This window comes from Schistocerca cancellata, chromosome 6, assembly GCF_023864275.1.
Source record: "Schistocerca cancellata isolate TAMUIC-IGC-003103 chromosome 6, iqSchCanc2.1, whole genome shotgun sequence".
Taxonomy (NCBI): Eukaryota; Metazoa; Arthropoda; class Insecta; order Orthoptera; family Acrididae; genus Schistocerca; species Schistocerca cancellata.
This window is the reverse complement of record NC_064631.1, coordinates 49,306,683-49,883,398: the sequence shown is the minus strand read 5'-3', so window position 1 is coordinate 49,883,398 and position 576,716 is coordinate 49,306,683.

Below are 576,716 nucleotides of genomic sequence, written 5' to 3'. Positions count from 1 at the left end.
AAATGCCGTTTTTTAGAAGTTTGTCAATTGACTTCTCTAATTTGCATAAATAAGTAAATAACATGAATTATTAAGAATTACATTGGTTTTTGTCTAAAATAGGATTGATTTCGTGAAAACTGAGTGAAAACGCTCCTAGTGAACAAATAGGTTTCACTGGGTGATTTTTATTTAAGGAGATCCAAAATACCTAAGTTGGCCACTATTTTTCGTACTTCATATTAATTATTTACGATGAACTCAGTGTTTTTACATGATGAAATTTGCTGTATCAGTGATCAAGTGATATTAACTTTTGTGTGGGTCAGTTACTCAGTATAATTTAATGGGTTGAGTGTTTATGGAGACATGCTATGCAATCATTGTTAACATACACAATACCTTTGCTATAATCATAAATACTCGTTAAACTGGTTGAATTTGGAGGGTATCGCATACTTCGGTACAGTAAAGCCTTTAATATGTTCCGTTACAACATGAACATTATTGAGCTTATTTGAGATGCCATGCAACGTTCTGTTCAGAAGAGATCTCCACCACCTTCTGTTCTTGGCGATTTTTTTACGGTCCTGCAGAATTAATGGTCTCAGTTGACTCCAGCAGTACTTCACACATTGGTCGAGTCCAAGCGCGTCGTCTTGCGGCACTTCTGTGTGCTCCCGGGGTCCCACAAGATATTAGGCATGTGTACCAGTTGCTTTGCCTCTTCAGTGTAAAATAACGGGAAAAATTGTTGTCAACATATGATTAATCATAAGCTGACGAGAAAGGTAACGTTAGAAACTTCGCTAATGTAACACAATTAGTAATTAGGGAATATTAGATTCGTAAACATTCCCTCGGATCCAAGAGCCATACAGTGAAATGTTCAGTGTTCTACAGTATAGTAAGTGACTGACTCCAGTTTCTACCGTGAAACTTGACATTTGAAATCTGATCTCGCACTTTATTTTTGAGTTGTGGTACACAGCTTTGTCTTACTGACTTCTGCTCCCAAAATTTCATTTTGGAACGCTATTCTGTGTGTCTACATGGGTGACGCCTTGCTGAATCATTTTAAGGAAATACGGAATGACTTGGTACTTGTTCTCTGTATGGTACATGGCAGTAGCTATCTCTGCACCGTCGTCGAAGGAACTAAACGCGGTAGCTCCACGAGATAAATGGTACCGCAATGCTGCTTGACAGATTTAGGCAGACTGCGGGACTGTTTTACAACAAGGCTGAACAGACGACAAATCACCTTATCAGAAACCCGGACTACCAGCTGCATTGGAGGCCGACCACAAAATGGCGGACCTGCTGCAACAGTAGTTACATACGCCCACTGCCGCAAAATAAAGAAGAAGAAACACAAACAGAAGCCGACGCCATATGCGTAACGTACTCTCTTGACGTCGCCCATCTTCTAGGGTCCATGCGGTGGGCCTAGTTCCCTTTTCCCTTCTGGGTTTCACCGCCGTATCATCTGTGGCCAACTGTTATGATACATTTATCCTAAGTGGCCACAATACCACAATAATATCTTTCCATCAATAGCTTCCTTTATGTTTCCTTCCACTTACATATTTTTTTCTGGTTTGACCATTTCTGTAATGGTCTACCTAAAGACATGCTTCCCACATCCAATCTAAATTTTAATATCTTTTAAACTTTGAGAATTCTGGTTGGTTCTTACAGTTATTTTCCGAGCAGCACGCAGTTTCTCGCCTGTGCCTACGTGTCCTCTGCTTCAAAGATCTGTTTCAAAATAGTGACATGTAGTGGGAGAGCTTTTCTGCCTTCGTCTACATCTCAGAGCGCTATTGGTTGCAAATAGCAAAAATCCGCAAGAGTACAAGACTGTTTAATATCATTACATGAGTATTATTGGACGGAACTGGAAATGTCTGCCACTATTGGCTGGCGAGTTCCTGCAGTGGCAAAAGACAGCCAAGTTATAGAGCGTCTAGGCAGAAAACACTGATGAGGCGAGTGTTGCAGTCGCACAGAAGGACGTTTTCATTAGAGTTCTGTGGGCAGAAAGAGAGTATTGAGCTGTTGGTGCCTTCTGCATTATGGTAAGAGTATGGTAAGAAACACCATCGTTGTGATCCGCAATCCCACAGTGACACGATATTAGTTCGTTCCCTTCACCAGCCAGTTATTCCGTTTCACTACTTCGCAGGCAGCTAGTTTGCTTTCAGTATGGCTTTGGCGATCTCACTGGTGTTGATCCTTCGAGTAATGTACTGACCGTTCTTACAATCCTTGGTCGTATTCGTGTGTTATCCGCATAAAATTTGCATTTGTCGTGTCCACTCACTGCTGCCAAGGTTACAGTTCACCATTCCAACCTCTTGTTCAACTAATTAATTTTCAGTTGTTTATCTCAGGTGGAGAAAATATAAAAATGCAGTAAATGAAGGAGGCAAAAAGGAATACAAACGACTCAAAAATGAGATCGACAGGAAGTGCAGAATGGCTAAGCAGGGATGGCTAGAGGACAAATGTAAGGATGTAGAGGCTTATCTCACTAGGGGTAAGATAGATACTGCCTACAGGAAAATTAAAGAGACCTTTGGACATAAGAGAACCACTTGTATGAACATCACGAGCTCAGATGGAAACCCAGTTCTAAGCAAAGAAGGGAAAGCAGAAAGGTGGAAGGAGTGTATAGAGGGTCTATACAAGAGCGATGTACTTGAGTACAATATCATGGAAATGGAAGAGGATGTAGATGAAGATGAAATGGGAGATACGATGCTGCGTGAAGAGTTTGACAGAGCACTGAAAGACCTGAGTCGAAACAAGGCCCCCGGAGTAGACAACATTCCAGTAGAACTACTGACGGCCTTGGGAGAGCCAGTCCTGACAAAACTCTACCATCCGGTGAGCAAGATGTATGAAACAGGCGAAATACCCACAGACTTCAAGAAGAATATAATCATTCCAATCCCAAAGAAAGCAGATGTGAAAATTACCGAACAATCAGTTTAATAAGCCACAGCTGCAAAATACTAACACGAATTCTTTACAGACGAATGGAAAAAATAGTAGAAGCCGACCTCGGGGAAGATCAGTTTGGATTCCGTACAAATACTGGAACACGTGAGGCAATACTGACCTTACGACTTATCTTAGAAGAAAGATTAAGGAAAGGCAAACCTACGTTTCTAGCATTTGTAGACTTAGAGAAAGCTTTTGACAATGTTGACTGGAATACTCTCTTTCAAATTCTAAAGGTGGCAGGGGTAAAATACAGGGAGCGAAAGGCTATTTACAATTTGTACAGAAACCAGATGGCAGTTATAAGAGTCGAGGGGCATGAGAGGGAAGCAGCGGTTGGGAAGGGAGTGAGACAGGGTTGCAACCTCTCCCCAATGTTATTCAATCTGTATATCGAGCAAGCAGTAAGGGAAACAAAAGAAAAATTTGGAGTAGGTATTAAAATCCATGGAGAAGAAATAAAAACTTTGAGGTTCGCCGATGACATTGTAATTCTGTCAGAGACAGCAAAGGACTTGGAAGAGCAGTTGAACGGAATGGATGGTGTCTTGAAGGGAGGATATAAGATGAACATCAACAAAAGCAAAACGAGGATAATGGAATGTAGTCGAATTAAGTCGGGTGATGCTGAGGGTATTAGATTAGGAAATGAGACACTTAAAGTGGTAAAGGAGTTTTGCTATTTGGGGAGCAAAATAACTGATGATGGTCGAAGTAGAGAGGATATAAAATGTAGACTGGCAATGGCAAGTACAGCGTTTCTGAAGAAGAGAAATTTGTTAACATCGAGTATAGATTTAAGTGTCAGGAAGTCATTTCTGAAAGTATTTGTATGGAGTGTAGCCATGTATGGAAGTGAAACATGGACGGTAAATAGTTTGGACAAGAAGAGAATGGAAGCTTTCGAAATGTGGTGCTACAGAAGAATGCTGAAGATTAGATGGGTAGATCAGATAACTAATGAGGAAGTATTGAATAGGATTGGGGAGAAGAGAAGTTTGTGGCACAACTTGACCAGAAGAAGGGATCGGTTGGTAGGACATGTTCTGAGGCATCAAGGGATCACCAATTTAGTATTGGAAGGCAGCGTGGAGGGTAAAAGTCGTAGGGGGAGACCAAGAGATGAATACACTAAGCAGATTCAGAAGGATGTAGGTTGCAGTAGGTACTGGGAGATGAAGAAGCTTGCACAGGATAGAGTAGCATGGAGAGCTGCATCAAACCAGTCTCAGGACTGAAGACGACAACAACAACATCTCAGTTGGTAACTCATGTGTGTTACGTTACGATAATAAATCTGGTAGTTATAGTGACCACTTGTATCTCTTATAGAGTAGATGAGCAGTCCTCTCACTGATATGTCTACACTGATGAGCCGAATCATTACGAAAAACTGCTTAAGTTTGTCCGTCTTTCCAACGAAACACATCACTGATACTGCGTATCAGCGATGCAACAGTTTGCTGATAGGTTTATGGAGGTATGTGGCATTAGATGTCTTCGCACAGGTCACGTAATTCGCATAAATAACGGGCCGCTGATTTGCGTATACGGTGATCGTTCCCGATAGCGACCCAGATGGGTTCCATAGGAATTACTTCAGGCGAATTTGGTTGCAGAGACATTAACGTGAGTTCACTATAATGCTCCTCGAATCACTGTGGCGTGGTTCTGGCTCCGAGACACGGACATTCACACTGCTGATAGATGGCACTGCCGTCGGGGGAGACATCAAGCAGGGATGTAGGTGGTTCGCAGTTGTCAGCGTGTCTTCGACTACTACCACAGGTCCCATGCAAGCGCAGGAGAATGTCTTCCATAGCATAATACTAATCCCGCCAACCTGCGTCCGTCGAGCGCTGAACGTTCGGAGCTGCCTTTCACCTCGATGACGGCGTTTGTGGAGGCGACCATCGGCGTAGTGTAGCAAAAATGTGATTTACGTAAAGAGCCGACACGTATCCATTGATCGAGGGTCGAATCCCGATGGTTCCGTGCCCACTGCAATCGTATTTGACGATGTATTTGGGTCAACACGTGAATACTTAGGGATGGTCTGCTGTGGAGGTCCACGTTCAACAATGTATCATGATCAGTGTGCTCCGAAGCACCTGTGAGTGTACTGTCACCGTGCTCTTTCCACAGAGATGCCGCAGGTAACCATCTCTACAGAGCGGACAAGCTTCCGAACCCCACGTTCCGTGAAGAGCCGTGGATGTCCAACTATTAAGCGCCTAGTGATAATTTCACTGTTCTTCTGCCCCTTTACGTAGATGCTCACGACAGTAGCACGTGAACATTCGACCAGCTTATACGTATTCAAGATATTTGTTCATATTCTCTGCGCAATAATAACCTGCCCTTTGTCAAAGTTGCTTATCAGCAGTGTGTGCTCTGCTTAAATACTTTTTTTACCTTGTCACGTGCCCCCAAAGTCACCACGCTGCATCTAACGTCATGGTGGGCAGTGGTCATAATGTTTTCTCTGTGCGTGGTGTGGTACCCATATCATCATGTTTGATTGGATCACCCTACTAATTATCATTCAGTGAGACGTTTCCATTGCGTGACATTATTATTTTATTAATTCAGTCACATGATCATATGGGATGACTCACTTCTGTGTAGGTCGCCAGAGTTTGGACTTTGGCAACATAGAGGTATGCGAAACAGCACAACCGACACCCCACAGTTCCCTGTACGATCAGATAAACGCCAGGAAAAGAGAACTTTTAGATTCATTGTAGAGGTTAACTATGTGAAACCTTATTGTAACGTATCACTTCCGAGCCGGCAGGGACGAGTTGTCTAGAGTTGAATCATTCCCCCAGATTTCAATCCATAACGTATTAGATGTACATTGAATTTGATACAAGAGAACTTCGTGTTACGTAAGAAAAATGCGACCTTTCGGAACAATATTCCAATCGATCGTGAACTAGGACACACTTTTTGCTAGCAGTTTTGCACTTATGGATTGAATTTTCCCAAAATATGAGGATTTTGTGCACATACGATAAGTACTCTTCTGGATTTATGGAGCTACCCTTCAGCCCGTACAGTGTTTCGAGGGTTTGCCATGACACCATTGGTGTTTTTCTGGTAGTTAGTTCCAAAAATTAGGTTGCGAATAGTATGATTCTGTCAAGAGGCGACCTGTAAATGAGGCTTGCGTCTGATAAACATGCTAATAAACATGCTAACCATTCTGAAACTAATAAGTTACAAATGTTCAACAAATTTTGAGTGTTACATTTAACTAAAAAAAGCAGAGAGTTGATAGAGCACATCTGAGGAAAGAATTGTCCAAGAGGATTACGACAAGGCCTCTTTGAACCTTTTCCATTTGTTGTAATTCCAAAAAGAGTTTTTAACATTTAGTGAAAGTTAGCACTGATTTAATCACCGCGTGGTTACTGAAAGTACATGTTGAAGAGGAACTGATGACATTCCCACAAAATGATTGAGATCTTTGGGAGAATATAACCGCACATAACTGTTACACATTAAAAACCATCAGTATACTAAGTCATGGTTGTAAAATTCTGTCACGAATTATTTGCAGATGAACGAAAGAAAGAAACTGGTAGAAACTCACCTTGGAAGTCAGTTTCGGTTTCGGAAAAATACGGATCGACGTGAGACCATACTGTTCCTAGGACTTAACCTAATTTGAAGCAAAGAAATTCTGCGTTTTTAGCAATTTTATATTCTGAAACGTTTTTCACGTTGTTGACCAAATACAGTCTTTAACATTATGAAATTACTAGTGAACAGGGCAATGTATCGCTATATGATTGCTAAGTATGTATAGGAATTTGATATACGACTTAGTCTCCTTCTCCACTCTGTGTCCATCTTCCTTTTCCCACGTCTCTTTGTCCATATCCTCCATCTGTCCCCCCGCCCCCTTCTGTACATCTTCTCCTCCTCCCTATCTATCTCCACCTCCTCCTCACCTTATTTCTGGCCATCTCATCCATTTCCCTCAGCTCTACCCATGTCCTCTTATCCCCTGTCTCTGTCTTTGAGCTTTGGTTATCGTTACTTCCAACGAATCCTTGACTGGTAAATGAAGTCGCTGAAGAGAATAGGGAAATCCTATATGGGATATGACAGACCTCCGTTACTGTTTCATCTGTGAGATTAGTAACTTCAATGACATTATTTCTCGTGGTTTTAATCTGCGAGGGGCTAGGATTACGATGTTTTTGACGATTCAGATTCCATAGCAGTATTATAATGATATGCGGATATGAGATTAGTACAGCTTTCCTGTTTTCTATTAACACCGTGTGCGAGAAAAAGAACAAAACAGCAAATAGTCTCATACAATTTCTGTTTAAATTTATATATAAGGAGAAAGTTTATGTATGGAAGCTATCTGTCTAATGTTTAAATAACCTGCTGTTGTAGTTCAAATGGCGGCGGGAAAGAAAATGAAAATGTACATTCGCACGGCACAGCATAGCACAACATGTTTATACACCATCTATATCAAAAAATAAATAGCGTATAATTTGTAAGAGTATGGTGTAAAAATGTGAAGCAAACTGATCGACGACTTTTGGAGATTTTTGCTACCAACTTTTCCCTTTACATACAATGTAGCGCCAAAGAAACTAGTATAGGAGTCCGTATTCAAATACAGAGCTATGTAAACAGGCAGCGTGCGAACCATTCTACGAAATCTCATCGATATGGGCTTTCAGAGTACCTTTGGCGATGGCGCGCCACAAAGCTGTACGCCTCGCCTGGGCCTGTCAACGCCGACATTGGACTGTTGATGACTGGAAACATGTTGTCTGGTCGCAAGAGTGTCGTTCCAAACTGTATCAAGCGGATGGACGCGTGCGGGTATGGAAACAACCTCATGAATCCATGGATCCTGCATGTCAGCAGGGTAGTGTCCAAGCTGGTGGAGGCTCTGTAATGGTGTTGGAGATGAAGATGTTTGGTTTGTGGGGCGCTCAACTGCGTGGTTATCAGCGCCCGTACAATTATCCAATCTTTGGTAGTCCAATTTCGCCACTTTCCTGGATGATGATGAAATGATGAGGACAACACAAACACCCAGTCATCTCGAGGCAGGTGAAAATCCCTGACCCCGCCGGGAATCGAACCCGGGACCCCGTGCTCGGGAAGCGAGAACGCTACCGCGAGACCACGAGCGACGGACGTAATGGTGTTGGGCGTGTGCAGTTGGAGTGATATGGGAGCCCTGATACGTCTACATACGACTCTGACAGGTGACACGTACGTCGAAGGAACTAAACACGGTAGCTCCACGAGATAAATCACCTGCATCCATTCATGTCCATTGTGCATTCCGACGGACTTGAGCAATAGTTGCAGGACAATGCGACTCTCCACACGTCCAGAACTGCTACAGAGTGGCTCCAGGTACACTATTCTGAGTTTAAACACTTCCGCTGGCCACCGACATCCCGAGACATGAACATTATTGAGCATACTCTTGCGGATTTATGGACAGCCCCGCAGGATTCATGGTGTCAGTTCCCTCCAGCATTGTTTCAGACGTTTGTCGAGTCCATGACACGTCGTAGTGCCGCTCTTCCGTGTTCTCGCGGGGGTCCTACACGCTGTTAGGCAGGTGTACCAGTTAGGTGATAGTTAACATTAGTAAAAGAAAAATCTGTCTGCTACAACTAACCAGCTTATAACCACACTGATCGGTGAACTCTGAATTTTCAAATTGGACCCATCCGCCCCACCAATTTTATTGCACATTCGAATTCTACGCCAAAACTACGTACGATTTACTCAAACAAACTACTGCTCCCTTTCTTTGGTAGGACAGAGTTAAGAGAATTTTTACTGTTTCAGCACCAGGCATGTTGGGTTCACGTTTTGGCCAAAGAATAAAATCCTAATCTTATTTGGACTCGCATTCGGAAGGACGACGGTTCAATCCCGCGTCCGGCCATCCTGATTTAGGTTTTCCGTGATTTCCCTAAATCACTCCAGGCAAATGCCGGGATGGTTCCTCTGAAAGGGCACGGCCGACTTCCTTCCCCATCCTTCCCTAATCCGATGAGACCGATGACCACGCTGTCTGGTCTCCTTCCCCAAACCAACCAACCAACCTAATCTTATTGGCTGTCACAGTATGTTCAGTAGAAAAGCCCTAGCTTCTAGAACTTTACCTGAGAAGCTGAATACAGCAATGAAAGAGGCTATCAGTGTAGTTAATAAAATTATGCCAAGTGCTGTGACTACTCGTTTTTACGAGTCCTATGTAATGATCTCAATGCTGAGCACGATCCGTAAGTTTTCATACATATGTTCGGTGGCCTTCGAAGGGCAATATGTTTAGTAGGCTGTATGAATTGAAATCAGAGGTAGAACTATTTCGTTTGAGTCAAGGGAAAGCTGAGCATCTTTCATCCATTGGTGACAGATTTATATTTTCTCTAACATAGTGTACCTTGGAGACTTCTTTGAAACCATGAATAATCAGAATTTCAAATTACAAGGTAGAAACACCACAATAATGGATTCCAGTGATGCCATGAAGGCCTTCTGGGAAAAGACACAAGTATGGAAGAGTCGCCTGGGAGCTCAGATCATTAACTTTTCATATTCTCTCAGGCCAGTGAAGTTCAGAACGATGTCTTCAGTAGACTGGCATTGTAGATTAGCAAGAGCGTTACCAAAATATGGAAAATGTGTCCAGTACATTTATAACAAATTTACGGCCTTATCAACGTAAAACTATATGAAGGTGTCGTTACGGGTCCGGACACTACAAAAATTACCAAAGACGGAAATTTTGAAAAAAAAAAAAAAAACGGAAGTTGCCGGGGCGTGTTTAAAGACATAATAACGAAGTTTATAGGCAACAAGAAGTATCCGAATTTCGAGTCTAGCGTTGAGGCTATGTTGCAGAAGTACCAAAATTTAGGCTGTTCCTTTAGTTTGGAGGTTCATTAAGTCTGGATTTCATTATAATTTTATTCTTCGAGAGCTGCAAGATCATCAATGATATCTGTACAGATACCAGCTTCCTGTTAACATAGTAGGTGTCCCAACGCTTTCTGCCTTGGGTTACATCTTCACTCTGAAACACATCACTACAGTCGAACCTTCCCGCTGACCTTCTTTTCGACAATGAAGCGTGTTACAACATTCTTAGCGTACTGACGGTATATTTACAAAGCCTATCTTTTTAAATTTCATGAATAGCCGTACAAAACATGCTACCTGAAATAAACGACGCTTCTAATGTTTGGCCTTCATGTGGCATGGTCTCTGAGCACACACATTTATATAGTCATTACCTTCTGACAGAACCTAATTAATCGCTATTCTCAGTTACACCTTATGTCGTCGCCTATATTCACGGTTGGACTACTTTCCTGAGTATCTGGGTACTGTCAGTAGAGAGATAGCTGAGGGATTCTATGAGGACATCAAAGATAGGGCAAAGCTTTACCAAGCAAGACGGAACGCTACAGTCATGGCGGACCATTGCTGGATGTTGCACCGAGATAATCCCAGAAGATAACGTGCGCGGCCGGCCGAAGTGGCCGTGCGGTTCTGGGCGCTGCAGTCTGCAACCGCGTGACCGCTACGGTCGCAGGTTCGAATCCTGCCTCGGGCATGGATGTGTGTGATGTCCTTATGTTAGTTAGGTTTAACTAGTTCTAAGTCCTAGGGGACTAATGACCTCAGCAGTTGAGTCCCATAGTGCTCAGAGCCAGCCATAACGTGCGCGGAAAAGCCTGACAGAGCGCGGCTGGTCCAGTGAGGCATCGACACAACGACGAAAACCGTAGGTTCTTTTATTTTCTATGTTCTATTATGTTGATGTACATTATAAGGCGTAAAATAATACACGGAACAAACATTTTTCACTCTTTTATTAAGTCTCATGTTTGCGATATTTTATACTAAATTTGGCAAATTGCGATTTACAAAAAATTCTGACGTAATGGAACAGAACTAAGGTTATTTTCGGTTTCAGCGCGCCAAGATACATAGGAATCAACCATCAAAACCTACAAAACAGAGCCATCGCAGATCATTGTTACTGTCAAATAAAGTTTTTTTTTTTCCATTCACTTCTCTTGCTACCGGCGGTTGTGGTCGAGCGGTTCTAGGCGCTTCAGTGCTGAACCGCTGCTGGTACGGTCGCAGGTTCAAATCCTGCCTCGGGCATGGATGTGTGTGATGTCCTTAGGTTAGTTAGGTTTAAGTAGTTCTATGTTCTAGGGGACTGATGACCTCAGATGTTAAGTCCCATAGTGCTTAGAGCCATTTGAACTATTAGAACTTCCCTTGCCGACTCTCTTTGTAGTGGATGTGATACAGCGTCGTACGCAGTGGTTCCGTATTTACATCGAGAGCTTGCTGACATGGTGTTTACTTACGGCTAGGCAAACGGCAACGCGCGGCGGGCTGCAAGTTGTATCAGGATACCTACCCCCGCGGACAACAACCACAGCAGTCGATGTTTACCACAGTGTTTCGCCGTTTGTCTGAGACAGGGTCGTTTCAGGAAGCAGGAAATCATGAAGGACGTACGCGAAATGTGTTCGACACCAGACTCGGAGGAAAATGTGATTAACACTGCCGAAGGCGACCGCCGCGTTAGTACTAGGCAGTTGGCTCGCCAGTACAGGGTAAGGCAGACAACCGTGTGGAACATTCTCCATGACAACTGTACTACCCTTATCCAGGGTAGCAGTTTTGGCACTGGTTTCTTTACCAGGCAACCACGATTCTGCGATTTATGTCATCCATCCCACTCACAGGCGAGGCCACTTTTACGTGGAGGGGTATCTTCAACCTTCATAACGGTCATCTGTGAGATACTGTGCAGAACCCCCATTGTATGGTGACAGCGCATCATCAGCAACGGTGCAGCTGGAATGTGTGGGCTGGGACCAGTCTCCCTCCCACTTTCCCTAACAGGCCGGAACTATCGACGTTCTTGTGGATGACTTTGCCTCCCCTGCTGGAAGAAGTACCATTGATAATTCCAAGGGTTATGCGGCTGCTACACGGTACTCCAGGCCACTTCGCCGTTGACGTCCGGACGCATCTCATTCGCGTGTTCCCTGGTCGATGGATCGGACGAGGGGGTCTAGCTGTATGGCTTGCCCATTCATCGGATCTCAACCCGTGCGATTTCTGGTTACGGGGCCATCTCAAAAGTATCGTGTGTGCAGAGCCCATTCCAGATGTGGAGACGCTGGAGCAGCGAATTCATGCCGCCTCTGACACTGTTCAGATGCAACCTGCCCGATGTGAACGTGAGTGACAGAACATGCTACAGGTCGTACATGCATGCATTGAGGCACATGGAAACCATTTTCGACACGTATGTAACTGTGTCCTCATGGTACAGCGTGTATTAGGCTGTAGTTTCTGTAACAATATATGATTGAATAAATGTTCCAAGATGCTACTCCAGGCGGGTGTATAAATGAATGTGGGCAATAGAAAATACTGAACGCGAAAATGAAGATTTGGCACTGTCTGACTACCCCCTGAAGCAGATGTTAGGATCTCTGAATGGTGATATTATTTCTTTCTTCTTAGTCTTTAACACATAAATTACAACATAAAATATAAGTGAATGATTAAGGGAATTATTAACTACAAAATGATAAATGTTGTTTCAGCTTATGCATTTATTGTAGATTAAAAACCCCTTTATACAGGGTGATTCAAAAAGAATACCACAACTTTAGGAATTTAAAACTCTGCAACGACAAAAGGCAGAGCTAAGCACTATCTGTCGGCGAATTAAGGGAGCTATAAAGTTTCATTTAGTTGTACATTTGTTCGCTTGGGGCGCTGTTGACTAGGCGTCAGCGTCAGTTGATGCTAAGATGGCGACCGCTCAACAGAAAGCTTTTTGTGTTATTGAGTACGGCAGAAGTAATCGAGGACAGTTGTTCAGCGTGCATTTCGAACGAAGTATGGTGTTCAACCTCCTGATAGGTGGTGTATTAAACGTTGGTATAAACAGTTTACAGAGATTGGGTGTTTGTGCAAAGGGAAAAGTTCTGGACGGCCGAGAACGAGTGATGAAAATGTAGCACGCATCCAGCAAGCATTTGTTCGCAGCCCAGGAAAATCGACTCACAGAGCTAGCAGAGAGCTGCAAATTCCACAATCAACTGTATGGAGAGTCCTACGAAAAAGATTAGTTATGAAACCTTATCGTCTGAAATTGGTTCAAGCACTGTCTGCAGCTGATAAGATTAAAAGAATCGATTTCTGTGATTTTATCCCTGCTCAAATGGAAACAGATGAATCTTTCGTTTCAAAGATTGTGTTTAGTGATGAAGCAACTGTCCACACTAACGGGAAAGTCAACCGTCACAATGTCTGTATATGGGGCACTGAGAATCCGCGGGAAACAACTCAGTATGAACGTGACTCGCCTAAGGTGAACGTTTTCTGTGCCATTTCAGCCAATAAAGTTTTTGGTCCCTTTTTCTTCGAAGGTGCTACTGTAACTGGACTACAGTATCTGGAGATGTTAGAGAATTGGCTGTTCCCTCAGCTCGAACAAGAAGCACAACAATTCATATTTCAGCAGGATGGAGCGCCACCACATTGGCACTTATCTGTCCGTAACTACCTGAACGTCAACTACCCGAGGCGATGGATCGGCCGCCAGGCAGCCCGTGACAGAGCACTTCATCACTGGCCTCCAAGAAGCCCTGATCTTACCCCCTGCGATTTTTTCTTATGGGGGTATGTTAAGGATATGGTGTTTCGGTCACCTCTCCCAGCCACCATTGATGATTTGAAACGAGAAATAACAGCAGCTATCCAAACTGTTACGCCTGATATGCTACAGAGAGTGTGGAACGAGTTGGAGTATCGGGTTGATATTGCTCGAGTGTCTGGAGGGGGCCATATTGAACATCTCTGAACTTGTTTTTGAGTAAAAAAAAACATTTTAAATACTCTTTGTAATGATGTATAACAGAAGGTTATATTATGTTTCTTTCATTAAATACACATTTTTAAAGTTGTGATATTCTTTTTGAATCACCCTGTATATCGGAATTGTTTATATATCAATGTCCAATGGATATAAAGAGATATAAATGAATTTCCTAACTACTATTACCGACCAATTGCGCAAATCTGCCCTTTTTATCGATACGCGATATATAAATAACACGAGATGACTGACATCATGTAGGTAGCAAATACTAGACGATCTAGCGTGGTGTGCAACCTCAGTGGAATTAAAGTTACGTGATCACAGCTATTTATCTTTATAGCACTAATAAGACGAAGCAATTAGCAGTATCACCGTAGGTACTGCGTCTGGTGCGTCGGAGTGATGGTTGTCGTACGCGTCTCTGACGACAGAACAACTCCGGCCCCAAAAATAAAAAAAAAATAAAAAAAATACATTTCAAACGGTAGGACGGCAGAAGGCGGTCCTTTGACTAGTTTGATCTAATACTGTCTTCTCGTCTCTGTGATCTACAGAAAAGACATGCGATCTCCCAGCCACAAGGGCGGAATTCAGATAACGTCTCAATGTCAGTGTAGGCAGAAGAAGTGCTCCAAGTCACTGAACGCTGCGTATTTAACGACTCCCTACCCTGAGGTGAAGTCCAGAACCGTGTAAGTTCGCAACAGTACAGTGCCTAACCGTTCACAAACTAAAATCTCCTGAGATCAAATACAGCAAGTTTGTCTGTACCAACAAAAGCTAATACTGAGCGACAGTAAAAAACACGGGCTCTCAAAACGGAAGACCACTTTCTCTCCACCGCTGGCTTCCCAACAAAGCTCGGCTCCTCGAGCACGTAACTGCAGAAGGCGAAACTGTGGTGTCACCGCCAGACACCACACTTGCTAGGTGGTAGCTTTAAATCGGCCGCGGTCCATTAGTACATGTCGGACCCGCGTGTCGCCACTGTCAGTACTTGCAGACCTAGCACCACCACACCGCAGGTCTAGAGAGACGTACTAGCACTCGCCCCAGTTGTACGGACGACTTTGCTAGCGACTACACTGACGAAGCCTTTCTCTCATTTGCCGAGAGACAGTTACAATAGCCTTCAGCTAAGTCCACGGCTACGACCTAGCAAGGCGCCATTAACCATTTCTAGAGAGAGTCTCACTTGTATCATCAAGAATACTGTATACAAATGATGGATTAAAGTTAAGTATTCCAGCAGTACTTTTCTTTATAGCATTCGTTACGTATCCTGTTTCAGACCTAACGCCAGCCGGCGTGTGTAAACGCGTGCCTTTCGGTTACCCGTCACTGTGAACTGGCTGTCTTGTCAGTCCACTACAGAAACATATTCTCAAAACTATGGAATATTCTTCCGACCGCCGACCAACCATATTTTTTGTCTTTTGTCGTCCAGTGTGGAAAGTTTGCGAGGAAATACCTATTTCCGTTAGTTAGAAATTCATATTTGGAAATTTGTGGTAAGGTCTTATGGGACCAAACTGCTGAGGTCATCGGTCCCTAAGTTTACACACTACTTAATCTAACTAAAACTAACTTACGCTAAGGACAACACACACACCCATGCCCGAGGGAGGACTCGAACCTCCGACAGGGGAAGCCGGGCGAACCGTGACAAAACGCCCTAGGCCGCTCGGCGACCCCACGCGGCAGAAATTCATATAACGGGACTCTTCTCAGAGTAAAAATCCTCGGAAGGAACCCAGCCTGCATAATTTCTGAGGTATTTCTCCCTCATTCCTCTCTCTCACGTCCGAGATTTTCAGAGTTTCCGAAGTATTACCCGCGCTTATCCTTCCGGCCTCGCTACAGGACCGCCCGGCCGCCGCTCTACTGTGCTTCAGCGCTCAGGTGACCCGCTCGTCTGTCTTGGCGCACCTCCTGTGTTAAGCACAACCAGCACACCTGTCTGGGCTTTTCCGCCCAGGGCCTGAGATACGCCTGCCGTTTCCTTCCCACTGGCGTTGCAACCTCTGCTAGTATAGGCAATAATTATTACGCCATTTTGGTAATAAAGACGATCCATCACCTTTCATGCTGTAAGCGTTAACAACTATTTACAAGCTGTACGTGACAATGTAAATCCTCTTTAAATATTGATAAAAAATGGTTCTAAGCTCTATGGGACTTAACATCTGAAGTCATCAGTCCCCTAGAACTTAGAACTACTTAAGGGGCTCCGGAAAGGCTCAAATTCATGAAAAGTTCAATTTTTACTTTTTTGCGTTTTCTGAATCAGCAGACTATTACCTTTTAATAGATATATAATTTATTCAATTCCGAAGACTACAACTATTTTTTAATTTTTTTTGAAATGTGTTCTACATGGGCGTGACCCACTGCGGCGCTGTTAAACTGCTGTCAAATGGTGTTATTATTAACGTCCGTGTTCATCAGGTACGTTTTAGTGATGTGAGATAAAGTATGTGTTGTGGCTAACCTATTTTCAGAGACTTAGCAGCACCTGAACTGTTGAAAAAGTGTATTCACGGAAAAACTCAAAACCCCAATGAAAGTGTAAATAGTGTTATATGGTCGAGAATCCCCAAGACTGTATTTGTTGGAATAGAAACACTTCACTTTGGTGTGTATGATGCTGTTGCGACTTTCAATGATGGCAACATTGTAACGTGCAAGGTATTTAGAAATATGGGAATGAAGATAGGTTCTAACATGGTACGAGCGATGCTTGCTTTAGACAAGGAACGCCTTCGGGCTGCAGACAGGGCTGTAAAGAGTCTAGAAATACAAGCAAGAGTAAACAGGAGGAGGAACAAGAGGAAGCTGGAGGAGGAGTTTCCAGAGGATGAAGATAATCCATCCTATGGACCTGGAATGCACTAAAAAGTTAATCCAATCTTTGTCGCTCGATTCCCAAAACTTTTATTTTCTCATACTAATTACATGTTTTCTAAGGATCTTCCAAACATATTTGTTTCAAACTTTCAGTAAATGTTACACAGTACCTTCTGCATAATTTAACACAGCCTTTGTCCAAAAAACTGTATATTTTTGAATATATAAATAAAAAATTGCAAAAAAATGTTGTGAATTTTCATTAGAATTGAAAAAAAATCATCTTTAATAACTGAACTAAAATTTTATAAAATCCCTGTGTTAAGTTGTAGCCCATATTCCAATAAATAATCTGTAAAAAGTTCAACTTCCTACCTCAAATACTTTGTGAGGAAAGATGTAATTTATAAGCGTTACCTTAACATTGCAAGTACAGGGCGTTCCGGAGCCCCTTAAACGTAACTAATGTAAGGACATCACACACATCCATGCCCAGGATTCGAACCTGCGACCATAGCACCAGCGTGGTTCCGGACTGAAGCGCCTAGAACCGCTCGGCCACAGCGGCCGGCTAAATATTCATATATATATATATATATATATATATATATATATATATATATATATATATATATATATATATATATATATATATATATATATAACGTACAACCCATAAAATGATACCTGATTCCGATTGTAAACCATAGCAAAGTATGTAGATGAGTCCTTGTAAGGTGCGAAATTATAGCCACCCTACAATGTGCTCTAGCAGTCGAGATGACAGGCATCTTATCTGCCTGACTGTAACGGATCGTGAAGCCACGTCTCGATCCCTGAGTCAGCAGATGGGGACGTTTGCAAGACAACAAGCATCTGCACGAACAGTTCGACGACGTTTGCAGCAGCATGGACTATCAGCTCGGAGACCATGGCTGCGGTTACCCTCCACGCAGCATCACAGACAGGAGCGCCTGCGATGGTGTACTCAACGACCAATCTGGGTGCACGAATGGAAAAACGTCATTTTTTCGGATGAATCCAGGTTCTGTTTACAGCATCACGCTGGTCGCATCCGTGTTTGGCGACATCGCGGTGAACGCACATTGGAAGCGTGTATTCGTCATCGCCATACTGGCGTGATGGTATGGAGCGCCATTGGTTACAGTCTCGGTCACCTCTTGTTCGCATTGACAGCACTTTGAACAGTGGACGTTACATTTCAGATGTGTTACGACCCGTGGCCCTACCCTTCATTCGATCCCTGCGAAACCCTACATTTCAGCAGGATAATGCACGACCGCATGTTGCAGGTCCTGTACTGGCCTTTTCTGGATACAGAAAATGTTCGACTGCTGCCCTGGCCAACACATTCTCCATATCTCTCACCAACTGAAAACGTCTGGTTAATGGTGGCCGATCAACTAGCTCGTCACAATACGCCAGTCACTACTCTTGATGAACTGTGGTATCGTGTTGAAGCTGCATGGGCAGCTGTACGTGTACACGCTATCCAAGCTCTGTTTGACTCAATGCCCAGGCGTATCACGGCCGTTATTACGGCCTGATGTTCTCGATACTGATTCCTCAGGATCTTTTTTTTTTTTTTTGGTCATCAGTCTACTGACTTGTTTGAAGCGGCCCGCCACGAATTCCTTTCCTGTGCTAACCTCTTCATCTCAGAGTAGCACTTGCAACCTACGTCCTCAATTATTTGCTTGACGTATTCCAATCTCTGTCTTCCTCTACAGTTTTTGCCCTCTACAGCTCCCTCTAGTACCATGGAAGTCATTCCCTCATTGTCTTAGCAGATGTCCTATCATCCTGTCCCTTCTCCTTATCAGTGTTTTCCACATATTCCTTTCCTCTCCGATTCTGCGTAGAACCTCCTCATTCCTTACCTTATCAGTCCACCTAATTTTCAACATTCGTCTATAGCACAACATCTCAAATGCTTCGATTCTCTTCTGTTCCGGTTTTCCCACAGTCCATGTTTCACTACCCTACAATGCTGTACTCCAGACGTACATCCTCAGAAACTTCTTCCTCAAATGAAGGCCGGTATTTGATATTAGTAGACTTCTCTTGGCCAGAAATGCCTTTTTTGCCATAGCGAGTCTGCTTTTGATGTCCTCCTTACTCCGTCCGTCATTGGTTATTTTACTGCCTAGATAGCAGAATTCCTTAACTTCATTGACTTCGTGACCATCAATCCCGATGTTAAGCTTCTCGCTGTTCCCATTTCTACTACTTCTCATTACCTTCGTATTTCTCCGATTTACTCTCAAACCATACTGCGTACTCATTAGATTGTTCATTCCGTTCAGCAGATCATTTAATTCTTCTTCACTTTCACTCAGGATAGCAATGTCATCAGCGAATCGAATCATTGATATCCTTTCACCTTGTATTTTAATTCCACTCCTGAACCTTTCTTTTATTTCCATCATTGCTTCCTCGATGTACAGATTGAAGAGTAGGGGCAAAAGGCTACAGCCTTGTCTTACAACCTTCGTTCTTGATTGTCCACTCTTATTATTCCCTCTTGGTTGTTGTACATATTGCATATAACCCGTCTCTCCCTATAGCTTACCCGTACTTTTTTCAGAATCTCGAACAGCTTGCACCATTTTATATTGTCGAACGCTTTTTCCAGGTCGACAAATCCTATGAAAATGTCTTGATTTTTCTTTAGCCTTGCTTCCATTATTAGCCGTAACGTCAGAATTGCCTCTCTCGTCCCTTTACTTTTCCTAAAGCCAAACTGATCGTCACCTAGCGCATTCTCAATTTTCTTTTCCATTCTTCTGTATATTATTCTTGTAAGCAGCTTCGATGCATGAGCTGTTAAGCTGATTGTGCGATGATTCTCGCACTTGTCAGCTCTTGCCGTCTTCGGAATTGGGTGGATGATGCTTTTCCGAAAGTCAGATGGTATATCGCCAGACTCATATATTCAACACCAACGTGAATAGTCGTTTTGTTGCCACTTCCCCCAATGATTTTAGAAATTCTGATGGAATGTTACCTATCCCTTTTGCCTTATTTGACCGTAAGTCCTCCAAAGCTCTTTTAAATTCCGATTCTAATACTGGATCCCTATCTCTTCTAAATCGACTCCTGTTTCTTCTTCTATCACATCAGACAAATCTTCACCCTCATAGAGGCTTTCAATGTATTCTTTCCACCTATCTGCTCTCTCCTCTGCATTTAACAGTAGAATTCCCGTTGCACTCTTAATGTTACCACAGTTGCTTTTTTTAATGTCACCAAAGGTTGTTTTGACTTTCCTGTATGCTGAGTGTGTCCTTCCGAGAATCATATCTTTTTCGATGTCTTCACATTTTTCCTGCAGCCATTTTGTCTTAGCTTCCCCGCACTTCCTATTTATTTCATTCCTCAGCGACTTGTATTTCTGTATTCCTGATTTTCCCAGAACATGTTTGTACTTCCTCCTTTCATCAATCAACTGAAGTATTTCTTCAGTTACCCATGGTTTCTTCGCAGCTACCTTCTTTGTACCTATGTTTTCCTTCCCAACTTCTGTGATGGCCCTTTTTAGAGATGTCCATTCCTCTTCAACTGTACTGCCTACTGCGCTATTCCTTATTGCTGTATCTATAGCGTTAGAGAACTTGAAACGTATCTCGTCATTCCTTAGTGCTTCCGTATCCCACTTCTTTGCGTATTGATTCTTCCTGACTAATGTCTTGAACTTCAGCCTACTCTTCATCACTACTATATTGTGATCTGTGTCTATATCTGCTCCTGGGTACGCCTTACAATCCAGTATCTGATTTCGGAATCTCTGTCTGACCATGATGTAATCTAATTGAAATCTTCCCGTATCTCCCGGCCTTTTCCAAGCATACGTCCTCCTCTTGTGATTCTTGAACAGGGTATTCGCTATTACTAGCTGAAACTTGTTACAGAACTCAATTAGTCTTTCTCATCTTTCATTCTTTGTCCCAAGCCCATATTCTCCTGTAACCTTTTCTTCTACTCCTTCCCCTACAACTGCATTCCAGGCGCCCATGACTATTAGATTTTCGTCACCCTTTACATACTGCATTACCCTTTCAATATCCTCATACACTGTTTATCTTCAGCTTGCGACGTCGGCATGTATACCTGAACTATCGTTGTCCGTGTTGGTCTGCTGTCGATTCTGATTAGAACAACCCGGTCACTGAACTGTTCACAGTAACACACCCTCTGCCCTACCTTCCTATTCATAACGAATCCTACACCTGTTATACCATTTTCTGCTGCTGTTGATATTACCCGATACTCATCTGACCAGAAATCCTTGTCTTCCTTCCACTTCACTTCACTGACCCCTACTATATTTAGATTGAGCTTTTGCATTTCCCTTTTCAGATTTTCTAGTTTCCCTACCACGTTCAAGCTTCTGACATTCCACACCCCGACTGGTAGAACGTTATCCTTTCGTAGATTATTCAATCTTTTTCTCATGGTAACCTCCCCCTTGGCAGTCCCCTCCCGGAGATTCGAATGGGGGACTATTCCGGAATCTTTTGCCAATGGAGAGATCATCATGACACTTCTTCAATTACAGGCCACATGTCCTGTGGATACACGTTACGTGTCTTTAATGCAGAGGTTTCCATTGCCTTCTGCATCCTCATGTCGTTGATCATTGCTGATTCTTCCGCCTTTAGGGGCAATTTCCCACCCCTAGGACAAGAGAGTGCCCTGAACCTCTATCCGCTCCTCCGCCCTCTTTGACAAGGCCGTTGGCAGAATGAGGCTGACTTCTTATGCCGGAAGTCTTCGGCCGCCAATTCTGATTATTTATCAAAATTTAGGCAGTGGCGGGGATCGAACTCGGTACCGAAGACGTTTTGATTATGAATCAAAGACGCTACCCCTAGACCACAGATTCTTTCTGTGCAGATTGTAAATAGCCTTTCACTCCCTGAATATTGCCTCGGGATCTATGCACCCAAATTGGGTGAACATGTAATCACATCTCAGTTCTAGTATAATACATTTGTCCAATGAATACCTGCATTTCTTCTTGGTGTGGCAGTTTTAATGGGCAGTAGTGTAAATTCATTAGACCTCTTTTGTTCCGTCTCCTCTCATCGATCAATCCTTTGTACACGGTGAAAAAATCACCATATATAATAAACGAAATAAATAAACATAGGGGCATGAGATACTCTGGGGTTGCTAAGGAAGGAGGGGGACCGGGAAGGGCACGAGGTAGGAACTGTTGCGAACCGCGGGTGCAGACGGTGCACGAGAGGCGGGATGCGCACCGGAGCCCGCGCGCCCGTGACCCGGTGACCCGCAGAGCCCCTCTGCAGGCGCGGACCTCCTCTCCAGCAGCCGGCAGCTGGAGCCTGGAGCCTGCTGCGCGCCGGGCGTGGTCCACTGCGGGCGACCTTGCGGCGGCAGAGGCGGCAGCAGCCGCGCATGCGCACAGCCGGCCGCCCGGCTCAGTGCAGCTCCGCACGCGCCGGGCCGCGCCGCGCATTTCCATACAGCTGCCGCCGCGCAGCCGTGCCGGAATGCGGCGACCGCCGAAACGGCGTCTTGGCAGCGGCTCCACGCCCACTGCCGGCCACTTCCTACTCCGTCTGCCCGCGCTGTCGCGGAGGCTCCGCTTACAAACCCGTACTGTTGTGGGCCAGCGATCAGCGGCGTTTCAGAGTACGCAAAAAACAACTAATACGTGATTCCCTGCGGAACGTAGTACGGCCAGAGAGGGGAAATTCATCGCTCACGCACCTACAGTTATGCTCTGACACATGAAATTGCAGTACCTACACATGTCACTGTATTCAATATCACTGAAGAGATATTGAACCGTACGAAATAAAATCGTCGTAACTTCCGAACGGTTTGCATTAAGACGTTCAAAGTGCACAATTGGCGCGGGGCATGATGGGAATTACGCTGAAGAGCCAAAGTAACTGGAACACCTACCTAATATCTTGTAGATCTCCCCCTCCCCCCCCAACACGCAAAAGTGGGGCAACACGACGTGGCATGGACTCGAATAACGATACCATGAACCTGCAGGGCTGTCCATAAATCCGTAAGAGTTCGAGGGTGTCAATTTTATTCATGTCTGGGGAGTCTGGTGGACAGCAGAAGCGTTTAAACTCAGAAGAATGTTCCTAGAGCCACTCCGTAGGAATTCCGCATGTGTGGGGTGTCGCATTGTCCTGCTGGAATTTCCCAAGTCAGTCGGAATGCATAATAGGTACGAATGGATGCAGCTGATCAGACAGGATGCTTACGTACGTGTCTTCTGTCAGAACAGTATCTAGACGTATCAGGGTACACGTATCACTTAAAATGCAAATGCCTCACGCCATTATATAGCCTCAACCAACTTGAACAGTCCGCTGCTGACATGCAGGGTCGCCGGCCGCTGTGGCCGAGCCGCTCTAGGCGCTTCAGTCCGGAACCGCGCTGCTGCTACGGTCGCAGGTTCGAATTCTGCCTCGGGCATGGATATCTGTTCAAATGGCTCTGAGCACTATGGGACTTAACTGCTGAGGTCATCAGTCCCCTAGAACTTAGAACTACTTAAACCTAACTAACATAAGGACATCACACACATCCATCCCCGAGCCAGGATTCGAACCTGCGACCGTAGCGGTCACGCAGTTCCGGACTGGAGCGCCTAGAACCGCTCGGCCACTCCGGCCGGCATGGATGTGTGTGACGTCCTTACTTTAGTTTAAGTAGTTCTAAGCCAAGGAGACTGATGACCTCAGATGTTAAGTCCCATAGTGCTTAGAGCCATTTAAACCACTTTTTGAACATGCAGGGTCCACGGATTCATGAGGTTGTCTCCATAGCCGCACACGTCCATCCGCTTGATGAAATTTTAAACGAGACTCGTCCAACCGGGCAACAAGTATCCAGTCATCAACAGTCCAGTGTCGGTGTTGACGAGCCCAAGTGAGGCGTAAAGCTTTCTGTTGTTCAGTCATGCGAACGGGCCTTCGGCTCCGAAGGCCCATATCGATGATGTTTCGTTGAATGGTTCACACGCTGGTACCTGGTGATGGACCAGCATTGAAATCTGCAGCAATCTGCGGAAGGGTTGCACTTCTGTCTCGCTGAACGATTCTCTTCAGTCGTCGTTGGTACCGTGTTTGCAGGCCCTTTCTTCGGCCGCAGCGATGTCGGAGATTTGTTGTTTGACCGATTGTTGATATTCACGGTACACTCGTGAAATGGTCGTACAGGAAAATCTCTAATTCATCGCTACTTCGGAGATGCTGTTGTCTATAAAACCACGTTCAAACTCTGTTCAATGTTGATAACCTGCCCTTGTAGCAGCAGTTGCCGATCTAAGAACAGCGTCAGGCACTTCTTGACTTACATAGGCGTTGTCGACCGCAGCTCCGTATTCCGCCTGTTAAAATATCTCTATACTTCAATACGCATGACTATACCGGTTTCTTTGGCGCTTCAGTGTGTAAGTAGGCTGTTTAGGTTCTTATATTGGTAACGCCGCCGCCACGTAGCGCTCTCTGTATAAAAATCACTGGCTGTGCTGTGTGCAGTCTGTGGCTAGTTTGCATTGTTGTCTGCCATTGTAGTGTTGGGCAGCTGGACGTGAACAGCGCGTAGCGTTGCGCAGTTGGAGGTGAGCCGCCAGCAATGGTTGATGTTGGGAGAGAAATGGCGGAGACTTGAAATTTGTAAGACTGGATGGCATATATATTATGATTATTAAGGTAAATACATTGTTTGTTGTCTATTAAAATCTTTCATTTGCTAACTATGCCTATCAGTAGTTCGTGCCTTCAGTAGTTTGAATCTTTTATTTAGCTGGCAGTAGTGGCGCTCGCTGTATTGCAGTAGTTCGAGTAACGAAGATTTTTGGTGAGATAAGTGATTTGTGAAAGGTACAGGTTAATGTTAGTCAGGGCCATTCCTTTGTAGAGATTTCTGAAAGTCATATTGCGTTGCGCTAAAAAATATTGTGGGTCAGTTTAAGCACAGTCGTATATAATTTTTCAAAGGGGACGTTTCATATGATCCTGGCAGGGTCGCCATATGAAACGTCCCCTGTTCACGTGCTGTTCACGTCCAGCTGCCCAACACTACAATGGCAGACAACAATGCAAACTAGCCACAGACTGCACGCAGCACAGCCAGTGATTTTCATACAGAGAGCGCTACGTGGCGGCGGCGTTACCAGTATAAGAACCTAAACAGCCTACTTACAAGTGTAATATGCGCATGGCTTAGCGACTACGCCCACTTTAATTTGGATGGGTTCATCAATAAGCAAAATTGGCGCGATTGAGGCGCTGAGAACCCGCATTTCGCGATCGAGAAGTCTCTTCACTCTCAACGTCCAGTCACGGAGTAATCGGTGCGATATTCTTTTGATAGCACGGTGACTACCGAAAAGCACGTGAAAGTTTGGGAAGATAATTTCATCCCGTTTATCCAAAGTGACCCTGATGTCGAAAAGATGTGGTATATGCAAGACGGGGCTCGACCCCATCGAAACAGGAGAGTGATGTATGAAGGAGAACTGTGGGGACGGCAATCTGGCTCTTGGGTACCCAGAGGCCACTGCCATGGGCCTCGACTGGCCGCCGTATTCTTCGGGTCTGAAGACAGGCGACTCCTTTGTGTGCGGCTATATTAAAGGCAAGGTGTACAGCGATAACCACAGACCCATTACTGAGATGAAAACAGCCATTCAGGAGGTCATCGACAGCGTCATTGTTCTGACATGTCAGCGCTCATACAGAATTTTGCTGCTCGTCGCCAATGATGGCAAGCATATCGAACATGTCATAACATAAATTCGAATATCAGTAGTGGCGTTTACATGTTGAATAAAGTGTATGCACGCCGTAGTTTGTAAATAATTTACGTGCTTTTTCTTATTGTTTAGTAATTGTCACCCTGTATCTACATCTACAGCCGTATTTCGCAAGCTACTTTACAGTTGCGTGGAGACGGTACCACTTACGGATGCCGCATGGGAAGAATGATTATTTGTAAAGCTTCGCATGGTATCTAATCTCTCTGGTTCTCTAGTGGCGATCATTTCGCAAGCGGTCGGTGTACGGGAGAAAGTAATATGTTGGCCGACCATGCTTATAACGTTGTTGTTGTTGTTGTTGTGGTCTTCAGTCCTGAGACTAGTTTGATGCAGCTCTCCATGCTACTCTATCCTGTGCAAGCTTCTTCATCTCCCAGTACCTACTGCAACCTACATCCTGCTGAATCTGCTTAGTGTATTCTTCTCTTGGTCTCCCCCTACGATTTTTACCCTCCACGCTGCCCTCCAATACTAAATTGGTGATCCCTTGATGCCTCAGGACATGTCCTTCCAACCGATCCCTTCTTCTGGTCAAGTTGAGCCACAAACTTCTCTTTTCTCCAATCCTATTCAATACCTCCTCATTACTTATGTGATCTACCCATCTAATCTTCAGCATTCTTCTGTAGCACCACATTTCGAAAGCTTCTATTCTCTTCTTGTCCAAACTATTTACCGTCCATGTTTCACTTCCATACATGGCTACACTCCATACAAATACTTTCAGAAATTACTTCCTGACACTTAAATCTATACTCGATGTTGACAAATTTCTCTTCTTCGGAAACGCTTTCCTTGCCATTGCCAGTCTACATTTTATATCCTCTCTATTTCGACCATCATTTATTGTAATTATACATATTTATTTTTAGTTTTGCGTGTGTGCCTGCATGTATGTGTCTGTGTGTGTGTGTGTCGGGGAGGGGAGTTCTATAGGTTGGTACTATCTAATAATTCTTTGAGGGCAGAGAACAGAGTTCCATTGCAGAGAGCTGTGTCTTCATTTCCTGTTGTTGTTGTTGTGGTCTTCAGTCCTGAGACTGGTTTGATGCAGATCGCCATGCTACATCCAGTGCAAGCTTCTTCATCTCCCAGTACCTGCTGCAACCTACATCCTTCTGAATCTCTTTAGTGTATTCTTCTCTTGGTGTCCCTCTACTACTTTACTTTCCACGCTGCCCTCCAATACTAAACTGGTGATGACTTGATGCCCCATAATATGCCCTTAACAACCGATCTCTTCTTCTGTTCAAGTTGTGCCACAGATTACTCTTCTCCCTAATTCTATTCAATACCTCATTAGATATGTCTTCTACCCATCTAATCTTAAGCACTCTTCTGTAGCACCGCATTTAGAAAGCTTCTATTCTCTTCTTGCCTAAACTATTTATCGTCCATGTTTCACTTCCATACATGGCTACACTCCATACAAATACTTTCAGAAACGACTTCCTGACACTTAAATCAATACTCCATGTTAACAAATTTCTCTTCTTCAGAAACGCTTTCCTTGCCATTGCCAGTCTACATTTTATATCCTCTCTACTTCGACCATCATCAGTTATTTTGCTCCCCAAATAGCAAAACTCCTTTACTACTTTAAGTGTCTCATTTCCTAATCTAATACCCTCAACATCACCCGACTTAATTCGACTACATTCCATTATCCTCGTTTTGCTTTTGTTGATGTTCATCTTATATCCTCCCTTCAAGACACCATCCACTCCGTTCAACTGCTCTTCCAAGTCCTTTGCTGTCTCTGACAGAATTACAATGTCATCGGCGAACCTCAACGTTGTTATTTCTTCTCCATGGATTTTAATACCTACTCCAAATTTTTCTTTTGTTTCCTTTACTGCTTGCTCAATATACACATTGAATAACATCGGGGAGAGGCTACAACCCTGTCTCACTCCCTTCCCAACCACTGCTTCCCTTTCGTGCCCCTCGACTCATATAACTGCCATCTGGTTTCTGTACAAATTGTAAATAGCATTTCGCTCCCTGTATTTTACCCCTGCCACCTTTAGAATTTGAAAGAGAGTATTCCAGTCAACATTGTCAAAAGCTTTCTCTAAGTCTACAAATGCTAGAAACGTAGGTTTGCCTTTCCTTAATCTTCCTTCTAAGATAAGTCGTAAGGTCAGCATTGCCTCACGAGTTCCAGTATTTCTACGGAATCCAAACTGATCTTCCCCGAGGTCGGCTTCTACTAGTTTTTCCATTCGTCTGTAAAGAATTCGTGTCAGTATTTTGCAGCTGTGGCTTATTAAACTGATTGTTCGGTAATTTTCACATCTGTCAACACCTGCTTTCTTTGGGATTGGAATTGTTATATTCTTCTTGAAGTCTGAGGGTATTTCGCCTGTTTCATACATCTTGCTCACCAGATGGTAGAGTTTTGTCAGGACTGGCTCTCCCAAGGCCGTCAGTAGTTCCAATGGAATGTTATCTACTCCGGGGGCCCTGTTTCGACTCAGGTCTTTCAGCGCTCTGTCAAACTCTTCACGCAGTATCGTATTTCCCATTTCATCTTCATCTACATCCTCTTCCATTTCCATAATATTGTCCTCAAGTGCATCGCCCTTGTATAGACCCTCTATATACTCCTTCCACCTTTCAGCTTTCCCTTCTTTGCTTAGAACTGGGTTTCCATCTGAGCTCTTGATGTTCATACAAGTGGTTCTCTCAATTCCAAAGGTCTCTTTAATTTTCCTGTAGGCAGTATCTATCTTACCCCTAGTGACATAAGCTTCTACATCCTTACATTTGTCCTCTAGCCACCCCTGCTTAGCCATTTTGCACTTCCTGTCGATCTCATTTTTGAGACGTTTGTATTCCTTTTTGCCTGCTTCATTTACTGCATTTTTATATTTTCTCCTTTCATCAATTAAATTCAATATTTCTTCTGTTACCCAAGGATTTCTACTAGCCCTCGTCTTTTTACCCACTTGATCGTCTGCTGCCTTCACTACTTCATCCCTCAAAGCTACCCATTCTTCTTCTACTGTATTTCTTTCCCCCATTCCTGTCAATTGTTCCCTTATGCTCTCCCTGAAACTCTGTACAAGCTCTGGTTCTTTCAGTTTATCCAGGTCCCATCTCCTTAAATTCCCATCTTTTTGCAGTTTCTTCAGTTTCAATCTGCAGTTCATAATCAATAGATTGTGGTCAGAGTCCACATCTGCCCCTGGAAATGTCTTACAATTTAAAACCTGGTTCCTAAATCTCTGTCTTACCATTATATAATCTATCTGATACCTTTTAGTATTTCCAGGGTTCTTCCAAGTATACAACCTTCTATCATGATTCTTAAACCAAGTGTTAGCAAAGATTAAGTTGTACTCTGTGCAAAATTCTACCAGGCGGCTTCCTCTTTCATTTCTTAGCCCCAATCCATATTCACCTACTACGTTTCCTTCTCTCCCTTTTCCTACACTCGAATTCCAGTCACCCATGACTATTAAATTTTCGTCTCCCTTCACTATCTGAATAATTTCTTTTATTTCATCATACATTTCTTCAATTTCTTCGACATCTGCAGAGCTAGTTGGAATATAAACTTGTACTACTGGAGTAGGTGTGGGCTTCGTATCTACCTTGGCCACAATAATGCGTTCACTATGCTGTTTGTAGTAGCTTACCCGCATTCCTATTTTCCTATTCATTATTAAACCTACTCCTGCATTACCCCTATTTGACTTTGTGTTTATAACCCTGCATTCACCTGACCAGAAGTCTTGTTCCTCCTGCCACCGAACTTCACTAATTCCCACTATATCTAACTTTAACCTATCCATTTCCCTATTTAAATTTTCTAACCTACCTGCCCAATTAAGGGATCTGACATCCCACGCTCCGATCCGTAGAACGCCAGTTTTCTTTCTCCTGATAACGACATCCTCTTGAGTAGTCCCCGCCCGGAGATCCGAATGGGGGACTATTTTACCTCCGGAATATTTTACCCAAGAGGACGCCATCATCATTTAATCATACAGTAAAGCTGCATTCCCTCGGGAAAAATTACGGCCGTAGTTTCCCCTTGCTTTCAGCCGTTCGCAGTACCAGCACAGCAAGGCCGTTTTGGTTAGTGTAACAAGGCCAGATCAGTCAATCATCCAAACTGTTGCCCTTGCAACTACTGAAAAGGCTGCTGCCCCTCTTCAGGAACCACACGTTTGTCTGGCCTCTCAACAGATACCCCTCCGTTGTGGTTGTACCTACGGTACGGCTATCTGTATCGCTGAGGGACGCAAGCCTCCCCACCAACGGCAAGGTCCGTGGTTCATGGGGGGGGGGGGGGGGGGAATTATAACGTATGCTCTCAAAATTTCTTTGGAAAAAAGAACTCTTCGTGAAGTGCGACGCATCATCTGCAGCGTATGCGGCTGGAGTTCGTTGAGGATCTCCTCCCACATAATCGGTATTTATACACCTTAAGCCAACTTGCGGTGTGTGGCGGAGCGTACTATGTGAACCAGTGTCACTCCCCCCTTTTCCTGTTCCAGTCTTGCACCGTTCGCGGGAAGAACGGTTCCTGGTCAGCGTCCACGTGGCTCGAGTGTCTCTAATGTTATCCTCACGGTTTTTCGCGATTTATACGTAGGAGGTTCAAATGGCTCTGAGCACTATAGGACTTAACTTCTGAGGTCATCAGTCCCGTAGAACTTAGAACTACTTAAACCTAACTAACCTAAGGACAGCACACACATCCATGCCCGAGGCAGGATTCGAACCTGCGACCGTAGCGGTCGCGCGGTTACAGTCTGTAGCGCCCAGAACCTCTCGGCCACTCCGGCCGGCTGATATTTTATGGAAGTAACTGCTTCCGGTGCTAGCTCTGCAGTTTTGCAGTAATACAATTAAGGATCTTTCTGTCTATGTATCTGCAGTACATTACATTTGTCAATGTTGAGGATCAATTTCCACACCATGAACCATGCATCAATCCTCTGTAGGTCTTCCTGCAGTTTTGTAGCGTCGTGGCCGAAATATGGCATGTGGAATGGGTTGTAGGAGGGGCAGTGCTATGGGCTGTAAGGCCTCGCTGATTTGGCGGTAACTGTTCAGACTGTCCTGAAGACGTAGTAGGGGGCATCGCGTGTTATACACTGAAGTGCCAAACAAAGTAGTATAGGCGTGCGTATTCAAATACAGAGACACATGTAAACAGGCAGAATATAGCGCTGCGGTCGGCAACGCCTATAAAGACAACAAGCGATGTGATGAAGAGTTGGGCTGAGGGGTCGCTCGACATCACGGTCATCAGCGCGCTGACGTAAAGTCAACATGAAATCTGATGGGTGGGGACGAAGGTTGACCCCACAGGCAGGGCAGTTTATAACGTACTGAAGTCTGCCGCGCTTCCCCACCAGCCTAGGCATGAGGCCTGACAGTTCACAAAACCTCATCACTCTGGTAACACTGGTATCGGTGTCTGCGAGGACGGTGGGCAGATCTCCAGCGAGACTGGGGGCTGCCCAGGACACACGTAGCCAGAATATGCTGAACTGAAAGCGGCACGCCACGGACTTCACAGAAAGGTGGCTCCTCTCCCCAGAGGAAGAAGCCATGTGTGAAAGGGCCATGGCCGATGCGCAGTCTGGTAAGCAAAACCTCCTTCCAGCGGTGGGGCTGACACGAAGTCCGCCAAGCTTTTTTGGTCGGTTTGAGCGACTGCAGTTTGTTGTCGGCCACCTGCAACCTTCAGTCTCCCACTGACGCACGATGCGTCTGTCAGAAAATGAGATAATGGTGTGCAACGGGATGCACCAGCACCATCCCAGCATGCAGCCATGTCGTTACCCTGTATCCCAACGTGACCAGGTACCCAGCAAAAGATCACCTCCTTGCCACGGTGTTGGAGCCGCTGTAAGCAGTCATGGATGAGCTGAATCAGTGGGTCTACCGGATACATTTGGTGAAGTGTTTGCAGTGCACTAAGAGAGTCGGAACAGACAAGAAAACTCGTACGGTGACGTCTGTGAACCCTCTCCAGTGCCATTAGAATGTCATGTAACTCCTTATCATAATTTGTAAATTGTTCTGGAAGACTAACTTTAAAACCCCTATCAGGGAAAACCACAGAACAACCAAAAGCATTCCCCTGCTGGGATCCATCTGTATAAATAACGATAAAACTACACTCCTTTAAATTGAAATAAGAACACCGTGAATTCATTGTCCCAGGAAGGGGAAACTTTATTGACACATTCCTGGGGTCAGATACATCACATGATCACACTGACAGAAGCACAGGCACATAGACACAGGTAACAGAGCATGCACAATGTCGGCACTAGTACAGTGTATATCCACATTTCGCAGCAATGCAGGCTGCTATTCTCCCATGGAGACGATCGTAGAGATGCTGGATGTAGTCCTGTGGAACGGCTTGCCATGCCATTTCCACCTGGCGCCTCAGTTGGACCAGCGTTCGTGCTGGACGTGCAGACCGCGTGAGACGACGCTTCATCCAGTCCCAAACATGCTCAATGGGGGACAGATCCGGAGATCTTGCTGGCCAGGGTAGTTGACTTACACCTTCTAGAGCACGTTGGGTGGCACGGGATACATGCGGACGTGCATTGTCCTGTTGGAACAGCAAGTTCCCTTGCCGGTCTAGGAATGGTAGAACGATGGGTTCGATGACGGTTTGGATGTACCGTGCACTATTCAGTGTCCCCTCGACGATCACCAGTGGTGTACGGCCAGTGTAGGAGATCGCTCCCCACACCATGATGCCGGGTGTTGGCCCTCTGTGCCTCGGTCGTATGCAGTCCTGATTGTGGCGTTCACCTGCACGGCGCCAAACACGCATACGACCATCATTGGCACCAAGGCAGAAGCGACTCTCATCGCTGAAGACGACACGTCTCCATTCGTCCCTCCATTCACGCCTGTCGCGACACCACTGGAGGCGGGCTGCACGATGTTGGGGCGTGAGCGGAAGACGGCCTAACGGTGTGCGGGACCGTAGCCCAGCTTCATGGAGACGGTTGCGAATGGTCCTCGCCGACACCCCAGGAGCAACAGTGTCCCTAATTTGCTGGGAAGTGGCGGTGCGTTCCCCTGCGGCACTGCGTAGGATCCTACGGTCTTGGCGTGCATCCGTGCGTCGCTGCGGTCCGGTCCCAGGTCGACGGGCACGTGCACCTTCCGCCGACCACTGGCGACAACATCGATGTACTGTGGAGATCTCACGCCCCACGTGTTGAGCAATTCGGCGGTACGTCCACCCGGCCTCTCGCATGCCCACTATACGCCCTCGCTCAAAGTCCGTCAACTGCACATACGGTTCACGTCCACGCTGTCGCGGCATGCTACCAGTGTTAAAGACTGCGATGGAGCTCCGTATGCCACGGCAAACTGGCTGACACTGACGGCGGCGGTGCACAAATGCTGCGCAGCTAGCTCCATTCGACGGCCAACACCGCGGTTCCTGGTGTGTCCGCTGTGCCGTGCGTGTGATCATTGCTTGTACAGCCCTCTCGCAGTGTCCGGAGCAAGTATGGTGGGTCTGACACACCGGTGTCAATGTGTTCTTTTTTCCATTTCCAGGAGCGTATGATACACACTTGAAATAGACGAAAACAATGTTGTAAGAACCATTTTTGGAGTACAATTTTTCGGTTACTGCGTCAAGCTTAAAATCACTTTGGGCCTCCGAAGATACCAAGGCGGCAGTGCGTTCCATCCCTGGGTGTGAATTTTTATGCCCGAGTGATCCAGATCGTTGAGACAGTCCGTAGCATGTATACCAAATGGCTGGGTCGCTTGGGGCCGATTCCAAAACAGTCGTTCGAAGGTGGTTTGGATCACTGAACTGAATGACTGGGGTGACGCTGAGATTTTCAGCGCCTGTAGAGCTAAAAGGATACGTCGCCGAATCCAGAGTGGTGGTTCACCAGCCTCTGCACACAGACTCTGAACTGGGCTGGTCCGAAAGTCTCCAGTCGATATCCGAATGCCCGAATGGTGGACAGCATCTAACATCCAGAAGTAGGAAGGACGGGCCGATCTATAAACCAAGCTGCCATAGTCTAAGCGTGATCGAACAAATGCCCTATAAAACTGTAGGAGACGGGACCTGTCAGCTCCCAATGTCTTTCCGCCAAGGATTTCAAAACGTTCAACAACTGGAAGCCCTTTGATCGTAGGTCTTTCAGGTGTGGGAGCCATGTTAATTTCTAGTCAAATAATAAACCCAAAAAGCGCACTGTGTCTTGAAAAAGTAAAATACGGTACCCCACTGTAAGTTCTGGTTGGTTAAAACTCCGACGAGCACGATTAAAACTGACACAAAATCTTCTTAGGTGAGAACCGAAAACTAGTTGTCTGGGCCCAGGTTTCCAGCGTCCTAATGGTCATGTGTAGTTGCCTCGTCGTCGTCGTAAGATCAGAGGAAGAATAGAAGATTGCAAAGTCATCCACAAACAAAGAGCATTTGACAGGGCTCCTGACTGCAGAGGAAATGCCATTGATAGCGATGGCAAACAATGTGACACTGAGGACACTGCCCTGGGGCACACCATTCTCCTGAACATAGCAATCAGACATGGCATAGCCAATGCGATAGCGAAAACACACCTGTCCTCGAGAAAGGACTGGATCAGAAGCGGCAGGCGTCCACGTAGTTGGCGAAGGATTTTGTACTTCAAAGTAGTGTCATTTGCTTTTTTGAGGTCAAAAAACACACAAACTAAATGGTTCCGGGTAAGAAGGACTCCTGTATCGCCGTCTCCAGTAGAATTAAGTTGTCAAGAGTGGAACGGTAGTGCCTGAAATCACACTGGGAGCGGTTCAGGTAACCTCGGGACTCGAGCAGCTAGACGAGGCGGCGGTTGACCATGCGTTCAAGAGTCTTACCCATACAACTAGAAAGGGAAACACTACGATAACTGTTAGGGGCGCTACGGTCCTTACCTGGTTTCCAGAATGAAATTAAGATTGCCTCCTTCCAAGTCGTGCGGTACTGTCCATATAATTAAATCTGATTGAAACAAGAAAGGAGCTGATCTTTCGCTTCAGGGCACAGATGCATGTGCTCGTACTTGAATCTATGGTCTGAGTGTGTGTGAAGGCATCACACTTAGCTATTCGTGTTTTAAGGGCTGATGCAAAAGAAGTTGCAAAAACCGGTGGTTGCATGGCTTTGTAAGCCTTTTTAGCTTCACCATAGGGTATGCGTCTCTGTACTTTCAACTCTTGAATTTTCTTCTCCTCGTTGTAAACCCCACACTTTCTGCTCCACACTGGGTGATCCCCAGAGCAGTTAACACATTTTGGAGGGAGTGTACAAGAAGTCCCTGACTCGTGAGCGGAGCCTCCACAATTGCCACACGTAGCTTTCCCATTACATCCCACAGTGGTACGGCAAAATCTTTGAGATTTATGGCATCGCATGGGGTTAGGAACAAACGGGCGAATCTTAAGGTGCCTATAGCCGGCAAGGGTATGTTCTGGTAATTCGGGAATACTAAACGTTAGAATAAATGTTGCCGATTTTTCCAGTTTGCCATTGACTTTCCTCATATAATTCTGCACCTCCGTGACGCCCACATTCTTCCACTTTTCACGCCACTCCGCGGGGTCCATCTCCACTATATCGGAGCAGGTAACCACGCCCTTACTATAGTTAAGAGTGTTATGCAATTCAGCCTCGCTTGGGTAGTCGCCTAAGGTCTTACATTCCAGAAGCTTAGATATTTGGCTGGAATTAGCAGTTTCAACCAAAAGCGTTCCATTACGTAGTCGTTTGACAGTTTTCAGAAACCCAGCAATACCTTCCAGTGTCCTGTTAATATAGAAAGGGGATATCTTTTCAAAGCTTCCCCTGTTTCGCTTGATTACAGTGAAAGTGTTATGGCACACTAATGCCCTGTTACTACACTCCTGGAAATGGAAAAAAGAACACATTGACACCGGTGTGTCAGACCCACCATGCTTGCTCCGGACACTGCGAGAGGGCTGTGCAAGCAATGATCACACGCACGGCACAGCGGACACACCAGGAACCGCGGTGTTGGCCGTCGAATGGCGCTAGCTGCGCAGCATTTGTGCACCGCCGCCGTCAGTGTCAGCCAGTTTGCCGTGGCATACGGAGCTCCATCGCAGTCTTTAACACTGGTAGCATGCCGCGACAGCGTGGACGTGAACCGTATGTGCAGTTGACGGACTTTGAGCGAGGGCGTATAGTGGGCATGCGGGAGGCCGGGTGGACGTACCGCCGAATTGCTCAACACGTGGGGCGTGAGGTCTCCACAGCACATCGATGTTGTCGCCAGTGGTCGGCGGAAGGTGCACGTGCCCGTCGACCTGGGACCGGACCGCAGCGACGCACGGATGCACGCCAAGACCGTAGGATCCTACGCAGTGCCGTAGGGGACCGCACCGCCACTTCCCAGCAAATTAGGGACACTGTGGCTCCTGGGGTATCGGCGAGGACCATTCGCAACCGTCTCCATGAAGCTGGGCTACGGTCCCGCACACCGTTAGGCCGTCTTCCGCTCACGCCCCAACATCGTGCAGCCCGCCTCCAGTGGTGTCGCGACAGGCGTGAATGGAGGGACGAATGGAGACGTGTCGTCTTCAGCGATGAGAGTCGCTTCTGCCTTGGTGCCAATGATGGTCGTATGCGTGTTTGGCGCCGTGCAGGTGAGCGCCACAATCAGGACTGCATACGACCGAGGCACACAGGCCAACACCCGGCATCATGGTGTGGGGAGCGATCTCCTACACTGGCCGTACACCACTGGTGATCGTCGAGGGGACACTGAATAGTGCACGGTACATCCAAACCGTCATCGAACCCATCGTTCTACCATTCCTAGACCGGCAAAGGAACTTGCTGTTCCAACAGGACAATGCACGTCCGCATGTATCCCATGCCACCCAACGTGCTCTAGAAGGTGTAAGTCAACTACCCTGGCCAGCAAGATCTCCGGATCTGTCCCCCATTGAGCATGTTTGGGACTGGATGAAGCGTCGTCTCACGCGGTCTGCACGTCCAGCACGAACGCTGGTCCAACTGAGGCGCCAGGTGGAAATGGCATGGCAAGCCGTTCCACAGGACTACATCCAGCACCTCTACGATCGTCTCCATGGGAGAATAGCAGCCTGCATTGCTGCGAAAGGTGGATATACACTGCACTAGTGCCGACATTGTGCATGCTCTGTTGCCTGTGTCTATGTGCCTGTGGTTCTGTCAGTGTGATCATGTGATGTATCTGACCCCAGGAATGTGTCAATAAAGTTTCCCCTTCCTGGGACAATGAATTCACGGTGTTCTTATTTCAATTTCCAGGAGTGTATTACTCAGAGACTTCTTTTCGGGAGAACTGACCAACCGAGCTGTCTTTGAGGAGTGGGTGTAGGTGTTGTCTGACGGTTCACCCATCCCGTCAGGAGTAGTGGTTTCATGAGGAGCCCACGAGACGCTAGGGAAACAACCGTCGACCCACGCAGAGCCCTGCACGCCTGAGCAAGCCTGTTTCAACTGGGGTACGGCAGGTGCCCCAGAGGTTTCTCGCTAAAGGCTGTTTCACCTCAACAGCCATTCACCTCCTCAGCACGTAGCACACGTTGAGGTTGAGGTTTTTTTTATACATGTGGGTACCTTCCTCGCAGTCCAGGCGGTGAAGCCAAGACCCCTGTTCTCCGAAACGCACAACATTCCACCGCTGCGCCTCACGGTGGTGGTTGAAGTATGACCAGAGCTTATGGTGACAGAGGACTGGTGGCGCTTACCAGTGCCATGCACAGGAATCCCAGGGTCGCCAACCCCGTACTCAGCAAACGAATGCTGAGCCCCTGAGGGGAAGACAAAAAGTGTCTGGCGGAGTTGTAAGAACGGTTACTGCTGCTACAATGTCCTCTTCTCAAGTCTGAAAGTTCTATAATTGGCACACGAGCGATGGGGTACAGCATCTTCGAGATAGCGATGAAGTAGGGATTTTCTCGTACGACCATTTCACGAACGTACCGTGAATATCAGGAATCCGGTAAATCATCAAATCTCCGACATCGCCGCTGCCGGAAAAATCGTTCAAATGGCTCTATGGGACTTAACATCTGAGGTCATCAGTCCCCTAGAACTTAGAACTACTTAAACCTAACTAACCTAAGGACAGCACACACAAACATGTCCGAGGCAGGATTCGAACTTGCGACCGCAGCGGTCGCGGGGTCCAGACTGAAGCGCCTAGAACCGCTCGGCCATCGGCCGGAAACAGATCAAGCAAGAAAGGGACCAACGACGGCTAAAGAGCCGGCCGGAGTGGCGGAGCGGTTCTAGGCGCTACAGTCTGGAGCCGCGCGACCGCTACGGTCGCAGGTTCGAATCCTGCCTCGGGCATGGTTGTGTGTGATGTCTTTAGGTTAGTTAGGTTTAACTAGTTCTAGGACTGATGACCTCAGCAGTTAAGTCCCATAGTGCTCAGAGCCACGGCTAAAGAGAATCACTTAACGCGACAGAAGTGCAACCCTTCCGCAAATTGCTGCAGGTTTCACTGCTGGGACATCAACAAGTGTCAGCGTGCGAACCATTCAATGAAACATCGTCGATATGGGCCTTCGGAGCCGAAGGTCCACTCGTGTACCCTTGACACAGAACGTAACGCCTCGAATGGGCCCGTCAACATCGCCATTGAACTGTTGATGACTGGTCGGACGAGTCTCGTTTCAAATTGTATCCAGCGGTTGGACGTGCACGGGTATGAAGACAGCCTCACGAATCCATGGACCCTGCGTGTCAGCAGGGAACTGTTCAAGCTGGTGGAGGCTCTGAGCAGTTGGAGTGATATGGGACCCCTGATACGTCTTGATACGACTCTGACAGGTGACACGTACGTAACCATACTGTCTAATCATCTGTATCCATTCATATCCATTGTTTATTCCGACGCACTTGGGCAATTCCAGCAGGACAATGCGACACCCCACACGTCCAGATTTGCTAGAGAGTGGGTCCAGGAAAAACTCTTGTGAGTTTAAACACTTCCGCTGGCCACCAAACTCCCCAGACATTTAGGATTCATGGTGTCAGTTCCCTTCAGCACTACTTCTGACATTAGTCGAGTCCGTGCCACATCGTGTTCCGGCACTTCCGCGTGCTTGCGGAGGCCCTACACGATATTATGCAGGCGTACCAGTTTACTTGGCTCTTCATTGTACAAATACAGTGTGCCTGATTGCGTTCACCAAAGCGGCGTCGAACGCTTGTGCAGGCATCACTTTAGGACAAGGTGAAGAGCGACTCGTCGAGAAACAGTACGGTTTGCCACTCAGTACGGCACCGTCTGCTTTCACGTGCCCATTGCAGTATGTGGCGCTGGCGGGTTCTGGCCGATGGAAGCTGCTGGAATGGCATATGTGCTACCAGTTCAGTATGCGGAAGACGGTGTCGAACTGTCGTCACTGGCGTGTCCACCCCCGTAGCAGAGTTCCAACATTGCGCCAACACTTTGGAGGAAGCTGTTCTGTCCATTGCGGCCAAGCGGACAACATGGTGGTCACCTCGCGCTGTGATCACATTGCATCGTCCAGTACCCTGTCGGTATTAAGGGGCTCCGGAACGCCCTATACTTGCAATGTTAAAATAACGCTTATAAATCACATCTTTCCTCACAAAGTATTTGAGGTAGGAAGTTGAACTTTTTACAGATTATTTATTGGAATATGGGCTACAACTTAACACAGGGATTTTACAAAATTTTAGTTCAGTTATTAAAGATGATTTTTTTTCAATTGTAACGAAAATTCACAACATTTTTTTGCAATTTTTATTTATATATTCAAAAATATACAGTTTTTTGGAAAAAAGGCTGTGTTAAATTATGCAGAAGGTACTGTGTAACATTTACTGAAAGTTTGAAACAAATATGTTTGGAAGATCCTTAGAAAACATGTAATTAGTATGAGAAAATAAAAGTTTTGGGAATCGAGCGACAAAGATTGGATTAACTTTTTAGTGCATTCCAGGTCCATAGGATGGATTATCTTCATCCTCTGCAAACTCCTCCTCCAGCTTCCTCTTGTTCCTCCTCCTGTTTACTCTTGCTTGTATTTCTAGACTCTTTACAGCCCTGTCTGCAGCCCGAAGGCGTTCCTTGTCTAAAGGAAGCATCGCTCGTACCATGTTAGAACCTATCTTCATTCCCATATTTCTAAATACCTTGTACCTTATAATGTTGCCATCATTGAAAGTCGCAACAGCATCATACACACCAAAGTGAAGTGTATCTATTCCAACAAATACAGTCTTGGGGATTCTCGACCATATAACACTATTTACACTTTCATTGGGGTTTTGAGTTTTTCCGTGAATACACTTTTTCAACAGTTCAGTTATTATTATTATTATTATTATTATTATTATTAATAATTATTAATAATTGGTTAATAATAACACCATTTGACAGCAGTTTAACAGCGCCACAGTGGCTCACGCCCATATAGAACACATTTCAAAAAAAAATTTAAAAATACTTGTAGTCTTCGGAATTGAATAAATTATATATCTAGTAAAAGGTAATAGTCTGCAGATTCAGAAAACGCAAAAAAGGAAAAATTGAACTTTTCATGATTTTGAGCCTTTCCGGAGCCCCTTAAGTACGGCCCTCACTGTTTACGAGCACCGACGAGCCACATTGTCACGGAACGTCAGACACTCGTCCATAACGCAAATCATCCTTCCCCGTTCGAACGCACTCACATGCCGATATTGCAGCCGGTGATGTCGGTGAGGCATGGTGGCACTTGGTTACGCGTTTCCACTTCATATGACGTCGCCGTATCGACTGTGCGTTGCGTAACACTAACCTCTCCGGTCACACAAAAGAAGGTGCTGATGGGCCTAAGGGCACGACGCCTCTCTGTCATTTAAATCACTTATTATGGTTCCGCTTCTGTGGACGTCCTCTTTTCGTGGCGCGTTGCAGACCATTGCTTGTGAGTGTATCAGTCCCTACAGTTATTAGTATGTATGTCGTATTTGCAATGCGCCGTCTCATCAAAGAACCCACGGTTATGGGCGGATGCTTGTAGTTCCGTCTCGTCATAACACCTATATAATACTTCACCGTACTAACTGACATCCTTGCACTTGCGAGACCTTAACTATTCCCGGCGAATTGAGTGTGAAAATAACTTACGGGTTTGCTGTCTTCTACTTACTTTTTATTCAATGGTCAGTACTACAAACAGACTGATGGAGTTGCAATGGGAAGCCCGTTGTCACCTATTGTGGCCAATTTGTTTATGGAGGATTTTGAGGAACGTTCATTGGAGTCAGCGACCATGAAACCTGCGTGTTTTTTCAGATATGTAGACGATACTTTTGTTGTTTTGCCTCATGGTAGTGAGAATTTAAACCGGTTTTTGGAACACCTGAATTCGATCCACCCGAATATTTAGTTCACTATGGATGTGGAAAAGAATGGATGCCTTCCCTTCCTTGATGTGTTGGTCAGAAGGAAGACTGATGGTACGTTGGGACATTCTGTTTATAGGAAGCCTACTCACACTGACTTGTATCTGCGAGCTGATAGTTGTCACCATGCAGCTCAGCGTGAAGGTGTACTTCGTACCTTGGTTCACAGGGCCCACGTTATATCAGACCCTGAAAGTTCGGCAGCTGAGCTATCACATCTGGAAGTCACCTTTCGTCAGAATGGTCATAGTGAGAGGCAGATCAAACGTGCGTTGCGCCATCAGCCTTCTGCGCAATGGGTGAGTGACGATAGCAACGCAGTGGCATCTAAGTCTACGGCCTTTTTGCCATACGCAGGAAGCATTTCCAACAGGATTGGACGTATTTTGCGGAAATATGATGTGCAATGTGTTTTTCGGCCACCTGTTGGCGTCCTTGCAGTTGTGGTATGTCATATATTGGACAATCAGGACTGCGGAAGACCGGTGTATTGAACATAAGCGTCACACAAGCTTACAACAGCCGAGCAAATCCGCTATTTCAGAACATTGCCTTGACACCGGTCATTCTATGGAATACAACAACACGGGGATTCTGGCTTGCACATACAGCTATTGGGATAGTGTTATTAAGGAAGCTGTTGAAATGAAACTATCAAGCAACCTTATAAACAGAGATGGTGGATTTTGTGCAAATTATGCTTGGAATCCGGCTCTGTCTCTCATCAAAAAAACAGAGGGACAGAATTAGTGCTACCTCACCTGCTGATTAATAGTCACTATCGATGTTTCTGATGTTGGTTATCTTTGGTTGGCTCTGAGCACTATGGGACTTAACATCTGTGGTCATCAGTCCCCTAGAACTTAGAACTACTTAAACCTAACTAACCTAAGGACATCACACACATCCGTGCCCGAGGCAGGATTCGAACCTGCGACCGTAGCGGTCGCGCGGTTCCGAACTGCGCGTCTAGAACCGCTAGACCACCGCGGCCGGCCTATCTTTGGTTGTGTGTTGACTCTGCGGTTACTTGTTCTGTGTGTGGTATCTGCCTTGTTTCTCCTCTGTGAACCGTGGTATTGAATTGCCTTGCACATTGCTTCCTCCTTGCAGTTGCACCTTGAGAATGGCAGGGTGTTCACCTGTCGAAATATCGGCGGTGGTCGACGACGTCACCCGGCAGCAGACCCGTAAGTTATTTGAACATTCTTGCACTTCTCTGATGTCTCTTCACAAGACGATGGCACCTTCCAACAGAATAACTGCCCGTGTGCCGGGCCTGCTCTGGCGTGCTTGTATACCGAGTGGTCGCGGGTAGAACCCTGACGCACATTGGAAAATTTCAGTAATCTGGCCATCATCTCTCAACGGTGTTTGGAGTCGCTATGAAAGACACGTAGTTCGGATTCTAGACACACAAGTTGAAGTAGTTGACGTAAAATTAAAAAAAACTTGAGCCCAGCCACTGAGCGACGAGTACCTATTACCACTGTCGGTGGCATAAAGCCATAGCCGTGGTCCATTGCTTTGGGGAGAATGATGGTGAGCTCACGTTGACATCTTGGACATTAAATTCGCTTTGATCTGAAACTCTTGAATCACACCTGGTACGCCATGGGGGACCGGCTACTCACCCATGAATCACTGGCCCGCAATTTGCGGAAAGTGCCTGACCTGTGTCTAGATATGTGGCCACGCACTTCCGTAAACCTACCAAGGGCATGTCGAGGACATCAAGCTGTTAAGTAGTGGTCGTAATGGTTTGCCGCATCAGAGTATGAATTAAAAAAAATGTGTTAACAGGGCGCCCCAGGACGAATGTTCAATTCGTAGGAATATGAAAGGAATCCTCATTCGAAGCAAGAAATTCTAGTAAGCATGGACTCTTAAAATATTAGGTTGGTGCATAAGTTCGTAGCGTCTTTGTTTAGTATGTTGGTATTCCGGTTGCTGTGGGTTTATTTACCAACTGTAATCTTTTATTTGTAATTCACTGTCGGTATTTGAGTTTATACGTAGGTTGGAGCTGAAATAGTGGCTACACTGGTGTGGAGACACTATGCAATGGAATCTACGATTGTCGCTGATAGCACACGTTGTCGGCATACCTGCCTTACCTCCGAACAAATGGACTCGCCCGTCCCACATCATCGGCGTGCACAATCGAGGGAAACAGAGTCAGTTGTGAGCGAGCGGTCTAACGTAACGGTGTCACTATGTTTTCTAAACAGGAGCAACGGAGCTGGATCAAGATTGAATGTGCGAGAGGTCGTACAGCACGTCAGTGTCATCAAGGTCTTCAAGAAGCGTGCGGGGAATCGCAACCCACCCATCATTTTGCACGACAATGGGACTGGGAAGTACTGTACCATCCACCATACTCCCCTGATTTAAGTCCTTGTGGCTTTGATTTGATTCCGAAGATGAAGGAACCACTTCGTGGCATTCGCATCAGAACTGTTCCAGAGATTCCACAGGCAGTAGACCGCTCCATTCGCACCATCGACAGAACAGGCTCTGCTAACGGTATAATACGCCTTCCACATCGCTGGCAACGGGTTCTACACAACGCTGGTGACTACTTTGAAGGGCTGTAACAGGTGCAGACATGTATCGGTTGTGAAATAATAGTTGCCACTATTTAAGTTCCAAACCTCGTATATTGTGATTTATTTATTTTATTTATTTATGCATTTATTTTACCTGACAAGATTAGGGCCTTCAGGTCCTCTCTTACAACTTATCAGGCACACTCAGATTGAAAGAATTTCAGTTTCTACAGAATATTAAGGACATATACCGTGTTATACAGAATTAATGTTAAAGAAAAAAATAGAGATTATAACAGTAGTACAATGATAATTATAACAATCAAAAATAATTATAACAATCAAGAATAATAATAATAGTAATAATAATACTAATAATAGTAATGACTATGTATATGAAAGTAAACATATTTTTCTTTTATGAATGTCAGTCCTATTGCTAGTTGGGAATTTTCTCGTTATGTTCTTGCAGCTTGTGAGTTATTCTCAACGAGCAGAGGCATAAGACGATAGAATGGGGTGAAAGAGATATAGAAGAGGTGGATAGGTTAGAGGAAGAGAAATAGAATGGTAAAATTCGAAGCTATGATGGAGAGGAGAGAGAAAGAGATGAGAGGGGCACAACAATAGTGGCTATACCGTCCCTAATATGTAAGTTTTGAGTTCCCTCTTGAATGTTGAGTGGTTCTGGATAAGACGCAGATCACAGGGGAGCGCGTTCCATAGTCGGATGGCTGAGATGGAGAATGACACGGAGAAAGATTTTGTGTTATGTAAAGGTACAGCCAAAATGCTAGACGTATCCGATCTGGTATTGCGGTTGTGGAATGATGATAGGTGTTTAATGTGAGAAGATAAGTATTGGGGGCACCAGTGGCTAAGAAATCGATGAAGTAAGCATATCGTGTGGAGATCGCGTGCCATATGTGGGCGTATCCAACCTAGCTGGGAGTATGAAGGACTGATATGATCATACAACCGTATATTGCACACGTATCTAACGCAAGCATTCATCACTAGCTCGAGGCATCTCGAATTTTCACTATTTGTGCCGTGTTTAACTACATCACAGTAGTAAAGATTAGGCAAGACTAGTGTTTGGACTAATTTTTGTTTAACATGTGTTGGAAATATTTTTCTAAATTTTTGAATTGCATGTAGGGAGGAGAGCGATTGCCGGCAAGCTGTGACTGTTTGTTCTTCCCAGTTTAGGTGTTCATCCAAGATTATTCCTAGGTCTTTTACTGTTTTTTTGGTATGGTAGTCATTTGGAGATATAGAGTGGAGCTGTGGACGCCAGAAAATGAAGTGCCAAGTGGAGAAATCGAAACGTTTTCGACATATTATTCTGTTTGCGTCCAGTGGATGCGTAACGGAAGCGGAAGCAGCCAGAAAAATTTGCGTCATATGTGGGGATAATGGCACTCGACAGCGCGCTGTGTAGTGGGACGCGAAATTGAAGCGTCACCCATCCACCAGTGTCAGCCCAGTTTGCAGGTGAATATAAGTTTAATTTAGTTTTTGTTTATGTATTTTTGTAATATTTTGTAATGGTTGTGAATTGCCAAAAGTTTTGTATTTTTTTTATGTTTCATGTACGGAGAGGGCGGCACAACGAACGGAGACAGCATCTTCGCTGCCGGGACCAGATAGAAAATTGCTGGCCACTATACGTCGCGGGTCGACAGCCGAGGAGCAACAGAAGATCCTGGAACCGAGTTGTTGCGTCGTGCTTCTAAAAATTGATAAATGAAAATATGTAATTTTTTTGTAGAACAATGGTATCATAGGAAGTTTAATCTTATTGAAAATGTTAGTCCTATCTTGTCAAGGCTCAGGTTCACGTCTGTATGTAGGAAGATAATAAAATAGTGGATGCTACTAAAGTTGAAACACGTGTTCCGAGGATTTATTCATGAGGAATTATGTGAATGAATTAATAATATATTTGACAAGATTATTGAATTTTGACTGCGTTCATCGCGACTTTGAATCTCAAAAGTTTATTCAATGTGGTTCTAATATCGATTAAATCAGATAACGTGCATTAATGTAATTTCTGAGAAGAAACAAAACGACATCAAAAATTGAAAAAGTTCACGCAAACCAACTGGCCCGAGTGACGAAATTCTGTGCATACGACTCAAATGATGTTTTACAGTTTCGTTCAAGAACCATTCTGAGACAATTTAAAAAGAATATAAATAATGCCAGTCTCAGGACTGAAGACCACAACAACAACAACAACAACATAAATAATTTTGAAGTGGGTTGTAACTGACGTAGGTGACGAAGTCTACACATGGTCATATGTCGAAAGAAAATCATTTATAAAGAACTTATAAATTTGGATTTTATTTTATTTATAAAGAACTTATAATGAACTTACGTCGTGAGGGGACTTGGAAGAGCAGTTGAACGGAATGGACAGTGTCTTGAAACGAGGATATAAGATGAACATCAACAAAAGCAAAACGAGGATAATGGAATGTAGTCGAATTAAGTCGGGTGATGCTGAGGGAATTAGATTAGGAAATGAGACACTTAAAGTAGTAAAGGAGTTTTGCTATTTGGGGAGCAAAATAACTGATGATGGTCGAAGTAGAGAGGATATAAAATGTAGACTGGCAATGGCAAGGAAAGCGTTTCTGAAGAAGAGAAATTTGTTAACATCGAGTATAGATTTAAGTGTCAGGAAGTCGTTTCTGAAAGTATTTGTATGGAGTGTAGCCATGTATGGAAGTGAAACATGGACAATAAATAGTTTGGACAAGAAGAGAATAGAAGCTTTCGAAATGTGGTGCTACAGAAGAATGTTGAAGATTAGATGGGTGGATCACATAACTAATGAAGAAGTATTGAATAGGATTGGGGAGAAGAGAAGTTTGTGGCACAACTTGACCAGAGGAAGGGATCGGTTGGTAGGACATGTTCTGAGGCATCAAGGAATCACCAATTTAGTATTGGAGGGCAGCGTGGAGGGTAAAAATTGTAGAGGGAGACCAAGAGATGAATACACTAAGCAGATTCAGAAGGATGTAGGTTGCAGTAGGTACTGGGAGATGAAGAAGCTTGCACAGGATAGAGTAGCATGGAGAGCTGCATCAAACCAGTCTCAGGACTGAAGACCACAACAATAACAACAACATAAATAATTTTGAAGTGGGTTGTAACTGACGTAGGTGACGAAGTCTACACACGGTCATATGTCGAAAGAAAATCATTTATAAAGAAGTTACGTCGTTACACTACAGCTGGAAGAAAATGTTTTCTAAGGAGGACCAGCACTAAGCACGAACGATGGTGTCGTAGCAAAACAGGTGCACGTGCGAGTGGCCTGAGTGGCTGCCGCCGTCCGTCCTATACTGCGGCAGCAAAGGGCGCTCGGGGGAAGGAGGTACTTGGGGTGTGGCTCATTCGGCGCGCCATTCTCTCCGCCAGGTCCCTTCGGACTGCTACCGGTGTCAGACGGAAACTTGCAGTTCCGCTGCCAGCTGACACGTGAGGGATAGTATCGATACGTGATAGCACAGGAAGGAATGGTTGAGCCCAAACAAAGCAGTGACTCCCCGCACAAAGGCTCAAACGTCCCCTTTGAAAAATTATACATGACTTTGCTTAACCTGACACACAATATTTTTAGCGCAACGCAATCTGACTTTCAAAAATCCCTACAAAAGAATGGCCCTGACTAACATTAACCTATACCTTTCACAAATCACTTACCTCACAAAAATCTTCATTACTCGAACTACTGCAATACAGCGAGCGCCACTACTGCCAGCTAAATAACAGATTCAAACTACGGAAGGCACTAACTACTGATAGGCATAGTTAGCAAATGAAAGGTTTTAATAGAGAACAAGCAATGTATTTACCTTAATAGCCATAATATATGATATCCAGTATTACAAATTTCAAATCTCCGCCATCTCTCTCCCCACATCCACCACTGCTGGCGGCTCACCTCCAACTGCGCAACGCTACGCCCTGTTAATATCCAGCTGCCCCTCTACAATGGCAGACAACAATGCAAACTAGCCACATACTGCACACAGCACAGCCAGTGATTTTCATACAGAGCGCTACGTGGCATTACCAATATAAAAATCTAAACAGCCTACTTACAAGGCGTGCACACATCCGGGAAAGATAATGTTAGGCATCTGGTCGGACAGCGACGGTGTGGTGTGTTGCGAACTGTTTGCCCAAGGCGTAACCATCACTGCTGACATTTCCTGTGAACAACTGAGACGTCTTGCAGACGCAATCCGAGAACAACGACCAGGAAGACTGCATGGAGTGATGCTACTCCTCCGTAACACGCGTCCGCATTCTGCTAGACCGACAAAAAAACAAGATACGGGAGTTGGGTTGGAAAGTCATTCCGCACCCACTTTACCCACCTGACCTTGCGCCATCGGAATTTCACCTTCTCCGCACTCTGTCGAACAACATACAAGGAACATCCATTCCGGATAAAAATGCACTGTTAACATGGCTCGACAAGTTCTTCGCTTCAAAATTACGCGATTTCTGCAGTCAGGAATCGTTAACACCAGCGTTGGCAGACAGAAGGAGAATATTCACTAATGCCCATTAAAATTGCTGCACCACGAAGATGAAGTGCTACAGACGCGAAATTTAACCGACAGGAAGAAGGTGCTGTGATATGCAAATGATTAGCTTTTCAGAGCATTCACACAAGGTTGGCGCGGGGCGTTACGTGGTGAAACGTTGTTGTGATGCCTCGTGTAACGATGAGAAATGCGTACCATCACGTTTCCGACTTTGATAAAGGTCGGATTGTAGCCTATCGCGATTGCGGTTTATCGTATCGCGACAATGCTGCTCGCGTTGGCGGAGATCCAATGACTGTTAGCAGAATATGGAATCGGTGCGTTCAGGAGGGTTATACAGAACGCCGTGCTGGATCACAACTGCCTCGTATCACTAGCAGTCGAGAAGACAGGCGTCTTATCCGCATGCCTGTAACGGATTGTGCAGCCACGTCTCGATACCTGAGTCAACAGAAGGTGACGTTTACAAGAGAACAAACATCTGAACGAACAGTTCGACCACGTTTGCAGCAGCACCGACTATCAGCTCGTAGACCGTGCCTGCGGTTACCCTTGACGCTGCATCGCAGACAGGAGCGCCTGCGATGGTGTACTCAGCGACGGACCTGGGTGCACGAATGGCAAAACATCATTTTCTCGAATGAATCCGGGTTCTGTTTACAGCATCGTGATGGTCGCATCCCTGTTTGGCGACATCGCGGTGAACGCACATTGGAAGCGTGTATTCGTCATCGCCATACTGGCGTATCACGTGGTGTGATGGTATGGAGTGCCATTGGTTACACGTCTCGGTCACCTCCTGTTCGCACTGACGCCACTTTGAACAGTGGACATTACATTTCAGTTGTTTTACGACCCGTGGCTCTACCCTTCATTCGAGCCTTGCGAAACCCTACATTTCAGCAGGATAATGCACGACCGCATGTTGCAGGTCCTGTACAATACGACAGTCACTACTCTTGATGAACTGTGATATCGTGTTGAAGCTGCATGGGCAGCTGTACCTGTACACGCCATCCAAGCTTTGTTCGACTCAATGCTCAGTCCTATCAAGGCCGTTATTACGGCCATAAATGGTTGTTCTGGGTACTGATTTCTCAGGATCTATGCACCCAAATTGCGTGAAACTGTAATCGCATGTCAGTTCTAGTGTAATATATTTGTCCTATGTGTTCCCGTTTATTATCTGAATTTCTTCTTGGTGTAGCAATTTCAATGGCCAGTAGTGTATTATCGATGACTATGTCTCTGTTATATGTATCTGTTGTGTTTATTAAAGTTATGGAAAGCCGCTACGAAGTAGCAGCCTAGTACATACTTTAATAGCTATGAGAACTTGTTCGTCTTCGTTACTGTGGGAAAAAAACTCGTATTGCGAAAGATCTTTGCTTTCCGTCTTTTGGGAGGAGGTATTAGGACCAAAACAAGAAAAAATTGCCAGATGTGGGCTCTGAAGTGTGTACGTAGAAACCTATGAGCACTTGTTTGGTAGAGGAGATGTGTTTCACAGTAGTGAACATGAACAAGTGCCCTTAGCTCTTAAGGTGTGCATTTTAGATCTCTTGTTTACTAGACTTTTTTCCTTTGAAAGATCGTACCTGTCATATCTCCGAATACTGAATATTCCTACTAAGAAGCCCTGTATTTTTTCACATTTGTCTCAGCTGCAAATTCAAATTCTGCAGACATAAATGCCGAACGTAATACTAATGTGTAAAAATAAATGTGCAACGGTGGTTCCGTACTCATTTTAATGAAAATGATTCGAATCGGATTGGTTCTTTAAAAACAGTGCTCATAGCACGATCCTTATAAGGAAATTTTCTAGCTGATGTATGGGGCCGAAATTAATTACGCACGAGTTGCGAAGAATATTGTTTCAGGTAACATACGTCAGTGTTGTGCGCGACTGATATTCGGTGGTTTTAATGATCATTTTGCTGAAGGTAACTGCTTCCATCTTAATCAATAGTTGCAAGGAATCTGTTGTATGAAGTGTGATTTAGTGACACTTACACAACTTACAGACAACACTTTAACACGACGTTAACTTGGAGTTATTTAGCAACTTGATCAAATCTTTAGCCGGGAGAAAAATTATTTAGTAATTACTCAATGTAATAAAATAATATTATCATTTCCATTTACAAATTGGTTAAATACCAAACCACTGAATAACACAGCAAACGCTACACCACAATGTCATCGGCGAACCTCAAAGTTTTTATTTCTTCTCCATGGATTTTAATACCTACTCCGAATTTTTCTTTTGTTTCCTTTACTGCTTGCTCCATATACAGATTGAACAACATCGGGGAGAGGCTACAACCCTGTGTCACTCCCTTCCCAACCACTGCTTCCCTTTCATGTCCCTCCACTCTTATAACTGCCATCTGGTTTCTGTACAAATTGTAAATAGCATTTCGCTCCCTGTATTTTACCCCTGCCACCTTCAGAATTTGAAAGAGAGTACTCCAGTCAACATTGTCAAAAGCTTTCTCTAAGTCTACAAATGCTAGAAATGTAGGTTTGCTTTCCTTAATGTTTCTTCTAAGATAAGTCGTAAGGTCAGTATTGCCTCACGTGTACCAACATTTCTACGGAATCGAAACAGATCTTCCCCGAGGTCGGCTTCTACCAGTTTTTCCATTCGTCCGTAAAGAATTCGCTTTAGTATTTTGCAGCCGTGACTTATTAAACTGATTGTTCGGTAATTTGACATCTGTCAACGCCTGCTTTCTTTGGGATTGGAATTATTATATTCTTCTTGAAGTCTGAGGGTATTTCGCCTGTCTCATACATCTTGGTCACCAGATGGTAGAGTTTTGTCAGGACTGGCTCTGTCAGGAAGTCGTTTCTGGAAGTATTTGTATGGACAGTCTACAGACGTTAAAGTAACCTCTGGTGTGCCACAGGGGAGTGTTATGGGACCATTGCTTTTCACAATATATATAAATGACCTAGTAGATAGTGTCGGAAGTTCCATGCGGCTTTTCGCGGATGATGCTGTAGTATACAGAGAAGTTGCAGCATTAGAAAATTGTTGCGAAATGCAGGAAGATCTGCAGCGGATAGGCACTTGGTGCAGGGAGTGGCAACTGACCCTTAACACAGACAAATGTAATGTATTGCGAATACATAGAAAGATGGATCCTTTATTGTATGATTATATGATAGCGGAACAAACACTGGTAGCAGTTACTTCTGTAAAATATCTGGGAGTATGCGTGCGGAACGATATGAAGTGGAATGATCATATAAAATTAATTGTTGGTAAGCCGGGTACCAGGTTGAGATTCATTGGGAGAGTCCTTAGAAAATGTAGTCCATCAACAAAGGAGGTGGCTTACAAAACACTCGTTCGACCTACACTTGAGTATTGCTCATCAGTGTGGGATCCGTACCAGATCGGGTTGACGGAGGAGATAGAGAAGATCCAAAGAAGAGCGGCGCGTTTCGTCACAGAGTTATTTGGTAAGCGTGACAGCTTTACGGAGATGTTTAGCAAACTCAAGTGGCAGACTCTGCAAGAGAGGCGCTCTGCATCGCCGTGTAGCTTGCTGTCCAGGTTTCGAGAGGGTGCGTTTCTGGATGAGGTATCGAATATATTGCTTCCCCTTACTTATACCTCCCGAGGAGATCACGAATGTAAAATTAGAGAAATTAGAGCGCGCACGGAGGCTTTCAGACAGTCGTTCTTCCCGCGAACCATACGCGACTGGAACAGGAAAGGGAGGTAATGACAGTGGCACGTAAAGTGCCCTCCACCCTACACCGTTGGGTGGCTTGCGGAGTATAAATGTAGATGTAGATGTAGAGTGTAGCCATGTATGAAAGTGAAACATGGATGACAACTAGTTTGGACAAGAAGAGAATAGAAGCTCTCGAAATGTGGTGCTACAGAAGAATGCTGAAGATTAGATGGGTAGATCACATAACTAATGAGGAGGTACTCAATAGGATTGGGGAGAAGGGGAGTTTGTGGCACAACTTGACTAGAAGAAGGGATCGGTTGGTAGGACATGTTCTGAGGCATCAAGGGATCACCAATTTAGTACTGGAGGGCAGCGTGGAGGGTAAAAGTCGCAGAGGGAGACCAAGAGATGAATACACTAAGCAGATTCAGAGGGATGTAGGCTGCAGTACGTACTGGGAGATGAAGAAGCTTGCACAGGATAGAGTAGCGTGGAGAGCTGCATCAAACCAGTCTGAGGACTGAAGACCACAACAACAACACTTCCCAAACACGTCGGATAGTCTGCATTTAATGCAAAGTAAAGTAATTTCATATCACTTAATGAAAAACGTAGCATCTATAATCATATTAATAATATTAAAATATGCTTATTGTTCGAGTAACAAATTAACCTGTCTTGAAAATACTGAGCGGATGACTGTAAATCGTTTGAGATAGCAAACGTTCCCTGTACTTTCTGTCAACTTTAGTTCTTCCAGCATAATACATTTTCAAATTCATTGAATTATTATCTAAAACGACAATTTTAGAATCAGCCCCCCTTGGATAGATTTCTACCGACGCGCGAATTCCAGTCTTGCTGACGCTTGAAGCTCTTGCTATATTAGTGTATGCCATCACGCGACAAGAATGTGAACACTGTAATTGTACGATTCAGGCATCTATCTGATGACGCCGCCGCCTAAGATCTTCACAGCGAAGGTTTTGAGAAAACGCACATCACTCAACTGTAGCGGAGTCGCATAGCTCATGGAACGTTCTGCGAATACCGGCAATCCAGACACGCTGCAAAACTAAAGCGTGAACAATACGACGTTAATTAGCGCCTTGCAGGGCCGGCGTGATTCTTCATCCTCCCTACTCGAATGTTCCAAGGTCTCAGTTCGTTAGATGAGTTGGCGAAATATCGTTCGAGCCTGTAAACGTGTCTCGGGATGCCGGATCGCAAGGACGCTCAGTGAGGTGTATTGCCGCGGTATGCGAACTGGGTATTTCGTCGGCAAAAGCACACCCGTCACATCCCATCGCAATAAAGGTGAGCCGGCGAACAGCTACATAACTGTTCTGGCAAGGGGAGCAAGGCGTTTCAGTTCACCAATAAAAGTTTCTCCCGCATCTCTGCATGTCACTAATAGCGAATAATGAGAGCTTCAGTTAAGGAATGCCTTAACACCGGGCGGTTATAACTGAAGTGGGGCTATTCACGGGGCTCCAGTATGGGCTGTGTATATCGTATGGCAGCGAAACTTGGTAGATATGCTAATGCGTTAATGCCGATTCGCTTTACGCGGGAAAAAATTAGTTCCGTTTTTCATTACGCTGCTGCATTGTGAGAGTATCACCGACTAAAAGGTCTGAGGAGAGGCTGCATGTCTTTAAATGGAATAAAGAAGATAATGAAATTAAAAAGCACGGATGAGTTTGTAAGTAGGCTGTTTTACGTGTTTGTGTGTTGGCAGCGCTATGCACTGCTCTGCATTAATACACTCCTGGAAATTGAAATAAGAACACCGTGAATTCATTGTCCCAGGAAGGGGAAACTTTATTGACACATTCCTGGGGTCAGATACATCACATGATCACACTGACAGAACCACAGGCACATAGACACAGGCAACAGAGCATGCACAATGTCGGCACTAGTACAGTGTATATCCACCTTTCGCAGCAATGCAGGCTGCTATTCTCCCATGGAGACGATCGTAGAGATGCTGGATGTAGTCCTGTGGAACGGCTTGCCATGCCATTTCCACCTGACGCCTCAGTTGGACCAGCGTTCGTGCTGGACGTGCAGACCGCGTGAGACGACGCTTCATCCAGTCCCAAACATGCTCAATGGGGGACAGATCCGGAGATCTTGCTGGCCAGGGTAGTTGACTTACACCTTCTAGAGCACGTTGGGTGGCACGGGATACATGCGGACGTGCATTGTCCTGTTGGAACAGCAAGTCCCTTGCCGGTCTAGGAATGGTAGAACGATGGCTCCGATGACGGTTTGGATGTACCGTGCACTATTCAGTGTCCCCTCGACGATCACCAGTGGTGTACGGCCAGTGTAGGAGATCGCTCCCCACACCATGATGCCGGGGGTTGGCCCTGTGTGCCTCGGTCGTATGCAGTCCTGATTGTGGCGCTCACCTGCACGGCGCCAAACACGCATACGACCATCATTGGCACCAAGGCAGAAGCGACTCTCATCGCTAAAGACGACACGTCTCCATTCGTCCCTCCATTCACGCCTGTCGCGACACCACTGGAGGCGGGCTGCACGATGTTGGGGCGTGAGCGGAAGACGGCCTAACGGTGTGCGGGACCGTTGCCCAGCTTCATGGAGACGGTTGCGAATGGTCCTCGCCGATACCCCAGGAGCAACAGTGTCCCTAATTTGCTGGGAAGTCGGTCGCAGGTTCGAATCCTGCCTCGGGCATGGATGTGTGTGATGTCCTTAGGTTAGTTAGGTTTAAGTAGTTCTAAGTTCTAGGGGACTGATGACCTTAGAAGTTAAGTCCCATAGTGCTCAGAGCCATTTGAACCATTTTGTTGGGAAGTGGCGGTGCGGTCCCCTACGGCACTGCGTAGGATCCTACGGTCTTGGCGTGCATCCGTGCATCGCTGCGGTCCGGTCCCAGGTCGACGGGCACGTGCACCTTCACGCCCCACGTGTTGAGCAATTCGGCGGTACGTCCACCCGGCCTCCCGCATGCCCACTATACGCCCTCGCTCAAAGTCCGTCAACTGCACATACGGTTCACGTCCACGCTGTCGCGGCATGCTACCAGTGTTAAAGACTGCGATGGAGCTCCGTATGCCACGGCAAACTGGCTGACACTGACGGCGGCGGTGCACAAATGCTGCGCAGCTAGCGCCATTCGACGGCCAACACCGCGGTTCCTGGTGTGTCCGCTGTGCCGTGCGTGTGATCATTGCTTGTACAGCCTTCTCGCAGTGTCCGGAGCAAGTATGGTGGATCTGACACACCGGTGTCAATGTGTTCTTTTTTCCATTTCCAGGAGTGTAACTCTGAAGGCGCTATGCGCACTCTGTAAGATACTCTCTGGCTGGTCGGACTGGCAGCTGGAGGTGAACAGCCAGCAGTGATGGAAGTTGGGAGTGAGAAGTCGGCAGTGGTGGAGGTTAGAGGTTGATAACTAGCAGTGTTGGAGGTTTGCAGTATTAGCGAGAGCGGACGGCCTGAATGTGTTTCCGTCATGGAGATTTATTACTGATGATTATAATTTTTCTGAACTGTTTGTCACTAAATACATTGTTTGCTCTGCAACAAAATCTTTTCTTTGCTAACTACATGCCTGTTAGTAATTAGGGCCTTCAGTAGCTAGAATCTCTTATTTAGCTGGCAGTATTGGCGCTGCATTGCTGTAGTTCGTGTAATGAAGATTTTCTGTGAGGTAAGTGGCTTATGAAATGTATGGGTTATTGCTGGGATTTCTTCTTTTTCAGGGCCATTCTTTTGTATTAATTATTTGAAGTCAGGTTATCATTTTTGAGCAGTCAGATTGCGTTGCGATAGAATATTGTGGGTCAGTGTTGAAATGATAAAATAACAAAGACAGCAGTTTAAGTAAAAACTTAATAAAGGAGTTTCATCTTCTCAGTTATTTCAACTTAAGTAAAAATATTTAATAAAGAAGTTTCAAGTTTCTTGTGGCTCCTGGAAGAGCAAGGCGTCGTACCGTTGTGGTAGTTACTGACAAGGTTACTGTTGCTGTAACTGTCTACGCAGCAAATGACCCAGATAGCGCTACTGCTCTTGCAGTGTCACGAGAACTGTCCATCCCATGGTCATCAGTATGGAAAGTTTTGCAGTTTATATTACACTGGTACCCGTACCAGATCCTGACGGTCGAGCAATTGGAACCCCGTGATCCACAGCAAAGTTCTGAATTTGCTCTTCAGTTTCCGGCACGGATCGAAATTGATGCATGTGGCCAGGCAGTATTCTACGGAGTGACGAGTCACATTTTACACTACAGCGTACAGTGAATACACAGAACTGCCAAATTTGGAATACTACTGAACAACGCATTGGGCATGAAGAGTCACTGCACTTGTCGTAAGTGACTGTGTGGTGTGGATTTACACTGATCAGCAGAAACGTATGGCAAACAGCTTAATAGCTTTCGCGGGCAAGGGCTCTACCAGCTTAGCTACCCAAGCGCGACTCACGCGCCGCCCTCACAGCTTTACTTCTGCCAATATCTCGTCTCCTACCTTCCAAACTTCACAGAAGCACTCCTGCGAGTCGTGCTTTGGAAGCTCAGGTAGTAAAGCGCTTGCCCACGAAAGGCAAAGGTCCCGAATTCGAGTCTCTGTCCGGCACACAGTTTTAATCTGCCAGGAAGTTTCATTACAGCGCACACTCCGCTGCAGAGTGAAAATCTCGTTCTGGAAACATCCCCCAGGCTGTGGCTAAGCCATGTCTCCGTAATATCCTTTCTTCCAGGAGCGCTAATTCTGCAAGGTTCGTAGGACAGCTTCTGTGAAGTTTGAAAGGTAGGAGACGAGATACTGGCAGAAGTAAAGCTGTGAGGACGGGGCATGAGTCTTGCTTGGGTAGCTCAGCTGGCAGAGCACTTGCCCGCGAAAAGCAAAGGTCGCGAGTTCGAGTCTCGGTCCTGCACACAGTTTTAATTGCCAGGTAGTTCCATAACAGCGCACACTCTGCTGCAGAGTGAAAATCTCTAGCTTGTTAGTCCGTCTTTGGAACGAAATACATTACTGATTCTACGTATAAGGGATCCGACAGTTTGTTGGTAGGTATGTGGGGGTATGTGGCATTAGATATCTACGTGTAAATAACGGGCCACTGATCTGAGTACACGGTGATGGCGCCCGATAGCGACTCAGAAGTGTTACATAGGATTTACATCAGGCGAATTTGGTCGGCGACACATCAACGTGAGTCTGGAGAATAGGGGGGATGTGAAACGAGGTGAAATCCTGTTTCCATTCATTTTGCGACCACAATTGCTGAGGTTTGTGCTGGTGCAGTGTCGTGACGGAAAAGGACTTTTTTGCGGTCCAATTGACGGCGTTTTTCTTGCAGCTCGGTTTTCAAACGCTCCAGTAATGATGAACGATGTGCACCTGTAATAGTTTCACCCATTTCCAGATAGTCGATGAGAATTATCCGTTGCGAATCCCGAAAGACAGTCGCCATAACCTTTCCGGCCGAAGGGATGGTCTTCACCTTTTTTGGTGTAGATTCTCCCTTGGTAACCCATTGTTTAGATTGTTGTTTGGTCTCAGGAGTACAGTAATGTATCCGTGTTCCATCCACAGTGACGAAACGACGCTTATAGTCCGGCGGATTCTTCCTGAACAGCTGCAAACCATTCTCGCAACACTTCACACGATTCCGTTTTTGGTCAAGCGTGAGCAATCACGGAACCCATCTTGCATATAGCTTTCTCATGTCCAAATGTTTATGCAAAATATTATGTACCCGTTCATTCGAGATGCCCAGAGCACTAGCAATCTCACGCACATTAACTCTTTTGTCATCCATCACCATATCATGGATTTTATCAATGATTTCTGGGGTCGTAACTTCCACAGGGCGTTCAGAACGTTCAGCATCACATGTGCCCATACAGCCATACCGAAAATTATGAAGCCACTTATAAACTGTTCTAAACGAAGGTGCAGAGTCACCGTATTGTTTATAAAGCTTCTCTTTAGTCTCCTGAGGCGTTTTACCTTTCATAAAGTAATGTATAAGCACTCAAAAAAAAAGCACTCCGTCTTCGGGCCACGAGTGGCCTACCGGTACCATCCGACCGCCGTGTCATCTTCAGAGAAGGATGCGGTCGTTATGATTGTGTTCTTGACCGAAGCAGCTACTATTCGGTCGAGTAGTTCCTCAATTGGCATCACGAGGCTGAGTGCACTCCGAAAAAATTGCAACAGCGCATGGCGGCTGGATGGTCCAGCATCCAAGTGCCGGCCACGCCAAACAGCGCTTAACTTCGGCGATCTCACGGGAACCAGTGTATCCACTGCGGCAATACCGTTGCCGAAGTAATGTATAACACAACAGAAATTCTTTTTCGTCCATTTTTTGACAATCACTCATTCACACGAATGCCAAACACAAAGAAGTAGCCCAATACGGCTGAAACTTGGTGGGCGTTCTTTCCAAAGATGCTACTAACTAAACACGATCTCCATACGCGCCGGTGGTGCAATCTCTCGGACTTTGCACGGACCTATAAACGCCCCTCGTACTTAAACCAAATTAAGCTAACGTACGCTAACAACAGCACACACTCCCAAGCGCGAGGGAGGACTCATACCTTCGGCCGGAGGGGCCGCGCAATCCGTCTCACGGTGCCTCAAAGCGTGGGGCCATACCGCGCGGCAAGGGAAATGGATATAAAGAAGGGGAAGGAGGATATAGACAGCGAGATGAGGGAGGAGGAAATGGATAGAGAAAGTGTAGGATAAGCGGTGTACAGGGAGCAGGGGAGGACAGAGATAGAAGGTAGGAGGAGGAGATGGACAGGTGGTGGGGGGATGTAGGAGAGGATTGAGAGAGTGTAGGATAAGCAGTGTACAGGGAGAACCGAGCGGAGTGGCGCAGTGGTTAGACACTGGACTCGCATTCGGAAGGACGACGGTTCACTCCCGCGTCCGGCCATCCTGATTTAGGTTTTCCGTGATTTCCCTAAATCACTCCAGGCAAATGTCGGGATGGTTCCTCTGAAAGGGCACGGCCGACTTCCTTCCCAATCCTTCCCTAATCCGATGAGACCGATGACCACGCTGTCTGGTCTCCTTCCCCAAACCAACCAACTGTACAGGGAGAAGGGGAGGACAGAGGTAGAAGGGAGGAGGAAGACACACAGGTGGTGGGGGAAGGAGGAGAGGATGGAGAGAGTGTAGGATTAGCAGTGTACAGCGAGAAGGGGAGGACAGAGGTAGAAGGGAGGAGGAGGAGATGGACAGGTGGTGGGGGACGTAGGAGAGGATGGATAGAGTGTAGGATAAGCAAAGTACAGGGAACAGGGGAGGACAGAGGTAGAAGGGAGGAGGAGGAGATGGACAGGTGGTGGGGGAAGGAGGAGAGGATAGAGAGAGTGTAGGACAAGTGGTGTACAGGGAGCAGGGGAGGACAGAGGTAGAAGGGAGGAGGAGGAGATGGACAGGTGGTGGGGGAAGGAGGAGAGGATAGAGAGAGTGTAGGACAAGTGGTGTACAGGGAGCAGGGGAGGACAGAGGTAGAAGGGAGGAGGAGGAGATGGACAGGAGGTGGGGGAAATAGGAGAGGACGGAGAGAGTGTAGGATAAGTGGTGTAGAGGGCGCAGGGGAGGACAGAGGTAGAAGGGAGGAGGAGGAAATGGACAGGTGGTGGTGGAAGGAGGGGAGGACAGAGAGAGTGTAGGACAAGTGGTGTACAGGGAGTAGGGGAGGACAGAGGTAGAAGGGAGGAGGGGGTATGGACCAGTGGTGGGGGAAGGAGCAGAGGTTGGAGAAAGTGTAGGATAAGCGGTGTACAGGGAGCAGTGGAGGACAGAGGTAGAATGGAGGAGGAGGAGATGGACAGGTGGTGTGGGAAGGTGGAGAGGATGCAGAGAGTGTAGGATAAGCGGTGTACAGGGAGCAGGAGAGGACAGAGATAGAAGGGAGGAGGAGGAGATGGTGGTGGGGGACGTAGGAAAGGAAGGAGAGAGTGTAGGATAAGCGGTGTACAGGGAGCAGGGGAGGACAGAGGTAGAAGGGAAGAGGAGGAGATGGACAGGTGGTGGGGGAAGGAGGAGAGGATGGAGAGAGTGTAGGATAAGCGGTGTACAGGGAGCAGGAGAGGACAGAGATAGAAGGGAGGAGGAGGAGATGGTGGTGGGGGACGTAGGAGAGGAATGAGAGAGTGTAGGATAAGCGGTGTACAGGGAGCAGGGGAGGACAGAGGTAGAAGGGAAGAGGAGGAGATGGACAGGTGGTGGGGGAAGTAGAAGAGGATGTTGAGAGCGTAGCATAAGCAGTGTAAAGGGAGCAGGGGAGGACAGAGGTAGAAGGGAGGAGGAGGAGATGGACAGGGGGTGGGGGACCTAGGAGAGGATGGAGAGAGTGTAGGTTAAGTGGTATACAGTGAGAAGTGGAGGAGAGAGGTATAAGGGAGGAGGAGGAGATAAACAGGTGGTGGGGGGTAGCAGGAGAGGATGGAGGGAGTGTAGTTTAAGTAGTGTAAAGGGAGCAAGGGAGGACAGATGTACAAGGGAGGAGGAGGAGATGGACAGGTGGTGGGAGACTGAGGAGAGGATGGGGAGAGTGTAGGATAAGTGGTGTACTTGGGAGCATGGGCGGACCGAGGTAAAAGGAAGGAGGACGAGAAGGACAGGTGGTGGGGGAAGGAGGAGTTGATGGAGAGAGGGGTGTGGGAGAAGGAGGTTAGGACGCATATCTAAATGCCATTTATAATTGGCAATTGAGAAACTTTGTCGGGTTTGCGATAAAAAACTAAAAGTCGCGCCTGATATTTACAGGACTTTCATCAACGTTATTTGCATATATAGTTGAGGGGACTAGGAAACATCTGCCTGGGTAGCACCCCCAGGCGAGTAGCCTGCGGCTAAACTCCGCATGCAGGTAGCGGGCAGCAGCGGAGTTTTTGCGTCACGAGCTTTCGTTTGGCCGCGGTGAGCGGGCGGAGGCGCCGTTTCGGCGTTGCTCTCTTTTGCTTTTTTCCGCGGCGGCACCTGCGCTGCTGGTTTGGAGGTTACGGCTGCGGCGCGCGGAGTGGTCGGGCGGCTTTTGCGGCTGTGAAACTGATCTGGCCCAACATAGCGGCCGAGGGCCGGGTCCAGCAGCTGGTCGAAAAACGGGACTTCCCCTGGACCGCTGGCCGGCGCGTGCGCGGCCCGCCACGTCCGTAAACCACTGCGAGGGCCGGGGCTGCCCGTCGCCTTGCCGCCGCTTTACAGCGTCTTCACGGCTGGAGAGTCCCCAGCGGGACGAGGCGAGTTGCGTAATGCGTAACGGCCCTTTTATTTCGTCAACTGTTCGAGATATCGAGACGAGGTTTCCAGTATGTGACAGTACGCAGAGGGATGCGTAATTGTATTTATTTATTTGTTTATAAACAAATAAATGAATTACAAATAATTTTATTGAATTTTTAACTCTTGCATCAACAGAGATAGTGAACTATATACATTTCTTAATGAAACGATATACAGGTTGCTTATAAATTATTTACACGAAATTAACCTTTAACTGTAGAAAAGATAATTAACGTACATAAATTTTGATACAGCAATGAATGGTATATCTTCAAGTTTTATTTACAAATGTTCAATGTGGCTACCTTTTGTAACAATGCTCCATTATGTAATCAGTTTTCTCCCAAATGCTATGAAGCAAATGTTGATATGTGATGGCAACTCCTTGAGTCATCCGTCCTCGCAGCTCAATGACGACGTTTCCTAGAAGCGGAGGAGTGAACACTGTAATTTAGCTCCATACACAGAAGTCCATTTGGCTTAAATCAGGATACTGTATCACCGCGTCACATTCAAGTCAGCACATTCCTGTGGAGAGAAGTGACAACTTCGCTATGGTACTCGTAATGTGGTGGCACTCCATTTTCTTGGAAAACAATTCTGTACCCATATTCCGTTCTAACTGCGGCATTAGATAATGTCAAAGCATGTCTAGGTACGATGTACCTATTACAACTGTGTGGGCAAAAAAGCGTCCGCCTGCTTATCTGGGTGGTAACATGCTCCCCTCCCATGCAAGCAGGCCCGGTTCGCTTCCGAGTTGGAGATTTTATACGGTTGTGGACTGGGTGTTCTATTGTTATCATCATTTCATCCTCATCACCGGGGCACACGTCACCCTATGTGGCGTCGAATGAAATAAGATTTATGCTTATCCATTACGGATATTTTAGAACCGTGACTGTATATTAATGTAAATAAATTATACACAAATGCAACCAGTCACTTTTTCATTAATAATGCTTTAGTACATTAACCGGTTTTTTAACCCTTTCAGGTTCATCTTCAGATGATTTCGGCAGAATCCGGGAAGTTACATCATTACTGGTAGTAGCATAATGCTGGGTGCTGGTTTGCGACAGTATAGGCGGCTTTTTTCGTAACTGTCTGCCTCCATTTTGATGTCCAGAACACTTTCACACGAACTATATTAGTCCACACTTTAACAGTGACACTTTACCAGCATCCAGCATGCATGCTTTACAACAGTTGTAAACCTGATCACCTAAAATATTCATATAATCGTAGACTGTAACCAGGCCCTTAAGAGCAATGATGGTACCAGCAGAATACCGTGATATGGCTGCCCACACCATCACACTTCCACCTCCATGCTTAACCGTTGGAATCAAGCAAACAGGACCGTTGGCTTCTTTGGCGTTCTCAAGACGTAAACCCGGCTCGATGTTGGAAATAACGAAACCGTTGACTCACCGGACCATATGACGTGTTTCCACTGATCAGCCGTTCAGCATTTATGCTCCTGAGACCATGTTTTTCGCTTCTTTTCGTTGGTTGTAGTCAGTAATGTTTTCGGTATAGCATCTCGTCCACGAATAATCGCTTTATGGAGTTCTCGGCGGACAGTGTCGAGTGATACGGGGTCCCGGAAATGGCTATTGAACTCTGAATTCACTTTAGCCGCCGTAGGTCTGTGTTGTTTTGCCGGCCGTGGTGGCCGAGCGGGTCTAGGCGCTCCAGTCCGGAACCGCGCTGCTGCTACAGACGCAGGTTCGAATCCTGCCTCGGGCATAGATGTGTGTGATGTCCTTAGGTTAGTTAGGTTTAAGTAGTTCTAAGTTCTAGGGGACTGATGACCTCAGATGTTAGGTCCCACAGTGCTCGGAGCCATTTTTTGTGTTGTTTTGACACAATTCGTGTTAGCGTGACGATCTCTGTCATTTGGATTTGATTTGCGCCCACTATTACGGTTACACGCTGATATCTTTCCATGTTTTGTGTAGGCTGTCATGACTGTTCAAACGGTTGCTCGTGAAACATTCAATAAGTTGGCTGATTCTCCAGCTAATTGGGCTCCCACAATCTGCCCTCTTCGGAAACCTGGTAGGTCTTCCACTGGACGTCGATCTCGGCCTCTGAATGCAAATACGGTGTGTGCACTACTGGTAAACAACCTGCACTGAAGCCTAGTTCGTACTGAACACGCACAAACCAGTGCGACACATGCCTTACCCGCATTATTAACCCTCAAACACAACCATCCCATTACTACCACTGTTCACTTTATTTTGCCTATCCCCTGTACATTCAGATACAGGGTGTTTCAAAAATGACCGGTATATTTGAAACGGCAATAAAAACTAAACGAGCAGCGATAGAAATACACTGTTTGTTGAAATATGCTTGGGCCAACAGTACATTTTCAGGCAGACAAACTTTCGAAATTACAGTAGTTACAATTTTCAACAACAGATGGCGCTGCGGTCTGGGAAACTCTATAGTACGATATTTTCCACATATCCACCATGCGTAGCAATAATATGGCGTAGTCTCTGAATGAAATTACCCGAAACCTTTGACAACGTGTCTGGCGGAATGGCTTCACATGCAGATGAGATGTACTGCTTCAGCTGTTCAATTGTTTCTGGATTCTGGCGGTACATCTGGTCTTTCAAGTGTCCCCACAGAAAGAAGTCACAGGGGTTCATGTCTGGCGAATAGGGAGGCCAATCCACGCCGCCTCCTGTATGTTTCGGATAGCCCAAAGCAATCACACGATCATCGAAATATTCATTCAGGAAATTAAAGACGTCGGCCGTGCGATGTGGCCGGGCACCATCTTGCATAAACCACGAGGTGTTGGCAGTGTCGTCTAAGGCAGTTTGTACCGCCACAAATTCACGAAGAATGTCCAGATAGCGTGATGCAGTAATCGTTTCGGATCTGAAAAATGGGCCAATGATTTCTTTGGAAGAAATGGCGGCCCAGACCAGGACTTTGTGAGGATGCAGGGACGATGGGACTGCAACATGGGGCTTTTCGGTTCCCCATATGCGCCAGTTCTGTTTATTGACGAAGCCGTCCAGGTAAAAATAAGCTTCGTCAGTAAACCAAATGCTGCCCACATGCATATCGCCGTCATCAATCCTGTGCACTATATCGTTAGCGAATGTCTCTCGTGCAGCAATGGTAGCGGCCGCGTTTGAATTTTGTATGGATAGAGGTGTAAACTCTGGCGCATGAGACGATACGTGGACGTTGGCGTCATTTGGACCGCAGCTGCAACACGGCGAACGGAAACCCGAGGCCGCCATTGGATCACCTGCTGCACTAGCTGCGCGTTGCCCTCTGTGGTTGCTGTACGTGGTCGCCCTACCTTTCCAGCACGTTCATCCGTCACGTTCCCAGTCCGTTGAAATTTTTCAAACAGATCCTTTATTGTATCGCTTTTCGGTCCTTTGGTTACATTAAACCTCCGTTGAAAACTTCGTCTTGTTGCAACAACACTGTGTTCTAGGCGGTGGAATTCCAACACCAGAAAAATCCTCTGTTCTAAGGAATAAACCATGTTGTCTACAGCACACTTGCACGTTGTGAACAGCACACGCTTACAGGAGAAAGACGACGTACAGAATGGCGCACCCACAGACTGCGTTGTCTTCTATATCTTTCACATCACTTGCAGCGCCATCTGTTGTTGCAAATTGTAACTACTGTAATTTCGAAAGTTTGTCCGCCTGAAAACGTACTGTTGTCCCAAGCATATTGCAACAAACGCTGTATTTCTATCGCTGCTCGTTTAGTTTTTATTGCCGTTTCAAATGTACCGGTCATTTTTGAAACACCCTGTACATTCCGTGACAGAGTTCATGGCGTCTTAAAGGTACAGGGTGCACACATCCCACATTAATATCCACTAATAGGTGACCGGATTCTTCTGATCAGACGATGCACTCATTATAAACTTTTCAAAAGGTATTTTGCACCGCTCTGATGAGTTGCATAATTTGAAGTTTTGTGGCCGGAAACCTCTTCTCCAACATTCTTTTAATTCTATGGAGATGCGTCGGTGCACAAGAAAGAAAAAAAAATAAACCTTCATTTTCTGTAGAACATGCTGTGTCTCCAACTGTGAATGGAGCAGTGTGTCTTGTGTACACTATCCAGTATGTCAACGTCATTCGAAGAGACATTCGAAGCTCACGTTAGAGAATAAGAGGAATAGTCAGCAGAGGAAATTGCCGTCGATTTTGGAGTACACAACAGAGAAGTGATTCGACCATTCAGCCGCCACCTTGAGACACAGGACACTGAAAGTCCGCTTCGTAGTGACCACGAACTGACAAGAACACCAGATGATGACCGCTACATGCATATTATTGCCTGCAGGGACGTCGAGCATAATGCAACAGTACTGGGCAATTCCATTTTCGAGGAAACACTACCAGTCTGGCCTCTAGATCTTCTTTAGGAATAACACTACAAATATCCAAGCACTGTGGTGCTCGCGGAAGAGTGACAAGGAAACAGTTTTAACAGAAGCTGATTCAGGGGTGTTGTATGCTCTTTACCTAGGAATGCGTGTTTTGTATGATGCTTTTTGATTGTCAAAGAAAGATATGGAGGCGGTCAGGTGGGAATGCAGAACACAGGCGTGCAGTGCCACTTGCTCGCAGGTGAGTCGGTAATTCGTATTCTGGACCGGTATCATATAAGGACGTATGTCACTTTTCAACGGTATCGAGAGTAACATTAGGGCTATGCAGTATCGGAATGGAATACTCCAACCTATTGTTCAGCTATACAGTCCACGCTTCGGGAAGTGGTTGGTTTTTGGCGCGTACAAAAAAAAAAATGTTCAAATGTGTGTGAAATCTTATTGGACTTAACTGCTAAGGTCATCAGTTCCTAAGCTTACACACTACTTAACTTAAATTATCCTAAGGACAAATACACACACCCATCCTCGAGGGAGGACTCGAATCTACGCCGGGACCAGCCGCACAGTCCATGACTGCAACGCCCGAGACCGCTCGGCTAATCCCGCGCGGCTGGCGCGTACATACTAGGCTACCGAAGGCTAACGAAAGACAGAGACTGGATCGGCCGAAAGTTGTTCGCCAGTGCACTAGCGTTCGGCTTCTCAACTGAGAACTTCTGGCTAAGGTATCTGGCCGTGTGGAAACGCAGTTGGCACTGGTAACTTGCCGACGTTGCTCAGGTTTTGTAATTGTTATAAAGTAGCGTTTTAATTATAGTTCCACTCGCCGATATTATGAGGGAAGAAGAGGATTTAGCAGTCGTCCCATGTGCAGCATTTATTTTACTGCAAGGAGCTAGTCATCGGGAGAAAAAGAAGAAAAAACGACGCTGTTGGACGACCTCTCTTTTAAAAAGTAGGAAGCAGTGTGATGAGACAAAATTAACGTCTACTTTAAAACTAAATCGGAATATGGCCTACTACATAATTTTTCCCCTAATGAAAGCTACAGATTTGGAATTGTTATTGAATTGTATAGGCCGTAAAATTTCGAAAGATAATACTTCTTTTAGGAGAGCTGTACCTGCAACAGAAAGTTAATAGTCACTCCCACTTCTGTTTGTTTATCTTTCACGGCGAAAAGATGCCAATAAAGACACTATTTTATTTTATCACATCAAGCGTATCACTTTCTAACAGCTGAATTATTTCCCCCTAGTGTCTGGTCTTTTCAGTTTGTTTCTACAAACAAAGTTCGTGGGGACCCATGAACATTCCCGTTAACGATAAAACTCTGTCAGCTTTAATACGCTCTCCGTATTCCACGCTATACTTCAGAATTTTGTAACACAATAAACACACACTATCAGCGAGAGCAGACGTTGCCTGCAGGGGACGCAGAGAATGTTGAAATTAAGTTTTTCAGGACAGCCACTAGTCCCACTCATTATGTTTTATTGACTGATTTTGCTTTTTAATTTAACAGCCATTTGCTGTACTTTAAACTGATTTCTAGAGTTTCTGATGATGCTTTTGCTATATGAAAAAGCGAAATTGGTCGATGAGAAACAGTAAGTGCGCCTTGTGGCTGTTCTGAAAAACTTGAATACACCTCTGTTCTAGAGGCAAAACAAAATTCTATTGAACCAACCAAAATTCGGCCAGACATCCACACAACGAGAGCGGCCCCAACGCCAACCAGCCCCCAACGCTTTGATGTTACCGCCAGCAATCCGAAAGCTGTCCGCAGCTCGTGGTCGTGCGGTAGCGTTCTGGCTTCCCGCGTGCGGGTTCCCGGGTTCGATTCCCGGCGGGGTCAGGGATTTTCTCTGCTTCGTGATGACTGGGTGTTGTGTGATGTCCTTAGGTTAGTTAGGTTTAAGTAGTTCTAAGTTCTAAGGGACTGATGTTAAGTCCCATAGTGCTCAGAGCCATTTGAACCATTTTTGAATCCGAACAGCAACCTAGAGCTCGCTGTTCGTTGGCTCCGATGTGGCGCTCCTGTACACACTAAGGAAATCTCGACCAACGAACCTGCTGGCTGTAGCTCGTTGGCCTTCCTTGGCCTAGAGGAGAGGTCGTCAAGCTGTAATACTGACCTTGTCGGGCAGCACTTCGGGCCGCATAGGTACCAATTGGTAACCTACATGTTAGTTTGTTAAGACCTTCAGCGGACCAGCTATCGTAAGGGCGCGACAAGTTCACTATGGGCCCCCATTAGTTGTCACTACTTGTTCGGTAGCACTCGGAACACTTCGTGCTAACTGAGGCCGTTTTCAGACGGATCCAATAGTTCTGGCACTGTTGTTTCCGACGTAAAGTGTCGTTCATTTTATTATGTGTGCGAACGACTTTGATTAATAATGGTATGTGTAAGTACACTGATCAGCAGAAACATCATGACAAGCGATCTACTATCGATATAAATCCGTCCGGGCGGTAGCAGCGTCAACTGGCGAGGAATGACTGCTAGACAGACACACGCGCGGTGCGTGCATTATGAGTGAGCGTGCTGCCCGTGTGTAAAATGGGGAAGGCGTGCGATGTATCTGAGTTTGACCGAGGTCAGATGGTGATGGCCCAGAGGCTTGGGACGAGCATTGCGGAAACCGGTTCAAATGGTTCAAATGGCTCAGACCACTATGGGACTTAACTTCTGAGGTTATAAATCCCCTAGAACTTAGAACTACTTCAACCTAACTAACCTAAGGACACCACACACATCCATGCCCGGGGCAGGATGCGAACCTGCGACCGTAGCGGTCGCGCGGTTCCAGACTGAAGCGCATAGAACCGCTCGGCCCCCTCTGCCGGCTACGGAAACTGCACGACCTTTCGCGTATTCGAGGTTGCTGTGGTGAGTGTGTTCATCATATGGCGAAACCAAGGTGATATACGTCCATACATTGGGCGGTTACATCAATACATAGGTTGAACGTCGTAGGCTGGGCAGACTGGTAAAACAGAACCCCCAGCGAACTGTTGTGGAACTAATATCAGACTTTAATGCTGGGAAGTGTACATGTGTGTCTGCACACACAGTGCACCGAACACTCCAAACGGTGCCAATGTTAACTGCGCGACATGGGCAGCTACGGCTGAAATAAGCACGAGACTATCGGCACTGGACGTTGGCACAGTGGCAGAGCATTGCTTGGTCTGAACAATCCCGATACCTTCTTCTTCACCCCGATGGGAGGATACAAATCCATCGTATTCCAGGAGGACAACTCCTTGACACCTGTACTGCAAGACGGAGAGTAGCTGGTGGTGGCTCCATTATGCTCTGGGGAACATTCACGTGGGCATCCAAGCGTTAAGCGGAGCTCGTGCGAGGCACTACGACGGCTAAGGACTATCGTACACTATTTGCAGACGACGTACACCTCTTCATGACGATCATGTTTTGCAACGGCATTAGCATTCTTCAAGACGATAATGCGCTATAACGCAAGGCCAGGAGTGTAATGGAGTGGTTCGAGGTACACAGTGGCGAGTTCCAATTGACGTGCTGACCGCCCAGCTCGCCAGATCTGAACCGGATCGAACACTTCTCGGATGCGATTGGGCGTGGCTCCAGAGCTCGTCACCAACCGCCGCACCCACCCCCATCCCTTCCCTCCCACCGGGAATTAGTTGACTTGTGTGTTCAGATGTGGTGTCAACTCTCTACAGCGACCTACCGAATCCTCATTGCTTGCATACTACTACACGTCGCCACTGTTATCCGTGACGAAGGTGGCCATACCGGCTATTAGATGCGTGGTCGTAATGTTCTGACATCAGTGTGTATTAAAATGAACTAATGAATATGAGACACCATCACATTGGTTTCATAAGATATTTAAGTGCGAGTTTTCTTCTACTCACTGCATTGTATTACAGCAGCCTTAAGGGGCTCCGGAACGCCCTATACTTGCAATGTTAAAATAATGCTTATAAATTACATCTTTCCTCACAAAGGTTTTGAGGTAGGAAGTTGAACTTTTTACAGATTATTTCTTGGAATATGGGCTACAACTTAACACAGGGATTTTACAAAATTTTAGTTCAGTTATTAAAGATGATTTTTTTTCAACTGTAATGAAAATTCACAACTTTTTTTGCAATTTTTTATTTATATATTCAAAAATATACAGTTTTTTGGAAAAAGGCTGTGTTAAATTATGCAGAAGGTACTGTGTAACATTTACTGAAAGTTTGAAACAAATATGTTTGGAAGATCTTTAGAAAACATGTAATTAGTATGAGAAAATAAAAGTTTTGGGAATCGAGCGACAAAGATTGGATTAACTTTTTAGTGCATTCCAGGTCCATAGGATGGATTATCTTCATCCTCTGCAAACTCCTCCTCCAGCTTCCTCTTGTTCCTCCTCCTGTTTACTCTTGCTTGTATTTCTAGACTCTTTACAGCCCTGTCTGCAGCCCGAAGGCGTTCCTTGCCTAAAGCAAGCATCGCTCGTACCATGTTAGAACCTATCTTCATTCCCATATTTCTAAATACCTTGCACCTTACAATGTTGCCATCATTGAAAGTCGCAACAGCAACTTTACTTTGACTCATTATTATACTTCAACAAAACAGAGACTCAAGAAACAGAATTAATTACGAATATTTTCGAGATAACGACAGAGTAAATAAACATGAAACAATCGACAATCACACCAGCAATATATATTGAACCATCACAGGTTAGCCACAACACATACTTTATCTTACATCACTAAAATGTACCTGATGAACACGGACGTTAATAATAACACCATTTGACAGCAGTTTAACAGCGCCACAGTGGGTCACGCCCATGTAGAACACATTTCAAAAAAAATTTAAAAATAGTTGTAGTCTTCGGAATTGAATAAATTATATATCTATTAAAAGGTAATAGTCTGCAGATTCAGAAAACGCAAAAAAGTAAAAATTGAACTTTTCATGATTTTGAGCCTTTCCGGAGCCCCTTAATTAATTTACTGTTCCTTGCTGCGAATTACTACAGTAGCACATTTGATGATGACTATCTCTGTAATGAGCTTTCAGGATTGTATTTTACTTCCGTCTGAAAATTTATACCACAGCAGCTGATCGATACGACTGCGCACGCCACTGAGTTGTCAGTGATGATGATGATGATGATTAGTCCCAAACTTCTTTACAGAGCGTAGGGGAGCGACGCGGGAGACCCGCGCCGCCTTACTAGGCAAGGTCCTAGTGGGGGTGGTCTGCCATTGCCTTCCTCCGAGAGTTGTCAGTACTGAAAGAGAAACAATAAAACATACCCTTCTCAGATCTTGTAACTTTGCCCTTACCCCTCTGCCCCTGAGGTAAACGCCCAACTTTATTCATTTCAAATCTGATAAAAGTAACAAGATTTTTACTGTCTCTGCGGTTTTGTTTCTTACTGAGTAGAAACACTACGCTCTTAAGAAGCTCTCAACTTAAGTTAACGTTTTCTTTCAGCTGTTAGTTGCTAGCTGTATGTTATTGTTACACACGGCTGGGAATTGGTCGGTCGCACGAACAGTAGATTCAGGCGCTTTGGCAACGACTGGCCTACCGCCTACAAATGAAAGTAATATACAAGCACAAAGTGGTGTTTCGTCCCACACATTACAATTAGCACTGTTGATATTTATAAAAATATCGGAAATCCGATATACAGATATTTAAAAAAGGTATATCTTTCGCCTCGCGAGATATTGGGAAAGTACCGACATATATGGATGTACCGACGGCAAAAATATAGACGTACTGAGCTATAAAAATATCTGCTGCACATTGTAAATGTACTACCGATTTTCGGCTGGTCCCGGCGGAGGTTCGAGTCCTCCCTCGGGCATGGTTGTGTGTATTTGTCCTTAGGATAATTTAGGTTAAGTAGTGTGTAAGCTTAGGGACTGATGACCTTAGCAGTTAAGTCTCATAGGATTTCACACACATTTGAACATTTGAACCACCGATTTTAGAGCTGTATATTTAAGTATTGATTTTATATTAGATATTCGGTACATGATATTCTGTACATGAACAAGTTACCAGTCTGCTTATCCCCATTAGAGAAAGAGCTGAAAGGAAAACAATGCATGTTCACGCTTGGCAATAACCACTTTGCTAACAATGGTAACTGCATGTGAGAAGCACAATAAAAGATGGCCGATGGGTCCATCGTTCGGTTTCGTCACACACTGGATTTGTCTGGAACACTTGATGTCGACTTCTCCGTTTTTTTCATTTCTGCAAAATCTATCGACCTAGCAGTTGTAGTGTCAAAATTGCGTCTAGAACTTAAACGCTGCAGTTTCTGTTAGTAGTAGCGCCAATTGCGTCAGCATTTCCCCCCACACGTCTCTCGCTAAGACCAACCTTGGCATTTAGCTTCTCGTTCATCATTTTCAGCAACTATTTCGAAGAAAGCCGATGTGAAGAACTTGTACACTAGTCGCGTTCAAAATTGTTTTTTAATGGAACTAGTGTGCTATTTCTTCACACCGGAAATCTTGTTATTCCATTCACACCTCCAACCCCTAGTGTAATCAGACTTCTTCTTTGTGCCACCTATACTTGCTTCACACAGTCAAAGAGAAAGACTCCGTCAGACAGTGAAAGTAAAATGATGTTCTATTACAATTTCAAAATAACGATTTACAACATCTATCGAAAATTGCGAAAAAATGTAATATACCGAGTGATCAAAAAGTCTGTATAAATTTGAAAACTGAATAGGTCACGGAATAATGTAGATAGAGAGGTACAAATTGACAGACATGCTTGGAATGACATGGGGTTTTATTAGAACCAAAAAAATACAAAAGTACAAAAAATGTCCGACAGATGGAGCCTCATCTGATCAGAATAGCAATAATTAGCATAATAAAGTAAGACAAAGCAAAGATGATGTTCTTTACAGGAAATGCTCAATATGTCCACCATCATTCATCAACAATAGCTGTAATCGAGAAACAATGTTGTGAACAGCACTGTAAAGCATGTCCGGGGTTATGGTGAGGCATTGGCGTTGGATGTTGTCTTTCAGCATCCCTAGAGATGTCGGTCGATCACGATACACTTGCGACTTCAGGTAACCCCAAAGACAATAATCGCACGGAGTGAGGTCTGGGAGGCCAAGCGTGACGAAAGTGGCGGCTGAGCACACGATCATCACCAAACGACGCGCGCAAGAGATCTTGCACGCGTCAAGCAATATGGGGTGGTTCTAATAAAACCCCATGGCATTCCAAGCGTGTGTGTCAATTTTTACCTCTCTATCTACATTATTTCGTGGTTTATTAAGTTTTCAAATTTATACTGACTTTTTGATCACCCGGTAAAGTGCAAATAGCGGTACTCGATATTGTCCATTTCGACGTCGATATATCGATACGCGTAGCAAAAAGTAGGCCGAATTATATCGACATTTTTGGGAAAATGTTGATGTATCGATATTTTATCAGGAGCACTAGTGCGTAAGCGCCTACAAATGAAAGTAACATGTGTCACCGCCAGACACCACATTCGCTAGGTGGTAGCCTTTAAATCGGCCGCGGTCCGTTATTATACGTCGGACCCGCGTGTCGCCACTATCAGTGATTGCAGACTGAGCGCCGCCACACGGCAGGTCTAGTCTACAGAGACTCCCTAGCACTCGCCCAGTTGTACAGCCGACTTTGCTAGCGATGGTTCACTGTATATAGACGCTCTCATTTGCAGAGACGACAGTTTAGCATAGCCCTCAGCTACGTCATTTGCTACGACCTAGCAAGGCGCCATATTCAGTGACTATGTCTTCTGAGCAGATAATGTTGTGAATCATGTACCATCAAGAGCGACGTTCATCAAAAAATGATTGAAATGGCTCTGAGCACTATGGGACTTAACATCTTAGGTCATCAGTCCCCTAGATCTTACAACTACTTAAACCTAACTAACCTAAGGACATCACACATATCGATGCCCGAGGCAGGATTCGAACCTGCCACCGTAGCAGTCCCGCGGTTCAGGACTGCATCGCCTAGAACCGCACGGCCACCGCGGCCGGCCGTCGTTCATCATTAGTGAATTAAAGTTAAGTAAGAAACTAAGTACCTCCGCTTTCTGAATTCTAAATCCTTGTCATGTTCCAGACCTCACGTCAGTATAATTCTTCCCTCCTCACGCCAGCTTGCGTGAGCTAAAACGCGTGCATTTTGGCCCCCTCTAGAAACACGGTGTGGGCTCTTCTTCCAACACAACAACATGTTAGCAGAAAGTGCTGTTTCGTCCCACACACATTACAAAGACGCTCCCTATGAGCTTGCACATGTGGTGTCACCGCCAGACACCACACTTGCTAGGTGGTAGCTTTAAATCGGCCGCGGTCCATTAGTACATGTCGGACCCGCGTGTCGCCACTGTCAGTAATTGCAGACCGAGCGCCACCACACGGCAGGTCTAGAGAGACGTACTAGGACTCGTCCCAGTCGTACGACGACTTTGCTAGCGACTACACTGACGAAGCCTTTCTCTCATTTGCCGAGAGATAGTTAGAATAGCCCGCATCTCGTGGTCGTGCGGTAGCGTTCTCGCTTCCCACGCCCGGGTTCCCGGGTTCGATTCCCGGCGGGGTCAGGGACTTTCTCTGCCTCGTGATGGCTGGGTGTTGTGTGCTGTCCTTAGGTTAGTTAGGTTTAAGTAGTTCTAAGTTCTAGGGGACTGATGACCATAGATGTTAAGTCCCATAGTGCTCAGAGCCAGCCATAGTTAGAATAGCCTTCAGCTAAGTCCATGGCTACGACCTAGCAAGGCGCCATTAACCATATCTAGAGAGAATCTCACTTGTATCATCAAGAATGCTGTATACAAATGATGGATTAAAGTTAAGTATTACAGCAGCTACGTACTTTTCTTTATAGCATTCATTACGTATCCTGTTTCAGACCTCACGCCAGCCGGCGTGTGTAACGCGTGCATTTCGGATACTTCCGAGTGGCGTGGCTGTCTTCATACGCCACAACAGCACATACACTGAAAGTTATCCAGCACCGCTTCTAAAAGCCTGATCTGTCGTCCGATGCAAAATTTCTCCTCCACCCCCCCGCCCCTCCACCTTCTCCTTCAATCCCCTCTTGCTACCCGTCAAGGCCGCGCGCGTTGAAATTCCAGAGAGCGCCCTACAGCCGACCGACTCGCTGTTGACTCGGGAGAGTCGGCCAGCGCCACGTAATTGGCTCTTGATGCGACGCTCCGGTGACATCTGAAGCGGCGTTAGAATACCTGTCCGCTATCGAGCGCTAGTCGCGGGCGCCCAGACAAAAAGCTCGCAGCGTAATTGCCGGGCGAGCTGCGCCGCGACCGGCAGTCCGTAGTTAGACGCAGGGGCGGCAGCGGACGCTAACGGAGCAGACGCGAGCGACGGGTCCCCGTTTAACGAGGGGCCAGTCCTCGGCGTGGCACGCGAATGCAGGCGGCCTCGCGACGCACCGGCCCAACAGGATGTCCTGACTCACGCCGCCTCGCCGGATGGCTTAGCCACTTTTTACGTACGTGCAGCGCACAAAAGTTTAAATCACTAGCCAGCCATCGCCGGGAAGGGCGGTGGCTGGAGCATGGTGAAGAGGGGTCGGGGGGTGGGGCGGCGGCACACGTATGCTCACACACATACAGGCGTCCTTGGCTTGTCACGGCAGTCGAATGTGTTTTCAGAATTAAGGACATTTTTTGTGGGCTGGCTGCGCAGGCGCACGGCGCGGCTCGGCGCGTGGTCCCAAGGCCGCTAGCTGGCCAGAGCAGGTGTGCGCCGAGCCGCGCCGCGCGCCGCATGCGGGTACTCACGCACGCGCCGCCGCGCGCATGTGTGCCTGTGTGTGTGTGTGTGTGTGCGTGTGTGCGCGCGCATGCGCCGGCTGCAGCTCGCCACCTCACTACTGTCACCCGTCTCGAACGGCTGATCGTGCCGGCGGACAAGCGAAACGGCGAACTCGGCAGAAAGGCTGCAGAGGCGGCAGTGTCTAATGACTGTGTACGGCAGGGCGTAGGTTTCAAAACACCCCCGCCGCATCAGTACTTGTTGCGTTACTGGCCAGGTTTCTCCTCGCAATTCCCATGCAGTATCTTCTTCAGATCGCTCCCAGATCCATAGGTTTGCTCAAAGATTGTTAAATAACGTACACAGCACTACAGAAATTACTTCTCAGGCGCTTCATATTTACTGACACTTATCTCGGTTTAGGTCAGCAGGAGCCTCAATATCATAAGGGGCGTGCTCAGAGCCATTTGAAGCATTTGTGTGGTATTTGTGTTAAAAGTATAGCTTACTGATCTGCGTTAAGGGGGGTAGAACGTCAAACGGGTCGACTTGGAGCAGGAGAGGCAGCGCAAGACATTTTATTTTCTACTGTCTATAGTTTTACAAATAAATTCATAAAACTTTGTCAGCATGACCAGGAAGGATTCAGGGTTCACACTCATAGCAGTGGAAGTGCAAAAACATAACAAAATAATTTTTTTTTAGATATGAAATTTCATCATTTTTTCACTTACCGTTGGCTGCATTTGTTGCTATAGGTACATTTTTCTTCACAAGTAAGAGAGATTCTTTCATGAATTTTGCCACACAAACAATACTTACAGGTGTATGAAACTCTAGAATTTTCCAAATCTGTTAAAAACTGTAGTAAAATTGAGATAATTAACTACAAAATTTGATTTTTTTCTAGACGTAAAGTTTAAAACGTAACAGCTCATTCATTTTATCATAAATTAAGTAGATTATAGAGTTTCAGACACATGTAAGTATGGTTTGTATGCTGTGCAAAATTCATCGAACAGTCTGTCTTACTTATGAAGAAAAGTGCACCTATAGCATCAAATGCAGCCAATAGTAAGTGAAAATATGATGAAATTTCACATGTAAAAAAAAATATTTTGTTATGTTTTTGAGCTTCCGCTGCTACGAGTGTGAATCCTGAATCCTTCCTTGTCATGCAGACATAGTTTTATGAATTTACTTGTAAAAGAATAGACAGTGGAAATTAAAATGTCCTGTGGTGCCTCTCCTGCTCCAAGTCGGCCTGTTCGACGTCCTACCCCCTTTATCACAGATCAGTAAACTATACTTTTAACACAAATACCACACGAATGGTTCAAATGGCTCTGAGCACTATGGCACTTAACTTCTGAGGTCATCAGTCCCCTAGAACTTATAACTACTTAAACCAAACTAACCTAAGGAATTTACACACATCCACGCCCGAGGCAGGATTCTAACCTGCGACCGCAGCGGTCGCGCTGTTCCAGACTCGCGGTGAACGCACATTGGAAGCGTGTATTCGTCATCACCATATTGGCGTATCATCCGGCGTGATGGATTGGGGTGCCTTTGGTTAAACGTCTCGGTCACCTCTTGTTCGCATTGACGGCACTTTGAACAGTGGACGTTACATTTCAGATGTGTTACGACCCGTGGCTCTACCCTTCATTCGATCCCTGCAAAACCCTACATTTCAGCAGAATAATGCCCGACCGCATGTTGCAAGTCCTGTGTGGTCCTTTCTGGATACAGAAAATGTTCTATTGCTGCCCTGGCCAACACATTCTCCAGAGCTCTTACCAACTGAAAACGTCTGGGCAATGGTGGCCGAGCAACTGGCTCGTCACAATACGCCAGTCACTACTCTTGATGAACTGTGATATCGTGTTGAAGCTACATGGGCAGCTGTACCTGTACACGCCATCCAAGCTCTGTTTGACACAATGCCCAAGCGTATCAAGGCCAGAATTGGTTGTTCTGGGTTTTGATTTGTCAGGATCTATGCACCCAAATTGCGTGAAAATGTAATCATATGTCAGTTCTAATGTTATATATTTGTCCAATGAATACCCGTTTATCATCTACATTTCTTGTTGGTGTAGCAATTTTAATGGCCAGTAGTGTACATACACTTATATTGATATATGAAGGGAAAATATTGTTACCACAAATCTAAAAAATCTTGACCTATTTATTTTACATTTTCACACAAAGACTTTCTAAACATTTGGATGGTTATAGGCTATATGTTTCTAATACACATAACACACACACATATATATATATATATATATATATATATATATATATATATATATATATATATATATATATATACCTACAGTATAAGAAGTCTTTGCTTAAACTTCTTATCAAAAATCTCAAAAGTTCTTGATCGATTTACTTCAAATTCTTACTCGATGCTCTAATAAACACTCAGCTGGACATAGGCTACATATTTTTTTAAATATACAAAATGTTGAAATCTAGGTATAGTAAAGGAAAGGGAAACGTTCTTAATAAAGATCTCGAAAATACTGACCAACTTACTTCAAAGTTTCACTTGATACTATAATAAACATTCAGATGGACGTAGGCTACACATTTTTAATATAACATTCAGCAGACATAGGCTATATATTTTTAAACAACAATGTATAACTTTTCTGTTAAAACCAAATTGCGACAAGGAAAATGCAGTGCTGTACAAATGTGCATTTCAATCACCTTTCCCATAGTCGGTTTTAACAGAAAATAGGAAAGTAACAGTTATAGGTTACTGGACTTTGATGTGTAAACTACTACAGAATCTCAATTATCTGAAACTTTGTAATCCTACCTATTCATGGATTGGAATTATGTCAAGAACTGTCATTGAAGGTACTACCTTCACAGATCCATACTCTGAAGAGGTCTCTCTCATACCATTTATAATAATGACCCCAACTGATTTAGCAACTCATTTTACGCACCTGCAGTTCTCAGTCAAGATTTTGTTTGCAGTAACAGTGAACAAGGTTCACAAGGCTAAAGGTCAGAGAGAGGAGGACAAGGACAGATAGGTGAGAGGTAATGGACATAGAAGAAGGACAGAGAGAGAGAGTGGAGGAGGAGATGGACAGAGAAAGGGGGGTGAGATGTTAGATGGAGGGAAGGAGGGGTAGGGGGAGATGGACGAAGAGAGGGGGAGTAGGAGAAAGACACCAGAGGGTAGTACAAGTAGATTGGGATTATGTCTAACTCCAATACTCATTTGTGAAGCATTGCCAGATTCATTGGTTCCTGTATATAAGAATGTAAAATATAGGTAATGAAATGTTTTGTTTGGAGGACAGCACTTGTAAAATTTTGTTAGACATATTTTACAAGTTTGAATGCATCAGTAAATATTGTTATTATTATTTACAATTTTTATGTTTGCTTACAGCATTAACTAGCCTTTTCACAATGGCTACACCCAAATATGCATTTGGCACATATACGTCCACATCTTCATCTCTCTTCCAGTCCATATCTTCTGCCCACCTCTGTGTGTCTCCTCTTCCCCATTGTCTCTGTCCTTCAACCATCTCCTCCCTCTCTCCATTCATTTTCTCCAGCTCCACTGTCTGATCATATCCTCTTCCCCCCCCCCCCCATACCCTCCTCGCCACTTCACCTTCTGCTCTTCCTTTTCCACCTGCCCATTACCCCTCTACACCTTCCACCTGCCTCATGAATTTCCTGTTCTCTCTCTGTTCTTTTCCTCCTGCTTTTCCTCCTGCACTCTGTCCATCCACTTCTCTAACCATTTCAACCTGTGCCCAGCCATGCCCATTGGCAGATGTAACTCATTGCAATGCAGTTCAGTAAAGCTGGCTCATACTACTTCAACAAGGCTGTCATGCAGGGCAGGCTATGGATCAGGGGCTTTAAAATCATTTACCAGCCCTGACATACAGGCTGTCCTCCAAACTCTTCCAAAGCAGATACTGGTATCCATAAAACGTTTCTTGCAACCCCTCCTCCCACGACATGTGTTCTGTCTTCTGCAACACAACATGACTGTCATGGAGGGCAGCCTACATACTGGTGTCCAGAAAACTGTTTCTTGCAACCCCCCCCCCGCCCCCCTCCCACGACATGTATTCTGCCCTGAAAAGTAAGTTGATCTGGCAGGTGATACTGTTCCCACACATGTCTGTCACACAGGGTACCCATACCGCAGGGGCTAGAAAAAACACATTTTTACCTGTATCTGCACCCCACATTAAAGCTAGGAGGTAATAAACTCTACACTGCTAATACTCAATAGGCTTACTGTTTCTGTGCCAAATTCGGATGAAATTGATCCAGTAACTTGGGAAGAGATCGCAGACACACACACACTGGGGCACAGGGCACAGTGGCAAAACGTAATTGCAGGTTATGCAACACTTTCCAGGTGCAACAAAAATTGGATTTTCAATGTATTTCATAATTGTGAAGCGAATTTAAAGATTTAAAATGATGTTATAATCTAATCATTAAGAGGTATAATCTTAGGTTAAATTTCAACACTAGAAACTGTGTGCTTGTCTTGAGGTAACGAACTGAGGGCGTACAAATGCCCAGATTTTATTCATCCAGCATTTGAGAATGAGAGACTCAGTGACTTCCAACAAAAGTTTACACAAAATTTCAAAGCTTTTCAAAACTTTTTCTTGCTACCAATCCCCACAAAATGATGAATATGAAAAAAGTGTTTTGCTTACTGCATTTCCACTGTTCATGCAGTAAAATGGCACCATCAGGTGTAATGTTTTAAATTATTACTTATTTACAACCAACTCTATTCATAGCAAAGTTTGCAGACAGCATCCGTGTATACCACTGAATGTACCTGAACATTATAACACTGTATGACACACGTAGATGCGAAGTCATAAAAATCTCGATGTGTGAAAAACTAGGTTTTGCTTAAAATAGAGCGCAGATTACCAAAACAATGTTTGATAATGATAGCACTCCCAACAAACATTCTACATAATTTGAATCCTTTTCCAAACATTTTTCGCTTACATGTTTAAAGTGAACTATTTAACACATTTTCTCATATTCAAAGTAACTGGCTTCCTTCACATGGGAGTTCGATTCATTAGGTTCAGTAGGTGAGCCTGCCGAACAGCCTTGTTTTCAAAGGAGAGCCCCCATGTTATTCTGTAAACATTTCAGAAGCGACGCCGCATGGTTCTAGCAAAGCGAGAAACTGTTGCCAGTGATCCTTGAACCAGCGAATCAGAAACAAGTGGCTTTAGTTTCCCCACATGTGCACTGCAGTGCACACAGCGCCACGAACCCAAAGCAGCTAGCACCCAACACAGGCACACTATTGTTTTCAGTACCGAACAGTGTGTTTAGAGTATGTAGTACTGCTCAAATTTCGCTGACCACATGTTTCCATGCATGCGTAATAACTATATATATATATATATATATATATATATATATATATATATATATATATATATCCTATAGTTATTTCGCATGCATGGAAACATGTGGTCAGCGAAATTATATATATATATATATATATATATATATATATATATATATATAATGTCACTTTCTTCTCATTCACGTTGACACCTCGTCTTGGATTTTACATTTTGGGATGGTGTGTAGTACCACATTTTACAAATACATTTATAAAAGCACCTGGAAAATTGTTTAAGAGAGTGTCAAAGAATAAGAGCATGCGTTGAATGTGGTTACAACTCGCTCCTAGAGATCCAAATTATGAAGTAGCCAACTTCTCTACATAATAATTCTATGGTTATGGTCTTAAAAATAAAATTTATAAAATGCCTTTTCGACAGCGTGTGACGAGTAAAACTACTGAAGTTCGTTGTAGTTTATAACATGCATCTGATGAAGCAAAATGTTTCATATACGGTGGTATAGTCTAACAATATTATGGTGGGAATATTTCATCTCTGTCTTGTGTTGTTAAGGATTCGATCGCAGATAAATACTTGTGACAGGCAAGAGTATAAAGATGACTGCTGCCAGTTTCATTTGCGGTAATTTAAGTTGTGCTGTTAGATTCCTGTCTAACCGCGCACTTGGAAATCGCTACGTATTTGGAAGAAATGGTGAATTATTTGTGACAAGAAAAAACATAAATGTATCTGTCCTTTGTTTCACCCACAGCAATTCCATCTCAGGCAGTTTCATCTTTCATTTTTTAAACATACGGAAGTCACTAAATCGAAGCAACTCATTACTGAGAAAGTGCGTTTTTACATGGAAATAACAACGAACATTCCAGTAAAATTCTTAACTTTCACAAAGTCTCAGAATGTTACAAATATGAAAAGGAAAAAAAAAACAATATACGAAGTAGAATGCGAACTACAACTTTTAGCACTAGGGGCTCTTGCCTTAATCCCTTTTTTTATTTTGTTCGTTTTTGTTCGTTCTATTTGGTCGTAGCGGACGTCACATGTCATTCGTTGGAGTTCGTCGTTGACCGCCTCACTCACTTTATTTTTTTTACATAGACCAGCCAGCTCTCTGCCCGAACGTACTGACCTACCGTGCCGACAATCACTTGCTCACCACAACTAGTATGCTGCTAATTGTATTCCTGATAATTGTAATGGAGAGGGATGCAGTCTGACTCCGTTGCCGAAAGATGCAGGCGTAAACTGTAAATGCGTGATGTTCTGGAAGGTTTCCACTACCAGGATTTACAAAATTCCATTGTTGCTTAAAAGTTGTAAACGCGTTTCGATAGTTAATAACTGAACCATTTGCAGGAAAAGGTATGCAAAGTCAGTAGTAATTTCAGGTAACCCTCATCTTGAAATTTCATGATTTTTAAACTCTTCGTTACAGGTATTTTTTTGAGAATATTGACCTTCCACTGGGATGCGTCCTGGTAATCCTTCAGTAAAACATAATCACTAAATCCGAAACCAAGACCACTCAATATTTTTAAAATAACAAATTGTAGCTGTCAACAAATCACACTGAACCAGACAAGTGGCCATACTGAAACCTAATCACTTCTTGATACAGTTGTCGGAAAATTGGCAGGTAGACCGTTCGGTGACAGGTCTCAGATGATTACAGAATACCAAATTCGGCCAACAAACCGAAAGTGACGTTACTACCGAGGCTAAACTACCGCAGTGATCGTCGGTATGAACGATACAGTATAGGGCCCCTGACAAGGGTGTGCGTCTGACAAGGAACCCCCAGAGTTCTATATCACAAGTTCAACATTTAATAAGACTCAACTGAAAGTGTTGTGTTAACAGTTGTGACAGGAAAAATATTAGCCGCTAATGAAACACCATGTGCATCAGGAGGGCGACGTAAAAGGAGTGTCTGGGAGGTGCAAAAATATGCATTACACCCCACAAAATAGACATCGTCGACATTCAAGAAAGAAAATCGTTAACTTGCACCATGAACATCGACTGAAAAATGGCGCATTACAGTGACAACAAAGGTTCGCACTGTCAAGACTGAAGGCGAACTCCTTGGGAGTCACAAACCGTGCAGGACGTTCATCTAGGTATCCACACTTAAAGAATGCATATAGAATGGTATTGGTGTAACGGGATGATGTGAACTGATGGAATGTGACGACATGCAAGCGAATGCATAACACTCTCTCCTGGAGATTATAGTAAAACTGTATCCTTTAAGCCGTAGCTGCATCAGTGCGATAATATGATTTATAGGCACAGAAACCACAAACATCCAGAGGCTCAAATTGTCCAGTTGCTTCCGGGTGTATGAACTGCAATGTCGTACACTTTTCAGGAGGGTCAGTTTGCTCTAACGGAGTGTGATTTTTATACGCAGACCAAGAATCAGGCAAAAGCAAGTTATTTTGTCCAGGTATTGACCAAAAGCAGTGTTCATAGCGATTTACCATCCACATTGACAGTCGGCGTAATTGCATACGAATGCGTTAAGGCAGTTGATGTTGGTTGATCTTGATGCAATTCTCTTGGTACCACTGATGTCCAGGGTTCCCTTCATACACATTTCGTCTTCAAATCCCGGCTCGTCAGAGTTGAAAATAAATTTCTTATTGAAATATGTCATAAGTTTGTTTATCTCACCTACAAATGTTCGGGCTGATTCGGCAGTTTGCTGTGGATCGTCAAGTTGACGCTTCGTTTGAAATTTCGTTATCTTACGTCTTTCAATCCTATTTCATAGTTTGAAGCTATGCAACCATTCACTGCTTCCGTTGAAATTACTATGGTCTTTGTCGCTCGCAATTTGATGCGCTTAACGTAGTAGGTCACCATAATGCACATCCGGTGAATCGTATCGAGAATCCTTGAAACGCACGAACACCAATTAATGTAACAAGTGCTCATTGTCCTCCCTTGAATATACGTAGTTTCTCTTACACCCTACGCGCTTATACTACTGCGGACTTATTAAAAATCTGTTCTTTTTTTTAACATGCTGCGGATGATCTTCCTTGTATGTATATCTGTTCATTACCCCCCCCCCCCCCCTTGGAAAACGATTCTGTTTTACTACGTTTCACTGGAGACGGGATTTGGGATTTGTGGCTCTGTATCCGAGAAGTGTGATGAAATACACTCACGCTCATAAATTAAGGATAATTGCAGAATGTGGTGCCACACAACGTGGCACTACACAAAACTGGCGCTAATAGCATAGGCACATAGGGAACATACACGACACAGATCTGTAAGTTGTAATGGTCGCCTAGTCGTAGATATTGCTAATTGCTATAATCGCACTATTTCACTCCCATTTATGGAGCTTGTTAGCACTTGATGTTAGGTTGGCGCCATTAAAATGCGTTGTGTTGTGGTAATCGCTGCTACTTGCTGGATCGCTGCCGTGTCTCGATGCTGATGCTGGCTCTAAATCTGGTTGTCTGGGGTTAAAAACATGAGGTCCCGTGTTTTTTTATGTGCTTTTGATGATAAAGAACGAGCGAAACCAACAAATATGTAAACTTCAAATATTTATTACTCTGGTGGCCATCTTAATTCCACTGTCCACCAAAGATCATGAATCAACACAAAGTAGTACTTCCGTTACATGTTCTTTGCATTGTTTATCCACCTCAAACAATAACACACAAACACACTTTACCAAAGTGCCATTCCGACTGCCTCCCGACCGTTCTTGCTGCTTGTATTTATAACATTGTCAAAGAACTACTAAAAAGAGATATAGTTTATAAGTCACATGTACATCTGTTATCATAATTTGTGCAGAAAAGTTATTAATTTGCATCGAGTGACATAATTTAACATGTTATTAAAATGACAGACAGATTTGTTGACTTGACAGAATAATTCTTTGTTACAAAAAGGCCGTTTTTTAGAAGTTTGTCAATTGACTTCTCTAATTTGCATAAATAAGTAAATAACATGAATTATTAAGAATTACATTGGTTTTCGTCTAAAATAGGATTGATTTCGTAAATACTGAGTGAAACCGCTCCTAGTGAACAAATAGGTTTCACTGGGTGATTTTTATTTAGGGAGATCTAAAATACCAAAGTTGGCCACTATTTTTCGTACTTCATATTAATTATTTAAGATGAACTTAGTGTTTTTACATGATGACATTTGCTGTATCAGTGTTCAAGTGATATAAACTTTTGTGTGGGTCAGTTATTCAGTATAATTTAATGGGTTGACTGTTTATGGAGACATGTTATGCAATCATTGTTAACATACACAATAACTTTTCTATAATCATAAATACTCGTTAAACTGGTTGAATTTGGAGGGTATCGCATACTTCGGTACAGTAAAGCCTTTAATATGTTCCGTTACAAAGTCCACGGTATTGGTGATAAGTTGAGAAAACCGTACCAAAGCACATGTGCTAGAAAACGCCACTGCTTCCTGCGCGTGTACCCCGACATCAGTATGGGATATGATCACAATGCACACGTACACAGGCCGCACAACTCAGTATTCTGGATCAGGTGGTCGAGGAGCTGCTCGGGTAAAGCCTCCCATTCTTGCACCAGTGCCTGTCGGACCTCCTGAAGTGTCGTAGGGGTTTAAAGACGTGCAGCGATACGTCGACCGAGAGCATCCCATACGTTCTCGATGGGGTTTAGGTCTGGAGAACAGGCAGGCCACTCCATTCGACTGATACCTTCTGTTTCAAGGTACTCCTCCACGATGGCTGCTCGGTGGCGCCGTGCGTTATCATCCATCAGGAGGAAGGTGGGGCCCACTGCACCCCTTAAAAGGCTGACATACTGGTGCAAAATGACGTCCCGATACACCTGGCCTGTTACAATTCCTCTGTCAAAGACATGCAGAGGTGTATGTGCATCAATCATAATTCAACCCCACACCATCAAACCACGACCGCCATACAGGTCCCTTTCAAGAACTTTAAGGAGTTGGTATCTGATTCCTGGTTCACGCCAGATGAAAACCCGGCGAGAATCGCTGTTCAGAATATACCTGGACTCGTCCGTGAACATAACCTGGGACCACTGATTCAATGACCATGTACTGAGTTCTTGACACCGGGCTTTACGGGATCTCCTGTGACCAGGGGTCGATGGAATGCACCTTGCAGATCTCTGGGCGAATAGACCATGTCTGTTCAGTCGCGTGTGGACTGTGTGTCTGGAGACAATTGTTCCAGTGGCTGCGGTAACGTCCCGAGCAAGGCTACCTGCAGTACTCCGTGACCGTCTGCGGGCACTGATGGTAAGATATCGGTCTTCTTGTGGTGTTGCACACTGTGGAAGTCCAGTACTGTAGCGCCTGAACACATTTCCTGTCTGCTGGAATTGTTGCCAAAGTCCTGAGATCACACTTTGTGGCACACAGAGGGCACATGCTACGACCTGCTGTGTTTGACCAGCCTCCAGTCGCCCTAGAATTTTACCCCTCATAACCTGATCAATATGTGTTATTTCAGCTATTTTCAACACACAGTTACCATTAGCACGCCTGAAAACATCTGCACACTTACTCGCTGCTCCGTACTCTGACATGCAACGTATGTGGACTGCCGCCAGCGCCACCGTGCGACGACCACGGCTCAAATTCACCGCATGGTCATACCCCGAGATGATTTAAACCCGCAAACAACCCACCAGAGCCTTATTTCACCATGTATCAGCATTATCCTTAATTTATAAACATGAGTGTACATGAGTGGGAATCACTTTCACCTGTCAAGCACGTATCGTCGTCATTGTACTCCTCATGTAGATTACCCGCACAGTCGAGCGTATTGCAACACTATATATTCTACCGACACATCTTGCGGAAACGGTAATATTTCGTCTGCCACTTCTTTCTCATGCAGAATTCGTTGTTTTTCTTGCTGACGAAATGGCAACTGTTGTTATAGATATAATGCAATGTTTGCTTTGTTTATCGTTGCCATTGCTCTGCTTTGTATCAACACCACTACCTTCTTTGTATCATTAGCACTGTAGCCCTGTTGTGAGATATTCGTCGACTAATCAGTTCAACTACGCTCCATAGCCTCATGCCGTGCTCACCATTGGCTGCCTCCAGTACCAACCCAGATGTCATTATCAGCCAATATTTTTGTTGCACGGTAGAAAATATGTGAGTGTCGAATGCCTGTAAACATCATAGGCTTTTTGCGACCTAGCACTCAAGGGGTTAGTTGTAAGTGCACTGAATGTTTGCCGATACAACCCGGTGTAGCATTCGGCACCAACCAACAACGAGACACTAATGTCGACTGGCAGACTGGTGCCCAGGCTACCGCCCTTTATAACGCAGTCCTGACGATGTTCGTTGGTCGGCGGCCTGGAGATTCGTCATTAGTGGCGATGTTCAAAGCGACGCTTGCGGCTCCGTCGGAATCTTCGAGGCGTCGGTATCAGTAATGTCGATAAGCTACGATATTACAACCCCGGCTTCAATTCCGCGGGGTTTTTTCATGGTTCCTGTCCCTCCAGGAAGCCTCAGTGTCCACTCAGTCTGCTGTCACATCCGCCCTGAGGATTTTTTCCGGAATAAATGGGGCCGGGACGATGGGCCCGCCACCCTCCCGCTCCTATTCAAAAATGACTGGTGTATTTGAAACGGCAATAAAAACTAAACGAGCAGCGATAGAAATACACCGTTTGTTGCAATATGCTTGGGACAACAGTACATTTTCAGGCAGACAAACTTTCGAAATTACAGTAGTTACAATTTTCAACAACAGATGGCGCTGCAAGTGATGTGAAAGATATAGAAGACAACGCAGTCTGTGGGTGCGCCATTCTGTACGTCGTCTTTCTGCTGTAAGCGTGTGCTGTTCACAACGTGCAAGTGTGCTGTAGACAACATGATTTATTCCTTGGAACAGAGGATTTTTCTGGTGTTGGAATTCCACCGCCTAGAACACAGTGTTGTTGCAACAAGACGAAGTTTTCAACGGAGGTTTAATGTAACCAAAGGACCGAAAAGCTATACAATAAAGGATCTGTTTGAAAAATTTCAACGGACTGGGAACGTGACGGACGAACGTGCTGGAAAGGTAGGACGACCGCATACGGCAACCACAGAGGGTGTAAGTAGGCTGTTTATATTTTCTTATTGGCAAAGTTACGTAGCGCTCTATATGAAAATCACTGGCTGTGCTGTGTGCAGTCTGTGGCTAGTTTGCATTGTTGTCTGCCATTGTAGAGGGGCAGCTGGATGTGAACAGCGCGTAGCATTGCACAGTTGGAGGTGAGCCGCCAGCAGTGGTGGATGTGGGGAGAGAGATGGCGGAGTTTTGATAATTTGTAAGACTGGATGTCAATTATGAGATCATTTAACAGAGAAACAAACATCTTTTTTACTACGTCAGTGACACATGTTTACGCAATTACAGAGTTGGATTATTTCACACTTAAGAAATTGTATTTTGTCTGTACTGTGTGAACTCTTCATATTTTTTTGGAACCATTGTGATACTATGAGAGCTTTGAATGATGTATTTGGTATGGGATCATGATTTTTAAAGAACGTTTGAGGTAGATGACACTTTTGACATGACCAGAGAATTTTTTTAGATTCTGAAATTATTGCAGAAAGCTACGACGATTTTGAGATTTGACTGAGGTGTTATGATGTTATTTTTACGACGACGATGTGTATTATGCTGTTGAGGTATGTTTATGTCAATAAGATGATGCTACCATATATGAGGAATGTGATTACGTGTTTATATGTATATGAATAATGAATAGAAGTTAGGGACTCTTGACTTGTGAAAAAGGATGTTGGAAACCGAGAATCGTACTTTAAGAGTTATGAAATGTGTGTAAATGCGTGAATGTATCACAATGCCGGCAAAAATTTTTTGGGCACTGTTATATTCATAGGATTTTGTTTCTACACACTTGTGACGTATATTTTCGACCTGTGAAATTTTCATATGAGACTGTCACTGTAGCGGAAACTGGTGTCGTAAATATTTCCGTAAGAAAGTGACCACCTGCACGTGCGTCGTCGGCACACAGCTGTGTCAGACACCTGGAGAACTAGCCATTAGGGTGTGTGCCTTTCCGGAAGCCTACACCCCTGCTAATGACATTCCTTTGTAGAGGGCATCGCTAATGCGACACGCTCGTTACTTGAAAACATATGATTTTTGTAATGCGTTGTGGGCACACAGCTGTGTCAAACACCTGGAGAACAAGCCATTAGGGTGTGCCTTTCATCGCTAATGCGACACCCTCGTTACTTAAAAACATATGATTACTCGCACTTTGTGCTAATTATTGAAATGCTTATGAATTGATGGGAAATATTCGTACATCTGCACACCTGATTATGACAAGTGTCTTTCTCCGAGAGTTGAGTGCTACTGACTTACGAAATGCCACATGACTATTGAATGATATTTTTATGCTTTGCTTTTCATAGTTGCTTATTTCATTTGATGTCTGGTTTCCAGCTGTGTTGCAGCATTGCTTTTATAAAATAAAATGCATTTGCTAATGTGAACACTTTCTGTCAACAGATCTATTAAATGATAATTTTGTAATCCACATTCTTTAAAAAAGGAGCACTTGGAAAGGAAAGAAGAATAAGAAGGGACTAGTAACAGTAACTGGACACATAATTTTCTTTTCTAGTACATGGTAATATTTTTTTTACAATAAGTTGTTGTGGTGCACCACTTTAATTACATAGACATTAAGATGTGAATAGACATTTCCCTTTTCTGCATTGTTGTTTTTACTGTAATATTTTTTCTGCTTGAGCTATGTCATGTTTAGGTATAAGTTACTGCTGTTTGCCAGGCATAGTGTTACTGAATTTGACTTTGTGTTACTCTTTTAAGCTTATTTTTATTGTGCATTGCCTTATATTAGTTGTAATATTGCACTTGCTTTGCTAATTTATGCTGCTAGCTTTGCCAATTTGCATTTTTTGTCATTGCTGTTTGTGATAATTTGTTATGTGATGCTGCATTGCCTCGTCCCTTGGTATATATATCTGAGCTCAGTAGATTTAAGTTAGCTTAAGAGGGGTAGACTATATAAGAAACTAACTATGATGACTTGGAAGAAATGCATTGAGAAGCTATCAGAAAATGGTCTGGCAAAAAAAAAGGGATACTGTATAGTGGAGAAAAACTATTTTTGACAGAGGATGTGAACAGAATACAGAAAGCAGGCTTAGATAGGACTTTTGGGAATAATGATGAACGAAGGGAGATCTCCATGCATAATACTGCAGTAAAACAAACCCTGTCCTTTCCTTTTGTGTTATCCCACTATGTGTTTGTGTACCCTTGTGTATTTGTTTTCTTCCTGTCTCTGTGTAGTTTCATAGAATTTTTTTCTTCTTTTAATATTAAGCTACATTCACTATGATGAGGAATACTGTTCTCCTCAAATATAATTGGCATTAATAATATGTTATTTACCTTGTAAATATGCTTAGACATTATTTATTCTGTTTTGTTTTAATGCTCATGTGTAAAGTTGATGTTTCAAAAGTTATTCTGATCTTTTATGTATGCACTTATGTCATAATTCCTGTAACACTAATGTATATGTTATTTCGATTCTGTTGTAAAGCCTGTACTACAATTGTTATCTGTATTGTTATGTTTTTAATGATGTATTTTGTATCTTTGTAATTGTATTCTTATGTTATATAATTGTAATTGACGCCAGTTAATCAAATTAAGTAACTTGTAAGCATTCATTTCACTGCACACATTTCTGTTGGTCATAGTATATGGACAATATGTGAGAAGTAGGGACTGTTAGTGTTTGCACGTGTGTTACTAATTCAGCAAGGGACTGGATAACAGCATTGCTGGTTCAAAGGACAATTCCAAAAACTACGTGAGTGTACAAGTGGTGGTTTATGGACTTGCTATATTCTCTGCAAGACTCTTCAGTGGTGATTGTGCACCTGCACAGTCACAACAGATGGCTGCTGGCCATCCTACAAGGACTGCAGTGGGTCTGCACCTCTGGTGACCCACCAATACTGTAATCTCTACCAGGACTACAGTGGGTCTGCTCTGTGACGACCTACCTAACAATCTTCTTCAAAACGTCGAATGACTCTGCTGTGGGTTTGCTCCATTGTGGCCCATTACCTGTCAGCATGTCAAGAGTCAGCACTGTCTTTCCGTTGGAAGGACAACACTACTTCTTCAAGACTGCATGGAAATCCACTACTTCTGTGTGCAATTTTTTTTTACTAATGAGACAATGTGAAAAAAAAACTGTAATTACTATTGTGATGAACGATCAGGACTGTCTTTATGGACTGTGAGAAAATTTTAGCTTTTGACCAACATTGTTTCAATAAGTGTGTGCATTGGATATCTTTGTTAGTGTAATTATAAAAAATTTTCTCAAATCATTATTGGCCACTGGCCAAAAAAATTTGTAAAATTTTTTGTGGGGAGCATGGGGGCTATGTAAGTAGGCTGTTTATATTTTCTTATTGGCAAAGTTACGTAGCGCTCTATATGAAAATCACTGGCTGTGCTGTGTGCAGTCTGTGGCTAGTTTGCATTGTTGTCTGCCATTGTAGAGGGGCAGCTGGATGTGAACAGCGCGTAGCGTTGCACAGTTGGAGGTGAGCCGCCAGCAGTGGTGGATGTGGGGAGAGAGATGGCGGAGTTTTGATAATTTGTAAGACTGGATGTCAATTATGAATATTAAGCTGGCACTAGTGGCGCTCGCTGTATTGCAGTAGTTCCAGTAACGAAGATTTTTGTGAGGTAAGTGATTTCTGAAAGGTATAGGTTAAAGTTAGTCAGGGCCATTGTTTTGTAGGGATTATTGAAAGTCAGATTGCGTTGCGCTAAAAAATATTGTGTGTCAGTTTAAGCACAGTCGTGTACAATTGTTCTAAGTGGACGTTTCATATGTATAAATTGATCAAAGGGGACGTTTCAAGGGCAACGCGCAGCTAGTGCAGCAGGTGATCCAACAGTGGCCTCGGGTTTCCGTTCGCCGTGTTGCAGCTGCGGTCCAAATGACGCCAACGTCCACGTATCATCTCATGCGCCAGAGTTTACACCTCTATCCATACAAAATTCAAATGCGGCAACCCCTCAGCGCCGGTACCATTGCTTCACGAGAGACATTCGCTAACGATATAGTGCACAGGATTGATGACGGCGACATGCATGTGGGCAGCATTTGGTTTACTGATGAAGCTTATTTTTACCTGGACGGCTTCGTCAATAAACAGAACTGGCGCATATGGGGAACCGAAAAGCCCCATGTTGCAGTCCCATCGTCCCTGCATCCTCAAAAAGTACTGGTCTGGGCCGCCATTTCTTCCAAAGGAATCATTGGCCCATTTTTCAGATCCGAAACGATTACTGCATCACGCTATCTGGACATTCTTCGTGAATGTGTGGCGGTACAAACTGCCTTAGACGACACTGCGAACACCTCGTGGTTTATGCAAGATGGTGCCCGGCCACATCGCACGGCCGACGTCTTTAATTTCCTGAATGAATATTTCGATGATCGTGTGATTGCTTTGGGCTATCCGAAACATACAGGAGGCGGCGTGGATTGGCCTCCCTATTCGCCAGAGATGAACCCCTGTGACTTCTTTCTGGGGGGACACTTGAAAGACCAGGTGTACCGCCAGAATCCAGAAACAATTGAACAGCTGAAGAAGTACATCTCACCTGGATGTGAAGCCATTCCGCCAAACACGTTGTCAAAGGTTTCGGGTAATTTCATTCAGAGACTACGCCATATTATTGCTACGCATGGTGGATATGTGGAAAATATCGTACTATAGAGTTTCCCAGACCGCAACGCCATCTGTTGTTGAAAATTGTAACTACTGTAATTTCGAAAGTTTGTCTGCCTGAAAATGTACTGTTGTCCCAAGCATATTGCAACAAACGGTGTATTTCTATCGCTGCTCGTTTAGTTTTTATTGCCGTTTCAAATATACCGGTCATTTTTGAAACACCCTGTAGTACCGTTATGAAGGAAGGCTGCACTGTACCTCCAGTGAGGCCAGTATCCTGGTCACAGGCTGAGCGCCACAGACTCACACTGATCAGCCATAACTTGGTGACCACCTACCTAATAGCCGGTACGTTTACCTTTTTCACGGATAACAGCGGCGACGCGTCGTGGCATGGACGCAGCGAAGCCTTAGTAGGTGGCAGTTGGAAGCTGACACCACATCTTCACTTGCAAGTTACCCAATTCCCCTAATTTACGGGGAGGGGGCGATGAGCTCAGACGCCACATTCAGTTACATCCCAAATGTGTTCGATCGGGTTCAGATCTGACGAGTTGGGCGGGCCAGCACGTCAACTGGAAGTCGCCACTCTGTTCTTCGAACCACTCCATGTGATGTGATGTGGCGCATTATCTTGTTGAAAAATAGCACTATCGTCGGGAATCATGATCGTCATGAAGGGGCGTACGTGGTCTGTGAACAGCGTACGATACTCCTTGGCCATCATGGTGCCATTTACGAGCTCCATTAGACCCACGGATGCCCACGTGAGTGTTTTCCAGAGGTTGAGGCAGCCGCCCCCAGTTTGTCTCCGTCCCGCAGTTCAGCTGTCAGGGAGCTGTTCCCCCTGGAATACGATGGATTCGGGAATTCCTATCGGCATTGATAATGGGGCTATCGTGATTCATCAGACCACTCAATGCTCTGCCACTGCGCCAATGATCTCGTGCCCATACCAGTAGTAGTTGCCGGTGTCGTGGTGTTAACATTGACACACGCATGGGTCGTCAGCTGCGGAGGTAGGGGTGTTCGGTGCACTCTGCACTCAGGCACACTTGTACTCTGCCCAGCAATTAAGTCTGATGTTAGTTCCGCAACAGTTCGCCGCCTGTCCTGTTTTACAATCCAAGCCTAACACGTCCGCCATCTGTAATTAGTTCTGGCCATGCAGCACATCGACGTCTGGGCGTGTTTCACAATGGATTCGCCACGTGTTGCATACTCTCCCTACGACACACCTTTAACATTGAAACGTCCCCTTTGAACAATTATACACGACTGTGCTTAAACTGACACACAATATTTTTTTTAGCGCAACGCAATCTGACTTTCAAAAATCCCTACAAAAAATTGGCCCTGACTAACATTAACCTATACGTTTCACAAATCGCTTACCTCACAAAAATGTTGGTTACTCGAACTACTGCAATACAGCGAGCGCCACTACTGCCAGCTAAATAAAAGATTCAAACTACGCAAGGCACTAACTACTGATAGGCATAATTAGCAAATGAAAGATTTGATAGAGAACAAACAATGTATTTACCTTAATAGTGTTGAAAAATCATAATATACAAAGCAGTTCATAATATCCAGTATTACAAATTTCAAAACTCCGCCATCTCTCTCCCCACATCCACCACTGCTGGCGGCTCACCTCCAACTGCGCAACGCTACGCGCTGTTCACATCCAGCTGCCGCTGCCCAACACTACAATGGCAGACAACAATGCAAACTAGCCACAGACTGCACACAGCACAGCCAGTGATTTTCATATAGAGCGCTACGTAACGTTGCCAATAAGAAAACATAAACAGCCTACTTACATAAAGAAAACATAAACAGCCTACTTACATAGCCCCCATGCTCCCCACAAAAAATTTTACAAATTGTTTTGGGCAGTGGCCAATAATGATTTGAAAAAATTTTTCATAATTACAATAACAAAGATATCAAATGCACACACTTATTGATAAAAATGTTGGTCAAAAGCTAAAATATTCTCACAGTCCATAACGACAGTCCAGATTGTTCATCACTGTAAAATTTCAGTGATTTTTTTTTTCAAAGTCTGAGCAGTAAAAGACAATGCACACGGAAGTAGTGGATTTCCATGCAGTCTTGAAGAAGTAGTGTTGTCCTTCAAACTGAAAGACAGTGCTGACTCTTGACATGCTGACAGGTAATGGACCACAACAGAGCAAACCACAGCAGTCATTCGACGTTTTGAGGAAGATTGGTAGGTAGGTCATCACAGAGCAGACCCACTGTAGTCCTGGTAGAGAGTATGGTATTGGTGGGCCACCAGAGGTGCAGACCCACTGCAGTCCTTGTAGAAATTGTGGACAGGCCCACTGTAGTCCTTGTAGAGATGGCCAGCAGCCACCTGTTGTGACTGTGCAGGTGCACAATCACCATTGAAGAGTCTTGCAGTTAATATAGCAAGTCCATAACCACCACTTGTGCACTCACAAAGTTTTTGGAATTGTCCTTAGAACCAGCAATGCTGTTATCCAGTCCCTTGCTGAATTATTAACACACGTGCAAACACTAACAGTCCCTACTTCTCACATATTGTCCATATACTATGACCAACAGAAAAGTGTGCAGTGAAATGTAACTAACAAGTTAATAATATGATGAACTGGTATCAATTACAATTTTATAACATAAGAATACAATTACAAAGGTACAAAATACATCATTAAAGAACATAACAATACAGATAACATTTGTAGTACAGGCTTTACAACAGAATAGAAATAAACATATACATCAGTGTTACAGGAATTATGACATGAGTATATACATAAAAGATCAGAATAACTTTTGAAACATCAACTGTACACATGAGCATTAAAACAAAACAGAATAAATAATGTCTAAACATCTTTACAAAGTAAATAACATATTATTGAAACAGACTACTTACATAAAGAAAACATAAACAGCCTACTTACAACATCCAACAAGTGGTGCAGTTTCCGAAATGCTCATGCCGAGCCTCCAGGCAATCACAATCTGACCTCGTCAAACTCAGATAGATCGCGCGCCTTCCTCGTTCTACACACATACAGAATGCTTACTGATACTACATGCATCGTGCGTGTGTCTGACTAGCAGTCAGTTGTAACGGCTTCTGCGTCACTTGTTAGCAGCAGACACAGTGGCTGCACCAAATACTGAGACAGCGTGGAGTTTTACAAGTGTTTATTGAACTTTCTTTACAATTTCTCCCTCGTCATCACTGCCCAGCCCTGCGGATCCCTCCGCCTGGCTGCTGCGGTGTAGATCGCACTCGGGAGCATCAGGCCACCAGTGCTCCCCTGAAGCCAGGATGCACTGTGGTTGAGATGAACTCGTCGCCGCTCGGCGCCCCAGTACGGGCACGCCCACGGAGCCGCGTCGCCGTGAGGTCAGCTACCGACGCCTGCAGCACCGGCGGCTCGGAAGCCGTCAGTCGCAGATGTCCGCGAGCTCCCGTCATGGACGGACCACGCGCCGTGGGGCCGGGTTGCCGTGAAGTCCGGGCGTCAGTCCCTGGCGGCGCCTGTGACCGAGACCGCGCTGCGGCCGGTCCTGCTGGAAGTTCTCGCTGTAGTTAGTCAGCTGTGGTGCCGACCGAACTCAGGGCGACCTCTAGAGCTGAAGTTGACATCTGGCGGCGAACGGATGACTCCTGCGAGCCAGAACAGGCTTCCGGAATCGTCTCCTACGAAGATAGAACATTCGGACACGGACCACGTCCGTCCTCATATCCGAACTGCTTCCTAATGGCTTCTGTCTGTTGCTGCCTGCGGTCCACTATTTATATCGGGCAGGAGGACGTTTTTTACCCTCGGTGGTAGCTTCTTGTTATTACTCCCGCAGTATATTGCAGTGCTGGCCTCACTTCTCCTTACTCAGCACTCTCCAGGCTTCGCTCGGCTCTCGGTCTGTGTGCGTCCTTGCATCAGCCTGCTGGCAGACTGCTGCTGTCAGCAAGGCTATCTGTGCCTGTCTACTTTGCAACGCCTCGGTCGCCGTCGTGCCTCTGTTTTGCCATTCTCCACTGCGTGAAGCAACGCTTACTACGTGTGGCTGCAACACAATGTTCGGCTATCGCCTGGACGGGTTTATATCGAAAGGAAGTAGGCGGTGATAATCTTCTCGTTGCTCAGTGTATGTAACTACGGTATATGCATTACTTGCATAACGGGAAAAAGGAGAACAAATATTTCTTTAAAGAGTAGGATCATAGCAGATGGATCTATCGCGCGTTGCAGTCACACTCCCATGCCCTTGCGAAAAGCACGCGAGAAGAAATACTGCATGTAGCTCCGTGTCTAACCCCGACTTCTCTGCTTTTATCATCATCATCACTGGACGATGCTGGGAAGGTGGCTGCACTACAGTATCTTCTAGTATCCAGTGGTTCCACTCATATGTCAGTGTTGCAGGTAGTCACACAAACAGTTTTTAGCCCAGGTGTCTCGCGGCGCGGCCTGTACGGTACACAGGCTAGCTCGTCTATCTCGCAAGTTGCAGAGCTGACAGGATCAGCAGGGATTAAAGAAAAATCACTCGTGCGTAACGCAGTTACCTTTTTTCAGCCGAGCTGTGCTCTACCAGTACTACCGAAACTATGGTTCGGCAGTTTCGGCACAGTACATAATTGACGTAGTAAATGGTGGGGTTACCGGTAGTACTGGTAGCACTGGTAGGGAAATAAAAATGAATGTATAAGGGAAAAAATTGAGCCTGACGAGTTCTCTTTGTTCTGTTTGTTTCTTTGTTTTGCACGTAATTAGAGCCGCTCGTCGTTCAGCTTTTGTCCATTGTGTATTTATATCCTTGTTAAATACAAATTATATTTTATAAGTAATGAAAATTAGTTGATCGCGTCACTCTTGCGATCTTATGTACACAAAGCAATTACTTTTGACGCAAGTGTAGTTTACGTGCAGAAACACAAAAAGATCCATGTAACTATTGTTGTTGGTGTTTTGTACTAAATAGAACGTTCTTGGTCGTGATCAAAGGCAAGGGTTTCTTGTTATTACTGACAAGTGCGAAAGTTGTTTGTGAATAACAGGAACATGTATTGTGTAAGCTTCACGAACTATTGAAGCGGTGTTTGATACGCTTTTCTTTTGTTTTCTTTTTTAATTTAATTTTTTTTTAGAAAATTGCGTTTTGTAGCATTATATGATATACCTGTACTCTTTTTTAATTTTTGAGTACAACACCCCTCTGTTTCACGTTACAAATCAACAATTTTCGAATAAAAGCTGAATTAAAGGTTGACAGTTTCAATTTTGGTATAAATACTGTTGATTTTCAAGCAACGGAGACGAGGATAAGTATGTGAAACAAAAATTTTCCGTAGGTTACTCACTCGGTTTCTGGACCGTTTTCCGCTTCCGGTTTCTAGTGCTAGCTCCCGATAAGTACGCAACACGACTAACGTACAGATAACTCGATTACGATCTTAATGGAGCAAATCTACTAGGGAAACTCGGTCGTCTATGCTTCATTACGATAATCTACGGTAGACCATAGTAGTATTGGAACCCCAGTCGCGATCAAGCCGAATCCCCGCTGAATACACATTATTCATACAGTTTGCTCGTATAGAACCATAGTGTTAAAATTTTACACGTGTTACATGCTCACCATAGTTCAGCAGTACACTACACTTTGTGATTAAATGTCCTGTAAACATCAATTTAACACGGTAAACGTTTCACCAACACGGATACCAGCAAGCCATCCTTCCTCCTGTGATCACTAGCTTATGCACTCTGTAAGATAAAGTATTTAGTAAAGTTCAATCACTGATCGGCGGATCTTAAGCCCGGTAGTTAAATTTCCGTGGCGCATTTTCTTTGTTGTAGGATCCGTGGCTAAAACCAATCAATATTTCTGGGACTTCAAACGACTAGGCACTCAGGGGGAGGCAGAGAGTGTTCAGCATTGAATTTACTGAATAGCAAGTTCGCAGGTGCCAAAAGTCTCTGTTACAGGGCGAAAGGTCGACTCACCAAAATATCAATTACCGGTATTTAGACTTTTTGATTAGTCAAGAAGTAGTGGGTGTCTTTTAGCTGGCGATGCCTCGCAGGTTATTTTAGATACCGCGAATCTCTTGAGAAGAGTAAGATGCTCGGAAATATTTTATGTGTAATTTTTCTTACATGAGCAATGCAGTTTCTATGTTGCATAAGATCACAGCGTTAGAATTCCGGCATCTTAAACAATATTATTGTCTTGGTGAAAACTGTTCTGTGTTTTAGGAGGAGTAGTAATTTTACCTGTGAATAATACGTACATGCATGCGATATAGCGGATGTCTTCGTAATTTATTGAGGAGGAAAGGAATGTTAATAATTCGTCTGAGATTTTTCATTTGCTGTCTGAGCAGTATAATGTGCATAGACGTATGAGATCCCAGTTATTTGGACATCAATCGCGAACAGAGTATCAGCGCAGCGAATAACGGTCGTGAAAGTGAACAAGGGTCGTTCCAGGGAACGAGGCTGCTCTACTTATGGAAGGCGAGCACTGAAGCGATAGGGGCGCAATGTGCGTTCTCAGCGAGCTTATCAGAGACGCCGCGCCGGCTGTGCAGGCCATGAGAGACCGCACGGGAGAGGAAGCTTTTACGTGGGTCCAGATCTCCCCTCGCCGGCAACCCACGTAACGCAGGGGACCGCTGCTCTCGCTAGCATGAAAACTACGTCCATAGCAGACTCACATTATGCGTCCCGTTTCGATCTTGTTACGCTCCAGAATCTTACTTTACAGCAATTTTAGGCTCTAGAACAGCAGTCTGAGGAGCAAACCGCTAAGATAAGTAATAACAGACTCCGGTACCGCAGACTATTAAGGTAGCTGGAAAGATCAGAAGCAAATGGTTCAAATGGCTCTGAGCACTATGGGATTTAACATCTATGGTCATCAGTCCCCTAGAACTTAGAACTACTTAAACCTAACTAACCTAAGGACAGCACACAACACCCAGTCATCACGAGGCAGAGAAAATCCCTGAACCCGCCGGGAATCGAACCCGGGAACCCGGGCGTGGGAAGCGAGAACGCTACCGCACGACCACGAGCTGCGGACGATCAGAAGCACATAGCATGGAATTGGGTGCCGATATTGAAGAAAGTAAGCGAAGAAGAGGAGAAGTTCATGCACAATTCGAAAAACCAATGGAGCAAAGGGGCGTAGAAGCTACACTCCTGGAAATGGAAAAAAGAACACATTGACACCGGTGTGTCAGACCCACCATACTTGCTCCGGACACTGCGAGAGGGCTGTACAAGCAATGATCACACGCACGGCACAGCGGACACACCAGGAACCGCGGTGTTGGCCGTCGAGTGGCGCTAGCTGCGCAGCATTTGTGCACCGCCGCCGTCAGTGTCAGCCAGTTTGCCGTGGCATACGGAGCTCCATCGCAGTCTTTACCACTGGTAGCATGCCGCGACAGCGTGGACGTGAACCGTATGTGCAGTTGACGGACTTTGAGCGAGGGCGTATAGTGGGCATGCGGGAGGCCGGATGGACGTACCGCCGAATTGCTCAACACGTGGGGCGTGAGGTCTCCACAGTACATCGATGTTGTCGCCAGTGGTCGGCGGAAGGTGCACGTGACCGTCGACCTGGGACCGGACCGCAGCAACGCACGGATGCACGCTAAGACCGTAGGATCCTACGCAGTGCCGTAGGGGACCGCACCGCCACTTCCCAGCAAATTAGGGACACTGTTGCTCCTGGGGTATCGGCGAGGACCATTCGCAACCGTCTCCATGAAGCTGGGCTACGGTCCCGCACACCGTTAGGCCGTCTTCCGCTCACGCCCCAACATCGTGCAGCCCGCCTCCAGTGGTGTCGGGACAAGCGTGAATGGAGGGACGAATGGAGACGTGTCGTCTTCAGCGATGAGAGTTGCTTCTGCCTTGGTGCCAATGATGGTCGTATGCGTGTTTGGCGCCGTGCAGGTGAGCGCCACAATCAGGACTGCATACGACCGAGGCACACAGGGCCAACACCCGGCATCATGCTGTGGGGAGCGATCTCCTACACTGGTCGTACACCACTGGTGATCGTCGAGGGGACACTGAATAGTGCACGGTACATCCAAACCGTCATCGAAACCATTGTTCTACCATTCCTAGACCGGCAAGGGAACTTGCTGTTCCAACAGGACAATGCACGTCCGCATGTATCCCGTGCCACCCAACGTGCTCTAGAAGGTGTAAGTCAACTACCCTGGCCAGCAAGATCTCCGGATCTGTCCCCCATTGAGCATGTTTGGGACTGGATGAAGCGTCGTCTCACGCGGTCTGCACGTCCAGCACGAACGCTGGTCCAACTGAGGCGCCAGGTGGAAATGGCATGGCAAGCCGTTCCACAGGACTACATCCAGCATCTCTACGATCGTCTCCATGGGAGAATAGCAGCCTGCATTGCTGCGAAAGGTGGATATACACTGTACTAGTGCCGACATTGTGCATGCTCTGTTGCCTGTGTCTATGTGCCTGTGGTTCTGTCAGTGTGATCATGTGATGTATCTGACCCCAGGAATGTGTCAATAAAGTTTCCCCTTCCTGGGACGATGAATTCACGGTGTTCTTATTTCAATTTCCAGGAGTGTATAATCATAAGGTTACCAACGTTAGGGTACGTCAGCTGACTGACAATGCTGAACAGAGCTCAGATGCAACGTTGCCAATCAGTGCTTGTAATTTACACGAGGTAACAGCTGTGCAGGATACGTCTTTGGGGGTACTTGTTGACTCGCAGTACATGTCAAGGCAGAGCTCAGAGAGGAGTGTGAGTTACAATTCTGTACCTTAAATAATAATGATTCGTGTATTAATGTGTTTATAGAGGAACAATATGAACGAGGTATAAAACCTACCCGGTACGTTACTGAACATAAGATATTAATAAATGAGGAAATAGTGAGAAGTGAGCTCACAACTGCAGTGATTTTTTGTATTGGGAAAGTATTTGGTTTTGTGAATGTTATGCTGACGAAGAGTGAGGGTTCAAATCAAAACATATCATGTCATTGCTGGATATTACAATAGGTCAATTTGAGCTGACAGATGAGAGTGGGATAGTGTGGGATTTGTTTCATGATGATGATACGAAGAGAAGAGGCACTCTTAGGTGCCTACCAGATAGCGAATGCATCGTGAGAGGTTTCCAGTAATTTCTGCTGCATATTTCGCTTCAGGCAGTACCACAGGCAAAAGGTTTGGAACCCAGTTGATGGAAAGTAAGATGTAAGTAAGAGGTGTGTGGAGGTGCCATGTTTTCTGATGTCGCGTTACTAACATCAAATCAACACGTCCAATCTCAAAATCATGTCATGGTCCCGTAAATATGTGATAATCTCCTTGTATATCTGGCAGGTTCAGCGTGCTATCTTGTGTGTCAGGCAGTTTGCGTGTCTCTTGAAAATACATTTTCCATAATGTTAAGATGTCTTATGTAGAAATGAGATAGGAATCAGCTGTAAAGTTTCCTTTTGCACGGAAGGAAAAATGTCGCAATACCAAAAAATAATTAATGTAAAGTATCGAAATTTCAGGAATACATCGGTATAGGTAGCATATTTAAGTGATAAACATTGCAAGATCACAGGTTATGTTAGCACGAGATAAACCATTGCAAATGTGAAATGCTTGTACGTTGATAACCGTTGTAACGGCCAGAATGTTGAATACAACTCCAAACGTGGATTCACTGTATTGTGTGCTGTCCTTAGGGTACTTAGGTTTAAGTAGTTCTAAGTTCTGGGAGACTGATGACCATAGCTGTTGAGTCCCATAGTGCTCAGAGCCATTTCAACCATTTTCACTGTATTGTACAGGTACCGCAGGTCAGTTTGTGGGATGGACTTCCATGCCTGTTGCACTTGGCCGATCAATACATGAACAGTTAATGCTGGTTGTGGATGGCGCAACAGTTTTCGTTCGATTATGTACCATACGTGCTCGGTGAGACACAGATCTGGTGATCGAGCAGGTCAATGTAGGTTGTCGACACACTGTAGAGCACATTGTGCTACAACAGCGATATGTGGTCGAGCGTTATCCTGTTGGAAAACACCCTCTCGAATGCTGTTCATGGCCGCGCGGTGTGCCCGCACGGTTTGAGGCGTTATGTCGCGGATTGCGCGGACCCTCCCGCCGGAGGTTAGAGTCCTCCCTCAGGCATGGGTGAGTGTGTTGTTCTTAGCATAGATTAGTTTAGGTTAGTTTAAGTATTGTGTAAGTCTAGGGACCGTCGACGTAAGCAGTTTGGTTCCTTAAGAATTCACACACATTTGAACATTTCTGAATGCTGTTCATGGATGGCACCACAACATGTCGGAACACTAGACTAAGGTACAGTTTTGCAGTCAGGATGTGTGGGACAATCACGAGAGTGCTCCTGCTATCATACGAAATCGCACCGCAGATCATAATTGTAGGTGTAGGTCCAATGTGTCAAGCATGCAGTGAGGTTCGGTGCAGGTCCTCAACTGGTCTCCTTCTAATCAACATACAGCCATCATTGCCACCGAGACAGGACCAGCTTTCATTAGAAAACACAACAACTGCCACCCTGCATTCCAGTGACCTCTTTCTTGACACCACTGAAGTCGCAGATGAGGTTAGTGAAATGCACGCTTCAGGGCGTCTGGCTCGGAGCTGTTCCTGAAGTAATCGATTTGTAACGTTTTGTTGTGTCACTGTTGAGACGCACTGCTAAACCCGCATGACAGGACAGGTAGTTTAAGTAGTGGAAAGGGGCTAGAATAAGCGGCTGTCAGTTACACTCGAACATACAACCTTTTATTTGATCAAACATTACAACAGCCAAGAAAATTAAAAAAAAACACAGCTTTAGTTTTGGAACTTAATTAGCGGTTGAATGCGCTGTACAGTCTCATGCCGTAAGGGCAAGACCACTTCAATTTGTAAACGGGTGAAAACCAGTAACTTAAAGCTCAAACAAAATCCGAAATTTAAAAGGCAAAGCCTTATGTTAAAACAGTTCCTTAATTAGGATGAAGGCCCAAAGAATCTGACACTTTAAGAACAAACAACTTTAATTCAAAATCGGCTGAAGGTCAAACACTTAAGACTCAATAACATTAATTTTAAAAATGGCGAAGGCTTTACTTAAGACAGTTCTTAAATTAGGATGAAGGCCCAAACCGTCTGACGCCTTAAGGGGAAAACAAAACTTAATCTAAGAATCGACTAGAAGCCATACAAGTAGAAACAACAAGAACAAACAAGAAAACGCAGTACACCCAAGGGCGTTCAGAAGTTCCGAGGGTCGGCCTGGAATTCAAAAACTAACTCTCGCTTAGGTGAGACAGGCAGTCGGCCGAACCATTGTCGATCCGACGACAACCCATCCAACAGACAGTCAATGGATCCACCGAGAGGATAACCTTCGCTTCACCCAACCAGCACACAACAGGGAGTTCAAGGGAACAACTTAGAAGATATTGGCGCCCACAACAAATTATACATTGAGCTGTCAAACTACACACAATGCTGAACAACGACAACACGGCGAGGAAAGGACACTGTCTGAATTTACGTCAATGGCCAGGACAGGTAACCAGAACGTTAACGGCAACAAGGTAGAAGATTCCGCTGCTATACTTCAATTCAAATAACAAAACACAGTTAAACTCCAGTGGAGGGTGGCTAAAACTTGCCAACTTAAGAACACACGTTGTTGCTCGCGGTAATATCCCAGCAGCTGGCAACGAACTCCAAACGACACAATGTGAACAGTCGTGACTTGCTGGTAGATTAAGTCAGAACTCAAATTTCATGTCCAGGATCGGTGAGCCACGAAGCTCGTAGCGGTGGGAACAGCACCACACACCCCCACACTGCACACAGGCCACCAGCGGGCCTGGCCAAATTATGCACCTCCGAGATATCCTCGATGCTCCATGCCAACCGAACAACTGCCCACACACAGCCCAGCTGGAAACTATAAGCGCCAGTCCAAAGATAGTCCAAGGTGCGAATATCGTAACACACCTCTGCTGCCACCTGCAGAAAGAGAGGATAACAGCATAATCGCGATAACCGCTGAAGACTAATCACAGAATAGCAACCAAAGTTTAATCCAATGCATAGCATGAGCCAGCCACGGCTCAAGTGTGGTGCCAACTGCTGCTCAGATTACTGCTGCAGATGCAGTACGACACCCAGGGCCATACGTCAAACACAAAAGTGGACAGTGCCAAGTGACTGTAAGGAGTCCAGTGTTCTTGCGACTGTACATTCTCGTGACCACTGCAGCCAGCAATCAAGTACCATGGCTACGATCTTGCCAAGTCTTTCAGCAATCGCGCAGGAGGAACATCCAGTTTCCAATAGCGCTGCTACAATACCTTGTTCACACTCAGTGAGGTGTTGATAAAGGCGGCTTTGTTGCCTTAAAGCCACTTTTACTAACATAAAATCAACATGTCCAATCTCAAAGTAACTAACGCTCGCTACCGTTACAACGTGTATTTAAAACAAACGTAATTTTCTTCTTCATAGTAGATCCACTCTCTCACTCTTCTCAAACTGGCGCAAAATTTGAACAGATTTCATCCTTCAGATGTAGAAACACACCTACCAACTTTGGATTATGGTGTACAACTCCTCCTCGCTGCTGCAATTTTTTTTCAGTCAGTGTATATTCCAGTATGTAATAAAAAGTGTGGCGTAGTCCGAAAAGCGGGGTGCCAAAGCAAGGTTGGCACCTCGCTACGAAACCATGCCGCACCAAAGAAGGAGAAACACTGGTGTAGCTGTCACATCTACAGCTTCTCCATGCCAGAGAAACAGGTCGTCTACTTACAGCTGAGCAGAGACAGGAACGCTCTGTCCAGTTCACAATCAAGCAAGACTACAGCATAGTTTTGATAGACCACCAATATATCAAATATTTATGGACAACATTATGTGGACATTACGTCAGTTATTTTTCTAGTGAAGAGTCTTGTAAATCTGTCTGCATCAAGTGATACTTTAATATTCAGCAACAGTTGTAAATAGCCAGAACATTACTTTGGAAATGGGTTGTACAATGATACGTTAATCTTTATATCTGTACCGTAATGAAATGAGCTTATATTTTAGGTTTTCTACACTGAAGAGCCAAATGAACAGGTACACCTGCCTAATATCGTGTAGGATCCTGCGACAATGCGGAACTGCTGCAATACGATGTGGCATGGACTCGACTAATTTCTGAACCAGTGCTGTAGGGAATTGATACCATGAACCCTGCAGGGCTGTCCCTAAATGTCTTAGAGTACGAGGTTGTGGAGATCTATTCTGAACACCACATTGCAGGGCATCCCAGATACGCACAATGATGTTCATGTCTATGGAGTGTGGTGGCCAGTAGAAGTGTTTTAACTAAGAGGGTTACTGGACATGTGGGGTGTCGCTATGTCCTGCTGGAATTCCCCAAGTCCGTCGGATCGCACAATCGACATGAATGGATGCAGGTGATCAGACAGGATGCTTACAAATGCATAACCTGTCAGAGTCGTATCTAGACATATCAAGGGCGCCATATCACTCCAACTGCACACAGCCCATACCAATACAGAGCCTCCTCCAAGTAGGATAATTTTGTATGTTCTGGTGCAGTAACACAATGTTAAAAATAAATTCTATATTTTATAAGTAAGACAATCGCTTCTTTAAAATTAAATTAAAAATTCAGTATATTTAATTAAATCAACTGATTTTATAATGTTAACTAAATTCCTAATTTTTATAGCTACATAAGTAATTATAATAACTAACTGATTTCTAACTACATTATTTAATTTACTACATGATTGTAGCAAAATAACATTTATTGGTTTAGATTAGTAAATTATTTAAAAAAATTTTAAACTGTGTAATTAAGTAAATTAATTAAAATGTATTAGTTAAGAAAGTACATTATTTTAAAAAATCACATTGTGAATGTAAGTAAATTACCAAAAATGTATTAGTTAAGGAAGGTATATTATTTCAAAAATTTTACAATTTGAATGTAAGTAAATTAATTAAATTGTATTAGTTAACAAAATAAAGTTATATTAAAAATTATATAGAATTAGAGTGTAACCAACAGTTACACTTGCATCCATGCTAAGAAAATAAATATAATGAAATAGTTAACAAATGTAAATTATATTAAAATTTTCAATTTTTTTCTATCTTTCTTCAAATGTTTCAGAAATGTATAAAAACATGAAGTTAACATGTTTATATTTTTTTTAAATTTTCATTCATTTATATAAAAGCAAATGTTAATAATTAAAAATTTTCAGTAAGTAATCTATGTTATGCATCATATGTAAGATTCTTTTTACCATACATAATTACATAAGCAAGTGTATCATTTTGAATTTTATAAGTTAAAATTTGCACAAAGTTTTTTGTGTATTTACAACAGTTTTCTACATGTCATATTGATTACATAAATTGGATAATTAGCTATAAAACTAAATGGATTAATATCGATATCTGATTTTAGTAAAGTAATTCTTTTAAAATCTAGAAATACATCACCTGCATTTAGAAAATTAGTTGGTGGATTGATATTCCACATTTCTTGAAAGAAAACGTCATTCTTACTATTTTTAAATATATATTCTGTACTTTAACATGATGAAATAATGATGAATCAACTAATTGATTATTTTTACGATTTGTTTGAAATACAACAAACAAAATATGGCATATCAAATGCTATAGAGTTATAGTAATTTGTAATATCTAGTTCAGACCTATTTTAACTAGATAAACCAGCAATTTCTTCTGTTTGAAGATCATAAAAAGAAATAGGAATATTAGGATTTTGAAACTATTTTCACATCGTTCAAGTTCATAATTTGGTTCATATTTAACATCTCGTACAGGAATTTCCATAGATTCTACAATAATTTCTTCTTTAGGAAGTGCATCTTTTATTTCAACACCAGCATCATTTTTACCAAACCAACATATAATTGCAACTCCAGAAGATGAACTACATGTAATACCTACAGTTCAGTTTCCTTCAAACATATTTTCTTTATAATCTTCATATAATCTTTAAAAAATCCACCAAGTAATGATAATGGATAAAGTATTTCTTTTCTTTTGCTATTCAGTTTTCCTGTATTAAGAATATGTACTTCTAAACTTATTTTGTCAGTAACAGATGAAGTTAGATGTAACAAAACTGTTGATGAAATTAAAGGATGTTCAATCAAGATAATATATTATTTCCTTTTGTTATTGGTATAAAGTCAAACAATTTAGTTACATAATTGTAAATTAATTTTTTTTTGATTTTCCATCATAAGTTGGATACTCTGTACCATAATTTCCAATTATACTAATATTCATGTAAATTGTGCATGATGTCGATGTAGCGAACTGTCTCCAGTATTTATTTCAATTTCTGTATCTTTTTTAGGGAAATTTAAATCATTTTTAGTTTTTTCAATAAAAACAGGAAATGATCAAATCTGGTAACTTTCAATTTTATTCATGATTTTTTAAGAAAAAAATGTATTAAGTTACTTTAAAAATAACTGTTACAGTAACACCATTAAAGTCTACTAAATTGTCATTTTCATCATTTATAGTACCTTCTAAAACTTGAATTGTATTAAAAATGGAAACATTTACAAGATAATTTAGTTCGTAAACTTTAGTCCACAAAACTGCATTATGTTTAAATGAAGGAGTAATATTAGTTTCATTTTAAAAATGATCATTATGTTTTACATACATTCCATCAGCAAGTTTAAAATTAATATTTATTAATTCGAAAGGAATTATATTAGGAACATTTTTAGCTATAGCTTTTTCAGTAGCTGAAACAACTTGATTATTGAAAAAAGTAAATATCGCATACTATCTGCTATAACCATATACAATTTAACATCATTTTCGACAACAATTCTGTTTAAAATTTCATCCGCTTTAATGTATATATTAGATTTCCTCAATAGTGTAAATTTTTTTAAATTTTTAGAACTGTATTGACCTACAGGAATTTCTAATGTTTCTTCATCACAATAAAGCTAATTGTTTTCTGATGTAATATTAGGTATTAAAAATGATGAATAAAAACCTGCTAATGAAACATCAGTATATTTATCAAATATTGGAACAGTTAATCTTTTTCTAAGTATAGAAGAGTTATCACTAAGTTGAGATAATCTACTCATTTACTAATGAAAAATTATTAGTAAATCAAAAAATATAAATAAATCAAAAAATTATTGATAAATGAACAAAGTAGATTGGGAATTTAAAGTTAGAATTCCAGAAAATTATTTAATAAACAACCATGGTAAATATTTAGCAAATTTTGTAAGTTGTGTAATAATTGAACCACGTGGCTGTGGAAAACAACAGTAATGATTGATAACTATATTTAACTACAGAATGGTGAAACTGCAACAAAATTAAACATTTGTATCATTACTCAAAAAGCTTAGAACAACCAAAATATCAAGAATTTTTAATTTAATGTAAAAAAATTGAAGATAAAACTAATGAACACATTTTTAGTTTATCGAATATAATGAAGAAATTATACCATTATATGAATGTGAAACAATTCAGCTGTTATATTTGACGATTTTATGTTGGAAATTCAAGACAGTGTAAGAGAAAATTTAACTAGAATTAGACAAAAAGATGTAGATTGCTTTTATTTACCACAATCTTATTAAAAAATACCAAAACAAGTAGTTGAAGATAATTTAGAGCTTTCACCAAGTTTTAGACACGATGATACAAAATTAAATCGTATTTATCATGAATTTGTTGGTGGAACTCTAAAGTCTAGTAATATTAAAGAATTGTGTAGTAAATGTAGGAATGATGAATTTGGTTTTTTAACAACAGATATGTCTAGAAAATCAAATGAAGTTAAGCTTAGAAAGAAAAATACAAAATTTCTTAACAACATGAACAATAAATATATCATTAAACAAAAACATTAACTTAAAAATTAACTTCAAATTTAACATTAAATAAAAACATTAAACATTAACTTTAACATTAAACAAAAATTAAACATAAACATAAACATACATAAACATAAACATAATTAATGTTTTACTTCATTGAATGTTTTTTGCAATGTATTTTGAAAAATTTGTGAAACAGGCTAAACAAAATAGAAAGAAAGATGAAGAACTAAAGGAAAAATTTAAACTTTAAAAAAATTAAGCAAGAAAAGAATTCAAAAAAATAAATTATTGTTGCTATTGGAAAAGTAAAACAAGGTATTGAAGGTTTAGGTGATAATGTTTAAAAGCAACTGAAGAAAATGGAGAAGTTAAAAAAACAAATGATTTCATATGATCATAATATAGAATTTTTGGGGATTTATCACCAAATAAAAAATTAACAAATTGGTGTGATGATATTCCTAGAAAATATGACTATACATTAAGTGAAACAGAAAATCAAGATACATTTAAAAATATCATGAAGAAAAAGAAAGTAAAAAGATATATAAAACAAAATAGATAAATGTTAGTGAAAGAATGTTGAAGTATATTAACCATAGTGAAGATAATGTATTTGATTTAAAACATGTTGGTATGTTTAGAAATGTTGGTAATTTTCCTGTAGAATTTAATGGTAATAAATTAAAAATTGGTGAAAAAAAATGAAGGTACTGATGGATTAATGAGACTTTTAGCTGAGAAACAAATTACTATAGGCTATTTAAATGAAAAGTTTGATTATTTGTATTTATCAAAATGCGCTGATGTATTATATATTCTTCAGAACTAAGTTCTCTGGAAAAAAGTAAGTGAAGGTTTAGTTAAAAAATCTACCAATACATCAATTGAATACGTTTGGTTAAATGAAGTTACATATTTAATTGATAGATTAGCAGAATTCATGGTGAAGAATTATTCTGAAATAAAAATTTTCATTGTGAACAATTAAGTATTTCACAAATGTTAACAAATAAATTTAATTATTTTGTAATTGATAATCAAAAAGAAATCCTATATCTAATTAGATTTTTAAATAACCTTCCACATACATTTTGGAAAAGTAATATATATGGAAAAGGATTAGTAAAAACATTAATTAACAAATTATAATTTGAAATGAGTCTTCCAAATTATAATTATGGTTGTCCAGGTACAAAATTAGAAGGAAGATTAGCTAATGGTAATGAACATATAAATCCATAAGATGAAGCTTAAAAAAAATAAACATGATGTTGCGATAGAGGTAAAGATTTAGAAAAAAATACATATTGGAGAAGAATAACTGTAATTAGCTGCAAAAGAAAGAATGTATGCAAATGATGCTTCATTTGGTGAAAAAGTTGCAGGAAGGGCTGTTAGAGGAATAATGTATGGAAATAGAAAATTAGTTATTGGAAATAATGTTAATATTGATGGAAAAAGTTCAGGATTATTAAAATCTTTAAAATATATAAAACATCTTTATACATTTTTAAAATATATAAAAATCTTAGCACATTTTTAATCTATATAAAAATTTGTTATTAAATTTTTAATTATATAAATGAATAACTCTACAATTGATTATACTTTCCTACCTAGTGGTAAAACTAAACCAAAATCAACTAAATTTAAAGTAAATAATGAACAATCAAATGCAATTGAACCATTCTGAACATGTGCTTTGAAAAGGAAAGAGTAAAAAATTGGTGGGAATTTACTTGATACATTAGCTATTCCTGTTGTTAAACTAGTTATTGAATTTTTAATAAAAAGTAAAGGAGGTAAAGGATTAACAGAACTAGAAAGTGGATTTCTTCTATTATTATTAGCTGCATTACCATATTTAGCAAAACTTGTTAATTAGCTGGAGGATTGGCAGCAGTTTCAAATGCACTATTAAACAAAAAGAAAAATGGTAAAGAATTAGAAGAACAAAAAAGACATGATTAGGAAATGGAAAATTTTTTGTAAATGGAATAAAGAAAACAAAAAAATTTGACAAGTAATCGATAAATATCCTAATACATTAAGTAATTTTGATAAAGAAAAATTTGCCAAATAATTAAAAATTATGATATATCGTGCTGTATACAACATTGATCAATTAGTAAATATTCTATTAATAACTGAATGTGGTATAGTAAATTTAGATACATCTGAGAATCATGGTTGTCATTGGATTTGTTAGTATAAAACATGGTAATCTACCAAAACAACTATTGATCTATGTAGGAAAAAATGAACTATACTACAATACGAATTTAATACAAAATTCTGAAGAAGTAATAAGTGGTCATTTGTTTTATTTGTTTTTTAAAATGATATTTGATAATCGTTATTTAAATGATTTTGTACAATCAATAACTGACATTTTTGTAAACAAGATACATCTATCTAAACAAAATGAACAAATAATTAATATGCTAACTTTCGATTTAGAAAAAATTGGAAAAATTTAAAAAATTGAAAATAATATTAAAAATTACAATAGATCCAAACTTAACGGTATTAAAAACTAACTAAGGGTAATATTGGTTTTAAGAATAGAAAACTTGTTAATTTAAATGATCCAACTGATCTAAAAGACATTGTTAACAAATATTAATTTGATAATTAACTATTATATTTTATTACACAACCAGAATACACATGCATTGAAACAAAATTGATTAACTATGTTAATAAAAAAGTTATAATAATATTCTTAAATGATATAAAGCAAATAGATGGTATTATTGAAAGTATATTGGAAGAAGAAAATAGTCAAATAATCAAAATGCAGCCAAATCACCTTAATACATTAACTATAATAATTCACTAGAAAAGGTTAGAATCACAAATTAAGAATGCTTACATAAAAAAGAAGGTAAAGATATAGAAGAAATAAAGTTTTAGATTAATTTCAGTTTTATTAAATTTCTTAATCTATATAAATTTTTTATCTATATAAATTTCTTGATCTATATCATTTTTTTAACTGTATAAATATTTTTATATATAAAATAGCAAATCATAGATCACATTTAGTACACAAAGACGAACATATTTGTTGTCTAAAGTGTAAAATTTTTACAGAAACACCTAATCCACATAGTTTAACAACTTAACAAGTAAGACAAAGAATTAATGGTATTTCTACAATACTGTCAGTAATTCACAATTTGTAAATTCAAAAAGAGCAAACTCATAAAAATTTTTTTTGTAAATGTTTAAGGTGTCAAGAATATTCGTAAAAATATAATTAATGAATTACGTAAACCAATTGGAAAAATCTTGAAAGAAGAAATGTTGTTTCTATTTGTATTGATGATTTATTGCAAGCTGATCTACTTGAAATGGATTCAGATAGTTAAAAATTAATTTCAAACAAAAGTAAAAGTTATAAATATTTATTAACCATAATTAATGTTTTTTCAAAATCTGTATTTGCTGTTCCTCAGAAAGATAAAACATCTAAAAATATATTTGATGCTATTCAAAAAAATATTTATACTTAGATAGCCAAATAATTTACAAACAGATAATGGTAAAGAATTTTATAATGAATAGTTTAAAGAAATAATAAAAAATATAACACTAATTATTATTCAACTTTTTCAGAATGAAAAGCATCTGTTGTTGCTGGATTTAACAGAACACTTAAAGAAATATGGAAAAAAAATTGTTTTGCATGGCAATTATAAATGTTTAAATATAGTTAAAAGTCTAATTGATGAATACAATAATACAAAACATTCTACAATAAAAATGAAGCCAATAGAAGTTACTGAAAAATATAAATGTATGTAACATTATATCTAATAAAAATTTAAAAAAGGTGATAGAGATAGAATTAATAAACTAAAAAGCTTTTGGAATAACGTTATAAAGCCAATTGGTGAAGAGAAATATTTGAAATTGAAGATGATATTTATTCTAATCCCATTACACATAAGTTAAAAGATATAAAACGATATTTTTATAAATAAGAAGTAAAGAAAAAAATATACAGATGTATATGTAGTTGAAAAAGTCTTAAGAAAGAAAGATAATAATGTTTATGTTAAATGGCTAGGTTTTGGTAATTAACATATCAGTTAGATAAATGAAGATAAATTAATTTTATAAGGAACTAGTTTACTACTTAGTTTAACAATCAAATAGATTTCAAACAATTTGTTTTTAAAAATTGTTTCAATATTTAGTTTAATAATCAATTAGTTTTTAAATATGTATCGAATACATCCATCAAATTTTGAATCTGAACATCATTTGAATTAATTATTTGATCTTTTACTATAATTGTTTCATCTTTTGCTTTAATACTTTCATCTTTAATTCTGATTGTATGTTCTTTTATTTTAATTATATAATTATTAAAATTTTTCAATCTTAGTAGCTTTTGTATACAAAAATATTTGTGTTTTAATTGATCTTTGTAAAAATGTGTAATTTATATGGAAACATGTTATCTAAAAAAATTATTAATTATATATAGATATAATTTTTTTATTTTTTATTAATTTACAGCGTCCATATGGTAATGAAACTATTTTATTTTCCAATACACATCTTTTCATATCACAAAGACTTACTCTAATTGTATATATTTCATGTTTTTCATTTTTTTTAAATTAATGTTTCTGTACTGTTCTATATTGCTTAACAAACAATCTTTGTAATGTTCTAAACTTATTTCGTTTCTAACAACACATTTGTTAATTCATTTGGTTTTTTGCTGTATTTTAACCAACTTGATAATCATACATTTTTTCTTTTAAACTACAAAATTCTTCATTTACTTTTCCACTACATTCATCTTTCATTATACCAACAACTTCTTTGTTTACTCGTGGAATATTATACATATTATTTTTTGGATAATCAGTTGTCTCAAAGTAATCAATTATTGAATTCATATCATCATAGGGACCTTCAGTTGTAATACTATAATTGTAACTATTTGTATCTTGATAACATACTTCAAAAATTTCTCCATATTTAGGTTTCATAACTTTATAGAGAAAATCATACATTAATTCTTTAGACGAATCAAGAATACTTAATCCAACATAAATAGCTTAATCAAATGTTATTTTAGTTTTATTCATATGAATAGCATCAAGATTTTCATTAAATATAGTTCTACAGTTAATGTTTGGTTTACCTACAAATTTATCACATATTTTACTATTTGAGACTAATTTTATATCTTGTCTATTTCTTACTTTTTCCATTTTTTACCAAATCCAGAATTATTCATTAATTCGTAAAAATTGTTTCAAAATTATTATATATCTTAACTGTGTGTTTAGATCTATATACTTCTTTCACCAATTAGTTTGTTTAAATTTTAAAACTTTATGCTTTTTTTGTAAGTTTCATTCATAAAGATACATTTAGTTTAAGGTTTCTATAATGTACTACATAATTATGCTTTTTTCTGCAGTAGTTATAATTTACTTTCATTTGTACCTGGAACAAGTTTTGATTCAGGAGCTAATGGTAAATGTTTATGTAAATCCTGTAATTCTTTTGGATATTCTAAATCTACTTCAAATATATTACCATTTTCACAATTATTTGTTATTTCGTTTATTTTTGTACAATCAAGGTTATTTGGTTCATCTCATTGAAATTGACCATATGGTGGATAATGTTTCTTAGCATAACCATATCAATTATTTGAATTTGGTAGAGGAAATATGCCTATTATGCCATAGTTCCCTAATATGAGACATCCCAACTGTGCTCATGTTAGGGGTTGCACTCTGGTGGAGAGTTTCTTAAACACATCTATTGCATGCCAGATGACGACACAGCAAGTAGGACGCCATAGTTGACCCGGACACAGTATGTAGAGGTTGATACAAAATGTCTTGTGTTTGGATTTGTTGCTACACTGGTGTTAAGACAATATTTCAGCTTAAAAGTGAGTGGATACTATTGTACTATTTTATTGTTGTTATTTGTGATGGTATTACCTATAATTATTGATAATTAAGTTCATTTTACAACAAATGTTCTTAGCAAGTGCGTGATTCTTTGTGTAAGATGGCGAAATTCCTGATATGTGATAGTACGGGGATCCAAATATGCGACAGTGTCGCATATTACGATACCTATCGAATATTGGGGGAACTCGTTCTCTTACGATTTGTTATATGTAATTTACGCAATACTATTATGAGATAAAAATATTTTATCATTTATTGTGGTAAAATTTTGGCATCTGCGTTTATATTATTCGATTAAATTATCATAAACAGGGATTGCTTTGACTAGTCTTATGATCAGAAATTGGAATGTTTTCTGGAACTTTCTTTCATGGCAATATTTTGCTCAGAAATTGATCAATGCTACTCCATTCACTGTACTTATAAAAAATATTCTAACAAATAAAATAATAGAAGTTGAAGTCCTTTAAGAAGTATGTCTGATTATTGAATTTATTCTTTGTAGATGGCATTGGCAACTAAAAGGAAAATGTGGGATAAAGACGCCATGGTTCGTGACATTACATGTGTGAGAAATGGCGAGATGGGGTACTTAAAAGCCTCAAAAGTTTTTTCTGTACCAAAACGTAGTTTGGAAAGGTATGTGAAGGATAAAACTCGTACACCCAAGAAGCTGGTTGGTGTAATCTTGGCAGAAAGCCTGTTCTCTCATCTCAACTGGAAGATGAACTAATGAAATACTGCTTTGCAATGTAAGAGCGATTTTATGCTCTTAAATGTAAGGACATAGGAAGCAAGGCCTTACAGTTAGCTGTCAGGAATAGGCTCAAGAATCCATTTAATTCAGAAAGGGCTTCAGCAGGAAATAAATGATTCTGGGCTTTCCTTAAGAGACATCCCATTTTATCAATGAGAAGTCCTCAGGATCTTGCAGCAGCAAGAGTGAAAGCTTTCACTCCAGAAAGTGTGGGGAGATTTTTTGATATTTACGAATCTGTGCTATCTAAAGTGAACCATAAGCCGCATCGAGTCTTCAATGTTGACGAAACTGGGTCGACGTCTGTGCAGCACAAGCACAGCAAGGTTATTGCTATGAAAGAGAAGAGGCAAATTGCTACCTTGACTTCAGCAGAAAGGGGAAATCTCGTCACAGTTGTAATGTGTATCAATGCAGCTGGCACTTCTGTTTCACCACTAATCGTTTTCCCAAGGTAGAATATGAAGTAGGAATTGATGGACGGTGCACCTGCAGGATCAATATCAGCTTGTCATCCAAGTGGCTGGATACAAATTCACATTTTTACACAGTATTTTGATCATTTTGTGAGTCATGTAAAGCCCTCTTCAAATGAGCCTGTCATTTTGATTCTTGATGGGCATTATTCCCACACAAAGAATCTCGATGTGTTAGATAAAGCACTTGAAAACAAATGTCCATATTGTATGTTTGTCACCTCACTCAATGCATAAAATGCAGCCACTTGACATTGGATTTATGGGGCCTTTGAAAACCTACTATTCCCAAGAGATAGAAACGTGGTTGGCAAGTGACCCAGGTCATGTTATAACCCCATTACTAATAGCCAGGTTATTTGGGGCAACTTACAACCGAGCAGCAACAATGGAAGCATCTGTGAATGCCTTCAGAAAAACAGGTCTCATCCCATGCAACAGAAACATCTTTACAGAATTTGAATTTTCAATTCATCACTATGCTGACGCCCTTCAAGAAAGAGATGCCAAAAACGAAAATGAAACTACTGATGGTGATGGTCAAGCTGTCAGCCCGGCAGACATCAGCCCTCTCCCACACATCGCAAAACCACCTGGAGATAGTCAAGTAGGTCAAACATCGCATTCATGCTCTGCTGCTTTAATACCTTCAACTCCTTATGCGAAGCAACTGCAAGAATCTAAACAGAAGTAATCAGAGGCTGAAGCTAAGAAAGCAGCCAGAAAGTTATTTAGGGAGAAGAGTGGAAAATCTTCAAATAGTTGACCTAAAGCAGAAGAATCGTCTAGTGACTTGGCATCTGATGTCCATCTTGAGGACAGTGGGGGTTCAGACAGCAGTGATGACGATGACGCAGCGTGTCTGTTCTGTACTGCGTGCTTTTCTGATGACAAACATGAGAGGAGACATGGGCACAGTGCACAAAATGTTATCGCTGGGCTCATGAAGATTGCGGTGTCACAGAAGACAATTATGTTTGCCCCAGATGTCGTAAATATAAACCTAAGTAGTGTGAAACGAGTAAAGGATAACAGAAATGAATGAACACGTGAAAATTTATATTCATATGTCATTATTATGTAATAAAATAATTAAAGCAAAATATTGTTACTGTCTCATATTAGGAAAGCTTGATCTCATTTCTACGAAATGCCTCGCTTGTGAAGATTTAATTACTACTCTGAAAGATTGTTTATTATTGCAAATACGATAATTGTATGATAAAATTAAATAGTGCAAGATACATTACCATCTAAAATAAAAAAAATTGCTCTTACTGTTAGGTCTTTTAAACGTGGTTACGAAAGTGTGTCTCATATTAGGCACCTTTCCTCTGTGCTATATAATATGATATTTCTTTATTATTATAATATTTTAAATATTTATTATTGGCTTTTACATATCTTTTACAACTTTGTGAAATTCCTCCTCTTATTCTTTTTAACCATTAGAAGCATATCATATTCATATAATAATTAAAGTTCTTGTTGAGTAATTTTTAACATTGCCTACTAAGATAAACCTGGAGCTTTAAAATACCAAGAAGGATCTAAATTATATGTTTTGTATACAATTTTTCTAACATTATCAAAAACATCACTTAACAAAAGTACGTCAGTTATGATACAAATCATGATATTCACCAAGCTATCATAATCTTCATCAGATATGTTACAATCATTTAACTTATTGTGAAATTTTTCTTGTGTTGGTAATTTTGTTTCTTCAATTTTTTCCATGAATCCTTATAACCATATGGATAAACACCTTTTCTAAATACTAAATTAAATAATATTGGAGAAAAACATTTTTTAATATTCTTAATCGCTGTTTCTTTAAACTTGTTGAAAGGTTATCAAATGCAGAAGCCACAAATTTAAATGTATCAAGAAATATAATTTTTAATTTTTTTGTATGTTTACCAAAACTGTTTATATTCACTGTTGGGTGCTAGTTCTATTTTTTATTATCATGACCAAGTTCTTTTACAAAAAGGTGTGAATCATGATCAGATTAATCATGTAAATAAATAGGTAGAAAATCAAGTTTTAAATTTGAATTATTGCACAATGCAGCAATATATTTGCCAGTTAGATAATCATTGTAACGAATTTTTTAGTGCTTTTTGTGTAATTACATTTACACAATGTACAAAATATAGAATTATTGTTTATTTTGTTTTCTTCAAATGTAAGTGGTTTCATTTCTTAAATTTCAGAATAAATTTATCCAATTTCTTCATCTTCTTTTGTTATAAATTCAATAAATTTTTATGACAATTTGGTCCACTATAAACAACATGTTCCTTATAATTTCCATACATGGATTTAATATAATGACAAAATCCCCCTTGATCATACTTTTGATATTTCATTGTATGTGGCTTTTCTGGACTTCGTTCGCAGTTATCCACTTTTAAAAGTAAACTTTCAAATTCAGCATAAATAACAAACAAAACATTTTGTGTATATTGATAATATTTAAAATATGCACATTCTCCTTAATTTGGCATTTCAACTTGATGTATGATTATCTAATTTTTCTTTACTATTAATGTAGTAAACATAAATCAGAAATAATTTTTACTTCAGTATGCTTAGTCATTTGCCTTGATACAAGTGTAGATAAATTTTTTATATAACAATAGTGTGAATTATTATCATTCTCCCCCCATGAACCATGGACCTTGCCACTGGTGGGGAGGCTTGCGTGACTCAGCAATACTGGTAGCCGTATTGTAGGTGCAACCACTATGGAGAGGTATCTGTTGAGAGGCCAGACAAATGTGTGGTTCCTGAAGAGGGGCGGCAGCCTTTTCAGTAGTTGCAGGGCCAACAGTCGGGATTATCGACTGATCTGCCCATGTAACACTAACCAAAACAGCCTTGCTGTGCTGGTACTGCGAATGGCTGGAAGCAAGGGCAAACTACAGCTGTAATTTTTGCCGAGGGCATGTGGCTATACTGTATGGTTAAATGATGATTGCGTCCTCTTGAGTAAAATATTCCAGAGATAAATTAGTCCCCCATTCGGATCTACAGCTGGGGACTACTCAGGATGATGTTACCAGGAGAAAGAAAACTATCATTATATGGATTAGGATATGAAATGTCAGATCACTTAATTGGGCAGGTAGGCTAGAAAATTTAAAAAGGGAAATGGATAGGTTAAAGTTAGATATAGTGGGACTTAGTGATGTTTGGTGGCAGGAGGAACAAGAGTCAGGTGAATACAGGGTTATAAATACTAAAATAAATAGGGGTAATGCAGGAGTAGGTTTAATAATGAATAGTAAAAGAGGAATGCAGGTAATCTACTACAAACAGCATAGTGAATGCATTATTGTGGCCAGGATACATACAAAGCCCACACCTTCCACAGTAGTACAAGTTTATATGCCAACTAGCTCTGCAGATGACGAAGAAATTGAACAAATGTATGATGAGATAAAAGAAATTATTCAGATAGTGAAGGGAGACGAAAATTTAATGATGGGTGATTGGAATTCGATAGAAGGATAAGGAAGAGAAGGAAACGTAGTAGGTGAATATGGAATGGGAGTAAGGAATGAAAGAGGAAGCCGCCTGGTGGAATTTTGCACAGAGCATAACTTAATCATAGCTAACACCTGGTTCAAGAATAATGAAAGAGGGTTGTATACATGGAAGACACCTGGAGATACTAGAAGGTATCAGATAGATTATATATTGGTAATACAGATATTCAGGAACCAGGTTTTAATTGTAAGACATTTCCAGGGGCAGATGTGGACTGTGACCACAATCTGTTGGTTATGAACTGTAGATTAAAACTGAAGAAACTGCAAAAAGTTGGGAATTTGAGGAGATGGGATCTGGATAAACTGAAAGAACCAGAGGTTGTAGAGATCATCAGCGAGAGCATTAGGGGACGATTGACAAGAATGGGGGAAAGAAATACAATAGAAGAAGAATGGGTAGCTTCGAAAGACGAAATAGTGAAGGTAGCAGAGGATCAAGTAGGAAAAATGACAAGGGCTAATGAAAATCCTTGGGTAACAGAAGAGATATTGAATTTAAATAACGAAAAGCGAAAATATGAAGATGCAGTAAATGTAGCAGGCAAAAAGGAATACAAATGTCTCAAAAATGAGATCAAAAGGAAATGCAATATGGCTAAACAGGGATGGCTAGAGGACAAATGTAAGGATGTAGGGGCGCGTATCACTAGGGGTAAGATAGATACTGCCTACAGGAAAATTAAAGAGACCATTGGAGAAAAGAGAACCATTTGCATGAATATCAAGAGCTCAGATGGGAACCCAGTTCTAAGCAAAGAAGGGAAAGCAGAAAGGGGGAAGGAGTATATAAATATCTATACAGGGGCGATGTTCTTGAGGACAATATTGTGGAAAAGGAAGAGAATGTAGATGAAGATGAAATGGGAGATATGGTACTGCATGAAGAGTTACACAGAGCACTGAAAGACCTAATTCGAAAGAAGACCCCAGGACTAGACAACATTCCATTAAAACTACTGACAGCCTTGGGAGAGCCAGTCCTGACAAAACTCTACCATCTGGTGAGCAAGATGAATGAGACAGGCGTAATACCCTCAGACTTCAAGAAGAATGTAGTAATTCCAATCCCAAAGAAATCAGGTGTGCACAGACGTGAAAAATACCAAACTATCTGTTTAATAAGTCACAGCTGCAAAATAATAACATGAACTCTTTACCGACATATGGAAAAACTGGTAGAAGCCAACCTCGCGGAAGATCAGTTTGGATTCCATGGAAATGTTGGAACATGTGAGTCAATACTGACTCTATGGCTTATCTTAGAAAATAGATTAAGGAAAGGCAAACCAACGTTTCTAGCATTTGTAGATTTAGAGAAAGCTTTTGATAATGTTGACTGGAATACTCTCTTTCATATTCTGAAGGTGGCAGGGGTAAAATACAAGGAGTGGAAGGCTATTTACAATCTGCACAGAAAGAATCTGTGGTCTAGGGGTCTAGGGGTAGCGTCTTCGATTCATAATCAAAACGTCTTCGATCCCGGGTTTGATCCCCGCCACTGCCTAAATTTTGATAAATAATCAGCATTGGCGACCGAAGACTTCTGGCATAAGAAGTCAGCCTCGTTCTGCCAACGGCCTTGTCAAAGAGGGCGGAGGAGCGGTTAGAGGTTCAGGGCACTCTCTTGTCCTAGGGGTGGGAAATTGCCCTTAAAGGCGGAAGAATCAGCAATGATCAACGATATGATAATGCAGAAGGCAATGGAAACCACTGCATTAAAGACACGTAACGTGTATCCACAGGACATGTGGCCAGTATTTGAAGAAGTGTCATGATGATCTCTCCATTGGCAAAAGATTCCGGAATAGTCCCCCATTTGGATCTCCGGGAGAGGACTGCCAAGGGGGAGGTTACCATGAGAAAAAGATTGAATAATCAACGAAAGGATAACGTTCTACGACTCGAGGCGTCGAATGTCAGAAGCTTGAACGTGGTAGGGAAACTAGAAAATCTGAAAAGGGAAATGCAAAGGCTCAATCTAGATATAGTAACGGTCAGTGAAGTGAAATGGAAGGAAGACAAGGATTTCTGGTCAGATGAGTATCAGATAAAATCAACAGCAGCAGAAAATGGTATAACAGGTGTAAGATCCGTTATGAATAGGAAGGTAGGACAGAGGGTGTGTTACTATGAACAGTTCAGTGACCGGGTTGTTCTAATCAGAATCGACAGCAGACCAACACCGACAACGACAGTTCAGGTATACATGCCGACGTCGCAAGCTGAAGATGAACAGATAGAGAAAGTGTATGAGGATATTGAAAGGGTAATGCAGTATGTAAAGGGGGACGAAAATCTAGTCATGGGTGACTGGAATGCAGTTGTAGGGGAAGGAGTAGAAGAAAAGGTTACAGGAGAATATGGGCTTGGGACAAGGAATGAAAGAGGAGAAAGACTAATTGAGTTCTGTAACAAGTTTCAGCTAGTAATAGCGAATACCCTGTTCAAGAATCACAAGAGGAGGAGGTATACTTGGATACGGGAAGATTTCAATTAGATTACATCATAGTCAGACAGAGATTCCGAAATCAGATATTGGTTTGTAAGGCGTACCCAGGAGCAGATATAGACTCAGATCACAGTATAGTAGTGATGAAGAGTAGGCTGAAGTTCAAGACAATAGTCAGGAAGAATCAATATGCAAAGAAGTGGGATACGGTAGTATTAAGGAATGACGAGATACGTTTGAAGTTCTCTAACGCTATAGATACAGCAATAAGGAATAGTCCAGTAGGCAGTACAGTTGAAGAGGAATGGACATCTCTAAAAAGGGCCATCACAGAAGTTGGGAAGGAAAACATAGGTAGAAAGAAGGTAACTGCGAAGAAACCATGGGTAACAGAAGAAATACTTCAGTTGATTGATGAAAGGAGGAAGTACAAACATGTTCCGGGAAAATCAGGAATACAGAAATACAAGTCGCTGAGGAATGAAATAAATAGGAAGTGCAGGGAAGCTAAGACGAAATGGCTGCAGGAAAAATGTGAAGACATCGAAAAAGATATGATTGTCGGAAGGACAGACTCAGCATACAGGAAAGTCAAAACAACCTTTGGTGACATTAAAAGCAAGGGTGGTAACATTAAGAGTGCAACGAGAATTCCACTGTTAAATGCAGAGGAGAGAGCAGATAGGTGGAAAGACTACATTGAAAGCCTCTACGAGGGTGAAGATTTGTCTGATGTGATAGAAGAAGAAACAGGAGTCGATTTAGAAGAGATAGGGGATCCAGTATTAGAATCGGAATTTAAAAGAGCTTTGGAGGACTTATGGTCAAAAAAGGCAGTAGGGATAGATAACATTCCATCAGAATTTTTAAAATCATTGGGGGAAGTGGCAACAAAACGACTATTCACGTTGATGTGTAGAATATATGAGTCTGGCGATATACCATCTGATATTCGGAAAAGCATCATCCACACAATTCCGAAGACGGCAAGAGCTGACAAGTGCGAGAATTATCGCACAATCAGCTTAACAGCTCATGCATCGAAGCTGCTTACAAGATTAATATACAGAAGAATGGAAAAGAAAATTGAGAATGCGCTAGGTGACGATCAGTTAGGCTTTAGGAAAAGTAAAGGGACGAGAGAGGCAATTCTGACGTTACAGCTAATAATGGAAGCGAGGCTAAACAAAAATCAAAACACTTTCATAATATTTTTCGACCTGCAAAAAGCGTTCGACAGTATAAAATGGTGCAATTTGTTCGAGATTCTGAAAAAATTAGGGGTAAGCTATAGGGAGAGACGGGTCATATACAATATGTACAACAACCAAGAGGGAATAATAAGAGTGTACAATCAAGAACAAAGTGCTCGTATTAAGAAGGGTGTAAGACAAGGCTGTAGCCTTTCGCCCCTTCTCTTCAATCTATACATCGAGGAAGCAATGATGGAAATAAAACAAAGGTTTAGGAGTGGAATTAAAATACAAGGTGAAAGGATATCAATGATACGATTCGCTGATGAAATTGCTATCCTGAGTGAAAGTGAAGAAGAATTAAATGATCTGCTGAACGGAATGAACAGTCTAATGAGTACACAGTATGGTTTGAGAGTAAATCGGAGAAAGACAAAGGTAATGAGAAGTAGTAGAAATGAGAACAGCGAGAAACTTAAGATCAGGATTGATGGTCACGAAGTCAATGAAGTTAAGGAATTCTGCTACCTAGGCAGCAAAATAACCAATGATGGATGGAGCAAAGATTACATCAAAAGCAGACTCGCTATGGCAAAAATGCATTTCTGGCCAAGAGAAGAAATTTCTGAGAATGTACGTCTGGAGTACAGCATTGTATGGTAGTGAAACATGGACTGTGGGAAAACTGGAACAGACGAGAATCGAAGCATTTGAGATGTGGTGCTACAGACGAATGTTGAAAATTAGGTGGACTGATAAGGGAGGGAATGAGGAGGTTCTACGCAGAATCGGAGAGGAAAGGAATATGTGGAAAACACTGATAAGGAGAAGGGACAGGATGATAGGACATCTGCTAAGACATGAGGGAATGACTTCCAAGGTACTAGAGGGAGCTGTAGAGGGTAAAAACTGTAGAGGAAGACAGAGATTGGAATACATCAAGCAAATAATTGAGGATGTAGGTTGCAAGTGCTACTCTGAGATGAAGAGGTTAGCACAGGAAAGGAATTCGTGGCGGGCCACATCAAACCAGTCAGTTGACTGATGACAAAAAAAAAAAAAACAGAAAGCAGAAGGCATTTATGAGGATCGAGGGAATGAAAGGGAAGCAATGGTTGGGAAGGGAGTGAGACAGGGTTGTAGCCTTTCCCTTATGTTATTCAGTCTGTATATTGAGCAAGCAGTGAAGGAAACAAAAGAAAAATTTGGATCATCATCATCATCATCATCATTTAAGACTGATTATGCCTTTCAGCGTTCAGTCTGGAGCATAGCCCCCCTTATACAGTTCCTCCATGATCCCCTATTCAGTGCTAACATTGATGCCTCTTCTGATGTTAAACCTATTACTTCAAAATCGTTCTTAACCGAATCCAGGTACCTTCTCCTCGGTCTGCCCCGACTCCTCCTACCCTCTACTGCTGAATCCATGAGTCTCTTGGGTAACCTTGCTTCTCCCATGCGTGTAACATGACCCCACCATCTAAGCCTGTTCGCCCTGACTGCTACATCTATAGAGTTCATTCCCAGTTTTTCTTTGATTTCCTCATTGTGGACACCCTCCTGCCATTGTTCCCATCGACTAGTACCTGCAATCATCCTAGCTACTTTCATATCCGTAACCTCAACCTTGTTGATAAGGTAACCTGAATCCACCCAGCTTTCGCTCCCATACAACAAAGTTGGTCGAAAGATTGAACGGTGCACAAATAACTTAGTCTTCGTACTGACTTCCTTCTTGCAGAAGAGAGTAGATCGTAGCTGAGCGCTCACTACATTAGCTTTGCTACACCTCGCTTCCAGTTCTTTCACTATGTTGCCATCCTGTGAGAATATGCATCCTAAGTACTTGAAACCGTCCACCTGTTCTAACTTTGTTCCTCCTATTTGGCACTCAATCCATTTATATTTCTTTCCCACTGACATTACTTTCGTTTTGGAGATGCTAATCTTCATACCATAGTCCTTACATTTCTGATCTAGCTCTGAAATATTACTTTGCAAACTTTCAATCGAATCTGCCATCACAACTAAGTCATCCGCATATGCAAGACTGCTTATTTTGTGTTCACATATCTTAATCTCACCCAGCCAGTCTATTGTTTTCAACATATGATCCATGAATAATATGAACAACAGTGGAGACAGGTTGCAGCCTTGTCTTACCCCTGAAACTACTCTGAACCATGAACTCAATTTACCATCAACTCTAACTGCTGCCTGACTATCCATGTAAAGACATTTAATTGCTTGCAAAAGTTTGCCTCGTATTCCATAATCTTGTAGAACAGACAATAACTTCCTCCTAGGAACCCGGTCATATGCCTTTTCTAGATCTATAAAGCATAGATACAATTCCCTGTTCCACTCATAACACTTCTCCATTATTTGCCGTAAGCTAAATATCTGGTCCTGACAACCTCTAAGAGGTCTAAACCCACACTGATTTTCATCCAATTGGTCCTCAACTAATACTCGCACTTTCCTTTCAACAATACCTGAGAAGATTTTACCCACAACGCTGATTAAAGAGATACCTCTGTAGTTGTTACAATCTTTTCTGTTTCCATGTTTAAAGATTGGTGTGATTACTGCTTTTGTCCAGTCTGATGGAACCTGTCCCGACTCCCAGGCCATTTCAATTATCCTGTGTAGCCATTTAAGACCTGACATTCCACTGTATTTGATGAGTTCCGACTTAATTTCATCCACCCCAGCCGCTTTATTGCACTGCAATCTATTGACCATTTTTTCCACTTCCTCAAATGTGATCCTATTTCCATCATCATTCCTATCCCATTCTACCTCGAAATCTGAAACATTACTGATCGCATTTTCACCTGCATTGAGCAACTCTTCAAAATATTCCCTCCATCTTCCCAAGGCATCCACAGGATTCACTAGCAGTTTTCCTGACCTGTCCAAAATACTTGTCATTTCCTTCTTACCTCCCTTTCGTAGACTGCTAATTACACTCCAGAATGGTTTTCCAGCAGCTTGACCCATAGTCTCCAACCTGTTTCCAAAGTCTTCCCACGATTTCTTCTTGGATGCTGCAATTATCTGTTTGGCTTTGTTTCTTTCTTCAACATAACTTTCTCTGTCTACCTGGGTTCTGGTATGTAGCCATTTTTGATACGCCTTCTTTTTCCTTTTACAGGCTGCCTTGACTGTATCATTCCACCAAGCTGTTTGCTTCTTCCTACTTTTACACACTACTGTTCCAAGACATTCTTTAGCCACTTCTAGTACTGTGTCCCTGTACCTTGTCCATTCCTTTTCCAATGACTGTAATTGGCTACATTCAACTAACTGGTACCTTTCTGAGATCGCTGTTATGTACTTGTGCCTGATTTCCTTATCCTGAAGTTTCTCCACTCTTATCCTCCTACATATGGACCTTACCTCCTGCACTTTCGGCCTCATAATCCCAATTTCACTGCAGATTAAATAATGATCAGTGTCATCAAAGAATCCCCTAAATACACGTGTGTCCCTCACAGCCTTCCTGAATTCCTGATCTGTTACTATATAGTCAATGACAGATCTGGTTCCCCTGCCTTCCCAAGTATACCGGTGAATGTTCTTATGTTTAAAAAAGGAATTTGTGATTACTAAGCCCATACTGGCACAGAAATCCAAGAGTTGTTTCCCGTTCCTGTTGGCCTCCATATCCTCTCCAAATTTACCCATAACCTTTTCATACCCTTCTGTTCGATTTCCAATCCTGGCGTTAAAATCACCCATGAGCAGAACACTGTCCTTGTCCTTTACTCTAACAACTACATCACTGAGTGCCTCATAAAAACTATCCATCTTATCTTCATCTGTCCCTTCACAATGCGAATATACTGACACAATCCTAATTTTCTTGCTAGACACTATCAAATCTATCCACATCAGTCGTTCGTTTACATACCTTATTGCAACTATGCTGGGTTCCATTTCTTTCCTGATGTAAAGCCCTACACCCCATTGTGCTATTCCTGCTTTGACTCCTGACAGGTAGACCTTGTATTCTCCCACTTCCTCTTCTTTCTCACCCCTTACCCGAATGTCACTAACAGCTAAAACGTCCAGCCCCATCTTACTTGCAGCCTCTGCCAGCTCTACCTTCTTCCCAGAGTAGCCCCCATTGATATTAATAGCTCCCCATCTCATTACCATTTGTTTGCCAAGTCGTATCTTAGGAGTCCCTGGTTTGTCAGTTAGAGGTGGGACTCCGTCACCTCCAAAGGTCCGAGGCATTTTGCTCTGATTGTTGCCAGCATCATATTTAAAGTACCAGGGAAGCAGGTTGCTAGCCTTACTTGCCCCGAGTCCCATTGGGTTTTACCCCTAACGGCTGAGGGACTAACCGGTGGATTTGGTAGTCTTTGCCGAATGAGCACAAAGGTGACCACGACTCAGAATATGTCCGAGATGCCCAGCCTTATTCCAAAGTAACTGGTATCCCGACTGTCAGGACCACTTACTTGACCACTCATACGTTGCCCATGGTTCATGAACTAGGACATGACTACAGGAACCCACACCATGAATTTGGAGTAGGAATTAAAAGCCACACAGAAGAAATAAAAACTTTGGCGTTCGCCAATGACATTGTAATTCTGTGAGAGATGGCAAAGGACTGGGAAGATCAGCTGAATGGAATGGACATGGTCTTGAAAGGAGGATATAAGATGAACATCAACAAAAGCAAAACGTGCATAATGGAGTGTAGTTGAATTAAATCGGGTGATGTTGATGGAATTAGATGAGGAAATGAGACGATTGAAGTAGTAAATGAGTATTGCTATTTGGGGAGCAAAATAACTGATGATGGTCGAAGTAGAGAGGATATAAAATGTAGACTGGCAATGGCAAGGAGAGCATTCCTGAAGAAGAGAAAATTGTTAAACTAGAGTATAGATTTAAGTGGGAGGAAGTTGTTTCTGAAAGTATTTGTATGGAGTGTAGCCATGTATGGAAGTGAAACATGGATGATATATAGTTTAGACAAGAAGAGTATAGAATCTTTCGAAATGTTGTGCTACAGAAGAATGCTGAAGATTACGTGGGTAGATCACATAACTAATGAGGAGGTACTGAACAGAATTGGAGAGAAGAGAAATTTGTGGCACAAGTTGACTACAAGATGGGATCAGTTGGTAGGGCATATTGCGAGGCATCAAGGGATCACCACTTTAATATTGGAGGGCAGCACAGAGGGTAAAAATTGTAGAAGGAAACCAAGAGATGAATACACTAAACAGATTTAGAAGGATGTACTTTGCAGTAGGTACTAGGAGATGAAGAACCTTGCACAGGATAGAGTAGCATAGAGAGCTTCATCAAACCAGTCTCTGGACTGAAGACAACAACAACAATATTATCATTCTTGAAATGAAGTAGATTTACATGTTTTTCTATTTTAGACTTTGTAATTTTTAATGGATACACTTGATATTTTTCCTCTTGATCATCAAATGAATCAACATTAACAGATACCTTAACTATATTGTCTATTTTTGGAATATGATCAACTAATACAGGAGATTCAATAATTTCAAGTTTTTTTTATCAAGATCAAGACCAACATTTTATATTTTGTTATTGTTTCAGTATCTATATCTACAGGAAACAAAGCTGCTTTTAATTCATAGAAAACATTTTTCATCATAATTTTTTTATTAATACAAGTTTTTTTTATTATTTTAGGTAAATCAATATAATATCATCCCTTTAGTGGAATATATTTATTAACTGCTAGTTGTAAACCAATAATTGTATTGAATGACAATCAAGATCCGTGTGCTCTAAAATTAGATATTTTTTCTAAAGTATCTTTTTATCTTGTTTAATTTTTTTTATTGAAGTCTTTTTCTGTCAGATTAGTATAGTTTTATGTTTGTTGTCCAAATTCTCAAACTTTTTCATTTGTTTGTAGTTTATATTCACAATATAAATTAAAATTTATCTTTAAACCATGATGTAATTCCAAATGGTCTTTAACAATTTAAAATTTTTTTGTTTTCACTGTAGCTGAGAAATGATAGAAGTCAAGTAGTTCTATACTATTTTCCATATTTATCATTTGTAATATGTTATCAAATAATTTTTCTGCTAAGTAATCTTTAATTGTATTTGTATCTCTTGGTTTCTGTTTTACAAATATATTTGAAGAAAATGTAAATATTCTTTTTAATGGTTTATCTTCTTTAGTTAGAAAAACATCATAAATATTATAATATGTACCTTTTACCAAAGATGTTTACTTACTTCAGCTGTATAATTTTTAAGCATATTTGTATAATTTTTACTTACTTCAGGTGTATAAATTTTGACAATATTTGTATAATTTTTACTTACTTCAGTTATACAATTTTTAACAGTATTTTTATAGGTTTCACTTACTTCAGCAGCAGCTGTAGCAGTCTTAGAACTGCATTCAGGTGTATAATTTTTAACAATATTTGTATTACTTTCATTTACATCAGGTATATAATTTCTAACAATATTTGGAAGATCGTTAACAATAATTGAATGATTACTAATAACAAAAGTAATTAAATCAGTAGATTTGAATATCCTATAAATTATTTATTTTACAAAATTCACGAAGTTTAGCAACTGTAAATTGTTCTAGTTGTTGAGTTCCAATGTAACTTTTAATTTTACTCTTTTATTTATTACCAAAAACAATCATTATATTTGTAAAAAATAATTTGTAGCAAAATGGTATATATATGTAATAGCTGGATAAGGATTATTATTTAATAGGTAATTATTCAAAAACAGAATTAGTTTATTATTTAGTTTAATAATTATTTTTCAAGCATTGGTTAATCATTGTTAAAAACAAAAAGAATTATTTGTTAAAAGAAATAGTTTTTTATTTAATTTAACAACCAATTAGTTTACTATTTAGTTTAAGTATCAATTAGTTTAACAATCAATTGTTTTTAAAGTATTTATTTAATATATTATTTATCATAAGGTTCAAGATGCTTCTTCTTCTTTAGCTTTCTTATTCTTAATATATTTTAAAGTACATTTCTTACATTTATTATTAAGTTTACCTTTGTGTGAAGGATATATGTAAAAACAATTTAAACCTTTAATTTCTTGACACCTTTTACATTTGTTTGTAGATGTAGATGTTTCTTGAGTTACAACTTCTTCATTATTCATTGTAGATGTAGATTTTTCTTTTTTTATCCATTGTTAATAATATTTTCGTATGTTCTTCAGCTGGATTTTGCCATAAATTTTCTTTGAAATAATATTTAGCAACACTTTTTCCACATACACGATGAATTCGATTTTTATGGTAATTTTGTACATGATATTTATTTATACATGGTCTACATATAGTACAATAACCATCTTTTGTATATTTTTTAAGTAGAATTATCAAATGATTTCTCTGTATTACAATATTTACAAAATTTAGTTTTTATAGAAGATTCTTGTTGATCTTGCTCCATTTATATATCAAAAAATTATTAGATTTGTGAAAAAGTAAATCTTTGTAATTTTTATAATTTTTATCATTAATCACTATTATAACCATATAATGTGTCTTCACAACAACCACAAAAAATTTTTGCTGTATCGTTTTGATCACCAAATATATCAAAAATATCAATTATTTCACTACAAAGTGGACAATTTAATCATTTACCAATACAATCTTTATGAAAAATATTGTTGCAATTTGTTTCAACAAATTGATTATTACATTAGACTAATAGGACAATCAATATCTTCCTCACATATGTCAATTAGTTCATAAGTGTCTTTTGGTTTAGTTTACAATTTGTTTCGGTTCTCCATTTATAAGAAATAATTTTTATTAGATTTATAAAAAAAAATAAAAAATGAAAATTTTCCATGGATCATTTAGCTATGTTCAAAAACACAATTTTTTTAAAAATATGTTTAATACAAACTATAAATTTATTTTTTTAAACGAATTAAAAATTTTTCTATATAAATGATAACTACTTTAATCAAGAAGCTCAACAATGTAAATATTTTTAAATAAATTAAAAAAGTATATGAGCTAGAGATAAATGTGTTACATTTAATATTATGAACTGTGAATACTAGTTTTGGAAAACAATTTTGTCTAGAACTTACTAATGATTTTAAAGTTATTTTACCAAATACATTTCCTAAATTAATTTGTGATTTTGATTTTGAAATAATTAAAAAAGTGCAAATGAAATTGAACTATATGGAATGTAAAATTTTTATTATAATAATTTACTTTTGTTTTATCTAATTTAATTTAATTAATTTACTTGCATTCACAATGTGATTTTTTAAAATAATGTTCTTTTTTTAACTGATATATTTTTATTTATCTACTTATCTTCACAAAGTGAATTTTTGAAATAATGTATTTTTATTAACTAATACATTTTAATTAATTACTTACATTCACAATATAATTTTTTAAAAATAACTTACTTTTTGTAACTAATACATGTTATTTTGCTACAATCATGAAGTAAATTAAATAATGTAGTTAGAAATCAGTTAGTTGTTATAGTAGTTACGTTACTGTAAAAATTAGGAATTTAGTTAACATTATAAAATAGTTGATTTAATTAAACATACTGAATTTTTAATTTAATTTTTAAAAATCGATTGTCTTACTTATAACTTTTAGAATTTATTTTTAACTTGGTGTTAGTGTGCCAGAACATACAAAATTATCCTACTCCTCCAGTTTGAACACTCCCCTGCTGACATGTAGGGTCCATGGTTTCATGAGGTTGTCTCTATACCCGTACATGTCCATCTGCTCGATACAATTCGAAACGAGCCTAGTCCGATCACTCAACATGTTTCCAGTCATCGATGGTCCAATGTCGGTGTTGACAGGCCCAGGCGAGGCATAAAGCCTTTTGATGTGCAGTCATCATGTTTACATGAGTGGGCCTTCAGCTCTGAAAGCCTATATGGATGATGTTTCGTTGAATGGTTCGCATGCTGTCACTTGTTGATGGCCCTGCATTGAAATCTGCAGCATTCTGCAGAAGAGTTGTACTTCTGTCACTTGAACGATTCTCTTTGATCGTCGTTGGTCCCGTTCTTGAAGGATCTTTTTCGACCATAGCGATGTCTTAGATTTGATGTTTAACGGATTCCTCATATTCACAGTACACTCATGAAATGGTCGTACAGAAAAATCCCCACTTTATCGCTACCTCGGGGATGCTGTGTCCCATCGCTCGTGCGCCGACTATAACAATACGTTCAAACTCGCTTAAATCTTGATAACCTACCACTGTAGCAGCAGTAATCGATTTATCAACTGCGCCAGACACTTGTTATCTCATATAGGCGTCTCCGATAGCATCGCCGTATTCTGCTTGTTTACATATCTTTGTATTTAACTTTACCTTACTTTTTCGTGTCCAGAGATTTGTTTCAAAGTCTTTCAGCCCAATGTCGGGCCCAGTCCAATGTTTCCCTCTTCTCAAGCCATAGATCGTCAAGGGTACACCTTGTGGGGCAGATGGAACACTGTAGAAGGTGTTCTATATCCTGAACTTCACCACAGTCGCATTTGTTGTCTCCTTCGTCCTTGAAGCCCCATTTGACTAGGTTTGCTTTAACTGGTGCTACGCCTGTTCTGATGCGGTTCAGTGTTCTCAAAACCTTCCAGCTTGATGTACTGCCGCTGGGTATTTCTCATGAGGCAGGGTAGTCCTTCGGAGGCTTGTTCAATTCACTAGTGAGGAATCTCTTGCAGGATTTATGTCTGCTAAGTCCACATGAATAACTATGCAGCGGGTGGCGCTCGTCGAAAAACTGTTTAAATTTTTCTGTATGTTCGTGCGCTATTCTTCGGGATTCAGGAGATGTGAATCCAGCTGCTTTGTATATTTTCCCAAGTGGAATGGGTTTCATGCATCCTGTTGTTAGCCTGCATGTTTCATTAAGGACTGTAGTGACTTTTTTCGCTTGGTCAGATCATCGGCATATAAGAAATGGGTAGTATGTTCCGATGTTGGATGGTCATTGGTGTATAGGTTAAATAGTAGGGGGGCCAGCACACTGCCCTGGGTGAGACCGTTCTTTTGTCGACGCCATCGGTTTTTTTCCGTCCAGCATTACATAGAACTGTCTGTTTTTCAGCAGAGATTCAATGGTTTTTGTGAACTGATGATCCTTAAATGTACAGTACAGTTTTTCCATGAGCCATCTGTGGTTGACGGTGTCGTATGCAGAACGTAAGTCCACCAATGCTACACCTGTTATTTGTTTGTTTTCAAAACCTTCCTCTATGTGTTCTGTGAGTGCTAGGATTTGACTGGTGCATGATTTCCCGGGTCCGAATTCAGCCTGTTGGGGAATGAGCTTTTGGTCTGCGATATTTGCTGTGTGGTTTGGGATTATTCGTTCGTACAGTTTGTACGGATGGCACAGGAGTGCTATTGGGCGGTAGTTCTTCGGTTGACCTGCATCTTTCCCAGGTTTTAGTAGCGCCACTACCTTTGATTTCCTCCACATCTTTGGGATCTTACACGTTTTTAAGCAATGATTAAAGAGCTGCAGGATCCATTGCTTGGCACTAGGTCCGAGCTGTTTGATCTGTTCCACGCATATATCGTCGACTCCCGCTGCTTTCCCGTTTTTCATTGAGTTCGTTCCATGATTAAGATCTTTCATGGTAAATGGTATTTCGAACATGCATGACTCTTGACTCTGAATTCTGCTGATTTTTATTTTTTGACATCCCGCTGCTTTCCCGTTTTTCATTGAGTTCGTTCCATGATTAAGATCTTTCATGGTAAATGGTATTTCGAACATGCTTGACTCTTGACTCTGAATTCTGCTGATTTTTATTTTCTGACGTTTCTTGTTGGGTTTTCCATTTAGTAGGAGCTCATGGGCAATTTGGTTGGGTGTTACTGAAGAGCATTGTTTAGCTGTCCCAAAGTCACAATTAAGTTTTTTATTAAGTTCCAAGCGACTTTGCTACTGTGGGTCATATCCATTCTTTCCAGAGTTTCGACCCATTTCCTTTGTCTTGATTCACTAATCATTTCCATTAGTGTTTCTCCACGTTGGACTACTTCTTCACTAAAGGGGTCTTGTTCGTAAAGCATTTCGTACTCCCTCAGGATGTTCTTTGATTCGTCAGAGAGACCTGGGATGAAATGCTCTCTGCAGCCTCAGGGTATGTGTCTTCGAGAAATCTTTTAGAGGGTCTCTACGAAAGTTTGATAATTTTCTGGAATTGGGTGTAGATTTTTTATTTCTGCATCCAGTTCCACAGCATATTCTGTCCATGCAGCTTTTTTAAAGTTGAAGCGTCTGCGGAATGGTATTTTTGTTGTTCTCAAAGCAGTGTATATTTGGATTCCGATAGATCGGTGTTGTGTTTTAGGAAGAGGTTCGTATGCAGTTTTTAAGCATCGGTCTTCCACGTTTGCGCTTACAAAACAAATATCAGAGTTGTATTCGCGCTTCCAGATTTTGCTGCTGAACGAGCATGGTAGCTTGGGATCATGGATCAGGGATAAGTCATTTATTTCCGCCCACTGCTCTAATTTATGTCCGTTGTCGTCTGTATGTTTGTAGCCCCATGATGTGCTGTGGCAGTTGAAGTCTCCTAAGATGAACTGTGTTTTCTGGTTGTTGAAGTCTGGCGGCAAAGTCAAGTTGAACTTCTCTCCGGGCGGCTTGTATACTGACGTTCCGGTGAAGGTGCTACACTCAACAGTCAGTAATTCTGTTATTGTACGTAGATCTGTTAGTTGATATTATGGCCATCTCAGGTTTTGTGAAGACAGCGCTGCCATATTTAGGATGTGGATTTTCTATGGCTAATTTCATTCCTTCTATTTCTGGTCTTATTGCCCCTTCTTTCTTGTGTGTTTCTTGTATACACAATATGTCCCATTTGTGCGTGCGGCAAAGTTGTGATATGAATTGTTGTTTGTTTTTGGTGATACCCTCTACGTTTAGGCTTGCAATCGTCAGAGGTGGCTCTGAGAAGAGCCCATTCTTTTTGCTTTTCCGCTGTTGGAAGGACTGGCCATTGTCTTTTATTGCAACATTTCCGGGGGACGCCGGCATTATCTGACAGATGATTCTCGGTCTCTAATCTCAGATAGTGCACGCGTAGAGGCTCCTTCCTTGTCCCCCAATTTGAATACGAATGCCTATACCAGTTTCCTTGGCTCTGCAGTGTAGTTGCGATCGATCTCCTCCCTGATAAAACTAAAGGACACATCGTTTTGTCAGAGAGTGCCTCCTAACCAAGCCACAATCTTGTGGAGTATTTTTCCTGATGTTTGGCTCGAGGAATATTAAACTGGTAGACCCCAGTACACTATATTGGATGTAGAAAGTTCGTCAGAAATTAAAGTACCCTTGGATGTGCCCAAAGAAGCCGTAATTGGACCTATGATATTCTCAGTATACATAAACTATTTATCAGACAGCATGAGCAGCCCTACCAGATTGTTTGGTTTGCTGACGAGGCAGTATCCTCTTTCGACAATCGTAACGAACTGCAGAAAGGCTTGGGCTAAATTTGAGTTTGAATAAAAAATGGACGCTCTCTTTCTATACTGATAAAGATGCCTGTAAGAAAGAGAAAGAACCAACGGTATCCGATTCCAAGAACCATCATCATCAGTGTCTTCACATGTAACTCTCCACACACTCATGTCATTAGGTACTCTCTTTGCTTTCTCAAAATTGTTCGCTATCCTTAAGCTAACCACCATTTGGTATCTTATGTGCCCCCTCCTTCTTCTGGCATTCACCGTTTGCTCTGAAGCATCCATCAGAAAACAATCTCTTTTCACCCATTGCCTAAGCCAATTGTTTTTTCCCTGATTAGTTAAAAATCTCTCTCTCCCCCCCCCCCCCCCACACACACACAGTATTCTTAGCGTCTCCACATCTCCACATTTCCCGCTTTCTCTATCCACTTTACCCATTCCATCTTCCTCCAAATCCACATTTCAGGAGTTTCTATTCTTCTTTCCAAGAACAGTGATGAACAGTTTAAGTTCGTCAAGTTGTATAAATATTAAGGGATGAGACTAAGAATGAGTGTAAAATGGAATGATCATGTAAAATCTGTATTGGGAGGGTGGCTGGAGGACAGATTTGTGGGAAGGTTTTGGGATACTGAAACGCATCTGTAAAGGAAATCACATACAATACTTTAGTATGACCTTTCGTAAGTATTGTTGCAGGTTTGAAGTCCTCATCAAAAAAGCATGACAAGTTATAGGATGAATAGAAATAGGCGCTGCTACGATCGTCACAGATCCATGTAGACCATACGATGGAGTAACAATCCTTGCAAGAGTGATAAAGTAATTCTCACAAAGACCAGTTGGATAAACGTAAAGAACATTCGAAGAAGGTTGTATGACTATTCGGCTCTCAAAATTGTATATCTCGCTCAGGAACTAAAATAATAAGGTGGGCGACAAACGTCAGTAGCATAAAGAGGGTAATTTATCCTTCAGTGAATGCGCCATTGGAGTAGGAGTAACCCATCTTGTACTTTTGGTGTGCTATGTCCTAATGTTATTCCCCCAGCATTACCTCATATTTCACTGTCGCAAAAAAAAAAAAAAAAAAGAAAAAAGTAGTACTCTTGGAAAGACATCGATTCTGATTCGATGACGGCATCTGCCACCTGGGGAATTGTAGATGACTGATAATGGTTTCAAGGACAACCACCAACAGATAGCATAATGGTATAGCTACCAGAGTGCCATCTCTGTGTACCCTTTAATAGGGTACGGTCAGTCAGAAGGCTGTGTGGCGCAACAATGTGAAGCAAGCAGTCAACAATGCCTTGGAGATGCACTCGTACTTCCTATAATTCCTACAGCCAACAGGGCTATTCTAAAAGGGGTCAAATTATGGCCTCTCGAATGGCGGTGTGGTCCTTTTGGAGAGTTGCCAAACAAGTTGGACGTGCTGTGTTAGCTGTGCGACGAAGCTGGTTTCAGTGGTCACGTGAACATTCTGACACCTGCAGACGAGGTTCTAGACGTCCACGCAGCACAGAAGACCGTCATGATCGACGTATTGTGAGGGCAGCACTGGCAGATCGTACAGCTACCACATCACCCACAAGGGGGCTTGTGATCAAAGACTTGTCAACAAAAAATGTTGGGGACCAGTTATTAGGAATGGGATCACGGGCACGCTCACCTCTGTCGCGTCTTTCCCTCGTACTACAGCATCGACGTGCGTGACTCGACTGGTGGAGTCAGAGGATCGTTTGGAAGACAGAATATGACATCGTGGTCTTCGGTGACGAAAGCAGATTCTGCTTGCTTGCAGGTGATGGATGTCTGCGCGTAAGATATAGACCTGGTGAGTGATGTCTCGTAGTGTGAAATCATCCAAGACAAGATGTCCCCACCCCAGGCATTATGGTGTGGATTGCGATAAGCTACAGCTGTCGTTCACCTTTGGTGGTTGTCGACGGGCCGCGAACCAGGTCCCGGTACATTCAGATTGTTGCTGGAACCGTTCTCTTGCCGTTCTTGCAACAGGAAGTTGATGTGCAGACCTAACAGGATAGTTCTCGACCACACACTGCCGAGAAACTCAGTGTGCTCCACAAAACGTGCAGCAACTTCCCTGGCCAGCACGATCTTCGGATTGATCTCCAATCGAGCACGTGTGGGATATGATGGGACGAGAAGTGACTCCTGCGACTCGTCAAGCAACAACTCTTACAGAACTACGTGGACAGGTCGAGCGGGCGTGGCACAGCGTATCCCACGACAGTATTCGACATCTGTACGGTCGACTGGATGCCAATGATTGTCTACACTGGCGCCCGTGTAGGCCACACCGCATACGAATGTGGATGTTTTTGCGTGGGTGGATACCTGGCTTCTCAGAACTAGTTGTGTTATTTATCTGTAAATATAATCATTTCGTGAACCCCATATGCCCTGTTGCAACGAGAAATCTTGAGTGAATTGGAAATTTCTGAAGTGATGCACTAATTTTTTCCAGCAGTGTAATACCTCTACATTTCATTACGTATTGCTTTTACAGATGTTCATTTTAGAGCTTCTTTTGTTAGAAAACGAAGGTAGCCTACGTTGAGTATTTAACTATACTGGTAAATACCAGGACCATTAGACTTTCGATGTGATGCATTTACTCCGTTACTGCCCTGTGAGAACATATGTATCGGGTAACATTAAGCGGCCTTCAACTGCACGGCTCTTTACTAATCGTACACCATCACATACAAAAACTAAAATCTTAAGCAATTTTCGCTTTCCATATGCATTATTAATCATGTGAAGTCTGTATTGCAGTGATTAGTAGTTTTCAGAAGTAGTTAACAGTAAAGCGCATAGAACCCGCAGCTTGCAATTAATATATCGTTAACGTCTCTTCTCAGAAATAACAGCATATCCCTCTACAGTACCGAGCAGCCTCTCAAATTAATATTCACTCCTGGAGAGATTGAGCGTCGGCCTAGTGTATACTTACTTATACAATGAGCGAGGGGATTTCTGTACGTCGCCGTACCACGGCAGACTGCGGCTTCGCGCGCGGGCCACCGCCCGCCGTTGGAAATTACTGGCTGGCGCCACGCCCACCGGCCGGCCGCCTGGTGCGTCAGGGATACCGCATCTGAGGCCGCGGCTCGGGCTACAGTCGCGTCCATCACGGCGATGGCGAAGTAGTTTCGTAATAACAGTCGTGAGTGGATAAACACAGGCGCGGAGCTCGTCGAAATAATCAGAATGGAAAACTAAAGGGTCATTCTCCAACTAGTTAACAACTGATGTCAGCAAATGACAACATAAGTCACGTATGTCAAAGCTGAGGTAGAAACAACTGCCCCCTCGTGTGTAAGTTACATTTAACTTTTAACTGTCCACAAATGTGAAACTCTCATGTGAACACTTAACTTATACAGGGTGAGTCACCTAACGTTACCGCTGGATATATTTCGTAAACCACATCAAATACTGACGAACCTATTCCACAGACCGAACGTGAGGAGAGAGGTAGTGTAATTGTTTAATACAAACCATACAAAAATGCACGGAAGTATGTTTTTTTTAACACAAACCTACATTTTTTAAAATGGAACCACGTCAGTTTTGTTAGCACATCTGAACATATAAACAAATACGTAATCAGTGCCGTTTGTTGCATTGTAAAATGTTAATTACGTCCGGAGATATTGTAACCTAAAGTTGACGCTTGAAACCTCCGACGTTCAGTTGCGTGTTGTAACAAAGACTGGCCACGGTCGGCGAGCAGCATCTGCAGGGACATGTTTACGATGACCGTGTTTACGAGTGTGGCTGTAGTGCACTGTTGTGGTTTGGTCTAGCTGTCGCAGTGTGCGCATGTAGCGCTTGCTGCTATTGTTATTCTGAATTCGTCTCCGCACACAGGCCAACTGTAGTACACCGTGTTACCAGACGTCTGTGATAGTGTAGTGATGATGATGTTTGGTTTGTGGGGCGCTCAACTGCGTGGTTATCAGCGCCCGTACAATTTCCCAACCTTAGCTCAGTCCAATTTCGCCACTTTCCTGGATGATGATGAAATGATGAGGACAACACAAACACTCAGTCATCTCGAGGCATGTGAAAATCCCTGACCCCGCCGGGAATCGAACCCGGGACCCCGTGCTCTGGAAGCGAGAACGCTACCGCGAGACCACGAGCGGCGGACGTGGTGATGGTGGTGATAGTGTAGTGTTGTAGGAACTGTGACCATGGTGTATTCGAACTCTCAAAAAAGCCGGAGATGATAGTCATCTATGGCGAGTGTCGACGAAATGCAGCTGAAGCCTGCAGGGTGTATGCAGAACGGTACCCGGACAGAGAGCATCCAACGTGCCGCACATTGCAAAACATCTACCGCCAACTGTATGCAACAGGTATGGTCGTAACACGCAAACGGGTCCGTAACAGGCCCGTCACAGGAGAAGCGGGTGCAGTTGGTGTGTTAGCTGCTGTTGCCATGAACCCACACATGAGTACACGGGACATTGCGAGAGCCGGTGGACTGAGTCAAAGTAGTGTCATGCGCATACTGCATCGTCACCGCTTTCACCCGTTTCATGTGTCGCTACATCAGCAATTACATGGTGATGACTTTAATCATCGAGTGCAGTTCTGTCAATGAGCATTAACAGAGAATGCGTTGCAGTTCTACCTGTTTACCGATGAAGTGGGTTTCACAAACCACGGGGCAGTGAATCTACGGAACATGTATTACTGGTCCGTGGACAATCCTCGCTGGCTCAGACAGGTAGAGCGACAGCGACCGTGGACTGTAAATGTATGGTGCGGAATCATTGGCGACCACCTCATTGGTCCTCACTTCAATGCAGGGGCCCAAACAGCTGCAGCATACATCGCGTTTCTACAGAATGATCTGCCAACGTTGCTCGAAAATGTCCCACTGGAAACGCGTCGACGTATGTGGTATCAGCATGATGGTGCACCTGCACATTCGGCAATTAACACTAAGCTGACCTTGACAGGATGTTCGACGGGCGTTTCATAGGACGTGGAGGACGCATAAATTGGCCATCCCGTTCTCCTGATCTTACACCTCTGGACTTCTTTCTGTGGGGTACGTTAAAGGAGAATGTGTACCGTGATGTGCCTACAACCCCAGAGGATATGAAACAACGTATTAAGGCAGCCTGCGGCGACATTACACCAGATGTACTGCGGCGTGTACGACATTCATTACGCCAGAGATTGCAATTGTGTGCAGCAAATGATGGCCACCACATTAAACATCTATTGGCCTGACATGTCGGGACACACTCTATTCCACTTCGTAATTGAAAACGGAAACCACGTGTGTACGTGTACCTTACTCCTCATGGTAATGTACATGTACGTCAGTGAAAAAGACCAATAAAAAGGTGTTAGCATGTGGACGTAATGTGCTGTTCCAGTCTCTTCTGTACCTAAGGTCCATCACCGTTCCCTTTGGATTCCTACGTAATTCGGTGCTCTCCGATACACACGATCGAACAGCGGAGGAGTGGTACTCAAGCGTCAACTTTAGGTTACAATATCTCCGGATGTAGTTACCATTTTACAATGCAACAAACGGCACTGATTACGTATTTGCTTATATGTTCAGATGTGCTAACAAAACTAACGGGGTTCCATTTAAAAAAACGTAGGTTTGTGTTAAAAAACATACTTCCGTGAATTTTTGTATGGTTTGTATTAACCAATTACACTAGCCACTCTCCTCACGTTCGGTCTGTGGAATCGATTCGTCAGTATTTGATGTGGTTTACGAAATATATCCAGCGGTAATGTTAGGTGACTCACCCTGTATGCTACTGGCTATTAAAATTGTACCACCAAGAAGAAATGCAGGTGATAAACGGATATTCATTGGACAAATATATTATACTAGAACTGACATGTGATTACATTTTCACGCAATTTGGGTGCATACATCCTGAGAAATCTGTACCCAGAAAACCACCTCTGGCCGTAATAACGGCCTTGCTACGCCTGGGTATTAAGTTAAACAGAGCTTGGATGGCGTGTACAGGTACAGCTGCTCATGCAGCTTCAACACGATACCACAGTTCATCAAGAGTAGTGACAGGCGTATTGTGACGAGCCAGTTGCTCTGCCACCATTTACCAGACGTTTTCAATTGGTGAGAGATCTGGAGAATGTGCTGGCCAGGGCAGCAGTAGAACATTTTCTGTATCCAGAAAGGCCCGCACGGGACCTGCAACATGCGGTAGTGCATTATCCTGTTGAAATGTAGGGTCTCGCAGGGATCGAATCAAATGGTTCAAATGGCTCTGAGCACTATGGGACTCAACAACTGTGGTCATCAGTCCCCTAGAACTTAGAACTACTTAAACCTAACTAACCCAAGGACATCATACACATCCATGCCCGAGGCAGGATTCGAACCTGCGACCGTAGCAGTCGCGCGGTTCCGGACTGAGCGCCTAGAACCGCTAGACCACCGCGGCCGGCAGGGATCGAATCAAGGGTAAAGCCAGGGATCGTAACACATCTGAAATGTAACGCCCACCGTTCACAGTGCCGTCAGTGCGAACAAGAGGTGACCGAGACGTTTAACCAATGGCACCCTATACCATCACGCCGCGTGATACGCCAGTATGTCGATGACGAATACACGCTTCCAATGTGCGTTCACCGCCATGTCGCCAAACACGGATGCGACCATCATGATGCTGTAAACAGAAACTGGATTCATCCGAAAAAATGACGTTTTGCCATTCGTGCACCCAGGCGCTCCTGTCTGTGATGCAGCGTCAAGGGTAACCGCAGCCATGGTCACCGAGCTGATAGTCCATGCTGCTGCAAACGTCGTCGAACTGTTCGCGCAGATGGTTGTTGTCTCGCAAACGTCCCCATCTGTTGATTCAGGGATCGAGACGTGTCTGCACGATCCGTTACAGCCATGCGGATAAGATGCCTGTCATCTCGACTGGTAGTGATACGAGACCGTTGGGATCCAGCACGGCGTTCCGTATTACCCTCCTGCACCCACCGATTCCATATTCTGCTAACAGTCATTGGATCTCGACCAACGCGAGCAGCAATGTCGCGATTCGATAAACCGCAATCGCGATAGGCTACAATCCGACCTTTATCAAAGTCGGAAACGTGATGGTACGCATTTTTCCTCCTTACACGAGGCATCACAACAACGTTTCACCAGGTAACGCCGGTCAACTGCTGTTTGTGTAAGAGAAATCGGTTGGAAACTTTCCTCATGTCATATGTCATCACGTTTTAGGTTTCGCCACCGGCGCCAACCTTGTGTCAATCATCTGAATCGCTAATCATTTGCATATCACAGCATCTTCTTCCTGTCGGTTAAATGGTTAAATTTCGGGTTTGTAGGACGTCATCTTCGTGGTGTAGCAATTTTAATGGCCAGTTTATATATATATGTATATATATATATATATATATGTGTGTGTGTGTGTGTGTGTGTGTGTGTGTGTGTGTTTGAATTTTACGGTCGCTCAACGACGAAGTTAACAGTGGATTTAAACATTTTAAAAGAAACACCTCGCTTAGCATACATTTTCTTTTGCGTAATCAAGACGCCATTTATTCATTTATACTGTAGTATTGCACTCGTAAACCCGTCTGAAATGTCGCAAGAAAAGGTGAGCAGAGGTTTGTCAAGCCAACAGTTAGTTCCCTATCCCACTGTGGGAAATAAACAAATTTAGTTAATGCCTGAATCCTAATATAAAAGATATTATATCAATGAGATAACACTACACTCAGTCGTGCGACAGAGATATGGACATTTACAGATGGCGGTAGTATCGTGTACACAAGGTATGAAAGATCAGCGCATTGACGGAGCAGTGATTTGTACTCAGGTTATTCATGTGGAAAGGTTTCTGTCATGATTATGGCTGCACGACGGGAAGCTGAATGCGGAATAGTAGCTGGAGCCAGACGCAGGGGACGTTCCATTTGGGAAATCGTTAGGGAAATCAGTATTCCAAGGTCCACGTACTACGCAGTGGCCGACGGCCTTCAGTTAACGACAGAGAGCAGCGGCGTTTGCTTAGAGTTGTCATTGCTAACAGACAATCAACAGTGTGAGAATTAACCGCGGGAATCAATGTGGGACGAACGGCGAACGTGCCCGTTACGACACTGCGGTAAAGTGTGACGTTAATGGGCTATGGCAGCAGATGACCTACGTGGGTGCCTTTGCTAGCAGCGCGACGTAGCCAGCAGCGCCCCGACCGAGCGAGGTGGCGCAGTTGTTAGCACACTGGACTCGCATTCGGGAGGACGACGGTTCAATCCTGTCTCCGGCCATCCTGATTTAGGTTTTCTGTGATTTCCCTAAATCGCTTCAGGCAAATGCCAGGATGGTTCCTTCGAAAGGGCACGGCCGATTTCCTTCACCATCCTTCCCTCACATCTACATCTACATCTACATTTATACTCCGCAAGCCACCCAACGGTGTGTGGCGGAGGGCACTTTACATGCCACTGCCATTACCTTCCTTTCCTGTTCCAGTCGCGTATGGTTCGCGGGAAGAACGACTGTCTGAAAGCCTCCGTGCGCGCTCTAATCTCTCTAATTTTACATTCGTGATCTCCTCGGGAGGTATAAGTAGGGGGAAGCAATATATTCGATACCTCATCCAGAAACGCACCCTCTCGAAACCTGGCGAGCAAGCTACACCGCGATGCAGAGCGCCTCTCTTGCAGAGTCTGCCACTTGAGTTTGCTAAACATCTCCGTAACGCTATCACGGTTACCAAATAACCCTGTGATGAAACGCGCCGCTCTTCTTTGGATCTTCTCTATCTCCTCCGTCAACCCGATCTGGTACGGATCCCACACTGATGAGCAATACTCAAGTATAGGTCGAACGAGTGTTTTGTAAGCCACCTCCTTTGTTGATGGACTACATTTTCTAAGGACTCTCCCAATGAATCTCAACCTGGTACCCGCCTTACCAACAATTAATTTTATATGATCATTCCACTTCATATCGTTCCGCATGCATACTCCCAGATATTTTACAGAAGTAACTGCTACCAGTGTTTGTTCCGCTATCGTATAATCATACAATAAAGGATCCTTCTTTCTAAGTATTCGCAATACATTACATTTGTCTATGTTAAGGGTCAGTTGCCACTCCCTGCACCTAGTGCCTATCCGCTGCAGATCTTCCTGCATTTCGCTACAATTTTCTAATGGTGCAACTTCTCTGTATATTACAGCATCATCCGCGAAAAGCCGCATGGAACTTCCGACACTATCTACTAGGTCATTTATGTATATTGTGAAAAGCAATGGTCCCATAACACTCCCCTGTGGCACGCCAGAGGTTACTTTAACGTCTGTAGACGTCTCTCCATTGATAACAACATGCTGTGTTCTGTTTGCTAAAAACTCTTCAATCCAGCCACACAGCTCACCCGAGCTTGCGCTCCGTCTCTAATGACCTCGTTGTCGACGGGACGTTAAACACTCATCTCCTCCTCCTGCTCCTTATCCTGGGCCCGTGACCGTATCGGTTGGACGCTGGACGACTGGAAAACCGTGGCCTGGCCTGGTCTGCTGAGTCCCGATTTCAGCTGGTAACAACTAACTGCAGGGTCCGAGTGAAGCGCAGACCTCACGAACTTATGGACCCAAGTTATCCACAAGGCACTCTGCAAGCTGGTGGTGGTTTCATAATGGTGTCAGCTGTGTTTACATAGAATGTGTTTACATAGAATGGGTCCTGGGGTCCAAGTGAGCCGATCATTGACCGGAAATGGCTATGTTCAGCTACTTGGACATCATTTACAGCCATTCACGGTCTCTGCATTCCCGCGTGGCCGCTACGGTCGCAGGTTCGAATCCTGCCTCGGGCATGGATGTGTGTGATGTCCTTAGGTTAGTTAGGTTTAATTAGTTCTAAGTTCTAGGGGACTGATGACCACAAATGTTAAGTCCCATAGTGCTCAGAGCCATTTGAAGCCATCTCTGCATTCCCAAACAGCAATCGACTTTTTATGGATGACAATGCGCCACATCACCGGGCCAGAATTGTTCGCGAGCGATTTGGAGAACATTCTATACAAATCGGGCAAATAGTTTGGCCACTCGTGTCGCCCGACGTGAATAGCATCCAACATTTACGCACCAGCAACACTTTCGCAGTTACGGGCAGCTATAGAGGCAACATGGCTCGGTATTCCTGAAGCGGACTTCCAACGACTTGTTAAGTCCATGCCACGTAAAGCTGATGCACTACGCTGGGAAAAAGGATGTCCGACACGATGTTAGGAGGTACACCATGGCTTTTGTCACCTCAGTGTTTTCCTCATTTGTCTAGCGGTCATGGTCATACACTCAGCACTTATACAACATGATTAGGTGGCTAAAGAAGCCATCTGGATCCGCCCGGAGCAGCTGTAATGTTTTCGCTGCTGCCCCGGATGATTGGATTTTTTTTTTCAGGGGCTACGAGTAATCACGGAACCCAGCCGACGGTGACTAAAGTCGCGTTGAAAATTCATGGACGATGTTGAAAACTGATGCACCACGACATGAGTCTCTAGGTTCGCGGCGCTTCATGGAGAGATGGCCTACTAATTCGTTCGTTATTCATTATACACACTTGTTTGAACACATTGGAAACGTCAAAGCTACATAACCACTGTGTTACACGATAGTGCAATGCCACATTCACAATCTCAGCACGGATTGTTTTATTCACTATAGCCGACGCAATCATCTGGAGAGATTCAGCAACTATATGGGATTTTAAGATAATTCGCATTTACTGTTCCGTCTCAGTTGCACATTTTTAATTACACTCCTGGAAATGGAAAAAAGAACACATTGACACCGGTGTGTCAGACCCACCATACTTGCTCCGGACACTGCGAGAGGGCTGTACAAGCAATGACCACACGCACGGCACAGCGGACACACCAGGAACCGCGGTGTTGGCCGTCGAATGGCGCTAGCTGCGCAGCATTTGTGCACCGCCGCCTTCAGTGTCAGCCAGTTTGCCGTGGCATACGGAGCTCCATCGCAGTCTTTAACACTGGTAGCATGCCGCGACAGCGTGGACGTGAACCGTATGTGCAGTTGACGGACTTTGAGCGAGGGCGTATAGTGGGCATGCGGGAGGCCGGGTGGACGTACCGCCGAATTGCTCAACACGTGGGGCGTGAGGTCTCCACAGTACATCGATGTTGTCGCCAGTGGTCGGCGGAAGGTGCACGTGCCCGTCGACCTGGGACCGGACCGCAGCGACGCACGGATGCACGCCAAGACCGTAGGATCCTACGCAGTGCCGTAGGGGACCGCATCGCCACTTCTCAGCAAATTAGGGACACTGTTGCTCCTGGGGTATCGGCGAGGACCGTTCGCAACCGTCTCCATGAAGTTGGGCTACGGTCCCGCACACCGTTAGGCCGTCTTCCGCTCACGCCCCAACATCGTGCAGCCCGCCTCCAGTGGTGTCGCGAGAGGCGTGAATGGAGGGACGAATGGAGACGTGTCGTCTTCAGCGATGAGAGTCGCTTCTGCCTTGGTGCCAATGATGGTCGTATGCGTGTTTGGCGCCGTGCAGGTGAGCGCCACAATCAGGACTGCATACGACCGAGGCACACAGGGCCAACACCCGGCATCATGGTGTGGGGAGCGATCTCCTACACTGGCCGTACACCACTGGTGATCGTCGAGGGGGCACTGAATAGTGCACGGTACATCCAAACCGTCATCGAACCCATCGTTCTACCATTCCTAGACCGGCAAGGGAACTTGCTGTTCCAACAGGACAATGCACGTCCGCATGTATCCCGTGCCACCCAACGTGCTCTAGAAGGTGTAAGTCAACTACCCTGGCCAGCAAGATCTCCGGATCTGTCCCCCATTGAGCATGTTTGGGACTGGATGAAGCGTCGTCTCACGCGGTCTGCACGTCCAGCACGAACGCTGGTCCAGCTGAGGCGCCAGGTGGAAATGGCATGGCAAGCCGTTCCACAGGACTACATTCAGCATCTCTACGATCGTCTCCATGGGAGAATAGCAGCCTGCATTGCTGCGAAAGGTGGATATACACTGTACTAGTGCCGACATTGTGCATGCTCTGTTGCCTGTGTCTATGTGCCTGTGGTTCTGTCAGTGTGATCATGTGATGTATCTGACCCCAGGAATGTGTCAATAAAGTTTCCTCTTCCTGGGACAATGAATTCACGGTGTTCTTATTTCAATTTCCAGGAGTGTAGATTACGTGTTTCGATCATTCAGGAGTCATCTTTATAAGTAAATAGTTGCGTCACTAACCACTTGTCAGAGTACTCTGATATGAACTGCCCCCCCCCCCCCCCCCAAAACACAGTAGTATCCCTTTACGAAAAATTCACAACTCTACTTCCGCGAATATCTGTAAGCAACAGTCGATCGCAGTTTCCTCAGCAAGATTCTAACAGCCACTTACACTAAACGTGACATAATTCTCTCCTCTATTGATCGTGTAAGTCCTCCCAGGGTTCTCTGCAATATATTATTGACATGGTTGTAAAGAGATATCTCCTTTGTTACTATTCAGCTTTCGTTCCGCTGAGACAGGGGCCACTGATGTCGGGAAATCTCCCACTCGCGATTGGACAATTATTCTAATTTTTAGTCTGCAAACAGATTCACTTCTTCTTGTAGTAATCCTGTTTCAAAGTGGTGTGTGACAGATGTGTCTCAATCGTCTAACTCTATTGTGCTAAAACTATAAGAAATGAAGCTGGCTTGTGTACCCGTCCCACGGTATCCAAACGAGCCACAGGATTTCCATTTCGGAGTATCTCGCTCCTCTGTCTCGCATCTAGTGCACTACCCTAAGCGAGCAACTCTAGCTTGAAAGATATACAAAGGCAGCTGAGTTGAAAGGATCTTAGTTAAAGCCTTAAGAACAACACTTTTTACGAAATTCAAATTGTTGGTTTCTCTGTCCAGTGTAATAATAGCGGACAGTTTGTCTCAAGCCCCAGTTGCTCACAAGACAAAATGTTACGCAGTCTCTTTACTTGCTTGTCGCTTTGAAGCACTGTAGTTAGTGTGAAACTGGTACCAGGAAAAGACGTGACACGTGACACGTAAGCTGTGTCATTAAACTGGTGTTTATGTGTCAGTCAATTATGTGGAACCAGCACGAGAAGATTCATTGACGTGGATACGTGGGAGAACGGCAGAGAGGAGCTACCTGTTTGGACATCCTCAAGACCACTCGAAGCTGCTCTATATCAAAACGACCTGTTTAGCATTCTGTGTCCTACTGTGTACCACTCACAGCCACGTAACAAGGCGCAAGAACAAGGGTTTCTCTATCCTCCATGACCCAAAACTTCCCTGCCCCTTCAAGAGTGAAATATGGAAGTATGACCAACCCCAATAACTGTACCATCAGCTCTAACACCCAACAGTGCTGTATTACAATGGTGTATCCGCCCATTCTTCGAACCCCGCGTGGACCAATTGGAATACAGGTCTATGCCGTAATGAAGAACACTAGAGTGCCGCTCTGCAGAAGATTTAACATCAGGAAGACCAAATGGACATTTCAGGAGGAACTTGACAAAGCCATTGTGAACTTCGCCCCTACATCTGAGAATCCCAAGACAACATATACCACGAGGTATAGACAGTAGTCTATCCCAGGTCTCTCTCACAGCTCCTTGCTGAATGTGAGATACTGTATCAAAAAGTCAATGTTAATGAAGAAACTATAATATGCAGTACAGCACTGATGGAAATGCTAAGTGAAGCTAAGAAAAACAGATGATGTGAGACCTTGCAGAGGATGGACGTGACACACTGAAGCAACGTAACCTGAATCTTATCAAATACCCAACAGTGATCAAAAAGGCCAGCTGAGGTAATATCTAACCGAGTGACCCATGAAATCCTCCTGAATGGTAAGTCCAGTGCAAAGCACCAACAAAGTAAAAATCAACAGGGTCCTACAATAGGAAACACACATGTCCTCAGCGCCTTTCGCAATGAAATAACTCAACCAGGGCGTTAATACTATGAAAAATGGAAAAGTGGCTAGACGGATGATGTGAACATGATCAAACATTTTGGCCCAGGCGCCAACACGTGGATCCTGTCAGCCTTCTACCAATGCCACGGAACTTATCAGATTCCTAAGATGGAGTGACGCTCCTGAGGTTTGGGAAGGAATCAGATTCACCAAAGAACTACCGACCTATTACTTGACTAGTATTGGTCGACGTCAGCTCTGCATATGATACAGTCAACCATAGACTGCTCTTCCAGAGGTTATATTACGAACTCTGAGGTTACCAGTTTGTCAAAATCATTGACTCATTATTGCAAATAGATAATTTTACGTCGTCCTGCATGGCAATATAATCAGATGGAGGAAGCAAAGAAATGGACTCGTCCACGGAAGCATTCTGGCCGCCAACCTTTTCGATCTATACTCTAACAACCAGCCAACAACTAATCATACTAAGCTCTTTCTATATGCAAATGACCTGTAAATCACAGTTAGGGAAAGACTTTCGACGGCGTAAAGCGGAAGCTGGAGAAAGCACTCAGAAATCTTTCAGAATATACTGCCGGAAAAACAATTAGTACATGAGGAAAGATGACGTCGATTTTGATCTGGTGACGCTGTATGCCACCTAGGGGATGTTAGATGTACTGATAACGGCTTCAACGTCGTCTAACAACAAATAGCGCAGTAACACAGCTACCAGAGCGACACCCCAACCAGAAGGCTGACTGTGATGTGAACGTGTGGAACAAGAAGGTAGCCACGCCACGGGGGCGCACTCGTGCTTCCTACAGCCAACTCAGCTAGTTTGAAAGGGTCTAATTGTGGCCTTCCGAGTGGCGGGACGGTCCTTTCGGAGAATTTCTACAGAAGTTGGATGACCTGCCTCAGTTGTGCAACGATGCTGGTATCAGAGGTCACGTGAACGTTCTCAGAGCTGTTGACGAGGTTCTGGACGCCCACGCAGCACAGACGGCCGCCAAGATTGTCGTATTGTAAGAGCAGCAGTGGCAGATCGTATGCAGCTGGCCCCTTGTAGATAAGACGGGTTGTGACCCAGACGTCGACACGAACTGTTGCGAACCGGGACAATGGGCAAGCACACCTCTATCCCGTCTACCATCACGCCAGTGAATGGACGAGCACGGGTCGGCAGGTGCCGTCAGAGGATCAGTGTAAGATGCAAAGGCTCGCCGTGGTCTTCAGCGATGAAAGCAGATTCTGTCGGCACGCAAGTGGTGATCGGTTGGGTGTACGACGTAGACCTGGTGAGGTCTGTCTTGTAGAGTGCAATCGTCCGAGACATACTGGCCCCATCCCAGGCCTTACGGTCTGGGATGCGATGAGCAACAAGTCCCTTTCACCTCTGGTGTTTCTGGAAGGGACTCTTACCAGCACTCGATACGTGCAGAATATCATTAGACCCCTCTTTTGTCGTTCTTGCAACAGGAACGTAGTGTGTTGTCCCACACATTTCCTGCGAAACCCGAAGTGCTCTGCAAGCAACTTGTCCGGCCAGCACGAACTCCGTACCTATCTCCAATCGAACAGGTGCGGGATATGATGTGACGGGAAGAGACCCGTGTGACTCATGAATCAATAACTCTTACGGAACTACGTCCACAAGTTGGGCAGCGGCGGGATAACGTATCCCAGGACAGTATTCGACATCTGTACGATAGACTGGATGACAGCCTTTGGAGGCTACACCACGAACTAATATGGGTGTTATAGCATGGGTTGATACCTTGTACCTCAGAACTGCTTGTGCTCCTGAATTGTAAACGCAGTCATTTCGTGTACTCTGTATGCACTGTGGCAATAATAAATCTTGAGGGACTGGAAACTTCTAAAAGGGTGTACTGGTTTTTGTCAGCAGTATAAAATCAAAATAACTCCCTTAAACAGAATCCTATGAAGACTCAAATTGTAAGTAGGCTGTTTAGGTTCTTATTGGCAACGTTATGTAGCGCTCTGTATGAAAATCACTGGCTGTGCTGTGTGCAGTCTGTGGCTAGTTTGCGTTGTTGTCTGCCATTGCAGTGTTGGGCAGCTGGATGTGAACAGCGCGTAGCGTTGCGCAGTTGGAGGTGAGCCGCCAGCAGTGGTGGATGTGGGGAGAGAGATGGCGGAGTTTTGAAATTTGTAACACTGGATGTCATGAACTAAAATATATATTATGACTGTTAAGGTAAATACATTGTTTGTTCTCTATTAACATCTTTCAATTGCTAACTATACCTATCAGTAGTTAGTGCCTTCCGTAGTTTGAATCTTTTATTTAGCTGGCAGTAGTGGCGCTCGCTGTATTGCAGTAGTTCGAGTAATGAGGATTTTTGTGAGGTAAGTGATTTGTGAAAGGTATAGTTTAATGTTAGTCAGGGCCATTCTTTTGCAGGGATTTTTGAAAGTCAGATTGCGTTGCGCTAAAGAAATATTGTGTGTCAGTTTAAGCACAGTCGTATATAATTGTTCTAAGGGGACGTTTCAAAATAAGCAGGTTGCACATTCATTCTTGGCAAGCAAAGTGAATGCTCGGTGTTTCCTGGAATAACACCGTATAGGAACACACAAATAAACCAATCTATCTGGGTGCGACGTTGGATATAGACACAACCGTTACTCTGCTTCTCTATGGTCGAATGCACTTGCCTGGTATCCAGATCGACCCACGCAAAGAAAGTCAAAGTAATCTTTAACAACGGAGTATGCGAAACCAATGCGCCTACCAAAGCTTCGCAAACCCGCTGCTCTTGCAAGTCCCAGCTGCTGTAGAAAATCTCACAAATTCACAGAGAGACTGTGACAAACCATCGACGCTCGACATCCTTTCTCTTCCACCGTATGCGAGCTTGGACGACCGAGATTCCGTAAAGGGTTCTTACGCAGACCATAGACGAATCACTACCTGGTTATCCACCAGCATGGGTAGTGCCTGGTGGCTCAACAACAGACTGAAAAACAGGGAAGACGCTAAACCGCGTAAGAGCAGGAGTGGTCTCAGTGTAAACAAACTTGATCGGGTGAGGACCTGGTAACGCTGATTTGCGAGACCAGAAACATCTCCTGGCCTGTCCGAACTGTCCACACAGTTGCGTGTAGACTATTTGTAGTTGACCCAATACTGGACTGAAGGAATTTGATCTGGAAGAAGTAATGAGTTGTAAAAACGTCAAAACTTACAGAGACTGTCATATCTTGTCAGTGATAGTCGGTTTGTAACCCGGTAGGAACTGCTGCTGCCAGTTTATATAAATCTATCCACATTGATGGAAAAAAGAAATGCTACACCCTTTTAGAGGTTCCCAATTTACTCAATCTGCATCATTGCATATGGAGTACATGAAATGATTACATTTAAAGATCAATAGCACAAATTATTAAGAGGTATCAGGTATCGAACTTTGCTGAAACACGTACATTACTATGTGATGTGGCCTCCAAAGGCGACAATGCCGGCGATGACTCTGGCAGCCCGTCAATCGAACAGATGGCGAATACTGTCATCGGATACGTTATACCACGCCTGCTCGACCTGTTCACGTAGTTCTGTAAAAATTGTTGCTTGACGGATCTCACTAGTCACTTCTCGCTCCAATAAGTCTGGAGATGGTGCTGGCCAGGGAAACTGCTACACGTCTTCAAGAGCACATTTAGCTTCACGGGCAGTTTGCGGACGAGCATTATAATGTTGGAACAGCAGATTATCTTCCTGATGCAGGACTGGCAAAAGAACAAGCGTAACAACATTGTACATACAGGGTGTTTCAAAAATGACCGGTATATTTGAAACGGCAATAAAAACTAAACGAGCAGCGATAGAAATACACCGTTTGTTGCAATATGTTTGGGACAACAGTACATTTTCAGGCAGACAAACTTTCGAAATTACAGTAGTTGCAATTTTCAACAACAGATGGCGCTGCGGTCTGGGAAACTCTATAGTACGACATTTTCCACATATCCACCATGCGTAGCAATAATATGGCGTAGTCTCTGAATGAAATTACCCGAAACCTTTGACAACGTGTCTGGCGGAATGGCTTCACATGCAGATGAGGTGTACTGCTTCAGATGTTCAATTGTTTCTGGATTCTGGCGGTACACCTGGTCTTTCAAGTGCCCCACAGAAAGAAGTCACAGGGGATCATGTCTGGCGAATAGGGAGGCCAATCCACGCCGCCTCCTGTATGTTTCGGATAGCCCAAAGCAATCACACGATCATCGAAATATTCATTCAGGAAATTAAAGACGTCGGCCGTGCGATGTGGCCGGGCACCATCTTGCATAAACCACGAGGAGTTCGCAGTGTCGTCTAAGGCAGTTTGTACCGCCACAAATTCACGAAGAATGTCCAGATAGCGTGATGCAGCAATCGTTTCGGATCTGAAAAATGGGCGAGTGATTCCTTTGGAAGAAATGGCGGCCCAGACCAGTACTTTTTGAGGATGCAGGGACGATGGGACTGCAACATGGGGCTTTTCGGTTCCACATATGCGCCAGTTCTGTTTATTGACGAGGCCGTCCAGGTAAAAATAAGCTTCGTCAGTAAACCAAATGCTGCCCACATGCATATCGCCGTCATCAATCCTGTGCACTATATCGTTAGCGAATGTCTCTCGTGCAGCAATGGTAGCGGCGCTGAGGGGTTGCCGCGTTTGAATTTTGTATGGATAGAGGTGTAAACTCTGGCGCATGAGACGATACGTGGACGTTGGCGTCATTTGGACCGCAGCTGCAACACGGCGAACGGAAACCCGAGGCCGCTGTTGGATGACCTGCTGCACCAGCTGCGCGTTGCCCTCTGTGGTTGCCGTACGCGGTCGTCCTACCTTTCCAGCACGTTCATCCGTCACGTTCCCAGTCCGTTGAAATTTTTCAAACAGATCCTTTATTGTATCGCTTTTCGGTCCTTTGGTTACATTAAACCTCCGTTGAAAACTTCGTCTTGTTGCAACAACACTGTGTTCTAGGCGGTGGAATTCCAACACCAGAAAAATCCTCTGTTCTAAGGAATAAACCATGTTGTCTACAGCACACTTGCACGTTGTGAACAGCACACGCTTACAGGAGAAAGACGACGTACAGAATGGCGCACCCACAGACTGCGTTGTCTTCTATATCGTTCACATCACTTGCAGCGCCATCTGTTGTTGAAAATTGTAACTACTGTAATTTCGAAAGTTTGTCCGCCTGAAAATGTACTGTTGTCCCAAGCATATTGCAACAAACGGTGTATTTCTATCGCTGCTCGTTTAGTTTTTATTGCCGTTTCAAATATACCGGTCATTTTTGAAACACCCTGTATACCGAGTGTGTCTCGGACGAACGCACTCTCTTGGTATCACTCACCAGACGCACGCCGTACGCGCAAACGACCAAACGACCATGACCTGCACGCAGGCAGAATTTGCTTTTGTCGCTTAAGACCAACGTGAGCCATTCCGTCTTCCAAGTGATCCTCTGACGGCACCAGTTGAGTCGTGCATATCGATACCGTGGCGTGAGTGAAAGACGGGATAGAGGAGTGCTTGCCCACAGTCACACGGCTAATGACCAGTTCGCAACAGATCGTGTAGACAAATCTGCTCTCACTAGTGCTCTTGTCTGTGCTGTGGTAGCTGTACTATCCGCCGCTGCTGCCCTAACACTAGGACGATCCTGGCGGGTGTCTGTGCAGCGTGGATGTTAAGAAACTCGTCTACAGGCGTAAGAATGTTCACGTGACCACTGATACCAGCATCGCTGCACTGCTGACGCAGCACGTCCCACTTGTGTGGGAGTTCTCCGAAAGGACCATCCCGCTACTCGGAAGGCCACAATTTGAACCTTTTCAGTCTCGCTCTGTTGGCTGCAGGAAGCACGAGTGCGTTTCTGTGGAATGGTTGCCTGCCTGCTCCACACATTTGCACCACACTGAGCCTTCTGCTGTGAGCATTCCCTCTTAAAGGGCAGACAGAGGTGATGGTCTGGTAGCTATGCCTCCACGCTATCTGTTGGAGATGACTGGGTGTTGTGTGTTGTCCTTAGGTTAGTTAGGTTTAAGTAGTTCTAAGTTATAGGGGACTGATGACCATAGCTGTTAAGTCCCATAGTGCTCAGAGCCATTTGAACCATTTTATCTGTTGGAGGACGGCTTTGAAACCAATATCAGTGCATCTACTATCCTCCAGGTGGCATATGCCGTCATCGGATCAATATCGGCGTCGCCTTTCCAGGTGTACTAACTTTTTCTCATGCAGTGCATTTTCTGTGCCGACATTACTAAGGAAATTGTATGGAATGGGCATCTGGCGTACCTCGCAAAAGGCCGTTGCTCAGAGCGCTACGCAAAAGTACACGTGTTCAACAAAAAAACTGGGCCGACAGGGGGCCGCAACAAAAAAAAAAAAAAAAAAAAGTAATACGAGGGCAGTTCAATAAGTAATGCAACACATTTTTTTCTGAAACAGGGGTTGTTTTATTCAGCATTGAAATACACCAGGTTATTCCCCAATCTTTTAGCTACACAACACTATTTTTCAACGTAATCTCCATTCAATGCTACGGCCTTACGCCACCTTGAAATGAGGGCCTGTATGCCTGCACGGTACCATTCCACTGGTCGATGTCGGAGCCAACGTCGTACTGCATCAATAACTTCTTCATCATCCGCGTAGTGCCTCCCACGGATTGCGTCCTTCGTTGGGCCAAACATATGGAAATCCGACGGTGCGAGGTCGGGGCTGTAGGGTGCATGAGGAAGAACAGTCCACTGAAGTTTTGTGAGCTCCTCTCGGGTGCGAAGACTTGTGTGAGGTCTTGCGTTGTCATGAAGAAGGAGAAGTTCGTTCAGATTTTTGTGCCTACGAACACGCTGAAGTCGTTTCTTCAATTTCTGAAGAGTAGCACAATACACTTCAGAGTTGATCGTTTGACCATGGGGAAGGACATCGAACAGAATAACCCCTTCAGCGTCCCATAAGACTGTAACCGTGACTTTACCGGCTGAGGGTATGGCTTTAAACTTTTTCTTGGTAGGGGAGTGGGTGTGGCGCCACTCCATTGATTGCCGTTTTGTTTCAGGTTCGAAGTGATGAACCCATCTTTCATCGCCTGTAACAATCTTTGACAAGAAATTGTCACCCTCAGCCACATGACGAGCAAGCTATTCCGCACAGATGGTTCTCCTTTGCTCTTTATGGTGTTCGGTTAGACAACGAGGGACCCAGCGGGAACAAACCTTTGAATATCCCCACTGGTGAACAATTGTGACAGCACTACCAAGAGAGATGTCAAGTTGAGCACTGAGTTGTTTGATGGTGATCCGTCGATCATCTCGAACGAGTGTGTTAGCACGCTCCGCCATTGCAGGAGTCACAGCTGTGCACGGCCGGCCCGCACGCGGGAGATCAGACAGTCTTGCTTGACCTTGCGGCGATGATGACACACGCCTTGCCCAACGACGCACCGTGCTTTTGTCCACTGCCAGATCACCGTAGACATTCTGCAAGCGCCTATGAATATCTGAGATGCCCTGGTTTTCCGCCAAAAGAAACTCGATCACTGCCCGTTTTTTGCAACGCACATCCGTTACAGACGCCATTTTAACAGCTCCGTACAGTGCTGCCACCTGTCGGAAGTCAATGAAACTATACGAGACGAAGCGGGAATGTTTGAAAATATTCCACAAGAAATTTCCGGTTTTTTCAACCAAAATTGGCCGATAAAAAAAATGTGTTGCATTATTTATTGAACTGCCCTCGTACATTACAATGCGTAATAGGGAGTAGGAATGTCGTTGGGATTCAGAACAGTCTGTAGTAGTCATGGAATGGATAAATACAGGCGCTGTATGATTGTTAAGGGAATATTATACCATTCTTCTTGCAAAATAGTGACGAGTCCAGGGAACTGTGATAGATATAGATTGCGATCACACAGCTTTATCTCGAAAGTAGATCACAAACGCTCTATAATACTGAGACCTGGTCACTGTGGCGGCTAGGGGAGATGCAAAAATTCCTACTCGTCCTCACAAAAGCAGTCCCGGACGATGCGAGCTGTGTGAACAGGGGCCATGTCTTCTTGCAACACAGGGGGGACATTGAGTAATACCACCATACGGTTGACGATATCATCACTGAACCCCCACCATGTTTCACTGTTGCTATGTCTCTGGACTCGCATTCGGGAGGACGACGGTTCAATCCCGCGTCCTGCCTTCGTGATTTAGGTTTTCCGTGATTTCCCTAAACGCTCCAGGCAAATGCCGGGATGGTTCCTTTGAAAGGGCACGGCCGACTTCCTTCTCCGTCCTTCCCTAATCCAATGAGGCCGATGACCTCGCTGTCTGGTCTCCTCCCTCAAAACAACTCAACCCAACCAACTCTTGCTGTGTAAACTCGGCCAGATGTTGTAAGCAGTGTAAACAAGACTCATCCGACCAAATGACTTTCTTCCATTGCTCCATAGTCCAGATTTATGCCTTCGGCTCAACATTTACCTCTTACAAGCATTTGCAACAGTGATGCGTGGTACTGCAATTCGTGCTCGTTCTGCATTTCCCAGCTTATGAAGCTGCCTTCGTGTTGTTTTGGTTCTGACAGAGTTCTCGAGTGTTCCACAGCGACTTTTTCAACTGTTATCCTCCTAGTTTTCTTCAGAATCGTCTTCAAAGACACATAATTACATCCCTCTTGTGACTTGGCGGATGACGTTTTTCTTCCGCTTTTCCTGTATGTGGTATGGTGTCTTTTTGAACACCAAGGACTTCAAGTACGAGGTTATGGAGCACTCACCATACGAACACCAACAGTTTGCCTGCATTCGAATTTACTTAGCAGTAACACAATGCACTCATAACTACACAGAACACTACTCTGACCACGACTGAGAACTGCAGAGTATTGAGAACGTTGAACACGTGCTGTTCGTGACGAAATATAACAGCTCAACCTGCAGGTTTGGCTAGCATTTATCGCGGTGTTTCTACATTTTTGTATTTTGGACAATGGGTCAAACGTAGCAATGGACATCTTCGCCACTTGGCAGATCTGATCATTGGTAAGTGGCTTCAGATTATTATGATATTACTTCCACGACAACTGAAGGCCATATCAAAGCTAGAGGTCATGTTGCCGACCGGAGTGGCCGTGCGGTTCTGGGCGCTACAGTCTGGAGCCGAGCGACCGCTATGGTCGCACGTTCGAATCCTGCCTCGGGCATGGATGTGTGTGATGTCCTTAGGTTAGTTAGGTTTAAGTAGTTCTAAGTTCTAGGCGACTGATGACCTCAGAAGTTAAATCGCATAGTGCTCAGAGCCATTTGAACCATTTTTAGTGGTCATGTTACGCAGCGTGAGGTCTCCTGCAAGTTACTAATTTTTTGTTTGTTACTGTTATTTTAACAAGAGTAATTACTAGATTGCCACGTAATGTTTTGTGTCCCTAACACATCTCGGAAACACTTGTTATGAGTAATCTGACGCAAAATTGTTAAGGCTTTCGTGGCCACTTGTTGACAAACTAGATGTGCTGGTCACAAGGGACGGCGAAAACCTGGGACACAGCGTGCATCGAAAACCGACACACACGGACCGATACCTGCACAAACTGTCAAACCACCACCCGAGCCAGAAGAGAGGCATGATTAGTACGCTCGTAACGAGAGCAGGACGAATATGTGAGCCGCAACACCTCAAACGAGAAATGCAACACCTGGAAACTGTCCTGAGGAGCAATGGGTACTCCACAAATTATATTAGAAGTGTAACAGAGCCATATTAACAGTCGGCGAAGTAAGGAACCAGAAAAAGAAATGTCGGGTACGGCCTTTCTGCCATAGATTCCCAGAGTGACGGACAGAATCGGCCGTATATTGCGCAAACATGGCGTAAAGATGATTTTCAAACCGACAAGGAAGATCAAAGAGTGTCTTAGATCGGCGAAGGAGAAAAGAGACCCACTTGCAATGTCGGGAATATACCGTATACCATGCACATGCGGAAAAGTTTATGTCGGAATGACTGGACGATCCATCAACACCAGGATCAAAGAGCATAAGCGACATTGCAGGTTGTGGCAGGTGGAGAAATCGGCCGTGGCAGAGCACGCACTGAATGAGACCGACCACGTAATAAAATTCGCCGACACGGAAGTTCTGGCTGTAGAGAAGCACTATCACACGCGCTTGTTCGGAGAAGCTGTAGAAATACAAAAACACGCGAACAGTTTGAACAAGAAAGAGGAAAGCCTTAAGGTAAACGTATCCTGGCTTCCCGTACTGCAGCGAACGACCGTCGCAGGTAGCAAGAGGAGAACCGCACCGGAAATGACCGCAGAGAAGCCCTCGGACGTTGGCGCGCCAGGTACATATAGTCTGCGCCCGCGAGCTCGGTTCCAGTTTACCACCGGGAATGGAGGGTGAAGCTTTGACAATGACAGCCACTCGTGCTGGCGAAACGTCAGAAAAATCATTATATGAACGTCGGCCGAAGAACCCGAGACAGAAGCCAATAAGCAGTTTGTCAGTAATCTGACGAATGGAAAGTCATCTTGCACAGGATTCAAAAGACATTACCCTACCTCTTGGAGCTGCTGGAAATGTGTCACACGTAAAAAACTGTCGTTTTCCCTCTGCTCGTTCTGTCGCTCTAGAACCGGCAGCCTATTTCCCGCAATGTTAGACAGAATCAAGGCGCCTCTTAATAGCGACACCGCTCTCTGCCGGAGCGGAGCCATTAAGAACTGAAACCTGGCTGGGAATTACACTGTCGCGGCCGGGTATCCCAGTGCCAGGGCTGGGTATAAATCCCCAGTGGACAGAAGGCGGCGCCGCTCGGAGCAGACGGTGAGCGAGGCGCCTGAGTGATTGTGGGTCGGCGCCGGAATCCAGCGAGCGGGCGCCACGCGTGATGAACGGCGCTGCTGCGCCGGCCGCCGAGCTCCCCCATGTATTATTCAGCTGGTACTGCACCGGCAGCGGGCCGTCGCGCCGCCAGCAGTCACCGCCGGCGACAGAGTACACGCGGCCCTGCGACCGCTTAACAGCTTGCACCGGGGCTAGCGGCACACATACCACAAGCAATTTGCTACCTCACTGAAAACAATAATCTTCTTACTAGAACACGGAACAAATTAATTTCCATTTGTTTTACCAGTGAGGCCTCGATGATCCATGAGCCGTGGTAAAAGTTGCTGTTTTCAAGAGCGCGCCGCAGCGCGTAGTGTGAAGCAGTCGCCCTCCGTTTCTGGCAGTGGCGCCGCTGTCGGAATTGCAGCTTTGGTGTCTCCCTCTGGTGGGATAGGGGAAAGGTTGCCTGTTCACGTGCATTTAAGGGGCGCTATCAGCTCGCCAGTCATCACGGAGGAGGAGGTGTTGGCGGAGCTCAAGGCGCATCCCACGCTGGAGGTGCGGGCGGTCCGCCGCATTTTCAACTCGGCCGGCCCCACCCGCCTTATGCGGGTTTTCTCTGAGGACGCCCCCTCTATTGACCGTCTCCTGAAGGAGGGTGCACTCCTCTTCAACCAGCGCTACAAGGTCGACCTCTCCCGTTCCCCTCCTCAATCTCTGCGCTGCCAGAGGTGTCTGCACTATAACGCACACCCAACACCTGAGTGCCGCGAGGCCCCCACCTGCCCGCATTGTAGGCAAGCGCACTTCCTCCGGCAGTGCCCTAACCTTCAATCCCCTCCCTCCTGCAATACCTGCAATCTCCCCCATCCCACCTACTCACAAAAGTGTAAAGCCCGACCCCCTCCGACCACTCCTGAACTCACCGTACTTGTCCGTCCTCTGGACGCCCCCACCCCTCCTGGCAATTCCCTTCGTCCCCCCCCCCCCCCCACCGCTGAGGACATCCTCAGGTTCCTCACCATCGTCCTTCAGAATGTTCATCCCTTTCAGCGCCCCCACACCCTCCAACAGATCTCCCTTGCAGCCCGTTCCATTTTCCACCTCAAAATGTACGCCACCTACTCCAACAACCAGGCCCATTTCACCTTCTCCCATCTTGACACCCGTGTCTAAATCCCTGTCATGGCGCGACAGCAACGTATCCTTTTCAACAATATCCGCTCCCTTCCCACCAACAAGAACCTCTTCCTGCACACCCTTGCCACCCACCGCGTGGATGCCTTCCTCCTCAATGAAACCTTCCTCCAACCCCACCACTCCATCCCCACCTCACCCTATCTCCTCCACCGCTCCGATAATCCCCTCCCAATTGCGCGTGGCGGAGTTGCCATTGGTCACCACTGCCAGATCCCCGTTCGGCTCCAACCTCTCCTTCCCGACCCCACCGAACACCTGATCCTTAGTCTCTTCTTCCCCGGCCTTACCATTACCTCCGCCACCATCTATGTCCGCTCCAACGCCCCTATTCCTTTCGACTTCCTCTCCCACATCGACCGTACCTTCTCCTCCTATGTGATCGCCGCCGACCTCAACATCCATAGTCGTTCCGCTGCACAGTTACGGCGGTGGCATCCGTTCCTCTCCTCCCTTCAAGGCGACCTCATCCCCATCCCCCAGCACACCCGTCCCGAATCCAACGCCACATCTGATGTTATCCTCTCCTCCCCCTACCTCCTTGGCCGCATAACGGTGGATGTCCTGGAGCCTATTGGTAGCGACCATCTCCCTGTCCTCCTCACCATTTCAGGCGGTCGTCGCCCCCGCCCCGACCCTCGAAATGACCCTCCCCTAAGTATGTCCATGACTATTCCCGTGCAAACTGGAATGCCTACCGGGATACCCTCTGCACCCAGGTCGATAGCCACCCCTTCACCTACCACCACCCTCACGATGTCACTCATGCCGCCTCCTTTCTCCAGCAGACCTTGTCTGAGGCTGTGGAGGCCCACGTCCCCACTATCGCCGTCCATCCCCACCGTCCTACCTTACCCCCACAGGCCGTCCTCCTCCTCCGTGAATCCCGTCGTCTCTACCGTGCCTTCCTCCGCACGCGTGACCTGGACACACTACGATGCCACCGGCAACTCCAGCGACACATTCGTAATTTGCTCATGGCAAAAAAACGCCGGGACTGGCGACAGACATGCACCCGTTTAAATGCTACCCTCCCAATCAACTCGTCCAAGTTCTGGTCGGCCTTCCGTCGCCTTACCGGAACTAAACCCTCTCCCCATTATCCTCTTCTCCATGATAATCACCCTTTCCCTGACACCCTTAGTAAGGCCAATCACTTTGCCTCCTACCTCTCTGATGTATTTTCCATCCCCGATGATCCCCAGTTCGATTACTCCCTATTCCCAGATATCTGCGATCGCACCGACACCTCTGTCCCTCCCCTCGCTCCTGGTTTCCAGTACTTGGACAACATTACACACACGGAACTCAATGCCCCCATTACTACAACACTGCTCCTGGTCACGATCGTGTCACCTACCGTCACCTTCATGAAGCTCCTGTCTCTTTCCTCTCCACCCTGGCCAGGCTCTACAATGTAGTCCTGTCCACCGGTTACTACCCCGACCTGTGGAAAACCTCCCGTATCCTCATGTTCCTTAAACCTGGCAAACCGCCGTCCGCCGTCTCCTCCTACCGTCCCATCAGCCTTACCTCGGTCTTCAGCAAGGTCCTGGAATCTATCCTCACCCGACGCATCCACCAGCATCTCCGCCAGCACCGCCTCCTTCTAGTTACCCAGTGAGGTTTTCGGCTGTCCTTCTCTTCCGACGACCTTCTCCTTCACCTCAATCATCTCCTTTCCGAACAGCTTAATTCCCGTCGCTCCGCAATCTTCCTCTCCCTGGACCTCGAACGTGATTATGACCAGGTATGGCATTCCGTCTTCAAGCTCCAAACCTTCGCCCTTCCCATTAACTACATCCGTCTGATCGGCTCCTTTCTCTCCCGCCGTCCTTCCTATGTCACCATCCATAACACAGATTCCTACACCTTTTTCCCCTCCGCCGGTGTGCCCCAAGGCTCCGTCCTCTCCCCCCTTCTGTATCTTTTGTACACGGCGGACATGCCGCCGCCGTCACCCCCCGTCCACCTTCTCCAGTTTGCTGATGACACCGCCTTCCTTGCCCTTGCCCCCACCCTGCAGCGCTCTCAACACCTTCTCCAATCTCATCTTGACCGGTTCACCGCTTGGTGCAACCAGTGGTTGCTCAATGTCAATCCCCCCAAAACCCAGGCGATCATTGTAGGCAAAACCACCCCTTCCTTCCGCCTCCTTGATTTCTATCTCACCATCTATGGCCGTCCTATCGCTCTCGCCCCCACCCTTAAGTACCTTGGCGTCACCCTCGACCGTCGCCTCTCCTGGACTCCCCATCTCCGGACAATCCAAGCCAAGGCACACTCCCGACTCAGTCTCCTCAAGCTCCTCTCCGGCCGTACATAGGGTCTGGACCCCTCCACCATCCTCCACACCTATAAATCCCTCATCCGCCCTATCCTTTGTTATGCCCATCCAGCTTGGATCTCCGCCCCCACTACCTTTTACAAATCCCTCCAAATCCTTGAACGTCATGCTCTCCGCCTCGCCTATTGCATCCGTCTCCCCTCCCCCACGAGGATCCTGTACGATCGGTTGGTCGGTCGCGCACTGGGACACAAGATGACTTGTCCGTCTTGAGCGTCGGCGCATGTGAGGTCGCCACATGAGTCCAGTGGGCCACGGCGTAGCGAGGGGTAGTGACTTCGCTGTCGACACGAGAGCAACAGGAGTCAACCCACGACATCGGTCTGGCCGGTGCGAGCTGCGACGGCGTGAGACGGCAGATCGGCACGCCTTCCTGCGTCCGTTGAAGCGGCTGGCAGCGGACGGTTCGGGAGAGCGATTTGGGGGTGCCGCGCCAGGTCTTCTCGAGAAGTCGCAGTTTATTAGAAGTTAAGTGATTGGTGATATGTTGTTTGATTTACTCTTGTTAAATTATACTTGTTTTCTTGGTGACGTCACCAGCCGTTTTGCTTTGGGGTCGTCCCACCTTTCTTCTCCGTTTGCCTACCCGCGGGAAGGTGGTTGTTTATAAATTTTGTGGTCCGTTTTTTCCTTGTGGAGTAGGGGCGGGTTAGAACAATCTGCGGTTCGGGTTATTCGGTAATCTCCCTATCAATCAACCGTACGTTAGTAGCTGCCTCTGTCATGTTTGTCGGATTTGGTGTGTTAACGAATTTATTGCTTGGAGTGTAGCGGCTTAGTACCTGAAATACGTTTTGATCTTTGGAAAGTTTGATATTATTGCCTATGACCTTGAGAGGCGGTATCTGTGTACTGTAGAGCATCTTAACTATTGTTTGGCTAACCTTGTAGAATTTTATATAAGACTGCATTTCATGGGCTTTTATCTAAATGATCATTTTAGTATATAAAGTTGCCACCCTTTCACGGTAAGACTTTTCTTAGAAGGTAAAATCAAGTTGCACCTTTGGTGGCAAGGTTAATATTTTAATTGTTAGTGTTTTGTACCATTTCCATCCCTCCTACGGGAGGGGGGGGGGGGGTGCATAGTTTGTGTGCTTGCGTAAATTGTTAAAACTCTTAGTTTAAAGTTGTCTGGTGTGTTGCAGATTTGCACCAGTGTAGTCTTTCAGAGGCTGTTGTGAGCGGTCGTAACTACGGTGTATCAAAAGGTAGCGGCAAGGTTCTCTGCCCGAAAGCTCATACACTGAAAAATTTGTTTCTATCTGCCTCTGAATAAATTGTAACTTTGATAATTAGAGGGTACTTTCTGATTATAATTTTAAATGTGTTTCTTTTAACAAATGCTTTTAGGCACTATTAAAGTGAATAAAATTCCCATTTGTTAAAAGGAATTTGGTTATGATTTCATCAGTTACTCCCTGGCAACTACTTCCATGCTTACTTAGTGTGATTAAATATGTTAATTTTCTTGATGAATCGCTACTAAATAAAATAAAGTCTTAAGAATTTTCTTTGAAAATAAATCACGGTCCAATCCAATTGATAGAGCACTTGACTCCGGACCTGGTGGATACTGATTCAAACCTTGGTCGGAGCGGGGATTTTTCCTCCTTCCAGTACCTCCAGGAGGCCACAGGTCCACGTACAACGACAGCGTATGAACTTCCACTCACCAACTTGATTCATATTGACAGGATTTACAGGGCACGACGAGGTCTTCAACACGTGTAAACAGGCAAACGCAACTCTCAACCGTTTACGAGTTTGAAAATCCTTCGTGTCGTTAGACACTTTGTACGGTCGACAGCATTAAAGGAGTCTGCAGTCTAGCGGTTAGTTCCATGAGAACGAGATCCTTGGCTTGAACATCCGGCACTTCCTTTTCTTCATTCCTGCGTAATTCCGCCAACAGATTTATTATGACTGTGCATATTATCAGTCTTTAATGAATCATTTATGATTTTCGTAATCTTTGTCCTGAAAAAGAGACAAAAAGTTTTCGTAAGGTGATTGAAAATAACATAACGATACACAAGAGCTGTTAATGAAATCAGTACATATACTCATTTTATTTGCATCATTATTTGCACATATGTAGCAAATATAAGCCTGACCTGTAGAGCACTCTATGAACTAGGATGATCCTAATCGTAGGAATATGAGAAACAACAATTTTTGCATGTGCATGATTTTTCAGTGTGTCTATTGCAAAACAAACTTGGATTACATTCATAAACGGTCCTCGGTCATGACTCAATTTTGTGGCGTACCACGCATATTCGTTGTTAGAATTACATCTGAATGGGAAAAAAAAGGTCAGTATCGAGATTCCATCCACTTATAGAACTTAGCACTTACCCTGACCCTGTCAATATGAACGAAATTGGTGAGGGGAAGTTCGTAGTGTCCCATTTCCAGAGCGCTGCCAAATTGAGCACAGATAATCTTTTCCCGGTCGGAGATAAAAAAAAGGTAAAAACTTCTATTTTTTATCAATGATTGCTTGAGAATATCCGAAAAAATATAATCTACGCAATTCCGAAGACAGCAACGACAGTGCACGAACTATTACGGCCGGCCGTTGTGGCCGAGCGGTTATAGGTGCTTCAGTCCGGAGCCGCGCTGCTGCTACGGTCGCAGGTTCGAATCCTGCCTCGGGCATGGATGAGTGTGATGTGTGTTGTCACACTGCGCCAAAATCCTGAAAACTCAGCTGGTTATATTTATTATTTAAGGATTGCCTAGTCTTGGGGAAGTTGTAATAGATTAGGGATCTCAAAATATAAGTCAAGACTGTGAAAAGAAAAATTTACTTGCTGTCGTCAGACAAGAAAACAGGACAGAGCAATGTGCTAAAAATGACGCTAAGCACTGTGAGAGTTGCATTTTTACTAGAAGACTGCAGAACGAAAAAGTCACTAAACTTAGTTTTATAGACAGCTCGCAAATTCAGGGTAAATGAGACGAATATTAAGTACAAAGAATTGAGTACACAAGAGGCAAGACTGGCTAACAACAAGCTGCTCAAAAGAGGGATTGCTCTGCAGCCTGAGCGACACTTGAATTTTCCAGTCACAGTGCCAGTCACTGTAAGATGAGAAATGTTGCTGCCAATGGGACGAACATAAACGTCCCTTTACCCACTCAAAAAGAGAGGGGTACAACAGAAATATTCCCACCCAAACCGTACAAAAATGCTTATTACGACTGATTAGGTTACAGGCACCAGACCATCTCTCTCCATTGATTAGCATCACTCGTGCCATGTCTGGTGGCTAGGTCGATATTTTGGATCGAAAAGTCCGTCAACTGGAGGGTAAACAACGAACTTGTTCGTGGGACCAGGATAGCATTTGTATCTGGCTCTTTTTGATGTGCAGGCAGGCAAATTTCACGCTCAAGTGCAACGGATTAGCGCCCAGGTACTAATAACAATAACGTTTTATGGAACAGGACCTTACTGCGACAACGGGGCACATGCCAAGAGGATGTCACACCCTGTTTTTTGTCACAGTGAAAGCTTTCTGCTGACCAAGCGGTACAACGCCCACCTCTAGAAACTCACTTCTTTCCTGGGACAAATCGAATAAATTTCCATTCTCATCAAAAGCGCCAAGCTCAAACAATAAATTACCAAGCAATCGTAGCAGTGATGAAACAATCGTCATAAAGGGATATGTGACAGTGATGTTTCAACAGATAATGTGTCCAAGTTGTTAGAAATAATGAACCACTTCAGTTGTAAAAGGTTTATTTGTTCAATCACGACCGATTCCGGGCGATTTAAGTCCATTTTCAGGTGAACAATATCCATGAGGCACAATTGACACCAGACTGCGAGGCTGGTGACAGCAGCACGTAAAGGCAAGATAGGTATCTCGTGATTGAATCAATAAATCTCTTACAACTGAAGCGGTTTAATACCTCATTCCATGATACTCAATTGCGGATGTCCTGCCAACCACATTTTGTGCAATATACAGAAAACTGAAAAGAAAATCGAGTTACTGTAAGATTGCGATAAGTTCGATCAAGGCACTAGAGGGGCAAATCTGGCTTTTGCGCTTGATGATGGAGACAAGAGTTGAGAAAAATAAAGACACGCTCAGAGTCTTTTTGAACAAAGATAAAGCGTTCAACAATGTATAATGGTGCAGAACGCTCCAAATTCTGAGAATAATAGCAGTAAGCCATAGTGAAAGACGGGTAATGTACCATATGTACAAGTACGCAGAGGGAGCAATAAGAGTGGAAGACTAAAAACGGGACGCTCAGAATGAAAAGGGTGTAAGACAAGGGTGCAGTCTTTCACTCCCAGTCTTCAGACTGTACAATAAAGAAGCAGTGTAGGAAATAAAAACAAGTTTGGAGAGAAATTCAGATAGACAAGCATCAATGATAAGATTTGCTGATGATCTGGCTATCAGAACTGAAAGTAAAGAAGAATTACAGGACCTCCTGAATGGAATGAACAGTGTAATGCATACATAGTGTGAACTGAAAGTAAACTCCAGAAAAACGAAAATAATGATGAGTAGTAGAAGTGATATCAGCGATAAACTTAACTCAAAGTTGGTGACTACGAAATAGACGAAGTTGAGGAGTAATTTGCCCTGTAAACAAAATAAAGCACGGCGGAGGAAACAAAGTAGAGTAGCACAGGCAAAGAGGATACTCTTGTCCAAAAGAGGTGCACTGATATCAAAGATGGACCTTTGTACTACTATTTTTTAGAATGTTGTGGTGTGCGTACTGTAAGACCTTCGGTACCCACACCATCAGATTATTTGACTTGTCGCTCTAACGAAGTAGGCGTCAGCAATATGTCTCGCGGTCTTATCGTGGCGTGTTTATCTTCTGCCGTTAGGTCAGACGATAGAAATGCCACTTGCACGCTTAGAGTAGCAGCCTCTGGAAGACTACACTGGTGACCAACTTTAAACAGAACTTGATTAATTGTCACACACATTTATTAAAATAACAACCAGCATAAAAATTACTTAACTTGGTTCTGCATGCTATTTACAATTGACAGTCTGAAATTCCTTTGGTATTGGTACGTTAATCTTATTCTCACATTTATCTCTGATACTTGACAAAGTGTCTATACATTTCTCTTCATGCCTATGTACAGGAATATGGTAATCTTATTAGGGGCAGACTGAAACTTGACTATAGACTGGTACACACAAATGCAGACTACTGCAGACTGGTACAGACTATTGCAGACAAATGCAGAATAATGCAGACTGACTAATCGGAGGTCTGTACACTCGTTATAATACCTCGAGCGTTCAGGTATCACTGTGTGAGTGTGATCCGCGAGGAGAAAAGGTTCTACGTTAGCAGCAATCTCATTGGCTGCGTTACATACTAGTACACGGATAGGCGGAAGCAGGATTTGGTCCGTCTCTAAGACAGGGCCATTTCGTAGTGCGAAGACGGACGAGCGCTGCGCTTGCGCTGTTGTGATTAGCGGGCCGCGCTCTATTAGGAAAGTTGTGTACGCGCTGACTACGCGGAACTACACTCCTGGAAATTGAAATAAGAACACCGTGAATTCATTGTCCCAGGAAGGGGAAACTTTATTGACACATTCCTGGGGTCAGATACATCACATGATCACACTGACAGAACCACAGGCACATAGACACAGGCAACAGAGCATGCACAATGTCGGCACTAGTACAGTGTATATCCACCTTTCGCAGCAATGCAGGCTGCTATTCTCCCATGGAGACGATCGTAGAGATGCTGGATGTAGTCCTGTGGAACGGCTTGCCATGCCATTTCCACCTGGCGCCTCAGTTGGACCAGCGTTCGTGCTGGACGTGCAGACCGCGTGAGACGACGCTTCATCCAGTCCCAAACATTCTCAATGGGGGACAGATCCGGAGATCTTGCTGGCCAGGGTAGTTGACTTACACCTTCTAGAGCACGTTGGGTGGCACGGGATACATGCGGACGTGCGTTGTCCTGTTGGAACAGCAAGTTCCCTTGCCGGTCTAGGAATGGTAGAACGATGGGTTCGGTGACGGTTTGGATGTACCGTGCACTATTCAGTGTCCCCTCGACGATCACCAGTGGTGTACGGCCAGTGTAGGAGATCGCTCCCCACACCATGATGCCGGGTGTTGGCCCTGTGTGCCTCGGTCGTATGCAGTCCTGATTGTGGCGCTCACCTGCACGGCGCCAAACACGCATACGACCATCATTGGCACCAAGGCAGAAGCGACTCTCATCGCTGAAGACGACACGTCTCCATTCGTCCCTCCATTCACGCCTGTCGCGACACCACTGGAGGCGGGCTGCACGATGTTGGGGCGTGAGCGGAAGACGGCCTAACGGTGTGCGGGACCGTAGCCCAGCTTCATGGAGACGGTTGCGAATGGTCCTCGCCGATACCCCAGGAGCAACAGTGTCCCTAATTTGCTGGGAAGTGGCGGTGCGGTCCCCTACGGCACTGCGTAGGATCCTACGGTCTTGGCGTGCATCCGTGCGTCGCTGCGGTCCGGTCCCAGGTCGACGGGCACGTGCACCTTCCGCCGACCACTGGCGACAACATCGATGTACTGTGGAGACCTCACGCCCCACGTGTTGAGCAATTCGGCGGTACGTCCACCCGGCCTCCCGCATGCCCACTATACGCCCTCGCTCAAAGTCCGTCAACTGCACATACGGTTCACGTCCACGCTGTCGCGGCATGCTACCAGTGTTAAAGACTGCGATGGAGCTCCGTATGCCACGGCAAACTGGCTGACACTGACGGCGGCGGTGCACAAATGCTGCGCAGATAGCGCCATTCGACGGCCAACACCGCGGTTCCTGGTGTGTCCGCTGTGCCGTGCGTGTGATCATTGCTTGTACAGCCCTCTCGCAGTGTCCGGAGCAAGTATGGTGGGTCTGACACACCGGTGTCAATGTGTTCTTTTTTCCATTTCCAGGAGTGTATGTACACAACAAATGTACGTTTGGAACGCGGGTTGTTTTGTGGTGGGTCAGGGACAGTATAGAAAACGGACATGAAGAAAATCGAAGTGTTTAAGAGTCCTGCTATAGAAGAATGTTGAAAATTAGGTGGATTGTCAATATAAGGAACGAGGAGGTTCTCCGCAGAGAGTGGCCTCAGCTAGCGAGTTGTGCGCATCGCTGCCGCTGCGCGCTACGCTTACTCGGCCGTTGTGAGCTCGTGAAGAGGTTTCTGTGCTGTGGGCGCGGCGGAAGCAAATTGTCGTTTGTTGTTCTCACAACGCCTGTAGATTGTCGTGTTCTGCGCCCAATAGCATGGGAGGAGGAGGATATTAGTGTTTAACGTCCCGTCGACAACGAGGTCATCAGAGACGGAGCGCAAGCTCGGGTGAGGGAAGGATGGGGAAGGAAATCGGCCGTGCCCTTTCAAAGGAACCACCCCGGCATTTGCCTGAAGCGATTTAGGGAAATCACGGAAAACCTAAATCAGGATGGCCGGAGACAGGATTGAACCGTCGTCCTCCCGAATGCGAGTCCAGTGTGCTAACCACTGCGCCACCTCGCTCGGTAATAGCATGGGAAAGAAGTACTCGCAGAGGAAACCTGCTGCTACGAAGGGTCCTTCGGTTGTGCAAGTCACTGAGTCTGCCGACCCAGTAAGGAAGCCCCGAGAAAACGAGTCGCGGCCCCCAAACGGGGGGTTTGTACGGGAAGCGCAAAGGCGGGAGGACAGCGCTGTTCGACATAATGACGAATTACGTCGGAATGAGGTGGTCTACCAGTCTGTCGATACAGACTCGCTGATCTGCGTTCGGGCCACAAACGTGGCTGACCACAGGGCGATCGAGGTCGCAGTGGCCGACCACAGTGTCGACGCGCAGCCAGCGCGTGAGAAGGCACCTTCCGCTGGAAGGAAGAAGACGACCAAAGGGGTTACCTCGGTGCTGTGACGAGGCAGCGGTCCGGGAAGGGCTACTGCGAGCTGGGTTTGGTAATGCAACCGCAAGGTTCAAATGGCTGAGCACTATGGGACTTAACAACATCTGAGGTCATCAGTCCCCTAGAACTTAGAACTACTTTAACCTAACTAACCTATGGACATCACACACATCCATGATCCATGCCCGGGGCAGGATTCGAACCTGCGACCGTAGCGGTCGCGCGATTCCAGACTGTAGCGCCTAGAACCGCTCGGCCACAAAGGCCGGCACAACCGCAAGGTTGCACAACCGGACAACACGAAAAGGGCGCCGCTCTGTACCGTGACCGCGCAAACGGCCGCCGGCTTGCGCAACTTGCTGGGCTTCCCGGTCACGACAGAGGCCCTCCCGACCGCCGTGCACCCCAGCCGCCGTGCTTCAGGTGCCAGGGCGAGGGCCACGTCGCGAAGTACGAGGTGCATTCAAGTTCTAAGGCCTCCGATTTTTTTTCTCCGGACTGGAAAGAGATAGAAACATGCGCATTGTTTAAAAATAAGGCCGCGTTCATTGTCAATAGGTCCCAGAGATGGCAGCACCGTACGGTAGATGGAATTTTACCGCCAGCGGCGAGAATGAGAACTGTCTTAAATACTTAAAATGGCGACGTTTTCCTTTCTTGAACAGCGTGCAATCATTAGTTTTCTGAATTTGCGTGGTGTGAAACCAATTGAAATTCATCGACAGTTGAAGGAGACATGTGGTGATGGAGTTATGGATGTGTCGAAAGTGCGTTCGTGGGTGCGACAGTTTAATGAAAATGAAATGAAATGTCGTGTGGCTAAGGCCTCCCGTCGGGTAGACCGTTCGCCTGGTACAGGTCTTTCGATTTGACGCCACTTCGGCGACCTGCGCGTCGATGGGGATGAAATGATTATGATTAGGACAACACGAAGGCAGAACATCATGTGACAACAAACTGAAACAACCTCGGGCTCGTACAAGCCGGTCTGACGACATGATCGAGAAAGTGGAGAGAATTGTTTTGGGGGATCGCCGAATGACTGTTGAACAGATCGCCTCCAGAGTAGCCATTTCTGTGGGTTCTGTGCACACAATCCTGCATGACGACCTGAAAATGCGAAAAGTGTCATCCAGATGGGTGCCACGAATGCTGACGGACGACCACACGGCTGCCCGTGTGGCATGTTGCCAAGCAATGTTGACGCGCAACGGCAGCATGAATGGGACTTTCTTTTCGTCGGTTGTGACAATGGATGAGACGTGGATGCCATTTTTCAATCCAGAAGCAAAGCGCCAGTCAGCTCAATGGAAGCACACAGATCCACCGCCACCAAAATAATTTCGGGTAACCGCCAGTGCTGAAAAATGATGGTGTCCATGTTCTGGGACAGCGAGGGCGTAATCCTTACCCATTGCGTTCCAAAGGGCACTACGGTAACAGGTGCATCCTACGAAAATGTTTTGAAGAACAAATTCCTTCCTGCACTGCAACAAAAACGTCCGGGAAGGACTGCGCGTGTGCTGTTTCACCAAGACAACGCACCCGCACATAGAGCTAACGTTACGCAACAGTTTCTTCGTGATAAAAACTTTGAAGTGATTCCTCATGCTCCCTACTCACCTGACCTGGCTCCTAGTGACTTTTGGCTTTTTACAACAATGAAAGACACTCTCCGTGGCCGCACATTCACCAGCCGCGCTGCTATTGCCTCAGCGATTTTCCAGTGGTCAAAACAGACTCCTAAAGGAGGCTTCGCCGCTGCCATGGAATCAGGGCGTCAGCGTTGTGAAAAATGTGTACGTCTGCAGGGTGATTACGTCAAGAAGTAACGCCAGTTTCATCGATTTCGGGTGAGTAGTTAATTAGAAAAAAAATCGGAGGCCTTAGAACTTGAATGCACCTCGTATTGCTGCAATGCGGCGCTGTGCGTCATGTGCTCCAGCGAGCACGACAGCCGTCCCTTCGACCGCGGCAGTAGCGTTCTGCCGACTTGCGTCCGGTGTGGCGGCCCACACGTCGCCAACTGGCGCGGCCGCGCGGCTTTCTCAAACCGCAGCCGTGCCGAAGGCGGCGAGGCGGCCGCTGCCGCACCGACGCAGCGGAAGAAGAGAAGACGACGTCAACGACGTAGGGCGCAGACCAGCCCGGCCCAGCTGACGGACAGCGCAGAAGCCACTCCACCTGCCAGGAGCGGGGACGGGCAGTCGGGATGCAGCTCGCGCCCCCGAGGAGAACTGTGGGCTCGAACTCGGCACCGCTGTGAAGGAGGCCACTGCAGCCCTCTAAGCCGTCGTGGCGGCAGAGAGGGCTGCCTTCGCAGCCGCCGTGGCGACAGAGAAGGAAGAGGCCTTCAGGCAACTGCGTGCAACTTCGCCCGAGGCCTCTGCACAGCAGAAGGGGTTCGAACCCCTGCGAGCACTCCTCCGATCTCGCAGGATGACGTCCGCTTGCCTGTCCCAGCGGCTGCCCCAGCAGCACCGCAGGTCAGAGGTGCAAAGAAGACAACTGCCGCCCCAGCGGCATCGGCGGCGACAAGGGGGTCCCCCGCAAAGGACCGAGAAACCAAAGCGGCAGCCCTCGTCGCGCAAGCGGCATGCATTACTCCGACGCTGAAGCGGCGCGGATCACTGATCAAGTGGAGCTGCTCGAGGCTCAGCTACGGAAGAACTGAGCCATGCAGTAGAAGAGGACGCCGTTCAGCACCAGCCTCATGAAGCTGTGCCAAGTCACTGACGACACGGCGCAGCAGAGGGCGTAATGGCAACGCGTGCGTTGCCGCATTGAATTTCCTTGTTACAGGGGACGAAGCCACTGCAGCAGGTCCAGGAGACTCCACACGAGCTCAGCTGCAGCACCAGGACTGACCCAGCCATAACGAACACGCAGCGACAAAGGTAACCTCACACTAACATAACCTCACCTTGCATGCTCTGTCGCAGCTAGCAAGCCGCTACTGTCCTTACTACCCGTCCTACTGTCGCAGAGGCTTTTTTTCCCCTTGGCGCTCGCCTTGGCACTTTTTTTATTCTGCCTTTACCAGCGCTACCCCTCGATCGCTTTCGACCACTTTCTATATCCTGATGGAGCACGTAAACGAGTAATCTTACCCAGACGCATGGATAACGTAACAGCCCTTCATCCTGTGACTCCTGAATCAAAAACTAACATGTCATACGGATGTCATACGGAGGTGACAGTAGAACTTTTGGTTTGGTCACCACGTTGGTGTGGGCGTGGAGGGGCCCCATCCTCCGCAGAATCGACGAAGAGGGGAACATACAGAAAATACCGACAAGTAGAAGAAACAGGATGAGCGAGCAGCTTTCATGGCTGATGAGGGAGTTGTTAGAGGGTAAAAACTGTAGGAAAAACTGTATGAGACGACACAGGTAGGGAATATATCTGACAAATAGTTGAAAACTTGGGGTGAAAGTGCCATTCCGAGATGAAGAGGTTCGTATAATAAAGGACCCAGTAAAAAAATAATAATAATGATAATAATAAAAAAGCTTGAGAACGCTGCAGCTGTTGTCGGAAATATCACTAACAAAAATGGTTCAAATGGCTCTACGCACTATGGGACTTAACATCTGAGGTCATCAGTCCCCTAGGCTTGGAACTACTTAAACCTAACTAACCTAAGGACATCACACACATCCATGCCCGAGGCTGGATTCGAACATGCGACCGTAGCAGCAGCGCCGTTCCGGACTGAAGCGCCTAGAACCGCTCGGCCACAAAACAGCCGGCTGTCACCAAGAAATAAACCCAAACTGCTCACTCTCTTGAATGAATGATTTATTCCGCTATAACTAGCTTCGAGCCGTGGAGCACCGGTACAAGGCAGCGAGGATTTTTCGTATATATATCTCACTTTTTTTTCTAGAAGAGCAATTTTGTACACTAATCGTAGAGGTCTGTTTCATTGATAGTTGACATGCTGATCCATGATGTATAATGAGATAGCTCGTGCTTCAGTATTTCACATATAAGTGAAAGTACTTAAACTAACTTATGCTAAGAATTCACACACAGCTGAACATTTGAATTTATTTCGCTGTGACAAGTTCTGGGCCTTGTTCCATCGTCAGACTCATAAGAGGATTTCTCTTATAGCTGTGGTGCCCACACCCGACACCAGCGCAGTGGCCAGCTGCGCTAGGTTCATCGGTTGGGGATACGTGGCACGAACTGCTCGTTGATCCCACGGATCTCGACTGGGTTTAAATTCGACGAGTAGGGTGTACGGTGCAAGCATCCTGGTGCTCTTCGAACCACGCACGTAGACGCGAGGAATGTGAGACGTCGCATTGTCCTGCTGATAGATGCCATCGTACCGAGGAAAAGAAAAAAAAACTGCAATGCTTATTTGTGTTGATGCAGAATGAAGAGATCACACAGGGAACGATACGAGAACACTCCGCAGGCCATACCGCTCTTTCCTCCGGCTGGATATTTTGCTTTTAGGCGTTTCAAGCCAAACGCGCCAACGTCCATCTGCCCGATGGAGCACAAAACGTGATTCATCTGAAAAGGCCACCCGCCGCCACTGAATAAGCTCCCAGCTGCACTATTGGCGTACAAATTCCAGCCTTCGTCGCCGATCAACAACAGTCAGCGTGGGTGCATAAACCAGGCTCCAGCTGAGGAGGCAGCAACGTCCACTGAACGGTCGCTTAAGAGACGTCGTTGACAGCGCCTTTCTTAATCTGGGTGGTCAGTTGCTCTAGAGTTACACGTCTGTTCGTCCGTATACACCTGCGCGACCGTCGTTAATCTCTGTCATCTACGGTCGGTGATGGACCACACCAATCTCGGCGCCGGTTTTGAATAGCTCCATTTGGCCGTGCACGGTATACATGAAACAGGGCGTCACGCGAACAGTTTACAAGCTTGGCCGTTTTTAAACACTTCCACCTCTAGCCCGAAAGCCAATTATAACACTCCTGTCTGCTACTACTGTACCATAACCTCAATGCTAGAAACAGGTTGTGACAAAACTATTTTGTAAAAGCAACTATGGCACAAAGGAACAGAGCAGTGTTACCCTTTGAGAGGAATTTTGTTATGTTGCCGTGTTGTTCCTAACGGAGGTGGCTTATCGAAAATGAAAGTCAGAATTACGTAAATATTTGAACAGTAACAAACAAAATTTTGCCTAGCTATACTGTTTATAGAATAAGGGAAACGGTCGCCAGCCTAATTAGGCAAGAGAAAGATTACCGTTCTCGTTTAAGAAAGTAGGTATAAGTAACTATAACGGACAAACACAACCTAGACTTAGCCACACGCGAGTGCAATGAACTCTGACACACATATGTTTTAAGCTTGAAGCTAACAACTGGAGCAGCACAAACTATTTGCAAAATTATAAGAGATACCGAAACACCCTATTACTTTCAGGCTTACATAAAGTGAATGGTCTTTATAACATTACTATTAACATGCACTTCTAATACACAAGATACACAAACACTTAGCAAACATGAGTATATAATGTTTCACAACTGCAGCTTTCTCACTTTTACTACAGCGAAACACAATACTGACCAAATTGCAAGAAACTGACTCACCTTTTAGAATTTACTACAGACAATAATGTGATCATTTGCCTTATAAGCCTCAGTCTTAAGAACTTTTAATATTGAAGTTAGCAACAACACTTTAAATAGCAGTTTTAATAGGAAAATTATTTTGAGCAAATAACATTTACTTTAACTCACTCTATTGCCACATTAACTTTAACTTTCTTTTTACTAAGTTCAAGAGGCATTAATTAGCAAAACTCTAGGCTTTAATTTCTTTTAGTAAGGACACTCGGATATCACTTTAGCTCAAACGGAGCGAAACATGAGAGGTGTTATGATGAGGAGAAAATTCAAGGTAGGCACATAAATTCAGATAGAAATTACCTTATATTTCAGCACATTAGCACGTCCATTAAGCTGATCCTTCACTGTACATCATTATAGTATTACGTTGCAATGATTGCGCAATGTGGTGGCAACTGCATGTTGGTAGGTGGAATTGTAGGCAGAGTTGCTGGACTCTGTCATTTCTTGGTGGCGAAGATAGATACAAACTCCAGAATAGTTTCAGCTATTTATCCATCCATCCGAGGCCTTGGAAAGAAGCAGGAAAAGCCTCTCTCGGAATCAGCACAATATGCATCTTTTACATGGCAGTGCACGGACTCGAAGCTCGTCTCCGACTCATAGCTCATCCCCGACTGCTGGCTCGTCCCCGACTGGTAGCTCGTCCCCGACTGACTATCAGTTCCACCTTTTCCACCTAGGCCAACCACAATTTGCGCGCGCTACACAGTTCCGTTCCCGAGGGGAACCACTACACCGTTTACATACAAACTAACTAAGAACCCTAAGTGAGGATCAGCAATTTACATAACAGCAACCAAATACATTAAATAAGGCAGAACATTTGCACATATTGACATTTCTACAAAAAATTATTCACACAGAAATTGCAATTATATATTGTAACTTTTGTTCCCTCCAAATGGGACAAAGAATTTAAATTACAGATACGCTACTTTGCATAGAATCAGACCATGACTCAAAGTTTGGACAAAGAAAAGAGTACACAATGTTATGTTATCGATTCAAACACATTTACAGAAGATCAACAATGTAACATTAAATGAAGCAAAAGCAAAATAAATCCATACAGCATAACAGCTGTGGTGTTACACAATGATCACAAACTTTTGGACGTCAGATAAATCAGTCCGGAACCACGCTGCTGCTACGGTCGCAGGTTCGAATCCTGCCTCGGGCATGAATGTGTGTGGTGTCCTTAGGTTAGTTAGGTTTAAGTAGTTCTGAGTCTATGGGACTGATGACCTCACATGTTAACTCCCATAGCGCTCAGAGCCATTTGAACCATTGGTACCAGAGTTAGTGCTACCACTTGCCATCTGTGAGAGGTTACTGCACGTCGACGTCAAACGTTGGCAGTGGTCAAGATAATATGACTGGAACCTGCATGTTCGATTGTCAGTAACATTCATGTGTACAAAGCGTAGGCTGCTCTTAGGCATCGATCTCCATGTATCACAGCGTCATTGAATACAGCCTAGTACAAGCGCACACTGTGTCACAGACGAACAAAACACAACTTTTCCAGAGCATGTAATCTCCCCACGGAAAATTACCCTCTACCACGCACCAATTAATCATTGTCAATCAAACCATCCACATTTATTTACTTTGGAAAAGTATCTGATCTGATTTCCTAGTAACATATGCGGCGACAGCTCGTCGACGCCAAAGTATTTTCTAGTACGTTTATTCTTTGGAATAACAGAGATACATGTATGTATTCTCCATGGTTGTTAGACTGGTAACGAGGACAGCTTCGGAAGTATCTGTTGAAAGATTGACGGGTTTCTAAAAGAGACATACTTGCTTTTCTTCTCGCTAAAACGAGCTGTTAACATTTGTGCCACTAGCGGGTTATTTGAAGAGAGAGAAAGACTGTAACGGAAAATAATTAAGACTTGGAACCAACAAAGATCTGGACATGTAATGGAGATGGATTGAATATACAATTTCCTTCATAAATAAGGTTTGTGACCCCTTTTATTCTGGAGTGGATGAACGAATGAGTTCTTTGTCTGAATCATTGATGATCGCGTTGGCCCTGTAATTAGTGGGGAAGTTTCAGCTGTGTCGAAGAGAGCCTGCAATTACCGAGTCTTTGTTAAATCGTCCAAAAAGGCTTCGTACACATCTGGAATTCGAAATCTGTCGTAAAAGGAACGAATTGTTCAAACGATCGATTTTCCCAACTGAATGCAGCGCTTAACAATAATAATAAATGTAAAGATCTTTTACAGCAAGCCAGCCGCTGAATACTAAGACGAAGGGCTCCACCAGAGATTCTATTGGGCTGATTTCACGTAATGAAATATTATATTTAAAATTGTACATAGATAAAGGAGAGAGAGAGAGAGAGAGCGAATGAAATTAGAGAAAATACTCATAAGCCTCCATTAGTCTAACTTTTCGCCTGTCTTATCACGGATCAGCCTAAAGACAAAATGGGAGGCCCTTACTTTACTGTATAGATTTATGTGTGAAAGTGAAGGGATCTTAAAGGCAACAGATACACGTCTATACAGACAAAACATTACACAAAGTTAGCGGCAAGCTGCATGCATTCATCATTCAGCATCTATTCTCTCCTTACATTAATACATTATAAGCAGCCCAAACGGGACAGCCATGAAAGAGAAAGCTTTGATTTCCTTCAAAAGTGGCGGCGAGCGTGCCCTTGCTGCTCATTGGCCGAAGCCACTCTCGCCTGAAAGATCTCATGCAGGCAAATAAGTGCAGCTGATGCAGCGTACATATGCGCCAATCGATCAATGTGCGGAGATGTAACAGAAAAAAAAAAAAAAACTGCTTACGAGAAACAGTCATGTAATAAACAGAATATACCTGACGTGACACTTGTCACATATGCAAGCCGGCCGCTGTGGCCGAGCGGTTCTAGACGCTTCAGTCCTGAGCCGCGCTGCTGCTACGGTGGTAGGTTCGCATCCTGCCTCGGCCATGCATCTGTGTGATGTCCTTAGGTTAGATAGGGTTAAGTAGTTCTAAGTTATAGGGGAGTGATGACCTCAGATGTTGAGTCCCATAGTGCTTAGAGCCATTTGAACCAGCCATTTGCACTTATGTAGATGGCGATAGCATGGCGTCCACTAGGTATAAAAGGGCAATGCATTGGTGCAGCTGCCATTGGCTCTCAGGTGACTCATGTGGGGAGGTTTTCGACGTGATTACGGTCGCACGACGGGAATTAATAGACTGTGGACGCGGAATGGTAGTTGGAGCTAGAAGCATGGGACGCTGCATTTTGGAAATCGTTAGGGAATTCAATATTCCGCGGTCGACAATGTCAAGAGTGTGCAGAGAATACCACATTTCAGCCATTACCTCTCACCGAGGACAACGCTGTGGCCGACGTCCTTTGCTTAACGGTAGAAAGCAGCAGCTTTTGGGAAGAGTTGTCAGTGCTAACAGACAAGCAACACTGCGTGAAACAACCGCTGAAATCAATGCTGGACGTACGACGATGCCATCCTTTAGGACAGTGCGTCGACATTTGGCGTTCTTGTGCTATGACAGCAGACGACCGACTCGAGTGTCTTTGCTAACAGCACCGTATCGCCTGCAGTGGCTGTCCTGGGTTCGTGACCACATCGCTTGGACTCTAGACGACTGGAAAACCGTAGCCTGGTCAGATGACTTCCGATTTCAGCTGGTAAGAACGGATGGTAGTGTTCGAGTGTCGCGGGGTCCCCACGGAGGCATGGACCCTGTATTGTGCAAGATGGTGGTGGTTCCATAGTGGTGTAGGCTGTGTTTACGTGGAATGGTCTGCGTCCTCTGATCCAACTGAACCGTTAATTGACTGTAAATGGTTGTGTTCCGCTACTTGGAGTCCATTTGCAGCCATACATGGACTTCAGGTTTACAGACATACAGGGCAACAATTGTTCGCGACTGGTTTGAAGAACATTCTGGATAATTCGGGCCTATGATTTGGTCACCCGGATCTCCTCGACGTGAATCCCTTCGAACATTTATGGGACATAATCGAGAGGTCAGTTCGTGCACAAAATCTGGCACCAGTAACATTTTCGCAATTACGGACAGCATGGCATAGTACAGGGTGATTCAAAAAGAATACCACAACTTTAGGAATTTAAAACTCTGCAACGACAAAAGGCAGAGCTAAGCACTATCTGTCGGCGAATTAAGGGAGCTATAAAGTTTCATTTAGTTGTACATTTATTCGCTTGAGGCGCTGTTGACTAGGCGTCAGCGTCAGTTGATGCTAAGATGGCGACCGCTCAACAGAAAGCTTTTTGTGTTATTGAGTACGGCAGAAGTGAATCGACGACAGTTGTTCAGCGTGCATTTCGAACGAAGTATGGTGTTAAACCTCCTGATAGTTGGTGTATTAAACTTTGGTATAAACAGTTTACAGAGAATGGGTGTTTGTGCAAAGGGAAAAGTTCTGGACGGCCGAGAACGAGTGATGAAAATGTAGCACGCATCCAGCAAGCATTTGTTCGCAGCCCAGGAAAATCGACTCGCAGAGCTAGCAGAGAGCTGCAAATTCCACAATCAACTGTATGGAGAGTCCTACGAAAAAGGTTAGTTATGAAACCTGAACGTCAACTACCCGAGGCGATGGATCGGCCGCCAGGCAGCCCGTGACAGAGCACTTCATCACTGGCCTCCAAGAAGCCCTGATCTTACCCCCTGCGATTTTTTATTATGGGGGTATGTTAAGGATATGGTGTTTCGGCCACCTCTCCCAGCCACCACTGATGATTTGAAACGAGAAATAACAGCAGCTATGCAAACTGTTACGCCTGATATGCTACAGAGAGTGTGGACCGAGTTGGAGTATCGGGTTGATATTGCTCGAGTGTCTGGAGGGGGCCATATTGAACATCTCTGAACTTGTTTTTGAGTGAAAAAAAACCTTTTTAAATACTCTTTGTAATTATGTATAACAGAAGGTTATATTATGTTTCTTTCATTAAATACACATGTTTAAAGTTGTGGTATTCTTTTTGAATCGCCCTGTATTTCTGCAGCGTTCTTCTAACGACTTGTTGAGTGCATGCCACATTGAGTTGATGAACTACTCTGAGTAAAAGGATAATAGGAGGGATCCCATGAGCTTTTGTCACCTTGGTGTATATTTGGCATGATCAGCAATTTCATTGAACAGCCGAGAATACGATGGGGTGTGTGGATGGTTTCAGAGCAGTTGGACCTGCAAGCTGTACGGTGTCGGTAGCAGATGGTTCCTGGTCCCAGTCGGCGCACCTGTGCCCGCTGGCTGCCCGGAGCTCTGGTGGCTGCTGCACCCGACCCGGCGCGTGCGCGAGATGGTGCGCATGCGCAGAAGCGGCGGCGGAGATGTGATGCAGCGCCGCGGCAGCCGTTACCGGACATGAGGGTAGCAATTAGCGGCAGGTGAGGGCGCTCTGGGTCAAGGAGCAAGGGGAATTCCCCCGCGACCGCCGCGCGGGACGGGGGGACGGGGGGGGGGGGGGGGGACCGTGCAGACCTGCCCCGTTCTTCTTTTACTCCTCAATTGCTCCGCGGCATACGCACTCACCTGGCCACAGCAACTCACTCTTACTGCTACGCCTCTCCAGTGACGTATCACGGCGACATAATTTGGAACAGACAGTGACGGCGTGCTAAATGAGTGTGCAATGCTGGGATTTCGGCTTTCACACTTAAATATAAAAATGAAAACCAATTTCAAGACAAACGTAGAGGCGACAGGAACAATAACTGAAAATAGCGAAAGAAAGTGTTCTCTTTCGGAGTTCGTCTTGGGATCTCAGCAGAGACTTGTTTGGTGCTTTCAGACTCAACCACTTTGAAAAATTAGTTATTGGACAGAATTTGCTGGAAACCAAAAATGTGATCAACAAAACACAGAACAATTTGGTAGTACTACACAATGAAGCCAACGGTAAGACACTAAATCTTTTAGAACAACTGGAAATATACCTCCACAATATAAAAAACCCTGAATCTATGTTAAATGAACAAACAGATTTCGCTAGGCATAGTTATTCAAGTAATTTTAAAAACTGCAAATTTATTCATTCATACGTCAGCTTCATATAACTCAGATCTCTGACACTATGTGATTAACTTCCATCTTTGGTCACATCGGGTTAAACTACCTGTGGTAAGTGTTTTTATCAGTTGTAAGCAAATATGCGGCCTGAGTGACTCGATGTGGGACGACAATATGAATAAACCAACGTATGTTGTTCGGTTAGTTTATCACTGTTTTTTTTTTCCACGGTTTATCACATATTTCCGCACTCGATTCACGAAATTCGCAACCAAAAATCTAAATTTTTCATAATAGGAAAATGCATTGCACCTCACTCAAAATCAAATGTAAATTAAGTATTAGGCGATTTGCACCTGAAGATGGACCCAAGGGGTCCGAAATGCTACGTGTAATTTAATAAAACGCAGAGAAATTGCAACTGAAGGCGTTTTTATTCAAACCTCTTTTTTTATTTTTTTATTTTACTTTTTAGCAACTGTGGCCAGTATTATCAAAGATACATCTACGATTGCTTCCGGGGCACACAGTTTTAATCTGCCAGGAAGTTTCATATCAGCGCACACTCCGCTACAGAGTGAAAATCTCATTCTGGAAACAACCCCCAGGCTGTGGCTAAGTCATGTCTCCGCTACATCCTTTCTTTCGGGAGTGCTAGTTCTGCAAGTTTCGCAGGAGAGCTTCTGTAAAGTTTGGAAGGTAGGGGACGAGATACTGGCAGAAGTAAAGCTGTGAGTACCGGGCGTGAGTCGTGCTTCGGTAGCTCAGATGGTAGAGCACTTGCCCGCGAAAGGCAAAAGTCCCGAGTTCGAGTCTCGGTCGGGCACACAGTTTTAATCTGCCAGGAAGTTTCATATCAGCGCACACTCCACTGCAGAGTGAAAATCTCATTCCTATTTAATCTAACTTTGACTAACTTACGCTGAGGACAACAAATACACCCCGCCCGAAGGGGGACTAGAAACCTCCGACGGGGAGAGGCGCGCGAACCGTGGCAAGGTGCCCTTAGACTGCGCGGCTATCCCGCGCAGCGTCGCGATTCCTGCTGATGCTGGCAATCTACGCCAGTTCCAAATGGAATGAAAGTTTAATTTTTTATAAGCCGTTATCTGTTCGATATCTTCATAAATTTTGGTAGATATTGGATTGGCACTTCGTGGTGTAGACATTACCATTTACAGCTCTGTAGTAACCTCTTGCTGCGTTACAGTTTCCCCTTCCGCATGTTCTGACGCGTCGTTCGCCGACAATGAGACGATGTCTATCATTACATAATCCACACTCCCCGCCGGCCACGATACCTGATCTTACCACCTCAGATGTAGACTAATAAATATTCAAGAGAGGTAGTAGGAGTAATCCGATAAATTGCAGGCCCATATCTTTAAAGTCAATATGCAGCAGGGTTATAGAACATAAATTGTGATCGAATATTATGAATTACCTCGAAGAGACCGGTTTATCGACACACAGTCAACACGGATTTAGAAAACATCGTTCTTGTGAAACACAACTAGCTCTTTACCCACACGAAGCCTTGAGAGCTATTCACAAGGGATTTCAAATTGATTTCGTATTTCTGAATTTCCAGGAGGCTTTTGACACTGTACCACACAAGCGGCTAGAAGTGAAATTGCGTGCTTATTGAATATCGTCGCTGCGATGTGACTCCATTCGTGATTTCCTGTCAGAAGAGTCACAGTTAGTAGTAATTGATTGAAAGTCATTGAGTAAAACGGTAATGATTTCTAGTATTCCGCGAGGCAGTGTTATAGGCCCTCTGCTGTTCCTTATCTATACTAACGATTTAGGAGACAATCTGAGCAACTGTCTTACGTTGTTTGCAGATGATGTTGTCATGTATCTTCTAGTAAAGTGATCAGAAGATCAAAACAAATTTAGAAAAAAAAAAACGATTTAGAAAAGGTATATGTATGGTGCAAAAGTTGACAGCTGACCCTAAGTAATGAAAAGTGTACGGCATTCCACATGAGTGCTACAACAAATCAGCTAAACATCGGTTACGAGATAAATTAGTCAAATCTGAGGCCGTAAAGTGAGGTAAATACCTAAGAATTAAAATTACGAACAACTTAAATTGTAAGCAACAGATAGAAAATGTTATGGGGAAGGCAAACGTAAGACTGCGTTTTATTGGCAAAACACTTAGAATACGTATCAAATCTGCTAAAGTGACTGTCTCCTTCGCTTGTCCTTACTCTTTTTCAGTACTGCTGTGTGGTCTGGGATCCTTACAAGATTAACGGAGTACGTCGATAGAGTTCAAAGAAGAGCAGCACGTTTTGTATTATCAAGAAACAGGGGAGAGAGTACAGGATTCGGGGTGGACATCATTGAAACAAAGGCGTTTTTCGTTGCGGCGGAATCTTCTCACAGAGTTTGAGTGATCAGCTTTCTCCTCCGAATGCAAAAATATTATGTTGATGTCGACTTACATAGGGAAAAACGATCATCATAATAAAATAAGGCCGGCCGGAATGGCCGAGCGGTTCTAGGTGCTACAGTATGGAGCTGCGCGACCGCTACGGTCGCAGGTTCGAATCCTGCTTCGGGCATGGATGTGTATGAGGTCCTTAGGTTAGTTAGGTTTAAGTAGTTCTAAATTCTAAGAGATTGATGACCTCAGAAGTTAAGTCCCATAGTGCTCAGAGCTATCTGAACCAGCCAATACAATAACGGAAATCAGAGCTCACACGGAAAGGTATAGCTGTTCGTTACTTCCACGCGCTGTTAGAGATTGGAATAATACAGAATTATTGTGAAGGTGGTTCGATGAACATTGTGCCAGGATCTTAAGTGTGATTTGCAAAGTATCTCTGTAGAAGTTGATGTAACACGCTGTTGTTGTTGTTGTGGTCTTCAGTCCTCAGACTGGTTTGATGCAGCTCTCCATGCTACTCTATCCTGTGCAAGCTTCTTCATCTCCCAGTACCTACTGCAACCTACATGCTTCTGAATCTGCTTAGTGTACTCATCTCTTGGTCTCCCCCTACGATTTTTACCCTCCACGCTGCCCTCCAATACTAAATTGGTGATCCCTTGATGCCTCAGAATATGTCCTACCAACCGATCCCTTCTTCTGGTCAAGTTGTGCCACAAACTCCTCTTCTCCCCAATCCTATTCAGTTCCTCCTCATTAGTTATGTGATCTACCCATCTAATCTTCAGCATTCTTCTGTAGCACCACATTTCGAAAGATTCTATTCTCTTCTTGTCCAAACTATTTACCGTCCATGTTTCACTTCCATACACAGCTACACTCCATACAAATACTTTCAGAAATGACTTCCTGACACTTAAACCTATATTCGATGTTAACAAATTTCTCTTCTTCAGAAACGCTTTCCTTGTCATTGCCAGTCTACATTTTATATCCTCTCTACTTCGACCATCATCAGTTATTTTGCTCCCCAAATAGCAAAACTCCTTTACTAATTTAAGTGTCTCATTTCCTAATCTAATTCCCTCAGCATCACCCGACTTAATTCGACTACACTCCATTATCCTCCTTTTGCTTTTGTTGATGTTCATCTTATATCCTCCCTTCAAGACACCATCCATTCCGTTCAACTGCTCTTCCAAGTCCTTTGCTGTCTCCGACAGAATTACAATGTCATCGGTGAACCTCAAAGTTTTTATTTCTTCGCCATGGATTTTAATACCTACTCCGAATTTACCTTTTGTTTCCTTTACTGCTTGCTCAATATACAGATTGAATAACATCGGGGAGAGGCTACAACCCTGTCTTACTCCTTTCCCAACCACTGCTTCCCTTTCATGTCCCTCGACTCTTATAACTGCCATCTGGTTTCTGTACAAATTGTAAATAGCCTTTCGCTCCTGTATTTTACCCCTGCCACCTTTAGAATTTGAAAGAGAGTATTCCAGTCAACATTGTCAAAAGCTTTCTCTAAGTCTACAAATGCTAGAAACGTAGGTTTGCCTTTCCTTAATCTTTCTTCTAAGATAAGTCGTAAGGTCAGTATTGCCTCACATGTTCCAGTATTTCTACGGAATCCAAACTGATCTTCCCCGAGGTTGGCTTCTACTAGTTTTTCCATTCGTCTGTAAAGAATTCGTGTTAGTGTTTTGCAGCTGTGGCTTATTAAACTGATTGTTCGGTAATTCTCACATCTGTGAACACCTGCTTTCTTTGGGATTGGAATTATCCAGGCACATTAATGTGCCCACCTGTAAAAAGCCTGAATAATCACATTTTGCAGCTCAGAACCCTGCAAGACGTGTAGGAAGAGAGTCGGCGAGGTTGTAGGACGTACCGTGACCAGCTGCGCAAGATGTTTCGGTTGAGGACCCAAGGGCTCTCGAGGTGACTCCGCATATTGTCTACTGGATATAAATCCGGGGAGTCTGGTGGCCATGGGAGTGGGATAAACTCATCCTGCTGCACACTCACGTACACTGCGAACTGTGAGACACTTTGCGTTGTCCAGCTGGTAGGTGCCGTCTTGCTCTAGAGAACCGGCATCATGTATGGGTGGACATGGTCCCCAGGGATGGTTGCGTGCGTGTGTTGATCCGTTGTGCCTTCCAGATTGACAGGATTACCCAGGGAATTCCACGATTACATTCTCCAGACCATAACGCTTCCACCCCCGGCCCGCACCCTTCTGACAATTGTTGCAGTGTATCTTCTTTCAGACGTTTCATGTCGTACGCGTCAGTAGCCATCTGTCATCTGAAAAGGCCACTGAGTGGACGTCCAATTGCCATACTGGTGTGCGAATACCAGCATTCGTCGTAGATGTATAACAGCCAGTGCGAGGCCTTCTTACTTAAAAATGTTGGACGTTGTGCACCATGAAGGGCTTCGGTTGGCCACTGGGGCATTCCGAACTAGCCCCATACCCAGCCTCTGTGCAGAGGCTGGTGAACCGCCACTTCATATGCGGCGACGGTTACTTACAGTGCGCCAGGCGTATAAAACTTTGTCCACACCGTACACCCCTGCATACCATACCGTTGCTCAGCCTCCTCTGGCACGATTGTTTCATAACCGGCAACGTGCGACGCAGCCCTATGGGATTCGCGCACAGGATTGCCTCGGTGCGATGTCTATGGCTGGTCTTCGTGTTTTACGTCGCGGTTGGAGCAGATCTCCACCTTGGCTCCTCCGGAGACCCAAACTTATTTTAGATTTGACTAATTTTAAGAAAGCTGGCACACCAGATTTTACGTTCCAATCTCTGTTTTTTAACATTTTAGATGTGCATCACGGTTTCACTGTCGTTTATACTGATGGCTCCAAACAGGAGACTTTCCTTGGCTGTTCTGCGGTGTTCCCTGATCATGTTACCCGGATTCGCCTCCCTGCTGAATATACCGTTTTCGCAGCGGAGCTCCACGCGATCCTGACGGCACTGGAGCAGATGCATCGTGTTCGGGGCGATCGATTTCTTGTCTGCTCCGATTCTCTTAGTGCCTTACAGTCACTACAGAACCTGTACCCGACTGAGGAGATTGTGCGGCTGATACATGACCAACTGTACTTGCTCCAACGGCGGGGTAAAGAGGTATCCTTCTGCTGGGTGCCTGGTCATGCAGGAATATGGGGCACTGAACAGGCCGATCGGGCTGCCAAGGAGGCCTGCAGAGAGCAGGATGTGGTCCAGTGTCCTATCCCCTTGCAGTCAGTCATCGCTGCACTCCACAGGAAGTGCATGGAGTTGTGGGAGGACGAATGGCTGGCGGTGACGGCCAATAAACTGCGGTCGGTAAAGTCAACAATTCGGCCGTGGCGTTCCTCCTGCCGGTTGCTCAGGCGGGAAGAGGTGGCGCTCACACGTCTTCGGATCGGGCACTGTCCTCTGACACATAGCTTTCTATTACGGCGAGAGGATCCTCCGTTTTGTGATGCTTGTGATGTGCACATCTCTGTCCGGCACATTTTAACAGACTGCATTTTATACCGTGATGCAAGGGCAGAAGCACAAGTTGATGGGGATCTGCCCTGTGTTTTAGCTAACGATGAGACGTGTGTGTCTAGGGTTTTTAAGTTTTGTGATGTGTCTGGACTCTGGCCTAAACTTTTAGGCTGGCGGTTTTAGTGTGTTGCAGAGTGGCTGACTCCTCCCTTTTTTCCTTGCGGTCAGCCAGCCACTTCCATCTGCTCCATTGTTTTAGCTCCCTCTACCTTTTTCTTCCTGTGTTGTCCGTGTTTTACTGCTGACGCCCTGCTTCATCCCACGCTTTGGTGTGGGTGAGCACATATTTTTCCATGATTGTTCCCCGTGTTTTATGTTCCGTTTGATGTAAATGTTCTGAGTTTCTTTCTTGACCCCCGTCTCACTATGATACTGAACGGGCGCTGAAGACCTTGCTGTCGTGCGCCCACAAAACCCTTCTACTACTACTGTGGGTGCATGAACGAAGCACGCACGTCCTGCGGAGTCCCACACACAACAACGTTCCCAGAACGGTCGTTGAGGAGACACTGTTGCTAGCCCCTAGGTTCATCTGTTAGGTCAGCTGGTCAACAGTTGCATGTCTGTTCGCCCGTAAACATCTCTGCAGCTATCGATCACTCTAGTTACCTACGGCCCTTGTACCTCACAGTTGCCTCGGCTACGGTTTTCGACAGCGCCATTTTGCCATACACGGTATACTTTAACCACGACGGCAAACGACCACTTATCTATTAGGAAATCCTTCAGCATCACTCGTGAAAGCCAGTAATCATGCCCCTTTTGGACGTCCTATAAATTGTTCCGTTTCCTCATTAGACAACGACAGCACTGTTTTCCGAGCCCCCCCCCCCCCCCTCCGATAAGCTTTATACACCCTCCACTGCTCCGGCCGCTGTGGTCGAGCAGCTCTAGGCCCTTCAGTCCAGAACCACGCGATTGCTACGGTCGCATGTTCGAATCCTGCCTCGGGCATGGATGTGGATGATGTCCTTAGGTTAGTTAGGTTTACGTAGTTCGAAGTTCTAGGGGACTGATGATCTCAGATGTTAAGTCCCATAGTGCTCAGAGCCATTTGAACCACGTTTGAACCCTCCACTGCTAGTGCTGCCCTCTGCCATCTATAAGTGATTACCGAACGCTGACGCCGAAAATAGGCGGTGGTCACATTAATGTAACTCGACAGCGTATTGGATTGGAAGAAAAATGCAGAAATAGAGGGCAGCATATCCTGCCTTGTGGAGTAACCTGATCTAGATGCAGGAGCACGCCATCTGAGGGCGACAGGCTCAAGGTGCCACTGAGGTTCAAAAAATAGCTCTAAGCACTATGGGACTTAAAATCTGAGGTCATCAGTCCCCTAGACTTAGAACTGATTAAACCTAAATAACCTAAGGACATCACATACATCCATGCCCGAGGCAGGATTCGAACCTGCGACCGTAGCGGCCGCGCAGTTCCAGACTAAAGCGCCTAGAACCGCTCGGTAACAACGTCCGGCAATAAACGGTCACTGAGCTCCTCGTCATCTAATAGCAAGTAGTAGTAGATCGGTCGGTTTCCGCCCAGAATGAAAGGCTCAGTCTGTTTCTAACGTACACCCTCCTGGACAGCAAGAGTGGTTGCATACGATAATATAAACTCTTTGGTATCTGTGGTGTCACCGCCAGACACCACACTTACTAGGTGGTAGCTTTAAATCGGCCGCGGTCCATTTGTACATGTCGGACCCGCGTGTCGCCACTGTCAGTAATTGCAGACCGAGCGCCACCACACGGCAGATCTAGAGAGACGTACTAGCACTCGCTCCAGTTGTACGGACGACTTTGCTAGCGACTACACTGACGACGGTTTTCTCTCATTTGCCGAGAGATAGATAGAATAGCCTTCAGCTAAGTCCATGGCTACGACCTAGCAAGGCGCCATTAACCATTTCTAGAGAGAGTCTCACTTGTATCATCAAGAATGCTGTATACAAATGATGGATTAAAGTTAAGTATTCCCGCAGCTACGTACTTTTATTTATAGCATTCATTACGTATCCTGTTCCAGACCTCACGCCAGTCTGCGTTAGATTATAGCGTGCATTTCGGCCTCCTCTAACTACAAGGTGTTGGCACCTCTGCCAACACATCAGTATCTTCCTTTTTTTGCTATCTTCTTAATCTATAAATTGCTGATTCTAAGCATTTTCGTTTCGTAATTACTTTTAATTTTACAGATATTCAAAGCTGCATCGTCTTTAAGCTTTGTTAAAAGTAATAACAAACCAAATAAGCTTCGTATTCTGTAAATGTACAGTTTAGTACTGTGGGAACACGACCTATGTTAGTAAGTCCGTCGCAGGTCATTTGTAAGTGGCAGCAAGTAAAACAAATGGAAGAAGATGGTCCATTCCAAAACCTCATGAGTACCTAGAGTATGTTTGTTTCGTCTTACTGTGATTCGCGTCCAAAAATTCGTAATGGACTCAAATTTCTTGACGTATATTGCGAACTCGGTACTGGAAGACGGGACTATTCATAGTTACAGATATAAGTTTCCTATTGTTGCACCTTGGAGAACGAGAAACGAATGTATAATTTTTTTTCCTTTTCTTACGCCCTTTGGGTACTTGCATAGACTATCGAACTACTCCCATTTTCTGCAGTAATGCACCCGGAGTAGAACACCGTTGGATAACCGTGAATCCGTGACCGTACAGCAATTAAGGGTGCTACAGCAGCCGGCGATGCACAGATCACGACCTCATCTCAGAAAGGTCGAAGATAATGCAACGGCTCACACGCACAGTCTACGCTTTTTTTCTTCTGCGCTGCAGACCAGAAAGAATATTTTCGTTTTCTCTCTTTTTATTCTTTTCCTCCTCATTTTAGAGGTAATGCAACGTCCACGTGTCTTACAGTTTCGCGTAACCTTTCGCCGCACCACCAGGAGTCCTTCGTCGAGAGAGGTTCCTCCATGCCGTGTAAGGTCATCCATGTTCCAGTGCTGTTCCTCATTCGGCAAAAGCTATCAAGTTTCCTCTCTAATTTGCAGAACGAATGTTTTGCGCTGCATGAGTTGTTGGAAAGGCGCAAGGTTAACACTGCAAGGTCTCCATCCATTATTTTAGCGGTCCCGGACAGCAGATGTTTCTGGCAGCCATCGAAAATCTCGCAGTACTCTGGCCGACGGAAAATCGAGATAATGACCAGAAATAATGGGACTATGAATGTCGTAGGACGGAATACCTACCGGGGCTGAGAAAGCAGTCTAACGGGGTTGTTACGAGCCCGTTCCTCACAATAACGCCTTATAAAGGAAGAACGTGAGTACCGTTCACATGCTGAAGGAACTTAACGATTGGCAGCACACAGATGAAGATGTTACGGCCGGTGCCACAGCACTCCTCACTTTCGTACGTGATGGTTGCTTAGCTGTTTTGGATTTGCCGTTCGCATATGACATTACACTGAAGACCCAAAGAAATTTGTACACCTGCCTAAGACTGTGTAGGGCCCCCGGGAGCATGCACAATTGCCCGAACATGACGTGGAATGAACTCGATTAACACCATCAAACCTGCAGGGCTGTCCATAAATCCGTAAGAGTACGAAGGGGTGAACATCTCTTCTGAACAGCGCATTCCACGGCAGTCCAGATGTGCTCACCAATGTTCATACACTCCTGGAAATTGAAATAAGAACACCGTGAATTCATTGTCCCAGGAAGGGGAAACTTTATTGACACATTCCTGGGGTCAGATACATCACATGATCACACAGACAGAACCACAGGCACATAGACACAGGCAATAGAGCATGCACAATGTCGGCACTAGTACAGTGTCTATCCACCTTTCGCAGCAATGCAAGCTGCTATTCTCCCATGGAGACGATCGTAGAGATGCTGGATGTAGTCCTGTGGAACGGCTTGCCATGCCATTTCCACCTGGCGCCTCAGTTGGACCAGCGTTCGTGCTGGACGTGCAGACCGCGTGAGACGACGCTTCATCCAGTCCCAAACATGCTCAATGGGGGACAGATCCGGAGATCTTGCTGGCCAGGGTAGTTGACTTACACCTTCTAGAGCACGTTGGGTGGCACGGGATACATGCGGACGTGCATTGTCCTGTTGGAACAGCAAGTTCCTTTGCCGGTCTAGGAATGGTAGGACGATGGGTTCGATGACGGTTTGGATGTACCGTGCACTATTCAGTGTCCCCTCGACGATCACCAGTGGTGTACGGCCAGTGTAGGAGATCGCTCCCCACACCATGATGCCGGGTGTTGGCCCTGTGTGCCTCGGTCGTATGCAGTCCTGATTGTGGCGCTCACCTGCACGGCGCCAAACACGCATACGACCATCATTGGCACCAAGGCAGAAGCGACTCTCATCGCTGAAGACGACACGTCTCCATTCGTCCCTCCATTCACGCCTGTCGCGACACCACTGGAGGCGGGCTGCACGATGTTGGGGCGTGAGCGGAAGACGGCCTAACGGTGTGCGGGACCGTAGCCCAGCTTCATGGAGACGGTTGCGAATGGTCCTCGCCGATACCCCAGGAGCAACAGTGTCCCTAATTTGCTGGGAAGTGGCGGTGCGGTCCCCTACGGCACTGCGTAGGATCCTACGGTCTTGGCGTGCATCCGTGCGTCGCTGCGGTCCGGTCCCAGGTCGACGGGCACGTGCACCTTCCGCCGACCACTGGCGACAACATCGATGTACTGTGGAGACCTTACGCCCCACGTGTTGAGCAATTCGGCGGTACGTCCACCAGGCCTCCCGCATGCCCACTATACGCCCTCGCTCAAAGTCCGTCAACTGCACATACGGTTCACGTCCACGCTGTCGTGGCATGCTACCAGTGTTAAAGACTGCGATGGAGCTCCGTATGCCACGGCAAACTGGCTGACACTGACGGCGGCGGTGCACAAATGCTGCGCAGCTAGCGCCATTCGACGGCCAACACCGCGGTTCCTGGTGTGTCCGCTGTGCCGTGCGTGTGATCATTGCTTGTACAGCCCTCTCGCAGTGTCCGGAGCAAATATGGTGGGTCTGACACACCGTAGTCAATGTGTTCTTTTTTCCATTTCCAGGAGTGTATATGGGGAGTTTGGTGGCAGGCGTAAGTGTTTAAACTCAGAAGAGTGTTGCTGGAGCCACTCTGTAGCAATTCTTCAAGTGTGGGGTGTCGCATTGTCCAGCTGGAATTGACCAAGTCCGTCGGAACGCACAGTGGACATGAATGGATGCAGGTGATCAGACAGAATGCTTACGTACGTGTCACCTGTCAGAGTTGTGTGTGGACGAATCAGCGGTCCCATATCACGCCAATTGCACACGCCCCACACCATTAGAGAGCCTCCATCAACTTGAACACAATGCTGAAATACAGGGTCCATGAATTCATAAGGTTGTCTCCATACCCATACACAGCCATCCGATAGATACAATTTGAAACCAGACTCGCCCGACCAGGAAACATGTTTCCAGTCATCAACAGTCCAATCTCCGTGTTTATGGGCCCAAGCGAGACGTAAAAATTTGTGTCACGCAGTCATCAATGGTACAGGACTGGGCCCTCGATTCCGAAAATCCATATCGATGATGTTTCGTTGACTGGTTCGCACGCTGGCACTTGTTTGTGGCCCAGAATTGAAATCTGCAGCAGGTTGCGTAAGGGTTGCACTTCTGTCACGCTGAACAATTCTTTTCAGTCGTCGTTGGTCCTGTTCTTGCAGGATCTTTTTCCGGCCGTAGCGATGTCGGAGATGTGATTTTTCACCGGATTCCTAATTCGCGGTATACTCGTGAAATGATCGCACGGGAAAAGTCCCCACTTCATCGCTACCTAGGAGATGGTGTGTCCCATCGCTCGTCCGCTGACAATAATACCACGTTCAAACTCACTTAAATAGTGATAACCTGCCACTGTAGCACCAGTAACCGATCTAGCAACTGCGCCAGACACTTGTTCTCTTACATAGGCGTTGCCGATCGCAGCGCCATGTTCTGTCTGTTTACATATATCTGTATTTGAATACGCATGCCTATACTAGTTTCTTTGGCGTTTCAGTATCTAATTTTTGAGGGGGCTTGTTAGACATTTTAGATCCTACATTTACTCTCTGAGTGGTTAGAAATTACGCGAAGAGGAATGGAGATGAGTTGACCGGCTGCTCCGCAAACCTGTGCGGCGTGTCTCAGCGTTTTCCCGTAAGAGAGTTAAAAAGAGTAACAGTACATAGAGGGTACTCTACTGAGGTAGGGAATCATATCCGCATCCTCTACACCTCCCGCCGTCTTGAACCCCCTCACCCCCTGGTTGCTCCTCTCCTCTCCCATCCCCGCCCCCTGCCACGTCTTCACCGTTGTGTCCCCCCTACCCTCCATCTCTACACCCTCCGTCTCCTTTCCCAAGGTGGCTTCCGTCAACTCCCCCTCCCGGATGATGCCCTCTCTCCCTCCATTTATCCTTCCTATCATCTCTGATCCTCCCTCCCCCTCCTTTCCTCTGTCCTTTCCCTGGGCTCCCTCTTCCCCCCCCCCCTTCCGTCCTGTTTCCTCCCCACTAAACCTCTCCCTACCTCCCTTCTCCCCCCCAGTCCTTTTGTATTTCCCTCCTCTGCCTATCCCCCTCCCTGTCGTGTCTGCCCCCCACCCCTCTTATGGGTCCTCATCCTCCATCAGCTCCTTTCCCGGTTCCCCCCCTTCGCTTTTACTCTCCTTTCCCCCCTGTTTTTGTTTTCCCATCTTCTGTCCAGTTTCCCCCCACCTGCTCTCGACTGTGGTGTCACATTTGCCAACTTTTTAGTGCAGTGTTCCAGTGACTATTCAGTGTTGTTTGTCTTTCTCGTGTTGCGAACAGAAACCATGCTGTCGCTAGGTGTGAATTTTATGTCTTTTGCGAACGGAATCCAGACTGTCGCCGTGTTTTTTAATTGTCTATTGTTTTCCCTGTCTGCTCCGTATGTATTTTTATTAGCATCATCATCCCTCTGTTGTTTGTTTTAAGTTCCACGATTTCTTTTCGCCTTGTTACTCTCTAAGTCCCCGATTTTATCGCCTGTTTTTTATTATTATTTGTTCTCCTGATCTTTGTCACAAAATCTGTAGGCTGAAGAGTGGCATACTAAGCTGCTGCCAGCCCGCCCCCTTCGGGGGGAATTGAAATTCAATAAAGAAAAAAAAAAAAAAAAGAGGTAGGGAACCTGGGGTCGGTGATGCCAACTTAAGGAGATGTGGAAGTAAACTTGTCCACTCTCTGGCTAGCGTTACTGTTTTAAAGCTTATTTTACAACTAACATGCGTACAAGTTTACACGTACTGTGCTGTTTGTATTCAGGTGCACTCTGGATTTTCTGCAAGGAAACAAGGAGGACAAGCCTAATTACTAGGAAGTCATGGTGCAAGTTTTGTTTACTGTCAATTCAACTAAGTACCTGTGTGTTAAAATTACGAACAACTCCAGTTCGAAAGACCACATAGGTAATATTGTGGGGAAGGCGAGCCAAAGATTGCGTTTCATTGGCAGGATACTTAGAAGATGCAACAAGTCCACTAAAGAGACAGCTTACACTACACTCGTTCGTCCTCTGTTAGAATATTGCTGCGCGCTGTGTGATCCTTACCAGGTGGGATTGACGGAGGACATCGAAAGGCTGCAATAAAGGGCAGCTCGTTTTGCATTATCACGTAATAGGGGAGAGAGTGTGGCAGATATGATACGCCAGTTGGGATGGAAGTCATTAAAGCAGCCCAACCTACATAGGTAGGAATGATCATCAAAATAAAATAAGAGAAATCAGAGCTCGAACAGAAAGGTTTAGGTGTTCGTTTCTCCCGCGCGCTGTTCGGGAGTGGAATGGTGGAGAGATAGAATGATTGTGGTTCGATGAACCCTCTGCCAAGCACTTAAATGTGAATTGCAGAGTAATCATGTAGATGTAGATGTAGATTTGTTGTGTTTACATTGCCCCATGACAGAACGTACCGCGAATCAACGACAGACCCAATCATTACTCAGTGCTATTCAGAGACTTACCGTACAATACGATGGAATAGCATCGGTACAGTATTTCCTGGTGGCTGGATTGGAAGGCGAGGTCCTATTCCACGGTCTGCGAGGTCACCTGACCTGAATCCCCTATATTATTTCCTATGGGGATACCTAAAGTCACTTGTGTATGAGACCCGAGTATATACGGCGATGGAATTAGTTGCCAGAATTGTAGCTGCCTATGATGTTATTCGAAACACACCAGGGGTATTTGCCAGCGTGCGTCAGAATCTTGTTGGCCGTTGTCACACTTGCATTGAGGCTGATGGCCGTCAGTTTCAGCGCAGTAAAAATGGTGTGTTCATTGTGTCAGTAATGGTATTTGTAGTTAACTGTAACCAATGTAAAAAATATGGTAAATGCCAGAATGGTTCCTTTGAAAGGGCAAGGCAGATTACCTTTCCCATTCTTCCTTAATCCAAACCTGGCTCTGTCTCTAATGACCTCGTTGTAGACGGGACGTTAAACACTAATCTTCTCCTCTGCCTCTATCCGCTCGTTCCTTCTTATGAGACGTAATTAACGTGATAAAGAAAAGTACACAGTAATGTGATTTTATTCCTACTATGTCCTTAAGCTGGCTTCTCCGACTCCGGGTTCCCCACCTGAAATTGTTCACTGGAGCACCCTCAACGTCCTCCTAAAATGTTGCACACTCTTACGGAAACGCCCTGTATGCAGAGTAGCCCAGGAGGAACAGTCAATACTCAGGGATATGAGAAGAACTACGCTGCCAAGGAAGAAGGGTCTAGTAAACATCGGCTCTCAAATGAGTACTTTAGGAAAGCAATTGTTCACCGTATCTTCCGCTGAACAAGTGCTCGTAGCGCTTGAGGTACGCATTTTAGAGCCTATGTTAACTTCATAAATTTTCTGTTTTCGTCCACACAACTTTGTCTTAATATATGGAAAGCAAAGAATTTGCAGTAGAAGAGATTTTATCACAGTTACTTCTAGGATAGTACACAGACGAGTTGTTATGGAAATTGAAGTAAGTAACGAGACATTTTACACAAGGTTTTGTGTTTGATACTAGTGCGACAGCTAGCCAACCACGTGCCGCAACTGCTTTAGAAGTGTAGTTAACATGTAAATGATGAGATTTCATACGTAAAACATATAATTTTAGAATCAGGAAGAATCATAGAATTTTATTGAACAAAAAACATTTTCCATTTCTGGACCATCATGTTGTCCAGGTTGTCTACCCTTAAGGTAGATTACTTTGTTACCCAAACAATAAGCGTATTTCATTAGCGTATGCGAAACGTATTTTCATATTATTAATACGAGGATCCATGCTATCTTTTTTATTCAGTGATCTGCAGTTACTTTTCTATGAAACTAAATGCAGACCATCCGAGTTGTTTGAAAATAAAGTATTAAATACAGTGTGTCTTAGTGGGAACGCTCAATATTCAGGGATATGACAGGAACGATCATTCGAAGCAGACCCGGATGGTGACCTGTCCAAGGGCTAGCCAAGTCCACCAGCGCTTAACTAACCGGCGATACCACTGCTCCAAGGACGCTTGGTCCGTATTATCTCTTCCCAAAATATGGAGAGCAAAGAGATCGTAGGAGAACAGATTTGTTTCACAGTATCGAAGATGAACAAATACTTAGAGATGTTAAGGTACGCATTTTAGAGCCCATGTTTACTAATCTTTTTTGCTTCGAATGATCGTTCCTTTCATATCCCTGAATAGTGAAAATTCCTACTGGGACACCCTGCGTGCGTAGACCTAGTAGTAATGAGTCCCTGACGCTCTACACTCAAATCGGCGGCTCGCTATCTCACAGGATCATACCAAAATTAGTTAACCCCATCTCATTCCGCATCTAAGATTGGCACAATAGTTCTTGCATCTCATGTATGAGGGTAATCCCAAAAGTAAGGTCTCCTATTTTTTTATAAGTGCATAGACCTGTTTATTTCTACAATGATTTACATGAGTTTACAGCTTCAACATTTAGCTATTTTTCGACATAATCACCATTTCTGTCAATGCATTTTTGTAAACGCTGTAGCAGTTTTTGTATGGCCATGTCATACCAGCTCGCCGCCATGCTGTTCAGAAAGTTATGAACCTCTTCTTTCACCTCGCCGTTCGAGCTGAATCGCTGGGACCACAATTAACGTTGATAGGTACTGTGAGATTCTGAAAAAACTCAAACGGGCAATTCGGAATCGGAGAAGAAGGAATGTTGAGTAAGGGTGTACACATTCTCCATAACAACGCTCGCCCACACATCGCTAGGCAAACAGTTTCAGTGGAACATAGTCACCCACCCACCCTACAGTCCTGACTTGGAGCCCGATGACTATCACCTGTTCCCTAGGTTAAAAGAACATTTGGGCCAGAAAGCGATTCATCTCCGATGTCCCAGTAATCATAATTCCGAGATAAGCTTGCAGGATTGACTCAATCGATGACAACAGCATTCGCATACCAGACAAACTCCAATTGTTACTCAAAATGTTCAGGTCGCTGGACGTTGACGTTGTCCTCCTCCAAGAAGTTCGCTTAGAGCCGTTTCTGGCTATCTATGGCTATGTTGCTTATCTCACGCCATGTGTTGGGAATGATAGTGGGATGGCTATAGTCCTAACAGAAGAGATGTTCTTGATTGGGGATGAAATGGGACAGGCGCTGGAACAGATCACACAATATGGGACTGCTGCGGGCAGCTGTGAGAATTTGATGAAGTCTGATGGTACGATCACTGGTAATGGTCTTCCAACAGGGAATACGGCCCCATTGCCATTACTGGACGAGCTCAAACGATTGGGGATCACCTTCAAGCTTGGCATACAGCGAAAGGCCTCAATTTATTATAAGTGCATCGTTCAAGTGATCCGCACCATCGTTTGTAGCAACCTCCTGCAGGCATTAGTCATGATACAACCAGTAGATTTTGTTAATGGTCATCTGGCGTCACAACTGCCCCATTTGACACAGATTTTACTGATGCCAAAGGCAACAGCACTTACATCTACATCTACATCCATACTCCGCAAGCCACCTGACGGTGTGTGGCGGAGGGTGCCTTGAGTACCTCTATCGGTTCTCCCTTCTATTCCAGTCTCGTATTGTTCGTGGAAAGAAGGATTGTCGGTATACTTCTGTGTGGGCTCTAATCTCTCTGATTTTATCCTCATGGTCTCTTCGCGGGATATACGTAGGAGGGAGCAACATACTGCTTGACTCTTCGGTGAAGGTATGTTCTCGAAACTTTAACAAAAGTCCGTACCGAGCTACTGAGTGTCTCTCCTACAGAGTCTTCCACTGGAGTTTATCTATCATCTCCATAACGCTTTCGCGATTACTAAATGATCCTGTAACGAAGCGCGCTGCTCTCCGTTGGATCTTCTCCATCTCTTCTATCAAACCTATCTTGTACGGATCCCACACTGCTGAGCAGTATTCAAGCAGTGGGCGAACAACCGTACTGTAACCTACTTCCTTTGTTTTCGAATTGCATTTCCTTACGATTCTTCCAATGAATCTCAGTCTGGCATCTGCCTTACCAACGATCAACTTTATATGACCATTCCATTTTAAATCACTCCTAATGCGTACTCCCAGATAATTTATGGAATTAACTGCTTCCAGTTGCTGACCTGCTATTTTGTAGCTAAATGATAAGGGATCTATCATTCTATGTATTCGCAGCACATTACACTTGTCTACATTGAGATTCAATTGCCATTCCCTGCACCATGCGTCAATTCGCTGCAGATCCTCCTGCGTTTCAGTACAATTTTCCATTGTTACAACCTCTCGATATGCCACAGCACCATCCGCAAAAAGCCTCAGTGAACTTCCGATGTCATCCACCAGGTCATTTATGTATATTGCGAATAGCAACGGTCCTATGACACTCCCCTGCGGCACACCTGAAATCACTCTTACTTCGGAAGACTTCTCTCCATTGAGAATGACATGCTGCGTTCTGTTATCTAGAAACTCTTCAATAAAATCACACAATTGGTCTGACAGTCCATATGCTTTGTTCATTAAACGACTGTGAGGAACTGTATCGAACGCCTTGCGGAAGTCAAGAAACACGGCATCTACTTAGACTGCAAGCGGTGTTTGGCTACTATGCAGGTGCGAGCCTCATCATCAAAGTTTGCTATAACATGCTAACTCCTCATTCTCGAAACTATGTCCTTGGTCTTGTCAAAGTCCATGCAAGATTAGCTGTCCCTTATGTAAGCACGACGGTTAAATCGTGAACCCACCACTGACCTGGAATAACAGGATCTAAGATTGATGAACTGGCTATCCCTTTCTGAGTGCCGCCTGTTGCAGCAGCACATATTTATATCGCCATGTCAGAGCCTTTTGATCGAATGTCTTATGTTGATGGGGTCTTGCCTTGTACCTGGAACCCTATGGCATTTGATGTTTAGAGCCTAATGAGACATCACGCCCGAAACGTGATGGAAAACCGGTACACTGTGGTTGCCTGACCCATGATCTGGCGTTCTGTACATCATGTAGCCCTCGACATGAACGCTCGTGCTACCTCGTATCTGGTTATTAACGGGAAATACATGACACAACCTTATCTACGTGCCATTAACATGACAGATTCGCCACTTTGCCCACAGTTTCACACGCTTGACACGGGTGAACGTCGACTGATGTGTTGATCTTCTGCAGAAGTGGGCAACTGATTCGGGAAATGCATGGATTTCTTCTATGTACGGTTTCCCATGCCATTTCATCGAAGACACTCCCGTTCCCAGATAGGACCTACTTCCCACGTACGAAGACAAATGCAGTGCACTGGGTAAAAGGGGTGTCAAACTCTTACTTGTTTCATGAAGGAGATACGCGCATTGTTGATTTTCGGACTTTCCCGCAAGATAGTTTTACCTTTATCGTGCAAAATTCTAGGTAGAATAAGTACTAGACTAACTTTTTGGGTAGTGTCTTCTTGGACTCTCCCTGAATCTGGGGTGTTCCAGGTATGAGAAGGTGATTTCAGTGCGACTGTGTAATACCAGGGCTTGGACCACTGTACTGGCAAAATGGAATATTCTTTGAGAAGATGTGCCCAGAACATGCCTGATCGAGAGGGGATTCTGACTGCATCAACCCGCAAGTCGGCAGAGTGCAGATGCCATTTCATTTGTTTTACTGCGAGGGCGTCCTTACTTCCATTTCTGTTTTGTTTGTTACTGAAGCTTCACATCGATGTGAATCTCTTAGACAGTCACTCTCACATACTGAGAGATTTTGCTTTAAAAAAATAAGTAAAAAATATAAGAAACTTGTTTCTTGCGGTTTCCAGTTTTCATTATTTTTCGCCTGGAGGGCGTCCTATTTGATCTTGATTGCTTTTTATTCTGGTGATAATCACACATAATGTATGAGGAGGAGGAGGAGGAGGAGGAGGAGATTAGTGTTTAACGTCCCGTCGACAACGAGGTCATTAGGGACGGCGCGCAAGCTCGTGTGAGGGAAGGATGGGGAAGGAAATCGGCCCTGCCCTTTCAAAGGAACCATCCCGGCATTTGCCTGAAGCGATTTAGGGAAATCACGGAAAACCTAAATCAGGATGGCCGGAGACGGGATTGAACCGTCGTCCTCCCGAATGCGAGTCCAGTGTGTTAACCACTGCGCCACCTCGCTCGGTGTCATAATGTATGAACTTACCGTATGTTTTGCCCTTTACATTCTATTTTGTAAAACAAAATAAAGTTTTTAGTGTAAAAAAGTAAAAGAAAGTGATTAAGGCGGAGACAAGGTGGTCAAGGCTACTGTTCCCGAGAAACAGAAGAATCCGGGTTCGACTCCTCGTCTGGCACAAATTTTCATTTTTCCACATTGATTTACTTCAATGCCCACTAGCGGCTAGTGTCGGTATTCCTTTGATTAACTTTCCTAGCAACTTTCCCTTTCAGAATACATGAGATCAGTGATAACGAGAGAAACTGTGGAGTGCTCGTACGCACACTGGGAAAATTTTAATAAATTTAATTGCAGCAGAGGGCATTGATTTATAAAGAGGAGGATACTCCTGAACTGCATGAAACATGGAACGTACGTAAAATCCTAACACTACGGTTCCGTAAGAGCAAACAGTATTCTACGCTATTATTCAACGTGAATTAGTCTAGGTCAGTGGTGCAATACGGATGCACATACGCTCAGACGTTCATTGAATTACTGAAGATAATATTCACCGTTTTCTAGCCAAAGCTGAGTCGTCAAAACTGGTTTTTGCCTTGCAGTGGAAGGAAAATAGGAAACGTAAGCAGAATCACGATGCTTGAATTGGCTCATCTGAATTTAGTTACATTTTAACAAAAATAATTACTCGCAAGAGCTCCATAACTCTTCTAACAAATGATTTTAACGTTACAGGAAGTTCAAATCTCGACAAATCTGAGCTACAATCGTTCCGTTCGAAATCGTTTACGTGCGTCCAGAAGTGACACATCATACAGTAGCACAGTGACTCGTCTGCGGCTTTACTCTTCTGAGACTTGATAAGTCCTGTCCTTCTGTGCACAGAGACCGAACAAACCTGGAGGCGACGTCTGACCAATCAACAACACGAGTTTTTAGCGGCGGCACTCACCTCCTGCAATCACAAGAGAGATAACGCCTGTTTATTCGTTCTCAAAATTTTCCATCGATTCAGTTGAAAGGTAACTTGTTTGGACTATTTAATTGATCGAAAATGTTGGCAAATTTAGTGTACTAACAACATTTATTTTCCCAAACACAACATAAATTATACTAAACAAGTTATAGATTGAATAGCCTAAACAACTAACAGGTGATGCAATACTCCACAGGGTGGATCCTAGTTGGCAAATACAGTTTAACAAGGTGATCAGTGAGTTAAGTACTCTGGCCCTAAAATGTGGATAACGCAAGCTGAATTGATCTTACGATGACCAGACTTTGATCAAATCTGCTGAAGTTTCTCTACATGGGTGCAGCTGAGAGCAAGTGAAGATTGAGATCTGTACACCCTGACAATGCCATGTGTGACACACGTATTCGCTGGTCATACTTTAATATATTTTGTATGGGATCTAAAATTTAAAAACCTCTCTCACACCGGCCTGATTTAGCTTCACTGATCAGGATAGTAAAAACATGCGTATATTAAGGGAATTTTCATTGACAAAGCAGGCTTATCACATTCACACAGTTCAATACTGTTCTATCCTGATTAAATTAAGCTTAACTTAAATTCCATAAGGCAGTGAAGCAATTTCGAAGTCTCGGTGCGACGAAAATTGCCAGTCGATCTCCTGGAAACATTTGTGATAATTATTAACTTTCGGTGATCACATGGGGAAGACCGGAGATCGGCTGGTAAGACCGTGTTAGCCTATTTATTTGAAGTAACTGGATATATATACAAAACGGCAGGTTCGTCCAGTATAAATCAGACGTTCCCCACTGATCCCGTGCAACAAAGCGTAGTAAGCAGACACTGTCAATAATAATAATCCGTTAAATAATACGCGAACACACTAACTTTAGTTTAGTTCATGTATTAAATTCCTTCTCATACAGAATCTCATCCAGATGGCGACTAGCTCAACAATACATACATATACATCCTTCTTTCACGACTAATCGGCAAGAAGTCCCTATTCTTTTTCCCTAAGAGAAAACATAGATAGTGGAGAAGCTATTCCATGGAGTAAATGGGCGCTCCAAGGAATAATTGGGCTTGAAACTACTTTGCATTGATAATCGGTAAGATAAGAAGAGATATTTCGAGATATGTACTGAGTTATATAAATTATAAAATTTCTGAAAATATCACGGAGAGACCGCTGCAAGAGACATTACAATAGCAAGGACCAGTTTGGCTCACTTATCGACAGAGCACACACGGATACCAAACGTCAAGACTAGTAAACCAAAAACGATTGAGTGTGCCCTCGGCAAACGAGTATTCCGAGACGTTTGTAGTCCCACTGTCAGTACAGTAAGAACTTCACCACAAGCTCCCCCATCTAAACTACTCACAAGTGAAATCAGTCTCAGGACAGGTCCCAAGTACCAACCCCACGTGACAGAGGTTTGACCAGAAGTTCTTTACCAGACCAAAGTCCCACACGCCAGTGCTTCACACAATTGCAGAAAAAAATGCCGTTTTCTCGCAAAGAGCACGAACGACACCGACTTCACCCCATCTTGAGCCAATCACAAGGCTCTAGAGGCGCTAAATCTCCCCTCCCACGCGACAGTACAAACTCATATCGAAACAGAGCAAGAGTTAAGAACCTGCGTCTCTAAAAAAAAAGAAACCGCCAATTACTGGCTTTTTCAAGTTTACGCCGAAGGGGAAGATATGATTTTCTCTGAAGTCGTGTCGCTTCCCGTGGCAACAAGCAAACATATATAATCCCAAAGATCTGTATCTAAATTGCCTGGACATTGTTAGTCCTAGCTATGAGGTGTAATAAATGTTTCTCAGATGCCGGAGTTTTCTTATACAACAGAGGTGGCCAATGGAAGTGGTGCACTGGCCTACTTGCACTATTGGCGAACATCAAAACATGTGAATTTTTGTTATGCATGACTCTGCACACAATGCCCGATTTACGACTCTGCTGGCGCCGCTACAGGTGTGACAGCGTTGTTCTGCTGGAGCCCTGTCTCGATGAGGGGTTGCCCTTTCTACCCCGCATTTCTGTGGGCCTGTCTGGCAAGATTTAGTAAGAGATGTGCTTGCCGCCAGTTGCTTTCAACTCCCAGTAAACCGTTTCTATGAGCTAAGAATCATAAAAATACGTCATGCTTTTATCGCCCTACCAGGCTCTGTCAGCATCTGCTCAGGTCGTTAACTTTCTGGAATCTTGCTCAAGGTGTGTCAGGTTGTAATAACACCTTTAATAATTTTCTGTATGCGAAAAATAGGTGAGAGAGAAACTTATCCTCTCTCACAATGTCTAAAAGTTGAACGAATGTGTCCCTGATTCACAGTTCTCCAAGAGCCAATCACAATGTGACCCATCACAAAATCACGATGTTCCACTTGAGTGGTGCCTCAAGGCAGCTTTGAAAGTGGAACTCAACTGCCGTTCCCAAGCCGCTGCTGCAAAGCTAAACCGAGAAAGATCACCTGAATTCACCCAGGTGCAACGGTTTGCAATTACAACCATATTCCTTCAATCCGGCGATCATTCATCTCTAGACCAAGTGTTTACTGGTATATGGTGTGCTGAATATTAAACGTAATAAAGATAAAAATAAAACATACTCAGTTTCGGTTCCCAGCGTGATCTTCCTCCCTGGCAGGAAACAATATAACGAGAAAACAAAAGCAGCGGAACGACACTCTGTAGAACTCGATAAAACCACCATATGGTATGAAAGGTGGATCGACTGCCTGCTTTCAACGTCACTCACTGCCTATCAGCTATGCTCGGCACGTGGGTTGCAGCCACCGACGTACTGTATCGAAGCGTCGAATAATAAACAATGATGTTGTCAAATAAGCATTGTTAGCGCTGTGTGTGGAACTCTGAATCCAATTCCACAGAGTCCCGACATGTCACATTGGAGGCACAAGGGCCCGTCCTGCAACACTGTTGTCAGCCAGCTGTGACAATAGCCAGCTAAAGTTCAAGGAGAAGGAATAAAGACCTTAAGATTTTCCGATTACATTTTAATTCGGTCAGAGGCGGCAAAGGGCCTGGAAGATCAGATTCAAGGACACCAGTTTCATTACACGATAATAATGAGAAACCACGTTGTAACAAGTAATTATAATTCAGTGTCGAAGATTTAATTATACTGTAAAAAGTTCACCTCTGATGCAAATGCTACTATCGATCGGAATTTACTTTGCCTATTGTCTTAAAATATTTGAACGATGTACATGTCTCTTCTTATTCTTCCTGCTAGAATTTCCAGATGTGAAAGTTCAGTTTTCTTTTGTTACCAACGAAATAGTAAATAACTACTTGACTGTGCATTACATTTTATTTAAAGAAGTGTAATCAGCACCGTGCTCCATTGATACATATAATGAACTTTTTAAATTAGTCGGAAGTGGTCGGTTTGGTGACGCAACGATGGGGCGCAATTGGCACGCCATCGTACTGAAATTACTACGTACATCATTCGAGCCTGTAATCTATATTTTTTAACGTATTCCGGTTGTCATCTGTACTTTTATACAAAGCTTTTTGCATTAACGGTAGCAATTACAATATCAGTTTTCACCAAGCTTACTATTTTTCCAACAACGACCTTTAGATATAAAAATTTCAACATTCCTACGAAAAAATGTTCAGTAGCCATGCTGATGAACTTCTCCATATCATTAAATTCATTTTATTTTCTTGACAGCTATCTAACGTTGCTCTATCTTCCCTTTTTTAATTTGAACCGGTTCACTGTCGACTTAGTTCCATGGACGTATCTGACGTACGTTTGTTTACGAAAATTTGTTGCCATCGCATTGTTACAAATTTTATTTATCTAATTCAAGAACCATGATTAGCGAATGATGAACCAAAAATCTGAGAAAATCTGAAAGAACAAAAATACTGTAAGAAGAGAAAGTTTGATGTAATGGGAAATGCCAGACGTACCAGCACTGACAAAAATAGAATAAATTGTGGGTAGTAATCTACGGCACGACATGACACAAAAGTTCAGAACAACATCGTTAATCCCCGTTTGTCTGAAACCATGGCGGATACTGCTAAACATACTTAATCATTTAATGCCCAATTTCATATGGTTTTAAAAATTTTTGTAGTAACTAATCGAAACAATAGTGAATTTGGTTTGCACAAAATGCCTGACTTTGTTTTGCGAAAGCACAGAAAGGCGCAATGCTTCTTTATTGTATCAACAAAATAATGTCGCCTTTCCAGAACGTTCATGCTCAGCAATATAGTTATTGGTATGCTGATGTTAAATTAGGACAAGTGATTTTACACGCCTTTTAAGTTATTGTAAGGAAAGATAGGGAAGCTCACAACAATAGATACTGAAATGCGTGATGAGACAGAATCCATTTCTGTGATAGAGAATTCGCTGAGGCAACCATTGAAAGATGTTCAGATGTGTGTGAAATCTTATGGGACTTAACTGCTAAGGTCATCAGTCCCTAAGCTTGCAGACTACTTAACCTAAATTATCTTAAGGACAAACACACACACCCATGCCCGAGGGAGGACTCGAACCGCCGGTGGGACCAGCCGCACAGTCCATGACTGCAGCGCCCACAGACCGCTCGGCTAATCCCGCGCGGCAGCAACCATTGAAAGGATAGGAGCCTCAGCTCAACAGAACACGGAGAACGAGGAAATTAAACCAACTACAACTGTCAATTATAACAATGTGTAAACGGTAGTTTACAAGAAATCATGAAAACAATTTTTGAGCTACTATCACTGCAACAACAGAATATGTCATCCACACGCCATGAATTGCGTAATGAAATGTCATCCAAATAAGATGCATTACGTAATGAGATGTCGACTAAGTACAATGAAATATCTATTAAATGTAACGAAATACATCCAAGCAAAGTGAAATGTTAAATACACTGGGTGATACGTTACCTAAACAAGAAACAATGTCCTCTGAGATGTCGATGAAGCATAATGAACGATTACACTGTGAACTGCCACATGCAGTGCAGCAGCACTTTGATGCTGAAGTCTCAGCTCAGAAAGGCAATTTGGAAGAAGTACTTAAAATTAAATGAAACCCATATGAAACTCAGTCAAGCAAAGATTTACCGGTATGGTGAGATAGTGTTACATCATAAATCGTAATGTACATCATGAGTTGTCTGATGCAAAGCAAACATTACGTGAAACACCACCCCATATTGACAGAATCAATAGTAAAAGTATTAGCCCTACGTCACCTGGAGATATGTATAGAAAAAAATCATACACGTCTGTCACTGAAGTATATATCCTATGGGGTTAGGACAGTATCTTCCTGAGAGACAATTTTAGTAAGTGAATGCTTCTTGAAGAACGAACATTTTCAGGAGTTCAGTTCCAGTGTGAATAACATCAGGTGTGAAATTTTACAGTTGCAACAGATCATTCCTGCATGTAACTAGCAACGACTCAGTCATGCTGTGCTTGACATCTTGAACGTGGCCCATCAAATTCTATTAAGACAAGGAGAGCTGGTAACAGAAAGAAAAGATGACACACTTTCAAGAAGGCCATGTACAAAACTGTACCATTGATACACACTGTTCAACACAGAATCCTGCCATGAATAGTACTGAGGTGAATGTAGCTCCTTGATCCACACTGATGAATGCAGTCAATACGTAGAATCAACCACAAACAATAGATCACCGAATGGAGTAAACGTATTATGATAATGACTCAGACGTTACTGACGAATTGACTGCTGCCAATACAAAGGCCACGATCATAGTGAAGAAAATGTTCAAGCTATTGTACATGTTATCACAGAAAAAGTACTGACTACTACTGTTCTGGACAAAGGCGCTTTGTTGAATCTTATGTCGGCCAATTCATTTAGTAAGATTCATGAAAGCACTAGGGTACCAGCATTCCTGCACAGAATTATCAGGTTATTGGGGCTACAGTTATCAGATCATGAGATGTTTAAACATAGACACAGGTAGAAACTGTACAAGGAAATGGAGTTATAAAAGCCCATTGTTAATTGTAAGTGGGTTAGTAGTAGAATCCATTTTTGACACTGAATTCCTGAGGGAGAAGGATGCAGTGATCCAGTTCTCCTCAGGGAGGTGTTTTCTGAATATCGATGGCACGAACATTGCTATTAACCTGGTAAAGAGAAGGCCTAAGGCTTAAAGGTAAAATTAGTAAGAACAAAAGCTAGATACACCCACGGTACACCTTCTCACTCTAGTTTGGTTGAGAATGATGAAGTTCAGATAAAAAATTATTATGGAGTCTATGACCATTGACTCCTCACAACAAGCAGAATTAAAGAATTTGCTTTTAATGGTTTTGAGGGAAAAAAAAAACAGATATTGTTATGATATACAAAGATCGCATGGAAGTTCACCCCATGATATATCCTGTCAGAATAAATGTTCCATACCATGGACCAAGCTGTGGCAATGCCTGGTGGAAATGTGCAGGTGATATTACATGTGAGGACTAAAACGAAATCATAATTCCTATTGGAACTAGACCAGAGAATTTAGATGAACAATTTCAAAAGTTTCATGGCGTTAAGTACTCTGCCAAAATCTATTTGAGAGATCGTATTGGCAAGTAAGCCTATCAAAATAATTCACAAATTATATTGATTTTATATTTGGAGGGTAGAGTTATCAATTTTGTGTACTGCCATTCAGCTAAAATGTAATTTTAGGTGAATTCATTGTAGCCTTTGACATAGTCTTAGCGTCTGACTTATGAGATAAGGTAACACTGAATGTAGATCATGTATTAATAGTCAGCTCTGCTTCAGCAGAGCATATATATTACTTGGAAAGAACACTACACATATTTTCAGAGTTACAGCGCATGTATAGATGTCAAAATTTCTATCAGATAACTTTAAATTTCTAGACTATATAATTTCTTCCATAGGGATAACACCAGATCCAGACAAACCAGTGCAATAAAGAATTTTCCTTATCCCAGACCTAAAAATCAACGTAAGACAATTTTTGGCTTACCCTCATTTTTCAGACGATTTATACCTAATCAACTTTTTAATAGCGCAGGTTTCTTGACCATATTAAAAAAAATGCACTATGGATGAGGAAAAGCGACTGCTAGAAAGATTGGAATTCAATAAAACATGGTTTAGTTAACTCTGATATTTTACGTCATCCAGATACCTTCAAAGACTTTTATGTTGTTGCTTGCGCCTCATTTGCTGGTTTGGTAGCATGTTGATTTCAGATTGATGAAAAAGATGGTAAACCGGATGTTCATATGTTTTTCTAGCTGTACACTAACTGAGTGTGAAAGAGCCTGTTATGCTACCAAGTTGTAAACTCTAGCTGTAGTTTGGGCCTTTAAGACGTTCAGTTAATATATTGATGGAAAAAACATCAAAGTCGTCTGTGATCATCAGGAATTACGATTTCTTATGTTAAGCAAAGTACCCCATATATGCTTGTCACATGGATCAATATTTTTATGAGAGAACTGTTTTGAAATAACATATATTTCTGTAAAAGCTAATATAGTGGCAGATGCTCTGTCATGTGTATCACAAGGTTTACTTGAGTACACAGAACTTTTAGAACAAATCACTGATTATCAAGTATTGGTACTGAAAGACAGTAATTGCAGGTAGTGTTATTTAGATACGTGCAAAAATATGAATGATTTTCACAATGCTGACCAGATTTGGTGCAAGGATAAAAGACCACTTTCAGAACATCCTACTGAAAACTTAAAACAAGGTTACAATATGCATAATGAGGTTCTACACTATAGAAGTGGTGTATGATCTGACACATGATCCTTTGTATTCCAGCTGAATGTGAGGATCTTCAATTGGATACATACATCATGCATGGGGGCATTATGGCAGAACAAATGTACAAGAGGGATTAATCTGTACTGCTAGTTTCTTAATATGAGGAGATGAATTCAACAGCTACTAAAACATTTCCCATATGTCAGAAAACAAAACCTATGAACAAATTTTGTCATACAGAGTTACTTACTATAGTGACAATCCAACCACTACACTCGCATCTATTGATATTGTAGGGCCTACAACTTCAGCTAGAGGAGAAGTTAAGTACATAGTGGCACTTCATGCTCCTATTATATATTTTCAAAGTATGTCAAGTTACATGCAGCAACGTCTACCTGTAGCAAGTCCAGTTATTAACAGAATTATCAATGATTACATACCTGCAGTTCGGAAGACTGTGATTCTGCTCTCTGACAGCGTATCAAACTTCACTATCTGAGTATGGAGAACATTTGTTCATGAAAGTCAGATTAAACTAATACTGATATCAAGATTTCAGACAGAAATCAATTTCATGGAGAGAATTTTCTGTTAATCTATACATACTTATGAACCAAATAAAAAAAAAAGAAACATGTTGGATAGAATATCTAAAGTTATTCGAACAGCTCGTAAATAATTTACCACTGTACACAACACACTACACTGTAGTTGAACCACCATGCAAGACAGAACAGAAAAATGATTGGGCAGATCTACTTCCATGTCTTCAGAGATAAGAATGCTCTTCGGAAGAAAAGGTAAGGAAACCTTAATTATCCTCACAGAATGAGCACATGTATGGAAAGGCTATTATGAGAAGGAATTACGACAGGTGCAAAGGTATCAGGTAGGAGAAGGTATACTTTTGAAAACCCTCCTAAAAGCTTCATTCCTATGACGAAGGAAGTGTAAATGGCAGATACCCTATACAAGTCCTTATACAACAGTCAGGATTCCACATGAGGGATGCTACTTACTAACTTATCCAAAAACAAAAAAACAAAAAATTAGGGGGGCTGCGTGCTCACGATGATCTTAGAAAATACTTACATAGATGATTAATTTTATATGTGCGTTATATGAATTATTTCACATATGTGAATTATTAATTGTGATTAAGCAATTACTATAACTGATAAAGCTTGAAGAAGATTTTGGAGCCACGTTTATATGTGATATCCATATGAAATGACAGAAGGCTATATATAAAATATCGACTACAGGAAGAAAACTTTTAAGTTAGTATATATGACAGGAAAACCTTTGCCCACTCATTGCATGAGTCATATAAACTGATTACAGGCACTTCTCTGCTCGTTAGTATACAGTATGGGTCCTGAAACAGTTGTAAACGCATTTCGCCTCCTGTCTGTGTGTCCATCTTACCTCAAAATCACTAACAGAATCTCCAACCGTCATCAGAATGCCGCATCTCCTAATTTCTGGCATCTACCATTTGCAAAAAAAGTGAGCAAAGAACAAATTTGAATTTTACGCATACCTTACTACGAATATTAATTAATGAATGAACAGAAATTTTAGAACAATACCTAACATTGGTACATGTGTGTAAACTTCGTGAAAGAAAAATCTTTAAAGACAAGCGCAAGTTGCACAAGCAGATACACTTGGCATTTACTGATTGTACTTGTACTAAATGAGTCGATCCATATCAAAGACAGACAAACGTTCGTATGATGGGAATTGAGGAGCTAGTTGATAACTCGAGAAAATTATATGCTAGTATGTTGAGTCTAATGGTGCTAATTATTTGCGTCAAATTCGAACATAAATATAAAAAAATGAATGTTATAAAGCAATAATTCGAACAAAAGCCGGATATACGACCGTATAGTTTCAACCAAAAGCGTACACTTGTTGTAAACCTATCATGTGACTGCCCAAAACTGTCATGGCAGCTACTATTATGCTTTGTCATGATATGTATGTACCGAGTAGATTTTCTTAGTGTGTTTCTGTGTAAACGTTCTGTTCAGAGTTTTAGTACCAATCTGTTAAAAGTGGAATTTTCAATAGATGAAGCGGCTCCAGATAAGACACGGATTTCCAGATCGGACCCAACGAATTGGAAACGCGATATTCAAAAGAAGTAAAGGTAGACAAAGTATTACCGACTGTGTTCCTCTACAGCTTACAACATAGTGTACAGAATTATTGCACTTTTGTTTGGTATAATTACATTAAAGCGGTAGGTGGCAATGCATTTTTGCCCTTTCTGCAGGTATTCAGCTAATTGTCCGCCTCCATATCCCACATGCAGCCACTACACATCTGTCTGTCGAGATACTTTTCTAAAAGTCTTCAAACTTACGTAGCATAGAGTAAGTGATCATTCTCCAGTACCTGTTGAAACTCGTGGAGGAGACCACAAAGAAAAAAAAGTACAGAGGAAAGCGAGACTCTGCAAAATCATTTATCAAAAGTCTGAAAGGATTTGAAAATCATTGCAGTAGAGAAAAGTGCACTAGTATCTATCTTTCATCTGATCTAAGTATTGGAAAACGTTTCAAAGCCTACAATGAAGAGAAAGTTTCAGAAAGGAGGCCAGACTTACGGGTTAAGAACTCTTTCTTTTACAGAATTGTTAGAGGTAAATTCCACATATGTTTTTCCACATAAGGTAGTTGAATGTAGCACTTGTTTGCAGCTCTTTGTAAAGATAGAGGAGGCTAAAAAAGACATTGATAGGAAGAAACAACTGGAGACACAGAAAATAATTCATATAAAACAAACAAACAGCTTTTTCAGATACTTGGAAATGAAAGACGACGATTATTTCTCGATTCCTTATGACTGTTGGAAGAACCTTGTTCTTCCAAAACAGCATACCACAGTAAGCAGTTGTATTGCTACGATTTTACTGTCACTGAAGGTGTGTCAAGTGATTCCCGGAACGCTGATAATGTTACAGTATACACTTGGACTGAAGATCACTACAAGAAATCATCTAATGAAATTCCATCAGTTGTTTTTAATGAGTTGCATTGTCTCAGTCTGACGTATCGTAAGAGTGTAAGACTCGCTGATGACGGGTGCGCTAGCCAAAACAAGAACATTAACGTTTCCATTGTGTGCGGAAAGTGGTCGTTCGATCTTGCACCCACTGATGTCGCACAAATGGAACTAGTTTTTGTCGTTGTTGGTCATTCCTTCTTGCCTGCTGACCGCGTTTTCGGAACGATTGAGAAAAGGTTGAAAAAGTTGAAACTCACTTTATACGTTGCAAAATACCACACGATTTTTGCTGAACATGGGAAAGTGAAGATGGTAGGGCAGGACTGGAAGCCATTAAACTGGAAACGTTGCAGCTCAGAGTTAGTCAAGATGTTACACTCCAAGATCCCTCAATACCAGAAAATCATTCTCCGTAAAACTGGAAAAGGGAACATTCTTTTCCAAGGTGACCTAGCATATAACTTGGAAACTGGCATAGCAAAGCCAATAATAAATAAACAAAGTATTTCTACGACGTAAAGCCTTCTGAGGTTGGTCTCGGAATCACTGTGATAGAAGACAAACTGCAGAGTGTCAATAAAATACGTCAAAAGCGTTTTGGTTCAGCATGGCGAGGCATAGAAAAGCTGAAACGGTACACGGACGTACTTAACAGCAACGAGAAAAATCCCAAGTAGCGATGAAAATTGTGGTGAGTGTGACTAGTTCAGTGATCTAGGGTTTATTGACTAGGTGGAGATTGTGACCATGACAGTTAATTGTTAATTAATTTTTAAAAATTAAACGTAAATTTTTCAAATTTGCCTCAGTATTCAGGATTAATTTCATAGGCACCTCATGAATATTTTTATACCGCACTTGAAACTAACTTTCACTTTATTAATGATTATTTAAGTCTATTCATTAAAATCTAAAAACAAATTAAAATTAGTTATACTTCATATGTATTCTTAAGAGTGTGCACTCTATTTGAAGCATAACATTTTCATATCAGTCCATGTAATTTAGAAGTAATAATCAAATTGTATGATAATGTTCACTTTTGAATAAAACACTCTAAACGTGTTAGTTCCATGAACGGACTTCTGTTGCTAGTTTCGAACCAAACACGGACAAACAATAAATTCCCAAACCAACACGGAAGTGTTGGGTTTCAACGATAAAACTAACACATTTAACGTGAAGTAATATCGATAGCAGGTTTAAGACAATGAGAGATTCTTTTAATGAATTTGAAAGCAATATTTTATCTGCAGATTCTAAAAATAACACAACAAAATTTTGGTCGTACGTAAAATCTATGAACGCTACAAATAATTCTATACCTTCTCTTGCTGACAGTACGGGTAATGTAACTGATGATTATAAACAGAAGGCCGAAATTCTAAGCCTAGCTTTCAAAAACTCGTTTACGATAGAGGACTGCAGCACCATTCCCACTTTCAATTATCGAACAAACGAAACGATGGCTGATGTAGTGTTTAGTGTACCTGGGATTGTAAAACAGTTAAGATCCTTAGACTCCAGGAAGGCATCTGGCCAGAAGGTATCCCCGTAAAATTTTATGTTGACTATGCTACAAATATAGCACCATTCTTATCCGTTATCTATCAGAGATCAGTGGAACAGTGGAAAGTTCCACTGGACTAGAAAAAGGCCCGGGTCATAGCAATCAAAAAAAGGTTAGAAAATCGGATGCACATAATTACCAGCCAATTTCACTGACATCGATTAGTTGTAGAATCATGGAACACATTTTGCGATCAGACATAATGAGCTTTCTAGACTCTGAGAAGCTCATCTGCAGAAACCAGCACGGTTTTAGGGAACAGCGGTCATGCGAGACACAGCTGGCCCTCTTTGTGCATGATATACAACAGTCTCTAGATACCGGATCCAAGGTTGATGCCATATTTCACGATTTTCGAAAGGCGTTCGACTCAGTTGCGCACTGTAGCTTGCTACAAAAAGTGCGTGCTTACGGTCTATCCGATGACATATGCGGTTGTATAGAAAGTTTTCTAACAGACAGGGAACAGTATGTCGTCCTGAACGGCGTGACTTCAACAGAAACAAGCGTAACTTCAGGTGTGCCCCAGGAGAACGTAATAGGACCTCTGCTTTTTACGGTTTACATAAATGATCTGGTTGATGGTATTGACTGAGGCCTTAGACTGTTTGCCGTTGATGCTGTAATCTGCAGGAAAGTAGTATCACACGAAAGTTGTGAACAAATCAATGAGAATTTGCAGAAAATGAATGCGTGGTGTGGCAGTTATCTCTTAATATTAGTAAGTGTAATCTACTGCGTATAACAAGGCGAAAATCCCCATTAATGTACGAGAACAAAATAAATGCCCAGTCTTTGGAAGCGGTAACGTCCGTCAAGTATCTGGGTGTGACTATTTGAAGTGATCTCAAATGAAATGATCAGATTACACAAGTAACGGGTAAAGCGAACTCTAGATTGCGGTTTATTGGTATAATCCTGAAGATATGCAGTCCTTCAACCAAGGAAATAGCTTACAATACGTTAGTTCGTCCAGTCTTGGAGTATTGTTTTCTGTATGGGCCCATACCAGCTGGGTCTGATTCAGGAGATTGAGAAGGTCCAAAGAAGAGCGGCAAGATTCGTGACTGGTACACTTAGCCATTGCGAGAGCGTTACAAATCTCATAGAAAGTTTGAAGTGGGATACACTTACAGACAGACGGCGCGCTAAACAGAAGGGGCTGCTCACTAAATTCCGAAATCCGATCTTTACCGAGGATGTAGAGCATATACTATTACCACCAACTTTCAAATCGCGTAATGATCACGATTCAAAGATAAGGGAAATAAGAGCTCGTAGTGTGGCGTTCAGTCGTTTTTCCCTCGCGCGATCCGCGAGTGGAACAGAGGTGGAGAAATATGACTCTAGAGCACACACCGCTTGGTGGCTAGCGGAGTATATATGTAGATGTAGAAGTGGTTCTGCGTGAGTGAAGCTAATTTAGCTGTGAAAGTTTCCGAATAATATTTGCAGCATATATACGAAACATGTAGTAGGCACCGGCCGGGGTGGTCGAGCGGTCCTAGGCGCTACAGTCTGGAACCGCGCGATCGCTACGGTCGCAGGTTCGAATCCTGCTTCAGGCATGGATGTGTGTGATGTCGTTAGGTTAGTTAGGTTTAAGTAGTTCTAAGTTCTAGGTGACTGATGACCTCAGAAGTTAAGTCCCATAGTGCTCAGAGCCGTTTGAACCATTTTTTGAATAAGTTGGCTCTCCTTAACAGGCGGATGACCCTGCAGTTTGGTCCCTTTACACCCCAAGTCAAACCTCTCCTGAAAATTGTGTTCGAGGTAGATGTCCATCTTTGATATGGAAAGACTCAAATATGTGTTTTGCCAAAATTATCTTGCTATGGAAACGATGCCTAACAGAGTATGTACTAAAACTACGTTTCATACTTGATCCCATTGTCAAATTTTTTGATCCTGTACGTTGTGGAGCATAAAGGCCTTTTGGAAAATAAAGTTGAATGGTCAATCTAATTACTGTTGTAAACATTGTCTTCTCCATTCAAAGGTGCGATGTAACACATAATTCTACCTCAATGACAAAGATTTAATTGTACTGTCAGAAGTTCATCTCAGGTGCATATTCCACTGTCATTAGCAATTTCGTTTCTCTTAGTGTCTTAAAAGATGAAAATGATATACTTGTCAGGTGCAGCTAGAATTATAGCTGTGCGGCCGTTGAATAGCGCGTATTCATTAAGCCAAGTGGTAGTACTTGAAATATCAGTCTCGTGATCAGTGAAAAGTAGAAATTTTATTTAACAGAATAAACACACTCAACACCTAATAGTTCCAAGCAATGGAAGTAGAACCGTCCCTGAAAAACGCTGTAACTATGCACACATCACAGTGAATGAAATACGGAACGTAGACGTAGAAGAATAAATTGTCGCCGCTACGGCTACTGATGGTGCGTAATTAAATCTGATAGCTGGGGCAACAACACGCACAAAACGTGTAGCAGACAATGGCTATTTGATGCTACATCCGCCCCTTAGTGTAAGCGGAGCGTCGTCGAGAAAACGTACAGAAGGCTACACTCGACGTCCGGATCGAATCGTGCGCACTGCTTGCAGTAATGTTTCGGGGGCTGTTGCATCTGCAGTTGTGGTTGTGGTGCTGCTACTGTCTTCGCGCTACTTCAGCTTGTGGTGGATGCTGGAAGATGTACACTGGCTTGACGCGATTGAGAGAAACGATTGTGTTCTTGTCATTCATAAAGGGCGGTGGGGACCAGTATAAGGAGGTTGTAACGAAGAATTCACACCGTCTGAGCTGTGCCAGCTCGCTTCGACCAATCGACTGCTAGATCGCGGTTGTGGCGCATAATCTTTGGTGGTTCTCCGCGCGAGGAGCTTTCACCGGCGCAAAGGCTGAGAGAATTTGTGGGCCGAATCGCAAGGAGACTTGGCGCGGCTCGAGGCCGGTTTACTTCCGAAATCTGGAGGCGACAGTAAACGGCTTTTGCAGAGCGCAGACCTCATCCCGCGAAGACTGTGTTTTGGTTTGCTGTGGTTGAGATGGGACTCAGGAAATTTGCCTGTGCCGAGCATGTGGAGATTTTGAGTGCCACTTCACTACTGATTCATCAAATATTTTGGCGAGACTCTTTCTGTGGCTTCTGCACTTGTTTTGTTAAAGTCGTAGTGCTACGACTATTTTCTCCTTCCCGGAGGATCTGCTGTCTTTGCTGTTTGTGGGGGGTTTGTTCCGACAGAACTGGAGCTTATCTTATTGGAAGCAACCCTGTTTCATAACAGACATTAGTCGCAACTGTTTGTGAAATGTATGAAAGTTGCCTGGTCTGTGTAACAGAGCTAGTGGAGTTACGTAAATCAGGACTGCCTGTTTAAATTGGTCATATTTCGAGTGCCTTACCGTGGACCATGTTGAGGTCTGAACTGTGTGCTGTTCTTCGTTTAAATACAGTGAAGTCTAATTTAATCAGAATGCCTTTTCACTGTGATAATTTTTGTTAAGCATTTGCAAGACAGTTTAGTGAAGTTAGTCTAATTTCATCAGAGTGGCTTTCCACTGCAATCATTTTAGTTAAGTATTTGTAAAACGTTTTGGTGAGGTTGTTAGTTGACTCGCCCTCAGATTTTCTATGGTAAATTCTGCTAAAATAATAACGCACTTTTCCTCTGTCGTTGTTACTGGCAGCCTGGTAAACTAAGTTTGTCATCTGAGATTCGGTTGCTTAGCTTACCTACATCTAACATTCTGCGTGGTGTCTGTTTGTTCTAAGTCGTGTCTCCCTACCACTTTCGCTCCACGACGCTCTGAGCGTGTTTTTTATGCAATTGACTAGTTTGAATCTGGGACCTGTTGCTGGTAAGGAGACGCCAGACCACACATGACATGTAGAGTTCAGAAGAGTTCAGTGAGACTAGCGATGATATAACCAAATACTTAATGATTTCAGCGTCAGCTCCACTGCACTCCCTGTAAAAGAATCTTAATACTAACTAAATTTAGTGGAAGGGGTTCAAGGCTTTCCTATTTTTAGTTAGCTGGTAAAATAACGTCGAAAAAGCAGTTAAGTTTACCATTGGAATTTTTCTTCAACTCACCAAACATTGTTTATAAATTGCACTATTGATAAAAGGAAATACTTTAATACAGGATGATAGAAACCAACTGCGTTCAACAAAAATGTGAACGAATATTCCCTGAATGGGTTTCCAAGTTCTACAATGGATCGAAGGATGACATAAGCCATATCACATCTATAATCTAGGTTTAAGTTAAGTTTCATAAAAGAGAAAACTATCAAAAATGGTCTGCAGTGACCCTCAATTATCTTTAATTACTTATTTAACTTGTCGTAAATTACAGTGGCTGATGTGGCTTCTCAATAATTATGTAACAGAAAAATCATCGCATTTCAGATTTTAACTTCAATTAGCAAATATGAATACCATGAGCTTTAATTGACGATCGACACTAGTATTACGCAAAAAGGGGATGTAACAGATGAGACTTCTGCAGTTCTGAGTGAAGCCTTATGACTCTTATGCGGCATCGCGTGCGTTCATTACCTTGTCGGTGGTTAGTCAGCGCAGGGGGCGGTGGGTGGCGCAGCTCCACACACCTCGTCGTCTTGGAAGCAACTCTCTCTAACTTCTCCTTACTACAATTTACCGAAGTTGGTTTAAGAAAAGCTATCTGGCTGTGTTTTCAACTGACCAATCAGGGTCTCAATGTTAACCTTAAGCTCCGCCTACAAAACTTCTGTCTATCCAATGAGAAACGATATACTTTTCGTGATGGGGCAATGTTTTTAATGTTTGCAACGTAACAGAGACGCTTATAGTATCACGCTAAAACTTGCAGCTGGTGTGGCCCTTTTAGTGTTATCGTAAGATCTATACTGTTCTTCTGGAGGGCTCTATCTTTTAACATGGGCTGGGGGTTGTCTTGGCGGTCGGCTGGCGACATGGGTGTCCGTCCCTTATCGTAGGGCCTCCCAGCCTACACAATTCTGCTCTCGGCTTCCGTTCTCGTTTCTCCTCTCGAAACTGCGTCTGTTTCACGGTGGGAAGGTATGACATGCATTTAGGCATTCTTGTGTTAGTCTTTGGTATTCCATTTGCTCACTCGTTGATCGTGTTACTTTGGTTAATTTAATGCCATGATTTATAAGGAGCTATGTGACATACTGCCGGATTTGCTATTATGTCAGGGTTTTCATGGAAGGTGTTGAATTTGCCTGACACCTTACATACATAGTGGAGTTTACGTTGCTAAGAGCTGCCCGATTGGTTACTTACGGCTAGTATTTTATTGCAAAGCATGTTAGAAGTAATTGAGTTTGAATTTTCTTCAATTTCAAAATAGTGTTTATTGACTATTACTGCTACATAATTAGTACAAGTAGCTATTTTCCATTAATTTTGGGGGCAGCAAGCCTTAAATGTTTTCTCATTCTTGTAATCACAGTGCTACCTAGTTGTTAATTGGTTTGTTGCTCATCATCATATTCGCTGACCGGGTAGATGTTTGTTCATTTATTTATGTTAAATGGTAATGTAATGAAATATGTGGGGCCCTCTGTAAAGCGGTGCACTGTTATTAGTTTTCTGAGGGTAGTTCTTAGTCTGTTGTAGTTTCCGTTGTACGGGACCTACCCAGTCCACCCACACACCCGTCGGTGGAGTGTTCACAATGCCCCCCCCCCCCCCCCCCGTCCATCGGGCTTCCCCGTCTATCGCGGTGTTGAACTATGTCTGTATAACTTCTCCTAGTTCTGAACTTATCTCACAAACGGATGTTGCCTTGTGTGGCTATTGTTAATTGTTACCAAATCTGCTGCAATCATTTAAGGTTTTATATTTAAAAGCCAATTGAAAGATGTTGTAAATGTTAAGGCTTTGATTATTAATATGCACTCTGGCTGACTTCAGATACCCGTTAATCTTTGAAAAAAATGCTTAGTTTCTTAATTGTATACAATATCTCTTGCTGATGTCAATTGATAATCTCATTTCCTCGTTAATATTCAAGAACTTGTTTAGTTTCTTACTTGTTTTTAAAAGCTATTTTACTGCCGTCACAAGATTGCTCACCTTTATTTAAATAAAAAAATTATGGATGTTTTCAGATATGATCGCTGCTTCCTTGCCTTCTGGCCCAGCCCTAACGCTAAACAACGTATTAAGCTGCTTTAGGATAACTACACCCAGTTCATCATCTACACGTGGCATTATCTGAGAGCAACTATCCAAAAAATGGTTCACATGGCTCTAAGCACTATGGGACTTAACATCTGAGGTCATCAGTCCCATAGACTTAGAACTACTTAAACCTAACTAACCTAAGGACATCACACACACCCATGCCCAAGGCAGGATTCGAACGTGCAACCGTAGCAGCAGCGCGGTTCCAGACTGAAGAGAACCACTCGGCCACAGCGGCCGGCGGATGTGTGTGATGTCCTAAGGTTAGTTAGGCTTAAGTAGTTCTAAGTTCTAGGGGACTGATGACCTCCGATGTGAAGTCCCATAGTGCTCAGAGCCATTTGAACCATACCGACAAGAAAAGGTTTGATTGCCCCACAGATAAATTTATTGTAATTTTCTTCTCGCCTCCATCTTCCGTATTTTAATTTGTAGCACACAACGTGAAACGGCCTCTAGCAATCCTGATATTTAATTTATCATTATCAATAAATCACAAAATAGGCTATCAACATTCTCAAAAAAGAGAGGTTATGAAATGAACACGAAGAAAAGTTAAACAGCTATAATGAAATACAGTCCAATTACATCAGGTGATGCTGAGGGAAATGGATTAGGAAATGAGACGCGAAAAAGTAGTAGATGTATTTTGATATGTAGACAGGAAAATAAAACATGATGGTCGAACTAGAGACGGCATATGAAGGGCTTAGTTCAATTGTGGTACAAGTCCACTTTTGTTCATTCTGAGATACAGAGTCTTAAAGTTAAATGAGCGCTGAAAAATCTGCAGTGAGATACCGGAAATATTTAAGCATATGGCTTCTTGCTAGAGATGAACCTTTCTTTCTGTTTGTTTGGACCGTAATGTCAGAAACATTATAGACAGAAAAGTGGAGGTAATGGACTTGTACCACTATTGAAATAAACCCTTCATATAAAATGCAAATGTGCAATAGCAAGATGCGTATCTCTGAAAAAGAGATGTCTGTTAACATCTAATATAAATTTAAGTGTTAAGAAACCTGCTTTGAAGATATTTGGCTGGAATTTTTTCTTCAATAGAGGTAGAATGTGGTCGATGAACAGTCGAGACACGAGGAGAGTAGAATGTTTTGAAACGTTATGCATCAGGAGGGTATTATTGGTTAGATGGGTGGCTTAGATAACTAAGTAGGAGCTTCTGAATCAAATTAGTGAGAAAAGAAATGTGACTTGAAGAGGAGGTCAGTTAATAGTACAAATCCTGAGGCACCAACGAATCCGGTAAGGTTGGGGGGGGGGGGGGGAGGGGGGTCGTTAAAGTTGTAGAGGGAGACTAAAGCTTGCGTACAGTAAGCAGGTTAAGATTAAGGTAGGTTGGAAGAGTTATCCAGAAATGAAGGAGCTTGCAAAGGATAGAGTAGAGTAGAGAGCTCTTGATCAGACTAGTCTCCGGACTGAAGACCACGGTCCAAACGTGTGATGACGAACCAAGGTTCATCGACGTCTCTCAACCCCGCCCCCCTCTCCCCACCCTCTCTCCGCTCTCTCTCTCTCTGTCTTCTTTCAGAGGAAGAAGAGAATTTTTTATACTTAGTTATGTTTTTTTCATTGACAGTTAAAAATCATTCTACAAGCTAAACAGAACCAAGCTACTCTAGGTCTTGCTGAGGAAGGGTCTTCCGTAGCCTTTGGTAAGTGAAATACGATGTAACACGGAACGTATCCTTGCACCCTCGAGATTTTACCCGTTGTTGATTTCATCAATACTTCACGCTCATTCTCATCTCAACAGTCGTTGTTCCCTTCAGCATTGCCGTGCGACTCTGACTTCCGCCACGCCGCACGTTGTGATCACGTGAACAGCACGAAGGGGTTAAAGTAAGAAACCGTCCGCTTTTACGTGATCGTCAGAAATGGGCAGTGCTTTTTTGGAAAAACCCTTTTCTTTGCGATACTTTTATAATGAAACGTCGGCGTCAAAGGGGCACTGGCAAGGGAAACTCCCCGCTGCACCCTCTCAAATTTAGTGGTAAGATGACCCAGTGGATAGCCCGTCAAAAACAGGAAGTAGGTTTACTGAACTGTGGAAAAAATAAGCAAAACAGAAACAGTGGAAGGTACAAGCTCAAGATGTGCAACATCGAGCGCTTTCCAAGAATCACTACGTCTTGGTTGTGCGGTCACAGTGTTGGACTGCATAGCGGGCGATCCGTGTTCAGATCTCCCTCGTGTTGTTGTTGTTGTTGTTGTTGTGGTCTTCAGTCCTGAGACTGGTTTGATGCAGCTCTCCATGCTACCCTATCCTGTGCAAGCTTCTTCATCTCCCAGTACCTACTGCATCCTACATCTTTCTGAATCTGCTTGATGTATTCATCTCTTGGTCTCCCTCTACGATTTTTACCCTCCACGCTGCCCTCCGATACTAAATTGGTGATCCCTTGATGTCTCAAAACATGTCCTACCAACCAAACCTTTCTTCTAAAGTTGTGCCACAAACTTCTCTTCTCCCCAGTCCTATTCAACACCTCCTCATTTGTTACGTGATCTACCCATCTAATCTTCAGGATTCTTCTGTAGCACCACATTTCGAAAGCTTCTACTCTCTTCTTGTCTAAACTATTTATCGTCCATGTTTCACTTCCATACATGGCTACACTCCATAAAAATACTTTCAGAAACGACTTCCTAACACTTAAATCAATACTCGATGTTAACAAATTTCTCTTCTTCAGAAACGCTTTCCTTCCCATTGCCTGTCTACATTTTCTCTCCTCTCTACTTCGACCATCATCAGTTATTTTGCTCCCCAATCTCCCTCGTACCCCATATCTTTCCTTCGGTAGTCTTGGCAGTTGTCATACTATACGTTAGTTATGGAATGTGAGTCAAATGGTAGGAATATGTTACCACCGCAAGGAAATGTGATGAATAGTGAGAGCAGGCGAGATTCCGCATAGACCTTTCACAGAAGCGATCTATGTTGCAACAAAGGAATTCAAAAGTCAAAAATTCCAAAACGTAAATACCGTATCGGTATTTATATAGAACAAATAGGAGGTATGTACGTCTGAAAGTCCTTTTCTTACACCTCGCTGTTGCTAACGGACATTACAACACGATACACACACAAATTTTGGTCACAGCAACACAGATACGTCAATGACTGGACGAACTCTTCATAATTTCGCGAAAAAAAAAAATTGGGAGTGAGGGATATTAGAACACGGATCTCGCCTTTCGGAGTCCAACACCGTGACAACCTAACCACGAGGCTTTGGGCGATTCAGTTCGCTCGATCCGCAGATCTTGGTTGTGGACTATTTCGATTTTGCTTCTTTTTTCACAGTTCAGTACACTTCTTCTTGTTTTCATGCTTGATCTCTGTTGAGTTTTTGACGCGGTATCCACTGGTCCATCTCACCACCTAAATCTGAGTGCGGTGGGCTGGAGAGTTTCTGTTGTCAGTGCCCCTCTGATGCCGGTGTTTCACTATAAAAGTGTCACAAAGAGAAAAGTTTCCCTCGTGAGTTCAGAGGAAAAATTTAGATATTCATTTTCATGTAACGAATTTTAGTCATCTGTGTATTAATAGGAATGCTAGGTGACATCTGATGTCTCCGAGAATATAGCCATCTTACAGTTGTAACGGTGAGATCTCATTACTTTATAATTAAGCAACCACGATATTGAAGTAGTGAGCTCCTAACATCCAAGAACAATAATCACTGCTGAGGCATTCAGCCTAATTGAGTGGTCCCCATCAAGGCCTAAGCTCCTTGCACTACAGGTTGGATAATCTGTTTGTAATCAGGTGGGGCACTTCTCGTGTAACTGCTGACAAAACGACCACTAGCCGTCTACATTTGGGGGAGTTGGGCCATTGCGTGGCTGGCTGTAAAACTGACGATGTGATCCTTTCTTGTCTCTATGCAGGCCCAACCCACGCACGCGATGTGGCTTTAGAGTGGTGTAGTAGCCACACTCCTATTGATACCGGCTTTTATACCTCTCCAGCGGCCTCCAGTGGTACTTAGAGGCGTTCCAGCCTAGCGAGAGTCTCAAGAGAGGCGCCCTTTGTGCTCGTTATTTACGGGCGGACCTTTGACGGCTCAGACCTGTGCTGCAGAACCTGTTCCTACAACACGCCGCGCTGGCCGCTCGTTTTAAGGTCGAGTCAACGTAACGTCTTGTCCCTAAGACCTGCATTTTAGCTGTTTAAGTGATTCGAGCGGTGAGGAAGATATCAGGAAAACTAAAACGTCTTTATAGGATTTCTTGACAAAGGAAAAGCCTTCGACAATGTAAAATGGAGCAGGATATTTGAAAATGTCAAAGTTTAAGCTATAGCGAAATGCGGGTAATATGCTTCATGTATAAGAACCAAGAAGGAACAATAAGAACGGAAGACCAAGAATGAAATGCCTGGATTAGAGAGGATATAAGATAAGGCCTGCAGTCATTCTCCCCTACTGTTCAACCAGTACATTGAACTGTATAGGACAGTTTCAGTGATGAGATTAAAATTCATGGTGAAAAAATATCAGTGAGAGACTGGCTGATTACATTGACATTTTGAGTGCAAGTGAGGATGAATTACAGGAGGTACTGAATGGAATAAACAGTCTGTTGACCACGGAAAGTGATTTGAGAATAAATGTAAAAAATAAAAATGAGGAGCACCAGAAATGAGATTAGCAGTAACTGCGAACAACGAAGTGCATGAAGTGAAAGAACTGTGCTACAGTGGGAATAGAATAACATACTACACATGAACCAAGGAGGACATAAAACAGTAAACTAGCCCAGGCAAAGAGGACGTTCCTGATGAAAGGAAATTTAACAGGATCAATCATGTCCTTTTGGAGGAAGAAATTTCTGAGGACGTACTCCTGGAGTACAGCAGAGTAGAGAGGTGAATCGCAGACTTCGAGGAAGCCAGAAAAGAAGGGAATCGAAACGTTTTGAGATGTGGTGCTACAGAAGGGTGATGAAAATTAGATGGGCTGATAAGACAAGAAATGGAGGAAGTTTACCCCAGAATGGCCGAGGAAGACGGGATGGGTGACAGGACATTCAATGATGAGACAGCAGGGAATAACCCATGATATCAGAGGGCGCTGTAGAGAGTAAAGACTAAGAGAGGAAGAGAAGACAGAGACCGGAATACATCGAACAAATAATTCAGGACATTGAGTTCAACTGCTATTCTGAGATGAAGGGTGGTTGGCACAGGGGAGAAAGACGTGGCGGACCGTATCAGGCTGGTCAGGGGGTTGGTAACAATAGAGAGAGAGAGAGAGAGAGAGAGAGAGAGAGAGATAGGCAGGGAGAGGGAGAGGGCGTAATACCACCATAAAAATTTTGCACGCTGGTGGAAGCTGAAAGTTGGGTAAAAGTTTTGCCCATACGTTTCAGAACATCGTTTATTTTCCTCGAGAAAATAAACATCTCAACAAAAGTGTGGACTATCATTGAGTTTATTACTATGACTTCTAATGGTACATCTATTAAGATTTCTACATTATTAATAAAATAAACATAATTCCTAAGTGTAAATCTTGAAAACAAAAGCAGTAAAAATCTTTATCTCATGGTGATGTTTATCAGCCTCTAGCAGTGTGTATGTCCCCCCCCCCCCCCCACACACACACACGTAGATGAGTTCTTCCACTCCGTAAGGCGTGCTCTGGGTTAGACCATCCAGTTTAACTTACAATATGAGATGCCACTCCTCAATAGCAGCTTCACTCAGGTCCTGAAGCTTGTCAGGTGGATTTGGTCACTGTGCAATTGCCTCTTTCAAGAGGTCCCATGCATGCTCAGTTGCATTCATGCCTGGTGACTGTGCTGGTCAATGCATTTGGTTGATGTTGCATCTTTGAAGATACCGAGACCTCCCACTGTAATCGACTAGGACGAAGTTGTCATCGATTTCACGTCTACAGGGCCTTACAGTCGTTTGTAGCACCTCTTGGAGGTATCGGAACCGGTCAAATTGCCGTACATGGGAATTAGAGGGGTCTACCGTTCCATCATTATTGCCACTCAGAACATTACACATCCGCTTGCAAATGGCTGGACTTCCTGAACGTATCGGCGTTCATGGTGTCGTATAGCGCTTCTCCAAATCCTAATACGTCTAGTGACCGGTGGCAAACCAATCCTCGTCTCCTCAGCAGACATGTCCTTAGTCCTTTCTGCAATGGTCCAATCTTGATGTACAGGATTACAGGTACTTCGACTGCGTCCGTTCCGTTGGTTCGGTGCAAAACTTCGCATTGGTCTTCTGGTCTGAGATACGAATCCCTATCGCGCGGGAAAAGTCATTTCCAATATTTCTGGCAGTTGATGCTGGGCGCCTGCGAGCCGACAGTTGGAGGAAATGATCCTGCATTGGTGTTGTCATACGAGGCCTATCGTTCACATTTCCCGTCGCTCTGTACTTCTTCCACAACTCAGACACACCACTTTGAGTGACTGGTAACCGGTCGGCAGCATCTTGCTGTGTATGATCTGCTGAAAATAAAACCACTATCCTGATACAGTCGAAGTGTTGTATGCCTCTACGTGGCATGTTATTGCAGTGCTGAACACAAACTGAATGAAGCTGTTGTTGACACTGGTTGCTCAAGTGTGCCGCTGCGGCAACGGTATGTTTATATGGCTGGGACACTGACACAAAGCATGCCAGCAGTAAACATCATCCATCAAACTTGAATAGTGCATGAAGTGCCTAGGTCAATGAGACCACTAGTATCGTAGACTACACTTTACGATAGGATTCGAAACTTTCGTTGAGCAGTATATATACATTCAAGCTTTCCAACATTGCTAGGTGGTTTGAAAAACTGAAAATATCATGAATACGCTGTCGATTGTCATATACAGGGTGTTACAAAAAGGTACGGCCAAACTTTCAGGAAACATTTCTCACACACAAAGAAAGAAAATATGTTATGTGGACATGTGTCCGGAAACGCTTACTTTCCATGTTAGAGCTCATTTTATTACTTCTCTTCAAATCACTTTAATCATGGAATGGAAACACACAGCAACAGAACGTACCAGCGTGACTTCAAACACTTTGTTACAGGAAATGTTCAAAATGTCCTCCGTTAGCGAGGATACATGCATCCACCCTCCGTCGCATGGAATCCCTGATGCACTCATGCACTCTGGAGAATGGCGTATTGTATCACAGCCGTCCACAATACGAGCACGAAGAGTCTCTACATTTGGTACCGGGGTTGCGTAGACAATAGCTTTCAAATGCCCCTATAAATGAAAGTGAAGAGGGTTGAGGTCAGGAGAGCGTGGAGGCCATGGAATTGGTACGCCTCTACCAATCCATCGGTCACCGAATCTGTTGTTGAGAAGCGTACGAACACTTCGACTGAAGTGTGCAGGAGCTCCATCGTGCATGAACCACATGTTGTGTCGTACTTGTAAAGGCACATGTTCTAGCAGCACGGGTAGAGTATCCAGTATGAAATCATGATAACGTGCTCCATTGAGCGTAGGTGGATGAACGAAACTAAAATGAGCTCTAACATGGAAATTAAGCGTTTCCGAACACATATCCACATAACATCTTTTCTTTATTTGTGTGTGAGGAATGTTTCCTGAAAGTTTGGCCGTACCTTTATGTAACACGCTGTATAACTATACGAGCTCTGCATTAATTATTTTGAGCTATATTAGAATTAAAGTTTCGAGCGTAACAGAGAATATAATCATAATTTGGTTAAAGGTAAGGACTTTCAGAACGTAAGTTGTCAGAAACTCTTCCCAGTTGGTTTCGTTTAATCGAGACCAGTTAAACAGAAGACGTGTATTCTGTTGGCACTAATTTGATTGCGAAAAAAAAATTGGGAGTGAGGGATATTAGAACACGGATCTCGTCTTTCGGAGTCCAACGCCGTGACAACCTAACCACGACGCTTTGGACAATTAAGATCGCTCGATCCGCAGATCTTGGTTGTGGACTGTTTAGATTTTGCTTCTTTTTTCACAGTTCAGTACACTTTCTTCTTGTTTTCATGCATGATCCCTGTTGAGTTTTTGACGCGGTGTCCACTGGTCCATCTCACCACCTAAATCTGAGTGCGGTGGGCTGGAGAGTTTCTGTTGTCAGTGCCCCTCTGATGCAGGTGTTTCATTATAAAAGTGCCATTATTTCATATTAATAGACCGGCTTGTTGCTGCTTCGTGCAAGACGAACATCGACTACTGCTGGGTTTAGGTTTCCTGTGAACCACTCTCCGAGTCAGAAGGCAAATGGTGAACTTCAGCTCAAAAGGAACAATGATGTACATAATTAAACAACGGAAGGAAAAATAGCATTCTTTACTCCACATTAGGATTGTCCATAGCACAGAAAGGAATGGACGATGCTGCAACAAAAATGTTAGATGACTTACCCGCGGATATAAAATGCCTGACAGATAGCGAAGTAAAATTTGAAAACAAAGTGAGAAAGTTTCTTCTCGACAACTCCTTCTCTTCTGTAGAGGAATTTCTGTTATTGTAATGTGTAAAAGGTGGTAGGTAAGAATCACTAACTCACATCTTTATATTTTAGAAAATAAACTTACGTGTTTTAAGCATGGAAACAATTTTAAAAATTAATTTGTGATGGAATGTAGCATGATCGTTCCACACCATTACGATTTATCGTGAAAAATAATCCATAGGACATGAAAATAACTAACTAATTATCGTTTCCAATTCAGTACGGCCATGAAAAACGTTGAAAATAGATACTGCAGCTCAAAGACAGATTACCTACGTGACAGGGTAAAAATTATTTTGATATGCAGTTATTAGTTGAAATTAATTATAAAACAGTCTAGATCGCAAGCCACGTTTCTTAAAAGATGACCGTTTTCGATCATCACTTTAACATCTTCTGATCTTCAACCTTACTTATAGACAATGGCTGTGCATGGAGCAGGAATCGCTCAATTACGACAGTCAACTGTCAAACAAAATGAAAAGAGCGCTATGTAGTCCTGCGTACAGGATGTAAGGGCACTGAAGGAACCAGAAAATAAAATTGAGCAGGAAAGATGGAGAATAAGGGTTACTTCTTGTTGCCGGAATTATGGCGACGGTCTTGCTTCCTTACGGCACGTAGCCTTGAAAGAATTGGTGGCAGGGAATAACTGGCGATAGCATGATATACATGTAAATAATCTAGCACAAATACTATAACTTGAGTATCATTGATTAGGTACGTACCCAACTGACCCTACCCCACTAACAAATTAACTAGTAGCTTATCCATAGGAATGATAGGTGTAAATCTGTGACGCCTATCCTTCAAATGTCCGCAGCTTGTGGTATCGCGGTCGCGTTCTCGCTTCCCGAGAACGGGGTCCCGGGTTCGATTCCCGGCGCGGTCACGGATTTTCACCTGCCTCGAGAGGACTAGGTATTTGTGTTGCCTTCATCATTTCATCAACATTCATGAAAAGTGGCGAGATTGGACTGAGCAACGGTTGGGAATTTGTACAGGCGCTGATAACCGCGCAGTTGTGTGCCTCACAAATCAAACATCATCATCTATGCTTCAATTACGTCTCACTTTAAAAAAAAGTTATGTTTCTGAATAGAAATCAAGGTATTCGTATATGTAATTTGAGTATTAGGATTGCCGGCCGGGATGGCCGTGCGGTTCTAGGCGCTACAGTCTGGAACCGCGCGACCGCCACGGTCGCACGTTCGAATCCTGCCTCAGGCATGGATGTGTGTGATGTCCTTAGGTTGGTTGGGTTTAAGTAGTTCTAAGTTGTAGGGGACTGATGACCTCAGAAGTTAAGTCCCATAGTGCTCAGAGCCAGCCCAGTATTAGGATTAGTCTGCTGTATTGTAACGAAATTGTCTAGTGTTGTGCAGATTACGATGGTGGTCGAGACACAACAACAACAAGAAGGGAATGCAAGAGCAAACGAGACAAAAGGCGCTAGTGGCCACAGCACAGATGACAACCCCCGGCGGCAGCCCGAACACCACAGAAGGGTAAGTGAAGGCAACCAGCTGACTGTGGCTTGCGACTGGCGGGCGACAAGCGGATTATAATAGAGGGCACCTACCTGGTCTGAGCCTGTGCCGTCCGTCATCTCAGAATATTCATCGCAGTACAAAAAGTACGTTGTCGTTAGGACGTGACGGAACAACTTAATGATTCCAGATGGAAAATGTTAGGCCAAAAGATCCAGCGCATCATATATTGACACCCTCGTAAAAACTGACACAACGTCCAGGCTAACCATTAGGTCGTTTGGGTCTACCTTCATTCTCTTGAGTGTATCAACAGATTTCTGCGAGTTGGCAACATGGTGTTTGTGATGTCACCGCCAGACACCACACTTGCTGGTAGCCTTTAAATCGGCCGCGGTCCGTTAGTATACGTCGGACCCGCGTGTCGCCACTATCAGTGATTGCAGACCGAGTGCCGCCACACGGCAGGTCTAGAGACACTTCCTAGCACTCGCCCCAGTTGTACAGCCGACTTTGCTAGCGATGGTTCACTGACAAATTACGCTCTCATTTGCCGAGACGATAGTTAGCATAGCCTTCAGCTACGTCATTTGCTACGACCTAGCAAGGCGCCATTACCAGTTACTATTGATGCTGTAAAACATGTACCGTCAAGAGCGATGTTCACCAATTATGGATTAAAGTTAAGTATTCCAGCAGCTACGTAAGGTTTTTCCTAGTACAATTCCCTTGTCCTGTTCCAGACCTCACGCCAGCCTGCGTGAGCTTAAACGCGTGCCTTTCGGCTTCCTCATAGTGGGTTGGCTGTCTTGTCAATCCACAACAGTGTTCACAATGTCCCAGTTTTGGTGCTAATGATCCTACCAGATGCTTAGCATGTCTGTAGCTGGGCGAACTGATTGCACTAACAATGGGCCTCAGAGGAACACTTTCCTTGTGTATCTTTGGTAATCCATAAAGCCTGGGATGTCTGGCGGCATGAGGCGTAACAAAAAATGGTTAAATGGCTCTGAGCACCATGGGACTTAACATGTATGGTCATCAGTCCCCTAGAACTTAGAACTACTTAAACCTAACTAACCTAAGGACATCACACATCACCCAGTCATCAGGAGGCAGAGAAAATCTCTGACCCCGCGGGGAATCGAACCCGGGAACCCGGGCGTGGGAAGCGAGAACGCTACCGCACGACCACGAGCTGCGGACCCAGGCGTAAATTAATGGTTAGCCTTGACGTTGTGTCACTTTTTACGAGGGTGTCAATACAAGATACGCTGGATATTTTGGCCCAACATTTTCCATCTGGAATCATTAACTTGTTCCGTCGCGTCCTAACGACAACGTACATTTTGTACTGCGATGAATATTATGAGATGACGGACGGCACAGCCATGCGATCACCACCGTCTCCAGCAGTCGCAAATTTTTTCATGGAGCGCTTTGAGGAGCAGGCTCTGCAAACTTCGACATAATGGCCGTCTTGCTTTCTACGATACGTTGATGACACCTTCCTGATATGGCCTCATGGTGAAGATACACTTCAGCAGTTCGTCGATCACATGAATGGTGTCCATCCCAACATTAAATTTGCTTTCGAGATGGAGAAGCACGGCAAGCTACCATTGTTGGATGTTTTGGTTGAGCGGAAGGAAGGAGGCCAGCTTGATCATTCAGTGTACCAGAAACCAACACACTGATCGGTACCTGAACGCCAATAGTTTCCACCATCCTGTTCACAAGAAGGCGGTGCTGAACACGTTGGTTCATAGAGCCATGATTATTTCTGACGACGACCGCCTACAATCTGAATTGCAGAACCTAAAACGTATTTTCGGGGAAAATGGATACAGCAAAAGAGACTTCGCAAACGCTTTTAACGGCCGCCGCCGAAAGGCACCTGGTGAATCAGTAGAAGAGGCCAAACGGACTGCATTACTGCCATACTGTGGAGCAACTAGCAATAAGTTAGGACGTCTGCTGCAGAAACATGGGCTAAGACCAGTGTTCCGGCCCGCGCCGAAGATACGAGATATGTTACGCCCTGTTAAAGACGACATTGGTCTTCGAGTGTCCGGCGTTTTTGGTGTATCCTGTGCATGTGGCAGCATGTACATTGGACAGACAATTCGCACGGTTGCGGAGCGTTGTACTGAGCACAAACGCCATATAAAACAAAGAGAGGTTGGTTGGTGTTGTGTCTAGACAAGACAGTCTAGACACAAGGCGAGGAAGCCGAAATGCACGCGTCAACTCATGCAGGCTTGCTTTAGGTCTGAAACAGGATACGTAATGAATGTTATAAAGAAAAGTACGTAGCTGCTGGAATACTTAACTTTAATCCATCATTGTGGTACATCGCTCTTGACGATACAAGTGAGACTCTTTAGATACATGCAATGTAATGCTAATGGCGCCTTGCTAGGTCGTAGCCATTGACTTAGCTGAAGGCTATTCTAACTGTCTCTCGGCAAATGAGAGAAAGGCTTCGTCAGTGTAGTCGCTAGCAAAGTCGTCGTACAACTGGGGCGAGTCCTAGTACGTCTCTCTAGACCTGCCGTGTGGTGGCGCTCGGTCTGCAATTACTGACAGTGGCGACACGCGGGTCCGACATGTACTAATGGACCGCGGCCGATTTAAAGCTACCACCTAGCAAGTGTGGTGTCTAGCGGTGACACAACAGTTGGTTTTGGAGAAGGAGACCAGACAGCGTGGTCATCGGTCTCATCGGATTAGGGAAGGATTGGGAAGGAAGTCGGCCGTGCCCTTTCAGAGGAACCATCCCGGCATTTGCCTGAAGTGATTTAGGGAAATCACGGAAAACCTAAATCAGGATGGCCGGACGCGGGATTGAACCGTCGTCCTCTCGAATGCGAGTCTAGTGTCTAACCACTGCGCCACCACGATCGGTGAAAACAAAGAGAGCTTGACAAGTCGGCCATAGCGGAGCATTGCCTAGGAAACGGGCATAAAATACAGTTTGAAAATACAAAAGTTTTGGCTCATGCGTCTACGTATTGGGACTCCGTTATAAACGAAGCGCCCGAGATTCGCTTAAACAACAAAAATTTCAACAGAGACCAGGGGTACACACTCAGCAGGGCATGGGGCGGGCGTTGGACATCGAAAGAAAGCAGAGACAGATGCGCGACGCGGGAGCGGCAGTTTCAAGCGTGGCGCCTGCCCCTGGCGCCACCTGACGTCACCGCTGCTGCCACGGGCAACAGCCCCGCTAGCTGCCAGGCTCGACCCACGCGAGCGCGCCGCATTGGGTCTATCTGATTGGCTGCTGATGAAGTTATCATGCCTATACAAACGAGAAACCGTAGCGCCCCCGGCAGGCAGTGAACTCCTGCCGACGACGGCAGAGATGGTCATCGAAAGCTCGAGGATGTTATTCGAATTGGCGCACCTTGAAAACCCATAACGTTTTATTCATTTATGCCGTCGCGAAACACTCCGAAGACACATTTATAATTTGTACTTTTTGATCCTGTGTTACATTATTTGCATATTTTCGCAGATTAAAACGTATGCAGAAGTGTGTGTAATGCCACGAATACGGGCCTCCACTGTAGGGCACACACTTTAATGTTTATTAAAAAATTTCATCGTTTTTCGTATCATGTAAACCAAACTTAGTGACACATTAGCCTTGGGAGCTAATTGCTTTATGAAGCAAACATGACTACAGACATACATTTTCTCATTTATGTTTTACACAATTACTTGCCTGCCGGAGTGGCCGAGCGGATCTAGGCGCTATAGTCTGGAACCGCGCGACCGCTACGGTCGCAGGTTCAAATCCTGCCTCGGGCATGGATGTGTGTGATGTCCTTAGGTTAGTTAGGTTTAAGTAGTTCTAAGTTCTAGGGGACTGATGACCACAGCAGTTAAGTCCCATAGTGCTCAGAGCCATTTTTACACAATTACCGTGTCACTACATTGTCTCATACACTATCAACATAATTTTTTTGTCTTTGCCTTGATCATTTCAAGTCTAGTTCATCTGATATCCTTGTGCGCCGTTGATTTATTACACATGCAATTTATGATGAAATGTTCAGCCTCTAAAGTAATGCAGTTGTGCGGTTGTCTCTCTGACAATGATTGTGTGTTGCATGAATATTATAGTAATGTCTTATTGACCCATCCTCTTTACAGCTCTATGTGTTCAATAAAATAAGCTCTAACGTGTCATTATCAACGATGACTAATGGGTTGATAAATTTTGCTCGCAGATCCTGCACTAACACCCCTTAGCAGGAACTCTGCCACAAAAAAAATTTGATGGGATATAATGAAATGTGGAACGCCATTGGGCGTGTCTCGTTTCATAATTGTTCACTTTTTACCATTATTGTGGTGCACAATGAGATCGGAAAGTAGAAGATTACGTTGGTGATGATATGAGATTAATTTGTTAGATTTATTCAGGTGCATGCAGTGGTTGGTCATAGTACAGTACTGGCCATTAAAATTGCTACACCTCGAAGACGATGAGCTACAGACGCGAAATTTAACCGACAGGAAGAAGATGCTGCAGTATCCAAATGATTAGCTTTTCAGAGTATTCACACAAGGTTGGCGCCGGTGGCGACACCTACAATTTGCTGACATGAGGAAAGTTTCCAACCGATTTCTCATACACAAACAGCAGTTGACCGGCGTTCCCTGGTGAAACATTGTTGTGATGCCTCGTGTAAGGAGGAGAAAAGCGTACCATCACGTTTCCGACTTTGACAAAGGTCGGATTGTAGCTTATAGCGATTGCGGTTTATCGTATCGCGACATTGCTGCTCGCGTAGGTCGAGATCCAGTGACTGTTAGCAGAATATGGAATCGGTGGGTTCAGGAAGGCAATACGGAACGCCGTGCTGGACCGCGACGGCCTCCTATCTCTAGCAGTCGAGATGACAGGCATCTTATCCGCATGGCTGTAACGGATCGTGCAGCCACATCTCGATCCCTGAGTCAACAGATGGGGACGTTTGCAAGACAACAACCATCTGCACAAACAGTTCGAAGACGTTTGCAGCAGCATGGACTATCATCTCGGAGACCACGGCTGCGGTTACCCTTGACACTGCATCACAGACAGGAGTGCCTGCGATGGTGTACTCAACGACGAACCTAGGTGCACGAATGGCAAACCGTCATTTTTTCGGATGAATCCAGGTTCTGTTTAGAGCATCATGATGGTCTCATCCGTGTTTGGCGACATCGCGGTGAACGCGCATTGGACGCATGTATCCGTCATCGCCATACTGTCGTGATGGTATGGGGTGCCATTGGTTACACGTCTTAGTCACTTCTTGTTCGCATTGACGGCACTTCGAACAGTGGACGTTACTTTTCAGATGTGTTACGACCCGTGGATCTACCCTCCATTCGATTCCTACGAACCCTACATTTCAGCAAGATAATGAACGACCGCATGTTGCAGGTCCTGTACGGGCCTTTCTGGATACAGAAAATGCTCGACTGCTGCCCTGGCCAGCACATTCTTCAAATCTCTCACCAATTGAAAACGTCTGGTCAATGGTGAAGGAGCAATTGGTTAGTCACAATACGCCAGTCACTACTCTTGATGAACTGTGGTATCGAGTTGAAGCTGCATGGGAAGCTGTACCTGTACACGCTATCCAAACTCTGTTTGACCCAATGCCCAGGCGTATAAAGGCCGTTATTACGGCCGGATGTGGTTGTTGTGGGTACTGATTTCTCAGGATCTATGCAACCAAATTGCGTGAAAATGTAATCACATGTCAGTTGTAGTATCATACATTTGTCTAGTGAATACCCGTTTATCATCTGCATTTCTTCTTGGTGTAGCAATTTTAATGGCCAGTGGTGGAGTTTTTATTTTTCAGTTAACATGCCAAATAAGCTGGTGCTGGAAATCTTTCCTTCTGAATTTGCAACTTGGCCATGAGCTTTGTGGATGCTGAGGACAGGCTAACGGTGCGGCTCAGGACCGAAACGACTCCATGGTGTCCTTGTGTAAACTGCGGCCCAGAGAGTGGGCCAGTGACCTCGAGGCCTCGCGTCGTGCATTGTACGCACATCAAAAAACGTTTTGCATCACCTCGGTTCCGAGATTTCCGGAATCTGTACAGAAAATTGGAATAGAGATTAACATAAACATCATATCCGCCCTTTTTATTGCTCATGAAAACCACACATTGTGCCGCCCGCGGTGGTCTAGCGGTTCTGGCGCTGCAGTCCGGAACCGCGGGACTGCTACGGTCGCAGGTTCGAATCCTGCCTCGGGCATGGATGTGTGTGATGTCCTTAGGTTAGTTAGGTTTAAGTAGTTCTAAGTTCTAGGGGACTTATGACTTCAGATGTTGAGTCCCATAGTGCTCAGAGCCATTTGAACCATTTGAACCACACATTGCATGTTGTACCACCATACAGCGAGACCTGCAGAGGTGGTGGTCCAGATTTCTGTACACACCGGTACCTCTAATACCCTCTTGTATTGATGCATACCTGTATCCGTCGTGGTATACTATCCACAAGTTCATCAAGACACTGTTTGTCCAGATTGTCCCACTTCTCAACGGCGATTCGGCGTAGATCCCTCAGAGTAGATTGTGGGTCACGTCGTCCACAAACACCCCTTTCGAATCTATCCCAGGCATGTTCGATAGGGTTCACGTCTGGAGAACATGCTGGCGACTCTAATCGAGCGATGACGTTATCCTGAAGGATGTCATTCACAAGATGTGCACGATGGGGAGCGAATGTCCGTCCAGGAAGACGAATGCCTCGCCAGCATGCTGCAAATATGGTTGCAGTATCGGTCGGTGGATACGTACTGCACAGCCGTTACGGCGCCTTCCATGACTATCAGCAGCGTACGTCCGACCAACATAACGCCACCCTAACACAGCAGGGAACCTCCACCTTGCTGCTCTCGTTGGACAGTGCGTCTAAGGCGTTCAGCATGACCGGGTCACCTCCAAACTCGTCTCCGACGATCGTCTGGTTGAAAGCATAGGCGACACTCATCGGTGAAGAGAACGTGATGCCAATCCTGATCGGTCCATTCAGCATGTTGTTGGGCCCATCTATACTGCGTACATGGTTTCGTGTTTGCAAAGATGGACCGCGCTATGGATGTCGGGAGTGAAGTTGCGCATCATGCAGCCTATTACGCACAGTTTGAGTCGTAACGCGACGTCCTGTGGGTGCACGAAGAGCGGTATTCAAGATGGTGGCGTTGCTGTCAGGGTTACTACGAGCGCCTTCCGATGTGGCCGAGCGGTTCTAGGCGCGACAGTCTGGAACCGCGCGACCGCTACGGTGGCAGGTTCAAATCCTGCCTCGGGCATGGATGTATGTGATGTCCATAGTTTAGTTAGGTTTAAGTAGTTCTAAGTTCTGGGGGACTGATGACCACAGAAGTTTAGATTCATAGTGCTCAGAGCCATTTGAACCATTTTTTTTACTACGAACCATAGTCCATAGGTTGCGGTCAATCACTGCAGTAGTAGCCCTTGGGCGGCCTGAGCGAGGCATGTCACCGACAGTTCCTGTCTCTCTGTATATCCTCCGTGTCCGCACGACATAACTTTGGTTCACTCCGAAACGCTTCGACATTTCCCTTCTTGAGAGCCCTTCCTGGCATAAAGTAACAGTGCGGACGTGATTGAACCGCGGTATTGACCGTCTAGGCATGGTTCAACTAGAGACAACACCATCCGTGTACCTCCTTCCTGGTGGAATGACTGGAACTGATCGGCTGTCAGACCCTCTCAGTCTAATAGGCGCTGCTCATGCATAGTTGTTTATATCTTTGGGCGGGTTTAGTGACATCTCTGAACAGTCAAAGGGACTAAAAATGGTTCAGATGGCTCTGAGCACTATGTGACTTAACATCTGAGGTCATCAGTCCCCTAGAACTTAGAACTACTTAAACCTAACTAACCTAAGGACATAACACACATCCATGCCCGAGGAAGGATTCGAACCTAACGACCGTAGCGGTCGCGCGGTTCCAGACTGAAGCGCCTAGAACACACCGGCCGGCTCAAAGGGACTGTGTGTGATACAATATCCACAGTCAACGTCTATCTTCAGGAGTTCTGGGAATCGGGGTGATGCGAAACTTTTTTTGATGGCTATCGAGTCTTGAAAACCGCCCTTATGTAAAGCTACATTTGCTCTACTGAAAATCACCGTTCGGTGTTAGAAAAGAAGTATCTTCGCTGCAAGGCTCTATTATAGCAAAACAAATTTCCATTGTTTCATATAACAGCTGACTTAATTTTTCCTCCGCAGATGCTACGGGAGAGCTATATACAGTATAGCAGCTTATATAATCTTTCTAGCACTTGTATTTGAATGCTGTTCTTGAAACTATATAATAAAAATTCGACGACAGTCTTGTCGCATACGTTTAAACAAACACAAGAAGTAGGTCGCTCTGGAGAACAAATGTCTCACAGTCGATCTACAGTTCCCGAAAGATTCTACGATTGGCCGAAAGCCTGCCGCGCGGTTTAGTCACGACTGAGCTTCGATACTCGTTCCGTGTCGACTTCTCCTACACTGCTCCTTCCGAGTATTGGTACTGGATGACTGGTGTGCAATCACGTCTCATGGATGCGGCACGTCGTTTGTAATTAGGGAATGAGAAGCATAAGCGAGAGAGTGTAAAATGGAGATTTTTAGAGTCATTTCGTTTTTGTTTATGCGAGAACGTGCCGGCGGAAGCGTTGGATAATTTGATGAAAATTGCCTTCTACCGCTAAGTTAAGTGTGAAGTTCGAAGTAATTGGTTGTGTATATATGGTTAGCAGCTCATCAGAGACACGCTTGTATTCGAAGCCTTTACCGAAACCGCGGTCCGCCCGCCGCGGGCAGGTGTTTGAGCACCAAGGACACGAATAACGACCCAGGCGGCAATCCGCATCACGGAATACGAAATACGTTTCCAGGGAGAGTGTTCCTTGGAAGCGAGCGGTCCTGCGCGCGGCGCGTACCTGCGCGTACTTTCATTGTGTATGCGACGCCGATTGCTGTCTAATGGCAGCAGTGATGAATGGTAATCATCGACGGCTGGACAAACACTGGAGAGCCCTGGCGGCAGCACGTCCAGCCAGGCTGCCCGCTGGAGAAAGCTGTCTCCGACATTCCAGGGACCGCTACTCCTAGCACGAGCCTATTCTTGTCTTCAGTTTTTCCACTGGTTCGATACATCTCTGCATTTCCTTCGAAGCGGTCTCCATACCTACATCTCTACATCTCTCACCTACTACACATTAACGGCAAAAAATTGCAGCCCCACTAGGAGTTGTGCGACATTAAAGAAAGTTGGTAGGAATGTTTCTACATCTGAAAGATCATGTCTATTAAAATCTCGCGCCAATTGCATAAGAGTGGTGCCAGTATCGCCACAATGAGGATCGAGTCAAGATTGATTTAAATACACGACTTGAGTCTCATTTCAAATAAGTACCCCGCTCATACAATTATAGTCGGTGGTGACTTCAATCTACCCTCGATACGCTGGAAAAATTAGAAGTTTAAAGCCGGCGGCAGGCATAAAACATCATCCCAAATTGTACTGAATGCTTTCTCAGAAAATTATTTTGAACAATTAGTTCATGAGCCCACTCGAAGCGTAAGTGGTTGCGAAAGCATGCTTGACCTTTCAGCAACAAATAATCCTGGACAAATAGTGAGTGTTGTGACGAATACAGGGATTAGCGACCACAAGGCAGTTGCTGCTAGACTGAATACCGTAACACCTACAAACATCAAAAAGAAACGCAAAGTATATCTATTTAAAAAAGCTGATAAAAATGCTCTTAACGCCTTTTTAAGAGACGGTCTTCAGTCCTTCGGATCTGATCATGTAAGTGTAGAAAAGTGGAATGTTTTCAAAGAGATAGTATCAACAGCAATTGAGAGATATATACCACATAAATTAATAAGTGGTGGTACTGATCCCCCATGGTACACAAAACGGGTCAGATCGTTGTTGCAGAAGCAACGAGAAAAGCATGTCAAATTTAAAAGAATCCCCAAGATTGGCAATGTTTTACAGAAGTTCGAAATATAGCGAGTTCTTCAATGCGAGATGCTTTTAATAATTTCCACAACGAAGTCCTGTCTCGAAATCTGGCATAAAACTCGAAGACATTCTGGTCATACATAAAGCACACCAGTGGCAAGACACAGTCAATACCTTCACTGCGCGATAACAACGGTGAAGCCACTGATGACAGTGCCACTAAAGCAGAGTTATTAAACACGGTTTTCCTAAACTCCTTCACCAAACAAGACGAAGTAAATATTCCCGAATTCCAATCAAGAACAACTGCCAAGATGAGAAACAGAAGTAGACATCCTTGGTGTAACAAAGCAGCTTAAATCACTTAAAAAAGGCAAGGCCTCCGGTCCAGATTGTATACCAGTCATGTTCCTCTCAGAGTATGCTGTGAAATAGCTCCATATTTAGCAATTATATACAACCACCCGCTCACAGAAAGAATGTACCTAAAGACTGGAAAATTGCTCAAGTCACACCAATACACAAAAAGGGAAGTTGGAGTAATCCGCTGAATTACAGGCCTATATCACTAACGTCGATTTGCAGTAGGGTTTTAGAACATTTACTGTATTTGAACATTATGAAGTACCTCGAAGAATACAATTTATTGACATATAGTCAGCACGGATTCAGAAAGTATCGTTGTTGTGAAACACAACTAGCTCTTTATACTCATGAAGTAATAAGTACTAACGACAGGGGATGTCAAATTGATTCCATATTTTTAGATTCTCAGAAGGCTTTCGACACCGTCCCTCACAAGCGTCTTCTAATCAAACTGCGTGCCTACGGAGTATCGCCTTAGTTTTGCGACTGGATTCGTGATTTCCTGTCAGAAAGGTCACAGTTCGTAGTAATAGACGGAAAGTCATCGAGTAAAACAGAAGTAATATCCGGCGTTCCCCAAGGAAGTGTTATAGGCCCTCTGTTGTTCCTGATCTATATTAGCGACATAGGAGACAATATGAGTAGCCGTCTTAGATTGTTTGCAGATGATGCTGTCATTTACCGTCTTGTGAAGTCATCAGATGATCAAAACGACTTGCAAAATGATTTATATAAGATACTGTATGGTGCGAAAAGTGGCAATTGACCCTGAATAAAGAAAAGTGGGAAGTTATTCATATGAGTACTAAAAGAAGTCAGCTAAATTTCGATTACGCGATGTCACACAAATCTGAGGGCTGTAAATTCAACTAAATACTTAGGGGTTGTAATTACAAGTAACTTAAATTGGAACGATCACAAACATAATATTGTGGGTAGAGCAAACCAAAGACTGCGATTCATTGGCAGAACGCTTAGAAGGTGCAAGAGATCTACCAAAGAGACTGCTTACACTACGCTTGTACGCCCTATTCTGGAGTACTGCTGTGCGGTGTGGGATCCGCATCAGATGGGACTGACGGATAACATCGAAGAAGTACAAAGAATGGCAGCTCATTTTGTATTATCGCGAAACAGGGGAGATAGTGTCAGAGATATGATACGTGAATTGGAGTGGCAATCAATAAAACAAAGGCGTTTGTCGTTGCGACGGGGTCTTCTCATGAAATTTCAATCACCAGTTTTCTCCTCCGGTTGCGAAAACATTCTGTTGGCACCCACCTACATATGGAGAAATGATCATCACGATAAAATAAGAGAAATCAGGGCTCGCACGGAAAAGTGCTCGTTTTTCCCGCGTGCCGTTCGAGAGTGGAACGATAGAGAGACAGCATGAAGGTGGTTCATTGAACCCTCTTCTGCCAGGCACTTTATTGTGGATAGCAGAGTAATCACGTAGATGTAGATGTAGATAACGGTCGTGAACGTTAGTTGCTTTTGAGACGATGTTGTGAGTTGATGATAGTCAAGTGTGCCTTTAAGACAACATGGACGAAGTCGTCTAACAGGGCTACGAGGAGACGGATCTTCCTCCTGCGATATTGCAGGAAGACTTGACAGGAATGTAGCCACTCTACATGATTGCTGGCAGCGGTGGTCACGAGAATGTACGGCCTCAAGAGGTCCGGGCTTCTGACGGACACGTGGCGCTACCGAGAGGGAAGACCGTCGTGTTCTGCGTATGAGTCTACGCACGTACAGCAGCAATTTGTGCAGCAGATACCACCACAGTGACGCAGTGAACTGTTACAAATCGCTTACTACAAGGACAAGTCCGAGGCGACGCCCTGTAGCGAGCATTCCTCTGACCCAAATCACCGCCATTTGGGACTTTATCGGTGACAGGTGAGAGTTCACTGGAGGGAAGGGTAGATATCTGCTGTGTTTTGTGATGAACGTTGGTTCTGTCCGCGGCAGTAATTGCTGTGTGTTGGTTAAAAGGAGGCCAGTTTAGGTCCTGCAACGAATCTACCTACGTGCTAGACCCACTGGACCGACACTTGTCGTTGTAGTTAGGGGTGGCTTCACGCACGACAGCAAGAGTACTCTCATCGTTATCCGACGCAGCATGCCTGCCGATTTGTACGTCAGTCTGGTGGTTCGACTTGTTCTCGTGACATTCATGAACAGCATTCCAGGGGGTACTTTCCAACAGGATAACGCTCACCCAAATACTGCTAGTGTAACCCTACATGCTCTACCCAGTGTCGTCGTGTTACCTTGGCCTGCTCGACCGCCAGACCTGTCTCGAATCGAGCATATATAGGACATCATCAGACATCTGCAAAGCAATCCACAAATAGCATTACGCAATTGACCAAGTGCAAGAGACATGGAACTCAATCCCGCAAAGTGACATCCGGCACAAAATACATGCGTATTCCGTTCAACGTTCTGGCAGTTACACCGGTTATTAATGTACCAGCATGTCAAATTTGCAGTGGCTTATATTGCGCTGACATTAACCCGTAAGTTAAATATGTTACTCAAATAAATGAATTCCCGAAATTTCATTACTCTATTTTAATTATTTTTTGGCGTTGCGATTTTCGATTTTCTTTCCGTTAGTATATTTAACAAACGCTTATTTTGACGTTCAGTAACCTCCAATATTTTGGCAGGTGAACACACCGTTATTTCCAAGGCACAAAAAACGAGGGATTGCTGTGCATGCTAACTTAAGGCCCCGGTGGGTGGTTCTGTGTCAACCAGTAAATCAAAACCGAGCACATGCAGGAGCATGAAAACGTGAAACACACCAGCGCCATCACACAGTCACAGATAACCGTTGTCAGACATTATCGATAGTGTACCATTAAACAACAACAGATTACTAAGTCCCTCTCTTGTTTGAAGAGGGAGAGCAGTATTTAATTTTTACAGCTATTGTTTTGGTTGATATTCGGCTTGATGGGTGTCCCCAAAGTGGGAAATAGTCACTGAGTATAAGAAGTCGATTAATGTTTCCTCAGCATATTTCCGAGGGCCGGAATGCATGTTGAGAAACTGGTTGCGGGTAGTGATCCCGTAGCAGTGCTAAGGTCTGTTCTCGCCATGGTGTCCAGGAGGCGTACACTATGACATAAAAGTATCCGGAGATCTATTAGTGGATGTTAATGCGATGTGTGTCCACACTTCGCCTTTATGACGGCTTGAATTCTGCTGGGGACAGGTTCGATGAGGTTTCTGTCTGCCTGGGGTGGAATGGCAGCCCATTCTTCCCCAAGAGCCAAAGCCACAGGAGGTAGTGGTGTTGGACGCTTTGGTTTGGAGCAAAGTCGACCTTCTGATCCATCCCAAAGGTTTTCAATTGTGCTCTGTGCAGGCCAATCCATTTCAGGAACGTTGCTGTCCACAGACCATCGCCTCACAGAAGCTGCTTCACGACATAGCGCATTGTCATGACGATACAAACAATCATCACAATCGAATTCCTTCTTTGCTGTACCCAATACACAATTCTGCTAAATGTGTACATCTCCATTCGCGTTTACCGTTTGGGGACAACAACAGAGCCACGAAAAACATTCCTACAGCTTAACACTACCACCACCGCACTTCACTGTTAATACTACAATTGATGGTAGGTAACGCTCTCAAGGTATTCGCCGAACCCAAACCTTTCCGTCTGATTGATCCAAGATACAGCTTCATTCATCACTCCAAATCACTTGTTTCCTGTCATCCACTGCCCAGGGGCGTTGCTTTTTAGACTACTTCAAACGTCGTTTAGCACTGACTACAGATATATGTGGCTTGATGGGACATTGCACGTGAAATTCGTTGAAATTTGACATTTTCTGTTTTTTACTCCATAATGTACTTTGGACTTACCTGAACATTTTGGTATATAGTACATTAAAATCAGTCAATTTTGAGACCTCCAAATAATTATTTTGAATGTTGACGTGTGACTGTCAAATTTTGTGGCTGCACATATACTGCCACAGCTGAGCAGTCATACCTTGAGAACTACATAGGCTAGAAGGTTGTCAATTGCTTTGTTTTGTGCCTACTGCTACGTCTCAGAAGTTGGCATTACGAATAAACAATTCAGCCTTTGTTTCTGATACTATTTTTCGTTGAAAGTAGTGTGATCATAGGCTATTTTTGTAGTAAGCTAACTTCTATTGCTTTTTATACGTAAATAAAATGACGAAGCGTAAAGGTAACTTCAAGAAACGCGAATTTGCGGGTAACAGATACGTGAGATATGCATTTTTTTCCTGAAGTACTTGAAAACACGTGTGATAGCAGTGAAGGAAACAACGATAATGTTTTTGAAGTGATCACGCCCCCTAGTGCATCGAAAAGGAAAATAACTTGAGAAACGAGTGACAGCCGTAAACATTCTCTTCCTTTGGCAGTAATGGAGGCAATAAAACTATTTACAGAGATTTGACAAATACCGAGCTACTAAAGAAGTGTGTACATGGGAAGACCCAGAATATGAATGAGTCCTTCAATAATGCCGTGTGGTGCCGTGTGCCTAAAAATGTATTTGTTGGCCTTATGACTAAAGTTTGCAGTGTCTGATGCTGTAGTAACTTTCAGTGGTGGGAACTATCAAAGACTTAAGTATCTGGAGAAGTTAGGGGTAAGATTTGGACAGAACACAGCTAAAAGACTGTGTGAACTGGATGAGCTTCGTGTGTGTGAAGCAGAGTTAGCTGCTCACCGAATGACAAAAGAAGCAAGAAAGAAAAAGAGGAGCCTGCACTAGGCTGTTGTGACACTGAAGAAGGCACAGGCTATGGGCCAGTGGAATTCTATTGTATAAAAGACGCAGAAATGTAAGTTTGTATAAGAATTGGTAATAAAAAACAGGTTTAAGCGTCAATATCTCTGAACTACATATTTTGCAATAAATGACCCGTTTTCTAAAAAAGTACTGATGGTAGACACATGAAATTTTCATAGCATGCCAAGTGTGCGATATGCAACAGATATAGAACTAGAATAATTAAAATATACTGAATTGTTTTGTTTTTATGTACATTTATTTACAAAATTGTGTCAAAAAATTGAGTACTTGAAAAAAATAGCGTGCCCCACAGTACAATTTTAGTACTGATTCTAGTTCAGTGTATCTAGAAAAGTGTATTCAATAATTATGGAAAGGTGTAAGTTGATGTCTTAAAAAGTTTCCAAGATAGTGGGACTCAAAATTCGATAATTTAACATTGGCAGCATAGGACATAAAACGTCCCTTTAAGAGGAACTGCCCGACGATCGTGTCCCATTCTTTTTAACTACCTGCACACAAAAGCCGGATTGGCGGTAGGACTATGGTATTCATGAATGATTTCTTCCACTGATTTCATGCAATTTTTTACAACCAGCTTCAGCAGCTCCAGTCCGTCAGTGCATCAGATCCGTCCGGTCTCGGTCAACCAGCTGTTTTTCCTTCGCCATTCCACTTCACAAAAACATCACCAACCATCCAGTTTGGCAGCTTTAGACTGGTTGAATTGCCCCTGATGGACATTGGACACCCGTGATACCAAATTTGTTTCGGCTATGCTGATGAAGTTTCTCTGGGAGACATTACACGTGCTCCATTAAGTCCCGACATCTCTCCATGCAGCTTCCATGATTTTGGACCTCAGAAGAAAGACCTTCGTGGCAGTCGATGTGCTTCGGACCGCCTGGGTGCAATCACGGTTCCGTAGGCAACCGGAAAAACTTTCCCATTAAGATACTGGCCGTCTTACCTCTCAGCGAGATAAATTTGTTAACAGTTTAGGGGATAACTTTTGGAATAATGAACAGGTTACTTATTTAATCCCCATCTGTCTCCTTTTTATTGTGGTTTACACTCCTGGAAATTGAAATAAGAACACCGTGAATTCATTGTCCCAGGAAGGGGAAACTTTATTGACACATTCCTGGGGTCCGATACATCACATGATCACACTGACAGAACCACAGGCACATAGACACAGGCAACAGAGCATGCACAATGTCGGCACTAGTACAGTGTATATCCACCTTTCGCAGCAATGCAAGCTGCTATTCTCCCATGGAGACGATCGTAGAGATGCTGGATGTAGTCCTGTGGAATGGCTTGCCATGCCATTTCCACCTGGCGCCTCAGTTGGACCAGCGTTCGTGCTGGACGTGCAGACCGCGTGAGACGACGCTTCATCCAGTCCCAAACATGCTCAATGGGGGACAGATCCGGAGATCTTGCTGGCCAGGGTAGTTGACTTACACCTTCTAGAGCACGTTGGGTGGCACGGGATACATGCGGACGTGCATTGTCCTGTTGGAACAGCAAGTTCCCTTGCCGGTCTAGGAATGGTAGAACGATGGGTTCGATGACGGTTTGGATGTACCGTGCACTATTCAGTGTCCCCTCGACGATCACTAGTGGTGTATGGCCAGTGCAGGAGATCGCTCCCCACACCATGATGCCGGGTGTTGGCCCTGTGTGCCTCGGTCGTATGCAGTCCTGATTGTGGCGCTCACCTGCACGGCGCCAAACACGCATACGACCATCATTGGCACCAAGGCAGAAGCGACTCTCATCGCTGAAGACGACACGTCTCCATTCGTCCCTCCATTCACGCCTGTCGCGACACCACTGGAGGCGGGCTGCACGATGTTGGGGCGTGAGCGGAAGACGGCCTAACGGTGTGCGGGACCGTAGCCCAGCTTCATGGAGACGGTTGCGAATGGTCCTCGCCGATAGCCCAGGAGCAACAGTGTCCCTAATTTGCTGGGAAGTGGCGGTGCGGTCCCCTACGGCACTGCGTAGGATCCTACGGTCTTGGCGTGCATCCGTGCGTCGCTGCGGTCCGGTCCCAGGTCGACGGGCACGTGCACCTTCCGCCGACCACTGGCGACAACATCGATGTACTGTGGAGACCTCACGCCCCACGTGTTGAGCAATTCGGCGGTACGTCCACCCAGCCTCCCGCATGCCCACTATACGCCCTCGCTCAAAGTCCGTCAACTGCACATACGGTTCACGTCCACGCTGTCGCGGCATGCTACCAGTGTTAAAGACTGCGATGGAGCTCCGTATGCCACGGAAAACTGGCTGACACTGACGGCGGCGGTGCACAAATGCTGCGCAGCTAGCGCCATTCGACGGCCAACACCGCGGTTCCTGGTGTGTCCGCTGTGCCGTACGTGTGATCATTGCTTGTACAGCCCTCTCGCAGTGTCCGGAGCAAGTATGGTGGGTCTGACACACCGGTGTCAATGTGTTCTTTTTTCCATTTCCAGGAGTGTATACGCTGAAGTGCCAAAGAAACTTGTATAGGCATGTATCTTCAAACACAGACATATGTAAACAGGTAGAATACGGCACTGCAGCCGGGAAAGCCTATATAAGACAACAAGAGTCTGGAGCAGTTATTAAACTAGTTTCTGCTGCTACAGTGGCAGGTTATCAAAATTTAACTGTGTTTGAACGTGGTGTTATAGTCGGCGTACGAGCTATGGGACACAGCATCTCCGAGGTAGCGATGAAGTGGGAATTTTCCCGCACGACCATTTCACGAGTGTACTGTGAATTTCAGTAAAACCGGTAAAACATCAGATCTCCGACATTGCTGCGGCCGGAAAAAGATCCAGCAAGAACGGGAGCAACGATGACTGAAGAGAATCGTTGAACGTGACAGAACTGCAAACCTTCCGCAAATTGACGCGTCTTTCAATGCTGGGCCATTTACAAGTGTCAGTGTACGAACCATTCAATGAAACATCATCGATTTGGGCTTTCGGAACCGAAGTCCCACTGGTGTATCCTTGATGATTGCAGGACACAAAGGTCTAAGCCTCGCCTAGACCCGTCAACGCCGACGTTCTACTGTTGAGGACTGGAAACATGTTGCCTGGTTGGACGAGTTTCGTTTCAAATTGTATCGAGTGGATGGCAGTGTACGGGTATAGAGACAACCTCATGAATCCATGGACCCTGCATCTCAGCAAGGGACTGTTCAAGCTGGTAAAGTCTCTGTAATTGTGTGGAGCGAGTGCAGTTGAAGTGATATGGGAACCCTCATACGTCTAGATACGACTGACAGGTAACGCGTACGTAAGTATTCTGTGTGATCACCTGCATCCGGTCATGTCCATTGTGCGTTCCGACAGACTTCGCCAATTCCAGCAGCACAATGCGACAGCCCATGCATCCAGAATTGCTACAGAGTAGCTTGAGGAACGCTCTTCTGAGTTTAAACACTTCCGCTAGCCACCAAACTCCCCAGACATAAACATTATTTAATGTATTTCTGATTCCTTGCAACGGGCTGTTCAAAAGAAGTCTCCTCCCTTTCGTACTCTTACGGATTTATAGACAGCCCTGCAGGGTTCATGATGTCAGTTCCCTTCAGCACTACTTCAGACACTGGTCGATTCCAAGCCACGTGGGGTTGCGGCACTTCTGCGTGCTCGCGGGGGCCCTGCACAATATTAGGCAGGTGTACCAGTTTCTTTGGATCTTCAGTGTAGTTCCACTATACTCAGCAAGTAAAGAGCTGTCAAGTTCATTACGGTAGACAGACGTGTCACTGTGAATGATATGGCAACGAAAGAGGTAATCGAACATACTACAGTTCAGTAAATGGTTCAGAGGTTCGGTTATCAAAGATTTAGTGCCCGTTTGTTCTCACGTATGCTGAACGTAGAATTTTTTTTTTTTTTTTGTATGGGTACAACTGCAGATTGCGATGATCATTTACGTCCATTATCTACGCCTGCAAATATTTTATTCTGCAATTTAAATTGTCTCATGACAGAGATCGTTATGTGGAAAACCGTTATATATAGCATCTCTCTAGTCTTTCTGCTTACAAAAAACTTTACACTCCGTGTAACCACAGTCACTGTAAATCATGTTGAGAAATGAAACCGCTTCAGCTGTAAAATCCTTTTATCCTTAGCCACTACTGGTTTCACAGCGGAGTATGAACGTGAGTTTTCTCTGAATATGATATGTGTATCATGATATGACTCTAGTGAGTACGTTTCTCATTACGGTTTCACCTTAGGTTTGGGATCATTTATTTTCCTACTCTATTGTTTTACCACTTATATACAGATATGCACCTAAAGATGCAGCTGTAAGGACCCTGAAACCGGGAGCGCCAAAGAATAAAACAGTTTTACAGCTGAAGCAGTTTTATTTCTCAGTTGTCTACTTACGTTCGTTCGTCGTTTATTGTTAAACAAAGTGCCCCTAAATATTGCGTGCGTGCGTGTGTGTGCGTGTGTGTGTGTGTGTGTGTGTGTGTGTGTATGTGAGAGGATGTATGTGTGGGTAGGAAGGTGGTTGTGTGAGCTGGTGCAATGCACATTATCGGAATGAATTTGTGGCTGATATCACAAGACAGTGCAATGTAGGTATAATAAAACAGAACGACTTTTCGATTCGTAAAGATCTCTTTATCAGTATTCGCATTATTTTCGCCAGAGCCTCGGCCCTGGCGTCTAACTGCACATTGTCCAGAAAATAACGTTTTTTTAACACCACCATTTGAAGATATGCCAGGAATGATTCTAAAAATTGTTGTGGCGTATCAAGACAGCCACGCCACTCGGAAGTAGCCGAAATGCACGCGTTACACACGCCGGCTGGCGTGAGGTCTGAAACAGGATACGTAATGAATGCTATAAAGAAAAGTACGTAGCTGCTATAATACTTAACTTTAATCCATCATTGTGGTACATCGCTCTTGACGATACAAATGAGACTCTTTAAATACAAGCACTGTAAGGCTAATGGCTCCTTGCTAGGTCGTAGCCATGGACTTAGCTGAAGGCTATTCTAACTCTCTCGGCAAATGAGAGAAAGGCTTCGTCAGTGTAGTCGCTAGCAAAGTCGTCGTACAACTGGGGCGAGTTCTAGTCAGTCTCTCTAGACCTGCCGTGTGGTGGCGCTCGGTCTGCGATCACTGACAGTGGCGACACGCGGGTCCGACATGTACTAATGGACCGCGGCCGATTTAAAGCTACCACCTAGCAAGTGTGGTGTCTGGCGGTGACACCACAAAAATAATTAATGGTACAATTAATCGTATTAAATTCAAAAAGCGACTGGGTGCACCTGCCAATCGAAAGCAAGGTCGTTTCGATCTGCTGGGAAGGTTAAGACAGCGTTGTCTGTGATACAAGGTGTTGCATTCTGATTGATGTTTTTTAAACTGGATATACTGCACACGCTGTCCGCTACATCCAGATACCTTTCAAGTATCATCGTGCATTGCATATTAAACACTTTGGCGAGGTGATCATCCTGCAGCTCGATCACGCTCGGCCTCACACTCTTTGTGTCAGGTTGGAGAAAATTCTGACATTTGGTTGGGAAAGTCTTCCTATCTGTTGCTGTCTAACTACCATTTTTCCTGTGAAAGGACATCTGTGAGGCCAACGATACGAGCCACTGCAGGCAATCAGCGGTGCGTCAGTGTCTTCCGCAGCCAGACCGATCTCCTAGCACAAAGAAATTTTCAGAATCCTAGGAATGGTGACTACACTCAAAAGTGGTAGAAGCTGAAGAAATGAATTGAAATTTGTGCCGGGACCAGAAGTTGAAGTCAGATCTCCTTGCTTATTAGGCGGTTATGCTAACTATTACACCACCGCAGCAGTTTAGGTAGGAGAACTGCACGGATTACCTTAGGCAGTGCCCTCCCTAACACTAACTTCAATCCACGTCTGCATCTTATTTTCCCCTTTTTAATTCGTCACTCTTGCCACGGCTCTCCAGTATGGGAACAGCACCCCAGCTTTGGACGTAATGGGAAAATCCTGCCTGTACCTCAGACATAGGTAATCTTTGGTTTCTATCATTATTGTAGACAAAGTTCTGACCCATATGTCTCAGGGAAAATTTAATTATATCACATATATACATCGAAGAGTGATTGAAAAGTTTATAGATTAAGATGACGTAGATGGTCTACTTAAAAAAATAAAAATTAACCAGGCTATTGGGATTAGAGAATATATTTTTTTCACACGAGTAGCTGGGGGATAAAAATGATCATGCTTGGGGAAACAATAGGGCTTTTTCAGTTATCCACCTGCATCCGGATAGGACTGAAAGAGTTCTGAGATGTGCTTCCGAATGTGCACGGCTCAAATTACCTGTCACTCAGTGAACGACCATTACCCCGGGTCATACCGATTTAGATTTTCTGAAGTTTCCCTTCCGAGATGGTTTCTTCAACATGGTCGCGGGCGCTTTTGTCCCTAGTCTAATCTTTACTAATGACCTCTGCGTATCTACGACGTAGAGCTATAATCTATCCTCCTTAAACACTGAAAAACCTATTTTGAGGATACCTTTATCAAGCTGATTGAGTCACAGGTTTATTAATTGGATGTTGTGTACTATGTCGACCCGCTTTCCTACTATCTTAACAGGAACTGCGTTTCCGGATAATGTGACGTTTACAGCTTGTCGAGGTTGCCTAAGATACACACATAAGGTGTAGTGACGAATCATCGATTAAGAACGCAGTAAAACAGGGCGTTCCGCTTTCCACATGTAGAGGCCGTGTCTCTCAGCAGCAGCAGCAGTCGTAACTTTTGCTGCAGTGTCGCTCTCGGAAGGGTCCGATATCGCCGCATCAGCTACATTTTAAGACTCACACTGGTACAGCGCTCCGCTTGAACAGGAAGGTTTAATCAGATTACTTCTTCACGCAATAACTGTGTCTTGGACTGGATCGCCTTGTGGTAAGTGCATCTCGTCATTTCCGGTTCGTGCCGTGTCACACGCTTTCACTGAGTGCTCATCTACGTCGGTGCTGGTCCACGCCCCAAATTAATTGTGTAACCTTCTGGTGGCAAGCCGGCCGTAATATAACGTTTCAAATGTTTTTTACGGTGTAATCCTTTATTAGAAATGGATAACGGTTTGGCAGAGCACAGTTTAGGTGAGGCTGCAAACAGACACTGTATCTCAATTACTGGAATTAATAGGACACTGAACCGGAACGCGCACGACGCCATCAGTGACTGTCACCGCCACATCACGTAGCACTAAAGGCTTTTGCAGGGCCGAATAAGTGGACTCCGGTCTTTGTCGGAGGTCCTTCGTGTGGTGGTGTGTGAATACTCTCAACTAAGCAAAGACATCCTCATTGTTAGGACTTAGTGATAATTAACCAGACTTTTTATTCCTTCACACGGTTTATATGGCAAATATACGATTCCCAATGAATAAAAATATGTTGTTGTTGTTGTGGTCTCCAGTCCTGAGACTGGTTTTATGCAGCTCTCCATGCTACTCTATCCTGTGCAAGCCTCTTCATCTCCCAGTATCTACTGCAACCTACATCCTTCTGAATCTGCTTAGTGTATTCGTCTCTTGGTCTCCCCCTACGATTTTTGCCCTCCACACTGCCCTCCAATACTAAACTGGTGATCCCTTGATGCCTCAGAACATGTCCTAACAACCGAACCCTTCTTCTAGTCAAGCTGTGCCACAAACGTCTCCCCAATCCTATTCAACACTTCCTCATTAGTTATGTGATCTACCCATCTAATCTTCAGCATTCTTCTGTAGCACCACATTTCGAAAGATCCTATTCTCTTCTTGTCCAAAATATTTACCGTCCATGTTTCACTTCCATACAAATACTTTCAGAAAAGACTTCCTGACATTTAAATCTATACTCGATGTTAACAAATTTCTCTTCTTCAGAAATGCTTTCCTTGCCATTGCCAGTCTACATTTTGTATCCTCTCTACTTCGACCATCATGAGTTATTTTGCTCCCCAAATAGCAAAACTCCTTTACTACTTTAAGTGTCTCATTTCCTAATCTAATTCCCTCAGCAGCAGCCGACTTAACTCGACTACATTCCATTATCCTCGTTTTGCTTTTGTTGATGTTCATCTTATATCCTCCTTTCAAGACACCATCCATTCCGTTCAACTGCTCTTCCAAGTCCTTTGCTGTCAAAATTACAATATCATCGGCGAAGCTCAAAGTTTTTATTTCTTCTCCATGGATTTTAATACCTACTACGAATTTTTCTTTTGTTTCCTTGACTGCTTGCTCAATATACAGATTGAATAACATCGGGGAGAGGCTACAACCCTGTCTCAGTCCCTTCCCAACCACTGCTTCCCTTTCATGTCCCTCGACTCTTATAACTGCAATCTCGTTTCTGTACAAATTGTAAATAGCTTTTCCGCTCCCTGTATTTTACCCCTGCCACCTTTAGAATTTGAAAGAGAGTATTCCAGTCAACATTGTCAAAAGCTTTCTCTAAGTCTACAAATGCTAGAAACGTAGGGTTGCCTTTCCTTAATGTTTCTTCTAAGATAAGTCGTAGGGTCAGTATTGCCTCACGTGTTCCGATATTTCTACGGAATCCAAACTGATCTTCCCCGAGGTCGGCTTCTACTAGTTTTTTCCATTCGCCTGTAAAGAATTCGCGTTAGTATTTTGCAGTCGTGACTTATTAAACTGATAGTTCGGTAATTTTCACATCTGTCAACACCTCCTTTCTTTGGGATTGGAATTTTATATTCTTCATGAAGTCTGAGGGTATTTCGCCTGTCTCATACATCTTGCTAACCAGATGGTAGAGTTTTGTCAGGACTGGCTCTCCCAAGGCCGTCAGTAGTTCTAATGGAATGTTGTCTACTCCAGAGGCCTTGTTTCGACTCAGGTCTTTCAGTGCTCTGTCGAACTCTTCACGCAGTATCATATCTCCCATTTCATCTTCATCTACATCGTCTTCCATTTCCAAAATATTGTCCTCAAGTACATCGCCCTTGTATAGACCCTCTATATACTCCTTCCACCTTTGCTTAGAACTGGGTTTCTATCTGAGCTCTTGATATTCATACAAGTGGTTCTCTTTTCCCCAAAAGTCTCTTTAATTTTCCTGTAGGCAGTATCTATCTGACCCCTAGTAAGATAAGCCTCTACATCCTTACATTTGTCCTCTAGCCATCCCTGCTTAGCCATTTTGCACTTCCTGTCGATCTCATTTTTGAGACGTTTGTATTCCTTTTTGTCTGCTTCATTTACTGCATTTTTATATTTTCTCCTTTCATCAATTAAATTCAATATTTCTTCTGTTACCCAAGGATTTCTACTAGCCCTCGTCTTTTTTCCTACCTGATCCTCTGCTGCCTTCACTATTTCATCCCTCAAAGCTACCCATTCTTTTTCTACTGTATGTCTTTCCCCCATTCTTGTCAATTGTCCCCTTATGCTCTCCCTGAAACGCTCTACAACCTCTGGTTCTTTCAGTTTATCCAGGTTCCATCTTCTTAAATTCCCACCTTTTTGCAGTTTCTTACTTATGAAGAACCGAAAATCCGCAACTTCCATGAACATACTAATATTTGTAATTTCCGAGTTTGTTGATTTTATTTAGAAATGAAGTTCCATAAATTCACTTTTGGTTTTGAGGGTATTTTGTTTACGTGTTGTCAATGAATAACTTAAAAGATAGCCTTGTGTAAAGTACCTTTACTTGAAAACTAAAAGCATGCGAACTATTATATGCAACGTGCAATACAAAAATGGCTGACATTAGTGTCAGAAATATGATATCCGTTACACGAACACAGTGTTACCTAGACAAGTTACTGAGGACCACACATGACGCTTCTGCATGTGACTGTTACACACTTCCATTGTTCAGCTGACGGAGTTTGGTTTAAAATACTAGCCGATGCTGTTTATTGCATTTTCGTGTAAACTATATGTAATATTGACACCTTTTTCTAAATTCGATTTATATTTTATGTTGTTAATTTAACCTGAAGGCTGATTTTCTGAGTAGTTCATTGAATGACAATAGAAACGAGCGACTTGCCATAAAATTTGTCGCATAAAAATTTAATAAATTATACGTACGAATATCAAGCGATAGCACTTCCTTTCAGGTATATGAATCTCGTATCAGGTTTAATATAGGCGACATTTAAAAAAATAAAAGATGTATCCTCACTGATGTTTTAATCAATTCACATTAATTAAAACATCTATTTGCCTGAGAAAATAGTTGTTGTAATCGAGGTATTTTGACCTCCTACGTTGATTGTAATTACTGATTTATCTTAAAATGCTGTGTCTGGAAAAATAACGTTAAAAACAGGTGCTGGAGTGTTATAACAGGTTATGTGGAATAATTTCACGTAAACTGTCACCTGCCAAACTTTGTATCTCACGGCGACTTTCAGTAATTCTTAGCAATGTCACACATGATTCCAAAAACGAATGATTGAATCGCATGATTGAATCGAATGATTGAATCGCATGGTGATCGTTGAAAGACTAAATATAACAGAATTCGTAACAAAAGACACGGAAGTTGAAACCACTTCTGTATTGTAGTTGAAAGTGCGTCCAACGATAAAGCAGAGGCAACATTTAGTGTGTGCAAATTCAGTAACCGATCAGGTATTTATCGGATGCTTGATATCGATCTTTGACTGTTAAAGAGCGATGAATTCAGGAGAATTATACGGCAACAGTCCTAAGTGGCGACCTGCACCTCCGACCAGTAACTGAGCTGCATGCATAGGTCTCGAGATTGAGGCTGGAAATAACGGCGTTTAACATGTGGCTTGCAGCTTCGGTTTTCTGCACGCCAAAATTATGAGGGCCTGTAGTGAACTGTATTTACATTCAATATTGGCATACGGCGTCTGTTAGATACTAAATAAATGTTTTTTACATGTGAGTACTTGAAAAAAAAAAGACAAGAGATGTCCACAGAGAAACTGCAATATGGACACACTTATCGTATACTCGTAGAATGAAATACACTGACTGATAAAAAAAAGTTAAGACATGGTCAGATCTCAATGTAAATTTATATATGTACACTGTGGCGGATGTGTGGATGATTATAGTTGCAATTCTGTGTGGCGTGTAAAACGGCCACCATATTCCGTTACTGTTGTTCGTGTTTAGAGATGTTACTAGACCTGGAAGGGTATATAAGCAACGCGGACAGAGTCAGAGTGTGTTGGGTTATAACTGTGAAGGACACGAAGACGCCACGTAATCGTATGAGATAGTGTTATCAGCGCCTGAGAAAGTTTGAAAGACTGCTCGTGGTGGGTTTCCATTTGGCCGGCTGATCGAATCGTGCAATATCCAAGTTTTTAGGGCGTTCGGAAGTGACAGTGGCGCGATGGTGGACTCCATGGGAACGTGTGGACAGACACAGTCGACCCCAAGTTTCCGGTTTGTCATATTGTGCGCCAAGCACATAATAACCCCTTCATATCTGGTGGTGTCATCCGAGAACAAGTGAAGGTCTCCCTGAAACATCGTGTGTCACACTGCACCATTGTTCGGAGACTAGCAGCAGCTGAACCGGGCAATTACCGCCCCATGCGCTGACTGTCGTTAACACAACAACAGAAATGGCTGCGTTTGGGATGGTGACCTGTGGGGAGGTCCCAGTGTTCCCATATTTTGGAGAGGCACAACAATGTTAGTCCTCGCTCCATGGTTTTTGGAGCCATCGAGTATCTGTCCCAGATGGGACGTGTGAGTGACCGTCTCGACCATTACCAGTTTACAGGAAATTAAGGATCATTTACAACGGTTGTGGGTCCGTTTGGCTCAGGAGAACATACAACTACTCTCGACAAAAGAATCAGGGCGAAGCCGGCTGCTGTGGCCGAGCGGTTCAAGGCGCTTCAGTCCGGAACCACGCTGCTGCTACGGTCGCAGGTTCGAATCCTGCCTCGGGCTTGCATGTGTGTGATATCCTTAGGTTCGTTAGGTTTAACTAGTTCTAAGTTCTAGGGGACTGATGACCTCAGATGTTAAGTCCCTTAGTGCTCAGAGCCATTTGAACCATTTGAATCAGGGCGTGCTTTGAGGCCTGAGCTCGTGCAACGTCATACTGATAAGTGTGCTCATGTTGGAAAGTTCTTTGTAGCCACTGATAAAACATCACTACCACATCTGCCCGTGATGTTTCAATTCGTTACCTCGTCCCCTTCACATTCCTTTGCCAGACAGTGCATGATGACCGATATGAGCAAAGAATTAGAAGAATTTCCGAAAGTAGCTTTATTGCAATGGGCTGCTTTACTGCATTAGAAACAAATTGGTTTCAGGAAAGGACGTTCTATAATATCTACAGTTTTTATTTCATAACAGACAATTCAGAAACACAGAGAATATGATAAAGAAACATACATTGCTTTCATCAATTAAAAGAACAATGCTTTTGGCTATGTCGATAGATAGAAACTTTCAAAGATAATGAAGAATTGCGGATATCCGAAACATCTAATAAATGCGACTAAAAGTTTGTATCAGAATACGACTACCACCTTAGATCACAATGGAAAAATGACTAATGAGATACCAACTAACAAAGGAATACGACAAGCCTGCTCCATCTCCCCAACCTTAACATTTAAATATATGAAATAATGCTTATATGGAAACCTAAATTTCGAAAAGGTTTATACCTTGATAGGAGGAATCTCTTAAATAACTTGCTATAAGGTGACGATGCAGATAAATGAGAGGAGATTCAGAAAGGAATTTACTTAGTGAAACAAATAAATATGTGCGAAATTTGACATGGAGATCTCAACAGAAAAATAGTGAGCCAGTGACCTTCATGGGGAAAGAACACATTAGAACCGAAATAAAGGTATGTCAGAAGATTTTAAAGGAAGTAAAGCACTTGAATTACGTGGGATGTGAGAAGACATGTGACTACTGCAAAGATACATAAATTAAACTTAGTAAATTCAGCCAGCTATGTGAAACAATTAACAGAAATCATCGAAGCTGTAGAAATGAATTATAATTTGTGCCACTGCTGGGACTCAAACCAGCGTCTTCTTGCTAATTAGGCAGTCATACTGACAATTACACCACCACAGCACTATAGTTAACACTGCTGCACGAGGTAGCTTCAATGATTATAGTAGATAAACATGAGACTTAAATGTCTCTCCTTCCTGTACCCACCAAAGAACCACGCAGCGTGCAGGGAAGTTACAAACCGGTTGTTGAATTGAAGACAGACTATGGAATGAAGATATTAGAGAAGATTTAAAAATGTTTGTTCTAAAAGATAAAATTCGAGATTATAAGAGGAAATATACTAACGTGTAGAAAGAATGGAAAGTGACAGACTCCATTTAGAGGCTAGAAATCATAACTGCCAAGGAATAGGAGGAAGATCCCAGCACCGATGGTTACCGTAATAGGCAATTTCGCCTAATACCTGAAGAGAAGAAGAAGATGAAGAGTTGGTAACCTACATCTTATTTCATTAGCGTTTATCTAATTGTGCCTCTTTGAGTGTTATCAAACAACTTGGCTTGCAGTGAACGTATTGTGGCTATGGCCATATCTGGACTTTAGCAGGTGGCTCAAGGCTGTGGCTCGATGACAGTTATTGTGGTCAGAAGTAAAGTGATCGTCGAAGAGTGGTAAAGCGTTCACGTAAGGTCCTGGACAGATGAAAAGCCTTCTCGAAAGAATCGATTTAAAGGTCTTGCGCTGGAACTGAGAGCCACAGTTTTAACCAGAAGAAAATTATACACTGTCAACGATGCTCACACTGAAACCGCGAAAGTTTGTTTCCTCAGTATTGCTCCACGAAACATGAAAAAACTGATACACTCTGGACATTGAAAATGTATATTATTTGGTCATTTCTGATATGTTATTGAATGACTCATTGCATTTCACTGCTGTAAGTCAATTCCAGTCAATGCTCGCAAAGTCGTTTTCAGCGGCTATCTCGTTTCCACTGCTTATTTCTTATTAATAGCCCATAAATGTTGGTTGGCCGATGGTTACGTGAAAACATGCTAGAAGTGTACAATGAGTTGCTGACTCCGAGCATGTTTTGACAGGAGCAACGAGCAATCTATATTTGTGAACTGCTTGTGATGGTTAGACCGTGGAAACTAGCGTAGCCACTAAAGAATCCTTCGAACGCTGACTGAAATAAACGTCATTGAATACTTTTTAGCAAGAATAAATCGTCACTACTATCTGGGGGGGGGGGGGGAGGGGGAGGCGGCAATTTTTGAACCCTATGTCTATCTTCTGTGGGCGTTTACATGAACTGAAGCATGTGGATAATGAACATAAGTTTTTCAAACCTACGTTAAAAGCTTTTCGTGTGGAAACATTTTTTTTTATTAAGTACGGTACGGAATATATCCTGCATAGTTCAGAAATTTAAACTGTATTGCGTTTCTTTATTTGCTTATTTCACTGTGAACAACCTGTTTTCTCCTCTTTTTGTGTAAAGTTTCAATCAGCGTTATGCGAACTATATATGAAGTATACACTTATATGGATATGGTATCTGTTCTTTCGGACATGTCTGAAAGAACAGACACCATACCCATATAAGTATATAGTTCTGGCAATACCGGCCATAACCTTATTCTTATGCACACATATTCCCTGAACTCTTACGGGACCTGGTAAGAATGTCTTCCACGAGTAATGAGTGTGTTGGGTAGGGACACTACGAATGTATTGTGTGAACATATAAGGTGGGAATGTGTGTCTCGCGGAAGGCGTGCGCGAGATAGTCCCTGCTGTCGCACTATCCTCTGTGCCCTCGTTGGCTCAGATGGATAGAGAGTCTGCCATGTATGCAGGAGAACCCGGGTTCGAGTCATGGTCGGGGCACACATTTTGACCTGTCCCCGTTAATATATATCAACGCCCGTCAGCAGCTGAACGCATAAATGTATAATTCTAATTTCGTATGTATGAAGTGGTTCATTCAGAGACCGAATATCGTTGACCCAGACGGTTCCTCGCAAAAGAGCAGATAAAATGTAGCAGCTCGTGGCTGCTACCATTGCTGTCATATTATTGAGCCGTTACTACGGTAACGTCTCGTTATCCAGTGTTGCGCAAGGAGGCGCACGACGCGATGACGTGGGCAGCTGCAGTTAGTTCCACCTGGGAGACGACGAACTGTGAGAGCATAACCGGCGGCGGCACCAGCGTGGCGGTTATCGATAACCGCGCCGCGCTTGAGTTGTCAGCTGCAAGTACGTCAAGAGCATGGAGGTAGAATAAGGTGAGTCGGCGCTGCAGACTTACGCTGCACGTTGCTTTGAAGCCGGCGCCGCCATGGTGTAGCCCCTAAACGTTAGCAGCGTAATATTTACTTGATTTCTGTCATGTGTACGAAACGGTTCCTTTACACCCAGGTGACAAAGGTCATGGGACAGCGATATGCGCATATATAGACGTATGTAGTACGACGTACACAAGATATAAAAGGACGGTACATTTGGGGAGCTGTCATTTGTACTCAGCTAATTCATGTGAAAAGGTTCTGGAAGAGTTTATAGCCGCACTACAGGAATCAACAGGAATCGACAGACACTGAACGCGGACCACTAGTTGGAACTGAACACATGCGACTTTCCATTTCGGAAATCGTTAGGGAATTCAATATTGCGATATTCACAGTTTCAAGGGTGTGCCTAAAATATCAAATTTCAGGTCTTACCTCTCACCACGGACAACGCTTGACGACCGAGAGCAGCGGCGTTGGTGTAGAGTTTCAGCGCTAACTGACAAGCAAATTCAAATGGCTCTGAGCACTATGGGACTTAACTGCTGAGGTCATCAGTCCCCTAGAACTTAGAACTACTTAAACCTAACTAACCTAAGGACATCACACACATCCATGCCCGAGGCAGGATTCGAACATGCGACCGTAGCGGTCGCGCGGTTCCAGACTGTAGCGCCTAGAACCGCACGGCCACACCGGCCGGCAACAGACAAGCAAGACTCCGTGAAGTAACCTCGGGAATCAGTGTGGGGCGTACAACGAACGTATCCGTTAGGACATTGAGGCGAAATGTGTCGTTAATGGTTTACGGCAGCAGACGACCGACGCCAGTGTCTTTGCTAACAGCACGAGGTCGCCTGCAGCGCCTCTCCTGGGCTCGTGATCATATCGGTTGGACCCTAGACGGCTGGAAAAACGTTGGATCACCAAATGAGTCTCGATTTCAGTTGGTCAATGCTGATGGTAGGGTTCGACGCCACGAAGCCATAGATCCAAGTTGTCAACAAGTCACTGTGCAAGCTGGTGATGGCCCCATAATGGTGTGGGCTGTGCTCACATGGAACGAATAGGATCCTCTGATCCAAATGAACCGATCATTAACAGTAAATGGTTATGTTCTGCTACCTGGACACCAGTTGCAGACGTTCATGGAGTTCGTGTTGCCAAACAACGACGCGCCATGACACAGGGCCACAAGTGTTTGCAACTAGTTTGAAGAACATTCTGGAAAATTGGAACGAATGGTTTGGCCTCCCAGATCGCCCGACATGAATCCCATCGAACACTCAACAGCTATCCCGCTCTTCTGTATCTCAATTATTATGTAAAATAAGGAGCAGTGCCGTAGGACTATCGCAAAATAAGGAAGCATATTCGGTGTATTAAATATGTTATAGCTTTCAAACGTGAGGATAGGATTAGCCCGAGGAAAAATTACGTTTCTTTGTGAGTGACCATTGGATACATACTATCTGTTAAAATTCATCCGGCCAGCTATTAATGGACATGAACAACGGATGTGTCCCCTCTTCGCCCTTATGACGGCTTCAGCTCTGTTGGGGGAGTTGCAGTGAGGTGTGTGAATGTCTGATTTTCTATGGAGGAATGACGGCGCATTTTTCCTCAGCAGCCATAAGCAGACGAGGCAGTGCTGTTTGATGATGTGGTCAGAGGAGAAGTCACCGTTCTAACTAAACCGAAATGTTGGTTTCAGTTGCATTTGAGGAATGTTGCTGTCCGCAAACTATTGCCTCACAGATGCTGCTTTCAGACAGGGTGCGTTGTATGCTGGTACAATCGTCGTCTCTGAAATACTGTTCTGCTGTAAGAAGTGCTCAGCGCTGTATGCCGTGTTTATATCCTTCCGCAGTTAGCGTTTTCTTAAGTGCAATTAGAGGACCAGACGCTAACAACGTAACCGACCTCTTCCCTGCCGCCGCGCGGGGTAGCAGCGCGGTCTAAAGCGCCTTTCCATGGTTTGCGCGCTCAGCCCGTCCGATTTTCGAGTCCTACCTCGCCCCGTTGGAGGTTGGAGTCCTCCCTGTGGCATGTGTTGGAGCGTTGTCCTTAGGTAAGTTAGTTTAAGTTAGACTGAGTAGTGTGTAAGGCTAGGGACTGATGATTTCAGCAGTTTGGTCCCATAGGAACTTACCACAAATTTCCAAAAATTTCTCTTCCCTCCCCCCTCCCCGACCACCCTACATCCTGTAACCCCACCTCCTCAGTACTTGACTGCTTGACTGTTGGCACTACATGCGATGGCACGTAAAGTTGCCCAGGAATTCGCCAAAACCTTCCATAGGATTACCACAGGATACAACGTGATTCATCGCCGCATATATTCCGTTTGGGAGTCGTCCACTGCCCGGTGGCGTGGCTCTTCGCAGCACACCAAACCACGCATAGCATTGACTGCAGAAGCTTACTAGGAGCTGCTGGACCATTGTACACATTCATTGTAACTCCTTAAGCACACTCATTATGCTAGCTGTACTGCTGTTCGCACTTTGAATTCACGAGTTATTCCTTCTTGTGATTACATCCGATTTTAAGAACCACCCTCCACAATGCTCGACGTCCGCTATCCGTCAGTGCAGTTGGTCCTGCTTGCCTCGGCTTAGATGTAGTCGCTCTTCCGCGTTACCACCTCACAGTCGCATCACCAAAGCTGGACCTGGACGGCTTCCGAGAGGTTGAAATGTCGCTGATGCATTTCTTACTCAGGTGAGATCCAATGCCTAGTCCGCGTTTGAAGTCAGTGAGCTCTCCCCACCGTAGTACCTTGCTGTTACTGCTTCTTCACTGACAACTCAATAATAACCGCCTCATTCTATACCAGCGGGTCCGCCTCGCGTGACATCTAGCGGTCAGTTCGACATTACATAAGGAAGGTCAGGGTGCTTTCCGTCAGACAGTGTATGACTCCAGCAGCGCCACTCCACAGGTATCACACAATTGTACCGTCTCAAACATTATCTACATCTACATCTACATTTATACTCCGCAAGTCACCCAATGGTGTGTGGCGGAGGGCTCTTTACGTGCCACTGTCATTACCTCTCTTTCCTGTACCAGTCGCGTATGGAAGAACGACTGCCGGAAAGCCTCTGTGCGCGCTCGAATCTCTCTAATTTTTGTGGTGTCACCGCCAGACACCACACTTGCTAGGTGGTAGCCTTTAAATCGGCCGCGGTCCGTTAGTATACGTCGTACCCGCGTGTCGCCACTATCAGTGATTGCAGACCGAGCGCCGCCACACGGCAGGTCTAGAGACACTTCCTAGCACTCGCCCCAGTTGTACAGCCGACTTTGCTAGCGATGGTTCACTGACAAATTACGCTTTCATTTGCCGGGACGATAGTTAGCATAGCCTTCAGCTTAGTCATTTGCTACGACCTAGGAAGGCGCCATTACCAGTTACTATTGATGCTGTAAAACATGTACCGTCAAGAGCGATGTTCACCAATTATGGATTAAAGTTAAGTATTCCAGAAGCTACGTACGTTTTTTGCTAGTCTCAATTCCTTGTCCTGTTTCAGACCTCACGCCAGCCTGCGTGAGCTTAAACGCGTGCCTTTCGGCTTCCTCATAGTGGGTTGGCTGTCTTGCCAATCCACAACAATTTTACATTCGTGAAATGCGAAATAAGGAGGCACTGTCATAGGATACTCCAAAGATTAACAAGGATTTTCTGCTTATTAACCACCAACAAATTCGAAATGTGAGGATAAATCAAAATGGTTCAAATGGCTCTGAGCACTACGGGACTTAACTTCTGAGGTCATCAGTCCCCTAGAACTTAGAACTACTTAAACCTAACTAACCTAGGGACATCACACACATACATGTCCGAGGCAGGATTCGAACTTTCGACCATAGCGGTCGCGCGGTTCCACTCTGAAGCGTCTAGAACCACTCGGCCACTGCGGCCGGCACGTGAGGGTAAGGATCTAGTGAGAACGAATTACGTTTTTTGCTAGCGAGCATTTCATACACACTGCCGGGAAAAAAATTGTACATCCTTTTAGAGATTTCCAGTTGAATAGCGTTTTATTCTTGCAACATTGCGTATACAGTAGAGGAAACGATTATGTTTATAGATCGATAGCGGAAGCGGCTCTGATGTATCAGGTATCAACCACAGTCTTGTTAGTAGGTGGTGAAGTCTCCACAGGCAGCAACGCATGCCCTGACTCTGGCATCGAGACGAACGTGCAGATCGCGAACACTGTCCTGGGATACGATGCTCCACATCTACACGATCTGTTCACGTAGTTCGGTGAGAGTTGTTGGTTGACGAGCCGCACCAGCCACTTCTCGTCCCATCACATCCCACACGAGCTCAACCGGATACAAGTCTGGAGATCCTGGAGGCCAGGGAAGTTACTGCACGACTTGCAGAGCACGTTGCGTTTCACGAGCAGTGTGTGGCCGAGCGTTATACTGTCAGAATAACACGTCACCTAACAACATTCCGCGCGTTGGTTAACGTCCCTCCAGAAACCCCAAAGGTGCTGGAGAGCTGTAACTTATCGCTCCCCCGATCATAAAGCCTGGACTGGGTCAGCGTGCACTCTGCTAGACAGCGCTCACCAGGTCTCTGTCGTACTCGCAAACGACCATCACTTACGTGCAGGCAGAATCTACTTTCATCGTTGAAGACCACGGCATGCCATTCGATCTTCCTGGTGATCCACCAGCCTGTAGTACCACTGCTAATAAGCGGTTCGCAACAGTCCTCGGAGTTCGAGTCTCGATCCGGCACACAGTTTTAATCTGCCAGGAAGTTTCATATCAGCACACACACCGCTGCAGAGTGATAATCTTGGAAACATCTCCCAGGCTGTGGCTAAGCCATGTCTCCGCAATATCCTTTCTTTCACGAGTGCTAGTTCTGCAAGTTTCGCAGGAGAGCTTCTGTAAAGTTTGGAAGGTAGGAGGCGAGGTACTGGCAGAAGTGAAGCTGTGAGGACGGGGCGTGAGTCGTGCTTGGGTAGCTCAGTTGGTAGAACACTTGCCCGCGAAAGGTAAAGGTCCCGACTTCGAGTCTCGGTTCGGCACACAGTTTTAATCTGCCAGGAAATTTCTTACGTTCAACTTGTTTGGCAGTTCTCCAAAAGGACCAACGCGCCGCTCGAAAGGGCACAGTTTCAAAATCGCTCAGTCGGCTGTAGGAAGTAAGAGCGTGTGTCCGTGGCATAGTTGCTTGCTTTACAGTTTGAACTGCACTGAGAGCCTCTGGTTCTGTGCATTCCCTATTAAAGGGTAGACAAAGATGGCACCCCAGTAGCTGTGTCTCTACGCTATCTACATCTACATCTACATTTATACTCCGCAAGTCACCCAACGGTGTGTGGCGGAGGGCACTTTACGTGCCACTGTCATTACCTCCCTTTCCTGTTCCAGTCGCGTATGGTTCGCGGGAAGAACGACTGTCTGAAAGCCTCTGTGCACGCTCTAATCTCTCTAATTTTACATTCGTGATCTCCTCGGGAGGTATAAGTAGGGGGAAGCAATATATTCGATACCTCATCCAGAAACGCACCCTCTCGAAACCTGGCGAGCAAGCTACACCGCGATGCAGAGCGCCTCTCTTGCAGAGTCTGCCACTTGAGTTTGTTAACCATCTCCGTAACGCTAACACGGTTACCAAATAACCCTGTGACGAAACGCGCCGCTCTTCTCTGAATCTTCTCTATCTCCTCCGTCAACCCGACCTGGTACGGATCCCACACTGGTGAGCAATACTCAAGTATAGGTCGAACGAGTGTTTTGTGAGCCACCTCCTTTGTTGATGGACTACATTTTCTAAGGACTCTCCCAATGAATCTCAACCTGGTACCCGCCTTACCAACAATTAATTTTATATGATCATTCCACTTCAAATCGTTCCGCACGCATACTCCGAGATATTTTACAGAAGTAACTGCTACCAGTGTTTGTTCCGCTATCATATAATCATACAATAAAGGATCCTTCTTTCTATGTATTCGCAATACATTACATTTGTCCATGTTAAGGGTCAGTTGCCACTCCCTGCACCAAGTGCCTATCCGCTGCAGATCTTCCTGCATTTCGCTACAATTTTCTAATGCTGCAACTTCTCTGTATACTACAGCATCATCCGCGAAAAGCCGCATGGAACTTCCGACACTATCTACTAGGTCATTTATATATATTGTGAAAAGCAATGGTCCCATAACACTCCCCTGTGGCACGCCAGAGGTTACTTTAACGTCTGTAGACGTCTCTCCGTAGATAACAACATGCTGTGTTCTGTTTGCTAAAAACTCTTCAATCCAGCCACACAGCTGGTCTGATATTCCGTAGGCTCTTCCTTTGTTTATCAGGCGACAGTGCGGAACTGTATCGAACGCCTTCCGGAAGTCAAGAAAAATAGCATCTACCTGGTAGCCTGTATCTAATATTTTCTGGGTCTCATGAACATCTGTTGGCAGAAGACGTGGAAACTATTTGAGCCATGCTGCGGCTCCAGTTGGTGCTGTTTGTAGGTTCCCGCCCTCTGTTGGAGGCCAGACCGTATCGTTTAATTGGCATGGTTCTCGTGTTGACTGGCGCCACTCCATTTTGCAAGCGTTGGCTGTCTGTTAGTGGCAGCAGCGGTGGTTATTGATATGTAGTAACTGCTGCCATATCTTTGGGGCAACGTCGTTGTATTTGTGGGTCGTGTGAGTGTGCAGTCGGTTGGAGACTGAGGAGCAGCCAGGTCCGCACAGTGCAAGAGCACGCCGGGACCGCTGGCGGCGCGCATGGACTGCCGTACCCAAGCGCTGTGGTCACGAGGGTGCTCGACCTCGTCGTAAAACGGATCCTGGAAGCTTTTAGATGACTGCACTTGAATTCGAGTAGAGAAGCCTCCACCATTGTGATATCTCGTCATTTTCCAGTGACTTTTGTTTGTGTTGCTGCTCGTAGTGCCACTAAGGCGAAGAGCAGCGAGTGGAGTGATTGGGGAAGGCGGATCTGATCAGCTTTCCTCGAGTTCTCATTACTAGTTACTGCGTTCACCTTGTTACAGTTTGTAAAGTTCAACCAGCGGTATTTTTCCTGCCTGGTGTCCACAAACGCCCCTGTTACCTGCCCTGGGGCTTGGTGTATGTAACGGCAGTGTACGTTTCCTAGCCCGCATCTCGTGGTCGTGCGGTAGCGTTCTCGCTTCCCACGCCCGGGTTCCCGGGTTCGATTCCCGGCGGGGTCAGGGATTTTCTCTGCCTCGTGATGGCTGGGTGTTGTGTGCTGTCCTTAGGTTAGTTAGGTTTAAGTAGTTCTAAGTTCTAGGGGACTTATGACCACAGCAGTTGAGTCCCATAGTGCTCAGAGCCATTTTTTTTTGTACGTTTCCTAGCCTTCCCGCTGCTGTCTGGTAAGGCGTGTAGTTTTGACAGCCTTCTTGATTTTAGGACGGTTGGTGAGTTTTCTACTCTGGTGGTAGTGATTCCTTTCTCGTTCCAGGCGCTCTAAAGACAGTATTCTGAGGACGTAGTGCAGACCGCCAGTTCTGGCTTTGGCGTATCGTTCCATCGTTGCATTTGGTTTGTGGGACGTCAGGTAGCTTCAGCAAGTTATCATTAGTCATTCGTTAGACTGACACTAGTCTGAGGTACCATATTGTGAAGCGAATGCAACTCTTCGCTGCCTATCTCATCACTCGCGAAAGCGTTTGTTCTCAGAGGTCGATTCCTGGAGCACCGTGTGTGACTGGTCCTTGTGTTTTATTATTCTATTATTCTATTTATTATAATACCTTGTATTGCCTACATTAAAGGTTATGTATGCCTAGTTAATAGTTCTGGTCGCCTTCTGGAATAAATCTAGCAGTGTAAGGGTTGTCTTCCAAGGTTTACCATTATTTTACTTCACCTGTTTGGTGATCAGTTGCTTTTTTTTTTTAATTCACCTTTGCTATTGTATTTGCTGTTTTACGGCTGGTTTCTAATTTTTTTATATAATTGCCGTTCCTTGCGTGTAATTGTGGCTATTCGCCTTAAAATTGTTGCAACTTCATATTGGTATTTTTAGCAGTAAGCCTTAAAACCTTATTTACTGGCATGGCTGGCGTCTGATGCCTTCTGCTGTGTTTGTGGCTGCTTACCTGTAATATTTTAATATTTGTAAGTTGTAAACTGCAGCGAGTTCTTACAGATTCTTAATTTTTTGAACCGCACTGAAAACACTATTATTAATAACGTGTCGTTTTTTTATTTATTGTTGACTCTGTAATTACTGGTTGAAAATAAATGTGTGTAACTGTAAAAGGCAACCAATAGTAACTGACACAATCGTAACCGAATCCTGCCTTCCCCTGACTACCAGGTCTCACCATTATCACTACATCTTCCATCATCAGGTGCCATATGCCATCATCGCATCAGCATCTTCGTTATCTTTCCAGGTGTACTAATTTTTCCGGCAGTGTAGTACAAAGTCAGTACACTGAATCAGTGTAACATTTTCGTGTTTGCCACGATAGGACCTCTGTGTCACTTTGCCCTCGGCGCCTGCGGGCAGTGTGCACGGCAGCTGGCTTTAGACGCACTGGGCGGTCGCTCCTTGTGTATTCCGCGGCGGCTCTCGGGTCATTAATCAGCGCGCAGCAGCTCGGCGATTAGGCTGCTGAGACGCTGGCGAGCATTACCGAACCACCAGCAGTCGCCGGCCGGCTGCCTTCCCGCTGTAAATTTCTATTACCGGCACAATGCTTGTTGATTCTTCGTACACCTTGCCTAATGTACCTGTCACGTCACGTTAATTATTTTTTAACGTCTCCGAACGGCGCCCGCGTATTCCCCCTGGGTGTTACAAGGTAAGCACGCTCGTCAATCATTTGAGTCTCAATACAACTGTAGGCTTTAACAGCGTTTCGAACTGCGGACCTATCCCCTTTCACTGCATCGTACTTTTCTTTTCCGATGTTAAGTGTCCTTGTAAGAAGCAACACCTCCGTCGACTGGTGAATCAAATGAAAACACAGAAGCAGTCTGTTAAGCGAGAAATATTACCAAGCAGATTTATCCTTTGTACCACGAAAAGTTATGTCTTTTCTTTGTCACAAGAAGGACTCTATTTTTATTTACCAATTGTGACGTTACATCTTATACTCCTGCCAAAGACAAGATGTCAGAAGGTTTGTGACACGAAAGTCTTAATATACAGGTGCTCTGGCACATTCCGTTATATTTACTATATTTATTACCTAATTATTTGATGAACCTATAATCTTACTACAGTGTAATCTCGATTATACGCGGCAATTGGGGACTTGGCAACCGCTGATAATCGAATTCCACGGATACCCCGCAATTAAAGCACACGGAATTGTATTAGAATTGTTCAAAAATTAACCGCAGTGCCATAATTAAAATCACTTAACTGACGTTTATAATAAATTCTACTTTATTCATTGTATTATGTGCTAGAATGCAGTACATACAAAGAAAACAGTGCAAAACGACTGCTTATTACACTACACGACTTTGAAACAAAAGTCTTGAATTGATTTCTGCCTCAGTGAGGTAGGTTGTCTTTTACTTATCGCACTAATAATCTCACGCAACACCAATCTGTCAGAATATGAGCATCTTTTTGCTGTTGCCGTTAGTCCAGTAACCTTTCGGTCCATTGGCATCGTGATGCATGACATTACCGTTTCTGGAATTTGATGAATGTTGTCATTTTTGTCACTGTTATTCGCCTCCTCGGATTTCCCCTTTAGTCGCTAAACAATAGCGCTGTCACTCTACAGCTCATGATCTGGCTCTGTCAACACTTTAGCACCATGGTGTACTTCTCAAATCAGTAGCTAACGTTGTTAAAGAGCAGTCTTCTTCGTTATCGGAATCACTAATCTCATCAAATTTAGGATTAATATTTTTCCATAACTTGGCGGTGGTTGTTTTTGCCTTACGCCATATCGTCACCGCTTCATAGTTCGCGCCTAGCACAGTCAATTGTTTCCAAAATGTTGGAAGATTGCCGCTATCATCATTAAGTTTTTATAGCAGATTTCCTCTATAAATTTTCTTCATGGCAGCAATGATACCCTGATCCATTGGGTGAATTAAGGTTGTCACATTAAAGGGTAAATATTTCACAAATACCATCCCGTCATTCGATTTCAGAACAAGTTCATTCGGATGCAATGGTGCATCGTCCTGTGACAATACAGCACTTGCAGGTAGACACTTCAATATGTTCTCTCATCTGTGCCACAAAACAATTATCTAAACATAGTTGCCGGTCGAAGCGGCCATGCGGTTCTAGGCGCTGCAGTCTGGAACCGCGAGACCGCTACGTTCGCAGGTTCGAATCCTGCCTCGGGCATGGATGTGTGTGATGTCCTTAGGTTAGTTAGGTTAAGTAGTTCTAAGTTCTAGGGGACTAATGACCTGAGAAGTTGAGTCCCATAGTGCTCAGAGCCATTTGAACCATTTTTCTAAACATAGTTAAAACAATGAGCGATCCATCCAGGCCCCTTTTTTGGTGAAAATGATGGGCAGACAAATTGTGCATCACGGTTTTTTAGCTTTACCTCTTATACTAAGCTTAACTTTATGTGATCCCTTACCATTAGTACAACACAACGCAATTATCCTTTCCTTACTTCATTTATGACCTGCCCCACTACGCTCTGTCTCGCGAGCTTAAAGTATTTGTTGATAGACACTTCCAGGTTTCGTCAGCGTTATGCATTTGACCTAGCGCTAAACTTTCTCGTGCTATAAACTTCTGCAAACATTACAAATTTCAGAAGCAGCCTTATTACCTGCACTTAACTTTTCTCCTTTGTCAGCAATGTCCTGAATACCATAAGGTGGTTTAAATATTGTTACCCAGCCGGAAGATGTATTAAAGTCTCTTTCAGTCCAGAAGGTTTTGGAGAAAAACTTGGCCTGTTTGACTCGTATTTGGCCAGATACTTCTGTGGATCTGCTCTTTTCTGTTGAAACCATTCCAACATGGCTTTATCTAGTTCTGCTTATGTACACTTTTCCACAGCTATCCGCTTTGACAAATATGTAGATGAGACATAACTGCTAGCAAATTGAATTATTTTGTCTACGTTTTTCCGAATATCACGGGTCGTAGTTTCACCCAAATTGTAAATCAGTGCCAGAGTCTACGTATCAATACAGCCTTCTTCGAGTTTGTCTATTATTTCCAGTTTCTTCTATGTCAGCACGACACGTCTTCGCTTTTCAGACACTGTTCGGCACAACACTCCAGCGCTTGAGATGATCGAGGAGCATATTGTTTACTACCCTCGACTTGTAACGCGACGTTATCGTTCACCGGCGACCACTGCAAATGCCATCACTGACACAATGGACATACCATTTATACTGTATCTTACAAAATGTGATGAAACTGACGGCCATCAACCTGAATGCAAGATTCCAAAACACCTTGTCAAATATCCCTGGTTTGTTTGGAATCACAGGCAGCTACATTTCTAGCAACTGCTTCCGTGTTTCGAATCACATCACAGGCAGCTACAATTCTGACAACTAAGTCCATCTCCGCATCCACTAGGGTCTCATACACAATTGACTTCAGATATCCCCATAGGAAATAATGAAGAGGATTCAGGTCAGGTGACCTCGCAGGCCGTGTATTAGGACTTTCCCTTCCAATCCAGTGAACAAGAAATAAGGCATTGAGAGAGTTGCGGACATGTATACTGAAGTGTCTGTGTCAAGAAATTCTACCTGCTCTTGTCTTCTTCCTAATTGCATGAACTCTGTTTTGTCTCGATTCACTTTGAGCCCTACCTTCTGTGCAGAATTGTCCATTTTCTAGTCCATTTCTTTCAACTCGTGCTTTGATTAACTTAATAGTACTATGTCATCTACATATGCGAGACAATTTAAGTTACCATCCATCTTTACTCCAGCCCACTCTTATTGCTTACACTCTTTTTTTTACTTTCTCTAAGATGACACTGAACAGAACACATGAGAGAGCATCCCATTGTCTGAGGCCAGTCTCAATCTCGAATTTTTCTGATATGGCTCCTCGGAAACGTACTGCTGCTTTTGAACCTTCCATACAAACTTGCACCATTCTCACTAGCTTCTCAGGGGTTCTGAAGTCCCGCATTGCATTGTATAGGCTATTCCTGTGGACGCTGTCATACGCACGTTGAAAATCGACGAACAGGCTGTAGATATCTTTATCATATTCCCAATATTTTTCAGACAGTTGTCTTAGTGTGAAAATGTGATCTATTGTCGATCGGTTTGGTAGAAAGCCAGCTTGGTACTCCTGTATGTTGTTCTCTATGAATGGTTGCAATTTTCTGAGGATAATACGTTACATTCAAAAATCTGATTCCTCTGTAGTTACCGCATTCCATTTCGCTTCCCTTCTTGTATATTGGGTATATTATAGCCAATTTCAATTCTTCTGGCAGTGTCTCCTTCTCCCATATCAACTGGATCAGTTTATATATTTCTAAGTGTAAGCTCTCACCTCCCTCCTTGATTAATTCTGATGTTATTCCGTCCTCCCCTGGAGCTTTGTTGTTTCTGAGTCCTTTGATTGCGATTTTCACGTCTTCTTCACCAACTTCCCATTCTTCTTCATCTTTCCTTTCCTCCTCAGTGTTTGCAGGTAATATGCCATCTTGGTCTGGGCGATTCAACAGTTCTGAGAAGTATAATTTCCATCTTCCTACAATTCTTTCCTTGTCATTTATCAAGTGCCCGTTCTTATCTGTAATGAAAAAAGTTGGGCTCTGAAATCCACATTTCCGATTTTTTATGTATTGGAAAAATGGCCTTGAGTTTTGTTTTGGCTCTGTGCCTCAACTTGTTCAAGAAAACTGGTTAGATATATTCTCTTCTCTGCTCTTAGGATTCGCTTTGTCTCCCTTCTGATGTTGATAAAATGTTCCCTTTTCTGCTCATTCTCCCTGTCAGCTAGCAACTTCTCTCTCATCTTCCCTCTCTTTTCTGTAGCCTTCTGACATGTCTCGTTGAACTATTTCCTCTTCTTCATTATCTTCTTTCTTCCCAATATATACTCAGCTACATTTAGTACCGTGGACTTCATTTCTTTCCACCTTTCCTCCACGTTCTCTCTTGGTTCTAGGGTCTCTGGGACCTCAAAACGGTTTTTGATTTATATAGCATATTGTTCTTTAATGGCACTTTCTCGTAGTTTCTCAACATTCAAAGCAGGTTCTAGTGTCCCTTCTTCTTATGCATGTAGGTGAACATGAGTTTAAGCCTGCACACAATGAGGAAGTGGTCTGACGCACAGTCGGCTCCTCTATATGACCTGACGTCCAGGACTCTATGGCTATGCGCTGGTCCACCAAGATGTGATCTATCTAGTTGGTGGTTCTGCCATCCGGAGAACACCATGTTCCCTTATGTATTCTCTTGTGTTCAAAGTTAGTCGAACTTACTCTCAGGTTCTTTGAGATAGCTAAGGTTGATCATCCTGTGACCATTCTCATTGGTCTCATCATGCAAACTGTGCCTTCCTATAGTTGGTATGAAGAATTCTTCTTTCCCTGTTTTTCCATTAAAATCTCCCAGCACTATCCTGAAATTTCTAGTTTGTGTGCTCTCGATTGTTTGTTCTAGTTGGTCATAGAACTCTTCCTTTTCCTCATGTGTTTTATCCTCAGTTAGGGCATGAACATTGATGAATGTGATGTCTGACACTCGGTTTCCAAGTACTATGTACCATATTCTCTTGTTAACAGCTTTGAATTCCTTCACCGAATTTCTGCTTTGTTGTTTATTACAAAACCAGTGCCGAATTCGTGTTTATCTACACATCCGTCGTAGTATAGTGCGTATCTATCCTTCTCCCAGCCATCTTGTCTCTTGTACCGCAACAAGGTCCAGTTTATATCGGCTAATTTCTGAGACCATAGTCTGGATGGGTCGTGGTCTATACAGGCTATGAACATTCCAAGATCCAAAATTAAAATTTCTAAATCGTGTGCCGTTTGTCCTTTGCAGTTTTCGTATTCCATTGTATCCATCCATGTCCGAGGCAAGTTTGTTTTTCGTAACCAAGAGTTTTTACAGGATTGGGTTGTAAGCCCAATGCCCAACCCGCCTCCTTTATACGGGCTTGGGACCGGCAGTGGCTGTTGCAAGCAACTGACCCCAGGCGCAGTTAAGATTTCTATATCCTGCATTAATTATTTTCGATGTTGCGGTTTTGGTTTCCGTCAGTGTATTTCCAACAGAATCAGCTCGTTTCATTCGACCGTATTGCATTACCCGTTTTTTACTTTTGTTATGGTAGATCTTATACCCTCTTTTTACGGCATTATTCATTACGTTAAACTGCTCTTCCAATTTCTTTGCTGCGCCTCACAGAATTTCAGTGTCATAGGTAAACCGTAATTTTTTTCCATTTCTTCTCTCTGATCTTTATTTCTCTCTCAAAGTTTCGCATTGATTTCCTTTACTGTTTACTCGATGTATAGATTGAATAACACCTCGGATAGTCTACGAACCTGTCTCACTCTCATCAGAGCCACTGCTTCCCTTTCACGTCCTTCAACTGCAGTTTGATTTTTGGACACTTCGTGTATAACCTTTAGCTCCTGGTATTTTAGTCTTCTTACCCTCATAATTTATTACAGTTAACATTGCCAAAACCTTTATCTAAGTCTACAAATGCCACAAACGTAGGCTTGCCTTTCTTGATACTGTCTTCACTTGTTTCTAAATTTCTCTGGAACCAGAACAAATTTTCCACGCGTTCTCTTTCTTTAAGTCCATCCAATGATATGTAAACAATGCTTATTAGTATTTTCCAGCCATTATTTATTAAGCTGATAGTGTAAGCTTACATCCTATGGTGTGACTTTCGGGTGGAATACCTTAATTGAAAGCTTTAATTAAATATCTTAATTTGACCCTGTATATATGACATAAATAAACTAACATCCATAAACACAATGGTAAAGGAATTTATGTGACTTCGATATTAAGCGAAGATCTCCACGAACTCAGTTTACTACCCATGCACAGAAGTAAATTTACAATAAACAAATGAAATGAACATTACAGTAAGTAAACTAGTCCTTTGGCTGTTTTTCTATGGGTCAGCAATGAGATTTAAGTGAACGGATATCTTGACAAACAGAATTAGATTCGTGGATGTCATACCATGATTTCTGAACATTACTGCACGGACATAGAAAATTCTACAGAGGGATACACGTGTGCTCCTATTGTCAGAGTTGCAGAGTTGCAAGCATATAGAACCTCTAACTTCAAACTAGCCTTGAGAAGGAAGAATGAAATTACTGAATGTCATTACAAATGATTTGTCTTTCTTTACTGTTCGCTTCGCTGTTAGGGCTGGATCTCACTATACTCATAATCTACAAGTGACAGGTGACGTGGGTACAGAATGAGTCATCGTCTCTGTACCGACAACTTCTCTCTCTGTCTGCGCCTAAATTTAACCCAATCGGATGAGAGCCTCTCGTCCCAGACGAACCGGGGGAGTATGTCTGGAACCGAAGTGTACCCATGGAGGAGCCTGTCGGAGAAGGCACGGAAATATGAGGTCTGCCTCTGAAGTCTGCAGCATGAGAAGTTACTTGCTGTTGAGTGCGTCCGACAAGGAAAACTCTGTGCTCTGTGTTTCCAGGTGTCGTGTGACTTTTGATGGGCTGAATACTAACTGTTGTGAGTGCCATCCAGTAGGAAGTTATCTTGCAAGACTCTGGACTCTCTCCTTTATTTGTATTTCAAGTGGTTAACCGATTTTTTTAAAAATAGAAATGGGACCCCTCCACGTCCGCACCAACGTGGTGACCAAACCAAAAGTTCTACTGTCACCTTCGTCAACATGTTAGTTATTTAATAGGTGGGTCACAGGATGCTGGGCTGTGAAGTTATCCGTGCGTCTGGGTAAGACTACGCATTAACACGGTCCATCAGGTGACAGATAGTGGACGAAACACGATTGAGGGTAGCAATTTCAAGAGCAGAGGGAAAAAAGTGCCAAGGCTCGTGCCGTGGGTAAAAAACCTCTGCGACAGTGGGATGGGTAGTAAGAGCAGTAGTGGCTTACTAGCTGCGATGGTTCATGCAGGGTTGGGTTTGTTAGTGTGGGTATCATGCATCATTACCGTGGCAGACGATGGCGATGTATCCCAGTTTGCTGCAGCCGCGGCATTCCTGGAACAGTCAGGATCGTTATATATTAGTGGGAGATCGGCCATAGATCATCTCACTGTGTGAGGGGTGTGTATAGCTTGTCTGCATGTAGTATACGGTACGGCTTCCCTGCGTGGTGCCAGTTTTTCGGCAAGTGTGTTCCAACTGGATATCCAGTAATGGTGGCTGACAAACAGGGGCTCACCTGTACCGTTGTGTTTGCGTGTACTTGGCCTTAGATGTTAGCCGCCTGAAGTGGCCGTGCGGTTAAAGGCGCTGCAGTCTGGAACCGCAAGACCGCCGCAGGTTCGAATCCTGCCTCGGGCATGGATATTTGTGATGTCCTTAGGTTAGTCAGGTTTAACTAGTTCTAAGTTCTAGGGGACTAATGGCCTCAGCAGTTGAGTCCCATAGTGCTCAGAGCCATTTGAACCATTTTTGAACCTTAGATGTTAGGTCATTGCAAGTGTGTTTTTTGGTGTATTATGTTTCCATCTATGGTTGTGGTCGTAGTTGCGTGTACTTGGCCATAGATGTTAGGTCATTGCAAGTATGTTTTTTGGTGTATTATGTTTCCATCTATGGTTGCGGTCGTAGTTCCCCAGATTCAGAATGAACGGGTTCTGCGAATGTCTGGAGTTTCTGTATAGTCTTGTGGTGAGTTTGTGGATTAGCTCCGTGAGAGTCTCAAGTCGGTATTCCCGGTGAAGATCCGCGATGCGTGTGTATCGTGGAGCATTGCTTATGATTTTGAGTACTTTGTTTTGTGTGATCTGCAGACGCCGCAGGCGTGTGGACGCAGCGTATCCCCAGACAGGGGCTGCGTACGTCATTAGGGGTCGAATAAGTGTCATGTACATGGACCTCGACATCCGTCTGTTCAGTTTGCTATGCCTGTTGAGCATAGAGTAGCGCTGTTTGATCCTCGCGCTTGCTCTGTTGGTCATGTGTCGTATGTGGTCCCCCCCAGACTAATTTCCGGTCGAGCCAGAGACCAAGGTACTTGACTTTCTCACGGAAACGTGTTGGGCGTGCATGTAGTGTTACTGGTCTGCAGTCTCGGTGTTTGCGCAGTTGCTTCTGTCTTCCAGTGAACAGAACGGCTTCGCACTTGTCGACGTTTACTCTAACACGCCATTTCTTTAACCAAGGCTCGGCCACTCTGAGTGTGATCTGTAATCGTGACGTAATGTTTGATGGTTTCCAATCTTGTGCGAGGATGGCTGTGTTATCCGCGTAGATTGCCATCGTTGTGTTATGTGTGGTTGGGAGATCGTTTATGTAGAGGTTAAACAGTAGGGGCCCTAGGATGCTTCCCTGGGATACTCCCGCATGTATACCGTATCGTGTTGATTGTTTGCCCTGCACGTCAGTCTTGAAACTCCTGTCTGTGAGGTATGAGTGTATGAGACGCATCAGCCCGTCGGGGAACCCTGCGCCACTGAGTTTGCGAATGAGGCCGTTGTGCCATAGACGGTCAAGAATTCGTTAATCTTGGTACTCCATACTGTGCCTGAATTTCTCCCTGTGTCTATTTTCGTGTGCTGGCCGTAATGGAAGTACCTCTGTAAGCACAGACACACTCCTTTCTCCCACTTCGAAGGAATTAAGATGAGTCAATTGTACCCATATCTGCAGTTTCTTAACTATCTGATTTAGCGGTACCTGGGTGAGTTGTTCAGCACCCCCAGTCATCAAAGGGTCCCTCAGCTTTCTATCCCCATCCCACTTTCTAAGGCTTTATTTTAACAACCCATGTTTTACAGCGAATTTTGACTGCCTGTTGTTTCTCTCTACAACGGCATTTCATCCGGAACTCTCTATTGGTTAGCGGCACGCATGTCGCCCACACAGTATGCGAGAAACAGTCTCATTTGTCCCACAGATCTTGGAGGTACAGCCTGCATCGTTTGACTTCGGATTCTCAGCGCCTGGACGGCTTCCTTTCAAAACACAGCTCGGCCTGATACTATACCTGCCTGGCGTTTTCCTTTGTGTGGAAGTGAGCAGCGATTCTGTGAACTGGGGTGGGGGACTGACCCCCTGCAATTCGTGGCCCTACTGTGCTTCCCTTATTCTCCGCAGAGTGCAACTATTTTTCACGTTGGCTTCTCATGTGGCTACGAGTGAAATTCAGCGAAGAAAATAGCAATATAAGTATTTAAGTAATGGCAATCACTTTACTGATTCTCGTTTCATTATCCATTGGGAATTAATTTATTGCGATTAAATTTGATTCTTTCTTGTCGGTTTTACTTAAGTTACAGGACTGTTTAGTGTGAACGGTCGCGTAACGTCACCCTTTCTTCCTCTTTTCAACTTCAAGCAGATGCAGTTGCGTTGGAAACTTGTTACAACGCGAATGCATGAAGGAAGTTGGTCCAAATGTGGCATTGGAACTGTGTGCTCATTTTGGCACTGATTGCTTGGTGGAGGATGAGAGTTTTACGGAATGGTATGCTCAAACATTAAGTAAGTAGCTATACAAAATGAGGGAGTAGAACATTAATCTCCTTATGTGACTATAGTTTAAACAATAACTTAAAACACAACAAAATTTTTAAGTTGCATTTCAGATTATACACATTTATCCCAATACTGTCAATCATTTACTTTTCACTTGTTGAAACATGATACATCAATAGTGTTAATTTTTCTTGACCAACGTATATAAGTCAGCCTCTGTTATATAAATTCAGGACATACATAAATACGTTAAACTGTTCCTGAAAGAAAAAAAAATACGCGACATACTACCGTAGGTTTGAGGGACAAAAGTAATTCATGATACTATATGAGGATATTCAATTGTTTGGTACGGGAGGTACGGAATTGCTTTCTGTCCTCCAGATTCAGTGTAACGAGCATCGTTATGAGCGACATTTTAACACTGGTTTGACAAGAAAGTCAGTTTTTGAAATATGTAGTGGCTCTCAACATAAAGTTTCTCCCTATTTCCTGTGTTACACACACATACAAAATTGTAAATCCGGGTGTTCACAGTACTGGTGACCATCATCTTATTTTAATTGAGTTAAAGTCCTTGATATGAACTCAGCAGTTCACATTAGCTTCAGGTTCAGGTGTAAGAACAAAGATGTAGTAACGTCTCTTCCTACTTTAATAGTGTCACAAGATTCACCGAAATTGAGTGGTTTACTGTATTTTCACTTGCCCAATGTTCTAACTCGTCATTAGTGTTTGAGAAGCTGTAGGTGATCTCCTCTCACTCGAGATAACGTTTTACTCTCTCCACAATGCTCTGTGTTTGAGTCAGAAACCTGTGTCCTTCGCTCTCATCACTGTGGGAACAGTGAATATGGTTGTAGTTGCCTCAGTGCTCATTATATCTAAAAATAAGTACATTCATCACATGAACAACATGTACCGGTTCGTTGACAGTAATTACATGCAGATCCCACTTGACATCATCATTTACTCTATCCACAAGACTTTGTGTTAAAATCAAAAGCATGCGTTCTTCCTACGCATCACCTCGAGATTCGTGAGTATGGTTGTAGTTGTCTCAGTGTTCTTGATGTCTAAAAACAAGTGCATTCATCACATGGACAACATGCAACGGACCGTTGGCAGTAACTACATGCAGAGTCCCACATGACATCATCATCTTGAATAGTAAACAGGACTGCTAGAGCGCGCCTATCTTGTTGTTATCCCTCAGACGACCAGCTGTTCGTTCATTCACTGCAATGTACCAACGGGTTCCTGGAAATGGCCTTGGGAGCGCAGCAGAGTGGGGTACAGTCAACAGCAAGCAAGTAGTCAACATTGTCCTGACAGCACCTCAGGGTGAACAGACGGCAACCACAACCATGGTACGTGCCGCACGTGAGCGACCTTATGGACTGGTTTCTCATGTCACTAGGAGTGCATCAGACCAACACCACTGAGCAGTAATGCATCTGTTGCTCGTTCCTTGTTCCCTCTGTCTTGCTCTGTCTGCAACTCTGTCGTGCCTTCCTCCAACATGTGACTGATGTGAACTCAACAGTTTAACAATTCATACGATAATGTTACAATCCGATAAAAAATATACAAGCACATCTCTGCTTCTATCTTTCTTTAACAAAACAGCATGTTATTTAATTATTAAATGGACTTTCATTCCTCCAAATACTCATCCGTATACATTCAGTTTATATCGTGGCAGTTAGGTCATAACTACAATTTTCTTACTTAAAATTTTCATTTATGTAACGACAGTTTCATTTATTCCTCACTCACTTCCCCAAGGAATTCCAATGAGTTTTATGTTTTTGGTTAGTTATATTCGTGTGGTTATTTATATTCACATGGACTGCTGGGTTATCCCCGAGAGGTCTCCCGACGCTTAGTAGATAACTCGCAATTCCTTCTGCTTGCTACAGTTACCTGTAACCCAAATCTACTGTGGTCATCCAACACATTCTATCATTTTACCGTCGTATCCATCTTCTTTTAAATTCATTCACTACGTTTAGCCAATGTGGTAGATTCTACGCTCTTCCATCGCCTTTCATCTTATGAATTCGTTTTCTCTCCTACACTACTGATTTGCTAAATATGGTTCTCTACTCGTACTAGAAACTTACAAGTCTTCTTACTTTACATGTTATTTGTTTGGTGGTTTACTCTTATCTACTGTTATAGTATTAGGGTTGCTTACCTTGTTTCACATTCGCAATGGTCCGTGGTCTGTCCATCATATCATCTGATATCATCTTATGAATTCGTTTTCTCTCCTACACTACTGGTTTGCTAAATATGGTTCTCTACTCGTACTAGAAACTTACAAGTCTTCTTACTTTACATGTTATTTGTTTGGTGGTTTACTCTTATCTACTGTTATAGTATTAGAGTTGCTTACCTTGTTTCACATTCGCAGTGGTCCGTGGTCTGTCCATCATATCATCTGAAATGCATTGTTACCTTACTCTTGATTCTTCAGTGGCCACCTCAAGTTCAGTAATTTATCATCTCCTATATATTTCCTTTCGTCATGGTCTTCCTCCAAAAGTTCATTTATCTGTCCCGTCAACAGTACATGGAGATCTCAAAAAATTTCACACATCATACTATCATCAAACTAGCAAATCCTTATGTGAATAGGCATATACGCTGAAGAGCCAAAGAAACTGGTACACCTGTCTTAATATCACGTATGGCCCCGCGAGCACGCGGAAGAGCCGCAACACGACCTGACATGCACTCGACTAATGTCTGAAGTAGTGCTGGAGGGAACTGAATTCATGAATCCTGCAGGGCTGTCCATAAATCCGTAAAGGTACGAGGGGATGGAGATCTTGGAGATCTCTTCCGAACAGCACGTTGCCAGGCGTCCCACATATGCTCAGTAATGTTCATGTCTGGGGAGTCTGCTGGCCAGCGGAAGTGTTTAAACTCAGAAGCGTGTTCCTGATGCCCATCTGTAGAAATTCTCGACATGCGGAGTGTAACATTCTTCTGCTGCAGTCGTTTTAGTCCGTCGGAAAGCACAATGGACATAAATGGATGCATGTGAACAGACAGGATGCTTATGTACTTGCCACCTGTTAGACTCATACCTAGACGTATCAGGGGTCTCATATCACTCCAACTGCACACGCCCCACACCATTGCAGTACCTCCACCAGCTTGAACAGTCTCCTACGGACATGCAGGGTCCATGGATTCATGTGGTTGTATCCATGCCCGTACACGTCCGTCCGTTCGATACGATATCAAACGAGACTCACCCGATCAGGCAAGATTTTTGCAGTCATCAACAGTCCATTGTCGGTGTCGACGGGCCCAGGTGAGGCATAAAGCTTTGCGTCATGTAGTCATCAGGGGTATACGAGTGGACCTTCGATTCCGCAAGCCCATATCGATGAAGTTCGTAGAATGGTTCGCACACTGACAGCTGTTGATGGTCCAGCATTGAAACCAGCAGCAATATGTGGAAGGGTTGCACTTTTGACACGATGAAAGGTTCTCTTCAGACGTCGTTGGTCCCGTTCTTGCAAGATCTTTTTCCGACCGCAACGATGGCGGAGATTTGATATTTTACCGGATTCCTAATGTTCAGGTACACTCGTGGAATGGTCGTACGAGAAAATCTTCATTTCATCGCTACCTCGGAGATGCTGTGTCCCATCGCTCGTGTGCCGACTATAACACCACATTCAAACTCACTTAAATCTTGATAACCTGCCATTGCAGCAGCAGTAACCGCACTCACAAGTGCTCTAGACACTTGTCTTGTATAGGGGTTGCCGACCACAGCGCCACATTCTTCCTGTTTACATATCTCTGTATTTGAATACGACGTCTACACCAGTTTCTTTGGCGCTTCAGTGTACTTTTACTCATCAACTATATCCTCATCGAGCGGCGTTCTTTTACGTCTGCTATCATCAAACTCTTCTCATCTCATTGCTACATAGCATCACTCACACGAACATAAGCCATCAAGCTGAATGGCTTCTTACTCAGTGCTCCTTCGCATCTGACGAAAATATATAATAAAAATAACTTCAACCGATAGTCACATCTTCATCAGTGGCCAATTACAATCAGTGATCTATTTAATGCTTCTTTTCTCATTATCTCTTGCAGCATCTTTCTGACTTCTCCTCATGAAACTGGAATTACTCCACGTAAAAACTCTTTCTCATGAAGCATGACACATTTACATGGGATTGCTTCATGTTATCGGTACACCTCCTTACAAGAGACCTGAGACTGAATATCGTGTCTCTGCTCATTTCTACAAAACTTCTCATTCCCTGAATATCTTGACATGGCTGAAGTATTGTTTTCCAATTGCTTGTGAGTTCGTGGAGTTTCTAACTCTACGATATCAAGATGAACAATTTTCTCAGAACAGTAATCTCCTCAAAACATATAAGAGAATTTGCTGCTGAGATATCAGATCTTCTTGGATCGTTTCCATGAATGTTGCAAAACTTCGTAACCCACAGTATCTCTCTTTTCAGTCCTCTCTGATTTTCTTTCTTCTTCTCAATTTTCGCGTTTATCCTCTCCGGTACCCATTTTACTATTTCTTGATTTTGTTATGGTCTAAAAAGTATGTAGTCTTTCACTTTCACAGTTTTTTTAATGTTCTTTAGCTAATTTTTCTCATTTCCACAAGTTTAGCGATCCAGTATTCCCATAGAGTAGCCTCACTAAGTACCTTCACATTACAGAAAATCCCCATCTTCTATTAACTGTTTAATTATTTCTGTTGAATAGGCTACACCACAGATACTCGTTACAATACCTGTCCTCTTCACCGAGCGAGGTGGCGCAGTGGTTAGCACACTGGACTCGCATTCGGGAGGACGACGGTTCAATCCCGTCTCCAGCCATCCTGATTTAGGTTTTCCGTGATTTCCCTAAATCGTTTCAGGCAAATGCCGGGATGGTTCCTTTGAAACGGCACGGCCGATTTACTTCCCAATCCTTCCCTAACCCGAGCTTGCGCTCCGTCTCTAATGACCCCGTTGTCGACGGGACGTTAAACACTACCCACCACCACCACCTATCCTCTTCCTCTTTGTTGTTCTTCCCCTTCTTAGCACATGTGAGTATTTTCTACCGTCTGAAACATTCTCTCGTGTCCTCTTTCTCGAATTGTTCTTCCACTCTTTTGAACTGTACTTCATTTTGCTCCTCGATTTTCTTTAATATATCCTTTGCCTTTACTGGACTGTGTAATAAGAAAACTCTGTAAAGTTTGAATCCTGATGGTTGCTGAAGTGTAGGCCCACGTGTTAACATCACTCTGCGTTGCGTTTTCGTTGCCTTTGAGTTAAGAAGTCTCTACTACTCCTGACTTTTCTGTATTGTCATCTCTCCTGACATTTTCTCGATAACCTGTCGATGTCTTTGCTCGTTCTCCACATCCATTTCACTCTGTGATTTTTCAATTAAATCTGCATTTTGAACATTCTCCTGCTTACCTCCATGTCTGATCCACTGCCAACTCTTTTTGAATTAAACTAATGTTCTCTCTCTACCTCACTCATTCTCGCTAAACTTCAAACACGCACCCTTGTACACTTCGGCACGCCCTAATATAATCACTAAATTCAGTTCTCCTAGCGTTTAAACATAGCTTGCTAATTTGCAATGAAGTGCTCCCATCCCACACATGCTCTGTGATTCAATGCGTCCTAACATAAAATGCACAAATCACACAGGAATTAGAAAAGCAAATAAAATCTCCTCCAAATGTGCAATGATGATCTTCAGCTGTACAATGATACAAATATACTAACGCCCCTGTTGTCGGAAATAAAACACAAGGAATGGTTACACGCCAACAACTTAAAGTAGTTTATTATAGTTAATTTGACGGTTATTAAGATGGCAAATGCAAATCCTTCTCCAAAATTAAGTTTTAATTGAAGAAATATTGTCACATGGATCTGTCTGCGGTATCAGGTGTTTGCAAGTAAACATATCATGAACAGAGTCTCCACTTTGTTACATTATGCGTTACCGTGTGAGTTTTATATGGAGTACTTTAATTAAATATCTTAATTCAGTCGTGTACATCTCACATGTGCAAATCGTCATCAAAACAATGATAAAAGAATTCATATGACTGTGACATTAGTCAAAAATCTCAACAGACTCAGTTCATCACACAATGTATGTAATTAAATTCACAATAAATAAATGGAATGAAAATTACTGTGAGTAGACTAACGACTTGTTTATTTGGATAACTGATCAGGAACTTGATTCAAGGAAATGCGTACCTGGACAAAATCACTTACATTCACAGCTGGCACGTTGCAATAGCCAAAGACTAGGGCATACTGACAGAAATTACCACAGAAGGATATGCGTGTGAATTTATTGCCAGTACTGGAAGCATCTTGAACCTCTAACCGTGAACAAGAATGGACTGAAAGTACTTGCGTCATTAGAAATTATTTGTCTTTCCCTACGGTTCACTCCACTGTTGTAACTGGATTCCCTCGAGTGGAAAGTTTAATTTTTTATTTTCAGACAATTTTCAAAGTTCAGGCACTCTCACATAATCAACTTCGCTCTCCAAAATTCCAGGACATGTTCAGATTTGCTTGGACATATGCAGGATTTGACGGTCTACGCACGGAAAAATTTGCAAACGTTGAAAACGTAAGTTTTGACAGAGCACAGGGAAAACTGTGCGACTGTGAAACTGTTGCATTCATTTTTTGCAGTTTATGTGACAAACTCTTACGTTTTCATCACTTTTTTGGGAGTGACTATCACATCCACAAGAAAACCCAAATCGGGCTAGGTAGAAGAATCTTTTTACCCATTCGCCAAGTGTACAAGTTAGGTGGGTCGACAACATGTGACGCACATGCCGTCACCAGTGTCGTATAGAATACATCAGACGTGTTTTCCTGTGGAGGAATCGGTTGACCTATGAACTTGCGATCAAATGTTTTCGGTTCCCATTATAGAAGCACGTCCTTTCGTCTACTAATCGCACGGCTTCGCGATGCGATCGCAAAACATAGACAGTAAACTTAATACAGTGAACAGAGACGTCAATGAACGAACGGACAGATCATAACTTTGCGAAAATAAAGAAAGTAAATTATTCACTCGAGGGAAAACTTGAACAAAGGACCTCTCAATCCGCAGCTGCTCACGCTAACCACGGGACCACGGCGCTCCTGAGCTCACATTATCCTTGATGTTGCTTATCTTGCACGTGGACTACTCAGTTTGAATACTTTACTTATTTTTTTCACAGTTCCACACAACTTCTTCCTGTTTCCTCGATTGATCTGTGTTCAGTTCACTGTGCCAACTTATAACTAAATCTTAGGGGGGTGCGATGGGGAAGTTCCCTTGTAAGCAGGCAATTCAGTGGAGGAAACCGTAAGCTGTGTATTAAATTATTGTCAGTCACTGGTACTGATTCACATTTCATTGTCCAGTGGGAATTAATTTATCCTAATTAAGTCTGTCTTTTTAAAGTGGGTTCTACGTAAATTGTGGGACAGTTTGGTGAAAATTTTTATTTTTACAATAGTTCGATAATATTCGTAATTGTCAGCAACAGCCTTCTTTGCAACTGGAATTACTACATTCTACTTCAAGTGTCACGTATCTTACACAGCAGTTGGAATAGGTTTGTCTTGACTAGCTCTCCAAATGGTTTCAGTACTTCTGAGGCAATGTCTTATACTCCTAGAGCCTTGTTTCTCATTACGTCTTTCAGGGTTCTGTCAGTTTCTTCTCGCAGTACCGTATGTCCACACATATTTTCATCTATTTCCTCTTCTGTTTCTATAATATTATCTCCAAGTGCCGGCCGGAGTGGCCGTGCGCTTGTAGGCGCTGCAGTCTGGAATCGAGCGGCCGCTACGGTCGCAGGTTCGAATCCTGCCTCGGGCATGGATGTGTGTGATGTCCTTAGGTTAGTTAGGTTTAATTAGTACTAAGTTAAAGGCGACTGATGACCTCAGAAGTTAAGTCGCATAGTGCTCAGAGCCATTTGAACCAATTTTTTTAATCTCCAAGTAGATTTCACTTGTATAGTCCTTCTATAAATTCATTCCACCTACCAGTCTTCCACCCTTTGCTTATTTCTGGATTTTTATCTAGATTCTTAATATTCATAAAGCTACTGCTGTCCTCCAGAGGGCTGTTTAATCTGTCATAGGCGAAATCCACTTTTCGCATGGTCCGGCCTGAAAATATTTCATATTCTGTCAATTTGATTTTGCAGACATCAGTATTTCCTTTTCCCTGCTTCTTTTGACGATATTTTCTGTTTTATCATTTCGTCAGTCAAATAAGTATGTCATGTGAGCTGCCTATTTGTCTGCTATTGTATTCCTTTCGACTGGATCAGTAAGCTGTTGCCTAATGCTCCCCTTGAAACTCTCAACATCCAATGGTTTTTTCAAGTCTGACCATATCCCATCTCTTTAATTTCCTACTACTGGCAATGTCTTCCATTTCAAATTGCAGTTTATAATGAATAAATTACGGCCTGAGTCAACATCACTATCGGAAAAATTTAGGTTTAAAATAGCGGATCTCCCTTCTACTTAAATTTAAACATCCTAGCTTTTTTTATTCGCCTACTTAATCTATCTTGCTTCCTTAATTTCTAATACAAAAACCAAAAAATCATGAATTTCAACTAAAATTTTAATTTGTGAGATCCAGAATACTGTTTCTACTAAATTATTATGCAAAAGGAATCTAAATATAAATTTTTAAGTTTCTAGCTCTTTTCTGTTGCGCCAATGATTTTTACAGAAAAACATCCAAATTTCGAAAATGGTTATAGTTATTGAACTGATATCCAACACATATTGATTTTGTATTACTCCTGACATGCTAGAAACGTTTCAGGATATTTACTTCATTTTAAAGTATTGCGCAATATTTATGACGTCAGAGCTAGTTACAGCGGTCTAGGCTGACACACAATGGAAAGACTGATGTGAATTATATAAGGCGTGAGTGTGCTGCTTCCCTACAACCTAAAGTCAACAGAACTGTCGTTGTAACTGCGGACAGAGAGTTCACAAGTCGTGACAGAATTATTGAGGGGAGAAGAGGATTACAACGTATTGCAGAAACATATCGTTCTTAGGACGCACTGCAATATGAGTTTATCTTTACAAGAGGAGAAGACGATTACCATTGCAAATTGAAGCAAGAGCACAGAACTACAAATGCAGAAACAAACAGGAGAGTGAATTCAGAGGATTTCTAGGCGTATCGCATGATGATCAAAGAGAACGAGGGACATAATAGCTCCAAAATGTAACAATAAACTCCATGGAGCACGATTTTACACTCACACGTCCTGGAAGAAGAGGGCTTGGTCGACGAAGATTTTTACAGGTCTCCCTTGTGGAAGGCGGATGGGAGGATAGACTCTTCGTCTAGTGCCGACACTCACCTAGAGGTTTTTTTTTTTTTTTTTTTGACAGAGGTGGTGTACCTCGTTCCTGACCTGAGTTCATTGCTGTACTCAGTTACCAGAGTCCTGTTAGGCTGGCAAAACTCAGATGCCTACAGTGATTTTACACTCTGATCCCCTCGGAAATATCAAAATAAACTCACTCACTAGTCCAGTTATTCAAAACGATGTACAGGAAGGGATATGAATCAAATTGCTGCAAGTACATACTAATATTATAAATGCGGAAGGAATTCTGTCTATTACGCTTTCCAGGCTAAATCGCTGAACTGAATTGATGACAATTGAATGCTGAGGAAGAACACAAGATATTTTATAAAGTGTGCAGTACAACATATTTATTGATTTGAAGAATTTAACACGAAGGCTGGAACAATAATTATTCTTTGAAAAAGCTACTCATTTTAGAACTTTATCATATAAATTGTGAAAATGGCTTTAGTGTTCGATATGTTCTACAAATTACGGTTCGGCGTAACGAGTACAATGCCTGTTAACTGAAGGACCAAAGATACTGCTATAGGCAGCCGTATTCAAATAAAGAGATATGTAAACAGGCAGAATACGACGTTGCGGTCGGCAACGTCTATATAAGACAACAAGCGTGTGGCGCAGTTGTTAGATCGGTCACTGATGCTACAATGGCAGGTTATCAAGATTTAACGTGGTGTTATAGCAGGCGCACGAGCTATGGGACACAACATCTCGAAGGTAGTGATGAAGTGGGGATTTTCCCATTGACCATTTTATGATTGTACCATGAATATCAGGAATTCGGTAAAACATCAAATCTCCGACATCTGTGCGGCCGGAAAAAAGCTTCTACAAGAACGGGACAACGACGATTGAAGAGGATCGTTCATTGTGACAGAGGTGCAACCCTTCCAAATTGCTACAGATTTCAGTGCTGGGTCATCAACAAGTGTCAACGTGCAAACCATTCAACGAAAGATCATCGATATAGGCTTTCGGAGCCGAAGGCCCACTCGTGTACCCTTGATGACTGCACGACATTAAACTTTACTCCTAGCCTGGGCGCGTCCACGCCGACATTGGAGTGTTGATGACTAGAAACATTTTGGTTGATCGGACGAGTCTTGTTTCAAATTGTATAAAGCGGGTGTACGTGTACGGGTAAGGAGATAACTTCACGAATCAATAAACCCTGTACGTCAGCAGGGGTCTGTCAAGCTGATGGAGGCTGTGTAATGGTGTGGGGCGTGTGCAGTTTGATTGATATGGGACTCCTGATATGTCTAGATACGACTCTGAGATGTGACGCGTACGTAAACATCCTGTCTGATCACATTCATCAATTCATGTCCATTGTGCATTTTGACGGACTCGGGCAATTCCAACAGGACAATGCGACACCCACACGTCCAGAATTGCTGCAGAGTGGCTACAGGAACACTCTTCTGAATTTAAACACTTACGCTGGCCACCAAACTCTCCAGACGTGAACATTATTGAGCATATGTGGGATGCCTTGCAACGTGCTGTTCAGAAAAGATCTCGATCTCCTCACACTCTTATGGATTTACGGACAGCCCTGCAGGATTCATGGCGTCATTTCCCTCCAGCACCACTTCTGGCATTAGTCGAGTCCACGCCACGTCGCGTTGCAGCACTTCTGCGTGCTCGCGGGCGCCCTACACGATATTAGGCAGGTGTATCAGTTTCTTTGGCTCTTCAGTGTATAATCCACTACGTCTTTCATCCACACTTCCACAATAACATCAGTGACAAGCCATCGCATTTTAGCCGTCCAACGTCTTTCGTCTGTTATAGCTTTGGAGACGTGCACTGATGAACATCAATAGGCCATAGCCGTGAGGTTATTGTTGCTTACTCTCAGTCGTGGAGCCCCGGGTTCGATCGCTGACGAGATAGAATTATTTTCCGCTCGTCACTGAGTGCGTGTGTTATCATCATCGATTGCGTAAATCGCCGAAATGGCGTCAAATAAAAACACCTGCACCATGCGCCACGAGAGGGGTCGGGGGGTGGGGGGGAACTGGTAAGAATTCCTTTTTAATTCTCTCTTGTTTGTTATATGGAATATAGAAGGGTTGCTGCTGCATTAGCCCCCTCAGGAATAGCTGCCACGTTGTTCACTGGTGGCCGAACATCGCATTCAGTACGTTAGGTGCCGCTGAACTTCGGTCACTTAGCTAATATCTGTTTGTAACATCAATAAAAACAGCGATCGTGGACGGATGTTGCAGTAACGTAAGCCGTTGGTCTTGGTGTACGATGTCTTACGCTAAGAACAACACACACATCCATTCCCCAGGGAGGACGGGAGGGTGTCCAATATTTTGACAGAGTTTGCCCGTAATAATTAAACGCACACAGGTAGATGAAGTAAATGCATGGTCAAAGGCTTCAACATTACGGTAACACGTTAAAAAGTTTAGTTTAACTGCGAACATCCGCATGCAACTGCACAATCTGCACAATGTGTGGGACGCTCTTCTGAAAATCGGAGAAGATCATACTGATACCGATGCCAAGGGCGTAATCACACTACATCCTCAATTCTGTAATGTTGTTCTTAGTACATAAGAGTTAGCGGGCAAGGCTTTCCCTGAACTACAAGTAAACATGGGAACAAACGAATAGCTATGTCAAAGGACAATTTTGGCACAAACTAATGAATTTGTAAGACAGGTAATTGAAAAAATAATTATGTCAGAAGTAGAAGGAGATATGGTAGAGAGTTGGAATAGTCAAGAGTGCCTTCTCATAGACTGAGGTTTAAGGTTAGTATTCCTGTCCTTTTTAACGAGAAATCTTGATGGAAGCAGATTTTGTAACGGTATGTGCTTCCAAATTACAGACATACTGTAAGGGTAACTATAATCAGTAGCTGAGTTAAAGGATAAAGTGTTTTGATTAAACGAATCTCTATTATACGAAAGGATTTGCCTTATGACTTTAAAATATTGCAAATACCGATAAGAACTGATTTTGGAATGACCATAAATAGAGCCCAAGGGAACATAATCAAAGCTGCCGGTGTGCTTTTAGAAAAAAATATATTTTTCTCATGGACAGCTTTATTTGGGGTCCTCAAGCATATCCAGTCCATAAAATATGTAAATCCTTGGAAAAGAAGGCAAGACCGAAAACGTTATTTACACAACTGTGTTAAGATGTTGCAATAAATAATTGATACGAAACAAAATTTTTTGTAGTTTTCAATATTTTTAACTAAGATTCGACACACAACCAAAAATAAACACATTCATTATGGACCACTATATACCGAGACATTTATAAATTACCAGCGTACTTCCTCATCATCACTCATCATAATGGAACTACTGACGTGCGATCGCAGTGCAGATAACAGCTGGTAAATGATAAATACATTTTCTAACTCATACTTCCTCCAAAAGTTAGTCAAAACGGCAAAAAGGTAACGTCCCGTGTGATTTGTGTGTTGTGAACACACTCGGGTAGTCTGAATTGTTAACTCACATGAAAATGGACTACCTGTACCGCTTCAAAGGATGTACGGATGATGAAACCTTGTTTTTATGTCAGGTCCACCATCCGTCATTGTCCAAAACTTCATTAAGTCTTTGAATGGTGGAGAAGACGAGGAAGCTAAATATACGTTGGTGAGTTACATTAGAAAATACATTGGCTGACAAAAGAAGTGAAGCACCCAGGAGATATGGTCTGAAACCAATGTAACTCCCTACACTTACACACCATCAGATGACATGTAAACGATTAAGAGTTACAATTCTCTTGTAACAGGTACATTAGTTCGCGTTGAATGTTGTTACCAGGAGTGGTAAGATATAAATGGACGTGACCAGCTTCAGATATTGAGTGATCACTGTGAATGGCACGGAGTTGCTGTGTACTCGTGTGGGGCTGTGTTATCAGCACATCACAAGAATCTGAAAGGAACCTCACTGCGGGTCTCCATTCGGCAGGCCGATCGAATCATGCCGTATCTGGACATGTGGGCCAACTTGAGGGCAGGCATATTCGTCCCCAAAATTCTGGTCGACCACGTGTTACCATCACAAGGAAGAATGCCTTGTTGTGAATCAAGCATACTGTAGCTCCTTCACATCTGTCTCCCATCCAAGAATAAGTGATGGACTCCCTGTCATCCCATACCGTTTATCAGAGAGTAGCATCAGCAAGGCAAGGAAACCTACGCACGTGTAAGATGTCGTCAACACCATAACACCAACGGCTTCGTTTGGAGTGGTGCCATGACCAGGAGCATCGAATGCAAATTGGTGGCACCACATTGTGTTCACGGTTGGATCACGGTTCTGCACTGCTCTGTAGGACCATCGTCGGCAAGTATGGTCTCGACCTGGTGAGAGATCCCATTCTTCCAGTACTTTGTAAAGTCACAGCGGTGTTGCCCCTTCCGTTAAGGTGTGGGGAGCCCCGTCTGTGGCTCGATCACGGCTGGTCGTGATCGAGGGAACTCAGGCGGCGCAGTGGTAGGTCACAGAACCGAGGGTCTTCGTATGTTACCTCTGATGCGACTGTGTCGTAGTGCAAGTTTTCAACAGGGAATTGCTCTTAGACACGTGGTACGTATACCTATGAACTAGCTGCATGATGATGAGATACTCCCATGACCATGATCCCCATATCTGTGCCCGATAGAAATGGGCGGGGCCAGCTCGGGCACCAACTCTGTCCAAGTTCTCGTATCGAGGATAACGGGAACAAAAATTGTGGGTCAGAAACCCTCAGGAGCACACAACTGCTTTATGATTACCTTCCCAACCGCATCAGGGCATGAATCAAGGCCACAGGGGGTGAAACGTTACAGTGATAAATGAGCTCAACTATCAACTCAAATAACATCACATACCCTCTCTATCAGTGAGTTTAATTTGATTTTCTCCTCTCCTTCTGTGCGCCTCACTTCTTTTTGCCTGGTAGTTTATACGTGAGGTCATCCAGGTACATCTGACAAAAGACAAAACACACGTCTGATTCAGGACACGAGGCGGGGACGAGCAACAGGGTAGACTTGTTCCCTCCTTGAATGTGGGTTACACGCTTCATTCGTGACAGAATTCTCACACATTTCTATAATGTGAGATTCTGCTATACGGCAGGTGTAGTAATACTGGCTTAAAGGAAAATACTCTGAATCGCCAAAGAAACTGGAATAGGCATGCGTATTCAAATACAGAGATATGTTAAAAATCAGAATACGGCGCTGTGGTCGAAAATGCCTATATAAGACCACAAGCGTCTGGCGCAATTTTAGATCGGTTACTGCTGCTACAATGTCACGTTATCAAGATTTAAGGTGGTGTCATAGCCGGCGCACAAGAGGTGGGACACAGCATCTCCGAGGTAGCGATGGAGTGGGGACTATCCCTTACGACCATTTCACGATTGTACCGTGAATTTCAGGAATCCGATAAAACATGAATTCTCAGACATCGCGGTGGCCGAAAAAATGCCCTACAAGAACGGGACCAACGACGACTGAAGAAAATCCTTCAGAGTGGCAGAAATGCAACCCCTCCTCAAACAGCTGCTGATTTCAATCCTGGGCCATCAACTACTGTCAACATGCGAACCATTCAACGAAACATAATCGATATGGGCTTTCGGAGCCGAAGGCCCACTCGTGTACCCTTGATGACTGCACTACAAAAAGCTTTGCGCCACGCCTGTGCTCATCAACACCGACATTGGACTATTGAAGACTGAGAGCGTGTTGCCTGGTCGGACGAGCCTCGTTTCAAATTGTATCGAGCAGATGGGTGTGTATGAGTATGGACACAACCCAATGAGACAATGGATCCCGCATGTCAGCAGGGGCCTGTTCAAGTTGGTGGAGGCTCTGTAATGGTACGTGGAGTGTGCAGTTGGACTAATATGGGACCCCTGATACGTCTAGATGCGACTCTGACAGGTGACACGTACGTAAGCATCCTGTCTGATCACCTGCGTCCATTCGTGTCCATTGTGCATTCCAACGGACTTGGGCAATTCCAGCACACGTCCAGAATTGCTACAGTGTGACCCAAGGAACACTCTTCTGAGTTTAAAAACTTCCGCAGCCACCAAATTCCAAATTCCCCAGACATGAACGTTAGTGAGCATATGTGGGATGCCTTGCAATGTGCTGTTCAGAAGTGATCCCCAAGATCTCCATCCCCTCGTACCTTTACGGATTTATGGTCAGGCATGCAGGATTCATGGTGTCAATTTCCTCCAGCACTGCTTCAGATATAAGTCGAGTCCGTACCACTTCGTGTTGCGGCACTTCTGTGTTCTCTCGTGGGTCCTACATGATATTAAGCAGATGTACCAATTTATTTGGCTCTGTAGTGTACCATGCCTTAACATCTACTGCAGAGGTTTGATCTGTTTGGCTATCCGCCTTTTCACGTTCAGTTTTGTCATCTTCTTGTCATGGTGGCAGTTTCGATACTGTTTTGCAGTCGTGGAATAAGTGAGCCTTTACAGAGCACTACCGAACGACAGTGCCAATCCTTTCTCTGTTATTTTCTCGTACAGCCCTTCTTGATCTGCAACAATAGTCAGCCCATATCAAAATTGCCTACCAGAATTCCGTTCTGAATTCCTACAATATCATCCCTTCACTTTCTGCACTGCTTGACCACAACGGTAGATGCTGTTTGTCTGTGCATAAACCACAGTCAAGAGTTGCTGTCCGTGCATTCTCAGAGCATCAGCTGAATCGAAGAAATACAGTCTTCTGTACTAGAAGTGATGTAAGAAGTGTGACACCTCAAGGTCGAAAAGATTCCCTTTTGGCAGCTGGGTCCCCAAGCTAGATAACGTGCAACATAGCGAATTCTCCGGTTGATTTGGCATGGCATGGCTGCACAATAATTGTAAAATTGGCAAGACGAGAACCATTGGCCATTAGGAATTAGATCTTCTTGACAGTATGAGGATTGTTCTAGAATGTTTGCCACACTGATCTCGTCTGTCCTAGGACGCAGACTGTGCCGTGACTGTGTCCACATGAATGTGTTACGTAGGCTGGTATAGTGGTAAAACAGTCATTAAGGTTGCACTTTTTCAATTTTACGTATGGATTTCAAATCTTCGACACTTATGCCGGAGCCTATTATGGCCATGGGAAACTTTCATTGGGGCTAGAATCACATTTTGCTTTTTCTCCCACACTGGCCCAATTACGGACCGCAGCATGCTGTAAGCATAAAATCATTTATTGTGGTGCAGCTTGACCCGCCAGGGTAGCCGAGAGCGTTAACGCGCTGCTTCCTGGACTCGGGTAGTCGCGCCGGCCCCGGATCTAATCCGCCCGGCGGTATAACGACGAGGGCCGATGTGCCGGGCAGCCTGGATGTGGTTTTTAGGCGGTTTTCCACATCCCACTAGGTGAATACTGGGCTGGTCTCCATGTTCCGCCTTAGTTACACGCGTCACAGACATTTGAAGCACGTTCGCACTATTTCACGATTTACACCAGATGCAGACAGCTGGGGTACACTGATTCCTTCCCTGGGGGTACGGGGTGGCGGCAGGAAGGGCATCCGGCCACACCCTAAAACTCACCTCGCCACATCCGTTCTAGCCACGTCGATCCTGCGATCGCTGCGGGACTATGGCGTAAGCGAAAGAAGAAGAAGATTGTGATGCAGCTTGATGAATCGCAAGGTGACGAAATTAGGTATTTGATAAACAATGAAATGAAAGAAAAGCCTACACGGGAAGATGGCTTACTTTAAGGAATTTACAGCGGCTGTGGAACAATGCATAAAATAGAGTGTGTCAGCTAATTAACTGCCAGCTGGTTGTGAGGAGCACCGTTTTCTGCTAAGTTGCCTCCTGACCACACCATATTTGTAGAGCGGGTCACTTTGGTTCTGGTTTGTTGAAGAATATAAAACACTAATACGACCTATTCTTGAGTACTGCTCGAGCGTTTGGGATCCACATCAGGTCGGATTGAGGGAGGACATAGAAGCAATTCAGAGGCGGGCTGCTAGATTTGTTACTGGTAGGTTTGATCATCACGCGAGTGTTACGGAAATGCTTCAGGAACTCGGGTGGGAGTCTCTAGAGGAAAGGAGGCGTTCTTTTCCTGAATCGCTACTGAGGAAATTTAGAGAACCAGCAATTGAGGCTGACTGCAGTACAATTTTACAGCCGCCAACTTACATTTCGCGGAAAGACCACAAAGATGAGATGAGAGAGATTACGGCTCGTACAGAGGCATATAGGCAGTCATTTTTCCCTCGTTCTGTTTGGGAGTGGAACAGGGAGAGAAGATGCTAGTTGTCGTACGAGGTACCCTCCGCCACGCACCGTATGGGGCATTGCGTAGTATGTACAGGGTGTTTCAAAAATGACCGGTATATTTGAAACGGCAATACAAACTAAACAAGCAGCGATAGAAATACACCGTTTGTTGCAATATGCTTGGGACAACAGTACATTTTCAGGCAGACAAACTTTCGAAATTACAGTAGTTACAATTGTCAACAACAGATGGCGCTGCGGTCTGGGAAACTCTATAGTACGATATTTTCCACATATCCACCATGCGTAGCAATAATATGGCGTAGTCTCTGAATGAAATTACCCGAAACCTTTGACAACGTGTCTGGCGGAATGGCTTCACATGCAGATGAGATGTACTGCTTCAGCTCTTCAATTGTTTCTGGATTCTGGCGGTACACCTGGTCTTTCAAGTGTCCCCACAGAAAGAAGTCACAGGGGTTCATGTCTGGCGAATAGGGAGGCCAATCCACGCCGCCTCCTGTATGTTTCGGATAGCCCAAAGCAATCACACGATCATCGAAATATTCATTCAGGAAATTAAAGACGTCGGCCGTGCGATATGGCCGGGCACCATCTTGCATAAACCACGAGGTGTTCGCAGTGTCGTCTAAGGCAGTTTGTACCGCCACAAATTCACGAAGGATGTCCAGATAGCGAGATGCAGTAATCGTTTCGGATCTGAAAAATGGGCCAATGATTCCTTTGGAAGAAATGGCGGCCCAGACCAGTACTTTTTGAGGATGCAGGGACGATGGGACTGCAACATGGGGCTTTTCAGTTCCCCATATGCGCCAGTTCTGTTTATTGACGAAGCCGTCCAGGTAAAAATAAGCTTCGTCAGTAAACCAAATGCTGCCCACATACATATCGCCGTCATCAATCCTGTGCACTATATCTTTAGCGAATGTCTCTCGTGCAGCAATGGTAGCGGCGCTGAGGGGTTGCCGCATTTGAATTTTGTATGGATAGAGGTGTAAATTCTGGCGCATGAGACGATACATGGACGTTGGCGTCATTTGGACCGCAGCTGCAACACGGCGAACGGAAACCCGAGGCCGCTGTCGGATCACCTGCTGCACTAGCTGCGCGTTGACCTCTGTGGTTGCCGTACGCGGTCGCCCTACCTTTCCAGCACGTTCATCCGTCACGTTCCCAGTCCGTTGAAATTTTTCAAACAGATCCTTTATTGTATCGCTTTTCGGTCCTTTGGTTACATTAAACCTCCGTTGAAAACTTCGTCTTGTTGCAACAACACTGTGTTCTAGGCGGTGGAATTCCAACACCAGAAAAATCCTGTGTTCTAAGGAATAAACCATGTTGTCCACAGCACACTTGCACGTTGTGAACAGCACACGCTTGCAGCAGAAAGACGACGTACAGAATGGCGCACCCACAGACTGCGTTGTCTTCTATATCTTTCACATAACTTGCAGCGCCATCTGTTGTTGAAAATTGTAACTACTGTAATTTCGAAAGTTTGTCCTCCTGAAAATGTACTGTTGTCCCAAGCATATTGCAACAAACGGTGTATTTCTATCGCTGCTCGTTTAGTTTTTATTGCCGTTTCAAATATAACGGTCATTTTTGAAACACCCTGTATGTAGATGTAGATGAATATGTAGCGTCTAGACATGGCGACTTTGTGCATTAGCATCAGCTGCCAGTATAAATCTGTGACCAGGCAGTAATCATAAAACGTTTAATGTACTACTTCTCTCTGGCGGCGAAGGATGAAACCACGCCATATGCTGTTGCCCGAAGCAAGTACAGCGGCCGCTTGTGCTTTCGTGTCTCCTAAACCTTACAACAATGGCTATCACTCTGCAGCTAAGCGCCTCAGTCAGGGCTCCACGATAGCCTTCTTTCAGTTTCATTGATCTCTAGGTATCGGCGTGCAGCGGTCTACCTGCCGCTTACGGCTATCGATCGGGGAATCAGCGATAGTCGGCGAGCGGAACATCCATTACGGACTCGCTGTCTGTGCGGACTGTCGCCGCCGACGAGACGAAGAAGGTCGCCTGTTGACGGCTGGCCGCCACGTTGCGAGTACACACCTGTGCTGTTGTTTACGGTCGGCGCGTAACTTATCTCGAGCACAGCCGAATGCTAATGAGCGGAGCGGCGCGCCGCGCCAGCAGCCCTGTTAACCGGCTGTCCGTAAACACGTCCCCAATTCCGAGGTCGGCAGTCGCGGCCGCAGCGCCGATATCTTCACGACCCTGTGGCGGGCACTGGGCCACGGCTGGCGCAACGCGTTTATTTACGACCAGTGTCACGGCAGTGTAGCTTGAGAAAGGTATATTTCCAGTTCATAAACGATCAAGTGTAGCTACGATGAAGCTATACTCTACATTCTGTGTTGCTCGGCAGTTGCAAGCCAAGCCACTTGCGCTGATCGTTATTTCACAGTTGAGATTTAGAAAGATTGAGATTAGATTAGATTAGTACTTGTTCCATAGATCATGAATACGACACTTCGTAATGATGTGGAACGTGTCAGATTAGTAAAAGCTGTCTATACAAGATATTACATTAGACAAAATATTACATGAGACTCAATAATTTTTCTTTTTCTTTTGTGGAGGTTGGGAAATTACCCACTTACTATATCCAAAAATTCATCTAATAAGTAGATGGAGTTCCCATTAAGAAATTCTTTTAATTTCCTTTTAAATACTATGTCAGACTTTTGATTCTATTAGGTAAGTGACCAAAGTCTTTTGTGGCAGCATAATTTACCCCCTTTTGAGACAAAGTTAGATTTAACCTTGAGTAGTGAAGATCATCCTTTCTCCTAGTGTTGTAGCCATGTACACTCCTAGTACTTTTGAATTCGTTCGGATTGTTAATAACAAATTTCATAAGTGTATATATATATATATATATATATATATATATATATATATATATATATATTGCGAGGTTACAGTGAAGATTTCTAGCTCTTTAAATAAGTGTCTGCAGGATGATCTTGGATGAGCTCCAGCAATTATTCTCATTACACGCTTTTGTGCAATGAACACTCTTTTACTCAATGATGAGTTACTCCAGAATATGATGCCATACGAAAGCAGAGAATGAAAATAGGCGTGGTAAGCTAATTTAGTCACATGTATATCGCCAAAATTTGCAATGACCCTATTGGCATACGTAGCTGAACTCAAACGTTTCAGCCGATCCTCAGTGTGTTTGTTCCAGCTCAACCCCTCATCAATGCATACACATAGAAATTTTGAATATTCTACCTTAACTACAGATTTCTGATCGAAGTCTATATTTATTAATGGGGTCATTCCATTTGCTGTGTGGAACTGTATTTCCAGCCGGTGTGGCCGTGCAGTTCTAGGCGCGTCAGTCTGGAACCGCGTGACCGCTACGGTCGCAGGTTCGAATCCTGCCTCGGGCATGGGTGTGTGTGATGTCCTTAGGTTAGTTAGGTTTAAGTAGTCCTAAGTTCTAGGGGACTGATGACCACAGATGTTGAGTCCCATAGTGCTCAGAGCCATTTGAACCATTTGGAACTGTATATACTGTGTTTTGTCAAAGTTTAATGAGAGCTCATTTGCAGAGAACCACTTAACGATTTTCTGAAAAACATCGTTTACAATTTTATCAGTTAATTCTTGTCTGTCGGGTGTGATAGCTATACTTGTATCATCGGCAAAAAGTACCAGCTTTGAATCTTCGTGAATATAGAATGGCAAGTCATTAATATATATTAAGAACGGCAGAGGACCCAAGACCGAACCTTGCGGCACCCCATTCTTGATTGTTCCCCAGTTTGAGAAATGACCAGTTTTTTTCATGTTATGTGAACTGTTTTTTTTCAACTTTCTGCACTCTTCCAGTTAGGTATGATTTAAACCATTTGAGCACTGTCCCATTCATACCACAGTACTTGAGCTTATCTAGAAGTATTGAGAGGTTCCATGCCCTCTTTTGCCTGTCTCCTCTCATTTTCATCAATTTTATTAATGTTCTACGTCATTGCCCGGTCGTAACAGACTGAATAAGTTTATTGTACTGAGAGCTCAAAAAATATTTTTCACTTGATTCCTAAACATGTTTTACTTCCTTGGGTGGCCTGTGCGAGGCGAGCATCGGAGGATGCAGCACACTGCGTTTCCGGTTGGGGTCTGCACTTCCCTGAATTCTGTGGGGTTCGTACAGGGTGTTTCAAAAATGACCGGTATATTTGAAACGGCAATAAAAACTAAACGAGCAGCGATAGAAATACACCGTTTGTTGCAATATGCTTGGGACAACAGTACATTTTCAGGCAGACAAACTTTCGAAATTACAGTAGTTACAATTTTCAACAACAGATGGCGCTGCAAGTGTTGTGAAAGATATAGAAGACAACGCAGTCTGTGGGTGCGCCATTCTGTACGTCGTCTTTCGCTGTAAGCATGTGCTGTTCACAACGTGCAAGTGTGCTGTGGACAACATGATTTATTCCTTAGAACACAGGATTTTTCTGGTGTTGGAATTCCACCGCCTAGAACACAGTGTTGTTGCAACAAGACGAAGTTTTCAACGGAGGTTTAATGTAACCAAAGGACCGAAAAGCGATACAATAAAGGATCTGTTTGAAAAATTTCGACGGACTGGGAACGTGACGGATGAACGTGCTGGAAAGGTAGGGCGACCACGTACGGCAACCACAGAGGGCAATGCGCAGCTAGTGCAGCAGGTGATCCGACAGCGGCCTCGGGTTTCCGTTCGCCGTGTTGCAGCTGCGGTCCAAATGACGCCAACGTCAACGTATCGTCTCATGCGCCAGAGTTTACACCTCTATCCATACAAAATTCAAACGCGGCAACCCCTCAGCGCCGCTACCATTGCTGCATGAGAGATATTCGCTAACGATATAGTGCACAGGATTGATGACGGCGATATGCATGTGGGCAGCATTTGGTTTACTGACGAAGCTTATTTTTACCTGGACGGCTTCGTCAATAAACAGAACTGGCGCATATGGGGAACCGAAAAACCCCATTTTACAGTCCCATCGTCCCTGCATCCTCAAAAAGTTCTGGTCTGGGCCGCCATTTCTTCCAAAGGAATCATTGGCCCATTTTTCAGATCCGAAACGATTACTGCATCTCGCTATCTGGACATTCTTCGTGAATTTGTGGCGATACAAACTGCCTTAGACGACACTGCGAACACCTCGTGGTTTATGCAAGATGGTGCCCGGCCACATCGCACGGCCGACGTCTTTAATTTCCTGAATGAATATTTCGATGATCGTGTGATTGCTTTGGGCTATCCGAAACATACAGGAGGCGGCGTGGATTGGCCTCCCTATTCGCCAGACATGAACCCCTGTGACTTCTTTCTGTGGGGACACGTGAAAGTCCAGGTGTACCGCCAGAATCCAGAAACAATTGAAGAGCTGAAGCAGTACATCTCATCTGCATGTGAAGCCATTCCGCCAGACACGTTGTCAAAGGTTTCGGGTAATTTCATTCAGAGACTACGCCATATTATTGCTATGCATGGTGGATATGTGGAAAATATCGTACTATAGAGTTTCCCAGACCGCAGCGCCATCTGTTGTTGACAATTGTAACTACTGTAATTTCGAAAGTTTGTCTGCCTGAAAATGTACTGTTGTCCCAAGCATATTGCAACAAACGGTGTATTTCTATCGCTGCTCGTTTAGTTTGTATTGCCGTTTCAAATATACCGGTCATTTTTGAAACACCCTGTACAATAGGCTTAAGCGCCTGGCGGAACGACTGACGTCGGTCGAGTTCCGCCTATTGTATGCAGCGAGAAGCGACCTGCGAGACCTCTGAGTGTCGCCGCAGTTTATGTGTTTACCGTTCCGGTGCGTCTGGAACGAACACTCCTGGCACCGATTGACTGCACTGTCCTCTTGATTCTGAGAAAACTTGTAGACTGTACCCTGCTGGGTCTGACTGTCTGTCACTGGATGGCCGGTGGTCTAGGCAGGTTGTTTTCGTAGCCAGTCAAATGGCAAGTTCCCTCAGCTGAATGGGAGAGGCATGATTGGTCAACTTAAACTGAGGCTAGTTGACGTCATAAAGCCCTGCTCGAAATTGGAGGGAACGGTCGCTATAGGCGCGAATGATGCTCTGAGACAGTGTGGGGGAATTTTGGAATCAGAACTGAATGCTGATTCACAGTTTTCGAGGAGAGTAGGGAGTAGAGCAATGTTCGCTTCGCTCTTGCGTTGCACGGGCAAGGGGATTCGGGATCTGATCTTCGTCGGAGTCGGACAGTCTTGCGACTTGGTCTCTCGTTTTCGGAAGAACTTTGAATTCTCGGACAGCCTTCGAGGCCAGGGGTTGACACAGAGTTGCTGCACGGCTGAAGTCGGCGCCTACATCAACAGGACGCTGTCTACCGACGACGCGCTGCAGATTTCAGTACTCGTACAGTATCTTGCGGCTCCGGCATTGTAGGACCTTATCAATTTTATACTGAATCCCTCAGCAGCACGCGCGCTCGCTTTGCTACAAGTCCACCTTGCTTGTTTCTCCATGTGATTCCGTTTGAGCTCTCACTACTAATTGCGATACTGCTATATACTTGGAAGATTAATATTTGATTCGTTAGGACCTCCAGTCATTATCGTCACTCTATTGCCTCACAGAGTGTAGGAGCCCCTTATTCTCGAGCCAACTCTTGTTCTCATAATAGTTCAATATACCCTATTCTTCACTCTACAACCATGTGCATTTATGTTCTGATAGATAAATCTCATTGTCATAATTAATCCGTATAGCATTTCGTAGATATAGGCAGAATCCCATTTCCTGTGGTTTATTATGATAAAGTTCTCTTTTTTATTAGTAGATTACGATTTTTATTAAATCATTGTGACTGTGCATTCCTTATTTTACCAACTAGCAGGGTCCACCATCATTTCCTTCCGTTACCATTGCGGGCATAATTAATTAGCTGGTAGATAAGGAGGGGGTCGAGTGCATGTCTCGTTCTTATGCAAAATTCGTCTGAATTAAAGAGGTACAAACTCTTCTCCACCCCGGCACCTCGCAAGCTATCTCATAAGACGTCTTCATGTTTAGCTGCGATGATTGAAGATTAATACGGGCATGGATGTGTGCGATGTCCTTAGGTTAGCTAGGTTTAAGTAGTTCTAAGTTCTAGGGGACTGATGACCTCAGGTGTTAAGTCCCATAGTGCTCAGTGCCATTTGAACCATTTTTTGGAGATTGATATTCTTAAGCCAATTTATAACTAGAAGGTAGAGCTTCAGCGTGAAAAGAGACGGAACATACCTTCAAGAAGTTTACTGTTTAGGTATTCTATTTACGATTTTCATAATCTAAGTGAACTGTTTCACCAATTACGTTAACGACTACAGCTTGGAAACTTGAAAGAACTGCACTGCAGTACCGTTAAGGTGAATCCAGTAGATGAAAAACTGGCATACAGTGTACCACGTGGTTGGATATCCACATGACTCGTATTTTAGAGTAACAACACAAAGTAGGAAGGAGCAATTCGATTTACACTTTGTATGTAAGGAATGGTTACGCAGCAGGAGTCTAATTCAGAAACCTCATTTAAATGTTACTTGCTAGTCATAAGATCATGTTATTCGTGACTTATGTAGGAGAAACTTCTACCAGCAAGTGCCTGAATTCAAAGTGGCGAGGTAGCGGTCTATGGAGACTGCGGCTTTTCATCCACGATATTGCTGCTCACACTGCTGAGGATCCCACGGCTGGCGTACAAATACGGAATGGATGGATTTAAGGGGCGCCGCACTCACCGCTATGTAGGATGTCAGTGGTCCCACACGTGACTAGCGCCAGAGAGGAAATATTGTTCGCTCAGCTGTGCTGCATTGCATGGCATCGTTACGTATCTTTATTTACGAGATGGGCTTATTTGCAGTAATACAAATATTCACATAGATAGTGTGACATTTGGAACAACCCAGATTGTCAGCACAGCGACCGTTGTTGTGGCTTCAGAAGACGCAGTAGCAGAGCGGTCAGTGATGCAGCCAGCTACAGGACTGGCTCCATGTCGTCTTTCTGGACGAGTCATGTTTCTGTGTACAGCACCACGATGAACGTATCCGTGTGTGCAGCCTCGAGGAGGAGGAGGAGGAGGAGGACGATGAAAGTTGCCACGTTCCATTCGTCGTCGGTGTATGAGACCAACATCTGGCGTTATGACGTGGAGTGCGACTGGGTACACAACACGATCACCTCTGGTTACCTACCCAGCCAGTAATGTGGACCACAGGCATTATGCACTGCTAATCCAAAACATAATGAGTACTGCCCACCACGAGGCTGGATGCCACCTGGTGACGTTGCGGGCACTTCACGCAGTGGTAAAAGTATGTAAGCGGAGCAGACACAGGCGGGGGACCACCCTAGCTACTACATGGGGCTGCAAATGGAGAAATCCATAGAGAAAGCGACTTTGACAAATGGGAGATTATTATTACGCAGCGGCTGTGAACGAATATCACGAAAACGGCGAAGCTGGTCGAATGTTCACGTGCTACTGTCGTGAGCGTCTACGGAAAGAGGTAAAGGACAGTGAAACTACCACTGGGAACCAAAGTGTTGGATGTCCACGACTCATCGCAGAGTGTGGGGTTCGGAGGCTTGTCTGTTCTGTAAATTAGGTCAGATGGTGATCTGTGGCACCTCTGCCGAATGAGATCAATGCTGGTGCACGCATGAGTGTTTCAAAGCACACCGTTCGTTGCAAGTTGTTCAACATGAAGCTCTGCAACAGACCACTACTACGTGTTCACATGTTGACCCAACGACATCGTGAGTTACGATTGCAATGGGCACGGGATCACCGTGTTTCAACCGTTGATCAATGGAAACCTGTCGGCTCTTTGGATGAACCACATTTTTGCTTCTCTAGGTCGCTGGTCGTCTACATAAACGTTGTCATCGAGGTGAACGGCGGTTCGAAACGTGCAGCGCGCCACGCACACAGTCTAGTGGTAATAGTATTATGCTATGGGAGACAGTCTCTTGGGCTTGCATGGGACCTGTGATAGTAATCGAAGACATGCTGACAGCTGTGAAGCACGTGCATCGCTTCATGCTTGATGTCTTCCCCGACGGCGGTGTTATCTTTCAGCAGTGTAGTTGTCCATGTGTCGGAGCCAGAACTATGCTCCAGTGGTTTGAGGCGCGTTTCAATGAACCCACGTTGATGCCTTCAGAACCAAATTCGCCTGACCCAAATCCTATGGAACCCATCTGGGTCGCTATCGGGCGCCATCAGCGCGTATGTAAATCGGCGGTCTGTTATTTACGCGAATTACGTGACCTGTGCGTAAACATCTACTGTCACATACCTCCACAAACCTACCAACGAACTTTCGGATCCCCGATACGCAGAATCAGTCGCGTATTCCGTTCCACAGACAGACAAACAAGCTATTAAGCGGGTGGTCATAATATTTGGCCCATCATTGTATTTCTGGCGTGTCAAGGCTGCTGGCTGTATTGCGTCTTGGTGCTCTCCAAGGCAATTTCTAGGTCAACTGCGTCCAGAAACATGCAAATTTCATTTTTTTTAAGAAAAAGCATTGTGCCAGTTCCTTCATTCCAACACCGTAAATAAGTGATCGTCAATAACTCCTGGCTTCTCCAATTGGAAATGAATAGCGCACTCTTTGCCATCAACACGGAGCACAAATGTGCCGCTTCTATTACTGGTGCCTCCTCTCATACCATACTGTACAAGTCTTCCCTAATTAATACGCTAAAGCACTATTGATAATATTCTGTAGGTGCCTGATTGTCTTCCAATCGTCTGAACCAATGTCCACGAAACTAGAGAGCTCATCTGGTAGTGTAGTTTTCTTATATCCCTCTAAGCTCATCTCCTCAGCTTCCTGAAGCCCTTTCTTTGTTGTTGACATCGTATACTCACATACCATTCCACTCATCATCCCACGAAGTACTTCCGCTCATAAACTGTTACTTCATTCTCGTCCTGACCTCCAGACCAATTTCCTTTTAATCGCAGCTCCTTATCTGCTAGTCACGACTCTCTTTCTGCCCTCCTGGCTGATCTCATCATTTGCACCCTGAAGCACTCTGCTCAAGGCATCTCCCCTTGACGACCAGGTCGTCGTTTTCGTTGTCTTAATTCAGTAACACCTATGTTCTGGTTGTTCATCTGGAGCTCAACAATTCAGTCTCTGTATCTTTAGCATCCTGCATCGGTACTGCTGTTCTTCCGGTTATGTATTCTCTTTCAGTCTTCGGGACGACTCTTCTTATTAGCATAAATAAGCTGTTCTGCTCATTTTCTGTGGTGCCCCTCTTCGATGTCTCTCAAACAATTCTCATCATTACCGCTCAGAAACAACAGCTGTATTCAGTTGACCGTGCGTTTCCTTAAATTCCCTTTTCTAGCTTCATTTTTTTAAGCACCGTTAAAAATTGTTGGTCCTCTGATTGCAGTACCTTATTTTGGAGCTTACCCAGCTTTTTAAGTGAACAGCATGAAAATATTTCTGCCTGACAGTTTCTGATGGTTACAGTCTGGTCTAATCTCTACTTCATTCGTGTCCCATACTCCTGCTTTCCACCTCCTGCTTGTTTGAAGTCAGGTATCAGCTTTACCAGTCTTGCCATTATTGTCTCAAAGGATTGTTACGGCCCTACCGCTGCTGTCTGCTCTTGTTAACCCCACAGAAAATCTCACTGTCATTAGCATCCATTACCACGAATTTATATGCAGACTGTGCCTGTCCACAGAACTTTAAGGACCTATCAAATCATTGTTGGCTGTTTCTCCTTGTGGAGGACACTCAACCACTTTCTTCAATGTCAGTGTAAGGAAACAATGATGGTTGTCTGCTAGTGATGTCTTCCTTTGCAGGACTCCAATCTGAATTATTCGTCACATGCTTCTCAGAGGACTGCTACTGAGGCGCTAGAGGTCCTTTCGCATGCGAGTCCACTGCATAGACCACTGCGCCATGTCGCTCAGTTCAGGCCATCGGAGCACTCGACGCATTTCTTCATTTGAAAAAGGCCAAAATCGTGACTCATGCGATCACCGTACGCCCCTCCAGTCACGTGCTGTCCAGTTTCCATGTTATTTTGCCTAGTGAAGACGTGCAGCTATATGTGTCATTGTGAGTCATGACTTATGACTTTCGCGAGATCGCCCCATTCGAAATGTCCATTGTATGCGCTTACTGTATTCACTCACAGCAGAACTTCTTGTCCGTTTTGAAACCTACTGACACTGGCAAGGTGTGACACCAATCGCGGGTCCCTGACAGTCACGATCTTTTTACGACAATTGTTCTTATGTTGTGTACATGGCAGCCAGTGGTACACCATTCCTTGTAGACGCGGTGGATAGTCCGGGTTGACAGACTGACAGATTGGGCAATTTGTTGACGGTGTGGTCATGGGCACGTCCAAACAATGCAGTTCCATTCTGCCGTTCTGTCACGTCTCGACGTGAACCCATCTCATGGCGCTGATTCGGCACTGTTGACTGGCACATACACACGGCTCTATTGCCATGGCCTGGGGCAGTGTGGAGGGTCACATGACCGACTAGTATCAGCACTAAACGATGTACAGCACTCCAAAGCGACTAGTGTGTTTTTCAAGTGAGTAACATTTCGTCCTGTGAACTTTTTACAAGACTATACCAAAGCGTTAAACTACTACCGGACAGCGTGGTGTCTCCAATAACCAACCAGATTTCTGAAAAGCATCTGTCACGGTGCCACACTGAAGAATGTTGACGAAGGTACCAGAATACGGGATAGGTTTCTAGAGACACTATGTGATCAAACGCATCCAGACACCCCCAGAAACATACGTATTTCATATTGGGAGCATTGTGCTGCCACCTACTGCCAGACACTCCATATCAGCGACCTCAGTAGTCATTAGACATCGTGAGAGAGCAGAATGAGTCTCACCGCGGAACTCACGGACTTTCAACGTGCCGAGGTGAATGGGTGCCACTTGTGTCACACGTCTGTGCGCGAGATTTCCACATTCCTAAACGTCCGTAGGTTCACTGTTTCCGATATGATAATGAAGCGAACACGTGAAGGGACCCGTACAGCACAAAAGTGTTCACGCCGACCTCGTCTAATGACTGACAGAGACCGCCGACAATTGGAGAGGCTCTTAATATGTAGTAGGCAGACGTCAATTCAGACCCACACACAGGAATTCCAATCTGCATCAGGATCCACTGCGAGTACTATGACACTTAGGCAGGAGTTGAGAAAACTTGGACATCATGGTCGAGCGGCTGCTCATATCCCAGACATCACGCCGAAAAATGCCAAACGACGCCTCGCTTGGTGGAAGCAGCGTAAACATTGGACTACTGAACACTGGAGGAACGCTGTGTGGAGTGGCGAGTCACGGTACACAATGCCTAACCGTACAATTCAGAGGCGCTGGTGTTGTGGTGTGGACGTGTTTTTCATAGCGGGGGCTAGCACCCCTTGTTCTTTTGCGTGGCGCTATCACAGCACAGGCCTACATTGATGTTTTAACCCCCTTCTTGCTTCCTACTGTTGAAGAGCAATTCGGGGATGGGGACTGATGCAATCGTGTCGAAAGATGTTTCGACACCATCGAACACCTGTTCATAATGCACGGCCTGTAGTATAATGGTTACGCGACAATAACATTCCCGTAATGGACTGGCCTGCACAGAATCCTGACCTGAATCCTATAGAGCCACCTTTGGGATGTTTTGGAACGCCGAATTCGTGCCAGGCGTCACCGACCCACATCGATACATCTCCTCAGTGCAGCGCTCCGTGAAGAATGGGCAGCCATTCCCCAAGAAACCTGATTGAACGTACGCCTGCGAGAGTGAAAGCTGTCATCAAGGCTAAAGCCGTCGGCACACGGACCGTGCTGTCGAACGTTAACGTTGACCGTGCCAAGTTCAACGTGCTGCTGAACGATGCGACTTGTGCATACGGTACGTGGGCTCCAACGTGGTAGATGCGATCGCAACGCACTTCAACGGCAGTTGAGGAATGTTTCTAGTTCGTAAACCACTCTGTTTACTCTACGGGCGCGTGTATAATGCCCACGTCAGCTCAGTTAAAACGCACATTTCCTCCATCGTCCACGAAAAGGAAAGTACCATGTCCAATCAATAAGGACACAGGCTTGTAAAAGTTCCATTACAAACAGCGCGGTACACATTTGGAATACTTCTCCGCATAAGATAAACATTATTTCATCATTCCCACATGTTAGTAAAACCCCAAGGACAGTCTTACTTTATCACTGTTCCTACCCAGTAGCAGAATCATGGTAACATGTGAATTACGAAGCGTTAAACAAAAAGGAGCAAAATATCTTGATACAAGTAGCGCAAGCTGTCCTGTAGATTAAGCCATTCGAACAAAGTCACCCCTCAAAAAAAGGTGAACCTATATTTACATAACATCAAATATTATAGTATATACTTATATTAAACTAATAATAAAGTATCAGAACCCAATAAAAACGCGAATGTTAGGAAAAAAAATTGGAAGAGGCAAGACACGAACCACCGCCCCTCCAAAATAATTAATAGGGGGGGCAGTGACGCTAGTCACTACGCTACAGCAATAACATACTGTAAATGTCTAATAATAGTATCTCAGCTCGTGCAGAAAACCTTAATCGTAGATATGTCGCTAATTGAACTTTAATTATAAGAAATTGTACCAAGAACAATGCGTTTTGGGTAAATCTTCAGTGTGTCGCTAGCTTCAAATAGCCTACTCTCACAATACGAATGTTACAATAATTCTTTTGCCACGAATATGATGTTTCTCATTATTTTATTGGAACGAATCACACAGTTAACAACGGGTTCTCCAGTGATTCTCAATTTGATGGTGCTCAGAAACGGCATATATACACTCCTGGAAATGGAAAAAAGTACACATTGACACCGGTGTGTCAGACCCACCATACTTGCTCCGGACACTGCGAGAGGGCTGTACAAGCAATGATCACACGCACGGCACAGCGGACACACCAGGAACCGCGGTGTTGGCCGTCGAATGGCGCTAGCTGCGCAGCATTTGTGCACCGCCGCCGTCAGTGTCAGCCAGTTTGCCGTGGCATACGGAGCTCCATCGCAGTCTTTAACACTGGTAGCATGCCGCGACAGCGTGGACGTGAACCGTATGTGCAGTTGACGGACTTTGAGCGAGGGCGTATAGTGGACATGCGGGAGGCCGGGTGGACGTACCGCCGAATTGCTCAACACGTGGGGCGTGAGGTCTCCACAGTACATCGATGTTGTCGCCAGTGGTTGGCGGAAGGTGCACGTGCCCGTCGACCTGGAACCGGACCGCAGCGACGCACGGATGCACGCCAAGACCGTAGGATCCTACGCAGTGCCGTAGGGGACCGCACCGCCACTTCCCAGCAAATTAGGGACACTGTTGCTCCTTGGGTATCGGCGAGGACCATTCGCAACCGTCTCCATGAAGCTGGGCTACGGTCCCGCACACCGTTAGGCCGTCTTCCGCTCACGCCCCAACATCGTGCAGCCCGCCTCCAGTGGTGTCGCGACAGGCGTGAATGGAGGGACGAATGGAGACGTGTCGTCTTCAGCGATGAGAGTCGCTTCTGCCTTGGTGCCAATGATGGTCGTATGCGTGTTTGGCGCCGTGCAGGTGAGCGCCACAATCAGGACTGCATACGACCGAGGCACACAGGGCCAACACCCGGCATTATGGTGTGGGGAGCGATCTCCTACACTGGCCGTACACCAATGGTGATCGTCGAGGGGACACTGAATAGTGCACGGTACGTCCAAACCGTCATCGAACAGATCGTTCTACCATTCCTAGACCGGCAAGGGAACTTGCTGTTCCAACAGGACAATGCACGTCCTCATGTATCCCGTGCCACCCAACGTGCTCTAGAAGGTGTAATTCAACTACCCTGGCCAGCAAGATCTCCGGATCTGTCCCCCATTGAGCATGTTTGGGACTGGATGAAGCGTCGTCTCACGCGGTCTGCACGTCCAGCACGAACGCTGGTCCAACTGAGGCGCCAGGTGGAAATGGCATGGCAAGCCGTTCCACAGGACTACATCCAGCATCTCTACGATCGTCTCCATGGGAGAATAGCAGCCTGCATTGCTGCGAAAGGTGGATATACACTGTACTAGTGCCGACATTGTGCATGCTCTGTTGCCTGTGTCTATGTGCCTGTGGTTCTGTCAGTGTGATCATGTGATGTATCTGACCCCAGGAATGAGTCAATAAAGTTTCCCCTTCCTGGGACAATGAATTCACGGTGTTCCTATTTCAATTTCCAGGAGTGTATATCTACATACACCTTCCACAAACCACCGTACTGTACCAGTACCACTACTGTCCTGTTCCACTCGCAAATAGAGCGAGTGGAAAACGACTGTTCTATGCCTCCATAAGAGCCCTAATTACTTTCACCTTATCTTTGTGGAACTTACGGGAAATGTGCGTTGGCGGCAGCAGAATGTTCGGCATTCAGCTTCAAATGCTAGTTCTCTAAATATTCTCAATAATGCTGTTCGAATAGAACGTCGCCTTTCCTCCAGGTATTCCCGTTTGAGTTCCTGGCACATCTCCGTAACACCTGGATGCTCTTCGAACTTACCGGTAACCAATCTTAGCCAGCGTCTCAATTGCTTCGACTGAACTGAACTGGTGAGAACCTAAACATTCGGGCAGTAGTCAAGAATGCGTCACACTAGTGTCCTACATGTGGTCACCACACATCCCTAAAATTCTGCCATTAAACCGAAGTCGACAATTAGCATTTCCCACTACCCGCCTGATGTGGTCAGTTGCATTGCAGCGATACGCCAGAATATGTAATCGATGTGACTTTGTCAAGCACAACACTACTGACCTTGTATTCGAACATTACAGGTTTGTTTTTCCTACGCAGGTGTATTAACCTACAGTTTTCTGCATTTAGAGCTAGCTGTCACCCATCGTACCAACTTCAAATGTTGTCTGATTTATTCCTTAACCTCCTACAGTCACCAAACGGCGCTAACTTCTTGCACACCGCAGCGCTATAAGGAAACAGCTGCAGACTGAGGCTCACCCTGCCCGCCGTATCGTTTATGTATACAGAAAATAACAGCTGTGGTCCTGCCACCCTTCCCTAGGCCACTCCTGACGATACCCTTGTTCGTGATGAACACTCGCCGTACTAGTTTCTGTTACTTAAGAAGTCTTCGAGCCATTCACATATACTATGTAATCAAAGGTAGCCGGACACCTGGCTGAAAATGGCTTACAAGTTCGTAGCGCCCTACATCGGTAATGCTGCAATTCAATATGGTATTGGCCCACCCTTAAGCTGTCGGCACACGGACCGTGCATCCGAACGTTGACCGTTGAGCGTGCCGAGTTTCTGACGTCATAACGTGGAATAGCACGTTCGGGAGTCTTGCCGTACGTGCAGAGCAATATCTGGCATGTCAGATATTCTGAGCGTGCGTCTAAGCGTTGACCAATGAGATGGCACAACGCCACCTACGTCATACGCACGCCGTCTCCCTTCAGTACAGAGTTGTGAGGCGCCATATTGGCACTCATTTCCAGCCTATATGTACACTCCTGGAAATTGAAATAAGAACACAGTGAATTCATTGTCCCAGGAAGGGGAAACTTTATTGACACATTCCTGGGGTCAGATACATCACATGATCACACTGACAGAACCACAGGCACATAGACACAGGCAACAGAGCATGCACAACGTCGGCACTAGTACATCGATGTACTGTGGAGACCTCACGCCCCACGTGTTGAGCAATTCGGCGGTACGTCCACCCGGCCTCCCGCATGCCCACTATACGCCCTCGCTCAAAGTCTGTCAACTGCACTTTCGGTTCACGTCCACGCTGTCGCGGCATGCTACCAGTGTTAAAGACTGCGATGGAGCTCCGTATGCCACGGCAAACTGGCTGACACTGACGGCGGCGGTGCACAAATGCTGCGCAGCTAGCGCCATTCGACGGCCAACACCGCGGTTCCTGGTGTGTCCGCTGTGCCGTGCGTGTGATCATTGCTTGTACAGCCCTCTCGCAGTGTCCGGAGCAAGTATGGTGGGTCTGACACACGGGTGTCAAGGTGTTCTTTTTTCCGTTTCCAGGAGTGTAGATTCAGAAAAGAGACATGTTCTGCCCAAATGGGCAAATGGATTAAAACAGTGACGATGCCAGTGAAGGGTAACAAGTAAGCGACCTTCGTCAGAGTCTCGAGTAGGACGCTGTAAGCCGAGGGCTAGTGGCTGGGTTGGAAATAGCCACAGCGACATAAAGTGACCGCTCTGCTGGCTTCTTGTTGGCTGCCGTCTCAGGAAGCACGCTGGACGCAGTACAGAAGTGGAAATGAGATAGTGTGGTCCCTCGTGGAGGTCAGTCTACTGCACCAAGAAAGCAATCTACATGCAGAATGAGCGGCGCCTTGCGTGCTTCCCACCCCTGACAGCCACAGTGCTCAGCGGCTTCTGGTATGTCTGCGTACTCCGTCGCCACTTACTGCCCAGATGACTAACATACCTTGTTTTGTTTCTACGCAACGGTTTGTACTGCGACGGTATTTACCAGTTACTGCTAGTGCTGTTGCTCTCCTAAACAGCACCCCATACGAGCAAACCAGTTGCGTCTACATCTCTCTCCGCAAGCCACCTAATTTGTGTGGCGGAGGGTACTTTCGGTACCACTATCTGATCCCTGCAACCCTGTTCCAGTCGCGAATAGTGTATGGGCAGAATGGTTGTCGGTAAGCCTCTGTATTTGCTCACTACGTGAGATGTATGCGGGAGGAAGTAATATGTTGTCTGACTCCTCCAGAAACTTGCTGTACCGAAAACAGTAAGTCTCGCCGTGACGCACAACGCCTCTCTCGTAACGTCTGCCAGTGCAGTTTGTTTAGCATCTCCGTAACGCTCTCTCGCCAGTTAAACAATCCCGTGACCAAGCTCCGCTCTTCGTTGGGTCTTCTCTATCTCCTCTATTAGTCCTATCTGATATGGATCCCAGACAGGTGAACAATACTCAAGAATCGGGCGAACGAGCGCCTTATAAGCCACTTGCTTCGTGCATGAGTTACATTTCCTAAAAATTCTTCCTATGAATCTGAGTCTTTTCCCAGTATCTGTTTTATATGGTCATTCCACTTAAGGTTGCTCTGAATAGTTACGCCTAGATATTTTACAGCAGACGCTGTCTCAAGCTGTTTGTCATCAGTAGTGTAGCTGTACAGTTGTGGATTTATTTTCCTATGTATGCGCGATATGTTACATTTACTTATGTTCAGGGTCTGCAACATTCATCAGTTCTCTACAGGTCGTTCTCCAAATTCTTACTACCTTCTGGCGTTGCCATTTTGGTATAAACAACCGCAGCATCTGCGAATAGTCTTAAAGAGCATCCGACGCTTTCTACTACGTCATTTATATACACTGTGAACAGAAACGGACCTATCACACTTCACTGTGGTACTCCGGATATTACCTTTAGCTCTGTCGATTTAGTTCCGTTAAGAGCGACGTATTCAGTTCTATCTGTAAGAAAGTCTTGAATCCAATCGCAGATCTGCTCCGATACTCCATGAGCTCGTATTTTTTTAAATTAAGGGGCTCCGGAAAGGCTCAAAATCATGAAAAGTTCAATTTTTACTTTTTTGCGTTTTCTGAATCTGCAGACTATTACCTTTTAATAGATATATAATTTATTCAATTCCGAAGACTACAACTATTTTTAATTTTTTTTTGAAATGTGTTCTACATGGGCGTGACCCACAGTGGCGCTGTTAAACTGCTGTCAAATGGTGTTATTATTAACGTCCGTGTTCATCAGGTACATTTTAGTGATGTGAGGTAAAGTATGTGTTGTGGCTAACCTGTGATGGTTCAATATATATCGCTGGTGTGACTGTCGATTGTTTCATGTTTATTTACTCTGTCGTTATCTCGAAAATATTCGTAATTAATTCTGTTTCTCGAGTCTCTGTTTTGTTGAAGTATAATAATGAGTAAAAGTAAAGTTATTAGAAATCCTCTGAAGGATGGCAACATTGTAAGGTGCAAGGTATTTAGAAATATGGGAATGAAGATAGGTTCTAACATGGTACGAGCGATGCTTGCTTTAGACAAGGAACGCCTTCGGGCTGCAGACAGGGCTGTAAAGAGTCTAGAAATACAAGCAAGAGTAAACAGGAGGAGGAACAAGAGGAAACTGGAGGAGGAGTTTGCAGAGGATGAAGATAATCCATCCTATGGACCTGGAATGCACTAAAAAGTTAATCCAATCTTTGTCGCTCGATTCCCAAAACTTTTATTTTCTCATACTAATTACATGTTTTCAAGGATCTTCCAAACATATTTGTTTCAGACGTTCAGTAAATGTTACACAGTACCTTCAGGATAGAGCCCCTTAAACAATCATTTCTGCCGTCTCGATATAAACGTCTTGTTTATCAATTGTGGGTCTGCTAACACAAGGTAATGACCACTTTCAACTTGGCACAGTTCTTTAATAGTTCGCCGCTTTACCTCGGAGGATGTCTCCTGCAGTCGGAGACGAAACCACAGGGGAGAGTTTGATACATCAACCACGGCCTATCAGCCCGGAAGTTTTTAGTGAAGACAGTACCGTCCGTGAAAGGCTACATTGTATGATCAGAACCATTTGCGTAATTAAGAAGATATAAAATATGCCATAAGTCAGTAAATAACATAGATACAGGTGAGTGGCTTTCTGGGATGACAGCTATTGGGCAATGCCGTCATCTGAGATATTGTTCGTAGAAATCGCATAAAGCGTTTCAAAGTTGTCAATTCAGATGTTTACCGTGAAATGTTTGTTCACTGTGTAATGTTAACGCCTATAGTTTTCAAGATATTGAGAATATTGTTGCGTCATTGGAAGCACGCCATTTTTCTGAGACCGTGAATGGTTTCAGATTTGCTTTAATACTTGACTGTACATTATTATAGATTCTCAAAGAACTGTAAGACGCCATCTTTCAGCTTGTCTCACAGTCTACCATTTTTGGTGCATCTCCTGCACAAAGGGAGTAAGAGCAACAGCCGGCAGAGTTTATAGCTTTCGGATTTACCCATTTCCGGCGACGCTGCTCGTCTTTGTTGCTGGACTCACCCATACCGATCGCGTAGCCAGACCATCTGCGGTGTGTACTGGGCCCTGGGCCCGCTATCGTCCAGCCGCACAACAGTTTCATCGCCCTTCGTAACACCTCCACGCGGCCGAATTGCTCGCCTACGTGCGTGTAACGTTACACTACTGAAGTATTGATACAGCACAACGTTTCTGTCTTCTGAAAAGGTAGAGGGTGGAACTGAAGACACAGTGACAAGAACTCTTTATCCATTATGTAGACACTGTTGACTGGAGGTCTCCTTAGTACTGATCTATTTCAACCAGTTTTCTGTAATTGTGTGCCACTGTACTCCATCCATTTCCTCTGTTGTCATCTGATGCCCTTCAAGTACACCCAAGATCACTAAGCTGGTCATACGACCTCATCTGTTACTCTACTGGCCATTAAACTTGCTACACCACGAAGATGACGGGCTACAGACGCGAAATTTAACCGACAGGATGAAGATGCTCTGATATGCAAATGATTAGCTTTTCAGAGCATTCACACAAAGTTGGCGCCGGTGGTGACACCTACAACGTGCTGACATGAGGAAAGTTTCCAACCGATTTCTCATACACAAACAGCAGTTGACCGGCGTTGCCTGGTGAAACGTTGTTGTGATAACTCGTGCAAGGAGGAGAAATGCGTACCATCACGTTTCCGACTTTGATAAAGGTCGGATTGTAGCCTATAGCGATTGCGGTATATCGTATCGCGCCATTGCTGCTCGTGTTGGTCAAGATCCAATGACTGTTAGCAGAATATGGAATCGGTGGGTTCAGGAAGGTAATACGCAACGCCGTGCTGGATCCCAACGGCCTCGTATCACTAGCAGTCGAGATGACAGGCATCTTATCCGCATGGCTGTAACGGATCTTGCAGCCACGTCCCGATCCCCGAGTCAACTAATGGGGACGTTTGCAAGACAACAACCATCTGCACAAACAGTTCGACGAAGTTTGCAGCAGCATGGACTATCAGCTAGGAGACCAGCGCTGCGGTTACCCTTGACGCTGCATCACAGAGTGGAGCGCCTGAGATGGTCAACTCAACGACGAACCTGGGTGCACGAATGGCAAAACGTCATCTTTCGGATGAATCCAGGTTCTGTTTACAGTTTCATGACGGTGGCACATTGGAAGCGTGTATTCGTCATCGCCATACTGGCGTATCACCCAGCGTGATGGTATAGGGTGCCATTGGTTACACGTCTCGGTCACCTCTTGTTGGCATTGACGGCACTTTAAACAGTGGACGTTACATTTCAGATGTGTTACGACCCGTGGCTATACCCTTCATTCGATCCCTGCGAAACCCTACATTTCAGCAGGATAATGCACGACCGCATGTTGCAGGTCCTGTACGGTCCTTTCTGGATACAGAAAATGTTCGGCTGCTGCCCTGGCAAACCCATTCTCCAGATCTCTCACTAATTGAAATGTCTGGTCAATGGTGGCCGAGAAACTGGCTCGTCACAATACGCCAGTCACTACTCTTGATGAACTGTGGTATCGTGTTGAAGCTGCATGGGCAGCTGTACCTGTACACGCCATCCAAGCTCTGTTTGACTCAATGCCCCGGCGTATCAAGGCCGTTATTACGGCCAGAGGTGGTTGTTCTGTGTACTGATTTCTCAGGATCTATGCACCCAAATTGCGTGAAAATGTAATCACATGTCAGTTCTAGTATAATATATTTGTCCAATAAATACCCGTTTATCATCTGCATTTTTTCTTGATGTAGCAATTTTAATGGCCAGTAGTGTAGAATAATGCTTTGCCAGGTATGATGCTATTCACATCTACTTCTGTTTCAGTGTGACAGATCTTTCTTGTTATTCTCCTATTACCATTCGATCTCGTCCATGGGTTACATATCCAGTACCCACCTCTCTATCAATCTTTACGTACTGTATAACACCACTAAATACAGGGGAGTGTGGCAACACCATAGACATAACAAACTACCATTCCTAATATAGTGTAGGGAAACAGTCGGCATTCAGTTCAGCTTCCAGTCGTCTCGTTATGCGTAAATACAGGTCCTGTATGGTTTCCAAGGGAACCTGACACCACTCTTCATTGCAAAATAGTGTTGTCAGGAAAGGATGATGGAGATGGATTGTGAGCACGCATGCTTTGCAAGAACCCTCCATTTGTACTAAACCTCCAGATGTGTCTCAGCTTAGCCGGTGAGTCCGTAGATGGTGGTGTAAGGAGCGTAAAGTATAACTGGCCACGCTTTCCCACCCGAGTTTTGCGATAATTAAGTCAGTCCGTCCTTGAATTGACTTAGTGAGCCAACTCATAGAAATTTTTCCTACATGTAATGTCGAGATGCTCTAGCAGTTTTATGTCCCCTTGGAGAGCCGTAGCAGAGCCTTCGGATTCTGAAAGTGTCATACTACACTCTATGTTTTACGTAATGAAGTGGGGAGAAGATTTTTGTGCAAATAATTTACATAAGAATCACCGCAAAAAGAGCTCGTTTACACTAAGTATAAGTTGACTATTAGTCATACGATAGCATAGTCTGTTGCATGACTAGATGGGAAGCTGTCCTATCGTCGGCTGCCGGCTATGGCGCCCAATCTGTGACCTGAGTGTACACTCAGTATAGTTCGTATACGATCATGCATCTTCGGTTATGCGAAAGATATTAATTTATTCATTAATATCAATTTCTGAAAGATAGTATTTAAGACCCATAGACTCCTCCTAATATTTATGTAGCAAAAGGCAACTTTCGTTAGAAAATCTTTACTAATAACCCTTGCTTGATTCGAGCCAGAATAAATGTATTTTCCCTATTGAAACGTCTGTGTGGAGTCGTTTCATAAGACGCTTGTCTCACTGGATACGGTGCATCCTATTCTGTCCACCGCCTGGCTGCGGTTTAATTTATTAACTCTCCCAGAAAGACTGAGCAGTCAAACTAAAGCTTATTAAATGATATTATGTTTGATTTTTTTAATAATCCATAGGAAACCATTTGTTGTTGTTGTGGTCTTCAGTCCCGAGACTGCTTAGATGCAGCTCTCCATGCTACTCTATCCTGTGCAAGCTTCTTCATCTCCCAGTACCTACTGCAACCTACATCCTTCTGAATCTGCTTAGTGTATTCATCTCTTGGTCTCCCTCTACGATTTTTACCCTCAACGCTGCCCTCCAATACTAAATTGGTGATCCCTTGATGCCTCAGAACATGTCCTACGAATCGATCCCTTCTTCCAGTAACTTGTGCCACAAACGTTTCTCCCCAATCCTATTCAATACCTCCTCATTAGTTATGTGATCTACCCATCTAATCGTCAGCATTCTTCTTGAGCACCACATTTCAAAAGCTTCTATTCTCTTCTTGTCCAAACTATTTATCGTCCATGTTTGACTTTCATACGTGGCTACACTCCATACAAATTCTTTCAGAAACGACTTCCTAACACTTAAATCTATACTCGATGTTAACAAATTTCTCTTCTTCAGAAACGCTTTGCTTGCCATTGCCAGTCTACATTTTATATCCTCTCTACTTCGACCATCATCAGTTATTTTTCTCCCCACATAGCAAAACCCCTTTACTACTTTAAGTGTCTGTATCTATTACGTTTTCCCTTCACCCTACCTTATGTGTGCATGAATGTGACTGAATGACTGTCTTTACGTGTGGTTTCGGGTTTCTTTTGTGGGGTACGCTGAGCTGGTTGTCGTCTGCTAGGAGCAGGTGATGTTTGATACTCGTTTTGAGGGTAGCACAGGATGACCAACTTAGGATTCCAGTACCTGGACAGAGAGGTTTACCCATCTTAGTCTGAGGTTGGTTTGTCTATCAGGTTGGTGGCGGAAGCCTACCCCTCTCGTAGCTTCCGTTGCACCGGTAGTTAGGCGAAGTTTGGTGGAAAAAAGACACTGTGCAGCTAGCGGTTGGTGAGTACAGTTCGTAGCTTCTAGAGAAGGTCGAATTAGAACTTTCCTATGTTAAACTCACGGAATATGTAAGTACTTCAGCTCAACTGAAGCGTGTGCAGTCATGTATTTTCGGAATGTGGCATAATTATTTTGTTAAAAAAATCGGCGATGATTGTGGTTGAAATTAAAAGTGCGAAAGTTGTTTTGTTCCTTTCGGACATCGTGGTGTGGAATTTCTAGCAGTAAATATATTTAGGAAAAGCTAGTCAGTATGACTTCGGGTGAACATGAGAATAATAGTGTTTCCGAGCGAGTGCAATTTTTATTGTTCTTATTTTCTATGTTTTCCTCGAAGATGGTATTGTATCTTTGTGTTAGTCACGTACCTCGTGTTTGTTAACAGATGATCCTTCTGGTCTACTACTGCACTGCAATAGGTTTTCATTTTAACAGTTTAATTGTTTCGTGTGTAATAATTTCAGTAAAATATCAGTTTTTCTGTGCATAGAGGAAATGTTTTTAACGGTTTGATTCTGAACGGACCACGTGTAAGTTGAAACGGTTGGGGTGGTTTCTGCCTTGTCGAATCCATTTTATTTCGTGGTGGCAAAATCATTCTTTTTATTGCACCATTAAAATTTCTTACATTTGTGCTTCGTTTACTGTCTAATTTCTGAACAGTTAACTCGTAATCAAGTTTAACACGGGTTGAAGTTCGGCCGTTCGTAAGCGGCGGGCGCGGTTTCCATGTCGTATATCTATTCTACAAAACCTTGCGAATCGGATAAACCTCTTTCCAGGATAGTGCATGAGCATAATGGTGATAGGTATCTCTCTAAAATATTTCCGTCGTGGGCATGTAGATGTAATGATTGAATTATTGTGTTCCAATTCCCTTTTGTGTGTTTTTTCGTTTTTAATTGCGCTATTCTACCATTTTTTGGTGAATTATTTAGTTAAATTTTTTATTCAGGCAACAGTCATGTGTATTCATAGGATGTGCTACATGAAAGATAAATTCTGCGTCCTTTATCTTTCTCATTGATGCGACTTTTCAAATTAACATTCTATTCCCTGATTTTTTAAAAAGTGAATCTGCTTGCTTGTGATGAACAAAAATGGGTCAAAAAATCGAAGTGAACGCGTGTACTGTGTCAAAATTAAGGAATCCACATTTAATCAAACAAGCTTATTGATGTACGACATACAATGCTGTTCATCTGGTTACTTCCTCTGAAAAATTTTCATTCTTATAACTAAATTCTTAATTTAATTAAACTGATAACTTCCAGTTCGGTCTTTTCTTAATTGTTAGGCACGGCATGGGCTGATGGCGACCCTGGAATTCATAAATTTATAATTGTCCTTATGAGGTGGCTTAACAAGAAATTGCGCACAGGGGTTACATCTCCATTACTCTAGGTAAGTAACGTATGTCGAGCCTATGCTAGGATCCCTTTACAGTTCTACATTCATACTTCTATCTATCTATCTATCTATCTATCTATCTATCTATCTACCTATTTGCTGACGTCACGAGCGATTTCTGCATCGGCACCTCATCCCACTGGCTCTGAAAGCCTCACTTCACGTATGTGAAATAGCAAAACTGGAAATAACGTAAAATGCGCTCTGCAAATAAGGGGTGCTTATATCTCTTCAAAGTAGATAAACAAATGCTCAATAATTTTGAGTTCTTGTGGCTGTGGCGACTACGGGAGGTGTTCCAGTTCCTCGTGGCGCTCTCAGAACCAGTCCTGGATGATGCGAGCTGTGTAAACAGTCGCTCTGTCGACTTGGGCATTCGGAAACAGCTGTTGTACCATGGATATACCTAATCATCCAAAATAATCGCATAATCGTTGGTAGTAGTATGACCTTTCAGAGCAACCGTGGAGCCCTTGGAATACCAAGCCATCACTGCCAAATCATCACCGCTCTTGCGGCGTAAACTCTGCCAGAAGATGGAAACAGCGGGGACCAAGACTCTTCCGACTAAATGGCATTCTCCCATTGCGTCATAATCCGGGCATTTGCATCACTGATTTTGGAATTCCAGCTTGCAATGCAGTTCAGTGCTTATGGAGTTCATTTCGTGTTGTTTTGGTGCTGGAAAGGTTCGCGAGACCGACATTCTGATCTGCACTGACTTTTTCTGCAATCGCCACAGTCTTCTTCAGTGACCGTTCCTCACATTTTCGTCCGCGTTGTTACTTAGCGGATAATGTTTTCCCTGTATGCGGCTTATATCTCCGATACGGTGCCTCTTCAAATACCAAACACTTCGCCCGCCTTAGCAACGGAACCACGCATCATACGAGCAACAACAATTTGTCCCCGTTCGACTTCACTTAGCTCCGGAATGCACCGAAGCACCAAAGAAACTGGTATAGGAATGCGTATTCAGATACTGAGATATGTAAACAGGCAGAATACGGCGCTGCGACCAGCAACCCTTATATTATACAAAAAGTGTCTCTCGCATTTGTTAGAACGGTTAGTGCTGCTACAATGGCAGAGTATCAAGATTTAAACGAGTTTGAACATGGTGTTATAGTCGGAGAACGAGCGATGGGACACAGCATCTCCGAGCTGGCGATGAAGCGGGGATTTTCCCGTACGACCATTTCACGAGTCTACCGTGAATATCAGGAATTCGGTAAAACATCAAATCTCCGACATCGAAGCGGCCAGGGAAAGATCCTGCTAGAATGGGACCAACGACGACTGAAGAGAATAGCTCAACGTGACAGCAGTGGAACCATTCCGCAAATTGCTGCGGATTTCAATGCTGGGACATCAACAAGTGGCAGCGCGCGAACCATTCAACGAAACATCATGAATATGGGCTTTCGGAGCCGAAGGCCCACTCGCTTACCGTTGAAGACTGCACGACACAAAGCTTTACACCTCGCCTGGGGCCGTCACCATCAACATTGGACTGTTGATGACAAAACATGTTACAGGGTCGGACGAATCTCGTTTCAAATCGTATAGAGTGGTTGGACGTGTCTGAGCATGGAGACAAGTTCATGAATCCATGGACCCTGCATGTCAGCAGGGGACTGTTAAAGTTGGTGGAGGCGCTGTAATGGTTTGGGGCTTGTGCAGTTGGAGTGATATGGGACCCCTGATACGTCTAGATATGACTGTGACAGGTGACACGTTATGTATGATCACTTTCATTCATTCATGTCCAGTGTACATTCCGACTGACTTGGGGAACTCCATCGGGTCAATGCGACAACCCACACGTCCAGAATTGCCACAGGGTAGCTCCAAAAACACTCTTCTGTGTTTAAACATTTCCGCTGGCCACCAAACTCCTCAGATATGAACATTATTGACCATATCTGGGATACCTTGCTACGAGTTGTTGAGATCTCCATCCCCTCGTAATATTACGGATTCATGGACAACCCTGCAGGATTCATGGTGTAAATTCTTCAAGCACTACTTCAGGTAATAGTTGAGTCCATGCCAAGTCGTGTTGTGGCATTTCTGCGTGCTCACGGGGGCGCTACATGATACTAGGCTTTCGATGTATGTCTGATACTTGGCCTACCTTAGCAATGGAATCACCCGTCATACGAGCACCAACAATTTGCCCGCGTTCGACTTCACTTAGCTCCTATGTATTACCATTACACAGTAAATTTCTGCGACCACCACTGACACTTGCAACGTATCGAGACCATTGCACAGGTACCGTTTGTGCTCAAATACAACAGTGTAACCTGCCGGCTTGGCTAGCATATTCATTTATATTCAAGCGGGCATTTCTCGCGGTATTCCCACATTTCTGTCCAGCATCCGTACCTCATAGTAAGTCTATCAATAAAAAATCTCACTGCTTGCTGTAGACACATATGTTTCTATTCAGTTTAGCGGGCAGAAACGAGTTCCAGCACCTACCAGTGACCAAGATGGCTTACTAACCTGCATTGTTCAGTCCACTTGAGAAGTGAAAGACACCAAATCTGCGCTAGAAGTGAGCTCTACCACGTATCCAAGGGAAGTGAGGGGGGCTTCTTTGTAAATGGCATGATTCGCTAGGTAAACAGTTCTTAAGAAGTGCTAGCCAATCACAGGGTATTCATGCCCCACGCTACCCACTTTTTCAATTACTTTTTATTATTTGCTTACAATGAATTCGGGTTTCTTGTATCTGTCAAACTTATCTCGATGTTAAGCTACCATTTCACAAATTTCAACGTTAATTTTTCTAATTATCACTGTTTTTTGATTTGCTGAAACAGTATATGGCACGCAAACTTCGATAGGCAACCCGTGGGAGAGCCATTTGGTGTCCTTGCTGCAAGCGGAAGCCCACCTGGACCGTTGTCCTGGCCTTCTGGGTGGTCCCTTCTGATATTCTACGATGTGTCTAATCTGCATGTGACGTTGCTGGCCGCTTGTGTCTTCCACTGTACCAAGCACGAAAAACCCAAAGCACAGAACCATGTACCTATTTAATTTATTGTAATGGCTGAACGGGACGATTGTGTACTCAAAACACAGAGCTCCAACACATCTGTGCCACCTGCAGGTCTTAAAGAACAAGGTTATGTGTATCGTAAGCAATGTCCCACTGTATAGACGCATCGTGGACATCTAAAATAAAACCTGCCTCAAGTCCCACGCGGTTGTAGTCATATTTAAGAAACTGTGCAGGAACTCTAGACTCTCGAATAACCTCTTCATTCTGAAACTCTCTAGATTACTACGATCGCAACCATATATGGAACTCAACCAGCCAGGAGGGGGGCGAGGGGTGGGAGAGGGATAGGGGCGGTGGACGGTCCCGACTTGCCTATTTATTTATTTACTAGTCAAGTTCCGTAGGACCAAATTGAGGAGCAAATCTCCAAGGTCGTGGAACGTGTCAGTACATGAACTTACAACATAAAAGTAATAACAGATAAAAATAAATGTTCATTAACCTGAAAGAAAATCAGTCCATAAGTTTAAGCAAACGCTATCAGCAATACAATGAGAATCAGCTTAATTTTTCAAGGAACTCCTCGACAGAATAGAAGGAGTGACCCATGAGGAAACTATTCAGTTTCGATTTGAAAGCACGTGGATTACTGCTAAGATTTTTGAATTCGAGTGGCAGCTTATTGAAAATGGATGCAGCAGTATACTGCACACCTTTTTGCACAAGAGTTAAGGAAGTCCGATTCAAATGGAGGTTTGATTTCTGCCGAGTATTAACAGAGTGAGAGCTGCTTATTGTTGGAAATAAACTAATATTGGTAACGAGAAACGACAATAAGGAATATACATATTGAGAGGCCAATGTCAAAATACCCACACTCGTGAACAGAGGTCGACAAGAGTTTCGTGAACTCACACCACTTACTGCCAGAACCGCCCGTTTCTGAGCCAAAAATATCCTTCTAGAATGGGAAGAGTTACCCCAAAACATAATACCGTACGACATAAGTGAATGAAAATAAGCAAAGTAGACTAATTTACGTGTCGAAGTATCACTCACTTTCGATACCGTTCGAATTGTGAAAATGGCAGTATTAAGTCTTTGAACAAGATCCTGAACGTGGGCTTTCCACGACAGCTTACTATCTATCTCAACACCTAGGAATTTGAACTGTTCAGTTTCACTAATCATATGCCCATTCTGTGAGATTAAAACGTCAGGTTTTGTTGAATTGTGTGTTAGAAACTGTAAAAACTGAGTGTTACTGTGATTTAACGTTAGTTTATTTTCTATAAGCCATGAACTGAGGTCATGTACTGCACTACTTGAAACCGAGTCAATGTTGCACACAACATCCTTTACTACTAAGCTAGTGTCATCAGCAAACAGAAATATTTTAGAGTTACCCATAATACTAGAGGGCATATCATTTATATAAATAAGGAACAGGAGCGGCCCCAACACTCATCCCTGGGGCACCCCCCCCCACTTGACAGTACCCCACTCAGATCCCACATCACAGCCGTTATCAACATTGTGAATAATGACCTTTTGCTGCCTGTTGCTAAAGTAAGAGGTGAACTAATTGTGAGCTATTCCATTTATTCCGTAATGGTCCAACTTCTGGAGCAATATTGTGAGATCAACACAGTCAAATGCCTTTGTTAAATCAATAAATACGCCAAGCGTTCGAAACTTTTTGTTTAGCCCATCCAGTACCTCACAGAGAAAAAAGAATATAGCATTTTCAGTTGTCAAACGACTTCTAAGGCCGAACTGTACATTTGATAGCAAATCGTGTGATATAAAATGATGAATTAACCATACATACACAGCCTTTTCGATAACTTTTGCCAACACTAATGGCATAGAACTAGGTCTAAAATTATCTACATTATCCCTTTCTCCCTTTTTATAAAGCGGCTTTAGTACTGAGTACGTGAATCGCTCAGGAAGCTGACCGTTCCTAAAGGAAAAATTACAAATATGGCTAAATACAGGGTAACATGTGCAGCACAGTACTTTAATATTCTACTAGACACTCCATCATAACCATGAGAGTCCTTAGTCTTCAGTGATTTAATTATTGACTCAATCTCCCTCTTGTCTGTATCAAAGAGGAGTATTTCAGACGTCAATCTCGGAAAGGCATTTGCTAAGAAATTTATATGATTTCCTGTAGAAACTAAATTTTTATTTAATTCACCAGAAATGCTCAGATGTACATATATCTGATTTATCAGTAACAGAAATATTATTACTGCGAAGTGACTTTATATCATCAACCTTGTGATGCGGACCAGACACTTCCTTCACAACTAATCATATGCTTTTAATTTTATCCTGTGAATTAGCTATTCTATTTGCATACCACATACTTTTTGCCTTGCTAATAACATTTTTAAGCACCTTACAATACTGTTTGTAATGGGCTACTGCAGCTTGATTGTGACTACTTCTAACATTTTGATATAATTCCCGCTTTGTTCAACATGATATCCTTATCCCACTCGTCAGCCAACCGGGCTGTCCATTACTGCTGGTACCCCGTTTAGAATGTTCTAATGGAAAGCAACTCTCAAAGAGCATGAGAAATGTGTTATGGAAAGCATTGTATTTATCATCTATATTATCGGCACTATAAACATCTTGCCACTCTTGTCCCTCGACAAGTTTTGAAAAACTCTCTATTGCTGTTGGATTAACTTTCCTACGTAGTTTGTAATTAAATACGACATTGGTTTGAGTACAAAAACCTTTTAGTGTTAAAATTTGTGCATCATGGTCTGAAGGGCCATTCACCCTTTTACTAACAGAATGAATGAAAATATTGTCTTTGACTGTGCTACTGTTCCCCTGGACCCTAGTTGGAAAAAACACAGTTTGCATCAGACCATATGAATTTAGGAGATCTATCAACATCCTTTTTTTTGCACAATCATGTACAAAATTAATATTGAAGTCACCACATATAACTACTTTCATCTACATCTACATCTACATTTATACTCCTCAAGCCACCCAACGGTGTGTGGCGGAGGGCACTTTACGTGCCACTGTCATTACCTCCCTTTCCTGTTCCAGTCGCGTATGGTTCGCGGGGAGAACGACTGTCTGAAAGCCTCCGTGCGCGCTCTAATCTCTCTAATTTTACATTCGTGATCTCCTCGGGAGGTATAAGTAGGGGGAAGCAATATATTCGATACCTCATCCAGAAACGCACCCTCTCGAAACCTGGCGAGCTAGCTACACCGCGATGCAGAGCGCCTCTCTTGCAGAGTCTGCCACTTGAGTTTGTTAAACATCTCCGTAACGCTATCCCGGTTACCAAATAACCCTGTGACGAAACGCGCCGCTCTTCTTTGGATCTTCTCTATCTCCTCCGTCAACCCGATCTGGTACGGATCCCACACTGATGCGCAATACTCAAGTATAGGTCGAACGAGTGTTTTGTAAGCCACCTCCTTTGTTGATGGACTACATTTTCTAAGGACTCTCCCAATGAATCTCAACCTGGTACCCGCCTTACCAACAATTAATTTTATATGATCATTCCACTTCAAATCGTTCCGCACGCATACTCCCAGATATTTTACAGAAGTAACTGCTACCAGTGTTTGTTCTGCTATCATATAATCATACAATAAAGGATCCTTCTATCTATGTATTCGCAATACATTACATTTGCCTATGTTAAGGGTCAGTTGCCACTCCCTGCACCAAGTGCCTATCCGCTGCAGATCTTCCTGCATTTCGCTACAATGGTACTTCCTACAAAGTGAACCAAGAACCCTCTCTAGCTTAAGCAAAAATGCTCTGAAGTCGAAGTTAGGGGACCTATAGACAACAGCAATTAGAAAGTTAGTTTCACTAAATTCAACTAATGCTCCACAACCTTCAAACATCTGTTCATTGCAGTGTCGTGATACGTCTATGGACTCAAATGAAATACTGTTTTTTACCTACAGAGCCACTCCCCCACCCCGCAAGGAACTCCTTGAGAAACAGCCAGGTAATCTGTAGCCTGGTAAAGGAAGCCTTTGAATTATCAAATTATTTAAGTGGTGCTCTGATATACCAATAATTTCAGAGTTAACATCTATTAGCAGTTCATAAACTTTATCTCTAATACCTCTTATATTTTGATGAAATATGCTAATTCCTTCTCTACTTGGAAACAGTAGTTAGAGGCACTTCCTTTAAGCAGGTATACCTATCAGCTGACTTCAGTGTAAGAAAGGTGCAGCTCTAACAGCAACTACTACAAGAATTTTTCCATGAGTGATACCACTACCACCACCACCACCCACTACACTGTCACCTATAAGCTTTGCTAGCCTCCCCTTCCTATACCTATTAAGGTGCAGGCCATGCCTAGTGAAACCCCAGTGATCTAAAACAAAAAAAAAAAAAACAAAAAAAAAAAAAACACAGGCGCAAGACAGTAAATCGGCGAGCCCCTGTCCGTCAACAAATCTGACTGTCTGTACCAGCTAGGCACATGCAACTTAACGCCTGGCTGCAACAGCGAAGCTGATAACGCACGAAATGCAGACAAAGCACATACAGCCAATTCACCGTGACGCTGATTTCATAATCACATTGGCCTCTCAGATGATAATTTTGGCATGTTAAAGAACAGGACGAAGTCAGCTGCGGTTGAGCTAGGTCACGTCGTCAGTGTCCAACAACAATGGCAACCACCCTACTACTAATGTACTCCTATGACCTCGCGGTTTAGCAAAAATTGACAGCGAGATTTAAAAAAAAAAAAACCTGGGCAGGGATTGCCAGATGAAATGATGTGCATGAACTGTCGCCACCGCAGCATAATGCTCCAGCAGACCCTCATACTGGGGTCGGAGTAAAATATGGAAGCGAGAAATATATATGGCTGAACTTAAATACAGACGTTAGTCAAGCCTGCAGGTTACGTTATTGTATTTGATCAGCTCGGAGGAGTTGTGACTGCATTTTGTCAAAGCGAAGGGGCTTCTAACTTGGGGAAGTTGTTGGTGCTCATATGGTGGATACGACCGTAACCAAGGCAGCCAGAGTGCTTTGTGCTTCATGGGGCACCATATCGAATATTTATACAGCATACAGGGAAAGCGAAAAAAGTCATCCGCTGAGCCACAATGCGGATCTAAGTGTGTGTTGAGTTATGACGGACGTCATTGAAGAGGATTTTGACGATCAATGAGAGGACGACAGCTGCAGAAGTCACTGCAGAACTGAATGTCGCACTCGCGAGGTCGGCCTGTAGCGAAATAGCACGATGGGAGCTTCAAAAGCATGGAATTGTAAAGCGAACTGCGATTCCAAAACCACTTACCTGTGTTGCAGATGAACGTTACAGGAGAATATGATGCAACATCTGGAATATGGAACAACGGAAAAAAAGGTCACTCCGTCAGATGATCTTGTTTCACGCTTTTCAACTTCTGGCGGAGTTTACGTCCAAAGACTGAAACATGGTCGGGATTCGGTGATGATTTGGGCAGCCATTTCGTGCTATTCAATGTGCCCCATGGTTACTGTAGAAAGTTGCCTCACTGTCAAGTATTATACTATGTGATCAAAAGCATCCTGACACCCGGAAACATACGTTTTTCATATTAGGCGCACCGTGCTGCCATCTACTGCCAGGTACTCCATATCAGCGACCTCAGTAGTCATTAGAGAGCAGAATGGGGCGCTCCACGGAACTCACCGACTTCGAACGTGGTCACGTGATTGGGTGTACCTTGTGTCGTACGTCTGTTGGCGAGATTTCCATGCTCCTAAACATCCCTAGGTCCACTGTTTCCGATGCGATAGTGAAGTGGAAACGTGAACCGACACGTACAGTACAAAAGTGTTCAGGCCGACCTCGCCTGTTGACTGACAGAGACAACCGACAGTTGAAGAGGGTCGTAATGTGTAATAGGCACACATCCATCCAGACCATCACACAGGAATTCCAAACTGCATCAGGATCCACTGCAAGTACTTTGACAATTAGTTGGGAGGTGAGAAACCTTGGATTTTATGGTCAAGCGGCCTCTAATAAGTCACACATAACGCCGGTAAATGCCAAACGATGCCTCGGTTGGTGTAAGGTGCGTAAAAAAAAAATGGTTCAAATGGCTCTGAGCACTATGGGACTTAACTTCTGAGGTCATCAGTCCCCTATAACTTAGAACTACTTAAACCTAACTAACCTAAGGACATCACACACATCCATGCCCGAAGCAGTATTCGAACCTGCGACCGTAGCGGTCGCGCGGTTCCAGGCTGTAGCGCCTAGAACCGCTCGGCCACCCTGGCCGGCTAAGGAGCGTAAACATTGGACGACTGAACAGTGGAAAAACGTTGTGTGGATAGACGAATCACGGTACTCAGTGTAGCGATCCGATGGCAGGGTGTGGGTATGGCGAATGCTCGCTGAACGTCATCTGGCAGCGTGTGTAGTGCCAACAGTAAAACTCGGAGGCGGTGGTGTTATGGTGCGGTCGTGTTTTCCATGGAGGGGGCTTGCACCCCTTGTTGTTTTGCGTGGCACTATCACAGCACAGACGTAAATTGATGTTTTAACTACCTTCTTGCTTGCCACTGTTGAAGAGCAATTCAGGGGATTGCATCTTTCAACACCATCCCCGTAAAGGACTGGACTGCACAGAGTCCTGACCTGAATTCTACAGAACACCTTTGGGATATTTTGGAACGCCGACATCGTGCCAGGCCTTAGCGACCGTCATCGATACCTCTCCTCACTGTAGCAGTCCGTGAAGAATGGGCTGCCATTGCCCAAGAAACCTTACAGCACCTGACTGAACGTGTGCCTGCGAGAGTGAAAGCTGTCATCAAGGCTAAGGTAGGGCCAAGACCGTACTGAATTCCATCATTACCGATGGATGGCGCCACGAACTTGTAAGTCATTTTGAGCTAGGTGTCCCGATACTTTTGATCACATAGTGTATGTACCCATTTTGGTTGATCAGGCGCATCCCGTGGTATAATATTTGTTCCCCGAAAGTGATGTTGGGTTCCATGACGACAGGGCCCTTTTTACATAGTTCGCATAGTCGAGAATTGATTTAGTTAGCACGAGAAAGAACTGTCGCATATCCCCTGGCTACCAGATCTTAGTGTTAGTGACCCTTTGTCGTCTAGTTTGGAGAGGAGGGTTCGCGATCACAATCCACCTCCATCATCATTATCTGAACTTACTGACATTTCACAAGAAGAATGGCATAAGATTCCCATGAAAACCGTGCAAGTCCTTTTCTAATTCATTCTGAGACGACTGGAAGCTGCTTTATATGCCAACGGTTTTCCTTCGTCGTATCATCTCCGGTAATGTCTTGTGTGTACGGTGATTCCACATTTTAGTCCATCTGCTGTATCTGCCTATTCTGTCGGAAACACTTTTTCCACGGCCTGCTTGGCGTTTTTTGTCCTCTCCTCGAAACTGCTATCCTTACGAAGTATTCTGTTTACTATTTTCTGGTTGGAACCATATTAATGAAACCGCTATCCTTACGAAGTATTCTGTTTACTATTTTCTGGTTGGAACCATATTAATGAAACTGCTATCCTTACGAAGTATTCTGTTTACTATTTTCTGGTTGGAACCATGTTAATGAATGAACAACCGAGGCGGATGGATAACATTGTAGACCCGCAACCTTTGGATCCTCGACAGGAACAAATCCATTCGCAGAGGTGAAAGTACAAGTTATTGTGATGGTTGCTGTCAGGTTCAGATGGAAGGACGGCGGAGAGGGAGTGGTGCAGGTGTCCGCTTAATTCTTTCAAGTATAGAGTTGAAACTTTTAGTGCACTGTTGGAGAAACGTTATTGAGCGTGTGGTGTAAAACAAAAAGTGTGGAAGGTTACAACAGCGTTCGTCTCATTTGCAGCGAAAGAGCAAACAGAGGAGTGATCAATGCATTCATACCAAAGTGAACATGCTGAAGTATATCAAGTTGCGTGACTGCTGCAAAAGAGATGCGCCTCCGATACGGGGAAAACAGTGCGCTGGTCCTCCCGAAGACCTTGCTGGCTACACAAAAAAAGGAAGGGGCCATTGCGTTAGCGCGGTAGCGTTTACAACCGGATTCGCGACACGAAGACGAAGGAAGGGCCGAAGGGATGAATCAGTACGAGTAATTGCGAAGCTCGAAGATATGTGCACTGTCGGAAGGCGAGTGTCACCATTTGAGTATCGATGAACTCTTGACAAACTTGAGGGCACGAAATGGTCAATATGAACGTTACATTCTTTCGACGTTAATAAATTATGAAGGCCCTTTTTTTAAACGAATAAAACTTTTAACCGAATTTATAAAATTAACAAATAATCTATGCCCCTCCTCTTACTATAACAACATAGTCTATGAACGACTTTAATACAAAGAACCGTATCTAGAAGTTCAAGAAAATTCCACGAAGGCAAATGAGAAATAAGATGTGAAAACAGTAGAGAAACAATCGAATTCCCTTAAATGAATAATGATTAATAATATTAATGAACGATCTGACTTAAATTCAGTCAAGACACGTTAAGCGAAAATTAATGAGCAACAAAATATTACCAACAACATCTGGAACACGAGTTAGTCGCAGAAAGAGCAATATCGTGATAGATTGTTCCCTCTTGTACATGACACACCAAGTCGTGTTTTTTTTCTTTTCTTTCGGTACACACAGAATTCCTTGTAACACATCTTATATTTCACTGACCAGTTGCCTTACTTGTCCTCGACAAATCAAGACGATGCTGACTTGATCAATCACAATGTCAACTTACAGATTTCAGAAGAAATATTCGCAAATAGCGAAATATTACATATCGCTGTTAAAAGATTTAAATGACTTCGTGAAGCCGCTGTGAGTGAACCAAGAGATACTGGGCTATTTAGCTATCTAGTTAGAAAGGGGCTACAAGAACGTATTATTCATCATCATCATCATTTAAGACTGATTATGCCTTTCAGCGTTCAGTCTGGAGCATAGCCCCCCTTATACAGTTCCTCCATGATCCCCTATTCAGTACTAACATTGGTGCCTCTTCTGATGTTAAACCTATTACTTCAAAATCATTCTTAACCGAATCCAGGTACCTTCTCCTCGGTCTGCCCCGACTCCTCCTACCCTCTACTGCTGAATCCATGAGTCTCTTGGGTAACCTTGCTTCTCCCATGCGTGTAACATGACCCCACCATCTAAGCCTATTCGCCCTGACTGCTACATCTATAGAGTTCATTCCCAGTTTTTCTTTGATTTCCTCATTGTGGACACCCTCCTGCCATTGTTCCCATCTACTAGTACCTGCAATCATCCTAGCTACTTTCATATCCGTAACCTCAACCTTGTTGATAAGGTAACCTGAATCCACCCAGCTTTCGCTCCCATACAACAAAGTTGGTTGAAAGATTGAACGGTGCACAGATAACTTAGTCTTGGTACTGACTTCCTTCTTGCAGAAGAGAGTAGATCGTAGCTGAGCGCTCACTGCATTAGCTTTGCTACACCTCGCTTCCAGTTCTTTCACTATGTTGCCATCCTGTGAGAATATGCATCCTAAGTACTTGAAACCGTCCACCTGTTCTAACTTTGTTCCTCCTATTTGGCACTCAATCCGTTTATATTTCTTTCCCACTGACATTACTTTCGTTTTGGAGATGCTAATCTTCATACCATACTCCTTACAGTTCTGATCTAGTTCTGAAATATTACTTTGCAAACTTTCAATCGAATCTGCCATCACAACTAAGTCATCCGCATATGCAAGACTGCTTATTTTGTGTCCACATATCTTAATCTCACCCAGCCAGTCTATTGTTTTCAACATATGATCCATAAATAATATGGACAACAGTGGAGATAGGTTGCAGCCTTGTCTTACCCCTGAAACTACTCTGAACCATGAACTCAATTTACCGTCAACTCTAACTGCTGCCTGACTATCCATGTAAAGACCTTTAATTGCTTGCAAAAGTTTGCCTCCTATTCCATAATCTTGTAGAACAGACAATAACTTCCTCTTAGGAACCCGGTAATATGCCTTTTCTAGATCTATAACACATAGATACAATTCCCTGTTCCACTCATAACTCTTCTCCATTATTTGCCGTAAGCTAAAGATCTGGTCCTGACAACCTCTAAGAGGCCTAAACCAACACTGATTTTCATCCAATTGGTCCTCAACTAATACTCGCACTTTCCTTTCAACAATACCTGAGAAGATTTTACCCACAACGCTGATTAAAGAGATACCTCTGTAGTTGCTACAATCTTTTCTGTTTCCATGTTTAAGGATTGGTGTGATTACTGCTTTTGTCCAGTCTGATTGAACCTGTCCCGACTCCCAGGCCATTACAATTATCCTGTGTAGCCATTTAAGACCTGACATTCCACTGTATTTGATGAGTTCCGACTTAATTTCACCCACCCCAGCCGCTTTATTGCACTGCAATCTATTGACCATTTTTTCCACTTCCTCAAATGTGATCCTGTTTCCATCATCATTCCTATCCCATTCTACCTCGAAATCTGAAACATTACTGATCGCATTTTCACCTACATTGAGCAACTCTTCAAAATATTCTGAGTCTTGGTCACCTTGTGCTCATACGGCAAAGTCTACCAAATCCACCGGTTAGTCCCTCAGCCGTTAGGGGTAAAACCCAATGGGACTCGGGGCAAGTAAGGCTAGCAACCTGCATCCCTGGTACTTTAAATATGATGCTGGCAACAATCAGAAGGTATTATTGGTAAAGCAAAAAAAAAAAAAAAAAAAGGTTCAAATGGCTCTGAGCACTATGGGACTTAACATCAGTGGTCATCAGTCCGCTAGAACGTAGAACTACTTAAACCTAACTAACCTAAGAACATCACACGCATCCATGCCCGAGGCAGGATTCGAACCTGCGACCGTAGCAGTCGCGCAGCTCCGGACTGAGCGCCTAGAACCGCGAGACCACCGCGGCCGGCCCTGTTGGTAAAGCAGTTAGAACTTTGTACATTACTTTGTTTCATGACCTCCGTTAAGCTCAGTGCACTTGGTCCTACGAGTTTCAGTTATGGAAACTGTCAGAAGAGAAATACATTTGCAGTTACTCGGATTATGCTACAACTTTAAGAAGCAAAATTCGTAGGGTGAAATTTGCTTGAGACTGTTAGTTACTGCCTGATGATGGTTGAAGTAGAGAGGATATAAAATGTAGACTGGCAATGGCAAGGAAAGCGTTTCTGAAGAAGAGAAATTTGTTAACATCGAGTATAGATTTAAGTGTCAGGAAGTCATTTCTGAAAGTATTTGTATGGAGTGTAGCCATGTATGGAAGCGAAACATGGACGATAAATAGTTTGGACAAGAAGAGAATAGAAGCTTTCGAAATGTGGTGCTACAGAAGAATGCTGAAGATTAGATGGGTAGATCACGTAACTAATGAGGAAGTATTGAATAGGATTGGGGAGAAGAGAAGTTTGTGGCACAACTTGACCAGAAGAAGGGATCGGTTGGTAGGACATGTTCTGAGGCATCAAGGGATCACCAATTTAGTATTGGAGGGCAGCGTGGAGGGTAAAAATCGTAGGGGGAGACCAAGAGATGAATACACTAAGCAGATTCAGAAGGATGTAGGATGCAGTAGGTTCTGGGAGATGAAGAAGCTTGCACAGGATAGGGTAGCATGGAGAGCTGCATCAAACCAGTCTCAGGACTGAAGACCACCACAACAACAACAACAACTGTTAGTTACCTGGCTGATAAATGTAAACTCTCCAAAAAGAGTAATAGTCGCTCCCTTGATAGTGTGCACAGGTCGCTTTGTAGCGCTGTAATTCTGGGGGCGGAAAAAAATATGAAAAGAGCACGAACACATTAGCATGCCTAATAAGGGGTAGAATAACCGTTGACTTTCGAAACAGCTTCCAGTCGCCTCCAAATGGATAAATGCAGGTCGTGCGTGGTTTTCAAGGGTATCTTAGACCATTCTTCCAGGAAAATAGTCCAAGTTCAGATAACTACGATGGAGGTGGATACGGAGCACGTACGCTTCTCTCCAAACTAGACCACAAAGTCTGTATGAGAAACGCCACGATTCATCCTCGTGTTCACACTACCAGTCCCTGCCGTTGCTACCTGTGTGAATGGGGGTCCTATCGTCTTGGAACACAGCATCAGCTTTGGAGAATAAATATGAGACGGACGCGATCAACCGAAATAGTCACGTGACCTTTAGCACTAATGCAATATCGCAGTGCAACAACGAGGCCCATGGAATGCCACGATACGGTTGCTCACATCTTCACCAAATCCTAGCCTCGTTTCACCCGTGAGACGTAAACTCGGCGAGAAGTAAGAGACAATGCGAAATAAGACTCATTCGTCCAAATGACATTCTTCCATTGCTCTATTGTGTGTATTGAACTGGGGACCTAGGCACGACGGAGAGGCTTCGACCCACCGTAGCCCACAGCACTCCACCCACCCCATCGCCGCCCCACACCGAACCCAGGGTTACTGTGCGCTTTGGCCCCCAGTGGACTCCCCCGGAAACGTCTCTCACCGGACGAATGTAGCCCCAATGTTTGGGTGGTAATTATGGTGTACGCGTACGTGGAGACAGTGTTTGCGCAGCAATCGCCGATGTAGTGTAACTGAGGCGGCATAAGGGGAACCAGCCCGCATTCGCCGAGGCAGATGGAAATCCGGCTTAAGGGACTCCGGAAAGGCTCAAAATCATGAAAAGTTCAATTTTTACTTTTTTGCGTTTTCTAAATCTGCAGACTATTACCTTTTAATAGATATATAATTTATTCAATTCCGAAGACTACAACTATTTTTAAATTTTTTTTGAAATGTCTTCTACATCGGCGTGACCCACTGTGGCGCTGTTAAACTGCTCTCAAATGGTGTTATAATTAACGTCCGTGTTAATCAGGTACATTTTAGTGATGTGAGATAAAGTATGTTTTGTGGCTAACCTACACTCCTGGAAATGGAAAAAAGAACACATTGACACCGGTGTGCCAGACCCACCATACTTGCTCCGGACACTGCGAGAGGGCTGTACAAGCAATGATCACACGCACGGCACAGCGGACACACCAGGAACCGCGGTGTTGGCCGTCGAATGGCGCTAGCTGCGCAGCATTTGTGCACCGCCGCCGTCAGTGTCAGCCACTTTGCCGTGGCATACGGAGCTCCATCGCAGTCTTTAACACTGGTAGCATGCCGCGACAGCGTGGACGTGAACCGTATGTGCAGTTGACGGACTTTGAGCGAGGGCGTATAGTGGGCATGCGGGAGGCCGGGTGGACGTACCGCCGAATTGCTCAACACGTGGGGCGTGAGGTCTCCACAGTACATCGATGTCGTCGCCAGTGGTCGGCGGAAGGTGCACGTGCCCGTCGACCTGGGACCGGACCGCAGCGACGCACGGATGCACGCCAAGACCGTAGGATCCTACGCAGTGCCGTAGGGGACCGCACCGCCACTTCCCAGCAAATTAGGGACACTGTTGCTCCTGGGGTATCGGCGAGGACCATTCGCAACCGTCTCCATGAAGCTGGGCTACGGTCGCGCACACCGTTAGGCCGTCTTCCGCTCACGCCCCAACATCGTGCAGCCCGCCTCCAGTGGTGTCGCGACAGGCGTGAATGGAGGGACGAATGGAGACGTGTCGTCTTCAGCGATGAGAGTCGCTTCTGCCTTGGTGCCAATGATGGTCGTATGCGTGTTTGGCACCGTGCAGGTGAGCGCCACAATCAGGACTGCATACGACCGAGGCACACAGGGCCAACACCCGGCATCATGGTGTGGGGAGCGATCTCCTACACTGGCCGTACACCACTGGTGATCGTCGAGGGGACACTGAATAGTGCACGGTACATCCAAACCGTCATCGAACCCATCGTTCTACCATTCCTAGACCGGCAAGGGAACTTGCTGTTCCAACAGGACAATGCACGTCCGCATGTATCCCGTGCCACCCAACGTGCTCTAGAAGGTGTAAGTCAACTACCCTGGCCAGCAAGATCTCCGGATCTGTCCGGAGACTGGATGAAGCGTCGTCTCACGCGGTCTGCACGTCCAGCACGAACGCTGGTCCAACTGAGGCGCCAGGTGGAAATGGCATGGCAAGCCGTTCCACAGGACTACATCCAGCATCTCTACGATCGTCTCCATGGGAGAATATCAGCCTGCATTGCTGCGAAAGGTGGATATACACTGTACTAGTGCCGACATTGTGCATGCTCTGTTGCCTGTGTCTATGTGCCTGTGGTTCTGTCAGTGTGATCATGTGATGTATCTGACCCCAGGAATGAGTCAATAAAGTTTCCCCTTCCTGGGACAATGAATTCACGGTGTTCTTATTTCAATTTCCAGGAGTGTATTTTCGAGACTTAGCAGCACCTGAACTGTTGAAAAAGTGTATTCACGGAAAAACTCAAAACCCCAATGAAAGTGTAAATAGTGTTATATGGTCGAGAATCCCCAAGACTGTATTTGTTGGAATAGAAACACTTCACTTTGGTGTGTATGATGCTGTTGCGACTTTCAATGATGGCAACATTGTAAGGTGCAAGGTATTTAGAAATATGGGAATGAAGATAGGTTCTAACATGGTACGAGCGATGCTTGCTTTAGACAAGGAACGCCTTCGGGCTGCAGACAGGGCTGTAAAGAGTCTAGAAATACAAGTAAGAGTAAACAGGAGGAGGAAAAAGAGGAAGCTGGAGGAGGAGTTTGCAGAGGATGAAGATAATCCATCCTATGGACCTTGAATGCACTAAAAAGTTAATCCAATCTTTGTCGCTCGATTCCCAAAGCTTTTATTTTCTCATACTAATTACATGTTTTCTAAGGATCTTCCAAACATATTTGTTTCAAACTTTCAGTAAATGTTACACAGTACCTTCTGCATAATTTAACACAGCCTTTTTCCAAAAAACTGTATATTTTTGAATATATAAATAAAAAATTGCAAAAAAATGTTGTGAATTTTCATTACAATTGAAAAAAAATCATCTTTAATAACTGAACTAAAATTTTGTAAAATCCCTGTGTTAAGTTGTAGCCCATATTCCAATAAATAATCTGTAAAAAGTTCAACTTCCTACATCAAATACTTTGTGAGGAAAGATGTAATTTATAAGCGTTATTTTAACATTGCAAGTATAGGGCGTTCCGGAGCCCATTAAAAACAAGCCACAGGCTGGCCTGCATACTGGACCTCGACATTAATCCGCTGGGCGGATTCGTGCCGGGGACCGGCACGCCTTCCTACTCGGGAAGCAGCGCGTTAGACCATGCGGCTAGCCGGGCGGGCTATCGGTCTGTAGTCTGAGCGTTATGAACTCAGAGCCACATTTTTCCCGTTATGTGTATTTGCGTTACGGGTATTTGCATCACTGATACTTTTGGAATTTCAGCTCTCACTGCAGTTCGCTGCTTATGGAGTCCTTTCGTGTTGTTTTGGTGCTGACAGGTTTCGTGAATGCGAGATTCAGGTCTGCAGTCACTTATATTTTTCGTCTCAGTCTTATTCAACAACCGCCCGTCACGGTCACTCGAAACAGCCTTTTGTCTGTGTTATGACTTAGCAGATGACATTTCTCCTGTTTCCTTGAATGCGGTGCAAATCTTCGACATGGTTCCTCTTGAAGCACCAAACACAATGACTGCCTTGGTTACTGAAGGACTCACCATATGGGCCTCACGTTCTAATTCACTGAGCCCGACATAACTCACTCACAACTATAAAGAACACTGTTTCGACCACGACTGATAAAGGGCATATCACAGATGTGGTTTCTGATAAAATACAAAGCGCAACCTGCAAGCTAGGCAAGCATCCGTAGTTATGTTCAGGCATGCATTACTTGCGTTGTCTCCGTACTTTTGTACAACTCCGGTGGGCATAGAACTGGTATGAGGCCCTCATATGATCCTCCATTGCCGACGTAATTTTTGGCAATGAAGTAGTGTGTATTTACAAGTCGGTCTTATCAGCCGCAGTAACGCTAGGCGCAAATTGAACAGGTGTGTGAAATCTTATGGGACGTAATTGCTAAGGTCATCAGTCGCTAAGCTTACACACTACTTAACATAAATTATTCTAAGGACAAACACACACACAGCCATGCCCGAGGGAGGACTAGAACCTCCGCCGCGCAAATTGAGACACATTCAAATGGGACCGGGCAAATTGGGACGCGACTCGACTGGGACGCGACATGCGCCTGCGCCAGGTCGCTCGGCGTTGTGGTTGTGTCACAGTTTCTCGCGCCGCGCGTCACGCGAGCACTACGGGAGGGGTGAGGCGGGGAGCGGGAAGGCGCTCCTACCATACGCTCGCTTCGGCAGGGCGCTTATGGGCAGTGGAGGTATCGGGCATCCGAAAAATCCTGCCTTAACTGTATACTGAATTTTATTATCGCTCAGTAGTGTTTCGCTTTTCGCCGTTTAAGCGCTCCATCTCTTTTCTACAGTCATAGACTGTGCTGCTGATCCCGGCGGAGGTGCGACTCCTCCCTCGGGCATGGGTGTGTGTCTGTATGTCCTTACGATAATTTATGTTAAGTAGTGTGTAAGCTTAGGGACTGATGACCTTAGCAGGTAAGTACCATAAGATTTCACACACATTTGAACATCACTTTTCCTTAATACGTAATAGTTTTCCGTTACATATTATATTTATACAGCTATTTTGTTTTGTTTGTTCTTTGGTAAAGAACAACTGGTGAACCATTAGCCACTCGGATTATATCTTCTGCTTCCACAATGTTTTCAGATCGTAAGAAGGGACAGACGATTCATTGGGAGGGTACTGACTAAGGAAGCAAGGAATATTAGGAAATCACGTGATTTAGAAGCAAGGCAGGAATATAAAACAAGGTTATCTACTTGATACCTGTTACGCTGTCGTATCTCTACGATCTCTTGCAAAAAGTCGGAACGGCGTAATTACCACAGATACGACCTCTTTGTGCTTCTGGTAAAAAGCGTCCAAAATATGAAGTACACAAGTTTCAATATCCTTACTTGGATACGCATGTAATAAGAGAGCCGGCAGGCGTGGTAGAGCGGTTCTAGGCGCTTCAGTCTGCAACCGCGCGACCGCTACGGTCGCAGGTTCGAATCCTGCCTTGGGCATGGATGTGTGTGATGTCCTTAGGTTAGTTAGGTTTAAGTAGTTCTAAGTTGTAGAGGGCTGATGACCTCAGATGTTAAGTCGCATAGTGCTAAGAGTCATTTGAACCTTTTTTTTTGTTTTTTTTTTTTTTGTTTGTTTGTAATAAGAGACATTATGCTGTGTACATGTGGGGAGATCACATTTCCACTGCAAGCTAGAAACAATCGAAAAGCAGTCACAAATAACAATGTTTTAATTGGCTCGCTGTGATGAAAAAAAGCATTTCAATAGTAGCATACACATTATGAGCATTAATAAACCAATTATACAACGGGCTACACAAATAAAAAAATGGACTGTATTATTAAGAAAGTAGGAATATCCTGAAACAGTGTGGTGATTAGTTATATTTTATTTGTTGAAATGTAAAGCTGACAAAGGCACATCTACTTTCATGACAATGTTTTTCGAACGGCGTGAACTCCCGCTCACAAGGCACACATGGTTAGCTTCCGCATTCCTGTCGCTCGCATTATTCTCAGCTGCTGACAATACACTGACAATTGTGTTGTGCGACATATCAATTGTTTATGTTTCACAGTAACAACTATTTTATTCGCGGATCACACATTGCCAGTTTGGCAAGCCGTAGATGGGTAACCAGCATCTGACATGTGCCTACCATTGCGCCTGATGGGAACGATCGTCATTATTTTAATACTGCTCAGATCGAGCGAAGGAATAAAATCCTTCCATTCTACCAGCTCAGTGTTAAAAATACGACGGGTTACGGGGATTCAACCAGAATTCCAACGGAATTGGCAATTTATTTTTGTGGGAATTGTTAACCTTTTCCCATTCGAAGCAGCATCACCATTTATGACTAACGGCCACATTTCTCTTGCTAACAGGTTTAATTTACACAAACTCATATCACAGCAGCTATTGCGACAGAATTCTGGAACAAAGTGCCTCATTAAACAACTAATTGGCAATCAGAGAGCTCAATAGCTTACGAAAAACCTCATTGTGTCGGTTTGCAGAAGTATAAGAGAAGGAATTTCATGTTTATTTTTATACTAGGAAACACTTCTTTCACTAGCTGTCGATAACTCTTAAAAAATTACAGTCATTGGAGTGGAAAAAAATAAAAAAGGAAGTATAACTACTGGTATATATATATATATATATATATATAAGGAAGCCGGCCGTTGTGGCCGAACGGTTCTAGACGCTACAGTCTCGAACCGCGCGACCACTACGGTCGCAGGTTCGAATCCTGCCTCGGGCATGGATGTGTGTGATGTCCTTAGGTTAATTAGGTTTAAGTAGTTCTAAGTTCTAGGGGACTGATGACCTCATAAGTTAAGTTCCATAGTGCTCAGAGCCATTTTTTTTATAAGAAAGTTCCGCGTGTTTACGAACTGGCAAAATGATCTCCTCCTTGTGTGCCAAACTCTCGTTCCGATGTCTCGGGTGGTTTAGGAGTTATGAGGGTTGTTGTGAATATTTCATTCTCGCGGGCTTGAGATCGGGAGTGAGCGCCCTACATAGGATCTGTTTTCTCGAGATCGGAGACAGACAGACTTTCTCCCAAGTCTAAAGAAAAATTCAGTATATTAGCTAAATTTCATACGCAGCATCATGTAATACGCGTCAAACGCACAATCATAGCGACCCCTATTTATCATTGCAAACTTTTCGAATTTTGCGTAGCGTCTTACTAAAACGTGTATACCACAATAAGTATGACCATTAGCGATATGATAGGCACTTCGTCATGAAGATGATAAAAAAAATTTTCAAATGTGTGTGAAATCTTATGGGACTTAAGGGGCTCCGGAACGCCCTATACTTGCAATGTTAAAATAACGCTTATAAATTACATCTTTCCTCACAAAGTATTTGAGGTAGGAAGTTGAACTTTTTACAGATTATTTATTGGAATATGGGCTACAACTTAACACAGGGATTTTACAAAATTTTAGTTCAGTTATTAAAGATGATTTTTTTTCAATTGTAATGAAAATTCACAACATTTTTTTGCAATTTTTTATTTATATATTAAAAAATATACAGTTTTTTGGAAAAAGGCTGTGTTAAATTATGAAGAAGGTACTGTGTAACATTTACTGAAAGTTTGAAACAAATATGTTTGGAAGATCCTTAGAAAACATGTAATTAGTATGAGAAAATAAAAGTTTTGGAAATCGAGCGACAAAGATTGGATTAACTTTTTAGTGCATTCCAGGTCCATAGGATGGATTATCTTCATCCTCTGCAAACTCCTCCTCCAGCTTCCTCTTGTTTCTCCTCCTGTTTACTCTTGCTTGTATTTCTAGACTCTTTACAGCCCTGTCTCCAGCCCGAAGGCGTTCCTTGTCTAAAGCAAGAATCGCTCGTACCATGTTAGAATGTTATTGTTTACAGTAATAACACATACCTTTGGCTTTCCAACATTTCTCCTTTTCTTAAAAGCCTTCAGAGGATTTCTAATAACTTTACTTTTACTCATTATTATACTGCAACAAAACAGGGACTCAAGAAACAGAATTAATTACGAATATTTTCGAGATAACGACAGAGTAAATAAACATGAAACAATCGACAATCACACCAGCGATGTATATTGAACCATCACAGGTTAGCCACAACACATACTTTATCTCACATCACTAAAATGTACCTGATGAACACGGACGTTAATAATAACACCATTTGACAGCAGTTTAACAGCGCCACAGTGGGTCACGCCCATGTAGAACACATTTAAAAAAAAAATTTAAAAATAGTTGTAGTCTTCGGAATTGAATAAATTATATATCTATTAAAAGGTAATAGTCTGCAGATTCAGAAAACGCAAAAAAGTAAAAATTGAACTTTTAATGATTTTGAGCCTTTCCGGAGCCCCTTAACTGCTAAGGTCATCAGTCCCTAAGCTTACACACTACTTAACCTACATTATTCTAAGAACAGACACACACACACCCATGCCCGAGGGAGGACTCGAACCCCCGCCGGGACCAGCCACACAGTCCATAGCTGCGAAGATGACATATAACGCTAGAATCAAGGAATAGTTTCTGTAAAATCGTTTGAGAAAGATTACAGTGTGCGCGCGCATCGTTTCTGTCAGCGCAGAGCGTCGCCAACCGGCGCGTGCAAACTACTCGTGTGTGTACGCGTCTCAATGTGCGTTGGACCCGCGCGACACGTGCGGCACGTGCGCGTCTCGCTGTAGTGTCGTGTCACGTCACACGTACTATACGCGTGACAGTTTGCGTTCAGTCTTAGATGGGTCGACGCAGAGACGCGACAGACTGGCGGAAATACAGTGCATGGACGTGGCCGTGCCCACACCGTGAATAAAGTTGCCTGATTTGTCACTTTATCAGTACAGACTATCCAATCTGTCTACGGGGAATGGTGTGCCATGGTCGTTGAAAAGTTCTAACCGACAGGGGCTAGCGAGCACTGTTAAAATAATAATTACTGCTGCTGGCAGTAACTGCAGTTCCATCTCAGTACAATTTACAGGCGAACATTGCGAAGTTAGCTAAGTATAATGGACGTTTCGTTCAAATGGTTGAAATGGCTCCGAGCACTATGGGACTCAACTTCTGAGGTCATCAGTCCCTAGAACTTAGAACTACTTAAACATAGCTAACCTAAGGACATCAAACACATCCATGCCCGAGGCAGGATTCGAACCTGCGACCGTAGCGGTCTCGCGGTTCCAGACTGCAGCGCCTAGAACCGCACGGCCACTTGGGCCGGCGGACGTTTGGAGTTGGGTACATAGCGGGAGGCCATTACACACAGAGGCACATAAGACATAGTCATGGATTCAAGTGTCGCGGACAACATATTATTCATCCTCGGGACATGGCACGTTAATGGCGCTAAACTCATGCATTGTAACCATTATATTGGCGCCAGTTTGAGGACGAAGACTGTTCACAGGTTACAACGGGCGCCACATATCCAGCTGAAGCCACTCAGTGATGATCAGATGCCGCATAGCTACCAAATTGCGATGATGCTGACTGCTACGTTAGACCTATGTTGATTGCTATACAACAAACATTATCAGTTTTTTTTTGCTATGGACTTAAGATCCGATGATTTTATGGGACAGCAGCTGTGCGATAGTGTGCGTGAGTGCTCATCAAACTAGGGCAGTACACGTGCAGCTCCGCAGCATGTTCATCCTGAATGTGGAAGATAAAGACCACCAATGAAGCTGCCGGCCGCGGTGGTCTAGCGGTTCTGGCGCTGCAGTCCGGAACCGCAGGACTGCTACAGTCGCAGGTTCGAATCCTGCCTCGGGCATGGGTGTGTGTGATGTCCTTAGGTTAGTTAGGTTTAAGTAGTTCTAAGTTCTAGGGGACTTATGACCTAAGATGTTGAGTCCCATAGTGCTCAGAGCCATTTGAACCAACCATTTGAACCAATGACGCTGAAAAAAACACTAGTTCACGTTCACAGCAACATAATTAGTGGGCTCCCAAAACAACACAGTACAACCGACTGGCTGAGATGCAGCGGTATTCACTGACAGCAGCAAATTACATCGGGTCTGAAACCAAACAGCTTTGCCAAGGCGTGACATTCTTCTCCAGTGTTGTCACTGAGGATTTCGTTACAAGCACTGTGATTATGCTCTCTGACAAAATAAAACCAGAAAAAATAAACGCGCCAGGAAGGACCTATCAGAATGGGACCGGAATCTGTTGATGTGATGTACGCGTAGAGACAAACAAATAACTAAAATTTGAGAACAATTGGATTATTTATTCAAGAGAAAGAGCTGCACAAACTGAGCGAGTGAATAACGAATTGGTCCACCTCTTTTCCTTATATAAGCTGTCATTAGCCTTGGCATTGAGTGACAGAGTTGTTGCATGTACTCCAAGGGATATCGTGCCAAATTCTGCCCAACTGGCGTTACATCGTCGAAATTCAAAACGGTTCATATGGCTCTGAGCACTATGGGACTTAACATCTGAGGTCATCAGTCCCCCTAGACTTAGAACTACGTCAACCTAACTAACCTAAGAACATCACACACATCCATGCCCGAGGCAGGATTCGAACCTGCGACCGTAGCGGTCGCGCGGTTCCAGACTGAAGCGCCTAGAACCTCTCGGCCACAAAGGCCGGCGATCGTCCAAATCCCGAGCTATTTGGAGGGCCCTGCCCATAATGCTCCAAACGCCGGCCGAAGTGGCCGTGCGGTTCTAGGCGCTGCAGTCTGGAACCGCGAGACCGCTACGGTCGCAGGTTCGAATCCTGCCTCGGGCATGGATGTGTGTGGTGTCCCTAGGTTAGTTAGGTTTAACTAGTTCTAAGTTCTAGGGGACTAATGACCTCAGAAGTTGAGTCCCATAGTGCTCAGAGCCATTTGAACCATTTTGAATGCTCCAAATGTTCTGAGTTGGGAAGAGATACAGCAACACTGCTGGCGAAGGTAGGGTACGGCAAGCACGGAGGCAAGCAGTAGAACCTCTGCGGGCGGTTGTTCTTTTGTTGAAATGTAATCCGAGGACAGCTTGCCATGAACAATAACAGAATGGGGTGTACAGTATCGTCGACGTAGCGCTGTGATGTAACGTCGTCACGGCTGGTAATCAAATCCGTCCTGCTATGAAAAGAAGTGGCACTCCGGACCATAACTCCTGGTTGTCGGGCCGTATGGGGAGCGACAGTCAGATTGGTATCCCTACAGACACGTCTTCGCCCTGTAATCTCATGGATTGTAGTGGAACTGTGTTCAGTGATGAGTTCCTCTTCGAAATGACCGCCGATAGCCACCGAAGACGTATTTAAAGACGCCTAGGAGTGTAGTTGGATACCAGCCTGACTGTCGCCCGCGATACAACCCGATGATCAGGATTGATGGTCTGCGTTGCCATTTATTTTCATAGCAGGATCCCTTCGATAGTCATCAACAGCGCACTTACAGCACAGCGGTACGTCGACGATATTCAGCTCACCGTTTAGTTGCCCTTCGGGGCGAGCCATCCTAGAGTTACATTTCAGCAAGATAATGCCTGCCCGCGCATGGAAAGAGTTTCTATTGCTTGGCTTCGTGCTAGCAAAACCATACGATGACCAGCAAGGTCTCCGGCTCTCTCCCCAATTTGGAAGGTTTGGAAGATTATGGGCAGGGTCCTGATTTCAGCTGTCGCGCCAATTGGACAGAACCTGACACGATATCCCTCAGGTGGATATCCAACAACTCTATCAATAAATACCAAGCCGAATAACTTCTTTCATACCGGCTAGAGGTGAACTAACGCGTTATTGACTTGCTCAATGTGTCAAGCTCTTTCCCTTGAAAAGAATCATGCAATTTTTCTGAAATTGTAACCATCTAAACTCCTGGAAATTGAAATAAGAACACCGTGAATTCATTGTCCCAGGAAGGGGAAACTTTATTGACACATTCCTGGGGTCAGATACATCACATGATCACACTGACAGAACCACAGGCACATAGACACAGGCAACAGAGCATGCACAATGTCGGCACTAGTACAGTGTATATCCACCTTTTGCAGCAATGCAGGCTGCTATTCTCCCATGGAGACGATCGTAGAGATGCTGGATGTAGTCCTGTGGAACGGCTTGCCATGCCATTTCCACCTGGCGCCTCAGTTGAACCAGCGTTCGTGCTGGACGTGCAGACCGCGTGAGACGACGCTTCATCCAGTCCCAAACATGCTCAATGGGGGACAGATCCGGAGATCTTGCTGGTCAGGGTAGTTCACTTACACCTTCTAGAGCACGTTGGGTGGCACGGGATACATGCGGACGTGCATTGTCCTGTTGGAACAGCAAGTTCCCTTGCCGGTCTAGGAATGGTAGAACGATGGGTTCGATGATGGTTTGGATGTACCGTGCACTATTCAGTGTCCCCTCGACGATCACCAGTGGTGTACGACCAGTGTAGGAGATCGCTCCCCACACCATGATGCCGGGTGTTGGCCCTGTGTGCCTCGGTCGTATGCAGTCCTGATTGTGGCGCTCACCTGCACGGCGCCAAACACGCATACGACCATCATTGGCACCAAGGCAGAAGCGACTCTCATCGCTGAAGACGACACGTCTCCATTCGTCCCTCCATTCACGCCTGTCGCGACACCACTGGAGGCGGGCTGCACGATGTTGGGGCGTGAGCGGAAGACGGCCTAACAGTGTGCGGGACCGTAGCCCAGCTTCATGGAGACGGTTGCGAATGGTCCTCGCCGATACCCCAGGAGCAACAGTGTCCCTAATTTGCTGGGAAGTGGCGGTGCGGTCCCCTACGGCACTGCGTAGGATCCTACGGTCTTGGCGTGCATCCGTGCGTCGCTGCGGTCCGGTCCCAGGTCGACGGGCACGTGCACCTTCCGCCGACCACTGGCGACAACATCGATGTACTGTGGAGACCTCACGCCCCACGTGTTGAGCAATTCGGCGGTACGTCCACCCGGCCTCCCGCATGCCCACTATACGCCCTCGCTCAAAGTCCGTCAACTGCACATACGGTTCACGTCCACGCTGTCGCGGCATGCTACCAGTGTTAAAGACTGCGATGGAGCTCCGTATGCCACGGCAAACTGGCTGACACTGACGGCGGCGGTGCACAAATGCTGCGCAGCTAGCGCCATTCGACGGCCAACACCGCGGTTCCTGGTGTGTCCGCTGTGCCGTGCGTGTGATCATTGCTTGTACAGCCCTCTCGCAGTGTCCGGAGCAAGTATGGTGGGTCTGACACACCGGTGTAAATGTGTTATTTTTTCCATTTCCAGGAGCGTATATGTCTGTACATCTACCGACTTCCGTTCCATTCACCGAGCGAGGTGGCCCAGTGGTTAGCACATGACTCGTATTCGGGAGGACGACGGTTGAGATCCGCATCTAGACATCCTGATTGAGGTTTTCCGTCATTTCCCTAAATCGCTTCAGGCAAATGCCGGAATGGTTCCTTTGCAAGGGCATGGCCGACTTCCTTCTCCATCCCTCCCTAATCCGATGGGACCGATGACCTCGCCTTCTGGTCTCCTCCCCCAAATAACCCAACCAGCTAACCGTCTCATTTGCATTATACTATCACAGAACGTGGTTTTTTTCTTTTGTCTCAGTGTGTATACCTTGTCATATGACTGCGAGTCTTACACCAACCAATGGATGAAGTTCAGTCATGGTGTAGCCATGGGCACATCCAAACACACAGCTTCTTTCCCGCCAATCTTTACGCCTCCACATCAATCCGTCCCCATGAGCTAATTCCACAGACATGACTGGCACGTACACAGCACTTCACTGGCATGAATCGCGTCAGAAGTGGAGGGTCACTTGACTGCAACGTCCCAGAGCTCTTCTTTAGGGGTGTGGTTAACGTTCTTCCAGTTAGGTTATCCAATAATATTTTAGAATGTCTATATTTGGACTTCTACAAGAAATATCATCACTATGTCGTTACAACAGAAAGAGCAGTTGCAGACGTTCCACAGGAACAATACATCCGAAACAGATGCAGACATTTAATGTTCCTACAGTGTGTCGTTGCTTTGACAATAAAGGGAACGGACGACTAAAAGTTACTAGGTGTTTAGAACAACCGACTGTCGGCGTCTGCACTGTACACCCCAGTTGGGTATACCCAAAACACCGTAGCGATATCTGTCTGTAGGAACGCTTAGACAATGCAACCAGCGCTTGTGTACCGTATGCGGACTGAAACTTCCCCATTCGTGATCATTATAACGTTCACCACATCCAGAATATCCAGCGCACATTTGTAGTTGAAAATATTTCGGCTGTTTCACCTGTACATAGGTTATGATAACATTGCTGGTCGTTGTCTATTCCCGGAGTACTGAATTACTCAATAAATTTGCTGTTGCATGCTTATTTGAACTATTTCAATGCTGGTAAGGCCTCGTTAGATTGTATCTACAGTACATACGTTTCAAATGTCAGGTACAACAATAAAAATATAAGATTTAACCACGATGCCATCGCTCTTCCAAGGAACAGCTTCAACTTTACTCCAAAATGAAGGGCCTTGGCGTGTCGTTGATCGCATCGCGCTCCACTGTTTCTTGTGTCAGAGAAAGGAACACTGAGCTCGCAGGGTCACCATCTCTCACTGAGAAGTCTGCGCCTTTGTTTGGATCACAGAGCTGCCAAGGCGGCCTGGTTTTCCTCTCACCAAATTCTCTGTTTGTACTTTTATCATCGAGTGAAACAATTGGTGAGATTATTCGTATGTAAATATGTAAGCGCACAATATGAATTAAAAATCTTATTTTTTATGATATATTAACTCGTCACTAACACGTATGTCTACTTTTTGAGACGAGGATACAGTGCCTCTGTGTGGCCACATCGTTTCGGTGACATTAGGTTTCTTGTCAGGAGGAGCGATTTTCATTGTTATGAGTGCTTAGTTAAACATTCAGCGTGTTATTTGTGTGATGTGGAAAGACGAATTCTGCATATCAACTCCTTTTCACTCAAAACAACTAAAGAGATTCCAGAAGAAAGTTAAGTGGCCCTTAGACACACCGCATAACACACAAAATGGGCGACACGTTAGCTGACAATAATAATAAACGTGCTCGAATATCGCTTTTGCAAGTTACATCCATTTTCAACAATATTACTAAACAGGGAAGTAGCATCATTTACATGTAGCTGAATATCGAAGGAATTCAAATGGGCTGGGACCAGTATTCTATCTGAAGTTCCTAATTCAGCTCACGCTAGCGAGCATCCAAGATGTAGTAGCAACACAATTACATTTCACTATCTTAGTAGAAGAGTCACAGATAAATTAATCAGAGAATTAATCCGAAAAGAAAAATTAATTAGAGAATTAGTCAGAGAAGATAAATTAATAACAGAATTAATCAGAGAATAAGCGACATAAATTACTGAGACCTAAAAATAGAATTATAAGGAAAGTAAGTTCACCAAACATACAGAATTCTGAGAATTACAAAATAATCATATATATTAGTCTGTAAAATATATGACATGGAGAAAACATAAACACCGATTGTGATTTTGATATTTACAAATAATGGTTGACAAATAAATTTATCAAAGATTTCTACAATTACATATATGTAAACACGTTGCTTTCCTGTATGCAGAAGTCAAGGAAGATACGTATCAAAATATGAAGAAATAGCAACATATACATATTCTTTTAGTAATAAAATGTTGACATGGAAACTTTACAGGATATGAAACAAAAGAAAACACGTGTTATGTACAAAAAAACTAACAGAATGGAAGGAAGAGATAACACAGGGTGGCGTGAATTGAATTTAGCTCATGGAATCCGGAAGACACCCAAAACAGGAAAAAGAAGGGTCTTCTGAGAAATAAGGTCATTATTGGCTCCATCACAACGACAGTAAACAAGGAATCAGCTTCTCTTAAGTATAAAATTAATTTCGAACGTTTGATTACTGTATTAAGAAATTGGTAGAATATTATTATCTGATTGATAAAAAATCTCCGTTTTTCAGAAATGTTTGCACTGTTGCTATTCCTTATCAATTATCACACATCTGTTATGGATTTTGCTTGGACTTCTTACATCTCATTCAATTTTTACTTTTGCTTCATATTATACCTCATGTGTCCACTTAAGTTTTAACTTCCTTACTAGCACCACATTTCAGATGTTTTCAGTTTCTTCTTCTTTGAATTTTCAATGTCCCAGTTTTCATTTTCCTATTATGCTCTGCCACATACTTACACTTTCAAGATTTTCAAATATGATAAAAGTAAGTGCCTTTTATTAACGAAAGTTGTCTTTACGTCAGTGAGCTTCTGTTATATTCTTTATTCTGTATATCTTGTGTTACATTGTCCACTTCCGTAGTGTAGCAGTAGGATTACTGCCTACCACGCAGGGGGCCTGGGTTGGATTCCTGGCAGGGGACTGGGTTTTCTGCGTCCATCATCATCATTTTCATCATCATTGACTTACAAGTCACTGAAGTGGCATCAACTAAAAAGGACTTGCAATACAGTGGCCGAACTCCCTGATTGGGGCATCCTGGTTAACAATGCCATACGATCATTTCATTTTTTTAGTTATGTTAGTTCCTATATACGTGAATTCTTCTACTTATTTTGTATCTCAATAATTCAAATGTTTATGTTATTAAGTTGCTATTGCCTTTTCTGCTGTTCAGCGTCGCCTTTGTCTTAACTGATTTGCCTCTGTTGTGTGTAAAGTACGCTGTCCATTCAGTTCAAGAGATTTTCTAATTCCATCTATCAGCCACAAGTGATATTTTGTCTTGGAACTGAAGCAATAGAGTCCTATGACCCTTCCATTTTCATACCTCTTCAGATTTTTCCACTTTCGCACTTGCTTCTTAGATCTACAAGATGAAGTATACTGATGATAAGAAGCACCTTAACTTTATGCCCTTCATTATCAAAAGTCTGTATTTATTCTGTGGTCACTTTTATTTCTGACATTCGGTTATTGTTGTTGTAGTAGATTACTTGCTTTTCTCTGCATACATTACTTCTCTTACGACCAGACAAAACTACTTTAGTCTAGCCACAAATGTGGATTCTTCAATTGCTCTGGGAGAAAGCTCATTATGCTATAACACATGAAATATTAGGTAACCTTATTACATAAATGAATCAAAGATTTATTTAACTTTGACAAAGCTATTTGGCACAGGAGGACTGGATAATTTACAACTGTCAAGGACTTGCAAGGCATCACTTGATGCACAAGTTAACAAACTGCTCTCTTGAGGTACAATGTTCAACATTAACAACACTACAACTTAATCTGAAACTGTAACTCATCATTGGTCCAAGATGACAATGTTGACTACTGTCACTGAGATCTGAAACTTGGGATGAGCTCTTGCGTGCTCGATATTATATTACCCTCAGTGTGACGGTGCTGTAGTTACTAAGAGGGAGACATTGTTTTCTGGATCATCTGCCATAAACTGTTGTGGATTACAGCATATCCTCACTAATGTCTGAGATATCAAATCGCATTGTCAACTTTGCTGTCTCACTATGACCTTTGGATGATACCATAAGTTCCTTGTAACTTACAGCTATGAATGTATTATTCGGCGTTGGATTATCTAATTTTTCTTCTAAGCCTATGAATGCTAGGAAAGTAACCTGATTGTTTCCCTTTCCCTCGTCACTTTACTAAACACAGAGTTATAACTGCTTCTCAACTACTCTTTTACCATCCTCCTGACTCATTTGATTTCTGTTCAGTCCTTAAAAAGAGTGGAAGAGCAATCTGCCAATAATAATAGCATTATTTATTTAAAAAAGGTCACTTAATAGCTTTATTATCAGTTTTAAATTGGCAGGTTCATCAGCAAATGATTACTCACATTGCACCACTTAACTAACTCTGCATACAAGTTTTCACCTGTTTGTAGTTATGACAAATATTTCTTGTTTTGGTAATACCCTACAGCAAGAAATGGTATTACTCATAGTAAAATTACTTACTTTTATCAGGTCTAATCATGAGCTGTGTAAAATAAGAACTGAGATCATGTTGTTCAAAATTCTTTTTCATTTTAATGGCGCTATCCATTGATAATGCACTGCTCCATATTTCAGACAATAACATGCAAGATTTAACACTTTTCTGAACTTTACATCCACAAACAGGGTAGTGCACCACCGATACCCATCAATATGTTACTCATCTGGGTGTTTGTACACAAAATTGGTGGCTTATGTAGAGAAAACAATGTCAGAGAATGTCTCTGTCAGACATGTTATATTATACTCAGTAATGTCATGACAAAAGGTTAGTAAGGTATAAATGTTTCAGTACATGTGATGTATGTTTTATGAGCATCAATTGTAATTAAAATAAACAAATGATAAAAAGGAAATAATTAGAAAAATGTATTATGGAAATAGATGACGCATTATATTATGGAAATACTTTTTGAATAAGATAAAATGGATATAAAAGTCGAATCAATAGAAAAATATTATGAAAATAGGTGATATATAATATTATGGAAGTATGCTTACAAAATAGAAATGATTATGCAACACAGACTTTTGTATATTAATATGATAGCAGTGGTTTCTACAGTAATACTGTGAAAACAAAATTAATTTTTTGAAACTGTACGACTATTATATAAATATATGACTAAAAGCTTACATCAGTAAATAGACCATTACAGTTTGATGTGTTATTAATTTTTATGTTACATTAGTGTCCAAATATTTTTGGTATTCTTTCTAGACTTTGAATTTAAGAACCTTATTTCACATTCCCTTATTCTGTAATAAATTTGTAGTAATGAGTGTGTTTCATTTTCCATGATATATCTGTTTTAATAATATTGCATTTATTCATTTTTGCAGCATAAATTTCATAATTCTCTTATATAATTTGATTCAGTATTTTATATTTGTATTTGTTGCTAAATAAACGTTCTTCATAATCTCCTAATTTAATTCTATTCTTTATGTGCATCCTACCACAGCTTTAGAGATACAGTTTTTTTCTGTCAACATTATATGCAATCCTTTTTGCTCTGAATCCTGTAAATAGTCACAATTTCTCCTTTTACATTTGTATTTTGTACTTCCCAAAACTTTCTAATTCTCTTTGGCAATATTGCAGATATTGTTATCTGGATAATCATCTACTATATCTATTATATAAGTATAAAAATCATCAGTCTCTTCAATGCAATTCATTGTTGTCTTCATACATTGATTTCACATCATAGTAAGGGAAAAGCAAAAGTATCCTCTTCAAAGAGATGCCACCATTCGTTCCTCCATAGAATAAGTTATGAAATTCGCAATGTGTTTTGCATATATATAGCAACTAGATTTGCACTACCAGCACAATCATTTCTGTGGATAAATACATCTCACAAATCATTCTTCTCGCTTTTTCCAGTTAGATACTAACTTCTTTCAGCTATCAATTTCTCATGTTTCCTGTAGTTTATTAATTAGTTTGTTTAGAATTCTACCAAAATAATTTTTTGCTTGTATTCTATTCTCAACACTGAAGAGCATATATTTTTTAATAAATCTGAATGCTTAAATTTGGAAACTATAACTACTTTTGCCATTTTCACACTTCATGATAAATATTTTTCCAATGGTGTAAATAAACTGATCAATGCCTTATATCTATTTGACAGCAAACAACATGGTCACCATTTTGTAAGCTATATGATATATTAACATGGGATAAATGTAACATACCATGTTGGGATGTTGTTACTTATAACTTGTGAGTCATCTATACTAAATACACATATGGATTTATTCAAAATGCATCTGTGAATTTCGCCTATCCTCAAATGTTGTTAATTCAAAAATATTGTCTACACTTTTTCGTTTCTGCACATTTTTTTTTTCCTTTGGAAGTTTTCTTTTTATAATATAAATTGTCTGGCCTTTGTAGAAAATCTTTTAGCAATAGATGGAACTTACAAAATGCAAAGAACTTCTTAATGAGACAGCTGGAATGGCAGGTCGGCAAATATTATTTGAAAAGAAATGCAGAATATATGACCAATGAAATCAATTGAGCAAGTATTTTAAAAATAAGGAATGGCAACATCAAGGAAACAGAAACATTAAATATCTAGCTGAAAATATAAATATAAAAAAGTGAAAAAGGAGCCATTAAAATCATATCCGAAAACACACAAGACGCTAGTTGGACCTCTTCTACACATGCAGTACGGCTCAAGTGTTTGAGGTCTTCACCAATTAGGCTCAGCGGCAGACGATGAATGAATTCAGGATCGCAGTGCCAGAATCGCGACAGGCCGGTGTAGCCCATACTGAAGTGTGTCAGAGATGTTGAATGAACTCAGTGGGAAAGCTTTGGTATGAAGGAGACACTGTCGTCGAAAATCCACGTAGCATAAATTTGGAGAAGCGTTATTCGACGTGAACTGTGCGACAATTATGCTGCCTCCATCAAACACCTCCACAAGATGATGAGGAAAAATATGGAGCGCTTCAGACACTTACACAGACACACATACTATCATTTACTATTTCCTCTTACTTGAAAGATGCAGAACACCTACTGTAGCGCCCTTCCTCCCCTCTCCAAACCTCCACTTACCCGTCGACCGTACGTGGTTTTTAGAGTATACAAGGTGAATCACCTAAAATTTACTCCGTAAATATAGCGGAACTGGAAATTTCGGTTGGTAATCATGGGCTCTTATTGTTATCCAACAAACGGATTGTAAAAATATTTAGAAAGTGTGTTTTTGTGCAAGCACACCCCTTTTTAAACGGAACAATGCCTGTTGATGCTAACAGTCTAAAAGTGCGTCAGTAGTGTTTGTCCCATAACTGTGGTGCGTGTCATTTACCAGATATCGTACTTCGAAAAGTTCCCACAACGACACTTGTTTGTGCCACTCAACCTGTATAGTTTCTAGATACGATGTTATTATGTTTGCTTTCATTGTGCTTGTGCATTCCTTGAGTGCATTGCAATTTGCTAATTAGTTAGGGTGTGACAGTCGAAGCAGTAGGTCGTGAGTGGACGATAGTATTTACCAATCAAGAAAAGCCGACATGCCCATGGTGTATGGAGAACATAGGAAGAATGGAGTTCGTTCTTGTACGATGTATATGGCAAGATATCCCAATAGACGTGAACGATCTCGGCGGTTATTTATCATCCTCTTCAACCAGTTACGTGCAAGTGCTAGTGAAACACCTAGACAATGTAATGGAATGGAGCAAGTAACGGAAAATGAGTGGGAAATTAATGTTCTTGCTGCTGTTGCATTTGTTCCGCATGTCAGCTCCCGCGCAATCTCACTACGAACTTGTATGTGTCAGACAAACGCCCATCGACATAGATTCCATCCCTATCACATCTCTCTCCATCAAGAGCTGCGTGAGAAAGATTATAAGAATAGTCTTAACATATGCACATCGGCATTAAGACAGAATACTCCAGATGTATCATGTATCTTGTTTGTTGATCAAGCTACATGGTTCACTGTTGGTCTCTTGACAATCCCCGTTGGCTCTGTAAGGTGGAACATCTGCATTCCTTGAGTGTAAACGTGTGGTGTGGGATAGTGGACCATCAGCTCATAGGCTCGTCTTCCACCGATGCTAAAAGACGGTCCTCAGCAGACTAGGAATAACTTGTGGTACCAACATGATGGCTGTCCAATACATAGCGCACAGATCACTACAGAATGTACTCACGAATTGTTTCCAAATCGTTGCATTGGTCACAGGTAACCTCTACCTTCTCCGGCCCATTCACCAAATTTGACGACTGTAGACCAGTTTCTGTGGGGAACGCTGAAATACGCTGTCTACAGAGATCGAAAAGATTTGAAATGTGCTACGTCGTCTTACTGTAGCCAATTCGGAAATCTGCAAAGAAATGTTAGCACGCGTGTAGCAGTCGTTACGTACCAGACTGGGAGCGTGCATTCTCAACACAGCCTGTCATGGTCAGTTGTCTCGTTACTGGTCAGAATCCACTGTTCTTCAGTGTGTGCTATCGCAGGTATTGTGGTAACTTTTTAAAATATGATATCTCGTAAACGACTCTGTAACAAATACTATGCACATTTAATTTACCCCACTTTTAGTTTGTTAATGTCAACAGGCATTGTTCCACTTAAAAACATGTATCTTTGCACAAAAAATTACACTTTTTAAGTATTATTACAACCTGTTTGTTGGCTAACAATACGATCCTTGACTACCTATCCATCGTGCGAAAACTAGACATCAATAGCACTTTCCATTTCCGCAATACTTGCGGTGCAAGTTTTAGGCCATTTGACCTCTATATGTAGATGCAATAGGATGGTGTGATGAGCTAGAAGCAATATTTCACAGGAAGCTAAAAGTATTGATGATACGATTGCAGTGGTTTCTGTTACATTTAAAACTTTCGTTGTAGCTCAGTTAAAATTTAGAGCACTCTCGTTTAGTGTGTTTTTAGACTAACAGAGTAGTAGATTTAATGGTATTATGGTTCTAAACAGCTCAGAAATTCACCTGGTTCTCGTTGCAGGCGGGCTATCTAATGTCTGCCAGGGGCAACTAAAATTTGCCTTTCAGGATTTTATATAATCATTGACCGAGTTTAAACATTTAAAATGCTGTCATAATCTACTCATAAATTGGTATAATCTTATTTTAAAGACAATTATTAAAGTGAAAAACTGTGTATTTGTCTTGAGGCAATATAAGTCATTCCGTGCAACTTACGAAGACTAGTTCATCCAGTATTTGAGAATGAGAGCCCTTAGCAACTTCCACCAAACTTTACATGGAATTTTAAATCTCTTCTACACTTTCTCTCGCAGACACTCATCGACCCCACAAATAATGAAAGCAAAAAGTTGATCGCTTACTACGTTTTCGCTGCTCATGCTCTAAAATTTCAGCCCGAGTGACGATGCTTTAATTTACTGCTTCTTTAGTACTAACTCTATTCGCAATAAATTTTGCAGGTAATATCTACATACACCCCTGAATGTACCTGCAAAATTACATCATTATATGACACATAGTTCAGGAGCTATGACGTCATAAATATGGATATGTGTGACAAATTAGCTTTTCTTAAAACGGAGTGTTCGACAACCTTTTGCCTGGCGTAGTGCAGCACCTCGACCTGACAAGGACTCGAGCGAGTCCTTGGAGGTCCCCTGCAGGAATATTGAGCCATACTGCCTCTATAGTTGTCGATAACTGCAAAGATGTTGCCGGTATAGTATTTTGCGCGCGCACTGACGTCTCGATTATGTTCCATAAATGTTCGATGGGATTCATTTCGATCGATCCGGATGACCAAATCATTCGCTCGAATTGTTCAGAACGTTCTTCAAACCAGTCGCAAATAACTGTGGCCCGGTGATACGTTTGGAAACATGAACTCCATGAATGGATGCAAATGGACTCCAAGTAGTCGAACGTAACCATTTCCAGTCAGTGGTCGGTTCAGTTGGACCTGAGGGCACAGTACGTTCCATGTAAACACAGTCCACACTATTATGGAACCACCACAAGCTCGCAAGGTGCCTTGTTGAAAACTTTGGTCCATGGTCCGCTGGGTCTGTGCCACACTCGAACCCTACCATCAGTATTGACCAACTGAAATCGGGACTCATCTGACCAGGTCAGGGTTTTCCAGTGGTCTAGGTCCAACCGGAATGGTCACGAGCCCAGGAGAAGCGCTGCAGGCGATGTCGTGCTGTTAGCAGAGGCACCCGCGTAGGTCGTCTGCTGCCATAGTCTGTTGACGCCAAATGTCACAGTTTCTATCCCAACGCATACGTTCGTCGTTCATTCCACATTAATTCAAAAAATGGTTCAAATGGCTCTGAGCACTATGGGACTTAACATCTATGGTCATCAGTCCCCTAGAACTTAGAACTACGAGGGCAGTTCAATAAGTAATGCAACACATTTTTTTTCTCGGCCAATTTTGGTTGAAATTTCTTGTGGAATATTTTCAAACATTCCCGCTTCGTCTCGTATAGTTTCATTGACTTCCGACAGGTGGTAGCGCTGTACGGAGCTGTTAAAATGGCGTCTGTAACGGATGTGCATTGCAAACAACGAGCAGTGATCGAGTTTCTTTTGGCGGAAAACCAGGGCATCTCAGATATTCATAGGCGCTTGCAGAATGTCTACGGTGATCTGGCAGTGGACAAAAGCACGGTGAGTCGTTGGGCAAAGCGTGTGTCATCATCGCCGCAAGGTCAAGCAAGACTGTCTGATCTCCCGCGTGCGGGCCGGCCGTGCACAGCTGTGACTCCTGCAATGGCGGAGCGTGCGAACACTCTCGTTCGAGATGATCGACGGATCACCATCAAACAACTAGGTGCTCAACTTGACATCTCTGTTGGTAGTGCTGTCACAATTGTTCACCAGTTGGGATATTCAAAGGTTTGTTCCCGCTGGGTCCCTCGTTGTCTAACCGAACACCATAAAGAGCAAAGGAGAACCATCTGTGCGGAATTGCTTGCTCGTCATGTGGCTGAGGGTGACAATTTCTTGTCAAAGATTGTTACAGGCGATGAAACATGGGTTCATCATTTCGAACCTGAAACAAAACGGCAATCAATGGAGTGGCGCCACACCCACTCCCCTACCAAGAAAAAGTTTAAAGCCATACCCTCAGCCGGTAAAGTCACGGTTACAGTGTTCTGGGACGCTGAAGGGGTTATTCTGTTCGATGTCCTTCCCCATGGTCAAATGATCAACTCTGAAGTGTATTGTGCTACTCTTCAGAAATTGAAGAAACGACTTCAGCGTGTTCGTAGGCACAAAAATCTGAACGAACTTCTCCTTCTTCATGACAACGCAAGACCTCACACAAGTCTTCGCACCCGAGAGGAGCTCACATAACTTCAGTGGACTGTTCTTCCTCATGCACCCTACAGCCCCGATCTCCACCGTCGGATTTCCATATGTTTGGCCCAATGAAGGACGCAATCCGTGGGAGGCACTACGCGGATGATGAAGAAGTTATTGGTGCAGTACGACGTTGGCTCCGACATCGACCAGTGGAATGGTACCGTGCAGGCATACAGGCCCTCATTTCAAGGTGGCGTATGGCCGTAGCATTGAATGGAGATTACGTTGAATAATAGTGTTGTGTAGCTAAAAGATTGGGGAATGACCTGGTGTATTCCAATGCTGAATAAAATAACCCCTGTTTCAGAAAAAAAATGTGTTGCATTACTTATTGAACTGCCCTCGTACTTAAACCTAACTAACCTAAGGAGAGCACACAATACCCAGCCATCACGAGGCAGAGAAAATCCCTGACCCCGCCGGGAATCGAACCCCACATTAATTTATGCGGTTATTTCACGCAGTGTTGTTTGTCTGCTACCATAGACATCTCTACGCAAACGTTGCTGCTCTCGGTCGTTAAGTGAAGGCCGTCGGACACAGCATTGCCCGTGGTGAGAAGTAATTCCTAAAATTTGATATTCTCGGCACACGCTCGACACTCTGCATCTCGGAATATTAACGATTCCGAAACAGAATGTCCCATGCGTCTATCTCCAGCTACCATTCCGGGTTCAAAGTCTGTTAATTCCCGCCGTACGGCCATAATCACGTCGGAAATCTTTTCACTTTAATCACCTGAGTAGAAATGACAGCTCCGCCAATGCGTTGCCCTCATATGCCTTGTGTACGTGATGCTACCTGTAGTGTCCCTTTTGCGATATTCACCCTTATCAAGGTGAAACATAAATAAAACAGACAGTATGTGACGCAAAATTAATTGCAAACATTGATTTAACTGTAAAAATATACAATATATATATCGATAAATGCAGAAAAGACATTTTTATTGTATGAGATTATAATGTGATTATCTTTGTTAGAGTATAAAATACAATGCAATGCTCATTCTTCTGTCTAGTCTGTTTTGTTCTGTTCGTTCTGGTGTTAGCTGGATTAAGGTACGCAAGCTGTTGTGCTGCGCTAGCATTTGTTTCTGTCGTAACGTAATTGCAAATATTTAATGGTGTAAACTGTGTCCTAGTACGAATATATTGGTATAAAGTGATCTCCGTGTGTTATTTCAAGAACCTACGCCACATTTATCTTATGAAAAGAATATTTAATGAAAATTATTTAGCATGTTTCCAGCTGCTGCGGAGCGAGTAACAGTAATCTCTGACTGTTAACAATTAGCCGCCATTACGCGGTACATTTAAAAATATTTTTTCACAGCACAATGTATGATAGCCGGAGCGGAAGAAATTATGTAAAAATATTCTGTGAGATTAATTGAAGTAATCCAGTGAAATAATTTTATTAAAACTTGTCTATTTTCTGTGATAGTAATAATTTCAGAGCTGAGTACTACTACGCTATTGCATTTACAGTAATTTGTAGGGAGCCTGGTGCTTGATAAAACCAGATATAATACGTAATTCGCAACCTACGAAATTCATTATTTTGCTTATTATATCTCTTTTGTATTTTTTTGAAAGCTAAAAGTAAAAAACTAACTCCACTAAAAATCAGTAACAGATCAGGATAAATCAAAGGACAAACGAATTTACTAGGAGAGTGTTTCCTCAAAATAAATAGTTACATTACTTTCTTTTAAGAGATATAATATACCGCCATATGTATGTGTGCATCTCGCTATTTCATGACTTTCTCCATCGCAGTGTACATTCCTACAGAGTTTGATAATGAGAGCGCTTTGCGACTTCAAATGGTTCAAATGGCTCTGAGCACTACGGGACTCAACTGCTGTGGTCATCAGTCCCCTAGAACTTAGAACTACTTAAACCTAACTAACCTAAGGACATCACACACATCCATGCCCGAGGCAGGATTCGAACCTGCGACCGCAGCAGCAGCGCGGCTCCGGACTGGAGCGCCTAGAACCGCACGGCCACCGCGGCCGGCTCTTTGCGACTTCCGACAGATTCTAGACATTATTTCAGACCTTGTGTATTTTATAGCTGACAGCCCCAAGAGGTAATGAAAGGAAACAGTTTGTAGCTTAGTAAATGCTCGCTGGTAATGCTACTTTAAACTGGGGATTTAGATTGTTTGAAGTGTCAGGGGTAGGTTAGATTGTTTGAAGTGTCAGGGGTAGGTCTACCGTTGTATCTAGAATACAATAAAATAGAACAAGGTACCGCATTCGTGGTTACTGCGTCAAACCACACAAATTTTGCAGATGAATGACGGTTGATTCACCAGAAGTCAGGAATTAGGCAGCACGTACGCTGTCAGCAACGAATAAGGCTACGTACTTCACCCACGTTGCTATTGGTTCTGCTATAGACGAAGTCTATTTGCAGTTGCAGTCTGTCGTGAAATTCGCTTGAAACCTTGCAGCTACGAGTTCTCAAAACATACCTCCGTTTCTTTGTTTGTGTGTGTGTGCGTTTGTATTTGTGCGTGTATTTCTCATAGCCAATTTATTCATGTATTCCATTTATGTCAGCGTGGGCAGCAACGCAGACAAACATGAACTCCAACGAGAATATAAAGTAACTCATGCCAAGTGAGATGCTGCGTAGTGGATAATGCAAAAGCTGTTTGTAACAATATGCACTTGCAGGCTGAAGGACAGAGCCTCAAAACGCAGTCTGAGAGATAAATCAGCTGTCACTGCACGTAGTTTGCTCATGGCCGCACACTACACGTGGAAGTTGGAAGAACAGCATGCACCTAAGGAATCACGGGATGGGGTGTGTCACAGATCGTACGTAGCTATCGTGCTTCTACTGAAGAACAATTACGCTGTATTCAACGTTCTCATGTGCGCTTAGAAGTGCTTAAGGAAAAATTGCCTTAAGAAATACGAAACACTACGTGTGCTCCCAGTAGTCGGGCCCCATGTGGCGGTTTGTGTTCCAGAAATAAATGGTACGTTACAGGCAGGTGAAACGTTGGACAGAAAATTTTAATCGAATTAAATTACTAACACAAAGACAGAACTGTTTAAGAACAGATGATCTGTAGTTGATTCCAGGTAAAAATTTTGTATAACCATTATTCTGCAACTTAAAGGTGCAGGGAAGAGGCGCGCTGCACACACGTCAGGCAAGTCGACCTTATTCCAGATACACATACATACACTACTGGCCATTAAAATTGCTACACCACGAAGATGACGTGCTACCTACGCGAAATTTAACCGACAGGAAGAAGATGCTGTGATATGCAAATGATTAGCTTTTCAGAGCATTCACACAAGGCTGGCGCCGGTGGCGACACCTACAACGTGCTGACATGAGGAAAGTTTCCAACCGATTTCTCATACAAAAACAGCAGTTGACCGGCGTTGCCTGGTGAAACGTTGTTGTGATGCCTCCTGTAAGGAGGAGAAATGCGTACCATCACGTTTCCGACTTTGAAAAAAGGTCGGATTGTAACCTATAGCGATTGCGGATTATCGTATCACGACATTGCTGCTAGCGTTGGTCGAGATCCAATGACTGTTAGCAGAATATGGAATCGGTGGGTTCAGGAAGGTAATACGGAACGCCGTGCTGGATCCCAACGGCCTCGTATCACTAGTAGTGGAGATGACAGGCAACTTATACGCATGGCTGTAACGGATCGTGCAGCCACGTCTCGATCGCTGAGTCAACAGATGGGGACATTTGCAAGACAACAACCATCTGCACGAACAGTTCGACGACGTTTGCAGCAGCATGGACTATCAGCTCGGAGACCGTGGCTGCGGTTACCCTGGACGTTGCATCACAGACAGGAGCGCCTGCGATGGTGTACTCAACGACGAACCGGGTGCACGAATGGCATTTTTTCGGATGAATCCAGGTTCTGTTTACAGCATCACGATGGTCGCATCCGTGTTTGGCGACATCGCGGTGAACGCACATTGAAAGCGTGTACTCGTCAGCGCCATACTGGCGTATCACACGGCGTGATGGTATGGGATGCCGTTGGTTACACGTCTCGGTCACCTCTTGTTCGCATTGACGACACTTTGAACAGTGGACGTTACATTTCAGATGTGTTACGACCCGTGGCTCTACCCTTCATTCGATCCCTGCGAAACCCCACATTTCAGCAGGATAATGTATGACCGCATGTTGCAGGTCCTGTACGGGCCTTTCTGGTATAGATAATGTTCGACTGCTGCCCTGGCCAGCACATTCTCCAGATCTCTCACCAACTGAAAACGTGTGGTCAATGGTGGCCGAGCAACTGGCTCGTCGCAATACGCCAGTCACTACTCTTGATGAACTGTGGTATCGTGTTGAAGCTGCATGGGCAGCTGTACCTGTACTAGCCATCGAAACTCTGTTTGACTCAATGCCCAGGCGTATCAAGGTCGTTATTACGGCCAGAGGTGGTTGTTCTGGGTACTGATTTCTCAGGATCCATGTGTTGTGTTGGCAGAAGAGCCAACACCGTGGTACTAGTGGAGGCCGAAATGGACGCGTTTTAGCTCACGCAGGCTGGCGTGAGGAGGGAAGGACTATACTGACGTGAGGTCTGGAACATGACAACGAATTAGAATTCAGAAAGTGGACGTAATTAGTTTGATACTTAACTTTAATCCATTAATGATGAACGTCGCTCTTGACGGTACATGATTCACAATATTATCTGTTCAGAATACATTCTTGAAGAATATGGCGCCTTGCTAGGTCGTAGCAAATGACGTAGCTGAAGGCTATGCTAAACTATCATCTCTGCAAATGAGAGCGTATGTAGACAGTGAACCATCACTAGCAAAGTTGGCTGTACTACTGTGGCGAGTGCTAGGGAGTCTCTCTAGACTAGACCTGCCGTGTGGCGGCGCTCGGTCTGCAATCACTGATAGTGGCGACACGCGGGTCCAATGTATACTAACGGACCGAGGCCGATTTAAAGGCTACCACCTAGCAAGTGTGGTGTCTGGCGGTGACACCACACTATGCACCCAAATTGCGTGAAAATTTAATCACGTGTCAGATGTAGTATAATATATTTTTCCAACGAATACCCGTTTATCATCTGCATTTCTTCTCGGTGTAGCAATTTTAATGGCCAATACACTCATGTTCAGAAAATACAGAACACCTTGAATGACTAGAGGTAAGACATTAATATTCACAGGACATATACATTAGCATGTTCTGCAGAAATGATTAGCATCTGTGTCATATCGGCCCGCGTGTTCAAGATCAACATCGATATCGCGGCGCAGCACCACCTACCGCCAAAATGTGTCTGCGGCTTTCGTTGTCGCTGTAAACCGAACGTTATGGATCAGTGTGCTCTGAGCAGACCTGTAGAATGCCTCACAGACGTATGCGTGAGCCGCACCGTCAAATCAGTGAGTTTAAAAAAGAGCACAGTATTAACATGAGAGAATGTGATGTGTCCATCACTGAAATTGCTGGTTCTGTGGGACGAAGTGTTTCGGCAGTGCATCTTGCGTGTGCAGAATGTTTCCCGGAAGGCCGCAGAACACGACGAGGTTGGTCAGGTAGCACCACTTAGACCGCCCCTCCCCCCTCTCACCCCCCTCCCCGACGATCGTCACTTCATCCCAATGACGCAGCAGGACAGATCTGCGTCGTCCTCAGTTATGGCGCAGCAGTGGAACAGTGGGACAAGTCGTACACTATCAGGAGTGATAGTTCATGGCCGTCTGTTATGGCATGGGTTACGTGCACGCCGTCCACATGCCGCAAGTGTAGAAACATGCCAGACGGCAGTGGTGTATGGAACGACGTCACTGAGGGCAGGAATGGCATCAGGCGATTTTTCCGGAAGAATTAAGGTTTTGTTTGTTTGAAAATGGTGGCCGCACTTTGGTTCGTCGCAGACAGGGGGTCGTGTCATCATAGCGACTGCATTTGCAAAAGACATACAGCATGAGCTCAAGGTCTTATGGAATGGGGTGCCATTGCGTACAGCCATAAATCACAATAGGTTCGTGTCCAGGGCACAGTGACCAGTGTGACCTAAGAGAATGACATCCTGGGACCCATAGCCACACTCTTTCTGCACAACAACGCAGATGGCATTTTTCAGCAAGACAATTCACGACCACGTGTTGGCGCACGAACGCGTGCCTTGCTGGTGTCACAGGATGTCAGGCTTTCGGCCTGGCCCACTCCATCACCAGACTTGTCGCCAATCAAAAACGCGTGGGATATGGTGAAACGATGGGTCCAGTGCTGTGACCCAATGCCAAACACCACAGATGAATGTTGGAACCAGGTAAATGCAGCAAGGATGGCTGTACCACAGGACGCCATTAGCGCCTTACGTGTGTCGATACCATCACGCATGGAACAAATTATCAGGGCCCACGGCGGACCCTGTGCCTACCAGGCAACAGGACACATGCTGAACGGAGGTGCCTGACATGAAAGTCACTTCTGCAGAACACGCTATGTACAGTCCTGTGAATATGAACGTCGTATTTCTAGTTGGTGAATGTGTTCTGTTTCTTCTAAACATGAGTGTAAATACACTCCTGGAAATTGAAATAAGAACACCGTGAATTCATTGTCCCAGGAAGGGGAAACTTTATTGACACATTCCTGGGGTCAGATACATCACATGATCACACTGACAGAACCACAGGCACATAGACACAGGCAACAGAGCATGCACAATGGCGGCACTAGTACAGTGTATATCCACCTTTCGCAGCAATGCAGGCTGCTATTCTCCCATGGAGACGATCGTAGAGATGCTGGAGGTAGTCCTGTGGAACGGCTTGCCACGCCATTTCCACCTGGCGCCTCAGTTGGACCAGCGTTCGTGCTGGACGTGCAGACCGCGTGAGACGACGCTTCATCCAGTCCTAAACACGCTCAATGGGGGACACATCCGGAGATCTTGCTGGCCAGGGTAGTTGACTTACACCTTCTAGAGCACGTCTGGTGGCACGGGATACATGCGGACGTGCATTGTCCTGTTGGAACAGCAAGTTCCAAAATGGTTCAAATGGCTCTGAGCACTATGGGACTCAACTGCTGTGGTCATAAGTCCCCTAGAACTTAGAACTACTTAAACCTAACTAACCTAAGGACATCACACACATCCATGCCCGAGGCAGGATTCGAACCTGCGACCGTAGCGGTCGCGCGGTTCCAGGCTGTAGCGCCTTTAACCGCTCGGCCACTTCGGCCGGCCAGCAAGTTCCCTTGCCGGTCTAGGAATGGTAGAACGATGGGTTCGATGACGGTTTGGATGTACCGTGCACTATTCAGTGTCCCCTCGACGATCACCAGTGGTGTACGGCCAGTGTAGGAGATCGCTCCCCACACCATGATGCCGGGTGTTGGCCCTGTGTGCCTCGGTCGTATGCAGTCCCGATTGTGGCGCTCACCTGCACGGCGCCAAACACGCATACGACCATCATTGGCACCAAGGCAGAAGCGACTCTCATCGCTGAAGACGACACGTCTCCATTCGTCCCTCCATTCACGCCTGTCGCGACACCACTGGAGGCGGGCTGCACGATGTTGGGGCGTGAGCGGAAGACGGCCTAACGGTGTGCGGGACCGTAGCCCAGCTTCATGGAGACGGTTGCGAATGGTCCTCGCCGATACCCCAGGAGCAACAGTGTCCCTAATTTGCTGGGAAGTGGCGGTGCGGTCCCCTACGGCACTGCGTAGGATCTTACGGTCTTGGCGTGCATCCGTGCGTCGCTGCGGTCCGGTACCAGGTCGACGGGCACGTGCACCTTCCGCCGACCACTGGCGACAACATCGATGTACTGTGGAGACCCCACGCCCCACGTGTTGAGCAATTCGGCGGTACGTCCACCCGGCCTCCCGCATGCCCACTATACGCCCTCGCTCAAAGTCCGTCAACTGCACATACGGTTCACGTCCACGCTGTCGCGGCATGCTACCAGTGTTAAAGACTGCGATGGAGCTCCGTATGCCACGGCAAACGGGCTGACACTGAGGGCGGCGGTGCACAAATGCTGCGCAGCTAGCGCCATTCGACGGCCAACACCGCGGTTCCTGGTGTGACCGCTGTGCCGTGCGTGTGATCATTGCTTGTACAGCCCTCTCGCAGTGTCCGGAGCAAGTATGGTGGGTCTGACACACCGGTGTCAATGTGTTCTTTTTTCCATTTCGAGGAGTGTATGTACACTAAATCGATAATCATCGTCCCAGAAGCAAGATAATAGTCCGAAAGCCAGGAAAGTCACAAAACAGTAGCTCCAATACCGTAGTTCAAACATAAGTATTCGCGAAGGTTTCGGGATTGCAGCCGGATGACACTGACATTTTGCCACGATGTTTCGGTTGAAAACCATTCGGCCATCTTCAGTTGAGTGTTTAGCTCTGGAGACTGCTGACACACGCACCTGAATTTAAACCGAAAATTGGCGCTGTGGCGGATGTGCACAGATTTTCACTGCGTAATCGCTCTCGGTTGAGTTTAGGGCCTCCTGCCGAATATTGCACCATTTGTGGTGTGAAGGCATACACGCAACGATGATGTTGCATGCACGCCATGCCGAACTGGTGGCCTGTAAAGGTAAAATTCAGCTATCAAAATAATTAAATTAAATGCCGCTGGACGTATCATTAAGAGTAAAGTTTTGTCTTTCTGGAGATGTGACGTGAATCACAAGGCTCAAAGCGGTAGAAAGTAACCGCCACAATTAGTAAGATCTTCTGCCAAACGTATTTCCACAGATTCCTTAATGGCTGAGTCCTGGAAGGCTTACGTTGTGGCCAAGATTTTCCTCGCACAATACTTTGTAGAATGTTTTGTCGAAACATAATGTTCTGCTATGGCTGAGTTATTGGGCTGCGAAAAACGAATGTGGCGATCCAGTTCCACGCATCTTTCACGCAGTTTGCTTGTCGTCTGGCTAACGTAGGCTTTGCCACACTGGAGTAGTACTCGGTGGATTGCAGCCTTTCGCAAATTCAGAGCATCCTTGACCGAACCGAGGGGAGCCCAGGTCTTTGTAGATGGGTAGAAGGTTCCCTTAACGTGAAGTTTAATTAGGATTCTATACAATTTCGTAGAAATTTTTCCGACATATGGGAAAAACGCCCTGGGCCTAAAACAGCTCCTTCTCCTCTTGATCTTGTAAATGGTCATGTGTCTTCCTCCACAAAGTTGTGCTGATCTGATGTGGCCGGCCGGAGTGGCCGAGCGGTTCTAGGCGCTACAGTCTGGAACCGCGCAACCGCTACCGTCACAGGTTCGAATCCTGCCTCGGGCATGGATGTGTGTGATGTCCTTAGGTTAGTTAGGTTTAAGTAGTTCTAAGTTGTAGGGGACTGATGACCTCAGAAGTTAAGTCCCATAGTGCTCAGAGCCATTTGAACCATTTTGATCTGATGTGGAGAGTATCTGTTATCTGTGAATAAAATTGTGTACGTTTCAGCTGCTTTGCAAGCCTGTCTCCTTACGATACTACATATTCCCGGTGTACCAACGTTCAAAGGACGTACGTATTGAGAAGGGTGGTGATAGCTAGGAGCTTTCAAATATAGGTCTGGATGCGTGGGATTACGGTAGAAGCAATGACCTAGAGACCCACCCACTACTATGACGTGTAGAAACGGTAGGCTTCTGGATTTTTCTACTTCCATGGCAAATTGGATATTCTCATCGACATAAATTAAATACTGCAAACCCGTGCCAGCTTTCTTCACCAAGGGACCACACAATAAAAATATTATCTACATATCACCGGAAGACTTTTTCTTTAAATGGTAGCCAGAGATAGCCAGAAAAAAATCTCCAATAAATAGTGCCGTTATGAAGGCCTTGGGTAGTCTTTCTATAAAAAGGAAGCTGAATGTGTGATCTGGAACGACTGTTTCGTCGCACTTATGTTAACCACAGTTTGAATTACGGGATCTCGGTTTCGTTCTTTTTGTGGTGTCAATGTACAGATCAGAAGAGCAATAAAATGTTTTGAATCACACATTTGCTCAGCACGAAAAAACAAAATTTAGCACAATTTTGGAGCAAATGTATTGAAGTTAGCTAGTGCGTCAGATGATTTATGCCCAGTAACTTGAATGTAGTGTTTCAGCACTAGGACGGGAGGGAGTGCTAGTACGAGTTGCTTTGTGCAGCATCGGTGTGATCCAGTTTAGCTTCAGATCGTTTCCGTCCGCAACCGACCGCTGGAAGTTCGGACCAGAAGGGACAGGCGTCTCAGCTCTGTGCTGGCAAGTCTGAATAACTTCCCCCAGTGTGCGTTGGTAATCTTGATCCAGTGTGTGTTGGTAACCTTGATCCAGTGTGTGTTGGTAACCTTGATCCAGCGTAGCACAGAGTTGGCTGAGGCTACTGAAAGCAGCTATCAGGAGTGTGAGATCTCAGCGGGAATCCTTGGCTCCAGTTCTTCTGAGAAAACTTAGCCCTCTGAGGTGTTCCTTCAGACGTTCCTGCTGATAAAGTCCTAGGATGATTTCGGCAGATGATCATCACACGTGTCGACGCAAAATATACCTAAGACGCAGCGTTAGTGTGTTGGAAAAAACAACATTACTCCGCCAGCAGTTGTGGCTACCTAAAAGCGTTATGGCTTTCCAGTCAAGTACCTAAGTTGCATATTTTTCGATTCTGTGACGTTATACATTTTGGCCCGTTAATGGACTGAGTCTTGATATCGTGTGGTACAGATCCGAAGCTACAAGAGATCAAGATAATGGTCAATAAGCTGTCACATGATAATGATTTCTCTGTACCAGCCAGCAACAGATAACTAAAAATGGTTCAAGTGGCTCTGAGCACTATGGCCCTTAACATCTATGGTCATCAGTCCCCTAGAACTTAGAACTACTTAAACCTAACTAACCTAAGGACAGCACACAACACCCAGTCATCACGAGGCAGAACATATAACTCCTAACTTTTTCGTACGTCTGTGATCTGGGGAAATCCAGCGATACAAATGTCGATCATCCACAGAGGGAGCCAAATCGAGCATTCGGTTTAACATTGCGTCTACATTGAGATTTCTTGATTGTGGAACTCAATGAGATAAGCGGAATACTTTACGTACGGGAGGGATTTAGGCTATCTGCCGGTCTCTTCCATGCCGTTCTATAAGCAATACTGAAAAATATGGATGTCATTAATGAGTTCTAACAGTTCTAGAAACATTCAATACAATATTACGTCCTGCTGTGGTATATCACTTCCTTCTTATAGCTGTGTTTGGCCATGTTCACCCATTCCTGCCAACATCGCCGAACACTGGCATCGCTCCTACTCAAATTTCAAGCGATTCTCCGATTACTCCAACCGGTTTATTGGAGCACAGCTACACGTCCTCTCCCATATGCTGACATCTGCGTATATTGCTCACGCAGTCTGCTAGGCATAGTTACTGTCCAACTGATTACAAGGATTGAAATTCGGAAAGACTTTATGCCCTGGTATCGAAATGTCCCCTAAAATTGCGCTGAAGTGTCATACTTTAATCCACCAGTCGCCAAAGTTTACAATTTTTCACTTTTCTTCGACGTTTGTATGTTCATAAATTAGTGACAAATTTACTTACTTCCTTTGTGGTGAGTCGCTTTTTTCGTCTTAGAGTGTATACTGGGACAATCGCTGTTGCCAGCCGGGGTGGCCAAGCGGTTCTAGGCGCTACAGTTTGGTACCGCGCGACCACTACGGTCGCAGGTTCGGATCCTGCCTCGGGCATGGATGTGTGTGATGTCCTTAGGTTAGTTAGGTTTAAGTAGTTCTAAGTTCTAGGGGACTGATGACCTTACAAGTTAAGTCCCATAGTGCTCAGAGCCATTTGAACCATCTTTGAACAATCGTTGTTGACGTTGCATATGAATAATTACGCAAACAATATTAACAGTAATTTCAGACGTTTTGTAGATGACGCAGTTATTTATAATGAAGTACTACCTGAAAAAAACGCACAAGTATCCAGTCAGACCTTGATAAGAAAGTAAGGATTGGCAAATTGTTTTAATTGTTCAGAAACGTAAAACTGCGAAATACACAAAACGCAGACAAGTAGTATCCTATCAGTGAATCGTAGTAGGAATCAGTCAACTCGTACAAATACCGGGGTGTAACCATTTGTAACGATGTGAAATGGAGTGATCACATTGGCTTAGTAGTGAGTAAGGAAAATGGTAGAACTCAATTCATTGGCAGCATACTGGGAAAAGGCGAAGAAGATTGATTGGAAATGGCTTCTGCGTTCATTCTTAAAATGTTACTCAAATGTGTGGAAGCCGTATTAAATGCAGACTAACGAGGAATACTAAATATACATGAAGAAAGGCGATTCGTTTGTGGAACTCATGGGGGATGCTATAACCCTAAATTAGCATTCGCCGCTTACAGAGTTTCCGGAACAAGTATTATATGAAGAATCAAGTACATAATGCACTACAGTTCCCTACTTATCGTTCCTCTAGAGACTCCGAATACTATTTTCAGCGACATTTATGGAGTAATTACTCCAGTGCCCCTTACGGAATTGAAACGGGAGAAACTTTAACATGTGGTGCTATTTAATTAGCGCATGCCATGCACCGCACAGTGGTTTGTAGAGTGTGTTTGTAGAGTGTGCGCCAGGTTTCACTGAAGACTGGGCTGGCGCCATTTGTTTCTAAAAACATTTGTTTACTGTCTGTATCACCGCCTGAGCTTTTAGCTGAAAGCGTTAGTGTGGGGTAGAGGGGGCATTTCATGTATTTTAGTTGTATGTGTGTTGATTTCTCCACACCAAAACTCTTTTTCAGATACCACCAGTGAACCTGTGTGCCTCTACGGCACAAGGCTTTGATATCCTACCAGGTATCAGGTACGCCCGGAGTATTTGTAGGTCTCCGTCCCAGCGCTTCTGCTCCAGGTTCAAAAATGGTTCAAATGGCTCTTAGCACTATGGGACTCAACTGCTGAGGTCATCAGTCCCCTAGAACTTAGAACTACTTAAACCTAACTAACCTAAGGACATCACACACATCCATGCCCGAGGCTGCTCCAGGTGTTCTTAGTAAAAATTTGTCCCAAGTTTCTTCTTTCATTCATATAGAAGGCAGATTCTTTTGAAATCGTATAAATCTTTTTGGAAAACCTCGTATTTTAATGACGGGTTTTAACAATAATTCTACGACAAATTATTATTTTTTAATATACATTGTTGTCAATACTTTGTGACAGACTTTTTTGTTTTTCAGCCAACTACGTAAACAGAAAATCTGATTCCTGAATGAGATTTTCACTCTGCAGCGGAGTGTGCGCTGATACGAAACTTCCTGGCAGATTAAAACTGAATGCCGGACCGGGAAAATCTTATTCCTGTCTGTGTCTGGGACAGTGAGTTATAGCGTGAGCCAAAAGTTCGTTGACGTTTGAAGATTCAAGATTTGACGTAATAAAGTAGGAAGAGAGGTACGAATTAGCACACATGCTTGTAATGACATGGAGTGTTATTGAAACAAAAAATTCACAAAATGACCAACAGATGGCGCTTCATATGATACAAAGGCAATAATTAGTATAACAATTGATTTTTTCGAAGACGATGTTCTTCGTAACATATGCTCAAATTGTCGGTTGCCATTTATCAGCAGCCTCTGTAGTCGACGGGCAGTGTTTCAACGGCACTGTATAGCATATCAGTATGTGTGGTGAGAAACTGTCACCGGATATTGTCTTTTAGAATCACTAATGAGGTCGGATGGCCAATGGCCTTGCCGCAGTGATACACGGGTTCCCTTCAGATCACCGAAGTTAAGCGCCGTCGGGCTGGGCTAGCACTTGGATGGGCGACCATCCGGTCTGCCGAGTGCTGTTGGCACGCGGGGTGCACTCAGCCCTTGTGAGGCAGACTGAGGCGCTACTTGATTGAGAAGTAGCGGCTCCGGTCTCGGAAATTGAGATATGGCCGGGAGAGCGGTGAGCTGACCACGTGCCCCTCCATATCCGCATGCAGTGACGCCTGTGGTCTGTGGACGACACGGCGGCCGTTCGGTCTTCATGGCCTCTCTGGGATGAGTTTAGTTTACTTTTTAATGAGGTCGGATGACGTCAGTAGACCTGCGATTCTCATCAAACGAGGTACGCGAGAGATCTTTCACACGTGGAGCGCCATCCTCCATAAAAGTCGTACCTCCTAGCAGATATTTATCAGCGATGCTTTGGATGATGCGATTCTGTAATACAGGGTGTTCAAAAAGAATACCACAACTTTAGGAATTTAAAACTCTGCAACGACAAAAGGCAGAGCTAAGCACTATCTGTCGGCGAATTAAGGGAGCTATAAAGTTTCATTTAGTTGTACATTTGTTCGCTTGAGGCGCTGTTGACTAGGCGTCAGCGTCAGTTGGTGCTAAGATGGCGACCGCTCAACAGAAAGCTTTTTGTGTTATTGAGTACGGCAGAAGTGAATCGACGACAGTTGTTCAGCGTGCATTTCGAACGAAGTATGGTGTTAAACCTCCTGATAGGTGGTGTATTAAACGTTGGTATAAACAGTTTACAGAGAATAGGTGTTTGTGCAAAGGGAAAAGTTCTGGACGGCCGAGAACGAGTGATGAAAATGTAGCACGCATCCAGCAAGCATTTGTTCGCAGCCCAGGAAAATCGACTCGCAGAGCTAGCAGAGAGCTGCAAATTCCACAATCAACTGTACAGAGAGTCCTACGAAAAAGGTTAGTTATGAAACCTGAACGTCAACTACCCGAGGCGATGGATCGGCCGCCAGGCAGCCCGTGACAGAGCACTTCATCACTGGCCTCCAAGAAGCCCTGATCTTACCCCCTGCGATTTTTTCTTATTGGGTATGTTAAGGATATGGTGTTTCGGCCACCTCTCCCAGCCACCATTGATGATTTCAATCGAGAAATAACAGCAGCTATCCAAACTGTTACGCCTGATATGCTACAGAGAGTGTGGAACGAGTTGGAGTATCGGGTTGATATTGCTCGAGTGTCTGGGGGGGCCATATTGAACTTGTTTTTGAGTGAAAAAAAAACCTTTTTAAATACTCTTTGTAATGATGTATAACAGAAGGTTATATTATGTTTCTTTCATTAAATACACATTTTTAAAGTTGTGGTATTCTTTTTGAATCACCCTGTATATCGGGGTATCTTATACGTATCATGCTGTCATTTTGAAAAGCAACACCCCGCTGTCCAGCACCTTCTATTGGACGGTTTTTGCATCAGTTTTGTTGATTCGTTAGAATCCCATGTCGTTTCAGGTAGGTGTTCAAGTTTTATCTCTGTACCTATATTATTCCATAAATTAGTGCATTTTCAAATTTTAATGGACTTTTGGGTCATCCTGTATAATATTTTGACGTCCTTGACCTCTCTCCCCCTCCCGTTCCCTGTTGTAGTGTGCTGATGGTACGACGCTAATTCTGTGGAGCCGTTGCCGGTAGCAGCAGTGGCTGTATTGCAGTTTGGCGATAATAATTCGCAGAAACTGACATGCGGCCGGGAGAGCGGTGTGCTGACCACGTGCCCCTCCATATCCGCATCCAGTCACGCCTAAGGGTTGAGGATGACACGGCGGCCGGTCGGTTCCATTCGGTCTTCATGGCCTGTTCGGGATGAGTTTCGTTTTAATAGTCATTCCAGATTACCTCTTGTTCCCTTTATCTATAGAGTTAGTTTTCATATCCTACTGTCCAACGCACCGTCGGGGTTCGTTATACACTCCTGGAAATGGAAAAAAGAACACATTGACACCGGTGTGTCAGACCCACCATACTTGCTCCGGACACTGCGAGAGGGCTGTACAAGCAATGATCACACGCACGGCACAGCGGACACACCAGGAACCGCGGTGTTGGCCGTCGAATGGCGCTAGCTGCGCAGCATTTGTGCACCGCCGCCGTCAGTGTCAGCCAGTTTGCCGTGGCACACGGAGCTCCATCGCAGTCTTTAACACTGGTAGCATGCCGCGACAGCGTGGACGTGAACCGTATGTGCAGTTAACGGACTTTGAGCGAGGGCGTATAGTGGGCATGCGGGAGGCCGGGTGGACGTACCGCCGAATTGCTCAACACGTGGGGCGTGAGGTCTCCACAGTACATCGATGTTGTCGCCAGTGGTCGGCGGAAGGTGCACGTGCCCGTCGACCTGGGACCGGACCGCAGCGACGCACGGATGCACGCCAAGACCGTAGGATCCTACGCAGTGCCGTAGGGGACCGCACCGCCACTTCCCAGCAAATTAGGGACACTGTTGCTCCTGGGGTATCGGCGAGGACCATTCGCAACCGTCTCCATGAAGCTGGGCTACGGTCCCGCACACCGTTAGGACGTCTTCCGCTCACGCCCCAACATCGTGCAGCCCGCCTCCAGTGGTGTCGCGACAGGCGTGAATCGAGGGACGAATGGAGACGTGTCGTCTTCAGCGATGAGAGTCGCTTCTGCCTTGGTGCCAATGATGGTCGTATGCGTGTTTGGCGCCGTGCAGGTGAGCGCCACAATCAGGACTGCATACGACCGAGGCACACAGGGCCAACACCCGGCATCATGGTGTGGGGAGCGATCTCCTACACTGGCCGTACACCACTGGTGATCGTCGAGGGGACACTGAACAGTGCACGGTACATCCAAACCGTCATCGAACCCATCGTTCTACCATTCCTAGACCGGCAAGGGAACTTGCTGTTCCAACAGGACAATGCACGTCCGCATGTATCCCGTGCCACCCAACGTGCTCTAGAAGGTGTAAGTCAACTACCCTGGCCAGCAAGATCTCCGGATCTGTCCCCCATTGAGCATGTTTGGGACTGGATGAAGCGTCGTCTCACGCGGTCTGCACGTCCAACACGAACGCTGGTCCAACTGAGGCGCCAGGTGGAAATGGCATGGCAAGCCGTTCCACAGGACTACATCCAGCATCTCTACGATCGTCTCCATGGGAGAATAGCAGCCTGCATTGCTGCGAAAGGTGGATATACACTGTACTAGTACCGACATTGTGCATGCTCTGTTGCCTGTGTCTATGTGCCTGTGGTTCTGTCAGTGTGATCATGTGATGTATCTGACCCCAGGAATGTGTCAATAAAGTTTCCCCTTCCTGGGACAATGAATTCACGGTGTTCTTATTTCAATTTCCAGGAGTGTAGGTGAGTTGATTTCTCTGTACCAGTTGTCCTTGTGCAGCTTTTTGCTTCTGAGTATATCTCTGACTACAGTAATTAATGCAAGAGAATACGAGAGAATAGGACCCCTTTCCTTTAACGCATACGATTAGCACAGCCCCTCGGCGATGAGTCCTTTTCCTATCGTTTTAAACTGCTGTCCCAATACATCTAAATCGCTGTGTATTAGGGTTCCAATTGATGTTACTTTAAATTTTCTGGCATTTAATGCAGTGGCGTAATGAACCGCTTGCCGCTGCTGTCAGGAAGGGAATGCAAAAACTGTTATTGAAAATTACAGTATCATATCATTGTTTGCATAAGAATATATCCCGAGCATCCCCAAGGTTTTTTCACACCATAACCAGTCTAATAATAAAGAGAAGAAGATCCTCACTGTGATGTTCCTTCGATATCCAACCACGTCGATATTGAGTTGTATGGAATAGGTATGAGTGAGGTATGCGCTCTGTTAGTACACTTTCCGCCACCTGTTTGTTTATAAACGTTATTCAGTTGCGCGTATGTAGATTAACAGTTCTTTGGGCCGTGTTCAGTTGAGATTTCATCCCAATAACAAATGCTACAGGCGAGGAAGGTGACATGAGGGAGCAAAGTAAGACAGCCGAGTAAGAGAAGGATAAACTTTCGTGATAGCGTGTATATGTCATTTCCGGATACGTTTGGGGAGTGTGTCACTATCTTATTTTTTTCTTAGTATAGGTGGTAGTGGAGAGCGATCTTTTCTTTTTTGTCTTGGCTTACCCAGCATCCAGTCGTTTGCTGGCTCTGCCTGTGGACTCAAGAACCGTGTCGGATTTGTTGTCGGCAGCAGCTACGGTCAAACTGTGATTGGGCCGAATCCATGATTGGAAGGTTGCCGGCAAGCGAGCAGGACGCAAGTTCATCAACGAGGACAAAAATCTGGAAAGAATACTACGTTCAACAAAGCCTTCCATTTTCTAGAATTTCTTGCCATTTTACAGAATTTAATTTCGAGGTTACTTTATGGTCCGGAATAATGTAAGGAGTAACGCATACATGAGTTTCTACGTCGTTCACAGAAAATAAACAAGAGTGAGACACTCGCTAGCGTTTGAACGAATCCTTCCTCAGAGCTATACACACATACATACACGGGGACATCCATCTGTACAGGTGCCCTATTCTGATGACACAGTGCATTCAGCTAAAATGACGTAGCGATACAGATGTGTGTTTGCATGTACACTGATACACAGAAGCAAACATCTTCTCATTAGCGTTTAATTTCCATTGCGCGTGAATTTTCCAGTAATGTAACTGAAGGGTGGTTCTTCGTCTTGGAGACAGTCAGATGTAGAAGTTCATCAGAGGTACCCACATGGCTGCCCGCAATACAGGATACTTTGTAAGCTGAGTCCTGACAGCGTCCCAGATAACTTCAATTGGTCATTGGTTTCAGGTCAGGCGAATTTAGTGGTCACGACATCACAATGAGTTCACTATCATGTTCCTTAAGCTCGTGTAGTTCGATGCTGGTCTTGTGTCACTGACAGTTATCCTACTGGAAAATGTCATCACCGACAGAGAAGACATCAATCACAAACAGATGCAGATAGTCCTCAATAATGTTCAAGCAATGCACAGATTTCATGGTGTCCTCGATTTCTATCACTGGTTCAACGGAAACCCAGGTGAATGATCTCATTATTACACACTGAAGAGCCAAAGAAACTGATACACCTGCCTAATATCGTGTAGGGCCCCCGCGACCACGCAGAAGTGCCGCAACACGTCGCGGCATGGTCTAGAATAATGTCTGAAGTAGTGTTCGAGGGAACTGACACCATTAATCCTGCAGGGCTGTCCATAAATCCGTAAAAGTACAAGGGGATGTAGATCTCTTCTGAACAGCACGTTGGAATGCATTCCAGGTGTGCTCAATAATGTTCAAGTCCGGGAGTTTGGTGGCCAGCGGAAGAAACTCAGAAGAGTGTTCCTGTAGACACTCTATAGCAATTTCGGACGTGTGGGGTGTCGCATTGTCCTGCTGGAATTGTTCAAGTCCGTCGGAATGCACAATGGACACGATGCTCATGTACGTGTCGTCTATCGGAGTCGTGCGTAGACGTACCAGGGGCCCCATATCACTCCAATTGCAAGCGCCCCACACCATTACAGAGCCTCCACAAGCTTGAGCAGTCCCCTGTTGACGTGCAGAGTCCACGAATTCATGAGGTTGTCTCCATACCTGTACACGTCCATCCGCTCGATACAGTTTGAAACGAGAGTCGTCCGGCCAGGCAACATATCTCCAGTCGTCAACAGTCCGCTGTGGGTGCTGACAGGCCCAGGCGAGGCGTGAAGCTTTGTGTCGCTCTGTCATCAAGGGTACATGAGTGGGCCTTCGGTTCCGGAAGCCTATTTCGATGACGTTTCATTGAATGGTTCGCACGCTGACACTTGTTGATAGCCCAGCATTGAAATCTGCAGAAATTTTCCAATGGGTTGTACGTCTGTCAAGTTGAACGATTGTATTCAGGTGTCGTTAGTCCCTCTCTTGCAGGATCTTTTTCTGGCCGCAGCGATGTCAGAGATTTGATGATTTACCGGATTCCTGATATTCACGGTACAATCCTGAATCATCGTACGGAAAAATCCCCACATCATCCTTACCTCGGAGATTATGGGCTGTATTATGGGATGGGTCCTCCACCTAGCTAGGGATACTGGCGATCTAATGCTCTATTTGGCCAGAACTTGGCACGATATCCCAGAGGAGGACATCCAACAACTACACTACTGGCCATTCAAATTGCTACACCAAGAAGAAATGTAGATGATAAACGGGTATTCATTGGACAAATATATTATACTAGAACTGACATGTGATTACATTTTCACGCTATTTGGGTGCATAGATCCTGAGAAATCAGTACCCAGAACAACCACCTCTGGCCGTAATAACCGTCTTGATACGCCTGGGCTTGGATGGCGTGTACAGGTACAGATGCCCATGCAGCCTGAACACAATACCACAATTCATCCAGAGTAGTGACTGGCGTATTGTGACGAGCTAGTTGCTCGGCCACCATTGACCAGACGTTTTCAACTGGTGAGAGATCTGGAGAATGTGCTGGCCAGGGCAGCAGTCGAACATTTTTTGTATCCAGAAAAGGCCGTACAGGACCTGCAATATGCGGTCGTGCATTATCCTGTTGAAATGTAGGATTTTGCATGGTTCGAATAAAGGGTAGAGCCACGGGTCGTAACACATCTGAAATATAACGTTCACTGTTCAAAGGGCCGTCAGTGCGAACAAGGGGTGACCGAGACGTGTAACCAGTGGCACCCTATACCATCACGCCGGGTGATACGCCTGTATGGCCATGACGAATACACGCTCCCAATGTGCGTTCACCGCGATGTCGCCAAACACGAATGCGACCATCATTATGGTGTAAACAGAACCTGGATTCATCCGAAAAAATGACGTTTTACCATTCGTGCACCCAGGTTCGTCATTGAGTACACCATCGCAGGCGCTCCTGTCTGTGATGCAGCGTCAAGGGTAACCGCAGCCATGGCCTCCGAGCTGATAGTGCATGTCCATGCTGCTACAAACGTCGTCGAATTGTTCGTGCAGATGGTTGTTGTCTTGCAAACGTCCCCATGTGTTGACTCAGGGATCGAGACGTGGCTGTACGATCCCTTACAGCCATGCGGATAAGATGCCTGTCATCTCGACTGCTAGTGATACGAGGCCGTTGGGATCCAGCACGGCGTTGCGTATTACCTTCCTGAACCCACCGATTCCATATTCTGCTAACAGTTATTGGATCTCGAGCAACGCGAGCAGCAATGTCTTGATACGATAAACCGCAGTCGCTATAGGCTACAATCCGACCTTTATCAAAGTCTGAAACGTGATGCTACGCATTTTTTCTCCTTACACGAGGCATCACATCAACGTTTCAACAGGCAACGCCGGTCAACTGCTGTTTGTGTATGAGAAATCGGTTGGAAACTTTTCTCGTGTCAGCACGTTGTAGGTGTCTCCAACGGCGCCAACCTTGTGTGAATGCTCTGAAAAGCTAATCATTTGCATATTACAGCATCTACGTCCTGTTGGTTAAATTTCGCGTCTGTAGCACGTCATCTTCGTGGTGTAGCAATTTTAATGGCCAGTAGTGTATACGAATGTATGCCAAGTCCAGTAACTGCTTGATGGACCAGCGCGTTATTCACTTGCTCAGTTTGTAAAGAGATCTTTCCACTGAATAGATCAGCCTTTTTTTCTGAAACTCTAATGAACTGTTTGTCTGAAATATACAGGGTGATTCAAAAAGAATACCACAACTTTAGGAATTTAAAACTCTGCAACGACAAAACGCAGAGCTAAGCACTATCTGTCGGCGAATGAAGGGAGCTATAAAGTTTCATTTAGTAGTACATTTGTTCGCTTGAGGCGCTGTTGACTAGGCGTCGGCGTCAGTTGATGCTAAGATGGCGACCGCTCAACAGAAAGCTTTTTGTGTTATTGAGTACGGCAGAAGTGAATCGACGACAGTTGTTCAGCGTGCATTTCGAACGAAGTATGGTGTTAAACCTCCTGATAGGTGGTGTATTAAACGTTGGTATAAACAGTTTACAGAGAATGGGTGTTTGTGCAAAGGGAAAAGTCGACTCGCGGCCCGTGACAGAGCACTTAATCACTGGCCTCCAAGAAGCCCTGATCTTACCCCTTGCGATTTTTTCTTATGGGGATATGTTAAGGATATGGTGTTTCGGCCACCTCTCCCAGCCACCACTGATGATTTGAAACGAGAAATAACAGCAGCTATCCAAACTGTTACGCCCGATATGCTACAGAGAGTGTGGAACCAGTTGGAGTATCGGGTTGATATTGCTCGAGTGTCTGGAGGGGGCCATATTGAACATCTCTGAACTTGTTTTTGAGTGAAAAAAAAAACCTTTTTAAATACTCTTTGTAATGATGTATAACAGAAGATTATATTATGTTTCTTTCATTAAATACACATTTTTAAAGTTGTGGTATTCTTTTTGAATCACCCTGTACATTACGTCTACCGATTTCCGCCTCGTTCGGATAATTCCTACGTGGTGAGTCACTTTTTTCCTGTCTTAGAGCGTTCATATAAAAATTTAAACGGTTTCAGCAAAATGTATTTGGGGGAGGGTCACGAACTTCATGACTACCTCGGCTCTTACCAGACCGGCGCCTCGGCTTCACGCTTGGCAGGTAGTGGGACACATACAGTGCGATCGCTGGAGGCAGGCGACAAGTGCCTCCCAGTATCTGGTGCCACGGCCGGCTCGGCGCTGCGCGGAGCAGCTGGCGGCCGCTGGAGGCTGCGGCGCCGAGAGTTGCGGAAGCGGCGGGCGCGGGCCTCAATGTCGCGGCAGCCCGGAGCAGCTGCCGGCGGCTGGCTCTGGCTGCTGGCTGGGGCGCGTGCCGCCGCCGCGGTCCAAGGCTGCGCTATCTGGCGCCGGCCATCTCCGCGGTCATTCGTATGCGCCCGCGAGGACAGCCTTGCCGTGTCGCGTGCTGCCGCCAGCCCGCCGCAGGTGCGCCGCGCGCCCTGGCACCAGCGAGGCGGCAGGAAACAAGTCGTCTGCCGCACCGGACTACTGTCAGACAAAGCGAACCGTAGACTCAGCCCTGACAACTGACTAGGCACAGCTACGCTCCAGATCAGAGTGAGTGCGAGAGGTAACGATAATACACTCTAGGAAAGAAAGGAAAACTGGGACACACCATGAAGGACTTGTCCGAATGGGACGGGAACCTGTAAATGTGATCTGCATGTGCAGAAAAAATTGATTACGGGTGAGAGCTTCGCAACTTGACCACACCAGTAACGCATTGGTCAACCTCTGGCCCTTATGAGAACAGTTATTTTGGCTTAGCATTGGTTGAAGTTCTTCTGAGGCTCGCGTATCATGTCATTTCAGGAAACCCAGAATCTACTCTGTAGGAATCAACATGGATTCCGGAAACAGCGATCGTGTGACACCCAACTCGCTCTATTTGTTCATCAGACCCAGAAAATATTAGATACAGGCTCCCAGGTAGATCTCATTTCCCTTGACTTCCGGAAGGCGTTCGATACAGTTCCGCACTGTCGCCTGACAAACAAAGTAAGAGCCTACGGAATATCAGACCAGCTGTGTGGCTGGATTGAAGAGTTTTTAGCAAACAGAACACAGCATGTTGTTCTCAATGGAGAGACGTCTACAGACGTTAAAGTAACCTCTGGCCGGCCGCGGTGGTCTTGCGGTTCTGGCGCTGCAGTCCGGAACCGCGGGACTGCTACGGTCGCAGGTTCGAATCCTGCCTCGGGCATGGGTGTGTGTGATGTCCTTAGGTTAGTTAGGTTTAAGTAGTTTTAAGTTCTAGGGGACTTATGACCTAAGATGTTGAGTCCCATAGTGCTCAGAGCCATTTTGAGTAACCTCTGGTCTGCCACAGGGGACTGTTATGGGACCATTGCTTTTCACTATATATATATATATATCTATATATGACCTAGTAGATTGTGTCGGAAGTTCCATGCGGCTTTACGCGGATGATGCTGTAGTGTACAGAGAAGTTGCAGTATTAGAAAATTTCAGCGAAATCCAGGAAGATCTGCAGCTGATAGGCATTTGGTGCAGGGAGTGGCAACTGACCCCTTAGACAAATGTAATGTATTGCGGATACATAGAAATTATTGTATGATTATATGATAGTGGAACAAACACTGGTAGCAGTTAGTTCTGTAAAATATCTGGGAGTATGCGTACGGAACGATTTGAAGTGGAATGATCATATAAAATTAATAGTTGGTTAGGCAGGTGTCAGGTTGAGATTCATTGGGAGAGTCCTTAGAAAATGTAGTCCATCAACAGAGGAGGTGGGTTACAAAACACTCGTTCGAACTATACTTGAGTATTGCTCATCAGTGTGGGATCCGTACCAGATCGAGTTGACAGAGGAAATAGAGAAGATCCAAAGAAGAGCGGCGCGTTTCGTCACAGAGTTATTTGGTAAGCGTGACAGCTTTACGGAGATGTTTAGCAAACTCAAGTGGCAGACTCTGCGAGAGAGGCGCTCTGCATCGCGGTGTAGCTTGCTTGCCATGTTTCGAGAGGGTGCGTTTCTGGATGAGGTATCGAATATATTGCTTCCCCCTACTTATACCTCCCGAGGAGATCACGAGTCTAAAATTAGAGAGATTCGAGTGCGCACGGAGGCTTTCCGGCAGTCGTTCTTCCCGCGAACCATACGCAACTGGAACAGGAAATGGAGGTAGTGACAGTGGCACGTAAAGTGTCCTCCACCCTACACCGTTGGGTGGCTTGCGGAGTATACATGTAGAATGTAGAATCGTCCCAAATTCGGAGGTTGATTGTCACAATCCCCAGATCATTCGAGGGCCCTACTCATACTGCTCCAAACTTTCTCAACTGGGGACAGATTTGAGATCTTTCAGGACAAAGTAGGGTTTGGAAAACACGAAGACAAGTCGTAGAAACTCTCAGTGTGTGCAGGTAGGCATGGTCTTGCTGAAATGTAAGCACATGCCCTACCATGAAGGGTTACAAACATTGGCATAAAATCTCGTCGACGTAGCGAGATGCTCTAAGGTTGCAGCGGATGATGACCGGAGCGGTCCTGTTACCAAATGAAATGTCACCCCAGACGAACATTCCCAGATGTCAGGTCGTATGGCGGGCGACATTGGTATCACACTGGCGTCTGGGGCATCTCCAGACCTGCCTTTGCTGGTCATCAGGGCTTCGAATCTCATTGACTAGAGCTGAACTGTTTTCAGTGATGAGTCCCACTCCAAAATTGAGCCCCGACCACAGCAAAGATGTGTCTGGGGACGCCCCAGACAACGGTAGGATGAAAAACCTGATTGCTACCTGTCTCACGGCTCGAAAACCAGAAGTAATAGTCCGGACTGCCATTGTCATCCGTGGCATCCAAACAGCACAGCACCACGTCGACAATGCTATACGCCCCGTTTAGTTGCACCTCATAGCAAACAATTCTGGGCGTACATCCCGCACGGTAATTCATACCCGCCCAGCACCAGAGCTTACACTGCTGGGCGCCGTGCTTGAGAAGCCATATCACGGGCAGCAAAGTCGCCGGATCTCTCCCCAGTTGAGAGCATTTGGAGCGCTATGGGAAGTGCCCTCCGACATCTAGGGATTTCGAAGATCTAATGCTGTAATTGGACAGAATATGGCACGATATCCCTAAGGTTCAATTGTTTCAAATGGCTCTGAGCACTATGGGACTTAACTTCTGAGGTCATCAGTCCCCTAGATCTTAGAACTACTTAAACCTAACTAACCTAAGGACATCATACACACAACCATGCCCGAGCGGTCACGCGGTTCCAGGCTGAAGCGCCTAGAACTGGACGGCCACACCGGCCGGCTAGTCCACTGAAGTAAGCGACTTTGACCAAAAGCATATTGTCATGGCCTGACCCTGGGAACCACTGCTTAGGAAACGACGAAGCTGGTCAGCTATTCGCGTGATACGTCGTGAGCATTTATGGAAATTGGTAGGAGGACGTGAAAACCACGAGTAGGCGACAAGTTGCTGGACGTTCTGGTTTTGGTGGAAAATGTGGAGGTCGTACGCTTGTCTGCTCCATAGAGCAGAATATACAGAAATCTGTGGCAGATCTCACGACAGAGTACGATGGTGACGCAGGCGCAAGACTTTCAGCTCACGCCATATAGTGCAGATAATTGAACATAGGGCTCTGCAGCACACGACACCAACTTTCTCCCACGTTGACCCAACTACATCGTCAGTTACAATTGCAATTCGCACGAGATCATCGAGACCAGAGCGTGGATCAATGGAAACATGTCGCCCATGCCAAAATGATACACCTGATCGATGACCGTGTACGGATCCGCAAAAATCCAGGCAAATTCGTGCTCGTAAGGTTCAAGAAACTTAATTCATGTCTGAGTAATGCTGGAGGGAATTGAGGCCGTGAATCCTGCAGGGCTGACCATAAATCCGTAAGAGTACGAAGAGGTGGAAATCTCTTCTGAGCAGCACATTGCTTGGCATCCCAGATATGCTCAGTAATGTTCATGTATGGGATTTTTGGTGGCCAGCAAAAGTGTTTTAAACTCAGAAGAGTGTTCCTGGAACCACTCTGTAGCAATTCTGGATGTTTTGGGTGTCCCATTGCCCTGCTGGAAATGCCCAAGTCCATCGGAATGCACAATGGACGTGAATGGATGCAGGTGACCAGACAGGATGCTTACATACGTGTCACTTGTCAGAGTCGTATTTAGACGTATCAGGGGTCCCATGTCACTCCAACTGCACACACCCCACACTATTACAGAGTCTCCACCAGCTTGAACAGTCCCCTGCTGATATGGAGGGTCCATAGATTCATGAGGTTGTCTGCGTACCTGCACACGTCCATCCGCTCGATACAATTTGAAACGAGTCTCGTCTGACCAGGGAACATGTTTCAAGTCATCAACAGTCCAATGTCGATATTGGCGGGCCAAGGTGAGGCAAAGCTTTGTGTCATGCAGTTATGAAGGGTGCGCAATTGGCTCCGAAAGCCCATAGAAAAGATTTTTCGCTGAATGGTTCGCACGCTGACACTTGTTGATAGCCCAGCATTGAAATCTGCAGCAATTTGCGGAAGGGTTGCACTTCTGTCATGGTGAACGATTCTCTACAGTCATTATTGGCCACGTTCTTACAGGATCTCTTTCCGACAGCAGCGATATCGGTGATTTGATGTTTTACCGGATTCCTGATATTCACGGTATACTCATGAAGCAGTCGTACGGGAAAATCCCCACTTCATCGCTATCTCGGAGATGCTGTGTCCCATCGCTCGTGCGCCAACTATAACTCCACGTTCAAATTGACTTAAGTGTTGATAACCTGCCATTGTAGCAGCAGTAACCGATCTAACAGTTGTGCCAAACATTTTCTGTCTTAGATAGGCGTTGCCGACCGCAGCGCCATCTTCTACCTGTTTACATATCTCTGTATTTGAATACGCAGGCCTATACCATGTTCTTTGCCGCTTCAGTGTAGAAGGGACCATGACGCCTCTGGACGACGTGAACGTTGCTTATGGCGGCCTGCCTTCCTTAATGCTTGATGTCTTCACCGCCGGCGACTGCACCTTGCAGTTGCGTAAGTGCCCATTTCACAAGGCCCAAGTCGTGCTACTGTGGTTCGAGGAGCACGGTACTGAACTCACGTTGATACCTTGACCACCAAATTCTTCGCATCTGAAACCTACGAATACGTCTGGGACATTGTCGGGAACCAGCTCAGCGCCCCTCAGGGATGTAGATGCGAAGGTGGGAAAGGGCGGGGGGTGTCAAACCCCACCCCTCATAAGCACGTAGCTGTTTTTTTAGTTATCATGAATTTGAGATTACATTTTTCCTTTGAACACTTACAATAACTGTTATAATGCAAATTTTGGTAGCATCGAGGAGTGACACGATGGCAGTAAGCTGTCGACGCTAAGGTGATGTTTGGCTCCCTAATCGTTAACGGTACATGTCGGTAGAATTTGTGTCGACTGTCACTGTTAACGATTTCTGCCAACTGTAGTGATATAACAGCTATGTCACTATAGTAGTGCGGCGAACTTGTGTTCTGTGTGTCAACAAAAAAAAGTATATTACGTAACGAATGTGTTTGAACATGAAAAACTCTATAATATGCTTTCACAGAACCTTGTACTTCTGCGTGTAATTTTCACCATACCTGCTGATTATAAGTGCATATGGATGCCTATAGTGACGTCATTGCTTAGCCGACAGATAACATCCGCCCTCTTGTATCCCTAATAAAAGAGCCAACAAAGTTCTCCATCCTGCTTTCCCCACACCTCACACTCTGCTGAGGTCGTAGCTTAACTTAGCACCGAGAACTTACATCGACTTCTATCTACGTCTATGGAATGGAAATATGGCATCTGACGTCACTAAAATCTGAAGTAAAACAAACATGAATTACACTATATAGTAACTAACAAAAACTTTAGATTTTACAGTGTCTCAGAGTTTCATTAGTAATGATGTAACCATAGGATGCCTAATACGTAAGTTGTACCTATTTCCAATAGCGATGTGTCCTAGACTCGCTCACCAATCAACGAGTGTATGTTTGTTCACATGACTGTTAAACCTGTGTAAGTTTTAAGATGTTTCGTCACACTGATGGCAAGAATTGAGCTGCAATACTTAGCACGAATTAGATTGCGCTTGTAAGTAGGCTGTTTATGTTTTCTTATTGGCAACGTTACGTAGCGCTCTGTATGAAAATCACTGGCTATGCTGTGTGCAGCCTGTGGCTAGTTTGCATTGTTGTCTGCCATTGTAGTGTTAGGCAGCGGCAGCTGGATGTGAACAGTGCGTAGCGTTGCGCAGTTGGAGGTGATGATGATGATGAGCGTTTGGCGTCATTGGCCGGGAGGCCCCTCGCGGGGCAGGTCCGGCCGCCTTGGCGCAGGTCTTATTACATTCGGCGCCACGTTGGGCGACCTGCACGCCGGATGGGGATGAAATGATGATGAACACAACACAACACCCAGTCCCTGAGCGGAGAAAATCTCCGACCCAGCCGGGAATCGAACCCGGGCCCGGAGGACGGCAATCCGTCACGCTGACCACTCAGCTACTGGGGCGGACGCAGTTGGAGGTGAGCCGCCAGCAGTGGTGGATGTGGGGAGAGAGATGGCGGAGTTTTGTAATTTGTCATGAACTGCTATATACATTATGACTGTTAAGGTAAATACATTGTTTGTTCTCTATTAATATCTTTCATTTGCTAATTATCCCTATCAGTAGTTAGTGCCCTCCGTAGTTTGAATCTTATATTTAGCTGGCAGTAGTGGCGCTCGCCGTATTGCAGTAGTTCGAGTAACGGAGATTTTTGTGAGGTAAGTTATTTGTGAAAGGTATAGTTTAATGTTACTCAGGGCCATTCTTTTGCAGGGATCTTTGATAGTCAGATTGCGTTGCGCTAAATAATATTGTGTGTCAGGTTAAGCACAGTCGTGTATAATTGTCCTAAGGGGACGTTTCATGCTGATTGTCCAGTTCCACTGAAGCGATATTTCACTGTGGGTTTATTTATATTTTGGACGAGCGAAGCGTTATTAAATTAGAGGGAAAATGCTCCTGTCGCAGCATAAACAGGCGAATATGTTCCGCTTTAAAAGACTGCGACGGAAATGTGGGGAACCACTTACCTCAATCTTCATTCCGCCTTTCTCACCAAAATTTCTGATATGCGAACATATTCGCGCTCTTTTATAACATGAAATTCGAAATTCTGTGGTCTGGGGGTAGCGTCTTTGATCCATAATCAAAACGTTCTCGGTCTCGAGTTCTAACCCCGACTATATTTTGAATAAATAATGCAGGCCGAAGACTTCCGGCATAAGAAGTCAACCTCACTCAGCCAACGGCATTCTCAGTGAGAGCGGAGGAGCGGACAGAGGTTCAGGGCGCTCTCCTGCCCTTGGGGTAGCAAACGCTGCTAAAGGCGGAAGAATCAAGAGTCATCAACGGCATGAGGATGCGGAAAGCAATGGAAAATACTGCATTAAAGACACTTCAATTACACAATAAATCGGTCAAATCTAAAGGCCGTTAATTCAACACAATACCTTGGAATTACAGTTAAGAACAACTTAAAATGGAAGGAACACGTGGAAAATGTTGTGGGGAAGGCTAGCCAAAGACTGCGTTTTATTGGCAGGACACTTGGAAAGTGTAACAGACCTACTAAGGAGACTGCCTACACTACGTTTATCCGTTTTCTTTTAGAATACTGCTGCGCGGTGTGGGATCCTTACCGGACAGGACTGACGGAGTACATCGAGAAATTTCAAAGAAGCGTAACACGTTTTGTATTATCGCGAAATAGGGGAGAGCGTGTCACTGAAACGATACCGGATTTTGGATGGAAATCATTACAACAAAGGCGTTTTTCGTTGCGACAGAATCTTCTCACTAAATTTCGAACACCAACTTTCTCCTCCGAATGCGAAAACATTTTGTTGATGCCGACCTATGTAGGGAGAAACGATCATCATAATAAAATAACGAAAATCAGAGCTCGCACGGAAAGATACAGGTGTTCGTTTTTCCCGCGCGCTGGGTGAGATTAGAAAAATACACTCCTGGAAATTGAAATAAGAACACCGTGAATTCATTGTCCCAGGAAGGGGAAACTTTATTGACACATTCCTGGGGTCAGATACATCACATGATCACACTGACAGAACCACAGGCACATAGACACAGGCAACAGAGCATGCACAATGTCGGCACTAGTACAGTGTATATCCACCTTTCGCAGCAATGCAGGCTGCTATTCTCCCATGGAGACGATCGTAGAGATGCTGGATGTAGTCCTGTGGAACGGCTTGCCATGCCATTTCCACCTGGCGCCTCAGTTGGACCAGCGTTCGTGCTGGACGTGCAGACCGCGTGAGACGACGCTTCATCCAGTCCCAAACATGTTCAATGGGGGACAGATCCGGAGATCTTGCTGGCCAGGGTAGTTGACTTACACCTTCTAGAGCACGTTGGGTGGCACGGGATACATGCGGACGTGCATTGTCCTGTTGGAACAGCAAGTTCCCTTGCCGGTCTAGGAATGGTAGAACGATGGGTTCGATGACGGTTTGGATGTACCGTGCACTATTCAGTGTCCCCTCGACGATCACCAGTGGTGTACGGCCAGTGTAGGAGATCGCTCCCCACACCATGATGCCGGGTGTTGGCCCTGTGTGCCTCGGTCGTATGCAGTCCTGATTGTGGCGCTCACCTGCACGGCGCCAAACACGCATACGACCATCATTGGCACCAAGGCAGAAGCGACTCTTATCGCTGAAGACGACACGTCTCCATTCGTCCCTCCATTCACGCCTGTCGCGACACCACTGGAGGCGGGCTGCACGATGTTGGGGCGTGAGCGGAAGACGGCCAAACGGTGTGCGGGACCGTAGCCCAGCTTCATGGAGACGGTTGCGAATGGTCCTCGCCGATACCCCAGGAGCAACAGTGTCCCTAATTTGCTGGGAAGTGGCGGTGCGGTCCCCTACGGCACTGCGTAGGATCCTACGGTCTTGGCGTGCATCCGTGCGTCGCTGCGGTCCGGTCCCAGATCGACGGGCACGTGCACCTTCCGCCGACCACTGGCGACAACATCGATGTACTGTGGAGACCTCACGCCCCACGTGTTGAGCAATTCGGCGGTACGTCCACCCGGCCTCCCGCATGCCCACTATACGCCCTCGCTCAAAGTCCGTCAACTGCACATACGGTTCACGTCCACGCTGTCGCGGCATGCTACCAGTGTTAAAGACTGCGATGGAGCTCCGTATGCCACGGCAAACTGGCTGACACTGACGACGGCGGTGCACAAATGCTGCGCAGCTAGCGCCATTCGACGGCCAACACCGCGGTTCCTGGTGTGTCCGCTGTGCCGTGCCTGTGATCATTGCTTGTACAGCCCTCTCGCAGTGTCCGGAGCAAGTATGGTGGGTCTGACACACCGGTGTCAATGTGTTCTTTTTTCCATTTCCAGGAGTGTAGTTATTGTGAAGGAGGTTCGATGAACCCTGTGCCTGGCATTTATGATTTGCAGAGTATCCATGTAGAGGTAAATAATGTGTATCCGCAGGACATCTGACCTGTAACTGAAAAACTGTCATGACGTTATCACCTTCGGCAAAAGATTCTGGACTAGTCCTCCATCCGGATCTCCGGGAACGAACTGCCAAGGGGGATGATCACGAGAAAAAGATGAAACAGATGGAATAACCAATTAAAAGAGAATGTTGTAGGAGTAGGGGCGTGGAATTTCAGAAACTTGAACGTGGTAGGGAAGCCAGAAAATGTGAAAAGGGAAATGTTAAGGCTCAGTCTAGATAGAGTGAAGGTCAGTGAAGTGCAATGGAAAGAAGACAAGCATTTCTAGTCTGACGACTACAGCGTGATATCAGCAGGAGCAGAAAACGATATAACGAGAGTAGGATTCGTCATGAGTAGGAAGGTGAGGCAGAGAGCGAGTTACTGTGAACAGTTCAGTGATACGGTTGTTCTCGTCAGAACCGACAGCAAACCAATACCGACCACGATTGTTCAGGTATTAATGTCGACGTCGCAAGATGAAGATGAAGAGATATAGGAAGTATGTGAGGATGCTGAACGGGTAATTCAATACATACCGAGCGAGGTGGCGCAGTGGTTAGCACACTGGACTCGCATTCGGGAGGACGACGGTTCAGACCCGCGTCCGGCCATACTGATTTAGGTTTCCATGATTTCCCTAAATCGCTTCAGACAAATGCCGGTATCCTTCACCATCCTTCCCTAATCTACATCTACATTTATACTCCGCAAGCCACCCAACGGTGTGTGGCGGAGGGCACTTTACGTGCCACTGTCATTACCTCCCTTTCCTGTTCCAGTCGCGTATGGTTCGCGGGAAGAACGACTGTCTGAAAGCCTCTGTGCGCGCTCTAATCTCTCTAATTTTACATTCGTGATCTCCTCGGGAGGTATAAGTAGGGGGAAGCAATATATTCGATACCTCATCCAGAAACGCACCCTCTCGAAACCTGGCGAGCAAGCTACACCGCGATGCAGAGCGCCTCTCTTGCAGAGTCTGCCACTTGAGTTTGTTAAACATCTCCGTAACGCTATCACGGTTACCAAATAACCCTGTGACGAAACGCGCCGCTCTTCTTTGGATCTTCTCTATCTCCTCCGTCAACCCGATCTGGTGCGGATCCCACACTGATGAGCAATACTCAAGTATAGGTCGAACGAGTGTTTTGTAAGCTACCTCCTTTGTTGATGGACTACATTTTCTAAGGACTCTCCCAATGAATCTCAGCCTGGCATCCGCCTTACCAACAATTAATTTTATATGATCATTCCACTTCAAATCGTTCCGCACGCATACTCCCAGATATTTTACAGAAGTAACTGCTACCAGTGTTTGTTCCGCTATCATATAATCATACAATAAAGGATCCTTCTTTCTATGTATTCGCAATACATTACATTTGTCTATGTTAAGGGTCAGTTGCCACTCCCTGCACCAAGTGCCTATCCGCTGCAGATCTTCCTGCATTTCGCTACAATTTTCTAATGCTGCAACTTCTCTGTATACTACAGCATCATCCGCGAAAAGCCGCATGGAACTTCCGACACTATCTACTAGGTCATTTATATATATTGTGAAAAGCAATGGTCCCATGACACTCCCCTGTGGCACGCCAGAGGTTACTTTAACGTCTGTAGACGTCTCTCCGTTGATAACAACATGCTGTGTACTGTTTGCTAAAAACTCTTCAATCCAGCCACACAGCTGGTCTGATATTCCGTAGGCTCTTACTTTGTTTATCAGGCGACAGTGCGGAACTGTATCGAACGCCTTCCGGAAGTCAAGAAAAATAGCATCTACCTGGGAGCCTGTATCTAATATTTTCTGGGTCTCATGAACAAATAGAGCGAGTTGGGTCTCACACGATCGCTGTTTCCGGAATCCATGTTGATTCCTAATCCGAGTTTGTACTTCGTCTCTAATTACCTCGTTGTCGACAGAACGTGAAACAATGTTCTTTTCCTCCTCAGTCATGTGGATCTGGAATGCGTTTGTAGAGGAAGGAGTAGAAGAAAGATTGACAGGATATTATAGGCTTGGTACTAGGAATGAGAGTGGAGAGAGACTAATTTTCAGCTAATAAAAGCTAATACTCTTTTCAAGAATCACAGGAGGAGGAGGTACATTTGTAAAGGGCCGGGAGACACGGGAAAATTTCAGTTAGATTACATCAAGGAAAGGCAGAGATTCCGAAATCAGTTACAGGACTGTGAGGCATACCCAGCAGCAGATATAGACTCAGATTACAATTTAGTAGTGATGAAGAGTAGGCTGAAGTTTAAGATACTAGTCAGAAAGAATCATTGCGCAAAGAAGTGGGATACGGAAGCACAAAACAATGATGAGATACGCTTGAGGTTCTCTGAGGGTATAGATACTGCGATAAAGAATAGCTAAGTAGGCAGTTCAGATAAAGTGGGATGGACATCTGTAGAACGTGAAATCACAGAAGTTGTAAAGGAAAACTTAGGCACAAAGAAGGTAACTGCGAAGAAACCATAGATAATAGAATAAATACTTCATTTGATCGATGAAAGATGGTACAAAAATGTTCAGGAAAATTCAGGAATACAAAAATACAAGTCTTTAGGAAAGAAAAAAAAAGGAAGAGCAGGGAAGCTAAGGCGACGTGGCTTCGTGTAAAGCGTGGCGAAATCGATAAATAACTAATTGTCGGGAGGATAGCATATAGAAAAGTCAAAGCAACATTCCGTGAAATTAAAAGCAAGGACAGTAACATTAAGAGAGACTGTAGAGAAAACAGGAGGTTGGAATATATCCAGCAAATAATTGAGGACATGGGTTGCAGCAAGTGCTACTCCGAGATAAAGAAGTTGGCACAGGCGTGGAATTCGTGGCGGCCCGCATGGAAGCAATCAGAAGATTGATGACTTTCAAAAAAGATCTCCTCCGTCGCTTACACTGTCTCCTTTTCTCTTTCCCACTGCCACTGTTTGGCATCACATCTCAGCAGCTCAAAAATTCTGAGGGATCTAACTTATTTTTTCCCCTACACCAACGTGTTTAAAATCTCGGTCCAAAATGGGCCCTCCCCCATACCTGTGTTAAAGTTCGCTGGTCTGGGAGGGTCTAGACCCGACAATGGTATGTGCATATGGTCTCCTCTCATCTGTATTTTTCATTTCGACCGCCTCCTCTCTCTTTTGCTCCCACTGCTTCTATCTCTGTCCATCTCCTTTTTTCTCTTTTGCTACCGCTCACCATACTCTCACTGACCAACTACATGTTTTCTCTTTTTGGCTCCCACTGCTATTGTCCTCATTCATTTCTCTTTCTCCTTCACTGCCACTTCCTCTCTCCCACCGTCTCCTCTTGTACCGGTACCACCGACCACCTTAAACGGCAATCGATGCGAGGAAATTTTAAAAGTGGCGACCGTGAGGTAACTTAAAGGTGACAGAACAATAAAACTGGGAATCGTTTCCGAAACACTGCAGCAGAGAATAAACAGTCGTAAACGGTGGGTCTGGAACAGGCGTTCACCAAACACAAAAGCAAGTTGTATCAACATTGCATATTAAAACCGGTCTCCAGCCTAGTTAGGCATTCTTGTGTCAAAAAAAATGATAAAGCAGAAGGCATTGCTATGGCTAGCCTAACCTTCCTTGATGCACACACTAAACTCTTTCCTTATATCTGTTCATACTGCAACACAGTAACCTATCTTGCAGATAAATGTGCTACTAACAAACAAATGGCCAATGAGATAGTAAACAGTACATATGCCTCTCAACAACATGTACCTTAAATTAACTAGGTGTAACAGTTTATAAAACCAGTTACCGACACGCATGAAACTAGTAGCAATACTGCACAGGGAAAAGCTTCAATTGATTCTGAATTTAAATCAGGGGGGGGGTCTGCTAATGATCATAATCTATAACTTCATTGCTTAGTACAGGGTCTCTATGCCTGTGCATCAGCCAACTTGGATTAGAATAGATAACACAGTAAATAGTTCTTTCTTAAACTCGGTTTGATGCAACTGAATAGAATGCAAATCTAGCTACACTGGTTCTGAAGGAACCTTTGCATTGCTTCGTTAACTGACTAGCCTAGTACATGAGGGTCGTTAAACCTTCATGGTTTGAAAACCATGTTCATTAACAAAACTACACCAATATGTACGAAAAATGGCAAGTATTCTTATCACTAATTATTAATTAAATAAAGCACAAAAAACTCTAACTCTTTAAACAAATGTGCTTTCATAAAGAGTCTTTTGACCTACTTAAAAGTTACAGTTAGCTGCGCAAATGGTAACACAACATTAAATTCAAGTTCAACCACTTTCTCGTAATACGAGGTGCATTCAAGTTCTAAGGCCTACGATTTTTTTTCTCCAGACTGGAAAGAGATATAAACATGCGCATTGTTTTAAAATGAGGCCGCGTTCATTGTCAATACGTCCCAGAGATGGCAGCACCGTACGGCAGATGGAATTTTACCGCCAGCGGCGAGAATGAGAACTGTTTTAAATACTTAAAATGGCGACGTTTTCCTTACTTGAACAGCGTGCAATCATTCGTTTTCTGAATTTGCATGGTGTGAAACCAATTGAAATTCATCGACAGTTGAAGGAGACATGTGGTGATGGAGTTATGGATGTGTCGAAAGTGCGTTCGTGGGTGCGACAGTTTAATGAAGGCAGAACATCGTGTGACAACAAACCGAAACAGCCTCGGGCTCGCACAAGCCGGTCTGACGACACGATCGAGAAAGTGGAGAGAATTGTTTTGGGGGATCGCCGAATTACTGTTGAACAGATCGCCTCCAGAGTTGGCATTTCTGTGGCTTCTGTGCACACAATCCTGCATGACGACCTGAAAATGCGAAAAGTGTCATCCAGGTGGGTGCCACGAATGCTGACGGACGACCACACGGCTGCCCGTGTGGCATGTTGCCAAGCAGTGTTGACGCGCAATGACAGCACGAATGGGACTTTCTTTTCGTCGGTTGTGACAATGGATGAGACGTGGATGCCATTTTTCAATCCAGAAACAAAGCGCCAGTCAGCGCAATAGAAGCTCACAGATTCACCGCCACCAAAAAAATTTCGGGTAACCGCCAGTGCTGAAAAAATGATGGTGTTCATGTTCTGGGACAGCGAGGGCGTAATCCTTACCCATTGCGTTCCAAAGGGCACTACGGTAACAGGTGCATCCTACTAAAATGTTTTGAAGAACAAATTCCTTCCTGCACTGCAACAAAAACGTCCGGGAAGAGCTGCGCGTTTGCTGTTTCACCAAGACAACGCACCCGTACATCGAGCTAACGTTACGCAACAGTTTCTTGGTGATAACAACTTTGAAGTGATTCCTCATGCTCCCTACTCACCTGACCTGGCTCCTAGTGACTTTTGGCTTTTTCCAACAATGAAAGACACTCTCCGTGGCCGCACATTCACCAGCCGTGCTGCTATTGCGTCAGCGATTTTCCAGTGGTCAAAACAGACTCCTAAAGAAGCCTTCGCCGCTGCCATGGAATCATGGCGTCAGCGTTGTGAAAAATGTGTACGTCTGCAGGGCGATTACGTCGAGAAGTAACGCCAGTTTCATCGATTGCGGGTGAGTAGTTAATTAGAAAAAAAATCGGAGGCCTTAGAACTTGAATGCACCTCGTAAATTAGGCCACTCGGAATTAAATTCACTAGGATAGGATTCCTGTATAGGGTTGTGATTTGGGATAGCCACGGGTGTAAGATAGTTTTTAGGAACATCACGATTATGATTAAAATCAACCAAATTTCCCAATACCTGATCCATTTACAGAATGACAAATACAAAACAATGTAGTGGAAGGCTGGTGGCACTGGTGGCGCAATTTGCAGTGGCTGTTAACCTGGCGGCGATGCAGTCATGGCAGTACTGGTGGCCGCGCCTTGTTACATGTCTTCTTGGCGTCAGAATTATATTACTATGGGGCCAAAAACCATGCCATGATAATGTTATCACCAAATGCAGCATCCGAGGCCCATAAATATTGCCCTTAAGCTCTTCTGGCCTGAAAACTCCAGGGATATGAGCCACAATGTGCCGCTACTGCTAGCGAGGTGTTAACCACAGCACTGCTCAGCACAGACTCCTCCTTAGCCGTCACAAAGGACGAGTTGCCACTCGCGCGAACGACACCTTTTCTACTCCCCCAGGCTGACGTGGAAACTTCGTTGATCGATTCGTTCGTGCGATTCAGAAAGCAGTAGGTAGCGTAACCCAACTTGACGCTGTGTATCTAGACTTTCAGAAAGCCATCGACGCAGTTCTTGTAAACCGAAGAGCCGTCTACGTGCGTATGCAACAAATACCCACTTCGATTCCAATTTCAGAGCGAACAATATGCCCTTGTCAATGGGGAAGAGCGAACGTAGCGTGCGGTGTTCCTTGAGAACGTGTGAGCCGACCGCTGCTATTCGTTATGTACTGCCTGACAAAAACCGTGAAGCATTAAAAATCGTGGTTGGCAGTCACTGTAACTTCGCACACTTACGTATGATCGGCGCGAGTGTCCGGGATTAGGGTTTCAGTTCCCTGCACAGGCAGAACTGCCACCAGAGAATAGTGTTTAATAATGTTACGAAGCCTGGTATATAAGGGACGTGAACGGAGGAAGAAGTTGAGTCATTACTGTGTAGGACAATGAGATGCCATATACTCGTGTGATAAAACCTTATCGGCATGTGACCTCATTCTGGGTCTCCATTTGGCTGGCTGGTGGAATCGAGTAATATCTAGATTTGTTGGATATTTGGATTTGACATAAGCACCATATTTATGAAAACTAGCCAGATATGTGCATACGCTGATGACATTGCTATAGTAGGAAGAAATACCAATACACTCCTAGAAACATACCGGGCAATGGAAACAGAAGCCTTAAAAATTGGCTTCATAGTAAATGAAAACAAAACAAAATATATGGTAATGTCACAATCTGAGGCCAGAAGAACCCCTAAAAACCTAAACACCAATGGGAAATGCTTCAATGGAGTGTCCTCTTTTAACTACTTGGGAGCCCTAATAACAAATGATAACAGTATTGGAAAGGCTATAAGGGAAAGAATACAAGCAGGAAACAGAGCTTACTTTGCAAATATGCAGCTCTTCAAAAATAGCCTTGTTACAAGAAAAACTAAACTGCTAATATATAATTCCCTAGTCCACCCAGTTATCACATACGGCTCAGAGGTATGGACGTTGACAGAACACGATAAAAATGCTCTAAGAAGCATTGAGCGGAAAATACTACGCAAAATCTATGGGCCAATAAGGGAGGAAGAAGGCTGGAGAATACGCTACAATGCCGAATTACAAGAGTTACTACAAGGCAGGGACATAGTAAAATTTGTGAAATCACAGCGAATACGATGGCTAGGACACTTGGAGAGAATGGCAGAGGATAGAATTCCAAAGAAAATGATGAAAGGTATGATCCATTCAGTTAGGCGAAAAGGGAGACCTAGAAGAAGATGGATCGATGAGGTAATAATGGATATCAGCAATATGGGAGTCCGGGGGTGGAAAAGAGCAGCAAATAACCGAGAAGTGTGGAGGAAGATTGTTGAAGAAGCCAAGGCTCACCAAGGGCTGTAGAGCTACTGAAGAAGAAGAAGAAGAAGAAGAAGATAGGTCCCCGATGTTGGACAACATAGGAACGTTAGGACAGTTGTATTTGTACTCAGATTCCAGTCCACCACGCCTCGGCATCATGACGGAGGATCACTGTACTGTGAAGCAAGCACATTGTAATCCCTTTTAATCGGCGTTTGCCATCTGGGAACAAGAGATGGATTCCCTGCTGCGTTCCGTGTTATCCGGTAGCATTAGTCGGAGACTACCAATACCTGATTAGGAAATCAGCATGTTATGCATAGTCTGCTGTTAACGCCACGGTACAAACTGCTGCGTTTGTGGTCATGCTCTGACTGGGAAGCATGGACTGCTGATAAATAATATCGCATTTTCAGCAATGATTCACAGTCCTGCATAACCATGGACTAGTAGTGACAGCGTGCATGGTGACGACCTAGGTCAGAGATTGCATTCTTCCAATGTTTTGGAGAGGCTCAGTGGTGTTACTTCTGGAGTCATGAGTCATTGGGTATGTCTTCCGTTCACGGCTGGTAGAGATTCGTCGCTCACAGCCTGCATCCTCGTGTGCTACCCGTGAAGCAACAATGTCATGGTAGCATATTTCAATACGAAAATGCTCATTCACACAAGGTATGTATTTCTATGAAGTGTTTGCCTCCTCTTGAGGTACTCCCGTCACTAGAAAGATTCTCATATCTCTCCCCAATAGAAATGGATGGGACTATCTCATACTTGAAGCCGACTGAGGCGGTAATGGTTAGCACACTAGGCTTGGAATCAGTAAGATGACAGTTCATCCCTAACTCCAGTAATCCAGACTTAGGTTTTATGTGATTTCCATCAATCGCTCCGGGCAAAGGATGAGATGGTCCCCCTGACAGGGCATGTCTGATTTCCTTCGCCACCCTTGAAGCGTTCTGAGTTCGATAACTCTTCTCTGCAACGAAAATAATTTCTATGAACCAACCAGAGAGCCCCTACTAAAATTTTAACAAATATTCCAGCTGGACTCATCCGGGTATAAAGGCTTCTCCTAAGCTACATACCCACATGTCCTCTCTTGTCTTTCAAGTTTTTATCACTGCTACAAGCATTCCTTTCACTTACCACACATTGAAGCTTTACGGCATACTGGCTGTCCTTACTCCACGCCCTTCTGGTCTGTGCTAGAAAACTGCTCTCCATTGACTTTACCTGTCCCAGACTGGCTTTCGGCAAAAAGCATCTTTACGACTACTGCTACTCTCCCAAGTAAGTTTTCCCTTTCGCCAGCCAGCTAAAAGCTTCAAAGCTGCTGTAATTACAAGAGTCACTCACTGGACCAAGATAAAAAGGGATACAGAAATAATTAGAGAATGCAATCATTGGCAGCAGTTATTATTGCTTTCACTTTCCATGCTGTGTTGGCGATTTGACTTGCCTTACTATTCAGATCTGTATATTAAATTATAAAGCAGGTTACAGGACAGTTTGGGAACAAACTACCACATAACAAGGAGAGCAGGTGAAAGGATTGTATATTGTATACTGCTTGGTCGAGTATCATTGCCAAGAACAGTCACCAGCTTCAGGTATTCACGTCTTGCGAACATAGACGCCACAATTCAATTTATTGGAAGAATCATGGTGTAGTGTAATTAGCACATGAAAGAGATCGCTTATATTACCTCCAGTCAACAGTTTCTTGACCACATCTGTCAGTGTGAGACTCTCGTCGAACTGTGTTGAGACAAAAGATAGAGAGATTCAGAGAAGAGCTGCGAGATTTTTGACTGATTTATCTAATCTGCGTGAAAGCATTTCAGAGAAATGCTCTCCAAATTAGAGTGGCACACTTTACAAAAAGGCGTTGCCCATTCCAGGGACTGCCACTCATCAGATTCCTGGAATCCACGTCCCATAAAGAGTTAGACTGACATCTGTCCATGTATTCTGGGTACTTCACCTTCTTGTCAGGCACGGTATACGGAAGATGCACTCTTATGAAATCAGATTAATCTTTTTGAAACACTCTGTATAATAAACTGAATACGATGAGTGTTTTCCATCTATTTCTCAACCATCGAATATAATCAACCTGAGTTTCTCCCGACATACACAATGTTCAAACAACTCACAGGAATGCAGCAAGGTGACGTCATCATCAGCCACTTGCTGACGACGTCACCTGGCTGCATTTCTGTAAGTTGTTTGAACACCTAGGGCTCTCCAACAACCCCCAATAAACGTTGTCATGCAACAAGGCTGCACCTCGCCATTTCCATGTGGGTTAAGACAAAGACAACACAGGCAGATATATGGTTGAGAGTAATTGAGTAAAAAGACCCTTAATAGCACCACCTGAAATGTCTAAAACAACTGGAAGTGTAGTGATATGGGCATCTTTCAGGATATGTAAGTGATAATATACGAGCGACATGTGTTGATCACAAACATGCGCAGGAAACTGAAGGGTTGTAAACACCGTTACCCAAACGCTTATACCACACATCCTAAAGCAACAACCAATATACAATTGTCCAAGTACATATTACGATACTAAATGTGTCCAGTAGGGTGACGGAGTGATTACAATTATGTTTGTTAATATATCGCAAAAACATTTGAAAAACGGGTACCACAAAAACAGCTGTACACTGACACATATGAGCACTGGTGCATAAAATGTAAAGATAGAATCGTAAAAAAAAAACTATCTTATAGATTACGAGAACAACTCACGTCAACTTTGACAGCTGTCAGTACAATTATGTCCGCCCCGACAGCTGAGTGGCCAACACGGCGGAATGCCATGCAGAAGGGGCCCGGATTCGACCCCCGGCTGTGTCGGAGATTTTATCCGCTCAGGGACTGAGTGCTGTGTTGTCTTCATCATCATATCATTCCCATCGACGCGGAAATCGCCGAAGTGGCGTCACGTAAAAAGACTTGCACCAGGTCACAGGTCTACCCGACGGTACCCCCAACCACACGACATTTCAATACAATCATGACTCACCACAGGTGATACTACATACCCATAAAATACGTATGTGTCATAGAGAATGAAGTGAACCTATTTAACTATTTCCAAAGCGCGTCCTTAAAATCGTTAACGGCGCTACATGTACGGAATAGAATTGCATCGTAAGAACTATACGCAGTGACATTAAAAAAATAAGAAGGACATATTAACAGAATACGACGTTGTAACTATAAATCAGCACATGACGCAGAGCCATTCTTAATTCAAACATAAAAAAGAATATCGCTCATATTCAGTATGATAAGAGAAGTAATAGCTCCACGCTACTATTGTTGATTATATCAACAAAAACTCCCGTCTGCAGAACCTTGAGATTCTGAGGGCTTAGAACAAATAACAAGATAAGAAAAACATCATAAAGTCACAAGGCGTACACGTATCGTATACGGCATACGTAAGGAAGTGTTCAGTACGACTATGATAATACGTCATTAACAAGAAAAATAAGATGTAAATAAAACAAAATACATTCTAGCATTCTAGGCCTAGCTCATACGAGCAGCTGTTCTCTATAGAAAAAAAAGAAGCATCATTGTCTCACACAACAAATAACACGAAGTTAATGTATTATTTCAATACAAAGTTTTCCATTTCTTTGCTGTAAATGAATAAACTCTCTGTGTCGATTGTTTGCGAGCAGTGTCGTAACGGTATGAGATGCTGCCTGCACGGAGGTGTTTGCCAAGATCTGAAGAATATATCGAGTCGCCCACAGGCAATATGGAAGGCATTAGTGACTAGGCTGATAGTGCAAGCCGATAAATTGACATGCAATGATACAGCAAGCAGTTAATCACTAGAGCCAGTTACAGACAGGCGCAATAACAGTCCATTTGTATGCAGAACAACGGCAGGTTTATTTGTTACACAAGGACACACCATGTTTTTAGATGTTCTGGCCTTTGTAATTGGAATGACGTGTCATTTATCTCTTCGCAGACATTGAGTCGTTGAATTTTAATGTGAATACATCTGACTATTTATGTCCTATACTAGACCTTATTGGTCCTAATGGCTTTTATAAATAGCGAAGAGTGACCAAGAAGTCCTACAGAAATTACGCGCACACACGAGCTATAGTAGCAGAGCGATATTCAGTTTTGATGAACGTGTGGCTTTATAGAAAGCACGGTGCTGTGATTAGCTTTGGCAGCATCTCGTAGGGATAATTTCAAACATCCGTAGTAACTACATTTAGTGATCATATTAATCAAGTGTAGAAATCAAGCGTTGGCACTTGCAAGATAGCCAGCCATCTAGCTATCTTACATGAAAGGCGTAACTCACTTTATAGCTGGGCTTGACAGAAAGGTACTCTGTTTGAATGAGGGGCGGGGAGTGTCTGGGCTATGTTCTATTTTAATGTTGATGTCCAGTCTATTTCTTGACCGCATAAGACAATCGAATTTGTCCCTACTTTCATCAGGTTCTAACCTGATTAATTAAAAAAGTGAGGAATTGGACAGGGAGTACAGCACACAATGATAAAGTTATCATTAAAATATTCATATACTAGGCAAAAATTCCATATTGCTGAGAACGCCCTTCACAAGTGTATGGTTGCAGCCAAGGATTCACTACAGACATTCGTAAGCAAAACATTGATACTTGAGGAGAAACAGGCGTTGCTAGTAAATTAACAAATAAGTGGTAGTTACAGAGCGGCGAATAACGTGTCGTTACTCTAGAAGGTAAATTTATCCTTTACCCTGCGTATACTGTTGGGGGAATGTTTCAGTATCAATGAGAGAGATCCTTGCACTCACTAGAGTTTAAACAGGAAAGAGGGTGGTTGCGATGCCTTCTGAAGGGGGTCAACAAAAATATGGAGACACCACTCACCGCACATTACCATACCTAACTCAGGGTAGGACAACGGTTGATATTCCAGACAGTTTTCATTCGTACTGGAAGGGATAAATATAGGTCCTGTATGGTTTGCAAGGGAATCTTAACTATTCTTCCAGCAAACTAGTGGCAGCGATCGCACACCCTTCTCTCCGAACTCAACAAATGATCAACAGCATTAAGATCCGGTGACTGTCGTGGCCAGGGGAGGTACGAGAATTCATCGTCGTGTCCACAAAAACAGTCCCGGACGATGCGAGCTGAGTGAACGGGGATCCTGTCCCCTTAGAACGCAGCATCGGCATGGGGGAACAAACATTGTACTGTGGGACTGAACTGATCAGCCAAGATGGTCACCCAATCCTTGGTAATAATGTGATATTGCAGAGTAACCATGGAGCAACGGAACACCACGGTATAGGATGCCTGAATCATCATGTATGCTTGAATCGGCCGTGTATCGCTCCTGGGACGCAAACTCGACAAGAAGTTGGAAACAGTGTGAAACACATCTGGCCAAACGGCTTTCTTCCACTGCCCCATATTCGGCATCACATTTTCCTGTTACGGGCATTTGCTGCACTGATGTGTGGTTTTAGAATTCCAGCTCAACCTTCAATTCACTGTTTATCGAGCTTACTTGGTGTTGGTTTGTTGCTGACAGTGGTCATGAGTGCGACACTCAGCTCTGAAGTGACTTTTCCAGCTGTCGCCCTCTTGTTTTTTCGTCACAATCCTCTTCAATGGCCGTCTGTGATGATCACTCAACACAACTTCCGTTTGCGCTGTGCCTTATCCGATAATGCTTTTCCGCTTTTCTTGTATGCAGTATAAATGGTCGATAGGATTCCTCTTAAAACACCGAATACTTCGACTACTTATTTGCAGAAGCACAGTCCACCTCTATAGCTGAGTGATCATTCCCACTTCGCGCGTAGGCGTTGTAGGTTCCCTAGTTCCGCCTCTTACAATTAGCGCCGCGTATCTTCCTTATTTCCGTGCAGCGTCGTGCTAGTAGTATTGCTGGTTATCGACTGGTGTCTGGAGTTTTTGCAGCCCTTCCTTATGCGGCGTTGTCTCACGCCATGATGTCCGACATACTTCCAACATGTATTACACGTTCAGGTACTCTCAGCTTCAGTTTTGATAAATCCACAGCGCTTTTTCAGCCCGGCTCTTCAGAGATGCACGACTGGTTGGTGGGAAAAGATCAAGATTACTACACATAAAGTGCGTATTGTGCACTTTCATCCGGAATTGTATGTCTTTTTTGTTAAATCTCTTGCACGCTTCGGCCTGACAGGGTACTATTATGTCATGGTGCCCACGTCCCCTTTACATATTGTGATGGTCCCACCAACATGGTTCTTTTGAAGTGTGTAGAGGTGGTCCTTACGAATGCAATCTTTTAATCTTCCGCCCGATGTAGACGACAGTTTTCTTAGGTCCATCCTTCTCCCTTACGGTAATATACGGCATATTCTAAGGGAACGCTCGCCTGTTCAGCACCGCTTATAGGTGTATAGTGGTGTTCGGTAGGTAGAAATGGTGATTTTTAAACAAATATTCCATCTCACTTGCGGGTATGTGGTTATCGGTTTCATATTACTTATATTTGCCAGAGAGGAACCCGTTTCATTTGTAATCAGAGCAGCCAACTCCACACCAATTGTCCGCGTCGTGTGGTGGTATTAAGGCCCACTTACGAACAGCGTAAATAATTGACATTAGTGGATCTTTTCCCACAGGATCCTGCAGCTGGGCCAACCCTGGTTATCAAACTGGATCTTTGAGAGATAATGTTTGTGATTTTCCCTACTGCCCACACGTAGGGGCGTTAACGCAGTTATTCCCGCGGTGCCAGCTCAAATTATTCAAAACAAGCGTCGTAGAACACAAGACGGTGATGCAGTTAGGGCGCCATTTCCTTTGGCTCGCCCTTCGAATAGCACTTCATTGAAGAACCCTCTCTCCATCCTGAGTTTGCGAACGAGGAAGCCATAGGTACGTCTGCACCTGATTAGGTTTTTACACTATGTGATCAAAAGTATCCGGACGCGCCCATAAACATACTTTTTCCATATTAGGTGCATTGTTCTGCCACGTACTGCCAGGTACTACATATCAGCGACCTCAGTACTCATTAGACATCGTGAGAGAGCAGAACAGGCGCTCCGCGGAACTCACGGACTTCGAACGTGGTCAGGTTATTGTGTGTCACTTGCGTCATACGTGTGTACGCGAGATTTCCACACTCCTAAACATCCCTAGGTCCACTGTTTCAGATGTGAGAGTCAGGTGGAAACGTGAAAGGACGCGTGCAGCACAAAAGCGTACAGGCCGACCTCGTCTGTTGACTGACAGAGGCCGAGGACAGCTGAAGAGAGTCGTAATGTGTAATAGGCAGACATGTATCCAGAAAATCATACAGGAATTGCTAACTGCGTCAGTATCCACTGCAAGTTCTATGATAGTTGGGCGGGAGCTGAGAAAACTTGGATTTCATGGTCCAACGGTTGCTCATAAGCCACACATCACGCCAGTAAATGCCAGACGACAGGTAAACAGTGGACGATTGAACAGTGGAAAAACGTTGTGTGGTGAATCACGGCACACAATGTGGTGATCCAATGGCAGGGTGCGGGTATGGTGAATGCCCAGTGAACATCATCTGCCAGCGTGTGTAGTGCCAGCAGTAAAATTCGGGGGCGGTGGTGTTACGGTGTGGTCGAGTTTTTCATGGAGGACGCTTGCATCCCTTGTTGTTTTTCGTGGCACTATCACAGCACAGGTCTACATTGATGTTTTAAGCACCTTCTTGCTTCCCACTGCTGAAGAGCAATCCGCTTATGGTGACTGCATCTTTCAACACGAACGGCCTGTGGCGGAGACGTTACCCGACAATAACATTCCTGTAATGTACTGGCTTGCACAGTCCTGACCTCAATCCTATGGAACACCTCTGAGATGTTTTGGAACGCCGACTTCGTGCCAGGCCTCATCGATCGACATCGATCCCTCTCCTCAGAGCAGCACTCCGTGAAGAATGGGCTGCCATACCATACTGAATTCCAGCATCACCGGTGGAGGGCACCATGGACTTTTAAGTCATTTTCAGCCTGGTGTCCGGATACTTTTGATCTCGTAGTGTACTCACAAGCCATATTACGATTCCCCGTCATCCAGGCCGCCACGCTGGCGCGCCGCCTGTTGAGGAATCTGTTTGAAGATTCCACTTGTCTCTCCCGGCCCTGTTCGCTACCTCTCCTACGGTCTCAGTTTCCCAAACTATTCTTGGCCATCTGTCGTGGCCTCCAAGACACAACCTCTTGATGAAGATAACGTGATTGATTCCCAAGGAGAGGAGGATCCTGTCGTTACCATACAAATCTCCATACACCAACTCCTCTCCGTCTCAATCTGAAACGGATTTTCTGCATGACGCAGTGACTCAACAGCATGAGGTAGCGACAATTCTGGTGAATTGTAACTATTTAGTTTTTGTTCCAGTTCAACTCACTATGCAAGCATGTAGAGGGTGACTGATCGATGAGAGGATACAAAAAAATGTCGCGAACTTATGTCCGGAAATGTATGGTTTCCATGCTACAGACCATTTATTCAGTCATGCAGTTTTACAGAGACTGCGGTCTAATAGACGCTATACCATGCAGCCACAGTTACAGTGTGTGCTGAAAATGTTTTCTATGCCCTCAATGCATGCGTGTACGTGCCGAAGCATGTTGTGTCTCACACGTTCACATCTATGAGGATGCATCAGAACAGTGCCAAAGGCAGCATGAATATGCTGCGCCAGTGTCGCCACATCTGGAACGGGCTCTGCATACACGATACCTTTGAGATGATCCCATAACCGGAAATCGGATGGGTCGAGATCCAGTGAACGAGCTGGCCATGGAACTGGACACCCTCGTCCGGTCCGTCGACCAGGGAAGACACTATTGTGACGTTGACCACGAAGTGGACAGGAGCACCATCATGTAGCAGCCCCGTAACCTTTCGAATCATCAATGGCATTTCTCCCACTAGGGGAGGCAAAGCCACCCGCAAGAAACGCCGGTAGTTCCGGCCTGTTGCGTGAAGTGGAAGAAAGACTGGTCCCAAAAAAATGGTTCAAATGGCTCTGAGCACTATGGGACTTAACTTCCAAGGTCATCAGTTCCCTAGAACTTAGAACTACTTAAACCTAACTAACCTAAGGACATCACACACATCCATGCCCGAGGCAGGATTCGAACCTGCGACCGCAGCGGTCGCGCGGTTCCAGAGTGTAGCGGACTGGTCCTAAAATACGGTCGGCAATTATCCCGGCCCACACATTCCGGCTACACCAAAGCTGATGATTCGCTGTCACCATACCAGGAGGGTTCACCAGACTATCCCACGGATGACTGGTATGAAAGCTGAAGATACCACTCCGGGTGGCCTCATCTGTGAATAGGTTGGATGACACAAGTCCCGGAATCGTGGCTGCTTTGTGAAGAAAGAAGTGACAAAACTGCTCCCGATGTGGAAAGTCTATCCCTAGTAAGCCCTGCACACGCTGTAAGTGATAAGGGTGGTAGCAATTGTCATGCTGAATGTTCCACACGGTCGTCTGCCTTACCCTTCCATGGCGGACGAAATGCCTGGTATTGACATGGCGCTCGCCGTCCTCAGTGTTAATCACATTTTCCTCTAAGTCTGGTTAAATTTCGGGTACGCCCTTCATGGTTTCTTGCATGAAACGACCCTTTCTCAGACAAACGACGAAACACTCTTGCAAACATTAAATGCTGTGGTTGTTGTCAGTAGTGATACAACCCTCCTACCCGCCGCCCGAAGCCATTTCCCTTTCCGTAAGGCCGGCCACGGTGGTCTAGAGGTTCTGGCGCTGCAGTCCGGAACCGCGGGACTGCTACGGTCGCAGGTTCGAATCCTGCCTCGGGCATGGGTGTGCGTGATGTCCTTAGGTTAGTTAGGTTTAAGTAGTTCTAAGTTCTAGGGGACTTTTGACCTAAGATGTTGAGTCCCATAGTGCTCAGAGCCATTTGAACCATTTGAACCTTTCCGTAAGTAAACATCACGTCGGCAAGTTCTCGATTGGAATACGGAACCATTGTGTGCAACGCTGTACTACATCCACTGCAAGATGAGTCAGACACATTACCAATTACTATGGCGCTAGGGCATGACGTATGAGGAATAGTACCACATTCTAGGAAGAAACCGTGCATACTATGACTGTGGCTTCATGATAAGGCGCATATTAGACCGCAATCTCCGTAAAATAAATATGATTCAATAAATGGTCTCTAGTACGGAAACCATGCATTTAGGGACATAAGTTCATTAGACTTTTCTTATTCCGTATCCTCTCATCGATCAATCCCTAGAGTTTGTACACGGTCGAGAAAAATCCCTCTGTACTTTCCTCACTTTGAAGATTAACAAAGCCGGCCTCGGTGGCCGAGCTGTTCTAGGCGCTTCAGTCCAGAACCGCGTGACTGCTACGGTCGCAGGTTAGAATCCTGCCTCGGGCATGGATGTTTGTGATGTCGTTAGGTTATTTAGGTTTAAGTAGTTCTAAGTTCTAGGGGACAGATGACCTCAGATGTTAAGTCCCATAGTACTCAGAGCCATTTGAACCATTTTTTTAAACATTAACAAGATTAGTTCTCAACTCCGGCTTGCCGCTTAGCTACAGTTTATATATGATTCTGGTACAGACGTAATTTTCTGCAGGCAGTATTATTTGACCAGTTCTCAATACCTGGTTTCTCGAGCTTTTTTTAATATGGGTTCCGAACCTTCTACGGGCACTACCTTATTTTACAGGGAAGGAATTCCATTACGAAATTTCGATGTTCTGGATGATGCTAGCGGCACAGAATGCTCCTTTGATTATCTCACTTTACTTCTTCTCTTTGGTCATTCTGGCTTGGTGTTCTATGGAATGTTCACGTTCCTACAAAGAGGAAGTCACTTTCATACTTCGTAAATCCCCAACGAAGACACTACTGGGTGGTGATTTTAATTGTGTTTTCCGGCCGGTGTATCAATCCCCTTATTTTAGTTTTAGTAAAGAATTCGACGACATGACACGCCCTTTGCACCTAAACGACGCGTGGGTTTCTCAGTATCCTATACTTGTCCGACACATGTATTTTATTTCCACCTTAAGCTGTCGACTTGATCGCTTTTACCTTTCCGTTTCCTTGTGCGGGCAGCTTTTGGACGTTGACATGACACCTTCCTGTTTTACTGATCATTGTGCTTTAGCCCTTGCATTTAATTAAGTACAGCAGCTGGTAAAAGTGTATCGTCTTCCTTGGATGCTCACTATAGCTTATCTACAAGACCATTCCCTTGGTGTTCTCATTCAAGAAGTGTGGGCGCATTGCTCTCAAGCTGTAGAACGCTACTTGTCTATTGTGGAATGGAGGACGCTGCATGTCAACCCACAAATTCGTAAAGCTCTCATTAGTTTTGGTGCCGTATGGGCGACAGGCGTCCGATAGAAACAAAAACTACACTCCTGGAAATTGAAATAAGAACACCGTGAATTCATTGTCCCAGGAAGGGGAAACTTTATTGACACATTCCTGGGGTCAGATAGATCACATGATCACACTGACAGAACCACAGGCACATAGACACAGGCAACAGAGCGTGCACAATGTCGGCACTAGTACAGTGTATATCCACCTTTCGCAGCAATGCAGGCTGCTGTTCTCCCATGGAGACGATCGTAGAGATGCTGGATGTAGTCCTGTGGAAAGGCTTGCCATGCCATTTCCACCTGGCGCCTCAGTTGGACCAGCGTTCGTGCTGGACGTGCAGACCGCGTGAGACGACGCTTCATCCAGTCCCAAACGTGCTCAATGGGGGACAGATCCGGAGATCTTGCTGGCCAGGGTAGTTGACTTACACCTTCTAGAGCACGTTGGGTGGCACGGGATACATGCGGACGTGCAGTGTCCTGTTGGAACAGCAAGTTCCCTTGCCGGTCTAGGAATGGTAGAACGATGGGTTCGATGACGGTTTGGATGTACCGTGCACTATTCAGTGTCCCCTCGACGATCACCAGTGGTGTACGGCCAGTGTAGGAGATCGCTCCCCACACCATGATGCCGGGTGTTGGCCCTGTGTGCCTCGGTCGTATGCAGTCCTGATTGTGGCGCTCACCTGCACGGCGCCAAACACGCATACGACCATCATCGGCACCAAGCCAGAAGCGACTCTCATCGCTGAAGACGACACGTCTCCATTCGTCCCTCCATTCACGCCTGTCGCGACACCACTGGAGGCGGGCTGCACGATGTTGCGGCGTGAGCGGAAGACGGCCTAAGGATGTGCGGGACCGTAGCCCAGCTTCATGGAGACGGTTGCGAATGGTCCTCGCCGATACCCCAGGAGCAACAGTGTCCCTAATTTGCTGGGAAGTGGCGGTGCGGTCCCCTACGGCACTGCGTAGGATCCTACGGTCTGGCGTGCATCCGTGCGTCGCTGCGGTCCGGTCCCAGGTCGACGGGCACGTGCACCTTCCGCCGACCACTGGCGACAACATCGATGTACTGTGGAGACCTCACGCCCCACGTGTTGAGCAATTCGGCGGTACGTCCACCCGGCCTCCCGCATGCCCACTATACGCCCTCGCTCAAAGTCCGTCAACTGCACATACGGTTCACGTCCACGCTGTCGCAGCATGCTACCAGTGTTAAAGACTGCGATGGAGCTCCGTATGCCACGGCAAACTGGCTGACACTGACGGCGGCGGTGCACAAATGCTGCGCAGCTAGCGCCATTCGACGGCCAATACCGCGGTTCCTGGTGTGTCCGCTGTGCCGTGCGTGTGATCATTGCTTGTACAGCCCTCTCGCAGTGTCCGGAGCAAGTATGGTGGGTCTGACACACCGGTGTCAATGTGTTCTTTTTTCCATTTCCAGGAGTGTATTACTCCGCATTATGTCGACTTTACGATACCGCTAGGCAAGCTCCTCTACGGATCTCGGATGTCCGCCTTATTAATACCAGTTTGCTACAGTTAAAACAAAATCTTAATAACGTTCCATTTTACAAGATGAACTGACTTCACTATATCACCTTATCCGGATGCGGTCGCGCAGGAAAGGCGTTTGCTTGCATTCCTCGCTAATGTTGATGGTCAAGTGTCCAAGTCCGACCGTGACATTTTCAGTTTAATTTTCAACTACTCTACTGAACTGTATGATGTCCACATTCCAGTTGAAAATTTTCCTGACGACTTTTCCCCTTTGCTGGATAGCGTCGTCATCTCTCAAGAAAATGACACTTTTTGAGTGATTTCCACAAGGATGATATGTATGATGTTGTTATCGGTTCTCAGTCGCCCAAGTCACCTGGATTTAACGGTGTTCCTGAAGAATTTTATGTCGGTTTTGGCCTCTCATAGGTGACACAATAACATCAGTGGTCAATGAAATCATACGGGCTGTCTCGCTTCCTGCTCCTTTCAAAGAAGGTAAAACGATCCCAGTTGGGGTCAAACATCTTGCCTCTCTCCTGTTGAAATAGCTTCTCCGTCAACATCATAGAAAACTATGTGGTCTCATCCTACTCTTCCTATGTAACCGATTTAGGTTGCCTCGTCGTGCTATAGGCTCATTCATTTTTTTATACCGACTGGCGACCGCCTTTTTCGCATAGCCTTTGTCCCGACTTATCAGTATGACGAATGACATCACACTGATACGTTAGGCTACTTCACAGGCTGGTCTCTTGCGGACGGGATCATTGGCTCTGGATTCATCGACAGTCAATTTTTCTTTCCGCTATTTCGGATGAATTTATTATTCGTCCAGACGTATCCTTTTTTTCTCAGACGAAAACGAACACGATCGTTTGGCTAACCACGTTCACTTCGTTGTTAAAGGAGGGACGATCCTCATCACCGTGTCTTTCACCAGTATCTGGAGATCGTGCATTGCAAGTGTCTGCGGATTCCACGTTATCGAGCGCCTTTTGCAAATGTGTTTTTTCTTGTTTTCAATCGACAGGCTGTTTGTTAATATACCAAGTGGTTTTTGATTCCTCCCTGTTTCTGGTGCCTACTCACGGAAAGTCTTGTTTTAATCACTTTTCTTCCTTATACACAAAAAAATTAAAAAATAAATATAATTAAAAAATAGACAGTAGATTGTGAGTTAATTACCTCGTTACTCATAACCTTTCTTTCTTATTCCCTCAATTTGCAGCTACATGATGATTTTGACTATGGTCGTCTCAGTGTTAATGAAAGGACAAGTCAATGTGACAAAAAAAAAAAAAAAGCCTGATTGATAATCACGACAGAATGCATTTTAATAAAATAATAAGATCAGTGCAGTGGAATGACATCCAAGGTGCACAGGTTCTATTCCTACCCGGATCGGGAATTTCCTCCGCTCGCGGCCTGGGTGTTGTGTTCCTCTAACACCATTCAATTTTCATCTATGCGTAACTCACCGAAGTGGCGTCAACTAAAAAGACTTGCACCCTGTGGCCGGGCTTGCCGCAGGTGGGCCTCCCGGCCTATCCCATACACATATTATTACGGAAGCACACACATAACGAGTAACAACAGTTTACCCACTTTCTAAAAGATTGGCCGGCCGATGGTGGCCGAGCGGTTCTAGGCGCTACAGTCTGGAACCGCGCGACCGCTACGGTCACAGGTTCGAATCCTGCCTCGGGCATGGATGTGTGTGATATCCTTAGGTTAGTTAGGTTTAAGTAGTTCTAAGTCCTAGGGGACTGATGACCTCAGATGTTCAGTCCCATAGTGCTCAGAGACATTTGAACCATTCTAAAGAATTGAGCTTCGGAATAAAGCACTCAAAACTGCACAGAACACTGTTATGAGGACGAGTGAGACATGCAAATTATTGAGGACAATGCACGGAAGCCCTTCGTGGTGAAATACGATAGTGCAACCTGCTTTCTTGAGAAGCATATGCATTTGTGTTTAAGCTGCAAGTCTCTCGGTGTTTCGATATTTTTGTCCAACCCAAGTACCACTTGGAAACATCGAAAGTGGCTCGCAGCACCCAACAGCCTACTAAGTGCCCCTACTCGAAACAGCTGCTCGAGCCACCTGAAAACGGCGACGCTTTATCACAGGCGTCATTATGCGTTTCTGTCTAACGTAAAGAACAGCTAAACTGTGACCACATTCTAGGAGACACGTACCCTGTGCCGAATGCGATAACCGTTGGCGTCTTTCGCGGTTGAATCCTCTCATGTCCGAATAAGACGTGTGGGGCTGAAACTGAAGTTCCACCTTCTACGTCGAGTGAACCTTTCGTTGTTTACGTATTCACTCCGCCACATCGCCGCAACTGTTTGGGAGCTTATCGCCTCAATGGTGGTTGTGTCTTTGTCTGTGTGACATCGTCGTTGTCTCGTCTCACCTTCGTTGGGTGTCTGTCTGACAGCGGCCTAGTCCGCTCCTGCTTGTTTCTCATGTCGTCCAACAGTGTTTCACGTAAAGGTACTGTAGGTTCTTCATTTGACAAATGGACATACGTGTACATTTACATCTCAGACCTTTAAAAATCCATGATCCATGTTTGGCTCACTGATACTTTTATGTTACCTGGGATGAAGTGCATATCGCTTGTTTTGATACTGAGATTTATGTGTTCCTTGTGGAATTCGTGGATCACCTAGAAGCAGAAAAGTACTCAGGTTCCCTTCAGGCGTAGATATTGTTCGTTTAGTATGGTGCTGCTTCCGGATGCGGACATTGAATATAGGAATGTTCGAATATTCAGTCTTCCTCAGGAGGTAGAGTATATTTATCTTAAGGAAGTTTTGGGCCGGTCGGGGTGGCCGAGCGGTTCTAGGCGCTTCAGTCCGGAACCACGGGGCTGCTACGGTGGCAGGTTCGAATCCTGCCTCGGGAATGGATGTGTGTGATGGCCTTAGGTTAGTTGGGTTTAAGTAGTTATAAGTGTGGGGGACTGAGGACCTCAGATGTTAAGTCCCATAGTGCTTAGAGACATTTGAAGTTTTGGAGCAATATGGTGACGTGAGAGGTATTCGGCGTGAACGTTGGTCAAGTCAGTACAAGCTGCAATCTTACAGCGGCATGCGTTCGGTGGAGAAACAAATAAAAAAGAACATTCCATCTCATTTGCAAGTTTGTGGCTATCTTATTCATGCTAGGTGTAGCGGACAGGTGGGAACCTGTTTTCTGTGCAACGAAAGTGGCCATCTCTGAACTACCTGCCGCAGAGAGGTTTTGTTTACGGTCTTCCTTGGAAGAGCGCCGCAAGTTAACGGTTGATGACCTTGTCTCCTCCGGTAACATCTTCAGTCGTTAATTATATGACAGTTTCCACTTTCACTTCGGACGGTTTTTCCGCACTTGCAAACAAAGCCTGTGCCCGTACTCGCTACCGCTTTTTTTAAAATCTCATTTTGTTCTACACTCCTGGAAATGGAAAAAAGAACACATTGACACCGGTGTGTGAGACCCACCATACTTGCTCCGGACACTGCGAGAGGGCTGTACAAGCAATGATCACACGCACGGCACAGCGGACACACCAGGAACCGCGGTGTTGGCCGTCGAATGGCGCTAGCTGCGCAGCATTTGTGCACCGCCGCCGTCAGTGTCAGCCAGTTTGCCGTGACATACGGAGCTCCATCGCAGTCTTTAACACTGGTAGCATGCCGCGACAGCGTGGACGTGAACCGTATGTGCAGTTGACGGACTTTGAGCGAGGGCGTATAGTGGGCATGCGGGAGGCCGGGTGGACGTACCGCCGAATTGCTCAACACGTGGGGCGTGAGGTCTCCACAGTACATCGATGTTGTCGCCAGTGGTCGGCGGAAGGTGCACGTGCCCGTCGACCTGGGACCGGACCGCAGCGACGCACGGATGCACGCCAAGACCGTAGGATCCTACGCAGTGCCGTAGGGGACCGCACCGCCACTTCCCAGCAAATTAGGGACACTGTTGCTCCTGGGGTATCGGCGAGGACCATTCGCAACCGTCTCTATGAAGCTGGGCTACGGTCCCGCACACCGTTAGGCCGTCTTCCGCTCACGCCCCAACATCGTGCAGCCCGCCTCCAGTGGTGTCGCGACAGGCGTGAATGGAGGGACGAATGGAGACGTGTCGTCTTCAGCGATGAGAGTCGCTTCTGCCTTGGTGCCAATGATGGTCGTATGCGTGTTTGGCGCCGTGCAGGTGAGCGCCACAATCAGGACTGCATACGACCGAGGCACACAGGGCCAACACCCGGCATCATGGTGTGGGGAGCGATCTCCTACACTGGCCGTACACCACTGGTGATCGTCGAGGGGACACTGAATAGTGCACGGTACATCCAAGCCGTCATCGAACCCATCGTTCTACCATTCCTAGACCGGCAAGGGAACTTGCTGTTCCAACAGGACAATGCACGTCCGCATGTATCCCGTGCCACCCAACGTGCTCTAGAAGGTGTAAGTCAACTACCCTGGCCAGCAAGATCTCCGGATCTGTCCCCCATTGAGCATGTTTGGGACTGGATGAAGCGTCGTCTCACGCGGTCTGCACGTCCAGCACGAACGCTGGTCCAACTGAGGCGCCAGGTGGAAATGGCATGGCAAGCCGTTCCACAGGACTACATCCAGCATCTCTACGATCGTCTCCATGGGAGAATAGCAGCCTGCATTGCTGCGAAAGGTGGATATACACTGTACTAGTGCCGACATTGTGCATGCTCTGTTGCCTGTGTCTATGTGCCTGTGGTTCTGTCAGTGTGATCATGTGATGTATCTGACCCCAGGAATGTGTCAATAAAGTTTCCCCTTCCTGGGACAATGAATTCACGGTGTTCTTATTTCAATTTCCAGGAGTGTATTTATCTGTCACTCCTGTTTGCCCTGGTGACGTGCAGATCGTGGAGGCAGTATCTCGTATTCCTGTTGCTACAGGTGTGGTTGCTATGGAGCCGTCCCGGAGCGAGTGTCGGATCGTCTCCTTCGCAGCCTCCACCACAACGTGTAATACAGCAATGTCCGTCTGTTACTCCGTCTACTGACGACAGTGGGAATCGTGATTTGCCGCTTATTGTGACTCCCGTTGCGGAAACTGTTACCCCAGAGTCGTCTCCGCTGAGATTCATTCTGACTGGCCTCCATTAGGGAGTCGGCATGCCTTGTAAAGTGATCCTTGTACAGGACATGCCTCAGAACCTACGAAGTCACAGACTGATATGGATGTGGTGCAAGATCCGCCTACGCCACCTAGTGTCGAGGCTGTTAGACTCGTAGCCGGCTTAAGCCAGATGTACAGCCGAAACGTGCAGCGGCGCGAAAAACAATCAATAATAAAGATTCTGATTGGGCCGGTACTGGCCCTCCCTCACAAATTAGTTATTGGCCTCTGCGATGGACTGCGCCGAGCGACTGGTGGAGTAGCCACGCTGCTCTTCCTGTGTTTTTTGTTTTGACTGATGTCTCAAAACTGTTCAAATGGCTCTGAGCGCTATGGGACTTAACTTCTGAGGTCATCAGTCCCCTAGAACTTAGAACTACTTAAACCTAACTAACCTAAGGACATCACACACATCCATGCCCGAGGCAGGATTCGAACCTGCGACCGTAGCGGTCGTGCGGTTCCAGACTGTAGCGCCTAGAACCGCTCGGCCACTACGGCCGGCCACTGATGTCTCAGACGTATACATTTTTCACACTAAAAACTAACATAGTGGTATCAGATCTGCGCCTAGCTTCGCTGCGTCAGTTTATAAATGACTCCTGTGCGGATACAATATCCCTGGAAGAAGTTAATTTATCAGCATCCCTCTTCCTTGATTTCGCACTGTTTTTAATGTGGTGCCCGAACTGCATTATTCTTTCGATAACTCACTCCCATTGCTGAGGTAGAGGTTCTTGAATAAACTATACGCTTTTTGACCTCACCTTACTTCTCTTATGTGCTCAACGTGGCTCTGGTCACACTTTGGAACGCCTGCGTTTTTTATATAGAGTGGAGATCATGAACTTTTTACGTAGGAGTCCTTGGCGTCTGTTGTATGGTGATTTTAATTGTTTGCTGCGTGCTGTTGATCAGTCTCCCGATTTTCATTATTGTCGAAATTTAAACGAGTTGATACGTTCGATGCACATGAAAGATTTTTGAGAGTGTAAATATCCGACGTTAGTTAGTTTTACGCATTTCCGGCAACTGACAGACTATTTATCGGACTGGATGCGCGATCGCATTCTTGCAGTCGACTTCATCCGTGCTAGCTTTTCTGGCTTTGGCCGCCACTCTTCAGCTTGGTCGGCAACCGTTGCACCTATTCCGTTACCCATGGATGTTAAATGTCGCTCACTTGGCAGACTCTTCTCTTGATGATGCGATCCACAATATGTGGCAGCGTGGTCTTCGATCTCGATGGGAGGTACTCTACCATTCTGGAATTGTCGACTGCCCTGCCTAAACCGAAGTTACGTTGAAGTTTTATCGCTTATTGTACTGTTTGGGCGAGGGATTTTCGGAGAAATCATGAATTTTATTATTCCCTGTTGCGCGACTTGTATGACGGTGCCTATCGCGCCCTCCCTTTGAATTGTGGATGTGCGATGTATTAAAGCAAAGATGTTGCAGTTGAAGTGGCGATTGGAAGGGCTGCAGGTGCTATCGAAAGCACGATCACTATCGACGGAGGAATTGGCTCCATTATACCATCTGCTTCGACATCAATCTCGACGCCACCGCTCTTGCAATACTTCTCTTACAGCAGCTGACCGCCGTCAGCTGACATCGCAAGCTGTCGTACTTCACGCCTTACATCACTAGTGTCAGTATCTTTACAACGTGGATATACCTAGCGACTTTCCATTCTACCCGGTAATTGGGACTGTAAATATACCGCCGGCCGCGGTGGTCTAGCGGTTCTGGCGCTGCAGTCCGGAACCGCAGGACTGCTACGGTCGCAGGTTCGAATCCTACCTCGGGCATGGGTGTGTGTGATGTCCTTAGGTTAGTTAGGTTTAAGTAGTTCTAAGTTCTAGGGGACTTATGACCTAAGATGTTGAGTCCCATAGTGCTCAGAGCCATTTGAACCATTTTTTTTTTTTTTTTGTAAATATACCAATCTGCCAGAGCAGATCATGGAATATTTGGCCACCTTTCACCCAGATGACGTATGCTATCTTGTTGTTACTTCTCCTTCTCACAAATCAAAAGGTATGGATGAGATCCCCAATTACTTTTTTGGCCCCTCTTGGGCGTCGCATTTACGTCCGTGTTGAACGAGGTGATAAGGAAAGTAGCTTGCCCGCTTCATTCAAGTTGGAGAAAATTGTGTTGATACATAAACATCCTGGTTATAATACCGTTGATAATTTTCGTCCTCTCACGTTACTGACTTTTGATTATAAGACTATGGTGAGGGCGGTAAATCGCAAGATGTCTGTCTTGATGACGGCTGCCGTCCGCTAGTATCAGAGTTGTCCCCTGGCCGCTCTATTCCTATTCCCGTGGCCGAATACCGCGATGTGCTTCTGGTTGCTGCCGTTACTTCTGCCAATTGTGCCTTTGTCTTTTTGGATTTTAATAAAGCTTTGGTTGGTATGTATCACGACTTTCCGCCTCGGATTTTGGAGATGATTAGGTTTCCTATCCAGGCTCGCGGTGTGTTATAGAACATATTCACGGGAATTGCAGCTTCGGTAGTTGTGAATGGAAAAACTGACGCTCCCGATTCCCATCCGTCGGCGAGTGCCGCAGGGAAGCCCACTCTAGATCTCTTTGTTGTTTTATCTCTCCAGCTGCTGCTTCGGAACGTTGCGTCTCAGCTTTAGGATTGGACGCTTTCTGGAAGGACCCTTGCTGTCAGCGCGTACGCTAATGATGCGATGGTTTTATTCCGCTGGCATCCAGAGATACCTCTGGAAAAGACCATAATCGATGATTACTGACGTGTCTCGGAAGTGCGACTTATCGAGGGAAAAAGTAAAATCCTTAATTTACGGGGTTTCGATGGTGCAATAATCGCTCGGGCCACTGCTGTTGATTGTCATCAGTCATCAAGTGTTGTTATTGATCGTTGTCCGCTCCAAATGGCCACTTTCAACTGGAAATCTGTTACTGATAAGATCCAGGAAGCAATAATGGAACATGAACGACTCTCTTTAACCGTTCTTCAGAAAGCAAGAATGTTGGATACGCATTTTATGTGCTGTGCAAGGCCTATTACATCGCACTACTTTTCCCGCTTCCCTCTATGATGGCTAAGAAACGGAAGCACTTGTCCGCTCGCTTTTTATGGAAGCGTCGTATCTTTAGATTTGCAAAACGGAATTCTGACGAAGCCACGTGCCGTCGGCGGAATGGTCCTTTCTGATATTGAAACGAAGGCGTCTGTCTGACATTTTCGGCGCACCATATTAACGATAACTAGAACTTATATCCCTTTACGTCTTGGCTGTTCACCTTAGTGTGTCCTGCGAGTCTGGCTCCCCCTGTTGACGTTGGCCGTCTGAATTTTAAGCTGAGAGACCTTAGAGAGTTCTACCTGGCCTTGAGCTATTTGGGGACAGACATATTGCAACAGTCGGTGCCCACGACCAAGATTTTGTTGACCCTTTGGGAAGGGATTCTCTGCCCCACTCAATTATCACCTCGAATATCCTCGAAAATTGCGTAGGCCAACATTAGCTTGCCGGTTATATCAAATGGTAGCGGCCTTGTCCTGGTAAAGAGTGGTCAACAATTTGATATCCACCCACGAGGGTCTGTATCGTATCGGGATTACTGACACAGATAAAGGCAGTAGGTGTGCCTCCCTGCAGCACCGGTTTGCTTGTCGTGGTAAGCTGGCAAACTGGTCCTCGCACAGAAACCAACTGGCTTTCCTCACTCGCTCAGCTGATATACAATTTCTAGCTGCAGAACAGCTTACAAAAGGTATATTCCACCCGAAAGTGTAACAGACTGAACATATTTCACGTTTCTGGCTCTATTGTAAGTGTGGTATCATGTAAAGGCGCCACCACACCAAAGTCGGCAACGCACATCGATACCACAGATATTAGCGATACCTCGCTGCAGTCCACAACGACGAAAGGGAAAAGCTAAAAGCGACACGCCCTTTCTCTCACAGCAGCAGCGTTCTGGTACGGAGGTCAAAGAAGAGCCAAGTATAGAAGCACTTTGCTCCAGGTAGTGACCTCAGCTGAGTTATCCAATTCCCAGATGAAAATATACTTTTGAAAATATTGAACATTGTACTTCATGGGAACAGTTTGTTAACAAGTACATCAAGTTCCGCTTTAATAGTCAATGGCATTGTAAATTATCAAGCACTCCTGTGGTAAAAGGTGTCATCAAGTTAAGTAATTTTTTTGTCATTTATATAATAAAGTGAACTAATATTCCATGTGTTATAATGCCGATGAGCCATCTCCCAGAGCAATCAAAGAACCCACAGTTACGGCTAGACGTCAGCAGTTTCCTCTGGTCATATCAGTAACACGTGTGAGACATCGACGCCTGATTTTCTGTTTCAGACGTATGCTCCATGACCAGTCATTCAAAATATTTCGGTAGTGAGAGAAGCCCCAACGGTATCTAAGAACGCGAAGACAGTAAATCATACGTGAAGATACTCGCTCGGCGCCGCTGCCACGCCTAGGATGAAAGAGGGCCGAGCCCTCCCGCTGGGTCTGCGACCTGCTTACACGCTGGACTTCGACAAATGAACCTGCTCCAGCAGGCTCTTATTCCGAGGGTAATGTACGACCTGGTCCGGCATAAAACTTTCCCTAATGTAAACGTAGGAGAGAAATATTATGGCACTATCAAGCGCTCATGAATATGACGTTTATGTAAACACAGTCTTATGCATAAGGCCCCAGGTGCGTCCTCACGGCATTCGAGGAGAGCTGGTGGACCGTTCTGTGTACCGGCCTTGGCTGGCGAGGTGGCTACGGCCCTCCAGTAGAAAGACGTTCGTGAGGAAAATTTGTGGGTATGCCTGGCCGTTATTTTTTGGAGGAGAACTATGGAGACAGCGCAGTTTGTACCTGTAGTATTACTGTCCTAACATGTTACACTCTGCTGAAGAATGAAAGATTAATTCTAGAAACAATCTCCTGGAGTATGACTAAGCCAATTTCTCCTCAACATCCTTTCTTCCAAGAGTGCTAGTGCCGCAAATTGTGCAGGAGAGCTTCTATGGAGTTTGTAGGGGAGGAGGGAGGTACTGGCGGAAGTTGTGAGCTCCGGTCGTGACTGGATAGCTCAGCGGCTAGGACACTGCCTGCGGAAGGCCGATGTCCCAGGTTCGAGTCCCGATCCATTACAGTTTCACTCTCCGAGGAAGTTTCGAAAATAGCGCACTCTTCTCCGCACAGTGAAACATCCCTTCTCCCGAGTACCTAAGTGTTTTTTCAAGATCTCCATTGCAAAAGACGTTACGGCAAGTAGAAGATTTTGAAAAACAGGTCGCTACCTCTCAGCCATCCAGAATACATCGGAACCCAACCCAGGATGGCTTAGGATGGCTTCCAGTTCATTAATAATCTTCCAAAGAAAGACAGTAACAAATAACTCAGCATAGGTTTTACTATAGCATCATCTTAATAGTGACCTCCAACTCGTATTCTTTAAAGAATCAAATGTATGATCCAAACGGTTTCAAACGTCTGGGTTCTTTACGAATGAGGTAAAGTTCACATACTTGGCGTTGTGTATGTATTACCTTTGTGGTTGAATATGCTAAACCAAACTATGTTGCTTTTATTAGTTTCGGATTATTCACGCATAGACTAATTAAACGAACATTTGGAAAGCGGAGAACCGTTTCCCTTTCACTATTTTGTAGAGCTGTCAGCGAGAAAAAGTTAGGAAAGGTTTGAAATTATATTGAAAGTTGAATATAGTCTGGCTAATTTGCGCATCTTGAGTTACTCCGCCACAAGCCACTTGTCCGCAGTTTCTGACTTTAATACCTGACTTAATGTGTTAAAACTTTAATGCACGACTATACGCCGTAATGAATAGTTTATAGCAGCATTTTACACCGTTCCTTTTAGCGATGTTCAAATGTGTGTGAATATCTAAGGGACCAAACTGCTGAGTTCATCGGTCCCTAGACTTGCACACTACTTAAACTAACTTATGCTAAGAACAACACACACACACCCATACAAGAGGGAGGACTCGAACCTCCGACGGGAGGGGCCGCGCAGTCAGTGACATGGCGCCTCTAACCGCTCGGCCACTCCGCGGGGCTTACCGATGTTCTGATTACATCTTGTCTGTGCAAGTACTCAAAATTCTTTGCATTTCTGGTGTAGTTCTCATCGACGACGACTAAACTTGCAGTGTCGATGAAAAACTATCAGACAGCTCTCGTTTTCTTAACAAGCAGACATACAGTAGTACACAGACCTTAGAGCGACACGTTGTCACAGCTGACAGGTGTTCGTCAAGTGGGCTTCAGATCGCGAAAGATCTCACTAGTCTGACGCGAAAAATCTCAGTCTACACTGCGCAACAGGGTTAAAGGATCACATTTTCGAAACCCCTTAAATGTCTCCCATTGCCACGCATAAGTTTTAAATTTGGCTGAAACGTGTCTGCAACCTTCTTCTGTGATGGTGCACAGGTTTGGCGCCGTGCGACGTCCACCTCTTGCTGGACGAGACTTCAAACAGAGAGGTGCCGACACGTGAGGAAAAAAAAAAAAAAAAAAAAAAAAAAGGCCAGAGCTCAGAAGTTCACGGGACGCGTAACGTTGGTTAATGTCCTCACATTGAAAACAAATTTCAGCACCGTGGACGTGTCACATGATTGGAAGGTAGAAACAGCTCCTCTTATCGACATTTCACTGCTTCTTTTGGCGTCTCTAAGATGGAGGTGAGAACAGCGGCGCCCAGCGGTGATATCATGCGGTTTTCTTGTGAATGGCCGAGGAAAACGTTTCAGACACACTGCCACTCAGAATCGACTTGAGAAGGCCTCAGGAAGTGGCTTAAGGGGCTCCGGAAAGGCTCAAAATCATGAAATGTTCAATTTTTACTTTTTTGCGTTTTCTGAATCTGCAGACTATTACCTTTTAATAGATATATAATTTATTCAATTCCGAAGACTACAACTATTTTTAAATTTTTTTTGAAATGTGTTCTACATGGGCGTGACCCACTGTGGCGCTGTTAAACTGCTGTCAAATGGTGTTATTATTAACGTCCGTGTTCATCAGGTACATTTTAGTGATGTGAGATAAAGTATGTGTTGTGGCTAAACCTATTTTCAGAGACTTAGCAGCACCTGAACTGTTGAAAAAGTGTATTCACGGAAAAACTCAAAACCCCAATGAAAGTGTAAATAGTGTTATATGGTCGAGAATCCCCAAGACTGTATTTGTTGGAATAGAAACACTTCACTTTGGTGTGTACGATGCTGTTGCGACTTTCAATGATGGCAACATTGTAAGGTGCAAGGTATTTAGAAATATGGGAATGAAGATAGGTTCTAACATGGTACGAGCGATGCTTGCTTTAGACAAGGAACGCCTTCGGGCTGCAGACAGGGCTGTAAAGAGTCTAGAAATACAAGCAAGAGTAAACAGGAGGAGGAACAAGAGGAAGCTGGAGGAGGAGTTTGCAGAGGTTGAAGATAATCCATCCTATGGACCTGGAATGCACTAAAAAGTTAATCCAATCTTTGTCGCTCGATTCCCAAAACTTTTATTTTCTCATACTAATTACATGTTTTCTAAGGATCTTCCAAACATATTTGTTTCAAACTTTCAGTAAATGTTACACAGTACCTTCTGCATAATTTAACACAGACTTTTTCCAAAAAACTGTATATTTTTGAATATATAAATAAAAAATAGCAAAAAAAAGTTGTGAATTTTCATTACAATTGAAAAAAAAATCATCTTTAATAACTGAACTAAAATTTTGTAAAATCCCTGTGTTAAGTTGTAGCCCATATTCCAATAAATAATCTGTAAAAAGTTCAACTTCCTACCTCAAATACTTTGTGAGGAAAGATGTAATTTATAAGCGTTATTTTAACATTGCAAGTATAGGGCGTTCCGGAGCCCCTTAAGGAGCGTCAATGAAACCTCCTCTTTGCTAGGGACCTCGATTCCCACACATTTTGCAGTCAAAAACGACAGTTCTCAGTGCTTTGAGCAATAGGTTGACATTCTTGTTACCTTGACGTTGTTGACACCTGATGGGCGATTCAAACTTTCTCGATGCACATTACGGGGCTGCAACCCCACTGAATGTGAAGCAATAAATCTGAAATTCCTGACGAGAAATGCCTGCTGGGCAGACACACGTGTGGTGCATGTAGTATCGGTGAGCGTTTTGTCCGTATGTAGATAGGGGTTGCCGGCAACTATCGGAGTTTACCGAGGACAGATCGTGACGACCCGGATGATCGCTACGAGCGTTCCGGGACTGCACGACATGTCGGATGTTCGAGGAGCGCTGTGGTGAGTATCTTCAACACGTGGGCAAATCAATGTGGCAGAACATCCTGATGTCGTGGGTTGGATGTCCACCCCTCATTACAGATGACACACATCGTAGGCTCGTCAGACTGGTAAAACAGGACAGGCGGCGAACTGTGGGTGAACTAACATCACACTTTAATACTGAGCAGAGTACAAGTGTGTCTGAACACACAATGCACCAAACACTTCTAACCATGACCGTCCACAGTCGACGAACCATCCCATCTGCCAATGTGAACACCACCACAACGACAACCACGACTGAAAATGGCACGCCGGCCGCCGTGGCCGAGCGGTTCCAGGCGCTTCAGTCCGGAACCACGCTGCTGATGGTTCGAATCCTGCCTCGGGCATAGATGTGTGTGACGTCCTTTGGTTAGTTAGATTTAAGTAGTTCAAAATCCAGGGGACTGATGACCTCAGATGTTAAGTCCCAAGTGCTTAGAGCCATTTGAATCATTTGAAATGGGCACGTGACCATCGCCACTGGAAGTTGGTGCAGTGGCAGGGCGTTGCATGGTCTGATGAATCCCGATACTTTCTTCATCATGCCGACGGGAGGATACGAATCCGTTGTCTTCCATGGAAACATCTCCTAGACACCTGTACAGCGGGACGGAGACAACCTAGCAGCGGCTCCATTATGATCTGGGGAACAGTCACGTGGGGATCCATGGGTCCAGTGGAGCTTTTGCAAGCCACCATGACGGCCAAGTAGTATCGTACACTGGTTGCAGACCACGTACACCCCTTCATGACGATCATGTTTCCCCCTGGAAGAGGGATTTTTCAACAATATAACACGTCTTGTCACAAGGGCAGGAGTGTGATGGAGTGGTTCGAGGAAGAATGTGACGTTTCCCAATTGATCGTCCGCTCCCACCCCACCTCCCGCCCCTAACTAGCCAGGTATGAACGTAATCGATCACATCTGGACATCTGGGATGCGAATGAACGTGGAATCAGAGCTCATCACACCAATCCCAGGAATTTACTGGAATTGGGTGATATGTTGAAAGGGTACAGTACCGCCCGACATTGAAAATAGGTACAACATACTTCATTATTTTTGTCAGAACAACACATTTTTTTTTGTAAAATAACTAAATTTCAATTAATACAGCGAAGCCAGATACCAGTGTGGGGAAGAATGACAATTTATTTATTTAATTGATCACATGTGCACCCCCACAAAATAAATCCCTACGTCCAGTTTGGTGAGATCTTTTGAAATGAATGAATGTATGGTCGTCTGCTAACCGCAGATAGTGAATGTGAATATATGATCATCTTTGAGTTGATCCTTTGGCCAGCTTTGGTGGGACCAAAGAAATGAAATTTACCTGAGCTTTGAGCGCCTGAAATGTGGCTGACCAATACGGTAGCATGGTCTTCCCCCACCTCGAGATAGGTGCGAAAGGACCTGGAGAACGGCCATATTTCGGCACTCTGCCGCTGGATCTTGTGCTGTTAACACCTGTTTTAGTTGTGCTCCGTAATGACGAAAGAGTGGAGACATGGTATGTATGTGGAAATTTAAGAGTAGTTTGAAATAATAATTTCTCTATTTCAGGAACTTTTGTGGGGAGAATTAAATGTCAGGCAGGTAATATTAATGGGATTATAGTAATCTTCGGAAGTGACCAACAGTCACAATGAAACCACGTGTAGCAATAAGTTGAAATACTTCTGTGTGCTTAAGTTAAGCTGAATTACTAGCGTGTGTACAATAAGTTGAAATATTTAAGAAATGGCGTGTGCAGGACTTGAAATTAGAGACGAGTACTTCCACGTTTTGAGTACTGTGTGAGTCTCAAACTGTGTATGAGCCAAAAGATAAAGAGAAGTACTCGTCCATGATATCAGTTGAGGACTCGCGTGTGTGATGAATATGTTCTTAATATTACTTTGCGTGATACGATTCCGTGTGACGCTAGATTCAAACTCTGAGAGAGAAGCAAGGTGAGTCGGCCGTCTATCCAGCAACGCCACTTGGCTTGCATTGCACAGGAAGACGTGCATATATCTCCAGAGTTCATAGTAGGAAAGTAGAATTACGAAGTGAGGCAGTGTCTTGTGAAACTGGGATAAATATTAATTGAAGTGGGAAAGCTGAAAGTGATAGTGTTGTGACTATTTAGTGTTTTATATTTCTTATTACAGTGTGATGTATGTCATGTAATTTGGGTATGTGTGGTTTGCATGGGGGAGTAGCAGGGTAGTTTCAAAAGATTAGTGGGTTATGCTTGTTCCTTCTGTACCGCTCGGTCTGGAGGAAAATTTCGTGATGATGATTGTGAGAGTCGAAGTGTGAGGTATAATGAAAGATCCACATCCTATCCAGAAAGTGCACTGTAGCGTTAAATAATTACGAGACCATAATATAGAGATTCACCAATGTAAAGTCATGCCCACTGGGCGGAATTTATCATGTGTTATTGTTGTAGGTTATGGAATTTGTGTGTTTAGGTTAGAGAATTTATCGGAATAAATGAGACAGTGAAAATAAAAAGATTGTTGGACTTTTCAATTGAATTGTATGTTGCCATAATGTCCCGAGTTTATAATGTGTGCGCCATTCATATTCAGGGCGGTGGCCACGTGTAGACAAAAGCCGTTAAATAAAAAAGGAAAGAAAATGTGGTAATGCCAGTGCGTATTGTAGTCAGAGTTCTGTAAATCACTGATAGTCAGATGCGTGTTTCCGTTGCGTATTATTCATGCAGGAGGATAATTTCTAACTTAATTGTGAGTACGAGAGTTCATGTTACTCGATAAATAAGAATGAATCCACTCGCTTGGCAGACCACTCATCTTGCAGGCCTGGCTGCTTGATGCCACAGTATGAGCAAGGCATGTGGGTGCCTCTCAGTGTGTGTGGAGATGTGGTGCCAACTCCCTCCAGCGACCTACCAAGGGCTCATTGCTTCCATACTGCGACACCCTGCCGCTGTCATCTGTGCCAAAGGTGTATGCGCCGACTATTAGGGAGGTGGTCATAATGTTCTCGCTGATCAGTGTATGGGATTTGTTGTCGATGAAGAAACGTTGGATGATATGTAAAAAATGTTTGTAAGTCTTGGAAAAACTACTATACGCGGCAGAGACTACACCTACAAGGACAAATAGAAAGCAATAAGAATGCCAACAGAATCAGTACATAAATAGAGGCAAGAGGGGGTGCGTTATGCCGATAACTGGGCTCATTCTGCGACGTCATTTGTAAATCTGACTCGATATTGCAATTTCACAGATAACGTCACATACCTTCTCAGCTCATGAAATTTCACTCTCTGGGCGCCGCACTTTTTTATCAGAAAGTATATTATTCCTCTGAGAATAATCATAAACTAATCTTCTTACATCTTTTAGCATAACATCCATCCAGATATTTGCAGTGTGAAACGTCCCTCTAGTCCGTCCCTGAAGTTCCCGTGGAGTCGCATGGAAGTCCACTGGCGGCAGCGGCCAAAACCGAAGCATTCCCAGTGATGAGTGGCGGGCGAGGCAGACTAAGAGACGCTCAGCTGTGGAGATCTAGTCGGTAACGTTTAGTGCCTACGGATTAATTCTTTGTAGTACGAAACACGCAAAGACGTCTAAGTAAGGATCGCGATACCAGGTGAAACTTGTCACTCAAATATAAATAATTAAAAAGCCCAACTACTTACAGAAAGATTCCAAGATACTACCACTGCACCAAAATACGTATATCGTCTACAGTTCATAGATCACTTCGAAACTGTATCCTAGCAACTTCTCCTGATGATTTCCACGCCAGCAATACTTTTTAAAGTCAGCACGGAATAATTCACACAGAAACACCACACTCAAATTTTTTCGGAAACAAAGGTAATTTGTTGCCATGAATTAACCATAGCCCAATCCACCAGTTTTACCCACCACCAGCAGCTAGCTGTAGTCTCCACGGTCTACCATGAGGTCTCTCTCTTGCCGAACAAGCACACGATCACTAAACCACAACACAGATAGGGAAGTGCCAAAGGAGAATTGGACGCTTATGCACAAGACGCACTTTCGAAGGCTTTGTGGGCGTTCTGTAGAGGAAAAGTACACTTGATGATCACGAAGGACTTCTGAAATGTTAACCACTTTAAAAGACAAATTCCGCCCCAAAGTTCTCTCGCCTGTCGACTCCTGAACTTTGCCAACTTCAAACTGCTCCACGATATTATTTGACATATAGGCCTTTCAGCCAGTCAGTATGAGTAGCAGAATGCAGGCAACTTAATGGTCTGTCGTTGTCCTTACTTGTAGCGCTGTTGTACGGTGTTGTTTCCTGCCAGGGCTTTCGAAAGTTTTTCCGCACAGGTGTTGGCAAACGCCAGCCATCGCGGGAAAACTACTCCCCCCTGATATCACCCTAATCGGCTCCGATCACCACACATGTAGGAGGATTAGTGAAAAACCGGCCCTTCTTCTCCATGTCGAACGAAGTCCCCCTTCTCGCTGTAGCCGGAAAGTGACTCTCACGACCACAATAGCGAACAAGACGTTGGGTGTGAGTACTACTGTGCGATGAAAAGGATAACACAGGAAAAGTTGTGGCTGTTAGATGATCTTTTTCATTTCTTATCTTGACACATGCCCGAATGGAGACGTGCTATGGGAAATTTTGATCAGAAAATGTTTACCAGATAATCTAATAAAAGTGATCACCATGTATGTCAAAACAATAGTGAGTGATTTTTGATAACATGTCTCGTGGAGGACAGCTGTTTTTCTTGGTGCCTTAAAATGAACATAAACAGCCGAAACCTCTGTTTTTATGGATACCGGATTCGCTCAGATACTGATAATCTTCACACCTCATACCATGTTGGCAGACGGTGTGGTAAATGGAGCAAGCGTTACGAAGTCCACGAACGTCAACTGCTCAGCTGCTCCACCTACCGCCACCGCCTACCGACTTGAAACGAGATGTAAAGATGGTTAGTAAATTACACTCCTGGAAATGGAAAAAAGAACACATTGACACCGGTGTGTCAGACCCACCATACTTGCTCCGGACACTGCGAGAGGGCTGTACAAGCAATGATCACACGCACGGCGCAGCGGACACACCAGGAACCGCGCTGTTGGCCGTCGAATGGCGCTAGCTGCGCAGCATTTGTGCACCGCCGCCGTCAGTGTCAGCCAGTTTGCCGTGGCATACGGAGCTCCATCGCAGTCTTTAACACTGGTAGCATGCCGCGACAGCGTGGACGTGAACCGTATGTGCAGTTGACGGACTTTGAGCGAGGGCGTATAGTGGGCATGCGGGAGGCCGGGTGGACGTACCGCCGAATTGCTCAACACGTGGGGCGTGAGGTCTCCACAGTACATCGATGTTGTCGCCAGTGGTCGGCGGAAGGTGCACGTGCCCGTCGACCTGGGACCGGACCGCAGCGACGCACGGATGCACGCCAAGACCGTAGGGTCCTACGCAGTGCCGTAGGGGACCGCACCGCCACTTCCCAGCAAATTAGGGACACTGTTGCTCCTGGGGTATCGGCAAGGACCATTCGCAACCGTCTCCATGAAGCTGGGCTACGGTCCCGCACACCGTTAGGCCGTCTTCCGCTCACGCCCCAACATCGTGCAGCCCGCCTCCAGTGGTGTCGCGACAGGCGTGAATGGAGGGACGAATGGAGACGTGTCGTCTTCAGCGATGAGAGTCGCTTCTGCCTTGGTGCCAGTGATGGTCGTATGCGTGTTTGGCGCCGTGCAGGTGAGCGCCACAATCAGGACTGCATACGACCGAGGCACACAGGGCCAACACCCGGCATCATGGTGTGGGGAGCGATCTCCTACACTGGCCGTACACCACTGGTGATCGTCGAGGGGACACTGAATAGTGCACGGTACATCTAAACCGTCATCGAACCCATCGTTCTACCATTCCTAGACCGGCAAGGGAACTTGCTGTTCCAACAGGACAATGCACGTCCGCATGTATCCCGTGCCACCCAACGTGCTCTAGAAGGTGTAAGTCAACTACCCCGGCCAGCAAGATCTCCGGATCTGTCCCCCATTGAGCATGTTTGGGACTGGATGAAGCGTCGTCTCACGCGGTCTGCACGTCCAGCACGAACGCTGGTCCAACTGAGGCGCCAGGTGGAAATGGCATGGCAAGCCGTTCCACAGGACTACATCCAGCATCTCTACGATCGTCTCCATGGGAGAATAACAGCCTGCATTGCTGCGAAAGGTGGATATACACTGTACTAGTGCCGACATTGTGCATGCTCTGTTGCCTGTGTCTATGTGCCTGTGGTTCTGTCAGTGTGATCATGTGATGTATCTGACCCCAGGAATGTGTCAATAAAGTTTCCCCTTCCTGGGACAATGAATTCACGGTGTTCTTATTTCAATTTCCAGGAGTGTATATGAACAAATAAAGACGTTAGAGAATGTTGCGGTTTCTCCCAAACACTTTTTATATCTGTGCAATGATGATTAAATGGACACCCTAGCTGCAAACGCGCGTCGATATACTTCATTGGGGACATGTTGAAAATGTGTGCCCCGACCGGGACTCGAACCCGGGATCTCCCGCTTACATGGCTGACGCTCCATCCATTTTTTTAAAAATTTCATTTTGTTCGCTTTTGTTCGTTGCATCTGCTCGGGGCGGACATCGTAAGACATCCGCTGAAGTTCGTTGTTGATCGATTAGCTCAGTTTTTTTTTTTTATTACAGAGGGCAGATAACCCTCTGACCGAACACGCTGAGCTACCATGCCGGCTAGTGCGCCTAATAGATGTTTGCCCATCACACTCATTACTCGTGGCACATTAATCTGCCAAGTCCCGTACGAGTTGGGGCATAGCGTGTGCGTTCGCACAAGGTCAATGGCCGGGAAGCCGTATTTTAACTATATATGACGGTAGTATCTGTTCCCGAAAGAACAGTTACCGTTGATGACCATGCAGCTTTGCTAGAATGAAATGATAATTAAATGGACACCCTAGCTATATCAATGTTGAGGAGGTCATAGTTAGATGGAAACAAATTTTCGTGTAGTATAATATGCTCACCGCTGTATAGTTAAAGCAACATTTTGTGTGGACTGATGTTTCTATTGCGCAACAGACAGAAGATAATTTACAACTGGGTTTATGGATCCAAAGAAGCAGAAGAATATGGAAGTATGAACTGATAATATCTCCACATAAATCAAAAGCAGTGGCATCTCTGGGGATAAAGATGATATGATCCAAAACTGAGATAAGTGGGAAAAAAATGGAGCGCATATTCACCTTTGATTATCTTGGATGTGAAATAATCCCAACAATAAATCTCGACGTGCAAGCAACCTTTCCAAATTGAAACGTATCTACGGAACAATTCATAGAATTCTGAAATGTGAAACCAGAAAGGAAAGTAAACTGAATCTTTATAAAGCAATAGCGGTTCCGGTAGTATCATATGGAAGTAAAAAGTCGCTACTCTTAAGAAACACAGAAGCAAAATTACTTCAGATGAGGTGAAATTTCTCAGGGCAGTAAAAAGTTGCCGCCCACTTCATGGAGTGAAGATTTTATGCAGCCTGACGCAGAGGGATAGCTCTTACTCGGAAGAATGAAACTCTTGCCTCCGATTGACATTTGTGTGGTTTCACTTAGGTTCAGTTTTTTTTCCAAAGCACTATGGCAGTGTGACTGTAGAAATCCGTTATGGAGAGACTTTCATGAAAAACACACTTTTTAAAAGATGCACCAAATCCACAATTCTGAAGATACGGTAATAAAACTTTTTATCATCCTTTACATGGAATTATATTTATTGTTAAGTTCCTTGGATTGTATGTGTTTAACTTTTTTATGGAATTCAAAAATTTTAGTTCCAGCAGATAATAGATGTGCTTTTTTATCAGAAAATATTCAAGACAATTCTGCAAAATTTTCTCTGTTTGATCTTTTTGAATGTAGTAAATTCCCCTCATGAATTTTTTTAATGTATAGAATGGGAGAATCCTAATGATTTTTTTGCGTATAATCCTTTAAGTATAATATATAATTCATGCAAAATTACAAGCACTTTAACATATCTCAGCTTAGAATCAGAATTTCAAAATTTGCTCTTGAGACAATATTTATTGGATTTATAGAAATATGTGCGCAAAGTTTTATAATTCTCACGTCATAGATTCTGAGAAAAAGGTTCACAAACTTTAAAAAACATAGTTTTCAGGAAATGTAACGTAAATTTCAATCCAACATTTTTACTTATGTCATCTCTTCAGAAGGCCCCAGATTTATACTCACGGTCGTCTTTCCCTTCAAGACTTATCTGGTTTCTTATTCTCTGCTTTCTTTGTGTCACCAGTTCTTTAGTGACTTTTAAGTTAGAAAGAGGAGAGGCGCCGTGAGTCTACATGTTCTGAAGGCGTCATGACTGAAATTTTCTAACTTGAAGGCCATTATCACCCACCCTACGTCCTCAACATTTAATACAAGAACTGCATCATAATTTGCAATTCTGACAACTGTAACAGATGAAATCGTGGTTTTAGGGCATCGTTTCCATATAAGTTAATTCAGAGACTCATTTAGATTTTGGATTTTGCCATGAAAATACTTTTTGAGAAGTACAGGATCGGCCAGAAACACGTAAGTAGGTTTGACAGCATCCAGGATGCAATTTGGAAGTCTCTACTCGTCAATGGAGGTGTTTTTATACACTGAATGGCCAAAAATTATGACCATCTACCTAATAGCCGGTATGACCACCTTTGGCACCAATAACAGCGGCGACGCGTAGTGGCATGGAAGCAATGACACCCTGGTAGGTCGCTGGAGGGAGTTGGCACCACATCTGCACACACAGGTCACCTAAATCCCGCAGTTTCTGGGGTCGGGGACTATGAGCTCTGACGCCAATGGGGGCCAGCACATCAACTGGAAACGCCTCAGTGTTCCTCGAAGCACTTCACCACACTGCTGACCTTGTGACAAAGCGCACTATCTTGTTGGAAAATGTCACGTCCATCGGGAAACATGATGGTCATGAAGGGGTGTATGTGGTCTGCAACCAGTGTACGATACTTCTTGGCCGTCATGGTGCCTTGCACGAGCTCCACTGGACCCATGGATACCCACGTGAAATGTTCCCCAAAGCATAATGGAGACGCTGCCAGCTTGTCACCATCCTGCATCACAGGTGTCAAGGAGCTGTTCGCCTGGAAGATGGCGGATTCGCCCCCTCACTTGGGTATGACCAAGAAGGTACCGGAATTCATCAGATTATGCAACGCTCTGCCATTGCACCGACGTCCAGTGCTGGTGGCCACATGCCCATTTCAGTCGTAGTTGTCGGTGACGTGGTGTTAACACTGGCACACGTATGGGTCGTCGTTAAAGAGTATTCAGTACGGTGTGCGGTCAGATTCACTGGTTCTCTGTCCAGCTTTAAAATCTGATTTTAGTTCTCCCACAGTTCGCCGCTTGTCCTGTTTCACCAGTCTGCTCAGTCTACGACTTCTGATAACTGAAACGAGGGTTTGCCGCCCAACCCAACGGCGTCTGGACGTAGCTTCACCTCTGTTTCGACACGTGTTAAAGACACACACTACAGCACTCCGCGAAAACCCGACAAGTCGTGCAGTTTGCCAAACGCTCAGGACGATCCTCGATCAAACTCAAAAGTCATTCCTCGCCAGGAGACGCTGCTGCGCCTGGGCGTATTTGTATCGATAGTAGGTCAGTGATCGTCATGTTCTGGCTGATCAGTGTAGCTTGGAGCCCGTAGATATTTACACCAGCCGATGTGGCACAGATGAAATGACGAATGGGCTTTTCATCTGTTGCTACCATGTGGAAATATGTAGCCCATACAGCACTTTTCGTGTCACGTGCACTCGATAGTGTCAGAAAACCCAGCCGTCAGACAATCCAGCCATAATACTCTTGAAGAGTGTCTGTCATCTTATATGTGAGTCCGTTGCGTCCATCAGTGCCTTTTCCATCTTCCAACTTTTTGTCCTTCACATCACTGACAAGTTTCCTCACTCTTGAGCCCAGTCTTTTCTGGATGTTGTGATAACATTGCTTTCCCCGAAAGCCGATAGAATTTTTTTTCTTTTGTGCATTACCTTATCACAGTACGTATGTATCATTTATTTCAACTATTCTTTATTTGTTAATACGTCACATTGTTTCTTCATTTATTTTACTACTGTTTTATATTTTATATTGTACGAATATGAATGTTCTGGTTCTATATGCTTTGCAAATGTTTGGTTACGCTCGCAGAAGTATTGTGTCAGAGAGAGAGCGAACGACTATCGATAGAGAGCGTGCGAGTTGTTGTGGTATCGTGGTCGGTTCGCGTTTGAAAAACGTTACAAATTCCGTCGTGAAAGACGGTGATACGCGGAGGAACAATTAATTACAGTCCGTCCGCTGTGTTAATAGGAGATCGTGCATTATTAAGTGAACAGTAAAAACTGAAAAGTATATCGAGTGTTTGCGATGACGATTTTACATACTGTGTGAACTTGTAACAATCAGCCGTGAACCAGACACCATTGTCGTGTGGAGACACTAACTCTTACAATTGAGTGAAAGTGGAGCCAACCAAAATGTTAAGTATAAGAACAGTGCTGTGATTTGATCAAGAAACATTTATTATATCATCCAAACTGTCTTAAAGACGACGACGTAAATTGAACTGATGTCTAACGGACTGTTATAGTGATAAACACATGTGACTGGTTTCCTGTGGCAACACGGTAAAAGAACTGTGCGAAGTATTGGCATTAACCGGCTATATATCGTAAATACTAAAGACATTGCTTAATTCCTGCCTACCCGCACCGCGTGATTAATAAACTTTTAATAATAAAATGTCGCTCGTAATGACAACGCACACACTGGAACTATTATTATCGCGCCAGTGCTGCCAGCTGATTCGACTACAACGGAGACGTGGACCACCGTCGTAACTGGAATATTAATGAAACAGGAGGATCCATCATTATCTTCACGCCACGAACCAGGATTCACTTCACACATCGTCCGCGCGGACCACCGCTGACGTCATCACACTGCCTGCAGCAACAGTTAAGACATTAAGAGAAAATTATTACGCTCTCTCTGATTTCAAAATTAAAGACAATTGCAGTTAAATTAACTATTTTAAAAGTACTGCCACAATATCTCAATTTTGTTTAGTGCCAATAAATATTCTTTCCATTATTTCGTCTTGTTGACAGTGTTGAAAACCCGCCAAATTAAAGTTCAATTAATAATTTTCTTTCAGAATTCTTCTCAGACATTTTGATGCACATTATAATTTAATTTTAATGTTTGTTTTTAACTTCTTTTGGAGGGAGTACATATTTTATTTTTGTGTAGTAAAATTAGCTACCATAAAATTACGTATATTACCAGCTGATGCTGTCCGCCATTACTGCTTGAAAACTGCACCTATTTTCTCAGTGGTTGTCAGCTTCAAAACAAAATTACGTATTTCGTGGGCCTCTAGCAGATGCGCGATGTCTATGTAGGCCCCTACAATAATTTGTTTTTACTTTTGCAGGTTTACTGGAATTATATTGACTTTAATTGTTCATTTGGCCCCCGTTAAAGAGATTTATCGCATCTATATAATCATTGTACTGAATTACCTAATTTATTTTTTTATTACGTGAACATTGGTATTTAGATTAAAATTAACGTCTTATTGTCCTCACATAAGATTCTGCGCGTTCTGACAAAGACTATGACAGTTTTTTTTTTTTTTTTTTTATAGAAGTAGAGAACCAGTGTCTTTACAATGTATCCACAGTTTTCTAAATTTATTCCGTGCAAGTTCTCATGAAATTAGACCTCAGAATCATTGTTCACCGAGCTTATATTGAAGTACGGTATTGTTTCAAAATGAGGGCGTGACAGGAAGGTCGCGGCACACATTTAATTATTTTTCACGTGCTTCGGATACTATTTTATCGTGGAAAGTTGTACTAACAAATAAAAAATAAAATGAAAAGTTTCACTTTCGGTCAATTTCGCGGACGTCTCCCTTAAAGTGGATAATTGCGCTACACATTATCTTCATTATTACCCCCAGTCGAAGAGCTTTTAGTTGAAAAGATCCCTCGAAATTTTAGTTATATGTTGGCACTGTGGATAGGCCTTGAAAAACTAAACACAGATCAACCGAGGAAACAGAAAGAAGTTGTGTGGAACTATGAAAAAAATAAGCAAAATATACAAACTGAGTAGTCCATGCAAAACATAGGCAACATCAAGGACAGTATAAGCTCTGGAGCGCCGTGGTCCCGTGGTTAGCGTGAGCAGCTGCGGAACGAGAGGACCTCCGTTCAAGTCTTTCCTTGAGTGAAAAGTTTACTTGCTTTATTTTCCCAAAGTTATGATCTGTCCGTTCGTTCATTGACGTCTCTGTTCAGTGTAATAAATTTAGTTTCTATGTTTTGCGACCGCACCGCAAAACCGTGCGGATAGTAGACGAAAGGACGTGCCTCTCCAATGGTAAACGAAAACATTTGATCGCAAGGTCATAGATCAACCGATTCCTCCACACGAAAACACGTCTGATATATTCTAAACGAAACTGGTGACGGCATGTGTGTGACATGACAGGAATACGTTGTCGACCCACCTAACTTGTACACTTGGCGAATGGGTAAAAAGATTCTTCTACCTTGCCCGAATTAGGTTTTCTTGTGGATGTGATAATCACTCCAAAAAAAGTGATGAAAACATAAGAGTTTGTGACAAACTGCAACAAATGAATGCAACAGTTTCACAGTCGCACAGTTTTCCCTGTTCTCTGTCAAAACATATGTTTTTCTGACGAGAGTGCGATGGGGAGGTTCCCTTGTGAGTAGCAGTGGAGTATGGCGCACGGGCGGCGGGTGCCAGGCGCCGGCCGGTGGGTGGTCGGCGGTCTTCCGCGGCTCCTTAGCTGCTGATGGCCAGCCACAAAGCGCGCGCCGCCGTGCCCTGCGGGGGTCCATGTGGGCCGCGCGTGCGTCGCCCCCATGGCCAGCCACGCCTCGCGTTACCCCGCTAATTCCCGCTGCCTAATTCCGTCGTCCCTGGCAGCTTCGCCTATCTGGCAGCCACGATCACCGGCGACGCGCCCTTCATCTGCTGGCTCCTGAGGGCGTCTCTGTGGCGCACGTGAGCGCCGCCTCTCCGTTGAAGGATGCACATGCTGGGCGTGGGATGCGGGTTAAGTAGCCTCATCTTGTCTCGGGCAATACACTCATTTCTAGCCAAGCCAGGCACTCGATACCAACACAGATTCGGAACGTTCGTTTTGTCTTCGGCGTCACGTTTTTCACAAAAAAAAAAATGGCTCTGAGCACTATGGGACTTAACTGCTACGGTCATCAGTCCCCTAGAACTTAGAACTACTTAAACCTAACTAACCTAAGGACAGCACACAACACCCAGCCATCACGAGGCAGAGAAAATCCCTGACCCCGCCGGGAATCGAACCTGGGAACCCGGGCGTGGGAAGCGAGAACGCTACTGCACGACCCGTTTTTGACATGTTACGGCGCTGTAAACCTTCAAACTCCCTAAAAGCGCTACAATTTTTGTGGCGGAGACAGTGCGACTTTGGAGCGACCCAAGTCTGTCTCTTCAACTTTCTTCTTAAAGATAAACTACTGGCCATTAAAATTGCTACACCACGAAGATGACGTGCTACAGATGCGAAATTTAACCGACAAGAAGAAGATGCTGTGATATGCAAATAATTAGCTTTTCAGAGCATTCACACAAGGTTGGCGCCGGTGGCGCCACCTACAGCGTGCTGACATGAGGAAAGTTTCCAACCGATTTCTCATACACAAACAGCAGCTCACCGGCGTGCCTGGTGAAACGTTGTTGTGATGCGTTGTGTAAGGAGGAGAAATCCGTACCATAACGTTTCCGACTTTGATAAAATCGCATTGTAGCCTATTGTGATTGCGGTTTATTGTATCGCGACATTTCTGCTCGCGTTGGTCGAGATCCAATGACTGTTAGCAGAATGTCGAATCGGTGGGTTCAGGAGGGTAAAACGGAACGCCGTGCTGGATCCCAACGCTCTCGTATCACTACCAGTCGAGATGACAGTCATCTTATCCGCATGGCTGTAACGGATCGTGCAGCCACGTCTCGATACCTGAGTCAAGAGATGGGGACGTGTGCAAGACAACAACTGTCTGCATGAACAGTTCGACGACGTTTGCAGCAGCATGAACTATCAGCTCGGAGACCATGGCAGCGGTTACCTTTGACGCTGAATCACAGACAGGAGCGCCTGCGATGGTGTGCTCAACGACGAACCTGGATGCACAAATGGCAAAACGTCATTTTTTCGGATGAATCCAGGTTCTGTTTACAGCATCATGATGGTCGCATCCGTGTTTGGCGACATCGCGGTGAACGCACATTGGAAGCGTGTATTCGTCATCGCCATATCCGCGTATCACCCGGCGTGATGGTATGGGGTGCCATTGGTTACACGTCTCGGTTACCTCTTGTTCGCATTGACGGCACTTTGAACAGTGGACGTTACATTTCAGATGTGTTACGACCCTTCATTCTACCCTTCAAGCGACCCCTGCGAAACCCTACATTTCAGCAGGATAATACACGACCGCATGTTGAAGGTCCTGTACGGGCCTTTCTGAATACAGTAAATGTTCGACTGCTGCCCTCTCCAGCACATTCTCCATATGTCTCACCAATTGAAAACTTCTGGTCAATGGTGGCCAAGCAATTGCCTCGTCATAATACGCCAGTCACTACTCTTGATGAACTGTGGTATCATGTTGAAGCTGCAAGGACAGCTGTACCTGTACACGCTGTCCAAGCTCTGACTCAATGCCCATGAGTATCAAGGCCATTATTACGGCCAGAGGTGTTTGTTCTGGGTACTGATTTCTCAGGATCTATGCATCCAAATTGGGTGAAAATGTAATCACATGTCAGTCCTAGTATAATATATTTGCCCAATGAATGCCCGTTTATCATCTGCATTTCTTCTTGGTGTAGCAATTTTAATGGCCAGTAGTGTAAATGATAAGAGTGAGCACATAGGAAGGCTTACCGACAACCATTCTTCTCTCGCCCTATTCGGGAATGGAATAGGGAAGGCGCAAAAAGATAGAACCTTACGTCACATGCGGTGAAGTGGCTTATGGAATATGGATGTACGTGTAAATGTAGCCTTTCCTCGTGTACGTCAAAAGCGATTCATACTGTACACGGAGAGCTGATCGTGTGCACAGTGAAATTTTCATAGACTTCACTGATATCGTAGTATCTAAGAGTCGAGCATAGATTTCCATGGAGAGAAGTTGATGTGTCGTGCGCAGCCTTCTGGATGTGGAGTGATGTCTGTAACTTCCTTGGCTGTACTTTAGTTAGATGCTGACTGCAAATCATATAAAATCTTCTCTGTGTTCAGAACACTTCAAGTTGGAATTAAATCTCGGTAGAGTTCTGTACACAGAAAGACGAATTACATAGGTCTTAATTTAAATGAGCTCATTTTCTACCATCCACCTCAAAAACATTCTGTCCTGAGCACTTTATTACACGAGCCGAGGCAACTTCAGAGCAAGCTCAAATATGACTGAATTGAAAGACCTTAAGAATGTTTTACGTAACGGGCAGGAACCATATCAAACCAGAGCTGCATTCGCTGGTAAACGTAGGCACAGATCCACCCTGCAGAAAGAAGAAAAACCCACAGCATTCCTTCCATTCCGCGGAACGACCTCAAGCAAAATTGAGGGTATATTTCGAAAATATAGTATAAAAACAGTATGCCGACCTCCGTGCAAAATTAAGGATGAGCAGTGTTCAATGAAAGAGAGCCTAGCACCTGATGTGTATAGCATGGGTGTGGCGAAAATTACGTAGGGCACACGAACAGCAGCGTAGCCGAGAGCTGCACTGAACACAGACATCATAGAAATCTTGACAAATCATCTATAGAGGAAAGCAGCCTTAGCAAGGGCGCAAAATCACCTATAAAAAACCGAAGGTTCTATTGCGCGCATCGACCTACTGATATTTTGCAAAAAAAAAAAAAAAGTGGCAGAATTCGAATGTGTAGTAACAATTTTAAAAGAGACGGAGATTATAGTCTGCGTGGTGCCTGGAGACGAGCACTTGCGACGGAGCGTCTTCAAACAAATACAGCCAAAAACCGTTACTCTTAAGAGGACAGGTGATGCCGTGGTGGTCCACGTTCCCCTTCTGTATCTCAGTAGCCGCCGGATGGAAAAAGGTGGCGGGCTCCGCCACACTGCAAATTTCCTGCATTTGAGAATGAGAATCTCACCCTGACCTCACGTCACTAATGAAAGTTAGAGTTACAAGCGACACCACCCTCTTGACAAACTTTACTGGCACTGCAGAGGAAACAGACTTTTCTCCTGCAGACAGTCATCTCTTGATGAAGTACGAGATGACAATCTTCAAAAGCTTGAGTTTTAACTCCTGTTTGACCCGGTCTGAACACCAAGAATATTTTGTACAACATCCCACTGCGAAAAACTTCTACGTTATGTAGAGCTAATTGTTGGCTGGAGGATATGTAGGTCTGTTATAGTCAATATATTCGATTGAAGCTACAACACTGCTTCTGTATAAATAAACGTATATATTTCTCCATTTAGTTATTGTATTTTTCCAGAAACTTAGGGACGCTGATTAAAACTAGTACGAGGTTAAGTGAGGTTGCAACAGCAATCAGATGGCAATAAGGCTCAAAATGAATACTGCGTAATTAATTCTGATATACATATGTAGGCGTCCACAGCCTGTGTAAATATCTTTATGTACTGCTGCGTCATCTTAAAAAATACTTCAAATGTTAAAATACTGAAACAACAGACGGTTTGACTTAGACTACTGTGGTCTACACCTTGAGGAAGACTGCTATGACACGATTATGAAGTGAGTTATTTTTAGTGTTTTACATGTTTTTAAGGTGATGCAGCAGTACACCTAAGTGAGGAAGCTTACCCCAGTTTCAATCATAACGATGATGCTAATGCCCTCTTTAAAACAAGCTAATCTAGTTCTGGAGGAGAATGGCTCACGTAGAAAGCTTTCCTGCTCACTCCTTGTATGATTGCCTCGGTATAGCGGAATAGCACGTTTCACATGTCGCCAAGACTACTTGACTGTGGAAATCAGAGTTCTTCGAGCAAGCAGTAGAAGGGATCGTTTCACCCACTTTGCTTGGCACCATATTTCTTTCACTTTCTATTGTAGAACGCCTTACTGTTATCACGGCAAACGACAAGCACTGAGTAATGCTTAGCAGGAAGATAAAAGTAGTTGCCCTTGAGTTTAATTAAGGGGAACACCTGGCTACAACATGGACCGTTAGCATTAATTGGATGGAACTGCACAGAGCAGGTTCTAGTCCTTAGCAGCAAAACGAACATCACCCTGAGCGCAGGCTTCCACGGGGAATTTACGCTCCTATCACCATGCATCAGAGTCTCCTTGCAATTGAGACTCGGTGGCCCAGGGACTATGTAATCGTTCTCCTCCATCTTTTATCTTTCTGTTACGTAAAGGAACAATTGTGTTGTCCTTTGTTATTCTCCTTAAGTGCGTTCTCATTACACTGGGCTATCTCGTGTGCTGTGATAATGTGTAGCTGTCACTTCGTATGTATAGTCCACTGTAACATGGGAAGCATTAATGTTCTATGAATAGTATAAGATATTCAAAACAAGTCTTTGACAAATGATAGTAAGCAGCGTGATACGTATTATACAGTGTGATTTATAATGCTAAGTTTTATTTTCCATACATCGAATGAGAATTGGTGCATACAGTTTTTAAATTTAAAGTTCAAGTTAGCTGTCACAGAGCTTTTCTTGCGTCGTTATGTAATATGAAAATTTTGAAATGCGGCAAGCCATTTGTCTAGTAACATTTCATTTTTTCACCTTTTAGTATACAAATGGAGGGGATTTGGGTTAGTTTAATGGGACTCGTGACATCACAGTGCTTGCATGAGCTGATTTCAGTTACTCTTCTTAACCTCTGGTAGTCTAACATGGTTCTAGATAAATGCATTTGGTTCATGGTCTAACTTTGAAAGTGAGGACTGGTTGAATACGGGACAGGTGACGCACTGCGAGGTCCGACTCGAATGAGCCATAGCAGACAGCAGAGGCATCGGACTTCAGAGAGAGAGAGGGAAAAGAAATGGCAGGTAGGGTGTCCACCCTCTTGCTAGGGGATGGCAGTCGTTCTGCCTCACGGAGTGTAGGCAGACAGGCCATTGTCGATTGTCCATTGTAGAGGGTCCGAGATAAAAAGCCTTCGTTCTAGATAGACGGAACTGTTTTAGCGGGTGGGTTAGGTGCTAGGAGCTTGTTAAATGTTACACTTAGGCTGACAAACATCTCCTGATTTTCCGAAAAACTTGATGAAACGGCACTGGCCCATTTAATGGATGGATAGTGGAGCAGAGTTGGCTACTAGCTTCATAGCAAGATTTTTAACATTTCTTGGAACCTATGTTGTGACGCTAGCTGGTGGCTGAATAAGCACCGGTTGGGGTATTAGTAGTGACGTTATGAAGAGGTGACATTCAGCGGGAAGCTTTCTAGAAAGAGGGAAAGAGATGAGATTCATTACCTTGTTGACGTTTCGCCTTCTCTGGGAGTGAAATATTTTCGTAGAAGCAATTATACCATTGGCAGGCTGTAACGACTTTTAAGATGATGAATGGCCGTGTTTTATTGGTGGGAAACGAAGGGTGAAGAGACACAGGAGTTCGAGGAGTTCCAGGGCAGAAGTCACAGACAGGTGCCAGAGGCTAAGTTGCGGCTATACTCTCAAGTCATGGACTCATTGTGTTTGCACTCTGCTCCTAGTACACTGAAGATTATGGTATTGCTTACAGGTCCAGCATATCAGGGGAATCAAGAGTTTGTCGTTCAACTGCGAGACAGCTATCGCTACCTCGTATTTGTCAGTGCTTCCTCAGATCTGTAGGGTTATTGGGTTTGATCCCACACAAACAGTCTTTGTGATCGCCATAGTTAACAGAATCAGATTCGAAATTTCCTGCAACTCGATCTGTTTCAGTAATTTGGCAACTCAGAGTTCTCACAGTAAGGTACATCTCTGTAAAGTTCTTAAACACATAATTGTGTTTCTTTGCATTATAATTCATGTGTATTTTATATTATACCATAACATTACTTAAACGTTGAGTTAATTACCAGAACCATTTCCTTTAAATGATAAATGTTATGTCTATTCTCCACCTTCAGATTCACTGCTAGAGGTAATGAATTAACGCTTTTGTATTTATGTTACGTACATTAGATCCAGCACTGGATACCAAGGGTGAGCCTGATTTTTGATTAATTTCAGATTCAGTTACATTTTAAATTGTCACACACGTGGGGTTTTACAATGTGACAGTAGTGGTAGATTTTCGTGATGTCAAAGTCTTTCTCTTTTCTCTACTCTGCCTTTTTATTTTTTATTGCAATATGCACGCTAACAAGTGTCAATTCACTATTTTGTTCGTTTTAAATACTGTAGGATTCCTTTAAAAGAACGTACAATGCCCCATTAAGAATGATGGTTGCATCTTCAGTAATGTTAACTATTCGTTAAAAGATTAGTCTCCTACATGCAATTGTCAAAAATACCTTTTTTCAACGTTATCAACTGTTGCATCAACTGGGACATTCTGCAAAGCCGCGCAGGGTGTAGGGCAGCTCGTCACGGTTCGCGCGGCTGCCTCCGTCGGAGGTTTGGCTCTGAGCACTATGGGACTTAACTTCTGACGTCATCAGTCGCCTAGGACTTAAAACTAATAAAATCTAACTAACCTAAGGACATCACATACATCCATGCCCGAGGCAGGATTCGAACCTGCGACCGTAGCGGTCGCTCGGCTCCAGACTGTAGTGCCTAGAACCGCACGGCCATCGGAGGTTTGAGTCCTCCCTCGATCATTGGTGTGTGTGTGTTGTCCATAGCGTAAGTTAGTTTAAGCTAGATTAAGCAGTGTGTAAGCTTAGGAACCGATGACCTCAGTAGTTTGGCTCCATAAGATCTTACCACAAATTTCCAACATTCTGCAAACAACATAAAATGTCGTTGTCATTTCGCTACACTCTACTGTAAATTGAAGAAGTGCAAGTTCCGACGCAGAGATTATAAGGATAACCGAAGCAGAAAATAAGACTAAACCACAAAACATGTCACGGCTCTGCGTTCATGAGGGCTATGCTGCCCTCCTAAAGTCTGAGATTGTCACAGGAAGATGATGCCGAGTCTTCGTAACGGATTTGCATCTAGACTGCCCACGTTATGATGTGTAGGAGAGGGCTACTTTGGCATCACTGTCAGTGGGTCCCTTTCCGTTCCATTTGCGAATGGTGCGTGGGAATGAGGACTGATGCTGGACATCCGTATTAACTCCAATTACTCGAATTTTCTTTTCGTGGTCATTCAGTAATATGTTGCACGAATCTTCTTAGCCTCCCGAATTTCAAAAGCGAATCTCGCCGTGAGGTATAACGCCTCTCTTGTAGCGTCTGCCACTGGAGCACACTGATCACCTTGTAAGTAGGCTGTTTAGGTTCTTATATTGGTAACGCCGCCGCCACGTAGCGCTCTCTGTATGAAAATCACTGACTGTGCTGTGTGCAGTCTGTGGCTAGTTTGCATTGTTGTCTGCCATTGTAGTGTTGGGCAGCGGCAGCTGGATGTGAACAGCGCATAGCGTTGCGCAGTTGGAGGTGAGCCGCCAGCAGTGGTGGATGTGGGGAGAGAAATGGCGGAGATCTGAAATTTGTAAGACTGGATGGCATATATATTATGATTATTAAGGTAAATACATTGTTTGTTCTCTATTAAAATCTTTCATTTGCTAACTATGCCTATCAGTAGTTAGTGCCTTCAGTAGTTTGAATCTTTTATTTAGCTGGCAGTAGTAGCGCTCGCTGTATTGCAGTAGTTCGAGTAATGAAGGTTTTTGTGAGGTAAGTGATTTGTGAAAGGTATAGGTTAATGTTAGTCAGGGCCATTCTTTTGTAGGGATTTTTGAAAGTCAGATTGCGTTGCGCTAAAAATATTGTGTGTCAGTTTAAGCACAGTCCTGTATAAATGTTCAAAGGGGACGTTTCAACCTCCGTGAGGCTGATGAGCTTGGTAAATCGTCCCGTGACGACACTCGCCTACTTGGTTGCATATTCTCAACGTCCTTTAGTAAATCATCGTGGTAAGCGTCCCAGACTAGCGAGAAGCTCATAATAGCTCAGTGAGTGTTAATAGATCGTTATTCTCATGTATGAATGAAATGTACTCGTACATTAATGGGGATTTTCGCCTTGTTATACACATTGCGATACACTTACTAATGTTGAGCGATAACTGCCAGTCATGACGCCACGCATTTATTTTCTGCAAATTCTCATTGATTTGCTTCATAACTTTCGTGTGATACTACTTTCCTATAGACTACAGCATCATCGGCAAACAGTCTAAGGCCGCTGTCAGTACCCTCAACCAGATCGTTTATGTAAATCGTAATAAGCAGAGGACATATTACGCTGCCCTGGGGCACACCTGAAGTTACTCTTGTTTCTGTTGAAGTTACCCCGTTCAGGACGACATGCTGCTCCCTGTCTGTTATAAAACTTTCTATACAACCGCATATGTCACCGCATGGCCGTAAGCGAGCACTTATTGTAGCAAGCGACAGTGTGGAATTGAGTCGAACGCCTTTCGTAAGTCGAGAAACATGGCATCAACCTGGGAGCCGGCATCTAGAGCCTGTTGTATATCATGCACAAAGAGGGCCAGCTGTGTCTCGCATGACCGCTGTTTCCTAAAACCGTGCTGGTTTCTGCAGATGAGCTTCTCAGAGTCTGGAAAGGTGATTATGTCTGAACGCAAAATATGTTCCATGATTCTACAACAAATCGATGTCAGTGAAGCCCGCATCTCGTGGTCGTGCGGTAGCGTTCTCGCTTCCCACGCCCGGGTTCCCGGGTTCGATTCCCGGCGGGGTCAGGGATTTTCTCTGCCTCGTGATGGCTGGGTGTCGTGTGCTGTCCTTAGGTTAGTTAGCTTTAAGTGGTTCTAAGTTCTAGGGGACTTATGACCACAGCAGTTGAGTCCATAGTGCTAAGAGCCATTTGATCCATTTTTTTGATGTCATTGAAATTGGCCGGTAATTATGTGCATCCGATTTTCTACCCAGTTTATAGATTGCTATGACCTGGGCCTTCTTCCAGCCCCGTGGAACTTTCCGCCGTTCCAATGATCTGTGACAAATGACGGATAAGAATGGTGTTATATTTGTAGCATAGTCAACATAAAATCTTGATACCGTCTGGGCCAGATGCCTTCCTAGCGTCTAAGGATCTGAACTGTTTTACAATCCAAGATACACTAAACACTATGTCAGCCATCCTTTCGTTTGTTCGATAATTGAAAGGGGCAATGGTGCTGCAGTCCTCTATCGTAAACGAGTTTTTGAAAGCTAGGTTTAGAATTTAGGCTTTCTGTTTATCATCAGTTACATTACCCGCACTGTCAGCAAGAGAAGGTACTGAATTATTTGTAGTGTTCATAGATGTTACGTACGACCAAAATTTTTTGGGGTTATTTTTAGAATCTGCAGATAAAATATTGCCTTAAAATTCGTTAAAAGAGTCTCTCATTGTCCTTCTGACAGGCATTGTACAGCTGTTGCTGTTTCCAATGATTTTTTTCGCCAGCATTTATCGAAAGGTAATGGAGGTCTTCCCTTATTTGCGCGTAACGCGCTGCATTTATTTACTGTTAGGTCCTGCAACAGTCACTGGTCGTCATCATGTCTTCCGTATTTCGAAAGTCTCCTGGCGTTCCAACCTTCCTATAGAGAAGACATCGTCCGTGAAGACCCTTGCTATCTACTAATCATTAATTTAAGAACAAAAGTAACTTACACATGATGAGTCACAGTCAAAAAATATAGCTTAATGAAACCTGGATAATACATAGAAAGAACTGCTACGCTATAGTACAAGGAAGATAAGTGAAAAAATAAATAAAGAAATTAAGCAATGAGACGAACGGAAATAAAATTTTTGTTCATTGTGGTCCCTTGGACATTAAGAACGGCCAATAATGAATCTTAGTAGGGTGTATGATCCTCCCAGACAGCGATGCAGACTCTGCCGCAAGCTCGCCGCAAGATTCGTTACCAGTTCTTGTGGCAGAGTGTTTCATTCTTGCATAAGCGCGGATGATAACTGCTGGATTGTCGTCGGTGCGTGTGGTCGTGGTGCAATACGCCTCCGCCACCCTCCCCACACGTGGTCGATCGGATTTAAGTCTGGGGAATGGGCAGGCAGTCCATTCACCGAACGGCCTCTCGTTCCAAGAGATCCGCCACCTGCGCCGTTCACTGCGGTCGCGCACTGTCAACCGCAAAAACGTCCCGCTCCCGGATGCTGAGTGGTCAGCGCAGCAGAATGTCAATCCTAAGGGCCAGAGTTCGATTCCTGGCTGCGTAGGAGTTTTTCTCCGCTCAGCGACTGGGTGTTGTGTTGTCCTAATCATCATCATTTCATCCATATCGACGCGCAAGTCGCCGAAGTGGCGTCAAATCGAAAGACTTGGACCCGGCGAGCGGTCTACCCGACGGGAGGCCCTAGTCACATGGCATTTATTATTATCCACAAAAATGAAGTTAGGCCGCAATGCACTCCTGAATGGAGGCACTTGGGGACGGGGTAGTGTCACAATAACGTTGACCAGTTAGTTTACCGTGTTGAAAGATTTAGAGGTCAGTGCGTCTATGCTCCATTATACCTCCACACACCACAACACCTGGACCATCAAAACAACTATGTTCGACAATGCTGGACGTACCGTCATATGCCGAGAGTTGGTACCCCGTAATGACCCAGGAAAATAAATTGTCATTATTTGTAAGTTCATGAATGTCTCAATGTGTCGATAAGACAATTTGACCCAACGCTGAAAACTTTATTCATGCAATAACACGGGAGTAAGCCGGCGGTTCAAATTATCTACTACATTTACGTTCACGGTAGTTTCCCTAGATCTCTTAGGGAAAATGCCCCCGAAAGTTTCCTTGTACGAGACGGGTTTCCTTCCCAGTTGATCCCTAATCCGTCCCTACTGAACTCGTCGTCGACGTGACGTTCAGCACTGATATTCCTGCTTTTTGATAACATGAAATTCTTACTTTACTCTACTTATGTGGCAACGGTTTCATCGGACGTACGCTTGCTCTACGAGTCTCTTTCAGTTCCTTCTGTTGGGTGGGCTGTTACTCTATTTGAAGTTGAAGTTTGTCCTGGTTTATCCTCCTGGGCGTTACCTAGCCACCTAATTCTGGGTCTTTCTCTTCCTCTCGTTCGATCTATTATAAAGCAGAATATTATTCTAGGTAGTCTATTCTCCGCCAATTTACTATGTGACCAGCCCAGTTGAGCTTTCTCTTCTTTAGCACTTCGGTGATGTTACGCTGTTTGTAAGGCTCCCGTGGATCGTCGTCTTTTTCTTATCTTCCATTCCATGTAATTTTTATCGATTAGAGGCCCAGTAATTTTTCTTTCGAATATTAACAGCTTCTTTTCATATTTCTTTCTCAATATTAGTGCTGCACACCCGCAAAACGTTATCGGCACAATAATTGACAGATAAAAGCTCATTTTACAGTTACTGTTAAGTGATATTTTCTTCAGATACTGAAACAATTAAAAAGTGTTTCGTCAGTTTCTGCAAGACGGGATCTATTTCTATATCCATTCTGTATTCTTCGTTAAAAAGACTCCGTAAGTACTTGAAGTGGCCAGCTGTCTTGAAAGATAATCCATCTGCTGCCAAATGTGCGTGACTTCGAGTTGTGTTATTTAAGCCTATGCATAGTGTCTTCGCTTCATCCAGCTAGAATCCTGTTTTCCCGACTTTCTAATAATTTACCATAGTTTGTTTTGGATCTACTTATTAATACTACATTTTCTGGGCATATAATTCTAGTTATGTTCCCCCCGTGTAGCTGGATGCCTCGTACATTAATTTTTGTTATATCTCTATCGATATTCTGTAAAACGAAGTTAAATAAACTACGTCAAATGGTGTCTCTCCGTCTCAGTCCAGTGCAAATCTTAAAATTTTCTGTTTTTCTTATAAGCTAATTTATACATCATAATGTGTCGCTTGTGCATATTTTAACCAATGTGATTAACTTTGAGGGTATTTCAAGTTCTCTCATCACATCTAGGCAATGGCCTTGCCGCAGTGGATACACCGGTTCCAGTGAGATCACCGAAGTTAAGCGCTGTCGGGCGTGGTCGGCACTTGGATGGATGACCATCCAGGCCGCCATGCGCTGTTGCCATTTTTCGGGATGCACTCAGCCTCGTGATGCCAATTGAGCTGCTCGACCGAATAGTAGCGGCTTCGGTCAAGAATACCATCATAACGACCGGGAGAGCGATGTGTTGACCCCACGCCCCTCCTATCCGCATCTTCCCCTGAGGATGGCACGGCGGTCGCATGGTCCCGGTAGGCCACTCGTGGCCTGAAGACGGAGTGCTCATCACATCTAAGAATGCATAACTATGTATCATAAAGAGGGCGTACTTTGATTGTGTGTGTTATTCGGTTTACTTGCGCAGTAAAATGGTTCAAATGGCTCTGAGCACTATGGGACTCAACTGCTGTGGTCATAAGTCCCCTAGAACTTAGAACTACTTAAACCTAACTAACCTAAGGACATCACACACATCCATGCCCGAGGCAGGATTCGAACCTGCGACCGTAGCGGTCGTGCGGTTCCAGACTGTAGCGCCTTTAACCGCTCGGCCACTTCGGCCGGCCACTTGCGCAGTAAAACACAGGCTGGTTGGCACTGCACTCACAGCAAGCAGGAGCGGCGTAGTGGACCTCCGTAGCGAGACTGTGAGTACACTATGTGATTAAAAGTATCCGTACACCCACAAAAACATGCGTTTCTCACATCAGGTGCATTGTGCTACCACCTACTGCCAGGTACTCCAACCAACGACCTCAGTAGTCATTAGACATCGTGAGAGAGCAGAATGGGGCGCTCAGGGGAACTCACGGACTCTGAACGTGGTCAGGTGATTGGGTGTCACTTGTGTCATACGTCTGTACGTGAGATTTCTCCACTCCTTAACATCCCTAGGTCGACTGTATCCGATATGATAGTGAAGTTGAAACGTGAAGGAACACGAACAACACAAAGACGTATAGGCGACCTCGGTCTATTGACTGACAGAGACCAGCGACAGTTGAAGAGGGTCGTAACGTGTTATAGGCAGACACCTATGCAGACCATCACACAAGAATTACAAACTGAATCAGGATACAGTGCAAGTGTTGTGTCTAGGCAAGACAGCCTAGACACAATGAGAGGAAGCCGAAAGGCACGCGCTTAAACTCACGCAGGCTGGCGTGAGGTCTGAAACAGGATACGTAATGAATGCTATAAAGAAAAGTACGTAGCTTCTGGAATACTTAACTTTAATCCACATTTGTAGAACATCGCTCTTGATGATACATTAATAGAATCTCAATATAAATTGAATACGGCGCCTTGCTACGTCGTAGCAAATGTAGCTGAAGGCTATGCTAACTATCGTCTCGGCAAATGAGAGCGTAGTTGTCAGTGAACCGTTCCTTGCAAAGTCGGCTGTACAACTGGGGCGAGTGCTAGTACGTCTCACTAGTCCTGCCGTGTGGCGGCGCTCGGTCTGAATTACTGACAGTGGCGACACGCGGGTCCGACGTATACTAGCGGACCGCGGCCGATTTAAAAGCTACCACTTAACAAGTGTGGTGTCTGGCGGTGACACCACAGCAAGTACTATGACAGTTAGGTGGGAGGTGAGAAAACTTGGATTTCATGCTCGAGCGGCTGCTCATAAGCCACATATCACTACGGTAAATGACAAATGACGCCTCTCTTGGTGTAAGGAGCGTAAACATTGGACGATCGAACAGTGGAAAAACATGGTGTGGAGTGACGAATCACGGTACACAATGTGGCGTCCGATGGCAGGGTGTGGGTACGGCAAATGCCCGGTGAACGTCATCTGCCAGCGTGAGTGGTGCCAATTGTAAAATTCGGAGGCGGTGGAGTTATCATGTGGTCGTGTTGTTCATGGTGGGGGCTTGCACCCCTTGTTGTTTTGCGTGGCACTATCACAGCACAGGCCTACATTGATGTCTTAAGCACTTTCTTGCTTCCCACTGCTGAAAAGTAATGCGGGGATTGCGATTGCATCTTTCAACACGATCGAACACATGTTCAAATAATGGTTCAAATGGCTCTAAGCACTATGGGACTTAACATCTGAGGTCATCATTCCGCCAGATTTAGATCTACTTAAACCTAACTAACCTAAGGACATTACACACATCCGTGCCCGAGGCATGATTCGAACTTGCGACCGTAGCAGCAGCTCGGTTCCGGACTGAAGCGTCTAGAACCGCTCGGTCACAGGGGCCGACGAACACCTGTTCATAATGCGCGGGCTGTGATGGAGTGGTTACATGACAATAACACCCCTGTAAGGAACTGGGCTGCACAGAGTCCTAACTTGAATCCTATAGAACGCTTTTGGGATGTTTCTTAACGCCGAGTTCGTGCCAGGCCTCATCGACCGACATCGATACCTCTCCTCAATGCAGCACTCCGTGAAGAATGGGCTGCCATTCCCCAAGAAACCGTCCAGCACCTGATTGAACGTATTCCTGCGAGAGTGGAAGCTGTCATTAAGGCATATTGAACTGCAGCATTACCGATGGAGGGCGTCACGAACTTGGAAGTAATTTTCAGCCAGGTGTCTGGATACTTTCGATCACATAGTGTATGTGGAGCTGTCAAAACTCCGCACGCTCTCTGGACATAGCGTCATGTCCACCAGACAGCTCTTAGAAAGAACTATACCGCATTGTACATGTTTGTACATGAGCAGATCGAACCATAGTACTTACAGTATAGCATAAGGAACCATTTTAAAGACAAGAAAGGGATAAATTTGTGGATGTATGGATATACTATGGAAATGATGTGTATGATTACACTCAGTGCCAAATATGTTACTGTAACGGATTCTCAGTAAATAACTAATAATAATTTTATCTTATATCCATAAAAGCGATTATCCCCCCAGTTTATAGCGATCACTGATATGCATCGATTGAGCAACATATATGTTTGATTTCTTATGCTAGTAACCTATGTGAGGCAATTTGATTAAACGGATAATTAAAGTCAGCTTAACTAATAAACCAAAATAGTTACATGAGAGCATGGAACGAACATGCACACAGTCCACTTACAACATTACATTATACGAATTGTATGTTTAACTGTCGATTTTAATTAATTACTGAGTATTTTGTGTTGCTTTGTCGATAATTTAAAGATTGCTAGAGATACGTGAATTCTGATTACAGCGATGAAAAGAGAAGGTCATTCCTCTAAGAAAGATGTAAAAGTCATGTATGTAAAACAATTATTCAAGGCACACGTAACAAAGATAAAAGTTATCACTGCCGTTGAAACGTGTAAAATTTAACTGGCGGGCCAACTACTGAAAGTATAATCAAGTGTTTCTGGCGACACTTTTACATTATACGAAAAAAATGGATGCACCGCAAAAGAATTTTTTAAAATGACACTTAAAATAGCGGCAAATTACTTGCAACGGCAAAATCATTTTTGTTCCATCATCTTTCGGGCGTGCACTCGGGACAGCGACGACTCTTCTTGCGATATTTCGGCTAGAAACCTCCCAGCCATCTTCAAGGCGAGTCAGAGACTGAGTTCATAGCGTTTGCGCGTGCCTATTTATACGGAGAGTCACGTGATACAAAGATGCTGAGGATTGAAAGCGCATGCGTCAAAGATATCAAAGTCGCCACTACTGCGCTAGTCATAGATAAGATGTATATAGCAAAGGTAAACATATAAGCGCAGAGTGAAAACAATAGTGGTGCTGCGAATCCACCGTGCTTGTAAATAAATAATTAATCTTTAAAAGTGGCAACATCTGTCGGAAGTGAAGATGCAGAAATTCTTTCCGAACGAAGGTGTGAAATAAGCGGTTTCCAAGCATTGTCAAGATGAAATCCTTCGTCACGGTTTAACAGGTTGTTGGCAAGTTGTATTTCTACAGCTTCCTTAACAACTGAGTCCCAGAAGGATGAAGCAGTAGTTAAAATCTTAACATCTTTATAATCCATGGCATGGCCAGTAGAAATGCAATGTTCGGCAACTGCTGATTTGTTGGACTGAAGAAGACGTGTGTACCATCACTGTCTGATATGCAGGTTAAGAGAATCAGCATATTTCAGACCAGTTACGTCACTGATACGTTTCTTTAAAGGACCACTTGAACATTTGTTGCCAGACTTGGCCTACCGTGTTATAAACATTGTTATCAGTAACTGCACGCCTTTGGCGACGTAATATCTTTCCCCCAAAAAACGGGCTGGCGCTTTGATAATTGTCTAGTGATGAATATACGCACACGCTTTTGTATCTTCTTCCGTCCATTGACGTTTCGAATCTGATCATAGCTTATGTATCTTCGAGATTTAAATTTACTTTGACATCACATTTCTTTGTTTTGTTTGAAGATGTGTGTTTTGTTTTGAAATGTGTGTGTGTGTTTGTGTGTATGTGTGTGTGTGTGTGTGTGTGTGTGTGTGTGTGTGTATGAAAGAGAGAGAGAGAGCGAGGGGGGGGCGGGGGGGGGGCATGCACTGAATGTCACCGGAGCGCCTAGGACCTCGTGCCCTTTCGCCGCTAGCATCTGTACTCCAAGCTCATAAAGCCCTGGTGAGGTCCTAAACGTAGTGGAACTGGTTTCTTGCGATGACAGGCCTGTAAATATCGTTGTCTGGGCTTTATTGTTTGTCTGTCGCGTCCAGGCACGGGGTTTCCCTTATGCACAACAGGCGGCAATCACAGCTCTCTCTAAGACAGCCGAGCGAGGTGGTGTAGTGGTCATTACAATGGACTTGCATTCGGGAGGACGACGGTTCAAACTCCCGTCTGGCCATCCACATCTAGGCCTTCCGTGATCTCTCTAAATCGCTTCAGGAAAATGCCGTGATGGATCCTTTGAATGGGTAGGGCCGATTTTCCTCCCCCGTCCTTCCCTAATGCGAGCTTGTGCACCGTCCCAATTACCTCCTCTCCCTAAGCTTGTGCACGCCGTTCTGAGATACGACACAGTGGAGCTATGCCAACTGTACGTTTGGTAAATGGGCCAATTGCCTCGTTGCTCACTGAAGCGCATAAAATGGTAACTTAAGTGAAAATTCATACACCACTGCCGGCCGAAGTGGCCTTGCGGTTAAAGGCGCTGCAGTCTGGAACCGCAAGACCGCTACGGTCGCAGGTTCGAATCCTGCCTCGGGCATGGATGTTTGTGATGTCCTTAGGTTAGTTATGTTTAACTAGTTCTAAGTTCTAGGGGACTAATGACCTCAGCAGTTGAGTCCCATAGTGCTCAGAGCCATTTGAACCATACACCACTTTTTCAAAATGTCGAAGTTTAGAGGCTTTAATGAATTGAATTGCTTTGTTCTGCTACGAATAAATGCAGAATTGTACCTTCCATAAAGCTAGATTATTTTGCTATCTTCTTCGCTTTGTGCGATAAGTATGAGAAGAAAATATCTGTTTTGAAGCTTTCAGTAGGAAAGTGAAACGAAAAAATGACACGTTGCTAGCAGAGAAGTCCGTAAAACATTGAAACAGTCTCAGACAAAGGAAACTGATGCCAGAAACGACGCTTAAATGTACCAAATACGTGACTAAGTTTTCGAAGCAGATATCTACATCTGCTAGTCCTCCTCAAGTCACCTAACGCTGTGTGGCGGAGGGCACTTCTGACACCACTAACTGGTCCCCCCACCTTCCCTATTCCATTCGCGAATGGCGCTCAGGAAGGATGATTGTCGGTAAACCTCTGTATTAGCTCTAATTTCCCGAATATTCTAGAGAAAGTAGCAAGTTGTTCGACTCTTCCCGGAACGTACTGTATCGAAATTTCAATAGCAATCCTGATCGCGAAGCACAACGCTCTCTTGGAGAATCTGCGACTGTAGTTTGATGAACGTTTCCGTAACGCTCTCGCGCCGACTAAACGATCCCATGACGAAGTGTGTCGCTCTTCTTTGGATCTTGCCTCTCTCCTCTTTCAACCGACCGTGGCAAAAGTCCCAGAGTGATGAGAAGTACAAAAGAATCGGTTGAACAGGTGTTTTACAAACCACTTCTGTTATAGGTGAATCACATTTCCTCAGTTCGCAGCTCGTGGTCTTGTGGTAGCGTTCTCGCTTCCCGCGCACGGGGTCCCGGGTTCGATTCCAGACGGGGATTTTTTTTCCCTGCCTCGAGATGACTCGGTGGTGTTGTGTTGTCTTCATCATCATTATTCATCCCCATTACGGTCGGAGGAAGGTAATGGCAAACCATCTCCACTAGGACCTTGCCTAGTCGGCGGTGCAGGTCTCCCACATTGTTCCCTCCGTTCCTCTGAGTATGGGACATCATCATCATCAAATTTCCTTAAGATTCTCCCTGCGAATGTCTGGCATCGGTTTTACCTGCTATTTGTTTTATGTGGTCACTGTACTTAAGGTCTCTCCTGATAGTTCCTCCCACTTTTTTTACGGTAGTTACTGCTTCCAGTAGTTTGTCATCAATAGTGTAACTTCGCTGTAGTGAATTTCTTCTCTATGTATGCGCAATATTATTTATGGTTAGGGTCAACAGCCAGTCTATGAAACATTTATGAATCCTCTGCAGGTCTTCCTGCAAATCACAACAGTTTCGTGGCTTTGCTGCCTTCTATAGACAGCCTAACGTCGTTTTGGAGCGCGCGACGTATCTAACTGATCATTTATGAGGGGTACCAGCCAAAACTGCCTAATAAATCGCGGATCTGACCTGCAGTGTGAAGTCTTGCATTGTCATGTAGAGGGACAATTCCCTTTGTCAGCTCGTCGCATCTTTTGTTTGGAATCGCTCTGCATAGCTTTTCAGGGTTCGGCAGTATGCTTCTGTATTGATAGTGGTTCCTCGTTGCATGAAGTCGACCAACAAAACACCATGCCTATCCCAAAACATCGACGCCATGTATTTGCACCGGGACAGAGTCTGTTTGACCCTCACCTTTACGGGCGAGTGTGCGTGTCTCCATTCCATACCCTGTTGCTTCGATTCGGGCGTGATATGCGAAACTCATGTTTCGTCTCCAGTTACGATGTGACTCAAGACCCGTCACCTTCTTTGTAATAACGAGTCAAGACTTACAAGGCGCACTCAAATCTTTGGTATTTGTGATCCTCTGTTAGGAGTTTTGGGACCCAACGGAAGCACAGTTTCCTAAACTTCAGGTGTTCAGAAACAATGTTGTAAAGCACTCATCTCGACACATCAGGAAATCGGTTTGAGGGACCTGTTATTGTGAAGCTCCTATTCTCACAAATCCTCGCTTCAACTGAAGCCACCAAATCTTCTGTGATCAAAGAAGGGTGACCGGAGCGGTCCTCATCATGGATTTTGTCACGGCCATCTTTGAATTCTCGTACGCAGTTTCGCACTTTGCTTTCACTCATAACGGTATCACCATACACTTCGCAAATCTGTCGATGAATTTCTGCAGCAGACAGATTCCTTGCTGACAAAAACTGTATTACTGAGCGACCCTCACACGCGAGTTGATAAACATTTTGAAAGCACGTAACAGAACCGTACAGGTTAGCTACAGAGCTGAAACTGAGCGCAGTTGTTCCCGAGGCATGCTGGTACACTACAGGTGCGCTATGCGCGCGAACTACTACTGTCTGTAACAAGACGGACCTTACTTAAAAAAACACGCCTCTAGGACGTCCTGAATCCAGTCACAAATCAGGTTCGATATTCTGTATGCTCATTTTGGTTCTCACTAGACGGCAGTACAGAACTGTGTCAGATGGCGTACTGAAGTCAAGGTACACTGCATCAACCCGGGCACCGTTCCCTACAGGAATAGAAAGTGGTGAGTTTCGCTAGATCTCTGTTTGCGGAATCCATGTTGATTTCTGTAGAGGAGATTTTCGTTCTCTAAAAACCTCTAATTTCCTGGGCACAAAACATGTTGCATAATGCTGTAACACTTTGATTTCAACGATTAAGGTCTATAATTACGTACATCTATCCTGTAACCACTCTTGAAAACGGTAATGACCTGCTCTGTTTTCCAGTCGGTAGGTAACTTTCGCTGCTGGCACAAAGAATTGTTCTGTAAAGAACAGTGAAAAAAGACTTTTATTTCCGTCACGACAGCCAATGAAACAAGTGTTTCTGATAACCACTGCTAAAAAGAACACGAATAAACATTAGTATTTAATTTGTTGGGCTTGATGGTCTAGTGCTAACGCACGTGCGACGAAATTGAGAGATGACGGTATCGAATCCCTGTCGGACCACGGAAGTTTTCAGTCTGTCTTTAACTTAGCCTTCACCTCTCAGCTATGTGGGGTGTCTCTAGGAAAGACACGTGCCTCGGGTTCCAAGCTAAACTGTAGGTCCCCTCTTCTGGTTGGATAATTGGGGTGCATAAGGAACACAAAAGTTGTGAGTACCGGGCGTGAGTCGTGTTTCGGTAGCTCAGTTGGTAGAGCACTTGCCCGCGAAAGGCCAAGGTACCGAGTTCAAGTCTCGGTCGGGCACACAGTTTTAATCTGCCAGGAAGTTTCATACCAGCGCACACTCCGCTGCAGAGTGAAAATCTCATTCTGGAAACACAAAAGTCGCTCAAATGTCGTCTAATTGGAAGACTTTGCACATGGCCATTGAGGGATACGAAATTATGATTGGTGTTTAATGTCCCGCGAACGTCAAGTTTATTAGACATCAAAAAGTACAATCTCGGATTTGAAAGTGCGATTCCTTTCAAAGGAACCATCCCAGCATTGGTTCAACGATTTAGGGAAATCTGGAGAACTTACTGTGAGATTGAGTGGCTAGGAGGGGATCTGAACCGGCGTCCTCCCGCGTTTGAGTCCATAGTCTTATCCATTGCACTGACTGACTCCTGCTAACAGACTGACAGATCAGACAAGAGGGAACGCTTCCATATGCGTCTTTTTGCAGCAAATGTGTCAGCGGTGAGTCCAAGAAAATTGAGGCAAATACTCAAGGAAAACTTTTGGGAGCGTACAGACTATATCCACGTGTCTTGCACAGTATACGTTTAACGTTGAATGACATATTCCGTAGGACACACACATAACAGTGGCTGACCCATACTCTACAAAATATAGTCTGGAGAGAAACCTGCATGATGCTTGGGATTTAATGAGAATGGTAGTGGTAGTCGCCACATGCCTCTATAACAGAGGTCGCTGACAGTTCTCGATTCGGACGTAGCCGATTCTAATGCTGGCGGTGGAAGAAATTTTCACCGTCAATATTTGGACGGCAAGGGTAGGAGACACGGTGGCTTAAAGTTGCTTACCAAACAGCCTTCCCGTCGATGCTGTATTCGTAAGACGACGTGATCAATAATTGCTCGCAGCGGTTAAGGTGGAATCTGAGCAACGTATTACTGTGTATTCGCCTCTAGATCAGGTAAAAACCAAAATTGTCCCCAGAAAACGAGTTTTTTTTTAGATTCCCCAGAGTCAAAAGTCACATGGATCTTGCAGGCCATACAGCTGGAAGACATCTGGAGATAACGCATTCGTGGAAGGTCGCACTAAGCAGGATATCACTGGGCGACTTTCTTGAGGCGTTGCGCCACTTTGCATGAAAACAGTGGTTTCCACACAGTCGCGCTCTTCCAAATCAGATGCTGTACTAGGAGGCTCGTTAACTTGCAGACGTCGCGGTACACCTGACAGGCCCTCTACCTGTATTCTCTTCAGGGAAGAACGGTCCGAGAATAAAGGTGACTGTGAATCCACACCACAAAGTCACATGCGGCGAGCGCAATGGCTCGTCGTGCACAACTCGCGGTTTCAAAGGACCCCAATTTCGGGAGTTCTGTGTATTCATTGCATGCTGTAGTGTAAAATGTGCCTCATGACTCTAAAGATCCACATGACATCAACTTCGATATGTGCCTGGAACCAAAGAGCAAATTCAGAACATTGCTGCAGATAACGAAGTTGATACAGCGTATGAATCTCGAATGAGTACCAGCGTAAAGTAGACCGCAACATGCACTACGTGATGAAACGTATCAAGATACTCCCAGAAAAACACGTTTTTCATATCCGGTGCACTGTGCTGCCACCTACTGGCAGGAACTCAGTATCAGCGACCGTAGTAGTCATTAGATATCGTGAGAGAGCAGAATGGGGCGCTCCGCAGAACTCACGGACTTCGAACATGTCAGGAGATTGGGTGTCACTTGTCTCGTACGTCTGTACGTGAGATTTCCACACTCCTGAACATACTTAGTGTTGTGTCTAGACAAGACAGTCTAGACACAAGGCGGAGATACCGAAAGGGCACGCGTCAACTCACGCCGACTGGCGTGAATTCTGGAACAGGATACGTTATGAATGCTATAAAGAAAAATACGTAGCTTGTATAATACTTATCTTTAATCCATCATTATGGTACATCGCTCTTGACGATACAAATGAGACTTTAATTACAAGCACTGTAAGGCTAATGGCGCCTTGCTAGGTCGTAGCCATGGACTTAGCTGAAGGCTATTCTAACTGTCTCTCGGCGTATGAGAGAAAGGCTTCGGCAGTGTGGTCGCTAGCGAAGTCGTCGTACAACTGGGGTGAGTGCTAGTCCGCCTCTCTAGACCTGCCGTGTGGTGGCGCTCGGTCTGCAAATACTGACTGTGGCGACACGCGGGTCCGACATGTACTAATGGACCGCGGCCGATTTAAAGCTACCACCTAGCAAGTGTGGTGTCTGACGGTGACACCACACTTAGGTCCACTGTTTCCGATGTGATAGTGAAGTGGAAACGTGAAGGGACACACACAGCAAAAAAGCGTACAGGCCGACCTCGTCTGTTGACTGACAGAGACCGCTGCCAACTGAAGAGGGTCGTAACGTGTAATAGGTGGACACCTATCCAGACCATCGCGCAGGAATTCCAAATTGCATCAGGGTCCACTGCAAGTACTATGACAGTTAGGTGGGAGGTGAGAAAACTTGGATTTCATGCTCGAGCGGCTGCTCATAAGCCACAAATCACGCCGGTTAATGCCAAACGTCGCCTCGCTTGGTGTAAGAAGGGTAAACATTAGATGATTGTACAATGGAAAAACGTTTTGTGGAGTGACGAATCACGGCACACAATGTAACGATCCGATGGCAGGGTGTGGGTATGGCGCATGCACGGTGAACGTCATCATTAATTGTTGGTAAGGCGGGTACCAGTTTGAGATTCACTGGGAGAATCCTTAGAAAATGTAGTCCATCAACAAAGGAGGTGGCTTACAAAACACTCGTGTCGACCTATACTTGAGTATTGCTCATCAGTGTGGGATCCGTACCAGATCGGGTTGACGGAGGAGATAGAGAAGATCCAAAGAAGAGCGGCGCGTTTCGTCACAGGGTTATTTGGTAACCGTGATAGCGTTACGGAGATGTTTAACAAACTCATGTGGCAGACTCTGCAAGAGAGGCGCTCTGCATCGCGGTGTAGCTTGCTCGCCAGGTTTCGAGAGGGTGCGTTTCTGGATGAGGTATCGAATATATTGCTTCCCCCTACTTATATCTCCCGAGGATATCACGAATGTAAAATTAGAGAGATTAGAGCGCGCACGGAGGCTTTCAGACAGTCGTTCTTCCCGCGAACCATACGCGACTGGAACAGGAAAGGGAGGTAATGACAGTGGCACGTAAAGTGCCCTCCGCCACACACCGTTGGATGGCTTGCGGAATATAAATGTAGATGTAGATGTAGATCTGTAGCGCGTGTAGTGCCAACAGTAAAATTCGGAGCCGTTGGTGTTATGGTGTGATCAAGTTTCTCATGGAGTGGACTTGTACCCCTTGATGTTTTGGGTGGCACTATCACAGCACAGGCCTACATTGACGTTTTAAGCACCTTCTTGCTTCCCACTGTTGAAGAGCAATTCGGGGATGGCGATTGCATCTTTCAACACGATCGAGGACCTGCTCCTAATGCATTGCCTGTGGCGGAGTCAGTACACGACAATAACATGCCTGTAATGGACTGGCCTGCACAGAGTCCTGACCTGAATCCTGTAGAACTCCTTTGGGATGTTTTGGAACGCCGACTTTGTGCCAGGCCTCAACGACCCACATGGATACCTCTCATCAGTGCAGCAATCCGTGAAGAATGGGCTACCATTCCCCAAGAAACCTTCCACCACATGATTGAACGTATGCCTGCGAGAGTGGAAGCTGTCATTGAGGCTAAGGGTGAGCCAATACCGCACTGAATTAAAGCAATCCCGATGAAGGGCGTCACATTTTCAGCCAGGTATCCGGACACTTTTGATCACAGTGTACTTCCCGTACTGTTGACTATGAGAAGGTGAATTCTTGAGACATTGCTGGTTCAAATGATTCAAATGGCTCTAAGCAGTATGAGAGTTAACATCTAAGGTCATCAGTCCCCTAGACTTAGAACTACTTAAACCTAACTAACGTAAAGGACATCACACACATCTATGCCCGAGGCAGGATGCGAACCTGCGACCACAGCAGAAGCGCGGTTTCGGACTGAAACGCCTAGAACCACTCGGCCACAGCGGCCGGCCGAGACACTGCAGGAGCAGTACTACTATCTGGGGAAGGTGCTGCATGGTCAGTTGCAGCAACAGGACTCTCGTCAATAAGATCCAACGGTCGACAGGACACCTCACTCTTCCAAGTGCTACAGGAAGCTCACTTGTGTTTCCGAATTTCATTATTATCTGCTTTAAACCATTTAATGAGATCGATCCTTCCCTCAGGTCTTTCAGTCGGCCACACTTTCTTAGTGCAGCTCTGTAATTACTGCCATTCTCATAAAAATGTTTCATCATTATTGCGCGGTCTTGGTTCAAATGGCTCAGAGCACTACGCGACTTGACTTCTGAGGTCATCGGTCGCCTACAACTTGGAACTAATTAAACCTAACTAACCTAAGGACATCAATCACATCCTTGTCCTAGGCAGGATTCGAACCTGCGTCCGTAGCGGTCGCTCGGCTCCAGACTGTAGCGCCTAGAACCGCTCGGCCACTTCGGCCGGCCATTGCGCGGTCTATCTACACTTTCACTCACGTTATGGTTCGTCAAACGACAGCATTGATGGCTTACCATCATACAAGCACCCTACAGCGCGGACACAACTGTAACTACTTTTCTTTTAGCGACAATCGGTTCTGTATTAACGATATAGCATATACACCAAATTTCACTCTCATGTGATAGAGCTCGCACTAGACCTGCGTGAATTGCTGCATTTCAGTTATAACGACATGGTAGCAGGCGGTGCCACTGCGTACGCAACGCCATGCTTCCCATAGCCAGAAATTTGGACGGTAGCCACGGAGTCGTGAGTATCGGCGGCTCGATTGATCGCGTCGGCCAGAGCACGTTGTCAAGCTGCTGCCTACAGTTGCCTTGACTCCGCCTACCGCCGAGGAATGTAGAGCATATGCGCGGGGCCGCAAGTTGGGCGAGTGTGACAGGGAAGTGGACGCGAATAGCCAGTGATGGTCGAGTGTGCAGTGACAGTGCAGTAAAGAGTAACCTTTGAAACGACGCTTTTACGACGAAGACACTGTAAACTGAACTACCAGTATCGGCCAAGTCGACAAGCACGCGACCGAGATGTCCGCAGCGTCATCGCCGTGCATCAGGAAGAGTTCGCGGTCCGTTGTCGTAGTCGGGCTGGTAGAAGATGGCAGTGCACTGCCAGAAGAAGCTTTTTATGTCTATAGTACAATGACGAGCCAAACCAACTTTTACACTGCCTAATATGGTGTACTGCCCCAGCCAGCACGCAGAAGTGCCGCAACAAGACTTGGCATGGACTTGACTAATGTCTGAAGTATGGCGTGAGGGAAATGGCAAAATTAATGCTGCAGGGCTGTCCATAAATTCAGAGTACGTGGGGGTGGAGAACTCTTCTTCATTTCTGTGGAGTTTGGTGGTCAGCGGAAGTGTTTAAACTCAGAAGAGTGTTCCTGGAGCCACGCTGTAGTAATTCTGGACGTGTGGGGTGTCGCATTGTCCTGCTGGAATTGCCCAAATCTATCGGAATGCACAATGGACATGAATGGATGCAGGTGAGCAGACAGGATGCTTATGCACGAGTCACCTGTCAGAGTCGTATCACGGATCCCATATTACTCCAACTGCACATGCCTTACATCACTACAGAGCATCCACCAGCTTGAACAGTCCCCCACTAATATGCGCGGTCCGTGGATTCATGACGCTATCTCCATATCCGTAAACGTTCATCCGCTCGATATAATTTGAAATGAGACTCGTCCGATCAGGCAACATGTTTCCGGTCATCAACAGTCAAACGTCGGTGTTGAAGGGCCCAGGCGAGGCGCAAAGCTCTGTGTCGTGCAGTCAGCAAGTACACGAGTGGACCTTCGGTTCCAAAAGCCCATATCGATGCTGTTTCGTTGAATGGTTCGCATGACTGACACTTGCTGATGGCGCAGCACTGAAATCTGCAGCAGTATGAGGAAGGGTTGCACTTTTGTCGTTCTGAATGTTTCTCTTCAGCCGTCGTTGGTCCGTTCTTGCAGGATCTTTTTCCAGCCGCAGCGATGTCAGAGATCTGATATATTACCGGATTCCTGATATTCACGGTACGGTCGTGAAATGGTCGTACGGCAAAATCGCCACATCATCGCTATCTCGGAGATGCTGTGTCCCATCCCTCATGTGCCGACTATAATACAATGTTCAAACTCACTTAAATGTTGATAACCCGTCATTGTAGCAGTAGTAACCGATCTAACAACTGCGCCAGACGCTTGTTGTCTTACGAGTACATATGCGTTGCCAACCGAAGCACCCTGTCCTGCCTGTTTACATATCTCTGTATTTGAATACGCATGCCTATACCAGTTTCTTTGGCGCTTCAGTGTAAATAGAGAATTGAGAATGAAAGGGAATGGATGGATGGGAGTTGGTGACTTCCAGCAGCACAATGCGATGTGGTAGTGAAACGGCCAAAATTGAAAATTTGTGTGGGACAGAGACTCGAACCCGAATTTACCGCTTCTTATGAGCAGTTGCCTTAACCGCTTCTGCCATGCGAACACGGTACCCGACTCAATCAAATTTCCAACTAATCACACTTTACAGTGCTGTAGGCGTACTGCACCAAATGCCAAGGAGCCGTTGCACTCTTACAGAAATGTGTATATTTGAACGTTTACAGACACTTATCAAATATATATATACCGGATGATCAAAAAGTCAGTATAAATTTGAAAACTTAATAAACCACGGAATAATGTAGATAGAGAGGTACAAATTGACACACATGCTTGGAATGACATGGGGTTTTCCTAGAAAAAAAAAAGTTCACAAAATGTCCGACAGATGGCGCTGGACAGCAAAACGTCAGTGACTGCGCATGACAATCGTGTATAAAAGGAGCTGTAATGAGAGAGAGAATCAGATGTGCCAGCAGTCGCAGCATGTTCACGTTACCTGAAAAGGCCCTTTTAGTGAAGCTGTATTGTCAGAATGGCGAATGTGCTGGTTCAGCGTTACGATCCTATCGCCATAGGAAGGGGATTCGAACGGGTAAAGGTCCGTTGACAAATGCAGCTGTGGCGAGAATGATTTCGATGTTCGAAGCCACGGGTTGTTTAGACGATGGACCCCATAGTGGCTGACCGAGCAGAAGGCTGAGACAGTTCAGCAAGAAATGGAGACCGTAGCGGGTTCGTCTATGCACGTGGAAATCAGCGCTCGTGCAGTCGCACGTCGCACCGGCATTCCATACACTACAGTTTGGTTGGCACTGAGGCGTAACCTCCGATGCTATTCGTACAAAATCCATCGGCATCATGAACTGTTTACCTGGCGATTTAGTGAAGCGGAGGGCATTTGCAGTGTGGACGTTTCAAAAGATGGTGGAAGATGACGATTGGTTGAGTAACGTGTTGTGGACCGATGAAACTCATTTCACGCTCTAAGGGTCTGTCAAGGCCCACAACTGCAGAATTTGGTCTACCGAAAATCCTAGAACTGTCGTGGAAGCTCCATTGCACGACGAGAAAGTCACGGTATGGGTTGGATTTACCATATCTACCGTTATCGGGCCTTTTTTTTTTTTTTTTAAGGAAATGCGTGATTCTGGTTTTGTAACTGCTACCGTGACGGGCGAGAGGTACGCCGATATGTTACAGAATCGCATCATCCCCAGCCTGGCTGATAAACACCTGCTGGGACGTACGATGTTTATGCAGGATGACGCTCCACCCCATATTGCTAGATGCGTGAAAGATCTCTTGCGCGCGTCGTTTGGTGATGATCGCGTGCTGAGCCGCCACTTTCGTCATCCTTGGCCTCCCAGGCTCGCAGACCTCAGTCCGTGCGATTATTGCCTTCGGGGTTACCTGAAGTCGCAAGTGTATGTGATCGACCGACATCTCTAGGGATGCCCAAAGACAACATCCGACGCCAATGCCTCATCATAACTACAGACATGCTTTACAGTGTTGTTCACGACATTATTCTTCGACTACAGCTACTGTTGAGGACTGATGGAGGACATATTGAGCATTTCCTGTAAAGAACATCATCTTTGCTTTGACTTACTTTGTTATGCTAATTACTGCTATTCTGATCAGATGAAGCGCCATCTGTCGGCCATTTTTTGAACTTTTGTATTATTTAGGTTATGATAAAACCCCATGTCATTCCAAGCACGTGTGTCAATTTGTACCTCTCTATCTACATAATTCCGTGATTTATTCAGTTTTCAAATTTATACTCGCTTTTTGATCACCCGGTATATTTATACGTCTATCTTTATAGCGCGATGGTATAAATGGCTCAAATAGCTCTGAGCACTATGGTATTTAACTTCTGAGGTCATCAGTTCCCTAGAACTTAGAACTACTTAAACCTAACTAACCTAAGGACATCACACACATCCATGCCCGAGGCAGATTTCGAACTTGCGACCGAAGCGGTCGCGCGGTTCCAAATTGTAGCGCCTAGAACCGCTCGGCCACCCCGGCGGGCTGCGTGATTGTATATCATTGAGATATGAGCATTTTGATGTTGGCAAGTGCCTGCTCCACATATATCGCAGCTATGAACGTCACAGTACCTGTCTTAATAAAACGAATGACTAATCTAGCTTTGCATAATTTTTAGAAAAAAGCTGACGTAATTGATCTTCTATCGTGTTTGAAATCAGCTTTACCAAAATGGCTGTGACGTAGTTACTGCGGGCAGTGTGCTGAAAGTGTGCTTTGAAGGATAGTGCATGTCTGAGCTACACATGTATTGTTCGCAGGCAAGAGCTGTTGTTCGAGTTGTCTGGTCACTTCTACAGCTGTTGTTCCAATCATTTTGTAATCATTCTCTTATCACTTTTAGCCGTCTTGGGCTATGGGACAGAGTCTACGATAGTTATCCTTTTACAAGAAATTTAACCTTCCTTTAGGGTACATCGTTGAATTTGTCGAAAGCCTAATCTGCAAGTTCATGGTGCTTAGAAGGCACGACAATAGTGCGCTGAATTGTTTTATTTATTAACTGAATATTGCCAAGTCGTGACAACTCAAATGCTTTTAATACATTTGAAAGAAAGCTGCTTCTTTATAATCGTAACACTTAAAGTTTTAAAGCTTTATAAGTGTCTAATATTTACATTGGGTTTAAGTGTTAAAGTATTCAGTAATTGTTATTACAAGTTACATGTGTAACAGGTTCACCTTCTCAAGATTCTGTAGTTTCTGTAGACAACCGGGACTGTGAGTATCTCTACTTGTAGCTGTGAAAGCCGTTAACAGTGCGTAAAAACTTCGTGGAAAACAAATAGTGTTTTAAGAGAAATGTTATTTTTTGTTGGCAAATCCACCGGCACGGTCCACTTCGACGCCAACCCGTTCTCTACCGCCAGTCCAGAAATCACGTTTCTGAAGTGTTAAGGCCGGTGTTTGTGAACTATCTTCCATGTTTCTAGAATGAAATGTTCACTCTACAGCGGAGTGTGCGCTGATATGAAACATCCTGGCAGATTAAAACTGTCTGCCGGACCGAGAATCGAACTCGGGACCTTTGCCTTTCGCGGGCAAGTGCTCTACCACCTGAGCTACCCAAGCACGAGTCACGCCCCGTCCCAACAGCATTAATTCCGCCAGTACCTCGTCTCCTACCTTCCCAACTTCACAGAAGCTCTCCTGCGAACCTTGCAGAACTAGCACTCCTGGAAGAAAGGATATTGCGGAGATGTGGCATAGCCACAACCTGTGGGATGTTTCTAGAATGAAATTTTCAGTCTAAAGCGCAGTGTGCGCTGATATGAAACTGTCTCCGCAATATCCTTTTTCCAGGAGTGCTAATTCTGCAAGGTTCGCAGGAGAGCTTCTGTGAAGTTGGGAAGATAGCAGACGAGGTACTGGCGGAATTAAAGCTATTAGGACGGGGCGTGAGTCGTCCTTGGGTAGCTCAGGTGGTAGAGCACTTACCTGCGAAAGGCAAAGATCCCGAATTGGAGTCTCGGTCCGGCACACAGTTGTAATCTGCCAGGAAGTTTCTTATCTTCGATGTCTTTGCTGCATTATCTTTCAACACAATAACACTAGGCCATGTGTTGCTGTGCTTACTTGACATGTCTCGATACAGAGACTATAAGACTGTTGTTCCGATCAGGAGTCCTCCTCCTCATACATTAGAAACATCTGGTGATTTGTTGTCGAGAGACTGGCATACCACAAGTCGTGTCGACCTGAAATGTAGGAAAAGATGGGATCGCTGGGAAATAGTGACGGCTAGTCGCACGGGACATTGTTGTAATGGAATGGCGGAAGATGAAAATTTGAGTCGGACCAGGACTCGTACCCGGATTTGCCGCTTCTCATGAGCCGTTACTTTAACCTCCTCGGTCATCCGGACACGGTTCTTGACCATCTCTGATTTCCAACGTATCGCACGCTGCAATGCAGCGTCCCTCGTCCATTAAACTCTCCACTCGCAAATCTTGATTGCCATAGGGGTTCGTACCATATTTGTGTATTTTCACAGAAACAAACATCGAGGAGCCGTAATCCTCTTTTTCAGAAATGTGAAAATCTTAGTAGTGTCTGTCTGTCGAACATATCCGACACAACAGATATCACTCAGGTATATACAGGGTGTTTCAACAATGACCGGTATATTTGAAACGGCAATAAAAACTTAACGAGCAGCGATAGAAATACACCGTTTGTTGCAATATGCTTGGGACAACAGTACATTTTCAGGCAGACAAACTTTCGAAATTACAGTAGTTACAATTTTCAACAACAGATGGCGCTGCGGTCTGGGAAACTCTATAGTACGATATTTTCCACATATCCACCATGCGTAGCAATAATATGGCGTACTCTCTGAATGAAATTACCCGAAACCTTTGACAACGTGTCTGGCGGAATGGCTTCACATGCAGATGAGATGTACTGATTCAGCTGTTCAATTGTTTCTGGATTCTGGCGGTACACCTGGTCTTTCAAGTGTCCCCACAGAAAGAAGTCACAGGGGTTCATGTCTGGCGAATAGGGAGGCCAATCCACGCCGCTTCCTGTATGTTTCGGATAGCCCAAAGCAATAACACAATCATCGAAATATTCATTCAGGAAATTAAAGACGTCGGCCGTGCGATATGGCCGGGCACCATCTTGCATAAACCACGAGGTGTTCACAGTGTCGTCTAAGGCAGTTTGTACCGCCACAAATTCACGAAGAATGTCCAGATAGCGTGATGCAGTAATCGTTTCGGATCTGAAAAATGGGCCAATGATTCCTTTGGAAGAAATGGCGGCCCAGACCAGTACTTTTTGAGGATTCAGGGACGATGGGACTGCAACATGGGGCTTTTCGGTTCCCCATATGCGCCAGTTCTGTTTATTGACGAAGCCGTCCAGGTAAAAATAAGCTTCGTCAGTAAACCAAATGCTGCCCACATGCATATCGCCGTCATCAATCCTGTGCACTATATCGTTAGCGAATGTCTCTCGTGCAGCAATGGTAGCGGCATTGAGGGGTTGCCGCGTTTGAATTTTGTATGGATAGAGGTGTAAACTCTGGCGCATGTGACCATACGTGGACGTTGGCGTCATTTGGACCGCAGCTGCAACACGGCGAACGGAAACCCGAGGCCGCTGTTGGATCACTTGCTGCACTAGCTGCGCGTTGCCCTCTTTGGTTGCCGTACGCGGTCGCCCTACCTTTCCAGCACTTTCATCCGTCACGTTCCCAGTCCGTTGAAATTTTTCAAACAGATCCTTTATTGTATCGCTTTTCGGTCCTTTGGTTATATTAAACCTCCGTTGAAAACTTCGTCTTGTTGCAACAACACTGTGTTCTAGGCGGTGGAATTCCAACACCAGAAAAATCCTCTGTTCTAAGGAATAAACCATGTTGTCTACAGCACACTTGCACATTGTGAACAGCACACGCTTACAGCAGAAAGACGACGTACAGAATGGCGCACCCACAGACTGCGTTGTCTTCTATATCTTTCACATCACTTGCAGCGCCATCTGTTGTTGAAAATTGTAACTACTGTAATTTCGAAAGTTTGTCCGCCTGAAAATGTACTGTTGTCCCAAGCATATTGCAACAAACGGTGTATTTCTATCACTGCTCGTTTAGTTTTTATTGCCGTTTCAAATATACGGGTCATTTTTGAAACACCCTGTACATGCCACCACTCACCTGCCCATGCGGTGATGTACTCTGGCACTGAGTTGCTACAATGTTGTAAAAACATCATATTTCACAGCTTCAAGAAGGGTCTCTGAGAGAAAGGAATCTTCTTGTTTTGCGTGGTATCGCCACACTTACTGACAGTTACGTACTATTTCTGCCTGTGTAATCCAATTGCGGTTGAGCACTCTTCACCTATCACGAGACCGCACTCATACGTAGATTTTAGAGAAATATGATTTTTCCATGCAAGGCTTTGCAAGTGGGACACTAGCATTAGGACAGTCGTCAGAAGTAGAGGACAAGTGAGAGCCGCGCCCAGATCCAGAACAGTCACGGCCACAGCGTTGGACTCAAACCAATTCACTTCGCAGAAGCTTGGAGCAGCCGCATATAAACCAAGCGCTGCCAAGTGGCGGGTAAGTCGCCCGTAAACTCGTGGCTGTGTCCGCCCCGCTGCACTGATCTCGTGATCCTGTTCTCATTACGAGACAATGAACGCATTGTTCAGACAGCCGAGGGTCGACCCGAAAGCTACCTCAAATAAAAGACTTTCCGTACACAAAAGACCGAACGACGCAAGTGGGAATTCCAAATATAGGCACCTCTTTTTCAGTGCATTCGAGAGGAACACACAACACGAGACATGCCTGAGTTGTGGTCTATTATCATCATCATCTTCTTCTTCTTTTTCGCTTCAAGGAGTAAAGCCCTACCATGTTACTATCTCAATTCACTTCGACTGAGGATTCGGAGTAATAAAATTTCTCCAGTAAAATTTAGCTACCTGTAACTAAACAGTAACATTAGGCCTCCCTACCGGCCGGTGTGGCCGTGCGGTTCTAGGCGCTTCAGTCTGGAACTGCGAGACCGCTACGGTCGCAGGTTCGAATCCTGCCTCGGGCATGGATGTTTGTGATGTCCTTAGGTTAGTTAGGTTTACGTAGTTCTAAGTTCTAGGAGACTGATGACCTTAGAAGTTAAGTCCCATAGTGCTCAGAGCCATTTGAAACTTTTTTTTTTTTTGTGAGGACAGTTGGAAATGAATGTTATTTGTGTATAAATGATTTTCGGCTTTTGTTTGTAGTATGGTTAAAATGGCTCTAGGCACTATGGAGCTTAACATCTCAGGTCATCAGTCGCCTAGACTTAGTACTACTTAAACCTAACTAACCTAAGTATATCACACACATCCATGGTCGAGGCTGGATTCGAACCTGCGACCCTAGCAGCAGCGCGGTTCCGGACTGAAGTGCCTAGTGTTTGTAGGAGAAATCAGCTGAATTAGAACTGCTTCTCCAGCCAGAAAACAGTTTCCACCCTGATGAACCTTAAGGTGGCTTCAGCACGACGTTCAGGTAAGACCAATATAAGTTATCAGTGCTATAATCAGTGACACATATAGCACCGACACATATAGCACGGTTACACAACCCTTCATCTAAAATCGGTAGATCTAAAAATCGTGACATCAGCTAACAACATGTCCTAAGGATTCACCTATCAAACGAATTTAATAAAGTTTATAATGTAGAATTATATAAGATCCAGATGGTCCTGGAACTCACATCAGGCATCATAGAAGGAAGAATTTTCTCATGCTCCGGCCCCTCCAAGCGATTCCACAGATGCTTCAGATGATTCGGAAGTCCCTGACGCACCTCCGTGAACAGGAAAAGAAATAGTATTTTGCTGGGTACTAGGCCATTTCGGAATCCAGGAAAATGTGGACACTGAGATTACAGTCAAGTACGACTGTCAGGGACACATTGCAGAAACTTGTGCTGTCCCATTTGTAGCCATTTCCATGCTGTTTACTAGGAAATCCATAAGCCATTGAGGGACAAGGTAGCGGAAAGTGTTCGAAAAAAGCTGCAAACTGCGAAACCAACTGCCAACCGGGCAATTCTCCTTCTGGTGAAGGAAGTGGCACTGACTCACCTTTGAATGAGTCATTATTCTCTGACTTGCTCGAAAAAGAGGACCCGCCAGTTTGTGGAGATAATGAGACGCCCTGATAAACTCGCAGGGCAGGACAGGTAGTTTGAATTGTGGAAAGGGGCCAAAATGAGCGGCTGTTAGTTACACCCGAACACATATAACTTTATTAATCTGACCAAACATTACAGTGCCAGAATGAGATTTTCACACTGCAGCGGAGTGTGCGCTGATATGAAACTTCCTGGCAGATTAAAACTGTGTGCCTGACCGAGACTCGAACTCGGGACCTTTGACTTTCGCGGGCAAGTGCTCTACCATCTGAGCTACCGAAGCACGACTCACGCCCGGTACTCACAGCTTCGGTAGCTCAGATGGTAGAGCACTTGCCCCCGAAAGGCAAAGGTCCCGAGTCCGAGTCTCGGTCGGGCACACAGTTTTAATCTCCCAGGAAGTTCCATTACAGTGCCAATTCCCACGAATCTACTATGCTGTCATAGTAGGAGGAGAGGTGATACTCCTACGTGGCGCGTCCCAGGTGGCGGATAGGGAAGTCCTCACCGGTTTACTGGCGGACTTGAGTGAAATAAAATAGCTCTCGCGGACCAAACACACCCTCTGCGGTTAACAACCGGAGTTGTAAATCGGAGCTTGCTCCAACTAAGGTTGACAACCTTCGACAGTCAAAAATGGAAAGGTCTTTTAGGAAAAAATTTCCACCGTCCTGCTCAAAAAGGCAGGAAAAGGCTACATCGGATTCGGTGGGTAGTCAACTAGAAGATAGCAACGAATCGGAGCGTTTGCAACCATCCAAATGCACACTAAAACACAAAAAGAAGATTAAACATGAGCAAATAAATTATATAGCAACACACAAAATAAACTCACTACTTCAGACCGGAAAACTCAAGGAGCTCACAGATGAACTAAATAAACAAAACATTTTAATAACAGGGATCCAAGAAATGAGAAACACCACAGAGGACCCGTTCGAATCACAAGGATACAGAATTTATAATGGGAAACCAGAACCGAGGGCAATGAAACAATGTCCCCAGTTTGGAACAGGGTTTTTAGTAAACATAAAAATAATAGATTCAGTAACGGATTTCCAAGCAGTATCACCAAGAATTGCGACTCTAAGCTTTAAAACAATGAATAAAACCTATACAATAATAAATGCTCATGCCCCAACAAATGAAAAAAATTGTCTAACAAAAACAAAGGAAGAGGTAGATAAATTTTGGGACCTTCTAGAACAAACTGTGAACAGAGTAAATAAAAAGAATGTAAAAATCTTATTGGGAGATTTCAATGCTCAGTTGGGAAAAGAAAGGAAATATAAAGATATAATTGGAAAATGGAGTCCACATAAATTTACAAACAAAAACGGTCAAAGACTTGTAGAACTCTGCAGAGAACACAACCTTATATCTAAATCAACATACTTTAAGAGGAAGTCAAGTAAACTTAAAACATGGAAACATCCAGACTGGAGGAAGGGCGAGTGGCAGCTAGACCATGTCTGTATGGACAAAAATTTTCATAAGGAGATCCACAATGTTAAGGTACTGAGAGGAGTAGACACAGGCTCAGACCATTATATGGTTAAAATTAAAATCAAATTCACACCGTTAAAGAAGAGGACCGGAAAAATTAATAAAATAAAAAGGAGGTTTGACCCACATCAGCTAATTAAAAATAATAAGTACCAACAAATAACACAAACCATCAAATTAATAGATGATCTAGAACAACTAGTGCCTAATCTTAAAAAAGAAGCAGAGAATCTAGCTCCCTTGAACCCACGAAGGAAACACGCATGGTGGACATCAGAATGTGACAAACTCCATGAAGATAGACACCAAGCATGGTTAAAGTTTCAAACACATAAAACTGAAGAAAATGCCATCAACCTAAAAAATGAAAGAAAAAAATTCACTCAAAATATTAGAAGAATCGAGAGAGGATTTCATAAAGATATTATAAAGTCTGTAGAAGGTAATTATCATAAAACCAACTCCAGGAACTACTACAAAATCTTTGGGAAACAACTACAACAATATGAGGCCCCTACACTAATACTGAAAGATGAAGATGGAAGAATGACACACAGTAACAAGGAAAATGGCAAAATCATTTTACAAACTTCTGAATTGCGAGGAACCCAAAGAACCCTTACAAATCAACATAAATACCCCAATAAAAACCAAACCTAACAAACTAGACCCTCCAACTTTCCAAGAAGTAGAAGAAATTCTTAAAGAACAAAAAAATTATAAGGCATGTGGAGAAGATCACGTTTTTGTTGAAATGTGGAAATATGCAAGTGACACAGTCAAGACCTCCTTACACATGGCTCTAACAAAAATTTGGGTAACAGAACAATTTCCCGAACATTGGACCACAGCTATCATCCACCCACTACACAAAAAGGGAGATAAGAGCAACCCAGATAACTACAGAGGAATCTCTCTCCTAGATTGCACATATAAAATTCTATCCAAGATCCTATATGAAAGAATCAAGGAGCAATTAGAACAGGAGTTAGGGGAATATCAGGGAGGTTTCAGACCATGGAGAAACTGTGCAGAGCAGATAATTAGTTTAAAGTTGATTATGGCATACTACAAGAAACGGAACAAACCTCTGGCAATAACATTTGTAGATTTTAAGAAGGCATATGACTGTCTCCACAGACCATCAGTATTAAAAATTTTAAGAAATCTAGGACTCCATCCAAAATTAATTAAAATAATACAACTCACTCTAACCAACACCAAATCAAAAGTGAAGTTTAGAGGAGAAATTTCGGAACCATTCCTCATAAAAACAGGCTTAAGACAAGGTGATTGCCTATCACCATTACTTTTCAACTGTGCACTGGAATACATAATGAGAGAATGGTACAAGGACAATCCCAAGAGGATAAGAATTGGAAGTGCAAAAGATGATATTAGCTTAAACTGCTTGGGATTCGCTGATGATCTTGCTCTCCTAGCCAACACCGTTCAAGAAGTCAGGCAACAAGTGAAATCACTACAAGAAATAGCAGAGAAAGTAGGCCTTAGAATATCATTTGAAAAAGCGGAGATTATGCTAACTGATCCACCTCTTGCAAACAAAATTACAATAGGAGAACAGGAAATCAAAATTGTTGATAAACTTAAGTATTTAGGCGAAATAATAACATACAATCTAAATGAGAAGCCATCGTGGCAAAATAGAATAAAAAACTGAACTATGCAAATTACATTACCAAAACTACATACAACAAAAAAGCCTATCTATAGATGCAAAATTAAAACACTATAAAACAGTTACACAACCAGAAGTAACGTATGCAGCTGAAACTATCTTCAAAACAACTAATACAGCAGAAATTGACAGAATACTAAAAATAGAAAGAAGAATAATTAGGACATGTATAAATAAACAGTATAAAATAAATGGACATTGGAGAATAGCATCAAATGAAACAGTATATAAGAAAATAGAGCCAGTCATGAGCACAATCAGGAAGAAACGCATCTCATTCTTTGGACATCTGATGAGAACTCCAGAAAACAGAATTAGTAAAAAAATAATACAAAAATTGTGGAATAGCAAGAGCGACATTAAATGGATCACAGAAATTAAGGAAGATATAAAAGAACTTCAAATTACAGTACATGACCTAAAAAACAAGACAGAGAAAACCAGAATACTGCAAGACCCGCAAACCAGACTACAAATGAAAATCAATAAAAGGAGTACAGGAAGAGTTGTCTCAGATGAAGAAAGAAAGAAAATATCTGAAAGAATGAAGAAATATTGGGCAGACAGAAGAGCAAAACACCTTCCATATAAGAATAGCCTCTAATAATTATATTACCTAAATATATTAAGTTATTGTCGAACCAAATTGTATCAATTTGTAACAACTTGTTTAGAACTTTGTATTTTTGGCTACTGTGGTCCAATGAAGGCCATAAAATAAATAATAATAAAAAATAATAATAATAACCGTGCCAATTCTTGAACTTAGTTATCGGCTGAATACGCCACACTATCTTATGCCTTAAGGGCACAACCACTTTAATTTTAAAAAAAAGCGGCTAAAAGCCATTAACTCAAAATTCAGACGCCAAAGAGAATATTTAGAAGGCAGAAGGCCTCACGTTAAGTAAGTTTTACATTTTGAATGAGGGCCCAGAAATCTAACACATGAAAAGCGATAACCTTAATTTAAAGACGGCTGAAGGGCCATGATTTAAGAGTCAAGGTAAAATTAAATAAGGCGAAAGGCCTTCAATTCAATTGGGCTGAAGGCCCCAAACAGTCTGATGCTCGAAAGACAAAGATCCTTAATTGAAAAACGGTCGCAGGTTCGAATCCTGCCTCGGGCATGGATGTGCGTGATGTCCTTAGGTTAGTTAGGTTTAACTAGTTCTAGGGGACTAATGACCTCAGCAGTTGAGTCCCATAGTGCTCAGAGCCATTTGAACCATTTTGAAAAACGGCTGAAGGCCCCACGACTTAATGCTCAACGTAAAATAAATTTAAACAACAAAGCCTAATCTTAAATTCTGCTAAAGGCCCCAAACACTCTAACACTTGACAAGCAAGGAACTTTAATTTTAAAACGGCTGAAGGCCCATGACTTAAAACACAGCTAAAATAATTTTTAATAGGCAGAAGGCCCAAGACTTTATCTTTAAACGATATTTTTTAATTTTGAAGCGGCTGAAGGCCCATGACTTAAAACACCACTAAAAACAATTCAACTTTAATTCAAAACCATCGGATATGAGCCATACAAATACACACAACAGAAAATAAGGAAAGGCAGTGCAGCTAACGGCGCTGAGAAGTTTCGGGGGTCATTAAAATACTAACGTTCACTTCGGTGAGACAGACAGTCGGCAGAACCATTCTCGATCCGACGACAATTCAACCAGCAGACAGTCAACGGACCCTCTGACAAGGTAACATGCGCCCCACTCGACCAGCACGCAACCGGGAGTTCAATGCAGACGTAAAAGGCATGGACGCCCACAACCAAGCATACATTAAGCTGTCAAACTGCACACCGTGCTGGACAGCGACAACATAGTGAGGTAAGGACACTGCCTGAATTTACGACAACGGCCAGGGTAGGTAACCGGAACGTTAACGGCCACAAGGCAGAAAATTCCGCTGGTGCACTTCAATTACAAATAACCAAATACGGTTAGACTCCACCGGACGGTGGCTAAACTTTCGCAAACTCAAACACACACGTTGTTGCTCGCAGGAATGTCCCAACAGCCAATAACGAGAACCAAACGGCACAATGTGAACAGTCTTGACTTGCTGGTAAATTAAATCCAAACTCAACTTTCGTGACCAGGGTCGGTGAGCCACGGACCTCGTAGCAATGGGAACAGCCCCACACACTCCGACACAGCATAGAGACTCCCAGTGGGCCCGGCCAAACTATGCCCCGCGGAGGTTTCTTCGTTACTCCACGCCAACCGACCGACTCCCAGACATCATCACGGAGACAGCACCAAAATAACTGAGCAGTCGACATCACAACCTGCACACAGTTACATGAACACTTGCACGAAGGACTAGACTATACTAACGGCAGCGACTGCGCAATAACAAGGACGAATCAGGAGTCGGCACATGCAGGCAACCCATAAGCGATCGCCGGCCAACATACACATCGTCCGACAAGACGATCGACCGACGACCAACCAATGTGGTCCGCACTCAAGTGATACGTATCGGCAACCGTCGGGCGAGTCTTGGCTGTCCGGACCTCACTGCAGCCGCTACCCGACTCAACTTCTGCCGCGTCCTAAGTCAAACACTGCCAGGTCCGATCGACACTCCTAGTGCCTCCCAACTCGCTGGCAGATCCGAACTAACACCGAACACACGTCAACCGGGAAGTAATAGCAGTCAGCAAAGATAATACTCCAGGGCTTATATCGATAAGCGCCGCTGCTGCCGCTCACGGGCAGGCAAGGTTGCAACTCAGTGACACCAGTAATTGAAATTAACATAACGAAGTGGTAGTACAGTGAAAAACAGGATGTCAAATGGGATACGGCACGAACACGAGCCACGCACGGCTCAGAAATTGTAGTGCATATTTCAATGCATCACATTTTAACAGAGAGGTTAGCAGTAAATAGAAGTGGGGACCTGCCCTCAATTTTAGGTGATGACGTGGCGAGAGTGGTAAGCATTTTAAAATTTTGTGAACTGTCCAGAGTCAACCTAAACTGTTAAGCTGGATGTTTTAGTGTGTTTCCAAGTGGCTGGTACATTCGTTTTTTTCTTTAGCTACGTGTATCTGCAACAGTCTTCTAATACATTCTGCTTGAGAGCTCATTTTTCATCCAAGCCAATCTTTTAAGAGCTGAAAGGTGGTAAGTTTTTCGATTACCTGACATGGTAAGTTTTGTAGTAACATTATTGTCGATTATGACAAAGTGCCTTGCTGTAATGGTCATACTGCTTCTACTAATGTAATTTGGAAATGGCAATTCAAATTTTCCGAAACTAGTCATCAGTGTACAAACAACTGCGATTTTGTGCAAATAAAGTGTTTGTATAAAAAGACTAAAACATTTATCTCAAATTTCTATTGTCCACACGAATATGTGTGTGTGTATTTGTGTTTCATAAGGGATGTTTTAGGGAGTACTATCTCGTAACCATTATGTCGTTAAGATAAATATTTTGTTAAGTGGCCTTGTCCATCGGAAGATTGAATCTAACCGCACAGAACCAGTGCAACGAAGAGCTTCAGTACTCCTAAATTCTTCTTCGTTTTCTCAAGCTCTTACAAAGAGATTAAGACCACAAGATTGTGATCCACCTAGACTGAACAATCTTCCTAAATTCATAAAGGGTGTCTTTCATAGTAGGCAATAGTAAACAGTATTTGTGCCCCTACATATGATTCTATTAAACTTCTTGCATCCTTTTTGATATGATTTGTGGGAAAATGTTCCCAACACATTCGTAACTTGACAGACTTCACAATAGACCGGGGGCACTTGGTCCAAGCAGCTGAGATCGCTTTCTCAGCTTCAGTGTAGTCTCTTCTTCTACACGGGTCCCTCTCGCAGTTTCACTGGCACTGATCAGCAACGAATTTCAGGGTGACATCATAGTCTTATGCCAGAATGCTCTTATCACAATGTATTTATGTTTAGTAAGGTCTTTTTAAGAGACTGACGATATGAAATGGAACGAACATGTGAGAACTGTGGTAGGGAAAGTTAATGGTCGAGTTCGGGTAACTAGAAGAATTTTAGGTAAGTGTGCTTCACAGATAAAGGAGACCACCGCTCGAGTGTTTGGGATTCATATCAGGTGAGATTGAAGGAGGATTAGAGGCGGTTCAGAGGTGGGGCTGCTAGGTTTGTTCCCTGTAGGTTCGAACGATACGTAAGTGTTACGGAGATGCTTCGGGAACTCAATTGGGAATCGATGGAGGGAAGACAACGTCCTTTTCCAGAGAAACACTATTGAGTAAATTTAGAAAACCAGCATTTGAACTTGACTGCCGAACGATTCTATTGTCACCAACTTACATTGCGCGTAAGGACCGCGAGGATAACATACGAGAAATTAGGGCTCATACGGAAGCATATGGATAGTCGTTTTTCCCTCGCTCTATTTGCGAGTGGAACAGGGGAGCCGCAGTACGGTGGCTTGCGGAGTATCTATGTACTCTACTCGCCATTAAAATTGCTACACCACGAAGATGACGTGCTACAGACGCGAAATTTAAGCGACAGGAAGAATATGCTGTGATATACAAGTGATTAGCTTCTCAGAGCATTCACACAAGGTTAGCGCTGGTAGCGACACCTACAACGTGCTGACTTGAGGAAAGTTTCCAACCGATTTCTCATACATGAACAGCAGTTGACCGGCGTTGCCTGGTGAAACGTTGTTGTGATGCCTCGTGTAAGGAGGAGAAATGCGTACCATCACGTTTCCGACTTTGACAAAGGTCGGATTGTAGCCTATCGCGATTGCCAGCATATTCTCCAGATCTCTCACCAACTGAAAACGTCTGGTCAATGGTGGCCGAGCAACGGGCTCGCCACAATACGCCAGTCACTACTCTTGATGAACTGTGGTATCGTGTTGAAGCTGCATGGGCAGCTGTAACTGTACACGCCATCCAAGCTCTGTTTGACTCAATGCCCAGGCGTATCAAGGCCGTTATTACGGCCAGAGGAGGTTGTTCTGGGTGCTGATTTCTCAGGATCTATGCACCCAAATTGTGTGAGAATGTAATCAGTTCTAGTATAATATATTTGTCCAATGAATATCCGTTTATCATCTGCATTTCTTCTTGGTGTAGCAATTTTAATGGCCAGTAGTGTAGATGTAGATCTGGAGATCGTTGTTGAAAGGCCTCTATCTCTCTTAACGGCCAAATGGAGTTAACAGAAGGCAGCATGTCATTCTTTGAAATATTCAGACATAAAAGTACCCCTATGGAATATTGCAGGACCATTACTTTCTACAAAATATATAAGTGACATAATGGATAAAGCCAAAAGTCCCTAGACTTCTCGCAGAGGATGCCATTCTATAAACAGAAGTTGCAACGCCAGAAAATTGTAGCGAAATTCAGGAATATCTGTAGAAGTTTGACGCTTCATGCAAGTACTGGCAATTGACCTTCAACATTAATAAATGTAACGTTTTGCAAATAAATAGGCGGAACGGCTTATTAGTGCATGATTACACGCTTGAAGGAAAGTCACTGGAAGGAATCCCATCCACAATATATTTGGGAGAATGTGTACACAACGATTTAGAGTGGGACAACAAAATAAAATTAATTGTAGATATGACAGATGCCAGACCGAGGTTGATTGGAAGAACCGTCAAGAAATGTAGTCCACCCACAAAGTAAATACCTTACAAAATACTGGCTCAATTAACAATTGAATATTGCTTCTTGGTCAGGGATACGTACCAGAAAGAAATTATGCAGAATGTAGGGGAGATCCGAATGAGAACAGCAAACGTGAAACCAACACAAAGATGTTCATCCATCGTCTGCGGCAGCCACTACAAGAGAGAGGTTGAACCTTGAAAAATAGTTTTACTGTTACAATGCATGGAGGTTGCTATCTACTGGCACTGGGGTAAGTTTTGCAGTTGCGGTCATGATGCATGCGCAAACCGCATACAGTGCTGTGCTAAACTGTGCGACGTGGACAGTCGATGACAAGCTTCTACAAAACTGTGTGGCAAGTGCCCTGATGAGATACCATTCGTGGCAGAAATTGTGACTGTCTGGTTACATTCGCATTTTTATTCCATATCAACGTAAATTATTGTAGCGTAAACTACACTGAAGCGCCAAAGAAACTAGTATAGGCGTGCCTATTCAAGTATAGAGATATGTAAACAAAGAGAATACGGCGCTGCGGTCGGCACCGCCTCTATAAGACGACAAGTGTCTTGCGCAGTTGTTAGCTCCGTTATTGCTGCTACAATGGCAGGTTATCAAGATTTAAGTGAGTTTGAACATGGTGTTACAGCCGGAGCACGAACGATGGGACAGCTCCGAGGTAGCTATGAAGTACGGATTTTGCGTTCGACTGTTTCACGAGTGTACCGTTGTAACATTACGAGTCAAGATAGCTGTAACGGAAATTGAATAGCGTAAAGTTATCATTAAAAAATGCACGCCGCGCGATTTAATTGAATAGCGTGAAGTTATCATTAAAAACGCACGCCGCGCGATTTGTGACGATTTGGTTGGTCATAATAGTAGTAACATGCTTTTGAATACAATTAAAATATAACGGCGATACCTGTTTAGTGTTATTGGAAATAATATGTAGTACGTTAATGAGTAAGGTAGCCGATCCTATAAGAAGAGGTGAAATTGGGCATATTAAGGTGTTTTGCTTTATGTCGACTAAGCCCATGATACGGCGTCTTTTTTTCCGTTTACTCTTAGAAAGAAAACAAATAAGTAACGAAGTGCTAATTGTGCGTTGTGAAAAATATAGGGGCGAATTTTAAATAGCTACAGTGTATAATCAGACTAACAAATGGACATTCAGTTACGCGAAATAGCGGACAGCGAAGTGTGGTCATTAAATTGAGTACACCTACAGGGCGGTCAATTCCGGGATAAGTCTATTCGCATCTCACGAGGGACGCGGTATTGAGACCGTTTTTTTTTTATTATATCACGGAGAGCGGGCTTCAATTTATAAAAAGGAGAAAAGCTGTATCATTATCATTGACTGTTGGTGTTAAGCAACCAAAACTGTTCATCAAAGGGTTTCGGTGAATGAGTGGTGAATGCGAAATGAAACTGTGAACGAAGTTATGTTAAATAAAGCAGAAGAGACAAGACAGTTTGGTCGTATCTGTTATTATTCCATCAACCGTAACATTTCTTCTCGTTGTACGAAGCCTTTATAGACGATCGTTATGACAATTTGCTTTGAAGGGATCTCGTTACGAGTTAAGTTTTGGGGACCTGGTCAACAGGGGATAGTTCGTAGATCTTAGCTACTGCAGCTATTCTGGAATCAGGTGCTACCGTGACCGTTGTGTGTTGTCAATGGCTTAAGGTCATCATATCTCATGCTCTAAGATCGACGCGCCTTTCCTCTTGGTATAACGGTGTCTCACGGTAACAACGACAACGCCGACGGCGAAGGAAGATACGGTAGACCGTGAATATCAAGAATCCGGTAAAACATCAAATCTCCGACATCGCTGCGGCCGGAAAAAAGATCCTCCAAGAACGAGACCAACGACGACTGAAGAGAATCGTTTAACGTCGCAGAAATGCAACCCTTACTCAAATTGCTGCTGATTTCAATGCTGGACCATCAACAAGTGTCAGAGTACGAACCATTCAACGACACATCGTCGATATGGGATTTCGGAGCCGAGGCTCACTCTTGTATACTTGATGACTGCAAGACACAAAGCTTTACGCCTCGCCTGGGCCCGTCAGCAACGACATTGGGCAGCTGATGATTGGAAACCTGCTCCCTGGTCGAACGAGTCTCGCGGATGGACGCGTACGAGTATGGAGAGAACCTCAGGAATCCATGGACCCTGCATGTCAGCAGGGGACTGTTCAAGCTGGTGGAGGCTTTGTAATGGTGTGACGCGTGCGCACCTGGAGTGATATGGGACCCCTGATACTTCTAGATACGACTCTGACTGGTAACACTTACGTAAGCATCCTTTATGATCACCTGCAGCCATTCATATCCATTGCGCATTCCGACGAACTTGGACAATTCCAGCAAGACAATGCGACACCCCACACGTTCAGAACCGCTACAGAGGGGCTCCAGGAACTCTCTTTTGAGTTTAAACACTTCCGCTGGCCACCAATCTCCCCAGACATGAACATTACTGAGCATATATGGGATGCGTAGCACGTGATATTCAGAAGAGATCTCCACACTCTCATATTCTTATAGATTTATGGACAGCTCCTGAGGATCCATGGTGTCAGTTCCCTCCAGTACTACTTCTGATATCACTCGAGTCCATTCCACGTCGTGGTGTGTCACTTCTGCGTGCTCGCGGGGCCCTACGAGATAGCCGGCCGGAGTGGCCGTGCGGTTCTGGGCGCTATAGTCTGGAGCCGAGCGACTGCTACCGTATCAGGTTCGAATCCTGCCTCGGGCATGGATGTGTGTGATGTCTTTAGGTTAGTTAGGTTTAATTAGTTCTACGTTCTAGGGGACTGATGACCTCAGAAGTTAAGTCGCGTAGTGCTCAGAGCCATTTGAACCCTACAAGATATTAGACAGGTGTACCAGTTTATTTGGCTCTTCAGTGTAAAACGAAGTATTCATAACGTTTGCTGATTGATGGAGTAAGAGCCACAAGTGAGGGAAAGTACTTTTATTTAATTGTTTTTAGAAAATCTGTTGTATGTGAAGAACGTCTGAGTTACCGTCATGATGCTCACTCCAAGGAAGGTAGTGGCTGGACGGAGAGCAGGTGAGCGGTGGAGGCGAGGAGCAGTTTGCACCGGCCCAATGAAAACAGTAATAAGATTGACCTTCATAATGATTGCATCTCATTTAAATCTGTTGGCCAGCGGAAGTGAGGCGTAGTTACATTAAAATGTTTTTGCAGAATACACACAGAATTCATCGTTTTTGTTTTTGCATGAGAAGAAGATAAAGGTGACAGAGTGACCAATTATCTTCACTTAACTGCAAATATGAAGTTTATTTTACGTGAGTAGATTACTACGTGAAGCTGGGAGAGCTTTTTATTGCTTGAGTGTCGCATTCTACTGTTTGGAATTGTTGCATGCCCAGATGGCGCAACTTAATTTTGATAGAAAGTTGCAACAATAAAACACAATAATCACGCTCATTTTACAGTACCATTATGACTTTTCTGTTCGAACAGTCCCAATAACTTGGGATTTTTATGTTAGACTCCTTTTACTTTGGTTCACCTGAACCATAAAAAAAACCTTTAATAATTTGTACTGTAAATTTGGCAACTGATCGTGTACAGTTAAGGCCAATTATTCACTACAGTAGCAGGTGTACCGGAATTATTAGAGTTTATTCTGGCGAGTCACAAGTAAAATAAACGTCAGCTCAAAGACCAGCGTGTACATAATTTTAATCACATCATTTTAAGCAGAACAAATGTATCTGTAGACACTGTGGTGTCTCGCTCACCGTTCGTCGCCTCTACTGCTTACGTGCAACAAATTTCACAGAAACAATTAATAAATGTATTTTCCCCCCACTTGCAGCTCTCATCCCATCACTCAAAAAACATTTTCAGTTCATCGCCTTGGCTTTACGTCGTAAATTGCTACTTTAGCGGTGGGGGGGGGGGGGCTGAATTTAACTGGACTGTTAGAAAATGACGACTATCACCGGCCGGGGTGGCCGAGTGGCTCTAGGCGCTACAGTCTGGAATTGCGCGACTGCTACGGTCGCAGGTTCGAATCCTGCCTCGGGCATGGATGTGTGTGATGTCCTTAGCTTAGTTAGGTTTAAGTAGTTCTAAGTTCTAGGGGACTGATGACCTCAGATGTTAAGTCCCATAGTGCTCAGAGCCATTTGAACCCTTTTTTGAACGACTGACTATACTCCTGAAACATCATCGAGTATTTAGTGAGCTCGGAAAATTTCTTGATTTACTGTATTTTAACTTTCTCATCTACGTTTTCTTACACTCTAATCTATGACTTTCTACGTCGGAAATTATTAGGGAATTCAATATTCGCTACGGTCACAGGTTCGAATCCTGCGTCGGGCATGGATGTGTGTGACGTCCTTAGGTTAGTTAGGTTTAAGTAGTTCTAAGTTCTAGGGGACTGATGACCTCAGAAGTTAAGTCCATAGTGCTCAGAGCCATTTGAGCCATTTTTTGTATTCAATATTCCGAGAGCTATAGTTTCAAAAGCGTGCCAAAAATACCAAATTACAGGCATTACCCCTCACCACAAACAACACAGTGGCCGACGGCCTTCATTTAACGACCGAGATCAGCTGCATTTGCGCAGGATTGTCAGTGCTAACAGACAAGAAACGCTAGGTCAAATAACAGCAGAAATCAGTGCGGGTGATACAAAGAACGACCTGCTGAGGAAAAGCGGCGAAATTTGGCGTTAATCATTAAGGAATTCAGTATTTCGATATGTATAGTGTCGAGAGTGTAACAAAAATACCAAATGGTAGCAGACGACTGACGTGAGCGCCTGTGGTAGCAGCGCAACCTCACCTGCAGCGACCTCTCCTGGGCTCGTGAACACATCGGTTGGACCCTAGACGGCTGGAAAACTGCGGCCTGGTCAGATGAGCCCCGATTTCAGTTGGTAAGAACTGACGGTAGGGTTCGAGTGTAGTGCAGTACCCCACGGACCCAAGTTGTCAACAAGGCACTGTGCTAGCTGGTGGTGGCTCTATAATGGTTTGGACTGTGTTTACATGCAATAGACTGGACCCTGTGATCCAAGTGAACCGATCATTGACCGGAAAAGATTAATTCGGTTTGCTGGACAATATCTGCAACGAAAGAACGATGGAATGGATGAGAATGCAACATGTCACTCAGCCACAATTTTTCGTAATTGGTTTGAAGAACATTCTGGACAGCTAGAGAGAATGATTTGGCCACTCAGATCGCCCAGCATGAATCCCGTAGATTGGTTCAAATGGCTCTGAGCACTATGGGACTCAACATCTTAGGTCATAAGTCCCCTAGAACTGAGAACTACTTAAACCTAACTAACTTAAGGACATCACACACACCCATGCCCGAGGCAGGATTCGAACCTGCGACCGTAGCAGTCCCGCGGTTCCGGACTGCAGCGCCAGAACCGCTAGACCACCACGGCCGGCTGAATCCCGTAGAACACTTGTAGGATGTAGCTGGGAGGTCAGATTGAGCACAAAGTCCTGCATTGGCAAGACTTTCTCTACTAATAACCATTTGTGTGTGTCTGTGTGACTGGCGGTCAACGGCTCGATGAAATCATTCCTAGGTATTCACCGTCAGTCACACTCGGTGATGGTACTAACAAATCTCTCATCTATCCTATCTTCTTTTTATATTCTTCTTAAAAACAACAAAATTTTATTTATATTTCAACCTCAAATTATTGTTATTTTGAATCATTCTTTGTAAATGTTGTAGATAAAACAAAAGGAAAGAAAACTGTAAAAAGATGAAAAACAAAAATTGTAAGATGTACGACCTGTTTTAAATATCAGGTAACAGGTCTATAATTTGGCAATAAATAAATAAAAAAAATAAAAATAAAAAGACTTTCCCAAGCGTCTTCTAACCAAACTGCGTGCCTACGGAGTATCGCCTCAGTTGTGCGACTGGATTCGTGATTTCCTGTCAGAAACGTCACAGTTCGTAGTAATAGACGGGAAGTCATCGAGTAAAACAGAAGTAATATCCGGCGTCCTCCAAGGAAGTGTTATAGGCCCTCTATTGCTCATGATCTATATTAACGACATAGGACACAATCTGAGTAGCGGTCTTAGATTGTTTGCAGCTGATGCTGTCATTTACCGTCTTTTAAGGTCATCAGATGATCAAAACGACTTGCAAAATGATTTAGATAAGATATCTGTATGGAGCGAAAAGTGGCAATTGACCCTGAATAAGGAAAACTGCGAAGTTATTCACATCAGTGCTGAAAGAAATCAGCTAAATTTCGATTACGTGATAAGTCACAAAAATCTGAAGGCTGTAAATTCAACTAAATACTTACGGATTACAATTACAAATAACCTATGTTGTGGACTGGCAAGACAGCCAATCCACTAGGAGGAAGCCAAAAGGCACGCGTTTAAGCTCACGCAGGCTGGCGTGAGGTCTGGAATTGGACAAGGAAGCTAGACTTTAGCAAAAATGGTCGTAGCTGTTGGAATACTTAACTTTAATCCATAATTGGTGAACATAGCTCTTGACGGTACATGTTTTACAGCATCAATAGTAACAGGTAATGGCGCCTTGCTAGGTCGTAGCAAATGACGTAGCTGAAGGCTATGCTATCGTCTCGGCAAATGAGAGCGTATTTTGTCAGTGAACCATCGCTAGCAAAGTCGGCTGTACAACTGGGGCGAGTGCTAGGAAGTCTCTCTAGACCTGTCGTGTGGCGGCGCTCGGTCTGCAATCACTGATAGTGGCGACACGCGGGTCCGACGTATACTAACGGACCGCGGCCGATTTAAAGGCTACCACTTAGCAAGTGTGATGTCTGGCGGTGACACCACAACCTAAATTGGAACGATCACATAGATAATATTGTGGGTAGGGCAAAGCAAAGACTGCGATTCATTGGCAGAACACTTAGAAGGTGCAACAGGTCTACTAAAGAGACTGCTTACACCACGCTTGTCCGCCCTATTCTGGAGTATTTTTTTTAAATTCTTTATTGTTTAATACGTGATACAAAAGCAACCGACCACCTAACACATTAGTGGGTCCCACATGATACTAATACAATTATTACTACTGCAGCTTTTCATTCTAAGAATGTTAGTTCTGTTACTCTTCCACTATGGTCACTACTGCTATGTCCTAAGGTTACCAATATATAAATATCTTGGAGTATTGCTGTGCGTTGTGGGATCCGCATCAGGTGGGACTGACGGATGGAATGGAAAAAGTACAAAGAAGGGCAGCTCGTTACGTATTATCGCGAAATGGGGGAGATAGTGTCACAGACGTTGTAACGTTGTTGCTTTATTTATGGTGTAAGAGGTGCTGATATACAATAAAAGTGGGTTAAAAGCTGTGAGCTGTCTGGGGAAGTTAACCTTGCATTACTGCGCAACAGTTTCAGCAGGTATCCTGTCTAGCTTACCAAATTTCCAACCAGACTAACATTAATTATAATCTTTTAATAGTCATACGAAAACCGGTGATACCGGTGATATATTATATATATATAAGAGAATTTAAATAAAAAGCAATAAATCAGTTTATATTTGGAAATTTATTTTAACATTGATCATTGAAATTTCAGCATATTAAACATGAGTCATAACTAAGCTGGTGCCTTATTTAGGAGTGTGGAAATGTGAGTTTGTAATCTTACGGAACACATCAAATAGGGAGCCAAGATTGGGAGACTACATACAACACTGCATTCATAAAATAACACACGAAGAACGTTGAAACATATGCAAGTGGAAATTAACCACAACCAACCGATTCAATTTTCACCCAAAGAAGTTACGTTCGTAGCGCAATCCTGTCCGTCATGTAATTACCACACACTGGTATACTAAATACATACTAACTCTCTGTGAAATCTTCCCGAAAAGAATAGCTGAGGGCTACTTTGATGATTACACCACATGCTTCACGTGGTCAACTTGGTTTACACAAAGAGTGTAACTCCACAATAATTTTGATAATTAAAATAAATTAGATCAAAAAACAATTTACAAAAGAAAAACCTCGAACTGGTTACTAACGTCTTACTATTAACCTGATGGGTCAAACAATTGTATAAGCACGTGGTACTGGTCTCACAAAGTACACCCCACGTGGGTTGAACATAAAGAAAAGTTGCTATATTGAAAAATATTGTCAAGACGAGACGTTATAATCTCACGCACATTCGCATTTAAGATTGATGATCTTAGTTAGAGTGACTGATCAACACGTGATTCCACTTTACTCACAAAGTAGTGACAAAGTAACTACTGGAAGATATTCTGAACTTCACACTCGAAATACACTGCGTTGCAATTTAAGACAACATTAGATATTTTAGAGCTAAACCTGAAATAAAGGTGATTAAATTTTCAGTTAGGCTGAACTTAAGAAATCCATTGTCCTACGGACTTAGCAGACACGCGCTTAGCCGGAGATCTTACCACTTCAGACGCTCGCCACGGACAGACTGACCTGGTCCCTTCCTGAGGGTGGCTCACAAATACAAACGGAAGTGGCCAGAGGGGCAGCTTCCTATACCAACATGACAAGAGACGGACAGGACCATACTAAGGATAGAAACACAGAAGGGAGGGGGGATGAGAGTATCTTATCATATACAGTATATAAAAGAAAGCGGATGTAGGTTCCGTATGGGACTGTGTGAAATGAATTACATATAAACTGTGTTTTAAAGTGTAGTAGTGTGACATATCGTTCTTCTTTATGTGTAAAAGTAGCACGTTTCACTGCTCAGTCTCCGCCCAGATAGTCGGAAACACCACAGTAAATTTAGAAGAGGAATTTATGCCGTAAATGACAACAGATTTAAGAAATTAACATGAAAGGAATCTAACAGAGACCCTTCAACGTGATACGTGAATTGGAGTGGCGATCATTAAAACAAAGGCGTGTTTCGTTGGGGCTGGATCTTCTCATGATGTTTCAATCACCAGTTTTCTCCTCCGATTGCGTCGGCAGCTCGTGGTCTTGCGGTAGCGATCTCGCTTCCCAGCCTGCTTTCGGCCGGTGAGCGGCGAGGACGTCTTGTTTACGTCCCGTCCGCAGAGTCGTGAGCGCGCGCAGTTTGTTTACTTCCTCGCCGCAGCAAATACTCGCGTCCGTTAACACTGAGTCGCCATGGCTCATTCGTACAGAAAAGCTAACATCAAGATCGACTTCCAGCCCGACTACGCACAGCCACGAGCCTTTGAAGTCGAATGATTCATCCGTGACGAAGTTCAAATACCAACAGAGCACATCATCGGTATCCACCTATCCATCACAAGTACCGTCGTTTACGTCAAGATGGTCGATGACGAGTTATGTCACGCAGTTGTGAACAGATGCGCGAACACTCTCAAGTTCAAACACTCCGATGGTCACATCGGAGAGGTTACTGTTGACCATGCTGGACTAGGATTACGCACACTAAGAGTCTTCGAACTCCCTTTCGAAGTGCCACCGGACTACGTTACCTCAGCTTTCCGCCCTTATGGGACGGTAATTAGCCACGTGGCCGAAAAATGGAACACCTTCGAGACGTACCAGGTCCTCAACGGCGTCCGACAAGTGAAAATTGAATTAAAGAAACATGTGCCATCCTACTTACTCATAAGTGGCTGTCGAGCAATGTACGACGGACAGCCTCGTACTTGTTCTGGTTGCGGCCAGGAGGGTCATGTGCGCTCGGCGTGTATTCAACGTCGGGTTACACAACTTCCATTGCATGACACAACACCACCTCCTACGCTCACGGCCCTCCCCCTCAATTACGCAGAGGTGACACGAGCGACCGTAATGACAGACGATAAACCCCCCGCAAGACAGGAAGCGTTAGAATGCGTACCTGTCGCCGGTCCTGGATTGACCAACGCCATTACGGTGTCTTCAGAGGTTGAAGAACGCCGCCCATCGACTCCACATGCAGATTCGGACGAGAGAATGGAACTCGACGCTAGGGTTGTACGGACCTCTGCCTTTCTACCTGAGGGGGATGCGATACGGGAGCCAAAAACTGTTTCGGACACAGAAACCCACGTCCGCAAACAAAGGTCACCGAGAAAACATAAAAAGCGACGTCGCACACCCTCAGACGATTGCCTCCAGCGGACGTCTTCTCCAGTTGACGACCGGACGGCTGACGAAACGACGAGGAAAATGGATGACACGAGATTGCCCTCACCTGTCAGTTTGTTTGATTTTGACAAAGTCGATTCCGCTCTCTCGGGCAAACGTATGGCCAGCACAGCGCCCGCCGTTGGTACACAACGGGAAACAACTGCGGATTCACCCTTAGTCACTCAGCCCACAAGTGTTCTACCGCAGCCACCGTTAACTTACGGACCTTGGGCAGATGACATTGAAGACGATTCTACGGCCGCTGTGGTGGATGAGGAGAGGGGTCTCTCCTCCCACACCTCGGCCCCTCCCGAGTAAGCAACAGATGACGGCGCGGACGCGGCCAGCAGATCAGAGGCCCTACCTTTTACGGCGACACTGACGGCGGCCCCCACCGCAGCAGACGATCTACAGACCTATCGCTTAGCGACCATCAACATTAACACCATTCGGACACGTACGAAGTTGTCGCTGCTCCAAGACATGCTCAATGCAGCTGACGTTGACATTGTCTTTCTCCAAGAAGTCTTCGTCGCCGATTTCCCGGGTATTTATGGTTATACGGCTCATGTGTCCCACGCCTCGACAACTAACAGTGGAGTCGCCATTCTCCTCAGAGAGGGCCTCGAGGCGGACGAAGTCCGATATCTCCCCGACGCTAGAGGAATGGCCGTAACGGTGCAAGGCGTCCGGTTTCTCAATGTGTACCCCCCTTCCGGAACGAATCGCCATCGTGACCGATCGCTTTTCTTCGCAGAAGGAATAGCACCGCTTTTTCAGGGCAGGCACGATGACTTGATATTAGGGGGCGATTTCAATTGCACCCAAGCACCTAAAGATCAGCTGCCACGCCATTCACCGTGCCCCAAACTTGGGACACTCGTCGGCGATCTCCAGCTGGTGGATACATGGGAACATGTCCAAGGAAATCGACCGGGATACACCCATTTCACGATTCACTCGTCTAGTCGCATCGTTAGGATTTACGTCTCCCGTTCTCTCGCGGCAACGTTGAGTGACGCGGAGGTGTGGCCAGTAGCCTATGTATGTGCCGTCACCCTTCGTCGCCAACGGGTGTGGCGCAGCCGACATCCTTGGAAATTAAACCTTGCTCATCTCGCTTCTCCGGATTGTCGACGCGCCATCGAAAACACGTGGAATTTGTGCATCCGCGGCCTCCCGACGTATCCTACGTCGATTAGTTGGTGGTTAACCTGCGCCAAGCCGGCCCTACGTAGAACCTTTATTACGTATGGTCGTGAGACTGCTGCTTGGAGGCGGCAGACCCTTGATTTTTATTTCACCGTCCTTCGCGAATGCGGCTCCTTGCCACCCACACCGGAACGACAGTTGACAGTTCAGCGTGCGAAAGCACAGATCGTAGCCCATAAGCGCCGACACCTCGAAGAGACGATCGTCCGAGCGCCAACACAAGACAGACTCGCAACGGAACGACCCACCATGTACCACGTCAACCGAGAACGTACACTGCGAAGACGGGCGCTGATACATGCCATCACCACTGAGGACGGCCGTCATCACACCACACAACGCGATATTGCTGCAGCCTTCTTCGACCATTACGCACGACTTTATTCTGCTCAATGTTCCGACCCGACGACGGTGACAGCAGTCTCACAACTGGTTTACGGCATTGTCCCACAGGATTTACAATCTGAATTATTGAACGACATTACGGAAGACGAAGTTATCGACGCCATCGGTAAAGGAGCGGCGAATAAGTCTCCTGGCCCCGACGGGCTCCCTGTGGAGTTTTATAGAACTTTCCAGTATTTACTGGCTCCCAAGTTGACAGACATCTGTCGGGAGCTTCTGTTCCCCGCGGTGCCGCTCCCTGCGACCTTCGTAGAAGTAATAATTATATCGGTTCACAAACCTAAAGGTGGGGCTCGAATACAAGATTAGCACCCACTAACACTCGTCAACTGCGACATGAAAATATTCACCAGACTATTAGCAAACCATCTACGACCGACCCTACCTTACGTCATCTCACAAGATCAGATTTCCCTAGGGGATTTCAACAACATCCACTCAGCACTGTGTCGATACCGTGACTTAATAGCCCTAGCCAGGGCACGCCGCATCCCGGGAGCGCTAGCATCATTAGATTTTTAGCCAAGCTTTTGATCGAGTGGATCACGCGTACCTAACGTCCGTTCTCCAGCACATGCAGTACCCACAGCAATTCACAGACGTCGTGATGCGCCTCCTCCGAGGGGCGACTTCCAAAGTGCTCGTTAACGGGCGTCTCTCGCAGTCCCTCCCGATTTTCCGCTCCGTGCGTCAAGGCTGCCCCTTGTCGACGTTACTGTATGCTCTGGCACTGGAAGAAAAATGGTTCAAATGGCTCTGAGCTCTATGAGACTTAACATCTGTGGTCATCAGTCCCCTAGAACTTAGAACTACTTAAACCTAACTAACCTAAGGACATCACACACATCCATGCCCGAGGCAGGATTCGAACCTGCGACCGTTGCAGTCGCGCGATTCCGGACTGAGCGCCTAGAACCGCGAGACCACCGCGGCCGGCCTCTGGCACTGGAACCGCTCCTCTGTGGCCTCCGTCAACGCCTCACTGGTCTTACCCTACATGACGTCACATTTCGCTGTACAGCATATGCAGACGACCTGGTTCTCGTGTTCCGCAATTGCGACTAGAATGGATTACCACGTACGGTGTGGATTCAGGCAGCTGTCTCAACGTCGCCAAATTGGTCGCCATGGCCATAGGAGACGGGTTGACCCCAGCGTGTGTCGAACCCCTACAGCCGGCCGGAGTGGCCGAGCGGTTAAAGGCGCTACAGTCTGGAACCGCACGACCGCTACGGTCGCAGGTTCGAATCCTGCCTCGGGCATGGATGTGTGTGATGTCCTTAGGTTAGTTAGGTTTAAGTAGTTCTGAGTTCTAGGGGACTTATGGCCACAGCAGTTGAGTCCCATAGTGCTCAGAGCCATTTTTTTTGAACCCCTACAGCTTCGTGGCACTATCAAATGTCTCGGAATAGAGTTTCACGACGACATACGGCGCTCTGCGGCTCTTAACTACCGCCACTTATTACAACAAATTCGGGTCCAGATCTTCAACCTTCGTCTGCGGACCCTCGACATCCTCCAAAGGACACACTTCGTCAATGTTTACCTCGCATCGCGCCTTCCTCACACAGCGCGTGTTCTTCCAATACCGTTACTGATGGCTCGACGTCTATTAGCGGTATTCGGAGCCTACGTCAGTACAGGCATGCTCTTCAAAGTCAGTTTTGAGTCACTGACCCTTCCCCCAGAAAGGGGAGGTCTTGGTCTAGTCCATGTCCACGACAGAGCTGTGGCCCTGTATGTCAGCTCACACATCAAGCTGTGGCGCCACCACCCGGAAAGTTTGTCAGGTTTGCTGTTGGAGTCCTTAGCTCCGCCCTCCCTTATGCCCCCACTGACGACGCAAGACATACCCCACCCTTCTACTACTTGGGGAACTTTTACATTGAACACAGCTAACTGCTACGGTCGCAGGTTCGAATCCTGCCTCGGGCATGGTTGTGTGTGATGCGTTTAGGTTAGTTAGGTTTAAGTAGTTCTAAGTTTTTAGGGGACTGATGACCTCAGATGTTAAGTCCCATAGTGCTCAGAGCCATTTGAACCATTTAGATCACCCGATCACCCCTCCACAATATAAACATGGCGGAATCGCCTCTCTGCGTAGACTGCGGGATGCCACAAACGGACGAACACCGTCTCACATGTGGCGCGGCAGAAGACGTATGGCGCTTGGTGCGACAAATTTTGTCATATTTTCTACGAGTGACTCCGGAACACATTACACCTCGGTTTCTACTATTTCCGGATCAACAGTATTTCCCGCGCGCCAGGACCGACGCTGTCACGTGGATCCGTGCGCATGCGGTACACTACTTATTTCACGATGGACCTAAAGATGTATTCGACTTTTGGAACTACCTACAAGAACGTCATTGCAAGATCTTACGGAACCCAAAATACAGACAGTATTATTCTAATTACTTAGGGAGTGCCCTACGCGACCCTCCACGCAGCTGGATCATCAAAAGGTAGGAGAAGACACCCATTGAGTGAGCTGACAAGACTAAGTTCGATTCTCGGTGGAATAACATGACATACGTGAAGACGTACCTGGATGATGAAGCGTAAGGAGAGTAGCGACACACCCTTCTGCATCACGTATGCAGCACTTTTTTTTTCGTTTACCCCATAGACATTACCCCGGTGTTGGAACGTGCCGAGATATTGTTTTCTTTACTCAGAGCACGATGCGGTGCTAGATACATTTATTTTTGTTATGGTATAAAGTAAACCCAAATTAAGAATGTATTAGAAACAGTAAATAACAAAAAAAATAAAAAATAAAAAAAATAAAAAATAAAAAAAAGGAGCCCGGGTTCGATTCCCCGCGGGGTCAGGGACTTTCTCTGCCTCTTGATGACTGGGTTTCGTGTGTCTTTCATTATCATTGATTCGCAAGTCGCCGAAGTGGCGTCAGCTCAAAACGTCATGCAATTTCGGTAGCCGAACACCCCGCATGGGGTCTCCCGGCCAACAATGCCGTACGATCATTTCATTTCTTTTTCCTCCGATTGCGAAAACATTCTGTTGGCACCCACCTACAAAGGGAGAAATAATCATCACGATAAAATAAGAGAAATCAGGGCTCGCACAGAAAAATTTAAGTGCTCGTTTTTCCCGCGTGTCGTTAGAGCGTGGAACGGTAGAGAGACAGATTGCCGGCCGGAGTGGCCGAGCGGTTCTAGGCGCTACAGTCTGGAACCGCGCGACTGCTATGGTCTCAGGTTCGAATCCTGCCTCGGGCATGGATGTGTGTGATGTCCTTAGGTTAGTTAGGTTTAAGTAGTTCTAAGGTGTAGGGGACTGATGACCATAGCAGTTAAGTCCCATAGTGCTCAGAGCCATTTGAACCGGATACAGCTTGAAGGTGGTTCATTGAACCCTCTGCCTGGCACTTTATTGTGAATAGCAGAGTAATGGCGTGGATAAGCGAGTGATTGCGTGTGAGATCGCTCTCTAAGTTTTCATATATTTTTAGGTTTCAGATACATATTTTAACGGTTTTTGTGATAATATTTACTATATAAGTGACGTATTAGTGGTTTCTTCATTCACCTCTGCCTTTCTTGTGTTGTGACCTGATATTTGTGAGTGTTTCGTATCGAGCAACTTAACCTCTTGCCTGTATTTACATTCCGCGCTGACCAGTTGCAGCTGTAGCGGCGCATCGAGAGCTAAGTACTAATTAATTGTTGGTGTATAGTGGTTTATTTAGGAACTTTAGTAGTCTTCAACCGGTGTTCTTGGTGTTTTCTGGTGAACCTTTTGGGAACTGTTTACAGCTTCGTTACTGTGTCATTAGACGTTTGATTCTCTTCCTGTATTAGTCTTTTGTTATATTCACATTTGTTGTTTATTAATACTGTTAATAATAGCAGTTACTTCCCTTGTAGAGTAAGTTTGTGATTATTGTAGTCAGGTTTTTAACATCTTCTTATTGTAGTAGCGGAACTTAGAAAAAGTAAATTTTACCATGAGTGAGAAGTGTGGGCTTTGCCGTAGGTTCGTGAGTAGTGGATTGCGGTGTGAGACTTGTTCGAAGTATTTTCACTGGAGGGAATGCAGTGGGGAAGCCAGTGGGCATTCTGGTGAGATCCTCTCCTGGAACTGCAGGTTATGTAGCAAGAGTAAATTGATAGTGGAGAAGTAGTGTAGGATCTGTGTCCTTCAGGTGCAGTTGAAAAACGCACAGGAGGAGCTAGATAGGATGAGGAGGGAGAAGGGGGTTGGGGAATGGGAGCTGGCTGTTGGCAAGAGATCTGCTAGGAGAAGAAGATTTTCAGATAGTTTTACTATTGGTGTTTACAGTAGATATGACCAATTGTCAGAGTTTAGTGGAGAGGAATCTCTAGTAGCTGTAGATGTAGGAAGTATGCAGCAGACCTCAGTAGTTACTGTGCCTAGAACAGTTGCAAAGTCGAAGAGGAAGAAGAAGGTTCTGCTGTTAGGTAGTTTTCATGGCAGAGGTGTAGGCCAGCAGTTGCAGGAAGTGCTGGGGAGTGAGTACCAGGTCACCAGCATTGTGAAGCCTAATGCAGGGTTGGCTCAGGTGACTGTTAACATAGGGGGTTATGTAGGGATTTTACTAAAGAGGATCAGGTAGTGATTGTGGGTGGGGCTGGTAATAGTATTGATAGGGATGGGGAGTATAACATAGATGGTGACCTGGAAAAGATAGCCACCCAGACTGGCAACACGAATGTGCATTTCGTGGAACTGTTTCAGCGTCACGATCGGCCTCATCTTAATACAGCCGTCAGGCATAATAACATGAGACTTGGGGGTGCGCTGATGACAGAAAGCATGGGTCACATTTCAGTGGTGTCGGTGGAGTCTATCAGCAGGGCGGGTTTCACTAGACACGGCCTGCACCTCAACAGGTATGGGAAGGGGAGGTTGGAAAAGCTTATAGGTGGCAGCATAGGTGGGGTTGGTGGGATCACTCATGGGAAAATTCCTGCAGTAGTGGGTGTTAGAGCTGCACCTTTTTTAGATTGAAGTCAGCTGATAGGTATTCCTGCTTAAGGGAAGTCTCTCTAACAAGGGAATCACTTTTGACAAAACTTAGGTATCCGAGTAATGAGGGAATTAGTATATTTCATCAAAATATACAAGGTATTAGAGATAAAGTTAGTGAACTGCTTATAGATGTTGACTCTGAAATTGTTGGTATATCTGAACACTTCTTAAGTAAGGAGATAATTCAGAGGCTTTCTTTACCGGGATACAGGTTGGCTGGCTGCTTTTCGAGGAGCTCTTTGCGGTGTGGGGGAGTAGCCATGTATGTGAAAAACGGCATCGCATTTGAGTCAATTGATGTTTCAAAGTACTGCACTGAAAAGGTGTTTGAAAGTTGTGCAGGTGTGGTTAAATTTAACGGAGCTAAACTTGTAACTGTTGTTATTTATAGATCCCCAGACTCCGATTTCACAACATTTTTGCTAAAGCTAGAGGTTCTTGGTTCATTTTATAGGAAATACAAAAAGTTAGTTGTATGTGGTGACTTCAATATTAATTGTATAAGTGATTGTGCAAGGAAGAGGATGCTGGTAGACCTCTTTAACTCATATAATCTTATGCAAACCGTATTCTTTCCAACGAGAGTGCAAGGGAACAGTAGAACAACCATAGACAACATTTTTGTTCATCCCTCATTACTGGAAGGGCATTCTGTTAGCAAAAAGGTGAATGGCCTTTCAGATCATGATGCGCAAATTATAAATTTAAAAGATTTTTATGCTGCAACACGTTTTAAATATAGTCATCAGCTGTTCAGGAAAGCTGATCCAGTTGCTGTAGAGACCTTTGTAAACCTTATAAAGGAACAAGAGTGGCAAGATGTTTATAGCGCTAATACAGTTGACGATAAATATAATGCTTTTCTCAAGACTTTTCTCATGCTCTTTGAAAGTTGCTTTCCGTTAGAACGTTTAAAACAGGGCACTAGCACAAACAGGCAGCCTGGATGGCTGACTAGGGGGATAAGAATATCTTGTAGAACAAAGTGGCAATTATATCAAAACGTTAGAAACAGTCAAAATCTAAATGCAGCAGCCCATTACAAACATTATTGTAAGGTGCTTAAAAATGTTGTTAGGAAGGCAAAAAGTATGTGGTATGCAGATAGAATAGCTAAGTCTCAGGATAAAATTAAAACCATATGGTCAGTCGTAAAGGAAGTTGCTGGTCTGCAGAGACAGGTCGAGGATATAGAATCAATGCGTAGTGGGAATGTCCGTGTTACTGATAAGTCGCATATATGTACAGTATTTAATAATCACTTTCTGAATATAGCAGGTGAACTAAATAGAAACCTAGTCCCAACAGGGAATCATATAGCGCTCTTAGAAAAAAGTGTTCCGAGACTGTTACCTGAAATGCTCCTCCACGATACTGACAAGAGGGAGATTGAGTTAATAATTAAATCACTAAAGACCAAGAACTCTCATGGATATGACGGGGTATGTAGCAGAATACTGAAGTATTGTTCTATGTATGTTAGCCCAGTTCTCAGCCATATCTGTAACTTTTCCTTTAGGAGTGGTCGGTTTCCTGACCGATTAAAGTACTCGGTAGTGAAACCACTTCATAAAAAGGGAGACATTGATAATGTTGACAATTTTAGACCTATTTCTATGCCATCGGTGTTTGCTAAAGTTATCGAGAAGGTTGTATATACAAGGTTACTGGAGCATTTAAATTTACATAATTTGCTGTCAAATGATCAGTTTGGTTTTAGAAATGGTTTAACAACTGAAAATGCTATATTCTCTTTTCTCTGTGAGGTTTTGGACGGATTAAATAAAAGGTTGCGAACGCTAGGTGTTTTCTTTGATTTAACGAAGGCTTTTGACTGTATTGACCACAAAATATTACTGCAGAAGTTGGACCATTATGGAGTAAGGGGAGTAGCTTACAATTAGTTCGCCTCTTACTTTAAGAACAGAAAGCAGAGGGTAATTCTCCGCAATATTGAGAGTGGTAGTGATGTTCAGTCCCAATGGGGCACTGTTAAGTGGGGCGTTCCCCAAGGGTCGGTGCTGGGGCCACTGCTGTTTCTTATTTATATAAATGATATGCCTTCTAGGATTACAGGTGATTCAAAAATATTTCTGTTTGCTGATGACACCAGCTTGATAGTGAAGGATCTTGTGTGTAATATTGAAACAGTAACAAATAATGTAGTTCATGAAATAAGTTCTTGGCTTGCGGAAAATAATTTGATGCTAAATCACAGTAAGACTCAGTTTTTACAGTTTATAACTCACAATTCAACAAGAACCGATATTTTGATCAGACAGAATGGGCATATTATAAGCGAGACGGAACAGTTCAAATTCCTAGGCGTTCGGATAGATAGTAAGCTGTTGTGGAAAGCCCATGTCCAGGATCTTGTTCAGAAGCTAAATGCTGCTTTATTTACCATTAGAACAGTATCTGAAATAAGTGACACTTCAACACGAAAAGTAGTCTACTTCGCATATTTTCATACGCTTATGTCGTATGGTATTACTTTTTGGGATAATTCTTCTGATTCAAAAAGGGTATTTTTGGCTCAAAAACGGGCTGTTCGAGCTATATGTGGTGTAAGTTTGAGAACCTCTTGTCGACCCCTATTCAAAAATCTGGGAATTGCCTGGTCGAATAACATTTCTAATCGTTTCAATTAATACTATAAATGATTAGAAATGTTATTCGACCCCTGACATTGCCCTCACAGTACGTATTTTCTTTAATGTCGTTTGTTGTTAGCAATATTAGCTTATTCCCAAGAGTTAGCAGCTGTCACTCAGTTAATACTAGGCAGAAATCAAATCTGCATGTAGAATGCACTTCCTTGACTCTTGTGCAGAAAGGAGTGCAGTATTCTGCTGCATCCATTTTCAATAAGCTACCACAAGAACTCAAAAATCTTAGCAGTAGCCCAAACTCTTTTAAGTCTAAACTGAAGAGTTTCCTCATGGCTGACTCCTTCTATTCTGTCGAGGAGCTCCTGGAAGAGGTAAAAAATTAAGCAAATTCCAGTGCTACATTGTTGATTGTCTTCATTTAAACTTACGACTTGTCACGTGAATATGTTTTTTTTTATATTTCATTTTATCTGTTTCTAATATCGTGTTATAATTGCATGTATTGACTCGTTCCATGACCATGGAGACTTCTCCTTAATTTGGTCCCACGGAACAATAAATAAATAAATAAATAAATGGTAGATGTAGATGTAGACTTACGGACGGCTTTAGAAGCAGTATGGTTTCATATTTCTGCAAGGGGCTTCCGACTCCTTGCAGAGTATATGGCAAGTAGCCTGCTGCACTATCGCATGACTTTTGCCATTTCGGTGTATTTTAATCATGTCCGTCTCATCCAACTTTAGGATGGGTGAGAGAGCCCACAGTACCGTGTGTCTGGCGTCATCACCATTGTCGCTCGCGGGTAACGGGATTGACCACGACGCCAACGCTCGCCTTCTTTCAGCGGTGAGCACTCCAGGAGTAGAGCCGGTGGCGAGTTATCGCACAGTGGGGAGGTCACACGTGAGCCCGCTCGGCCCCCCCGCCGCCGCCGCCGCCGCCGCCGCCGCCGCCGCCGTTCCTCACCGGCTCCAGATTGATGGCGGATCGGCCGGTAACCGACTCGGCGTGCCAGATAAGGCCCGCGGCCCCCTGGAGGCGCTATCGCGATGGCAGCGCCCTCCGGCGGCGCCCCCAGGCGGCCACAAAGACGGCCACAGCCGGGGAGCGCAGGAGCCGCCGGCCAACTCTTCCCTGGCCGGGCAGCACAATGCTCTCGCACGCAGTCGCTAATTGTCTCGCGCTCTTTTCACCCGGAGCGCCGCGTCGCGATGCTCGCTGCAGATTAGATGCCAATCGGCGGCGTGAAAAACACATTTCTCACGTCGCGCCTCCGCCGGGAGTACATTCTTAATGAGAGCGCCGCTGGGATCTGCAAACACGGCCGAGGCGGGCGAGGCGGCCTGCGTGTCGGCAGGTAGCGGCGCGGGCACAAAGGGTGGCGAGGCGTAGGGCAGACAGCTCAATAGCGCGCGCGCTCGCGTCTCGCTCCGCACTCCCTTCGCTTATTTATGTCGACTCGCGTTTCGTAACCGAATGGCCTCCCTACGGGACAGTGTGAAACGTTGCTTTCGACTGCCCTCGGAGATCCCGTCACGTCGCGCGAAATGACGCTCGCGACCTCGGCCAGAATCCTGCGCACCGTTGGGGACGTGCGAAACAACTGACGCGACGTACTGCTCCACAATTTCGTCGGCTGCTCTGAATTAATTCTTGTCACGTCTACACGTTTACAAATAATGATGGCCAGGATCGCTTTGACGCACGAGAAAGGCTTAAACTTATAACCACTCCAAAGCCGATAGTGTAATAGCTTCCACGACAAAAGTCTGTCCCTAAACCTGGCAGTCCGCATCTCGTGGTCGTGCGGTAGCGTTCTCGCTTCCCACGCCCGGGTTCCCGGGTTCGATTCCCGGCGGGGTCAGGGATTTTCTCTGCCTCGTGATGACTGGGTGTTGTGTGCCGTCCTTAGGTTAGTTACGTTTAAGTAGCCCTAAGTTCTAGGGGACTGATAACCATAGATGTTAAGTCCCATAGTGCTCAGAGCCATTTTTTTTTTTTTGAAACCTGGCAGAAAACCTAAAGATTCAAATGGTTCAAATGGCTCTGAGAACTATGGGACTCAACATTTGAGGTCATCAGTCCCCTAGAACTTAGAACTACTTAAACCTAACTAACCTAAGGACATCACACACATCCATGCCTGGGGCAGGATTCGAACCTGCGACCGTAGCGGTCTCGTCGTTCCTGACTGCTGAACCGCTCGGCCACAGCGGCCGGCGAAAACCTAAAGTGATTCTGGTCGTAAGTAAAGTACGCAAATGCAACCAATACCTTCACCGTGCGATAACAATGGTCACGTCACTGATTACTGTGGTGTCACCGCCAGACGCCACACTTGCTAGGTGGTAGCTTTAAATCGGCCGCGGTCCATTAGTACATGTCGGACCCGCGTGTCGCCACTGTCAGTAATTGCAGACCGAGCGCCACCACCCGGCAGGTCTAGAGAGACGTACTAGCACTCGCCCCAGTTGTACGGACGACTTTGTTAGCGACTACACTGACGAAGCCTTTCTCTCATTTGCCGAGAGACAGTTAGAATAGCCTTCAGCTAAGTCCATGGCTACGTCCTAGCAAGGCGCCATTAACCATTTCTAGAGAGAGCCTCACTTGTATCATCAAGAATGCTGTATACAAATGATGGATTAAAGTTAAGTATTCCAGAAGCTACGTACTTTTCTTTATAGCATTCGTTACGTATCCAGTTTCAGACCTCACGCCGACCTGCGTGAGTTGACGCATGCATTTCGGCCTCCTCTTGCCCCACAGTGTTGGCTCTTCTGCCAACACTACAATTACAGTGCCGCTAAAGCAGAGTTTTCCGAAATTCCTTCAACAAAGAAGACGGACTAAATATTCCAGAATTCAAATCAAGAACAATTGCCAACATAAGGAACGCAAATCACTTAATAAAGGCAAAGCCTCCGGTACAGGTTGTTGTGTCGTCCGAATAACACACAGCCATGGCAAAAGCACCACAGGCTCAAAGATGCGAGCTGGTGCCAGTGCGATACAGACTCGCCTCGGGCGGCGCTGGAGATGAAAATATCGAATTCGCCTCGGCCAGTTACCGGCCGAGTACAATCCCCTTTGGCCGCACGACAATGGACAGAAACCTATTCGGAAGACAGAAGAGCAGCTCTCACCCACTTGGTTATAGATCGACGTCCAGGACTTACTTTGACAGGGAACGTCGTTTAGTGAACTCTTAGAAGCGAACATTGCATTTGCTATGTAATGTGAAGTTTACCTACGATTTTATGCGAGTGCAGGCTTTCTCGGCGAATTTCATATCTGAAGACTTCACGGGTTGTCAGCCGAGTAGCATCGTCGTCTCGTAGCAATGTATCGATGGAATGCGTCTCCATCATCTTGAGGCAAAGTCTTCGCCTGAAGATGATGAAGACGCATTCCATCGAAACGTTGCTACGAGACGACGATGCTACTCGGCTGACAACCCGTGAAGACTTCATATTTTACCTACGACTATTTGCTCTTAGCCATTGAGAACCTTTTTTGTGTTATATTACAAGCAGGGTTCCAGACTGCATTATTCAACTAGCCACAAAGATACGTAAACCTATTAACTCATTTGCGTGATTTTGATATTAATTCGTTGGAGTGTTGTAGAGTGTTGCAGAACCTTCGTTCTCCTAGACTGTTACCAGACCCTGGCACATAGCTCTGTAATAGTGGCAGGGAGAAATTGTCTTAGCGGTGTACTGCACCACAACCCGTCTCACGAACTCTCAAAACTCGGCCTACTGTAACAACAGTGGCAATTCGTCCTCCCCAGCGGTAGCGACGTGGCCTTTACAAAACTGGCGACGAGGTTTTACAAAACAGGTTGTAACATTCAGGTCTCTTTCAGAGTATGCTGATGCAATAGCTCCATACTTAGCAATCATTTACAAGCGCTCGTGTGTCGAGAGATCCGTACCTAAAGGCTGGAAAGTTGCACAAGTCACAGCAATACCCGTAAAAACAAACAGGAGCAGTCCGCTGAATTACACACCCGTGTCACTCATATTGATTTGCAGTAGGATTCGGAACAAATATATACTAAACTCGAACATTATGAATCACCTCGAAGAAAAGGATTTATTGATAAACAGCCACTACGCATTCAGATAAGATCGTTCTTGTGAAACACAACTAGCTCTTTATTCTCACAAAGTAATGAGTGCTATCGACAGTGGATGACAAATTGACTCCATATTTTTAGATTTACAGATGACTTTTGATACCATTCCTCACAAGCTTCTTCTAATCAAATTCTGTGCCTATGGAATGTTGCCACAGATCTGTGTCCCTAGATTCGTGGTTACCTGTCAGAAATGTCACAAGTCGTAATAACTGACGGAAAGTCGTCGAATAAAACAAGAGTAATATCTGGCGTTACACTAGGAAGTGTGGCATGCTCTCTGTTCCTGCGCTACATAAACGATTGTTTGCAGATGATGCAGTCACTTACCGTGGTGTAAATTAATCAGATGATCAAAACCAATTGCAAAATGATTCAGGCAAGCTAACTGTATGGTGCGAAAAGTGTGAATTAAGTCTAAATAATGAAAAGTAAAGTCATCACATGGGTACTGTAATGAATCTGCTAAATTTCTGTTACACGACAAATCACACAAATGTAAAGACTATAAATTTATTTAAATGATTAGCTATAATAATTTAAACTGGAACGATCACTTAGATAATGTTGTTGGGAAAGCGAACCAAAGGCAATGATTTACTGACTGAACACATAGAAAATGGAACAAGTCTGTTAAAAGGACAAGTTACACTAGACTTGTCTGACCTTTTCTGGAGTATTGCTACCCGTGTGAGATACGCATTAAATGCGATTCACGCAGGACATCGAAAAAGTTCAAAAGTGGCATTTCGCATTGTATTGAAGCTTAGTAGGGGAGAGAGTGCCACGGATGTGATAAGAGAATTGGGGTGGCTGTCATTAAAACAAAGCCGTTACCCGTTTCGGCAGGATCTACTCGTGAAGTTTCAACCACCAATCCTCAGAGTGAGAAAATATTTCTTTGGCGCCCACCTGTAGGTAGAATTTAAGTGTTACTTTCTCCTGTGCGCTGTTCGAGAGTATAACGGAATAGAAATGGCTTGAAGATGGTTTGATGAATTCTCTGCAAAGATCTTAAGGGGCTCCGGAACGCCCTATACTTGCAATGTTAAAATAACGCTTATAAATTACATCATTCCTCACAAAGTATTTGAGGTAGGAAGTTGAACTTTTTACAGATTATTTATTGGAATATGGGCTACAACTTAACACAGGGATTTTACAAAATTTTAGTTCAGTTATTAAAGATGATTTTTTTTCAATTGTAATGAAAATTCACAACATTTTTTTGCAATTTTTTATTTATATATTCAAAAACATACAGTTTTTTGGGAAAAGGCTGTGTTAAATTATGCAGAAGGTACTGTGTAACATTTACTGGAAGTTTGAAACAAATATGTTTGGAAGATCCTTAGAAAACATGTAATTAGTATGAGAAAATAAAAGTTTTGGGAATCGAGCGACAAAGATTGGATTAACTTTTTAGTGCATTCCAGGTCCATAGGATGGATTATCTTCACCCTCTGCAAACTCCACCTGCAGCTTCCTCTTGTTCCTCCTCCTGTTTACTCTTGCTTGTATTTCTAGACTCTTTACAGCCCTGTCTGCAGCCCAAAGGCGTTCCTTGTCTAAAGCAAGCATCGCTCGTACCATGTTAGAATGTTATTATTTACAGTAATAACACATACCTTTGGCTTTCCAACATTTCTCCTTTTCTTAAAAGCCTTCAGAGGATTTCTAATAACTTTACTTTTGCTCATTATTATACTTCAACAAAACAGAGACTCAAGAAACAGAATTAATTACGAATATTTTCGAGATAACGACAGAGTAAATAAACATGAAGCAATCGAAAATCACACCAGCGATATATATTGAACCATCACAGGTTAGCCACAACACATACTTTATCTCACATCACTAAAATGTACCTGATGAACACGGACGTTAATAATAACACCATTTGACAGCAGTTTGACAGCGCCACAGTGGGTCACGCCCATGTAGAACACATTTCAAAAAAAATTTAAAAATAGTTGTAGTCTTCGGAATTGAATAAATTATATATCTATTAAAAGGTAATAGTCTGCAGATTCAGAAAACGCAAAAAAGTAAAAATTGAACTTTTCATGATTTTGAGCCTTTCCGGAGCCCCTTGATTGTGAACTGCAGAGTAATCATGTACATGTACATGCACATGTCCATGTTCACAGTTAAGAGCCCTGTAGATATTTGACTACTTTCAAGAAAGATTCCGAGTTTCAGTCTCTGGACTGGAATATGTTGACAGCCAACAGTTCAATACAGCGCTTCCAGCTGTTTACTGGCAACCCACGCCAATAGTTACCAAAACGATGAAAAAGGAATATACACTGAAGAGCGAAAGAAACTGGCACAACTGTCTAGTATCGTGTAGGGCCCCCGCGACCACGCAAAAGTGCCGCAAAACGACGTGGCATGGACTCGACTAATGTCTGGAGTACAGCTGTAGGAAATTCACACCGTAAATCCAGCAATGCTGTCCATAAATCCGTAAGAGTACGAGGGGTCCAGATCTTTTCTGAACAGCACGTTGCAAGGCATCGCACATATGCTCAGTAATGTTCCAGTCAGGAGAGTCTGGGGGCCAGCGGAAGTGTTTAAACTCAGAGTATTCCTGGATCCACTTTTTAGTAATTCTGGACGCGTGGGGTGTCGCAATATCTTGCTAGAAACGTACAAGTCCGTCGGAATGCACAATGGACATGAGTGAATGCAGGTGATCAGTCAGGCTGTTTACGTACGTGTAACCTGTCAGGAGTCGCATCTAGACGCACCAGGGGTCACATGTCACTCCACCTGCAATAACCCCACACCATTACAGAGCCTCCACCAGCTTGAACAGTCCCCTGCTGACATGCAGAGTCCGTGGATTCATGAGGTCGTCTCCATAGCCGTACACGTCCATCCACTCGATACAGTTTGAAACGAGACTCGGCCGGCCAGGCAACATGTTTCCAGTCATTAACAATCCAATGTCAGTGTTGACGGGACCAGGCGACGCATAAAGCTTTGTTTCGTGCAGTCATCATACGGATGATATGTCATTGAATGGTTCGCACTTTGACACTTGTTGATGACCCAGTACTGAAATCTGCTGTAATTTGTGGAAGGGTTGCACTTCTCTCATGTTGAACGATTCCCTTCAGTCGTCGTTGGTTCCGTTCTTGGAGCATCTTTTTTCCGAGCGCGTCAGTGTTGGAGGTTTGGTGTTTCACCGGATCCCTGATAATCACGGTACACTCGTGAAATGGTCGTACGGGAAAATCCCCACTTCATCGCTACCTCGGAGATGCTGTACCTCATCGTTCGTGCGCCGACTACAAGACCACGTACAAATAGACTTAAATATTGATCTCTTGCGATTGTAGCAGCTGTAACCGATTTAATAACTGTGCCAGCCACTTGTTGTCTTAAATAGCCGTTGCCGACCGCAGCGCGGTATTCTGCCTGTTTACATATCTCTGTATTTCAATACGCATGAAATACCACTTTCTGTGGCGCTTCAGTCTAGTTCAAAGCCAGTGGGGATAAATGCAGTCAAAACGCAAGGCTGAAATTTGCGCGGAAACAAATGAGTGTTTTTGGTGCAGATAGCTCTAGTGAAGTCCTTCAGTTTTACCCTACAACACCGCCAGCTAAATATGTCTGCACGTTCTGCCCTGAGTATTTGTTTTACCAAACAAATCCACACTCCAGTTATTCGCAACAATCGAGAAGAAAACCAAAGAATTGCCTGAGCAGAATTTGATGCCCGCGGACGGGAGTTTAAATGGATCTGAGCACTATGGGACTTAACATCTGAGGTCATCAGTCCCCTAGAACTTAGAACTACTTAAACCTAACTAACCTAAGGACATCACACACATTCGTGCCCGAGGCAGGATTCGAACCTGCGACCGTAGCGGTCGCGCGGTTCCAGACTGAAGCGCCTAGAACCGCTCGGACACATCGGCCGGCGGATGTATCGAAAGTTTTGTAGGCTTTCCGTACCGGGAGAGTAGCTTCGTTGGTCACAATGGGTCACTAACTCCAGACTCACGAATTGACAAGTGCTTCGAAATGCAAACTCAGCCTCAGAAAGTTCACGATTTGCCTCTGCAAACACACGAGAGCTCCCATCCGACTCCTCGATTAGTCTACTTCCGTACCGCTTCACGGAATTACTCGACATATACGCCTTTCAATCACTCACGAGGAACATGCAGCCACTCTCATTGTCATTTTCCTGCTTGTTCTTAAAAATAAAATGTGTGTTAAATCTTATGGGCTTAACTGCTGAGGTCATGAGTCCCTAAGCCTACAGTCTACTTAACCTAAATTATCCTAAGGACAAACACACACACCCATGCCCGAGGGAGGACTCGAACCTCCGCCGGGACCAGCAGCACAGTCCATGACTGCAGCGCCTTAGACCGCTCTGCTAATCCAGCGTGGCTGCTCGTTCTTACAGCGCTTGTTTAACTGCTGCCTTCTGGCAAGATATTACGTTTTCTGCATCGGGTGCTCGGAACACCAGTCATCATTCGGAAATAACGCCTCAGGCCATCTCTGGCACTAATCCAAGCAGTTATTTGGCTTTACACTGAGTGATACAGTTGTCTGATGTTCTTCTGAGGGACACCGTGCCAAATTCTATCCAACTGGTGCGTCAGATGGTCAAAATCTCGAGCTGGTAGGAGGGCCATGTCCATAATGCTCCAAACGTTGTCAACATGGAAAATTTGCGTTTGACGATCATGAACACAAGCGGTAGAAACTCTCGCCGTGCACAGGTGAGCGTTATCTTACTGAATCTTAAGCCCAGGATGGTTTGCGACGAAAGGTAACAAACAGGGTCTATAATATCGTCGACTTGCCACTGTACTGTAAGGGTGCTGCTGAAGACAAACAAAGGAGTCCTGCTACGAAATGAAGTGGCAAGCCAGACTATCGTCGGTATTGTTGTGTACGATTTGGTTACACAATGGTAAGGAGAGGTGAGCTACAAATGTTTGCGAGAACTGTAGTCGCAGGAAAGCTGGACAGGAGCAGAAATGGTTACCGGACAAGTTAACACAATAAACAGAAGATTCTGCTAAGTTGTATTTCTTCAAACTTTCGAAGACTCAGTACTAATAATACGACAAGAAGCAGAGTCCAGCTGCTACAGTGTTCACAAGGAAAAGTTTCTCTGTACGAAAGCACGAATGATGAAGACGGAGCGGCAACCAGGCAGCATCTGCGAAGCATCTGCTTTGCAAAGTGGCTGCGAGCGCGAGTGCCCGTGTTGGCTGCCGCAGGCCGCCCTATATTGCGATGGCAGGGGCTGCTCGTGCTACGGAGCCCCTGGAGGGATGGTTCAGCGGGTGTGCTCCACTGAGTCAGCCGGATCCCACTCGACCGCTATCGGCGTCTCGCGGAAACTTGCAATGCCGTTGCTATGACGCCCATGGGGTGGCACTGAGATGTGACACTACAGCTATCCCACCACTGTCCAAGGCATACCAGTCACATCTTCGGCTTGTAATCTCATTGGCTAGAGTATAATTGTCTTCACTGGTGAATCCCGGTTCGAACTGAGCCCCGATGGCCAATGAAGATATGTCTATAAATGCCCCAGACAATGCTGGGATACCTACCTGTCTGTCAACCATTATATGGCCCGACACCCATGGGTGACGTCCGGGGCGGCATTTCTTTTCATAGAGGGACCTCTTAGGTTGTCGTCTGCGCCACCCATATGACACTGCAGTATGTCGACGATATTCCATGCCCCATTTTATAGCCTTCATGGAAAGACAATCTGGGGCTTGCACTTCAGCAAGATTATGCCCGCCTACACACAGCGCGATTTTGCACTGCCGGCCGGTGTGGCCGAGCGGTTCTAGGCGCTTCAGTCTGGAACAGCGCGACCGCCTACGATCGCAGGTTCGAATCCTGCTTCAGCCATGGATGTGTGTGTTGCCCTTAGGTTAGTTAGGTTTAAGTAGTTCTATGTTCTAGGGGACTGATGACCTCAGATGTTTAGGCCCATGCTGCTCAGAGGCATTTGAACCAAACTCTTCCTTGGCCACCAGTGTTGTCGGATCTATCCCCAGCTGAGAACATTTGTAGGATTATGGGCAGGGTCCTCCAACCATTTCGGGATTTTGACTAACCAACGTGCCAATTGGACAGAGTTTGGCACGATATCCTTTAGGAGAAAGTCTAACAACTCTTTCAATCAATAAAGTGCAGAGGTGGACCAACGTGTTACTAAGTTGCTCAGTTTGTGAAGCTCTTTCTATAAACAAATCATCCAATTCTTCTGAAATTGTAATTAGTTGTTTTTCTGTACATGTACGTCACACCTAGCGATTTCCGTCCCATTCGGACAATTCTACCGTTGGACGTCGATTGCTTTTTCTGAGAGTGTATTACAAACGTTTGCTCAATGATGCACAAGTGTGGCAAGTGGAAAGAAGATGTTTTGTTAGTCTGTTTGTGAAAATCTGTTACATATTCCAGTCGACTAAGAGCTTCGGAGCTTCCACCCAGCTTCGAGCCCAATGGAAAGAATTATCTGGACGACGGGTGCGAGGAAGGGGCAGGCGAGCCACAAAGGGCACCAGCACGGGACTGAGACTGCAATCATTTGTTTGTTTGAATCGATATGTCACTTGGGAGTAAAAGAAACGGCTGTAATTGCACTGTTACATGGTCGTCTTTTCCATAGAACTTCCCTCCCAGAAAAATCCTTCAGTCTCGGAAATCCCTAGAGGCCCAGGTCCTAGCTATAGGGCAGATGTTGAGGGACTTCTCACTTAAACAGCCGAAGCAAACCCTTCGTCAACACAGTAGAACGCGGGAGAACGTTATCGTAAAGAAACACAATCCCGCTGCAGAACAGTCCACGTCGTTTGTTTTTAACGGCATGGCATAGTCGGTGATGGCACGACAGCAAGCCGCTGCAGTTACGGTCTCCTCTATGGGCAAGAAGTCGATTAGCCGGATGCCCGTTAGATCCCAAAACACTGTGGATATAATCTTTGTGGCGATCAGAATTTATTTGGTTGTTTTTTATTTTGGTGGAGATAGTGAATGACGCCATTCTGTGACTGGCGCTTTCCTTTGGACTTTAGTGAGAAACCCAAATCTCGTCACTAATAAGCATGTGGTTCAAAATCTCCTCGCCATTTTTGTCGTAACTAGTGAAAAAATGACAGCAGAGCTCCCCTTCGTTGTTTTTTTTACTCATATGACAAAAGTTGTGGAACTCACCTGCCACACAATGTTCTATACCCCGCATGACTACTAACAATCTGACGAAGAACTGATCGTCTACCATTCAGGAAAGCGCAAGCTTAAGCCATCAGTAGCGAAACGTCTATCAGTTGAACGTTTTCCTCAATTATCAATTTGAGTTTATCAATTACGACTGAAGGTTCTTCGTCACGAAAGTTCGTAAGTACGCCGTGAAATTTAATACGAGTATGATGTACCATTTTCGAACTCAACTTTCATTCATCATATTTCCTCTTTGGTTATCCGTGTATTTCAGTAGGACGTTTCTTTTTTAATTCAAAACCGTAATGCAGTACTGACCTCATGGATGGGATCGATAATTTTGTCACATACTTTAACATCACCAATGTAAGCAGTCATCGACCGTTCTTGCATGCTGTTACCATCATACTGGGACCATCGATTATGATCTACCACAAGGCGGTGAGTGGAGGAACTGAGCGGCTCACCAGTTTAGCGGTGTGTCAATTGTGGAAGAGAGTGCTTCGAAGGAGACCTTGCACACCTAAGTACAAGATCGGCGTAGAAAAATTTTGCGGGCAAAATTATGACATTTTTTGAACAGATCTCGTATAGAGGCATAGTTCAGTGCGACTCTCGACGACCTTTCTTGGAAACGGCAGAGACCTGCGATTTTCGTTGATCATTAGGAACTCCTCGATCCTCCACCAGCTTATAAATATAACGCTCAAACACGGAACAAAAACAACAGTCAAGAGAACGTTGCCACAGCGACCTACATACACTCCTGGAAATTGAAATAAGAACACCGTGAATTCATTGTCCCAGGAAGGGGAAACTTTATTGACACATTCCTGGGGTCAGATACATCACATGATCACACTGACAGAACCACAGGCACATAGACACAGGCAACAGAGCATGCACAATGTCGGCACTAGTACAGTGTATATCCACCTTTCGCAGCAATGCAGGCTGCTATTCTCCCATGGAGACGATCGTAGAGATGCTGGATGTAGTCCTGTGGAACGGCTTGCCATGCCATTTCCACCTGGCGCCTCAGTTGGACCAGCGTTCGTGCTGGACGTGCAGACCGCGTGAGACGACGCTTCATGCAGTCCCAAACATGCTCAATGGGGGACAGATCCGGAGATCTTGCTGGCCAGGGTAGTTGACTAACACCTTCTAGAGCACGTTGGGTGGCACGGGATACATGCGGACGTGCATTGTCCTGTTGGAACAGCAAGTTCCCTTGCCGGTCTAGGAATGGTAGAACGATGGGTTCGATGACGGTTTGGATGTACCGTGCACTATTCAGTGTCCCCTCGACGATCACCAGTGGTGTACGGCCAGTGTAGGAGATCGCTCCCCACACCATGATGCCGGGTGTTGGCCCTGTGTGCCTCGGTCGTATGCAGTCCTGATTGTGGCGCTCACCTGCACGGCGCCAAACACGCATACGACCATAATTGGCACCAAGGCAGAAGCGACTCTCATCGCTGAAGACGACACGTCTCCATTCGTCCCTCCATTCACGCCTGTCGCGACACCACTGGAGGCGGGCTGCACGATGTTGGGGCGTGAGCGGAAGACGGCCTAACGGTGTGCGGGACCGTAGCCCAGCTTCATGGAGACGGTTGCGAATGGTCCTCGCCGATACCCCAGGAGCAACAGTGTCCCTAATTTGCTGGGAAGTGGCGGTGCGGTCCCCTACGGCACTGCGTAGGATCCTACGGTCTTGGCGTGCATCCGTGCGTCGCTGCGGTCCGGTCCCAGGTCGACGGGCACGTGCACCTTCCGCCGACCACTGGCGACAACATCGATGTACTGTGGAGACCTCACGCCCCACGTGTTGAGCAATTCGGCGGTACGTCCACCCGGCCTCCCGCATGCCCACTATACGCCCTCGCTCAAAGTCCGTCAACTGCACATACGGTTAACGTCCACGCTGTCGCGGCATGCTACCAGTGTTAAAGACTGCGATGGAGCTCCGTATACCACGGCAAACTGGCTGACACTGACGGCGGCGGTGCACAAATGCTGCGCAGCTAGCGCCATTCGACGGCCAACACCGCGGTTCCTGGTGTGTCCGCTGTGCCGTGCGTGTGATCATTGCTTGTACAGCCCTCTCGCAGTGTCCGGAGCAAGTATGGTGGGTCTGACACACCGGTGTCAATGTGTTCTTTTTTCCATTTCCAGGAGTGTACAATCGCAGCCAATGGTCGGCTCCACATGACCACGTTAAGCTCAGAATGCTTGTCTATCAGTGAAGTTGCTGACGTGTGTGCCAGAGTGATCTGGCGCGGAGATAGAATCGATTCCATTTGACAGGTAGTGCTGACGACTTACACCACACAGGCCGCCCACGTTTGACAGGTGAACAAGATGATCGATATCTACGACGTATGACTCAAAGGAACGTGGGCTGAGTACTTCAGAATTGAATTTGACATTCGAAGAGGCTACAGGACGTCTCGTATTGCATTAGCTGTTACAAGTCGGTTACATTATGCGAATCTCCATTCCCGAAGAGCATGGCGAGCACCACGTTGCAAACTATAACACAGTAGACTCCGTTACAGACTGGCAAGAAATTATGCAGAATGAACGCCCCAGGATTGGCACCGTTTGTTGTTTACGGACCTGCCGGTACCCTGACGATCGCAGACAAAGTGTTTAGAGACAGTCAGGAAATATCGAATGCCTCCAGCACTGTCCCACATTTGCGACAACGTGTTGGTGGAGTGATGTTATGGGCTGACATTACATGGCGCCTCTGTACACCTGTCATGGTTATTGAGAGAAATCTCATTGGCCTACAGTACGGGCACCAGATTCTGCAACCTACAGTGGAACCGTATCGCCAGCAACATTTTGGTGACAATTTCATCTTGGAGGATGATAACTCGTGTGCTCATCGTGTTGCTCCCGTGAACACGTTTCTTCAGCATTCTCGAAGCACCGGAATGAAGTGGCCCGTTTGTTGCCGGACATTAACTAAAACGAACATGAGTGGGGTCGATTGGAACGAGCTACGAGAACCGTTCAGAAAGTAGTGCCTCCTATTTTTTTGTGGTGACTTTGGATGTCCGCGCCAGATATCGTTGTTGTAGTACTAATGCTTGAACCTTCCTCTTTCATTTGAAGGTGTTTTGCGGTAACTGGCGCTAGCAGAGGAGTGTTCCAAAATGGAGTCTGATATGGACGCGCGTATTAAACAGCAATGTGTGATTGAATGCCCGACTGCTGAAGAAATTGCCCCGACTGAAATGCATCGATGCTTGCTAAAGGTGTATGGAGACGATACAATGGACGTGAGCAATGTGAGGCGAAAAGTACAGCATTTTCAAGGTGGTGAAAACGGTGTACATGACAAGCCACTACCCAGTAGACCCTGCAAAGCTGCCATCCCTCTCGATTCATCTGTGCTGATCGCGGATAACGACTAGAGAATAAAGTGCAAAGCTCAGTGTCGGCTGTAATGCTCTGGAAACAATGTTGGAACATGTTGATTATTGCAAAATCTGTGCGAGGCGGGTCCGGCGTATACTTGAAGAAGAACAAAAATCTCATCCAATGGAAATCTATCGGGACCTGCTGTACCAATACGAAGCTGCAGGTGACAATTTTCCGAATAGCATCGTCATCGGAGATGAGACGTGGTATTACCACCACGAGCCGGATTCCAAAAGACAGTTCATGGAATGGCGACATGCGATTTCTCCGTCAAAGAAGAAATTCAAGACACAGGCCTCTGCTGGCAAGGTGATGTGCACAGTCTTCTGAGATAGCCAGGGTGTGTTTCTTTTTTGGATGTCCTGGAGCCCGGAGAAACTGTCAATTCAGCACTCTACAAGATGACACTGACTAAGCTGAAAGCCCGAATTTCCAGGGTAAGGTCAGGTTTCACCTGTAACATTATAACGCCAGATCCCACACCAGTTTTGCGACTACGCAACCCATTGCAAAATGCTGCTGGGATGTCTTACCAAATCCACCGCACAGTCTCGATTTAGCGCCTTCAGTCTTCCATCTCTTTTGACCTCTGAAAGATGGAATAATTGTTGGTGACTATGTGGAAAAATGACAGTCTATAACTGAAATGTTGCTCTATGTAGCTGTACTATTGTGATTTATGTACCTCTTGTAGTTTCCATGAATAAAATTGGAGGAATTGCTTTCGGAACGACAACGACTACGTACCCTGCAAGACTTATACAGAATCGACATTGAAGAATGGGACAATGTGGAACAGGGCTGGTTTGATGATATCATCGCTGATATGCCACGAGCTTTTCAAGCGTGCATCCGAGCAAGGGACGTTTCATCACGTATTGACGTTGCTTAGGAGTGCTATGGAAACTGCCAATGGAAAACAGAAAACAGACAAATGTTTATTGGTTTGATGTGGTGATCTGGACAAACTGCAAAACACTTTCTTCAGAACCAATTTTTGTTTTCTGTGGGGAGATGGAAAACTTTTAATGAATGTGTGAAGTTTGCTTTCTTGAAAGTATGTCATATTGTTTTGCTCATGACTCATCTATTCTGCAACTTTTTAAAACGTTATCCCATTTACACAACATTATTTCTCAGGGCTTCTTTACTAGCCTTGAAGTCCTGTTCTGCGGGAAAAATGCCGTGAAGTGTAAGCAAAATTGGAATTTTCTTATCTCATTTATAATAGGGTAGGAATTGCTGGCTAATGGTACATTTGTCCAGATTGTCAGTGGGATAATTATTGTGCGGTGTTGGCTTCTTATTTTTTTTTTCTGCTACGTACTTGAATCCCATTTCACTCAGCATCGCGTCGGTCCTGCTGTAATTTTCACGTCATCGCGTTACCTGCCTCACATTTTCCTAGCACATCCTGTCATCTCTTCAATGAGCATTGTCATTATTTTTTTCCTTCTCAACGTGCGTGAATGTAATTAGGTTAAGAATAAGTCACCGCGGCTACCATCGAAGGCTTCTTTCGTGATCATGTCTCCGCAATATCCTTTCTTTCAGGAGTGCTAGTTCTGCAAGGTTCGCAGGAGAGCTTCTGTAAAGTTTGGAAGGTAGGAGACGAGGTACTGGCAGGAGTAAAGCTGTGAGTCCCGGGCGTGAGTCGTGCTTCGGTAGCTCAGATGGTAGAGCACTTGCCCGCGAAAGGCAAAGGTCCCGAGTTCGAGTCTCGGTCGGGCACACAGTTTCAATCTGCCAGGAAGTTTCATATCAGCGCACACTCCGCTGCAGAGTAAAAATCTCATTCTGGAAACATCCCCCAGACTGTGGCTAAGCCATGTCTCCGCAATATCCTTTCTTTCAGGAGTGCTAGTTCAGCAAGTTTCGCAGGAGAGCTTCTGTAAAGTTTGGAAGGTAGGAGACGAGGTACTGGCAGGAGTAAAGCTGTGAGTACCGGGCGTGAGTCGTGCTTCGGTAGCTCAGATGGTAGAGCACTTGCCCGCGAAAGGCAAAGGTCCCGAGTTCGAGTCTCGGTCGGGCACACAGTTTTAATCTGCCAGGAAGTTTCATATCATTTACCTTGTCCGCACTGCGGGGGCAATAACGACTGTTACATTGAACTGTAATATGGCTATCACAAGTCAGTTTCCGCTAAGGCCAAATCTACTGTTTACTTTGTCGAGAAGTGTGCCTGTACGATCAATCCATGGACTGCTTTCTTTCGTGACTGTTTGTTATTCAGTGAGACACGTTTTCTTTTCCCTAAAACATCTTCGAAATGAAAGTTAAGACAGATCGGTCCCTGTATCTAGAAAAAGAATTCTAATTTAATCCACTGATCCACCTAGTGATGAGGGTACATGCCCTCTAAATGTGTTGGGAAAGAAAAGAAAACTGACTGACACAGGTAAATGTTTTGTCTTTCACATTACAAGTATCTGAAGTATCAAAATCACAGTCAAAGGCGGATGATGTAAGGGACTGACAAACGAAAACAAAATAAATACTATAGAAAGTAAAGAGGGGGACAGGCTGGAATAACGGTGACGAGAAGCTGTTGAGGGTATTAGTTGAAGATTAGGAGAAAGGATGTTCTAAGTTGATGTATGACCTAGAGGCTCCTCACAAGTTCAGTTCCGTCCACTGGTAACCAAAGAGCAGTCACGAATGTGTCTCCAGTAGCCGTGATATCCACTCACCACGTGGTCGAAAAGCATAGTCAGACAATTGCGATATCTAGCAGTGATTCTGCCCGTGTTCGACATTGTATATGAATGTCCCATAAGTAAGATAAAATGACGCTAATAACGATCACAAAGACATGTAGACAGGCTTTATACCAAGGCCCCATCCACGTAATACTCCTTTAATATCCTACTCGAGTTGGGTTGCATAAATTCAGCGTAACTCGGTACTCAGTGACGCGCTGGTCGATGCAACAGACGGCATTTCCGAGTTATCAGCAACGACTAAGTTCACGAGGTAAACGGACTCCTGATAGACCGAGTTCCTAACCTATGAGGGTCGTCGTAAGCGTACAAGATCAGTCAAGGATGAATACCGAAAAAAGGAAACCGTAGCCGAAGCACTAGGCGAACACTGTATCACTTGGCACTGTCTGAAGTAATAAGAAAATGACATAACTTAACAATACGCGTATAGGTAAGGGGAGATCGCCCGCTGCAGCCTCGGCTTCCGCCGTCTACGCAGCTCCGAGGAACTGTCTGCTTGCGGTCACCAGCAACTCAGACTCCTTGTCCTGGCGGGAAATCCGAAATATTGTTGGACGCAAACTAACACTCCCTCTGTACTTCGCTACCCTACTATTAGGTTGATACCTTAATTTGTAACGGTTATGTTTCGCGTGTTGTTATTCCGGTTCTCATGGGCTTACTTATCGATTGTAGCTTTTATTTGTAGTTCGCTATTGCTATTTGAGTTTAAGTATTGTTATTTCGTCGACACAATTAATAATACGAGTGATATGTCGTAGCTTAGCTGAACATTTGCTTCTTTGAATGATTCCTTGAGTGTTCGTGTTCTACCTCTAACAGTGCTAGGGCAGATCTTTACTGAAACATGGTCAAACTGACTCTGTAGGAACAAGCCAAATTTCTGTATACATACACTAGGGTCTATCACAAAAAATAACGCTATTGAGTTACCACACTAAAGGCCCAAAATGCCAGTTCACCATCAACGAAACAGCCACAACTCTATTACCTCAGTGTGTCCCACACAACGAACTATTCAAAACTCAGTTATCTTTGAGTGTGGTTATCGAATACATTTACAGCTAGGAAGCATACGGATCCCAGTCCGCTATCTTCAGACTGTCCGCCCCAGTAGCTGAGTGGTCAGCGTGACGGATTGGCGTCCTCCGGGCCCGGGTTCGATTCCCGACTGGGTCGGAGATTTTCTCCGCTCAGGGACTGGGTGTTGTGTTGTGTTCATCATCATTTCATCCCCATCCGGCGTGCAGGTCGTCCAATGTGGCGCCGAATGTAATAAGACCTGCGCCAAGGCGGCCGGACCTGCCCCGCGAGGGGCCTCCCGGCCAATGACGCCAAACGCTCATCATCATCATCATCTTCAGACTACATCTCAGAATCTTGAAGTCTTGTCCCTTACAGCTTATCAAATACACCCCTACCAAAAAAACAACTGCAAACAATTGCAAGCCCGGCAAACTATAAACCATAATCAGAGATCTCCCAGCATAGCAGCGACTATTAGGCAAAATCTAATTCGTCAACCACGAAACCAGAGAACCAAGTCCTACCAAAATTTATCGTAGAAAGAAACTTTATACACTGTGGTATCTTATGCTTATGACTCACTGCACAAATTATTTCGCTTCCAACAACTCGTGTACACAAGACTCAGGTCTTCTCGATACGAACCGGCGAATGATACTGCCTACCTGTTGCATGTAAAAGAATGGAAACTACTCAATTTTGAACAAATGTACGAAGCCACTATCCATTTTAACTGTTTCAATACTGTTAGTGAAAGCTGTCGCCTGAAGTCTCAGCGGCCAGCCACGAATGTGCGCGGTAACCTCTCTGGACTGCGGAGGTGATAGGTTTTCGTGCGCCACAGCCAGTGGCAAGCACGTACTGCATTCTGAAGTTATGACACCTACCAGGGTTGGAACTTTAATATTGGCTACTATTTATTTATAGCTCGTACAAAATAGATAAGTGTTTCAAAGTTTTACTGACCTTCAAAGTAGTCACCAGCATTGTGTACAACCCACTGCCAGAGGTGTGGAAGTTTTAGGATACTCTTAGCAGTGCCAGTTGTGTAGACAGTTCGAGCGGCGCGGTCTATTTCCCGACTAATTTGTAGCAGTTATGAAGCGAATGCCGTGAAGTGTTTCCTTCAGTTTAGAAATCGAGTTGAACTACGAGGGCTTAAGTCAGGAAAGTGCAGTACGTGGTATAGCGCTTAGCAGCCCCATCAGTCAAACAAATCAGTAACAGCTTGCACTGTACGTACTTGAGCATTGTCCTGCAAAATGATGGTCAGGTCCTGCTGAAAGTGTCATCACTTCTGTCTCTAAGATGTTCATTTTTGGAACACAACCTACGACCAGCTTAGAAACAGAAGTGCTGACACTTTCTGCAGGGCCTGACCATCATTTTGCAGGACAATGTTCAAGTACGTACAGTGCAAGCTGTTACTGATTTGTTTGACTGATGGGGCTGCTAAGTGCTATACCACCTACTGCACTCCCCTGACTGAAGCCCTCCGAAGTTCAACGCGATTTCTAAACTGAAGGAAACACTTCACGGCATTCACTTCAGAACTGCTACAAATTCGTTGGGAAATAGACCGCGCCGCTCGAACTGTCAACACAACTGGCACTGCTAAGAGTATCCCGCGACTTCCACATCGCTGGGAACGGGTTATACACAATGGTGATGACTACTCTGAAGGGCAGTAAAACTTTGAAACACGTTTCTATTTTGTACGGGCTGTAAATAAATAGTTGCCACTATTAAAGTTCCAACCCTCGTATAACACAATTACGAAACAAACATTAAACAATTTTACAGACATTCATATGACCATTTCCTGGGTTTTTACATGGAGCCAGCGGTCACTTTCAATAAGGAGAGACTATTAAAAAAATCGTGTGCGTTCTTCTAAATGATACATCACAGGAGACGCCCAACCATTATGATATGCATTGAAAACAAATTATAAGTACAAAGCAAGCCCTTGTACGCAGTGTTAGGTCACAGTAATAGCTATCTGTGTAAGCAGCGTTTTACAGCACAGCCATGTGAAGCAGTCATACATGTGCACCGCATAGATTTTTGTATTGTTCCTTTTTTTGCACACTAGCGGACCGGCTTGGCTCCACACAGGTAGCGTTGACTGTCAACGCCGGACGAGTCTTCTCGCGATGCGGTAATAAGTTATATACACAAACCTTTCCCCTGATTCGGTGTACCTTTTAGTGAAACCATATAAAAATTCCTACCGAAGCACATACACTCCTGGAAATTGAAATAAGAACATCGTGAATTCATTGTCCCAGGAAGGGGAAACTTTATTGACACATTCCTGGGGTCAGATACATCACATGATCACACTGACAGAACCACAGGCACATAGACACAGGCAACAGAGCATGCACAACGTCGGCACTAGTACAGTGTATATCCACCTTTCGCAGCAATGCAGGCTGCTATTCTCCCATGGAGACGATCGTACAGATGCTAGATGTAGTCCTGTGGAACGGCTTGCCATGCCATTTCCACCTGCCGCCTCAGTTGGACCAGCGTTCGTGCTGGACGTGCAGACCGCGTGAGACGACGCTTCATCCAGTCCCAAACATGCTCAATGGGGGACAGATCCGGAGATCTTGCTGGCCAGGGTAGTTGACTTACACCTTCTAGAGCATGTTGGGTGGCACGGGACACATGCGGACGTGCATTGTCCTGTTGGAACAGCAAGTTCCCTTGCCGCTCTAGGAATGGTAGAACGATGGGTTCGATGACGGTTTGGATGTACCGTGCACTATTCAGTGTCCCCTCGACGATCACCAGTGGTGTACGGCCAGTGTAGGAGATCGCTCCCCACACCATGCTGCCGGGTGTTGGCCCTGTGTGCTTCGGTCGTATGCAGTCCTGATTGTGGCGCTCACCTGCACGGCGCCAAACACGCATACGACCATCATTGGCACCAAGGCAGAAGCGACTCTCATCGCTGAAGACGACACGTCTCCATTCGTCCCTCCATTCACGCCTGTCGCGACACCACTAGAGGTGGGCTGCACGATATTGGGGCGTGAGCGGAAGACGGCCTAACGGTGTGCGGGACCGTAGCCCAGCTTCATGAAGACTGTTGCGAATGGTCCTCGCCGATACCCCAGGAGCAACAGTGTCCCTAATTTGCTGGGAAGTGGCGGTGCGGTCCCCTACGGCACTGCGTAGGATCCTACGGTCTTGGCGTGCATCCGTGCGTCGCTGCGGTCCGGTCCCAGGTCGACGGGCACGTGCACCTTCCGCTGACCACTGGCGACAACATCGATGTACTGTGGAGACCTCACGCCCCACGTGTGGAGCAATTCGGCGGTACGTCCACCCGGCCTCCCGCATGCCCACTATACGCCCTCGCTCAAAGTCCGTCAACTGCACATACGGTTCACGTCCACGCTGTCGCGGCATGCTACCAGTGTTAAAGACTGCGATGGAGCTCCGTATGCCACGGCAAACTGGCTGACACTGACGGCGGCGGTGCACAAATGCTGCGCAGCTAGCGCCATTCGACGGCCAACACCGCGGTTCCTGGTGTGTCCGCTGTGCCGTGTGTGTGATCATTGCTTGTACAGCCCTCTCGCAGTGTCCGGAGCAAGTATGGTGGGTCTGACACACCGGTGTCAATGTGTTCTTTTTTCCATTTCCAGGAGTGTATTAGATAATAAACATCGCTACTCCACCCAGTATTATCGGAGGGGTAACGGTAGTCACACTATAACATGACCATTACTGCCTTCTGGGGGAACGGCGGTCACCCTGGGGCAATGATAGTCACCCTAGGGGAGTAGTCGTATTAAGGTCCCGTAAAAACAGACGATTCCTGGATTACTACGTAGAAGAAATAACGCATGTAAGGAGCACAATGTTTGACGTATAGAATACGGAGGTATGTATGTATATACCATATGTATGCATTCTTATTAAAATGAAATTCCTCCAGCTGTACTTCAGATTTATAATTTACTTCGCTTCTAGTTTCGGCGTTGCGTCAACGCCATCTTCAGGCCCGTACACTTCGCTGAAATCAGTTGCGTGTGGCTCAGTCTAGAAGCCCGCTGTGATATCAACAAGTGCTCCACATGAATGGCAGCAGGCAATAACTCGCGTACAGACGTATGACACAAGCGACACTCAATCACCTGACGACGTTCGAACCCCATGAGTTCCACGGATTGCCCCATTCTGCTCTCTCAGGATGTCTACTGAGGTCGCTGATATGAAGTACCTGGCAGCAGGTGGGAGCACAATGTACCTAATATGAAAAACGTACGTTGTTGGGGATGTCCGGATACTTCTGATCACACAGTGTATCTATTCCTTACTTGGGGGAAGGAACACCAAAGAGCTATAGCGAGTGGAAGGAAGATTAGTGTTTAACATCCAGACAACGAGGTCCTTAGAGAGGAAGCGCAAGCTCACGTTAGGGAAGTATGAAGAAGGAAGTGGGCTGTGTCGTTTCAAAGGAACCACCCCAGCATTTGCTCTAAGCGAGATTGTGGAAGGACAGGATTATGGAGGTCAGGAGGCTGGAATTAGTATTGGAGCCCTGATCCAAGAAGAGGCTGTTGGAGCTGTGGTTGGAAATGGTAGAATGGACAATTATCAGTATGACGTTCTGGGACAGGAGGAAGGAGGCTGTTGGAGTACACATGCGATACGATGTGCAGGTGATGAGGAGGAGACAGGTAGCGACTTGTTGGTTTAAGCGTCTCAGTAGCTCGATGTAGCTCAGTAGCTCAGTAGATTGGAGAGACTATGGGGTTTTCATCTTAAAGTTTATGGGGCGTCTAAAGTACGCGATGTGGGAGAATGAGTTTGGGGAGATGAGGGAGGTTGTCAGGTGGTGGAGGATGTTTGCGGGAGAAGAAGACAGAAACAGAAGGTCGGTGCAGTGTTTGTCGTTCTAGATCTTGAAGAGACTGGTAAAATTTTGGAAGTGTAAAGACCGGCTTGTGTGATCCCACAAGGTCACTTGTAACTAACTAAGGCATTTTAAACCACCACTACTATTTTTTTCTAATTTTCTTATGTGTGTGATGCATATAATTTATTTTTTTACGAATGTTGCAAAAGCAAATGTATTTAGTTTATGCTGTGTTTCAGACTTGTAAGGTGTGTATAAATGTGAGCACTGGGATTTTTCACGGCGTTGAATTGTAAAGTAAAACTCTTAGGAGTAGATGAGCTGCCAAAGTTCCTTGGAAACACTCCAAAAGGATTGCGAGAGATCCGCCCCAAGGCTCTTCCGATGCTGATGGTGAGGAAGTGCGCTGGAGACACGTCTCACAACTGGTTGCCAGACGCGCTGGAGTAACTGCGAATCGACAGGCATTCGCTTTAGAGCACCTCACCGTCGACAGAAGCGGGCCTGGTGGTGCGTGGCAAAAGTTCGGGCAGAACCAACGTAAGCCGCCTGCGCCGAACATAGAGTTATGGACACCAGAGCCCAGTGGATTGTTAGAGACGATCATTATCCGACGCCACCGTAATCAGGACCTCGACTGTTTATAAGAAACATCAAGGAAACTGTTTAGCATGTAAGAGGCATGCTCAGTGCATATTTGTATATTTGTACAAGAACGGGTGATCAGCTGTCTGCGGCTGTTTGCTGATGTCACTCTGGTTTACGGTAAGGTGCCATCGCTGACTGACCATAGGAGAATACAAGATGACTTAGACAAAATTTGTGGTTGGTGTGGTGAATGGCAGTTTGATCTAAACGTAGAAAAATTTAGGTTTACGCAGATGAGTATGAAAAACATTAGCGTAATTTTCGAATTCAGCATTACTAATGTGCTGCTTGACACAGTCACGTTGATTAAATATCTAGGCGTAACGTTGCAGAGTGATGTGAAGTGGAACGAGCGTGTAAGGACGGCAGTAGGGATGGCGAATGGTCGACTTGGATTTGTTGGGAGAATTGGAAAATTCTCTACTGGGGGTCCGTACAGAACAGTGCCACACGTTCCTAAGTACTGCTCGAGTGTTCCAGATTTCCACATGGTCGTCTTAAAGGAAGATGTCGAAGCAATTCAGAGGTGGACTGCTAGATTTGTTACAAGTAGATTCAGCCAGCAAGCGGATATTACGAACACGCTTCGTAAACTGAAATGGGAATCATTGCAGGGACGTTGACGTTCTTGTCGCAAAATACTATTGAGAATTTAGACATGCGACATTTGAAGTTAACTGCACAACCATTCTACTGGTGCCAACGTACATTTCGAGTGAAGACCACGAATGTAAGATAAGAGAAACTACGGGTTGTACGGAGTACAGGAGTAGGAAAGCAAATGACTAGCAGTGGTACAAGGTACCCACCGCCATACGCTATACATTGGCCTGTGGAATATGTTTGTAGATGTAGAACACCAGATTGATGTTTTTGCACTTGTGATAATGCAGATAGTGTCTGTCAGTATCTCCATTTTACTGTTATCAAGAATACACTCCTGGAAATTGAAATAAGAACACCGTGAATCATTGTCCCAGGAAGGGGAAACTTTATTGACACATTCCTGGGGTCAGATACATCACATGATCACACTGACAGAACCACAGGCACATAGACACAGGCAACAGAGCATGCACAATGTCGGCACTAGTACAGTGTATATCCACCTTTCGCAGCAATGCAGGCTGCTATTCTCCCATGGAGACGATCGTAGAGATGCTGGATGTAGTCCTGTCGAACGGCTTGCCATGCCATTTCCACCTGGCGCCTCAGTTGGACCAGCGTTCGTGCTGGACGTGCAGACCGCGTGAGACGACGCTTCATCCAGTCCCAAACATGCTCAATGGGGGACAGATCCGGAGATCTTGCTGGCCAGGGTAGTTGACTTACACCTTCTAGAGCACGTCCCAACGGGATACATGCGGACGTGCATTGTCCTGTTGGAACAGCAAGTTCCCTTGCCGGTCTAGGAATGGTAGAACGATGGGTTCGATGACGGTTTGGATGTACCGTGCACTATTCAGTGTCCCCTCGACGATCACCAGTGGTGTACGGCCAGTGTAGGAGATCGCTCCCCACACCATGATGCCGGGTGTTGGCCCTGTGTGCCTCGGTCGTATGCAGTCCCGATTGTGGCGCTCACCTGCACGGCGCCAAACACGCATACGACCATCATTGGCACCAAGGCAGAAGCGACTCTCATCGCTGAAGACGACACGTCTCCATTCGTCCTTCCATTCACGCCTGTCGCGACACCACTGGAGGCGGGCTGCACGATGTTGGGGCGTGAGCGGAAGACGGCCTAACGGTGTGCGGGACCGTAGCCCAGCTTCATGGAGACGGTTGCGAATGGTCCTCGCCGATACCCCAGGAGCAACAGTGTCCCTAATTTGCTGGGAAGTGGCGGTGCGGTCCCCTACGGCACTGCGTAGGATCCTGCGGTCTTGGCGTGCATCCGTGCGTCGCAGCGGTCCGGTCCCAGGTCGACGGGCATGTGCACCTTCCGCCGACCACTGGCGACAACATCGATGTACTGTGGAGACTTCACGCCCCACGTGTGGAGCAATTCGGCGGTACGTCCACCCGGCCTCCGGCATGCCCACTATACGCCCTCCCTCAAAGTCCGTCAACTGCACATACGGTTCACGTCCACGCTGTCGCGGCATGCTACCAGTGTTGATGACTGCGATGGAGCTCCGTATGCCACGGCAAACTGGCTGACACTGACGGCGGCGGTGCACAAATGCTGCGCAGCTAGCGCCATTCGACGGCCAACACCGCGGTTCCTGGTGTGTCCGCTGTGCCGTGCGTGTGATCATTGCTTGTACAGCCCTCTCGCAGTGTCCGGAGCAAGTATGGTGGGTCTCACACACCAGTGTCAATGTGTTCTTTTTTCCATTTCCAGGTGTGTAGGATCCTGTACCTAATTGTAATTACAACTAAGTACAAACAACTGTCACTGTCTTAATCAAATAACTCACATACCTACATAAATGAGCCAAGGCATTTGTTTGCAATAGTAACTTGAAAGTAGCTTTCATCACCGTTGAAGTGGCTTAACTATTAAAGTGTCTGCTCGGCATCTGCGGTCTTCAATTCCAGGTAATCAGAGCCGTCAAAATGTAAAATGAGTCAGATAATTTTTAAGTAACTAGTCTGGCACAAATTACTATTGTAATTACGTATCTTCTGGCTCAGTTTGCGCTTAACCAACCTTGAAATGTGCAAATTGATGATGTCGCACACATGAGTTACCAAGATTTAGGGGCGAGATGGTGGGAAATTTTAAAAATCCAAGATTTCGATGGTAGGAAATTTAAATAATGCAAAATGGTGGTGGAGAAAAATTTTAAATGCAAGATGGCATTGGTGGCAACCTAAAAAAAAAAATAGCATTCATTAGAATGAAAGTGCCAACCACAGCAAAGTATTTTGTCCAGGGGAGCGTTAAAACGAAACAGCTAATCGGCATGTAGCCTATCGTGCTTAGAAGTATCTAATAATTTCTCCAAGATATTCACACGCACACCCACACTGAGAGAGATCTATTAGATCTCTCTCATTTTTTTTTTTTTTTTGCATTTCTAAACTGTTCTTTGGCTTTTGGCCCTTGCTAAATGTTTGTGAATATAACCAACCTCTCAGAAACAACTGTGCCATTGCTTTCTTTAGCTTTACATGTTTGATAAATGATAATCGAGTCTACAGTCCTCACTTCCTTTCTACTCCATGGAATATGCAAATCCAATCTGACAACAGACGAAAAAGAGGTAGGTTTATAAAAGGAACATGGAAAGAAGCTGGCATGCGTCTCCCTACGTGCGCTCTGACGGAGACATCTGATTGCTGTGATTACAAGTCGGTTAACATTGGCTTCGGCCAGTAATTTCAGTGTGGACAGAGTGTAAACCCTTGTAGGCACATTTGTAATGAGCACCTTTTAACAGAATCTACACTCCTGGAAATGGAAAAAAGAACACATTGACACCGGTGTGTCAGACCCACCATACTTGCTCCGGACACTGCGAGAGGGCTGTACAAGCAATGATCACACGCACGGCACAGCGGACACACCAGGAACCGCGGTGTTGGCCGTCGAATGGCGCTAGCTGCGCAGCATTTGTGCACCGCCGCCGTCAGTGTCAGCCAGTTTGCCGTGGCATACGGAGCTCCATCGCAGTCTTTAACACTGGTAGCATGCCGCGACAGCGTGGACGTGAACCGTATGTGCAGTTGACGGACTTTGAGCGAGGGCGTATAGTGGGCATGCGGGAGGCCGGGTGGACGTACCGCCGAATTGCTCAACACGTGGGGCGTGAGGTCTCCACAGTACATCGATGTTGTCGCCAGTGGTCGGCGGAAGGTGCACGTGCCCGTCGACCTGGGACCGGACCGCAGCGACGCACGGATACACGCCAAGACCGTAGGATCCTACGCAGTGCCGTAGGGGACCGCACCGCCACTTCCCAGCAAATTAGGGACACTGTTGCTCCTGGGGTATCGGCGAGGACCATTCGCAACCGTCTCCAAGAAGCTGGGCTACGGTCCCGCATACCGTTAGGCCGTCTTCCGCTCACGCCCCAACATCGTGCAGCCCGCCTCCAGTGGTGTCGCGACAGGCGTGAATGGAGGGACGAATGGAGACGTGTCGTCTTCAGCGATGAGAGTCGCTTCTGCCTTGGTGCCAATGATGGTCGTATGCGTGTTTGGCGCCGTGCAGGTGAGCGCCACAATCAGGACTGCATACGACCGAGGGACACGGGGCCAACACCCGGCATCATGGTGTGGGGAGCGATCTCCTACACTGGCCGTACACCACTGGTGATCGTCGAGGGGACACTGAATAGTGCACGGTACATCCAAACCGTCATCGAACCCATCGTTCTACCATTCCTAGACCGGCAAGGGAACTTGCTGTTCCAACAGGACAATGCACGTCCGCATGTATCCCGTGCCACCCAACGTGCTCTAGAAGGTGTAAGTCAACTACCCTGGCCAGCAAGGTCTCCGGATCTGTCCCCCATTGAGCATGTTTGGGACTGGATGAAGCGTCGTCTCACGCGGTCTGCTCGTCCAGCACGAACGCTGGTCCAACTGAGGCGCCAGGTGGAAATGGCATGGCAAGCCGTTCCACAGGACTACATCCAGCATCTCTACGATCGTCTCCATGAGCGAATAGCAGCCTGCATTGCTGCGAAAGGTGGATATACACTGTACTAGTGCCGACATTGTGCATGCTCTGTTGCCTGTGTCTATGTGCCTGTGGTTCTGTCAGTGTGATCATGTGATGTATCTGACCCCAGGAATGTGTCAATAAAGTTTCCCCTTCCTGGGACAATGAATTCACGGTGTTCTTATTTCAATTTCCAGGAGTGTAGATAGACTGTTGGATATTCCTCTGAACACGTCAAGGAACGAGCAGCTCAAATCTTGTTAAAACAGTAGCTTTTCATTCATTTGTGGTGATGCACTGGATAGCCAAGTTCCACACGCGAGTGGCACACCTCTTCCAGAGGACCATAGAATGCTCAAGTAATGTACACTGACTTAGTAAATGTCATGGAATATCGGGGCAGAGACAGCGTAAGTGTGTCGTACGCCCAGAACGTATCCCCTGTACCACCTGCAGTTGTATAGGAGATCTTCTGAGAGATGGTTATGCAAGTGATTAGTGTAACATGCCACGTCGTAGCGAGCTGACGCCGTTCGACTGGAGCATCGTGGTCGGTGCCCGACAGATGGGATTTCGATTTCGGCAGTGGTGCAAGAACCGGGCTCCACAGGTTCAGCCGTGTCCATGGTGTACCGTGAATGGTTGAGTGAGGGTTCCACAGTGTACAACAGACGAACCACCAGCCGTCAAGCTACCCTCAATCACCGTGATTGGCGACATTTGAGACGGACCATCAGTAGTGACAGAAGGGCATCAGTGCAGCAAATCACAGCTCATTTCATCACAGAACGTGCTAGATACGTCTCCCTGTGAACAATCCGTAGGAACATGGTTCTGTTGGGTATGGGAGACGCCGGCACGCAGGGATGCCACGATTGACCTTACGTCATCGAGCACAAAGGCTTGCATTTGTCGCCAGTCAGCGAGGATTGACACCGGGACAATGACGTAACGTGATGTGCTGAAACAAATCATGATTTCAACTGTACCATACCGATCAGAGGCACCGTATGTGGAGCAGACCACATTAAACGATGGATCCCAGCCTCCAAGAATGTATGGTCCAAGACAGTGATGTCTCTCTTATGGTATGGAATGTGCCCCCTAGTTGTTCTGGAAGGGGCTTTGAATGGTCCGCGGCATGTTGAGCTGCTCGGGTACCGCCTCCAAGAATTTTTGGCCTTCCAGCCTCCTAATGGCTCTGCAGTGTTCCAAGATGATAACGCGCCGCCACATCGCTCCTACTAGCCCGGTAATGTTTCCAGGAACATGCAAGGGAGGCCCAAGGACCGAGCCATCCCAGATCCCAGATTTGAACATCATGGAGCAATCTGGGATGTCATGGAACGCAGGCTCCGTGGCAGTACCCTGCAATCAAGAACAGACCAGAATTGGCTGCCGCTCTGCAAACAAATTGGTGTCAACTGTAGAAAACAGCAGCAGAAAATTATTCAGTTTTAGAGAGCAGTAGGGAGAAGATTCTGTTCTATAGATCGATGAAGAACAACCGCTTCCTGCTTCTGAGCTCAATGGAGAGCAGCTGATGATCACTCACACTCATAGTCAGGTTTCTTAATTCTTCAACTCAATTTTTTCACGATTCAGGACTCAAAATTTTTTGAAGCGGATCTTGAGTTACAATGAATTGCTCGTTAATTCACCTGGTGCACATATCAATTCTGGTGCATGTCCAACTTCTCCTTAGTATCATTGGTAACGCAATTATTTTTACTAGATAATAAAGGCATAGGATAGATTCCTTTATTTTAGGCATCTGGTGACCCTTGTATTGACGCATGAGTAGAAACAAATGGTAGTAGCTTACTTAGTTCCTCCTCACACTGCAGTAGATAGCATTCAATTAGCTCACCCTGCCAGGACGTTATTCTTTATCCACACAGTAATGGATAGGTTTCATTTAGGTCACCCTGCAAGGAAACGTAGTTACCCCACACCTATTATTAGTACATACATACACACATAAACACAGCCATGTATTTTACCAACCATTACAATGAAACTGCCAATCACAGTGGTGCAGTATTTTACTGCAAAAGAAAACAGCCAGTCATTATGTAGCTGACATTTTGGCCATAGCTAAAGGCGTCTGAACAATCCGATTTTGTGTAAACTGGGACCATGTTCAGGAGTGTACAAAAGAAGTACTTTGCGTAAACTAGCGGCATGTTAAAATGTATCCTAATAACCTTAATTTTGCATAAACTAGTGCAACGTTCAAAACCAATAGATAAAATCTGCAAGTAATTATGGATAATCAGCTGTGGCTAGTAGTGCTGAGGTGAGAAGCTTGAAGCTTTTGTCAGCAGCTTCAAGTATGGGATTGTCTGACTTTGCAGAAACCAGCCATACATTACATAACCTCGTCACCTGTCCATTGGCATACAGTTCACACCATACACATAAACTCTCTTATAAAGTTATGCAGCTATTGTACGATTAGTCAAGACCAAGTTATCTTACATAAGCTTGGTTTCTTTCTCTTTGTATGACTTTTTCAATTGGATCATGTATGCTGCTGAATCACTCCACAGTTGAGGCTTTCAAAGTCGTAAAACACTGAATAGTGGTTTTGCATTTGCTTCTTGAAATGATAGTTACTGAGGTCTGTTTGTTAATGATTCGGGCTCCTGCTGCTACATCTTCTGTATATCTTTCTAAGTGCATTTGCAGTCTGAGTAACAGCTTCAGTCTTTTTCGAATGGCGACTAATACATATTTGGAGTACGCATAAATTATTGTTCACTTCTTCATCTTGCATACTGCTTGTAACAAGAAAATGATCTCCTTCGAAAGGGGCATCAAGAATAAAATATATTATAGAGGGAAAAGCGGGAAAACAAATAAAGCAAAAAAAAAATACTTTTCACATATACATTTCATTTCCTTTTTTGTTCATCATACAATTAAACATATTTATTCATCTTCAACATTTTATAGGATATCATCTGCTGCAAACAATAGGTTGTTAAAATTTGATTAAATATGTGGATCATCTCCAGCAGCTAACCAAATTTTAATAGCTGTATCTGCCTTAATAAAATCGAACTGACTCAGAATTGCATTTACTATGAACGGTGCTGCCGGTAAACCGGCTGTTTCTGCTATAATTTTCTTTCATATCTCTTCATCATCACCATCATCATCGACATCATCATCATTCTTATCAGGTGCCATTCATTTTCAGTTGTTAATATGCAGTGTGTTAAAAGGTACTTTAAAAATTTTACCATCCTTTCTAATAGATAAAACTTCAGTAACAACTTGTTTTGTTTTTCCCAAATCTTCTGCAATCCATTTAGCTTGGTCTGCCTCCCTAATATATTTTCTAACCATCTAAAACATATGGGTGTATATGCCATTTAATCTTCCCCTATACTGTTGTGAAGGACAACGATGGTCAACTAGGGTTACTGCCACTACCACTCGACACTACAGGGTTGGACACGGTGGTTATTTCACGGGGTTACCATCGATTAAGATGACTTCCGTACCACAGTGTTTGTGTGTGTGTGTGTGTGTGTACTTGCGTAATTTTTGATATATAGTGGAGTACCATTGAACACGGCGCCAATTTAAGAGTTCAGTAGAAGTTCACTTAGTTTTTTGGAAATACTGTAGTATAGTGACTAATTTTGATGAATGATTGAATACTTTTGAGCATTACAGTCTGTTTACTGATTGGCTGTTTCATTTCAATGTCTCCCTCAGTAAAATAGTTTGCTGCGATTGTTTCAATTAACTGGATGCTTTTCTTTTTATTTCCCACCACCAACATCTTGCATTTTTTGAAATTCCTCACACAGCGCCATCCTGGGCTTTTAAATTTCCCATCATCTTGCCAGAGCGCCTAGGGGGCCCATGTGTGTGATGTCATCACTTTGCCCATTTCACGGTCGGTTAAGTGCAAAGTGACACAAAGCTACATTATCTAATTTTTTCCTGTATGTGTTATGTGAATGAACTGACATTGTTGTGATTCAGCATACAGTATTTCAGTGTTGAATTAACATTTCAGTACAAAGTTGTTGACTTATATCTTATTCAGCGAACTGATTTTCATAGTTTCGATGAGATTGGAAGGTGTAAACCTGTACCAGTAAGCATTATTGTGTAAGGGGTACCTGAGTGACAGTAATAAGGCTACAAATTTCTGTAGAATTTGACCGAAATTCTTTTTCCTTAAATCAGAGTAGTTTAATTCTGAATCGAATAGGTAAATTTTCGATTTGTGCTCGAGAAGCTTTTAAGTTACAGTAAACTCGCATATATGTCTAAATTATGAGAGGACCGAGCGAGGTGGCGCAGTGGTTAGCACACGCATTCGGGAGGACGTCGGTTCAATCCCGTCTCCGGCCATCCGGATTTAGGTTTTCCGTGATTTCCCTAAATCGCTTCAGGCAAATGCCGAGATGGTTCCTTTGAAAGGGCACGGCCGATTTCCTTCCCCGTCCTTCCCTCACCCGAGCTTGCGCTCCGTCTCTAATGACCTCGTTGTCGACGGGACGTCAACACTATTCTCCTCCTCCTCCTTTAAATTATGAGAACTGCAATTGGGATAATTAATTTGTTACGCAGTTGAATTGCCTATAGTGTACTGGAGACTGTATTGGTTTTGTAATTATTATTTTTTCTTTTGATGTTTAGTGCACACTTCTGCTGTGCAGACTCGTAGTGGCATACACTACAGTTACCAAAAATTACCATTTATTTTTACTTGAATTTGAGTAGAAGAGTGTACTGTTATTTTCGGCAGTTATTGTACAGTATCGGTGAGAAGTCCGCGTACCGCCAGGTATCGAGTATTAATTGGTACGTATTAAGTGTCCAGTACACGAGTAAGATCCCCATCATGGTGTGAACAAATTGCCATACGTCTCCATATTCTTCTTGACATTTTTTCGGGCATGTCCGGCGTTATAGTGCGAAATGCATCCACAACGGCATTGCGCAGGTCTTCGTTTGTAGCATAAGGATGAGCAGAAACATGCGCCCAAATGACTTCTCATAACGAGTTTTCAGGTGTGGAGAGGTCAGGAGTTCTTGGAGGCTGTTTCATGAGAGCTTCTGTTGCTGATGAATCACGACGTATTCACTGTCCCGAAAAGTCTTCATTAAGGAATCCGCGCACTGCAAGAGCTTATTGAGTAGGCGCATCGTTTTGCTGCATCCTTATGCGTCCTGTGAGGGTCCTTTCCTCAAGCTGAGGTATTAACCATGTTTGTAATGTGGGTACCTAATCTGCGTCATTCACAGTCTCTTCAAAAAAGTAGCGTCCAAGTAGATGTTGTGACGTAATCACTGCCCATATCATTGTGTGACGTGAGTTCATTTCTAGCTCGACTATGTAATCAGGATTGTCTTGGGCGCCAGCAACAATATTTCTAGCATGTGAGCTGTGATAAATGGCACATTCACCTGAGAAACTTTACCTTGGCACGGTTCACTGCATTTAGAAATCGAGTTAACAAAGAACGGTATGCTAAACAGCGCTCATTCCTGTCTGTAGCGATATCGCGATATCTCGTTTACGAATTTCGGTCGAAAAGGTCTGACATAAGATCTTCTCATGTGGTCTCTCATTGTTGCCTTCGGTATGCCGAGCTCCGAAACACGTTTACGCGTCAACTTCATAGCAGGTTATTCAATCGAAGCAGAGGTTCCGGCACATGTTTCTTCTCGTGTCTTCTTCCTTCCACTCAGCGGCCTGTCTGTAACACTACCAAAAGCAAAAGCGCCTCTTTCCCAATCCAGCAGTGTTACCTTTCGCGGTGTAGCCTTATTAAATCTTTCCTCGAATTCTCCCATAATCTGTCTCCAGTACCTGCCCTGTGTGTTGTCGTTCGTCCACCCGCATACTAGTCGCTAAGCCGTCCTCAGCAGTGTAACTACGACCTCTCACATCTGCCATGGCTACAAATTAAAACTCTGCTGCGACTGAGACTGCGAAAACATCCAAAAATGAATTCCAACAACTAATTACAACAGATAATGAAAAGTAGCATACCTAGCAACCTGCGCAATAAAATATGGTACTAAACATGGGTGAGAGTGGTACGGGGACTTCTCGTCCACCCAGCACATTCTCATCTTGTCTCGGTCGTGATTCGGAACCAAGTACCTTATTTTCAAACTGTTAGTCTTACGGTCGCACGGCTTCTTCCTATTGGGGGTGTAGGGCGTTACGGGCTGTCTTTGCTACATCTACATCTACATCCATACTCCGCAAGCCACCTGACGGTGTGTGGCGGAGGGTACCTTCAGTACCTCTATCGGTTCTCCCTTCTATTCCAGTCTCGTATTGTTCGTGGAAAGAAGGATTGTCGGTATGCCTCTGTGTGGGCTCTAATCTCTCTGATTTTATCCTCATGGTCTCTTCGCGAGATATACGTAGGAGGGAGCAATATACTGCTTGACTCTTCGGTGAAGGTATGTTCTCGAAACTTTGACAAAAGCCCGTACCGAGCTACTGAGCGTCTCTCCTGCAGAGTCTTCCACTGGAGTTTATCTATCATCTCCGTAACGCTTTCGCGATTACTAAATGATCCTGTAACGAAGCGCGCTGCTCTCCGTTGGATCTTCTCTATGTCTTGTATCAACCCTATCTGGTACGGATCCCACACTGCTGAGCAGTATTCAAGCAGTGGGCGAACAAGCGTACTGTAACCTACTTCCTTTGTTTTCGGATTGCAGTTCCTTAGGATTCTTCCAATGAATCTCAGTCTGGCATCTGCCTTACCGACAATCAACATTATATGATCATTCCATTTTAAATCACTCCTAATGCGTACTCCCAGATAATTTATGGAATTAACTGCTTCCAGTTTCTGACCTGCTATATTGTAGGTAAATGATAAAGGAGCTATCTTTCTGTGTATTCGCAGCACATTACACTTGTCTACATTGAGATTCAGTTGCCATTCCCTGCACCATGCGTCAATTCGCTGCAGATCCTCCTGCATTTCAGTACAATTTTCCATTGTTACAACCTCTCGATACACCACAGCATCATCTGCAAAAAGCCTCAGTGAACTTCCGATGTCATCCACCTAACGGGGAACCCACTCTGGTGGATCTTTCTCAAAGGCTGTGAAAGGGGCTCATTTATATTTTCAGTGTCCGCGTGGGACGCTAACTGCTCCGAATCGCCTGCTGAATATGATTAGAATTTCGTTGTTTAGCGAGAGATCTCTGGAGCGCACGCTAGACAGTACTTCGTACCTGTACTGTTGCATGCTGCACATGCGTGGGGAGAAATGATTTCGGTATTCTTCCACACGCGACCTAATTCACCCTGCCTTATACTCAGTTCCTCTACAAGCTATTTACCAAGTGGGCAGTTGAATTATTGCACATTCTACCTCGAATGTGGGTTTTCTAAAACTTACTATACAAAGTTCCGAGAAAGACGTTGTATTGCTTCAATTATTAGCATTTCAGTTCGCTGAATTTCTGTGCTACAGTTTAGAATACGCCTTACCAGCCGTTATGGAACAGAAGTATACCTCTTCGACCCCTGCTACCCAGTTTTCTCCGCAAATGCACTGCATTTTCGCAGAATAATCGTGTCAAACCTAGGTAGTCTAACTTCTGCGTTAGTGATTTCACAGGTTCTCTCCCTTTCACAGAGATTTACAATCATACCAGTAACTTTTAAACAACGTGACAATCTTGAGGAATTTATTACTAATGCTTTAATCCGAATCGCCCCCAAAATTGATTATGCAGTTTATTTTAGATTCATCCAGTTTTCGGAAGAGACATCATTCACGTGGATTCAGCGGATATGCTGTCGAACGAAACTTTCGTCGGTTTCTCGTGTCCACAGGCAGAAACAGTTTTTAATAGGAGTATCCTCAATACCACAGTAACGTCGCACATTGCGCCTGAGTGAGGCTGTGTATCCGGTGTCCGCATGCTACTTGTTTATTTTGAACCGCGGTGTATTTTTGCAACGAGGGGCTCGAGGTCATTACACACTGGTCCTATCGAGGCGAAACAGGTTTAAGGAGGAAATGTGCTGAGAAAGGTATTACATCGAAATGGAATTCGTCTTCTTGTTTCAAAACGACGTACGACAAAGTGAAGATGCATGAGCCGCCCACCTGAACGGTTAAAGCGGGCCGCTAAATGGATTCTACGAAAACGAGTTTTGTAAGACGACGCATACATTAGCGCAACCGTTCGGGTGTCCTTACTCTGGCCCTGATGCCTCGTTATTCAGCAACGGGGCGCAATTAGCGCGACTCTGAAAGCTCTTTGGGGGAAAGTCAGCTTTTTTCGTCGAGGCACGATAGCTCTTTGTCCACAGAACGTGGACCACAAGGTCAACAGAAACAGACTGAATTCGTACAAGTGTCTGGAAATGGCGGCTTCTTACTTACGAAAGTAAACTACTAGGACGATGTATCAGTCTGCTGTATTGTTGATTCGGCCGCTGGACTCTGCCAAGAGTGCAACTTTGAAACGTCCCCTTTGAACAATTTATACAGGACTGTGCTTAACCTGACACACAATATTTTTAGCGCAACGCAATCTGACTTTCAAAAATCCCTACAAAAGAATGGCCCTGACTAACATTAACCTATACCCTTCACAAATCACTTACCTCACAAAAATCTTCATTACTCGAACTACTGCAATACAGCGAGCGCCACTACTGCCAGCTAAATAACAGATTCAAACTATGGAAGGCACTAGCTACTGATAGGGATAGTTAGCAAATGAAAGATTTTAATAGAGAACAAGCAATGTATTTACCTTAATAGTCATAATATATATATAGCAGTTCATGACAAAACTCCGCCATCTCTCTCCCCACGTCTACCATTGCTGGCGGCTCACCTCCAACTGTGCAACGCTACGCGCTGTTCACATCCAGCTGCCGCTGCCCAACACTACAATGGCACACAGCAATGCAAACTAGCCAGAGACTGCACACAGCACAGCCAGTGATTTTCGTACAGAGCGCTACGTAACGTTGGCAATAAGAAAACATAAACAGCCTACTTACAACTTGCGACCTAGTGCCAATAAGGCATTCTAGTGGTCCGGGGAATTTGACTAATACCCAGCGTCACCGGTTCAGATCCCCTCCAACTGTCTCGGTGGACAAGTAAGAGGGGGAGGGGAGACTCAAAGCAACGGCTGAATAACAGTCGAGCATAGGACTTCGCAGGTGTAGCGGTGGAACTTTCACGTTCCGTGCCACCCTCCGACGGTGTAAGGACAGAGGAGGGGTGCAGTAATGCGTCAACTCTATGATCAAGGAGAAAAGTAGCTGGACGGGAACAGGCCACTGCTAGTGACTTTACGAAACGGGCAGGAAAACGTGGTAGTCTTGGCAAGCTTCGTCATAAACTTAACAGTTTTGAGTACCAAGAACCCTCATTACGGCGTACGTGTCGACACTATGAGAAGTATAATGTCGCAATGGGTGTTCTTGGTACTCAAAATTATATCTTTATGACGAAGTTCTGAAACGTCCCCTTAGAAAAATTATATACATGACTGTGCTTAAACTGACACACAATATTTTTTTAGCGCAACGCAATCTGACTTTCAGAAATCCCTACAAAGGAATGGCCCTGACTAACATTAACCTATACCTTTCACAAATCACTTACCTCACCAAAAATCTTCGTTACTCGAACTACTGCAATACAGCGAGCGCCACTACTGCCAGCTAAATAAAAGATTTAAACTACTGAAGGCACTAGCTACTGATAGGGATAGTTAGCAAATGAAAGATTTTAATAGAGAACAAACAATGTATTTACCTTAATATTCATAATTGACATCCATTCTTACAAATTTCAAAACTCCGCCATCTCTCTCCTCACATCCACCACTGCTGGCGGCTCACCTCCAACTGCGCAACACTACACGCTGTTCACATCCAGCTGCCGCTGCCCAACAATACAATGGCAGACAACAATGCAAACTAGCCACAGACTGCACACAGCACAGCCAGTGATTTTCGTACAGAGAGCGCTACGTGGCGGCGGCGTTACCGATATAAGAACCTAAACAGCCTACTTACAGTTCGTATGGCTAATTGTTACAACTATCCCATCTGCACACAGGGTGAACATTAATAAAACCGATAAACAGCAGGGACGGATTCCTGACTGGAATTGGAGGGTTAAAGCTCCTATTTAAATGCGTCGTAGGTACGGTAGATGGCGATAACGAATGAAAGTTCCTCTCACCACGTGCTGTGTGTTCCTTGAGTATTGCAGGCTGTGTGACTTACGCAGTGTACTATAAGCAGCAGAATGGTCCGGCATTGATGTCGGGAATAGGCCGATGTGGCGTTTGTGTACGGCCAAGCAGATGGAAACGGTAGAGAGGCAGCACGGCCATACCAAACCAAGTACCCTCGCAGACACCAACCACATCACATAACATTTCCAACGATTTTTGGGCGTTTATGTGAGCCCGGGTTCTTTCAGACACTGTGTGTACACCAGATGTGGGTGACCGAGTTCTACAGGATATTGAGACGAAGCCTCGTACAAGTTGCAGGCATGTGGCCCGCCAACATAGTTAAGCCAGAGTACTATTGTCTTTAAGATCCCAACAAACTTACGTACCAATTTTCAAGAACAATCTAAAACCAAACTGTATCGAGACTGCCTCAGCGTGGCCTGGCGAGCGTACTTCTATTATTGTTATTGCCTTCATCAGTAACACAAGTGAAGTTTACTGACGTATACGCTCACATCTTCTCCTGCTCTTTTATGCAGTGGGGTGGGCGCGACTTCCAGGCTCTTACGTTGCCCATTCTGAAATGTCGCCATCCGAGCACACAAAAAAGAAAGGTCTTCCTCCGCGCAAGCGTAGCCACGAAGCCAGTGGGATCTATACGGCTGTGTTGCCATCAACTGCCCACGTCATCTTGCTACATTTATCAAATATAATGCTTGGTAGGTATCGAAATTATTCTGAAGTTTTGATGTGGTGGAAATATACTTCAATAATACGTTTGTGGGTCCGAAATCCCGAGCAAAATTGATTTTATAGGAGTGAATTGCATATTATGTTTCTCGACTCATGTAATATGCACTAATGAGCCAGTCATTGCGGGCGTGGGTTCGTAATTTCTCCTTCTGTATGGATCCGTTATTGCATTTTATATCAGTTGAATAATTCTGCGCTCTTTCTCTGTAAGAACTGGACGGCACGTTAGCTGGGTGTGTGTGAAACATCTAGAAAAATTCTCAGATTTACGTAATTACTCCTTACATTAAATTATAAGCAACGAGATATTTAGCAAAACCTGTTGTCTCTCTCTCTCTACAGTCTATCATTTTACTCACTTGGAATTTTCAGGAGCTGGTTCTTATCAAACAGAAACATTCAACGTGCCATCTAGAATAGTATGCCGACAGTTGTTAATTTGGCACAAGTACCCGATCGACAAAAATGAGTTGTTTTGATTCACGTTTAGTGGAAGTTAACCTTAAATAATCGTTTCCAGACAGCGTGTTTTTTTTTCTTCATTTATTTCGTTTTTCGTTAAAGGGGGTGGGGGTGTTGAGAGTCCTGCAGCAGCCATATTGCTGCCATTCAGTTAAATGGTGTTGAAATAGTTTTTCTAGTTAAAAGGACTGAAATTAATAGAATTAAATACTACAAAGTGATTTCTTTTGATGAGATACTGTAAAACACGCATTACGGTAGTATGATTGGTGTTATGACGATGGTAGTGATGGTGAGAACGATGATGATGGTGGTGATGCTTGCGGCAAGTATAGTATGGCGAGTTCTCTCATTAAAAGGTTCGTGGATTAGGAACACGGAGAGAGTATAATGATGTCTGAAATTTGAGCGCACGACATCGAGGACTTTAGGAATCATAAGGGGTGAGGGTTGAAGGACAATAAGAGAATATAGATGGATGGGATGGGGCGATATGTCTGGGAATCGCTGGCTAATACAAGGCCGGAAAGTGGTGTGCGTAAATGGATGCTGGAACAGGTAGGAGCGAGGGTAAGGCAGGAGGCAAGGTGAGTATTGGAACCTAGATCTAAGGAAAGGCTATGGTTGCGAGGGCTGTAGCTAGTAAACGTCAGGATAGGTTTCTGGGTCAGACGTTCAGACGTTAGGGTAAATACTGACTACTCTAGCGTGACGTGTTCCCACGTCATTTCAGGCACCGTTGGACCACGTCAGACATGGAGCGGTGTTCACATTGGCTTGACGTATAGCAAAATGAAACATCTTCGTGTGCATTGCATTTCCGGACAGTTTGTTTTGAATTTGCAACCATGAATGTACTCCCTGTTTTTGACATTCTGTGAGAAGAAGAAGAAGAAGAAATGGCTTACTCTGTGAATTGCATCCATTTGCTCGTATAGAGGACGGGTGCATCCTATCGACACCGAGCGAGGTGGCGCAGTGGTTAGCACACTGGACTCGCATTCGGAAGGACGACGGTTCAATCCCGCGTCCGGCCATCCTAATTTAGGTTTTCCGTGATTTCCCTAAATCGCTCCAGGCAAATGCCGGGATGGTTCCTTTCAAAGGGCACGGCCGACTTCCTTCCCTAATCCGATGAGACCGATGACCTCGCTGTCTGGTCTCCTTCCCCCCAAAAACAACCAACCAACCATCCTATCAACATGGAGCGAGACGAATTCGGGCAGTTCCAAAATTTAATGCCTCAACTAATAGTAGATGAAGAGCGGTTTAAGTGGTATTACAGAATGACAAAAACGAGATTCTACCATCTTCTGGGCTTGGTTGGTCCGATAATAGAGAAACGCTCCACTCCAATCAGGGAAAGCATTCCGGCTGGGATACGACTTGCAGTTTGCTTGAGGTAAGTGCCAACACATTATATTATTATATTATATCTGGGAAGAAAAAAAGATTATCACAGTGACATTTTAGAATTTTTATTGATTTCCTTTTCACAATGTGTGATTTGTAATACAGCAGAAAAGTAATTACAAATCAGTAAAGTTTTCTTGCTGTTTCTCTTGGCAAGCGTAGGAGAACGTTGAGTCCGTTGGTCATTCCAAGCTGTGTTCAGATTGCTGAGGAGATGGTTTTCAGGAGGATTAATGGTATGATGATGAATTTGTATTAAGAGTATTTTGGTAACCATAGTTCACCTGAAATGAGCTCCCACGTGCAGCTTGCAACGCTGACACGAAAACTATGTTGCTCACTCACATCTTCACTCTGATCCGCTCATTAGGACACAATTTTCCACACATTTCGCCTTTCGGAGGAGAAAAAGTTCGCATTTATCGTCCATGTTGTTTCTTGATGCAGGAGAAAACAATTGACTCTTCAGACGCCTTCCCACTACTGACGAAAACCTAGATCTTTTGATATTCTTCCCACGCGTCATGAGGCGTTTCGTGTAAGATAGCATCACCCAACTCATTTCCATGTCACGTCAGCTCTGTATAAACATACTGGATGCGCATAAAAGCCAGTGTTGCATTTTTGTATCACGCGCATTATGACGTGAGCCCACGTGTTCCCACATCACGTCAGAGTAGTCTATATTCGCCTTTAGAGTCTGCTGAAATTGTAAGGAGGTAGGATTTGGAGGCAATGGAGATGGAGGGAACGTCAGACATGTTGGCCCAGGCGTGGCAGCTGCCAAGAATTGCAGAGGTTTGAGGAGACTATGAGATTTTGATTATTTCGATTTGCGAGTGTAGGTATTGTGAAGTTGTCCGAGGAAATATAGTAGACAGAGCATTTTAATCAACTGGCTGATGATGCCTATAAGAGACTTAAGATAGATACGACAGGCGAGGCGGAATGCGTTTTGTTACGGCTCTTGTAAGGAGTGCTAAAATTTTGAAAATGCAGAGGCAAAGATCTGGATGGTCAGTCGGCGTATATCAACGGCCGTATCTAAGAGATCACGGGTAAGATTCACACTTTCGACTGAGACAGACTTCCTCCGCTGACGTGACGTTAGCGATATAATCTTCTTCGCTTCCTCCATAGCCAAGCCATAAACACCGATCACTGCTGCGCATCGATGCCGCCTCAGTCTGCCGTAATTCCCGTTCGGGCTCTTCAGTTCTTTCGCAGTAAATAAAGACCATATTTACATATCTGCAAGCAGTCACCTAATATTTATTGGCAGCCATATAAACATTATGTTGGCTTTTCTATATTGTGATTCGCCCAGTGTTACGTTTAGCGCAGCGTACGAGACCACCAGCGACTTTATTTTGTTATTTATTTTCACTTACGATTTGCGAAATAACGGCAAGACATAATAGGGACTGTAGGTATCTGAGTGAAAAACAACTGGGGAGCGCCAGAGCTTTGCGCTTTGTTTGCTTGTAAGCTCAGTAATTTTTAAGTCGTAAATATGTTGATACAGGTAAGTGCCAATAAAAGTTTTAAGTACCAGCTAAATCTCTAATGTTTTATCAGACAGTTTCGCAAGGTTATATCACCCTTACGTTGCCTTGTAAAGTATTCACTATACGTCTTAACCTCAATTTAACCGTACGTGCATTTCTTCAGCAACACTCAGTTTTCCTTTTTTTTATATGCACAGAATTCTGTTATCGGACACCTCGACGAAAATTCGTTGCCCTAAATGATTTTTTCAGATTAAGAAACATAAAAACGGATCATGGAGTCAAGACTCAGACCAGATCCAGAACTAATTAAGGAACTTGATAAGAACCTAGCACAATTTTCCCATTTATAGTATCTTTGACGGTAAGGAGCCACCATCGTTGTTCCCACCACCAAAAAGTCGTTCGTTAGCTTTCAGAAAACTTTATGCTCCAACAGCCCACGGTTTGCACGCCAGTTCTGTCTCCAGAGTGTAATGGCTTGTACACGCTTCACCTACTTTCCCTTTCGGATTATACTCAAACTCTATGACACACAGAATCTCTGGCATCAGCGAATGTACTTGCTACGAAAATAAAAAGTAACATTCCAACTCGCAATTTATTTACACTGTACTGGGGGCAACCGGTTTCGTTCATAATAACCATCATCAGACCGAGATTTCAATCCACAAGAGGAGTGTCAAATGATTTCATACCCAAACTAAAGTTATGAATGCGAAAGTAACTCTTTCAGTTATGTTTCCACGACTAAACAGCAGCACCAATTTTGATAAAATTTGATATGGAGATAGCTTGAACGCCGAAGAAGAACATAGGTTTCCTAATAAAGTGTGTATTACAACATATTATAAAGCGAAATATGGAAAAGTCATTAGTCTTTGAAAAAGCTATTTTCTCTTTGACTTTTGAGCTTTATCATAATAAATGTGGAAATGCTTTTATTGTTTGATATGTTCTACGAAATGTGATTCAAGGTAATCAATACAATGTTTATTCAGTTCTCAACGTGTTTAATCCATACTTCGATACGAATACCAGTATTATTAATTGCGAAAGTAATTCTGTTACGTTTTCACGACTATACCACTGAACTGATTCAGATGAAATTTGGTACAGAGATACTTCGAACCCCGAGGAAGAGGACAGGTTACTTTAGAAATTTGTGTCGTTTTGAGTATTAGTAACATTTTTAAATATGGTATAGGTGAGTGGGATGTAGACAACGCTGGCGCGATGGTCGGTGACTCTTAGTAACTATATATTATTGCGTGACAGCGCAAATACAGTGTTATTGTGCGCGTGGTTTATGATATTGAGTTACTACACTACCTGAAATGACTGGAGAGTTTTAGTGGAGTTACAATAATACCAGAGAGTAAGCCCGAGAAGCATGTTTAAAAGCTTCGCGAACGTTAAGTCTGATTTAGCGCTTAGTTCTTAGAGAACTCAAGCTGTGAGAGTTACTCGAAACAACGAACCTTAGAGCTACCTCATGCCCGCCGGAACTTGGATACAGAACGTCAAGCGAACTTAAGAGGTACAGAGACATTAAAACTGTCACAAACCCGTCGCATTTTAGATGATGAGCACCACGCATCTCTTTCAGTTTCCAGAGTGCTTGATGACGCATAACGACGGCATGATTTACAGGCTGTACGACGAACAGAGAAACATTATACCTTTTCCAAGTGGAACGTGGAAGGCTTTTGGTAAGATTACATTTAATTCTGGTCTACTAATTGAGTATGTTAATCATGAATTAGTATCATAGGGGGATGGATCAAAGATGTATGCACTATAATGTATTAAAATGGAAGGAAGAAACGGGTGATATGTGTTTCTCTGGTGGCAAAATCTCATATCCAGTACTAGGTAAGCCAGAGAAACCTCTAAGAACTCTACTGCTGCGTGAATATAATGAATCGAAATATTTTTAAATTTAATTAAAAAAATATAATACACGCTCTCGGAATCAACATAACGCAAAATTATAGGAACATATTCACTACATACCTGCAAATTGCTGCTACCTTGTCGTACAATTTTGGGACATCCAGACTTGCTACATTCCGCTGTGATCGGACAAAAACCAGCACACACTGCCGTTTCTACACACTTTTAATCTAGATTATCCCCCGATCCTACTTTACATACTTTCATACTCTGACAAACGTCTTAGATCCATACATTCATCAATAAGTTTCGTTTCGCCTTCATTCCTGACTAGAAACGCGTAAATTCTTTCCTCCGAAGTATCAATACCAATAGCTTTTACATCATTACATAAATTATCATACTCTGTTCTTTTAAACAGAAATCATCTACCTCCACCGATGCATTTTTAACTTCAATTGCTGGCGAGACCAATGCTAAGCCTCCCTTAATAACATTGACGCTTTCCGCCGGAACACAATCGCTCTCACTTGCAGCTGGCGAGACCAAAGTTAGCCGGCTTTACTAACGTCGACGCTTTCCGCAGACTCACAAATACTTGCTACTACAACACCTCCCTTACTGAAATTGCTACAATTTGCTAGTACCTCTTCAGAACTCTCCACACAATTTGCTTTCACAAAATTCATCTCCTCTTTAACTTCTTTTTGAACCACTGAATCTTTCCATTAATCACCATTCACACACTCATTCATTACAAATTCATAACTTACATCAATTGCTTTTTCTAAGTTACCCACAATTTTTTGAACTTCCTCTTTCACAGCGGAATCTATTTCAGTTCGCATTGTACCCATATCAGTCCGAATTGTATCCGTAACTGTTTGAATTATACTGATACTATTTGCCATTGTATTCATGTTATTTCCCATTGTACTGATACTATTTAGCATTGCATTCATATTATTTCCCAATACCTGGAAGATTTTCATTAGCTGAGACATCATATCTCACCCACATTCATTCCCCTTGCCTGAATTCCTACTAGTTACTCTTTCGTGCTCTGATCTCGGACTACCCGGCACACTTCCGTTTTCAGCATTTCACAAACTACACTCCTGGAAATGGAAAAAAGAACACATTGACACCGGTGTGTCAGACCCACCATACTTGCTCCGGACACTGCGAGAGGGCTGTACAAGCAATGATCACACGCACGGCACAGCGGACACACCAGGAACCGCGGTGTTGGCCGTCGAATGGCGCTAGTGGTGGTGGTGGTTAGTGTTTAACGTCCCGTCGACAACGAGGTCATTAGAGACGGAGCGCAGGCTCGGGTTAGGGAAGGATTGGGAAGGAAATCGGCCGTGCCCTTTCAAAGGAACCATCCCGGCATTTGCCTGAAGCGATTTAGGGAAATCACGGAAAACCTAAATCAGGATGGCTGGAGACGGGATTGAACCGTTGTCCTCCCGAATGCGAGTCCAGTGTGCTAACCACTGCGCCACCTCGCTCGGTAATGGCGCTAGCTGCGCAGCATTTGTGCACCGCCGCCGTCAGTGTCAGCCAGTTTGCCGTGGCATACGGAGCTCCATCGCAGTCATCAACACTGGTAGCATGCCGCGACAGCGTGGACGTGAACCGTATGTGCAGTTGACGGACTTTGAGCGAGGGCGTATAGTGGGCATGCGGGAGGCCGGGTGGACGTACCGCCGAATTGCTCAACACGTGGGGCGTGAGGTCTCCACAGTACATCGATGTTGTCGCCAGTGGTCGGCGGAAGGTGCACGTGCCCGTCGACATGGGACCGGACCGCAGCGACGCATGTATGCACGCCAAGACCGTAGGATCCTACGCAGTGCCGTAGGGGACCGCACCGCCACTTCCCAGCAAACTAGGGACACTATTGGTCCTGGGGTATCGGCGAGGACCATTCGCAACCGTCTCCATGAAGCTGGGCTACGGTCCCGCACACCGTTAGGCCGTCTTCCGCTCACGCCCCAACATCGTGCAGCCCGCCTCCAGTGGTGTCGCGACAGGCGTGAATGGAGGGACGAATGGAGACGTGTCGTCTTCAGCGATGAGAGTCGCTTCTGCCTTGGTGCCAATGATGGTCGTATGCGTGTTTGGCGCCGTGCAGGTGAGCGCCACAATCAGGACTGCATACGACCGAGGCACACAGGGCCAACACCCGGCATCATGGTGTGGGCAGCGATCTCCTACACTGGCCGTACACCACTGGTGATCGTCGAGGGGACACTGAATAGTGCACGGTACATCCAAACCGTCATCGAACCCATCGTTCTACCATTCCTAGACCGGCAAGGGAACTTGCTGTCCCAACAGGACAATGCACGTCCGCATGTATCCCGTGCCACCCAACGTGCTCTAGAAGGTGTAAGTCAACTACCCTGGCCAGCAAGATCTCCGGATCTGTCCCCCATTGAGCATGTTTGGGACTGGATGAAGCGTCGTCTCACGCGGTCTGCACGTCCAGCACGAACGCTGGTCCAACTGAGGCGCCAGGTGGAAATGGCATGGCAAGCCGTTCCACAGGACTACATTCAGCATCTCTACGATCGTCTCCATGGGAGAATAGCAGCCTGCATTGCTGCGAAAGGTGGATATACACTGTACTAGTGCCGACATTGTGCATGCTCTGTTGCCTGTGTCTATGTGCCTGTGGTTCTGTCAGTGTGATCATGTGATGTATCTGACCCCAGGAATGTGTCAATAAAGTTTCCCCTTCCTGGGACAATGAATTCACGGTGTTCTTATTTCAATTTCCAGGAGTGTAGGTGACTGTTTTATATCTGCGAGATCTATAAGTGGAGCTTGAACGTCAGAGTCAAACACTATCTCACTATTTGCTCAGGCACTTATCAGATCTGAGATGGTTCCCTCTGCCATGGTGATGCTGTCAGTTGTTGTGGCAGTCGACATTGAAAACTGCCCTGGAGTACTCGAAGACACTGCTGTCGTATTGCTGTTGATCTGCGTCCACCCCTGGAGGAGTCGCCTGGTCTCCAATAAAACTGTTCGTTAAACGCTCTAGCCGCTACTGTTCCCTCCACTCAACTTATTTAGACTCTGAGCTCCCACGCAAATTGCCTTTAACGTGATAGATTAGGACCTCTATCGACAGCATGTGTTAGTTGTGAAAATTACTGCGTAATTTCACTACTTTCCGAAACCTACTTGCGAAAAAAAACCGATCTCACACTGTGTTTTGTGAGAGGTTGACTCTACAGATGTCTCTATTGGTTTTTCAAAGGTTTTTACGCTTCTCATAGTACGCTGAATAACAGAGAGCAAAGGTATTACCACTTTTCAGAGCACAAATCCCGGACGAGCCCCCAATTGCGGGCTTTCAAATAATATACGAAATGATGTGGTGGCCCTCAACTACGTACCCTCAGACTCAGAGTTGAAATATTAAAAGTTTTGGCTGGTTTGGTTGTCTAGGGGCTAAATACGTAGTTTCCGAATAACAAGCCAAATACTGCTGAGTATATAGTATACAATATAAATATATACACATGAATCGAATGGTTGAAGGTTCCTGTCACTCGGCAATTGCGAATTTTTAACGTAACATAAACACTCATAAATGAAATATCACAATTAAATAAATTCTGCGGGTACTATTTTAATGAATTTAAATGATAGGTAAAATAGCAGAAGTACCGTTGAGAATGCCCTTTGTTACTGTTAAACACTTATTGGTATCGATGGTCCAGCAATTAAAAAAATATAATGCAAAGGCTCAATCTAGATATAGTAGGGGTCAGTGAAGTGAAGTGGAAGGAAGACAAGGATTTCTGGTCAGATGAGTATCGGGTAATATCAACAGCAGCAGAAAATGGTATAACATGTGTAGGATTCGTTATGAATAGGAAGGTAGGGCAGAGGGTGTGTTACTGTGAACAGTTTAGTGACCGGGTTGTTCTAATCAGAATCGACAGCAGACCAACACCGACAGCGATAGTTCAGGTATACATGCCGACGTCGCAAGCTGAAGATGAACAGATAGAGAAAGTGTATGAGGATATTGAAAGGGTAATGCAGTATGTAAAGGGGGACGAAAATCTAATAGTCATGGGCGACTGGAATGCAGTTGTAGGGGAAGGAGTAGAAGAAAAGGTTACAGGAGAATATGGGCTTGGGACAAGGAATGAAAGAGGAGAAAGACTAATTGAGTTCTGTAGCAAGTTTCAGCTAGTAATAGCGAATACCCTGTTCAAGAATCACAAGAGGAGGAGGTATACTTGGAAAAGGCCGTGAGATACGGGAAGATTTCAATTAGATTACATCATGGTCAGACAGAGATTCAGAAATCAGATACTGGATTGTAAGGCGTACCCAGGAGCAGATATAGACTCATATCACAATATAGTAGTGATGAAGAGTAGGCTGAAATTCAAGACATTAGTCAGGAAGAATCAATACGCAAAGAAGTGGGATACGGAAGTACTAAGGAATGACGAGATACGTTTGAAATTCTCTAACGCTATAGATACAGCAATAAGGAATAGCGTAGTAGGCAGTACAGTTGAAGAGGAATGGACATCTCTAAAAAGGGCCATCACAGAAGTTGGGAAGGAAAACATAGGTACAAAGAAGGTAGCTGCGAAGAAACCATGGGTAACAGAAGAAATACTTCAGTTGACTGATGAAAGGAGGAAGTACAAACATGTTACGGGAAAATCAGGAATACAGAAATAGAAGTCGCTGAGGAATGAAATAAATAGGAAGTCCAGGGAAGCTAAGACGAAATGGCTGCAGGAAAAATGTGAAGACATCGAAAAAGATATGATTATCGGAAGGACAGACTCAGCGTACAGGAAAGTCAAAACAACCTTTGGTGCCACTAAAAGCAACGGTGGTAACATTAAGAGTGCAACGGGAATTCCACTGTTAAATGCAGAGGAGAGAGCAGACAGGTGGAAAGAATACATTGAAAGCCTCTATGAGGGTGAAGATTTTTATGATGTGATAGAAGAAGAAACAGGAGTCGATTTAGAAGAGATAGGGGATCCAGTATTAGAATCGGAATTTAAAAGAGCTTTGGAAGACTTACGGTCAAATAAGGCAGAAGGGATAGATAACATTCCATCAGAATTTCTAAAATCATTGGGGGAAGTGGCAACAAAACGACTATTCACATTGGTGTGTAGAATATATGAGTCTGGCGATATACCATCTGACTTTCGGAAAAGCATCATCCACACAATTCCGAAGACGGCAAGAGCTGACAAGTGCGAGAATTATCGCACAATCAGCTTAACAGCTCATGCGTCGAAGCTGCTTACAAGAATAATATACAGAAGAACGGAAAAGAAAATTGAGAATGCGCTAGGTGACGATCAGTATGGCTTTAGGAAAAGTAAAGGGACGAGAGAGGCAATTCCGACGTTACAGCTAATAATGGAAGCAAGGCTAAAGAAAAATCAAGACACTTTCATAGGATTTGTCAACCTGGAAAAAGCGTTCGACAATATAAAATGGTGCAAGCTGTTCGAGATTCTGAAAAAAGTTGGGGTAAGCTGTAGGGAGAGACGGGTCATATACAATATGTACAACAACCAAGAGGGAATAACAAGAGTGGACGATCAAGAACGAAGTGCTCGTATTAAGAAGGGTGTAAGACAAGGCTGTAGCCTTTCGCCCCTACTCTTCAATCTGTACATCGCGGAAGCAATGATGGAAATAAAAGAAAGGTTCAGGAGTGGAATTAAAATACAAGGTGAAAGGATATCAATGATACGATTCGCTGATGTCATTGCTATCCTGAGTGAAAGTGAAGAAGAATTAAATGATCTGCTGAACGGAATGAACAGCCTAATGAGTACACAGTATGGTTTGAGAGTAAAGCGGAGAAAGACGAAGGTAATGAGAAGTAGTAGAAATGAGAACAGCGAGAAACTTAACATCAGGATTGATGGTCACGAAGTCAATGAAGTTAAGGAATTCTGCTACCTAGGCAGTAAAATAACCAATGACGGACGGAGCAAGGAAGACATCAAAAGCAGACTTGCTATGGCAAAAAAGGCATTTCTGGCCAAGAGAAGTCTACTAATATCAAATACCGGCCTTAATTTGAGGAAGAAATTTCTGAGGATGTACGTCTGGAGTACAGCATTGTATGGTAGTGAAACATGGACTGTGGGAAAACCGGAACAGAAGAGAATCGAAGCATTTGAGATGTGGTGCTATAGACGAATGTTGAAAATTAGGTGGACTGATAAGGTAAGGAATGAGGAGGTTCTACGCAGAATCGGAGAGGAAAGGAATATGTGGAAAACACTGATAAAGAGAAGGGACAGGAGGATAGGACATCTGTTAAGACATGAGGGAATGACTTCCATGGTACTAGAGGGAACTGTAGAGGGCAAAAACTGTAGAGGAAGACAGAGATTGGAATACGTCAAGCAAATAATTGAGGACGTAGGTTGCAAGTGCTACTCTGGGATGAACAGGTTAGCACAGGAAAGGAATTCGTGGCGGCCTGTATCAAACCATAAACCAGTCAGAAGACTGATGAAAAAAAAAAAAAAAGGTTGAATAACAGGGAAACAATAGATTCCTACATCACGTGATTAGTTGTGAACAAAAAAAATTGCTCGCGGGATATTCACTTCGAAATGCATGCTACATCTAAACTGCAGAAGCCACAGAAATCTCACAAGTGCACAGGTCAGCACTACGAAATATTTCTATCTCTCACGACCACACGCAAACTGCTCCACTCTGCAAGTCTTTCCCGCGACTGTGCGTCCTTCACGCCATACCGTTCAGAACTCCCTCCGTGTCCTGTGCGACTGTCCCTCGCACTGCGCTGTCCAGCGCTCTCCCACTTCCACCCAGTTTTCCCATTCACGAGCGCTGTGATTGGCTAGAGCGCTCCCACCATGTCTTCAAGCCAACGCACGCCCACAAACATAATGAAACACATTCAGAATACTGTATTTACCTTTAAATAACTTGAAATTAAATAATTATTCCTATGGATGGACCATAAACACGCTCTAACACACTTTACTAAATACATAAAAAAATCAAATAAACGTATATCAAAGGAATAGAACAGTAATAAGCCAGTAGGCTAATGCTCCTGTGCCTTCTAAAACACAGTAAATAATTGACCAATTTCTTCATGAATAGTGTATATCGGATATAAACAAAGACATAGATGAATAAATATATTTATAAGTACGCTGCTAACGTTTTTTCGTGTAACCGTAATCGGCCACTTTGACCTCCAATAATTTATGTACTATTCAGATTACATGCCTGTAATTCATACCAATTTAGGTTTACACTAATAGCTTTCTAAAGACATGTCGATCGACAAAATCGGACGAACCATTTAGATTTTGAAAAATCGTTGCTGTGTGTTACTTGTATAACTTATAGTCAGATACTAAACTTTAAACTAATAAAGATATTGAAAATCTGATTACACCATCAGAATCGACGAGCAAATAATGCAAAGGTACATGTTTCTCTTTGAGGTATCATTGTTCATCTGGCAACTATTAATTTCTCTACGAACAAAGTCCACCATCTTTGGCACTCCCAGCATGTCTTCTTCATCAACACAGCGTCACCATCGAATTCCCAGCCACACGGTCCCTGGATCCCGGCTAACGTTTGGCACCATGCAGCCGCCGATGCGCTGTGCCCCGCAGCGTGGCCACCTCAACTCCCAACTTGGAATATTTTCAGGGCGCCACAACTCGTCCCTTTCCTCACAATGGGGAGTTTGGTGACAAGCGGAAGTGCTGAAACTCAGAAGAGAGTTCCTGGAGTCACTCTGTAGCAACTATGGACGTGTGGGGTGTCGCATTGTCCTAAAGGATTTGCCGAAGTCCGTCGGACTGCACAATGGACATAGGTAGATGCAGGTGATCAGCCACGATGTTTACATATGGATCACCTGTCAGAATCGTATCTAGACGTATCAGGGGACCCACATCACTCCAACTTCACTCGTCCAACATTCATTACAGAAACTTCACCAGCTTGAACAGTCACTTGCTCACATGCAGGGTCCATGGATTCACGAGGTTGTCTCCATACCGGTACACTTCCATCCGCTCGCTCGACCAGGCGACATGTTTCCATTCATCACCAGTCCAATGTCAGTGTTGGCGGCCCCAGGCGTGACGTAAAGCTTTGCGTCATGCAGTCACTAATGGTGGACGAGTGTGCCTTCGGCTCTGAAAGCACATATAGATTATGTTTCGTTGAATGGTTAGCACGCTGACACTTGTTGATGGCCCAGCATTGAAATCTGAGCAATTGGCAGGAGGGTTGGATTTCTGTCACGTTGAACGATTCTCTTCAGCCGTCATTGATCCCGTTCTTGTAGGATCATTTTCAAACCGCAGCGATGTCAGTGATTTGATGTTTTACCGGGTTCCTGATATTCACAGTACACTCGTGAAATGGTCGTACTGGGAGACTACCATTTCATCGCTACCTTGGAGCTACTGTCTTTCATCACTCACGCGCCGATTGTAACACCACGTTCAAACTCACTTAAATCTTCATAACGTGCCATTGCAGCAGCAGTAACCGACATTTGTCTTACTTAGGCGTTCACGACGGCAGCGCCGAATTCTTCCATTTTACATATCTCTGTAGCCAGCTGGTGTGGCCGAGCGGTTCTAGGCGCTTCAGTCCGGAACCGCGCTACTGCTACGGTCGCAGGTTCGAATCCTGCCTCGGGCAGGATGTGTATGATGTCCTTAGCTTAGTTAGGTTCAAGTAGTTATAAATTTTTGGGGACTGATGACCTCAGATATTAAGTCCCATAGTGCTCAGAGCCATTTGAACCATTTGAACAAATCGCTCTATTTGAGTATGCATGCCTATACCAGTTTTTCTGGCGATTCAGTGTACATACGTCGCTACATCACTATATACACTCCTGGAAATGGAAAAAAGAACACATTGACACCGGTGTGTCAGACCCACCATACTTGCTCCGGACACTGCGAGAGGACTGTACAAGCAATGATCACACGCACGGCACAGCGGACACACCAGGAACCGCGGTGTTGGCCGTCGAATGGCGCTAGCTGCGCAGCATTTGTGCACCGCCGCCGTCAGTGTCAGCCAGTTTGCCGTGGCATACGGAGCTCCATCGCAGTCTTTAACACTGGTAGCCTGCCGCGACAGCGTGGACGTGAACCGTATGTGTAGTTGACGGACTTTGAGCGAGGGCGTATAGTGGGCATGCGGGAGGCCGGGTGGACGTACCGCCGAATTGCTCAACACGTGGGGCGTGAGGTCTCCACAGTACATCGATGTTGTCGCCAGTGGTCGGCGGAAGGTGCACGTGCCCGTCGACATGGGACCGGACCGCAGCGACGCACGGATGCACGCCAAGACCGTAGGATCCTACGCACTGCCGTAGGGGACCGCACCGCTACTTCCCAGCAAATTAGGGACACTGTTGCTCCTGGGGTATCGGCGAGGACCATTCGCAACCGTCTCCATGAAGCTGGGCTACGGTCCCGCACACCGTTAGGCTGTCTTCCGCTTACGCCCCAACATCGTGCAGCCCGCCTCCAGTGGTGTCGCGACAGGCGTGAATGGAGGGACGAATGGAGACGTGTCGTCTTCAGCGATGAGAGTCGCTTCTGCCTTGGTGCCAATAATGGTCGTATGCGTGTTTGGCGCCGTGCAGGTGAGCGCCACAATCAGGACTGCATACGACCGAGGCACACAGGGCCAACACCCGGCATCATGGTGTGGGGAGCGATCTCCTACACTGGCCGTACACCACTGGTGATCGTCGAGGGGACACTGAATAGTGCACGGTACATCCAAACCGTCATCGAACCCATCGTTCTACCATTCCTAGACCGGCAAGGGAACTTGCTGTTCCAACAGGACAATGCACGTCCGCATGTATCCCGTGCCACCCAACGTGCTCTAGAAGGTGTAAGTCAACTACCCTGGCCAGCAAGATCTCCGGATCTGTCCCCCATTGAGCATGTTTGGGACTGGATGAAGCGTCGTCTCACGCGGTCTGCACGTCCAGCACGAACGCTGGTCCAACTGAGGCGCCAGGTGGAAATGGCATGGCAAGCCGTTCCACAGGACTACATCCAGCATCTCTACGATCGTCTCCATGGGAGAATAGCAGCCTGCATTGCTGCGAAAGGTGGATATACACTGTACTAGTGCCGACATTGTGCACGCTCTGTTGCCTGTGTCTATGTGCCTGTGGTTCTGTCAGTGTGATCATGTGATGTATCTGACCCGAGGAATGTGTCAATAAAGTTTCCCCTTCCTGGGACAATGAATTCACGGTGTTCTTATTTCAATTTCCAGGAGTGTAGACATCACTATATATACACACTTCTCATAAAATTATAGCTTACTTACTATCGTTCATCATGACGAAATTACTGAAAAGCGAGCGAAACAGCGGGTAGCAGCTAGTATATTACAAATGCAAAATTTTTGTGTGAGTATGTTTGTTACACTTTCACGCTGAAACGGCTGGACAAATTACGACGAATTTTGTAATGGAATTAGCTTATACCCTGAATTAACACAAAGGCTACTTCTAAAAGTGTATGGCACAACAGGCAGGGTGTGGGTATGGCGAACGCCCGGCAAACGTCATCTGCCAGCGTTTCTAGTGCCAACAGTAAAATTCGGAGGCGGTGGTGTTATGGGTGGTCGTGTTTCTTGTGGAGGGGGCTTGCATCCCTTGTCGTTTTGCGTCATTATCACAGCACAGGCCTACATTGATGTCTTAATAACCTTCCCGCTTCCCACTGTTGAAGAACAATTCACGGATGGCGATTGCACCTTTCAACATGATCGAGCACCTGTTCATAACGCACGGCCTGTGGCGGAGTGGTCACACGACATTATCATCCCTGTAATGGACTGGCCTGCACAGAGTCCTGACCTGAATCCTGTAGAACTCCTTCGGGAGGTTTTGGAACGCCCACTTTGTGGCAGGCCTCACCGACCCACATGGATACCTCTCATCAGTCCACCACTCCGTGAAGAATGGGCTGCCATTCCCCAAGAAACCTTCCAGCACCTGACTGAACGTATGCCCGCGAGAGTGGAAGCTGTCGTCAAGGCTAAGGGTGGGCCGACACCATATTTAATTCCAGCATAATCTATGGAGGGAACCACGAACTTGTAAGTCATTTTGAGCCAGGTGTTCGATTACTTTTGGTCACATAGTGTAGGTGATTTTCGTGATTTCTTTTTTCAAGGAACATAAAAAGTAATGCTAACTCTGATGACATAATTTTATTTCTTACACTTTTTTCTTTAAGAAATTATTTTTGTGGCCACATTGAATGCTCCCTGTAACCGCTGCACTAGATTGAATGACCCTTTACAGCCGGAACATTGGTCATCGGCGGGAATTCTCGAAACCCTCCTACTTGACCTGTAACAAAATAATTTTATACATGTTATTTTCATTATATTTTCTATCAGAATATATAAGATAATGGGAAAACACTACGTTATAACGGATCGGTCACTTGTCGCAATAACCGCGTTGTTTTGCGCCCAAATATCCAAGACCAAAGCGTGCACCGAAAATAGACTTTCGAAGATATCGCGAAATCGAAATGGCTATGTATACTGATAGCGAATTCAGTTTAGAATATCGGCAATAAATTCCATTCAAAATAGTGTGCACCGTTATGAAAATTATGTTTCCCGTAAAGTTGAACAATATCGTTTCCAGAAAAACGCGTTAAAAGCTGCATTACATTTTTTATAGTTGAGTTACACATATGCCTTGTCGGAAATCCCAGGATCATGGTATTAGAGAATGGAAGAAGAATTGGGTGGAATTTCATTATGATGCATACTCGTATACCTGCTGACAGACGCTTTGTGAGGTCTAGTTCGTGGGAAGAGATTGAGAGGACGGAGGAGATACAGGACGATAAACGACGTAGAGGGAAACCTGATGAGGATGGCACAGTACAGGAGAGTTACCACGTGAAAACCTGCCTTTGGGCACAACACTGTTGATGATGATGACGATAATGACGAAATTTCCAAACAGGATTGTCCCTTACCCATTTCAAAAGTTAATGATGAACAGAAATTTAGAATCTTTAGGAAACAGACATACACTGATACAATAAACCAATCATGGCATCCCAAACGGTACAAGGAAGCACTGCTATCTAGGAAGTTGCAATCGCCTTTAGCACAGGACGAACGAGATCAATACGCAGATTGAGTTATTGAAGCAGACTGCAGGAGCAAATTGATACGACAACTCTACAGCTACACGTACAGTACACGCAATAAATTAAAACACAGACAACGGGAACTTAAATCAAGGAAGAAATATAATTTTGTCAGTATCCCACATCGTGACACAGCTTTTAATAAAACTGAAAGATACCTACGTAAACAGGTCTTAAAATTTGCCTTTACGTTGGGACGCACGGCTCGCTATAACACCTCACACTTTAAGAATAAGTATTTACACTACGGTGTTTATAAGATAACATGTGATGACTGACGTAAGAACTATATTGGACAGACGGGCTGAAAATTTAAAACACTTACACAAAGTAAAACTGGACTAGGTACACGTTTATCTACACATAATCATGAATCAATAACGACATGGAGATTTTGCATGGAGCAAACGAGGAGCGATACCTTCATGAGCTTGAAACACTTGAAATTTATGGTGACAGAATAAAAGAACCTTACATTAATATTTTTGAAGAGAATGAATTTTCCCGTTATGCTTACTTCAATATTTATGGTGATATTCCGTAATAAATGAACAAAATCTGACCCAGCGAGGTGGTGCAGTGATTAGCACACTGGGCTCGCATTCACGAGAACGACGGTTCAATCCCGCGTCCGAAAATCCTCATTAAGTTTCCTGTGTTTTCCCTAAATTGCCCCGGGTAAACGGTTGAAACAAGCCGAAGTTGATAGATACCACGCTTACCAGCGCCTCACAGTTGGCAACGGAAATGCACATTTCCGACAGACGCCGACAGTAATCGGACGGCGCCTCAGCACGCCCACTAAGCCAGACCTTCAGCAGCTCCTAGTACGAGAGCCCTGTGCCGCCGCAATGAATGAATATTTCGATGATCGTGTGATTGCTTTGGGCTATCCGAAACATACAGGAGGCGGCGTGGATTGGCCTCCCTATTCGCCAGACATGAACCCCTGTGACTTCTTTCTGTGAGGACACTTGAAAGACTAGGTGTACCGCCAGAATCCAGAAACAATTGAACAGCTGAAGCAGTACATCTCATCTGCATGTGAAGCCATTCCGCCAGACACGTTGTGAAAGCCATATTATTGCTACGAATGGTGGATATGTGGAAAATATCGTACTATAGAGTTTCCCAGACCGCAGCGCTATCTGTTGTTGACAATTGTAACTACCGTAATTTCGAAAGTTTGTCTGCCTGAAAATGTACTGTTGTCCCAAGCATATTGCAACAAACGGTGTATTTCTATCGCTGCTTGTTTAGTTTTTATTGCCGTTTCAAATATACCGGTCATTTTTGAAACACCCTGTAGTATGGCCTGCGGCAGCTACACGGTCCAATCTCACTCGCAGTCTTGACAATCTTCAGTCTCAGTCAGTTTTCGATAGTTCGCTCGTGTTTTCCTAACTGGAGCCTCACACTGCGCGACGCTCAAATGTTGCCTTCTTGTAACAGCTGGACTTTATTGCTGTTCGTTGTTTTCTAAAATTTCTTCCCAAAGTTCGGAGAAAGCTGCAAGTGCACTAAAATCTCTGTTTACTGTATTTACGTGTTCACTAATCATTTCTGCTCCTGTCCAGCTTTCCTACGACGACAACGGTTGCGCCGCTCTGTAGCGCACCCCTCCTTACCACCGCGTACAATGTAATACACAACAATCTATGGTCCATTCAATGCTCGATAACTGACAAACGTTGGTTGAAATTATAGAATTGAAGCCCTAGAAATTTGGGACAGGTTTCCAACCTGAAACCGAGTCACAAATGTTTGGGTGTTAATGGTTCACCGCGTCGGATTAGCCCAGCGGTCTAAGGCGCTGCAGTCATGGACTGTGCGACTGGTCCATTTTGAGTCCCATAATATTTCACACATATGACACAATTCCAAGCCCATCAGACGAAAAATGAACACACCATTTTGTGAGTTGGATGATGATGTCCCATACTCCGAGGAGCGTAGGGGACAATGCGGGAGAACCGCACCGCTGACTAGGCAAGGTGCTAGCGGATGTGGTTTGCCATTGCCTTCCTCCGACCGTAATGGGGATGATTGATGGTGATGAAGACGGCACAACATCTAGTCATCTCGAGGCAGGGAAAATCCCTGACCCTACCGGGAATCGAACCCAAGATCCCGTCCTCAGGAAGCGAGAACGCTACCGCAAGACCACGAGTTGCGGACTTCTGAGGTAGAAAAGAAGGCAAAAAAGTGTCAAATTTCAAAGAGAAAAAATATCTGATCTCCAGAACTGTGAACTTCTCAAATTATTTGGGTGCAACACAGCACCACATGTAGTCACAAACCTACGAATTCTGCTTGGTCTGTTGTGGCTGATGTGGTATGTTGTTCTTTTGCCTCTCGCCTTCTCCTCTAACAGGAAGTTACACTCACTTGTTGATCTGCGGTCCCTGAACCTTTAAGGCGACGGACTTTTTCTCTCGGTAGGTGTTTCGTCACGTAATTCATAGCTTCAGCTAATGTGAGATGGCCAGAGGGAAAATTACAGAACATGATACTCAGTAAATATGATAAAAATAGGTATATGAGTTACAGAAAAACATACAAATGTGAAGTAACCTTGTCACAAGTTTTCTAAAATGCACCCTCACATCTGAATGACTTGGCTCTAAGCCGCCATGTTGTAGCATAAGGTATGAACACAAGAAATTACATCAAAACACAATAAAGTAAAACGAGACTACATTCAGTTCCTAGAGTGGGAGGAATGATTGAAGGAGAGAGTGATAAGATGATAGCCATGATATCCGGGTAAAGGAAACAGGAGCGGCGGCCGAACAGCAAAGCTTAACTCAACGCGATATACGTGGCTACTTGGTGCACAGACGGTGTAATTGCTCGGTAGCAATCGACGTGACTAATGCAAGCTCGCGAAAGCGAATGAGATTGACCTAACACCGTCGACCCTAACACATGAGCGCTGCCCAGGTGATGAGAGCACATTTCGGTGACAGAAGGGCGGTAATTTCGGCAATATTAGTTTCCGTGAAATGAACGAGTTCGAGATCAGCAGCCGAATGGGTTGGTAGTTCACAAGTAGGTCCCAGCAAATAAAATGACACCGGTAGGGAGGTATAGCCTCACCTCGGAAGGCGGCACAGTCTCTTTGCCTCTCAGGTTGGGACAGCCGTTTGGGAACGAATTCTCCGGACGGGAGAAAACTGGTGTGCCAACGCGCCTGCGTGGCTTCACCTTGTATCCAGAAGTAACGCCCAGGAACTTTTAAGGAAATTCGCCATTTTCAGCAATTTCTACATTAAGGGGCTCCGGAAAGGCTCAAAATCATGAAAAGTTCAATTTTTACTTTTTTGCGTTTTCTGAATCTGCAGACTATTACCTTTTAATAGATATATAATTTATTCAATTCCGAAGACTACAACTATTTTTAAATTTTTTTTGAAATGTGTTCTACATGGGCGTGACCCACTGTGGCGCTGTTAAACTGCTGTCAAATGGTGTTATTATTAACGTCCGTGTTCATCAGGTACATTTTAGTGATGTGAGATAAAGTATGTGTTGTGGCTTACCTGTGATGGTTCAATATATATCGCTGGTGTGATTGTCGATTGTTTCACGTTTATTTACTCTGTCGTTATCTCGAAAATATTCGTAATTAATTCTGTTTCTCGAGTCTCTGTTTTGTTGAAGTATAATAATGAGTAAAAGTAAAGTTATTAGAAATCCTCTGAAGGCTTTTAAGAAAAGGAGAAATGTTGGAAAGCCAAAGGTATGTGTTATTACTGTAAATAATAACATTCTAACATGGTACGAGCGATGCTTGCTTTAGACAAGGAACGCCTTCGGGCTGCAGACAGGGCTGTAAAGAGTCTAGAAATACAAGCAAGAGTAAACAGGAGGAGGAACAAGAGGAAGCTGGAGGAGGAGTTTGCAGAGGATGAAGATAATCCATTCTATGGACCTGGAATGCATTAAAAAGTTAATCCAATCTTTGTCGCTCGATTCCCAAAACTTTTATTTTCTCATACTAATTACATGTTTTCTAAGGATCTTCCAAACATATTTGTTTCAAACTTTCAGCAAATGTTACACAGTACCTTTTGCATAATTTAACACAGCCTTTTTCCAAAAAACTGTATATTTTTGAATATATAAATAAAAAATTGCAAAAAATGTTGTGAATTTTCATTACAATTGAAAAAAAATCATCTTTAATAACTGAACTAAAATTTTGTAAAATCCCTGTGTTAAGTTGTAGCCCATATTCCAATAAATAATCTGTAAAAAGTTCAACTTCCTACCTCAAATACTTTGTGAGGAAAGATGTAATTTATAAGCGTTATTTTAACATTGCAAGTATAGGGCGTTCCGGAGCCCCTTAATCAAATGATGTAAGACTCAACTTTTGCCATACATTAAATGGCCCCATGTAAGCAATACTTCGGTGATACTCGCTGGCTCGGGAAAATTACTATAATTGCATAAAATGGTCAATTTAGTTTTATGACTTGTTAATTGGAAATCCGTCCACCCTCATATTACTGTCAATGAGTTGGAAATTTTGTAGACAACACGAAAAAGTGGTTGTACTATCAGATTAATTCTAGTCGGTCGTCTCTCTTTGTGACGGGAACTGTCCAGTACAGTTGTTGTGGCTGCGCTCTGGTCGTTGTATGCCCTCGAAAAGTCTCGGCGTTTCAAGTTGTAGATCTAGATGTAGATGGGAATATAGACGTAGCTGTTGGCATGCTGAATATTAATGAGACGGATTAGAGAGATGAGAATTACTTTAGTGCAGTCGTAGGCTACTGAAAACTGACTAGTGGTAAATTTGAGAATGGTATTAAGAGATTCCAGATTATCATCTAGTTGTATACTGGTCCTGGGCTACATTTTACCTAACCAACGAAATAAAAGTATCTTCAAAAACGCATTTTGTTCAACTTCAGTTATGACAACACTAAAAATAGAAATGATGAAAGTATTGCAATAAAACTATTAACGGGACAGGTTTGAAGTTCTATAAGGAAACTGTTATACACTGGTGTCCAAAATTAAAGCAACAAACCACCGTTTCTGTTGTGTCTAGACAAGACAGCCTAAACACAATGAGAGGAAGCCGAAAGGCACGCTCTTAAACTCACGCAGGCTGGCGTGAGGTCTGAAACAGGATACGTAATGAAGGCTATAAAGAAAAGTACGTAGCTTCTGGAATACTTAACTTTAATCCACATTTGTAGAACATCGCTCTTGATGATACATTAATAGAATCTTAATATCAATTGAATACGGCGCCTTGCTAGGACGTAGCAAATGTAGCTGAAGGCTATGCTAACTATCGTCTCGGCAAATGAGAGCGTAATTCTCAGTGAACCGTGGCTAGCAACGTCGGCTGTACAACTGGGACGAGTGCTAGTACGTCTCTCTAGACCTGCCGTGTGGTGGCGCTCGGTCTGCAATTACTGACAGTGGCGACACGCGGGTCCGTCGTATACTAGCGGACCGCGGCCGATTCAAAAGCTACCACCTAGCAAGTGTGGTGTCTGGCGGTGACACCACAGTTTCCACGTTCTGTGTTTAATCCACGATATAATCATACAAACTGTCAACAGCTGTCCGTACGATCGTGTTCTGCACGGATGATGGCATTTCGGTCAACGGAAAACCACTATAACGATGACGTCAGGACACCTGTCAAACGGAGAAGTGTTTGTCAGGTAGTTCCACATCCACAACGCTGTGTACACCGTCACAGACGGTGCAGTACGGCACAGAGAAGACGCCTACAGACTCTCTGCGGTGGGGGGCTATAGGAAGAATGGAAGCAGGACAATCGCAAACCCATATGGCCCCGATGGCTTAACGTGAGTCGGTCTGTTGTTTCTCGAATGTGGCGACAGTTTACAGAGACCGACACTGTATCCCGAAGACCAGGACAGGGCCGACCGCAGGTGACATGAGAAAGAGAGGACCGTTATTTGGCTGTAAAGACACGGCGGTACCGCCTCAGTACTGCAAGGCAACTGGCATCTGACCCAGCAGCATCCTCTGGAAGTGTTGTATTGAGGCAAGTGGTGTACAGAAGGCTTCGGCAGAGTGGCCTTTATTGTCGGAGACCTGCTGTATCTCTACTTCTTGAAGGGGGGGGGGGGGGAGAGCTGATTCAGAAGTTGACACAAGAGACAGCCCTAATATCAACCCCATCAATTTTTGTTTATATCTCCTCATAAGAACCTCACCCTTTCTTTTCCACCTCTTTATCAGATGAAAATTGTAAGCCTGGGAATTATTGTTGTCATTAACAAAGCTGGTGATGTGTACCAGTTGTAAAAGTAAATTCGTTTTCACTACGAGGTAGGTGTTTTATCAATTGTACGACAACATTAGAGCTAGCTCCAATGTCGGGAAGGGCCAGAGCACGTAATATTCGACCTGTATAAATCTCAAAATTGTGAATTAGGCCCCTGTTGTCACAAAGGACAAACGATTTATATCCCCACTTATGGAGTTCCACCGGATTGTACGATTTAATGAAGAGGGAACGTCTAGAGTGGAATCGTCAGCACGACACCTGGGCCGTCGGAGAGTGGACCAATGTTGTTTTCACAGGTGAGTCCCGATTTGGTCTGGAGAGTGATTCTCGACGGATTCGCACCTGAAGACAATGTGGAATATGATTTCGAGACGTGAACATTGTGGAAACAGACCGACAGCGAAGAGGATCGCTAATGGTGTGGGCAGAGATTAAGTTGACCACTGGAACACCTCTTCATGACATCGAAAAGGTGAATTGGAAAGGTGAATCGGAAAGGTTTAACTGCTGTCAGGGGCTGCGCACCTTTACTTCGTGCTGATGGAAGATAATACTCGACCTCATAAAGCATAACACCATAACTTGATGTTGTCTTGGAAACGGAAGATGCAACAAGCATGACGTGGCCTGCTCGCTCCCCCGATTTTAATTCCGTAATATCGTAGAGCATGCCTGGGATGCGCTAGGGAGACGGGTTTGATCACGTCAGCATCCACCGACCACTCTCCAAGACCGGCGAGCAGCTCCGCAGGAAGGAAGGGCATTATTGCCTCAACGTGATACTGATGGCGCTATTCACAACATGCTCGATCGTTGCCAGGCCTCTATTGCTGCCAGAAGTGGTCACACCCCATGGTGAGCACATGAACCAGTCGCTGGAATGTGTGTGTAAAACCTGTTAAGTTGGAAAAAGAGAAATAACATTTTCGTCTACTGTTGTGCATGTTGCAGTTGTTTACGCTCTGTATTCTTTACATTGTTTCTACTTTACTATCACCTGTTTATACAGTTTCGTGGCAAAATAAACCCAGCCTTGAAAAATTTCTATTTCTTCCTTTAATTTTGGACACCACTGTAGATAACGTCACGATTGATTTCTTTTTAAGGGGCTCCGGAAAGGCTCAAAATCATGAAAAGTTCAATTTTTACTTTTTTGCGTTTTCTGAATCTGCAGACTATTACCATTTAATAGATATATAATTTATTCAATTCCGAAGACTACAACTATTTTTAAATTTTTTTTGAAATGTGTTCTACATGGGCGTGACCCACTGTGGCGCTGTTAAACTGCTGTCAAATGGTGTTATTATTAACGTCCGTGTTCATCAGGTACATTTTAGTGATGTGAGATAAAGTATGTGTTGTGGCTAACCTATTTTCAGAGACTTAGCAGCACCTGAACTGTTGAAAAAGTGTATTCACGGAAAAACTCAAAACCCCAATGAAAGTGTAAATAGTGTTATATGGTCGACAATCCCCAAGACTGTATTTGTTGGAATAGAAACACTTCACTTTGATGTGTATGATGCTGTTGCGACTTTCAATGATGGCAACATTGTAAGGTGCAAGGTATTTAGAAATATGGGAATGAAGATAGGTTCTAACATGGTACGAGCGATGCTTGCTTTAGACAAGGAACGCCTTCGGGCTGCAGACAGGGCTGTAAAGAGTCTAGAAATACAAGCAAGAGTAAACAGGAGGAGGAACAAGAGGAAGCTGGAGGAGGAGTTTGCAGAGGATGAAGATAATCCATCCTATGGACCTGGAATGCACTAAAAAGTTAATCCAATCTTTGTCGCTCGATTCCCAAAACTTTTATTTTCTCATACTAATTACATGTTTTCTAAGGATCTTCCAAACATATTTGTTTCAAACTTTCAGTAAATGTTACACAGTACCTTCTGCATAATTTAACACAGCCTTTTTCCAAAAAAACTGTATATTTTTAATATATAAATAAAAAATTGCAAAAAAATGTTGTGAATTTTCATTACAATTGAAAAAAATCATCTTTAATAACTGAACTAAAATTTTGTAAAATCCCTGTGTTAAGTTGTAGCCCATATTCCAATAAATAATCTGTAAAATGTTCAACTTCCTACCTCAAATACTTTGTGAGGAAAGATGTAATTTATAAGCGTTATTTTAACATTGCAAGTATAGGGCGTTCCGGAGCCCCTTAAGTTTGAAACTTCCTGACAGATTAAAACTGTGTGCCGAGCCGAGACTCGAACTCGGGACATTTGCCCTCCGCGGGAAAGTGCTTGGGTAGCTTACACCAGACCAGTCTGACGGGCACCTTGATAGACGAGCGCTGAAGACCTTGCTGTCGTGCGCCCACAAAACCCTTCTACTACTACTACTTGATAGACGAACTTGCTCCACCTTCTCGTTCGGCTCCGGTAGCGGTGTCTCACATCTCACCATCGCTTGCCCATATGCGAACCTTTTTTGTGGAACACAGTTATGTACATATGGAACTACCGACTACCAGGACGGCAACGGCACGTGATATATATCACATCTTGACTCGACGACGACCGAATAATGCCGTAGAGCGACTCCAACCAACAGTTACGTGGTCAGTGGTATGGCGTACAGTGCACCACCCACATCTTGATACGGGAACGCGCGCACTGTGGTATCAGGTGGTAAATGGGAAATACGTGACTCGTTCCAGGTTGCATACAATTCATATGGCGGACGAGCCACTGTGTCCGCAGTGTAATGTTATAGACACAGAGGAGCATCGCCTGATACGCGGACCTTCGGCGGACGTATGGTGTTTGGTCAAAAAAATGATCGCCTTCCTCCTTCGGGTGGGGCCGCAAACAATAGAACCAAGCATACTACTTCTCCCAGATAGGACATATTATCCCCGAACAAAGACAAACGCAGTGACTTGGATTCGAGGTTTGACTGTGCGTTATCTTTTCCGAGACGCCAGTAAGAATGTGCTCGACTTTTGGGCCTTACTACAGGAACATCACTCACAGCTTATGAGACATCCGAGATATCGAACATATTACGCAAATTTTTAGGGAGTGCCTTGCTTGATCCCCCACCCAGTTGGGGTGTCCCGGGTAAGAGAATGTAATTATTGTCTATACGTATCAGAACAAGAAAGGATCAGGACAGCGGAGAGAATCCACAACCACACGTGAAGACGTACCCGACACCAACGCGAGGTATAACGGGATTAGCGAGGTACGCGCCCAAAAGAGGAACGTAGACCGTTATTGTTTTGTACTGACAGAAGCAGGATATTTTTTTTCACTATTATGTAAAAAAAAGTCCACTTATTTACGTTTCCCAGAAAAATTTTATTTTATAAAAGTCATTGTCTTATATATTGTAACCTCCCCACAAAAAAATAAAATAAATAATATGAGTATGACTCTAAAAAAAATAGCGACTTCGGAACTTTGCGCTGCGTGTTCGAAACCCGGTTTTTCCTCCCCCCCCCCCCCCCTCACTCTCTGAATTATCTACGAATGTTTATTCCAATTTATGTTGAAACACTGTTGTCGTTATTCGTCAGTTAATTTACTGTGAAAAGAAATAAGTTAAAAAGGGAACACACAAAAAAAAGTTGGAGAGCACTTGCCTGCAGAAGGCAAAGGTCCCGAGTTCGAGTCTCGGCCCGGCATACAGTTTTAATCTGCCAGAAAGTTTCATATCAGCGCACACTCCGCTGCAGAGTGAAAATCTCGTTCTGTCTTTTTAAGTTTATTCGCTGTTTTTCCTCTTCGAGAAGAATTACTCAGGCATTTTTCGTGATACCAGCAATATTATCTCAGTCGTTCTGTTTTTCTTTTCTGTTATTTCTGACTTTTGTTTTCAGACTGAAGTTAACATTAGGGCGACATGAATGAATTATATTTGTGAATATTTTCAAACTGTATTTTCTAACTTGTGGATGCCCTGGATTTAATCATTCGTAGATGTAATTTCAGATTGTTGAATCAAAAAGATGGCATGCAAATTCGTACTAATAACGTAAAAAGATGTGCTTCGAATAAGCTATTATAATATGCTTACCGTTTATGTACCAAATTTACCCACTTTAAAAATTCTAGGTAGATAGCTATAAATGTTTTGAACTTCGTGTTAAGTTTCGTTCTTGGGCACGACACATTTTCAAACTCACTGAATCAAATACATCCAGACTGACACGTTTTGAATCTCTCCTGCTTTTGGGAAAATTTCTGGTGACACACAGGACTCACATATTACACTTTCGAGGAATGTAAATTTAATAATAACATACAAATGCAGTCAAATGCGTAGCATACAATGCGCAGAAGAGGAACTCCTCTGAAGGTGTCACGTAAGTGCTGAAATGTATCTGGGTCCAAAAAACAAGAAGCCTGAAACGTATGTTGTGTTTTGCAGCAGTCGGTTGTGTAAAAACAGATTTTATTTTACGAACACAAAGAAGTGCTAATAACAAGCGTCTCGTAAATGAACAAAATCTTTAATTTCTATAGATGCTATGAAACTGTCCACGGAAACAAATCTGTAATTGATACTTGTTGTGTACATAATCCCGCGTAGTCAGAGTGCGCCCCGCTAAGCACAACAGTGCAGGCGCAGTGCTCGTCCACCTCCGCACTGCGAGATGGTGCTGTCTTAGAGACGGACCAAATTCTGCTTCCACTGATCCGCGTATTAATATGTCACGCAGCCAATGAGATTGCTGCTAACGTAGAACCTTTTCTCCTCGCGGATCACACTCGCACAGCGATACCAGAACGCTCGAGGTATTATAACGAATGTACAGACCTCCGATTAGTCAGTCTGCATTAGTCTGCATTTGTCTGTACTAGTCTATAGTCAAGTTTCAGTATGCACCTAATAAGATTATCATATTCCTGTACATAGCCATGAAGAGAAATGTATAGACACTTTGTCAAGTATCAGAGATATGTGAGAATAAGATTAACGTACCAAGACCAAAGGAACTTCAGATTGTCAATTGTAAACAGCATCCAGAATCAAGTTACGTAATATCTATGATTTTTATTATTTTAATAAATGTGTGTGAAAATTAATCAAGTTCTGTTTAAAGTTGGTTACCGTCAATCTGCTACTCTAAGCGTGCAAGTGGCATTTCTATCGTCTGACCTAATGGCAGAAGATAAACACGCCATGATAAGACCACGAGACATATTGCTGACACTCGCCTACTTCGTTAGAGCGACAAGTCAAATAATCTGATGGTGTGTGTACCGAAGGTCTTACAGTACGCACACCACAATACTCTTCACACAAACATTGGACGATCCACAGCTAAACACAAAAAAAGTATCACACACATTTGCTGTAGTCTTCTTGGGGAACGACAAACAGCATTTTCACTTAAGTTTAAGTCGTTTTGAGCCTAGTTTCATGAATTTTGATTCATATGTGTGACACTGCGCAGTGAAAAAGAGGTGATAAGTGTTCTTTTTAAGTCACGGCTGTGATGGTGTGCTCTTAACAGCATATTACACTTCTCCCGGTACATACAGGTACTCACATGAGCGCTCTGCGGAAATGAAACATGAATATCACAGATAAGTCCCGCGTATTTCAATTGTAACAATATATCTTAACTAGGTGAACTTTCATCTCCGTGAAATATT